Source organism: Macaca thibetana, chromosome 12 (assembly GCF_024542745.1).
Source record: "Macaca thibetana thibetana isolate TM-01 chromosome 12, ASM2454274v1, whole genome shotgun sequence".
Taxonomy (NCBI): domain Eukaryota; kingdom Metazoa; phylum Chordata; class Mammalia; order Primates; family Cercopithecidae; genus Macaca; species Macaca thibetana.
This window is the reverse complement of record NC_065589.1, coordinates 93,602,305-94,142,577: the sequence shown is the minus strand read 5'-3', so window position 1 is coordinate 94,142,577 and position 540,273 is coordinate 93,602,305. Positions and strand designations below refer to the sequence as shown.

General features: G+C 41.2%; 3 protein-coding genes, 1 long non-coding RNA gene and 2 pseudogenes across 6 annotated transcripts; 3 read left to right on the top strand and 3 right to left on the bottom strand.

The window, feature by feature from the left end:
- Positions 1 to 37,123: 37,123 nt before the first annotated feature.
- On the bottom strand, positions 37,124 to 37,286 carry LOC126933320 (uncharacterized; annotated as a pseudogene).
- A 45,016-nt stretch (positions 37,287 to 82,302) lies between these two features.
- On the bottom strand, positions 82,303 to 83,147 carry LOC126932914 (zinc finger HIT domain-containing protein 3-like). Its single transcript, XM_050752212.1, has one exon. It carries the CDS (start codon positions 83,123 to 83,125, stop codon positions 82,658 to 82,660), a length of 468 nt encoding a protein of 155 aa, XP_050608169.1. The 5' UTR covers positions 83,126 to 83,147; the 3' UTR covers positions 82,303 to 82,657.
- Positions 83,148 to 89,800: 6,653 nt separating this feature from the next.
- On the top strand, positions 89,801 to 243,458 carry KIF5C (kinesin family member 5C). Its single transcript, XM_050752192.1, has 26 exons — positions 89,801 to 89,958; positions 136,522 to 136,612; positions 143,570 to 143,643; positions 153,360 to 153,464; positions 157,695 to 157,743; positions 158,019 to 158,074; positions 158,758 to 158,845; positions 163,294 to 163,418; positions 165,913 to 166,017; positions 166,385 to 166,533; positions 178,374 to 178,522; positions 189,985 to 190,160; positions 195,589 to 195,657; positions 198,016 to 198,222; positions 200,346 to 200,492; positions 207,660 to 207,848; positions 211,041 to 211,158; positions 213,880 to 213,956; positions 215,010 to 215,119; positions 217,015 to 217,116; positions 217,314 to 217,374; positions 221,989 to 222,060; positions 224,650 to 224,754; positions 226,801 to 227,017; positions 228,251 to 228,364; positions 239,763 to 243,458. Exons 1-25 carry the CDS (start codon positions 89,833 to 89,835, stop codon positions 228,355 to 228,357), a joined length of 2,874 nt encoding a protein of 957 aa, XP_050608149.1. The 5' UTR covers positions 89,801 to 89,832; the 3' UTR covers positions 228,358 to 228,364; positions 239,763 to 243,458.
- An 11,588-nt stretch (positions 243,459 to 255,046) lies between these two features.
- On the top strand, positions 255,047 to 437,461 carry LYPD6B (LY6/PLAUR domain containing 6B). 3 transcript variants are annotated; one of them, XM_050752209.1, is made up of 7 exons: positions 255,047 to 255,272; positions 350,434 to 350,504; positions 381,779 to 381,850; positions 427,363 to 427,514; positions 430,753 to 430,851; positions 435,069 to 435,199; positions 436,744 to 437,461. In XM_050752209.1, exons 4-7 carry the CDS (start codon positions 427,400 to 427,402, stop codon positions 436,906 to 436,908), a joined length of 510 nt encoding a protein of 169 aa, XP_050608166.1. In that variant the 5' UTR covers positions 255,047 to 255,272; positions 350,434 to 350,504; positions 381,779 to 381,850; positions 427,363 to 427,399; the 3' UTR covers positions 436,909 to 437,461. The 3 variants fall into 3 exon arrangements, with proteins under 3 accessions (XP_050608166.1, XP_050608165.1, XP_050608167.1); XM_050752208.1 differs by lacking the exon at positions 350,434 to 350,504; XM_050752210.1 differs by lacking the exons at positions 350,434 to 350,504; positions 381,779 to 381,850.
- LOC126932915 (thioredoxin-like) lies at positions 284,996 to 285,318 on the bottom strand (annotated as a pseudogene).
- Positions 437,462 to 511,444: 73,983 nt separating the features above from the next.
- On the top strand, positions 511,445 to 527,617 carry LOC126932047 (uncharacterized). Its single transcript, XR_007718096.1, has 3 exons — positions 511,445 to 511,556; positions 512,033 to 512,287; positions 527,268 to 527,617. It is a non-coding gene; the product is annotated as an uncharacterized LOC126932047 (long non-coding RNA).
- Positions 527,618 to 540,273: the final 12,656 nt, after the last annotated feature.

Genomic DNA, 540,273 nt, shown 5'->3' with positions numbered 1-540,273 from the left:
TATTTGCAACTGTGCTAGGTGTTTTATTACTAAGGTTGTTTTAAGGGTGAAGTGGGAGAACAAGGAGGACCAACATTTCAGAAACTTCCCTAGTATATACTGCTGTATTTGAGTATGATGCTACACTTTTCAACAAATTTTGTTGATCAATGATATACTTGTGACAGAAGTGTTTTGTTGTTTCTTAACTGACTTGGCAAACTTCCAAATTTTAAAAGGTAAGGATATCTCAAGGGATTCTGAATATTATATCCTGTAAGATAAGTGATGTTTTTCATTGCTGACAGCAGCATCATAATAGCTAACATCATGGGGCATGTAGTGTTCTCTCTTAATGACTTATTCATTTACTCCTGACAATCCTGTTTAGTAATATTATTTTTGCCATTTTAAAGATCAGGAAGATGAAGTTTAGAGAAGTTAGGTAACTTACTCTATGTCACATAGCTGTTAAGTTACTGAGGAGTTACACTTAGGAGTCCACACTTCTAACCACTGCCTTCTACCTTAAACATGAAAGAAGCCCTCCACAAAGAAGTATTTATTCTATTTCTCAGTCCACTTGTTAGCAGCATCCGTAGTAGTTCAGAATTTCATTTAGAAGACAGCCTCCCAACTATTACACCACAAGACTGAGTGAATTATATCCAACTGTGGCTTCTAGCCATCCCCTGAGGAAACCCAAATATTCTCTTCTGCCTGCTGGACCTAGCCAGTAAGTGCTAAAGCTCTCAACACAAAGCAATGGGAGCAAGCAAGGTCTGGTCCAAGTCTTGGCTGGTTTAGCTCTTTCCAGATCTGTTTCCCCACCTATAAGATAGCAAGTTCTTGAAACTCCATGAAAGAGGCCACACTGAGAAACTTCATGGAAGTGCGCATGTGGCCCCGTGTGTCATTGGTTGCTTATTAAGGAAGCAAATTATATGAGCTCTAATGCTGAGCATACAGTTTACAGCATATATGTATAAAAATATACACATATATACATATATATACACACATACGTGTATATAATATATACACGCTTAAGTTCTGGGATACATACGCAGAACATGCAGGTTTGTTACATAGGTATACAGATGCCGTGGTGGTTTGCTGCACCTATCAACTCGTCATCTACATTAAGTATTTCTCCTAATGCTACCCCTCCCCTGACCCCCCACCCCCCCAACAGGTCCCAGTGGGTGATGTTCCCCTCCCTGTGTCCATGTGTTCTCACTGACCAACTCTCACTTATGAGTGAAAACATGTGGTGGTTGGTTTTCTGTTCCTGTGTTCGTTTCCTGAGAATGATGGTTTCCAGCTTCATCCATGTCCCTGCAAAGACATTAACTCATCCTTTTTTAAGGCTGCATAGTATTCCGTGGTGTATATGCCACATTTTCTTTATCCAGTCTATCATTGATGGGCATTGGGTTCGTTCCAAGTCTTTGCTATTGTGAATAGTGCTGCAGTAAACATATGTGTGCATGTGTCTTTATAGTAGCATGATTTATAATCCTTTGGATATATACCCAGTAATGGGATTGCTGGGTCAAATGGTATTTCTGGTTCTAGATCCTTGAGGAATCGCCACACTGTCTTCCACTGAACTAATTTACACTCCACCTGAACTAATTTACACTCCCACCAACAGTGTAAAAGTGTTCCTATTTCTCCACATCCTCTCCAGCATCTGTTGTTTCTTAACTTTTTAATGATAGCCATTCTAACTGGTGCGAGATGGTATCTCATTGTGATTTTGATTTGCATTTCTCTAATGACTAGTGATGATGAGCTTTTTTTCACGTTTATTGGCCGCATAAATGTCTGTTTTTGAGAGGCGTCAGTTTATATCCTTTGCCCACTTTTTGATGGAGTTGTTTTCTTCTTGTAAATTTGTTTAGGTTCCTTGTAGATTCTGGATATTAGCCCTTTGTCAGATAGATAGATTGCAGAAATTTTCTCTCATTCTGTAGGTTGCCTGTTCACTCTGATGATCATTTCTTTTGCTGTGCAGAAGCTCTTTAGTTTAATTAGATCCCATTTGTCAATTTTGGCTTTTGCCATGGCTTTTGGTGTTTTAGTCATGAAGTCTTTGCCCATGCCTATGTCCTGAAAGGTATTGCCTAGGTTTTCTTCTAGGGTTTTTATGGTTTTAGGTTTCAGTCTTTAATCCACATTGAGTTAATTTTTGTATAAGGTGTAAAGAAGGGGTCCAGTTTCAGTTTTCTGCATATGGCTAGCCAGTTTCCCCAACACCATTTATTAAATAGGGAATCCTTTCCCCATTGCTTGTTTTTCTCAGGTTTGTCAAAGATCAGATGGTTGTAGATGTGTGGTGTTATTTCTGAGGCCTCTGTTCTGTTCTATTGGTTTATATATCTGTTTTGGTACCAGTACCATGCTATTTTGGTTACTGTAGCCTTGTAGTATAGTTTGAAGTCAGGTAACATGATGCCTCCAGCTTTGTTCTTTTTGCTTAGGATTGTCTTGGCTATATGGGCTCTTTTTTGTTCCATATGAAATTCAAAGTAGTTTTTTCTAATTCTGTGAAGAAAGTCAATGGTAGATTGATGGGGATAGCATAGAATCTATAAATTACTTTAGGCAGTATGGCCATTTTTACGATACTGATTCTTCCTATCCATGAGCATGGAATATTTTTCCATTTGTTTATGTCCTGTTTTATTTCCTTGAGCAACACCCCTTCATGCTAAAAACTATCAACAAACTAGATATTGATGGAACCTATCTCAAAATAATAAGAGCTATTTATGACAAACCCACAGCCAATGTCATACTGAATGAGCAAAACCTGGAAGCATTCCCTTTGAAAACCAGCACAAGACGAAGATGCCCTCTCTCACCACTCCTGTTCAACATAGTGTTGGAAGTTCTGGCGAGGGCAATCAGGCAAGAAAAAGAAATAAAGAGTATTCAAATAGGAAAAGAGGAAGTCAAATTGTCTCTGTTTGCAGATGACATGATTGTATGTTTAGAAAACCCCATCGTCTCAGCCCAAAATCTCCTTAAGCTGATAAACAACTTCAGCCAAGTCTCAGGATACAAAATCAATGTGCAAAAATCACAAGCATTCTTATACACCAATAACAGACAAACAGAGAGCCTAATCATGAGTGAACTCCCATTCACAATCGCTACAAAGAGAATAAAATACCTAGGAATCCAACTTACAAGGGATGTGAAGGACCCCTTCAAGGAGAACAACAGAGCTCTTTTTTTAAGTCATTAATATCATCAAGGCTGACTATGAACAATTGTATTGGATCAAATAATGTAGCTGATCTTGTGCAGAACTAACCAACTTTAATATTAGACTACAAGTCTCAAAGAATTGTATTTTTTTTAGCGGGAGGACAGTGGAGAGAACAATTAAGATAGAATGTGGATATTCTATCACAGAAATTTGTTAAGCTGGGTTTTAATCCCTGCTCTGCCATTTAATTGGCTAGTGATTTTCTCGTCTTCCTATCTCTGAGCTTGTATCATGCAATGAATGAATGGAATTGGATAACCTCAAACATCTGTGCCAGATCCAATGCTATAGGAATCTAATCTCCTCACCCTCCACCTCCCTAGGTGGCTATCTTGCTTTCAGAAAAATCTGCTTTTGTCAGTATCCATGGACTTAACAGCACCATTCAAAAGCATCAGTAACAAATCAGACCCTACGCACCCTCCTACTACTCCTTTTCCTCTTCCTGTTGTCCAAAGGGGAAACTGCTGATTTCAAACATAACGGCTTTGTTGCTGTTAGTTACTGAGTGCATTATATCCAATTGTGGTTGAAATTTTAGCATAGGGAAGACAAACACTAAGCCACATATTTCTCTAGAAGTAATTTTAGGCTTGAAGTTTATGTCATATCAAAATTAAAGTGTCCTGTGTGTACTTAAAGATACTGTGTTTTTCACTGGATGCGGTGGCTCACACCTGTAATCCCAGCACTTTGGGAGGCCGAGGCAGGTGGATCATGAGGTCAGGAGATCAAGACCATCCTGGCTAACACGGTGAAGCCCTGTCTCTACTAAATGTACAAAAAACTAGCCAGACGTGGTGGCAGGCACCTGTAGTCCCAGCTACTCGGGAGGCTGAGGCAGGAGAACGGTGTGAACCCAGGAGGGGGAGCTGAGATCACACCACTGCACTCCAGTGCTCCAGCCTGGATGACAGAGCGAGACTCCGTCTCAATAATAATAATAATAATAATAATAATAGTAATAATGTGTTTTTCTCATGAAATCTCCCTTACAGTATTATTGCATATTTGAACAAAACCCTTGTTACACTAGCTGACTCAGTAACATTGCAGAACAAGATGATAACATATTTCTGAACACTGATTCTCCCTCAGTGAACACCTGTTATCCTCAGGAGAGCCTAGGATTCTGCAGTTACTTTTCAGTGCTAAAACAAGAGATCGACTACAGTCACAAAAGGAAAATTATTTCACCTTCAGTATACAAATTTGATTTGGTGAACAGCATATTCGAAAGCAATGACATTTTCCTTTTACCAATGTTGAACATGTTCAACAATTATTGTTTAGAAGAACACGGACATCTATGTTAGTTATCTGCTGAGTAAAAACTATTACAAATTTAAAACAATAGCACATTATTATGTGAGTCTGGAATCTAGCACAAGGCTGAAATCAAAGTGGTGCCAGGGCTAATTCTCATCCCGTGGGCCAAGTAGAGAAGGATCTGCGTCCAAGCTCCTCAGATTGTGACAGAATTCTTTCTCTGTGGCTGTAGAATTCGTAACAATTTGAGGCCAGCAATGGAGAGTTTTCACTGCTTGGAGTCTCTTACTTCAGGGAAGATCTTGGCTCTTGGAAAAGGTTCGCCTGATTAGTTCAGGCCCACGCAATGGGAGCACAGTCTTTGATTAGTTCAGTCAACTTATTAGCGACTTCAATTATATCTGGAAAAGGCTCGTCTGATTAGATCAGGCTCACGAAACACAGTCTTTGATTAGTTCAGTCAATTTATTAGGGACTTCATCTCTGCAAAATCTCTTCACTTTTACCGTATTTTATTGGTTAGAAGCAGGTCACTGGCCTTCCCCACACTCAAGGGGAGGGAATTACACCAAGGGCATAGACACTAAGAGACAGGAATCATAAGGCCACCCAAAGGTGTGTCTGCCACAACAGCTACATGATTGGATTAACCATCCCACCACCACACACTCCAGTCTTCTCCTATCTCAGGACCTGCCTCAATAGATTAACTCATACGTTTATAAAGAAACAATTTAAGGTCCTCTTTAAATTGTTATTTTGTAAATCATAAATGCCACAGTTCTGCATACTGGGCAGGAGGTCGGGTCAAGACCAGAGATAAGACTGGCCTCAGTAACACCAAAGGCTTTGCAGAAACTGGAATGGATGAGATCTGCTAGAAAAGAACAGACTGGGGAAAAGAAAGTGTGATCAGCAGAACCTCAGTATCTATGTGGCCAGGGTGGAGGTGGGAGCAGAGGAAGAGACTGAGTAGCAATGGGGAGGAGGATCTGGTCATCCAGGGCATTCTAATTTCCTTTAGAAGAGCCACACCAAGGTGGAGAACAAGTGGTGGAGGTCAGTGGTTGCTAAGGAAATAGAAGTGATGAGAGTTTAGCAGTGACAAAGTAAAAAGTAAAGTATCGAGGACAGATACTCAGGTTTGAAAGCCTGAGTACAAGTCCTATCTGGTGCTTCTGGCTGTCAGAACCACCTGGGTGAGCTTTTATTTTTTTATTTGATTTGTTCTTTATTGACAACCTCTGAAAGAAATAGGCAAACTTTGAAAAATACCGATGTGTGGATCTCACTCGTCCCAGGCTGAATGAATCAGGATCTTCAAAAGTGAGTCGGGATGCTGCTTTTTTGTGTTTGTTTTAGTTTGTTTGTTTGTGTGGTTGGTTGTTGAGTTTTGGTTCATAAACTTACCAGATGATTGCAGCTGAGGTTGGGAATGACAAATTGTGACTAGACAAGTGACTACACTGTAAACCTCAGATTTTATTTCCTCAACTGTCAAATAAGGGTGATTAAGTTATTTCCCAGTTTCATTCACTCCAAAAAAAAAAAAAAAAAAACAAAGAATGCCTCTCACTGAGCAAGCTCCATGGCCACTAGAAATTGTGCTATGAACAATTCCTGTAACAAATGCTTTCCTTTCCTGCCCTTGTAAGATTTTGAGATCATGTGCTTTAAACAAGTCATTCTAGCTTGGGCAACATGGTATGACCTCGTCTCTACAAAAAAATTTAAAAATTAGACCGGTATGGTGGAGCACACATCAGTTGCCCCAGCTACTTGGGAGGCTGAGGTGGGAGAATTGCCTGAACCTGGAAAGTCAAGGCTGCAGTGAGCTATGATCACGTCACTGTACTCCAGCCTGCATGATGGAGCAAGATCCTGTCTCAAAAATAATCATTCTTTCTTGGCAGTTCATTACAGATTAAAGGTGGAGTTACTTAAATTTTCTATAGCAATTCTTAAATATCTCCCATACTTTCCCATCTGAAGCTATCTAAGTTCCCAAATCACCTCCAGAACATCATGCTCAGAGAATTGTTCCTCTGTGGTGGTCTAATCACTTTTCAAGTGCTCATTCGTTTCCAGTGCTAGAGGTTTCCAGGCTCTCCAGACCATGGTTGTTAGTTACCCTTTCCAATCATATGACTGTAGTATTTGACTGCAGGGGCAAAGTAGCCGTCCTGAAGCTATGTTTGAAGAATTTTGCTTGCCTAACATTTACATGGCATGTTGGAGCTTCTCAGGGGTTTTTCCTAGGACTTCTGTGCCTCTCTGTGCCATCTTTATCCTGGTGACATCAAAGTGTTATCTTTAGCCCAGAATTCTGTTCCGAATTCCATTCTCCTATATCCAATGCTTTGTTGACACCCCCACTTGGAAGTTTCACAGACATATCCAAACTTACCATGTGCAAAATGGAACAGTTTTTTTCCTGCTTTCTCCCTAACCTGTTTCTACCACCTCTTCATCCTACCCCTGCTCGCTCCAGTCCTTCCCATCTCAGGATATGGCACCACCACCCCAACCCAATTACAATCCATCAACACATCTTTTGATATGCACTGCAAAATATATATTGAATCCATCCATTCTTCTCCTTGTTCAGACTACCACCACCTTCTCCAGACCACTGCCCATCTCTTGCACTGCAGCAAGCTCATGACACTTCTCCCTATCTCCATTCTTATCTATTTCTAATCAAGTCACATGGTAGCCAATATGAATCCTCTAACAATCAGAGTTGATCAATTTCCTCCTAAAACCTCTCCCTTCCATTGCTTCCCATTGCACTTAACATCCAAATTCCTAACCTGGCTGTAAGACCTTCCGCGGTCTTGTCCTGCCTTTCCCTCCAAACTCATCCATATTACTTCATCTCACCCACCACACTCGAGTCCCACTGGTGTATCTGATCCTCGACTTTAACAAACTATTTCCTGACTCATTGCCTTTGTATGTGGCCATTACTTTTGCTGAGAACACTTCTCTGTGTCATCTTATCTTTTAGGGCTTAATCCTGTTCAGAGTTGCTCTCCGGTCCTCCTATCTAAAGTTGCTCTCTGGTCATCCTCTGAATGAATGGGACAGTGACTTTCTGTCTTAGCCCCTTACCTGTGGGTGCCATGAAGGAAATCATCGTACTGATATGATTTCTCCGTTTACTTGTCCTTTCATCTGTCTCATGAGCCTCATCATGGCAAGGACATGTTCTTTGTTGTATCTCCTTGCCCTTGACACAGAGTCTAGCACATGGTAGGTGTTCAAGCACTGGTCGAATAAATAAGTGAAGAAATAACAATTAGTGCAGTTAAGCAGAGTCAAGAGATTTCCTTTTTATTTTTTATTCTTTTTGTTGTTATTTTAAACCAAAACATATTGATTGTTAAACGTAGTTTAAATTCTCTTGAACATATTAGCCAAACAGGTTTGAAATCTAAAATAGGTTATGTTTCCAATGCTGACCTCTCCCTTCAGAAGCTGCTTTTCCTGTGAAGCTTCCTTGTGAGGTTGCTGTCATCTTCTGCAGCTTCCATCGCGAGTCTAACAGATGGTTGTGGGTGGAGAGTGGCAGAAAATAGGCTTTGTTTTAAGAGTCCCAAGAGCTATTTTTCTGCTTATATTTATATGGAATTAGCAGTTGTACACAAGTGTAGGAAAATCTGGGAGCAGGTTGGGTAGCCGCTGGTTTTGTCATTGTGTTTGTAAGCTAGAAAAATGTTCTCATTAATGGTTTCTGTGAGATTCATGTCTGGGGCCTGTGGATAACCAGTGTTTCTTTTCCTTCCCAAAGCATTGTCCTTTCAGGGTGTATTTTTGTCAAGGATCAGATTTCAACACACTTAGCAGGAATTTAGGGAATTATCAAAGCTTTCCATTTAACCAATTTTGGAGAGAGGATGCTTGCTCACACCAAAAGCCACATCAGATGTTTGTCAAAAAAACTGCAAACGCTGTGTGTACTCAGCTGTTGATGTTTGACACCAGTTCTCTTCTAGATGTGGCTTGACTTGGGGTTAACTTTTTCATCTGCAAACTCTTCTATCTTGGCTGATTTGAAGGGTGCTCTTTGCTCTTCTTCCCCACCCCCGTCACTGGAGGTGACATTTGTTTCAGTGTTTGTGAATGAGGAACAACCCTTTTCTCAAAGGCTTTTGCCTTTCCCCATTCTCTTGGTGAATAGATTGCACAGCATTTTTATAACTAAAAAACAGCCCTACCCATGATCTAGTCCATCTCTCACCTAGGACCCAGAGAGAGGAAGGAGCTTGTCCAAATCGCAGAGCAAGATGGTGCTGGATCTGGGACTGCTCCTAGAAGGATGCCAGTTCCCATGTGCTTCCCTCCACAAAACCTTCATCCAACAAATGGTCCTTTCAGTGGTTTCAGCTCTTAGTCATGGTTCTCATTTGGAAAGTGTCAGCCATGTTACACACATTTAGATGGCTGATTTTTATACATTGTATAGGTTAGGAACCCTTCTTGAGTACTACATGCCTTGAAATTAGTATTTTAAATGTTAATTTGCATTTAAGGTAGTATTTAAGATAATTACATCTAAGAAGTACATAAAACTACACAATGTTTTAAAAATTGAAAGCCATCTGTTTAGAAATTTTTCATATATTCACTAATTCAGCCTAATTTCTTTGGATTAAAGACACATATTTGCATGTATTTAAATAAGATCTGTCTTTCAAACTAGTAATTTCACTGGAAAATGGTAAATTACTGGAATAGTGAGCTCCTGCTAAAGACCCTCAAGAAATCCATAAAGAAGATTGGATGAAAATCTGGACCAGTTGCCTTCTTTTGTTCATTGTATTTATTCCTTTTTCAGAATAATTTGTTTATCATTTTATTCAGTAACTATTGAGTATCCATTGTGTTGAAGACACCCTTGAGCACTAGCAAGGATGTAGAAATGTAAGAGGCATGGACCCCTGGGGAAAAAATACACAAGTACTCTTGGGGAGGATGGGAACAGAAATCAGCTGACCAAGGTGTGGGTCTCAACTCCTGCTTCTGCCAGGTGTGATGTTTGCATCCTTCTAACGTGGCTCCCAAACTTCAGGCCTTCACACTACTCATCAAATAAAAGCTCAACTCCCCACCTTGGCCGACACCACCCTTCCTGACCTCTTCCCTGCCCACCTCTTAGAACTGACTGATTTCTGCTCCTCCCCTGTGGCCACAGTGGCCTCCTGGTCAATCTGGTACCATCAAGCTTGTTCCTACCACAGACCCTTTGCATGCTGCCCCTCTGTCTGGAATGTTCTTTGTTCACTTCTTCACATGACTGCAGCTCCTTCTTATACAGTTCCCAGCTAAAATGACTCTTTGGGAGGCCTTCCCCAGCCAGTTAAAACTCCCTATCACTTCACCCTGCCTTATCGTCTTCATTGGGTGTGTGAAATGATCTTCTGTATTGGTCCTTTTACTTCCCTGTTGCCTGTTTCTTCTCCCTCTAGACTGCCAGTCTCATTAGAGCTCAGATCTTGCCTGTCTTAGTCCTGGCTCTGTCCTCATCACCTCACGCAGCAGCGTGGCGTGTAGTAGGTGCTCCACAGAGAGTTCCTGGATAAATAAGTGAACGAATGGTGCTAGGCTGAATACATACGGATTTCTTGAGAAGCCAAAAAAAAAAAAAAAAAACAAAACCCAAAACCCAGGCATCTGGGATATACCCTCAGAGATTCTGATTCATTATACAATAAGTCCTAGAAATCTGGTTTTAAATCCCCCTACATGTATTCAGGTTTGGGAACCAATATATTAACACCAAGTGGCCCATCTTCCGTCTCCTAAAGTAGCCCAGTCCTGTTCCGACTGCTTGAGTAAACAGATCATCCTGATGCCGAGCTAAAACCTTCACTGAATTCTCACCATTGATCCAAGCGCTACCCTTTAGTTCCACATGGAATATGTCTTATTAATTCATTCATTCATTTAATAAATAAATATCAATTGAACACCTAGTTCATATACCAGGCAATGTTGTTTAGGCACAAGGATTCAGCAACTAAAACACTGCATTACAGCTGGGGGTGGTGGCTCACGCCTGTAATCCCAGCACTTTGGGAGGTCGAGGTGGGCAGATCGCTTGATGTCAGGAGTTCGAGACTGGCCTGGCCAATGCAGCAAAACCCCATCTCTACTAAAAATACAAAAATTAGCCAGGCATGGTGGCACACACCTGTAATCCCAGCTACACGGGAGGCTGAGGCACAAGAATAGCTTGAACTCAGGAGGCGAAGTTTGCAGTGAGCCGAGATCACGCCACTGCACTCCAGCCTGGGCAACAGAGTGAGACTCTTTTTTTTTTTTTTTTTTTTTCTGAGATGGGGTCTCACTCTGCTGCCCAGGCTGGAGTGCAATGGCACAATCTTGGCTCACTGCAACCTCTGCCTCTCGGTTTCAAGCAATTCTCCCGCCTCAGCCTCCGGAGTAGCTGGGACTACAGGTGCCCGCCACCATGCTCGGCTAATTCTTGTATTTTTAGTAGAGACGGGATTTCACCATGTTGGCCAAGTTGGTCTTGAGCTCCTGACCTAGTGATCCACCTGCCTCGGCCTCCCAAAGTGCTGGGATTACAGGCTTGAGCCACCGCGCCCAGCCAAGACTCTGTCTTTAAAAAACCAAAACAAACCAAACCAAAACCAAACAAACACTGCACTAGGTCTCCCACCACTGTCCCCATTCACCTTTATAGGTATCCATATTTCCATATTTATTAGTTTCTGGTTTGTCCTTCCAGTGGTTCTCAATGCAAATACAACCTAAAAAATGCATACATTACACATATATTCTAATTTTCCTACTTTCTTACACAAAGTGGAGCAATGACATACATTATTTTGTACCTTTTTTCACTTAAAAATATCCTGGAAATCTTCATCAGTGAAATGAGAATTTTTTCATTTTTTAAAAATAGCCTTGTGGAGTTTTATTGTGGGGATATACTATTGATTATTTCCACATTGCTGGACATTTTTGGTGGTTTCCAATACTTTGCGCCTATAAGTAGTGCTATAATGCAGGCGATGGCAAATGTTTGCCATAGCCAGATGATAGTAAATATTTTAGACTTCTTGAGCCAACAGGTACAATTAGGGATATTATGCTGATGCTTATGTAACAAAAAAGAAAAAAAAAATCACCAAATTTTTATTGGTGAAATTCTAAATTTATATATAAATGCTGAGATTTAAATTTAATATATTTGTCATGTGAGAAAATGTTTCTTATTTGGATTTTATCCAACTATTTATTTATGTATTTATTTTTGAGACAGAGTTTCGCTCTTGTTGCCCAAGCTAGAGTGCAATGGCACGATCTCGGCTCACTGCAACCTCTGCCTTCTGGGTTCAAGCAATTCTCCTGCCTCAGCCTCCCAAGTAACTGGGTTACAGGCGTGTGCCACCATGCCCAGCTAATTTTTTGTATGTAAATCCAACCATTTAAAATGTTAATATCATTCTTAGCTTACAGCCTGTATGAAAACAAACTGCAGGCTAGATGTAGCCAGTAGGCCATTGTTTGCCTACGCCAGCTTAATGAAGCAGATATATCTGGGAAACAGATTCCCCAAATGGGATTAATGAGTTAGAGGATAAATGCACTTGCAATTCTGCAAAACAGAATGGAGGTGTATTTGTACACTTCACAAATATTTGAGTAACATTTGAGTGTGCATTCCTGCCCACCCTCCCAACAGAGTGTGGTTTTAAACTTTGGGATTTTTGTCAGTCTGAAAGGTAAAAAATTGTATCAGTGGAGGTTTAATTTCTCTTAAAATGAAAGAGGTTGAGCATCTTTCACATATTTATTGGCCACTTTTATGTTCTTCTATCAATTTTTCTGTTAAATTATCGGTTCTTTTCTTCTCAATTTCTGGAAATGCTCTATAAAATAGAAAAATCAGCACTTTTTCTGGGACAGGGCTTACAAGTATATGTCTTTGGACTTTGCTTATTGAGTTTTTAATCATGCAAATTTTGTTTTTTAAAAATATTTATGTAGTCAAACACATCAAGTTTTCAATGGTTTTGGTTATCGAGTCGTGGTTTAAAGGGCCTTTCCCACTCAAAAATTATAAAGAATTTGCCCCTTGCTATCTTCTAGGGCTTGTATCATTTCACTTTTCTATATTTAAATATCAATCCATTTGCAGTTTATCCTGGCACTGAGTAAAAGGTGTAGATTCAATTTTTTCTTTACCCAAAGTTGTAGCAAACCTTCGTTAATCAGTCCATTTTTTTCTTCATTGACTTGAGATGCTGCCTTTATCATATTTTAAATTCTTTTATATATTTTGGTCTATTTCCAGATTCTTTTCTGTTCCATTGGTATTATCTATTAATGTGCCAATATCACATTGTTTTAATACTTGGGCTTTATAGTGGAGATGGAGATAGTCTTACATCATTGTTACATTATTCTACTGTCTTCCATTTTATTTTTGTCTTTGTTCGGGCTGCTATAACAAACTATCATAGGCTGAGTAGCTTACAGACAACACAAATTTATTTTTCACATGTGTAAAGGCTGGAATTTACTTTTCATAGGTCTAGTGGCTGAAAACTCCAAGAACAAGCTGCCCACAGATATGGTGTCTGGTGAGGACCCACCTCCTAGTTCATAGACAGCCATGTCCTCTCTGTGTCCTCATATGGTGGAAAGGGCCATGAAGTTCCTGGGGGTTTTCTCATCAGGGCACTAATCCCATTCACGAGGGCTCCACCCTCATGACCCAACCATCTCCTAAAGGCCCCCTCACCTCCTAACACCATCACATTGGGGATTAGGTTTCAACATATAGATTTCGAGAGAACACAAACATTCTGTCGATAGCAATGTTTCAATATTAACTTTAGGTCATCTTGTTTAGATCATCCTTCTTTGTCTTGTGTAATGACTTTTGTCTAAATTCTACCCTATGTGATATTAAGGCAGGGTCTCCTCTATGTTTGAATGTTCTTGATATACTTTTATTTTATGGAGGTAACATTAACATCACATAAAATTAACTATTTTAAACTGAACAATACGGTAGTATTTACTATACAATTCACAGGGTTGTGCAACCACCTACTCACTCTAGCTTTAAAACACTTTCAACACCCTAGAAGGAAATACCACAGTTACTCACCATTTTCCTTTCCCATCAGCCCTGGCAACAATCAGTCTAGTTTCTGTCTCTGAGGATTTTCCTATTCTGGACATTTTGTGCACGTGAAATCATATGTGACCTTTCCTGTCTGCCTTCTTTCACTTAGCGTAATGTCTTTAAGGTTTATCCGTGTTGCAGTGTGTCAGTACTTCATTCCTTTCTATGACTGTGTTATTAATGTTACATCGTATGGATATATTACAATTTGTTTATTCATTCATTTGTTGGTGGATGTTTTGGGTTTTTTCTGTCTTTAAACTATTGTGAACAATGCTGCTATGAACATGTTTGGACATATATTTATTTAATGCTTTGGGACATATAATGAGGACTGGAATTTCTAGGTCAATGTTTAACTTTTTGAGGAAGGACCAAACTGTTTAACCACAGTGGCCACATTAGCATTAACCACAGTGGCCAGAGTGTTTGACATTCTGCCATCAATATATTTGAGTTCCGGTTTCTCCACATCCTCATCAATACTTATTTTCCTTTTTAAAAAAATTACAGCCACGTAGTTTGAATTTGCATTTTCCTAATGACTAAAGAAATTCATTATCTTTTAATGTGCCCATTTGGCTGTTTGTCCATCTTCTCTGGAGAAATGTCTATTCAAGTCCTTTGCCCATTTTTCATTTGGGTTCTTAGCCTTTTTATGTTGAAGTTCCTTATATATTCTGGATACTAGATCCTTATAAGGTTTATGATTCGCAAAGATTTTCTCCCATTCTGTAGCTTGCCTTTTCACTTTCCTGATCATGTTTTTTGATGGATAAAAGTTTTTAATTTTGATAAACTTAAATTTAATTTTTTTGCTAATGCTTTTGGTGTCATATCTAAGAATCCATGAGTATTTAATTCTATATTTTTTACAATAGTTTTTGATTTTTTTTTTTTTTTTTTTTTTTTTTTTTTTTTTTTTTTTTGAGACAGAGTTTCACTCTGTTGCCCAGGCTAGAGTGCAGTGGCACGATCTCAGCTCACTGCAACCTCCACCTCCTGGGTTCAAGCTATTCTCCCCCCTCAGACTCCTGAATAGCTGGGATTGTAGGCGCCCACCACCATACCTGACTAATTTTTGTATTTTTTTAGTAGAGATGGGGTTTCACCATGTTGGTCAGGATGGTCTCGAACTCCTGACCTCAGGTTATCTACCCACCTTGGTCTCCCAAAGTGCTGGGATTGCAGGCGTGAGCTACCACACCAGACCAAGAGTTTTATGATTTTTAGCTCTTATACTTAGCTATTCATCCATTTTGAATTCGTTTTTGTGTAAGGTGTGAGTTAGGGGAACAACTCCATTCTTTTGCATGTGCTATCCAATTGTCCCAGTCCTATTTGTTGAAGAGATTATTCTTCCCATTTTGTGTGATCTCAGCATTCTTGTACAAAATCAATTGGCTATAGATGTCGGGGTTTATTTCTGGACTCTGAATTCTATTCTATTGACCTATATGTCTATTCCTATGCCAGTAACACACAGTCTTAATTACCATTGCTTTGTAGTAAGTTTCAAAATTAGGAAGTATGGGTCCTCCAACTTTCATTTTTTTTTCAAGATTGTTTTGGTAATTTGGGGCCTTTACATTTCATATGAATTTGGGATCAGGTTTTCCAAATCTGCAAAAAGGCAAATAGAATTTTGTAAGTGTTGCATTAAAACTGTAGATTTATTTGGGTTGTATTGCAATCTTAGCAATATTAAGTTTTCCAACTCATGAACACAGGTTGTCTTTCCACTGATTTCGGTCTTCTTTAATTTCTTTCAGCAATGTTTTGTAGCTTTCAGTAGACAAGTCTTTTGCTTCTGTGGCTAAATTTATTCATAGGTGTTTATTCTTTTCGATGCTGTTGTAAATGGAATTGTTGTCTTAAAGTTTTTAACTTTGCTGAATTTTTATTCATTAGCTCTAGTAGTTATTTTTGTGGATTCTTTGGGACTTTATAGAGGATTATGTTTATAGAGATAGTTTTACTCTTTCCTTTCCAATTGAGAGAACTTTTCTTTTATTGTCTAATTGCTCTGGCTAGAACTTCCAGTATAATGTTGAATAGCAGTGGTGAAAGCTGGCATTTCATTGCCAATCCCAGGGTTTTGTAACTGATCTTAGGGGGGAAGCTTTCAGTCTTTCACCATTAAGTATGATGTTAGTTGTGAGTTTTTCATAAATGTCCTTATGTTGAGGAAGTCCTTTCTACTCCTCTTTTCTGAGTGCTTTCATCATGAAAGGGTGTTGGATTTTGTCAAATGTGTTTTTAGTGTCAACTGAGATAATCATGTGTGGTTTTTCTTCTGTAGTTCTATTAATGTGGTATATAACATTGATGGATTTTCTTATGTTGGACCATGCTTGCATTCTTGGAATAAATCCACTTGGTCATAGTGTATAATCCTTTTGATGTGCTGATGAACTTAGTTTGCTAGCATTATGTTGATGATTTTTATATTTATATTCATAAGTCTTATGGTATCTTTGTCTACCTTTGGTATCAGGGTAATACCGGCCTCATGGAATGAATTGAGAAGTTTTTTCTTTTCTTCTACTTCTTGAAATATTTTGAGAAAAATTTGTGTTAATTTTTCAAGTGTTTGGTGTAGTCCACAATGATACTATGGGAATACTTATTTTATTTTTATTTTTTATTTTAGTATTATCATTATTTTTTGAGATGGAGTCTCGCTCTGGAGGAGTGCGGTGGTGCTATCTTGGCTCACTGCAGCCTCTGCCTCCTGGGTTCAAGAGATTCTCCTACCTCAGCCTCCTGAGTGGCTGGGACTGCATGTGTGTGCTACCATGCTCAGCTAATTTTCTTGCATTTTTAGTAGAGATGGGGTTTCACTGCATTGGCCAGGTTGGTCTCAAACTCCTGACCTCAAGTGATCCACCCGCCTCAGCCTCCCAAAGTGCTGGGATTACAGGTGTGAGCCACCATGCTCAGCCTATGGTAAGGTTTAAGCCATTATTTCTTCAAATGTTTCTTCTTCTTTTCTTCTTCTCCTTCTCCTTCTTTTCCTTCTTCTTCTTTCTTCCACTTCCATTTCTTCTGCTTCTTCTTCTGCTTCCTCCTCTCCTCTCCTTCTAGAATTCTCATTATGCATATGTTGGTACACTTGATGTCCCACAGTCCCTTAGGCTCTGTATTAGGCTGTTCTTGCATTGCTTTAAAGAAATATCTGAGACTGAGTAATTTACCAAGAAAAAGAAGTTTAATTGGCTCATGGTTTTGCAGGCTGTATAGGAAGCACAGTTCCAGCATCAGCTTCTGGGGAGGCCTGAGGAAGCTTACAATCATGAGGAAAGGCAAAGTGGAAGCAGACACCTCACATGGCGAAAACAGGAGCAAGAGAGAGGGAGGTGTCACATACTTTTAAACACTCAGATCTCATGAGAATTCACTCACTGTCATGAGGACAGCATCAACAGGATGATGCTAAACCATTCATAAGAAATTCACCCACATGATCCAATCACCTCTCACCAGACCCCAACTCCAATGCTTGGGATTATAATTCAATATGAGATTTGGGTAGGGAAAAACATACAAACTATTATCAAGCTCTGTTTATTTTTCTTCATTCTTTTCTCTTTCTGCTCCTTAGACTCAGTTATTTCAATTGATCCATCTTTTGTTTGCTTATTCTTTCTTCTCCTTACTCAGATCTGTTATTAAAGCCCTCTTGTGAGGGGCCAAACAAGGTGGCTCATCCCAGCACTTTGGGTGGCCGAGATGGGCAGATCTCTTGAGGCCAAGAGTTTGAGACCAGCCTAGGCAATATGGCAAAACCCTGTCTCTACAAAAAATTTTTTAAAAATTAGCTTGGCATGGTGGCATGTACCTGTAATCCCAGCTACTTGGGAGGCTGAGGCAGGAGGGTCACCTGAGCCCAGGAGGTGGAGGTTAACAGTGAGCAATGATCATGTCACTGCACTCCAGCCTGGGTGACAGAGACCCTGTCTCAGGAAAAAAAAAAAAAAGCCCTCTAGTGAGTTTTATATTTCAGTTATTGTATTCCCCATCTTCAGAACTTCTATTTGGTTCCTTTTATAATTTCTATCTCTTGATATTCTCTATTTGTTCATACTTTGTTCTAGTTTCCTTTGCTCTTTGTCCATGCTTTTATTTATTTATTTATTTATTTATTTTGAGATACAGTCTCACTCTCTTGCCCAGGCTGAAGTGCAGTGGTGTGATCTTGGTTCACTGCAACCTCAGCCTCCCAGGTTCAAGCAATTCTGCTTCCTCAGCCTCCTAAGTAGTTAGGGCTACAGGTGCACATCATCATGATCATGCCAGGCTAATTTTTGTATTTTTGTAGAGATGTTGGCCAGATTGGTCTCAAACTCCTGACCTCAGACGATCCGACTGCCTTGGCCTCCCAAAGTGCTGGGATTATAGGTGTGAACCACCATGCCCAACCTCCTTTACTTCTTTGAGTATATTTAAGACAATTAATTTAAAGTATTTGTCCAACAAATTCAATATCTATGCTTCTTCAGGGAGAGTTTTTGTTAATTTATTCAATGAATGGGCCATATTTTTTCCCCTTGCATGCTTCATCCTTTTTTGTTAAATTGTATTTTTCCCTGTCTTCAGGGTTTCTTTCTTGCTATAGGTTGTAGCTATTTGTTTATTTAGTAACTTTTCTAAACTATTTTTTATTCTTTGTGATGTCTCTGAAGTTTCTATTTCTTTATCTTGCACTCAGCTAGTGTTTTGAAAGAGATTTCCTCGGTGCCAGGATTCCTCCCACTCTCCACCCACAAATAAAACAAAACAAGGAGAAAGAGAGATAGAGGGGGACAAAAAAGATGAGAAGCAAGAAATTCAACTTTTCCTCATTCTTTGCAGATTGGCTCTGTGTTGGAGCATGTCTTCAAAGTTTGGCCAGGCCATTTACAACTCTACCTTAGCCTTCACTTCCTCCTTGCACTGAGCCTAGAGATCATCTAGAAGTGAAAATGTAGCATCTTCTCAGGTCATATTATATGTCCTGCCCTGGGGATGCATCTGGCCTTCTAAATTCCTAAGTATGTAAGGGCCCTTTTGAGTGCCCCAATTTCCCAAAGAAACTCTCTTCCAGCTTTTTCACTCAGGCTTGTGACACTTCCTCAACCATAACCTTTTGCCCAAAGTGGCTGCAAGTAGTTTGGCTTATAATACTTTTAGAGAATGTCAGCCACTTTTCTGCAATGAGTTGGCTCCAAGTTAGGTAAAACAAAAACAAGTACTGTATGTCAGTCCTTTGGTTAACTCCCAGACCGGTTAGAATAGAAAAACACAAATCTCAGTAGTGCACATCTGTAATCCCAGCACTTTGGGAGGCTGAGACAGATAGATTGCTTGAGCTCAGGAGTTCAAGACCAGCCTGGGCAACATGGTAAAACCCCATCTCTACAAATACAAAAAAAATTAGCCAGACTTGGTAGCACATGCCTCCAGCTACTCAGAAGGCAGAGGTGGGAGGATCTCCTGAGCCTGTGGGGGTCAAGGCTGCAGTAAGCCATGATCAGGCCACTGCACGCCAGCCTGGGTGACAGAGTAAGACCTTGTCTAAAAAAAAAAAGAAAAAGAAAGAAAGAGAAGAAAGAAAAAAATAAAGAAAGAGAGAGAGAAAGAAGGAAAGAAAGGAAAGAAAGAAAGAAAGAAAGAAAGAAAGAAAGAAAGAAAGAAAGAAAGAAAGAAAGAAAGAAAGAAAGAAAGAAAGAAAGAAAGAAAGAAAGAAAGAAAAAAGAGAAAGAAAGAAAGAAGGAAGGAAGGAAGGAAGGAAGGAAGGAAGGAAGGAAGGAAGGAAGGAAGGAAGGAAGGAAAAAAAGAAAAACAAATCTTTACAAATAGGGTTTGCTCTATTCCCTCCAGAATGAAAGACTAGAGTCCCACACTCAGAACATGAACCACCACCTTCAAGACCATTGAGGAGCCCTGGAGGTGGATGGGACAAGAGCAAATAAAAACACCACAAAGCTTTCCTATCATTTCTGGGTAGCTTTTTCTTGATACAGGATATGTTTGTTATTGTAAGCCTTTGGCTTTTCTAGAGTTCTGACAAAGTTGATTCTGAAAGTTTTTGCTTGATTTTTAAATGTTTCTATGGAGGGATGGACCCTTGGAGCTGCCAACTCCTTTTTTTTTTTTTTTTTTTTTTTTTTTTTTTTTTTGACATCCAGCAGAGATACTCTTGCCCATACTTTTGTTTTATTTGTAATCTTTCCAAGTCACGTTGTTTTGGGTGTATCTCTGAATACGGCATAGATGGTGTACTGCTTTTGACAGGTCATTTAAACCCATTTTCATTTTTTGATATGAGAGAGATGTTTTGTCTCAGTCCTTTCATACTATTTTGTTTAACGTTTATATGAGTGTTTACGTGTGTGTATACACATATATGCGTGTGTTTATTTTGCTATGTGGTCTGTTTTCTTTGTTCATTTTTGTTGCTGTTATAGTCATCTTTGTGTTTAGGAAGGTTTGTATTTGCTTTAGTGGTTTCTTTCACATTTCTGTCTATATATAATACACTTACTTTCTCCTTCCTTTGAACAACATTTATTGGTTCCCTACTATGAGTAGCAATTTAATCTTTTGTCTTCTTTGCTCGAGTGCCCCTCTCTTATCATCCAGTTTTAGTCAGTAATAACTTGTTTTCACATTTGTATGCTAAAAATCCTCAAGCTTATATTACTGTAAGTGGCATCTTTTGATTCCTAGCAATTTTACATAAGACTATCACTAAGGTCATTTTACTTCCCATTTTCTCTCCCGTTATTGTTAGTTTTACTATTTCTACGTTGTTAGAATACATAACATTAACGCTTTATTCCTGCCTTTGTTTTAATTACCATAATTTAAATAGTTCTGAATATCTAGTAGATTAAAGATAACATTTTCTAAATAATCTTGCTTATTCTTGAAACTTCTCTTTCCATATACATTTTAGAGGTAATTTCTTAGGTGCTAAGGAAAGCTCTGTAGGCAACTTGTTTGGAATTGTATTAAATCTTGGATAAATTGGATGGGATTTACCCATAAATACCTTTGTATATTTGTTGTTAGTCTTACTGCTAGGCATGGCTTTTGTCGTTATCATAAATTACTTGGAAACTATGGTTTCTTCATGAACATATTGCTTGACTTTTCCATAACATGAACACTTTCCTCCCCTTGCTCCTCTCTGCACTGACTGCCAAGTGGTTGCCTGTCTCCTGTTCCTTCAGTACACCTCAATACAGCCGAAGGGGCACGGACATCATTGTCTCATTACACTGACCATCCAGACAGTCAGTACTGGCCAGAGATCACACTAGCCAATCCCTCATCAGGGCCCAGCTTCTACTTTTCAGTCTATTTTGATTCTTGTGTTTTAATAAGCACCACTGTGGTTTTTTGTTCATTTGTTTGTTTGAGATGGAGTCTCTCACTGTCGCCCAGGCCAGAGGGCAATGGTGCGACCTCAGCTCACTGCAACTTCTGCCTCTGGTTCAAGCAATTCTCCTACCTCAGCCTCCTAAGTAGCTGGGATTACTGGTGCACGCCACCACGCCCTGCTAATTTTTTAATGAGGGGGCTGTTGTTTTAGTCTAGGCAGTAACTGATGGGACCCTGAGCAGGCAGTGGGAGTGGAGAGAGGGTCAAGACACAAGACAATATGAGATAGAGCTTCCAGTATGTGGCAAGTGGCAAAATGTGGGAAGCCCAGAAGAAAGAGGTGCCATAATATTTCTCTTCCTTCAGGCTCCTAGGATAGTGTGCCGTGGACCTCCATGCTCTCAGAGAAAGCATGCCACAAATTTGCAATGAATGCTGCCTCCCTCAATGTCTTGTCTTTTTTGCACCTGTTTTGTGGTGGGCAGGCCTAGGCAAACCTACCCCAAAGTCTGAGGAAGTTGATAGGCTGAAGAAAGAGGCTGGCGAATCCAGTTTTTTAAGAAACATTTAATAGAAGAAACCATAGTTTCCAAGTAATTTACGAACAGAAGCCATGTCAGTGTCTTGGGCAGCAAGAAGACTAGACGGTGGATCCATGCGTTATCTCTCAGACCTAGGGCTTCTATGCCATAGGGGAGGGGTGCTTCAAAAGGGATGTGTAGGATAATTGAAGTACTATGACATCAAGGTTGTTTGACCTAAGGGCAGGATTTACAGTAAGTACCTGCCTTTACCAAAGGAACAATAGATACACTGGAAATCTTACAGGCTTCCTGGAACTGGGGTTAATCAGAATGCAACATGGCAGATTAGCATCCAAGATGGAGCTGCTTTGGCCCCCCAGTACCTCTCCCTCCTCTCCCCAAATTCTGCACCTCCAAGCCTGCCATCCTCCGGGCTCCCTGGCTGTTTGCAGGCCTCTGACAATGAACTCTTGGGCCTGACACACTTTTGATACCCCAGGAATGCTAAGTGAATACATGAGGGACCGCTATTGTATTTGTTATTGTATTTATTTCTAGAGCAGGTCAGGGTGGTAAAATCATCCCAAAACACATTTGGCACCTGTGTGGCTAATAAATCCACACATTATTGCTGAATGCATTAACTCATGGTGGAACAGCCCTCTCTCGCCTCCGAGCCTTTGTGTGGGCAAATCCCTCAACTGGGAACACTGTCCTCTGCCCTCAGCCTCCCCTGGATTGCCAAAATATACATGCATGTTCTTGTATGTAGAGGCCTTCAAGAGGCCTTCTCTGACCTTCAGATGAGGGTACCTTCTCCTTCCCTTTCTCAACACTTATAATATATATATATGATGGAGTTTCATTCTTGTTGCCCAGGCTGGAGTGCAATGGCATGGTCTCAGCTCACTGCAACCTCTGCCTCCTGGGTTCAAGCGATTCTCCTGCCTCAGGCACCCACCACCATGCCCAGCTAATTTTTCTGTGCATATTTTTAGTAGAGATGGGGGTTTTACCATGTTGGCCAGGCTGGTATCAAACTCCTGACCTCAGGTTATCCACCTGCCTCGGTCCCCCGAAGTGCTGGGATTACAGGCGTGAGCCACTGCACCCTGCCTGTACTTTAATTTATTACACAGTGACTTCCTCCTCCTCAAAGCTCCTTGAGGGCAGGGAGGGACCACGAGTGCCTTGGACTCCAGTGTCTGGCACATAGTAGGCCTAAAAGAAAGCCTGTCAGACTGAATGAACTAGATTGCCCCTACTGGTGGGAAGAAGAACATTCTTTCCTTCTTCAAGGTAGTCGCTCTTCTAGGCTACATAGATGGCTGTTGCCCAACTTAAGAGAGCCCCTCCACCAAGGGATCTCACCCCAAGTTCACTACAGGATGTGACCTAGGATTTCAGATCCTGTTTGCACAGAGATCAGTGCTCCCCACACCCATGACTAAAGTATGCAGGTGCAGGTGGCTGCCCACTGCAGCACCCCATCCTCTGGTGCTCTGTGAGGTCACTCTTCCAGCCTTGAGCCCCCACCCCTGCCCTGACCAGCCCCAGGGTTTTCATGAGCGAGCCTGGTGACAGCTTTGTCTCTGTCCTTGGAACGGAGCCTTGGCCCCTTCTGCCCCCATCCCCCAACCCACCAGCACCCCAATTAGCTGAGAAGCTTTCCTGCAGCTGACACAGGGCCAGGGCTCCTGGATCCTGTGCCAAGAAACCTCTTGTACTAATTTATAACCACAGTGCCTCCAAAAGTCTAACCTTGAGGATCTCTGTGAATCACACGCACTTCACAGGACTGGCAGTCACACAAGAACATGCAGGGGAGAGGGCACGAGGCCGCTGGAGAGGCTTGCTCCGGGCCTGCCCCTTGGCCCTCTTTGCTGTTCTTTGTCTCTGCCAGGGAGTAGTCAGTCTGGGGCAGAGTGCGGAGCAGAGGTCTGCAGAGACAGAAATGGGACACATTGCTTCTGGGCTTCATGGCTGTGGCTGGGTTGCAGGAACCGAGGTAGATTTCTCTCTCAAGAAATTGCTTGAGCATGAAGTTTTTGCTTTCAGCCTCATCATCTCCTTCCTACCCCAGAGTCTCCCAGATCCTGATGGGTGGCTGTCAATCCCCAGCAAGAAGGATGTCATCCTCCAACAGGAGGAAGGCATGGACTGTGCTCTGCTTTGTAAGCACACAAATCTCAGAACAGATTTTAAAGAGCTCCTTAATTTTATTTTATTTTATTTTGAGACAGAGTTTTGCTCTTGTTGCCCAGGCTGGAGTGCAATGGTGCGGTCTTGGCTCACCGCAACCTCCGCCTCCCGGGTTCAAGCGATTTTCCTGCCTCAGCCTCCCAAGTGGCTGGGATTACAGGCATGCGCCGCCATGCCTAGATAATTTTGTGTTTTTAGTAGAAAAACACTTTTTTCCATGTTGGTCAGGCTGGTCTCGAACTCCTGATCTCAGGTGATCCACCCGCCTCAGCCTACCAAAGTGCTGGGATTACAGACATGAGCCACTGCGCCCGGCTAGAACTCCTTAATTTTAAAAAGCCACCATTTTACTGTTGTTGTTTTAGGATTTTACTTCCAATCACTATTAAGTATAGGCCAGTACTGTTCAGTGAAAAATAATACAAGCACATACGTCATTTTAGGTTTTCTAGAGGCCACATTTTACAAAGAGACACAGATGAAATTAAATTTAATAGTATATTCAATTTATGCACAATATATTCAAAACATTATAATTTCAACATGTCTTCAATATAAAAATGAGATATTTTAGACTCTTATGAAGCCTATTTAACAGAAGACTGGAATAAAAATGTAAAATTCAGTTCCTCAGTCACACTGGCCCTATTTCAAGCCTCCAAGAGCCCCAGGTAGCACAGGTGTGTACAGATGGTAACAAAGTGGTCAGGTCAATTGAGTAGGCGAGCTTGCAGAATCTTACTTCATTATCCCTGTAGATTAACCATGGCTTTTGTTTTCTGTAGAGAAGCAAAACCCTGGAGGGGGTGCCCCTGCCAGGATTAGCCAATTTCTAGGTACAGTAAACAACTCACGAGGCAGCCTGCCTTTCAAATGCAAACTGAGCAATTCAGAGCCCCAAACCCCAGCCACCTCTGCTATTGGGCTGTCATACTCCCGGTACCAGAGCACTAGGGGCAGCCCCCATGGCTGCGGGGAAATGATTCAGACGAGCCAAGCTTAAGCCCGCCTACCTTGCCTCATCCGCTCATCCCGTGGAAACTGCAGTAAAGACCGTTGTTCTCATTTTCTCCTGGCCCCCTCTGCCTCCTGCCCAGCCTGGGGGTTCCTCCTGTGTCCCCTGGTGCGGTGGGCCATGTCTCCTGCTTCTAGAGAATCTGCGAGTATAATAAACTTCTTCCTTCAGCCGGGTGCAGTGGCTCACGTCTGTAATCCCAGCACTTTGGGAAGCCAAGGCGGGAGGATCACTTGAGCTCAGGAGTTCAAGACCAGCCTGTTGAACCTAGTTTCAAGACGAACCTAGTTTCAACATGGTGAACCCCGTCTCTACTGAAAATACAAAAAAGTTAGCCAGGCGTGGTGGCACAGGCCTGTAGTCCCAGCTACTTGGGGGGCGGAGGTGGGAGGATCACCTGAGCCAGGAAGTTGGAGGTTGCAGTGAGCCGAGATTGTGTCAATGCACTCCAGCCTGGGTGACAAAGTGAGACCCTGTCTCAAAACAAACAACAAACAAAAACAACCAAAACACCTTTCTTCCTTCATAATCAAATCACCTTTGTAAAACTTGTGACAATGAAAGAAATCTGACCGAGAGAAATGATGACAATGAGAAAAATCTGACCCAAATGACTCTATCTTGCTTCTAACCTCACAAGCTAACTGCCTTTCCTCCTGGGTGTAGGCCGGGCTAACTAGGAGAGGAATTTAGTTTATAGTTTAACTCTAAAACAAAGATCATAACTGCCCCTTCCTGAAACTAACCCCCACCTTGCTCAGGGACCAAAATTGCCTGTGTAAAGCTAATAAAAACTTAGCCACAAGGATAGGATGGGGTTTAGTTGTGTGGCCAGAGGTCACAAGATTTGTAACCTCCTCCAAACGCTTCTGTAGAGAACACCACTGTTGTAAAAACTAAAACTGGTGTCTGAGGTACCTTTCAGAACTTGCATTCTGATAGACCAGCTGGCACCACCCGGACCAGTAACCCATACCATGAAACTGGCTTGACTAGTCTTATGACCCCTACCCCGGAATGGACTCAGCACAAGAAGATAGCTTTGACCCCCATGATTTCAACCTCCAACTTGCCAATCAGCATTCCCCATTCCTTGGCCGCCTGCCCACCAAATGATCCCTGAAAAACTCTGGCCTCCAAATTCTTGGGGAGATGGATTTAAGAGCTAACTCTCATTCTTCCACTTGGCTGGCCCTGTGATTATTAAACTCTTTCTTTGCTGCAAAAAACAACAAACAAACACAAAACCCTGCTATTCTCAGTGCATTGGCTTTGGCAATTACAATAAGTCATTTCGGTGTCTGTGTGTCTTACCAGACCCAATCAAAACAAATCCCTTAAAACACCTTGTTCTGGAGCTCATCTTCTCTTTCATCTACTGTCCCCCTCAACCCTGGCATTTGCCTTCATGTCTCTTCTTTGCTCTGAAGATGAAGCTTCTGTTTGTTTAAGCTCCTGCTTCCTGAGCAGGGCTACCATGCACTGTTGTGCAGGTTGTACACAGCAGCCAGTTAGCACTGATTTCCAGACTGATCCTAGGTCCTCCCTGTGGCCATCTCACCTCCCTAACTCTATCCCTCCACGGAACCCTTCCAGACACATTTGCAGACCCCACGCCTCTGAAACAGAAGGGCAGGATCCTACTCAGGCAGCTGCTTTTGTCATTGCACTGGGTGGATCCTCCTTCCACAGGGAAGGCAGAAAGATGTGCTCCTCTACCTCCTCAGCCTCTCTGCCTCTGGTGTTCTCACCTTCACCCCCTCCACCCCCACTACCATCCCCATTTACACTAGGGAGGAAATGACTGCAGAGAGCTTAAAGCAGGGTCCTTCCCTGCCTCCCTCCTGCCTGTAATCCAGCAGGGCTCAAAATTTCCAAGATGATTTCCTAGAGTCCAGACTACATCAATGATTCTCAAACTTTAAATTGAATTAGAATCACCTGGAGGACTTGTTAAAATGCAGATTACTGCCCGGTCCCCCTCCCCCCGCCCCACCAAGTTTCTGACTCAGAAAGGCTGAGACAAGGCCTGAGAATCTGCATTTTTACCACATCCCAGGTGATGCTGTTGGCTCAGAGACCACACTTTGAAAACCACTGCTCTAGATGCAGTGCTTCAGGCCTCAGCTGCTACTTGAGGTGCCCCCGACCCCTGTCTTCATTCCTGAAACAAGCCTCTCTGTTCTGCAAAGCATGGTGCCTGAGCTTTCTGGGGAGAGATTCTGTTCTGAGGTGGATCATTTTGTTCCCCTTCAGCAATTCTTACATGTTGCTCAATGAAAGCTTGTTGGCCAGGAACAAATATCCAATATTGTTCCACATACTCTGGTTTTACAAAATTTTTCATTTTTTTTTAGAGATAGGTTCTCGCTTTGTCGCCCACGCTGGAGCAATGGCACAGTCATAGCTCACTGCAGCTTCCAAATCCTGGGCTCAAACGATCCTCCTGCCTCAACTTCCCAAGTAGCTGAGACTACAGGTGTGTGCCATCTCACCAGGTTGATTTTTTTTTTTTTTTTTTTTTTTTTTTTTGAGACGGAGTCTCGCTCTGCCGCCCAGGCTGGAGTGCAGTGGCCAGATCTCAGCTCACTGCAAGCTCTGCCTCCCGGTTTCACGCCATTCTCCTGCCTCAGCCTCCCGAGTAGCTGGGACTACAGGCGCCCGTCACCGTGCCCGGCTAGTTTTTTGTATTTTTAGTAGAGATGGGGTTTCACCGTGTTAGCCAGGATGGTCTCGATCTCCTGACCTCGTGATCCGCCCGTCTCGGCCTCCCAAAGTGCTGGGATTACAGGCTTGAGCCACCGCGCCCGGCCGTCACCAGGTTGATTTTTAAAAATTCTTTGTAGAGACAGGATCTTGCTTTGTTGACCAGGCTGGTCTTGAGCTACTACTGACTTTGAACATCCTCCTGACTTAGCTTCCCAAAGTGCTGGGATTGTAGGCATGAGCCACCATACCTAGCTGTCTGTGTTGTTTTTCATTTGTTTGTTTTTGAGACAAAGTCTCACTCTTGTCCCCCAGGCTGGAGTGCAATGGCACGATCTTGGCTCACTGCAACCTCTGCCTTCCAGGTTCAAGCAATTCTCCTGCCTCAGCCACCCTAGTAGCTGGGATTACAGGCACCTACCACCACTCCAGGTTAATTTTTGTGGTTTTAGTAGAGACAGGGTTTCACCATGTTGGCCAGGCTGGTCTCGAACACCTGACCTCAGATGATCCACCCTCCTCGGCCTCCCAAAATGCTGGGATTACAGGCATGAGCCACCAAGCCCAGCCACTGTCTGTGGTTTTGACCAAGTGATGAGGGTAATTTTCAAAGACAGAAATACTCATTAAATTCCCCCTACCCTCAACTGAGTGAGACCAGGATTCTGATTCTAGGACAAATTACGATATTTGGGGCTGATTGCTATGAGCTATAAATGTCCCAGGGAGAAAAATCAAGAAGGGTCTTATTTTAGAGAAACCTGTCTCTGCCTGGCTCTCTCTCCTTTCCCTCTTGATAAAGATATTGGCTTTTCAGAGCTCCCAGCTCAGCTTCTGAAAGCCACAGTGGTATGGCTGGAACACTGAAAGGAAAAGCAGGGGCCCCTCCCCCACTTGGTGCCAGGTTTCCTTGGAGAGCGGGGAAGCATCATGAAATGACAGCAAGTTGAAAATTGTCAGTGAGATAGGCTGTTTGCATGCGACATTGAAACCTCTATGCAATCGTCATTTCCGAGTTGTGACTGCCTGTCTGCAAGGACACATTGGATGGTTCCCAGATCACTGCAGCCTCCAAAATTGGACCCGGTTTTATGAGCTGACGTCTGGATATGATGTCTCCTGGGAAAGTGGGGGTGGAGGAGAGAGCAGATTTTAAAGAGCTCCTTAAATTAAAACCCAAAGCATCTCCAGTCTGCACAGTGAGAACTGCGTCAGCCAGGCACGCTTTCTCTTTGCACAGCCTGTAAATGATGCTGAGAGATGGTCTCCGGGACTGCCTGTCATTTAACTCTTTCTGCACTGGGGGACAGGGCAATCTTCTGGAGCCAAACCTGAGCGATGCAGCAGGGAGCTCAGCACATTTTGAATCAGAGTTTCTGATCCCTTAGAATCACTCGATGACCTTTTAATTGTTTATGTATGTATCTATCATCTATCTATCTATTTAATTTATACCCCAATTTTGTGATTCCAATGAGCTTTAAAAAGTTACCCATGTCTGGGCTGCCTCCTCAGACCAATTAAATCGAAATTTCTGAGATTGGAGCCTGGACATTAGTAATTATTACCTTGCCTGCATTTTAGGTAACTCGAATGTGCAGCCATTATTGAACACCATTGCTTAAAGTCTTTCTCTTTCTTACTGGCTGGGTGATATTGGGAGGTTGTTTAGCTTAACTTTCCCTGTTGATTCAATGTGGTGACTGTTATTTGCCTCCCAGAATTGTCGTGAGTAGCAGAGGAGGTCAATAGGTATAAAGAGTTTAGCACAGTAGAGGGCTCACAGTAAGTGCTCAATAAATGGTGTATTCTATTTGAGCTTAGGTTAGCAATTGAGGGAAGACCTGGAGTCTAGAAATATAGTGAAAAATAAAATTGAAAACAAAGTCTAAGGAAATGTAATGGCAAGCTGTAGTTTAGAAGAAAATATTTACAATACATATATATGATTTTAAAAAAACCTGGTACCCAGAATATAGAAAGAATCACTATAAATCAGTGATAAAAGGATAAACAACATAGAATCAAAAGACTTAGACACCTCACAAAAGACGTGAGATTACCCAATTAAGCGCGTGCAAAGATGTTCAACATCACCAGTTGTGAGGGAAATGCAAATTAAAATCACAACGAGAGATCACTCCACACCCATTGTAACAGCTGAAATTCAAAAGACTGACAATATCAAGTATTGGTTACAACAGGAGTGTAATTCAAGTCAGTCATTCCAATGAATGATTGGAATGCTTATTCATCGTGGGTAGAAGCATAAAATGGTACAATCATTTTGTAAATCTGTTCAGTAGCTTCTCATAAAGCATATACAATGTCTTTGAGAAGTTCCTGAAAAATGCGTATTATGAAAAAACTATGCACAGATTTCAAAAAAAAATTTGCCCCCAAATAAACTCATACTAATTTGTTGTAACTTGTCTGAACAGGATCTAGTTTGAGGCATTTAGAAGGATAAGACATCAGTTCAGAAAGAGCCCCTATTAGAGCAACATCAATTCTGTCAAAATTGAAGTAAGAACAAACATCAAATTGATGGTGAGTCTTAGGTGGAAGAATGGCGAAATCATTGATGTTTCATGAAAAATGTATGGGGATAGTATCCTCAAATAAATCAGTTTACAAATATATAACTAAGAAGGGACAAGATGATGTTGAAGATAAAGCCTGGAATAGCAGACCATCTACATCAATCTGTGAGGGAAAAATTCATCTTGTTTGTGCCCTGATTGCAGAGGATTGATGATTATTAGTACAAACAATAGCCAAGACCATTGACATCTCAATTGGCCCAATGTGCACAATTCTGACTGAAATTAAAGTTGAGCAAACTTTCTACTAGATGAATGCCAAAACTGTTGTTCCCAGATCGACTGCAGACAAGAGCAAAGTGTTCAATGGGAATTTAAAACTAGTGGGATCAAGGTCCTGAAGCTTTTTTTTTTTTTTTTTTTTTTTTTTTTTCCAGAGAATTGTAGCGAGAGATGAAATGTGACTCTACCAGTGCAATCCTGAAAACAAAGCACAATCAAAGCAATGGATACTAAGGGTGAAAGTGGTCCAGTCAAAGCAAAAGCAGACAGGTCAAGAGCAAAGGATGTGGCAAGAGTTTTTTGGGCAGCTCAAAGACTTTTCTTGTTGACCTCCTGGAGAGACAAAGAGTGACAATATCTGCTTATTATGATAGTATTGTGAGGAAGTTAGCCACAGCTTTAGAAGAAAAACACCTGGAAAATCTTCACTAGAGAGTCCTTCTCCACTACACCAATGCTCCTCCTCATTCCTCTTACAAAACAAGGGCAATTTTGTGAGAGTTTCAGTGGCCTATCATTAGGCATCCACTTTACAGTCCTGATTTGGTTCTTCTGACTTTTCTTTCCTAATTGAAAAGTCTTTAAAGGGCATCCATTTTTTCCTCAATTAATAATGTCAAAAAGACTGCATTGACATGGTTAAATTCCCAGGACCTTTAGTTCTTTAGGGATGGACTAAATTGCTGGTATCATCACTTACAAAAGTTTCTTGAATTTGATGGAGTTTATGTTGAGAAATAAAGTTTGTTATTTTAATCTTTTGATTACCATTTTTCTGTGGACTTTTTGAAGTCCTTTCGTATTTAAAATATAACTCAATCCCAACCCAAGAAAAATGAAAACATATGTTTCTAAAACAACTTGTACTTGAATGTTTATAGCCGTTTTATTTATTACAGGCAAAAACTGGAAACAACTCAAATGTTTATCAGTTGGTGAAAGAATTAACAACTTGTGGTGTGCTGCTACTCAGCATTAAAAATGAATGAACTACTGATAGAACAACATGAATAAATCTCAAACACATTATGCTATGAAAAAAAGCCAGATACTGAAGAGTTTGTTCTGTATAGTTTTTATTTATGTCACATCCAAAGTGAACAAATCTTATCTATGTGATAGAAACAAATCAATGGTTGTCTGAGGGGATGGGTGGGATTAACCAGAAAGAGGCATATGAAATGTTCCTATGGATTGAGATGTTCTGTTTCTTGTTGTTGGTGATAGATACATGGGTTGTGAATTTGTCAAAATCCATTAGCCTATATGGTTAAACCTGTGCATTTATAAATTATACATCAATAAGAAAGAGTGTTTAGGGAAAATAAATATAATCTCATACCAGAGATTTTCAGTGATTGAGTACAAAGAATGGATATAGGAAGGTACTTGGCTGTCAAGTTCATTGCCAGCTGCTTCTGCCTGAATAATTGGAAGTGTCTGTGCCTGAAAGAAGGCGTGAAGTATATTTATATACTTCATATAAATATAAAATATAATTATATAACTTTATATATAGTGTAATGTTAATCAAGGATGCCCTCCTCAGAGGAGTATGATCTACTTTTTACTCATGTAGTCTTCTTGCCAGGTTAAAAAGCTTTCCATTCTCCAAGATTTGTGCAAATAAAGTCTTTTGACAGTGTAAAACCATTCCATGTGGATTTTCAAATTGTATTTTTATCAGTCTAACCTCAGAACATGACATTGTGTTGTCTTGTCTTAACCTAGACAGTACTAAGGAGCAAACCAAAAGGTTCCAGCTGGCTAAAGACTGGACAATTTGAGCATTGCTAAGGATGATGACTATAGTAGATTGAAGCTGTCAATAATGTTTAAATGCATGAGTGTATAATATTAAAATAGCAAGGACAACAAAAATAATTAAATTAGACCAGGCGCGGTGGCTCACGCCTGTAATCCCAGCACTTTGGGAGGCCGAGGCGGGCAGATCACGAGGTCAGGAGATCGAGACCATCCTGGCTAACATGGTGAAATCCCATCTCTACTAAAAAATACAAAAAATTAGCCGGGTGTGGTGGTGCGCGCCTGTAGTCCCAGCTACTTGGAGGCTGAGGCAGGAGAATGGCGTGAACCCGGGAGGTGGAGCTTGCAGTGAGCCGAGATCGCGCCACTGCACTCCAGCCTGGGGGACAAAGCGAGACTCCGTCTCAAAAAAATAAAATAAAATAAAATAAAATAATAATAATAATTAAATTAGTCACCACTGGAGGATGCTGGGGGAACTAAGCCATTCTTTTGAAAACTGGTGAATAACAGGAAAGAATTAAGTATTTATTCTGTCTTGTCTCTTTTTTTTTTTTTTTTTGAGACAGAGTCACTCTGTCTCCAGGGGCTGGAAGAACAATGATATGATCTTGGCTCACTGCAACCTCCACCTCCCAAGTTCAAGCGATTCTTCTGCCTCAGGCTCCCGAGTAGCTGGGATTACAGGTGCCCACCACTATGCCCCACTAATTTTTTTTTTCTTTTGTATTTTTAGTAGAGATGATTTTTCACCATGTTGGCCAGGCTGGCTTCGAACTCCTGACCTCAGATGATCTACCCACCTCGGGCTCCCAAAGTGCTGGGATTACAGGCATGAGCCACCATGCCTGGCCTAAAACTATTTTCTTTTCTTTTGTTCTCTTTTTTTTTGAAATGGAATTTCGCTCTTGTTGCCCAAGCTGGAGTGCAATGATGCAATCTCGGCTCACTGCAACCTCTGCCTCCTGGGTTCAAGGGATTCTCCTGCCTCAGCCTCCTGAGTATCTGGGATTATAGGCACCCGCCACCATGCCCAGCTAACTTTTGTATTTTTAATGGAGACACGGTTTCACCATGTTGGCCAGGCTGGTCTTGAACGCCTCACCTCAGTTGATCCGCCTGCCTCAGCCTCCCAAAGTGCGGGGATTACAGGCGTGAGCCACTGTGCCAGCACCCCCCCCTTTTTTTTTATCTGAGACGGCGTCTCGCACTGTCACCCAGACTGGAGTGCAGTGGCATGATCTCGGCTCACTGCAACCTCCACCTACCGGGTTCAAGTGATTCTCCCACCTCAGCCTCCACGGTAGCTGGGACTACAAGCACGCACCACCACACCTGGCTAATTTTTGTATTTTTAGTAGATATGAGGTTTCGCCATGTTGGCCAGGCTGGTTTTGAACCCCTGACCTCAGATAGTTGCCCACCTCGGCCTCCCAAAGTGTTAGGATCACAGGCATGAGCCACCGTGCCCGGCCCTGTCTTGTCTTTAACTGTATCACTACTGTAAAACAGTAGAAGATGAGGAGCTTACATTTACTGAAGGATTCCAGCTATTACATGAACAGTGGATTTTGAATATCACAATTTTAGATCTAGGCATTGAGCATGGTAAGCCATTAGTATCACAAAAGGAAAGACAGCCAAACATTATGTGTACCTTGATGGAGGCACATGCTATCATCTGTCAAGTATTCTTGTCAAAAATATCTAGCCTGAATCTGATCAAGCGTATAGATCTAACTACCAATACAGATGACAGAGGCACTTATCAAATGGCACCCATGGGATGCAATCAGCAAAATCTAGGTTTTATAAATATAAGCAAGTATGTGAAGTTTATGATGACTACCCATTAAGCTAAGCTGTGCAAGCTCTAATCTTTAGCATATGGACATCATCTAGTACAATAGGACCATACAATCACTGATCGTACATAGCACATGTAAGTCAAATAATTTCTCATCAACATTCTTTATTTATTTTTTTTATTTTTTGAGATGGAGTTTCACTCTTGTTGCCCAGGCTGGAGTGCAATGGCACAATCTCGGCTCACTGCAACCTCCGCCTCCTGGGTTCAAGCAATTCTCCTGTCTCAGCCTCCCAAGTAGCTGGGATTACAGGCATGTGCAACCACACCCAGCTAGTTTTGTATTTTTAGTAGAGATGGGGTTTCATCATGATGGTCAGGCTGGTCTCGAACTCCTGACCTCAGGTGATCCACCTGCCTTGGCCTCCGAAACTGCTGGGATTACAGGCATGAGCCACCATGCTTGGCCTCTCATCAACGTTCTTACCACCTCCAAATAAATTCCTTGACTACCAAGCTTTGAGAAACCAACAACCCACCTGGGAAGTATCCCCCTCCTCGCTCAGGGCCCGTAAAACTTTGGGGTTTCTAGACTGAAACTATACCTAGTGTCTAGCTCTTACTTCAAGGCTATATTAATGGCACAATGATCGCCAACTTGTTGCCCTTTAATAAGACATCTTGATGGACCAGTGACTATCTGCTTCATGATCACTCACGGAAGTCCTATATAACTATAGAACAAACAATTTGTTTTTTAACAAATGAATTGTAAGAAAAGAAAGACATGACAAGAAATCTATGCTTTAAGAGATGTTAAAGACTTATTAACCAATTGCAATATGTAGACTTTATTTGAATCCCAATTCAAACAAGCTATAGGACAAAAATTATAATAACATGTATGACATAATTGGAATTCTGGGTATTTACTAGTTATTATTAATTGATTCTTAGGTGTGATACTGTATCTATATATGTGAAAGGAGCCCTTATATCTTCTTGAGATAGATATTGAAAGATTTACAGATGAAATGATATGATATCTGGGCTATGCTTCAAAATAGTGTGGGAGGAGCAAGTGGATGGGGATGTAAACTTGCCATGAGTTGAGACATATTCCTCATGTTTAAGCTGGTGAGGAGTACAGAAGGATTGATTATAGTCATTGATCTACTCTTGTCTATATTGGAAGCTTTCATAATTAAAAATTTTTTAAAAAGGAATGGGACTAATTTTAATAACAATATTACCCTGTTGGAGTATAAATGTTATGAATGCTGATTAATTCTCAATATTGATAGAAAAAATGCATCAATATCATTGTCAAAATGTAAAGGTAACATCAAATAAATAAAAATAAAATATATAATTTTCAAATAATTAGGAGAGGAAAAGTTCTAAGATCTTTGAAATTCATTTTAAGGAAGAAGGGAAATACAGAAACAACACGATGGGAAAGTTTTCTTGTGCTTCGTTAATTCCAAGTGATTCCATTTGTGTAAAGGAGACCCTATGTGTTTATAAATGCATAGAAGAAAAAATTAGAAGCTCAGACCCTTAACTCCAAGGAGGTTATTGGGATTTTAGTGGGAATAAAGGCAGACTCTCATCTTATTTTACCTACTTGTATGATGGATAACTTTAGGTGTCAACTTGATTGAATTAAGGAATATCTAGATAGCTGGTAAAGCATGATTTTTGGGTGTGTATGTGACAGTGTTTCCAGAGGAGATTGGTGCATTAGTCTGTGGACTGTATGGGGAAGATCACTTTTAATGTGGGTTGCACAATCCAGTTGACTAGGGTCATGGATACACCAAAAAGTCAAAAGAAAGGCAAATTTACTGTCTTCCTCCTGGAGCTGGGACACCTTCTTCTCTTGGTCTCAGACATCAGAACTCCAGGTACTCCAGCCTTTGGATTGTGGAACTTGAACCAGCAGTCCTCCTCCTTCAGGTCATTAAGCCTTTGGCCTCAGACTAAGAGTTACACCCCCAGCTTCCCCGGTTCTGAGTCCTTTGGACTTGGACTGAGCCATGCTACTGGCATCCCTGGGTTTCCAGCTTGTAGACAGCCTGTTGAAGGATTTCTCAGCCACCATAATCATATAAGCCAATTACCCTAATAAATGCCTCTTCAGCTATGTATGTATGTATTTATCTATCTATTTATCAATTAATCGATCAATTCTCTATTCATCCATCCATCCATTCTATTGTTTCTGTCTCTCTGGAGAACCCTGACTAATACAACATGATATCTCTTAAATTTTTAATATAAAACTTTGAAAACTTTATTAAAATACCACAAAAAGAGATTATAAATTTCAGTCATACATAGGGACTGGTTGACCTTGAATTTCAAACTCAGTTTTCTGGAGTAGAGGCCCATGTACCACTTTTTAGCTCTACTCTGGTGATTCTATGGAAGTAAACCAGCAAGCACACTGGAAGAAATCAAGTCGAGGGGCCACAGAACTTGGCAAGGCTGAGAAGAAGGGTTAGTGGAAATGAGGGAGCAGCAAAAGTGACTGGGTGGCTATTGTGATAGGCAGAGAGAAGAATCCTTTTTTTTTTTAGATAGAGTTTCACTCTTGTTGCCCACGCTGGAGTACAATGGCATAATCTTGGCTCACTGCAACCTCTGCCTCCCAGGTTCAAACGATTCTCCTGCCTCAGCCTCCCAAGTAGCTGAGATTACAGGCGCCTGCCACCATGCTCAGCTAATATTTGTATTTTAGTAGAGACAGGGTTTCACCATGTTGGCCAGGCTGGTCTCGAACTCCTGACCTCAGGTGATCCACCTGCCTTGGCCTCCCAAAGTGCTGGGATTACCAGACGTGAGCCATCACACCTGGCCCAAGATTAACATTTAAGTGGGTACACTGAGTAAAACAGATTGCCCTCCTTAATGTGGATTGGCCTAATCCAATCAGTTAGTGGCCTGAATAGAACAAAAAGACTGACCCTTCTCTTTGTGAGAGGGAATTTTTCCTGTCTTCAGATTCAAACTGAAACATTGGCTCTTCTTGAATTTTGAGCCTTGCTGGCCATCAGCTCTCCTGGTTCTCAGGTCCTTGAACTCAGGCTGGACCTACATCATCAGCCCTTCTGGGTCTCTAGCTTCTTGACTCACCCTGCAGATCTTGGAACTTTCTAGCTTCTACAGTTCTGTGGGCTAATTCTTTTTTTTAATCCTGTGGGGCAGGAGGAAGTTGCACCATTCCTGGAGGTACTGCAATACCAGGTTAATGCATGGAGTGGATGGAACAAGTTCCCATTCTATCTCCCTTCTCCAAAAATTTATTTAATTTATTGTGCTCAAATAGAGGACACACCAGATACTAAACTGATAAGAATAATGATATGGTTTGGCTGTGTCTGCACCCAAATCTCATCTTGAATTGTAGCTTCTATAATTCCCACGTGTTGTGAGAGGGAGCCAGTGGGAGGTAATTGAATCATGGGGGCAGGTCTTTCCCATGTTGTTCTTGTGATAGCGAGTAAGTTTCATGGGATTTTATGGTTTTATAAAGGGGAGTTCCTACACAATCTCGCTTGCCTGCCACCATGTAAAATGTGATTTTTCTCCTCCTTTGCCTTCCACCACGATTGTGAGGCCTCCACAGCCATGTGGAACTGTGAGTCAATTAAACCTCTTTCCTTTATATATTACCCACTCTCAGGTACGTCTTTATTAGCAGCTTGAGAACAGATCAATGCAATAGATTCTACACTTACTCCTAGGCAAAAGGCCAAGAAGTGATGCTAAGACTTTTTAATAAATCACCCCCTACCCTGATTGTGATGGGTTCTATTTTTCTGGAGAACCCTGACTAATACAGATTTTAGTACCAAAGAATGAGATGCTTCTGTAACAAGTACCTAAACATGTGGATTGGCTTTGGAACTGGGTGATGGGTGATGAGCAGAAATTGGAAGAGATTTGAGGTGCCTGCTAGAAAAAGCCTAGATTGCCTTGAAGGAACTATTGGTAGAAATATGAATGTTAATGGTGATTCTAGTGAGTTCTCAGAGGCAAAGAAGGAACACACTATTGGAAACTGGATGAAAGGCCATCTTTGTTATAAAGTGGCAAAAAATCTTAGCTGAATTGTATTGTAGTTTTTGTGGAAGGTACCGCTTATGAGTGACAACACTGAGTATTTAGCTAAGGAGGTTTATAAACAAAGTGTTGAAGGTGCATTCTGGATTCTCCTTATTATTTATAATAACGTATAAGAGGAGAGAAATTAATTAAAGAAATTGTTAAGTAAAAAGCAACTAGAACTTGAAGATTTGGAAAATTCTCAGCCTATCCATATTGCAAAAAAATGAGAAAGCATGTTCCAGAGTGAACACCAAGGGTGTGGCTTGACAATCAGTCCATCAGGAGATTACCCATGGAGTCAATCAGCCATCTCAGCAGAAACCAGGAATAGAGATAGGCATATACAAGAGGAGACACTGCCAGTTTGGACCAAGGAGAAGGGAGATGGGACAAAACAAAGGAAGACTTTCAGACTTCTGGGATTCTACAGTATGGCACAATAGAGCTATTTGTCTTTATCCTTCAAGAAAAGAGCAGAATGACCCTGAAGTTGATTCAGAGATCATCAGGTCTGCCACTCCCACCACAGGCTGAGGAGGCAAGGCTGTTTTCTCCTTGATTTCACAGAGTGGGGCCCCTTCTTGGTTTCTATAGGCCAGGCTGCATGCACCCAGAGCCTCAAGGGCAGGACCTCTATAAAGAGTTGAGGGGGCAACATGGCAGTGATGCTGCTGCCTCAGTGGGTCAGAAAGCAGAGCTTCCAATCAAAGGGATTTATTCTTGAGCTTTATGATCTCGAGGAATTTGACTTGCTAGGCTTTGGATTTCCTTGGGAACCTGTCACTCCTTTCTCCTTCCCATATTCTCCCTTTTGGAAGGGGGTGTCTATTCTGTGCTTGTCCTGCCACTGTATTTTGGAAACACATAACTTGCCTAGTTTCTCAGGTTCGAAACTAGAGAGAAATTTTGCCTCAAGATGGATCATACCTCAAGTCTCACCCATACCTGATTTAGGTAATATTTAGATGAGATATTGGAATTCAGAGCTGCGGCTGGAATGGGTTAAGACTGCTGGGGCTGTTGACATGGGGTGAATGTATTTTGCATGTGAGGAGGACATGGATTGGGGGCTCCAGAGAGTGGATGTTATGGACTGAATTGGGTCTTCCTCAAAGTCCTATGTTGAAGCCCTAATCGCCAATGTGGCTATTTTTGGAGCTAGGACATTTAAGGAGGCAATTAAGGCTAAATGAGGTCATGAACATGGAGCCCTACTCCAATAGGTCTGGTCTCCTTATTGGAAGAAGAGAAGTCAGGGATCTCTCTTTCCTCCATGTGTACACAGATGAAAGGCCACATGAGGACACAGAGAGAAGGTGGCTGACTACAAGACAGGAAGGGCAGGCTCACCAGGAAACGAATTTGCGGGCACCTTGATAATAGACTTCCAGCCTCCAGAACTATGAGAAAATTAATTTCTGTTGTTCAATTCACTCATTCTGTGATATTTTGTTAAAGCAGCCCTAGCTGACTGATACAGTTTTTAAGGTTTTTGTTTTGCTTTCCTTTACATAAAAAGTCTGAGGTCAAAGTCTTTTAATAAGTAATTGAGTTTGGGCCCTCCTGTGTACTTGTTCTGGCATCAAAATTTGGAGTGTTTCTTTTTTTTAGCTTTACTGAGATGTAATAAACAAACAATAAACTATGTAAGTTTAAGGTGTATAATTTGATACATTTTGATATATGTATATACCCATAAAACCATCACTATAGCTTGGCTGACTTAAAAACAAATCAAAGTACAGTACCTGGCCCTTTAAACACACATATGCACGCACACATTCACCTGTAGTGCACACACACTCCAATGCTATATGGCTATACACATAGTAGGAAGGACTAAGCTGGTCAGAATTTACCTTCAGGGAAATAGCACATAGGACACACACTACTCAAAGGTTTGCTAGCTTGTCTATTTTATTATAATAAACTTTTTTTCTTTTTGAGCCTGGGTCTCACTCTGTCACCCATGCTGGAATGCAGTGGTGTGATCTTGGCTCGCTATAACCTCTGCCTCCTGGGCTCAAGTGATCCTCCTGCCTCAGCCTCCCAGGTAGCTGGGACTACAGTCATGCACCACCACACCTGGTTAATTTTTGTATTTTTTTGTAGAGACAGGGTTTCATCATGTTGCCCAGACTGTTCTCAAACTCCTGGCCTCAAGTGATCCGCCTGCCTCGGCCTCCCAAAGTGCTTGGATTATAGGTGTGAGCCAAATAAACTTTTAATTCTATTATAGCTTTAGATTTACAGGAAAGTTGCAAAGATAGGATAGAGAGTTCCTGTTTTCTGTATACACAACACCAAGTTTCCTCTATTGTTAGCATTTTACATTACTTTGGTAGATTCATCATAATTAATGATCCAATACAATACATTATTATTAACTAAGCTCTCATTTAATTCCAGTTTCATTACTTTTAACTTAATGTGCTTTTTCTGTCCCAGGATCCCATTTGGGATACTGCGTAACATTTAGTCATCATGTCTCCTTAGACTCTTCTTGGCTATTGCATTTCCCCGACTTCCCTTCTTTTTCATGACCTTGACATTTTTTAGGAGTATTGACAATGTATTTTCTAAAATGTGCCTCAATTTGGGCTTGTTTATAGTTTGTGCTTCCTTTATGGTTTGACTTGCGTTATGGGTTTTTGAGAGGAAGACTACAGAAGTGAAATGCCATTCTTGACACATTGCATCAAGGTATAAACTATCGACATGACATCACTGATGATGTTAAACTTGATGATCAGAGGTGTTTTATACCACATAAATTACCCAGAATATATTTCCAGAAGAGATTCTTACACATATTTATTAGCAGTATGTAGGGCCTTTTTTTTTTTTTTTTAACAAGACAAAAGTAAATTTAAATATTTCATTAAGTTTGATAGAGGTGCAAACACTCTGTGGCTTCGCAGGGCCTAGTGAAAAGATAGAAGAGCAGCAGCCAACGGCTCAGGCCAGGAGCTCAAACTGACCTGAGCTGTTTCCCGTAAGTGTATGTTTTCTTCCCTGATTAGATCATAAAACCATCCAAGTGGGCATCGTGCCTTTGGATTGGTTTGTCTGCACCTCAGCATTAACCCTAAGCTGCTCAGCATCCTACACACAGTAGGTGGCTGATGTATGCTTGGTAAAAAGCTGAGCAGGTGCTTAACTACTGGTCTGGGATGAGAGAGCCCTGTCTCCCAGCCTGGCTTCCTCCTGGAGACTCCTCTCTGTGCTGTCCAGCACATCTCCACCAGCAGGGACTCTCAGGGGGAGGGTGAGAAAGAACCCACAACAGGATGGAGGTTTTGATTGAGTAATTCAAGGGAGGGTCAAGGATTTGGGACTTTGCTGTGACTTGAATGTTACCAGGAAATGGAGGAATTCTATGATGAGGAATCTTGATAAATCTTATCTATAGAAAGGACAGACTGAAGCGAAGCTAAAGATGTAATTGGTAAAAAAACAGAAGTCACTCATAGCTGAGAGAAAGAGAGGATGTGTGGGTTGCACAGTGATATTGTTTGGGTGTTTGTCCCCTCCAATCTCCAAATCTCATGTTGAAATGTTGGAGGTTGGGCTGGTGGGAGGTGTTTGGGTCACGGGGGTGGATCCCTCATGAATGTCTTGGTGCTGGCCTCCCAATAATGAGTGATTCTCACTCTCAATACATGTGATATCTGGTTGTTTAAAAATGTGTGGCATCTCCTTTTGCTTGCACTCTCCTAGTGATGCACTGGCACCCTCTTCACCTTTTACCATGATTGTAAGCTCCCTGAGGCCCTTGCCAGAAGCAGATGCCAACAGCACACTTCCTGTACAGCCTGTGGAACTGTGAGCCAATATAAAGCCTCTTTTCTTGATAAATTACCCAGTCTCAGGTATTCCTTTATAGCAACGTAAGAACGGCCTAACACACAGTGCCCTTGCTTTTGTCCCACTGTATCACGGCATCAGGTGACCTTGTCTGATGTTGGTGTTCTGTGAGGTCCTTTATGTCCAACAGGAGAACAGTGTGGCCCAGTTGTGTCAGAGGAGCTTCTAACAACCCAGGGGCCAGCTGTGAGCATCAGACCAGTGGATGGGTGCAAGGCTACTTTTGTTTCTTGGTCACTTGGGTACTGATTTTCTTTTCCAAGAGCTTTACATGATTTATCTCCATGAGTTCTTACAACTGCCCTATAACGTAGGCATTTGTCTTAGTGTGGGCTTTCTAGAATGCAGAACCTGAGACAAGGATGTGACTGGAGCTTGTCTATGGGAAAGTGACCCCAGGAAGCAGGAGGGAGGAAGCAGAGAGAGAGGGGAGTCACTCCAGAGATTGCTACGAAGGTTGCTGCTGTAGGCAAGAAACACTGGACTCCTGGGACTCTAAGGAGCACTCAAAGAGCCCACAGAGTCTGTGGCAAAGAAGAACTCACGACTTCATTCACCCATGTCGGGTTGCCCAGGAAACCCCCATGGCCTCTTTTGCTGACAGCTTAGAGACTGGTTCCCATTGTTTTTCACCCCACACACCTGCTGATCACCAGTGGTGTCAAACCACACTGGCTACTTGGCCTTGAGCTAATGGTTTTTATCCCTCTGGACTTTATTTACCTTTCTATTTTAGGCCCCAAATGCCCAGATGTCATAGGCCATGTCTGCATCTGTCGTAAGTGTCACAGGGAAAGAATCTCACTGAATGACCCTGCAACTGAGTCAACTTTCCTGGGTTGGGTCAAAAGATGAGTGGACGGAGATCGACACCAGGAGAGCTATTTTCCATGCCATGGAGCTGACTACGTATCAATTTGTATACTTGGCTGTATCTTGCTATGTTTTTCAAGGTGTGTCTATTTCATTAGCAGTTTAAGGTGAATGACCACATATTTGTTCTTTCCTCTTTATCCCCTACAATATGACTGATAGTGAGACATGGGTACGTGTGGGTGAGGAGAGAGGTGGCAGCCCTCTGTATCATGGTCATTGGCCAATAAGTTGAACAGGGATGGATTACGTCATGTACTGGGCTTGGACTTGGGCAGCTAGCTGATAAGGGGGAAGACTGATGGGCTGAGCAAGGAGGGTTGCCGAAGGAAAGCCCACAAACTTAGAGGAGGATGTGTAAAGCTCTGCAAGTCCAAGGGGCTGAGCTCAGAATCTGAGATCAAGGAGGAGGTAATAGAAAAACATGGAGTGGTCCAGCTGGCAGCTGGACTCAGAATCCAGGAGCACCCCAAAGACAGTCAACCATGAGCAGCATAAAGGAATGGGGGCCTGTGCATCGGCCCAGGGCAGAGGCCCCCTCATTCACACTCCCTTCTTTGCAGAGGTAGGGACAGGCTGTCAGGCATGTGCCTGTAACCAGAAGCAGAATTCTGGGCACATTCTTGACTGTCACAGAGGAGGCAGGGCTGGGCGTGAGGCTCTACAGGCCTTTGATCTTCTTGACTTCTCCATCTCTTGGTCACCTTAGCCTGGCTGTCACTTCACAGAGACCTCACCAGGGTAAAAGTTCGTCTTGGGTAGTTCACTTGCTTGATGGTGAATGGAATTCACAAGAAGGCAGCTGGTAGGGACACGCAGCTGTTAGAAGCAGAATGTAGGGGTCGGGGCATGGAGAGATCTAGATGCTGGTGCCCAGTTGTGCTCCAGAAACCGTTTTTGCTGATCTTCCAAGGCTCAGTTGCCCAATGTCCATTAGAGCTCAGAGCCAAAGAGCCTTGGCAGTTTCAGCAGTAATAATGGTATTGAGGACATGGAGTCAATGCAAGAAAGTAAATTGCTGGCACACTTACTAACATTCCTGTTAAAGAATTTGGAAAATCATGAGAGCTGCTGAAGCAGTTGAACACTTTGTAATAGATTTTAAAGAAAAGAGAATCAGAGATTGAAGGCTTGTGGGGCTGCCCCAGGCAAAAGTGCAGGTTTTGTCTTCAGTTTCGCTCTTCTTGCTGAGGCCCCATTCCTTGTGCAGCTCTCTCCCGTCCACTATCATCAGTGATGTTAGCAAAGGTGGATTGAGCACCTACTGTGTATGAGGCACGCATGCAGGCTGTGAAGATGCAAACAAAGAGGTGAGAACATCCCAGCCTGGGCAGATGGGCGTCACAGGCCAGGTGTCAATATCCCTCTTACAATGGAGCCTGGACTAGGGATGGGTGAGGGACCGGGACACCGAAGCTGTCTCTCTACTATCCTTGTTGTGACAGATGGAACAGTGTTAGTTCTCTAATTTCAGTGCTGCCTTTGATTGACAGCTCCCATCATGTGACTACCTTTTCTGGTCACAGCAGCACATTGGACATGATTCTTTATGATGGTCCAAGATGTTGTTAGGAGCGTTGATTCAGGAACACCGAGCAACTTGCTAGTCCTCTCCAGCCCTCAGTTTCCTTATCTGTGAAATGATGCAGTTGAACTTTTGCGTGGACATTTATCAAAGGCCTTCTAAAAACTAAGTAGAACAGTGCTTTCCATATGCTACTGTGCACATGATCACTGTGCATCCTGTCAAAATGCAGATTCTGGTTCAGTAGGTCTGGGTGGGGCCTGAGAGTCTGCATTTTGAAAAAGTTCCCGGGTGCTGCTGGTGCTGCTGGCCCGTGGATCACACTCTGGGTAGCAAGAAAGAAGATCACATCACATGGTGTAAAGGGAAGATCCAAGATTTTCTGTCACATAGACCTGGTTTTGAAGTCCAGTGCTGCCATTGTGCAGCCTTGGGCAGGTTTCTTAGCTTTTTGGGGCCTCAATTTCCTCATTTGTAAAATGGGGGCAATACGACCCTACTTGCACGGTGAGGATGAGGGATAAATTAGAGAATGCTTATGAAACGGGTTGCATAATGTTCACAAGTAGCAAATACTCAATAATTGACAAACTCTGCCTATTCCTATTTTCCAGAAAGCCCTTGGTGCCTAACCCCCACCACCAACAAAAAAAAGGCCACCTACTTTCTCAGGCCTCTCAGGGGAAAATTGCTGGGGCTGGGTGCATGGGGGGTTGGCATTACATCACTGGGGCTTCTGCAGAGAGGCAGGATCTGCCTGATGCTCCTTTAGATTAGATGTCCCCTTTGCGTCCAGGGTCTACCTTCTCGTGTGTAAAATGAGGCACAGTTGCCATGGTGCTCATTCACTGTCTGTAAACCCTGAACCCTCAGGAGGCCGTCACACACAGGCATGGGGACAGCAACCACTTCTGTGCTCACACTCTGACCACTGCTTTCCAGTGTGATTCCTGAATGTTGCCATTACTTGTCGGTAAGCCTCATGCAGTGATGTTGTGGCTGTGCCTGTGGCTAATTTGTCAATTTGTTTTAAATATATTTGAGCAAGACCAATTTCTTTTCCTTCCTTCCTTCCTTCCTTCCTTCCTTCCTTCCTTCCTTCCTTCCTTCCTTCCTTCCTTCCTTCCTTCCTTCCTTCCTTCCTTTCGACGGAGTTTTGCTCTTGTCGTCCAGGCTGGGGTGCAGTGGTGCAGTCTTGGCTCACTGCAACCTCTGCCTCCTGGGTTCAAGCAATTCTCGTACCTCAGCCTCCCGAGTACCTGGCATTACAGGTGCCTGCCACCATGCCTGGCTAATTTTTGTATTTTTAGTAGAGATGGGGTTTCACCACGTTGGCCAGGCTGGTCTCAAACTCCTGACTTCAGGTGATCCACTCGCCTCATCCTCCCAAAGTGCTGTGATTACAGGCGTGAGCCACTGTGCCTGGCCAGGACCAATTTCTTAATGCTGTCCTACAGAAACAGAGGCAAGTACCTGTGGCCTCTGTTACTCTTGTCTTGTTTATTCTTGGGTACATCTCCCAATTCCCCATAACCTCAAGAGATCCCACTGGTTGATCTCTTTCCTTTGACATTCAGGATTCAAAGACTTCTTATTGGTTTTGCAGTTTCTTGCGAAGTGTTCCTCAAGCACGTTCCTGGCAATGAATTCCTATTTTGTTCCTGCCCCTCAAACCCAAGATACCCGCAGTTCCTGTCGTCTCTACTTTCAAAGTTCAGCAGGCATCTGACAGTGTACTGATGCCTCCCTGAGACCTGATTCTCTGGTGCAGGCACCTGCACTGGTCTCCCTGAGCCTTGCTTTCCTAGGGCTGCCCTAACAGAGCATCACAAACTGGGTGGCTCCAGCAATGTAAATTCACTCTCTACCAGTTTTGGAGTCCAGAAGTCCAAAATCAGGGTGCCAACAGGATCCTGCTGCAGGACAGGATCCTTTCTTGCCTCTTCCAGCTTCAGGCAGCCCCAGGCTTTCCTTGGATTGCAGGAGCGTAACTCCAGCCTCTGCCTCATCTTCATGTGGCCATCTTCCCTCTGTGTCCGTGTCTCTGTGCCTTCACATGACATGCTCCCTGTGTGTCTGTCTGTGTACACATTTCCCTCTGTTTACAAGGACGGTAGTCACATTGAATTAAGGTCCACCCTAATGACCTCATTTTAACTTGATTAAATCTGCAAAGACCCTATTTCTAACTAAGGTCACATCCATAGTTACTGGGAGCTAAGACTTTAGCACGTCTTTACTGGGAGACACAGTTCAACCCATAACACCCTGCTCCCCCACTTCTTAACATCCCCTCCTTTTCCACTCATCTTTCAAAAATCGATACATACTAATTGTTCACATTTATGGGATACATGTGATATTTTGATACATGCAACAATGTGTATTGATCAAATCAGGGTATGAGGATATCCATCATCTCAAACATTTATTATTTCTTTGTGTTGGGAACGTTTCAAATATTCTCTTCTGGCTATTTTTAAAAAGCAATAAATTATTACTAACTATTGTCACTCTACTGTGCTATGGAACACTAGAACTTGTTCCTTCTATCAAAAGGATTTTTTGTCCCATTAACCAACCTTTCTTTGTCCTCCGCATCCAGCTTCCACTCATCTTTTTATAATGCAAATCAGATCATGTCACTCCTTGTTCAAAACCTTCCCATGGCTTCCCATCACATTTCAAATACACTTGACACTCTTACTGCTCCCTTTTACCATGGCCTAAGACCCTCATGGGCGCTCAGGTCCTGCTGACTTCCTCGTCTTTCACTCTCTGCCTGGCTTCCTGTGCTCCACTGGCCTTCTCACTGGTTTTCTTGCTCTTCCTCATGCTCTCAACTCCACTCATTGCTCCAGCAGCCCCTCTGCCTGAGAGGCTCCCCCACACATAGTCACCAGGCTCACATCTTCTTGTTTAAGTCTCAACTCTTACTGTGCCATGCCTTCATAGCAGTCTGCTTCACATGTCCGATCACTAATTTATTTCTTAACCAGCTTCATTTTCTCCCCAGCACTCACCACTGGACCATGCTATATATACAGCCTTGCACATCCATTCATAATCTGCCTTCCCCTACTGAACTAGAAGCTCCATGAGGGCAGTTCTTAAGCACTGCTGTATCTAGGATGTGGATCATGGTAGATGCTCAATCAATATTTGGTGAATGAATTAATAGATTAATGGAGACGCTGCCTCATTTGATGACGTTTCCTGTTTTTCTCACCAGGGCCATCTTTTCCTTTCTTCATAATGGACCCTGCTCTCCTTTCCTAGTACCCTCCCAGTGTTGACAGCCATTTAGTGAATTATTTTAAATACATGGGTGTGTGTGTGTGTGTGTGTGTGTGTGTGTGTGTATGTGTGTGTGTGTGTATGTGTGTGTATGTGTGTGTGTGTGTGTGTGTGTGTGTGTATGTGTGTGTGTGGGTGTGTGTATGTGTGTGTGTGTGTGTGTGTGTGTATGTGTGTGTGTGTGTGTATGTGTGTGTATGTGTATGTGTGTGTGTGTGTGTGTGTGTGTGTGTGTGTATGTGGATACTTAAGAGGCATTTTCTCGTACTTGAAGACTTTATTTTTGAAACAGTCTCTAAGCTACTTGTAGTTAATTGACCTTTAAAATTCTGCAAGAGTTGGATTTCTTGTTCTGCAATCACTATTATTTAGCAGTTCATCTTCTATTACCCTCCCTGGCAAAACCAGCATCTTTTTCCTCATCTTGATTTCCATCCTTATTCGTCTCTCCGGTTCAAGTCTTCAGTCTCTTATAGGGACCATTGCAACAGCCCCCACACCTTCAGATTCTATCCATCCAAGTCATTTTTGAAAAAGCAGCTTTATTGAGTTACTCACATGCCTTACATTTACACTATTTAAAATATATAATTTAGTGGCTTTTAGAATATTCACATTGTACAGCCATTATGACAATCAATTTTAGAATATTTTAATTAACCCCAAAAGAAACCTCATACCTATTAACCTTCCCTCCACAAGTCTCACATTTCCTCACTCCCAGTCCTGGGCAATCAATAGTCTACTTTGTATTTCTCTTTTCTTTTCTTTTCTTTTTCCTTTTCTGTCTTTCCCTTTTTATTCTTTCTCTCTTTCTTTCTCTCCCTTCCTTCCTTCCTTCTCTCTCTCTCCCTTTCCTTCTTTCTTTCCTTCTTTTTCTTTCTTTCTTTCTTTTTCTTTCTCTCTCTTTCTTTTTCCTTCTCTTTCTTTCTTTCTTTCTCTCTCTCTTTCTCTCTTTCTTCCTCTCTTTCTCTCTTTCTTTCTTTCTCTCTCTCTCTCCCTTCCTTCCTCCCTCCCTCTCTTTCTCTCTTTCTTTCTCTTTCTCTCTTTCTTTCTTTCTCTCTCTCCCTTCCTTCCTTTCTCTTTCTCCCTTCCTTCCTTCCTTCCTTCCTTCCTTCCTTCCTTCCTTCCTTCCTTCCTTCCTTCCTTCCTTCCTTCCTTCCTTCCTCTCTTTGTCTCTTTCTCTCTTTCTTTCTTTCTTCTTTCGTCAGTTTTGCTCTTCTTGCCCAGGCTGGAGTGCAACGGCGCAATCTCAGCTCACTGCAACCTCCGCCACCCAGGTTCAAGTGATTCTCCTGCTTCAGTCTCCTGAGTAGCTGGGATTACAGGTACCCACCACCACGCCCAGCTATTATTTGTATTATTAGTAGAGACGGGGTTTCACCATGTTGGCCAGGCTGGTCTTGAACTCCTGACCTCAGGTGATCAACCCGCCCGGGCCTCCCAAAGTGCTGGGATTACAGGTGTGAGCCACCAGACTTGGCCTCTACTTTGCATTTCTATAGATTTGTGTATTCTGCACATTTTCTATATATGAAAGCACACTAGATGTGGTCCTTATGACTGGCTTCTTTTATGTGGCATAATGTTTTCAAGGTTAATCCAAGTGGTAGCATTTAACAGTACTTCTTCTTTTATTGCTGCTAGTATTCCATTGTGTGGCTCTACTGAAGATTTAAGAAAATTTCTTCTTAGGTCACTTTAAGTAGTTTATGTTTTTATAGGTTGCTCATTTCGTATAAATCAGTTGGCTTACAATTGTCTGTAGTATTACCTTATCTTCTTTTTATTTCTGTAAGGTCAGTAGTAACGTCCCTTCTTTCATTTCTGATGTTAGTAATTTTTCTTTCTTTTTTTCCTCGTCAATGTAGTTAAAGGTTGGTCAATTTTGCTTATCTTTTTGAAGAACTAACTTTTGGTTTCATTGATTTTCTCTATTGCTATCCTATTTTCTCATTTATTTCAGCTGTAATCCCTAGGCATTACCATATACATGTTATCAGAATTTACTTGAGTGTTATTCCAACTTAATTCCAGTGAGACGTAGAAATGTTCATTCTAGATAGCTCTATTCCTTCTTCCCTGTTTTAGTGCTATTATTGTTATACATATTATATCTATATATGTTACAAACCCAGCAATACATTGTTAAAACTATTACTTATATAATTTTATGTTAATTAAAAGGGCGGACAAAAGAGAGGGAAAGCAAGCATAGTTTTATAGAGGTCGCTTTATTTACCTTCTTATTTATTATTCCCAGTTCTCTTTGTTCCTATGGGTTTGAGTTATCATCTGGTATAATTTCTTCTCTCTTTTTCTTACTTTAGAGACAGGGTCTTGCACTGTCATTCAGGCTGGAGTACAGTGGTGCTATAACAGCTCAATATAACCTTGAACTTCTCAGCTCAAGTGATCCTCCCACCTCAGCCTTCTGAGCAACTAGAACTACAGGTGTGCGTCATCATGCCTGGCTAATTTTTTAATTTTCTGTAGAGATGGGGTCTCACAGTATGTTGCTCAGGCTGGTCTCCAACTCCTGGCCTCAAGTGGTCATCCCGCCTTGGCCTCTCAAAGCACCAGGATTACAGGCATAATGGTATAATTTCTTACTCCAGTACAACTCTGTTCCCACCCACCTCCTTTGTGTGATTACTGTCATTCCTATATGTTGTAGGTATGATAATACAGTTATATACATATTATCTTATACAATGACTTTTAAAATCAGAGACAAAAGATGCATTTATACTATCTTTTATAATTACATCATTACCTTTACTGCTGCATTTTGCTGTTTCATGTGAATTTAAAATTTCATCTCAGTTCACTTGCTTTCAGCCCTAGGAGCTTCATTTATTTCTTGTAAGGGAGGTCTGCTGGCAATAAAGTCTCTCATTATTTGTTTATTGGGAATTTCTTTATTTCACCTCAATTCTTGAAAGATAGTTTTGCTGATGTAATATTTGTGGCTGGCATTTTTTTCTTTATATTAAATATGTCATTATTTTGCCTTCTAATCTTCATTGCTTCTGCTGAGAAGTGAGATTCTAGTCTTTCTGGGGTTTTCTTGCCTGTGATGAACAGCTTTTCTCTTTATCTTTGACTTTCAGCATTTTTACTATGATGTGTCTGGGTGTGCATCTCTACATTTGTCCTGCTTGAGGTTCATTGAACTTCTTGGATGTGCACGTTGTTTTTCAGCACACTTGGGACGTTATCAACCATTTTTTCTTTAAATACTTTTCCCGCTCCTTTCTCTTTCTTCTCTTCTTCTAGTACCTCCATTACACATATGTTAGTGTACTTACAGATATTCTATATTTCTCTGAGGCCCTGCTTATTTTTCTTTATTGTATCGTCTCTCTGTTCCTTTGATTGTATAATCTCTATCAATATATCATTAAACTTGCCCTTTCTTTCTTCTGGCTAGTTCAAATGCTCTGTTGTGCCCCTCTAACAAACTTTTCATTTTGGTTATTGTACTTTTCAACTCCAGAATTTTCATTTTAAAAATTGGCTGGGCATGGTGGCTCATGCCTGTAATCCCAACACTTTGAGAGGCCAAGGTGGGCAGATAACTTGAGGTCAGGATTTCAAGACCATCCTGCCCTACATGGTGAAACTCTATCTCTACTAAAAATACAAATAAAAGTTAGCTGGCATGGTGGCACATGCCTGTAATCCCAGCTACTCAGGAGGCTGAGGCAGGAGAATCTGAATCACTTGAACCCAGGAGGCAGAAGTTGCAGTGAGCTGAGATTGCACCACTACACTCCAGCCTGGGCGACAGAGCAAGACTCCATCTCAAAATAAATAAATAAAAATAAAAATAATTTCTATCTGTTTATTGATATTATTTATTTGATGAGACATTGTTTTCTATCTTTCTTCTTTAAGCATGGTTTCCTTTAGTTCTTTGAACCATAATGGCTACTTTAAAGTCTTGTTAAATCTGATATCCAGTCTATCTCACAGACAATTTCTTTTGCCTGTTTTTTCCCCCTGTGCATGGATCATACTTTACTGTTTCTTTGCATGTCTCATATTTTTTGGTTGTTATTGAAAAGTAGAATTTCAGGTAATATACTGCAGCAACTCTGGATATTAATTACCCTCTCCCTTCTTCTGAACTTGATTTATTTGTAGTTTGCTTGTTTCATTATTTTGTGACTTGGCTAAACTGTTTTAGTAAAGTCTATTAACCCTGCAGTGTGAAGCCTTTGGCGTTGTTCCTCAGAGGGCATGGCCTCCGGCGTGCACATAGCCAACCTGAAATGAGAGTGGTTTGTTTTTGTTTTTGTTTTTGAGATGGAGTTTCATTCTTGTTGCCCAGGGTGGAGTACAATGGCGCCATTTTGACTCACTGCAACCTCTGCCTCCCGGGTTCAAGAGATTCTTCTGCCTCAGCCTCCCAAATAGCTGGGATTGCAGGCACCCACCACCACATCTGGCTAATTTTTTTGTATTTTTAGTAGAGAAGTATGTACTTTCACCATGTCGGCCAGGCTGATCTCTAACTCCTGACCTCAGGTGATCTGCCTACCTTGGCCTCCCAAAGAGCTGGGATTACAGCGTGAACAACTGTGCCCAGCCGATAGTAGTTTTATCAGGGCTCTGTCTACTGTCTCTTTTCTTGATCTCTCTTTTGAACTGTGTCATTTGGTATTACATCACTCCGTTAGACTCCATTAATTACTGGCTAACTGCTTTATTGTTTTTGCCATAAATTGCTTAACAGTATGACCCAATTGAATTCTGGCAGGATGAGCTTTAATTTTCTTTCAAGTGTATAGTCCTTTTTATATGAGAGCATATGACCAAATTTATAATATAGTCTCTATATTACATTTGCAAAGTCACCTCTTATAGTGACTATTCTCAACACAGAAAATGATTATCTCGTAATTAATCACCCCATCTACTCTACCCCAATTTTTTATTGCGATAAAGTAAACATAACATACAATTTACTATCTTAACCATTGTAAGTGTGCAGTTCAAAGGTGTTAAGTACATTCATATTTTTGTGCAACCATTACTGCCATCCATCTCCAGAGCTCTCTTCATTTTGCAAAGCTGAAACTCTGCCCGCTAAAAATAGCATCTCATTCCTCCTTCTTCCCAGTACCTGGCAACCACGATTCTATTTTCTGTTTTTCTGATTTTGACTACTCTAAGCACCCACTGTAAGTTTCACTTATAGTGGAATCATACAATATTTACCTTTGTGTGAGTGGCTTATTTCACTTAGCATAATGTCTTCAAGGTTCATCCATGTTGTAGCATATGTCAGAATTTCATTCCCTTTTCAGGCTGAATAATATTTCATTATCTGTATATACCACATTTTGCTTCTTTATTAATTTGTTGTTGAACACTCGAATTGCTTTCACATTTTGCTACTGTGAATAATGCTGCTATAAACATGGGTATACCAATTTCTATTTAAGACCCTGATTTCAATTCTTTGGGGTACATACCCAGAAGTGAAATTACTGAATTATATGGCAATTCTATTTTTAATTTTTTGTGAAACTGCCATACTGTTTTCCACAGCAGCTACCTCATTTTACATTCCCACCAGCAATGCACAAAGGTTCCAATTTCTCTACTTCTTTGCCAACACTTGTTATTTTCTTGTTTGTTTGTTTGTTACAGTGACCATCCTAGTGGGTGTGAGGTAGTATATGTTTGTAATTTTGATTGGCATTTCCCTAATGATTAGTGATGTTAAGCATCTTATTGTGTGTGTACTGACCATTTGCATATCTTTTTTTTTTTTGAGACGGAGTCTTGCTCTGTTGCTCAGGCTTGAGTGTAGCGGCGTGATCTCGGCTCACTGCAAGCTCCGCCTCCTGGGTTCACACCATTCTCCTGCCTCAGCCTCCCAAGTAGCTGGGATTACAGGCACCCAACACCATGCCCAGCTAATTTTTTGTATATTTAGTAGAGACGGGGTTTCACTATGTTAGCCAGGATGGTCTCAATCTCCTGACTTTGTGATCCTCCCGCCTCAGCCTCCCAAAGTGCTGAGATTACAGGCGTGAGCCACCGCGCCCAGCATTTGCATATCTTTTTTCAAGAAATGTCTACTCAAGTCCTTTGCCTATTTTGAAATTGGGTTGCTTGCTTTTTTGTCACTGAGTTTTAGGGGTTCTCTAATATATTCAGACACCCTTATCAGATATATAATTTGCACATATTTTCTTTTTAAAATTATTTATTTATTTATTAGTCTATCATTTCAAATTGTATTTTAGATTCACAAGGTATATATGGAGGGATGTGTGTGTGTGTGTGTGTGTGTGTGTGTATTTGTTACACGTGTATATTGCATGATGCTGAGGTTTGGGGTATGAATGATCCTGTCGCCCAGGTGGTGAGCATAGTACCCAGTAGGTAATTTTTCAACCCCTGCTCCCAACCTCTCTCCTCCTCCAGTAGTCCCTAGTGTCTATTGTTCCCATCTTTATGTACATGCGTGCACAATGTTTAGCTCTCACTTATAAGTGAGAACATGCAGTATTTGGTTTCCTGTTCCTGGGTTAATTTGCTTAGGATGATGGCCTCCAGCTGCATCCATGTTGCTGCAAGAGACAGATGCTGTTCTTTTTATGGATGCACAGTGTCCCATGATATGTATGTACTACATTTTCTTTATACAGTCCACCATTGTTAGGCACCTGAGTTGATTCCCTGTCTTTGCTCTTGTGAATAGTGTTGTGATGAACATATGAGTGCATGTATCTCTTTGGTAGAACAATTTGTTTTCCTTTCTGTAATGAGATTGCTGGGTTGAATAGTAGTTCCATTTTAAGTTCTTTGAAGAATCTCCAAACTGCTTTCCACAGTGGCTGAACTAATTTACATTCCCACCAATAGTGTATGAATGTTCCCTTTTCTCCACAACTTTGCCAGCATCCATTATTTTTTGACTTTTTAATGATAGCTATTCTGACTGGTGTGAGATTATAGCTCATTGTGGTTTTAATTTGCATTTCTCTGATGATTAGTGATGTTTAGCAGTTTTGTATACAATTTTGTTGGCCACTTACATATCTTCTTTCGGAAAGTGTCTGCTCGTGTCTTTTGATGGTTTTTTAAATGGGGTTATTTGGTTTTTGTTTGTTGGATTGCTAAGTTCCTTATAGATTCTAGATATTAGACTATTGTCAAATGCATAGTTTACAAATATGGCCTCTCATTTTGTAGGTTTTCTGTTTACTCTTTTGATAGTTTATTTTGCTGTACAGAAGCTTGTTAGTTTAATTGGGTCCCAGTTGTCGATTTTTGTTTTTGTTACAACTGCTTTTGAGGATTTAGCATAAATTCTTTCTCAAGGCCCATGTCCAGAATAGTATTTTCTAGATTTTCTTCTGAGATTTTGGTAGTTTGAGGTCTTACATTTAAGTATTTAATCCATCTTGAGTTAATTTTGGTACATGGTGAAAGGTAGCAGTCCAGTTTCAATCTTCTGCGTATGGCTAGCCAGCTCTCCCACCACCACAGGACGTTCTTTCCCCATTGTTCATTTTTGTCAACTTCGTTGAAAATCAGATGACTGTAGGTGTGTGGCTTTCTTTCTGGGTTAATGTGTCTGTTTTCATACCAGTACCATGCGGTTTTGGTTACTGTAGCCTTAAAGCATAGTTTCAAGCTAGGTAATGTGATGCCTCCAGCTTTGCTCCTTTTGCTTAGGATTGCTTTGCTTATCTGGGCTCTTTTTTGGTTCCACATGAATTTTAGAATTTTCTATTCCTGTGAAAATTGACACTGGTACTTGGATAGGAGTAGCATTGAATCTCTATAGATGTATAGACGTACAGATTTTTGGGGGCAGTAGGGCTTTTTTTTTTTTTTTTTTTTTTGAGACTCTCCTTCTGTCACTCAGGCTGGAGTGCAGTGGCGTGATCTGGGCTCACTGAAACCTCTGCCTCATAGGCCCAATTGATCCTCCCACTTTAGCCTCCTGAGTAGCTAGGACTACAGGCACAAGCCACTGTGCCCGGTTAATTTTTGAATTTTTTGCAGAGAAGAGTTTCGCCATGTTGCCCAGGCTGGTCTCAAACTCCTGGGCTCAGGCAATCCACTCGGCTGAGCCTCCCAGAGTTCTGGGACTACAAGTGTGAGCCATGCACCCAGCCCAGTAGGGCCATTTTAATGATACTGATTCTTCTAATCCATGAGCATGGAATATTTTTCCATTTGTTTGTGTTATCTATGATTTTCTTTTCTTTTCTTTTCTTTTTTAACACAGGGTCTCATTCTGTTGCCCAGGCTGAAGTGCAATGGTGTGATCACAGCTTGCTGCAGCTTTGACTTCCCAAGCTCAGTCACTCCTCCTGCCTCAGCCTCCTGAGTAGCTGGGAACTATAGGCATGTGCCACTATGCCCGGCTAATTTGTTTACAATTTTGTGTAGAGACAAGGTTTCAACATTTGATACCATGTTGCCCAGTGTAGTATCAAACTCCTGGGCTCAAGTCATCTGCCCACCTCAGCCTCCCAAAGTGCTGGGCTATTTATGATTTCTTTCAGCAGTGTTCTGTAGTTCTCCTCGTAGAGATCTTTCACCTCCTTCCTTGGCTCAATGTATTCCTAGGTATTTTTGTGTGTGTGGCTATTGTAAATGGGATTGCATTATTAATTTTGTTCTCAGCTTGAGTGTTATTAGTGTATAGAAATACTACTGATATTTGTACATTGATTTTGTGTCTTGGAATCTTACTAAAGTAGTTTATCAGTTCTAGGAGTCTTTGGTTGGAGTCTAGGGTTTTCTAGGTATAGAGTCACATCAATAAAGAGAGATAAATTGCCTTCTTTTTTTCCTATTCAGATACAGTTTATTTCTTTCTTTTGACTGATTGCTCTGGGTAGGACTTCCAGTACTATGTTGAATTAGAGTGGTGAGAGTGGGCATCCTTGTCTTGTTCCTGTTCTTAAGGGAAAGGCTTCCAGCTTTTGCCCAGTCAGTATGATATTGGCTGAGGGTTTGTCATAGATGGCTCTTATTATTTTGAAGTATATTCCTTCAATGCCTCATTTGTTGAAGGTTTTTTTTTTTTATCATGAAAGGATATTAGATTTTATCAAATGCTTTTTCCATATATATTGAGATGATCGTATAGCTTTTGTTTTTAATTCTGTTTATGCGGTGAATCACATTTATTAATTTGCATATGTTGAACCAACCTTGCATCCAGGTATGAAGCCTAGTTGATCATGGTGAATTAACTTCTTGAGGTGCTTCTGGATTCAATTTCCTAGCATTTTGTGGAGAATATTTGTGTCTATGTTCATCAGAGATCTTGGTCTATAGTTTTCCTTTTTCATTGTTTCTTTGCTAGGTTTTGATATCAGAGTGATGCTGATTTCATAGGATAAGTTAGGAAGGAGTCCCTCCTCCTTTTTTTTTTTTTTTTTTTTGTTTTTTCAGGACAGTTTCAATAGAGTTAGTACCAGTTCTTCTTTGTACATCTGATAGCATTTGGCTGTGAATTTGTCTGGTCCAGGGGTTTTTCTGGTTGGTAGGTTTTTTTTGACTGATTCAATTTAACTTGATATTGGTCTCTTCAGGGTTTCAACTCCCTCCTGATTCAATCTTGGGAGGTTGCATATTTCCAGGAATTCATTCATTTCTTCTAGCTTTCCTAGTTTGTGTACATAGAGGTGTTCATAATAGTCTCTGAGGATCTTTTTTGTATTTCAGTGTGATCTGTTGTAATGTTACTTTTGTCATTTCTGATTGCTGACTTGCAAATATTTCTTCTCATTCTGTGGGTTGCCTTTTTACTCTGTTGATAGTGTTTTTAATATATATATTTTTTAATATTATGTAGTCAACTTTTATGAAGTCTATTTTTTCTTTGGTTGCCTGAGTCTCTGGTGTTATGTCCAGGTAATCATTGCCAAATCCAATGTTGTGAAGCTTTTCTCTTCTGTTTTCTTCTAAGAGATTTTTAGTTTTAGGTCTTACATTTAACTCATAGATCCATTTTGAATTAATTTTTCCATATGGTGTTAGGAAAGGGTCCAACTTCATTCCTTTGCATGTTGATATCCAGTTTTCTCAACTCCATTTGTTGAAAAGACTGTTTTTCCCACATTGGATGGTCTTGGCAGTCTGTTGACAATCATTTGACCATATATATAAGGCTTTATTTCTGGCCTCTCTTTTCTATTCCATTGGTCTACATGTGTCTTTGTGCCAGTACCACACTGTTTTGATTACTGTAGCTTTATGGTAAGTTTTTAAATCAGTAAGTGTAAGTCCTCCAGCATCATTCAAGGCCAGGAGTTCAAGACCAGCCTCATCAACATGGTGAAACTGTCTCTACTGCCGGGCGTGGCGGCTCAAGTCTGTAATCCCAGCACTTCGGGACGCCAAGGCAGGCTGATCACAAGGTCAGGAGATCAAGACCATCCTGGCTAATACGGTGAAACCCTGTCTCTACTAAAAATACAAAAAAAAAAAAAAAAAAATCCAGGAGTGGTTTCAGGCGCCTGTCGTCTCAGCTACTCAGGAGGCTGAGGCAGGATAATGACGTGTACCTGGGAGGCGGAGCTTGCAGTGAGCCCAGATAGCACCACTGCACTCCTGCACTCCAGCCTGGGTGATAGAGCGAGACTCCATCTCAAAAAAAAAAAGAAAAAGAAGAAACTCTGTCTCTACTAAAAATACAAAAATTAGTCAGGCGTGGTGGCTCATGCCTGTAATCCCAGTTACTCCGGAGGCTGAGGCAGGAGAATTGCTTGAACCCGGGAGGTGGAGGTTGCAGTGAGCCAAGGTCGCACCATGGCACTCCAGCCTGGGCAACAGAACAAGACTCCATCTTAAAAAGAAAAAAAAAGAGTTTATTGTTTAATTTCTACAAACTTGTGAATATTTTAGTTTTTATGTTATTGATTTCTGACTTTATCTCATTGTCAGAGAAGATACTTTGTATAATATCTGTCTTCTAAAATGTATTGAGAGTTAATTTGTGGCTTAACATATGGTCTGTCCTGGAAAACGTCCCATGTGCACTTGAGAATAATGTGTATTCTGTTGTTTGGTAGGGTGTTCTGTATATTTCTGTTAGATTTAGTTAGTTTGTTGTGCTGTTCAAATCTTCTATTTTTTACTTACATTCTGTCTGGTTGTTCTATCCATTATTTAGAGTGGGGTATTGAAGTCTCCAACAATTATTGTAGAACTATTTATTTCTCCCTTCAATTCTGTCACTTTTGCTTCATACATTTCGGTGGTCTGCCATTAAGTACATAAATGTTTATAATTGTCATTACTTTTTGCCACATTGAAACTTTTGTTAACATATAATGTCGTCTTTACCTTTTTTGACTTACAGTCTATTTTGTTTGATACTAGTATAGCTACCCCTGCCCTTTCTTGGTTACTATTTTCATGGAATGTCATTCCATTCTTTTTCTTTCAACCTATCTGTGTCTTTAGATCTGAAGTGTGCTTCTTGTAGATGGGATATACTTAGTTGAGTTATGTTTTTTAAATCCATGCTACCAATCCTTGTCTTTTGATTGGAGAGTTTACATTCCATTTGCATTTAAAGAACATAAAAGTATCAGTTAGAAGTACTTTCTGTCATTTTGCTGTTTGTTTTCTATGTGTGTTATAGCTTTTTTTGTCCCTTATTCCCTATATTACTGTCTTGTGTTTAATTGATTTTTTGGTAGTGAAATATTTAAATTCTTATCTTATAGGTGTGTATTCTTTAGCTATTTTCTTTGTGGTTATTATTGGGGATTACACTGAATATCCTAAAGTTATAATACACTATTTTGAATTTATACCAGCTTAACTTCAATAACATACAAAACTCTGCTCCTTTCATAGATCTGTCTCTACCCCTTTCAGTTGTTGATGTCACACATCTTTATATATTGTATGTCCAAAAACATAATAATAGTTTGTAATACATTAGTCTCTTAGATTATGTAGAAAACAAACTGTGGATTTACAAACCAAAGTTACAATAATACTAGCTTTTAGACTAATAATTGTTTCTTTAAGTGCATTAATCCCTAATGTCACCTAGAAAACCAAAAGTGGAGTTACATATCATTGTTAAAATAATACTAATTCCTATAACTGCCAGTATATTTGCCTTTACTGAGATCTTTATTTCTTTACACAGCTTCAAGTCAAGTTACCATCTAGTATTCTTTCATTTCCTTTTTTTTTTTTTTTTTGAGACAGAGTCTTGCTCTGTCGCCCAGACTGGAGTGTAATGGCACATTCTCTGCTCACTGCAACCTCTGCCTCCCGGGTTCAAGCGATTCTTCTGCCTTGGCCTCCTGAGTAGCTGGGATTACAGGTGTGCCCCACCACGCCTGGCTAATTTTTGTATTTTTTAGTAGAGACGGGGTTTCTCCATGTTGGTCATGCTGGTCTTGAACTCCTGATCTCGTGATCTGCCCACCTCGGCCTCCCAAAGTGCTGGGATTACAGGCATGAGCCACTACGCCTGGCCGTATTCTTTCATTTCAACCTGCAGAACTCCTTTTATAATTTTCTTGCAGGGCAGATCTAATTGCAATGAACTCTTTCAGCTTTTGTTTATTGGGAAATGTCTTAATTTTTCCTTCACTTTTGACAGACAGTTTTATCAGATATGGGATTCTTAATTGACAGGTTTCTTTGTATGTATTTTTGTTTTGTTTTGTTTTGTTTTTGTTTTAGCACCTTTAACATATAGGCCCACTTGCCTTCTGTCCTCCAGAGTTTCTGATGAGAAATCTTGCTGCTTTCAAAATTATCTCTTTATCTTGTCTTTCAGCAGCCTGATTATTATGTGCCTCAGTGAGTCTCTTTCAATTTATCCTATTTGGAGTTTGTTAAGCATCTTGGATGTTTATAATCATGTCTTGCATCAAATTTAGAAAGTCATCAGCCATAATTTCTTGAAATAGTCTCTTTGTTCTTTTCTCTCTCTCTTCTTCTTGGATCCACATGATGAATATGCTGGTGAATGAGTACTTGACAGCATCCTACAGGTACCTTAGGCTCTGTTTGCTTTTCTTCAATCTTTTTTCTTTCTGTTCCACAGATTTGATTTTTATTGTTCTATCTCCAAATGCACTGATTCTTTCTTCTGCCTGCTCAATCTGCCTTTGAATTCCTCTAGTGAATTTTTTATTTCAGTTATTGTGCTTTCCAGGTCCAGAATTCCTTTTTGGGTTTTCCATTTCTTTATTGATATTTCAATTTTGTTCATACATTGTTTTCTTGATTTTCTCCATGTCTTCTTTTAGTTCTTTGAGCTAATTGTTTTAAAGTCTTTTTCAAGTAGAACCACCATCAGTTATTTTTTTAGAGACAGTTTCTATCGATTTTTTTTCCTGTGAAAGGGCCATACTTTCCTATGTCTTTGTATACTTTGTAACATTTTTGTTGAAAACTAGACATTTGGATTTTATAATGTGGTGACTCTGGAAATCAGATTCTCCCTTCTCCCCAGGGTTTGCGAGATTTTGGTTTAGTTATTTTATCTTATTTTATTTTATTTATTTTTTTGTTGTAGGCTGTCTTTGTGCCAAAGATCAGCTGAAAATGTCAACATAAGGCCTTCTCAGCTGTTTTCCAAGCCTGTGCTTTCCTCTGGCGTGGTGACTTTCTAATTCTTCTATATGTGTGGTTACTCTGGAATATCTCCAGTCTTCAGTGTCTGACTCTCAAAAGGGGAAGAAGAGAGAAATAAAGTGAGGGAAGCACTGACCCTTTCAATCTGTAAGTCACTTTACCTGGAGGGGGAGGGGCCTGCAATACTGGGGTGGTGCATAAACAGCCACTCCTCCTTTGTCTGCATCTCTGTAATCAAATGCAACAATCAGTGATCAGAGCACAGATCCTGAGAGTTAGAGAACAGTGTCCTTTTGGTCACCTTGGATCCCACTAGCTGTGTGTAAGCTGCTGCAGGAACATGTGCAGGACTCTCTGACATGGGGCTGGGTGTAGTTGATGAGTGGCTGCTAACAGCTACTGTGCTTACAGCTGAAATTGGCCAAAATTCACCATGATTTATGTTCCAAGCCATCGGTCCAGAGTTCCAAAATAGTTACAGCAGACATATTCTGTCAGTGTAATTGTTGTCTAGGTGGGGAGACAGATTTCTGGTGCTTCACAATCAATCATCTTCCCAGATTTCTCCCAGGGCTAGCTTTTGAGGCCAGTTTTGAGGCCAATTTTATCCTGACCCCAAGAGGAGCTTCTTTACCTCTCTCTTCCTAATTTTGTTTAGTGAACTAGCTAATCTATGGTTTTGCTTATTGCTCTTAATTAAAATAAGTTATTGTTATCTAGAGCACTCTTAGGCTTACACTATCCCACACAGTGTTTTAAATAAAGTCAGTTCCTTTGGCCAGACCTTTGAAGTTCTCTTTTTTTTAATGGACTGCCCCTGGGCAGAATCTCTGCACTACTTCTCTAAGCTCTGGATAGCTGGTGTGGTAGCTTCTAGTCTTGGCTTGCCTCTGTCCTACAGGTGAGCAAATGGATGAGGGTGATCTACAGTCTGGTATTCTTGGTTTTCTATGCCTGGCACAGGTCCTCCATCCTATGGATTAAGTCTGGATGGAAGAATAGAAGAGAGCTCATCAGGAATTTAGCTTCTTCAACTTGCAGTTGGAAGGGATGAGAAATGCTGGTGGCCTGCCTTTTCCAGTGAGATACGATAACCGTTGACTGGGCAGTGAGAGAAGAGGGAGCCCTGCCTTCTTGACCACATCTATTTGCAGTGGAGTTCCCATGGAGCTGAAATGGGGTAGAGAGAGGAAGGGCAACAGGAGACAGTCAAGGCTCAAATGCTACAGATTCTTACCATTCTTACTGAGTTTAACACTTTTCTTTCAATAAATATTTCTTTATTTGTTCCATGCCCTTAGGAAAATTTCCAGAGATTTTAAATGGTTGTTTCTTGAAAATAGTTTTCACCGGGCCGGGCGCGGTGGCTCACGCCTGTAATCCCAGCACTTTGGGAGGCCGAGGCGGGAGGATCACAAGGTCAGGAGATCGAGACCACGGTGAAACCCCGTCTCTACTAAAAATACAAAAAATTAGCCGGGCGCGGTTGTGGGCGCCTGTAGTCCCAGGTACTCGGGAGGCTGAGGCAGGAGAATGGCGTGAACCCGGGAGGCGGAGCTTGCAGTGAGCCGAGATCTTGGGGAATGGGTCTGCAGAGCTCTGCATGCTACCAAACTGGAAGTGGCATTTCTGTCCAATCCTCCATTTTATCCTCCACTAATGAGGTGGTTTTCTCTAGGGCATTTGAATTGATATTGTTACTTTGTTTAGAAACTTTCAGAATTCTTGCGCCAGGAACCACTAGTTGAGATTTAATATCCATTTTCCCCTTCCTTCTTAAGCACAGAATCTCAGTGTTATTTGGGACAGCAATGTACCCAGCAAGAAGACTACAGCAGTGAGGTGTGGTTGTGTGAGTGAGTTCTGGCCAATGAGTTGTAAGTGGAAGTGTTGCCTGCATTTTGGAGGGGGCTGCTGAAAGGGAGCTGATTAGGCAGGATTGTGACCCTTTGCCTTTCTTGTTGCCTAGCATGTGGCCTTGAAGGCTGGTGTGCTAGCAGTCATCTCGGACAATGAGGCAACCTTCAAAATGGAGGTTGCTCACTCAGGATGGCAGAGCAAAAATACAGAAAATCTTTTTGCGTTGATTACTAGGTTGTTTAGGGATGCCTGGAGCTGCCGTATCCCATATAAGAACATGCCTGGATCCTGTTCTTATAAACAGTATAAATCCTTGTATGTTGGCCGGGTGTGGTGGCTCATGTCTGTAGTCCCAGCACTTTGAGAGGCCGAGGTGGGCGGATCATGAGGTCAGGAGATCGAGACCATCCTGGCTAACACGGTGAAACCCCATCTCTACTAAAAATACAAAAAATTAGCCAGGCGTGGTGGTGGGTGCCCGTAGTCCCAGCTACTCAGGAGGCTGAGGCAAGAGAATGGCGTGAACCTGGGAAGCAGAGCTTGCAGTAATTCAAGATCATGCCACTGCACTCCAGCCTGGGTGACAGAGCGAGACTCCATCTCAAAAAAAAAAAAAAAATCCTTGCATGTTTAAGCCACTATTTTTTCTCAAATGTCACCTCTCCTATGAAGTAATGCCTTATCCCTTGACGGTTAGAAATGGTTCCTTTGGCTTTTGAATTGTCATAAGTTACCTCTAATTCCCTATGGTACTGCTACATAACATTCTCCCTTGTATTAATGCTATTTGGGTTTATGCTGTTAGGGAACCAGATGGCTAGCCTCATAAAATCTAGTGCAGATCCTCCAAGGCTGGCTCTGGGGGAGGAATCACCGAGTAGGGAGTGCTGGCTGGACCTCAAAGCCCTGACTCCTACTCTCAGTAAATGCTCCTACCACCTACAGGCTGGCCTCAGGCTTTACTTTTGAAGGTTCAGCCCAAGTACCATAACATATAACTCTTTACTTAATTTGACACAACTGAGAACAAGCTAGGAGATTATTGAAAACTCAGGGTATGAGAGGGGGAAATAAAGACAGTAAAATAACACTAGGTAATCGATCTTACTAGTCATCTTTGGCTTGGCGTCCCTGCTGCACCCTTTGCTGCTTCCACATAGCAGATCCCTTCTGTGCCTTGTCTAGATTCAGTGGCAGAACTGTTCAGACGAAGCCACCACACTATCTGAAAGCCTTCGGAATACGAAGATAGTGGGCATCTGCATCTGGCATGCCCAAGCTGAAACCTGGATCCTAATACTTTTGAAAACTTGGTCATTAAGAAGACAAAAACAAGCAAACAACTCCTCTCATCTAAAATCTCCCTTCTAGAGGTAATTTATTTGGTCCTCAGATTCCATTCAGGGGGAAATTTTAGTTATGCAAATGTAAAGCAAAGATCCTCTTCTCAATGAAAGTGTTTCAGACTAGTTCCAAGGAGCTAAACTTTCCTAGAATTTAAGATAGCAATGTTGTCTTTGCAGAATGCTGAGTTGTGTCTTTGTAGACTTTTATTGCTTTTGGCGAAAATACTCTGAACTAAGGAGGGGGTCAGTAGTGATGGAAAAGCTAGCACAGTGCCTGGGCCTTGGGCTTATACAGAACCCCTATGTTAATCAAAGGGATGGAATTAGAAGATAATAGAACTGTTTTTGTGGAAGAATTTGTGATACTCAGGGTTTAAGACAAATTTTTAGGGCAGATGACAGAGAGTTAATAATAGCAATATATAATAATAATAGTATGGTGGTTAATACTGAGTGTCAACTTGATTGAATTGAAGGATGCAAAGTATTGATCCTGGGGTGTCTATGAGGGTGTTGCCAAAGGAGATTAACCTTTGAGTCAGTGGACTAGTAAAGGCAGACCCACCTTAATCTGGGTGTGCACCATCTAATCAGCTGCCAGCGTAGCCAGAATATAAAGCAGACAGAAAAACGTGAAAAGGCCAGACTGGCTTAGCCTCCCAGCCTACTACATCTTTCTCCCATGCTGGATGCTTCCTTCCCTTGAAAGTTGGACTCCAAGTTCTTCAGCTTTGGGACTCAGACCGGCTTCCTTGCTCCTCAGCTTGCAGATGGCCTATTGTGGGACCTTGTGATCATGTGAGTTAATACTACTTAATAAACTCATATCTATCTATCTATCTATCTATCTATCTATCTATCTATCTATCTATTTATCTCTATTAGTTCTGTCCCTCTAGAGAACCCTGACTAATACAAGTAGCAAACACTTCTATAGTTCTTATTCCTTGCCAGGCATACTCTAACACGTTAGGTATATTAGCTCATTAATCCTCATAGTAACTTTGAGGCAGTACAAAGATTATTATCTCTATTTTACAGATGAGCAGAGTGAGGCACAGAGAGCTTAGATAGATTGCCCAAAGTTACTCCACTGTGAAGAAGTGGATCTGGGATTCAAACCCATGCAGCCTAGCTCCAGAGACTGGGCCTTTACTCTTCTGACTGTTCACTTAAGAAAAGTATCCCTTTCTCTCCACCTCTGTGTGAAACCCTGAGTGTCTTAGTTTGTTTTGTTAGCTTCCCGTCATAACAAAATCCATAAACTGGGTGGCTCATAAACAACGGAAATTTATTTCTCACCATCCTAGAGGCCAGAACATCCAAGATCAAGGCACCAGCAGATTTGGTGTCTGGTGAGGCTTGCTTCCTCAAACACAGCGCCTTCTCTCTGTGTTCTCACACGATACAAGGGGCAAACAAGCTCTCTTGTGCTTATTTGATAAGCACACTAATCCCATTCATAAGTACTCCACTTCCATGACCTAATCACCCCCTAAAGGCCCAATCCTAACAGTATCACCTGGGGATTAGGTTTCAAATATGAATTTTAGGGGAATGCAGACATTCACATCATAGCACTGAGGATTGACAGCTCTTGTCAATGGCGTTCCAAACTCCCTTATGAATATTCCTGATGAACAGAAAGGCAGATGGTTTTCATCTATTTATTTTTCATCTGGTCACCTTATTGAAATCTCACATTAATTCTATTTGCCTTTCAGCTAACTCTCTGATTTGGAGTGCTGATGGAGGTAATCGTCTTTCCTGCAATTATGCATAATCTGGCTTCCATTTTTTCTATAGCTGTGCCTCCCATTTCTGTTTGCTACTTTAGCACATCAGCTATAATTTATGGAATAATAAAAATTGAATTGTGCTTTCCAGTGGTTCTCAACAGGATAAATATGACATCAGAGAATATGGGGGCAGAGTAAGCAGTGGAGAAGAAATTACAGTAATTTAGGTGTGATGTCATGATGGCTTAGTCTGGTATGATTGCTCAGGGCATAAAAAGGGGGGATATATGGGAAAGATGCTTTAGATAAAGAAATTACTGGACTTGTGATATGGGTGAGCAGTAAAATAAACACATCTTCCCCAAAACCTACTGCTATACTGATGGTGACAATTTGTAACAGATGTTAGTATCCATTGAAAACATATGACTGGTCATCAACAGGAGGTAAGAGGAAGTAAATGAATCACAAGTCACAGTTTATGAGAGTATTAGCATATATATATATAATCAAATCTCCATGGTGGGTGGGTGTGTGTGTGTGTGTGTGTGTATAAAATAAAATCTCCATGGTTCATTCTTCAATTCTTGAGCTATTCAGTCCTATTCCTCTCTGCCTGCTCCAGACTCAAAATCTTCTCTTTTTTCCTCAAATCCCACTTACGGCCTTTGTGCATTCTCTTACCTGTTCTTCTCCCCGTCTTGGTTTAATGGCCCTAGTTCAGGGAGTCCTAGATTTCTCCAGCTCTTGGACCAGTACCAACGGTGTCTCTTAGAATCCTGCACTCTTCTTTCCAAAGTACTCACCGCAGTTGCGATTTCTGCCATAGGTCCGCTCCTCCAGATGTTTGTGTCGTTGTGTAATGTCTCTTTCCCTCACTGGACCATCAGCTCCAGAAGGGCATAGAGCAAGGCCGTATTAGTTTCTGCCATATCCCTCGTGCCCAGTACAGAGCCTAGCATACAGTATATAATCCATAAATACTTGTTGAATGCACTCATTCAAAAACCTATCTTAAATAATTAGCACTTACATAGTGATTTTCTAGCTTATATACAGTAATATTTTATGTCCGCTGTGCCTCACCTGGCCATGTGCATCAACCGTGTGAAAAGTACAGATATGGGACATCTAGCTGACGTCTTATAGGTGTACGGTATTTTCACCTGTGTCATCTCACTTGGTGCTCACTGAGACCCTTGCAATTTACACCCCAGCAGCACTGAGTTCTGAATATGCCATGCTCTTTACACGTGTGGGTCCTTTTCTCTGCCAAGCATGTCCCACCATTGCGGATGTCATTGTGCCCCACCCAGACGGCCTTTCCCAGCCTGGGCACCTCTCCCTCAGCTTCTGGAAGCATTGGCTATTAACAGCTCCTAGCCACTCCCTTCTCTAGAGAATTGTCCCCCTCCAAAGAGCATAGAATGAAGTATCCCACCTGGGAGGGGGCAGCACATAGTCCATGACTGACTGACACAGGGGTACAGAAAGCTATCACTTGGCCTCAAGGAGGTTGCTATGGTTTGAATGTGTCGCCTCCAAAATTCACGTGTTGAGATTTAATCCCCATCGTGGTAGTATTAAGAGGTGGAGCCTTTGGGACATGATGAAGTAATAAGGGTTGTGCCCTCATAAATGGATTAGTGCCTGTGAAAGAGCTCAAGATTGAAGGGATCACCCTCTCGCACTTCTTCCACATGAGGACACAGCATTCACTCCCCTTTCTTTGCCCTTCCATGCCTTCTGTCATGTTGGGACACAGCAAGAAGGCCCTCACCAGACACAAAACCTGCCAGTGCCTTGATCTTGGACTTCCTAGCCTCCACAACTCTAAGAAATGAATTTCTGTTCCTTATGAATTACCGAGTCTGTGATACTGTGTTTCAGCAGCACAGATGGACTAACACAGAGGGCAGCTTCCTCCTGGGCCTCCTGGAGAGCCCACACCCTCCCTGCCCTCTCCCACACTCCTGCTTCCCTGAGTCTCCAATAGATGTCTCTGAAGGAATCCCCTTCTCAGCCTCTTCTCAGCCTCTGCTGCTAGGGAGCCCAACCTAAGACACATTGCCTTGTCCACCTCATGCACCTCCAGCCTCCCTGTAAAGCTTTCCCTGGAGATGTAAGACTGGCAAGTGCAGACAGCATGGGAAGCACTTGGGGTCAAGTGGGTTCCTGCAGTCTGGCAGGTATGGAGGCAGTGCCACAGAGTGGGCATATATGGAAGCCACTCTGCCAGGGCCCAGAGCTGAGGAAGCCCGCTCGTGGCTTTCCCTGGGACACTCAGGCATACTCTGCCACTCCCTGGTGAGCTGGCTCTCCTGATGCCAATACTCACTCCTTAGCCTTCCTTCCTTCCTTATAATGCCTGGAGAAAAAGTAGGGGGAGCCTTTGGGCTTTGGGTTCAATAGGGGCTTACAACAACAGGGCCTCAGTCTCTCAAGTCCCATTGCCACTGGACCCTTGAAGTTTGGGCTTTTAGAGAGGCCCAGGGAGAAGCTGGAACTTTCTCCCACCTGCCCAAGGCTCACCTCCCTTTCCAGGGTGCTGACAGTAGACATGTATGCCCCCCAACCCAACCACTCCCATGGGGCACCCTGCAAGTTTCCTGCAAGGTTATGGCTTTACCCTGTGACTGCCACAGGTCCACTTCTCCAGATGTACGTAGGAAAGCACAAAATTCATCTCAGAGATGAACACTTATAATTTTTCCCTTCTTTGTTCCTGAACTAGATGGTAAACTCCAGGAAAGCAGGAATCATGTCTTGCTTACCTTAGTAGCTCCCATGGTAGCAAGAATATAATTTATTTCTCTGAATTGGAAGAGTCCTTAGAGAAATGTGGTATAATTTCCTAGGGTAGAATCTTGTGCTCAATCTTATTAAATGAGTGAAGGCACATTTTCTTTTGAATAGGATCTTGCAATAACTTGAGTCAAAGCACATTAAAGTGGCTTTTTAGAGTCAATTTATATTTGTATGTATACTTTAGGGCAGGGAAGCCTATAGGTATCCTCAAATTCTATTAAATGAGAAGACAACTTTGATGCTCTGTCTTCCCACTCCTATTCAATATAGTATTGGAAGCCCTGGCCAGGGCAGTCAGGCAAAAGAAAGAAAGTGCATCCAAATAGGAAGAGAGGAAGGCAAATTATCCCTGTTTGCAGACGACATGATCCTATATATAGAAAACTCCATAGTCTTGGCCCAAAAACTCCTTAAGCTGATAAACAACTTCAGCAAAGTCTCAGAATTAAAAAAAATTGATGCACAAAAATCACTACCATTCCTATACACCAACAATAGTCAAGCCAAAAGCCAAATCAGGAACACAATTCCGTTCATGATTGCCACAAGAAGAATAAAATACTAGGAATACAGCTAATCAAGGAGGTGAAAGATTTCTACAATGAGGACTACAAAACACTGCTCAAAGAAATCAGGATGCAAACAAAAGGAAAAACATTCCATGTTCATGGATAGGAAGAATAAATATTGTTAAAATGTCCATACTGCCCAAGGCAATTTATAGATTTAATGTTATTATTTTTAAAATACCATTGAGATTCCTTACAGAACTAGAAAAAACTATTTAAAAAATTCATATGCAACCAAAAAAGAGCTTAAATAGCCAAGGAAGTCCTAAGCAAAAGAACAAAGCTAAAGATATCATGTTACCTGACTTCAAACTATGCTACAGGGCTACAGTAACTCAAACAGCATGGTACTGGTATGAAAACTGACATATAGACTAATAGAACGGAATAAAGAGCCCAGAACTAAAGCCACACACCTACAACTATCTGATATTCGACAAATCTGACAAAAACAAGCAATGGGGAAGCACTTCCTATTCAATAATTGGAGCTGGGATAGCTGGCTTGCCATATGTGGAAGATTGAAATTGGACCCCTTCCTTACATCATATACAAAAATTAACTCAAGATGGATTAAAGACTTAAATGTGAAAACCAAATATATAAAAACCCTGGAAGACAACCTAGGCAATACCATTCTGGACACAGGAATAGGCAAAGATTTCATAATGAAGACACCAAAAGCAATTGCAACAAAAGCAAAAATTGGGATCTAATATTCTCCAAAATTTTGTCTAAAAATTAGACAAATGGGATTTAATTAAACTAGAGAGCTTCTGCACAGCAAAAGAAACTATCAACAGAGTAGACAGAAAACCTACAGAATGGGAGAAAATTTTTGCAAACTATGCATCTGATAAAGGTCTAATATCCAGCATCTATAGGGAACTTAAACAAATTTACAAGGAAAAAAAAAACTCTATTGAAAAGTGTGCAAAGAACATGAACTGACACTTCTCAAAAGAAGATACCTGTGGCCAATAAGTATATGAAAAAAGCTCAACATCACCAATCATTAGAGAAATGCAAGTCAAGACCATAATGTGATACCATCTCATGCCAGTCAGAATGGCTATTATTAAGTAGTAAAAACAAAAAACAAAAAACAGGTGCTGGCGAGGTTGTGGAGAAAAAAGAAACACTTATACACTGTTGGTGGGAATGTAAATTACTTCAACCATTGTGGAAAACAGTGTGGTGATTCCTCAAAGGCCTAAAAGCAGAAATACCATCTGACACAACAATCCCATTACTGGGTACATACCCAAAGGAATATCAATCATTCTATCATAAAGACACATCCTCACGTATGTTCATCACAGCACTATTCACAATACTAAAGACCTAAGTCAACCTAAATGTTCATCAGTGGTAGACTGAATAGAGACAATGTGGCACATATATACCATAGAATACTATGCAACCATACAGAAGAATGAGATCATGTCCTTTGCAGGAACACGGATGGAGCTGAAGGACATTATCCTTAGCAAAGTTATGCAGGAACAGAAAACCAAACATTGCATGTTCTCACTTATAAATTGGAGCTAAATGATGAGAACACATGAACACATAGAGGGGAATAATACACACTGGGGCATTTCAGAGGGTGGAGAATGGGAGGAAGGAGAGAATCAGGAAAAATAACGTATGGGTACTAGGCTTAACACCTGGGTGATGAAATAATCTGTACAACAAACGCCCATGGCACAAGTTTACTTATGCACCTGCACCCCTGGATTTAAAAGTTAAATTTTAAAGTTTACATGCACCTGTACCCCTGAACTTAAAAGTTAAAAAAAAAAAAAGACATATTTAAAAAAAATCTAGCTGGGCGTGGTAGCTCATGCCTGTAATCCCAGCACTTTGGGAGTCTAAGGTGGGCGGATCACGATGTCAAGAGATTGAGACCATCCTGGCCAACATGGTGAAACCCCATCTCTACTAAAAATACAAAAATTAGCTGGGCGTGGTGGCATGTGCCTGTAATCCCAGCTACTTGGGAGGCTGAGGCAGGAGAATTGTTTGAACCCAGGAGGCAGAGGTTGCAGTGAGCTGAGATCACACCACTGCGCTCCAGCCTGGTAACAGAATGAGACTCAGTCTCAAAAAAAAAAAAAAAAAAAAAAAGAATCTATTACTAAGGCTTGCATGAAATTTTGAGATAGGAAGAGAATAGACTATGAAAAGAGTACTGCAGGCAGAACCAGAACCTCTCACACAACCACCTCCCCACTACCCCTTCCTTTTTCCTTCCTTCCTTCCTTTTTCATTCCTTCCTTCCTTTTTCCTTCCTTCCTTCCTTCCTTCCTTCCTTCCTTACTTCGGTACATAGTTTCATGGATGCCTCCTATAAATGGTGTCCATGAGTCCATACCTGTCTTAGTCTGCTCAAAGTGACATAACAAAATATTTTGGACTGGGTGGCTTAAACCACAGGAAGTTATCTTCTTATAGTTCAGGAGGCTGGAAGTCCAAGGTCAAGGTGCCAGCATGGTTAGTTTCTGGGGAGGGCCCTCTTCCTGGCTTCGAGATGGTGCCAGCTCACTGAGTGCTCAGCCTGACCCATTCCCTTTTAAGAAGAGAGGCAGTAATTAAATTACCAATGAATTAACTGGTATTGAATCACATGGCAGGGAGAGAGAGAGGAAGGTTTCTTCTTATAAAGCCACAGCCCTATTAGATTAGGGCCCTACCCTTAACTCTTTTAACCTCAATTATCTCCCATGGCTTGAAGATTAGGGCTTCAACATATTAATTTTAGAGAGGGAACATAATTTACTCCATAACAACATTCATTGCCCTAAAACTTTGTGCCTTGATTTGGGCAATGTCAGCAAATGCAAAGCAGAGGTGTGAATGGTACATGCACATTTCCACTTGATCTCCTGCACACTTGGGCCTGTTCACTCCTGCACCTCTACCTTGCCATGAGAACACACCTGGGCCAGCCTCATTGAGTGATGTGAGAGACATGTGGAGAAGAGCCAAGACCATCTGAGAACAAGCTGACAGGCCAGCCAATCCCCTAAAATGTGAGTGAGCCCAGCCAAGGTCACCTTAGCCGGGGCTGCTTCAGCAGAACTGCCCAGCTGACCCATGAATTGGTGAGAACAAAAAAATGGTTGTTTCAGGACACTGAATTTTGGAGTGGTTCGTTACACCACAATAGCTAACAAATATCCTTTCTCTGTTCCTTCTTTTTCTTTCTCAAAAAAATTTGTATGTGTATGTGTACCTTTTTCCTACCTTTCTTTTGTTAGAGTTTAAGGATTGAATCATATCTCCAAATTTCCTTTGATTCCTGACCACCTGAACTAGAATGCTACCTTCCATCCTCTCTAGTCTTTCACCTTTCTTTACTTTTCTTCATGACATTTATTGCTGCTTGACATACTATGTCATGTGCTTATTTGTTCATTGTTTACCTCCTCCAGTAGAATGAAAGCCACATGAGGGCTTGGACCATGTCTGTCTTGTCAGTGTTGCATTCCCTGCATCTAGAATGTGTCTGGTACTTAGTAGGCACTTTATAGGTATCTGTGGAATTAATGAGTAAATGAGTGAATACATTTTTGGAAACACTAAAATGATATTTATTTGAGATGTGTTTATATATGCTTGTATATGTAAACTGAGTCCTTATGGCATGGATTAAACAGAGTAAAACAGAACCTAGGATTTAAGTTTTGAGGCTGGTGCTAGCATTTTGCTGAGGTACCCAGATGCATGCCAGTAAAAATGGACAAGGAAACAGCACAAACAGTTGGTTTTCACTAACCAGAATGAAGAGGCTGAATGTTGCCAATCTGTGTATTGTAGGAGTAATAAGTCCTTCAAACAGGGCTGGGGAATTGTTTGCCAAGTGGGTTCAAGCTGTGGCCCTGCCCACAAGTATATGCTTGTATTAGCAGAGTCTGGAAGCTTCACTATTTATGAAAGGATTGGGCTTTTTAAGTATTATTTATACCAATTCATCTCTTTTCTGAGTTAGAGTGTCTTATACAATTAATTCATTGGTAATTCAATTACTCCCTCTCCTCTTAAAAGGGAACGGGTCAGGCTGGGCACAGAGGCTCAAGCCTGTAATCCCAGCACTTTGGGAGGCAGATCACTTGAGGCCAAGAGTTCAAGACCAGCCTGGCCAACATGGTGAAAACCCATCTCTACTAAAGGTACAAAAAATTAGGCTGGGCACAGTGGCTCATGCCTGTAATCCCAGCACTTTGGGACGCTGAGGCGGGTGGATCATCAGATCAGGAGATTGAGACCACGGTGAAACCCTGTCTCTACTAAAAATACAAAAAATTAGCCAGGCATGGTGGCAGGTGCCTGTAGTCCTAGCTGCTTGGGAGGCTGAGGCAGGAGAATGGCGTGAACCCGGGAGGCAGAGCTTTCAGTGAGCCAAAATCCTGCCACTGCACTCCAGCCTGGGTGACAGAGCAAGACTCCATCTCAAAAAAAAAAAAAAGATACAAAAAATTAGCCAGGTGTGGTGGCACATGCCTGTAGTCCCAGCTACCTGGGAGGCTGAGGCAAGACAATGAGCTGTGATTGTGCCACTTCACTCCACCCCGGGCGATGAGACCTTGTCTCAATAAATAAATAAACAAACAAACAAATAAATAAATAAGGGAATGGGTCATTTAAGGAAAACTAAAGTCATGTTCAGAGTTCCAAGCCATCTGCAGTGCAGTGGGGCCAAGTGGTCAGCTGGCTTCCAAAGCAGAGGCTGTTGGTGGCAGGCTGGCCAACGGCCATATTAATGTTCTATGAGATCTGGATGTTACTGGCTGTCAGTAAGTAATTTGTGTGTGTCTTTGGGAGGTAGGGAATTGGCAGGGAGGAATAGAAAGTAGGGGCATTTGGCTCTGGTAGAATTGAATATGAAATGAGTGATATGGAGGACACACAGTATTGAACATTGCTGCATCAGCATCTGTTTCGGGAAGAATTCCACAGGGGAAAGGATGAGGTCTCTTTCATGCCTCCACTAATCCCCAAGTTTCATTCATAGCAACACTGTGGTTGTTTTCCCTTTTCTGGACCTGCCTGCCCACCCTCCCCCAGCCCAATTCATTTGGTTAAAGGAGTACTTACGACAGCCATGATTGCTGGACACAATTTTGCTCTTGGTCAGAGTTCCTTTGTCCAACAGAGGCACCTGACCTGGGCTGAGTCCATCAGAGTCCAGAAGTAAAACTGAAACTGAGAGAGAAAGAGAGAGTTCACATGCTCTCTGATAATTCTCCAAGGGGATAATTGTCAGTCTTTTTTTTTTTTTCCTGAGCTCAGCTGTAGTCCAACCTTATTTCTTCAAGAATTATAATTAAATACTCTCTGTTTTTTGCTTTAGCTAGCCTAAGTATATTTCTGTTGTTTATAACCCAACACACCCAGATTATGCCCCTCCCTTGCTGCCATTCGTGGTATACCAGTTCCATGCCCTGTGGGAGGTGCTGTCTCTGGCTTGAAAGCCAATGGGTCTCAAATGTCAAAGATCAAAGGAGCTCAAAAGGTTGGAGCTATTCACCCAAGTCTCCAATCAGTAAGAAGCTCTACCTGCTTGGCTTTGTTGGACAGTGAGTCAAAGGGGGAGAGTCAGAGATCCCATGGAAAGAGTGATGAGTCTCTACAATTCTGTCCTTGAATTTCCAATCCCATTGGTGCTTAGTAATCTTCATTTACCTGAGTACTCTTCTATGTACAAACTTTTAGTGACTTCCCGCTGCTGGCTGAAGGCCACCCAGACACTGTGACCTGCTGTTTAAGGCTCTCAGTGATTTGGCATGATTTTTCAGTTTTACTCCCCAGATGTCACCACACGACTTTGTACTTCTTTACCTCTGAGAGAACAAGTGCTTGCATACCTTGTCCCTTTGCCATTTTGGGCAAGAAGTCTGTACCTGTATATTTTTCAGGATTTTGATTTATGTTGCCTTCTCAGAAAAATTTTACAAACATACGCCCCTACCATAAGGTAAGAGAAGGCTGCCTTCTTTGTATACTTTAGAACATCAAGCACTATTCTTTGTAATCTTTGCCAATGGACTAGGTATTCCTTTGGTTACTAATGAGGCTGAATAGTTATTCATGTACTTCAGGATAATTCTTTTATGTATTGTGTTTTAATGGTCTTGGCTAGTTTTTCTACAGTGAATTTACAACTGTCATTTTTCTTGTGAGAATTCTTTTTTTTTTTTTTTTTTTTTTTTTTTTTTTTTGAGACAGAGTCTTGCTGTGTTACCAGGCTGGAGTGGAGTGGGGTGATCCCGGCTCACTGCAACCTCCGCCTCCCAGGTTCAAGCGATTCTCCTGCCTCAGCCTCCAGAGTAGCTGGGATTACAGGCATGCGCCACGAAGCCCAGGTAATTTTTGTATTTTTAGTAGAGATGGGGTTTCACCATGTTGGTCAGGATGATCTCGATCTCCTGACTTTGTGATCCACCTGCCTCAGCCTCCCAAAGTGCTGGGATTACAAGCATGAGCCACCGCACCCAGCCGATAATTCTTTGTTAAAGATATCAACTCTTTGTCACACATGTTGCAGAAACCTTCCTTAACTGATTGTCTTATTTTGCTATTGCGTACAGTTTTTGATGTATAGAACTTTATATTTTTAGGAGGTATAATATATTGCTTTTTTACTTTGATGGTTGCTGTCTTGGGTTTTTGCTTAGAATGGCTGTTATTTCTCTTTTAATTTTGCTATAGCTTATCTTCCAGCTAGACTGAGGCTTTTTGAGGGAAGGGTTTATTTTGTTTCCAAAGTTGTATCCCTTGACTCTACTCTCTGTTCTATTTCAGTGTAAGTGATCCAGAAGGAACAACTAATTCACTTATTGGCTGCTGTGGCAGGCAGCTTTTTAAGATGCCCTGGATGATACGTGACTCTTATTGTTCATACCCTTGTGTAACCCTTTCCCTCTGAATGTGTGCTAGACCAGTGACTTGCTTCTAATCAATGGAATATGGCAAAAATGATGGATGAGATTAAGCTATGAAGAACTGTGGTTTCTGTCTTATTCCCTCTTTTTTTTTTTTTTTAACCAGGCAACAAAACCCTGATTAACATTTTGAACAGGTTCAGCTATTACCGAAACTGGTAACTTATAAACTTAAATTGGGGCAAATGGCTTTAGTGCAGACTAGTGCCATCACTGGTCACTACGAATGCAAGACTGAAGAATTAATAGCCACCCCTCAGATGGAGGAAGAGGTGCAGGGCTGACTCTTTCTGAATGTTGTAGTCAGAAAGAGTGCAGCCATCTTCTAGCCGCTTGCCTACAAAGATGAGACTCTGCTGGTCAGTGGGGGATGCCTTCTTTATCCTGGATCTTGGCCTTCACATTTTGGAGGATGTCACTGGGCTCCACCTCCAGGGAGATGGTCTTGCCGGGCAGGGTTTTCAGGAAGATTTGCATTTTGACCTCTTGGAGGATGCGAGGATGCTGCAAATCGCCAATCACATTCAGCCACTGGAATACCTCCAGATGCTCGCTCATCAAGGCCATTTACCACTCTTCCCTCTTTCTTACTTGTTGCTGGTGATGCCTACAGCTGCATGAGGCCCATGTGATGAAGAATGGAGGGCAGCTTCTGGCCAAACCCCAGTGAGGAACTGAATCCTGCCAACAACCACATGAGTGACCTTGGAAGCAGATCCTTCCCCTGCTGAGCCTTGAGATGACAGCAGCCCTGGCGGCATGAGAAAGAACCTGAGCCACAGGACCTAGAAACATGGTGCCCAGATTCCTGACCTGATATGAAATAACAAATGTTGTTTTAAGCTGCAAAGTGTTGGAGTAATTTGTTACATGGCAATATATAACTAATACAAGCATTTAGTTCTTCTAGTCTTTGGGTATTTTTCTTTCACTTCTGTTGAAGAAAAGCCCATTCCATTTACTGCTTTAAAAAGTAAAGGGAAATCTCTATAGGGAACCCCATCAACTTTGGAAGTCTCAAGTGTCTTTATTGAACATATATACAAGGAACTGATTTGCTGAGGATGCGGCTGTGTATTGCCATTGTGGGTAATGGAAAACGTTACTATTCATTCTTCCTTCCCACAACTTCTGAGGAGGATGGAGCTGGTGACTAGAGGATACCCTTTAGTTTTGCTGAGCACAGTGATAGGTTTGGGGCTGCAACCTGGGACAGAGCTGGGATACATGGACTGGCTCTGTCTGCATCTGGGAGGAAGAGTCCAGGGGAAGTCAGGACGTGGGAGAGAAGAGCCACGTGGAATGTCAGGAGAGAAAGGGACTTTCTGTGGCTGCATGATGGGGATGGGACTCTGGAGACTACAGGTGTGCAGTAGAAATCCCTCATCTGTGTTTCTCGGTGCATTTTAGTAAAGTTTACATGACTTCTTAATACATCCCTGCAAGTGCATGTTTAGAAGAGCTACCAATGTTGAATTCTGTATCCAAATGGGGCATGAATGAGTTAGACAGTTTCTGGAAGACAAGGGAATAGCTGACAGGCAGGTCATGCGGGGTCAGCCCTGAGGCAGACAGGGGACTTTGAAGCCCTTTGCCTCCTGTATCTCAGCTCCTCACCGGGTCCAGTGCCTGGTGCCTGCATGCTGCCCTGAGACTGCCAATGCGCATTCACAGGTGCCCTCGCCCTACCACCGGGACACAGAGCTTGGCTCTTCTCCCTCCTTTCGTCTCCCTCCTTAGACTCAATGGTTTGCCATCTTATTTTTCCATAGCCCTGACTTTTTTTCGGTGAGAATTAATACTAAACTGGAGGTTTAATCTAGTAACATGAATCTCAGTCAATGTTTCAGCTCTCCTGGAAGAGAAAGGGCTTTTTCTTTCCGATCAGCTAACGTCATGCTAAAGGGATGTGATAATCTTTACTTCTTCCCCACTGAGGCTCGGTTATCTGGCCGTTTTGAACTGAGGCGACAACTTTTGAGAGACATCCACATTTCCTACTCCATGGCAACAGATTATTTCTGCAAGTTTTAAAGGGATTTTTAAAACATCTTTAAAAATATTTTTTATCTGCTCATTTGATTTTTAATCTTCACTAGGGTCAGATATTTTTTGTACTTATAGGAATGGCACTGGGCCCCGGCAATCAGAAATGATTAGACCCACATGGTAACCTGCAAACCCCAGGGTTTGAGTTAAATGGCTATCCCAGAGGCTGCCGAAGATGGGGAGCTGATGTGAAAATTGAAGCAATTACCCAGATCACTCAGGCAGAAGAATGTCTGAGGCTTTTTTTCCCTTGAACAATCCAGATAATTGCTTCAATTTACACTTCTTACTGGCAGTAGAGACCGGTACAGAGATGGCTCTCCAGGAATGGGCTGAATAGAGGGAAACAGTGCTTGGAAAATGAGTCTGATAACTCAGGGGGAGAAAAGGGTGGGAAAAATTCACATGCTTTGGCCTTGATTTCTACCAGGTTCAAGCAAGTTCAAGACTGTTCATTGTTGCCTGAGTGATCTAGGTAATTCTCTATTTTGTGTTTCATCTTCACAATGAAGCTTTTAGACCTGAGGAAGTGTTACTGGTGGAGACGGCTGAATAAATCATGGCTGGGAACTTCAGGTTTGAGACCCTTACCCTGCGCTGTCTAGTGACTTTCCCAGTTCATTAACCACTCTCGAAGGACCTGCAAATCTTTGCTGCGAGGAGGCCTTGCAGGTCAGGAAGGAGAGGGGGCAGGTAGGTGCCTTCCTTGTAGAGCTTACTACACCTGTTAATTTAACTATGAGCACAAATCAAGGTAGCAAGATGTCATCATTCCCCAAAGCAGATGGTTCATTTACTGAGACCCTCAGGGATTCATTTCTGCAACCGAGAATCCACATTTGTTAAAACAATGGAATGACAAATGAATGTATCGAAGATTTATTGAGTTGCTACTTTCTGCCTGGCATTATGCTAGACCTTGGAATAATCATGTAATTTCATATTAATATAGAATTTTTGTTTTCTTTTCTCATGTTTTCTTAGTGGGGGTAGGGGAATGGTTCTTTTAATCTCGTTACAGCCTCTTCCAGACTTTATTTCCAGTGCATTTTCTCAAATATTTCTCTTTTCATTCTCACTTATCCAGAGTAGATAATATTTTTAGCACCGTTTCAACAGATGGGGTAAAAAAATAAATATTCAGAGAAGTTGAGTACATTTTCCAAAGTCACAACATTTGTTAGCAGCTGACCTGGAATGAAAAATAAAGGATCCTGAACCAAAGGCTCCATCTGCGATGCAACATCATTTCTTTCAGGTTCGTTACTGATTCATTTGTCTTTGCCATTATCATGATTGTGATGGATATGGATTGATCATTCAGAAAGTATTTATCAAGCATGTAAATAAGATATGATACCCACAACATAAAGAAGCAAGACACACACGCGCGCGCACACACACACACACACACACACAGCATGAAGAAGAATACTATGAGGTGAAAAGAACTAGAGAAGAGTATCGGACAATATGAAAGTGATTGCAGGGCAGGCAGACATCAGGTGCTGAGTCAGTGGGACTGACGACTTGAGAAGAAAGAGAGCCCTATGGGCTAGAGCTGTTCAGAAAGGTTCCTTTAAATTCTATTTTTTTTTAAATTGTGGTAAAATACACACAACATAAAATTTACCATTTAACCACCTTAAGGTGCACAATTCAGCGGCATTAAGTACATTCCCAACATGATGCAACCATCACCTCTATCTAGTTCCAGCACGTTCTCATTGCCCCAGATGGAAACCTCTGTAATCGGGAAGATTCTGTAGAAAGTTTGGTAGAATCTTGAGGGATAGTTAAGATTTAGAGAGGCAGACAGGTGAGAGGAAATCCACAGGGCATTTTAGAGTGTGAGTCGATAGCACATGTAGAGTGTCTGGAGCATGCTGAGGACTGCCTGGCTTTGTGGAGGAGAGTGCTGAGCAGGAGAGTTGGGTGACTCCCGTGGACTTTCTCTGTATAACAGCAGGTTTGCCTTTCCCTTTCCCTTTCCATTTCAGGATCACCTTCCTCTAACATGTTCGGGGGAAGAAGCGTTGGTCTCACATCCTCCCAAGGGAAGCCCACCTCTCCTCTGTGGTTGCATTCTAAACCCTTTTTCAGCTTTGTGGTGGGATGGTTACTCTATCTGATCTTATCACTGCTGCATCTCTGGGATTCTGGTCCTCCTGCAAAATGATGCTGCTGTTGCTGCTGGTGCTGCTGCCATGTCCATCTCAGCCAGGAGCTGATGGGGCCGAAGACTGTTTTTGTCTCTGCCTTGGGCTGTAATTTCTTCAAGCACCACTGACAGACAGGGGTGCAGAGACTTCACTGGAGGAAACTTTATCATGGGGGAAAATCCTCAAAACTAGATTCCATTTTTCACCTTTCCCAGAGTCCAAGGGTCCAGGATCATCCACAAGACACAATACTCCTCATCAGTACATTTTCTGGATCTTATTTATGGAACAATAAATGTTGAATTGACAGTGCCATCTAGATCAGTGCTGTTCAATAAAAATATCTCATGAGCTCCATATGTAATTCAAACGTTTCTGGAAGTCAATTTTAAAAAGGAAAAAGAAACACAGGTGATGTTTTATTCGATTATTTAATATATTTTATTCAACCCAGTATATCCAAATCATTTCCATTTCAACATGTAACCAATAAAAATAATTATCAATGAAATATTTTACAGTCATTTTCACACTGTCTTCAAAGTCACTGACAGCCCATTTTGTTATGGACATTAAATTTTTATTAGAAATATTTGATCTGTGTTTAGATTTTATAAAATTTACAATTGAAAATGTGGATTTACCAAGTTTTTCCAAACACACTTAAAAGTTTCTAATAACTGAATTAGGTATCAGCTTCTAAATTTAAATTTTAATTAATTAAATGAAATAAAATGAAAAAATTCAGTTTCTCAGTCATACTCGTCCCATTTCAAGTACTCAGTAGCTATTTGTGGCTAGTAGCTATAGTCTTGGACCATGCAGATCTAGAAAGTCTAAGATCAACAGCACCAACTAATTGCCACAATTATTTGATTTGCTTTGTGTCCAAAGATGATTCCAGGTTAGTCCAATGATAAAAATCCTTCGCTTGACCATCAAGTTTTTTGCATGATTGGATTCCAAATTGCCTTTTGACTGAATTGCTTATTAATTCCACTCTAGTCACTCAGGTTTCCTCACTGTTTTTGGGCACATAAACTTAACCCGATCCCTGCACTGTGACTCTTGCTGTCCTCCACCTTCAAGATTTAAAGAACAGGCAAATTTATTGACTCATGAACAAGAAGCGTAGAGCACAGTGGGCTTTGGTTTTGGTGGATCCCAGTGGCTTGATCATGTCACCAAGGACCCGGGTTTTTTGGCCTCATGGTTTTGTCATATGCATCTTTGGCTTCATCTCTGGTCTAGTTTTCCAAGAAGTCAGAGAATATTTCCAACAGCAATTGGAGCTGGATATTTCCCTCCAGCTGGAGATGGAAAGGCAGAGTAACACAATTTCTTTCCACAAATTTGGCAAACTTTTTCTTTTGTCTCCTTGACATTTATCTTGCTCATCCCTGAAACAATCATTGGGAAAAAGAATAGGGTGGTCACATTTGACTGAGGCTATTCAAGACCCATTCTTGGATGTGGGGACAACTCTCCAAACCACGTTCTTCCTATACAAGAGGAGAAGTGGGGAACTCATCATCTCAATGACCAAAATACCTCTTTTCGGCTTTTTACTTCTTTTTTTTTTATTTAATAAGTTGATTTATTTGATGTAATTTCAAACAATTATGAATAATGCAATGTACAGTAGAATCACATCCTGATTTTATTTAGTAACACTGACCAAGTTTAACTCCATATGAAGTGTAAAGCTTGATATCATTTATGATGTCTATCAACTGTACCAAAAGTAGAACATTTAAAAACAACCATCTGAATGTCAAGTTTTTTCTCCATAAAGGACTTGCCACCTTAAGGGCCCCACGTCTGCCTGAAACATGAGCCACATCAATGCCGGTAAAGGCATGTATAACCTAGTCTGCATCCTGGAAACCTCTTCTGCCTGGGGCCCCCCACACTAGCTGGTCTCCTGGGAGAGGGAGCAGGCAGGTTCTGGGAGTCAAGCACACATTTGAGCAAGCAGCACAATAATCCATCTTAAGAATCCTCATTCTGGGATGGCTCCACAATTCCTAAACAGCAGTCTGCAAACTCCACAAACAAGGGCTCTTGCATGTAGGCTCTCATGAGCTTTGCTTTGTCTTCCCCCTGATCGAGGTTGACCATCAACTGCCTGAGGTGTGGATTGAGCAATAAGCTTCTTAATGTTGCAGATTCCCTTAAATTCTTTAAATTCTGCAAAGAAACTCTGTCTTCTTCCTCATCACTATTGAGAAAATCAGCTATAGAGTCATCATCATCTTTGTTTTCCAAAGGCTTTATGGTTTTGGTAGGAAGAGCTGATCTTATTTTTTTCTCAACAGGACGAGCTTCAGGGTTGCACTGTTCTTTGTGCTTCCGGAAGCAGGCTACAGAGCAGTAGGGCACGCGGCAGGCCGGACAGCGGTATTTGGGCTTCTCCAAGCAGATCACGCAGACGATGGTGCTACATCTCAGTGACGCCATGGTCTTGGGGAAGGAGACTTTTACTTCCTTTTTTATCTTTTTTTTTTACTGTGGTAAAACAGATACAACATAAAATGTACCATTTTAACCATTTTAAAGTGTACGGTTCAGTGGCCTTAACTATGATTACATTGTTACGCAGTTATCACCATCATCTGTCTCTAGAATGTTTTCCATCTTCCTGAACTGAAATTTTATACCCATTAAATAATAACTCCTCATTCCCCCTCCCTGCTGTATCCTGGCAACCAGCATTCTGCTTCCTGTCCCTATGAACTTGACTACTCTAGGTACCTCATATAAGTGGAATCATATAGCATTTGCCCATCTGTGACTGGCTTACTTTCACTTAGCATAATGTCTTCAAGGTTCATCTCTGTTGTAGCATGTTAGAACTTCTTTTTAGGGCTGAATGGTATTCCATTGCATATATACAGCATATTTTGTTTACCTATTCATCAACTGATGGACATTTGGGTTGCTTCCATCTTTTGGCTATTGTGAATACTGCTGCTATGAACACAAGTGTACAGATACCTGTTTGAGTACCTGATTTCAATCTTTTTGGGGGTATTAGAAGTAGAATTGCTGGATCATATGGAAATTCTATTTTAAATTTTTCGAGGAACCACCATAATGTTTTTCATAGGAGTCGTACCATTTTACATTCCATTAACCATGCACAAGAGTTTTGATTTCTTTATGTCTGGGTCAACAGTTCTTTTCTTTTCTTTCTTTCTTTCCTTTTTTTTTTTTTTTTTTGATAGTAGCCATTCTAGTGGGTGTGATGTGGCATCTCATTGTGATTTTGATTTGCATTTTCCTGATGATTAGTGATATTGCATACTTTTTATGGTGATTATTGGCTATTTGTATATCTTTTTTGAAAAAAATGTCTTTTTAAGTCCTTTGCTCATTTTTTATGTTTTAACAGCTAGTAATCAATTTATTAAAATAGTTGACTTAAGCATCTCCAGTGGTGACTTCCACCTCAACTCCTGGTTCAATACTGGTGGAAGTAATCTGCTTAACAATCTCAGAAGGGCTGAGTCAATGAGTTGCTTGTGGATTCTCATCTGGAAATGATCCCATGTCTTAGAACCTTCACCAAAAGGAGTTTTTCTTGTAGCGATTCTCAAAGTCTTAGTAGGCATTTGTACTGGTCCTTTCACTTTGAGATTTTTTTCCTTTGCTCCTCTGATCAAGTCAGCACTCACCTCCTCCAGGATTTTATGCTGCGGCTCATAATTGCCACCTCCGGGTCCCCAGGTGTTTTTCCAGTATCTTTAAAAGCCACGGCTGCTGCTGCTGCGCGGCTTCCTGACCGACTGGTTCCTCGGTGAGAGCAACAGTAGTGAGTCAGGAGCAGGAGCAGGAGCAGGCAGACTACCGCTTGCCACCACCTTTGACCGTGTCTTTCTCAAAGAGCTTTAATTTATTTTTCTTTTCTTTTCTTTTCTTTTCTTTTCTTTTCTTTTCTTTTCTTTTTTCTTTTCTTTTCTTTCTTTCTTTCTTTCTTTCTTTCTTTCTTTCTTTCTTTCTTTCTTTCTTTCTTTCTTTTTCTTTCTCTCTCTCTCTCTCTTTCTCTTTCTCTCTTTCTTCTTTCTTTCCTTCTGACGGAGTCTCCCTCTGTAGCCCAGGCTGGAGTGCAGTGGCACTCACTGTGGATCTCAGTGGATCTCAGCTCACTGCAACCTCCGCCTCCCGGGTTCATGCGATTCTCCTGCCTCAGTCTCCTGAGTAGCTGGATTATAGGCATGTGCCACCACACTCGACTGAAGTATTTTTAGTAAAGATGGCGTTTCACCATGTTGGCCAGGCCGGTCTGGAACTCCTGACCTCAAGTTATCCGCCCACCTTGGCCTCCCAAAATGCTGGGATTACAGGTGTGAGTCACTGCACCTGGCCTAAGAACTCTAATTTTTAAATTGCTTATTTACAAAGCACTGTATGCCTCAGGTCAAATATTTATCAAGCATCTGTAATATGCCAAGAACTATACAGATTTTATTACCTAATTTAAAAAATACATAACTTTAAACTAAGACCCAGAGAGGTAATAGGATCTGTATAAGAATGCTCAAAATAGTGAAAATAGCCCTGTATCTGGAGGTTTAGCTCTGCCACTGTCATGATTTGTAATGTACAACATACCCATGCAAGTCGCTTTAAATTATTTCATAGGTTAAAGGCCTTTTTACCAAAAAAGAAAGAAAAATTTTTAAATCAAGTCCTTACTCATGCCAGGACCTGTGCTAAAGTGTGCGTGTGTATATAACGTTTCTCACTGAAGTCTCCTGAAACCTCTGTAAGATAGGTTCTACAATTATCCCCATTTTACAGATGGAAACATGAATTTAGAAATGTTAGGCCACTAGCTAGAAATAATGCGGCTAGTCAGTGACAGTTATTTGAATAGAATCTGGCATCACAGACTGTACTCTTTTAACTTAAGCACACATACAGAATTTGGATACTTTTGTGTCACAGATAATGTAGGGAATTTCAATATGTAAAACAATTCAATTAGTTCACAATTTTAGTCAATTTGGTACATATCATTCAATGCTTATAAACAGAAAATAATAGGAAAAATCCGTCAACAAACACCTGGGGAGAAAGGGAAAAGGCAACTTCATTTCTCTTTTGATAAGATTCTAAATACCACAAATAGGAGAAAACAGCCAAATCAAAAGTTAGGAAATCCGTAACTTCAACCTTCAAAAAGGGTAAGGTGTGTCTTTAAGAAGCAAAGATTTAGGGAAGTCCCATTTGGGCACCTCTCACCCCGGAAAATGAGACATCTGTTCTCCTTTCTCTTTCTTTTGCCTATTAAACCTCTGCTCCCAAAATGCACCTCCCCCTTCCCCTCCCCCCACCCCAAAAAAGAGGCAAACATTTAAAAGGTTAACAGGAAAAGACTACTTTATCCCATTTAGCTTGAATGCTAAGTAGTAACATTTACTAAGGTCCACAGTTCACTGCTTACTACATAGTTTACTACTTTACTACACAGTAACCCACCCTGGACTGATGGCTTCTTCAGGAATGCTGAGGGAATGTAAAACACAGGAATCCTGATAATCCTGCATTCTTTGAGCATCCATGATAATCAAGCTGATGTTTTTATCCGTCATCATTGTGTATAGTTCCTTTGCTGTGATTGCTCCTTTCTCTTTGGTCTCACATTTTTCATTCTTTTCACCATTGCTCTTTTGGATTTTGTCTTTGGAATCCAATACATTCTCCAAAGAACCTTTAGCCAATGTGCCACCATTCTCTCTTCCTGTTTCCTGGCTTTTCTGTTGTAGACACTGTGCTTCCTCCTGTTTGTCCTTTTCCTCAAGTTTTTTCCAGACTTCAGCTTCTTTATATCTTAGTTTAAGGCTTTCAGAGAGTCTTTCAGCTTCTTCAATGGCTTTTTTGATGTTTGCAGGTCCAAGTATTGAATGGAAGTAATCCTCTTAGTGCTTATTTTCTCTGGTTTAACTTCTGTCTTCTTATTGAGGTCTTTTAGTGAAGAACTGAGATAGAGTTCTTTAGGAACTGAAGCCACAACAGGTATGGTGAATTATCTTTAATTTTCCATGTTCACAATGGATGCTACATTTCCTTAAAAGTAGGTTTTTCTGTGGTGTCGGGCATGCTTCACTAACACCAGCCTTCTTGCCAAAGGCCCATCTCCCAAGAACTCGAGGGAGAATTAGTCTTGGCTACCAGGATGGAATCCAGCCCAGCTCATCATCCTTTGCCCATTTTTAAAATTTTTTTTTGGTTGTGAGTTATAGGTATTCTTTATATATTTTGTATATTAACTCCTTATCAGATGTATTATTCGTAAATATTTTTCCCATTTCATGGGTTGCCTTCTCACTCTGTTGATAGCATCCTTTGATGTGCAAAAGTTTTAATTTTTATGTAGTTAAATTTATCTTTTTTTTTCTTCTGTTAACAACCTTTTTTTTTTTTCCCCTGAGATGGAGACTGACTCTGTCACCCAGGCTGGAGTACAGAGGCACAATCCTGGCTCTCTGCAATCTCTGCCTCCTGGGTTCAAGCGATTCTTCTGCCTCAGTCTCCATATTAGCTGGAATTACAGGCACGTGCCACCATGGCCGGCTAATTTTTGTATTTTGAGTAGAGACCGGGTTTCACCAGGTTGGTCAGGTTGGTCTCAAACTCCTGACCTCAAGTGATCCACCCATCTCAGCCTCCCAAAGTGCCGGGATTAACATGCGTGAGCCACGGCGCCCGGCCTGTTACCTATCTTTTGGTGTCCCTTTTCAATTGTTTCGAATCCTACCTAGCCCATTTCCTATATTAAGCCTTCTCAGACATCACTGAGAACTTCATCCTCTGTACTCCCACTAGTTTCTAAGCTGTCTGAGGGCAATAACTTATTTTGCAACTTCCCTTCAAATGAGAGGCCCTGTGGTATCTCCCTTGAAAAGGATTCACTTAATAAATCTAAATTTACAGAATGACAGCAAATGCCATTTGCTCAGTTAATAGCTGATGGATGAACAGATGAACGAATGAATGATGACTGAACACAGTGACACACAGACATGTCTCTGTCCACTTGACATAATCCTGATCTCCTCAGATAAATCAGTGTATGCAAGGTTCTGGGCATCTTCTGGTGGGCTCAGGGAAACTGAGAATTGGATTGTCCTCTCCAGTATATTATGAAGTTGACTATTTAAGATGAAGGGTCTCTGAGCCACAGCCTGAGAATTACTTAATTTAAAAACAGATGAGAAGGTGGTGCTTTTTAATCTACTTCCACTGCATATGAGGAAAGGAAATAAAACTGGTACTACTTAACAAGGGTTTATAAAAGTTGATTTTAGTAGATCTGTCCTGTCAGCTAGGCAGAGAACACTTGTATTTTCAGGTATTACCCGAATTTAAGCAACAGATGTGTTCCTAAAATTAACGAACTTATTTGTTTTATGATCATTTGTTCAGCACCCAATAACATCTAACTTTCAAGAGCTTATACCATATACATGTCAGGCACCATGCCAGGTGCTTTAAAAGCATCGTTTCTTTTAATTCCCTCAGAAATCACAAGATGATATTATTCCAAGGACAGAGATGAGGAAACTGAGTCTTAAGGAAATTAAATACCTTGCCGTGGGTCATACGTCTAGTAAGTGGCTGAGGTGGGATTCACACTCAGGCATTGCTTCTTCCTAGGGTAGAATCCTTATTCAGTATGCTGCCCACTATGTGCTAGATGCTACAGACACAAAGATATTAAGCAGATATCACCGCACAAGTGCAGTGCTAGAGACAGGCACAAGAGATTAGGGGAACATCAAGGAGGGCCACCAACTCTTTATAGGTGTTTTTTTTTTTTTTTTTTTTTTTTTTTTGAGACGGAGTGTCGCTTTGTTGCCCAGGCTGGAGTGCAGTGGCCGGATCTCGGCTCACTGCAAGCTCCGCCTCCCGGGTTTACGCCATTCTCCTGCCTCAGCCTCCTGCGTAGCTGGGACTACAGGCGCCCACCACCTCGCCCGGCTAGTTTTTTTTTTTTGTATTTTTAGTAGAGACGGGGTTTCACCGTGTTAGCCAGGATGGTCTCGATCTCCTGACCTCGTGATCCGCCCGTCTCGGCCTCCCAAAGTGCTGGGATTACAGGCTTGAGCCACCGCGCCCGGCCTCTTTATAGGTGTTTAGTAAGCTGGGAAAATCTCTCTGCGGAAGGAGGGTTGAACTGGGTCTTAAAGGAAAAGGAAGTCCTGGAAAAATAGAGCGGACACCCAGTTGTTCTGCCAGCCCGGCACCATGTCTGGGAATACCATCCCTCTTCTTTTGGGAAGCTTCCCATCAGGGGATTCCTCCATAATCTTACAAAGTCCCTGATTCTGGTTGATTAGTTTAGCCCTAGACGCCAACCTAAACCAAGGCCAATCAATCCCAAACTCTGAACAAACATCCATCCTTATCTAGTGGTAGAAGTTGAAGAAGTTGAAGAATGAAACCCAGGGGCTACTGGGAGATGTTTCCCAAGTGATTTTCTCTTGGGAGCAGGATGATCCAGACCTAGTTATCTAGAGATTTTAACCGGAAGTATTGGATATGACCGCCATCCTGTTCCTGACTTGGGCAGCCACATCGGACTTGCAGGCTCTTGGAGGTCGCATCCTGTCCTTCCCCCGGCAGGTAGAGTGACTACAAGTCCCGGGATGCACAGCGTTCGGAGTCGGGCGGGGGCCGGGCGGACCTCGACGGTGACGTCACCGTCCCGGGGCGGGCCAGGGGAGGGCGGGGCGGAGGGGCGGGGCGGAGGGGCGGGTCGCAAGGCGGCAGAGAGCGCTGGTGCTGATGCAGGATGGCTGAGCGCGCAGGAGCCCGGGAGGTCTGAGCCCGGCGAGTCTCGCTCCCTGCGCATCGCCTCCTCCGCCCGCCGCGTGGTCGCGGGCAGGTGGGCCGGGGGGCGCTGGGCAGGGGCGGGGCAGGGCCAGGGCAGGCCGGTCTGCAACCGGAGGGGCCGGAGCGGAGAGGCTGCCCACCTTCCCGGGCTCGGAGCGGCCGGGGCTGCCCAGCCGGCCGGGCTCGCGATGACCTGCTGAGAATCATCGTCGGAGGCTGCAGGAGGCGGCCTAGCTGTGGGCGGTGCGGCTCGCGGCCTCCTCCCTCGTCGTTCCCGGCCCCGACCCCCCACCCATCCCCGCGCCCCCTCCCTACCGCCGGCCGAGATGGCGGATCCAGCCGAATGCAGCATCAAAGTGATGTGCCGGTTCCGGCCCCTCAACGAAGCGGAGATCCTCCGCGGAGACAAATTCATCCCCAAATTTAAAGGCGATGAGACCGTGGTGATCGGGGTAAGTGGCTGGGGCGTCTGCCTCCCCTACTGCTCCGCGCCGCAGCTCGGCGCCCCGATGCCCCAGACGCAGTGGAGGTGTTGAGGCCGCCCCCTCGGACATTCCCGCGGGGTTGGCCTCTCGGGTGGACCTGACCAGAGACCCCTCGCCCCCCGCCCTATGGTTCCCTCCCGGGCGGGTGGAGAGGCGGCCGGGGGCGGCTGGCCGGGCGGGGGTGGCGGGGGTGGGGGTGGGGGGCGAGGACGGGCTCGGCGCCGCCATTGTTCGCAGGGTGGGGGCCCGGGTGGGCCCATTGTTCCCCACGCTCGCCTCGCCTCGTGGGTAGTGTGTTCGGGTGACCCTCAGACCGGGTGCCCAGGCCCCCTTTAAAGTGTGAGCTCTGCAACCCGCAAATGCTTCTGGGCATCAATCAATTCGATTTACCAAACGCCTTGCCTCTTCTCACGATCTTAACAAAAAAGAAAGAAAAAAAGGTACAGGAAAATTTCTAGCCGCGTCTCGGAGCTCCCGCGGCAGTGTAGACGCGGCTCCCCGCGGTGTTTCACCTTGCTCTACGCGCGGAAGGCGGAGGGTTGGGGGAGTACTGGTGGCCTCGGTGTCCCCTGGAGGCCTGGTGTGTCTCCCGCTTCCTCTCACCCTTGGCTGCCCTGGAAGGGGAGTCCCGGCTTGATCCCTCCCCTCTGGGCTGACCTCCCTCCCATGTCTGCAGACCCTTTGGATGCGCCTCACTCTAGGTGGAGAGGAGGCTGTGTCCACATCTGTGGGGCGAGGGGGCTCAGAGCTCAGCCAGATAGACCTCTGTGCCAAGAGCAGAAGTTACTTCGTGCGGCTTGGACCTCCCCCCGCCCCCTCGTCTATCTCCCTTCCCCACCTTTTCTCCCCGACCCCCTCCCCCTACTTAGCTCCCTCTCTGGAGCTGGGGCTGCTGGTGGGGGGAGGGAACACCAGTGAATTTTAGTTCTTAAAGGAATCTGTCAGATGAAATAAACCAGCCCGGTCCCCCGCCCGTTCCCCGCCCGCTGTCCGTAGCGTGTGTGGCTGATGGTACCCCCTTTGTATGCGAGCCGCGTGGGGAGGGACCGAGTTAATGGTAGCCTCGCGGTCCCCGCTGACACGTTCCTGGCAGTCTGCTCCAGGCTGCTGATGCAGCCTTCCTGTCCCCAGCATTGATTAAGTGATGTCATCCTGATCACTGAGCATGCTCCGACGAACCCCCTCCTCCCCTTCCCCCAGTGGCTGGTGTATTTAGGTCAAGTGATTGACAGGTGACAATTTACCGAGGGTATTGCAGGAGTCCGCCTGGCCTTTCTCAAACACTTGAGGCCGACGTTTTCCAGCCCGGGCGGTCCCCAGCATCTTTGCCAAGGTTGTCTGCCGCAGTCCCTGCGAAAGGCCCTGGGGACCAGCAGGTGCCAGCTGTACCCGTAAGGCGGGAGCTCTCCACGCTAAAGGAGCCTAGGCAAGGCTCTGGCCTCAGAGCTTTAACCTGTACCTCGCTTTAAAAGGTTGCTCCCGTTAACGACCTCTTCTCCCCTCCCCATTTTCACAGTCATCAGGAAAGTCTGACCTCCAAACGCTGTGGATGGGTGATAATTCTGCGAGCTGACCTATGAGGGCGGGAAAGCGGGGTTTTCTCTCTGTTTAGTATTAAACTTACAGAGAAGATATAAGCTACGATTATTGATGAGGAAGGAAATTCTGCAGTTAATGGCAGATGAGTGTTAGTGACATATACATGGGCAGTACCTGGGGCAGATAGTGACTTATTTGGTTTACAGCTGTCAGTCAGGATCTGCCTACAGCCTGATCTGCTACTTTCTGAGCCAGACTGGTTTAGATAGAGTGGGAGTTACTGGGGACATTTAGTCCCTGCCCCTTGACTTGTAACAATTTTTAAACAAATAATTGTGCAGTACTGGAACATGTTCTGGCGACCCTATTTTTTTCCCAGAGGTTTTGAAGAGCCTGAAGAAGTTTTTCTTTTCCCCTCTTCCCTCCTTCCCCATCCCCTTTCCCCTCTCCCCTCTCCCTTCTCCTCTCTTCCTCTTCTCCCAGAACCAATGAAGTGAAGTAATAAATCGTCTTCCTTGACCTGTATGCAAGGCAGAGATCCTTAATTTTAGAATTATCTTTCTTTAATATTATGATGTTGTTGAGTATATATTTCCTTATCTAAATATACATATATTAGTGGCTAAATAAAACCAAGTCACCATATTAAATAAGAAGCTTAAATGAAAATCGTGGATGTGAATATACACATTGCTTTTCAAGTATAAAGTAATTTTTGCTCATCCTACTATAATCCTTTAATACAACAGTTTTCAGTTTTTCTAAGGTAAACTTTTTATTGAAATGAAGCATTCGTATAGAAAAGTGTTATCATAAGTATACAGCTTGATGACTTTTCATAAAGTAAATGCTCCCTGTAACCACCTCACAGACTAGGAAACAGACATTTCAGGACCTCAGAAATCCCCCTTGTGGCCCTTCCAGTCCCTAACTCCCCCTGCCTCGGGGTAACCACGATTCTGACTTCTGATGCTATTAGTTTTGTTTGTTTCTTTTTAACTGTATATTCTGTAAAACCATAGCGTATGTTCTCTTTTGTGTGTGGTTTCTTGGGATTAAGTGTTATGCTTGTCAAATTCATCCTCATTGTTTTGTAGTATTCCATGATATGAATATTCTATAATTTGTCTGACTGTTGATGGATATTTGGATAGTTTCCAGTTTGGGGCTAATATGGCTAGTGCTGCTATGAACGTTCGTTTACGTATCTTTTGGTGAGTGCATGTACAGAATAGAATACTGCCAGATACTAAAGGGTGTTGGGAGTTGGGTTGGCATGTGCTAGGATCCTTCCCGTTCCTAAGTGATAATGCGGCACTAAAGGAAATGAGGGTTCTGGCAGTCTGTATCATGCCATATACAATGAGTAGAATGGTCCCAAGTCAATTCAATTGGAACCGACTGACATGGCTCAGTTGCAGGTGAAAACTATCTGAGATGTACACAACCTTCCTTAGTTCTAGGGGCACAGGCTGGGGATGACCAAACAAGCCCAGATCATCCAGAAATATGTCACCTTCAAACAGAGACAAGTAAAGAATTAATTTTGGTGGCGTTATCTGTTAGTCCAAATGCAGAATCCTAGAAATTCTTTGTGTTTTTGAAACTGGGGTCACTTTTTCCCTTCAAGTTCTGTTTGTTATGGAGATACATTCCAAGAAAGAGACTTGACAAGTGGAGTTTCTAGATTTCTTTTTTATGAAAATGTCCTGTCTGGGAGAAATGTTCTCCATCACTCCTGCAGTTTTTCAGCTTTGTGCAAAGCTATCTTTCCCTGACTACACCAGCCACAATCTCTCCCCACTTTGAACTCCTATAGCATTTGTTCTGCGTATGATCTCCTAAGTTTTTAGCCTTGGATTATTATTAGCTTTGGTCATATGTCTAATGACATTGTAAGCCATGTTTAGAGACAAGAGCGATGCATGTTTTGCTCCTTTATACTTCCCAAGGCTTTGTCCATAGAAGGCACTTAGTAAATATTTATTGATCTCTTTGTGAATTCTGGAAATCTTTACTTTGGTATATTTAACATAGTTTATAGCGTTTTTATTGGCTGTAGGCTGTGGGGAGTAGTTAAAAAATACTTTTAAAGATAAGTGCTGTTTCTCTGAGTGGGCCTGGTAAGATAGTGTATATAATACTTAAAATGATATAAGAAAATTGGGAAAGAACTGCATTCAGCTTTGGCAAAAATTAGAAGAGTTAGAGATACTGATGGTGAGCTAGAAGTGGAGGGTGGGGGTGGGTAAGTGATTAGAAAAGAGGCTCCCTCCCATAACACATTAATTTTTCAGCAAAAATATTGGATTTACAGCATTTCTCAGAGTACTCCATTAACTGCTAAAAATCCTGGTGAGTCATCCATTACTTTGGGCTCTGCCTATTGGTTTTGAAGCAACTGTATTGATGGAAGCTCTCTGACTTGGTGTGTTCTCAGTAAAGTTCTTTGAAATGGACTTTCACACTTCACTTTCCTCTTACTGGGCTTTTCTCTTGTTTGCAGTCCTGAGAAAGCAGGTATTGTTAAAGATGAGTGCTTCCTCCTGAGGGAACATAAGTTATGGCCTAAGAGCCAGAGCAAAACATCAGCCACAAACCCTGAGCTGGAAAGTGGCCCCAGTCTTCAGAAGCTTAGATTCTTTCTTGGCAGTGGATGGATGGGGAAGAGGCCTGGACGGAGACCAAATCCAAGCCTGAGTTAGGATTTTAGAGATTAAGTGAAGAAATATGGCTACACCTTAAAACTTTTCCTTTTTCCACAGTAATGATCTTCCAAAGCAATAACATTAAAACAATTTTTTTTTTTCAAATTTACACGCAGTAATACCACTTTTTTTTTCTTTGAGACTGAGTCTTGCTCTGTCACCCAGGCTGGAGTGCAGTGGTATGATCCTGGCTCATTGCAACCTCTGCCTCCTGGGTTCAAGCAATTCTCCTGCCTCAGCCTCCCAAGTAGCTGGGACTACAGGCACGTGCCACCACACTCAGCTAATTTTTGTATTTTTAGTAGAGATGGGTTTCACCATGTTGGCCAGGCTGGTCTTGAACTCCTGACTTTGAGTGATCCACCTGCCTCAGCCTCCCAAAGTGCTGGGATTATAGGCATGAGCCACTCCGCCCAGCCAGTAATACCACTTTTTTTGGTGTATACTTCTATGCTTTGGGCAAATACATAGAGATTTGTAACTATCTTGTTTTAATTCGTTTTTTGTTGCTGCTGTAACAAGTTACTATAAACATAAAAGGCTTGAAACAACATGTTTATTTTATGTCACAGTTTTTATAGGTCAGAAATCCAGCAGATGGGCTAGGTGGGCTGATGTTTAGAGTCTTATAAAGCCACAATGAAGATATTAGCAGTGCTATGTTTTTTTCTGGAGGGTCTAGGGAAGGATCCATTTCTTTGCTCACCAGATTGGTGGCAGATTTCAGTTTCCTGTGGTTGTAGGACTGAGGCACCCATCTCCTTGCTAACTGTAGTTGGGGGCTGTTCTCAGCTTCTAGAGGCCACTCTCAGGTCATAGCTACTTGCTCCCCTTCCTCCATCTTCAAAGCCAGCAATGGCGGTTCAAGGTCCTCTCTTTCAGGCATGCATGTCTCTGACTCTTCTTCTTCCTTCCTTGAGCTCCCCACCCCATTATCTGAGATAATCTTCCTCCTTTAAGGTCATCTGATGAGCAACCTTAATTGTATCTGAAATTGCATTTGTAAAGTTCCATTTACCATGTAACACTAATATATTCACAAGTTCCAGGGATTAGGGTATGGATGTCTTTTGGGGCCATTATTCTGCCTACCACACACCACCATTATCAAGATTCAAAACAGTTTTATCACTCCAAAAAATAAATAAAATAAAAGCCCGTATGCTTCTCTTGCAACAACTTATCTGTCTTCCTGTCTGTAATTTTATAGATTTTACAGATTGTATAATTTTACAGATTGTCATAAAATGGAATTATACATTAAGTATCTTTTTCAGTCTTGGTTCTTTCAGTTAAAAATTCTTTGAGATTTATTTATGTATGTGTATCATTAATTCATCTCTTTGTTTGCTTAGTTGTATTCCATAGTTTATTTATCTATTCAGTTGTTGAAGGATATTTGGATTACTTCCAGTTTGGTATGATTATGAATAAAGCTGCTATAAACATTTGCATATAGGTTCTGTGTGAGTATACATTTTTATTTCTCTTGGGTAAATATACAGGAATGGGATTGCTGGGCTGTAAAGTAACCATATGGTTAACTCTATAAGAAACTGCCAAACTGTTTTCTAAAGTGGTTGTACCATTTTGCATTTCCATCTAAAAGCAGTAACATTTTAAACCAAAGTAAGTTGATTTAGTCACTTTGTCTAAGTGCATTCTAATCTAGTGGTGTCAGGATGTATCCGTTCTTCATTCCTCTGTGCCCCAAATTCAGAGATGTTTATATCACCTGAAATGGGTTAGTGGTTTCCTTCACATGTACCCTGTGAAATCATGGACTGAGTGAACATCATAGAGAGCTATAATCTGGCATATGTCACTGAGGCCACTCACTATTCACAGTGGGCACACAGGCAGTGAATGGGGTGGATAGAGGTAGCAGGAAGAGTGAGAGAAAACCAAGTATAGATTCACTAGCTCAAAAAAACTCGTTTTTTAAATTTTTTTTATTCAAGTTGCTTAGCTTTCCTGGGCATGAGTTTTCTTGTATTGAAAGTGCATATAATAATTACTTATCTCATAGGGTCATCTGGACAAAATGAAATGAAGTGCTGAGACAGTGTCTGGCACAGAGGGAATGCTCAATAGGTGCTGATTACCTCCTAGGTCTCCTATTCCCTTGGTGACCTTCCTCATGTCAACTTAGCTTTGCCTCCACAAATTAGTGCCCTCTTCTGGCTATCCCCTGAAAACCCTTCTTGCATTCCCATTTCTTAGGCATTTGTTCACCCCATTCTCCTGGTTGGAATACCCACTGTTTTCATCTTATTTCTGGTATTTCTAACTATCCTCAAAAGCAAAGCTCGTGTTTCCTTTAGCTCTAAACTATGTTAGCTGTTCCTTTGTGATCATGCATAAGATGTTTGTGTGTGTGTGTGCGTGTGTATATCTTCCCACATAGCTTTTTCTTTTTCTTTTTTTTATTTAAAATTTTGTCTCCTTTACTGTAGTTGTGTAGTTGCTTAGTAAATGTATCTTGACTGAAGGTTTTTCCCCCCCTTTCCCTGCCTGAAATCAAGACTCCATAAATGTCAGTTTCTGCATTTCCGTAAATAACTTGCGTATCACTGGAGGCTTCCCTCTGCCCTCACCTGTGCTTGTCTGGCCCCACTCCACTATTAATGATGTTTTCTGTTCTCAGCTCTTCTTCCCATTCACAGTTGGAAACCTCCCCCCACCTTTGATTTCCCTTTAGTCCTTACCTCATGTTTCCCACCTGTGTCCACTTATTTAAAAAAGCAAAAACAAACTGCCTACTCTCTAGTGGTTTCTCTTGAGTTAAAAAAAAATAAGCCCCTTGACAGATCCAGTCCCACCTTACTTTCCCCCAGGTTTTTTTTCATAAAGTTCTAATTTTGTGGCTGAGAAAGCTCTCTGTGTAACCCATTTGCTGCACGTCGACCAAGGTCCTTTTAGTAGGAATTGAGTCATTGAGTTTGAGATTGTTTGTAAATATCATAGAGAACTCGGGAGAAAACTATTTGAGATTCATCATAGTGTCTTCACAGCACCGAACCTGGGGGTAAGTCAGATAGCCAGGATGAACTCTGAGCTCTGAGCTCTGCCGCTTCTTAGCTGTGATAACTTGGGCAAATTCCTAAACCACGCTGCGTTCCAGTTTTCTCACCTGTAGAATAGAGATAACAACACTCTCCACTGTCGTTGTGTGCTGAGCCCAGTGGCTAGTCCATGGCAGGCATCCAGATAAGGCCCAGTAGTGCTTAGTTCTCTGCACTGTTGTCTGGCTGATTAATCTTGGGAAGGTGCAGACCCTTCAGAGGTTTCCCTGTGCCCTCAGGTTGGAAACACCAGATGCTTCAGTAGGGGCATTCCAGGCCCTCCATACTGCAGGCCTGCGTACTCTCTAGCCTTACCCCTCACCCCATATTTTATCTGTGCTTCTGTTCCCCCTCAAGAAGATTAGGCTGCTCAATGCCCATCCCTTTTCCCTCAGCTGCTCACATCAACCCACATGCCTGGGGTAACTATCCTCAAAGCTTACCTGCATGGCCTATGAGCTTTGGAAGGGCATCCATTCGCCTTTAGACTCTCAGCCCACAATACCTCCTCTGACACTTTTTCTAATCAGCCACTCTCTCCCCCTCCTGCCAGCCAGGTGGAAGCAGCCCCTTCCCCGTAAGCATCACTGTACTTTGCCCTTCCCCAGTAGTGCATTTCATTTATTTGTAAATCTGTCCTTTCCTCCAATTAGGCTGAAAACCTTGAGGGCAGGAAATTGTATCCCATTTATTTTCATCTCCAAGGCCTGGAACAGAGTAGTTGCTCAGTATGAGACATCTTTTGAAAAAAATGAAAGGGTGCTGACCCTCCTTGGCTGTCAGAGTTTGGGGTTATTTGCTTGGATTGTCACTTTGACCTGTGTCCAGCTCTGGCAATTTGTCTTTCCTCCTTTAGACATCTTGATGGTTTTGTTATCATTGTCTTAAAATAAATAGCTTCTTTTTGTATATGTGGGGGTCCCAATATGTTGCCTGCTCAGTGAAGACAATTTAGACCATGCAAAAAATCATAAAGAAGGTAAAAGTTACATTTAGGCCAGGCGTGGTGGCTCACGCCTGTAATCCCAGCACTTTGGGAGGCTGAGGCGGGAGGATCACGAGGTCAGGAGATCAAGACCATCCTGGCTAACACGGTGAAACCCTGTCGCTACTAAAAATACAAAAAATTAGCTGGGCGTGGTGGCGGGCACCTGTAGTCCCAGCTACTTGGGAGGCTGAGGCAGGAGAATGGTGTGAACCCGGGAGGTGGAACTTGCAGTGAGCTGAGATCGCACCACTGCACTCCAGCCTGGGCGACAGAGTGAGACTCTGTCTCAAAAAAAAAAAAAAAAAAATTACATTTAATTTTACTAACCAGAAAACACGACAATTAACATTTTATTGTATATTCCAGTTCTTTTCTATTCTTACAACACACTTTGTTTTAAAACAAAGATATTTTATAAAATCTATTTTAAAACTCTGTTTTACTTAATAGTATAGTATATTAAACTAGATGCTGATGTCTGAAGTCTAATGCACTATACTTTTTCAGCATTTTAAAAGTTGCATATAATTTCATTATATGCCTAATCAATACTTTATTTCCTACTGATGGACCTTTGGGTTTTTCTATTTCTTTGTGTTTTTTTTCCTATTATAAACAAAGGCATGATATAAACAGTAGTCCACATACCTCCTTGTGGACTTGCCCAATTATTTTGTTAGAATACATTCCTAGAATTCAGATTACTGGGTAGAAGTATATACAAGATGATTTTAAGACACCCAGCACAGTTTCTGAGAGGGAGCAATTTAGAAATAGCAAATTATCTTCTGTTTTATAGTCTCACTTCTCTGCTAACCCCATGGAACTGCTGCCAGTTTATCTCATAAGGCATCCCTTCATATTCGAGCTAAATTAAGTTCTTACCGAGGGTATGTGCTTTGTCATGCACTGTTAACCCCCAGATCTGGAACATGGCAATGCCTTCAGACTTTTAATGTAAACCATAGGATTTTGTAGGCTGTCTCTTGTCAGTTTCAATATCCTAAAGGATGTTGTTTGTTGGAGGTGATCAAAAGCTAAATCTCTCTCTGGAGGCAGACAGAGACAGAGGTCAAGATTGTAGTCTTAGAGAAAAACAGGATGGATATACCTTTTCTTCTTGGCGCTCACACTGAATGGCCTGTGATATCTTCTGGGCAATGATAAGCTAAGAAAGGAAAACATCCAGCCCCCTTAGAGAAGCCTTAGACAGAATTGCTTTTTCTCTCCCCTCTTGATTCCTAGGTACTCTTTTAGAAAACTTACCATATAAAATTTCAAACATACACCAAAGTAGAAAGAATAACAAAATGTATCAACCAGTTTTAACCATGATCAGCAAATGGCCAATCTTATCTTTTGTATACTCTCCTAACCTTTCTCCCCAACCTCACTAGACTGCTTTAAAGCGAATTCTTAACATCTCATATCTTTTGATCCACAAACTTCAATATGTATCTCTTTATTTTTAACATAACCACAATAACACTATCACATGTAAAATATTAACAGTAATTCCTTACTATCAAATACCCAGGCAGTTCTACTTTTCTTATTGCAGTTGGTTTGTTCAAATCAGAAGGCTAGGTACTGTTGATTTCCAGCGAGAAGAAAGAAATGCTCAAACATGTTGACCTTGAAACAAGAGGAGCTTTTTGCCGTGATAGACTTGTCTAGTGTAGAGTCAGGTGTGGCGATAGAAGCACACACGGGGCCATCAGGGCTAACCAAGATTCCCAGCCTATCCCCCCCTCACAATGGTCATGTCCCAATTTATTTTTATTTTTTTTTTGGAGACGGAGTCTTGCTCTGTCTCCCAGGCTGGACTGCAATGGCACAATCTTGGCTCACTGCAACCTCTGCCTCCCAGGTTCAAGCAATTCTCCTGTCTCAGCCTCCCTAGTAGCTGGGATTACAGGCGCGTGCCATCACGCTTGGCTAATTTTTGGTATTTTAGCAGAGACGGGGTTTCGCCATGTTGCCCGGGCTGGTCTCAAACTCCTGAGCTCAAGCAGTCCACCCGCCTCGGCCTCCCAAAGTGCTAGGATTACAGGAGTAAGCCACCGTGCTCAGCCCGGTCATGTCCCGATTATCCTTTGTAATCCACCAGTGCCAGTGTGTCAGGGTCACCTGGAAAGCTATTTAAAGAGCTTCCCGCTCTGTGGCCTTCTCCCTGCTGCTGCTTCACCTTGTCTTAGCTTGTGTAAGCGTCAGGGAAACAGGGAAATGCGTCTCATTTGTCTTCAGTACCCTCTCTTATTAGATTGCCATCAACTACATTCGGAGCAATCCTCTTAAGTGTGTCTAGGTGTATTGCATATTAGCTTTTCCGCCAGTGCATACCCATCCTTGATGTGAACTGAACGCTGGAAAATACGTCCACAGGGCTGAAGAGAAAGCATATATGTGAGAGCAGAATTCAGCACCACACAGTACTTTAAGGAAAAAGGTTTGTAGTTCTCTTTATGTTTCATATTCCTCTTCTCATTAAAGAAAAACTTTTGAAGGGAGATGGAGTTGGAGGAAAAGTGCACATAAAAAACAAACCCTGGTGATTTATGCTTTTAGCATCTTTGGCTGCAGGGTATGTTCTTAAGAGCTGCAGATCACTAATATTATTTTAGAAGTATTTTATTTGAAGGTGTTGGTTACACAATTCTGTATTGACACATGGCGGGGACTCTTCCTTTGTCAGGCTTACTCTTTTAGTGGTCTCTCCCATTTCCAGGTCTTATTTTGCCTTATGAGGAAAGGCCAAGCAGTCGGCTTCAATTCTCTGAGGAGGTTATATCATAGTTTTTCTCTGAGCGACCTGTCTGGCACCTCACTCCTAAGAGAGTATTGATTTTCACCTGGGAATCTGGGCACATAACAACTGCATCCATATTAGAAACTTTCCATAGTCATGTGGGAAGGGACTTCTGTTCCCCTTTCACAGCCACCTCTTGCCCCATAGACAGGGACAAATGCCAATCTGGTCAGTATCCAGACCTCTCCCAGTTCTGGTTCCTGGTGGGCAGGATCCCGAGTGGGGCTGTCAGTTCCTTCTGGCATCTGCCCTCTGTGACAGGCTGACCACTGTAGGGTCTGGTTTCCTGGGATGGCTGCCAGGGCCGACTTTTCTCTCTCCTCTCTGAATGCTGCTGAGGGGATAAGTTCAGCTGGCTCCACAGATTCAGGCCCAGCTGGGCTGGTCTTAAGGTTTAGAATAGGTTAGGCTGCAGGATGTTGGGTGTGGAAGTAAGGAAATGGGAAGACTCCACATAAGCCTCCTCACCTGGGACTTTGGCCAGGTTCCGTATTGGGATGACAGGTGTGGGTGCCCTACTTAGGTGGTGCTTGGATACCTGGAGTATCACTATTCTTGTGTAGATCAGACTTGCCCACCCAGCAGGGAAGAGGGGGCTCTTAGGGGAGGCTTCTGGCACTGGGTCCCTGGTACTAATGTCATCATGATAGCATCAAATCCTTCTAACTACTAATTGTTTGTTTATATGATATTTGTTGTGAAGTAGACTTTAGAAGGGAAGGAAGTGGTTAGCTCTTCCAGAATAATTAATTACTTCACTAAAAACCACAACCTGCTAATTATCTGCTCAAACAAGTGAGAGAAAAAACACCCAGACTCCTAGGATATATCCTGGAGTAACAGCACTTGCTTGCTCATGTGTTTGTTAAAATTTTCTTAATAAATATGGCTCTTGGTAAAGACTGGCTTGAGGATCTATTTGAAACAATATTTTCTGGTCTAGACAATTATCCAAAAGAGTTTGAAAGGGGGAAATTATACACCTGTTTGATAGCTACTTCCTTAGTAACATTGCACTGTCCAAATGGTAGCTGCACGTGACTACTGGGCACCTGTAATGTAGGTAGTCAAATTGGGATGAGCAGTAGGTATAAAATAGCTGTCAAATTCCAAAGGCTTAGTACACAAAAAGTAAAATATTTTACTAATATTTAAAAATATTAATTACATGTTGAAATGATAATATTTTGGATATGTTAGGTTAAGTAAGTTATTAAAAATGAATTTCACCTCTTTCTTTGTACTTCTTTTAATGAGGCTGCTAGAAAATTTAAAATTACATGTGTGGTTCACATTTGTGGTTGGCATTGTATTTCTCTTGGACAGCACGGCTCTAACATTTAGATGTGACATTCTGATTTTTTTTTTTTTTTTGCCTTTATTTCAGTTTCACGTTGATATATGGAGAGTCTACTGTGTGCTAAGCTCAGTACTAAGCATCATGGATTTACTATGATAAGTAAGACGAGATCCCTGCTATCAATAACCTAAGTCCAGTTGGGGGAAAGCAAATTAAAAAAAATCGCTTGGTATCAGTGCCCAAAGGCAAATGGAAAGAAGACATGGATGGAGCCAGAGAAAGCACATTCGATTCTGTTCAGGGAAACCTCAGGCAGAGGGACAATTTGATTCTTACTTTGAAGCCGGGGTAGGAATCTGCTTAGAAAATGTAATTTTTTTAAAAATTCAACTTCCATTTTCGATGGAGGGGGTACATGTGCAGATTTGTTACTTGGGTATCTTGCACCCAGGCAGGGACCATAGTACCCAGTAGGTAGTTTTTCACCCTACGCCCCCTTCCCGCCCTCCCCGCGCTAGTAGTCCACTTCGGTTACTTTGCACTTCTTTAGCTGCTTTACATGTTTGCATTTTGAATGTTGTTGAGGAAAGATGCGAGAAAGAATGTGTGCTGGAGGCTGGCCCCTCCCCACCCCTATCACTACCCCTTCCCCCGCAGCAAGGGCTGCGACCCCGTGGGTCCCCGCTGAGCACCGTAGCAATTAAGTACGTGCAAGCCGTTTGCGACAGCGGGTTTGAGATGCGTTCGTAGTGGGTGACATTGAGAACTCCCAGAGGCGACACGGGCTCCTGGTCTCTGAGAGGTGGCATGCTGCCTGCCGCCTGGTGCCTGGCTCCCCCGGAAGGGGCCCCCAGTCGCCAGCCCGGGGAAGGCGCTCCAGGCTCGCGGCTCCTCGGGGGTCGCCTCTGCCGGCGCCCTGTTTCCAATTTCCAGGCGAGGAGCGACGCGGTGATGCAAATCTGCCACTTACCTTCTGTCACCATTCTGTCGCTAACGCTAGGAATGATGAAACCTCCTGTTCTGGAAATGCATTTCCCTTTAGCACCAGCGCCTTCTAATGAGGTCCCACCGCCCAGCGGGACAAAAGCGCCCATTAGGGGGCCCTGTGGTGGGAGGCGGCCACTCCGCTTGGCGCTGTGAGGGAAACCAAGGAAACCGCCTTTGTCGCTCACAGGTGCCTCTTTTTGTCCTGGCCTCTGCTTGTAGAAGAGGTCGCCTTGCAGGTGAAGGCCACACAGCTCTTTGGAGAAGGAGTCTGATTCTGTGCTGAAAAATCTCTCTTCCCACCCCCCACTCAGGTCTCTGTTGTCTGGGTTGGCACAGAATTGATTTTTTTCCTCCTTTGTAAACGGCAAAAACGCTATGATGGTAACATGAAAGCAAGCAACAAACGTAGCCCTAATCTCCCCAGCCTACATCTTCCATTTTATTTTTTCTGTCCTCCTTTCTTCTCTTGGTTGGTGCTTAATAATAATAAAAAAGAGTATATCCAACTATTGATACACAGTTCTGCCTTTTTTTCCTTTTTACCTAAATATATTCCATAAACATTTTCCATGTTGTGTAATATCTTCATGTTTCTACTTTTCAGTGATAGCTTAAATGTCCATTGGGCTGATAGATCACAGTTTGCTAAGGCATCTCATTGTTGTTCATTGGGATCTCCACTTTCCCTTACTCTAGGTGATGGGCTAATGAGCATCTGCATGCACAGAGCTGTGTTCTTTTGTTGAATTATTATTTCTGGAGGATAAATTCTCCACAAGCCGATTTCCTGGAACCAATGCTGTGAACATTTTAATTTGATCCTATGAAATATTATCCTATTGCTTTCCATTCAGGGTCTACTAATTCCTACAACCATCAGAAATGTATGAGTGGCCCATCTGGTGGTTAATTCATTTTTGAAATAGAGGAAATGAATCATTTGAAAAGATTTGGAGAGCAATGGTCTGGGATTCATGTATCTTAGACATTTTTTCCCTGTCTTTTCCTCTGATATAAATGAATTGTAAACTAATTGTATAACTATTTAGCAAACTATTTTAACTTGGAATATTGTTGGCAGTCAGCACTCGGGGGCCAGACTGGTGGGAGGGGAGTCTCCTGTGCTATATAGAGGGAAGAAGGACTTGGAGGGGTTGCTGTACCCCACTCCCCAACATCCATCAATTGGCAGAGGAATTGGTTGGAGGTGGTGATTTCCACTTGGGGCTAACTCAGGGCTCTTCTCACATGTTCACAGCTGTAATTATTTCTGCTATTGCACTGGATGAGCTTCAGACCTTTGGTATCCCAATAGCAGCACCCATGGGGATCCGTTTCACTTAGATGATCTGGCACTGTGTTTGACTGCTTCTGGTAGGAATCCATCCTTCTGGGAGGTGTGGTGACACCACTTACAAGGCATTACTTCATGCTTTGATGGTATGGTTATGGATACTCAGGGATTCACATGTCTTTAGTTCTGGAAGAGCTCAGCCACCAGGCACATCATCCTCTGGGCATCACTGGCAAGCCCGGGGCTGGGACAGGAGAACCTGAGTAAGGTAAACAAAAGGAAAAGAAATATAAGGAGGAAATTAGGGTGGAAAAAGAGAGGAAAGGAATGCTGTGGGCCCCCTTTCTGGGTGCGTTTTTTATCTTACTTTAGAAGACATGACATGTTTCCTTTTCTACAAAGTTTATTTTGAGTACAAAATGCTGCTCTTTATTGCATAGGTTTAGTCACTCAAATACAGAGGTCCTTTTTGGTGCCTTAACTATAACATTGAGTACTGTTTACTGAAGAAAGTAATTGGTTTGTGAAAAATTTACCTATACTGCTGTTATACGTATTTATAACCTATAAATAATAACTTTTAAAAATGTTTAAATAGAGACACTTTTTGTATACAACTTAAAGAACACACAAGGCATAAACAGAGAAGGAAAGATGGAATAACAGTTTCTACAGGGGAGAGAAGGTATTCAAGATGATCACTGTTCCAGCCTGGGAAACATAGCAAGACCCTGCCTCTACAGAATATTTTTAAAAATTAGCCAGGTATGGTTGTGCGTACCTGTTGTGCCAGCTACTTGGGAGGCTGAAGCAGGAGGATCACTTGAGCCCAGGAGTTGGAGGCTGCAGTTAGCTATAATTGCACCACTGCACTCCAGCCTGGGCAACAGAGCAAGACCCTGACTCTAAACAAAAAAAAGAGCAATGATCATTGTGTGTGAAAGGACAAGGAAACATGTGAGCCACTTTCGAGAGGCCTGAGTATAGAGGAGACAGTAAGGTGGCTAGAAAGGAGGGGATTGGAGGTGGAGGGGGTTGAAAGAGGGCTAGAGGAATTGAAATTTAATTTAGTTGAGTTGGTATTCCACTGTATCCTATAGCTGGATCAGAAATACTCCTATGAGACATTTCTCCTTAAATGTTGTGTCTTTTGACCTCAAATAACCCTTTTCAGGTTCCCATGAGGACGGATACTGTTGAAGTTTGCATTTCACAGTTTTATGGCTGGTAGCCCAAATGAGTTTCAACTGTTACGTGTTCTTGACTTAGCATCCAAAAGGATAAATATATGAATAGCTTATTTAATTAATTAATAGTTGGAGGACGACATTGTTCTGGCTACAATTTTGCATTGGATTGGACCTGCAGGACAGTTTAAAATAAAATCCATGATACTTAGAATCCTTGTCTTGTTCTTGATCTTAAAACAAGGTTTGCTTTGTGTTTTTAGTAGATATTTATTGTCAAGGTAAGAAAGTACAGTCTATACCTAGCTTGTTTTGTTTTTAATCATAAATGGGTCCTGAAGACCTTGACTGGCTCTTGCTTGGATTCCAGTATTCTTGGAATACAATACCCTGTTTCCTTTCTACTCTTTGGTCTCTTTTGAACACTGTTGCTAAACTCTTCTTTCCGAAGTGCCACTCAGATTATGCCAATTCTCTGCTCAAAAGCATGTAAGGCTTCTCCTTTGCTCACTAAAATAAGTTTGAACTCCCCAACTTGGTTTCTGTGATTCAGCAAACCCCTGCACACTATGTTCCCTTTAGCCTTTTGCCTTGATCACTCTACTTCGCTTCAGGACTCTGCCTTTCTCAAACCTAACTATCCACTGTGTCCTAAACTCAGTCTGCACGTTCACTCGTCCAAGCCTTTGTTGATTAGGTTCCCTCTTCCTGGAGTGCCATTCCCATCTATCTGTGGCTCTAAATTTGTTCTCACCCTAGAAACTCACAGTGAGGTATTTCCATTTCTCTTTAGTCCCTTCCTTCTTGGAATTATCCCACTTGGAGCGTGAGCTCCTCTCAGGTCAGGGTTTGCTTGATTTATTTTCATATTCTCAACACATTCCGAATGGGTACGCATAATACATGATGGAATGAATGAATGGATGAATATTTCTTGTGGCACTTACATTCTCATTTTCATGATTATTTTTAGTCTCATTACCTCCCTACCTCCCATTATTGCTTCCACCTGACGACTAAAGAGGCTGCCTACATATTGCTTTTGTGCAATTCGCTGTATTTGGACCAAACTGCAAATGGAGGCATTTCTTAGGGGAGCGCAGTTCATTTATCTTACCTTCAAGCAACTCACTGTTTAGTAGAGGAGACGGATAGAAGAGCACACACACACCCCCCCCCCCACCACACCCCCCCCCACACACACCCTCCACCACACACACCCCCCACCACACACACACCCTCCACCACACACACCCCCCACCACACACACATACACACACTGGGAATACAGTACCACTGATGAGTGATCGAATCGTACTAAAGGATTATGGAGCATGAAACACCTTTAAGGGTTGGGCAAAGCGGTTTTGCAGTGGTTTCATAGTAGTTTGCAAAGTGGTTTCATTTTCCACAGAATGAAAATAGTTTTGTATTGAATATCCAAACTCCATTATCTTCTATTTAGTTATCCAGTTGGCAGTGCCAAAAGGAAAGAAATTAGAGTGAATCTCTAAGTACAGAAAATGATGGCCTTGAAATGATTTCTCCTTCTACCAAAATGTGGAAGCCACATGTACAAAACACCTTTCTCTTTTTGCAACTTGCTAGTCATAAAATTATTTTAATGTGAACTAAAAGCTGGCATCATAAAGAAAGAAAGGTCCGAGAAATTCTACATTGAGGACATTAATATAAATGGACCACACTTAAAATTCTATTGATAGTCCTCAGCTCTGAAAGGGAAATGTCTGTAATTTACCTAAATTGCCTCGAAATGAAAAGAAATAAGAGACCTTCTTCCTTGGATGTCTGTTTCCTGGTGTTTTCCTTATAACCAGGCTCTAACCAGTGATTGAATTATTATTACAACCCTGTAGCGATTATTTTCATTTCAAAAGAGGGCAGGTTAATTTCAGCCGAAGTTTACATTTCAAATGTTTAGTGCAATATATATATAGGGTGGGAGGGAAGATTAAATGAAGTATAAAAGTAATCACAAGTGTTTAGTAGTTTCTTTTTACTTTTTTTCTTCACTTTTCTTTCATTTTTATTCCAAATATTATATACACATTTTAGGTTGATTTTTTAAAACTTCAGGAAGTTAAGATTTGGAAAGTAGAAATGCTCCTTATCCCATCTCCCCTCCCCAAGAATAAGTATGAACTGATGGGCGTTATATTATTCTAACACCTTACTTTTATAAATTCTATTCTAAAATGCTTAATATATATAAAACAAAAAAATTATGAGATGCTCCAATGAAATTAACACCCATGAGGCCACCTTCCGCTTAACATCACTTTACCAATACGCAATCCTCCCTTTATCTCAGCTGCTAACACCCTCACTCTGAAACAAGCACTCCCTGGAATTTTGCTTTTTTTGAGACGGAGTCTCTGCCCAGGCTAGAGTGCAATGGAGTAATCTCAGCTCACTGCAACCTCCACCTCCCGGGTTCAAGCGATTCTCATGCCTCAGCCTCCCGAATAGCTGGGATTACAGGTGTGTACCACCACGCCCGGCTAATTTTTGTATTTTTAGTAGAAATGGGGTTTCACCATGTTGGCCAGGCTGGTCTCGAACTCCTGACCTCAAGTGATCCGCCTGCCTCAGCCTCCCGAAGTCCTGGGATTACAGGTGTGAGCCACCATGCCCGGCCCTACTTTTATCATTCTTTATGGTTTTATGGCAAACATTTTTTTGGCCCTAGATGATAGATTGCTTACTTTTTTTTGATCTTGAATCTCCAAAACATTTATAAAAATACTGTATATATTTTTCTGTGACTTCCTCTTTTCTCTTAACATTTGCGTTTCAAATGGATGATCACAAAACATAGCCTATGAAACTCTATTCAATATAACTAGCGTATTAGTTTGCTTGAACTGTCAAAACAAAATACTACAGAGTGGCTTAAGCAACAGAAATTCATTTTCTCAAAGTTCCGGAAGTTGAAAGTCCAAGATCGAGGTGCCAAGGTTGGTTTCTGGTGAGGGCTATCTTCCTGGCATGTAGATGGCTACCTTCTCACCATGCATGTCCTCACATGCCTGCTTTTCTGTGCGACACATACACACACACACACACACACACACAGAGATCTGGTGTCTCTTCCTGTTCTTATAAGGACATATGAATCCTATTGAGTCAGAGCCCTTATCACCTCATTTAACCTTAATTACGCCCCCCTACCCTGCCAAGGCCCTATCCCCAAATACAGTCACACTAGGTGTTACGAATTTTGCTAACCTCTAATGTGGGGCTTCAACAGTTAAATTTTGGGGTGGACCCAGTTCTGTCTGAAACGAGTATTATATACTAAAGCCATTATATACTGCAAGGGGGTTGAGAGATGTGAAAACTCATACCCATCCTCTGAAGCCAGGAAACCCATCCTCAGCCCATGAAGGGTTTCCTGGCTTTTTCCAAACAACAAAGTTTAGATTCCCTAGAAGAGCGCTCTCGGCAAGCCGTCCTAGAGAGTGGCTTGTGTGAGCAGTGAACAACACATACCTGAGCTGAGCCTGCAAACAATGGAGTAGAGGGGCCATGTCAGCGGCATGCCAGCTTTTCCCAGGGAGGCATAGACATTATTGGACCTTGAAGCCTGAGTATTGGAAGATACTTAGATATCCAGCTGCTTCTTTCACAATGGGGTGGATGGCTACATAAAAGGAATTCTACAGCAATCAGACCATTTCATGGACTGCCTCCCCTTTGGAGCATCATGATGCTATTGTGTCTCCTGTTTTATTCAGTGAGAAAAGAGAATCCCAGGCAAATGTTTTGGTAAGGGATTGAGAGTGTGCTGGAACAGAGAATAAAAGGGAGGTATTCTCTTAGCATCATTATGCCTTGTTGGAACTGTCTGGGACAAAAGACAATAGAAACCTAAGAAGTTAAAAATTAGCCTTTCAGAACTGAGTTTTTGGTAACTATCATCATGTGAAAGGCAAGCCTATTCTAGAATTCTGTGATGAGAATATTTTTAGTAGAGCTGCAGTTTTCCACTTTTTTCACTATGAGATCATGATTCATTTCTCTTTTCTTTCTTTCTTTCTTTCTCTCTCTCCTTCCTTCCTTCCTTCCTTCCTTCCTTCCTTCCTTCCTTCCTTCCTTCCTTCCTTCCTTCCTTCCTTCCTTCCTTCCTTCCTTCCTTCCCACTCTGTCGCCCAGGCTGGAGTACAATGGTGCGATCTCTGGGCTCACTGCAGCCTCCACTTCCCAGGTTCAGGCAATTCTCCTGCCTCGGCCTCCTGAATAGCTGGGATTACAGGCCCCCACCACTACATCCAGCTACTTTTTGTATCTTTAGTAGAGATGGGATTTCACCATGTTGGCCAGGCTGGTCTCGAACTCCTGACCTCAGGTGATCTGCCCGTCTTGGCCTCCCAAAGTGCTAGGATTACAGGTGTGAGCCACCGCACCCGGCCAAGATCATGATTCATTTTAACAAGAAATGTAAATATATTGCACCTGAGCACACAGACACACATCTGAAATAATAGTTTTATGAAATGACACTGTTAATATATGTGATATTCTCTAATATTTTCTATTCTGCTCTATCTCATTTTATTTTTTAAAATGCTGCTTATGATCTAATAAGTTTAATTCATGAACCAGCACATAGTAGACTAAGGTTTCTTGAACTTTTGGGAGTTATTATAGCTTCCTTTCAAAAACTGAATTTTCCTAGCACATTTAAGAGGCTGAAGGACATCAGAATCTTATTTTTCTGCATTCTCTAGTCCTGCTCAGCTCAGTGCTCCACCTCACAGGTATTGTAAAGGTATGTGATATTTATTAATGCAGCAAATATTTTTGAGTCCCAGCTCTGGTCCAAACACTATGCTAGGCACTAGTGAAATAAATTTTCCAGATCAGTGGCATGTTTGTTAAGTGTGTATAGAATGCATTTAAAAATCATCCTGTGAGTCAGGTGATGTGGCTCACACCTGTAAGTGCTTTGGGAGGCCAAGGCAGGTGGATCACTTGCAGTCAGGAGTTTGAGACCAGCCTGGCCAACATGGTGAAACCCTGTCTCTACTAAAAATACAAAAATTAGCTGGTTGTAGTGGTGTGCACCTGTGGTCCCCATTACTCATGAGGCTGAGGCATAAGAATCACTTGAATGTGGGAGGCGGAGGTTACAGTGAGCTGAGATCATGCCACTGCACTCCAACTTGGGTGACAGAGTGAGACTCAGTCTTAAAAAATAAAAAAATAAAAAAAAACATATATATATATATATAATCCTATGTGCTCCAGGGAGAGGTGGTGCTGGCTAGCAGAGAAAGCTCAGGGTTTGAGTGAGTGGAGAGGAATTGAGCCCTGATTTTCACCCTGTGCCTTCCTCCCATCAAAGACGGGCTCTGAGGCCTTCTGCATGTAGACCACTGTGGGAAGTTCTGTCTCTTTCCTAGCCCTCCTTTCCTGCCAAATGTCCTGTCTAGTCCACGTAGGAATGGAGACCTTCAGGCACCTAGGGAGTGGAGAGTCCTAGATTGAGAAGCTCTCTCCAGTCTGAAAAGGCCAAAGTTGCCAGTTCCCTACAGTAGAATAGGCAGGCTCATGTTGAATGTTACCACCAAACCAGTCATTAAATGTAGAGGCCACAGAGCCCTGAACTGAGTATCTCATGAGACAATTCTCATTTCCTCTGTAGTAGGCAGAATAATGGCCCTGAAAGATTTCCACTTCTTAATCCCAGAACCTGAATATGTTATGTTTCATGACCAGTGGGAATTAAGGTTGCAGATGGAGTTATGGTTGTTAACCATTTGACCTTCAAATAAAGATTGCCCAATGCAATCACAGGGATTCTTAAATGGGGAAGAAGGAAGCAGAAAAGTTGAAACCAAACTGATGGCCTCATGAGACTTGACAGGCCGATGGAGAGGGGTTGTGTAAGGGAATACAGGCGGCCGCTAGAAGCTGGCAAAGGCAGGAAAATGGAATCTCCCCTAGGGCCTCCAGGAAGAAAGCAGCGCTGCAGGCCCCTTGACATCAGCCCAGTGAGACTTGAGTTGGACCTCTGATATCCAGAACTGAAAGATAATAAATTTTTGTTGTCTTAAGCCACTAAATTTCTGTTAATTTTTTATAGCAGCAAAAGGAAACGCCACCCTACTACATAGTATCATTTAATTTTTTTACAAAGCAAACACAAGTTTTTACCAGAAGTGAATATAAGAAAAACAGTAATATTTTGAAGTGTTTATGTTCACATTAATAACCAAACATCTAGTATTCAAAGAAAATTTTATATGAAATGGAGACGTTATGTATACAATCTCTGCTAAAATAAGAATTGTATTAGGTGCTTACTATATAGAATATTAATTAAATAGTATTTTTTTCAGAATTCAGGTTTATTAGCCTATATAGTTCTTTTGCCATAGAACATCTTTTAATCTTTTTTTTTAAGCATCAGTGACAAAGCATATAAAGCCATATCCTACTGTTTCCTTTTAATGTTATTTTTGTTTCAAGACTACTTGCTGCTTTATTGTTAAATACCATTGGCAATGGCAGTTTTTGGATTAACAAAAATGGAACAGGTGAAGTAAAGCAAATTAAAGAGATTTATTTTATTCTCTTAAATGAGAACATCTAGATGTGCTTATGCTTGGCATAAGAAAACAGCTGGGGCCAGGCGTGGTGGCTCATGCCTGTAATCCCAGCACTTTGGGAGGCCGACGACAGTGAATCACCTAAGGTCAGGAGTTCAAGTCCAGCCTGGCCAACATGGTGAAACCCCATCTCTGCTAAAAATACAAAAAATCAGCTGGGTGTGGTGGTGGGCACCTGTAACCCCAGTCTCTTGGGAGGCTGAGGCAGGAGAATCGCTTGAATCCAGAAGGCGGAGGTTGCAGTGAGCCAAGGTCGTGCCACTGAACTTCAGCCCAGGCAACAAGAGTGGAACTCCATCTCAAAAAAACAAAAACAAAAACAAAAAAATCAAAAAAAAATTGGATAATTAATACTCCCCACTTACCAACAGACTCCTTAAAAATGGTTGCAATAGATTTCCTCAGCCAAGTCATGGGTATTTCTTCCTCTGAATTCCATGAAGTTGGGCTTTCCCTTCTCATATTTCTGTGTACGTCTTCTGCGTTCACAGCTGAATGCAGGGTATGCCTGGGCATTAAGGCAGCAGAATGATTTCAGATCTCATGGAAAACAAGTGGGATAACGGCCACTTCATTCTGCCCAACTTTAAGCTCGGCTCGAACCAATGCAGAGACAATTAAGGTTGGTAGCTGCCCCAGAATCGGGCTGCTCGGTCAGCTTTTTGGAACCGTTTTTCTATTCTTCAGGTACCTTGCTTGATTGTTCCTTGGAAAGCTATTCTGCTGATTTTGTGATTTTTTTTTTTTTCCCATTTGCCTTCTATGTGGCTCGATTTTCAGTATTCCCCAAACACTGTGGGGAATACTTTTGCCCGTGCTTTCTGTTTCTCAGACCTTGAAGCAGATGGTTTTCCTGATAATTTATCTCCCCCTTCATCCTTAAACACATATCATTGTGGACTCTCTTTGTCCAGTAACCCACATTGCCTCACCATTTTCTATTTAAAGCTTACAGTCCAGTGATCTAGTCATGTGGGGAATGCCTATCTGTGATGGTTTTATGCTAAGCCCAAGAAAGGCCTCTGATTTGTTTTCAAAACCTTGGAAATCAAGTCTTAAAACGTTCCTCATTTTTTCCTTCCCTGAGCGCAGACAGTCAGCTGACACAGGGGCCTCTCCCTGCCTGCCAACAGAACCCTGGGAATGGCTGTTTCTCATCCCACGCTACCCTCGTTTGCCTCTTTACAATCTTCCTGCCTCCTCTCTGACAGTTACTTTAATTGTAAAATGAAGTTCGCATTTAGTCACTCCCATAGCAACATTGGTCAGAGATTGACACCTTTATTCTCTAATTACAAACTGCCTTTGGGAAAGGGTTTAGCAAATATTTAATCGGTGCTTTGTACTAGGGATGCATTGGGGACAAAGAAATGGAGCTCGGACTTACATACCAGAGGAAGAAAGAGAAAATTTCAGAAGTGATTATGGTTCAGTGTTGGAGGGCAAGTGTAGGGGTGGGGCCACAAGGAGGGTACTTGGTCTAGAAGCGGGCAGGTAGGGTGGGGCAGGGACCTGTGTTGGTGGATTCTCCACAGAGAATAGCTCATGAACATTCATTGCTGCTCTCTAACAGGAACAGATATCTTAATATCATTATAAAATGCAAAAAACCCTAACCCCTACTTTGCATTACAGTGACAGAAATAAAAATGGTAGTTGCTGAGATGGGGTTGACCAGAAAGGAACATGATACAAGTGCCCTATTTAGTCTTAAGTGGTTATTGCGAGGTGTTGCCAGGGCATCTAATTGTCAAAATCATCTAGTGGAATACTTCATATATATACATCATTGTATGTAAATGAAAAATAAAGCAATATGAGAAAGCTTTCCATGTACTGATACATGGAAAAGTCTTCAAGATACATTAAGTGGAAGAAGCAAGGTGGAGGCAGGTATATATAACCTGCCACCTTTTATGGCACAAAGGGGAACAATTAGGGATGTATGGTTGACTGCTTCTGTGTGCACAAAGAAAGAACTCTGGAGAGAGTGGTGAGGCACCAGCCGCAGTGGTGGGGCTGGGAGGTGGTGAGCAGCTGGCAGCTGCAGGAATAGAGGGCAGGGATGTGAGGGAGACGTTTTACTTTTATACCTTATAGCTTTAAAAAATCCTTTATAGTTTTTGGTGTTTGAACTATATGAACATATTTCTCATTCAAGAAAAAGAAAAAAGAAAGCAACATGGAAACCGAACTAAGGAGGTTTTAAATTGAGATATAAGATGCTTTCAATTATTCCTGATGACAGACTATTTATCAATTTAATATTTTTAAGCAACTTCCTCCCATCAGTGCTCTGGGAACCAGCTGAGCAGATGTGGTGCACCCATGTCGGATACTCCAGTGGCAGGCTCCTGTCACTGTCGCACTTGGTCCCTCCATCCCTCCCAGCCTTCCTAGCTCCTTGCTCCTGGAAACCTCCCCCCGTCAATCTCTGACATTTCAGAGGAAGTACTGTTTGTCACCTCTTAAGGAATCTGGAGGATGGCCTATGTGAGATAGGGTGTCAGTTACAGCCTCTTCTTAAAGAGTCGATAGCCCCTGCAGAGGCCAGAACACTGGAACAAATGTAAGGAAGGTATGGTTTTTAAAGCAGATTTTTGACTTGAATTAAACAGGATTGGTTACTTCTTGCCCCTCCCAAGGGTGGACTGTGCATGGAAGAGACCTTTCCACCGGGTTTGCTGCTCTTTCTCGCACTGTGAGTTGGGGTTCTAACAGTCAGGTTTGGTCCACGACAAAACGGAAATCCTTTCTTTCCCCTCATGTTAATGCCTCCTTTCTGTGCAGCGGCTGCGCAACCAGCACCTTTTGTGGTCAAATTAGCCAGCAGAAGTGCCATTCGTATTCCTGGATTCTCTCTTCTGTGGTTCCATTTCTTTGAGTCCTGGGTTCTCCCTGTAAATGGCTCAATAGGGGGAAAGGCAGACAGCTTCTTCGTGCCAGGAACATTTTTTTTTTTTTTTTTTTTGAGATGGTGTGTTGCTCTGTTGCCCAGGCTGGAGTGCAGTGGTGCGATCTTGAGTCATTGCAATCTCTGCCTCCCAGGTTCAAGTGATTCTCCTTTCTCAGCCTCCCAAGTAGCTGGGATTACAGGCACACGCCACCACGCCCAGCTAATTTTTGTATTTTTAGAAGAGATGGGGTTTCACCATGTTGGCCAGGCTGGTCTCAAACTCCTGACCTCAAGTGATCCACCTGCCTCAGCCTTGCAAAGTGCTGGGATTACAGGCATGAGCCACCGCCCTCAGCCCAGGAACATCTGTAATAAGTACTTTACATCTCTGTTGCTTCACATCTCTTCTTTTCGAATGAGGATGCTGCTAGTTTTTCTTATGGGAGTCCAAGGAAAATGAGAATATTTTGTAGTGCTTGTGTATTCCGGCAAAGAGCATTTCACATTGGTTATGTTTTATAGCTTGGACCCTTTAAACCTTTTCCCTGCAACACACACAAGATGTATTATGTATTATATTCCTAGCTGTTTTAAATTCAAATGCCTAATCAAGAGAAGCTAAGTAAAATAATTCTCGGCCCCTGCTGAGTTTTAGTCCTGTGCCTCATTCTCTGCTTGCCTGCTTACTCCTCTAATTCCTAAATTCAACAGTTATGCACAGGCAGTGGCTTCATGGAGCACTGGGTTGAGAGGGATTGTAAGGCTGTACTCGGGCTCTGCAGACAAGTGTGCTGTGGCTGAAGAGTGATGTCTGCTTGGGGTTCAAGAAAGATGGGTAGCCTCGGTCTAGGTATTTGCCAAGGCTGCTTTGATAGTCCTACCCTAGATTTCATTGTATTCCATACACCTAGTGCTGTTTACTAAGTGTATGCTCCATAAATAATTGCTCATGTTGCTTTTAAAAACTTTGTCCTTCTGGAAGCGTGATTATCTGTCCTGTTAAATAAACAGGTCTGTGCACAAGAGCATGGCTACTGGCACTGAAGCTCATTCCAGCAGAATGTAAGTCTCATGCTGCAAGGCACTCCGGTCTGTTTCCCGTGCCCTTCTCCCTCCTTGAAAGAACCTCAGCTAAACGTCTTTGCTTTATAGTTTTAGCTCCATGTGGCAGACGTTGGAGACACCCTTTAACTGCTCCTTAGCAGATGTGAACACACCCTTACTGCTGTTTTTAGTGGCCCTGATGAGAACCTGGAAGTATTTCCAAGGCCCGTCATGCAGATGTGGCTCACTGTCTGAAGCGGTAGTATCTGTGGCTAGATGCAGTGATCGAATGCCACGTGCCCAGGTACTGTTTCAAGTGTTTTACACATATTGCTATTTCGTCCTCACAAAATTTTATGAGAGAGCTACTGCAGTATTATTATCATCCTGACCTGAGCTCAGAGAGGTTAGATAACTTGCCCAAGGTCACATAGCTACTAAATTGTGAAGGCAAGTTTTTAGCTTAGTCGGTCTGAATTTAACCTGTTTAACCAGTGAAGTGCCTTGAGCACTTAACTAGAAGACAGAGCCCTGTATGTTCTGGGGAAGTTATTTTTTTCCCCTGTTTTCCCATCTATAAAATGAAGATTTGGGCAGGATGGTTTAGATTCCTCTGAGCCCTATCTTATTTGATTCTAAGTTACGTATCAAAGGTATGTATCTTTCGGCCACTCTACTGCTCCTGCCATGAAATGTGATGAATAATGTATGTATGTGCTGGAGGCATACAGATCGAAGTGAAGACTTGAACCTTCTTAGCACACACCAGAATTATAGCTTGTCAAGGGCAAGAGATTTATTTTCCCAAACAATTAGAGGACACCAGTAATTATGTTTAATTACATGTTGAATGGTTTTCCTGTTGTGTCAACCCCATTGTCTTAATTGTGCTTAAGAGCAGCAGGCTATTATTTTGAGGTTTGTGAGGTTTAAAATTGCTGTGTGTCTCAGCATTGGGGGAGCAAAAGCATTAAGAGCACAGGCTCTGGAATCAGATGATCTTGCTGCAAATCCTGGATCTGCCACTTACAAGAGATCCTTGGCAAGTTCCTTAACTTCTCTAATGGTTCCTCATACTGGGAATAATAATGGCATCGATCTCACGAGGGTATTGTGAAGATTGAACAGCACATATATGAGGTGCGTGGTGCTGCATTTGGTATGTAAACCTTTCAGATGTTGGCTATCATATTATTTATTATTATAGATTAGGTGTTGATGGTGGGCAGTCTCTGATACGTTCCAGGCTCCAACCCTGATGGATAGAGCCATCTGGGGTAGATCTGGGCTCCGGCTTGGATGGATTGCTGCTGTTTTGTACTACTTTTGACATTTAGGGTGTTTGTTGTCTATCTTGTTTCTAGTTTATGTCTGTAATCTCATTTTCTAAAAGCATGTGGAAAGTAGCTAAGAAATATGGCAACCATTGAAGAAGTTACAATCTTAAGTCCCCTGAAGAGAGTCACAGAGGAAGGAGAACTAACTCTAGTATTTAGTAGGAAAATTATCTGTGTAGTTGATAATTTTAGGCAGTACACAGCAGACATGGCCTTAGATAACATTGAATCAGGTAGTGGAAAGTTATTTTCATTTTATTCCTCTTTCAGCCCTTCTGAATCTATCGAAGAGAAAGCCTCAGTTTAGTGCTAGTGTTTAATCTCTAATACTTTGGAATTTCCTCTTAATTTAAGGAAAGAACAGGTCCTAGTCTTGGAGTCCTTGACACGCAGTGTTTCTAGCTAGAGCTCATTCATACTGCTTTGTTTTCATTGTATCTCTTTTTATTGCCTTCTGTTTATAGCATGTAATACTGATTTTTCACTTGCAATAGTAGTACAAAAGTTTCATTGAAAGTATATTTAAGGAAAAATAAGCTAATTTAAAGAAAAATATTAAATTAAAGGTAGAGTGGATGGTACATGGTTATGACAAAAATTGTGATGATGCCACCCAAATCCCTGAGTTAGGACACATTGGTGTAAGAGGAAAAAAGGACAAAAACTTAATGCTAGGAAAGGCCAATGTTGAAAAAGAAGAGAAATTAAAGAAGTTGGAAGAACACCAAAAAAATGCAGAGTTGGGGGAGAAATCATTGCAGAAGTGGGAGGGGCAGATGCTTGGAGAGGGTGATAAAGGGATGGCAGAGGAGAGGCATTGGTTTGCTGAGGGAACAGCTGTGGGGGCCTTTGCTGCTTCCCATTTAGCAAAAAGACTGGCATGATGAGGAGTGAGAGGAAGGATGCTGGGAGTGTGTGCTACTTATTTCTAAAAAGCTTCATGTGTGGTGATAGCACAGTGAGTTGAGGTAGAAGCAAGGTGGCTGGCAGGTTTTTTGTTTTTAAGGATAGCACACATGTGGTCATGCTTTTAGCTAATGGAGTAAGCATGCGAGAAGGGAAGGATGGAGCCAGGGTCAAGGAGTGGGAGGATGGCATATTAGTCCGTTTTCACACTGCTGAAAAAGACATACCCGAGACTGGGTAATTCATAAAGAAAAAGTGGTTTAATGGACTCACAGTTCCACATGGCTGGGGAGGCCTCACAATCATGGTGGAAGGTGAAAGGCATGTCTTACATGATGGCAGACCAAAAAAGAGAGCTATGCAGGCAAACTCCTCTTTGTAAACCCATCAGATCTCATGAGACTTATTCACTGCCATGAGAACAGCACAGGAAAGACCCACCCCATGATTCAGTTACCTCCCACAGGGTCCCCCCATGACATGTGGGAATTATGGGAGCTACAATTCAAGATGAGGTTTGGGTGGGGCCACAGCCAAACCGTATCGGATGGGTTTACCTAGGAGGGAGGGCAGAGAGAGTGAGACTCCCTTGGGGCCAGAGGGAAAAAGGGGAGGCGGAGGAAAGGGAAGGGAAGCCGCCTCTTCTCTTGCCAGGAAATTCAGCAAGTACATTTTAGCCAATTTGTGATGTCTAAATAATTCAGCAGAAAAAGAGGGTGAAGCACAAGTATGAGTGCCTTGAGGGAACCAGGCTGTGAAAGTGGAGACCAAGGAATCTCAGGAAATACTGACTCATTGATCATAAGGAAGTCCCACGGGAGGGAGATGCCACAGTTGGCATCTAAGTAACTGATGTGCTTTACCGGAGGAAAGGCTTGGAGCTCAGGGCCTGACAGTGCTGGAAAACTGAGAAGGAGGACACAGAGGCTACACCTGTAATCACGGCTAAGGCAGGAGTATTGCTTGAGCCCAGGAGTTTGAGAGCAGCCTGGGCAACATAGTGAGAACCCCATCTCTAAAAATAAAATAAAATAAAAATAATTAAGTCAGGCATGCTGGTGCATGTCTGTAATCCCAGCACTTTGGGAGGCTGAGGTGGGAGGATCGCTTGAGCTCAGGAGCTCGAGACCAGCCTGGGCAACATGGTGAAACCCTGTCTCTACAAAAAATACAAAAATTACCTGGATGTGGTGGTGCATGCCTGTAGTTCCTGCTCCTCAGCAGGGCTGAGGTGGGAGGATTGCTTGAGCCCAGGGGGTTGAGGCTGCAGAGAGCTGACATCACACCACTACACTCCAGCCTGTGCGACAGAGTGAGACCCTACCTCAAAATAAATAAATAAATACATAAATAAATAAAAATTAAAATAATTAGCTGGGTGTGGTGGCATGTGTCTGTAGTCCTAGCTACTCAGGATGCTGAGGTGGAAGGATCACTTGAGTCCAGAAGTTTGAGACTACAGTGAACTGTGATCATTCCACTGCACTCCATCCTGGGCGACAGAGCAAGAATCCTGTCTCTAAAAAAAGAAAAGAAAGAAAAAGAAAAAACTGAAAAGGAAAATGAAGGTGGCAGCTGCTTTTCAGACCTAATCCAAGGGATTGATCCAATGTTACCTGTTTTGGTCCCTCTGCTGCTGTCCTGTGAAGCTTCTTTAATTAAGAAAACACTGTAGAGCGAGCCGTCCCCTAACAGTGGCTGACTGGCCATGTCGGGGGAAGTGAAGTCACCTCCATCTGTGTCAAAAGGACCACCTCCTCGAGGATATGGCCTGTGAAGGACAGCCTGCAGTTGCTTCACCTCTCCATTGTGAAGGACACAGACTCCAGACGCAGTGGCATTAATGCACCCAGGTGTGGATTTATGGCCATGGAAAGGGCCCAGCTCACTGCCTGACCAGCTGCAAGCTTTGCGCATTAACCTAGGAGGCTGAGGTCTCTTCTGATCTAGCTCCCTGTACCCATATGTCCCTTCGGTTTTATTCCTGGGTATATTGGATCATGGAGCATGTGGGAGCAGAGCCATTTGCAACAAATCTAATCTAGGAAGAAAAGGGAAGTCATTTTCAGTGTATGGCTCCAAGCCTAGTGCTTCCTGACCTCAAATCCAGCCTGTGGGCATCAGGGGAAGAGTGGGAAGGAGGAGGTGAGGAGAGAGCATGTCTGAGTAGCTGACGTGGAGTCAGCCTTTGTGGCCAAGGTGGCCCTGAAGGAGGAAGGTGAGGGGCAGGGAGAAGAGAGTACCTACGTGTCCCTGACTCCTGCCTGACTCTGTGGCTCAGGGGCAGTCAAAGTGGTTAGCGACCCGGACATACATCGACTGGGGCTGCCCAGCAGGCCGTCTAGAGTAAAAGCAATTCCCAGTCACTGGGGTCATCTGGAGATCTATGTTAGAGTCTCCAGACTGGGAGTCCCTGCTGTAGTCCTCTGGCTGTTCCTGTCTCAAATCTGTCCAGCCACTCAGTGGCTTTTGCCACTATTTACCTGAAAAATTTTGGCTAGCCTGGATTTTCTTTTATTTCAGCATTGCCCACAAACACTGATGTGGAATTAATCTGGAAAAGGCATCCTACTCTTTACCAGAGTTGAAAGTAGATCTTTTCAGCTCATATGATTACTTTTAGAAGCACTGTCAACATACATTTTCCAAAGAAATGCATCAGAGACAGACTAAGTAGGTGAGTCCTGCCTCCTTCCCAGCAAGATCCCACAGTCTGCACATTCTTTATCTCTGTCTTCATCTGCCAGGCTGAGGGTGAAGGCCTTTTCTTCTATCATCAGGGATGATGGAGAACAGCTGTCTCCATTTATTTAAAAAATATCCCGAATATGCTTTAATTAATCACCCTCAAAGATTCCTCTCCTCCAGACAAAATAAACCCAGGCTCATCCACTCTGTTTGTTATTTCTAACCCTTTGGTCACCTTAAAGGCCCACCCTTACCTTAGTGTAATAGGAGAGGGGTTATGGACATGGGCTCTTGTTCTATCCCACACTTACTGGGTGGCCTTGTGCAAGTCATGTGGCCACTCTAGCCTGTTTCTCCAGTATTACCTATACCACAGGGTTATCTGAGGATTCAGTGAGACAGTTTCTCTAGCATGCTCCCCATTGTACCTGCTTTTAGCAGCCAGTAAATAGTCTCTGTTACTCTCATTCCCCACTTTGTGCTTAGAATCAGTCATAACTGTTTAGTGAGGTACTGATTAGCACTGCTAATATTCTGAATGCTTGCTTAAAATGGAAAAGGTTACTTTGTATGAGACTTTGCATTTTTTAAAGCTGATTCTTTGTTTTTTAATTAGACATCACTTTTACAGAATAAGAAGATGGAATGAATCTGTGATGTTATCTACATGATGAGGCCAGTATGGCACAAAAGCAGTGAAGTCCCTGAAAATACCAGCCAAATTTCACCAGAGCATATATTATAGAGCTTTAAAGTACCTAGAAGAGAAAAACTGCTTCCTTCCCTGTTTCTTTGCCTCCCCTATTAGACCCTGAACCCTTAGTGCTTGGGCACTGTGTCCTTTCCAGTATTGGCTTCCTAGAATCTCACAGATTGCCTGACACAGGAAGCATTAATAATTATATGTTAAATAAATAAAGGTATTTTCATGTAGAGATTTTTTTTTTAAAGTAGGAGAGACTGAAGTCAAAGGGTAGAACTCAGAGTAGTTTTAGGAGTGCGTGTGATCAACTCACGGTCACTCCAGCCGCTGTGAAGTTTGCCCTTGACACAGTGACGTCTCTTTGGATTTCATAGGTGGGGTGCTTGAAGGAGGTTGGGCATTGGAGTGAGGCAGACCTGGGCTTGACTATGGATCTGCCACTTGCCAGTTGAATGACACTGGAGAATTGACATATTCTCCCTGTCATAGGGGTGGAGAATTGGATAGCACCAATTTCATGGGATTTTTGTGGGGATGAAATGTTGACATGAAACACCCTTGAGTTATCTCTCTGCCTTGATTTCTGGATTATTTGGATGGCTCCACACTTAGCATGCTCAAACTTGGCGGTCGAAGGAGGAGAGGCAACCTCTGAAGAGTGTTTTGGGAATAAGAGTGAATGGTCCTTCCTGGTCTGCTCAGCATTGATGTTGGGCTGGCTTCAGTGAGTGATATGTGGCCTGTGACTCAACATGGAGGCCAGTGAATCAGACTCATGGACATTTGCAAGAGCTTATTGTATGGATCTTTGTCATCCACGTTTGTTCCATGGACCCACCTCCCAACTCTACTCCAAACCCACCCTATACTTTCCATCTTCATTGCCCATTCCTTCCAGGCTGTCCTATGCCTTTCTCAACTTCTACAATGGCCTCCTCACTGGTGTTCACATTTGTCCTACTTCAGCGTTGCCTCCCAGGCACCACATCTTCACAGAGCAGCCAAAACAGAAACCAGATCAGGCCATTCCTTTGCTTCAAGGTACGTTACAGATGTATGTGCTATAGGGCTTTGCAGCACTGGGCTCTGCCTGGCTCGTCCCCCATCATCTCATCATACCATTCTGCTCCTTGCTCTCTTCAAATACATCAGCCCACTTTTCAACAGACCATGTGCTTCCCAGCTCAAGGTTTCACGCTTTTGGTCACCTCTGCCTGCAGTGCCCTGCCCCTGCTCTTCCCGCAGCTGGCAAGTCTCCAGGCTTCTGCTCTGAGGTCACATCCTCAGAGCCATCCTCCCTGACCCGCATATCACAACACTCAGAGGAGTCATCTTTGTTTTGATTGGTTGTTTATTGCTTGTCTCTCTCCACTCCCTCAGAATGAAAGCTTCATAAAGACAAGGAACCTTGTGTCTCATCCCTGCTGGGTTCCCAGTGTTTTAGAACAGTACCTGGCACATGGAGGATTCTCAGTCAGTGTCTGTTGAATAAAGCAGTAAGAAGAGAAACCCTAAATCTGTAAAACTGTAAGAAAGATGTTTAGTTGTGTGGGGCAGAGGGCTGATTATGCCAGTGTTCATGAGGATGTGGTAATTAATGCTGAGCAGAGTCTGAAAGAGAGTTCTCAGCACTATGGCTATAAAAAGGAAAATGATGTTTCTCTGCTCACAAGAGATGGGAATCACCTCTGTTGCAGAAATGTTAGATTTTGGTGGGTCTAGGTGAGTTGGATATCTGTGGTCAAGAGTCTTTAATGGTGAGAAATCCTGAGCTCTGAAATCAGACCCTCCTGCCTCTCCTACTTACGGCTATATGACTATTATGTGTTGTCTCTGAACTCTGATTTCTCCATCTGTAAAATGGGTATAATAATGCTAACGTTGGAGCACTGCTGTGGAGATTCACGGTAGTCTGCCTGGCACTTGGACCTGCTCAATAAGTGGCAGCTTTAATTTTGGAGTAAAATTTTTAAAATGCTATTAATTCAAAATGTGACATCAAAAATCCAATTTAATTAAACAGCTATTAATTTAAGCACTTTTAATACTTAGCATAAATGCTGCAGGGAATCCAAAGATGGGTAAGATAGAAAACATGTCCTTAAATAACTAAAAATCTATAAAAGGGTAAGATAAGTCATAATGTTAATAACGTACATGCAATTTGTAATTTGCAATTTGTAAAGTAATTTTATATGCCTTTTATTATTTGTTCTCACAACTGCCATATGAAGCCAATGTAATATGGGCTTTGTGACCCTCTACAAGCCATGGACATCTCTGAACCTGACCTTGTCACTTGCAAAATGAAGAGTGGCAATTACATTAAAGAATAGTTGTCAGCAATCTATGTTATGCCCCAGGTAAAACATAGGGTCTAGCATACGAAAGTCAGTCGAATATATTAGTCCTCTTTCACCCCAGTCTCTAACTCTGGATCCTGCATTCTTTCCATGACATGGTGCTTCCAGAGGAATGGGTAGTGTTTTGACAGATAACACAGTCAAATCATTTAGATGGCATTCCGGTTAGAGGGAATTGTCAGAGCAGTGAAGTCCAGTAGGGAAGGACGTTCCTTTGGGGATTGGTAGGTCCACTGTTGTGGAAGGTGTCTCACTAGGGGGATCATATAGCACAGGGCATCCTAGAAGCTCTTTTAGTTGCCGGGCCAGAGGTAGATGGATTTGGCAAAGGATGTAGAGCACAATGGAGAAAAGAAAGACATGTGGGACACCTAGAAGGCCCTTGCACAAGTCTAGGCAAAAAGTAGTAAGAATAGTTGAGACACAAAGTGAGATAGATCAAAGAAATGAATGACCACTCTGTGGCAACTGACTGGGTGACAGTCGTGAGGGACAACTGTGGGAGAGATGGCTCTGAGCTTTTTATCCTGGATGTTTGGGTCTCAGAGTTCAGGATGGACTTTGTTCATCTTCTGCGTACAGCATGTGGCTAAAACTACAGGAATGTTTGTGCCTTTCCATGCAAGACAGTATGGAAACGGAAGGTGCAAGACAGAAGAGAAGAGGCCCAGCGAGAGATCTGGAGACATTCTTACATTTGGAATTGGCAGGAATGAGAAAAATAAAAATTGGCAATGACAGAGAAAAATAAGGGGTCAAAGAGGAAGGAAGCTGAGCCAGAGCACGCAGCATCCAAGGGGACAGTAGAGCAGAGTGTCCACAAGGCTGGGCTGGTGCACGATTCTACACTTGTGAATGTTGAGGATATTGCAGACTATCAAAGTGTCTTAGAATTGAAGATTAAGAGGCCATGAAGCCGTTTAAGAAGGCAGATGAATGAGAGCAAAAATTAGGTGGCTGGATGTGATGGGAGGGATAAGGAAGTAGAGGCATGAGAAGACCAACCTTCTAAATAGTTTGATAGAGAAAGGGGCTAGAGCTGGGGCAGTAGTTTGAGGGAGGACAAGAGAAAACTGAAGAGAATAAGAAAACATAAGCATGCTTTACGTTAAAAGAAAAGAGCCTGTGAAGCGGGAGATTTTGGGAGGAAACCTTGGATGAATACAGGGCTCCCTTCTTAAGGGAGAGGGTGCCAATAAGTGGCCCTTCAGTACCTGAGCCTGGGTGTATATTAAACAATTATTACCCTAGATTGCTGGGCAAAAGCTGCTTGGGATAGTAGGTTTAAACTTTTATTTGCTGGTCCATCCTAGGCTGGTCGTGAAGGAAATGACATTTGCCTCTGGTGCCATCTCCCTCATCACACTGTTTTTCCCTGCTTGGCTTGGGAAATCCTTCCCTTCCTCCTGCCCCTCCCTCTTTTCTCCCCATCCCCACTTCACTGCTTAGAAATGAACAATTGGTTTATCTTGGTTCTATTAACTAACGAATCTGATAAGCTAATTGCTGCTCCTGGCAGAAGACTAGAGGGCTATTTTTGATAAATTAGCTTTCTGGAATCATAGTCTTCTTTTAAAAGTTATTGAATCCATTACTGGTTCAAATGGTGGAACTTCAAGTCAGGAAGTGGGGCAGGGGGTGGCAGAAGGAAGTATTGGGTGAGTTTGTTCTTCAAATTCCACATGTGTGTGGCCACCTGGCTCTTCCAATACCTAAGCGTTGAAAAATATGGTGTCCCGTCCTCCAACTAAAATTAGAAATCTTTTAAAAGATGCAATGCTTGTGTGTCAACTACACTTAAAACCACTTTTTAAAGATTTTTGGCTTATAAAATTGTAGCTGAATTCAACAACAAAAAATTTTTAAAGAAAAAATTCTATGTGTGTATATATGTTGTAGTCAGGGTCTTGCTTTGTGGCCCAGGCCTTACCGCAGTGGCATGATCATAGCTCACTGAAGCCTCAAATTCTTGGGCTCACATGATCCTCTCACCACAGCCTGCTGACTAGCTGGGACTAACAGGTGTGCACCACTGCAACTGGCTAATTTTAAAAAATGTTTTGTAGAGATGGGGTCTTGCTATGTTGCCTAGGCTGGTCTCAAACTCCTGGCATCAAATGATCTTCCCACTATGGGCTCTCAAAGTGCTGGGATTACAGGTGTGAGCTACTGCACCTGGCCTGTATATATATTTTAGTGCTTCAAGTACTTCATCTGCCAATTGGGCCACCCACCATTGCTACTGTGGGTCAAATGTCCCTTCTCCTGTGTGACTACTGAGATGATGTGCCCTGGGATGCATGAGCCTTGTATAGCCCAAGTTCCAGATGGTCCATTTAGGTGTAGTTGACTATTAAAGACCTATTTGGAGTTTGCATCCAGCAGCTCTCATTTATAGTGCTAGTGCACTATGACTGAATGGGAGTGGCATGTTAAATACCCATTGTGATATAGGCATCCTGAACTTAATGACTACTGCTGGTTTTGGTTAATGTAATTATACTCTTTTGTGGGACATTTTCCTTGTAATTTATGGGAGTTATTTTATCCATAATAGGTAGAAGCAAGCCATTGCACTCTAGGTTATATTGCATCATGTTCGAAACCCAAATGTGTGGAATTCTTAGAAAATCTATAGTTGAGGGAACAGTTACAAGATGCAATATGGTGTTATGGGTAGAAGGCTTGGCTGGGAACCAGAAATTCTGGATCCCAGTCTCAGCTCAAAGTTTTGCCTTCCACATGGCCATGGGAAGTTATTCTCCATTCCCAGAAAGTGAAGTTGATATTCTTGTCTCACCCCCAAAATCATGAGGAACAAATGGAACTGAGGGGCCTTAACTTATTATAAAATAAAATTGCTGCTCAATACATGGGATAATTATAATTATGTAAGCTGTTTCTGAAGAGTGAAAAAAAGTTAACAAATGTTAATTCTATTGGCAGTAAATATTTGCAGTGTTTTTCTGAAGCCTCTGTGTGCAACATACTTAGCCAAGTGAAGGCCTAGGGAAAAGCTTTTGTTTTTGATTTTTTAACTAAAGGGAAGAGAACTTTACATGTGTCACCACATGTTCCCGTGTTGGCAGCGCCATCATGAGACTCAGTGTAACTGGGAGAGGTTTGTCGAGCGGCTGTTTGACCTTGGTTGGTACTGCAGTATGCCAGGAAGCCCCACCAGGGTGGTGTGCCCCAGAGAGAAAGCTCAGTGCTATCGTTGTTATCTTCCATTTGGCACAAGAGATCCTCCATTCTACCTTCTGTGAAATGGCTTTTTCACCTCCCATCCAGTGAAGGTTTTTCTTTTCTTTTTTTTCTTTTCTTTTCAGACTTGACTTGGCAGAAAACTAGATCTGCTGAAATAACCACGGCAGCAATTTCTGCTCCTTCCTCTGAGTGCAGAGAAGACGGAGCTCTCCCCTGTTTACAGCTTACCTTCTCTAATGCTATAGGTCAAGGCGGAAAGCATTCTGATGGGAAAATCACAGCATTCCTTACTGCTCATTACTGTGATAGCTTGTTAGAGCCAGAACTCTTCAATCTTTCACTTTACAGAGAGGAAGAGGCTTAGAAAATATGAGTAAATTGATCAAGATCTCAAAGCAGCTGAGGGGCCAGTTTCTGGACTAGAACCAGTTGCCTGACTTTTCCTCCTACCCCCTGTAGGTAAGGGTACGCAGCACTCAAAGGCAAAAGAGCTTGGGGATGGGAGAGAAAGGAGTTCATTGTATTTTGATCTGAAATGAAAATCACATACACATAAGAATCTTATTTTTGAGGCACAGGTTCCATTATTCTCTGTAACAGAAGTAACACTTCTGTCTTCATTATGCCTGTTAGCCAGGCAATGATTCTGAATTTCTTCATTATCGCTCGGGCAGTTTGCCTTCTCAGAATGTTCTTTTGTAGCTGTCTGTGATCCTGACAGTGCCTGTGTGTCCACACAGTGGGAATTTTGGCAGAAAGGAAAGAATTCTAGCCTGGTTTCCTGCAGGAAGGCTTACAAGATTCATTCTTGTGTGTTGCCTTTGTTCATTCTTAATACGTGAAGTGGTTGGCATTGCCTTGGCAACTCCATTAGAAGCCAGTGGCTGCTTTGTGGACATTTGTTTCATTGCAGATTCTCCTGGGAGCAGCCTTGGCTTTGGCCGGAACTGGCACCAGCTGCTTTCCTTGGGGCATGGAGCCACTGTGGGGAGGGGGAGGGCAATGTCCAGGGGCAGCTCTGGATTAACATTTATACCCCACTGACAGTGTCACCCCCCTGTAGACTGGGCAGGCAGTGGAGTGGTGAGGAGAATGGGGAGCTGGAGTAGAGGCTTCTGCTGGCTGGAGACATCAGCATGGCCTTAGGGTCTCCCTGTGAGGCTGCCATTGCAAATGAGTAGACCCTGGAGAGGGTATAACGGTGATGGGAAAGAGCTGGTGGTCACTGCCAGGTATGGGATGTTTTGCCCCAATGTGCAAAGTGGGGTTTTTCCTGCCTTGGCAATTTGCAGGTCAGCTTCAGATAAATGGGAAGGTAGGTAATGGGGTAAAGAGGTAAAGGAGTGTAGAAAGACAGAGTGACTTCAGGACTGCTAAAATCTTGGTGGAAGTAAGAATGGTGGGAAATAAGTGAAGTTTCTGACACACTGGAGAAATACAGTGTGCATCTCCTGTATTGCACACCATTTGAGGGTGGCACCCTCCTCTAGCATCCCTGGGGCCCATCTGGCAGGTATTAGTCATCATTATGATCAACAGACATCTATTGAGCACCTGCCCTGCACCATTAAGGTGCTCTGCTAGGCCAGGGCCTTCAAGAACCTTTGATGCTTCTAGAATTGTGTCAGTAAGGAACTGATAATTTCCTGGGTGGATGTGGCCCTGTGGGACCATTGCTTGGTAAGTGACCAGCAACCACCCTTTTATGAAGAAAAAGGTGTACCCCCTTTCCAGGATAGTGTACCAAAGCCTCAGCTTGTTGGATTTTAGTAAGGATTTGAATTTCCACTCAATCTGTTGGCTGAGCACCAACCAAATGTGATGGCTTCATATTTGACAGTGACTCCACCAGTCCAGATATCTTAAGACCTACTGAACGAAAAACCCTTTGAGAGCAAAAGGTCTTGAATTTTGCCTTACTTGGGGCTCCCCCAGAAGCAGACCCTGAGGCAAGGATGGAAGTGCAGGTTTCCTTGGGAGATGATCCTAGGAAACACTGTTGAAGAGTGAAGCTAGGCAGGGAAGTGAAGGACCCACATAGAGTGCGCCATCACGTGAGTTCCCACTAGGGGTAACAGGAGCCTCATCCCACTAGGGAAGTCTGCATGCTGGTTTGGAATACATGCCTCAGGGTCACCCCTGCACTACCACCCCTGGGCATGGGAGCTAAAGTATTGACCTCCCCAACTCTTTTTTTTTTTTGTGAGATGGAATCTCGCTCTGTCGCCCAGGCTGGAGTGCAGTGGTGCGATCTCGGCTCACTGCAAGCTCTGCCTCCCGGGTTCACGCCATTCTCCTGCCTCAGCCTCCCGAGTAGCCGGGACTACAGGCGCCCGCCACCACGCCCGGCTAATTTTTTTGTATTTTCAGTAGAGACGTGGTTTCACTGTGTTAGCCAGGATGGTTTTGATCTCCTGACCTCGTGATCCACCCGCCTCGGCCTCCTAAAGTGCTGGGATTACAGGCGTGAGCCACCGTGCTTGGCTAAGCCCCCCAACTCTTAATAGCCGTTGACTAAGAACTGCTGGGGTTGGTACCCACAAGGTCCTTTCGGCCTGTTGAGGGTGACCAAGAGGGCTCCAGCAGCCAGAAAAGCCTTCAGGCAGAGAGATGCAGGAGCTGACCGTGGAAGGTTAGACTAGCCGGTCAGAGAGATGCAGGAACTGACTGAGGGAGGTTAGACTAGCCTACATGGAAGCGGTGGAGATTGAGAGGATAGTCAGGCTCCTCACAGCATCTGCTGCAGGTCTGTCATTGGTATTTTCACAGAAGTTTCCAGAGGCTCCAAAGCTGTAACAGTAAAGCCGGTGAGTGTACAAGCACCTGTACCAGACATGGCTCCTCGCCTTTCGTGAATAGACTTTATGATTGAACATTGAAATTTTGTTTATTTTTAAAGAGTGCAGAGGATGGCCTTGAAACAGGGTAAATTTTGCTGGGGCTCCTGGAAATTAAATGGCCCCTATGCTTTGTGGAGCTGAGCTCAGGAGTCACAGGCCTGGGGGCCTGGAGGGGCCCAAGATGTGATTCCGCACTTAGGTGTTGAGAGGGTAGTAGGATGCCAAGTTCCTGAGCTGGTACATTGTGAATGATCGTCACTTTTTCATTTCACTTCATTTAGGGGATAACTGCTTGATAAGTTTAGTGTAATGCAAATGCCTGATGTAGGTTGGTCACCAACTTTTTTTTTTTTTTTTTTTTAACAGAATGACACCAACCACATCTTGAGCAACAACTCTTTGTTCATTGGACTAATTAATTTTGTATTTGAAAATAATTTAGAATTAATTGGGAGGAGAGCAGGGGAAAAAAAGAACCAGAAATTCAGGCTTATTGTTTCTTTGATGTTTGGAGAGAGCAAGTGATTTTAAAGTAGAACTTCTAGAGCACTGGATAGGGAGGCAGGAGGTCTGGATGCGAGGCACACATCTGCTGCCTACCTGGCTGGCTGCATGCACACCATCTACCCTCTCCTGATCTCACTTTATTTATAAAACATGATGATAGGTTGAAATGACCTGGAAAGACCTTTTGGCTCTGAAAAATTGTAGAATTTTAAAAATAACTTCAACTTTCCATAGCAAGCCTTGCATCTGTCTTTCCCTAGCCTCTGATTGGCCTTCGCCCATTTTTAATTCCTTCTGTTGAAAGGAATGCTTGCCATTGCATGCCCTCTGCTTTTTTTCCCCTACACAATCTTGCCTTCTTCCCAGATCTTCAGTTTTTCTTTCCTCAATGGTTTCATGTCAGCAGTACCTTCATGGTTAACACTTTCCTGACTGCCGTAGGCTGCAGTAGGGATCTCTGTCTTTTGTTATCTCATACTCACTTTGCTTCAGTCTCTTAGCATGTTTTGGATGTCTCCTGCTTTTCTGGCAAATCCGAAGCTTTTTAGGAAAACAATACTCCGTAAAGGAAGAACACTTGAAGTAAGGGCCTGGCAGTTATTTCCCCTAAGTGATAGAGCAGATAATATGGCTTGGCCTTAGTTTTCCAGTTTGTGAAATGGGGATAATAATACCTAGCTCATAGAGTTCTTTTTTTTTTTTTTTTTTTTTTTTTTGAGACAGAATCTCGCTTTGTCCCCCAGGCTGGAGTGCAGTGGCCAGATCTCAGCTCACTGCAGGCTCCGCCTCCCGGGTTTAAGCCATTCTCCTGCCTCAGCCTCCCGAGTAGCTGGGACTACAGGAACCTGCCACCTTGCCCGGCTAGTTTTTTGTATTTTTTTAGTAGAGACGGGGTTTCACCGGCTCATAGAGTTCTTATGAGAATTAAATGGGCTAGAGTATAAAAGGGCGTGGGTCATCGTGGTTGGTGATGGTGTTGGTGACAGTGTTAAGGTGGCAGCACGGGCTGAAAGAACTTGTCATTTCTGTACTTTCAGGAATGAAGTCATATAAGTGCTTGGAACACAGAGTTAATTATTGTTCTCCATAATCAGTTCCTCTTCTGAATACAGTACTCCTCAGCGTCAGGAGGTAATTCCACAGAGTGAGTTTAAATCTCTCTGTGGAAATTTTAGCCTTTGTTTGTTCTTTCTTGATAAAGAGAGAAGAAAAACCATTCAAATCATTGGCAACCCTATGCCACAACTCGTCGTCAGTCTTAGAGCTTGTTATTGGATTACTTCTTAATGATCTCTTCTTGGGGATAATTAATTTCACTTTCCTTAACATCCCTCCTGGTGCCCATCTTCGAAACGTTTATGTGAGTCTTTTGTTTTCTGTTGTCTCCCAGAGTAATATTCCTTCCAGGCTGGGAAATAGTTGTTGGGTAATGGGTCAAATGTATTAATAGGCAGGCCATATGGTTCCCAGACACCTTGCACTCAACAACTTGATAGAGTTCTGGTGGTATGATTTTTTAAAATTTTAACTATAAAAGTATAAGAACCATCTGCTGTTATTTTTTTGTATGTGATCCTGGTAAGTTATTAATTTTAGTTATACTGCACCTATGTAATTAGCACTGTTCCACATGCAGGCTTCAAGGCAAAGCTTGTATACTTTATTTTCAGTAGTAATGTGTGTGGAATGTGTATGTCTCATCCAGATTCCCTTCATAAATTGAAGCAGGTTTCCCTACATGGGGTTAGGACTTGGGATTTATATGGCTTCTGTTTTAGCTGGTAAAATGCTATAATTGTAGTGGTTAATTAGATTGATTGATAATTAGTCACATACTAACTACTATGGAGCAAACTAAATAGGGTAATGTAATAGAGAGTGATGCCTGGGTGGGTATGGGGCTCCTAGGATCATGAAAGCCTTCAGGGAAGGAGAAATTTGAATTGAGTTCTAAAGAGTAGTGATAATGAGACAGGTAAATGAGTATCTGCAGTGGGATAATTATAAGGGAAAGGAAGAGTTAAGAGCAAAGGCTCTGAACTGGGGAATAAGCATCATACAGAGAAAAGTTCATGGGGCCACAATGTAGTGAGACAGAGGATAATGCAGGCAGCTGAGGGCAAAGAGGGTCTACTCTAAGAATAATAGGAGGCTGTGGAAGGAATTAGGCAAGGAATTGGTATCTGATTTACAGTTTTAGGAAGCTCATTTTAGCTGCTAAGTGGAAATTTGATAGTTAGGAGCAAGAATTAAGGAAGGGAGATTAGTCAGGAGGTGATAGCTGTTGTGTAGAAGAGACTGATGGAGAAATGATGGACTAAGTGTCTGTGGTATAGATGGTGAGAAGTGATAGGGTTTGGGATATAGTTTGGGACAGTCATATTGAATGGTTCTTAGTTTTCAGTCTGAATAACTAGGTGATTGGTGTTATAGTTCTCACTCAGATACAGAGGGCTTGATGGCTATTTTTTGGTTGGTTAAGTTTGAGATGGCTCATGGACACCCAAATGGAAGTGTCTAGAGGACATCTGAATCTGGATGTTAGAAGAGAGATGAAGGCTGAAATATTGATTTAAATTACATGAAACTCAAAAGTGTAGACAGAAAGGAGGCAGAGGTCTGGGTCTTGAATACACTACCATTTAGAAGTTTGAAAGAAACCCCAACAAAGGACATTGATGGAGGTAGCCAGAGAGGTTGGAGAGAACCATGTGCTGCATAGACACCTGGAAAGGAATCGTGTCTCCAGAAGGGAGTGACTGGTGACCTCATCATTAGGTTTCAAGTGTTAGTACCCAGAACCCGCATTAAATGTCATTTGAAAAGTGTATTCTGTAGCTGTAAACTCAGTGATGACTAGAGCAAGTTGGGCCCAGTGCATGCCTGGAGAAACCTTTAGCCATGGTAGAATAAAAAATGGACAATCTTACCTCCTTGGGGGCTATGGGGCAAGAGTCTTTGTTCAAGTCTCAATCAGGATTTGTGAGATTTTCATACCATTACTAAAGCAGCAAAGAGTAATTAGTGGTTTTTTAAAATGGCAATTATATAGACAGCTGGTACAGCTATGCCACAAGTCAGTTCTTTGAAAATATTCAATAACTAAATTCTGATCAATATCTTCCAGACTTTAAGGTTGACCTAAAATAAAAACCTATAACTAACCCAGTGCAAGACAGGACACATAAGAATATTTACATTTTTAACTACATAACGTGTTAATCCTGACAAGATAGGTCTCGTAACAAATCACTTTCTAAATTTTATCTTTTCTTAGTATCAATCACAATGACTTGAAGGCAACTTCTGTTTGGTAGTTAACTTTAGGTTATGAAGAATCGCTGTATTATGTTTGTCATTTGATAAATTACATTATTTAAATGAGGAATAGAGATTTCTTGATCTCTACTTCTCTTAAAGTGAAAACATAATGCATTCTAATAAACATTTTAAACAGAAGGGCAAAACTGAAGAGTCCTTTTTTTTTTTCGTACCATGTGCTACAATTTAATAGGTCATTTTGTCTGCTGTATTAAATGTATTTTCTCTAAAACCCAGAGCAGGATCAAGCTGTAAACAAAATGCTTTATTTTGGTGATTCTCATTGTTTGGATAAATAGTGGATTTGCTTTAAATTAAGCAAAGCTACATTTTTATTCCAGAAAGTTCAATTGATAACAAATACCCAGGCAAACTCTGCAAATATTTATTCTTACCTTTTAACTTACTGACATTTAGTAGAATTTTACAAATAGATAAAGCTTAATAATCATGTAGTAAGCTGATAGTTGGCAATACACTATGGTGAGGAATAGTGTATTGGTTATTCAACCAAATCCTTGATTCACTAACTGAAGGAAACTTACTGCAAACAAAACATCAGAAAATGTTCTCTTTCTATAACTTTAGCAGAATGACTCTGGTTCTGCTGCTTTGCATCAAAACAAAATTTTATGTAACTGAAAATTCTCCATTTCTCTAAGACCAAGTGGAAGTAGCTCATTTACCTGGTTGGCGCTATCCAGTTTTCAAAGACTAAAGCTTAAGGGCTAGGAATTTACCTCCAGTACAGCTCTACCCAAGTAATAAATGAGTAGAACATTCAGCCATTCTGACAGCTGTGTACTTACTTTGTGTGAAGGTTATAGGATGTAACAAGCCTTGCTCTTGGATCCCTCATGAGCAATTATCTTTTTGAGGAGTCCTACTGTCCTTGGGTGGTTCCTGGTGTCCAGAGCCACATGTAGGAGGGGCACAGGGGGAGAAAAGGAGGCTCTTGGCTCTCCTCTCTCCTCCCTTCTCATCTTCTGCCCTCCCCTCTGCTATGTGGTGAACATGAAGAGGAAGGGCCTCCTGAGTGAGTCCGGCTGTGGAAGAGGGTGAGCATGGTTGCCCCCTGCCTGGGTGGTGGTGGTAGAGAAGAGGTGCCTTCAGGATGGGTTCTTCTAGGGAAGGGGCTGTGTCTGTCCCACGCACCACTTCCGCAGCACTCAGCACTGTGCCTGGCACCTAAATGCCCAGTAACTCCTTATTGAACATGGAGTGATTAGGCGTCAGGGCTCATATAGTGCACAGTGGAGTTTCTTCTCTTCCCCTCTACTAGTTATTTCCTTGAAACACATACATTTGAGCATCAAACCAAATCCCAAGACCCCACACCTGGGGAAATCTCTTGATTTACTGTACAGAAGGGCCCTCTTTGTCTTGGAAGCCTCAACTCAGTTAAAGCATCACTTATGCATGAGAAAGAAAACACAAGAATTCTTTTGGACACAAAGCAATAGTAGCTTTCTAATAAGAGGAGCTCCTTAAATCTGTTTGTCCCATCTTCCCATTGACTAACATTTAAGCACATCACCTTGGCTAACTGTGCGCTGCATGAACTGGCTCCTGATTTGCTTGCCCTCCAATTCCTTGAACACACCAGGCCCTTTGCTGTCTGCTGGGCTCCTGCCTGGGATGTGCTTCTGCAGTTCTTCAGGAGCCTCCATCTTCCTGATTCTGTGAAGATACACTTAAGTGGTCCTTCTTCACCAGGCTTTCCTTGCCCTCTCTAGCATTCCCTCTGTCCTGCCATTTTAAACCTAGGCATTTTGCATTTTCCTCTGTGTTTGCTTTCTTGCTTATTAGCTATCTGCTCAACTTAATTAAATGATTCACAAGAGCAGGATTGTTTTGTGTGTTTTTTTTTTTTTTTTCAGCGTCTAGCCCAGTGCCAGGCTCTGTGTAAGTGCTCAGTAAATACTTGGTCGAATGAATGAATGAGTCTCAGCCTACCCTTCATTTAAAAAGTGGTTAAATTTAAATTTTTTAAAATCTCAGATTCTCAACATACAGTGCACATACACGCAATGCATGTGTGGTATATGCTATAAAAATTCCCTACTCTTGGTAATGAACTGCCTTAAAGAATAGGGTTGGTGATTTAGTGCCTATGGCCTAGCTACTAATGTCAGCGCTTTTTTATTCCTAAACGTCTAATGTGTTTTTTTCCCACCCTTTTCTTTCCTTTGTCTTTCTTTTTTAGCAAGGGAAGCCATATGTCTTCGACAGAGTGCTACCTCCCAACACAAGCCAAGAGCAGGTTTACAATGCATGTGCGAAGCAAATTGTCAAAGGTAAGTGCTATTTCTTTATTTCCTCCTGGGCCATTCAGAGTAATTGAAAACATTAAGTGATATTTGCAGCCTAGGAATCAATGTGCCTTGACTGTAAGCAGAGGCCTGCTAATTGGAAACACTGAATTCTATAGCCTCGGTTCCAGCCCTGATTTGCTATGATGTCAGGCAAATTATTTAATCTCTCTATTTCCCCTTTTCAAGGACATTTATTTATTTCTTTTGCCACCTTTTCTATTTTGTCACCCAAAAGTTTAAAGGAAGGTAAGCTGTATTCACACTATTTCTGTAACAATTTTAAAACACTGCTGCAGGTATGAAACCTCCTTTTTCCTTTGAAGGAGAAAATATATATTCCTGATGCTTCAGTTGTACATCTTTGGTTGATTTACTCTGTGCATCTGTCTCCCTTTTACTAATGTCTCTCAGCAAGAAGACTTAAATATGGAAAATTTTTGCCATTTAGAAATTTTCTACAGTGTCATAAAATCACATTACCGTGTTGGTTATCGAGCCTGGTCTTGCTATTCAGCATTCCTTAATGATGCTTTCTCCTAACCCATTTTCAACCATCCCACCCAGATCCTGACATTTGTTCCTCCAAACAGGTAGCCTCAAGCCTACATTTACGTCTTAGAGATCAGTCCTTTTCTCTAGGACTGGCATTGGCCCTGGAGGATTCATGTCAAAATAGCAGCAGGGAGATGAAGCAATTTACACATTGCTCTACCTTGTCCTTTCAAATCAGGGGCAGGTTGAAGCTTGCATTGGCAGGCTTGCCATCTGGACAGAGCTGGGGGGCATCTCCTGCTACTTTGCTTTTCATCATCAAATCCTTGCCCTCAAATGTGAATGCTATGGCAATTGTGCTTTCAAATGTCTTGATGCTGCCTCCTTTATAGGCAGCTCTGGATTTAAAAAGCAAGAAGTAAAAACAAAACCAAAATAACCTACCATGTCACTTTGGATCTGCTTGTTTTTAGAAGCTGACTAACCTAAGTATTTGAAATTCATGAAAATCAGCTCTCGGTACATCTGTTCGATTAATTCTGACCCTGGACACCTGTGTGGGAGATGCATGTCAGCATGTAATGTTCCTTGCTGAGGTGGATGGTTATTCACATTCTTGCTGCAGACATCAATTAATTTTGAAGGTCTTCACAGTGAGATTTTTATAGAAACCCAATGAGAAAAAAATATGCTTGAATTTGAGCTCTTTCTGAATTAATAGTATGGACCTATATCGGGTGGTAATTTTCGTCGTCTCTCTACTTTTACTCTTCTGCTTCTCTTTCTATCTAAACATGTTTTCTGTGTTTTCGCAGTATATCTTTCTTGGTTTGCTCCTACTCAGCCCTGCTCCCTATTATTGGACTCATTCATATATTTTTTATTAAAGTAAGATTAATCACATATGTGCCAGAATTTCTTTTTCTCTCCCCCTTCATTACCACAAACAAATAGTATTTACCACATGCTGTGGTAAACATGAGGGCCATTTAAATACATCCTGTCCTCTGTAAGCTGACATAATTAGAAATGGATGCACTCTGTTAAAAAAAAATCCTGTGATTAACAAACTATAGTAATACTCTTTGAGTCCTTATTCACAAAAGAAGTTTGGGCCTCTTTCAATGTTCGGATTTCTCTACAGTATGAAATGTCAGAAATGGGCAGGTCTTGTAAAGATGCGGCCTAACTCTGGATAATTTGAGACCCAGTATATAGTGAGCTATAAAGAAAACCATCTAGTAGAATAAAATCAGGCCCTGACATGATATGACAAAAAGACATTTCTAGGGTATCATAAATATATATGATCATACATACATGCCTTATTCTCCTTTAAAAAGGAATTGATGAAGGTCTGATTGAACTTTCACAAATATCCACTGAGGCTAATGTGAGAAGTGGCCATGTATTTCAGAATCAGTAAGCTAAAACATAGAGATACAAGAAAGAACTCCTTGGAATAGATGACCAGGTACAGCTGAGGTATCTCTTGCCACGAGGAACCCTATTTAAATCAAGATTGGGAGGTAGTGCTGTGGAGCCCTTTTTTTCTAGAGGCCAATAATTAAATCGGATGGCTTCCTTAGGGTACCACAGTCCCCTTGATTCCTGATAATGGGTGGACTGAGGAGCATTCCTTTCAAGTCCATCTAAACTCTTAATGCTTTGGAGCATCTGGGAGGCTCCATTTAACTTGATGGCTTTATTCTCTCTCTGGTTTTTCATTCCCTACCACTTCACTGGGTTAAAAAAATACTTTAAATGTTTGTAGAGCCCTGGCATCTCTCATGCTCCCATCTTTGGTGTTTGTTTTTCAAAATGTTGCTTGAAAAGGCATGTAGAATTCTCCTCCATTTCTTCTCAAAGAGGTTGTAGGTTTGTGACTACCAGCACAGTAAATGGGAAGGCTCCTTTGGACACCTAGGAGTCAAACACCATGGTAACTGGATGCTGTTATCGAAGTACTATAACTATGTCCCAGCCTACAGAAGCCACACCAATTATTTGCCTTCTAAATTAACTAGATACGGATGATCCAGATGCTAGAGAAGGGGATTTCTTGCTTTCCAGTTCTGGTTCCTTTAAAATTCATTCATTCAGTTGTTTCTTTTAATCATTCATTTGTGTAAGTTGTATTTAGTACTCACCACGGGGTAAGCACTGCTGGGACTGGAGTCGCCATGCTATGTAAGACTGTCTGCAAGGAGCTTTGGGTACAGGGAAAGAGACAGATGTGTACATAATCATCACACACATAGGCATTATGTACTTTAGAAAGGGTGTATGCAAAATGCCACGGGAACACAGAATAATGTCACTTGTATTGATTTTGGTCGGGAGAGGGAGTGGAGAATTAAAGAAGGTTTCTCTGAAAGGTTGGGTCCTGAGGACTATAGAATATAGCAGGGTTGTACAAGCAGAGGGGATTGCAAAAGTAAAAGCATAAAGACACAAATTCTGCTTGGGCAACTTGGAGTGGCAGAGGGTGCAGAGCGGCATTATGGGAGATGAGGCTGGGAAAGTTAGGCTGGAGCAATTTGATGGAAATGGATGGACTTTATCCTGCAGACAATGTGGACCCAATGAAGAGTGTTAAACTTAGGATGATATTACCAGATCTGTTTTGTTATTATCTTACATATGACTCTGAAGAAGAAAAAATATTTTTAGCTGTGACTTATCAGGCACTGTCTATATACTTGACATATGTTGTTGCATTTTAAATCAACAACTTTCTGAAGGGAGTTGCATTTTAAATCAACAACTTTCTGAAGGGTGAGCATTATTTTCCTCATTGTACAGAAGAGGAATTTGAGGCTCAGAGAAGTGAAGTAACTTGGCCAGGTTGGTTGGGGGGCCATGGACTGGGACTCAAGCCTGGGCTTGTCGGACTGATTGACTGATGTTCTTCTGCACTCCCCTGCCTCCCTTCCTGGTGAGCACACAGCGAGCATTTGATGACAATTATTTTATGAGCGGTCCCTGTTCTGTCAGGCCATATGGACTATTAACTAAGCATTGCAAAAGACAGGGCTGGGAATGGTGTGGGAGGAGGGTAGAGAAGAGGGGACAGGGATGGTGGCTCCCACACCTTGTGGTGGCCCTGGTGATCTGCCAGTGATGAGGCATGTTTCCATTCTGAAGACGCAGCATGCCCTTGCCTGGGCACAGTGATTAGCCTTTAGTCTGGCCAGCTGGCACGCAGGCTGGCCTTGGGTGGTCAGCAGGACCGCCTCTTCATCCTCTGGTTGTGGCCTGAGTGGTTTGGTGACTGGTGAGGATGGCCTGTCAGCCACTATCACCAGAAACCCTACAGGCCCCCATTTCCCCTGGAGAGTCAGTAGGAAGCCCCATGCCTCCTTAGGACTACTGATGGGTAGATATGATCAAATCCTCCCCCAATTCTAATCTGGAAATGGCATTAACTCTTTTGCTTTAGCAAGACCTGGATTCAGAACTGGGCAAATGGGAGGCAAGGAGCATTTTAAGTATCTACTGCTATCCTTCCTCCCCTGGGAGATGAGAAGGCTCTGGGCACCTGCGGCGGAAGCTCCTTCTGGGGTTCATGCAGCTGCGGGATGGAAGAGTGCTGTGGCCTGAGGTGCGGCGGGCTGTGCTGTACCAGTGGAGGTCACATCACACCAGGCACCAACACAAAGAAACGTTCTGTCTGCGGAGCGTGGCTGAAATGTGGAAACAGTCATTGTTTCTGCAGAGACTCTAAAACAAATGCACTCCGTGGGCCCAGGAGCGGGCAGTGGACGTGATGAAAGTGCCTTTTGTGGGCGCTTCTGTGGGAATCGGGTCGGGGGCGGCGTGGCCCCCGCAGTGCAGAGCGTGTCCTGGCCTTTCCCGCTGCGGCTCCCCCACTGCCTGTGGTCGCGGTGGCCATAGAAACGCGCTGGGCTCCTGCTCCACTTCCCCTCTGTGCCTCCCCTCACCAGCAAATCAAAACACAGACTGAGCAAACAAACAATAAACAGAAAACAAGCCCCGAAAACCTGGAGTTTCGAAGAAAATAGAGAACACCGGCTTCAAAGAGCCTTTTCGTTTAAATTACCTTCTAGTGCAGCGCGGAGCCGATAGAGGGCGACGTCGGCTCCTTTCAACCTTGAGCGCTGGAGCGAGGTTCTGCAGCAGTGAATGAGCTGTAACCTGATTGTAAATACTTTCAGGGCCGAGTGGAGTTTGTTCTAGTGGGGTTTTACGTGTTCTTCTTTTCTTACAAAAAAAGAAGGGGAAAAAAATTGTGCTCGGTGACGAAACGGCAGCAAGAAACAGATTCTCCAAGTACAGTCTCGCAGGCTTCTCAGCTCCTTAATCCAAAACAAGTGAAGCCACAGACGAGCTTCTGTTACAGTGATGGACTCAGGGGCGTGCATGAGACCTGGGAGGCCTCTGGTGTGGCCTAATTCAGGAGGAAGCTGAGCTCTGAGCTGAGTTTCCTTGGTGTGGCGGATTGCTCGGTACCACCTCCCCGGGGCCTCCTGCGTGGGAACATCGGCACTTGCAGGGTGGCCAGCAGAGGTCAGGATGGCTGGACCCCTGGCCCTGGCAACTTCGGTGCTGTTCTAACACCTGGGCCAGTGGGTTCCAGAGTGTTTCACACACAGAGGCTTAAGACAAGGAAAGCCCTTTCAGGGGTGGGTGTGTGTGTGTGTGTGTGTGTGTGTGTGTGTGTGTAGGGGGATGGTTAATTTATAAAAAATGGTAATTTTGAATAAATGGAAACTGTAATATTGTGATGTAGCCAGCATTCCAATAGGCTGGAGTTGTTCGTGTTATGAATATGGCATTTTTAAAGTTTAACCTAAGGGTGGGACCTTGTTCCTTTGGGTCCCTCAAAGCATATCATATTCATGTTGATGTGGAGGTGCTCTGTCTGCTCTGGCCTGAGGAATCTTTTCTTTGAGTAGTTTGGCATTTTTGTGGAAACTGAAGCTTGAACCTCCAAACCTTACACTGACTACTTCAAGTTTTTGCTTCCCACTGTTACCAGGGGAACCATTAGCCGAAGTCTGATACCTGTGAACGTTCTCTGTCTCTCTCTCCCTCCTCTCTCTCTCCGTCCCTCCTCTCCCCCAACCCCCAGTATAGCTTGATACAAACTCTTGAGGGCTACTAGAATTAAAAAAAAAAAAAAAAAAAAAAACCTGACACTTAATTTTCCTGTTCTTAGATTCCTAAAATAAAATATTGCTTTTCGTTCTTATCCCAGTTCACACTTCAACAACCTCAGATCGGTCAAATGTGTATCAAAATTGTTTTTAAAAACATAACAAATCAGAATTATATAAATTCAAAAAAGCAAACCCATCTAAGCAAAATAGAAACAAACCAGGATCATAAAATTCAGAGGACCCCCTCTACCATGCCCCCAAAAGAAAAACTCTATTTATAGAGCCTGAAGTAAGCCTAGCTTGGTTTTTTACATGACCCTGAGTAGGACACCTCGGTGTGGGCCCTTCTCCCTGCCTCTGCACCTTGTGCAAATGAAGACCTCCTCCCCTTATGCTGAATGGAGGATCAAGGATATTAATGATGCATTGTTCCTCTTCCAGTGATATTTGTGAGGATGAAGGAGGAAAGCAGGAGGGAAATGAGTGCTAAATATATTTTAATCACCTCTGCTGCTTTGAAAGAATTCCCACAGATAATCTTCAGCTCTTCAGCAAAAAGCAGCCTCCACCCTCGAGCCTCCCCTTGTCTCTGTGTGATGTGGCACCGACCTGCAGTGTGGAAGGCTTTGCACAGTGCTCTCATTGTGTAATTAAAAGACGTTTCCTGATGCTGATGGGCCTGGGCTGGCTTGTTAGCACTGTCAGTGCAAACACAGAGACATTAAATTTAAGTGAGGGCCCGGCTAGTTTCTGGGTTGATTGGATTGTCACCGTGAGGCTCTGTTTATAGAGTGGGGCCCTTTTCCTCCCCTGCCTCTGGACTCAAGGAGCTCTGGTAGAGCTTTCAGGAGAAACCTCCCCAAGGAGCTAGCCTGGGCCAGCGTTTAAACTGAGGAAAGAAATTCTATTCTTCATCTCACTCCAGAAACTTAGGGCATAAGAATAGTGTTTTCTTTTTCCCCCAACTAATCTCAATAGATCGACTTCTAGAAGACAACTCAAATATCCTTCTACTAAAAAAAAGTTTTGTGCTCGATGTCTCTGTCTTGATTTTGATGTCATTGGGAGAACGTGTGTCTGCCTCCTTCTTCATTAATATATTCTGTGAAGTATGAGTCCGTTTCTTTCTATTTGTAGAACAACAGAGGCCTGCACTTCTGCTCTTATCTCATAATTCTACTTAAAATTCACAAGGAGTTAAAATATATCATTTGTATGAAAAATGAGATGGGCCATTTGGAAAATGTAATTTTAAAATATGCAACCTACACCAGCATATGATCAAAGTAATGAGTTAATTTTAATTTCTTTTTCTTGTTCACAGATGTCCTTGAAGGTTATAACGGGACGATTTTTGCGTATGGGCAGACTTCATCAGGAAAAACCCACACCATGGAGGTAAGATTACAATGTCTAATGTGAATCTCTGAGATGACTGAATGCAACTGACGTTTCCAGCAAAACTTGAGGTGCATGTGGCTTTCTTTACTGGGAAATAGAGACGGTTATGTTTGGCCAATTAATTATGTCTTTGAGAAGTTTTAAAATAGCAGTGAAAAATAAAGTCTCAGGAATTCAGTATTTTTAAAAGGCCTTTATTGATAACTTTGTGATGGTAAGAATACATTCTATTCGGAACCAATCATTGATTAGCTAAGCAGTAGTGTGAACATCATTCTGGACTTCAGCCTCAATCTAACTGGGAAAGCCTATTGGGAAAATCATTTACCTTGATGAAGGCCCCCGGGGAGGTACATCTCTTAGAATAAATGAAAAATCAGAGATTTTAAAAAGTTGGCTTATGAGCCACATTCAGCCCACAGACGTATTTTTGTTTGGCCTGCCCATTATGTATATTTTTTAAATTGTAAGCAATGTTAAAAATTGGATGATTTCACACCATTCAAATTTTCCATCTTAGGTTGAATATTCTGAAGATCTGGCAGCACTGGGTGAATTTCACCATAATATAAAATTCAGGCTTCTCTGTTCACTTCATTGTCCTGTTCACCTTTTTGTTAACATTTCTAGTGCAGGGAATAGCTGCTGTCACCTAGGAGAAGTTTGGTAAAATATCTGTTAGTATTTGTGAAAATGGTGCCTGTGGTCCTGGCCCTGGCCACCCCACGTATATGGGGCGGGACTCTCCATTGTACTCACACCCAGCCCACTTCATGCACACTGGGGTGAAGATGAACTTATATTCGGCATCCTTCCTTATTAACTTACATACCTGCTCCCTGAAGGCACTTCAGGGTATGACCCCAGCTCCATTTGTTGGCTGTGGAACTTTGTGGCTTCAGTTTGTTTTGCAAACAAGGCAGGTCTGCAGGCAAAATTGAACCCCTTTGCCTCCTCTTTTCCTTTTTTTTAAATCACCAAATCCTATAGGGCCTTCAGGGCCTGATAATTCTTCTAAAGGTGAGACCCACCTGACAGGTGAGGAGAGGTGTTAAGCGTGGTTATTATAAGAAACTGCACAGAGGAAGTTTGGGGAATTCAGCAGCAGGGTAAAATGAATCCTTAATCCTTCCAGCTTAGGGTTTTTCATTTACGATGCCCTCCTGGGAATAGCACTGAGACGGCTGCTGCAGAATCGGTTTAGCTTATGAATCATTCCTATTGAAGAGGAGATTTCAAAGGCACGAGGCTAAAATCCTCAGGGCTCTGATGTTCTGCTCATACTGATTTCAAGTGTGGGTACAGTGCCGGGGATCTCATTTCTGTGGTGTTGACTCTCTTTCACCCGTTTTGCTGAAGACAAAGTGGTTCAGAGACTGCACAGATTAAAGGAAGCATGAGGTTTATTTATCACTTCTTTCTGACTAAGCAGGTCTTTCCCTTGACACCTGAGTGGCCTCAGCCTATCTCCTCCTCTCACACTCTACTGCAGAACGTCTTGGAAACGCTGGCCCTGGTATCCCCATGCTCCTGCCCCGACCCCTCGCCTTTCCCTCTCTTACTGGGCCCCCGACTCTTGCCCTTGATGCTATACAAAAGTTACAGTTCTACATTTCCTGGGTCCCACCTAGTCCAGTAGCTGTGGACAAAAACTTCCTCATAGGTCAGATGGCACTTGAAAGAGAGATATGGTGTCTAGTGAGGAATTCAATCAGTCCGGAGGTTTTCGTTTTGTTTTTATATTACCAAACTGTATATAATACCAAACAAAAACAAACAAAAGCAACCCGCGTTATTTAAAATCCCCCCAAATCTCTTGGAATGCTTACAAGAGTGACCTTTTAAGCTTTGGGATTCGAAAATATAAGGTATTTGCTAAATGCCAGAAATTCAAACTGTAAGACATCAAGAGAGAGAATGCTCCCCAGTGTAACATCTTATTTCAGGAGAAGAGATGGATATAGGGTGATGGCAAAGAGCTATGCCCTGCCTTTAAACCTAATATGGGAGGCCAGGCGTGGTAGCTTATGCCTGTAATCCCAGCATGTAGGTCAGGAGTTCGAGACTAGCCTGGCTAACATGGTGAAACCCCATCCCTACTAAAAATACAAAAAAAATTAGTCAGGCGTGGTGGCGCACATTTTGTAGTCCCAGCTACCTGGGAGACTGAGGCAGGAGAATCGTTTAAACTAGGGAGGCAAAGGTTGCAGTGAGCCAAGATTACAGCACTGCACTCCAGCCTGAGTGACAGAGCAAGACTCCGTCTTAAGAAATAAATAGATAAAAATAAATAAATAAAATAAAAATCCAAAAAACAAAAACTCGTATAAGAGATATTTTGCTAAACTAGAGGCTCTCAAGCCGTCCGTGTCTTACAGTGTAAACTCCACAATGCCTGCCCAGCGAGGACTCATGGGGGACCTGAAAGGAACTGGGTTCCGGACAGGTTTCGCCTCTGGTTGCCTAAATTCTGTCACCTCTTCATCTTTGTCAGTTTTAAAAGGTCGATTGTAATGAGTTGCTTTTCTTTATTGTGACTTTTGCAGATCACATACTTGTGCCTACAGTTAGAAATAGTTGATGTAGATGGGAGTTTTTTCCTAGTGCCACCCACCCCCTCACTTAATCGAGTTCTTTCTGTAGGGTAATTATAGATTGGAGCAAAGGTAAGGGATATTTTCAGAGGAAGACAGAGGGAAGGAGGAGCCTCAAGCTGAAGTCATAGATACTGCAGGAGACCAAGAAATCCAGGATCCTGGAATGCGATTAAGTCAAAAAAGCCCTATACAGGGTCTGCATTCTCTGAAAGGAGGATTTTATGTATTCAAATTACACATTGTGATCTTCCAAAGGCTTTCGGAAGGGGATGTTAACTCCCTGAGTGTCCCTGAGTGGACAGAGCAGTCACATGTTAAAGCTGTTTTTCACTTTAATCCCCCTGGTTTTGGTCTGACCTCCAGTGGTGACTCTATTACCTTGTATTGAGGGGAACAAACAGATAAGCCTACATAAAATTGGAAAGATTAGCTTCTCAAGATGGAGCACTTAAGGTAGGTTTTCAGTAAATATATGACTCACTGGATGGTGTTAATGCTAAGCTTGGTGGACACCAACACACAGAAGGTCCTGGGCTTGTGTTGCCTATACCCAGGGTTGGCGCTGGGGAGGACACAGGGGTTTCCAGCTCCAGCTGAGGAAAAGGGGACGGACTGTTCTTTTTGTTCAGTGTGTGATGCTGGGAAGGGCTTCTCTTGGCCCCATGCCCTACTTTGTGATCCTTTTCTGCACACTGATATAGATGGATGGAGATGCTTTGTGTTTTTTCTTTCTGCCCAAAGAGATGCTTGGAGGTCATCTGAATGGTACAGGCTTCCCGGCTGCCCCGCCAAGCCTGCCAAGTGATTTCGAACAAGGCTATCTGAACGCACAGTGCTCATGTACTGACGGGCTGACATCTTAAGTGTTTCAGGAAACTCTTGCCCTGCTTGGGAGGTCAAGGAGGCAACTGGGGTTGGAACAAAGAGAGTCTTGTTCAGTGGCTGGTGGCCTGGGTCCTGTTTCTTCTTTCACATGTGCTCCTAAAAGATCACATTCCATGGGAAAAGTTTGTGGATAAAATTATACAGGATGCAGTTATAAAGATCTTTCTCCTATGTGCTTTCCGGGAGAAACAAGGTGGTGAAGCAGCGGATTTCTTTGCTCCCCAAGTTCATCTTTGATCCTTCAGCTACAATACACTTTCACTGTTCTTTCTCAGTTCCTGTACCTTGTTCTCCCACTCACCTTCTCTGCCCACATCCTCTCTGCCCATTCCTAAACTTACTCATTCTTCAAGATTTGGTGTCCCTCAAGGAAGCCATCCCATATTACCCATTTATTACTGGAAATCTGGGACATTTCTAGTCTCTGAATTTCTATAGCTCTCAGCTGTTTTCCCACTTCTTACTGCCCGAAGCAACTGTGCATTGTGGGTCTGGACTGCACATCTCATCTGCAAGGGTCAGTGTAGAAGCAGTGAAGACCTCTAAGGAGCACCTGTCATACACACATACACAGACACACCACACACCACACACCACATTCCACCCCCCACATATATCATACACACACACAGACATATGCACACCACACACATATATACACAGACATACCATACACCACATACCGTACACCCCCCACATACATTGTACACACACACAGACATACGCACACCACATATATACACAGACACACCATACACCACATACCATACACCCCCACATACATTGTACACACACAGACATACGCACACCACACACATATATACACAGACACACCATACACCACATATCATACATCCCCCACATACACTGTACACACACAGACATATGCACACCACACACATATATACACAGACACACCATACACCACATATCATACATCCCCCACATACATTGTACACACACAGACATATGCACACCACACACATATATACACAGACACACCATACACCACATATCATACATCCCCCACATACATTGTACACACACAGACATATGCACACCACACACATATATACACAGACACACCATACACCACATATCATACATCCCCCACATACATTGTACACACACAGACATACGCACACCACACACATATATACACAGACACACCATACACCACATATCATACATCCCCCACATACATTGTACACACACACAGACATATGCACACCACACACATATATACACAGACACACCATACACCACATATCATACATCCCCCACATACATTGTACACACACAGACATATGCACACCACACACATATATACACAGACACACCATACACCACATATCATACATCCCCCACATACATTGTACACACACAGACATACGCACACCACACACATATATACACAGACACACCATACACCACATATCATACATCCCCCACATACATTGTACACACACAGACATATGCACACCACACACATATATACACAGACACACCATACACCACATATCATACATCCCCCACATACATTGTACACACACAGACATACGCACTCCACACACATATATACACAGACACACCATACACCACATACCATACACCCCCACATACATTGTACACACACACAGACATACGCACACCACATATATACACAGACACACCATACACCACATACCATACACCCCCACATACATTGTACACACACAGACATACGCACACCACACACATATATACACAGACACACCATACACCACATATCATACATCCCCCACATACATTGTACACACACACAGACATACGCACACCACACACATATATACACAGACACACCATACACCACATACCATACACCCCCACATACATTGTACACACACAGACATATGCACACCACACACATATATACACAGACACACCATACACCACATATCATACATCCCCCACATACATTGTACACACACACAGACATACGTACACCACACACATATATACACAGACACACCATACACCACATATCATACATCCCCCACATACATTGTACACACACAGACATACGCACACCACACACATATATACACAGACACACCATACACCACATATCATACATCCCCCACATACATTGTACACACACACAGACATATGCACACCACACACATATATACACAGACACACCATACACACATATCATACATCCCCACATACATTGTACACACACACACGCACACACAGACATATTACACACCACATACCACACCCCACATACATTGTACACATACACAGACATATGCATACCACATACATATACACAGACACATCACACACAGATGCACCACACACCATACCTCCCACATACATCACACACACACACACATACACACACAGACACACCATATACCACATACCCCCCACATACAGGAGACACACACAGACATATGCACACCACACACATATACACAGACACACCACATGCATAATATACACACAGACACACCACACACCATATACCACACTGCTTAAATACATCATACACACAAACATATACACATCACACATATACCTACACAGACACACCACACACCACATACCACACACCCTCCCACATACATCATACACATACAGACATATACATACCACAGACATACCTCACACCACACAAGGCCCTCACATGCATCATAAACACACACAGACATATATATCACACACATACAGACACACCACACAACACATACTGCACATGCCCCCATACATCATACACACGCAGACATATACACGTCACACACTTGCACACACGGACATCACATACCACCCCTCCACATACATCATACATATACACACAGGTATATGCACACCACACACAAACACAGCACACACTACACACTGTATACCACATGTGACCCCTACATACATCATAAACATACAGAGATGTACACCTCACACACCTACATATGGACATGCATATGACACACTATATACCACACCCCCATCATACACACACAGACATACACACATACAGACATACCACATACCCCACACCACACATCGTATAGCATACCCCCCACATACACACACACACAGACACCACATACAGACGCTCCCACATATACATGCACACATACCGACAGACCCCACATATATACACATACAACACACACATATACCCCCATATACACACACACACACACACACACACCGCATACATCATACAGACACAGACACCACATATCACACATATACAATACACACACACCACAGAATGCCACACGCCACAAGCACTCCCACACTCGCCACACTTCCTACATTCACGCTATAGCACATGCCTGCACACATTCCCTACATCCATCTCACACACATATATGCCCCACATCACACATACATGTTAATACTCCACGTACATCACACGCCCCCACACATGCAGACATAACCCTCACACCCTACACATGTATCACACACAGACATACACCACACACACATCACACATCCATATGCTCCCCTAACACGACACACACACACAGACACACACACACACACACAGGCACGCTCCACATGCCCTACATCCTCCCCTGCATACGCACACCTGCAGATTGTTTCGGCAGGCCTAGTTTACTGCACACAAAGCCCTTACCGCTCTTGAGCATCTGAGCTGGATCAAGCAGGCCAGCTGCTAGGCCTGCAGTGGATTTGGGTATGCGTCTGTTCCTGTGGGGATGGGAGGCATTATTATGAGAACACTCACTTTTCTTACATTGATTTTAGGGTGAGGACTTCAGAGAGACACAAAGTAGAGAGTGTCCTAGATTCATCTCTGGTTCTGCCTTGGTTCTTGCCCTGACAAAGGCAAACAAAGGGATGTCAGCACTTGTATAAGCCAGGAATCAATGGGGAGATAAATCCATTGAAAGGGAAAGCATATAGGAAAATAGATGTGAGTCAATTATAAATGATTTTTGGATTATCAGTCGTTCTTCTCTGGCTGTGGGCTACTGAGGAGAAGCTGAAGGATTATCATCAATTATTAAAAAGCTCTGGAGGGCTTGGGTAGGGGAGGTCTTTTGATTGGCTGAGTGGAGTCATGACATTTGACAATACGGAAATGATGTTCTCACCATAGGTATTGTTCCTGCCAGTGATCTCCATGCTTCAGAGCATGTGGGGGCCCATTGTCTAATTTGTTACATGTTTATGATGGAATATACAGTTTAAAAGTTATCAAGATCTGAGATTGTCAGTCTGTCATTTGGCACTGTTTTCTTTCCGAAGATATGTATTAATTGTCAGAGATAGAAATGTGTTTCAGACTCTTCAGGTGAAATAAACTCTAACAACTTGTTCGTGAGAACCTCCTATGAGCTGAGTGATATAATACGAACATTTATTTGAGCCCGTCCCATGTCACTAAGCACTTTATATATCCTATTTAACTTAAATTATACAATAATGCTATGTAATAAATACTAAATTTTGTAAGCAATGGGGAGAAATATACATGCACTGGCCATCCCTATCTTTAGGAAGTATGCAGTCAAACTAAAAAACAATATCAATACATCAAACTATTTAGATTCTTAATAGATAAGGGCATTCCAGAGGAGTACCCATTTTTCCAGATGAGACAGCTTTGCTGGAAGCCAGACTGCCGGATGAGGTGGCTCATGCCTGTAATCCCAGCACTCTGGGAAGCCAAGGTGGGCAGACACTTTGAGCTCAGGAGTTGGACACCAGCCTTGGTAACATGGCAAAACCTTGTCTCTACAAAAAATACAAAAAATTAGCCGGGTGTGGTGGTGCACACCTGTAGTTCCAGCTACTAGGGAAGCTGAGGTTGGAGGATCACTTGAGCCTGAGAAGTGGAGGTTGCAGTCAGCGCTTCAGCCTGGGCAACAGAGTGAGACCTTGTCTAAAGAAAAAAAAAAATCTGGAAAATTCTCTGGGTGTACGGTTGGCACTGATCACTTTAAACCTGCAGACCGTGTGTTTGTTCACTGATGGGTTGTTGAACTCATATGAGAACTTAAATGCTTATTTGATGGTGGGCTTAGGCAAAGGCTCTCTGGAGCTTGTGTGTTGCTTTAAATGCTTCTGGAAGTCTTCATTAGGAGTTGCTGTCAGATCCTATGGCATCTTTTCTAAAATCTTCAGAGGTGGCAAATTCTGGACCTTAGAAGTGGTTTTGGTAATATCCAAATAGCAGGATAATTTACCTGTCCCCATCCCCTTAGGTAAAATGAGTAAAGTAGAAAAGGGGGGAAAGAAGAATATAAGACTATCTTAAACGTGGATTTAGGTGTTAGAAACAGCTAAAACTTATTTAGAACAATTCAGCCTGGGGACTACAGATTTTTTTTTTTTTTTTTTTTTTTTTTTTTTTTTTTTTTTTTTTTTTTTTTTTTTTGAGACGGAGTCTGGCTCTGTCGCCCGGGCTGGAGTGCAGTAGCCGGATCTCAGCTCACTGCAAGCTCCGCCTCCCGGGTTTACGCCATTCTCCTGCCTCAGCCTCCCGAGTAGCTGGGACTACAGGCGCCCGCCGCCTCGCCCTTTTTTTTTGTATTTTTTAGTAGAGACGGGGTTTCACCGTGTTCGCCAGGATGGTCTCGATCTCCTGACCTAGTGATCCGCCCGTCTCGGCCTCCCAAAGTGCTGGGATTACAGGCTTGAGCCACCGCGCCCGGCCAGACTACAGATTTTTAAAAGAAATTGACGAAGTGTATTTTCTTGATTGATCTGTTAAATGATACTGAAAGTGTTGCCAGAATAAGGTTCTTAGAAATTTTGAAAATTTTTGGAAATCAGTTCTAAAGGTTATTTCATTAAAGGACATTACCTTACTTGGACCTGCAGGCTCAAGTCAGTTTGTAAATACTCAAAACCCAAACCCATATATTCTCATTCCTTCTCCTGCTCCCTTTCCCTTCTCCTCCTCACCCCACACTAGCCACATAGACACTGATTTGCTGCCTTGAGTGGCCGCTGGAGGCAATACTGTGGGTCTCAGAATTTAACAGCACAAGTGCTCCCCTGCTGGATAAACAGATGAACACATTGAGTTTTTCCACCAACTTCTGGTCTGTTGGCAAGTCAGGTAGATGCCCAAGGGAGCCGGCAGGCACACGTGGGTGCTTCCTGCTCCACCAGGTTCTGTCTAAGGAACCCAGCAATGGTTCCTCCTCTCTCTCCTGTGTCTCCCAGCACCCTTTAACGGCCTGTGTTTGTATTTTCACCCACTAGGGGAAGCTGCACGACCCCCAGCTCATGGGGATCATCCCACGAATTGCTCATGATATCTTTGACCATATCTACTCCATGGATGAGAACCTGGAATTTCACATAAAGGTATGTATTACTGATTGGTCAAGAGAAGACACTGGGCCCCAGATAACGTTTCTTATCCCTCCTCCTTTCAAATAGATATAAAAGATGATCTTACTAATTTAAATTACATTCTTGTGGTAAGCAGAGCCCTCTTCCTTACTGACCTAGGCTAACAGGTATCTGGAGGGTTTGCTTGAAATATCCAGATAATGAAAGCAAAAGCCTTCTTTAGCAGGAAATCATCTTGATTGTTGCCCGAATTCTACCCTTTATCCTCTGGATCTCCGTGGATATGACTGAAATGTGTTTGTGTGTGGGTTAGGGCAGCATTTCTCAAAGTGTGTTCTGTGGAACACAGTGCCTCGTATTATTAATGGTGGGCTTGCAGGGAAAAGGGCTATAAGGCCAAATGAGCTGGGAAAGTGCTTCCTTGAACAGTGTTAAATTTATCACAAGTTTCAACGTGCTCTGCAAAGGGGACATGTATTAGATTACATTTCCCAGCTTATTTGAATATAGACACATTTCTCCCCCTAAGAGTATCACAGACTTGTGTTTTGAGCAGAGCGTCACAGAGCAGAAGTCTGAGAAATGTTGGGAAGAGGAATTCTCCTCCTTTTTATCTTCCTCTTTGTATTTTGTTTTTGTTTTAAACCAGAACTTGTTATGGACTTCAATTTACATTAAAAGAGAGATTTCTACTCTCTTACTGTAGCTGTTTAATAATAAAATTTGTTATTAGGATGTATTCATTGGAACACCTCTTTTGCAAGTGACTGAAAGGCACTTGTTTAAGCAAATAGAGGATATTGTTATAAGAGACAGAATCTGACAGTAGGCATTTTGTGGAGGATGAAGTGTGGAGGGCAGGAAATCTAAGCCCTGTTTTTCTTTTTTCTTTTTAAACTTTTTAAACAATTGAGATATTGTTCACATAACGCAAAATTCACCCTTTAAAAGTGTATAGATTGATGGTTTTTAATATATTCCCAACAGCGTACAATGATGATCCTTATCTAATTCTTGAGCATGTCATCACCTCCAAAAGAAACCCCAAATCCGTTACAGTCCCTGCTTTTCTGCCCTCTTGCTTGACTTCTTTCTCTTGTTCTGGAGCATCTTCTCTCTTTTTGGTGGGAGAAGGGGTTGGCAACATGGCAGCTGCTGCTCCAGCATTCCCTTATTTCCAACCCCAAATTCCCTTGCGAAGGGACTCATTGGCCCAGCCTACATAGGCTCCCCCCTGCCTGATGAGCTGTGTCCAGGATGCACATGCTGTCTGGGGGCCCCCACTGTGGCTGGGGAGGGTGAAGGGGCAGTTCTAAGAAGACTTGCTGAGCAGATCTGCTAAGAGATTTCCCTTCAGGCTGGGATCTTAGTGCACCAGGCCCATCTGTTCAGAGATGAGGAAATGGAAGTTTAAAGATGCACGGTTAGTTAGGCCGGGCGCGGTGACTCACACCTGTAATCCCAGCACTTTGGGAGGTTGAGGCGAGTGGATCGCCTGAGGTCAGGAGTTTGAGACCAGCCTGGCCAACATGGTGAAACCCTGTCTCAACTAAAAAAAGAAAAAAAAAAATTAGCCAGGCATGGTGGTGTGTGCCTATAATCCCAGCTACTCAGGAGGCTGAGGCACGAGAATCACTTGAACCCAGGAGGCAGAGGTTGCTGTGAGCTGAGATCGCTCCACTGCACTCTAGCTTGGGTGACAGAGAGAGACTCTGTCTGAAAAAAAAAAAAAGACGCGGAGTTAGAAGGCCCAACTTAAACAGCAAGTTATTGATAAAGCTAAGAATTGACCCTAGGTCTGACCTAGGTCTAGGCATATGTGATACCTTTTCAATTGTATGAAACTTCTCCCCTTACTACTATATACCTTTCGTAAATTACATAAAAAGAAGGCAACAACTGTTTGCCCAACTCTAAATTACATCTAGCAAATCACTTTTCCTTAGGAGTCCTTTTGTTGGCTAAAGCCTGCTTCTCCTTCTTGCCAAGATTCTTTATATCTAAGGATACAGAAGCTTGTTGCTTTGATGGGATCAAGATTTAGAAGCTTAGTGCTTCTTTAGGGCTGTTTGCATTTAAATAGCTTAAACTACTGCAGGGTTCTTATGTGATAATCCTGGAATAAGATGTTAAACCAATTACTGCCCTCAAAATAGGGTCTTGTGTTAGAATCTTATTAAGATAAAAACAGCCCTAGCATGAAGTTGGGGGAGGAGAGGAACAACACTCTTAGTCTCTAGGGCTGAATTTTACAGTCCAGATTTCTGTGTAGCATTTGTAGTTATGCTTACTTGTTTTATAAATAATAATTATAAGTGGGCAAATTAGTTGCTGACTACTTCGTATTTTGAACTGAGTAGTGAGAGGCTAAATCAAGAAAAAGAGGACTGATTAAGGCAATATTGAAAATCTGCTCCTTAAAATGAGTCCCACAGACGTTTTAAACTTTATTTCCGAACATGCTATTTCTTAATGCCAAACAATGCCTGTTTATTTTTCTTCCGCCTGGTCTCACAAAATATTTGAAATGACAAAACAACAAAATCGCCACCCTCACACACACACCAAAAGCAGAAATTAATAAAATCAGAATCCTGTTTCTACTTACGTTAAATGTGAATATGATTCTAATTGCCAGACTTGCCAGTATCTAGTTTGTGACTTTTTAAAGACATAATTAATTTTCTCTGTAATCGATGGAAATAAGGCCACATGTTTAAGATCTCAAAAATAATAGACAATGGATTGAAAATCAGACAAATCTGAAATAAATAGAATGCACTGAACTAGAATTGAGTTGGCTGCAGGAAGGGCTGGGTTAGAGATGTGCAGGATTGGAGGCCAAACAGACCCATAAGGATTGGGGGAGTGTGGCAGCATGAGAGATTAGACAAAGCTGTAGATGTGAGTCTTTGAAATGTCACATAGATGTGTCCATGAGAGATGGGCCTCAGACTCACAGGGGAGTCTGACAGGTGTTCAAGCAGGCAGATGTTGCTAGGGATACAGGCAGCCAGGAGAGATGCCCAGCAGCGGATTCCAGGGCTCAAGCTAGGACCCCACATCTCAGAGTAACTGGAATGGTTCCAGTCGGGTGGTTCCAGACCGAGGCACATTAAAAATAATGGATCAGGGCTGAGTCGGAACTGGGAGCAGTGCTGGGTTAGAGTCTCCGCTTCCCCATGACTGGTCCAGAGCTGGGATGTAAGGATGAGGTTTCACCTGAGTAGTCACATCCCAGCTTTACAGCTTTACAACTGTTTTCCTTTCTGCCCATTCCCTTGTTTAGATTTCAAAAGAACTTATGAACATAGGGCAGATAAGTTTATTGGGTAGGCAGAAAGCAAATGTAAACAGAGTACAGAATCCTGGAGGGGGATTTTTGACATCGTAAAGCCCTATGGCTTCATGTGACAGATGGGACAATTGAGGCATAGGGTCTTGGTATGTGTAAATTGAGTCCCTAAGACCTCATATTTAGTTAAAGCAGGTCTCAGACATCAGCCAGCATAAGAATCGCCTGGGGAATTGAGAACCAGATTCCTAGGTCCTGTTCTCTGGGATTTGGATTCAGCAGGACTGCAGTAGTGTTCAGGGTTCTGCAGTTCAAACAGGTTCTTAGGCGATGCTGATGAAGGTGGTGCTGCAGCTGAGCCTTGAGACTAATGGGAAGGCCTCCTTTTCTTCTCACAGTCTAACCACCTTTTTTCAAGTCCCATTTTGTTCAGATCTTTCCTGGATGCACCAGAGCTGGCCACCGTTACCAGCTCTTGCCCAGTTACCTTTCTGAGCTCTTGTAGTTCTAAAAACACTGCCCTTGTCCTCTCCCGGCTTCTTGCATGTGAACATTTGGACTAAGTCCCTGCTCCTTCATGATACTGTCAGTATCATGCAATAAGGTGAGGCCTACTGATTGTTTTCTAAGCTTGCTTCGTGCTTGTCTAACATAAAGTCTAGAGTCCTCCTGTAAGTGTCTAGCACACGATGTTAAGAACACCTGAATGACAACCAAAGGGAGCTGTGATGTGTGGGGATGGAGAATGGTCCACACTTAGGGAAGCGTAGAGCTAGCAGGAAGCAGGGGAATCCCAGTAGAGCTGGCCAGATTCTGAGTCTTCACTTTGAACCCCTCTTCTTACTCTTCTTAGCCATGCATGATAAAAGCTTTCATAAGTACTAATAATGGTATTTTTGAAATACACTGTGGCATGTCTATTCCCAACTCAATTTGTTTTTAACTAGGTTTCCTATTTTGAGATCTACTTGGACAAAATAAGGGACTTACTTGATGGTAAGTAACCTCAGTGCTTGTCCTTTATTTGTTCTGTAACAAAAGTCTGGGGAGGTTGAAATGGTTTATCACACTTCTGCTTAAGGAATTAATGAAAAGTTATAGAGATACTCTGTTGCCCTCAGGGTATATGTTCATTCTCAGCCAAGGCTTAAACTTGCGTATTGCAAAGAGATTAGATTTGCCTGTCCTTTGTAACAAACTTCCATTTTTCCTCCAATATAGTCTTTAACTTTTATTTTCTTCTTTGCATGCTGTCATTCTCACCTCTGTAGTATCCAAGACCAACTTGGCCGTTCATGAAGATAAAAACAGAGTCCCGTATGTAAAGGTATGAGGAAGATTTGATTGGTGATGCCATTAATTTCTCTGCAGTCTCTGTCATAATAATTATTACATAAGATGCACAGAATATTATCTGTAAAGAGCATATAGGCATTTAATCAGGCTCCTTAAATTTAATATTCATCTGGTTTTAAAAGCTGACATTTATTTTCTTCAATTGTATCTTTCCTTTACGACATTATTATTTAATATTATTCACATTTAAAGAGGCTTTGGTATTGAGTGCAATTGTTTTTACTTTGCAGTTGGAAACGCCTATTATGGCATTATCTGTGGAACATCAAAGTATCTATTATTGGCGGTCATCGTGGTAAATAAATAAAGATAGAAGGCAAAGCAAAACTTCATCCATTTCTTCTCTCATTGATTTTCTTCTTTGATTTTCTGTCTTCTTAAAGTGTTGCTGTTGAGTATGAATATGTACTCAGAAACCTAGGAAAACTTGACAATTCTTTTTTTGGTTTACTTCTGTACTTCCTAGGGCTTGCTCAGACTTCTCTTTAATGTAGAATTCAAGCCCTGGGCAAGGAGGAGAAGTTGTTAGATCGATATTTCAGCTTTTCTATTTATCTGCACCTCTAGAAGATAAACAGGAAAATGTTCCAGCCTTTCAAAATATCGTTGCTTTTCAACTCTTTTAATGTTGAACCTGAACTGATTCTCTTCCAGGGGTGCACTGAGCGGTTTGTGTCGAGCCCTGAGGAAGTCATGGATGTAATAGATGAAGGCAAAGCAAACCGACACGTGGCTGTGACAAGTAAGCATGGTGGGGGTGTTTCCTCCCCTGTAGCTTGGGAGACAGATGTCTGCCTACCAACCGAGGGAGGTGGGGAATGAGGCACAAATGAAAGAATGCATGGGAAGATGGTTAGAGAACAGTGCTCGGACACACACGCTAGGGTATGTGTGCTATGAGTGTGTCTAGGCAGTCATGGGAAAGGGTGCCTTCTGCTGTCCACAGGGCTCTGAGGTCTTGGAGATGTTGGGTGAGACTTACTGGACCCTGATAACAGCCTAAGCCTCAACATTAGGAAAAATAAACAACCAGCCAACCAAAGGGAGGGAAAGAGTAAACTCCTCAGTTTGTTTATTTTAATCATGTTATTGTTCAGGTTAAAAAAAAATTCCTGGCCGGGCGCGGTGGCTCAAGCCTGTAATCCCAGCACTTTGGGAGGCCGAGGCGGGTGGATCACGAGGTCAGGAGATCGAGACTATCCTGGCTAACATGGTGAAACCCCGTCTCTACTAAAAATACAAAAAACTAGCCGGGCGTGGTGGCGGGCGCCTGTAGTCTCAGCTACTTGGGAGGCTGAGGCGGGAGAATGACGTAAACCCGGGAGGCGGAGCTTGCCGTGAGCCGAGATCACGCCACTGCACTCCAGCCTGGGAGACACAGCGAGACTCCGTCTCAAAAAAAAAAAAAAATTCCAAACCAACAAATTCTATAATACGTTGCAGTCACACACGTGGAAATAAACCATGTTAGATTTCTGCCCTCTGTAACCAAGAAAAAGAAAGGGAAGAAGGAAGTCAGAAAGCAGAGCCAGGAGCTTTAGGGAAAGCCTTCCGACGTGTTACTAGCAGACACATTCAGATCGGCTCATTGACCCTGCAGTTCCTTCCTCAGTATATTCATTGCGTCTCAGGGAAGCAGTGCAAATGGGATTCGGGCAGCAGAGGGTCCGTGAAAAATGAGAGTTGTCTATGCTATTAAGAGGGATGTGGACAAATGAGAGTGAGTTTACATAAACAGAAGCTGAGAGAACTAAGGGTTTATAGCTTGCGTGAGGGAAAAAATCTAGAGGAGGGTGTGTGGACAATATAATATATCTTACCGTGTTGAAGGTGCTGACACAAAAAAGAGGGTCAGCTTGTTCTGTTCCATCTCAATGCTTAGAATACCCATGATTGTTGGAGCTCTAGGGCGGCAGATTTCGACCCCTATGAGGAGAACTCTCCAACCATTATAGCTGCCCCAAGTGCAGCCTGCTACCTAGTGAGGTAGTGAGTTCACTGTTATGTTGTAAAAGAGATTCAGGCATTGGTTGGCTGACTGGTCTAGACTCTTTAAGTGTCTTCTACCCAAGACTCTCTGATTCTGTGGTCCAGAACTGTAATTCTCAACATTTTCGCTATCTGAGCAATGTATCAGATGATATTCATATATATAGCAACTTTCATAGGTGAGCCTAGACCTGGATACAGTGTTATTCAAACTCCACTTCTTTTTCTCTTGCTTAAAACCCACACACACACATGAAAGAATGTAAGACAGATATTCTTACAGTAGTAGCATCTCTCATTTACGTTATTCACTCTGTTTCTGAAGCTGTTTTTAGTTACAAATTATTTATGGCATATCCGATAATGCATTTTGGTGCCTTGGTTTGGAACTGCTAGTCTAAAAAAAAATTGCTATTATTCTTACCATTCTGGTAAGGTTTTTCTTTTATTATTGCAATAAAATATACTTAACATGAAATTTGCCATCTTAACCATTTTAAAGTATGCATTTATGTGACATTAAGTACCTTCACATTGTGTGCAACGGCACCACCTTCCATCTCTAGAACTTTTTTTATCTTCTCCAACCAAAACTCTGAACCCATTAAACACCAACTCTTTATTCTCCTCTTGCTCAATGTACCTTGTCTCTATGAATTTGACTGCTCTAGGTACCTCATATAAGTGGAATCATAAAGTGTTTGTCCTTCTGTGACTTATTTCACTTAGCATAATGTCTTCAAGTTTCATCCACGCGCTAGCAAGTGTCCTTCCTTTTTAAGGCTGAATAATATTCCATTGTATGTATATACAACAATTAAAAAATTCATTTAACCATTAATGGACACTTGGGTGGCTTCTACATTTTGGCAATTGTGAATAATGCTGTTATGAAGAAAGGTGTGCAAACATCTATTTGAGTCCTTGATTTCAATTCTTTTGAGTATATATGCAGAAGTGGAATTTCTGGATCTTATGGTAATTCTACTTTCAGTTTCTTGAGAAACCGCTACTATTTGCTATTATTACTATTTTCTACAGCAGCTGTACCATTGTCTATTCCTAACAGCAGAACACCAGAGTTTTCATTTCTCTACATCCTTGCCAACTTGTTATTGTTACTATTTTTTATAATAGCCATCTAAATGGTATGAAGTACTGTTTCATTGTGGTTTTGATTTGCATTTCTCTAATGATTAGTGATGTTGAGCATCTTTTCATGTGCTTATAGGCCATTTGTATATCTTCTTTGAGGGATGTCTATTCAAGGTCTGTATTTATTTTTTAATCAGGTTGATTTGTTGTTGTTGACTTGTAGGGAGTTCTGTATGTATTCTGGACATCAATCCCTTATTAGATATATGATTTATAAAATTTTCTTCTATTTCATGGATTGCTTTTTTACACTATTGATAGTGTCTTTTGATAGGTAAAAGTTTTTAATTTTGATGAAGTGTCTATTTTTATTTTGTTGCTTGTTCTTTGGGTGTCATATCCAGGAAATTATTGACAAGTCCAATGTCATGAAGATTTTCTCCTGTGTTTTAGTCTAAGAGTTTTATAGTTTTAGTTTTTATATGTAGGTATTTGATCCTTTTGGAGTAAATTTTTGCATGTGCTCTAAGGTAAGGGCCCAACATTAATATATTTTTTGCATGTAGATATCCAACACTATTTGTTGAAAAGACTGTTCTTTCCACATGAAATGGTCTTGACACTCTTGTTGAAAATCATTTGACCATATATGTGAGGATTTATTTCTGGGCCCTTTATTCTGTTCCATTGATTTATATGTCTGTCTTTATGTCAATACCACACTGTTTTGATTACTGTAACTTTGTGGTAACTTTTATTTTTTATTTTTCCATAGGTTATTGGGGTACAGGTAGTATTTGGTTACATGAGTAAGTTCTTTAGCGCTAATTTGTGAGGTTTTGATGCACCTATCACCTCAGCTGTATGCACTGCACCCTATTTGTTGCCTTTTATCCCTCGCCCTACTCCCACCCTTCCCCTCAAGTCCCCAAAGTCCATTATATTGTTGAAGTGTGAGACCTTCAACTCTGTTCTTATTTTTCAAGATTGTTTAGGCTATTTGGGGTCCCTTGAGATTTCATATGAATTTTAGGATGGATTTTTGTACTTCTGTGAAATATGTCATTGAAATTTTGATAGAGATTGCACTGAATTTGTAGATTGCTTTGGGTTATACTGACAGCTTAATGATATTAAGTCTTCTAATCAATCCATTTATTTGTGTCTTCTTTCATATCTTTCAGTCACATTTTATAGTTTCCAGTGTACAAGTCTTTCTCTTCTCTGGTTAAGTTTATTCCTAAGTAGTTTATTCTTTTTTTTTTTTTGCTATTATAAATAAGGTTGTTTTCTTAATTTTTTGGGTTGTTCATTGTTAGTACATAGAAATGCAACTGATTTTTTTACATGTTGATTGCGTATCCTACAACTTTGCTGAATTAACTGTTAGTTTGGACAGTTTTTTAAAAATGAATCTTTAGAGCTTTTTACATATAATCTGGTAAGATGGTTTTGAGAACTGATTGCTGATGAAGGCTGAATAGGATGGTTGCTGGGGTCTCTGTCTGCTTGGCAGACAAAGACGAGGATTTGCAAGCATTTTCATTTCCAGTACCCCATCCTAATGAAGCATATTTAATTTTTGAAACCTTCTTTGCAGTTAGCATAGGTTATAGAAGTGTATGTCTTAATCCTTCCTTAGGAAAGTCTTAATCCTTCCTTAAGAAAGCTTATGATATTACTGATAAGGCAAGACTTATGCACATGACTAAGATAGACTACATCATGTATTAATGATGTTAAAGTCTGAGGAATTTAAAGTGAGGCAGGGGAGGAAGTAGTGCATTCTTCAAGGGGAAAGTCATGCTATAGTAGGAATTTAGAGGATGGGGCTTCAGGTAGAGCTAGAAAATCTGATATCTTAGACTGTCGACTAAGATTTTTAGATTAATTTCTTTGCTCCTTGAAGACATTTAAAATCTTGTCTTTCTAGAATGAGCATTGTTTTTCAGAAGAAACAGGGGTCTCAGATAATTTTTAAAAGTGGCTGGACTTACTTCAATGAAATGGAGCTACTAGGCATGACTTGTTATGCTTTTTAGATGAGAGGTTTGCTACCTAAACCTACATGTTCTTTGTAGAGCAGTAAACTATTTTCCTTTTCAGACATGAATGAACACAGCTCTAGAAGTCACAGTATCTTCCTGATAAATATTAAACAAGAGAATGTAGAGACTGAAAAAAAACTCAGTGGGAAACTTTATTTGGTTGATTTGGCTGGGAGCGAAAAGGTAATTGGTTCTTTATTTGTATTATCTATAATTTTCCCCTTTTATTTGCTTCAGTGTGCAATGGTATAATTTTTATGCTCTACTATTTTCCTGCTTTAAAGAGCTTTTAAAGGTTCTGAGGCTCTGCCAAGGTGTTATTACATTTAACCCTTTTTCCCTGCTTTCTTTTCTGGTCCTGAGGTCTCTTATTGGTGTCGCAGGCAGGTACTTTGCATGCCAACTCTGATTTATCCCTGATGGGCCCTTATGATGATGTTAGGCAAGAGTTGGTTTGACTTAGCCTGTGGCAGAGGCAGCTGCACACATGTGGGAGGGATATTAACTTCTAAGAAAAGAGTAAATCCCATGTTGTACCTGACTCTAATAGGCCAGGAACGAGCTTTGCCATTGGAATGTGGCAGTCCTGCCTCTGCAGGTTTGTTTTGCTGATAGAAGGTCTGGAACCTAGGGCACTCCCTGCATTCCCTGGTTCTCCCAGCAGTAGGCATGGGCTGACGGTATCCCATGTGGGAGTCCTTGGCTGTCTCATGCAGTGCGGCCTGTAATCAGCCTTAGCTGCAAGCCTTTACTGTTCTCTGGTTTTATCCAGACTCTCTTTTGTTGTCTACATCCTGACCCATGCCCTCCCAGGCCCTGGCTGGGGCTGTACTCCAGAGCAATAGGCTTCCCAGAATCTCCAGTCTCACTTCCATAGCACCAAAGACTTCTGCTGCCAAGCCCTGTCTCGAGGCACTGATCTCCCTTGAGCAACATCACAGAGCAAGGCCACGTGCACAATGCCCTCTGGCCTCCATCATCACTGACATCATGCTGATTGTCCCCATGAAGGCCAGCCTTGAAGCTTGGTCAGTCTCCCTAACTGTATGATTGATCACTACTTATTGCACTACACCACTGAGTTCCCATATGCCAAGTTATGGCGACTTACATCCAAGTAAGTAATGGTTACTTGGATTGTCCTCTAGTATGCATTTGTAAAACCGTGAGCGGAAAGTCATCTGTGTATTTCTAGTTGGGAATCTAAAATTTTACTAGTATGGGCTTGTAACTTTAGTTAAACAGATGTGCAACAGAATGGAAATAATGGAGCATCGTTTTTTATTTAGAGCCTAAATACACCTGAAAACTGCTTAATACTGGCAGACTGGAGTGGAGGCTTGCCTCTGCACAGTGTCAGTGGTTATTGCTAATGATATTTATGAGGTGTTTGAAATCATGTCCTTCACATAGTTTCTTTTGCTCACACACACCTGTTTTCCTTTGCCCTAGATGTGTCCATATGACTGTGTCAGTGTGATCTTGTAGAAGAGAACTCTGGGCTTTAGTTCCCATCTCTCCTGAATGGCGTTCTTCCCTTAGGTTGGCAGTCTGATATTTCTGGGGCTCAGTTTCCTGTCTGTCAAAGGAGGGTGATAGATGATACCTGCCTTGTATATTTCATGGAGTTAAGATGCTCAAATAAGAAAGCATCTTAAAATAACACTGCTTAAAATAACATAGACTGTTACTGTTTGTGACCCGTCAGCTACATGATTTCTCTATGTGTAAGTAGGGGAGCCACACAAACAATTCCAAGGGAGTTGAGAATCTATTCTATTTTTGAAATAAACCTCCCCCTGGACATGAATTCATTTCTGTCATCAGGAGTTTCTCCTTTATATGAGATTGGAATTTGCGTAGTTGAACATTGCTTCCTTGCTTCCTTTCTTGAGAGAGCAGCTGCTGCCCCTGCATCATTTGTCCAGTCAGCAGAGACATGAATCATGTTGAGTTCCCTTTTTTTCTAGCATCTGTAGACTGCCCTCTACCTAGAGCAAATGCTGTCAAGATGAAATTACCAGCAATAACACAGCAAAGGAGAAACTGCGTGGTCCCCCTGGCTGCAGAGGAAAAAAAGACAAATTTACAATGCAATATACATTTGACTTTTCATTTCTCTCCCAAGTTTTTTGCTTTTTGGATATTTTTCATTTTTTCCTTGTTGTGAGAATAAGTAGGGAAGGAACAGAGTCTGGATAACCAACCCTACCACATCTAGTCATCTGCCTGAACTTGGAGCTTGTCACTTACATTTTTCCAATATGCCCATTCATTGTGGCTCAGGACAACATTTTCTCTTCATGCTTCCCTCTGGGCTCCCTTCGGCATGGGGACTGCGGCTCAGTCTCCCAGGGCCCGAGCTACCCATGGTGACAGCACTTCTGGAGCCTGGTTTCCCTGGATGGATGGCCCCTGGGGAAGCATCTGCAGCTCCACCACTTGAGGTATTTCAGCTATTCCACTAAAACCCAATTGAGAGGAAAATGATGGCAGGAGAGACCAAATCCCCAGCCTCATACGCGAAGGATGGTTTTTATCACTGTGGGTCTTCTCTACTTTTATTTTTCCTTGCTTTCCAGGAGGCTGTCCCCCTTTGCCCTTGTGTGAATTTGAAATTTCTACTTTGTGCTTCCGCTGTCCTGTGCTGCTCACTGCTTTCTTTTCTCTCTGGTAGGTCAGCAAAACTGGTGCCGAGGGAGCTGTTCTCGATGAAGCTAAAAATATCAATAAGTCTTTGTCTGCTCTTGGAAATGTGATCTCTGCTTTGGCAGAAGGGACAGTAAGTGATCCTGCCCCCGTCTATTAAATAATATTATGAGAAACCACCTTTTGGGTCCTCGTAGTCCCTTTGCCACACACCAGAGACTGGTTTGTTTTTCCGTTTGGAAAAGGACAGAGGGAATCCTGGCTGTGGATGCCTGCTCCCTGGGAGTTCCCATCTACTGAAAAGTATGAATGATGATGCTAATTTCCTATGACATAGGTCAAAGAATGGGCATTTTAAACTTGGGCAAGATCCAAAGACCCGGCCACAAATTCTTGTTTTACTCGATTTCTAAGCTCAGTGTCTTCATCCCTGACTTGCTTGCCTCTGGTTTTTCTCAGAATGGGCTGTCAAAACCAATACTTATTCTTTTCCTAAATAGAAAACACATGTGCCGTACCGGGACAGCAAGATGACTCGGATTCTTCAGGACTCTTTGGGTGGGAACTGCAGAACCACCATCGTCATTTGCTGTTCTCCTTCTGTCTTCAATGAGGCTGAGACCAAGTCCACACTGATGTTTGGACAGAGGTACGTGTGGTCTCTCAGGACCCATCCTCTGAGCTAGGTCTTGGGTCTTAAGAGTGAGTGGCAAGGCCAGGCGCAATGACTCACGTCTATAATCCCAGCACTTTGGGAGGCCAAGGCTGGTCTCAAACTCCAAGGTCAGCAGTTTGAGACCAGCCTGGCCCACACGGTGAAACCCTGTCTCTACTAAAAATGCAAAAATTAGCTGGGTGTGGTGGCATGTACCTGTAGTCCCAGCTACTCAGGAGGCTGAGTCAGGAGAATTGCTTAAACTCAAGAGGTGGAGGTTGCAGTGAGCCAAGATCATACCACTGCACTCCAGCCTGGGCGACAGAGCAAGACTGTCTCAAAAAAAGAAAAAAATAATAGTGAGTGGCAAGGGGCTATTTTCAGAGAATCATAAAGTAAGGGACAAACAGCCTTTTACTCAATTACATCTAGCAGGTGATACGTAAACTTGAGGCATCACTTATTGAGGCCAAAGCAATAATTATATTTTAAAATAATGGGCAAGAACATGCCAGTCAAAGGTATGGTGTTTAAAACAAAACAAAGCAAAACAGCTAAACTTATTTCAGATGTGAATTGGAAATGCGTTGGGGTGTTACTTTTGTTCTTCATGGCACTGGAGTCTACTTTTTAGGTTCATATTATTTCAAGTTTATAAATCTCAAGATTGATAACTGCCTTTAGCTCTGGTATTTGGGATCCATTGCACAGTTGCTGATAAAACACCCAGAAAATTATGTGAATGCAGAATAGAGGTATAAAAAGCAACGAAGGGGAAGGAATCTTTACCAGCACTGGAGGTAGGAGGTCTGGACTGTATGCTGAGAAGAGACGTAGATGACAGCTTCCTACCTTTAAAAATACCCACATGAGACTTCCTAGATCCCTGGGAGGTGTCCATAGGTGGGCAGCAGGTGTGACTCCATAATCGTAAAGCAAGAGTTACATGTGTGGTTTGGTTCATATCTTCCTTTTTTTCTTGTCACTTTCTTTTTTACCTACCCCCTCCCACTGTCCAAGGCCTGACCTCCTTAAGGCATGTTTCCTCAGTTCCAGTGTTTAGGTTCTATCCTTCAGCCCTCGTGCCTCAGTGTTCATTCCCAGAGTGCTTGGGGTGCTGTGGATCGGGCGATCTGAACATCTTCAGTGCTCAGTGAGCTGAGCTTAGGGCTGAGGTTGGATGTGGATTCTGCTGCCATCGGTTCATTTAATTCTGAACAATCATGTGATCTTTAGACAAGTCACCAGTGCTCTGTGGGCTTTAACTAGCTCATTTGTGAATGGATGCACAGAGCACTTCCCTGCCTCCTCCCTGGGAGTGTGTGTTGTGTGGTTATGCCTAAGGAATAGTTTAAGATGAGAGAAAGGACAGATGGGGGTGGGCATTCTGTCTGGGAAATTGTTATGGCTTGTTTAAACTGCATTAAGCCCCAGTCATTTCCTGAGCCCTCAACAGAACATAGAATTATGCAGCCATGGCACCTGTGGGATGTCTAAATAAATAATAATTATATTGAAATGTTGTAGAGCTAATATATCTTTTATACTGGATTTGGGTCCTTTACTTCCTCCCAAATTGCTTCCTTGATTAGTTAAATGCTTAGGCCAAGGGGGTTGCAGTAGGATAACACCTACGTTCCTCAAGGGTCTCAGAAACCCACAAACCAGCATCTGCTTATGGAAAACAAGATCGCACCCTGCCCAGTGTCTTAAACTTGAGCTTTAACAATTTCCTCTGAAGACATGTTTGAGCAAACCAGCTCTAAATGCATTTATAAAGGAAACATCGCTTCAAAAAAAATCCTTACCAGCAAAGCAAAAATATTCTGGCTCTTTTCAAGCCACAGTCACCGTGGGGCATTGGCTATCTTTGCAAGGCCCAGTCACCTTGGGGCATTGCTGTTATCAGGAGGTATTTGCAGCGTCTACAGGAAGCATTTTGAATATCAGTTAGTGTCTAATATATGTCAGGTGTGTCAAAATTATAGCACTTCTGACAGCAATTATCTCACCTTTGTACAGACTATGAAATCAAGGCTTAGGTGCAAAGCCATTGGATACCATACCTGAGACCACACAGCCAGTAAGTGACTAAACATGTAGGATGTCCTAGGATGCATAGTCTGAGCACAGCCCTTTGGTTCAGTAAGCTCAGTGTTGAAGCTAATTCTGCTGTTGACCCATTCTCTTGTTTACCTCTCCCCTCTAAGCCTCAGTCTTCTCTCTCATAGAGAGAGAGATATAATAATGCCTATTTCAAGAATATTGGGAGGATTATATAGTTGCTTCAGTTTTAACCTAGCACAAGGGCTGGCATGAGTCCAGGTAAAAAAAGTTCATGACCGATGGCCAGCTATCGGTGATTGCAAGTTCTGCTTTTCTTTCGTCTTAAATAATCTCACAGTATTCAGCCTTGAAAAGGTCATAGTAGTAGATGGGACTAGACTGAATGTAATGCACTGTAACGGACAGCACTGTCATAAAAGGGAGAGGATTAAATAAAGTAGAATTAGAATTACATTTTGGGAATGAACAAATAAAAAATACTGCAGATAATTTGGGCTTCCAGGAATTAAAAAGTAATGTAAATTATGTTTTCAAATGAAATAGGTCGGTCTACATTCTTTTATCAGAGTCATCTAGATTCTGCTCTCTGTGACAGCAGGGACTGAGTTTGTCACAGACATTAGTTTCTCATCAACGACTCTGCACAACTAGTTCACAGTAGGTGGTCAATAAATAAATGTTTATCAAATGAATGAACAGATGAATCTAAAGCTTATTGTGTAAGGTTTTCTAAAGCTTATTTGTGTTGGAAAGTTAAGGCAGTTGCTGAACTTTGATGCCATTACATCCAGAAGTTTGGTTGGGTTTGGATCTGGTTTGCTTTCCAATCTATTATTGGAAATGTGTGAGGTTTCGTTCCTTTTCCTTTATCCCCAAGTTAGTTAATGGATTATTTAAGGATGCTGAACTACAGGGCCAATACCTACTGTATTGTTAAATATACTCATTGAACCCAATTATACAGCAGACACAAGACTGAACATCAGATTAGACATGGTATGTGGTAGCTAATGAGATTAAGCACTTTGAACTCAGAAAAGACTGCCGGGCACATCCTAAATTCATTGTAATGAGTGTTCATTATATTCTTACTGCAGAGGTGGGCAAACCTTAGGGCAGCATGAGGTTCCTCAATGATTCCTTTGTGGTTCTTTCAAGGACGTGAAGCGAGTACACGTTTGTTGTTCTGCTTGACTGTACTGATGCTCTGAATAACACAATGTAGTATTTGTTTCGAAGCAGTTAAATCTGCAGATCCCTGAAAGCACTCTACCAAGAGTCCTGCTAGCATTCTTCAGGATTATAGGTTAGATACTGGAATTTAAAGGGAAAAATTTACCATGTCTATTTCTATTTTTTTTTTAAATTATACTTTTAAGTTCTGGGATACATGGGCAGAACGTACAGGTTTGTTACATAGGAATACACGTACCATGGTGGTTTGCTGCACCCATCAACAAGTCACCTACATTAGGTATTTCCCTGAATGCTATCTCTCCCCTAGACCCCCACCCCCCGACAAGCCCCAGTGTTTGATGTTCCCCTCCCTGTGTCCATGTGTTCTCATTGTTCAACTCCGACTTATGAGTGAGAACATGCAGTGTTTGGTTTTCTGTTCCTGTGTTAGTTTGCTGAGAATGATGGTTTCCAGCATTCTGGTTCTTCCGTTCAGTCGGGGTTGTTTCCTTTGGTTTCCTGAATGCCCAGCATCGTGCCATTAAAGAAGTAAGTGCTGTCTCCTGCATTCTCAAAGAGCTTTTAATCTAGTTGAGGATGCAGCACGTGAATTCCCAGGCAGTAGAAAGTCAAAAAGCCAGACTCAAATTAGAGCACTTTTATTGATTTTTTCTTCTGGCTTCCAGAATTCTATTTTGTAGTCTTTAATTACTCTTCTAAACTACTTTTACAGCACTATTTGAAAAAGATATTTATGTTTTAGAAGTGTGAACTCAAATCCCCCGATTGTGTTGGAAGCCAATTTTAATGTACCTTGATTTGGGGTGGTAATGAAGGGAAAGAGGCCCTCTGAGGGGGCAGACCAATGTGGTTAGGAAGACCTGAATCAGCACATCTTTGGCACCAGGATTTTTGATTGATCCAGCATGAATAATTCAAAGGCTTTATTTGTATGTTGAATGTGGAAGGAGAATTGATATCTTAGGGAAAGTAATATTCTTTCTTCTTTTCCTGATGTGCGCTTAAAAAAGTCATGTCATCATTTTAATTGTGTCATCTGCCAGTTTAGTGGTAGCTAGATTAGGCAGAGCCTGAATAGTGTGCATATGAAATGTACGTCACCAGAACATGAGAACATGTTACCTGTGAGAGTAGAACGAGCATTTTGGCCAAGGCAGATACTTGACTACACTTTGACATGAAAGAAAAAAAGGCTTAAATCATTCCTGTTGGGGGAGCTCCTGCTGAAACACCAATAGGGTTAATTTTTGCTCTTGGAGGGAAGAAATACTGTGGGTGACATACATTTAACTAGATGCCCAGTCCTTATCCATGTCATTTCTGAATGTTTCTCAGGTGACTAGAACTTTTTAAAGGCACAAGATTTTAATTTCTCCTTCCCACCCTCCTTCCTTCCCTCACCAGAAGCCGGGAAGGTGCTTTGGAGCAGTGGTCCTTTCAGAAGAAGGCTTGGTGTTATAGATGAGAACTAGGTCTCAGAGTAAATTAGAAGGTTAGTTTTGGATTAGTTTTATGTGTCAACTTGGCTAGGCCGTAGTGCCCAGTTACTTAATCAAATGCAAATCGAGGCATTGCTGTGAAGGTACTTTGTAGGTGTGCTTAGCACTTACAATCAGTTGACTTTAAGCAAAGCAGGTTACCCTCAATAATAAGGGCGAGCATCATCCACTCAGTTGAAGGCCTTAAGAGCTAAAATGCAGGTTTCACGGAGAAGACAAAATTGTGCTTCAAGATGGTAACATTAACTCCAGCCTCAGTTTCCAGCTGTCAGCCTGCCCTATGGCTTTCAAACTTGCCAGCCCCCGCAGTCATGGGAGTCAATTTCTTAAGTAAATAAAAGAGTGAGATATATAATATATATGTATGTATATATAATCAGATCTTATGTATACAATAGGATATATAATATGTTATCTATATTTATGTATCACCTGTCTCTATCTTCTATTGGTTCTGTTTCTCTGGAGAGCTCTGACTGATAGTGAAGAATGCTATACTTTCTATCCTCTCCTGCTTCCACAGTGGGAGAATCTCTGTTTCTCTCTCACACACACCATTCACGGTGCAGAATCACACATGACAGATTTATTCTATGAGCTGAAGGTGTGAGATTGTCTAGAGCTCCTTATTCAAATGCCAGCACTATCCTGAACACCTGGTGAGAGAAAGAGGATGCTGAAACAAAACATATGAAGGTACCAAGAACAAACATCTTTGTGGTTATTCCAGGGAAGCCAAAGTAATTAGAAGAAACGCCAATGGTAGGCACTCCTCATGTCTTTTAGAACTGACTGTGGCCAGGAAATATGAGTATAGGAAACCATTAGGGAAGCAGGTGGGGATGAGACTCATCAGAATGCAGTGGTTCTAGGTCTTTTCCCCATTCAAGGAGGGCTTTGTTCAAGTGCCAACTTATGAGGATGCCTTCAGTGTCATCACGTATGGGTGTTTAACCTCGGTGGTGAAGATGGGTACCATGAGCAGTCTTGGAAGCTGGCCATGTGCTTCTGAACATGTAAACTGCAAATTCAGTGATGGAAAGATTGAGTGGTGCTGGGAAGGAAATAACAGAATGCTCGAGAATGGGGAGGTAGTTTCCTCTTTCCATTCTTTAGTAGAATATATCTAAGAGAATCTTTTCTGACTTAACTGTCTCTGTAGCAGTATCTAGATGGAAGATGTACTGTGGCCACTGCTCTTTGCCTGCTGGGTTTGGTCTGCCTTTTCTAAGGGTGGTTAACATTCGTAAGCTTTGAGGTCTTTAAAAAATTTGGTCCTAATTCCCTCCCTGTGGGGAGAAGAGATTTTATGCCCGGGGCACGCCTAGATCATATATCATTAAAGTGCTTGACTTGCTGAAGCAAGCCAAAACAAGGAAAAGATGTAAAACAGATACCCTGATAATGGCATACTCACAATTTGACTCAGTTTTAAAAGCAGGTCTTGCTGTTAGGGTATAAATTTAGGACTGAATTAAAATTCTTTCCCAGAGTAGCCTTTGGATTCTTTCTCAGAGTAGCCTTTAGGATTTTGCTCAGCGCCTGCTATGGTTGTAACTGGTGGAATAGACATTGGTATCTGTGTACACAGTGGGGGCTCCGATTGAAAACCCTGAGAGTTTTTAGAAATGAAGAACCCACTTTTGTATTTCTTTGTGAATGATCAGGTCACTTTGGATTAATCAAATAGTATCACAGTCAGTTTGACCTTTAAAGAGGATGAGTGAGCAGTCAGTAAGTGGCTAGAATAAGGCTTCTGTGGGTCATTGGCTTGTTTCTCTATATCAAAGAGATAATGTCCCAGAACTATAAGGCTGGTTGGTATCACAATTGCTGTATAGCTTCTGCTAGACAAAAATCACAAAACCTGCCTTAAGAGCACTTCTTAATTTCTGCTGTCTTCTTGATTTTGTGTCTCCCTGTAAGCTCCTACCTGAAATTCTTTTTGAAACAAAGCTGAGCAATAAATGCACACGTGTAGGCCTGTGCTCCAGCTCCGGATCATGTCCACCGGCAGCCTCACGCCCTAGATCCAAACCACAAGACAGCAGAACACTGTGTAACCACATCGATGGCAGTTTCTTTTTCTTTTTTTACCTCTGAAATCAGTTAAAGCTAATTAAGGAAAAACGAATTTTGAATGTCCAAATAGAAAGAAGCTAGTGATCATTAGGCTCCTTCATTCTCTAAATTTGCCAAAGTTAATGGTAAAAAGAAAAAGAAATTGTAGACATTCTATATCCTTTTACTCTTACTCTCTTGAGGGAATGAGGGACTGAGACCCTCTTTATTTCACTTTGCAAGATTGTTTTTGACATCCTAGATAGGAGAATATTTGTTCTATTAAAAAAAAACACACACGCAATAAGCCTCGGGGCACAAAAATTCAGTATCTCTCTTAGTAACTCTAGTTTATTCTGCATCTGGAAATTCTTGTGTCTGACTTGATTTCTTTCTACATCAGTTTATTTTTCTTAACTCAATTTTTATTGAATATAATATAGTAAAATGTATAAACTTAAGTGTATGACTGATTTTTTTTTTACAAATATATATGCACATGTGACCACCACCCAGCATCTTGGAATCCTCTCTCTTGGACCCTCTCAGTCAACACCGAACTCTCAAGGGTAATTGTCACCCTAACTTCCATCAACATAGATTAGTATTGCCTGTCTTCAAACTATATAAAAGTGAAATCATGCAGTACTGTTTTGTATCTGGCTTCTTTCATGCAGCGTTTTATGTGTGAACTTCATCTACATTGTTAGGTGTAGTAGCAGTTTATTTTTCACAGTTATATAGTATTCTGTTGTATTAATATGGCTTATATGTATCCATTCTACTGTTGATGGATATTTGGATTATTTTCATTTTTGGGTGATTATAAATAAAGTTACTATGACATTGGTTGTCATGCCTTTGGGTGAATATATGTCCTCATTTCTGTTAGGTGGGCGCGGGTCATAAGGTGTGAAATATTCTACTTTAGTAGATACTACTAAAGATTTTTCCAGAATGACAGTAATAATTCACAGTCTCTCCAGCAGCAGTTGACTGTTACAGTCATTGCTCATTCTCAGCAACTGTTGGCATTATCGGTTTCAAATTTTTTAGCCATTCTGTTGGGTGTGTTAAGGTATCTCATTGTAGTTTTAATTTAGCCATTATTAGGCTAATAATGTTAAACACCTTTTTAGGAGGTGTTTTATTGGCACTTCTTTTATAAAGTGCCTGTTGCAAGTCTTTGCCCAGTTTTTTCTTATTGATTTAAAAGAGTTATTTTGGGTAAGTCCTTTGTCAGGTACATGTATTTTATATATCTTCTCCCACCTTGTAACTTGCCTTTTAACTCTCTTAATTGTGGCTTCTAATGAAGACAGGTTTTTAATTTTAATGAAGTCACATTTATTTTTTCTTTTATGTTTTATTTAAGAAATCTTTGGCCAGGCACGGTGGCTCATGCCTGCAGTCCCAGTGCTTTGGGAGGCTGAGGCAGGTGGATCACCTGAGGTCAGGAGTTTGGGACCATCCTGGCCAACATGGCAAAACCCCATCACTACTAAAAATACAAAAATTAGCCAGGCATGGTGGCATGCATCTGTAATCCCAGCTACTTTGGAGGCTGAGACAGGAGAATCGCTTGAACCCGGGAGGCAGAGATTGCAGTGAGCCGAGATCGTGCCACTGCACTCCAACCTGGGCAACAGAGTGAGACTCTGTCTCAAAAAATAAATAAATAAATAAATAAATAAATAAATTTTTTAAAAAAACTTTGCCTACACCAAGGTCTTGAAGATACTGTCCTATATTTTCTCTAGAAGCTTTATTGTTTTACTTTTCACATTTATGTCTGGGATCTCTCTGGAACAGAATTTTTTACATGGTATTGGGGGTGGGGGATAAAGTTCCGCTTCCCCTCAGTACCCAGTATTGAAAGGACTGCCCTTTCCACTCTTCTTTATGGGCACTTTTGTCATAAGTCAGATGACTGTCCTCTGAGTGCCTGTTTCTGGACAGTTTATTCTGTTTTTATTCCAATGTTTCTGACAATTTGATCAGTTTTACTTTATAAGAAAGTGTTGGTATTCAGTCCTCTGACTTTGATCTTCAGAACTGACCTTGCTATTCTTGTTTTTGTTTTTCATTTCTATTATAAATTTCAGAGTCAGCTAGCCAATTTGTATAACACATACAGAAGCCCCTTAGGGTTTTCTTGGGGGAAGGTGGGGATTACTTAATTCTCTAGAACAATTTTAGGAGAATTAACATCTTTCTTTCTCAGTGTAAGCTGATTTTTTCATATTCTACCTTTAGTGGATGTAAAAGCCCCGCTTGCCCCATTTGGGCTGAATGAAGTCTCGGGCTCCAGCGTAAGCCACGGATTCCCACTGTTATTTGAGTTCCAAAGGGAAGTTGGGTTGCGCATCTTTTTTTTTTTTTTTTTTTTTTTTTTTTTTTTTTTTTTTTTTTTTGAGACAGAGTCTTGCTCTGTCGCCCAGGCTGGAGTGCAGTGGCCGGATCTCGGCTCACTGCAAGCTCCGCCTCCCGGGTTCACGCCATTCTCCTGCCTCAGCCTCCCGAGTAGCTGGGACTATAGGCGCCCGCCACCTCGCCCGGCTAGTTTTTTTGGTAGTTTTTTAGTAGAGACGGGGTTTCACCGTGTTAGCCAGGATAGTCTCGATCTCCTGAGCTCGTGATCCGCCCGTCTCGGCCTCCCAAAGTGCTGGGATTACAGGCTTGAGCCACCGCGCCCGGCCTGGGTTGCGCATCTTTAGCGACTCCTCTGGATCTTTTCTGTGCCATCTCTGCCCTGCTCTGTGACTTAGGAGGGTGACTGGTTTGGGCTCATGCAATGGGCTCCTTTTCCTCTGGCTTCCAGTTATGTTAAGGCAGGCAATCAGAAGGAGAGAAGAGCGTGAGGTTCAGGTATTTATTTCCTGGCTTCCTCCCTGCCAGATCATTTTGGGTTAGCTGTGTCCCTACCAATGGCTGTTACAATTCATACCTACCAGGCAATCTTTTCCTTCTAGCCTTCTCTCTCTGGCTTCCCTTCAGCTTAAGGGTAGTAATGGCTCCCCCAAACCTAATGTGGGTACCACATTAACCCTCGTTATTTCCCAACACCTTTCCAAACCTTTGTTAAGCACTCTCCAAATCATGCAATTCACGCAGGTCATCTGTTTCCTGCCAGGACCCTGATTACTACAGAAGTGGCGATTTTCTAGGCAATATTAAAAGGTACTTTGAGAATGAGGACCAGTTACACCAATGGTGATAACCTTGCTGAGTCTGCTTACAAAATGTGTCTCTGGCTAAACCTGCCTGAGTACAGCATAGAGGCTTTAGCTTTCTCTTTCTGGTATCGTGTTAAAGTATCAAGGGACTCTTTATGATTTAAAAAGTAAGATTAGTAGCCTTGAAGTGTGCCCTTAAGTGTCCATAAGCATTTTAGCCATGAGTTATTTTTCACTTTTTGCCTTACTAAGTTGATAATAGATGCTTGTGGTGTTTGTGCTTGCGTCTGAGAAATATCCACAGCACTGCCTGAGGATGTCAGTAGGAGAGGTGAGAGTGTCAAACAGGAACAGACTTTATGACTTTAAAGTAATAATAAAATTGCTGCTATTTGAAAAATTAGGCTCGAAGCACTTCTAGGGACCTCAGCCTCAAGCTGCAGTGAACAAGAGAGAGTTATTCTAATTCTTAAATGGAGTCTTACATTGAAGTTGTTGAACTCCTCTTTTGACAGTTGGGTTATTTAGTTGTCTGCTTTAGCAATGAATTTTTGGAATGACATCTGTAGTGCTGGTGAGGACTGCTGAATTTCTTGCACTGAAATAGAAATCAGGATGTCATTTGCTGACAACGGTAATTAACCCGAATCACAAATCAGATTGTGCTGGCAAATATGACGGTGTAATAACTGCTAGAGGTTCAAAATGAAAAAGTCAATAGCAAATAAAACAGGATATCACATAGTTTTTAATGAAGCTTTAGCTTCTTAAAAAGCGAGCCTAAGTGGAGTTCCCTTTTCAATTGGACAAGGCTGCTTAGGTGTTCGTTTCTGTGCATGCCGAGGTGAGTTGTGGCTTTTGTTTTTGGTATCACCTGGTGCAGCTACTGATTTGCTGTCTACAGTAGCCCCTTTGGTTTACTCTCCAGGTAGCATCCCTGTGGCATCACAACCCCCCAGGCCATGTGCCCCAGGAGACCGCATCATCTCCTGTACTAGAAGTGGCAAAATGGTGGCCATTAGGCATGTTTGTTTGTCCCACATATTACTTTTATAAATAGTTTAAAACTGGGAGACACAAATTAAAGAAAAAACAGTTTCTGATTTTTCTTGGAAAATGGGATGATCTGAATACTGTGGGGCCTCCTCACCACATGGTGATGATGGGCTGTGATGGGGGGGTGGGGCGCATGCTCAGCAGGGAGCCATGGTGTCACCTGGCTGCAGGACCCACCTGACCTACGAGGCATGTGTTGATGTGTTAAATACATCAGGGGTGGTTCTGGGTACCACAGGTGAGGAAGAGAAATAATTGATTCTATTATTTCTGTCTGTGTATCATTGGTATAAGAAACTCCAAGCTCCAAGAGGCCAGAGACCTTGTCCATCTGTCTTGGTATACCCCAAATTCATAAATGTTAATTGAACTGAAAAGAACCTCAACTTAGGAAGGTAAATCTGGTGATGGTATTCAGGGGGCTTAAAGGAGGGTACTGAACATTTGAAAAAGATTATAACCATAAGGATGGCTGAGGACACAGACTAAGACAGTAGCAGAGGGAAGAGGGAAAGAGGAAACCCTGAGACAATTCAAATAAACGTTCATTAGATTTAGAGACCGGTAGGATGTGAAGGAGAAAAGGAAAGGATGATCTTGAAGCCTCAAGGGGTAGTGGTGCCATTAGTCCAGTTAGGAGGATGGTTAGTGAAAGCCACAGGATCCTTTCTGCTTCCCTATCTCCAGTCTTTTGACATGAGGAATCTCGGGCTTAATCATACTGATTTAGCTAATGCTGATAATGAGCTGAATTGTCCCCTTATGTTTTTAATCCCAGAGCTAAGACCATCAAGAATACAGTCTCTGTGAACCTAGAACTGACAGCAGAAGAATGGAAGAAGAAATATGAAAAAGAAAAAGAGAAAAACAAGACTTTGAAGAATGTTATCCAGCATCTGGAGATGGAGCTGAACAGGTGGAGGAATGGTAAGGAAAAGTAAAGAGGAAGAGTGAGGCATGAGTGTGTGCTTTTTATTTTTATTTTTTTTTTGAGACGGAGTCTTGCTGTGTCACTCAGGCTGGAGTGCAGTGGTGTGATCTCGGCTCACTGCAACCTCTGCCTCCAGGATTCAAACCATTCTCCTACCTCAGCCTCCCGAGTAGCTGGGATTACAGGCACGCACCACCACACCCGGCTAATTTTTGTAATTTTTTTTTTTTAGTACAGATGAGGTTTTACCATGTTAGTCAGGCTGGTCTTGAACTCCTGACCTCAAGTGATCCACCCACCTCGGCCTCCCAAAGTGCTGGGATTATAGACGTGAGCCAACATGCGTGGCCGAGTATGTGCTTTCTTCTTCTTGTGACTGTTGGCATCCTGGGAGGCACTTGGGAAAGCTGGGACAATGGTACAGCTTGATTCCTCCTGGCAACAACCTGTATGAACAAGCAGAGATTTTCTTAGTCCCTAACACAGGCACCATCCCCATCCCATCACTTGGCTAGCATGCATTGTTAGTGTGGACCAGTGATTATCTGCAAGACTTCCTTAATCTGCTTACAATCTATCCAATATTGTAATAACTTGCTGGTACCCCTATTTGTAGGTTAGAGGAAAGTGCCTGAGACTTCGTGGCTCAGACTGCTTTTGACTTAAATGAAAAATGTCATTCCCTCCTATGTGAGTTTTATCACTGGTTTGGGGTTAAAAGTCTACCTCTGGCAAATACTTGCATTTTTTGACCGAACTCATCTTCATGCCAGAAATATAGGGCTCTTGAAGGAGCCCTGTGCTAAAATGGAGTCTTAAAGGCTTGGTTCGTGACTCGTTTTCCTTCTTCCCCAAAACATTCTCTTTGGTTTGTTCTACGGGGAGAAAATATCTCAGAGAGCTGACATGCAGTGGGTGGGTGGGTTGTGGGTGAGGTGTTAAGAGGGGTTTCCAGATCTAAGTGCAGACAGATTATTTTAGTGATTTTAGCATTGTGACGTAGGTTAGAAGGTAGAAGGCTTTTTAATTTTTTTTTTCTTTTTAACTAAAATAAGGCAGGTTGGTGTGTGTGTAGGGGAATGGCGGATAGTTGGAAGTGGTTCTTCAGGTCCTCTGCTGCTGTACTCAGTACTTTAGGTGCTGCAGCAGTACCTCAGCTTTGGGTAAGTGTAGGAGCCCGGGGGCTGTTGGGCAGGATCTGGAGGTAACACTGACTGTTGGTAACTGCAGCAGATTGTCTTGTGATTACATGTTTGCCACTGCTTTTTGCTAGTAAGGGTGAGGTGTCAATGAGCTATTGTTTAATAGAAAAACAATTACGTGGCAAACGAGAATTCAAGACAGGTTTCAAAAATGACCTAGTAGCCTAAATAACATGATTCTTTTACTTTTGAAAGATTTTCTAGCAGCACACGTGTTTGGAAAGCTGCTAGAATAATTGAATAATTCAGCACCTGAGGCTGGTGGATGATTCCTTGCAATTTGGCAGGAATGGGAGAGTCGGGAGCAGTAGTTGGCAAGGTGGGGAGTAGCCATATGAAGTTTTATTTCGGGAATCCTCCAGGTCAGTTCTCTGTTGGGTGACCAGGACATTTAGTAAAGCCTTTTGGTAAAGGATTGGAGGTGCTGGCTTTAGAAACATTACAGGGTGGACAATGAACCTTTTTTCTCCCACCCTTTTCCATCTCTTGCCGAACTTTAACCTTGAAGTTCTCTATCCCTCATCAAATGCCATCCTCTGGGATCTGCCCACTGCCCTGTTTGCCTGACTCACCGTCATGCCTAGCATCTTTTGGGCACTCAGTCCTGTTTTTGGCCTCTTTACTTAACCGTCAATCTTCAAACACCTTGCAAATCTCCTTAGAAATGTACTGTTTTCTCCCAGCTCTTTGGGAGGCCAAGGCGGGCAGATCAACTAGGTCGGGAGTTTGAGACCAACCTGGCCAACATGGAGAAACCCTGTCTCTACTAAAAAATACAAAATTAGCCAGGCATGGTGGCAGATGCCTGTAATCCCAGCTACTTGGGAGGCTGAGGCAGGAAAATCGCTTGAACCCCAAAGGCGGAGGTTGCAGTGAGCCGAGATCATGCCATTGTACTCCAGCCTGGGCAAAAAGAGCAAAACTCCATCTCAAAAGAAAAAAAAGAAATGTGCTGTTTTTGGTGCCCTCTTGGATGAGATCCTACACGAGCCCTTAAGTTACATAATTTGGGAAAAATAATGTATGATGATATACTCTGGCACAGAGTAGACCTCCAATAAATGTATGTGAAGCAAACATATGCTTAATGCAGGTGCTGGAGATTAAAGGGTGGGCAGTCAGATGTGGTCTCTGCCCTCAGGACGGTCTGAGCTGGGAGGGAGGTAAATGCCAGTCCTCACCAATAAATGTATGATGGTCGTCCATGCTGCATACCAAGAACGGAAAGCACAGGTGTCAAGAGTTATACAACAGGGCGCCCTGACCTTGACTGAGAAGCCAGTGAAGAACGGTTCCTTGAGTATGCAATATGGAGATTAGTATCTGAGAGAAGCAGCAGTTAGCCGGGCAAAATAGGGGACATGAGGTGAGGTGGGGGCTCCGAGAATGGAGGACATAGGCCAGCAGGGAGCAGTGGCCTGAGATGGGCTGGAGGAATAGGCGGAGCTCTCCCGTGTTCAGGATTTTGGTCAAGGGTGTTAAGCTGCAGGTCATACCTTCGAATTTTTTTTTTTTTTTTTTTTTTTTTTTTTTTGAGACGGAGTCTCGCTTTGTCGCCCAGGCTGGAGTACAGTGGCCGGATCTCAGCTCACTGCAAGCTCCGCCTCCCGGGTTTACGCCATTTCTCCTGCCTCAGCCTCCCGAGTAGCTGGGACTACAGGCGCCCACCACCTCGCCCGGCTAGTTTTTTGTATTTTTAGTAGAGACGGGGTTTCACCATATTAGCCAGGATGGCTCGATCTCCTGACCTCGTGATCCGCCCGTCTCGGCCTCCCAAAGTGCTGGGATTACAGGCTTGAGCCAGGCCTACCTTCGAATTTTTGAAGATCCATCGGCTGTATTGGAGAGTGGACTGCAGGTCAGAGAGGAGGGCTGGGAGCTGGGGTGGTCTTCCAGGGATGAGGTGATGGTATTGAAGTGAGAGGGCAGTAGGAAGGGAGAGAAATGGATGAACCTGGGAGGTATTTAGGAGGAGAAATTAGCTGGGTGTGGTGAGGAGTTGGCTATGGGAGAGGGACGTTTCAATAACAGCGGTGAGTTTTCCGGCTTGCCGAGTTGGATGGAGGGTGAGACCATTCCCTAAGACTGGGGATGCTGGAGGAGAACCAGGGGTGAGGGAGGAGCGAGTTTTGGGTTCCCGTGAAACATTCAGGGGAACATTATTCAGATAAGAAGTTAGGTCTGAGGGTCTGGAGCTCAGAGGATCTGCTTGAGTTGGAGTCATCAATCTTTTGGTAGTAATTGAAGGCATAGGTAGGCGTGAGGGCCCTTTGGACTACAGAGAAAGAAGAGAAGACAGAGAGAGTCTGAGAGGCTCCCAACACCCCCATTGCCACGTCACCACTGGTTGTGATGGGAGAAGGGAATTGGAGGGATTCCACAGAGCTCTCCTTTCCTCCCCAGCTAACATTTGTATTTAAAGGTGATTTTTCTGGGGGCAAAATTCTTAAATGTAGAGAACTGACTCTAGTGATGTAAGTTTCAGGCGAGAAGGAGAGTAGTGAGGGGCAGTGAGGAGGTGGGGAGAGGTCCTTTGTCCCATGGAGGGGGCAGATCTACCTCAAAGAGTAACTCTGCAACAGACCAGGCCAGGCTTTTTGTTATGTTCTGAGTCTGGGCATTTAGTCCTCAAGTAGCCAATATGACCATGAATGACAGGCCCAAAAATGTCCCCAAGTGGATCAGTCTCTGGTAAAGCTGCGATCTGAACAGAGTGGGCCTGACTCTAAAGTTCATTCTCTTTCTATTGTCTGCACAGCCTGCTCATCAAGCTGATTTGTGTGCAGGGCCAAGTAGATGGGTGTAATAAATATCATGCCAAAAAAAAAAGGGGGCACTGGAAGCCCTTCCATAGTGTCCCCACATGTCCTAATTCTTCAGAGCAGAAGATAATGAGGGCATGGCTGGTGTGTGTAAACGTGAGAGCTGGGCTTTTGAGATGTGGAGTAAAAAAGCATCAGTGCCCTTCACTAAAACCAGAGCAGCAGGATATTGCCAACTTTCCTTTGAAACTCAACACACACATTGGTTCTAAACTTGTAGGAGGTGGCTACTTAGTTCCCCTCAACATTTCCTGGGTATTGATATTTCCACATTGCGGTCTCAACGAGTTAAAGAGGCCTTGTCAATAGTGTGCACTCTCCCCGGGAGAAAGATTTCTTTCTTTGCATGGTATTTATAATTTAAGACTTTGGCTGCTATACTTCAGCTGCTGGAGAGCAAGGAAGGAGTGTGTGTAGCCGAGTGTGTGTGCATGTGTGTGTGTGTGCATGTGCGTGCGCATGCTTGTGCTTTTTCCTACTTGCTGTTACATAGAATGAAGTAGCAATACAAAGGAGTAGGAAATCAACTACAGATCAGGTGCAGGCAGATAATGGAGATAAGTGAAAATAGATAAGTTTGATGCAGTTGGCAGTGATGGTACTGTGCCACAGGACAGGGCATGCCCTGCCCTAAATCATTCAAAATTGGTGAAATACTACATTGTCTATTACATGCCTAGGGGTTGGTCTCACCCTCCCCCACACCTCCACCTGTACCAATTTTCAACCCTTTGTAGCTCGATGGGTGCTATAGATTGAATGTTCTGTGTCTACCCAAATTCATATGTTGAAATCTTAACCCCTAAGGTGGTGATAGTAGGAGGTGGGGCCTCTAGGAGGTGATAGGGTTCTGAGGATGGACCCTCAATAATGGGATTAGTGTCCTGTGAGTTCTGAGAGAGCTTCCTTCCCTCTGGTCTCCACTATGTAAGACTATAATGAGATGCCATCTGCAAACCCAGAAGAGGGCCCTCACCAGGAGGGCCCAACCATGCTGGCACTCTGATCTTGGACTTCTAGCCTCCAGAACTGTAAGAAATAAATTCTGTATAAGCCACCCAGTCTATGGTACTTTTCTTATAGCAGCTGCAGCTAAGACAGGGGCCACTTCAGAATGTAGGCCGAGCAGTTTTCTCCTCTGGGCACTGTTGAACCTTGATTCTCAGAAGAAGGCCTGTGACTCATATCACATACACTACACTAAGCTTTAATTCCTTTCTGACATTACCATGGAGGCAGGATAACTCCGGGCTTGTGCATGGGGCTAAGGAGAGCCACCCACTGGCCTGGTTCCGTTCCCCAGGGTGCTAGTTAGGATCCTTGGGTTGCAAGCGACAGGAATTGACACTGCCTGGCTAAAGCCAAAAGAGAACGCGTTAGAAGGACACGAATGATTCGCAGACTCCAAAGGATAGCAGAGGCAACAGGCTCCGACAAGTGTAGGCTGGGGCTACTTCAGGGATGCAGGCAGCAGGCAGCAGAGACAGGCAGGTCTCTTAAGTGGCCGCACCTGGAATTAACGCTTTTTCCCTTCTCTATGTGATTATGTTGGAGAAGCAGAGGCCCAGGATAGAAGTGGGAATACTGTGCTTGCTGGTGTGCCTTGGCTGGGGAAGAGCAGGGCACTTTGATCAATTGTCTGATGAAGACTGCACACAGTTGAGGGGGCTAATTCCTTAAAAGGAAGTTGAGCTGCTATTTTGTAAGAATGGGTGTCGAGTGGCTGAAAAGCAACAAATGTTCACTACAATCTACTAGTGACATCTTGTGGGCCGTAATCAATGGCTGGTCTTTCTTCGAATCTGGAGGCTCTGTTGGCTCTTTAGCCTCACAGAGATTCGTTCAGCCTGCTTGCTTAAGGAACAGATAGATGGAGTGGGGCAGTTGCCAGAAAATGGAATTTTTTTTGAAAGCTCTATTGCTTTGTTGCTCATATGTGCGGAAAAGACTCGAACAATCCTATATATGGAGATAGAGTTAGATAGTTGGATTCAGAGTGAATTACAGCTCCAGCTCATGTTAACCTCCTCCCAATCCATCAAGAAAACTCTTGACAGGAGGACGGGGAGGGAGGGGTGAAGGCTGCGTGCACAGCTCCCTGTTGCTGCCAGGTCAGTCTTCACACGTGCTCTCTTCTGATACTTTGAATTTTACACTTGAAAAATAATTTTTTACAGGGATTTAAGTCAGAAAAAGGAGGACCTGAAAATCCAGGTGTCAGGAGAACAGGGAAATGACTGGCAAATTGGTGTATCTGCAGATTCACTTCTCTTGTATAATTGCCTGTAAGATTAAAAAACAGTGGATGTAGATTTACCTTATCTGCTGAAGTCATGTGAAGAAATAATTTCATCACAGACTGAGGAAGTGTGGAAAAATCGGCAGTCTCTAACGCAGATTTGTTCATCCAGCTCAAAACCCGTGAGGCCAGCAGGCATGGTTCAGTAACTAGCTAAATCTGTAGCCTCTAGTCTGATTTGGGGCTTTGTGGAACTTTGGGACCGCCACAATTGGAACACAATTTGCTTTTTTAGCATTAAATTTTCGGAGATGCTGGCCCCCTTCTCAGATCCATGATTATAATGGACTCTCAGAAATTAACATTTCATTGGAAAGATCTAATTTACTAGGCCCTCTGCTTGCTTTTGAGAACACAACCAAACCCTGTAATAGAAATACCTTAGTCTGTCCACTAAGAGAATGTTGTGGCCTGTTCAGGAGGTCATGAATGTAAGGAGGATGCAGAGTCCCAGGTGACCAGTTTATTAGAAAATCGCTCTGGGAGGGATTAGAGGATGTTTTAAGCTGCTTACAGTATTTTTGGGAATGAGGGTGAAAGATGCTATTTGCATGCAAAATAATCTCATCAAGGAATTTTTTTTTTTTTTAACATCACATTTATATAATGACATCTTGTAGCCAGCTGCTCTCACCCATCTGGCAACTTAAAGATTTCCTTTTAGTTTCTTTGATATAGAAATTACCTACCATTAGGTCTGCCACTGGGCCTATTTAATTGGTATTAAAAGAAAGCATCTCGTTTGCCAGATCTGCTGTGGTTTCTGGCGGAAGCTGTGAGTGACCAGCAAATCTGCTCCAGAGTTACTGAGAGAATGCAATTACCTTTCTGTGTTCTCCTGAGGCTTTAGGAACTCAACTTATGAAAAGGATAACTAGCTTGTTGCTATTTCATGTGTGAAATTTTAATGAATTACTGGCAGTCTAATGGTTTTCTTTCTTTTAAAAAAAACCCCAAAAACCTATTTTAGAAATTTTAATAGCCCTAATGAGAATTTTTGATTAGTGTGTCATTCTCATCTGTTGCCGTTGATGGATTTCTGTTTTTTGTAGAGATGTTATTTACGCCCTCTGGGAGTTTTTATTTTATAATTAGAATGCTCTGTAAGCCTTACAGGTATGCTTCAGTGAATGCTCCTATGTAAACACAAATCTTTTTAGTCCTTAAAGGTAATTATATCTGACAATGGTAAATGCCAGGATGCTTATTTAAAGAAGGGGAAGGTTTCCAGTGTGTGTGTGGGGGGAGGCCTTTCAGATGCTTTACAATATTATGAGCTCTTTTCCTATAGACAGCAGGTATAAGCCTCAGGGGCTAAACTAAGAGAAATCTGCTTTTAATGCAAAGAGGGAGACTAAAAATAGATGCTAATCTTCCTTTGGTGGTCTTTTTCTCCTTCTCCCACCATCAGAGTTCAGGGCATTATTTCTCTACAGTCTGTTTGCTGCTGTCTTCCTTGTTCGAATCAGTTATTCCATAATCACCATGTGGGGGCTTCTCCAGGGACTCGGTCCACTGCAGTGCAGGGAATATTCTCCATTAGCGTGGTGAGATTGCCATGGAGACAGATAAGCTAGTGTCAGGTCTTGCCTAGTGTTGGGGATTTACAGTCCCCGGACGTGTTTGTGAGCCGGACGGTGTAGTTACCAGGACGCTTCTGGAAGTCATTTTCTCAGCCCTTTGAAGGGCAGTGGTGTTGGAAAACCGGCTCTTGGTTCCTCTCTGGGCAGGAGATGTGCTGCTTTAGTTACTGCGTGTTGTGGCTTTGTTCTTCTCCGTTGAAATGGCTGCTGTAAAAAATAATCCTGACGGCCTGACCTTTAGAATATAAACTGAAAAGAACTGGTTGTTTAGATGTAGCTTTGTAGGAGACATGTTAATGCTTTGATTGAGAGAATTGTTCAAGAGAAACCACAAAGTCTGCTGTAGGTTTCAAATACTGTTTTAATAATAATAAAAATAAACCTGAAAGGGACTTGCATGGCTATACCATGTTTTATTTTTGGAACTGAGCTCCAGCCACAAAGTTATTGTGAAGATCTCAGAAACACAAATCACAGAATAAGTAAAAATAGTAATTTATGTGCCAAGCCTACAAAGTTGCAAATTTGTCAGGGAGAGGAGGGGATAAGGGATGGACTTGAAACAATATTGCCTTTTGTGCTTTTTACATATGCTATCTTCATTTATCTTTAGAACAACCCTGTGATAAAGGCATTGTTATTTCCTCTCCTTTACAGAAAGTAAACCAAGAGAGGAAGCAGGAGATGGGCTTGTGATTAATGAGACCTGTTTAAAGGTACAATGTGGCTTTAGCGTCCTGCCATAGCACTGGAGATGACGGAGTCTCTTGACTACTTTCACAGTGCCTTGTAGCAGCATTGGCTAGCTTGCTGGATTTCTGCCATCTGGGACAACCCTTCCACTTGGTGATGCTGTAATTCCTTAATGGGAGAAGAGGGCAGCTTTAGGGGAAGTCAGGCCTGTGACTTTGGTTAGAACAGGTCACTTGCTGCTAAGGTTATAGAAGTCTATCCCCAGCCCCTGCCCACTCAGCTGAATCAAAACACACACTGGGCAGCTCCTTAGCTCACCCTAGCCTCATGATACCGTTGCCTCTTTGGCCATTTGAAACCAAAGAACACAGGGAATATGTCTCTTCCAGATGTTTTTGTATCTTACCTCTTTACTTGGAGTGAGTTGGCCTGTGGATAATGTGACCATGTTCTGGTTGGTGTCTGGTCTAGTACAGCTAAGAATTTCATCTTTGTCATGCCTAAGCTGGAAGATTAAATTCATACTGTATTGGATTGCCCTGTTCCCAAATTTTAGAAGCTAGAGCTCAAAAATTAGAGATACTGTCACAATCCAAGAAGAGGAAGGATATTTACCAAAGTGTTAGTGGTGAATTTCTCTGGGGAAGGAACAGAATTAGAAGGGAGGGGTGAAGGAGGACTTTCAAGTTTTAGTTGTATATTCCACATTGCTTGAGTTGTTTATGTTAAGAATGTATCCTGAATTATTTGTGTGGTTAGAATATCTATCTATCTATCTATCTATCTATCTATCTATCTATCTATCTATCTCCGTCTATCTATCTATCTCTATCTAATATGTTTAAGAAAAAAAAAAAAACACGATACTGCTTTTATAGCCCATGGATTTAGCAGACTGTAGAGAATATAGATCCTTTAATTGGATGAAATCCAGTCTGCACACTAAGGTTGTTGATGGATATTTTAAGCCAGGAATTGGAACTGAATGAAATATTGATTTGGTTCAGGTTCAGTTCAAAGGCTACTCTGATATTCTGGTTTTGTTTCAGGTCAATAATTTTAGAAAAAAGGCTTAAGTATAGCACAGTCTTGTTGGAAAAGGAAAAAGGGTTGGCTCAATTTTATATTCAGCAAAGTAATAGTTTATTCTACGTTTTGCTTCAAGTTGCTGCTTCAAATGGAACTGTGATACAAAAGTGAAAACATTGGGTGTTAATTTTACTTGACACGGAGGCCCCATGTCGTATTTTGTGGTTATTCAGTGAGATAATGGAGTCATAAGCAACAGAACTAAACTATGACAGTGTTTTGTTTATATTGAGATAAATGTGTACAGCGTTCAGGTGGGTTCCTTGAAGCATGATATATATTGTTAATGAAGCCACAGATTGAGATCTCAGTTACTCTATTATTTATTTATTTATTTATTTATTTATTTATTTATTTATTTATTTTTTGAGACAAGGTCTCGCTCTAGGTGCCCAGGCTGGAGTGCAATGGCACTATCGCAGCTCACTGCAACCTTCACCTCTCGGGTTCAAGCGATTCTTGTTCCTCAGCCTCCCAAATAGCTAGGATTACAGGTGTGCACCACCACGCCCAGCTAATTTTTGTATTTTTGTACAAATACTGAATTTTCTATTTTTACTAGAGATGGTATTTCGCCATGCTGGCCAGGCTGGTCTTGAATTCTGGCCTCAAGTTTTCTGCCCGTCTTGGCCTGAGCCACTGTGCCCTGCCTTCTGTCATTTATTTTTGAAAAACTCTCTGACTCAACGCAGTTTTCCTGGGGAATTTTTACAAAATGGATTTTGTGGGCTGAGAACTGGGGTGAGGCTTGGAATACTGCAGACACTCTGACTACTGACTGCAGCAAGATGATGGTAAACATTGTGATGGTGTTGATGGTAAACATTGTGATGGAAAAGTATGTTGGGTTTGGTTTTGCTTTCCAGGAAGATATTTGGGAGACTCAGTGGGGCCAGTAGTTTTCTTAGAATCCTTTTTATGCACTTTTTGTCTTTGATGTTCTTGTTGGAGATAGCCACTGGCCAGCTTGTGAGCTGTACCTTTTCCATCAGTTTGATTGTCAAATTTGGCAATTCTTCCTTCGAAGGCCCCAACAAATGCTACTCTGCAGACTGAGAAGTCGTAGGTAGGATCTCTGCAAGATAGTCTAGATTGGCTGCATTTCTTTCCTAAGACTACCTGATATCACAGTAGATTATTCTATTTGAACTTTCCAGCAGAGCCAATTAATTCTGGCTTCTGGAGGAGACAGTGGTATTGAAATGTGAGCTTTTGCAGCGCTAGTCTTGGATCCAGGGCTACCCTGTCTTCTGACCTCAGATTCAGAGATTCTTGAATTCAGAGGATTTGAGCCTTACAGTGTTCTATCGAACAATGCCAGTGTGTTTCTTTACTTGGCTGTTTCCATTAATGAAACAGTGACATAATTAATTCATAATTAGGATGCCTTAGAGGTCTGTTTCCTTTTTAATCAATCACTAGAGAGAATATGACTCTAGTAAAGCCCCAGGATATTCCTCAACTAAAGCAAAATGAATGTAAAGAATTCAGGCATCTCTGCATGTTGGAGTAGCTTGGAACCGGTTTACTTCAGGGATGCATCTTGAGAGGGGAGATTTTACACAGTTCTCTTTTTTCTTAGACTTGTTTTGGCCAATTCACTAAGACCTTTCTTATCAAATAGAAAGAACACAAACTGTAACCACACAACAACCCTTTATTGTGTCCTCTGTGTATTTTTCACCAGGACTGGTTATTTTTAGTACTCTTCCTGGAGGGTTTCATACTCAATTTCTTTAATCCCCAACTCTGCTCGGCTATGTTTTGCAGGAGAAGCTGTGCCTGAGGATGAACAGATCAGTGCCAAGGACCAGAAGAACCTGGAGCCTTGTGATAACACCCCCATCATAGACAATATTGCTCCTGTTGTTGCTGGCATCTCTACAGAGGAGAAAGAGAAGTATGATGAAGAGATCTCCAGTCTCTACAGACAACTGGATGACAAGGTCTGTGGCCAGAGATTTATAGTTCTTACTCTGCTACAAAGATGAAAGAGGGCGGTCCCAGCTCCCCGTGGAGCTGATGTAGGGCTACAGCCCGATCTTTATGTCTGGTTTTCTAATACCTACCCTAGCACTTTAATGGTGCAGACTCAGGGAGCTTGATTCATGTGGATTGGAAATGTTAAAGGGAACTTGACTGAAAGAGCAGTGTGTTGGCCTAGACAGACAGGCAGTTGTTACTTAGAGTCTTGTCTTCTAGAGATTGGACTGGGCTGATTACTGCATGAAAGGCGGGGTGTGTGAGTGTCTGTGATCTTTAAGTCTTCTTTCCTTTCTTCTCTTCACCTCTTGGAAACTCCAGCAGTAGCCTCAGCTAGGGGCAAGGGTGGTGACTCCCAAAATTCAAGTATGTACTTTAATCATATAGCTATAAGGCTCTGGGATGAGAAACAGATAGTAGTGTGGTCTGATGGCTTTACCTAATTGGTGAAGCTCTTTTCACGGGTATATTCTTGAATGAAGTAGTTTGAACATGCTAATTAGGGATGTCCAATTTTATGACAAGCTTTTGGGACTCAAATAGTCATGTAAATGCACAAGTTGGCATAGAGGAAAAGAGGCGTTGGAGAACACTGGGAGAACCAATTAAAGGTTGGGTTAGGAATCCCAGAGGCGTAAGAATTAAATTGATGTTTTATATGAACTTGGCATGTTGCCCTTGGAATATTCTAAATCCTTTCAGTTCACTTCATTTCATCAAGGTTGCTGATATTTTTAGTCTAATTTAATCTTTTCTACTGTGGTTCATCTCAGAGTGCTTAGGGACACCTCTGGCTTGTGTGAAACAGCTTTGTTATGTTAACATTGCCATTAATCTTACAGGCCTCTCTCTTTGGGGTAAAGCTCAGAGTCTGGTATAACCTTTGCAAGCCGAATGTGACTGGTTGCCTTAAGGAAGGTAGTTCTGCTTGTTTATGATTCCAAGAGCTTGCACTATAACCACAGCGTTATTCTGGGGTCATCCTACCCTTCTGAAAACACATTGAATAAAATATTCACACCCATGAGATGGGTTACTTGCCCTTTAGGCTCCAAGCATACCGTTATCTTCCATTTCTGTCTATGTATTTTATGCAAAGCTTCAAACAAAGAGAAAAAATAGATCAATAGTAAGTTAACAGTATATGCAATTTCTTGATTTCTCCAAGGAATTGCTATTGTTTAAACAGTAAAGAACATTAGACCATATGCATTTTTTTTCTCATTTTAGAACCGATGGGCTCATTTTTAGTAATCGCAGAGAATCCTGGGTGAGAGGGTGAGAAGCTGTTTCTGTGCTCAGTTCTCTATGAATAGATGCCTGCATGGCGGAATCGGGATCATTTACCTCGGCAGCACAAGGAACTTTCATTGATCCAAGACAGAGACTTTAGAGTCTCAAATCCAGCATACAAAATGTAGTGATTAGGACAGAGAGATGAAAATGCCATGTCCAAGGCATTCAGTTGGTAGCTGAAGAACTGGCTTGACAGTCTCTGTCTCCTGATGGTCAGCCTAGGCCATTTCGTTATGTCATTTTCCTACAGCATGTGCTTTGAAAATTCTGTAAGACCCACTGTTCGAGGCTAGTATTTGTGGTCCACCGTACAATGATGCTGAGAGATATGGGAGAGGACTGAGCCTAAAAACCTCAGCCTTAGGGGGCACCAGAGCTAATGGTTTGCCCTCAGTGACCCTTCCCATAGACTGCCTGATTATGTCTCACCAGCTGTCATTCTTAGGGGTCCTCCTCTGAAATGTTCTAGGAGGCACTTCCATGTTTCTGTTGACGTAGGTGGTTTGACACTTGAAGAATACATGAGGTGGGATATGGCCCCTTCTTAGTTTACTGAAAGGTAGAACAGGAGGTATTTAGGTCTGGGTGAGGCACTAGCCCAGGGTAGTTATGTGACTTACCCAAGGGTATGTCACACACAGGCAGCAGAGCTAGGATGAGGTTATATAAATCTTCTGACTCCCACCCAGTGCTCTTCCCATTTCACCCTCAGCCCTTTAAATGAGGACCTGGTCCACCTCAGTGAATCTGTTTAGGGTGTGGAGGGAGAAAGACCACACGGTTTCCTCCCAGCTGCCCCTTCTGTCCCTCCGTGCTGCCCCACCAGGGCTCCAAGCACAGGTACTCTCCCGAGGCCATGCTGTGTGATGGGCAAGCATGCGCTGTGGAGTCAGACCTATGACAATGGCACTGAGACCCGGGCAGACTTGTGACGATAATGCTGAGTCCTGGCTGATGCCTGGCCCTGCTGAAGGTGCTTTTCTCATCTGTATCGTGGGACTCATATCTGTTACTTCGAAAGGTTGTGGTGAGGGTTAAAAGTTTCCGGTACATTGCACGTGCCCAGTAAATATTAGTTTCCTTCTTTCTCCTGGGCTGGACTGGGCTCTGCTTACTTCTGTGTGTGGTGTGGAAGGGGTGAGGTGCCAAGGGGGCCACCAGCAGAGACACATTGTGAACAAGTTGGCTCTGGCACTCCCTGTCTCTTAGTCCCTGTCCCTCTACACTACTGCTCTGCTCTTGGAGATCCTGACATGAACCAAGCTTAAACAGAAATGAAAGTTGATTATTTTTATGCAGATTACCATTGCAACAAAAACATCTTCATAATTAAAGGTGACCAGTGACCTGTTGACAACCGGGGTTGACCAGTTTCTCATTTATAAGGGTGTGCATGTTATTTTGTTTTATTTATCATTATTATTATTATTTGAGATGGAGTCTCGCTCTGTTGCCCAGGCTGGAGTCCAGTGGCACGATCTTGGTGCACTGCAACCTCCACCTCCCAGGTTCCAGCGATTCTCCTGCCTCAGCCTCCTGAGTAGCTGGGTCTACAGGCGCACAGCAGCACACCCAGCTAATTTTTGTATTTTTAGTAGAGATGGGGCTTCACCATGTTGGCCAGGGTGGTCTTGATTTCCTGACCTCATGATCCAGCTGCCTTGGCCTCCCAAAGTGCTGGGATTACAGCCCTGAGCCACCATGCCCGGCGCATTATTTTTTAATTTTTGAGATGGGGTCTGTTCTGTTGCACAGGCTAGAGTGCAGTGGTGAAATCACAGCTCACTGCAGCTTCAACTTTCCGGGCTCAAGCCATCCACCTGCCTCAACCTCCTGAGTAGCTGGGACTACAGGCACATACCACCACACTCAGCTAATTTTTTTTTTTTTTTTTTGTATGTTTTGTAGAGACAGGGATTTGCCATGTTGCTCAGGTTGGTCTCGGACTCCTGGGCTCAAGTGATCAAGCTGCCTTGGCCTCCGAAAGTGCTGGGATTATAGGCATGAGCCACTGTACCTGGCCTCATGTTATTTCATGTATAAGAAAATTCAAGTATAAAATACTTTCTGAAAAGTACTTTAAAATCTGTTATCCATGGACTAGATCTTTAGAGCCGGCATCAGAGTGAGCATGCTTATGCATGTTCTAAGAGATGCAGTTGAATGTGTAGATATAAGCACAGCTTATTATTCTGGAAGTTTTGAAAGACTTTAAAAAAAAATCACAGTGGATCTCATTAATTCCTTAGGTAAGTTGCCTTAATAAAGGGTAAATGTAGTTTGGGAAATGTCTGTGATACAAGTGATCCACATCTTCTGTAATATCATCCTTGTTCTTCATCCTTCCCGGGTGGGGCCAGGGGCCCTTGGTTTTTCACTGTACCTTAAAAATCACTGCATCCCAGCTTGTCACCTGTTGGGAGGAAGCCTGCATCTTCAGGCTTTGAAATGAGCACAGTGTAAGGACAGAGTTTACTCCATTTCTCTCCTTTCATGGTTTATATCACTTGTAGTGCTTGTCCATTTGTCCCAGGAGAAGAGATGGTGGCTCTCCAATGGTAAACTCTTTGAATCCTTTATGCTAAGTTGTTTAATATTTAAGTGCTCAGGAACATAAACACAAAATCGGTCCTGGTAACTGACATGCTACATTTATAAAGTAGAAGAGAAAATATATCTACAGAATAGTCTTCTAGTTGTAGAAGTGCCAGTTTTTGGAGGTTTCATTCTGATATAATTTCCCTAACTCACCTGCCAGAAATATGATTCGTGCAGGAAAATAGAACCGTTAAAGAAACATTGGTGTAAAGAGTTCAGTAGAAACAGGATCTCTCTGAGCAGAAAAGTGAAGCCAAATGATATTCTACATAAAGGACAAGGAGATTCAAATCCTTTATGGCTGATTTTAGAATTTTCTTTCTCCATGGAAAGCATTAGTTTGTGACATTAAATTAACATGATTCAAATGTATGCATAGATACCGCCAAACAGGCTGGGGACTATCCCGTGGAACATTGAGGTTCTGTGACCCAGGCCCTTAAGTGTGGGTTGGATTTCATCTGTGGAAAAGGCAAAAGGCACAGTACAGGGTGCGTTTTTTTGGGCTACTGATGAAAACACCTAGGCAGGACCTGGCACGAAGAAGTGCCCAAGGATGCTCAATTGAATCTGACGCTGTCTGTTGTTTAGACCGTCGAAGCCAGGTTGTTATCTTCCCAGGCTGTTTTAAATTTTATTTGAAGTCGTGAAAATAATGCAGCGAAGACTGTGTTTTTTATGTAGTTAGCCGTCATCTGTCTGCTGCTTAGCCTGCACTGGGGGTGGACCGAGTCTAAGGGGAGGTGGGGAGAGGTAGGCAGCAAATACCCTTGCTTTTGTGGCAGCAACACCTAGTGGCAGAAAATGAGAGAGAGAAGAGAGAATTTGCCTTTCCCACTTCAGTGGCAGCCGAGAAAGTAAGCATGAATGCTTCTGCCCCTCAGCTGCTCTGAGGTTTTTTTGTTTTTTGGTTTTTTCGTTTGTTTGTTTGTTTTTAAATTGTTAAGAAAATTAACTTCCAGTCGAGAGGAAGGTCTTCCAGTGTCAAATCTCCAGTTCATGTTTCTCCGGTCTGAGAGGTTTGAAGTGGAAACGTTGGCTCTCCCTACCGATCCGGTGGTAGCACTCCTGCTTACTGATGTGTTTGACAAGACTTGGGACAATAATATATGATAGTGCAGCTAGATAGAAATTCACTCCTTTATTTTTTGAATTAGGAATTTCACTCTTAACATCTTTGAATTAGAAGGGATATCTCTAACGTCCCTTTCAGTTCCCAAACTCTAGATCTCTGATTTCTCAATGAGCAGGAATTGAGTTGAATGTGCAGGATATTACATTTCCAGAATATTCAGCTGTTTCATCTGCTGAGAAAGGTGGGTGAAGAGGTATTTTAAGTGAATGAGATCTCGGAACCTGCCTGCTTTCTGTGCAGCAACGCCACACCATTCCTTCCTTCTTATTAGCAAGCTTATGGTAGTCGCCTGTCATTGGGAGACTGGGATATCAAAAATGACATAACTAACAAAAAAAACCAAACATGATGTTTCGTTTCAGGATGATGAAATTAACCAGCAGAGCCAGCTGGCTGAAAAGCTGAAGCAACAGATGTTGGATCAGGACGAGGTAAAGAATGCAATATATTTTTTTTCCACAAAGTTCTTCTATTACTCTTTGTTGTTGATGTTTATTCAGGAATTTAATTGGCAAAGAAGCTTTTCATAATCACAGAATCATGTGGAAATTTCTTGGTAGATTTCCCTTCACTGCCTCTAACAAGCTGATTATCACTGAATTTAGAAAATACATATCTGACTTTCAAAAACCCCTGATGTTTTGAGATTGAGTAGCCAGTGGCTACACTTCGTCCTGGAAGGGCAGAGACCTTTGGTTGGGTGATCAGGCAAAGATGATCCTTTTTTATTTTTATTTGTTTTGAGACAGGGTCTCTCTGTTGTCCAGGCTGGAATGCAGTGGTGCAATCATGGCTCACTGCAACCTCCAGGGCTCAAGTGATCTTCCCGCGTAAGACTCTCAAGTAGCTAAGACTGCAAGAGTGTGCCACCATACCTAGCTAGTTTTTTAATATTTTAAGACAGAGTTTCTCTGTGTTGCTAAGGGTGATCTTGAACTCCTGGTCTCAAGCATGCCTCCTGCCTTGGCTCCCAAAGCACTGGGATTACAGGTGTGGGCCACCACACCTGGCCTTGGGCAAGGATGATTCTGCCTCCAAATACCCAGCAATACTGTGTCCTGTTGTTTGAGTCCTACTTCAGTTTTGCAATCAGCTGGCTCAGATCTTTGATATACACCATGTTCTCCTGCTGTCCTGTAGGGATACACAAACAAAAACAAAAATAGAAGGTAGAGGAGGGGAAGGCAAAGAGAACGGGGCCCGAGTACTGTGCCAGCGTGTATTTAATACACTAAAAAGGAGGCAAATTGTTTTCAGTCTCTCCCCAAAGGCATTCAGTTCTTCAGTAAGTGTTTTTATTACACTGTGTTTCGCCAAGTATTTTACAAACAAGAACCTAAGCAAAGGATAGCCAGCCAACCTATCAAACATGCACAATTAATAATTCCCTTGCTGAGGACCGTTTAAGTGTTGTTCTCTTTTGTGCTTTAAGCTGCTTTCTGCTTCGTTGCTGAAATGCTATGGATTGAATCCCACTGTGCAATGACAGCAGGTGCCTGGGTTCCTGTCCTCAGTCCCAGGCCTCTGTAGGCATAAAGGACTCTGTAACCATTTCCTTCCTCTTTGTTCCTCTTCATCTCTTTAGGGCAATGATTACCTCCCCTGCCCAAACACTTCCCTTGATAGAGAGACAAGCTACACTTTTATAATCAGGTGAACCATATTTCCTTATTCTCTCTCTCTTAGCTATAGTCGAGGCCTTCCATTTGCTTGAGTTTCCTGCCCTCTACCTCCCATTCTACTCCAGTCTCCCCAACATTGGCACAGCTGCTTGAGATAAACTTTCCTTCTTGTTACTGTTAAAACTCCTTAACATTTTTATTTTTCTATACTATCAAGGCAGTATCTGTTCAATAAAGGAAAACCAATATAGGAACAAAGATAGTGAGAGCATCGGCAAGCCCAGATATTTGCTTTTAACTAATGATAATGTTTGGGGTACATCCTTCTATATCTTCATGATGGTTGTTAAAAAAAGGTGACCGATCACTCTTGTACACTGTTATAGTTGATTGTGAAGTCAACCTGTTTACAATGTGAAATCCTGATAACATGTAAAAACTATGTAAGTGTTATTCGTTGTCATTTCCTTGGAAATGACTCAGATCTTTTGTTTGTTTGTTTATTTATTTATTATTTAGATGAAGTCTCACTCTGTTGCCCAGGCTGGAGTGCAGTGGCATGATCTCGGCTCCCTACAACCTCTGCCTCCCGGGTTCAAGCGATTCTCCTGCCTCAGCCTCCCGAATAGCTGGGATTATAGGTGTGCACTACCATACCCAGCTATTTTTTTTTTGTATTTTTAGTAGAGGTGGGATTTTGCCATGTTGGCCAGGCTGTTCTTGAACTCCTGACCTCAGGTGATCCACCTGCCTTGGCTTCTCAAAGTGCTGAGATTACAGGCATGAGCCACTGCGCCTGGCCCCATCCTTTGCTTAAAATATGGAATAGCTATAAAATGCAGTGATTTTTGATGTGTGATTCATTCTTTGAGTTAAGGGTATACAGCTGTAAACTAACAACAACAACAACAACAAAAACAACATATGAAAAACAACATACAAAACAAAACACATGCGCACAAAGCAGATTTTTGCAATGAGAGCATATCTGCCTTTTTCTTTTATTTTTTTATCGTCTGGACCATACAGTGGGGTTTCCCATCATCCTGAACTTTTCCAACTTGTTTTCTTATATCTGGTTTTTAAATTACTTACTTTTGGATACAGCACAGAACATAAACATTTGAACATTAGATTCACAAGTTCCATGCCATCTCATTTTCCCAGCTTTTAGCTTCCACAAGAAGAGATTATGAGAAGATACAGGAGGAACTGACACGTCTCCAGATTGAAAATGAGGCAGCCAAGGATGAGGTGAAAGAAGTTCTCCAGGCCCTGGAGGAGCTGGCTGTCAATTATGACCAGAAATCACAGGAAGTGGAGGATAAGACCAGGGCCAATGAGCAGCTGACAGATGAGCTGGCCCAGAAAACGGTTGGAGCATTTGTGTCTAGGGGGTGGGACTTCCTTGGCTGCCATTCCTGTACTCATATTGATATTCATTGACAGACATGGTATAAGGAGGCAGTAGCTGAATAGTTATTCAGTGTTAGATGCATTCCCTGAGGTCCCTCCAACAATTGAAATACTTCATGCAAGTGATTTTTGTTCACTCATCCTGGAACTGCACATCATGACTGTTTTATATCCAGAGAGTTGATAACATTAGTGGGGATGCTTTGTGGGAATAGTCACAAGAGTGCAGACTTTGGAGCCAGAAAAATCTTAGTTACAAGTCTGACTTCATAACTCTTAGACCTTAGCTGAGACAGTTAAGCTTCGTGAGTATTCATTCCCTTATCTGTAAAAATGGTGATGATAACATGCTGCTTGCATGGTGTGAGGATTAGTGACAGTCTATGTAAAGCACTTAGTGCACATCTGTGCATATGCTACAGTATCAATACATACATCTCAAAGCATTGCTACTGGCAAGAGTGGGGTCCCGTGGAAGATACGGACTTCACTCTTCTTGCTTATACCCTCCTGAATGAATTCCATTCCCTCCAGTCAGCTTCTTGTCCTGGCTGTTACCTTCAGGAGCCTGGAACTAAGCTGCCCTTGTTTGTTTGTTTGCTGTTCTGTTTTAAGCCAGTGCTTCAGCCTGCACATTCCCTTATTTCCAGATTCTCCAAATGAAAGACGCCGTAGGTTCTGCAGTGAGCTAGCGGTAGCAGGAGCAGTGAGTGTTTGGCATGGCGGGGTGGAATATGTCCTTTTCTACCTGGAAAATGGGTGGTGGAGAAGCTGACTGGCTCTAACCTGCTGTCCTTAGTACCTCTGCCCAGTGGCCTGGTGTCCTGGGCTTGTGCCCAGCCTGCTTTGTGGAAAGCATCCAGTTTAAAAAGAAGTAGCAGATGGCGCAGGAGAATGCTGATCTGCCGACTGTGAGGCTGACAGGAAATGCTCCTCACGGCATACATTCAGCTGCATGGAGGAAGACTTCTCTAGCAGCTTCCCAAGATGGGGACTACTGCCTCTGAGGATTTTAAAAACAAGATGACATAAGCAGTTGGCAATACCAAACAAAATAAAACAAACTCATTCCGAAGTGGCTTAGGAAAGGGGGCGACTTAGATTTCCTCTGCTTAGTGTTTTCTATCGGATTATTTTAATTAGTCCTTCATATTACTTGCTTCTTAAAACAATGAAACATTTTTCATAATACAGTTTTTAATTTGTCATGAAACCAAAGTATTACTAGATTGGTGTAGAAGGCTATTAAAATTATACAGATTGTTTAAAAATGCTGTAGCTGCATATGGGAGAATTTTATAAATAGATAACCGTTTTCCTGATGTTGAATGTTAGTTAAGAATACATACCTTTTGGCAAGATACATGAAGGATGAAAAAGAGAAGAGTTTATTAAAGTTTGACAAGAAAATAGAGCTTCTGCTATATAATGAGAAACCAACTATTTGTTGGTTTTTAATAAGTAATCTATTGTTGGTTTGTAATAAGTAACCTAATTTTGAAAAAAGATGAGTGTTTTTAATTCAGCTTCACTCTGAAAATTTGAAGACTTTTTTTTTTGAAGTTGTTTTCTAAACTTATTAAACTACCTCTTGGCCATCTATTCTAGACCCATCTGTCTTTATCAATTTAGGTGGGAATATGGAGGTGGCCCAGGGAGCAGGTTTGTTTAGGAGTGGAGGTGGGGACCCTTGCAGGTAAGTTTAGACCCTGAAATGAAACAGATAGGACTAACATAGAATATCTGGTAAGTAGGAAGATGCAATTACATGTTATAAACTTAAGGACTTCTTTTTTGGCTTTTACTTATTTTTAATAACTTATTTCCCTGACTTGGAATTGTCATCTGATATGTAGACATATAATGTATCAGGCCATGTGATATAACTTGTTGATAAAGAGTTCATCTTCTTATCCAAGAGTGCAGTGCTATGCGAGAGTTTGCCTTAAAAGAATTCTTAGGTTGAAGTCATGTAAGTCATGTCAAAGAACTCCATTCTACATGATGGTGTTATGTGTAATGTGGAGTGTATGAAATTGATGGGCAACTCTTTGAATCTGTTGTTGAAATTTGTTTTTCAGACTACATTAACAACCACGCAGAGAGAGCTGAGCCAGCTACAAGAGCTTAGCAACCACCAGAAGAAAAGGGCAACTGAGATTCTGAATTTGCTGTTGAAAGATCTGGGGGAGATTGGTGGAATTATTGGCACCAATGATGTGAAAACTGTAAGCCAGCCCTTCTTTTATCTTCTCTACCTGCTCCTATCAAGTTAGCAGGGTCTGTGCTTGACTCTTTTAAGCATTCAATGCTTAGCACTGTGCTTTGCATCTGCCATGTGCTGGTTAATGTTTGAATGAATGAAAAAAGGGCTAATTGAATGACTGAGTGAATTGTTTGTTGGGGTGAGGAGGAGGAGAAAAAAAATGATCTTTCAGGTCTAGGCAATGTCTTCAAATCTTGGTTGGCTTTGTGTAAATTGGTTTATTTCTCAAACTTATTTCCTAATGTTGCAGAAGTTTGGAATTAAATCGCTTAAGCAACAGTTCTATTCTCAGAATTGTGTTTTTCCTTTTCTAAAAGAACCCAGTGGAGTGAAAATTCTCCAACAAGTCGACGTGAAAGTATTAGGATTCTAACAGTGGCTTAAGCAATAAAATCATATTTAATTATTCACAATATGAGAAGTCTAAAATCTTGCTACTCAGGGTGTGATCTTCCTCACCTAGGAGCTTATTGGAACTACAGCCTCTCAGGCCCCACTCAGACCTATTGAATCAAAATCTGCACTTTAACAAGATTCTCCAGGTGATTCTTTATGCTTATTAAAGTTTGAGAACCAAATTTTGGTTTGGTGCCATGGCTCAACGATGTCAAATTCTCAGGCTTTTTCTCTATTTCCTTTCTCCTGTCCTCAGCCTGTTTCCTTTTCATAATCCAGATGATTGTGCCTCATGGTAGCAAAATAGCTGCTGTAGTACCGATCATCACATCCTCACTCAACCACATCCAAGGCTTAATCCAGGAGGGAAATGTATCCCAGAAGTCCCCAGGAGACATATCCTTACACTTCATTGGCCAGAATTGGATCACATGACCACTCCACATTTCTGGGAAAGCAAAGGGGAATAGGATTACTATAATTGGCATAAATCAATCATCCAATCATGATGAATCCCTTGGGGTTGTACACATTGTTGTTCTTGTTTTTTGTTTTTTTTTTTTTTTTTTTTTTTTAAGACAGTGTTTTGCTTTTGTCGCCCAGGCTGGAGTGCAGTGGCACAATCTCAGCTCACTGCAACCTCTGCCTCCTGGGTTCAAGCAATTCTCATGCCTCAGTCTGCTGAGTAGCTGGGATTACAGGCATGTGCCACCAGGCCCTGCTAATTTTTGTATTATTATTATTTTTTTAAGTAGAGGCGGGGTTTCTCCATGTTGGCCAGGCTGGTCTCAAATTCCTGGCCTCAAGTGTTTTGCTCGCCTCTGCCTCCCAAAGTGCTGGGAATACAGGCGTGAGCCACCACATCTGGCCATTGGTGCTGTTGACAGCAAGAAAGTCAGAGATGTGGGGATAATAGGGGTGGTATAAAGCTGTCCAGAAGCTAGGAATAGAAGGAAGAGATAGAATTAAAAATGGTATCAGCCAAGAACAGGTAACAATTTGCTGGAATATAGAAAGGCCAATTGTTGTCATTAACCAAAAAAAAGGATAGAGACATTTTTAAAACAAAACAAAGCTTTATTGAGGCATAATTTACATAAAGCTGCACATATTTAAAGTATGCAGTCTGAGAAATTTTGACATATGTGTACAGTCATGAAACCATCAGCACCATTAAGATAATGAATGTGTCCATCTCTCCCAAAAGTATGTGGGGGAGGTTTCTGGTCTCTCTATTTTGTTTCATGGATCAAATCTTTCTGCCAATACCACAATGTTTTGATCACCATAGCTTTATAATAATATAGCCTGTTATACAAAGGAGTCATTGACGAATATATGTTGATTTTGTTGAGCTGGGGAATGGTATTACATTGCTTACCTTACATGTCACAATTTCCTGAAACCAAATTCTTTGAATTTAGCCATTTTATCTTTAAAAGGCTGAATTCTACATCAGTCTGCTTAGTGGGAACACTCAAGTTGTGAGTTGGGATTGTTAAATACTGGAAAATGCTCCCAAGATCAGGCTTCTTTTGTAGACTATTTCTGGGAAATGTTGAAAGCCCTTTTTGGATGGCGTTAACAAGTCTCAGCTTAGAGTACATGACCTCTCATAAACGTAACCATTCTTTCATGGAACATTCATTGTAACCGATTATTTCATAAATCCTTGTGAATGAATCTAATTCTAGCACAGACTTCTCAGATACTATAGAGTTAATCTTATTAAGCTTCAGTTTGGTGATTTTGTATTTGAAGATTTAATTTTTTGAACCATACATTGGTGTTGAGCAATAAAATTTGATGTGAGGTGATTAAGTGGCCTCAAAATATGAAGGTGGAGTTGATTTATGGGAAGTTGATGCTTGCTGCTGATAACGATAAAGGAAGAAGGTATTTTTATGCTAAGTTCTAAAATAGAGCTGATGAAAATGCTAATGAAATCAGGAGTGTCTGGGTGCTTCAGTATTGAAAAAAGAGTCTTTACTTTTGGGACTCTGAAGTATGATTGAGATTGAGATTATTTTTAAATAATCAATTGCATGTTTTTGAGATTATTTTTGGATTCCAGACATTGGATATCCTAGTTAATTTCATTGATAGCCCTCATTTATATCATTCTTGTTTTTTTCGTATAATTATGAGTTCATCATTAGGGTGATGAGAGCCAATGGAGTAGTATGACTTTGGGTGAGTCACTGTACTTCTTTGGGCTTCATTTTTCTAATTTATAAAATGACAAGATAAGCTCAGACAATATCGAAGATTGTCATCTCAGAAATTACATGACTTCTGCACATTTGTTTTAGATTTATCCTTATAGGTACAGGTACTTTTCTTATTGGTCATAACTGTGAATTGATATGGTAATTCTTTTGATATAGGAGAATGAACAGATCAAGGAAATTTTCTTCAGTGGTTTTGTATTTTTGTTCCTAAAATGCCATTTAATTTTCACAAGGTCCTTCCTGGTAGGACTCTGGGATGGGGGGAAAATGTGGCCCTTGGAGCCTTCCCCAGTCCATAGTTCTAGAATATGACAGCTCTGAACAGCCAGAAAACAGAAAAACCCATATATCCTCAGCTCAATCATGTCTTGAAACATTTCCAGAGTCCAGTCATTTTGTCTCATCAACAAAACAAGATGAGTCCAGCGTATAACAAGATGAGCCCAGTGATAGCTTTATCCGAGTTTATGAGTGAGCCTTCTCTTCCTTTCATGTACTGGTGGCACTGAACTGTCAAGAGAAGTATGATGAGGTCCATACATTTGGAAAGGAGAGCTTTATTTTTCATAAAGGGTTGCAGGCTGCAGGATGACCATTCTTACAGGTTGGGAAGTGTAACCTCTGGCCAGAAAGCCACTTTGAGGGTGGAAAGAATAAGAAAGGGATTTATGTTTTTCACAGGGTGGCCAAATATACTTATTCAACAGATTACAGGAGGAGTTATGAAGATTCATGAAGGAGTGGCATGTGCATGTATAGTAGGAAAACATGTATGCAACATGGGTCCATGTTCACTTTGGTTTAGAGACTTAACATTTAAATGTATTATAATTAGGCCCTATACATCAAAGGGTAAAGCAGAGGACATGAAGGCTCTCTGTGTGCAGCCTTAGTAGCCTGCCCAGAACCAGAACCACTTCGTGGTTGGTGGTCTCTTGTTGGGGAAGGAACACTGGTTGGTGGTTGTGTTGAAATTGCAAAAGAGAAGGGCAGGGGCAGGCCGTGGTTGATATCAGCAGTGAAGCAGTGGAGTGAATATTTCAAAAGGGCTGGCTTCTGTTTAAACCTTGGGGAAGAAGGCCTACTGCCGATTGGCGAGGGAGGGGGTGTGACCAGGCGTTTCCAATTTCACAATCTGTCATGGCCTGGAACTCGGTATTTAACATTCCTCTGGGGTCTCCTTGGCCACGAGGGGGTGTGTTCAGTCATTTGGGGGTTTAGGATTTTATTTTTATTTCTTGGGGCCTACCTTACCTCACTACCTTCAAAGGAATCTAGCCAGAAACTGAATAGAAAGTTGAGGTAGAGTAAATGAACTGAATTGGACTCACTGCCTAATTTTCATTTGGCCCACACTGACTTGTAGGCCTTTAGATGTGAACATGCACCTTACTTACCTTGGGTGTGGTCTAGGAATGGCAGTAGTTCATCATCTTGCACAGCCACTCCATGCTTGAGAGACGGGGTAGGGAGGTGGAGAGGTGGGGGCGACTCCCTGTATAGGCAGGTAGAAGCAGCAGGCCACATCTTCCAAACATTTCATGACGGTGCGGTCTTTTCTCCTGGGTTGGTCATTGATACTGGATCCCATGGTCTAGTATGTACCTCTGGGGCATTATCAGACTCTGGGACAGTTATAAATAACATTTCAGCACAAACTGATTATTTTTTTTTTTTGAAATAACAGTGTCCTAAAATTACTGGAAACCTTTGAACATGAAACCACTAAATATATGAACTCTGTAGTGGTAAGAAACCTCACAGTTAAAAACCATTTGTTAGGGGTATTGTTTTTATCCATCAGACACAAACTCAAAATCTCCTTTTAGATCTCCAAGGACAAGAACTGGCTTCAGAAGTTATAGCTCTGGTTTGGAAGAAGAAATGTCTGGCTCTCATTTTGGAGGAAGCCCATCTTTATACATATCTATATTTTTACTCTTCCTCAATTTACATGGGATCTGGGCATAAAAGACAAAGTGTCCTACTTTAACAGACCTGGAAAAGAAGAGGGATTCATTCTCTTCCCAGGGTGCCAGAGCTGCTGGCTTAGCAGCGTTTTCCTACCAGGAGCTGGTGTAGGCTGTGAATTCCATGTGGAAGAGATGGATTTTACCTTATCTCTCTGCAGAAACTGGACAAGATGTAAGATACACCTGGTCAGGCTCAGAAAGGTGTTTCTCATCCCTCACCTACACTGGACTAAAGACAATGGCAGAACACACTGAACTTGAAGATTGCATGCTTTGGAATAGAAAAGGAATGTACTGAGGAAGGGTGTTGGTAGGCAGATCTTTGGCAGTCGGAAGTAAAATGGGTTTAACAAGGACCTCCATGAAGGTAGAGTCAGAAATAGATACTTGTCAATTTTCTTGCTGTTGACATACATTCTGCAGTATTATTGACACTGGAGTCACTTGACGTGTACTATTGTTGAGTTTTTTTTAAATTTTTAATTTTGATTTCAATAGATTTTTGGAGGACAGGTGGTGTTTGGTTACATGGATAAGTTCTTTAGTGGTGATTTCTGAGATTTTGGTGCACCCATCACGTAAGCAGTGTACACTGTACCCAATATGTACTCTTTTATCCCTCACCCCACTTCCCACCCTTTCCTCCATGTCCCCAAAGTCCGTTGTATCATTCTTATGCCTTTGTGTCCTCATAGCTAGCTTTCACTTATAAGTGAGAATATATGATGTTTGGTTTCCCGCTCTTGAGTTATTAATACTTCATTTAGAATAATGGTCTCCAATTCCACCTAGGTTGCTGCGAATGCCACTATTTCGTTCCTTTTTATGGCTGAGTAGTATTCCATGATTTTATATGTGTATATATATATACACATACACACACACCCCCCCACATTTTCGTTATCTACTCGTTACTGATGGGCATTTGGGCTGGTTCAATATTTTTGAAATTGCGAATTGTGCTGCCATGAACATGCATGTCTTTTTCATATAATGACATCTTTTCCTCTGGGTAGATACCCAGTAGTAGGATTGCTGGATCGAGTGGCAGATCTACTTTTAGTTCTTTAAAGAATCTCCACATTGTTTTCCATAGTGGTTGTACTAGTTTACATTCCCACCAGCAGTGTAAAAGCATTCCCTTTTCATCACATCCATGCCAACATCTATTATTTTTTAATTTTTTTGATTATGGCCAGTCTTGCAGAAACAAGGTGGTTTCACATTGTGGTTTTGATTTGCATTTCACTGATAATTAATGATGTTGAGCCTTTTCCATATGTTTGTTGGCCATTTATATTGTTGTTGAATTCTTATGGTAAGGTTGATGCCAAATTACAGGAACTCAGCAGCGTCTAGTGTACTTCATATTTGCTACCAAATTTCAAGGCTAATGCCTGATTCCATTTTTTTAGCCCTTAAATGTTTATTGAACAGATAGTTATATGATGAGTGAATGACAGCAATAACGACATAAGTGGGCACTCGGGAGTGTACTGTGGAACATCAAAAAACCATGGTTGGAGTCATTGTATTTCAACCAATGGAAGCCTCTGTTTCTGCGCCGGATTCTGGACGAGGTTCTTTGTTTTCTCTTAAGGTGCTAGGCTGCCCTCTGGTGGCTAAACAAAATATGCACACAGTTACTTGTTCATTTGGTCAATTGCTCTTAAAGACCCTGTTTGCATTGAGCCGATGGGTTTCTATCCCAAGTATCTTGCTTCAACTTTTGTTTCCAGTAGAGCTTTGAAACTTAGAAACCAAATATAGATCATGCAGGAATTCTGGCTGTCAGAATCTTCTCTTCTAAGGTGGATTTAGACTGTTGTTCTCAGAGGATCTTAAATAATGAGCTAGATTACTGTCTGCTTGAAAGGAGCAGGTGTGAAAAGGCAAAGGAAAATAGACTAGTAGTAGTAATGAAAAGTTATGCTGAGAAACCTTCATCAAGAAGCCCTTTGGTAATTCATAGTACATTCTTATTCATTCGATTTTCTATTTAATTGAGGACTAAACATGGAAACACCTTTTTATTTCAATCCTTGTTTATAGAAACATATTCAAGGCATTATACTACTTCTCTACCTGAATAAGCACACTATGGAGAACATTAATGAAGTTTTGATTTGAGTTTTTATAGGAATTCAGCATCACCTTTAGGAGCATTAGGTCTTGCTGCTGTTACAGAGATATAAGGTGTAAGACATTGAATGGAATACCTTTTTGAAGTTATCTCCTTTTAAAAATCTTCAGTGTTTCTTCTTATGCTGTCATCTCTCTAAAAATTGATGGTAATGAAAAACCTAATTAATTGAGGATTATATTTAGTAGGGGGTTTCAACTGAAAGTTTGACCTGAGGTTTAGGAGAACGTGGGGTTGAATGTTTAGTACTTTACGCTTGTCCTTTAATTGGGATTCTGAACCAGAAATCCATGGACACCTTGGGGATGTAGGGGCAGGTTTCAGGGGAGTCTGTGAACCTACAGAAATTGTGGGCAACATTTGAGTGTGTCCCCTCCTGTGCTCAGTTGGCAGATGTGAATGGAGTCATTGAGGAGGAGTTTACCATGGCCCGCCTGTACATCAGCAAGATGAAGTCAGAGGTCAAGTCCCTGGTGAACCGCAGCAAACAACTCGAGAGTGCCCAGATGGACTCCAACAGGAAGATGAACGCCAGCGAGCGGGAACTGGCAGCCTGCCAGCTGCTCATCTCCCAGGTGGGCCCTTCCCTTCCCCCTCATTGTCTTGAGATCTGCTGCCTCCATGCCCTTGCTGGTGCTGATGGTGCGCCATAGGCTTAGCTGATGGACTTTGCTTTGTGTAAGCTTGGCCTCCCCAGGCGATGGCAGCCCAGGTCTCTTCTTAGAGCTACATTTTGTTGTGAGAAATACATGAATTCTGATGAGTCGTTTCCCATAGATGGATGGCTAGCTAGCTAATGAATGTAAAAGATTGGGTGGAATCTCTAAAATTCCTATGAGTAAGGCAATATTCCCTCATCTTTTAATCTCTACCATAGGTCCACTTTAATATGGAAAAACAAACTACTACTAGTAGTAGTAGTAGCAAGTGGCATTTTATTGAGCTTTTACTATGTACCATATACCGTGCTAAGTACTTCACATGCATTTTCTCACTTAATCTTAAAAAAATCCTGGTAGGCAGGTTTTATTATTATTCCTCTGTTTCAGACAGGCAGCTGAGATTTAGATTAAATATATGTCCGAACACCTACAGCCAGTGAATGACAGAGCTGGGCTACTCAAAAAAATGTATGTGAACCCAAAGCCCATGTCTTCAGGGGCTGTTCAAGTCCCAGGGCACATTTCACTTGCCTATCGAGTAAGGCTGCTCTTCTTCCTATTGGAGTGGCATTTTCAGTTTAGTAAAGTAGCCTCAGAAAACAGCAACCCAGTTTCTGGGCTACCACTGATATCGGAGCTTGGTATTTGGGTCTGGCGTTTCCAGGAGGGGTCTAATTGTACACTACTTACTGCCTTATGCGAGGCATTAAAATAGGCTGTCATTTGGAGGAAACAGGAAACGGATACCAACATGGATTGGTGTGTCAAATAATACTGAGGCGGACAAAAGCATACTTTGTTCTGGTGTGCTTTTAACCATAATAATGTGTAATCACAGAAACATCTCCAACCTCTCTGTCTAAAATGAATCCACAAGGTTCCATTTTATAACCAACATAATAAGCAGAAATGTATTGAAAAGATTATTCCGCGCTAATGTGTGATAGTAAAATCGATATATTCATACATTGTTGAGAAAAGTATAATTTGGTCAGTCCTTTTGGAAAGCACTGTGGAAATCAGAAACCATAAAAATGTAAGTATAATTTAGTCCAGTAATTTCACTGACAGTATTTTTCATTGTTAATGAAAATGAAAAAAAATTTATTTCATATGGTATTCTCATTTCCTGATTAAAAATATTAAAAGCTTTTATGCAAGGTATTGAAGACAATGTTATTTTGGATTATAATAAAATAAATTGCCCAAATATCCACTGATAGACTAATAAGATAAAGTTACATGGAATAATATTATACAGCTCTTATAAAAAATGTAAAAACCTAGCCATTGGGAAAGTCTAATTATATAAAGTTACGTGAAAATGAAAATGCTGAGTTAGATTTATGTTGTGCTTTGCATTCCTGCAGATAAGACCAGGAATATCAGGGGGAAATAGTCGATACATTGGTTTATGGTTTACACCACTTTTTCTGGATTTGCTTTAGAATTTTATTTTTTATAATTATATAGTTATTATCTATGAAAAGTGAAAATAAAAACGATGTACATAAGGGAACAGTGCACCCCATATGTGATTTCTAGGTCATCTATGATACCAACAGCATGTGCTTTGACCAGCCTGCTTCTAACATTTGGGGGCCAAGGCAAGGGTACTAATAGAGACCCCATGGCCTGCAGCCCACCCTCTTCTCTTTCAGGCTGGACATACCAACTCCATGTCCAAGTCCCTTTTGCACCCGGTGTGAACTGATGGAACTGTTAGATGCCAGCTGCCATTTGTGTAAATGGGTGAGGAAGAGGTAGTGCCAGCCCTGGCCTTCAGACCTGGAGTAGGAAGTTTCTAGGTCCCCAGTACTCTGAGTGTGGTCTAGAGGAGACATAGGTTCAGGTGGACATGCTCCCTTGGCCTGTGAACTCTTTGCTTAGTGGAGTAGGGTGCAGCCAGAGGAGGGCCCAGTGGGGTACTCTGAATCGTCCAGGTCTCAGACTGACACTGACTTTGCTGTATGAGATCAGAGTCAAGAACATTAGGATGTGTTGAGTTTAAAGAGTACCTGTTCTAAAGTTCTCTTTCTACATCAGCAACAAACACAGGTTCCATTAGGTGGTGGTTTGCACTCTGCTACAATTCATACATTGCAAAGATTCGACCATTATTTCCGGAAGTTCAAAAGTAACAGAAACCATGGCTCTTTATTTTCTGATGTGATCTAAGGAACCTGGCAGTCTTTCCAGCTGAAATGCTATCTTCTGTGTTTACGTTCATCCTCGTCACCAAAAACTGTGCTTATAAGATGACTGCTCCAACGGAGTTGTGTTTTCCGGAGAAGTGATTTCATTAGATTAGAGCTCAGTCTCCAGGGTCTCCTGCCTAAAGCTGAGCTCCCTAGATCTGGAGAGGGAAGTGCTCTGTACACATTTTCCATCTGCCTAGAAGTTACCACTGTCCCTGTTCAGCCAACAAGCTCTCATTCATTCATTCATTCATTTCACTAGTATTTATTAAGCACCTACCCTCAGGGAGCTAACAACTAAAAAAGACAAGACAAATGATGTAGACATTAGGTGCTGTAAGAAAGTGTTGGGGCCTGAGTGATAAGGAGCTAGCCAGGGCAGTGTGTGTGTGTGTGTGTGGTGTGTGGTGGGTGGTGATGGTGGGGAGGGAAAGCTTCCGGGGAGAGGAAAATGCAAAGGTCCTGAGATGGGAATTGGTGTGTCTGAAGGACAGAAAAAGGAAAGACCTAATATTTGAATGGTGAAGATGGAATCCAGAGGTGCGTGTTCAATGAATGAGGCCTTCAGCCCCGCACTTTTCCCAGCCTGTTTCTCTCGTGCACGCTTTTCTCTGAGGAGCGAAACCCGCTTGGCCTTCGGCATCTCACGTTAAGTGGATGGTGAGGAGGGGCCTGCCATGAGTGGTGTCTGTGGGGAATGAAGCCAAGAAGCACAGGGAGAAGCAGAGGTCTGTCTTGGTGTGATTCTGAACACCAAGGCAAGGGTGAAATGGGCACCATTTGGTAGTGGCACTCAGAAAAGGGACTCAGGAACCCCTCCTGTCTCTCATTTTCCCACCAGTCAATTCCAGGCCAGCCTGGATGATCACCTGCTAGTCATTCACTCTTCCTTTTTGCTTGTTTAAAGCACGAAGCCAAGATCAAGTCTCTGACAGACTACATGCAGAACATGGAACAGAAGAGGAGGCAGCTAGAAGAGTCCCAGGACTCGCTCAGCGAAGAGCTGGCTAAGCTCCGAGCCCAGGGTAAATATTTGACTAACGCGCAGGTGTCAAACACCTGGCCTAAGGCAGACAGCCTCTGGTTGACTGGAATCATGATGTTTAGTTTTGCTTAGCTGAAGTATTTCTAGGTCTGCTGCAAACAATAGCATAACTGGAAAAAAGGGAGAGATTTCTATTTCTTTTTTTCTTTCTTTCTTTTTTTTTTTTTTTTTTTTGAGACAAGAGTCTCTCTCTGTTGCCCAGGCTGGAGTGCAGTCTGCGATCTCAGCTCACTGCAACCTCCACCTCCCAGGTTCCAGCGATTCTCCTGCCTCAGCCTCCTGAGTAGCTGGGACTACAGGTGTGCATCACCACACCCAGATAATTTTTGTCTTTTTTAGTAGAGATAGGGTTTCACCATATTGGCCAGGCTGGTCTCCAACTCCTGACCTCATGATCCAACTGCCTCAGCCTCCCAAAAATACAGACATGAGCCACCGCGCCCAGCTTAAAAGGAGAGATTTCTAAGAGACCGTTCCCACCCTGAATCTGCTCATCTTCCCATTTCCCCACAGTCCACCCAGTTATCCAAATCAGAATCCCTCACTCCCCACCTCCTGACTCTAGTTGGTCACCAGAGCCTGTTCATTCCACCTGCCAGAGGCCTCTCTGGTTCACTGTCCAGGTTAACTAAGGACTGTGGCTATATCCATCTACCCATGCCCACCCTCAGTCTGCTCTGGGCCAGCCACTGTGTGGCATCCCAAGGGATGATCCTAAAATTCACATTCTCTCTCTGTCCAAACCGACACTTCTAACCCCTCCATGGCATCCCGTTGCTCTTAATATAAAGTTTGAACTGCCGTGGCTTCGCTGGCACCTCCTTGAACAAGCTCTTCCCTTTGCCAGCCAGCCTTGTGATCTCCTGAGCTTAGGGAAGTGCGTCACACATAGGAAGCATTTCATAAATATGAATGAATAGAAGCTGAGATTCAAGAGAAGGGACTAGAAATGCAGAAACTAGAACAGGATTAAGAATGTATGTGCCATGTAATGTGAAACTAGAACATATATATTATGAGTTGCAATGAAAATTGTTACAATTCTTTCAGAAAGCCATTTGAAAATACATACTAATAATTATAACATTTTTCATACCTTTTGATCATCACATCTCAGATATTCATTGCAGAATTTTAGATCAGCAAAAAAGAGGAAGCCATCTAAGTGTCTAATAGCTAACACACTATGGTGTGTTATTTAATAGAACTTTTTTTTTCACATGAAATACGTGAAGGTGTGCTACAATGTTTATGATGCAATGTTAGGTGAAAATCACAATATATCATTGTATCTTTACTATGGTTATAACTATTAAAAATGAATGAATGCGGCTGGGCATGGTGGCTCACGCCTGTAATCCCAGCGCTTTGCAAAGCCGAGGTGGGCAGATCATGAGGTCAGAAGTGGAGACCAGCCTGGCCAACATAGTGAAAACCCGTCTCTACTAAAAATACAAAAATTAGCTGGGCATGGTGGCAGACGCCTGTAATCCCAGCTACTCGGGAGGCTGAGGAAGAAGAATCGCTTGAATCCGGGAGCCGGAGGTTGTAGTGAGCTGAGATCATGCCACTGCACTCCAGCCTGGGTGACAGAACAAGACTCCGTCTAGGGAAAAAAAAAATAAAAAGAATGGATGCTTGCGTTCCTAGGAATTCATATTTAAGATAAAAGTGGTTGTGATAGGGTAGTTGGGATGGTGATGCTGTTATCAATTTTTATATCCTTTATTGTTGTTGTACAGTTTGCTCAGTAAATACATTTTGTGTCAGATGCCAAGGCAGATTTAAAAAGAAAGAACATACCCACTCTCTGCTCTAACCTCGTAACATGTTCTTTGTGTGGTAACACGTGCATGTTAGTAGGTGCACCATCAAAAACTGCACATGGAAAATCATGTTTCTCTCTTACATTCAGTGGTTTCTGCAGTGGGGCCACTGAGTTGAAATAAAATAGAGGCAAGAAAACCTGAAGTGGAACAGACCAGAGAGAAATAATGAATTGAATGTCACTGTCGTAAAGCACTCTGCTCCCTGGCACCCCAGCTCCACAGCTGGGGCTGCCCATTGCACCTGGCATTCAGAGAGCGCCAGCGACCAAGCATATGCTGAGACAGGAGTGCCACACTGCAGCCCTGCCCCAAACGTGGGGCCTTCTGATTTAATCTCCAAAGTGTTATGCTATCTTTCCACTTCCCATGTTCCCATCCTTAGAGTATGTTTTCCTGCCCCAGATTCTTAGAGAATAAACGCCTACACATGGGAGGTAAAGTAGGTCTTCCTGGAACTCCCATCATGGCATGGGTCCACAGGCCACCTAACAGTCACAGAGGGCTTTATCATCTGCAAGGCCCATTTATGCACATGACCTTGTGCTGATCACAGAGACCAGGTGGGAAACAAGCCCTCCCAGGTGTGCGGTGACATAAAGCCAGAGTGCAGTCCTAGGAGGACCGCCCCCCGCAAGCATTGTCCCCTACAGTTGCTGCGCTTCCCTGTGGAAGGAATGCCGCAGGAGGAGGCCGCCTTGGCTTTAGCCAGAAGTCCTTGCCTGTTGCTTTATGCCGTGGTTGTAACTGCTGATATAAGCTGATGTTTCACTCGGTTGCCATTTTTCTTGCTTTTTATTTTTTTTTTTAATTTTTGATTTTGGGTGTGAGTCCCACCGGTTAAATCTTAAATCATCATTTAAAATTCAAAACAGAAAAAATGCACGAAGTCAGCTTCCAGGATAAGGAGAAGGAACATCTGACGCGGTTGCAGGATGCTGAGGAAATGAAGGTGCGTGTGACCGCCCCTTCCATTAAGCCCAGTGTGCATTTGATGCATTTGGATTGGAAATGCTTGTTCTAGGAAAATCTGTCACCTTCAGATCTGTGTATGGCAGGGGAGAGGGGAGAGGAGCTGCTGGGCACTCAGAGTCCATCTCAGAGTGTGGTCTGGCTTAGAAATGAGCAAGTCCCGAAACCCCAAGATGTCTGTAGAGAATGGTTAAGTTGCATTAATACCTTTGTCTTCCCCATTCCTGATGAAGAGGGATAGGGTAGCACCCCCAATCACTGCATGAGCTCTTTTGTCGGAGTTCACTTCTAAGGATTTCTTCCTCCAACCTTTATGAAGAACACACCAAATTTGAGTTTCTATCTCAAACACAGAGATTTTTCTTTTGGTCACATTTTAAAGAGTAAAGGAAAATTGATTGGGGAGTAAGACTTTTAGGTGAATAAAATGAGACAGGAGAAGATGTAGGATTTTGATTAGTTGTAGGCAAACTATGAGCCTCACTGAGTCAAAGTCCACAGTTAAAGTGATGTCCACGGCATGCCCCTACTCCAGCCAGCAGAATAAAATCATGCCTTGTGGGAGTCCCTTTCCTGTCTTCAGAGTGTTTTGGCAGAAAGGTCTCCTTTGGACATCATCATAAATCTGTACAGCGGGCAGGGCAGGGGCTTTTATCTTAGTTTTACAGGTGAGGGAGTGCAGCTCACACAGGTTACAGGTTTGTCTGAGGTTACTTGAATAGGGAGAGGTTGGTGCCCTCTGACTGACCTGGCTGGAGAAGCTCAGGCTGGGCTGTAGAAGGTCAAGGGAACACTTTTAGTTGGTGGACTAATTGGCTCCTAAGGCCCACTTGGTTTTATAACAGATCTTGGGTTTTGTTACCCAATAAAGCAAGGCCGGGTCCTGGGCGCACAAGAGTCAGAAATGCCCCCAGTTTTGGGATCTGACATCTGAGGGACACAGGGGAGGAGGTAGGTCCAGATCCAGGGCTTGTCACAGAGTGGGCTGAGTGCCAACGAGTGGATGACATGTTTCTCTTGGCCTGGGATGCAGAAGGCGCTGGAGCAGCAGATGGAGAGCCACCGGGAAGCTCACCAGAAGCAGCTGTCTAGACTCCGAGATGAAATTGAGGAGAAGCAGAAAATCATTGATGAGATTCGGGAGTGAGTTGGCCCAGGACTCCAGGGGTGTGGGGGTGGTCATGCCTCGGTCCTCTTGGGGAAACCCGGAAGGATGTGGCTCTTAGCCAAGCGCCCTGCTCACCTTGCCCTGTGGGCACTGCCCTGGTGACACAGCAGGCTGGGTGGGCTGCTTCCAAGGTCTGTTCTCCCATCTGGAGCTGAGCCTCCTGGAACCCTGGCGTGGCAGGTGGCAGGCGGGCCCAGCTGCCTTTCCCAGTCCCCGAGGGCCGGGGTCACATAGGTGATTCCGTGGATGGACACATGCCCCAGTAGATGGGGGGAGCATCTGTAATGAAAGCACCAAAGAAAAGAAAAAAAAAAGAAAAAAGAAAAAAAACTTGGTCCTGACTGTACAGTTCTAGTAGGTTAATAAACACTCGAGAGAAGACAGCACCACTGCCTCCCCTTCTCCCCCTACACATACACACTCACTGTGCCACCCAGCCACCTGGTTCCATGTGCTCACTTCTTAGGACCCCACACTGTCATGTGTCTGTACAGGCAGAGGTGCCAGCGACCTGTGGCACTGCCACCAGGATGGCATCATTGCAGTTTCTCTCTGGTGACACCCCCTCATGCTGTGCTCCTGCCTTGTCACAGCCTCTGACATGCCCTCTGCCCCTTCAGAATGATGTTTTCAAATGCTCTGCATAAAAGACTTGGGATTACAAAGAAAACCAATTATATTGAAATGCTGATCTCCCCACCCCCACCCCACCCGGGGTCTACACTGTTCTCTTCCCTCCCACTTTCTGTAGATGAAGAAACAGATTTCTATATGGGAAGCAAGGTGAAATGATTTACTTAAGGTCACATTGCTAAATAGGAATCAGATTGGAGTTAGACTTTAATTCTCCAGACTACTGATCCAAGTCCCTTTTCAATGTGTGTGAGCCGCTTGAAAGGTACATTTGCATTTTAAAAGAGAAGAATGTAACCCAAGCAAAAGTCTAAATGGTGTGACCCAGACTCGGTGCCCAGTCCCTGAAGGAAGGCACTTAGACTCCTCCCTCTTTTTCTCCTCCCGGGCCACCCCCTGCTGTTGCCATGTGCTTTCCCTTTCAGGGATATCTCACGTTTATTATTCTGATTAATCACCCTCACATATTCACCTGGAAAGGAGGGGGAGGTGGGAGGGAAGGAAGGTGAGAAAGAGGGCGGGTTGGTGAGTGAGTTAGGAGGTGGGGAAGCTTCCTCGGTCTGTGCCCTTCAAATGGACTCTGGGCTTTCCTTCTGGTGGTGCATAGCTGTTCCTTTACAGGCGCTTAGGCGTGGCTCTAGGAAAGGTTTTATGAGTCCTAGGCTGATGTAAATGTTGACCAAACACCCTCAACCAGATGGCAAGTTTCTGTTTGCAGCAGAGCCCAGGCTGTCTTTTCTTCATAATTTCTCTCTCCGTGCCCACTCCTTGAGGGCAGAAACTGCCCCGGAATCTGTGAGGCATTTGGACTTGGGAGATGTTTTTAGAACGTCAGACCGAAAGGAGGGAAGGTGGAAATGGCCAAATCAGGTTCCCCGAGGGAGCGCATGCCGTCGGAGGGGCTGAGGAAGCAGAGTTCTTCTTACATGGGCTCTGTGTTTTAAAATATCAGCCCTTCTCCCATCTCATTATTTTTCCCCTGAAGCTCTTGCCCAAGCAAACTATAAATACATCCTCAAAGCCTTATGTTTCATGACTCTTAGATGCACCCCAGAAATTAGTTTTCACTTGGGCAGGGAGGAAGCTGTGAGGTTGTTCTCTGATCCCTCCAAATCCTGCAGAATTACTGCCTTTATTGTACAGAACTAATAGGGTTGGAACAGAACCACGGTTTTAGCCGGATGACTCAGAATTTCAGACTGATGTGGAATATATTGCTTTTTCCTCTCAATTTCAGTTTGAATCAGAAACTGCAACTGGAACAGGAGAAGCTCAGTTCTGATTATAACAAGCTGAAAATAGAGGACCAAGAGAGAGAAATGAAGCTGGAAAAGCTCTTGTGAGTGCACTCTAAATATTTCCCCTATTTTCTCTCATCCCCATGATATTCTGGTTAGATTGGGCTAATTTAAAAACAGACAATGGCTATTTGTGTGCTTGTTGTTGGTTTTGTTTGATTTATCTGTGGATGCAAATAGTATCTGCTGAAATCTCTGAGTCCCCTATGGTGGTCTATGGTTCCTTTTTGTTTTTCAGATTGCTCAACGATAAAAGGGAACAAGCCAGAGAAGACCTCAAAGGGCTGGAGGAGACAGTGGTATGTCAAGATATTTCCCGATTTATGTTCATCTCCAAGACCAGATTTGTTTGTGATTTGTCGGATTGTTTATTTCAAAATTTTATCCATGCACACCTTTCTGTGTAATGTTTTAGATAAGACATTCTACGGAAAAGTAGGATTTGTAGAATTGAGTCCTCAACTCTTCACAGAATCAGTCAACCAATCCACCTATCCTGAGAGCAGTAACCTGGAGCCCCTGAGTGAGGATTAAGCTGAATTGCAACTTAGCAATTTTACAGCCCTGTACTCTGTGACATACTTCCACTCAACATTCAACAGATATTTATTGAGCGTCTCCTAACGGCTGGCATTCTTCAAGGTGCCTGAATATATCCATAAACAACAGAGATAAGATCTCTGTCCTTATGAAGCTTACCTTTAGCTGCGAGAGATGATAAACAGTAAGGAAACAAATCTTGCACTCTATCAGATGGCTATAGAATGTGCAGAGGTTGTTGACTGGGGGAGGCTCCATGAGGAGGTGACCTTTGAGCAGGGACTCGAAGAAGGAGAAGAAGTGAGCCATAGAGATATGTGGGGGAGAGCATTCCTGGCAGAGGCAACAGCTCATGCCAAGGCCCTGAGATAAGCCCAGGACTCTCATGTTGGGGGCCAGCAGGGAGGTTTGTGTAGCTGCAGCTGAGGGAAGGACAGGGATATAAGGTGAGCACAGAGAGGTAAAGGCCACAGTGATGCAGGCCAGGTAAAACTTTGAGACCTGCAGGGCTTTGGGTGGAGGAGTGATGGGCCCAGCTTCCCTTTGGAAGGGCTCGTTATTTGAAACCCTGGTTGGTTTTCTCTGTCCTGTGTCTGGGTTTGTTGGCATCATCTCCTCTGGTCGGCTTCCATTTCAGCTGCTCTGTGGGATAGCTGCCTGGCTACATGCCCCACAGCCTGCGCTTCAAGACAGACCATTCTAACATAGCCTCTCCATTTGGTGAAAACACGTTCAGGCATTTCACATGATTCAACGACAGGGAGAAACTGTTGGTTAGATACAGTCATCCATTTTGGCTCCGTTCATGGGTCATGTGGATCTGTGTGGGACTGATCCATCTCCAAGGACCTGGTGACCCCACATTGGTGGCAACTGTTTGCTTGGGTCTGGCCCCGAGATTGTGCTCTGGCCCCTGGACTTATAGTATTTGTTGCACCTCAAAGCCAGGGAGCGGAAATGAGGGCACCAGCCATTGGAGACGGAAGATGCCTGTGTCCAAAGGGAGCCGGGCATTTGGAGCATGGAGGAGGAGCCTGTGAAGGGGGCTGCTGCTGGGGAACCTGAAACGAAGCCACACAATTGCTTCATCTACATCTGTTTTACCAGAGAAGTGATAATCCTAATTATAGATAATTATAGAAATTCAGAAAAATATTGAACATTAAAATTTCACTGTATTTCTACCAGCCAGAGATCAGTGATATCAATGAAATATTTTGGGATCTTCTCTTCCTTTACACCCGTGAGCTCTCAGGCACTCTCACCTCACTGTCCCTAGCCATCCACGCCCTCTTTCGGTCTCACTGACATCTACAACTCAAGCACACGAGCACATCATCACACACTCACACCGGGGCTCACAAGTCCCTTGCAGTCAGCTGCTCACTGTCATGTTCTCATGCCTCTGCTCAGCCACACTCACTCCTGCATGCTCCTCCATACACAAGTACTTACAACACACACTCTTGTTACACACAGGACATGCGCACTTGCATGCACACACACAGCTTGCATTCTCACTAATGATTGTCCACACTTTCTCATTCGCACATTCACACAATCTCGTGCAGTTGCTCACCCTCACTCCCCTTGCTTGCCTTCACTCACACCCACACCCATGTTCACACTCCCTTGTACACTTTGCACAGATGCTGTCTCAGGACACTCCCCCTCACATGCACGCAGGCGCGTTCACACATGTCACCCTCATGCACTCTTTCAGTCACAACCACCTCCGCTCACACGCACACTCATTTCCATGCTCACGGACTCACATGCTTTCTCCTCTCATACGCTCAGGAGTGTGATATTTAAAGAATGGTTTCATCAGCTCTTTTGCCTTTTTTGAAGTTCGAGTGGTCTTTTGCGTCTTTTGAATGACGTATTTTCCTCACTAGCTCCTCTGTCTCCCTGCTCGTCCTCTCTCCCTCCCACGCTGGGCGCGGTTCCACGCGCTCCCTCCCAGGCTGCTCCCCACTCGCACCCTCGCCCAGCCCGTGCACGCGGACAGACCCACTGGCTTCATGGCACCCACATTCTCTCCCTCACTCTCACTTACCACCCACACGCATCGCATGCACGCTTTTAAAATCCAAGATTGGAGCCCTGCAGTGTATGCCGTTTTAGACTCGGATGTTTTCACTCAGCCTTGGAATTCTCCCTGAGCCGTAAATGTTCTTCAGAAATAGACGCGCTGTCCTTGGCTGACTGTTCTGCCGCTCTCCTCAGCGCAGGGCCTGTTCTGCCTCCTGGAGTGTTTGGGTGGGGTGAGTGGGACATGGAGCCTGCTGACCAGGGGGTGAATGCCCGGGAAGCCCGCTGCAGGGCACAGTGGTGGAAAAGGCCGACTGGCCGTCGGGGCATCCCTGGCCCCGGGCAGCTGACTGGCTGGAACAGGACACTGTCTGGGCTTTGGGGTGGGAGCTCTCCTCTGGGTGCGTTGATGAGACTTATATTCCCTCCTTGCTGGTCCCACCCTTGCTGTCCACTGTGACAGGAAGCTGAGCCTTGAGCTTTGGCCTGGAGGGTAGCAACCTGTGAAGAGGGACATGTGTGGGGAGGTGGAGGGGTGATAATGAACGTGATAGAGGAAGGAACACTGCCACAGGAGGCCGAATGATAGTTGCCTGAGCACAATGTGTGTAAATAAAAGGGACAAGTGATTTTAAATGATTTATACTACCCTTCCCAAACTGTTTATTGTTCAATATCCCTAAAAACAAACAAAAATGAGAGAAAGTTCCCAACCTCAGGAATTTACACCCTAGGAGAATCCTGGCCCTTGGACAAAGCACTGTTCTCATTCCGTCCTCTGTTCCCATTCCCTTTTGGTGTGGTGGTGGTTTTATGAAAAATGTAAACTGTGATTACAGTTCAATCAGTAATGAAACCACTGATGGGAGAGAGAGTGCATGCAGGGTGGGCGCAGGTGTTAAGGAGCAGGGTATCCAGGCTGCGCTCCCTCTGGCAGGGCCTGGGACAATGTGTAACATAGAGAGTACTGCACCCCTGCCCCTGGGCTGAAAGGCGGCACAGCCTCAGACAGGTCCTGTGTGCACATTATTCATAATCACAGATCCATTTGGTTTCCTGCAGAAAGTAATTTACCTCATCTGAGGACATAATTGACTTCAGGTGCTTCTTATTTCAACACAGAATTGGACCCAGTAATAAGACCTTAAATGAACAGAGAACTTTTACTGCAAGAAACTTAGTGTTTGTATAGCTTTATAGTATGTTTTTTTCCTTTTAGATGTGAGCGTGTGTGAGTTGCGTCCCTTGAAATTCTGTGTTAAAGTAGGTCAATTTAGACAAATAAAGTTTGCATGCAGAATTTAGCTCTCTCCTCTTCCTCTATAGGAAAATATTTTACAAGGAACTAATCACATCTCCTATAGTAAACACATGGAGACTTAAACAGACAGACACATTTGATCTTCTGATCTTGTTAACAAAGATCACCAGATCTGGCTCAGGCTCTTGTCTCAGCAATCTAATTCCTCAGGTTTCATTTGTAGAAAGTAATCCAAAATGAAGGGGAAAAATGTCCCCAAGATTACAGTGAAAGTTTTAACAACAACAATAAAAGGAAGCAATACAAGCCTAATGAAGAAATGGCTTTTATGATATGAAATATGCATCAATAAATTCATACTAGTCACGTTTACTGGGCACTGAATATGTACCAGAAAATGTTCTCAGAACATTATAAGGTTCATCTCATTTAATCTTGACAGCAATGATGAGGCAACTACTGTTTTTATTGTCATGTTAGCAATAAGGAAACGGAGGCACAGAAAGGTTAGATAACTTGCCCAGGGCCACCCAGGAGGAAAGTCCACGAAATGCCTCATCCATAAGCTCAGTGATGTAAAGCAAACAAGTGTGTGGACTTGCGCCTGAAGCAGGTGTGGAGACGTGAAAAATGTGAATCAGTTACGGTGAGATATTGTGGCTAACTTTTCATTTAAGCTTGTTGGTATTACATTGTAACATTTCTGTAATAAAAAGAAAAAAGAAAAAAGGAATTCATCCTGATACAACGTAGCCCAGTAGGAATTTTTGTGAGGAAACCTTTTGAATTTTTGTGGGTGAGGAAATGTGTGGTTCCACTGTGAACAGATGAGCAGGCTTTGTTCTAGTTTACAATTTGTGGTTTGGGTTCTCAGGCTCTGCACCTCAAGGTGCTCCAGTAACGACACTAGGTCCAGCAGTGGGCATGGTCAGGGTGGCGGTGTCACAGGGAAGGGGGGCGCACCAGCGGCATCCATGGCTGGCTCAGGAAGTGTCTCGGGGAATGATCTGGTGCCAAATGTGCCATAAATTCAGTGAATTGCTACATTTAAGTGACCTTTAAAAATCTTCTCTTCCAGTCTAGAGAGTTGCAGACACTGCACAACCTTCGGAAACTCTTTGTCCAGGATCTGACCACCCGAGTTAAAAAAGTGAGTTCTCTTTTGTCTGAATGGGACTGAGAAGAAAATCAAAGATGGCAGGGAAGAATCATTTTCAGTTGAAATACCACTTGCTTAAGTCAGAGCTGGTTATGCTTAAAAATTAATTACTTCACACCAGAGAATGTTATTAAAAGAATGTGCTGGAGGCAAAAAATACTTGGTAACATTTTCCCATCTGATTTTTCCTTCTTAGTAAAAGGAAGTCAGAATGCTTTCCCTGGCCTTCATTTCAAATCAACACATATTTTTCTGGCCCCCGCTGTGTGAGGGCGACTGCTCTTGACACAGAAACATTTAGAGTCGTCGCTTCAGAAAGCATTGCCCGGAAGCCTGGAGAGGCTGGACCAAGAGAGCCTCTTATTTGTTTGTTAAGAGGCCATTAGGGGCTAGGTTAGAGTTTATGAAGCACGTCAACATCCAGTATTTATTTGCTTTTCCCAGCAACCATGTAAGTGGTGCTTAGTGTTCCTGTTTTTGAAAATGTGGAGATAGGCTCAGATGTTAAATAACTTACCCATATTGCACTGGTGGGAAGAGCCAGAGATGGGTCTGGAACCCAGGCCTCCGGGGTCTCTGGATCTGAGCTTCTTCTGTCCTCTTGCTACACCAGCAATCTGGAGACACTCTGTAATGGTGACTCACCCAAACAGCTTGCAGAGGTTTAAGGAAGGAGTAAGAGGTGAAGGCAGCAAGAGGGCTACTCTTTCAAAGTGTTTAAAAGTGATGGACGACACAATGGGCCATGTGTAGAGGGATGGTAGGATTGAAGGAAGGTCTGTTTAAGAAAAGTGTGTGCATGTATGTGTGAATGTGTGTGCATATTTGAATGTGTGAATGTGTGTCAGTGTGAAGGAGCCAAGGGAAAGAGGTCAAATGCCTTATAAAGATAGAGTCGGGTCTGAGAGGGAGAGGATTAATAGTGTAGATGGATGTATTAGCTAGTCTTGGTAAGGAGAAGGGACACACATTCCTAAAGGGGAGGAGTGGAGAAGTCAAGTTGGAAGGATCGGCAGGGAAATACATGAGGGTGGAAAGAAGCCACATTTGATGATTTGGGTCTTCTTGGTTTATGTGTAGGCTCAGTCCTTGGTGGGGAAGTAGGGAAAAGAATGGGAAGCCCAAGGAGACTAGACATGGTTCAGGCAGCCGAGGTGGCCGACTATGGAAAAGTAGGATTGCTGAGCAGTGGTGTTGGTGTTGAGTCAGAAGCATGTGGCCCCTGACAGCATGATTTAAGTGAGTTTAGAATCCTGGAAATGAAAATAAAGAAGGCAGAAAATGATGGGCAATTTCAAGGCGTGCATGGCAATGGCTAGGCAATTAGGTAGGTAGTAAGCACGGTCCAAAATACAAATGACCATGGGGGCCTGGACCTGGCAGGAGAGTGAAGCCAGAGCAAAGGTGATGGACAGGGAGACTAGACGGGGAAGGCATCTGGCCAGAGGTTATGACATGGACTGAAAAGGTTCAGTCCGAGGAAGGAGGTGGAAGCCATGACCATACATGGGAGGCTCTGGTCCTAGGGAGGATTAGGAGCTTGAGATCAGACTTCCGGATTTAATGATTAAAAAACTCTCTAGGAAAGCCCTGCTTTTAGACCAGTGGTTTTCTGTGGGTGGTTCTCTGGCCATCAGCCTCAGCATCACCTAGGAAACTGTTTAGATATGCAAATTCTCATACCTGACCCCAGATCCACTGAATCAGAGACTAGGGTTGAAGTGTGGCAATCTAAGTCTCAACAAACCCTCCCCTCGGGAGCCGGGTGCTAAGGCTCAACTTTGGGGAGCTCAGTTTTAGACTGAAGAGCTGCAGGTGTGAGATGCTCATGTAACCATTACCTTTCAGAAAAAGGATGATGATCTCTTCTATAATCAGACTGGGCAAACCTGCTTTTCCACCTTGGAACACCAGGATGTGTTTGCACCTGTACTTTCCAATTTATCTGTGCCACTTGGCTTGCCAGGAGTGCAACGTTTTGCCAATTTCAAGATTTGATAAATTTCAAGAATTTACCCAGCACCCAGATGCTATGATTAATTTGAGCTTGATTCGTTAATGAATTTTATAGATTTGGAAGCTGAAGGGACAAGCAGAGGCCATTAAGACTTCCCAGTGGGACCACAGACATTTGCTTACAAGTTTGGTGACTTGTTATCCCATCATGATGGCTGAAGTCAAATTTAGGTCCTGGGTTTATGTTTTCACAGTTGTTGTTTCTTAACGAATTTTGGAATGCTTTCTTTTGAAAAGAAGTCTCTATTTACTACACGCAAGGGAGACATATATTTTACTGAAGATAAATCATCTGTAACTTTCAAAAGCAGATTTTGAAGTGTTTTGTTTTGTTTTGTTTTGTTTTAGCTCCCTAAAAAATAGCTCCTCCTTAAATCACTTTTCATACTAATAAGGGAAATTAATTGGGGGATTTGTTGAGTCAACTTTTAGAACCTCTCTCTATTTTCACTTTCAGAATACCCTTTGGTGGGAATGGGGATTCTTTTTTTCTATCCACATTATCCTGGGGTGGAGGGTGGGTGGATGACAGCCCGTCCTGCTGACCGCCTGGTGTCAATGCAGAGTGTGGAGTTGGACAGCGATGATGGAGGCGGCAGTGCTGCCCAGAAGCAGAAAATTTCCTTCTTGGAGAATAACCTGGAGCAGCTCACCAAGGTTCACAAGCAGGTAGGAGAGTTCTGCCCACTCTCCTCCCTCCTCTCTCCCGAAAGAAGCCCCACCAGGTTTGGCCATGGTGTGCGGAGAAGGCACTGAGATTGAAGGTAAAAGAACTGTACTCCATCAGAGGACAAGAGGGCTGGAAAGGTCCCTACAAATCCTTTAGTTCTCAGTGACTTCCCATATATATAAAGGACTTTCTTTTCTCAAAGCCAAATATAAAGCATTGGGTTTGAGCTCTCTGGGGTTGGAGAGGGAAGTGTTCAGAGGCCTGTCTTTTCATCCTGCCTCCACCCCTGACTTTGGACACCAACTAGCCTCCGTGTCTCCCATAACACCTCTGAGGTACCTCTGTGGACCTGAAAGCTCCACAGAATGCAAAGTGGACCCCACTGAGCTGGTTCAAGTCCTTTATTTTTACAGATGGGGAAACAGACTGGTGCCTTGCTTCATTGCACCGTGAGAGGACCAGGACTGGAACCAGCACCCTCTCTGCTCAGCTGCCCATTCCTAGCGATCTCAGATGCTCACTCGGGTGCCTGCGATGCGCTGGCATTTGTCTAGAGTGACAGAGAGTGATAACTGTGTCCAAACTCACCAGTGATTTCAGCAGGTCATTTGTCTTGGATACTTTCTTTTTAAATGTTGGTGTGTGCATGGCTGTTTTCCCTCCTTAGGAATTGGGATGTGATGGAAACGTCCCAAGTTTTTGGACCACATGGCCAAGGAGATGTCATTTCTCTTTGACTTGTGAAGACTTTTTCAATATTACTGATGATGGCGTTTTTTCCCCAGAGGGAGGATAATAGATTCTAGAGAGTTGAAGCCACTCAAATTGTCGATGAGAAATACAAAAGCAGGAACTGCCAGGGAGCTTGAAATAGGGCTCTGAGATACATGTTTTACAATTTATTTTTATTTTTATTTATTTATTTTTTGAGCTGGAATCTTGCTCTGTTGCCCAGGCTGGAGTGCAATAGTGCGATCTCTGCTCAGTGCAACCTCTGCCTCCTGGGTTCGAGCGATTCTTCTGCCTCAGTCTCCCGAGTAGCTGGGATTACAGGTGTGCGCCACCACGCCTGGCTAATTTTTTGTATTTTTAGTAGACCCAAGGTTTCACCATGTTAGTCAGGCTGGTCTTGAACCCCTGACCTTGTGATCTACCCATCTCAGCCTCCCAAAGTGCTGGAATTTCAGGCGTGAGCCACTGCACCCAGCTGAGATGCATTATTTTATTCATGGATTGAATGAGCATTTGTTAAAAACGTACTCTCTGCCAGGCACTAGAGCTGGTGCTAGGAGAACAAAGCAGGAGATTCAGCAGTAGCTCACTTTGGTGTAGCACTTTCTGATTTTCAAAACTCCCTCCGTCCACCTGGATCCCCTATTATGTAGTACACTTGTGTTATCGATGAGAAACTTGAGACTTGTGGTGGTCAAATGACTTACGCCAAGTCACATGGCCAGGACATAAAGAGCTGGCCCTTGAACCCACTCCTACCTAGGGCTGGCCTGTTGCTTCTTCAGTCAGCAAAAAGGCGCAGTCTCTTCCTCTTAGCCTCTGGATGTGTTGCAAAGCTGGGTCCAAACCCCATGCCAGTGTAAACAGCGGGTTCTGCATGGAAGGAGGCCCTCTGAGAGCTCAGGAACATGCTTGTTTTTCACTGAGTCCTTTTGAACCGGTTTGAAGTGTCTCAGCTTTCTCATGCTAATTTACTATTCTCATAAAGTGGTTGATTTTCTCACACAATTCCCCTTTCCTCTACACACACCCAAACAAAAGAGGAGGTAAATCTTGCCTCAGATCGAAAGTTTCTTGTGGTGGGAAATAGTTTTTAATTGTATCCCCACCCCACCATTCCTTGCACCCCGTGAATCACGTGTTCACCGGAGTCCACAGTCTGGGTTTTCCTTTCCTTTCTGTGGTTGTGCGGAGTGCGAAGGACGACCTAGCGGGGGTCGCCTGTTCAGCAGCAGGGGCTGCTTCTGGCTGCTCTGGTTTGCACAGTGCAGCCTGCCTGGTAGTAACTCCCCTCCTTTATCCTCCTGCCCCAGCTGGTCCGGGACAACGCAGACCTGCGTTGTGAACTGCCCAAGCTGGAGAAGCGGCTGCGTGCCACGGCGGAGCGCGTCAAGGCGCTGGAGAGCGCGCTGAAGGAGGCCAAGGAGAACGCCATGCGGGACCGCAAGCGCTACCAGCAGGAGGTGGATCGCATCAAGGAGGCCGTGCGGGCCAAGAACATGGCCAGAAGGGCCCATTCAGCCCAGATCGGTACGTGTGTGCACCGTGGCGCCCGGGGTTTGAGAAGCTACTGCGGCCTCCCAGCTAAGATTTGCTAAAAAGGTGAAGACAGCGCCAGCCCACTCTGGAACATCTGAAAGACTGGGATGGAGCCCACAGGCGGCAGCCCTCCCTGCACCCTATGCTCACCCTGGGGGAGTGGGAATGTCAGGCGCCCCCGTTATCCTATTCTGAGATACTCCGGCATCCATCGTGGTCTCAGAACTTCTGAGCTGGGCAGAGAGAAGCCAGCCAAGGCCGTAGGTCCAGGTCTTGGGCTATAAATGGGTACACTCTTAGAAATACTGAAATAGGAGGATATTTCTCTGCAAGGTGTGAAGGGCCCCTGTGTTCTGCACCCGGTGGGACCATGAAGGAGCCCGTATGTAGCCAGAGCCCCAGGGAAAGCCTCCAAGTGCAGGTTTGGAAATACCCCGGGAAGAGCCAGGCTGGCATCCGTGACAGGGTGTGGCTACAGGCTGGCACAGAACCTGGGAAGGTCTGGAGTCTCAGCCCCTTCAAGACCTGTATGGATTTGGGCATTTTGCCCATGTAGGAAATGAGGGTGTAGCCAGAGTCCTAGTTCCCAGGATAGAGCCATAGGGATAAAAACAATTTAGGGATATTCTCTAAACAGCTGCTTCTCCTTTTTTTTTTTTTTTTTTTTTTTTTAAATTGAAACATCTCCAATAACATGTAATTTATTTCCCATCAGATATTGCTGTGTAGATGTATTGTAAACCAGCAGCTTCATGTTTCTAGTTTTAAACCATACCTTAGATTAGTGGTTCATTGCATGTGTAGGATTTCATACCCTTTGAGAATCTATTAAAAGCTATGGACGCTCTCCCCAGAAAACAGCATCACAGGCAGAATTCTGCATCCAATTTCAGGGGCTACACAGATGCCCTTGAAAGTCATGGGGAACCTATGATCCATTTCAGATAAAACTGAAAATCTTTTTTTCTAACTTTTCTTGGCCCAAATTAGAAATGAGCTAATTGATATTTAAGTTCTTTCTGTCCCCTAAATATTTGGATGCCTTGGATTTGCTAACTATACTGATCGTTTTCCCATTTTCAGAGAGATCTGGTGGTTGATAAGAATAGTACTGTTGATAAGAATTGTGACTTTTAGTTGTCACAGGTGACCTGTAGGTATCAGGATTGTTGTTAAGCCTTTTCTAAATGTCTGTTCTCTCTTTTTTCTGTTGGTTGGATACAGCCAAGCCCATCCGCCCCGGACACTACCCGGCCTCATCTCCAACGGCCGTCCATGCCATTCGAGGGGGAGGAGGCAGCTCTTCAAACGCCACTCACTACCAGAAATAAATACAAAGTGAGTCCCATGTCAAGGGTGGTTTCTCTATCTGGAGGCAGAGGGTTCTTGCCTTTCTCAAACCCCTGCCTGGCAGTGGACCTTCAGTAGAGAGGAGTTCGGCTCTATTCCAGCACATGCCCTGGGGGTTCCAGGTAAACAGAGACCCGACCTACCCTCACTCAGTCTAGAGCCCTGGGGTCTTCTAGCTGAGGCTGCCTGAGGCCCCTGGGACCTGGAGCCAGGCCGGGCCTAATCCCCTCCAGGGGTAGGTGTAGTGAGTGATTCAGCTGAGCTTTGTTTTTTTTTTGCCTGTGGGACTCACCTCTGTAGTTGGCATCCCGTAGGGCATTACCTGTTTGTCAACTGCTTTTACCCAGAGCAGACAGAAGTTGGGGGTTGCTTTAAGTCTCAGGAACAGAATGTAAAGAAAGAGCCTGATAATAGAAGTGATGTTTTTATGTTTAGTATCTGAACTCAACAAATGGGGATTTTAAGAAGATACCTAGGTGGGTCCAGGGCGCTTTTTTCTTTGAGATGGTGGTCTGCAAGCTTCTCTGCCCACAACCCACATGCCCAACATTTCTCTCCCAGCAAAAAGAAAAGGAACGAGTGATATACTTTACAGAAGCGAAGAAGCAGAGAGCGAAAACTGTCATCCTGTGTGATGGAAATGGAGAAAAGAGGTTACTAGTTGGGCGGGCAGAAAGACTGCTAGGTGACCAGAAAACTTCATTTAGAAAAACTCTGACTTTGAACATGCAGATGGGAAGAGGTGGCTCTGAACATTGTCCTTGGACTCTAAGCCCTTGCTAGGGTAGCTGGCTCCCAAGGCAGGCAAGCATGTAAGGTGTGAAGCCTGGACCCCTCCTCATCCAGTCCTTTCTGCATCAAGGCAAGAAGGCGAGCAGGAGGGGCTGGAGCCATCACTCAGGGTCCTGTCATGGCCCAGGCTTAGGCTAAAACTTCCAAGGGAAATGCTTTGGTGGCTGTCCCCACACAACTTTCACTTGTGCTGCCGCAGGCAGTGCCAAGGAGCAGGCCAGGGGCTGGTCAGAGTAGTGGGAACAGGAGGGAAGGCGGAGGCAGCCCACGGGTGGGCAGTGTGCCTGCCATCATCTGCCGTCTTCTAGACAGGAAAATGGGAAATGGTCTTGGCAGTGGGCCACCCCATTCCTATCTAATCTCTGCTTCCTATCAGAAATGGAATGAAACTGGAAGTTAGAAAGTTGCTTTTGACTACATGTTGTCAGTATCGAGGCTGATACCTGAAGTGAACTCTGAGATCCAGCTGGGCAGCTTAGAACAGAAAAGCCTGAAGCAGTGGTCCTGGAACTTTGGTGGATGTGAGCATTCTTGAGCACCCAGAGGCCCAGGCTCCTTAGAGGAGGGAGGGCCTGGGTTTTGTTTGTCTTTTTAACCAAGTACTCCAGGTGATTCTGATACTCATCGAAGTTTGAAAACTCTCCATGGTTTATATAGGATGGCAGTTTACTTCTGTCTTATGTAAAGGAATTTGGAAGGTGGTACGTCTGTAAAGAATCTCCACAGTGATAACAGAAATCTAGCCTCTTAACTAGGTTAAGCAAGTGCCTGCCTCCCGAACTCAAGGCCAACTCAAGGTCACCAAATGACTTCAGTTTCAGCCATCATGCCTACATTCCAAGTTTAGCAACCAGAGAGGAAGCAGAGACGAGGCAAAAACAGCCATCCTAAATGAATCTCCTTTAAGTAGCCTTCCTGAAGCCCCATGCAATGCTGATGCCTCCCTTTCCCTGGGCAGCACTGGGCCATGTGGCCACATCTAGCTGGAAAAGGTAGTCTTTTAGCTGGGCACATCACTGCCCCAAAGAAAGGTAATGCTCTTTGAGCAAGGACAGGGAGAGTGGATGTTGGGGTGGGCAGCTGACACACTGTGCCTTATGGACCACCTAATATGCCGCAGCACTGGCCTAGATGCACTACAGGCATCACCTCATTTGATGAAAGCACAGAGACATGTGTATGTGTGTTTCCCAGCAAGACCTTACTAAATATACTGGTCCAGGGATTCTGGGGCCCAGAGATTATGCAGTGGGACAGTCACCTTCTTCATGGGTTCCAACAAAGGTCTGCCAGTCCCATATTTTATGTAGGCTCCAAACAATCAAATGCTGGCCATTCATCACCAGTGTAGCCTCTTCTCATACAGAAGAGTGAAAATCAGTAGGTCTGGGGAGACTTTCAAGACTGTTGGAGTGACAGAACCACCCTCACCCATTATGGCTTTTTTTTTTTTTTTAAATTTTACTTAAGTTCTGGGATACATGTGCTGAATGTCCAGGTTTGTCACATAGGTATACACGTGCCATGATGGTTTGCTGCACCCATCAACCCATCATCATCTTTTTGAGATGGAGTTTTGCTCTTGTCGCCCAGGCTGGAGTGCAATGGCATGATCTCGGCTCATTGCAACTTCTGCCTCCTGGGTTCAAATGCTTCTTCTGCCTTAGCCTCCCGAGTAGCTGGGATTACAGGCATGTGCTACCACGCCCAGCTAGTTTTTGTATTTTTAGTAGAGACAGGGTTTCACCATGTTGGCCAGGCTGGTCTTGAACTCCTGACCTCAAGTGACTCCCCGCACCTCAGCTTCCCAAAGTGCTGGGATTCCAGGCGTGAGCCACTGCACCCAGCTGGCAATTTGTTTCTTTACTCAAAGTTTTAAAAGTGGTTTTGATGGATTTATCTGAATTCAGAGCCTCCTTAACACACCTTCTCCACATAGCTTCTGTAACTAGGTGCTTCTTTCATCAGGTCACAAAATAAACAGGCCCCCTCTTACAGCTCTCAGGATGGCAGTGTAGCTGAGGGGACTGGCATTGGACAAGGGACCTGGGTTCAGGTGTCAGGTCTTCTACTTCCTTCAAGTTACTTAACCTCAGAATCTGTTTCCTCGTCTATGAAATGGGGAAAATCTTTTATTTTGGTCATTGGCATTGACAGAAGGCTTAAATGAGGTCATGCTTCTAAGCACATAACAATTGCTCAATAAAAATGTTAGTTGCTAGTATAGATGAGCACTGCAGAACATCGTAGTTGATACATGTTGGTTTATAGTGTCCTTTAATTCATATAGTTGTTACTAAATGGTTTTTAGTTCCTCTATAGCAGTAAATCCTAGCCACTGGGTAGGGAAGGCTTATTTCTAACTGAGTATCCTAGTTGTTGCTATGAGCTGATATAAGGGCTTTTAAAGATAATATTGGCTGGGCATGGTGGATCATGCCTGTAATCCCAGCACTTTGGGAAGCTGAGGTGGGCAGATCACTTGAGGTCAGGAGTTCAAGACCAGTCTGGCCAACATGGTGAAACCCCTTCCCTACTAAAAATAGAAAAATTAGCTTGGCGTGTACATGCACACCTGTAACCCTAGCTATCTGGGAGATTGAAGTGGAGAATCGCTCGAACCCAGGAGGTGGAGGTTGCAGTGAGCCAAGATCATGCCACTGCACTCCAGCCTAGGTGACAGAGTGAGAGCCTATCTTATTTGTGTGTGTGTGTGTGTGTGTGTGTGTGTGTATATATATAAAATTTACTTATCTACAAGCTATGACTATTTTTAAGAAATGACTGGGCATTTGTCAGTGGAGATTAAAAAGGGGTAGCAATCAACAGATTCAGGAATTGCAAATGAAAAGTAAAGAAATGCTAAATCATTTTTTGAAAAATAATTGGAAATATGGAATTCATTGCTTAGATGAGAGCAAAGCCTTTTTGAGACAGTCTTTCCTGACCTTTGGGATTTTCATTCTGAAGTGTCTCTTCCCTGGGTAGAAATTATCTCAATTGTGTCTTCCCAGCCCTCCTGTGGAGTCAGAGCACATATTCTTACAGCTGGATATCTTTGGAATTTCCTTCTGCTTCATTTCGGGGTTCAAGAATTATAGCCATAATGAGTATTTTGGTTTATCCTCAAGGTTTCAAAGCCAACGAAGATGCCAATGTACAAAAATCAAAAGAACCCAGGATAATGCTGGCTTTGATCTTATCTGGTTCAGATCCACAGGGGGCTGCCACAGGAGGAGATGATCTTTTTCAAACGCTAGAGCTAGCTATGGGGCAGTGGAGTGCAACCATGTGACATCGGGCAGGTTGCTTGATTTCTGTCAGCTTCAGTTTTTCTCACCAGCCAAGGGGGTTCAGGCATCGAGAGCCTAGCTCTGGACTTGGTTTCACAGTGAATGAGACAAGAAGGCTCTCTTCTTGTGCAGTGATACGCTTGTTAGGGGAAGATGGACAGAAAATAAACAAGGTAACTTCAAGTAGTGGTAAGTGCTAGAAGAAAACAGAAACAGGCTAATGGAATAGGAACACTGTTTTAGAAGAGGGGGTGACATTTAAGTTGAGACTGAGTGATGAAAAATGCCAGGCACACAGCAACCTGGGAGAGAGTGGTTTGATGATCACTCAAAGGTAGGAATGAATGAGGGTTATTCGAGGAAGGAGGAACGTTAGCAAGGCTGATAAGGCGGTACAAGGCTGATAAGGTGGTACAAGGCTGATAAGGTGGTAGCTCCTGATCTGGGAGAACCCGTCTTCATTAGAGTGGATGGGGAGGGAGTTGGGCCCAAGTAAATGAAGGTGTTGAGACTGGGGGCAAGTTAGATTGTGACCTAGTGCGAGGGGTCACCAGGGCTGTGGGCATGGGAGCAGTGGGAGCTGGTTCATGATTAGACAGGCCACTCTGGGCTGGACCCTGGAGAAGGGGTAGGAATGGGGCGACAGTAAGCACTGGGGGTTGTCTAGGGGGTACCCTAGGTGGCCATGGGGAGGGGTCTGGTACCAGACCCAGGTGGTGGCAGCAGGGGAGAAGTGGCTCGAGTCAGTGCCTGCTTAGAGCTGATTCAGCTGTCAGGCTTACTGATGAGCGTTGAGAGCAAGAGGACGAGGAAGGAAGGGAATCAAGGTAGTTCCTAGATTTTTGTGGGCCCCAGCAATTAGGAGACATTGGTCCCTTTTTAACCATGCCAGGGGAAATCGGGGGATGAGCAGGTTTTGTGGGAAAGCTTGGTTTCCATCATGTTTCTTATGCGCTGCCTCTCAGACATCCAGCTGAGCCCACTACCCAAGTGGGTGTGTGGAACAGGTGGCTGGATCTGTGGGTCTGGAGCATAGCAGAGAGGCTGGGGCGAGGCCAGGGCTGGAGACTTGTGACCTGTAGATCGTGTTTATGGCCACGGGTCTGAAGGAGGCAACCTAGAGAAAAGGTGGGCCCAGCAGAGAGGAGAGCTGAGGGGTGAGTTAGACCAGGCCCAGGCACTGGCAAATGGGAAGGTCAGAGAAAGGAGGTGGCACCAGCCGAGGGGCCTGAGGAGCATGTGGGGGCACAGAGGTCAAGTGAAGACCTTGACCCTAGAAGGAAGGTGGTCAGCTCCGAGCTTGAGTAAGATGACAACAGAGACTGGGTGGTTGAAGAAGGCCAGATGGCGGTGACCTTAGCATGGACTAGAGAGAGCAGATGAGGAAGGAGAGCCAGCAGCTGAACCCACTTTGGGGGTTTTATTTGAAGGAGATCAGAGAAATGGAGCGACGTGGAGTTAAGGTGGGGCTGTGTTGCTTTTCTGTCATGAGATGGGAGATATTACAGCATAGCTGTGTGCGATGGTGATGGTATAGCCGAGCCGGGCAGAGGAGGAAGCACAGATGCGGGTGGGTGGTAGATGGGGTGCACTGGGAGGCAAGATCCAGCTCACCTTAGTTAGAACTTGTTTTCTCGTGCAGGCAAGAAGCCAGATGATTAGTGAGAAAGAGGGAGGAAGCAGGGTCTCGCTCTTGAGACCAGAGATGGTGTAAAATCGACCTCTCAGGCAGTGCTGAGTCCTTCTTTGCAGCCCCATACTTAATGCAGACACCTGATTAAACGTCTGCCCAGCTCCCTGGTTGTGAGGGCCCTGGAGATCCACTTCCTTTCCAGGCAGTGCTTTGGCAAGCCAGGGGACTTGTTCAAATGTCTCCACCAGATGGCGCCAGTGGGGCATTGCTGAACCCTCAGATGTTTTCTGAAAGACTGAAGGCAGAATGGTGTTTTTTCTTGGTTTTCGTATATTTAGACCATTTTATCTCAAACTTAAGTAGTAAATAGAGTACTTTAAAAGGAATACAATTCTCACAGATCCCCAGAGTTGATTTAAATTATTGTATTATAATACTTAAGTATTTGCATATTGTAAACAAAAACAAATTTGGAAATTAAATTGAAATAAAACCACAAATAAAAAATCCGAACCACAAAACCCACTTCACATAATTTAATGAAAGAAGGGCTTTTTCTGAAAATAAAGAGCTAAGTGCAATGCAACCCCGGAGTGCGTTGCTTCTTGTAGAGTTTGGGATGCCTGTTTTTTGTGTGTCGTGGTGTGTCTCAATTCTTTCACTTCTGTACTCCCAGCACTCTGAGAGGCTGAGGCTGGAGGATGGCTTGAGCTCAGGAGTTTGAGACCAGCCTGGGCAACTTAGCGAGACCTTGTCTCTACTAAAAATAAAAACATTAGCCAGGTGTGGTGGTGCATGCCTGTAGCTCCAGCGATTTGGAAGGCTGAGCTGGGAGGATCATTTCAGCTGGAGAGTTCGAGGCTGCAGTGAGCTGTGATCATGCCACCACACTCTAGCCTGGGTGACAGAGCGAGATCCTGCCTCAAAAAGAATAAACAAATAAAACAAATACCTGAAGATTAGCCTAGTGCCTGGCACTGAATGAGCACTCTGTGGTGCTCATCTGTGTTGTCCTCATCACCTGATCCCGTCTCCTCATGCTACATCCCAAAGAGGCGGGATGCGCTGTCAAGATCCCACACCTACGAGTGGTAGATCCTGGGCTAAGAGCAATGATCTTCCCTGCAACAGTTCTCAAAGTTCTTGGCCTTAGGACCTTTACTCTTCTTAAAAAGGATCAATGGACTGGGTATGTGGCTCATGCCTACAATTCCAGCACTTTGGGAGGCCAAGGCAGGAGGATCACTTGAGGCCAGGAGTTTGAAACCAGCCTTGGTGAGACTCTGTCTCTACAAAAAATAAATAAAATAAAATAAAATAAAATAAAAATTAGCTAGGTATGGTGGCATACGCCTGTAGTCCCAACTGCTTTGGAGGCTGAGGTGGGAGATTGATTGAGCCCAGTAATTTGGGGCTGTGATGAGCCATGTTTGTGCCACTGCACTCCAGTCTGGGTGACAGAATGACAATCTTTCTCAAAAAAAGAACCAACAAAAAAGGATCAATGAATTTATATATATTGATATGTATCATACTGGAAATTAAAGCAAAAAAATTAGAATACTGTCAGATTCATTTAAAAAATAGTAATAAGCCCATACATGTTACCATGGAAATGTGATTTGTAATGAAAATAACTGTTTTCAAAACAAAAAATAGCCCAATGGCATTGTTTTACATTTTGCAAATCTCTTTGACACCTGGCTATCTCATAGATGGCAGCTGGATTCCCCCCAGCTGTTTTTGCATTCTGTCTGTTACAGTGTGCTGTTTTGGTTGAAGTGTATAAAGCGAATCCCCCCTTGTCACACCAGACAAGATTCTTGGCCATTGGACAGCTAAGAAAACTGTGGAATGGGGAAGTTGGGATCATAGTGCCCATATCACAGGCTTGTCTGGGATTGAATGAGAGAATGTGAAAGAAGAGAGAAAAACTTCTTAGGAGAGTACCTGGCAAAAATTAGGCCCCTGTGCATGTTAGCTAATGTTAAAGTGGTCATGGGGACAGACCTGAAAAGGCCAGATGAGGTGGGACTGCAGAGAGAGAGGACAGAAATAACTGTAGGTGGATGCTGCTGAGGCAGAGGACTTTGAAACTAGCATTCTCAACCCAAAAGGAAGGAATTGTGGAGCATCTGGAGGCAAGAATTCCTGATTCCATCTACCGCACAGGAGGCTCCAACACTTCGATACTCCTCAGCTTCATGGTTCTCAGAGTCATAAATTCAGAGCAACTAAAATTATTCCTCCATAGCAGATTGTACCAACGCTCCAATGAGATAAATCCACTTCTATTCAGCAGTGATAAGTAGAGTAAAATTGGTAATTCTTATAATGTGGGGATTGAATTATAAAAAGGCAAAAGAAAAACTAAAATTATGTACTGTTTGGATTAAGCTTAAATCCACTGCAAGCAATTGCAAAAGCCCAAGTTGGGGGTGAAAACAGTCTCTAAATACTTCTTGCAAAACCCTTGTGTAATTAACTTCCTTCATTAGCCTTCCCCACCCCTTCTAAAGAAAGGTGATTTTATTTCCTCCTAAATCTGGTCACACGTTGCCCCTTTGAATTACCATCTCCAGTTTGGCAGAGCGCCAGTTTGGCAGTCCTAGAGCAGGTTGGTTGGTCCAGTCCCCTGCCTCTAAGTGAGTGACTGGCTACTTGGAAGAGAGTCAACAGGACTGGGTTTTAAAGATTCTCCAGATTCCCCAGTCTCTCTGGGATTAGAACAGTCAGAAATGCTGTATCTCATTTACCTTTGAAATTTATATCTATTTTCTCCCATGAATTTATCTAAGGAGATGAAGATCCCGATAGTGGGAAGGATGGATGGGAGCATCCTACTGGAATCCTTGTTTCTTGGGCCTGCTGGAAAGACTTCTCAGCAGACAGGCCTGTAGAGATCCTTAACTGGGGATGAAGAGGAACGCTGCATCCTAGTAAAGAAAGGACCCTTTATTGGCAGAGTTCCTGTGCTTTTCCCTTCAGCAACCTGTCACAATCTCAGTTCTCCTCCCTCACGCTCCTTGAGGTGACTAAACTAAGCAGGTAGGGCCTCCTTTGTGGCCCCGCATTTCTTCCAAACTATCAGCCAAAACCTGCTGAATCTTGCCCAGCGGGGATCGGGGGTTTTGACTGAAGGGCCTTCCAGGGGGAAATCATGTCACTTCATGGTCTGCTGGAGTTACTGAGGCCGCCCCATTGCATTTGTGTCTAGTGCTTGCTGTGTCAACACAGTTTGGCTGCAAACATTGCGTCAGGTCATAATCCCACAATCCAAGGTATGTGCCGGCACCTCCCTGCCTCCAGGCACGCAGGACAGCCATCTCATCCGAGCAAGGGGATCTCATCTGACCAGGGCGATGGTGTGCATGGAGAAACGACCTGGGAGAAAGTGAAATGGCAATTTCAGTGGTGGCATTCAGGCAGCACTCCTATTGGTTTTCAGCTCAAAATGGATTTTAAATAACAACTATGACCGTGCTTTTAGGTTTTTCACTTCTAATACTGACAATAAGCCCAAAATTTCACCAGAAAGGCCATGTTCTTCCCAAAGACATCTTACTCTCTGTGACTTCTAAAAATGACAGGAATATCACCCTCTAGGGTTGTTTAAGCCCTTCTTAGTTTTGTAGCTTTGCCGTTGTGGGAGATTATACCAAATGAGTTCTCTGAATATTTTTTCTTGTCAGTGAAGAGGTGGTTTTGTTTTTGTTTTTGTTTTCATTTTTTTGAGACTGAGTCTCACTCTGTTGCCCAGACTGGAGTGCAGTGGCATGATCTCGGCTCACTGCAACCTCTGCCTCTGAGGTTCAAATGATTCTCCTGCCTCAGCCTCCCAAGTAGCTGGGACTACATGTACATGCCACCATGCCGCACTAATTTTTGTATTTTTAGTAGAGTTGGGGTTTCACCGTGTTGGCTGGGCTGGTTTTGAACTCCTGACTTCAAGTGATCCACGTGCTGTGGCCTCCCAAACCAAAGTGCTGGGATTATAGGCATGAGCCACTGCACTTGACCAAGAGGTGGTATTTTTAAAAAGAATGTGTGTGGTTTTTTTTTTCTACTCAGTTTCTGTTCTGTATTTCGTCTCCCTTTTTCTCGCTTTGCTTTTTTTCTACTTTTATAACCCCTTTCTAGACAGAGAATTTTTCTATTTATATGTAACTTACATCCTGTTGGTTTATACAAAATATGTGAGGTTGTTTACAATATTATAACATATAAATCAGGAGAGTGAAGAAAAAAAAAGAGCATGGTAGCGGGAATCTGAGATATTACCACCGTTGGGTACCAAATGTTGATATAAGCCTTCTAGAGGCAAAACAGAAAGCATGTGTCAGGTTACGGAGGGCTTTTTCTTTCTTTCTTTCTTTCTTTCTTTCTTTCTTTCTTTCTTTCTTTCTTTCTTTCTTTCTTTCTTTCTTTCTTTCTTTTTTTTTTTTTAATCAAAAGAGAATTTGGGCTTTTCTTAGTGGCGGTTGTATTTCCAGTACCAGGTAATTCCATGTTTTTCTCAAGGATAAGGCTCTACCTCCCTCTTTTGTCATCCCTGTCCCCAGCCCCTAGAGTACCATGAGCTCTGCACAAAACCCATAGCAGGGTCTCAGAGCTAGCGCCTCCAGCTGGTGACAGGAAGCAGAGCCTTTCAGTGTCTTCTGAAAGTTGAGCTTACTGGTGTTGGGTACAGGCTGACAGAGGCCACTCAGGCTGGTCTAGACGTTCATCCTGGGATGTGCCCAGCACCAGCCGAACCTCTGGTGGGAAGTGGAATAAAATGGAAGGGGGTGGTCTTTTGGAGAATCTTATTATCCGATGGAGACGAAGCATACCTTTGGGAACTGGGAACCTCTTTCTACAGAGAGCCTGGGTTAGGGCCCTGTTGCACCTGCTTGCTATCCTAAGTGCAGGCAAATGAGAAATGTTTTAATCCCCCCTTAGGAATGAGAAAATACATTATGTTACTTTGAATATCCATAGCCTCAACAGATACTAATTTATGGAAGAGAACGTTGAGACTGTCAGGACTAAATACTTAAAGCAAAATCAGGAAATAGGAGGTTGTGCTGTTCATGTGCTGCTATCCACATGTGTCTTTTGAGCTCTCAAAATGTGGCTAAGTCCAAATTGAGATGGGCTGAAAGTGTAAAATATACACCAGATTGCAAACACTATTGTGTGGAAAAAAAAAAATCTCAGTAGTAATATTGTAATGTAAACGATCTCAATATGTAATACCAATTACATGTTGAAATGATACTATTTTGAATATATTAGGCTATATAAAATATATTACAATTAATCTTACCTATGTCTTTTCACTTTTTAATGTAGCCACTAGAAAATTTAAAATTAAATATGTGGCTTGGCCAGGCACGGTGGCACACCCCTGTAATCCCAGCTACTTGGGAGGCTAAGGCAGAAGAATCACTTGAACCCGAGAGGCAGAGGTTGCAGTGAGCCAATATTGCGCCACCGCACTCCAGCCTGGGTGACAAGAGTGAAACTCCGTCTCACAAACAAACAAACAGAAAATATGTGACTTATGTTATATTTGTATCTGACAGCTCTGGTCTAAACATCTAGAATTAAACAAAACTTTTTTGAGAAGTAAATTTCTACTGTGTTCTCTAATTCCTATGTTTTCTCTTTGGTTCTCTTTCAACAGATATGACTCCACATAGCATGTCAAGGACTACATTAATCACCAATTCCTTTATTTTTTTCCCCCCTACAGTTTCCATTTTTTTTTTATACTTGCTTACTCCAGCCATCTGCAGTATACCAGATTCAGGTCTTTTGAGCTGTGTAGAGTTTCTGTGTGTACAGATGTGTGCTCGGACTTTTCTCTTTTTGAGAAATCTGAAGGAGATGGTTGCAGAAGATCCACTTACTACTCAGAACCATTGCCGCTGACTCGGCCTCCGGGGTGTTGGGTGGTTTCTGGGTGGTTCCTGGAGCCTCCTCTGGGCAGTGCACTGTCCCATCTGTACGCCCTAATGTGCCATTCCCTGGAGGGGAAAAACCAAGTACCGTGGAGGCGGGAGACCATGCTCTGCCTCAACTGTCTGGTTTCCTGTAAAATAAACACATTATTTTATATTTTTAGGGAACAAAAAGTGCTGCTCTAGGGTTCAAAGTTTTCATTCTGAACACTTTTCCGAAACAAATTACCCCGAAGACACATTTTGAATATCCTGGTCACATCTTTGGATCTGTAAAATATACCTTTTAGTAATGGCACCTGTTAAAATGCAAAGCAAATTTCTTTGGGGCAGAAAAACAATCTGACAGTAGCAGTGTAGAAATTGTTCATTCAGATACATCTGTGTCAATGCAAAAAGTCATAAAATTCACCTCCGAGCTGCTTGCTTTTCAACCTGCAGCAACTAGTCTCGGCTGGCCGGTTTGAACGTCATTCTTTCAGAAGTGCTGAAAATGCTGCAAAGTTTTAAGTGGAAATGTGGCTGCCCCTCTCCTCACTTCTTCCTCCCTGATCGTTCTGGAGCTGGCATTGGGAACGGCTGCTTTCTCTAACCATTTTCAGCTTGAGTGGGTATTGCTGAAGAAATCCAGCATCACTCCAGCAGTTGAAAAAGGAAGCCTTGGGGAGAAAGTACTTGACACAATTTTGTTCTTTGTGCTTGTATGTGAATAAGTTGCCATGAATAAGTTATTATTTCAACCCATCATTGCCGACTGTTTATATGAGTTCTTTGGCACCAAATAGGTTTCATCTTCTTAGGCACAATTAGAAAAAATCCATGTAGATGGATATTTTACATCTAGTTATTGCTCTATCCAAATACATGAATCTAAAGCTGAATCAACCCTTGCTTCCAGTTGTACTTATTAAGAAGATCAATTTCCAAGTAGTAAAGTTTTCAGGGAAACTGACAAAGATTCAGTTAAATTGGCCTTGTGTGCTGCTATTTGTTTTGACAAATTTGGGGGTAAGTCAATGACAACCAAACCAATCTCGGTGAAAGCTCCTATCCTATCGTGTTGTGTGCCCAAGATGAGGAGCTGGCACTGTGCCCTGAAGCTTTCACCACTGTAATGAAATATATGCTAGGGGAGATTTCGGGCTTTTCTCATGACTGTGTGAGTCGAAGGTAGTTCAACTGTGTGTGTGTGTGTGTGTGTGTGTGTGTGTGTGTGTGTGTGTGTAGAGTGCTAAGAACTGTGCATTGACATCCAAACATTTCTTGTATAAAATTTCCCGAGCAAAGCAAACCTGCTTTGACTTAATTTATTTGTTAAATGTTGCACTTTGTTTATGTATGTTTTGTTTTTGGGGGGGAATAAAGAGAGGGAGGAGGACAAACTATTGAAGTATTTATTTCGTGAAGATGGCAATTTTGCATTTGTTTAAATTTTTTTCATTCTTTAATTTTGTTATCAGTGCCAGCCCAATATACCTGCTCCATCATTATTTGCAGTCTGATAAAAGGGTCCTTGTGGGGCAGGTTTTGCAAAGTTTATCAGGTAATAACATATGCCACATAACCTTGTTAATATGTTTGCTTCTGATTTGGGCAGCTAAAACATTGGTGTTTGGGATAATTGCCAATTATTAATTGTCATTACCACTACTCTCCATTACTTTTTGTTTGGAAATTGAACAAAGGTCAGTAATGGTGTTTGGCTCTTGTTAATATCCATCATAAAATAGATTGTTTTAGATTCTCTCCAGAGTGATTTTTCCCTGGGTACCCCCTTTCTAGTTCTAAAGAATTGCTTGGCACTTTCATGTTTCAAAGGGAAACATTCACTTGTAGTTCCATTTTGCTTGATCTCTACAAGGGACTGACAACATTTGCTTTACTTTTATTCACAGAGAAAGTTGGCTTTGATGTCTCTTAAAGATAATTCTGCTAGTTGCTGATCAGCCAGTCAGTTCACCTAGCTTCAATCTTTATAGGACTTCTAATCTAATTTTCCTATACTGTGACTAAAAGGAAGGCAAATTATTGGAATGGATTATTCAAATGGATCCTTAAATATTGTTATGTATAGTAAGCCAGTTATTATATCAGGACCATGTTCTCTGTAGGCCACTTTCTAAAAAAGCCACATATGTGCAATTTTCAGGTTTTTAGACTATTGCTCCCTGTACTTTAAGTGTAAAAACCACACTTCTGAACAACTAAGCTCGTGATTATGATTTTGGTTATATGCAGCTTTTGACAAGTGTGTATTGTGTCTTTTTCTCCTCTATGAATAATTTTATATTTCATGCTACTTCTTCAAAGTTTACTCTTTGATGCTCTAAGAGAACAGCCAGATGGTTTATACGAATAATCTTTATCTGCAGGATGGTGGATTGGTAAATTAGGAGAATGTTGTTTGAGATATCAAGATTTATGGTTGGAAACTAAAATACATAATGCCAAATGTGTTTTTGTCAATTACTAGAGAATTCTGTGCAAACATATCATCTCTTCAAATGCTGCACACTTCACTTTTGTTAAACAGCAGGTAGTAGATAGAAAAATAACAGTTTCACATTAAGACTTTTAAAGGAAATAGAACCATGTGATTAAGAAATCAGAATTTATAGATACACTGGGATAAATGAAGAAATAAAAAGGTTTGCCTAGAATGTAGCATCTAGTGACTTTTTTAAAGCCCTAAAGTTTACATAAAGAAGCTCTAGTTCCTATAGAAATAACTGAAAGCAAATAAAAGTTCTTAACAATCCCCTCTTTTGAAGTGCATTTTTTAAAGCAGGGCAGGAGACATTTGGACTCTAGCTATATGACATATTGGGAAAGGCCGAGGGTGGAGGGAAGATTTCACTTCATTGTCTAGTCCAGAATCTTGAGTAAGCTAAAGAAACCATCGTAATCTAAAATTGCTTCATTTAACACTAACAATTTAGACTTTTTAAACCAAGCATTGAATAATGGCTGGATAACTGCCAAAGGAAGCGCCGCTCCATGAAGTCTGCTTACTTATTTAAAAATTGTGTATCAATTTTAAATACTGTTCATTGTGTGCAGATATAAGGGGAATAGGGCATTCTGTAGAATTATCCATGTCTAGTTTGTAAAGTGCGTCCTGTGTACTGCAGATGTGTGTTCTCTGGGCTTTATGTATCTGTACAGTAGCTTTCACATTTAAAAAATTGTGGACAAACTTGTCTGGGGGGTTTGAGGGGAGAATGGTGGTTTATATCAATAATGATGCTGTACTATAGTCCATGTAACAAAAGATCTGGAAGTCACCCTCCTTTGGCCCGCGGAAAATTTTGGTAATCTTCTAGGTTCTAAAATGAAGATGTATGGGTACTCTGGCAGACTGCATGTTGTATAATTTGAAAAATACTAGAAGTGGAAAATAAAATTCAATTAAACTTTGACTGGTCTGTTTCTGCTTATTTGAGTCATCCTGAAGATATGGTCATTGGAGATGTCAGTGCCTGGGTGAGGATAAGCCATTTTCTGGCCTCAAAAGAGTTCACTTCAAGTAAGCAGGTGCCCCAATATGCAGCATAAGCAAAGTCAACCTTGACCATTTTTGCTTTTACTTTGCTTAAATATCCGCTCTAAACTTTTTTTTTTCATTTCAGAACTAAGAAAACTTGATGTTTGTCACTTCAGTTCTGAAAAGATAGCAACTGATGTAAAAAAAAAAAGTCTTACTAGCTTTTTTTTTTTTTTTTTTTTTTTTTTTTTTTGAGACGGAGTCTCGCTCTGTCGCCCAGGCTGGAGTACAGTGGCACGATCTCGGCTCACTGCAAGCTCTGCCTCCCAGGCCCACACCATTCTCCTGCCTCAGCCTCCCGAGTAGCTGGGACCACAGGTGCCCGCCACTGTGCCTGGCTAATTTTTTGTATTTTTAGTAGAGACGGGGTTTCACCGTGTTAACCAGGATGATCTCGATCTCCTGACCTTCTGATCCACCCGCCTCAGCCTCCCAAAGTGCTGGGATTACAGGCGTGAGCCACCGCGCCCGGCCTTACTAGCTTTTTTAAAAGTAGGAATGACTGAAAGCTCAGCAGAGCAGTGTATTCACTGAATATCTGAATCTCTTCTTGCTTGAGAAGGGCATTAATTCTCCACCAAATGAATTGGAGCCCTATTTGCATATGTTGAAAGATTATCAGCATCTTTTGAGGATTTGGGGTGTTTATATTCCTGTTTAACCTACTGATTCTTAGTGTTAATGTACAGGTCTGAGATCTTGTGAGAGGACACTGGAGCATGAATCCTTTGGAGGCTAACCAGTGCCAGGACACAGGATAATTTTTTTTTCTGCTATCATAACAAGGAGACTTCCCTACCTTGGGTCACTAGAATCGTGTGACCATGCATGACATTGTGTATGTAAAGCATCCTCATTCTTGTGCTTGGTTTGATTAACGGTGCATGAGAGCCAGACAGTAAACCTCTTTCCCTTAATTGATTAAAAATGGAAAGGATACATGTCAAGTGAACGTGTAATTAAGGGCACTGCAAATGGTGTGCTTTTATGCTGTCTTGCCCATCTTTTTCGAAATTGTTATTCTCCCAAGAACTCTGAAGAAGTTTCCAGATACCAGATTGTTAAAAGTGACTTATGTAGTAAACTTCAAACGTGGCAGTTGAATATTCAGCTGATGCCTGTGTGTTATAGATGGGAAAGCAGTTCTCTGAAAGAACCAGATTACAAAGCAAATTTCAGTATCAATGGGAAATGACTCCCACAGATCCCAGAACACAGCGGCTCTGCGATGCAATCGGACTGCATTGATACCAGTGTTCTCTTGGTTCCTGCAAGCCTTTCTTGAGGTTTCTTGTTTCACCAAGCTCTGAACTGGCCTCTGGCTTTGCCTCAGAAGCACAGAGCTGGAGTATCTGTGGGAGAAAGTGGAACTGGAGCAATAATCTGCAAAGGCAATTACTGGTGATGTGTGTATTGGCAGGTTTCATTCTAGCATTTGTGACAGGTCGTGTCTTGTTATTTGTCTTGTGTACATAATACACTGAACAGAGGTAGGAGTCACCTCTTGGATGACACATTAGTTGAAAATGTGGGTTTACTTGACAAAAGGCATCCCAAGCCATGGAGTTTTCACTTTCCTTTTGGTGTTTGGTGGTTCTTTGTCCAATTTGCAAAGAAAACACCAATCTCTCTTGTGGTTAGTTGGGTTCAAAATAATGAAAAAAAAAATCCCATAGGTAACCACTGTTGGTGGTCTTTCTGCCTCCAGTACCCTGGATGGCAAAGGCTGGGATTCTCCACCTGCTTTGCTTCAAGAGCAGTTTGTTCTGGACTTCCAGGAGGCCCTCTTTGCCGTCGAGCAACTTTCAAACCTTCACCCTTCCCCATGCCCAGATCGCAAATGATTATCGTACTGTAGCTGTTCAAGATTTACCTACAACAATATTTTATTCCTTCAGAATGTACATGAAATTAAGAGAAATTGACAAACTTGTTCTGGATGAAACGAAACAGCATCAGAATCTCGTAATGCTCAGAAAGCTACAATAAGCAGTCAATTATTTCCAGGGCACTATTCTGGCTGTGTGCCAGATACTGTTTTAAGTGCTTTACAGGTATTAATCCATCTAATCCTCCTAATAACCCCATGAGGAATGCACCATTATCTCTCCTTTACAGGTAAGGAAACAGGCGCAGAGAGGTTAAGTAGCTTGCCCAAAGGTCTCACAGCTGACAACAGGAGGCTCCAGGACTGAAACCCACACAGTCTGGTTCTAAGGTTCATGTTCTCAACAGGTAGTAATACTGCCTCTCTGAATAGTAATTGGGATATACATATATGTATGTGTGTGTGTGCCTCTCTCACTCACTCTGTCTCTATAGTGATAAGCAGCAGCCAACCTCAAAAACCCTTTTGTAAAGAATTTATACAAAGCTTTATGCCTTTGCAACTTTTCTGTTCTCTCCTTTCATTGGAATCTGAGACCTCATTGTTATTTGAATTACTTTAAGTAATCAAATGCATCTAGGAAAGAAACAATAATGCAGGAGGATGCCTCATAGCAAGGGTGCCTGATGACACTGAACTCTACGGGAAGGCTGCATTTCAGGAGTGCCCTTGTCAGAATCTTTGTCATACCTAACATACTTAGAAGAAGTGTAGCCATTACTCTGTCAGTTTTCAAATTGTGTGTCATAAGAATTTAACTTATCATCCATGTGGATTTATTTTTCTTTAAGGTACTAATTCTTTCTGTCTGCATTAAAACATGTATAACCTATATTCTTCTGCTTCTTCAGTAAAAAGCTCTCAGTACTCTCTTGCCCCACCTGAAATGGCTCTCAGGAAAGGGTTGAGGGGCACTGGATGGGTTACCTGTCATTCCCAGGGATGTGTGAGGCCTCAGACGAGGCTGTCCCTTACCTCCCCTCTGGCCCCATCATGATGACTAATAGGATCTCGTTTCAGAGCTCTAGGTTTTAGAAAAAAGAAACATGCCAATCATACCATACATGCATGTGCAAGTGCAACCACAGAAGGCTGAAAACAGTGGGGTTCCCTTACGAGCTCCTCCCTTTACCTGTGCTTCTCTTGTCTGAGGGTATTCTGATGGGCTACTGGGGAGCAAGGCTGGTGGCAGATGTATCTAGGTGACACGATGCTGACTCCGTCAGCCAGCGTCCACCTGGCTGCCTGCCTGCAGACGGCAACCTCCAGCCCAGTGTCCTTGCTGCCCTGCAGCACCTTTCTGGGACCTACATGGAACAGCAAAATACCTCTGGAGTACTGGTTGGCAGGCGGTAGTACTGCTGAGTAACTCCACATGGAAAGAATGATGTATGCAGGAGCTGGATCCGACCCTCAACTTCCCATCCACCAGCTGGGGGGTTGTGGTCAGTGGTTTAACTATGCAGAGTCTCAGTGAGCTCATCTCCATACCTGAATTTAGCTCACGATGCTCCATTCTTCACAGTGCCTTTCGGGGATCAGAGGAGAAACTGTAGGAAGACATTTTACAACAGTGCTACTCAAAATAAGGGATTGTTATTGTCAAAAACTTCCTAGGAGAAAGTATGTTCATCTTGGACCCCAGCTATTGCCTTCTACCTGGCATCACCAATATTTAGAGTAGAAGAGGAGAGAATATGCGGAGACATTGGGAATTGTCTGATTCTACCCAGTGACATCAAATCTCTTTGTAGCTCTCCATGTAGGGTTCTTTCTTTTCCCACGGTCTTGGTCAGCCGGGGCTGCTATAACAAAATGCCATAGACTGGGAGGCGTATAAACAACACACAGCTAGTTTTCACAGTTCTGGAAACTGGAAGTCCAAGTTCAGGGTGCCAGCCAACACAGTCAAGTTCTGGTGAAGACTTCTTCCTGGTTGCAGATTCCTGACTTCTTGCTGTGTCCACACATGGTGGAAGGGAGGAGAAAGTTCTCTGGGGTCCCTTTTATAAGGGCACTGGACTCATTCATGACTAATGACTACTAAACTCACCGTGATGACCTAATCACCCCAAAGGGCTCTACCTGCTAATATTGGATTAGGATTCCAGCATATTAATTTTGGGGAGACACAAACATCCAGTTCATTGTACCCACTTCACCCTCTTTCCTCTTGGGGGAAAACACACTCTTAGGGTATTTCATGAGTAGAGAATATGACCTACCCTCTGAAGTGTGGTGTAGGGAATAGGGTTTCAGGCTAGTTTCCACGCTTTATGCCTTGTGGCTTTTCACACCAGAGGGCTCAGGTAAGTGCCCTTCACTCAATGTCCTGGCGCTGGATCATGAATCAAGTCCATTCAGTTTCCCATACATGGAGGCAGAAGCCCAGTAATCACGGTTAATGCTGAGAGCCAAAATCCTGGCAGAATATTTGTAGGAGCTTAACAAGTTCCCCAAAGGGAGATTAGAGATGCTCAAGGAGTCACTTAGCCAAACCAGCACACAAAAGCACACTCGGCTTCTGCCAGCATCTGGAAACAAGGTGTCTGCTTCCCTTCCATAACCCAGGTATTGGAAAGTTCCTGTCCCAGCACACACAGCAGAGGCAGGAACCCACTGTTCAGTACAAGATGACTGTCCACATGCGAGCCTGCTGCTCCTAAACACCAGATGACTGTGATAAGGGCTTCTGCTTTAAATGCTTTGTCTCCAGACTGTCATAAATCCATGAGAACATCAGAATCCAAAGAGTTGAAGTCACGTGTCCAAGACCATTTTGTTAGTTTTGACTGCAGAGCTCAGGTTCCGTCTCTTACAGTCCTCTGCTTGTCCATCTCAGTGATACGGGTTGGAAGCTGCTATAGAATCCCGCCCCCAATCTTCCCTATGAGTTGTTGTCAACAAATAGTGCTTTCCAAATAGCTTTCCCTTTCCTATATTAAACAAATAAATTGGAAAGTTCTTAAAGAAATAAAGAGTATACCACCAGGACTTTGAAGAGAGGACTGTGAGGGACATTGGGTATCATCTGGTTCCACCCGGTGAGGTCAAATGACTTACCTTGCACCTTGCACACCGTCAGGAGAGAGCCCAAGCCCAGCACACCACCCACCTCCTCACAGGACTCACTCTGCTGGACCAAGCCTGAGCAGGCAAAGACCAAAGCTAGTCACAAGAATGGCACTAGCAATGCACCTTCCTGACTCCATTAGCCGAAGTATTGACATTAGTTGTGTGGAAATGTTTTGCTACAGTCATCTGTTGAGTGAGTACTGTGTGGCAGGAACTTCAGCAGTGTAGACTGGAGTTCCAGTAGTTCCAACCCTTTCTTTATCAACCAAGTGCCTCAAACAAGTTGTCTAACCTCTCTCAGTATCGCGCCCGGCTCACAATGCATTCTGGAATGGCTAGTCCTTCACATGCATTCTGGAATCTCTTCCAAGGAATGAGTGAGGGTGGCACTGTTATTCACCCCAAATACAGATGAAAAAACTGAGGTGTGGAGATGTTAAGTGAGTGGCCCAACATCACAAATCAAGGTAGAGGTGGAGCTGGCTCCAGAGTCCACATTCTTAACCAAGAGGCTGAGCTCTCCTGGGGTCACATGGCTGCTGAGGAGTGCAGAGGGACTGGGTTCACATCCTGCCTCACTTCCTGAGCTGAGTTTACTCCCAAATCTAAGCTGCTTCATATGGAAGCAGCTGAAATCTTCATGTGATGAACTGAAAAAGCCTTTTGTAAAAACGTTAGTGTTCATTCATTATTTCAATAAATATTTGAGCACCTATCTTATACCAAGGATTGTTTTCAGAGCTGGAGAGAGAAGTGAATAAGACAAGATAGAGTCTTCATTTCCTTAGAAGCAAATTATAAACAAACGAACAACACTTTCTAAAATGACTTAGTATATTCAAGTGCTATGAAAAGAATAAACCAGGGTGCTGTGATGGCAAGTAACTCCAGTCTAGTTTTGACTGGGTGGTCAGGGAAGGCCTTAGTGAGTGAGGGAGGCAGCCATGCAGAGACTGGGAGACAGTTGCAAACAGATGAACAGGAGCTGCAAAGTTCCTCAGGAAGGATTGTGCTTGGTGTTTTAGTGGTAATAGAACTCTGGTTTTACACAGATAATGTTCTCCACACTGGCATTTCTTTCCCTCATTTACCTATCAAAAGGACAATGAGGGCTGGGTGCAGTGGCTCACACCTATAATCCCAGCACTTTGGGAGGCCAAGGCGGTAGGATCATGTGAGGTCAGGAGTTCGAGACCAGTCTGGCCAACATGGTGAAACTTCGTCTCTACTGAAAACACACAAAAAAATTAGTTGGGCATGGTGGCACACGCCTGTAATCCCAGCTACTTGGGAGGTTGAGGCAGGAGAATCGCTTGAACCCTGGAGGTGGAGGTTGCAGTGAGCTGAGATCGCACCATAGCATTCCAGCCTGGGCAACAGAGTGAGACTCTTTCTCAAAAAAAAAAAAAAAAAAAAATGAGTATGTTTGTGTTGCCTTCAGAAGTAAGAAGCAAACTGGAATAATCAACTTCTTCTTTCCTGGAAATACAACGCCAAAGGCATTTGCGCATTTTTGTGGCCAGCAATGTTGTGGGCAGACCCATATATTTGTAGCCCACGCTTCAGTGCCTGCTCTGAAACCCAGGTAAAAGAGGACAATTTCATCCTGGCTGATGTGTTTTAACCAGCCAGGCAAATTCACATGGATCCACAGGCCCCGAGAGTGTAAAAAATAATACTGAGGGATACATATGGAGAAGCTGATTTGCTGCCCAACCTCAGGGTCAAGCACAGGTCTGAGCGGGCCACCTGTATCTTCTAGAGTCGTCTTGTCAGCGAAATGGAGCTGCTGCTACCTGCTACCTTGGAAAAGCTGCTTGCTGGCCTCGTACGTGAGAGGTATGCCCAACTCACTTCGGGGAGGTTATTTCAACTTTTTGCTACATCAGGACTCTGCGACTGGTGAACATCAAAAACCCAAAGAAACACACACATCCTTGCCTGCCCTTGGTAAGCCTGGAGAGAATTTCACTGGTCAATAAGAGATGATTCTGAATTTTGTCTGATTATTCTGGAGCTGACATTTTTGGGCGTCATATTTAACATGGTCATTTTTGAAGCATAACTTTGATAACCACTCTTGCCGAGGCAGCTGCCTGCCCTGTTCTTGCTTCAGATTCAGTTCCTGCTGAGATCTGCATGGAAAGAAGTATTTCCCACTATGGGGCTCACACAACTAAATGGCACCACTGAAATCCCCTGTCAAGTCCCCTGGTTGGTGTCTAATTAGTGTGTGGCTTTAGGAAGCGGGACAACACGTTTACATTTTTGCAGGCTATTACCTGAACGTGATCGCTGAATAGCCTCTGCTGTTCAAATAGTAATGCTGCATACAATGAGAAATGTGTGTGTGTGTGTGTGTGTAGGAGGACACACCCCTGCTCACTAGCAGAAGTGACATATCTGCAATCCTGTGTCAAGAGGGGGATCTAGGCTTCCTTAAGATTTAAGCAGTGAACACAGAGGTGGCTGCATTGTTTTGTTTTGTTTTTTTTCTGGGGGGTGGGGGGCAGGAATGGAGTCTTGCTCTGTGGCCCAGGCTGGAGTGCAGTGGTGCGATCTCAACTCACTGCAACGTCTGCCTCCTGGGTTCAAGCGCTTCTCCTGCCTCAGTCTCCTGAGTAGCTGGGATTACAGGCACCTGCCACTATGCCCTGCTAATTTTTGTATTTTTAGTAGAGATGGGGTTTTGCCATGTTGCCCAGGCTGGTCTCAAACCCCTGACCTCAAGTGATCTGCCTGTCTCGGCCTCCCAAAGTGCTGGGGTTACAGGTGTGAGCCACTGTGCCTGGCCGGCCGTACTTCTTCTTGTCCTCCTACGAGAAGCCCGATTTTGTTTTCGGAGTGCTCCTTGTGTGAACTGGGGTTGTGGGAAGGAGTGACATTTCCCCTCCTTTGTTCAGGTGAGGTGAAGACTTGACTCAGAGGTGAGGGAGGCCCTTGACTGACGTGGGGTGGGAACTGTTTCGAGCTGTCCTCATCTCTGGGCCTGCTTCCTGACCTGTGAAATGAGAAGGTTGGGTGGGATCAGTTTCCCAAGCTTGCCAGTAGTGAGTAGCCCCTGGAGCGCTCATTCAAAACCCGCTCTGCTCTCCCAAATGAGAATGTTTAGGAATGAACTCTGTCATGAGCAGACATCCAAGTGATCCTCCCCTTCAAGGATATTTGGAAATGGTGGTCTGAGCAGTCTCTAACAGATCTTCCAACTCCAAAACTCCTGTCTCGGCTATGTCTGGAATGCAGTGACTCCTAACTATTCCTGAGACCCAAATGGCTTTGCAAGTCTAACGACAGCTGTGGATGCTCTGTTTAGTAAAAATGTATACAGACACAGAATATCAAATTCAGTTGCAGGGTCTGTGGCTCTTAATTAAGAATTCCTACTCTAAGGTTAACCCTTGAAAGAGAGTGTAAGCATTCACTTGAGCCAGGCATGAAGCAGCTGCTCACTAAAGGGCAGTTATTATGCTATTTCTGTCTCTCAGCTTTTCTATGAAATTCTAGCATTATTATCTCATTGTATAGATGAGGACACTGAGGCATAGTGAGATTAGCATGCATTGTTAGTTGTGGCTGAATTTAAACTCAGTCTGATTCCAGAGCCAGTGTGAACTTAAAATCTGGGCTACCTGATAAAGTGGTTATCAGTTTTGCCTACTTGAATTCATGGCACTTTCTGCTCCTAATATTTCTGGCCACTTCCCTATACTTCCTTATACTAGTCATAATTAACTGAGCAGCTACTATGTGCCAGGAATGCTACACACATTGTCTCATTGAAAAAAGTCCTCAGAAAACGATATACAGTTTTTTTTTTTTTTTTGAGACGGAATTTCACTGTTGTTGTCCAGGCTGGAGTGCAATGGCACAATCTCGGCTCACTGCAACTTCCGTCTCCTGGGTTCAAGCGATTCTCATGCCTCAGCCTCCCGAGTAGCTGGGATTACAGGTGCCCATCACCATGCCTGGCTAGATATACATTATTAATGTACATGTTGAGTCCTAAGTAAAAACAGGAAAAATTAGGAAGGTAAATGTATCCTAAGACTCAGAAGTTTTTTGGATTGTTGTTTCTTTGGATAATTTATATTTCATTATACTATCAGAGAACTAGAGATAGAGCAGAAACTGAAGATTTTCTAGTTCAAATATCATTCTCCTAGAGACCAGTAGAGAATAGCAATAAATAGTTATTTGCAAGGATTAGTTAATTCATTCTAGAGTCTTACGAAGTCTATCAATGGTTTTGTCCCTATTTCCAGCATTTTAATGTTGATCAGATGTGGGCTGGCTCTCTTTGCACTGCTAGGCAGAGCTACTGTTCACTGAGCAGGTGCTTTGTGCTGGCACTGTGCTCGAGCACTTTACATGGATTATTTCACTTCAGATACCCCTTTTAAGGAAAAAACTTCAAGCAGAGATCTTGTCTGATTTCATGGCTGCACATTTTCCAAGTAGGAGAAATATACAATTGAGGAACACGCCCAACGCTGCTCAGCAAGCCCAGGAGGTGGGGAGGGAGAGATCACGCGCAAGCAAGCACTGGGACAGAACCTGTACCCTCCTGATGATTCTCAGGCCTGTCTGGGTGGCATCACTTGGCAGACTGGCCCAGCCAAGATCACACGCACAGCAGGAGGATCCTCAATCACAGGGGATCACATGCTCTACTGACTGAAACCAACACATAAAAAGGTCTAGGCCCATTTCACGTGAGACCCAGAGGGGCTCCTTTGCTCAGCCCTACCTGCTGGTGCAAGTGGCTGTCCCAAAGCGCAGGCCCCACCACAGCCCCACCCTGGGACACCAGACTCCCTGCCACCATAGAGGGAGTGGCAACAGGTAGGGCACACCTAGGTAGGGCATCCCATATAACCTTTTCTAGGTTGGCCTTGCCCAGTGTGACGTAGCCAGCCAGGCAACACCAGATCTGAAATACCCATCTGTGCAGAACCCACTGAAGGGGTTGGGTGTCTAGACCTTAAGAGTGTTAGGCTTGTTGTCAGTGGAGGGGTGGAGCAGCCTTCTTGGCCCTGACCTCACCTTAATAGAGATCCTCCCATTTTGGCCTCGGAGGTTTAATACATAGTCACAGAAGTGTACTGAAATAGTCATAAGAAGGAATGTTCTCCATATAACTTTAACGTTGTACAGTGCTTTCTGAGTGAAATGAATTTTTTCACGGAATGGATTTTTTTAACGAGTCTTGAAATTAACAAGTGAGTAGCAGCATGATACATTACCTCGTGTGTGTGTGTGTGTGTGTGTGTGTGTGTGTGTGTGAAGGCCATCTGTTAAATGGAACACCTAAAAATACCATTGTTTTTGTTTTTGCAGTTGTCAAGGGCCTCAATAAATGCAAGCTGGCTCAGGTGATGCTTGACCTGAGAGGTCTGGAAAGACAGATTAGAAGTCTCAGCAGAGGATCAAACCCAGACCCCGCTTCTGCAGAAGTTCTGTACCCAGGTTTCCCCACTGCAGGCATAACCAGCAGCCCCTGAAAGGCCCCAGAGCAGCCCACTGTCTTCAGAAATGCAGGCCCAGGATCAGCTCTGCTACCAGCCGTGGGATCTTGAGTCAGTGGCCCATACTTTGAGCTGTGTTTCCACAGTGCAAGCCTGGCTGGAGAGTGTTATTTCAGAGTTCTCCTGTCTGTGGCATCTTCAGAAGTTAAAGATTTGCTTGACCACTATAAGGTGCCCTGGGAGTGTAGACCTCCCACAAGCCAGCTGCCTGGCTGGCAGTGGGTGGGCAGTAAGCAGTAGAGAGAGGACAGGTGGCCTGGAAGCTGACAGCTTGCCTCTGGATTCTCCCTAGTAAACTTGGAATGACGCTGGAGCAGCTCTGGGCCGAGGGGACCAGCCTAAGGCTGGATGCAAAAGACTGGGCGCCACCTAGTCTGCTCATCAGGTATTAAGTGCCCTGAGTTTTCAAAGCTCCGGTAATTCAGTAGTGGACAAGTAAGGTTCCTGCCTCTCCTGGGGCTTCCCGTCCAGGGGTGGGGAGGACGTCACTATATGAAATTATCTTATTTATAGGTTAAGGTCATTATTTAAAGGGGGGACATTAAATAATAATGTCATTATTTAAAGTCCTACCCTGACTTGTTCATGGTTAGGCTTCCTCCAGGATGCCTTACTTGCTGACACCATCACAGAAGCCAAGATTAGGCCTTGCCACTTGAGGGGTGGGCAAGGTGGGGACGGGGTTGGATGGAATGGTCAAAAAAGGTCTTTCAGAGTTTTTCCAATCCTGAACTAACTCACCTGCACCCTTGGCCCAATCATTTTCACTCCCGAGGGTCTGCACTCTTCGTTTCTACATTCTAGGAAGAAAGGGGTTGGACCCTCCCTCTTTAAGCTGGGTGGGGTCCGAATCCCTTGCTTCTTTCACTTCCTGACCGGGGCTGGCTGGGTGGGAACAGGCTCCTCGCCGCCTCCCAAGCGCTGGCGACTACCACACGGCCGCCCGTCCGGGCCTCCCTTCAACCTCGTGGCAGAGCCCTGCGGTTTCCCCGCGGAGCCGGGCCCCAGACTGCTCCCTCGCGGGCGGGGCTCACCTGTCCCGGCCCGGCCCCCTCCGGCGCCCCAGGTGGCTCAGGGCAGGGAGGAGCCGCGCCCCGCCCCGCGCGGCCGCAGCCAACGCCGGCCCCAGGCGGGCTCGCTGGGAGCCGGTACCGGGAGCCGGGCGAGGGCGCCGAGAGGCCCGGCGGGCGCGGGCGGCGAGGTGAGCGGGGCCAGCGCAGCAGGCGGGGGCGGTGGTCGGTTCCGGACAGCTCACCCCGAGCCGGAGCGAGTGCGGGGCCGCGCAACTGCGGCGGGAGATGCGCTGCGCCCCTGCCGGGCGCGCCGGGGCAGCCAGGAGCTCGCGGGGCCGCGGCGCAGTGGCGGCGTCGGGGTCTCGTCGCTGCCTCGGGGCTAGCAGCTGCCAGCATCTGGACGGGGCGGGAGCAGAGGGCCGGGGCAAGGCTGGAGCGGTGTGGGTCTGTAATCGTCCAGAGCCTTGTGGGGCCAGAGACTTCGGCAGAGCCGAGAGGGGAGGAGAGACTGGGGGCCAAACTGCTGGAGAGAGCGCGGAGCTGGGGCTGGGGTTCAAGGCCGATCGTGGGGCCAAGAGCGAGCGAGCGAGCGAGCTCCAGTGTTTTCCTCTGCGCGCTTCACGCGGGGCCAGCGCGGGTGCCGCCGCTTCCCCTGCCCCGGCTCTTTACTTTTGTTGTTGAATAACCAACCTTACACATTGGTTAGTTACTTGGGGCTTCTCAAAAGCTGGGTCTGGAGGCTGCTCTGACTCCAGGGGGCTTGTGTTGTCAGGCTTCAGGTCTGTATGCCCTGCGGCGTTTGCGGGGAGCTGGTGGGTGGAGGGGTACTGTCCACCTCCCAAAGCCTGGGGATCAGGAGTGGGAAAGTGGGAAAAGTCTAGAATGCTATTTAAATTCCAGTAACTAGCTCTATGACCTTGAGCAAGTTACTTAACTGCTCTGAGCCTCAGTTCCCTTAAAGTAAAATAGGTATTATTAATATTATAATCATGACAACAGCCTTAGGTTATATGATGTTCATGGAGTACGTAGCATACTGCTTGATTTTTTCCCTTTGTGTCGATGTGGTGGTGTGTGTGTTGTGGGGTGGGGGCATTCTTTCCTTCCCTGACTTGTTCGTGGTTAGGCTTCCTTCAGGATGCCTTACTTGCTGACACCATCCCAGAGGTCAAGATTAGGGCTGCCAGTGCACAGGCCCTGCAGATGGAGGGGGTGTTGTCAGACTGCCCTCATCATACCCGTCGTATTTGTCAGAATTGTTTTCTTTGGGTTGGGTTTTGGTCACTTGAAAATTGCCTTATTCTATGTAGAAATTGATGGGGTCACATAAATGAAAAGGTCGAGGATTTTAGCTTAAAGCTATAGCTAGTTCCAGAGGCTCATATAAGGTTCCAGGGCTAGTTCTCTCTTGTGTATCTCTTAGCTGTTTTTCTCTCTGTGTTGACTGGTTCTTAGTATGGACTATAAATAGGACTTGCACCTTCAGGCTTATCTGCTCCTTCAGAGAGAGAGAGAGAGACAGAGAGTGAGAGAGAGAATCCCATCTTCTCTATCCATATAGCAGCCTCTCTGTCTCTCTCTCTCTCTGTTTTTTTCTTTTGAGACGGAGTCTCACTTTGTCACCCAGGCTGGAGTGCAGTGGCATGATCTCGGCTCACTGCATGCAACCTCTACCTCCCAGGTCCAAGCGATTATCCTGCCTTAGCCTCCTAAGTAGCTGGAATTATAGGCGTGGGCCACCACGCTGGGCTAATTTTTGTATTTTTAGTAGAGATGGGGTTTCACCGTGTTGGCCAGACTGGTCTCGAACTCCTGACCTCAAGTGATCTGCCCGTGTTGGCCTCCCAGAGTGCTGGGATTACAGGCATGAGCCACTGCACGGCCCCTTATAACAATCTTATTGACATACTGGACCAAAGCAGAGCCAAGCCATCTCAGCAGACAAGGAGAGGTTCCCACAACAGGAATGGGCACATGACCCACTGTGATTGATAGACTGGCCCACCTCAGCTGCAAGGGATGTCGGTAGGGGGCGCAATTCCCAATGAGAAGTCTGACAAAATAGGACATGCTCATTGTACTATCTCTGTCTTTGCTCACCAGCATCTAAAGGTAGTCTGCAGTAGAATGTAGACACCCTGGGGGCCATATTCCGTCAGTCAAGTCTTTATCTAATGCATGGAAGGCATCCTGTGTGTCCCTCCTTTCATTCATTTTTTATTCATTCATTCGACATTTAATAAATGCTCAATATATGCCAGGGCCTCTGCCAAGGGCGAAAATGCGTGCTTTTGAGAAGCTCACAGTCTAGTTGGAAAGACAGGTATGTAGATAACATCGTCGAGGACTCATCTGTCTGGGAACATAGTGAAGACTCCCCAAAGAAACTGTAGCTGAGCTTTGAATTGAAGATGAGAAGGACAGGTCTAGGAGAAAAAGTTGAGAGATTTTCTAGGCCATGTGGTAGGATTCTGGAGGGACACTTTTTGTTGTAACATTATTTAGGTTACTCTACTGTCTTGCTTAGAACATCTGAAGGTAGGTCGTTCAAAGTGGCCACAGCTCTTGGGTGGCTTCTAGAAAATTATCTTGGTTTTCCAGGGTGACTAGAGCTCCATCATGCCTTCACATGACAACATCCAAAGCAGAAACAAGAAGGTCAGGGATTGCTGCTTAGTCTTTCCATAGATAACAAAGAACAAAACTTCCCCAAAGTACCCTGTGTCACTGGCCAAACTGGTCTCATGCTTACCCTGAAACCAGTCATTGGCAAAGGAGAAGAGGGGCCTATGATTGCTTTGCCCAAGCTATTTTCTGGAGCTGTAGGAGGGGCTCACCTACTCTGAGCATCCATGCCCCATGTCTGAACACAATCAGAATTCTGTTAGCAAGGAGGACAGTGAGACTGCCTGTTGGGCTGTTTATGTGGGCAACCAACTGTGTCTCTCAGAGGCGGGGACAGGTGATGCAAGGTCTGGCATAGATGGGTAATCAGAAGTCCAATACCATGGGATACGCCTAGGGTGTGGCTGAGGGGAGGAAAGGAGCTGAGGTTGGAAAAGTAAGTAAAGACAGGACTACCCTGTATTAGATTCTGTGGATGTTACTAAGAAGCATAGTAAATCTTGGTCCTATTCCTCTACGAGCTTACACTTGAAACCTGGAAAAGCTTTTCTGTGTTTTCCATACTCCCAATAGTAATAGCAACAGTGGCTCACTTTATGGTGGTAATTCTCAAGGGGTGGATTGGGGTGGAGGAGTTTCAGAGGAGTTTCAAACTCTTTGTAGTTTGAAAAGCCTCACAGATGATTTTTCTGGGCTACCCACTGCCTACCTTCCCTGGTAACTCCCCATCCCTCTGTTGAGAACACTTACTTGCTCTAAATCATGTCTTTGTTTCAGTGTTGCTGTCTTCAAACTAACAGGCTGGGACTTGGTGAAGATGCAATTACTGGTAGATCCTGGACTAGAAAACAATTCTCCTGATGCTAAGTCCAATGAGTGATAGCTTTGATAGTTGCATTTAGTAGGAAACCAGCCTCTACCATGAACTGCTTTGAAATCATTTATCCTATTTTCATCTGAAACATGAAGTGGGTGCTGCACTTTGTTTCTGTTTTATACGGTAGACATTGGTGGACATTGGTGCTGGACTTTTGGAATTAGATTGGGCAACCAGGGATGCCGCTTTTCATCCTCAATATCTAGTTAGCAAAGAAATTGGCAAAAAGACATGGTCAGTAATCCTGGAAGAAAGCAGAAGTGGAGGGCAGCATATTTTCCTATTTTCAGCAACAATACTGCCATGGGCTGGCCAGGATCACTGGAAGAATGTGAGGGAATGAGGTAGAGAGAAATGCCTTGGGCAGTCATTCATTTCACAAATATTTATTGAGCATCTACTGTGTGCCAGACACTGTTCTAGGTGCTGGGGATTGGCGCTTACAGTCTACTGGAAGGAGACATTTATTTATGTTTTGTCTAATAAGTCAGGCAGTGAGAAGTACTGTAATAAAAAATAAAATAGATCCAGACAAGAGTGCAGTCATTAGAAACAAACTGGATATAGTGCTGGAAATCATGGCTTATTCTCTCTTGTTTCCAGCAGAGCAGTATGGTCTAAGCAGGTAGGGTTTTGGGCAAAAAGGACAGGTGTTCACTTGGAAAAAGAGAGTTACATATTAAATAACTCAATTTTATAGGATTTCTTTCATGCAGAATTTCTTTGGTTGTTTGTTACACCTCACAATGTTCCTAAATATGATTTATAATGACTTTCAAAAACATGGTACCAGGTCATGAGAAATAAATGAAGAAATATGAGCAAAGGGAAAATAAGGGTCATTTCTTTCATCATTATGTTCCAGAATTGTTTAGTTTTGGTAGCAGGGAAAGGAGAAAATATAGTGATTACAAATGTGGTGATTCATGCTAAGGGTTCGTTATTTATTTATTTTTATTATTTATTTATTTATTTATTTATTTTGAGACAGAGTCTCACTCTGTCACCCAGGCTGGAGTGCAGTGGCACGATCTTGGCTCACTGGGAGCTCCACGTCCCGGGTTCACGCCATTCTGCCTCAGCCTCCAAAGTAGGTGGGATTACAGGTGCCCGCCACCACGCCCAGCTAATTTTTTGTATTTTTGGTAGAGACGGGGTTTCACCGTATTAACTAGGATATTCTCGATGTCCTGATCTCATGATCCGCCCGCCTAGGCCTCCTCCAGGGGATTTTGAATTTATCTTCTGAATTCAAAGAAAACTAACTTTTTTTTGGGTCAGTATAAAGTACACCAAAAGTTAACAGATCAAAAATCCAATTCCAAAGTTAAATAATGTGCTACAGATACAAATTGATGAGAGGTTATGTTTGGACCCAGTACTGCCTGGAAAAAACAGAAATGCAAATAAAATTTTAAAGTGTTGAAGTGTTATGTAGAGGTAATTTTAACTACCTGTTTTTATTGAGTTTTCTTGTTGTTCAGTATAATAATCTGGGTATAAGTCTTGTGTCACAAATGTAGTTTGTAGATTACTTCTCCCAACAACTGCCTTGTCATTTTTATTCCCTTAACGGTGTCTTCTGGGTTAATTTTGATAAACCAATTTATCAATTTTTTAATGCATCCAACTTTTGTTGTTGAATTGAGGAATTCTCTGACCAGAAAGTCTTGAACATTTCTATTTTCTTCTAGAAGTTTCATGTTTTATGTTTCAGTTTTATGTTTAACACTTAAGTCTATGATCCATTTTGCTTTAATTTTTGTATAAGGGATAAAGTATGAGTCAAAAGTCTTTTCTTTTTGGTATGTGGAAGTCCAAATGTTCCAGCACCATTTGTTGAAATGACTGTCTTTTCTTCCCTTGAATTGTCTTAGAACTTTTGTCACTAATCAATTAGCTAAAATGTAAGGGTTTTATTACTAGACTCTCAATTCAGTTCCATTGATCTGTGTGCTCACTTCATGCCAACACTATAGTATCTTGATTACTGTGGCTTTAAAATACATTTTGGAAGCACATAATGTAAGCCCTCCAACTTTACTCCTTTCCAAAATTGCTATGACTCTTTTAGTTCTTTTGCCTTTCCATATGAATTCTAGAATTAATTTGTCAATATCTACAAAAAATTCTGGATTTTGAATGGAATTGCATTGAATCGACTGATTAATTTAGGAAGAATTGACATCTTTACATTATTGAGTCCTCTAGTTCATGAGCAGGATATAACCATCCATTTATTTAAGTCTTTGATTTCTTCCATCAGCACTCTGTAGTTTTCAGGATATAGATCTTGCACATATTTTGTTAGATTTATACTTAAGTATCTCATTTTGGGGATTGCTGTTGTTGCTGGTGTATCGAAATACAATTGATTTTTGTATGTTCGTATTGTATTCTGTGGCCTTGCTAAAGTTACTCATCTGTTCTTAGATTCTTTGGAATTTTCTACATAGACAATCGTATTATCTGTGAATAGAGACAGTTTTATTTTTTCCTTTCTAACCTAAATGACTTGTCTTTCTTTCCTCCCTCTCTCCTTCCCTTCCTCCAACTTATTACACTGGCTAAGAATTGCAGTACAATGTTGCATGGCAGTGATAAGAGAGAACATCCTTGCTTTGTTTCTTATGGAGCAGTCAGCAATAAATCTTTCACTGTTAAGTATGATGTTAGTTGAGTTTCTTGTAGATACAATATGATGTTAAGGAATTTCCCTTGTATTCCTAGTTTATTGACAGTGGTTTTTTTTTTTTTTTTTAAATTATACTTTAAGTTCTAGGGTACATGTGCACAACGTGCAGGTTTGTTACATATTTATACATGTGCCATGTTGGTGTGCTGCACCCATTAACTCATCATTTACATTAGGTCTATCTCCTATTGCTATCCCTCCCCCCCTCCCCTAGTGACAGTGTTTTTTTAAATTATGAGTGGATTTTGAATTTTATTGAATTCTTTTTTTACCATCAACTGACAGAATCATATGACTTTTCTTAATATTTAATATGGTGAATTGCACTGATTGATTTTCAAATGTTGAACCAGTCATACATTCTCTGGATAAATTCCACTTGATTGTAATGTATTTTTGGAGGGGATTATGTAGGACTGGTATTATTTATTCCTTCAGTGTTGTGTAGAATTCTCTAGTGAAACCATTTGGTCCTAGAGTTTTCTTTGTTGGAAGGTTTTTAGCACAAATTTAATTTTATAAATAGATATAGGACTATTCAGGTTATCTATTTCTTCTTGATAAGTTTTGTTAGTTTGTATCTTTCAAAGATTCAGTCCACTTCACCTAAGTTGTCAAATTCATTGATATAGAATTTTTTGTGGTGTTCTTTTATTAGCCATTTATGTCTGAATGGTCAGTAATAATACTCCCTCTTTTATTCTAGACATTATTAATTTATGTCTTCAGTCTTTTTCTTGCTCAGTCTGTCTAGAGGCTTATCAATTTTGTTGATCTCTTCAAAGATCCAGATTTTGGTTTAATTTTGTTTATTGTTTTTCTGTTTTCAATTTCATTGATTTCTGCTCTTATTTTATTATTGCTTTCCTTCTCTTTGCTTGGGTTTAATGTACTCTTCTATTTTTTAAGGGATAAGCTTATATTACTGATTTTTGTTTTAATAGAAGTATTTAATGCTATACATTTCCCTCTAATGCTTTAGCTGCATTATACAATTTTGAAATGTATATTTTAATTTTCATTTAGTTTACATATTTTAAACTAAATAAACTAAATAAATGAAATGAAACTAAATAAATAAAATAAATTTTAAACTAATTATTTTAAATAGTTTAACTATTTTAACGTTTCTTTTGAGACTACTTATTGACCCATATGTTATTTTAAAGTATATCATTTAATTTTAAGAGATTTGGGGGTTTTCTAGAAGTTTTTCTGTTAGTTTAAGTCTTTTATTATCCTAGAATATGACTTGCATGATTTCTGTTCTTTTAAATTTGTTCATGTTTGTTTTATGACCCAGAATGTGGTTTATCTTGGTGAGTTTCAATGCACACTTGAAAATATGTGTATTCTGCTATTGATGGGTGGGAAGTTGCAGAAATATCAATTAGGTCAAGTTGCTTGATAGGGTTGTTCAGGTCTTCTGTGTTCTTATTAATTTTCTACTTGTTTTCTCTATAACCAAGATAGGAATGTTAGTGTTTCCAGTTACAATTGTGGATGTTTCTATTTTTCTTTTTAGTCATATCACTTCTTACTTCATGTATTTTGACTCTTTGTTATTAAGTGCATGCACATTCAGGGTTGTGATGTCCTCTTGGAGAACATCTTGATCCCTTTCTTATTATGTAATATCCCACTGTATTTCTGTTAATATTCCTTGTTCTGGAGTCTACTTTGGCTGTTAATAATATAGATACTCCAGCTTTTTTTGATTAATGTTTGCATTGTGTATCTTTTTCTGTTCTTTTACTTTTAACTTATATTTAGGTTATAAAATAACCTGTATACTTAAGGTGGCTTTCTTGTGGCAACATATACTTGAGTCTTACTTTTTCAACTAATCTGACAGTATCTGTCCATTAACTGGTATGTTAGACCATTCACACTTAACTGTGCTATTGATATGGCTTAATTATAATTGACCATCTTGCTAGTTGTTTTCTATTTGTTCTATCTATTCTTTTTTTTCTTGTTTCTTGAGTTTTGTTGTTGTTGTTTTTTGTTTGTTTGTTTGTTTGTTTTGAGACAGGGTCCCACTCTGTCACCCAGGCCAGAGTGCAGTGGCGCAATCTTGGCTTACTGTAGCCTCGACTTCCTGGTCTTGAGCATTTTTTTATATTTTCCTTATCTCCACTATGAACTTCTTATCTATGCCTCTTTAAATTTTTTTAGTGATTGCTCTAGAGTTAATAATATGTATCTTTAATTAATCAGAGTCTACTTTCAAGTAATATTATACTGTTTCATTTGTAGTCTTATAGCAGTATATTCACAGTTCTCTTTTATTTTTTGTGCTATTGTTATTATCATTTTTTATATCAGCTATAAATAAAAGATTTTTTGCTTTAGACCAAGGGTCAACAAACTTTTTCTGTAAAAAAGCCAGAAAGTAAGTATTTTAGGATTTGAGGCCATAGATGGTCTCTGTTGCATAAACTTTTATTCTTAAACAATTCTTTAAAAATATATTTCAAAAAACATTCTTAGCTCATTGGTTATGCTAAAATAGACCAAGGGCTAGGTTTGGCTTGTAGGTTATAGTTTGTTTACTCCTGCTTTAGATATTCAATTATCTTTCATAGCAATTAAAATTAAGAGAAAAAAGAATTTTGATTTTCATTTATATAATTTCCATCATTCATTTCTTTGTGTAGATCCGAGTTTCGGTCTGGCAACATAGTCCTTTTGCCCGGATAACTTAATTTAACATTTATTGTAGTGTCAGTCTCCGGGCAATGAATTCTAAGTTTTTGTTTGTCTTTGATGTTTATTTTTCCTGCATTTTTGGGAGGTATTTCACTGGGTATAAAATTCTGGGTTGACAATTTTTATACTTGATCTTAGCTAAAAGGCTGAGAAGCAATGGTTTGACATTTAAAAAAAAATTTCAGGACTTTAAAAATGTTGCTTCATTCTCTTCTTGTACGCCTCTGACAAGAAGTCTTCTGTAATTCCTATCTTTCTTCCTTTTTATTGATGTTTCATTTTTCTTTTGCTGCTTTTAAGATTTTATTTTCGTCTTTGGTTTTCAGGTCTTTGAATATGATATGCCTAGAAGTGTGTGTGGGTGTGTGTGTGTGTGTGTGTGTGTGTGTACACATGTATGCATGCATGCACACTCTTGATATTTATCATACCTGATGTTCTTGAGCTCCTTGGATCTGTGATTTGGTATCTGTTATTAATTTTGGAAAATTCTCAGCAATTATTTTTTCAAATATTCTGCCTATTTTCTTTCTTTTCTCCTGAAATTTCAGTTACACCTAGGTTTGAATTTATGATACTGTCCCACAGCTCTTGGGCACTCCATTATTTTTTGCTTGTTTTATTCATGTTTTTTTCTCTTTTTATTTTAGTTTGGGTAATTTCTACTGATCTATTTTCAAGTTCAATGATTTTTTTCCTTTGCTGTATCAAGTCCACTGAAGAATGCCTATTGAAAGCATTCTTTATTTGTTACTGTGTTTAGCCTTTCAAATATTCCATTTGATTCTTTCCTGCAGTTTTTCTCTCTGATACGTTTTCCATTTAATCTTTCAGGTTGTCTACCCTTTCCACTAAGGACTTTTATAATTAATTTGTTTATTTAAAATTCTTCGTCTGATAGCTTCAGTATCTAGGTCTGGTTCTATTCATTGCAGTGTCTCTTCACAGTATGATCTTTTCTTGCTTTTCTCATGCCCTATAATTTTTTTTTTGTTGATAACTAGACATCTTATATAGGACATTAGATATGGAGATAGGATTTATGCATGAGAATGGGCATGCCATTCTCTTTTTACTAGGCCTTTAGTGTGAAGATTGATCAATCTAGTCAGAAGATGAACTGGGTTTGAGGGTTCACATTTCTCTGGTTATTCTCAGTGTACCCCCAGACTTCAAATTCCTCTAGTGATACCTTGTGTTTAGGATTGGAGCTGGCTTGCCAAAGGCCTTTGCCATTCCCATTTTTTGGTCTTCCTGTGGTATTGGGCCCCAGAGTGGTCTGTCTCCATGCTCTTTCAGCTCTCTCAGTGGTAGTCCATTGTTATTTGTGACCTGATGCTTGTTAGTCAGTGTCCAGGTACATGCCTCAAGTGCTCATGTCTTGTCTCTTCCTGCAAATGCCTCTCTAGATTTTGGGCTAATTTGTTCTCCTTTGCCTGAGTTTTCTCATGGATTTGAGAAGATTATGATCTTGTGCTTTACCTGGCTTTTTATTTTTTGCAAGCATGGTAATAATGTTCTTTTCAGTTCTCTACATCCTGAACAAAAATCAAAAGCCCTGATTTCATGTTTTCAAACTCTTTCTTTTGGTGATCTTGTAAATACTGGTGTTGTTTCCCTTCCCCTTATGCTTTATCAAATATAATTTACACATTTGGTACATATAAATCAATGGTTGTCCACCCTTACTTGGGAAGCTTGAAAAGGAAACACAAATTTTGGGCCCCAGTGTTTCAATTGATATATGTCAGGATTAGGTATGGATATTATTTATAAGCTCCCCAGGTGAGTCTGATGTTCATCTGCATTGAAAACTCCAGGTCTAAGTATCACTTTCAATCTTGCCTTTCACAGAGGTGCTATTCCAATATAAATGGCCAAATGAAATCTCAGCCTGTATACGTCCACCCTGTAGAATCAGTTCTCTCCTAATTGTGCCTTCAGTGGTACACAGTGCCTGTGATCTAAGCTGATAGTCTCACAGAATGGGGAGAAAACTTAAGAGTTCTCCTCATTTAACTTTCAATGACTCTCTCATCATTGAAATGTACCCGTCTTTAATCTGTTTATGTAACTCACTACCTTGCAAACTGTTTTGAAAGAAATTAGTTTGCATGACTCAGTATATGAGCATGCGTGCATGCATGTGCATACATACACATACATGCTCTCATACACGCGACAAGCACTTTATGAAACAGTAGTTACTCTTACAATAAGTCTTTTACCTCTAAATTGATTACATGATCGCCCATGTGTTGCTTCTTACAGTATGAAAAACGCTTGCTCAGTCCATCTTCCAGTGGACAAGCTTTTGAAGGTTTCAAAACAGGTTCCTTAGTACCTGAGAGTGTTCTTGTGTCTGGTGTAAAGCTGATTTCTCCAGCAGTGTTTCCAGCTTCTTCACTACCCTGGCCAGTTTTACGCACTAGATACTAGAGCCGGTGCTAGGTGACATGCCCAGGATTTCAGAGCTTATGGCTTGTCTGGGGACACATGACATGCAAAGTGAGTGTCAAAAAGTTAGTTATGTTGTGGGTAAGTGCTCTTAGAGGTCACAGATGAAAGAAAGATTAGACATGTGGTCAGGAAAGACTTGACTGGGGCCTTGAAGGTAAGCATCAGATATGTATGGAGTGGAAGGTATTTGGGGATGGGGAAGATTCAGAGGGAGGAAAGAGCTATGTTAGCAGTCTCCCAACACCTTGGCTGTCTCGAGTGACGTGGATTCACAGTAACTAAGAGAAACTATAGGTTAGATACTAAGGGGAAATCTAATTTGAATTGTTTCTATAGCAGAGGATAGACAAAGTCCACAGAAGGTACTAGACTCAACTCCCCACATTCCCCTTGCCCCCCAAATCAGAGTCTTCAGGGGCTGTGACTCTGACAAATGTAGTTTGTGTGTTGCTCTGGATTCTGTTTCTTGTCATGGTGAGGTTCAGCTTGCAAGGGGTCAGTTCAAGGCTGGTAGATTTAAGACCTGCCTTTTTGTGACTTCCATAAAGTTTTGGAGCAATCACCCATAGTTACTGACCTAGTTTTGTCCACCTTCTCTTCTCGGGGGCCCTTAACCAGCTCTATTACTAAGAAATGTAGTTCTCAAAGTATGCTACACCTACTGCTCTTCATGATCCATTTCACCCTGGAGACAGTCTTCTGAGCGTTCTTGCTCATTGTGAAACCTTGTCACCATCAAAATATTGCACAGAAGCCAGATATTACATCATTGGTGTCGTGTTGAAAACATCTCCTGCATTTTGGGACTATTTCACTAGGGTAAAAAACAGAGAATGAAGTACATTACCAAAAACTAGGCACAGTGTGTTTTATTTGTCTTTTAGTAAGGTGTGGGAACCACAGTTTTTAGGCAACTACAGGAAAGTTAGAACAAAGATGAGGGCCACAAGTAACCCCCTGCTGTGCCAGCATCATAGAGGTGGCATTAGTGTTACTGAGAAGTGTGCGTTATACATTTCTCCTAGAATTTGGTGCCGGGATGGTAGTTTGTCTCCTGGGAAGAGCCAGTAGATCAAACAGGGGACGCCTCTGTTTTATATTTCTCTTTTTGTCTTGGCACCCAGGAAGTCCAGAGCTAGTTGTAGTGATAATTCTATTTCAAGTTATAAGTTCAAATATTTCCTGTCTTAATATTATTTCACCTTTTTAAAAACAGTAACTTTTTTCTTATTACAAAGATGATATATATTCATTATAAAAGATGTCTAAAATAACATGTTCCCACCCCATCCAGATATTTTCCTACCACATAGAAATAGTCACTGTTTATATTTTAATCTTAACCATTCTAATTTATTCTAAATGTATATGTATATATGTATACATATACATATAACAAAAATGAAATACCTTTCACATTACAACTCATGTTTAAAACATAACATTTATCAACATTTTCTATGTCATTAAATATCCCTGAACAACCTTTTCTTTTTGAGACGGAGTCTCGCTCTGTTGCTCAGGCTGGAGTGCAGTGGCGTGACCTCTGCTCATTGCAAGCTCCACCTCCTGGGTTCATGCCATTCTCCTGCCTCAGCCTCCCGAGTAGCTGGGACTACAGGCGCCCGCCACCATGCCCGGCTAATTTTTTCTATCTTTTAGTAGAGATGGAATTTCACCGTGTTAGCCAGTGTGGTCTCGATCTCCTGACCTCGTGATCCACCTGCCTCAGCCTCCCAAAGTGCTGGGGTTACAGGCGTAAGCCACTGCGCCCGGCCAACAACATTATTATTATTTTTTTTTTTGAGACGGAGTCTGGCTCTGTCGCCCAGGCTGGAGTGCAGTAGCCGGATCTCAGCTCACTGCAAGCTCCGCCTCCCGGGTTTACGCCATTCTCCTGCCTCAGCCTCCCGAGTAGCTGGGACTACAGGCGCCCGCCACCTCGCCCGGCTAGTTTTTTGTATTTTTAGTAGAGACGGGGTTTCACCGTGTTAGCCAGGATGGTCTCGATCCGCTGACCTCGTGGTTCGCCCGTCTCGGCCTCCCAAAGTGCTGGGATTACAGGCTTGAGCCACCGCGCCCGGCCCAACAACATTATTTTTAATGTATTTTATATTTAATCATGAAAGTATATCTGTTGCTATACTTTCAGCTAGAATTCAGCTTTTTGCTGTTACAAACAGCTGTCATATACATTCTCGTAGCTGAATCTCTGAGCACACCCATGATTATTTTAATAGAACAAGTTTCTAGAAATGACATAATTGAGTAAAGGGCTATATATTATTATTATTATTTATTTTTGAGATGGAGTCTCACTCTGTTGCCCAGGCTGAAGTGCAGTGGTGCAATCTTGGCTCACTACAACCTCCTCCTTCTGGGTTTAAGCAATTCTCCTGCCTCAGCCTCCTGTGTAGCTGGGATTTCAGGCAAGTGCCACCATGCCCTGCTAATTTTTGTATTATTAGTAGAGACAGGGTTTCACCATGTTGGCCAGGCTGGTCTGGAACTTCTGACCTCAAGTAATCTGCCCGCCTAATCCCAGCACTTTGGGCTATATTATTTTTAAGGCTTTGGATATATATTTCCCATGTTGTCCTCCAGAAAGCATGAACTAATTTATTTTATCACCTGGGAGTTTGAGAGTGCCTCTTTTCCTAAGCCTCATACAATACTGGGATTATTATTATTATTTTGAGATGGAGTCTTGCTCTGTCGCCAGGCTGGAGTACAGTGGCGCAATCTCGGCTCACTGCAACCTCAGCCTCCCGGGTTCAAGTGATTCTTCTGCCTCAGCCTCCCGAGTAGCTGGAATTACAGGCACACCTCACCACTCCCAGCTAGTTTTTGTAGAGATAGGGTTTCACTTTTTGGCCAGGATGGTCTCGACCTCCTGACCTCGTGATCTGTCCGCCTCAGCCTCCCAAAGTGCTGGGATTACAGGTGTGAACCATGCGCCCGTCCAGGATCATTATTTTCTAATTCTATGTTAGGAGTCAGGACTTCTGGCTTATGGCCAAATGAGGAGGTCGGCAAGTTCTCTCTCCCAGAAAGCTACTATAAATCCGGACAAAATGAACAGAAGCAGCCATTTTATCACTCTGGTAATCTATCAAAGACGTGCAACAATCTGAGAAGATATTTATTTGTGGAAAATTGCTGAACTTCAAGTAAGGACAGTGGGAGTCTGTGGTCTTGTCTGGGGCTGCTCCCCGTACCCCACCACCCACAGCTCGGTGGGTGCAGAGGTGTTGCCTGGGCAAAGGAGATGATGAACACCAACCCTACTGCTGTCCAGATGGAAGGGACTTGCTCAATTTGCAGCACATCAAGTGGGTGACTATCCTGTGAGTGTTTTTTGAGTCCCCTTCTTCCCTGTTTTAGTTTACCTTGACTCTTTAAGAAAATAAAAGAACAGTGCTATTTTATTCTAAACATTTATGTTTATTAAAGAAAAAGGGGAAAATAAACATAAAGAGAAGAAAATGAAAAGCCCCCATAAGCCCATTTGGTGTTCATTCTTCTCTATTGGCTTGTTTCAGTGGAGGCTTCTGCCATGATGGAAATGCTGTCTGCCACCCAATACGGTAGCCACTGTTCTTGGGTGGTTATTGAGCACTTGACATGTGGAAAGTGCAACTGAGGAGTTGAATTTTTTAATTCTGATGAATTCTAATTAATTTATATTTAAATATTCACACGTGGCTACCAGCTATGGTGTTGGACAGAATAGTTTTATGATTTCTATAATATGGGGGTATGATAGATATCTTTCATTCATACATACATACATATGGAGGTAAGATAAGTACATGTTAAAAACAAACAAAAATAGGATCATACTGCACATTGTGTTTTTATACTCCCTTGTCTTACTAACAGTATATCATAAACATAATTTTAATGGCTGAATTATATTCTGTTGAAAGAATGTACCATAAATAACAAAGTCTTAATTGTACCTTTAGTATATTTCCAGTGTTTTGATACTATAAACAACATTGCAGAGAACGTGTTTATAGCTAAAGTTGTAACATTCCTAATTATTTACGGAGGTTAAATTCTTAAATTTGAACTATTGGGTCAAATATAATCCCATTTTCAAACCTCTCGTCCAAGAAGTTCTATCAGTGAACATTTTCACCAGTAGTATTTGAAAATATCTCACTATTATTATTTAATTGAGATATAATACATATACCATAAAATTTACCTCTTTAAAGTATATGATTCAGTGGTTTCTGATATATTTAAAAAGTTGTGCAACCATCATCACTATCTAATTCCAGGAGGGTTTTATCACTCCAAAAAGAAATCTCATACCCATTAACAATTGCTTCCTGTTCCCACCTCCCTCCATTCCCTGGCGACCATTAACCCACTTTCTGTCTCCGTGGATTTGCCTTTGCCTACTCTGGACATTGCATATAAATAGAATCCTATAATATGTGGTCTCTTGTGTCTGGTTTCTTTCACTTGGCGTATGTTTTTGAGGTTTGAGGTTCATAATGGTTTGAAGGTTATAACATAAGCCAATACTTCATTCCTTTTGATGGCTGAATAATATTCCGTTGTACGAATACACCACATTTTGTTTATCCATTCATCAGTTGATGGACGTTTGGGTTGTTTTCACTTTTGACTATTACAAATAATGCTTCTGCAAACATTCATGTATAAGTGTTTGTGTGGAATGTTTTCAGTTCTCTTGCATATACAATTAGGAGTATAATTGTTGGATCATATGGTAACTCTATGTTTAACCTTTCAGAAGTTGCCAAACTATTTCTAAAGCAGCTGTGCCATTTTACATTCCCACAAGCAATGTGTGAGGGTTCCAATTTTTCCATATTCTTGCTGACGATTTTTTTTTGTCAATCTTTTTGCTGTAGTCATTCTGGTAGGTGTGAAGTAGTATTTCTTTGTGGTTTTAATTTGCATTTTCCTAATAACTAATGAGTTGGGAATTTTTTGATATGCTTACTGGCCATTTGTATATCTTCTTTGGAGAAATATCTGTTTAAATACTTTACCATTTTAAGATTTTTTTTTTATTCTAAAGTTATAATCTTGTTTTTACATATTCTGGATAGTAGACCCCCGTCGGATATAAGATTTGCAAATATTTTATTGCATTCTGTAAGCTGTCTTTTCATTCTCTTAGTAGTATCATTTGAAACATGAAACACGAAAGATTTTAATTTTGACCAGTGCAGTGGCTCACACTTGTAACCTGAACAAGCCAAGGCGGGAGGATCACTTGAGATTAGAAATTCAAGACCAGCCTGGGCAATGCAGCAAGATTCTGTCTCTACAAAAGAGAAAAAATAAAATTAGCTGGGCGTTGTGGCATGCACCTGCAGTTCCAGCTACTCAGGAGGCTGAGGCTGGAGAACCTCTTGAGCCCAGAAGTTTGAGACTGCAGTGAGCCATGATTGCAGCACTGCATTCCAACCTGAGTGACAGAGTGATAACTCTGTTAAAAAAAAAAAAAGTTTTTAGTTTCGATGAAGTCCTATTTATCCATTTCTTTTTCTTTTTTCGCTTGTGCTTTTGTTGTCACATCTAAGAAACCACTGCTTAATCCAGGGTCACGTAGGTTTCTTCTAAGAATTTTATAATTTCAGCTCTTCTATGTAGATATTTGGTCTGTTTTTAGTCAATTCTGTATACAGTGTGAGTTAGGACTCCACATTTATTCTGTGGCATGTGGCTTCCCAGTTGTCCCAGCCCTGTTTGTTGCCAAGAGTGTTCTTTCTGCCATTGAATTGTCTTGGCAACCTTGTCAAAAGTCAACTGACCATAATAAATACATGACTTTATTTCTAGATTCTCAATTCTATTCCATTGATTTGTGCATCTGGCCTTATTGGCAGTACCACAAAATATTGATTATTGTTGCTTTGTGAGAGTTTTGAAATTGAGAAGTGTAAGTGTTCCAACTTTTTTCTTCTTCGCTATTATTTTGGCTATTCTGGGTCCCTTACATTTCCATGGAATAAGCTTGTTAATTTCTACCAAAAAGGCCAGCTGGAATTCTGCTAGAGGTTGCACTGATTTTGTAAATCAATGTGAAGAGTATCGCCATCTTAACAATGTAAGTCTTCCAATCATAAAAACGGGACGCTTTTCCAGTTATTTAGGTCTTCTTTCATTCCTTTCAATGATGTTTTATAATTTTCTATGTAGAAGTTATGCACTTCTCTTGTTAAATTGATTCCTGAGTGCTTTATCTTTTCTGATGCGGGGTAATGACATTGTCAGTTTCATTTTGGGGGTTGTTCATTGGTAGTGCATAGGAATACAGTTAATTCTTGTGTTTCGCTCTTGTATCCTGAAATCACGCTGAACTTGTCGATGAACTCTAACCGTTTGCTGGTGAATGTATTAGGGTTTTCTACATACAAGATCATGTCATCTCTAAATGGAGGTAGTATTACTTCTTTCTTCCAATCTGAATGCCTTTTATTTCTTTTCCTTACTTAATTGCCTTTGCTAGAAAAGACAGCACATAGTGCTGAGAGCAACATCCTTGTCTTGTTCTGTCTGACGTTCCTGATCAGTGAGATGGCCAGTGTGATTTATGCTGTTTTTCTATGATTGCTTTTATACTCTTAAGAATCTGAGTGATAGAGCAGGAGGTACGGGCTGATTTCTCTTAGGGAATATTTCCTTTGTCCTGTGCGTAGGGAGACTTGGTATAACGGCTACTAGAAAAGACGTATTTTAATTGAAGAACATATTCATGTAACATATAGGTGCCAAGGAATTTGACTAACATTATCTAATATGTAAACATTCAATATTTTAAAATAAAATTTAAGTACTAGCTTTCTTTCCTGCCTTTCCACAATTTGGGGTGCCCACTGTATGCTTCAGGTACTGTGCTGGGATCCCAAAGATGAATGAAACACAGGCCATATCCCCAGGGTGCTCACGGAGTGGAGACACACAGGGATTAGGAAGTTACATATTCTGGCAAGTGGTTTCCATTAAAGAGTAACCACTGTCAGAAGGAAACAGGTGATCGGCATGGGCTTCACCATCAGGATTTTGGGATCTCAATGTGCTGTTGGAAGATTCACTTTCTACCTTGTAGAATCAAAGAATTGTAGAACTGGAGCCTTGGAAATCCTTTTTTCCAATGAGTCCACATTTTTCCAAGAGGAGGAACTGCTTACCTTATTTAACAATTCTTGTTCTCTCTCATCAGTAACTCTTATTTCTCTGAAATGTTTTATCTTACACAACGCATGCACATACACGTATGCACACACATACATACATCCTCTGTAGGGAGGCAATCTGTGTACAGCCCACTCCTGGCTCCATTTGTTGTGTCTGGTTTGGGTAATCTAACACTGGCCGCGGGTTCATCTTCAATATGACTCATCTAGGATTCCTGCTTCTTCTCGCCTGCGAAGACTTCTCAGCATTGTCCATAGATGCTTATGACCGGGCACTGACAAGGAGCGGGACGTTATCCGACTCCAAATCTGAGTTACCTATAAAGCTTTGGGGATCCTTCCTGTTCTTATTAGTTGTATGTTCAACTTTCTTTCTCAAGAGTATACCCCATCTATTTTAAATTTGTCAATTCAGAAGATTAACTAGGATGCCTATAAAGTCAAGCCAAGCCTGTGTGCTTACTGCAAAGTCATCTTTCCAGAAAAGAGTGAAAGTAAAGCAATTGCATAGGTCATACCTTAAAATAGTTTACATAGTTTTTTGGTAAGTCAATTCAGACTTGTATGCTGCATGTGTTTTTGTTTTTACTTTTCTATTTAAAAAGAAACTCTCTATTCTAGTTTTATTATATATTATTTATTATTAGGATGAAAATAACATCAGGTTACTTTTTATCATTCTATTGGTAAAATGGAATGCAAACTTTACGGTCTTAGGCTACAAAACAAAATGAATTGTCTCCACAAACCTTTCAAGTTTAATTAACTTTTAAATAAGTACAAAGTTCTAGTCTCCCACCCTGGCCCTGTCCTGCACTTTTTTTTTTATTACAGTGCATTTTTTCTTTTGATTGTATGGGAGGGTGAGATAAGGATGTAAAAATGCTTTCGGGTTCACATTGTTTACTGCATATGATACAGCAGCCAATTCAATCAGAAGGGAAATAGGAAAATAACTACTCTATTTGTGCCTTGTAAGCGGCTTGTAAAGTCCCCTCCAGTTCCTACGATTAAATATTGGCTTCTCTCTTGCAGCTCTCTAAAAGGAAATTAAAAGTGGAGCAAACAGCATTTTAAAACCAAACACAAATACTGTGTAGGGACGAACCCAGCAAATGGAAGAATTACAGCATTGCAGGCAGTCCTTTAATTCAGTGTTGTAAGAAATGCAACAGAAGAGGAAAGGGGTGGAAAGGGGATCCTGAGAAAGTCGCAGGTCATCGCAAGCCTCTGATGATTTGACCATGTCAGGGGTGAGCTGAGGTGGGGATTGGTGGTCATCGCAGGGCTTTCCCTGTGATGTGTGATGAATGCATCCGTAAGATGTATTGTTACTCAGTTACTGTTTTTCATAGCCTAAGCTCTCGAGTGGCCTGGGACTTGCTAATGGGGACCAAGAAAGCGAAAGTATGGAGGTCCATTCCTAGGAAAGGGGTGGCATTCAACATGTAGAAGAAAGGGCATTTGGACTGGCAGCCAGGAGCCTGAGTTCTGTTCTTGGTCCTTTCGCCTTCTGACCATGTGACCTTGGATGAGTCACCTTGGCCCTCTGAACCATAGTTTTCATAGCTGCAAAATGCAGGTTTGGACTAAAGCCATGATTTTCCCACCAAATTCCCAAGCCTCCATCAAGCCATCTCAGAGGTTGTCCCTGCACTAACAACTGGGGTTCCTGGCCCCTGCACCCCAATGGGAACAGTCTCAGTTTCCTCTCCTATATTTATGCTTTTGTAAGCTTTTGTTTGAACAAAGTGTTTTTGAAAACTACTAGGTGCCCTGATCTCAAAGATCTCTTCTGATTCTTATATTCAATTGTCTGTAACTCTGCATTTTGGTCTAAGCTTAATGTAAAAGAGACCAAGAAGCATCCATTATTCTGGGGCTCCCCATCTTTCTCAGGTAACACAAGCAAGGAATGTGTGTTTTCAGCAACAGAAACACTGCTCATTAGTGATTATGAAGCTGTCAGTGGGGACAGGAATTTGTGTTTATAGAGTCTCAGCCTCTGACTCTAGAAACAGTCCATTTCACATTTTATTTTTTATTTTATTTTATTTTATTTTTGAGACGGAGTTTCGCTCTTGTCACGCAGGCTGGACTGCAGTGGTGTCATCTCAGCTCACTATAACCTCTGCCTCCCGGGTTCCAGCGATTCTCCTGCCTCAGCCTCCCTAGTAGCTGGGATTGCAGGCGTCTGCCACCATGCCCAGCTAATTTTTGTATTTTTAGTAGACACGGGGTTTCAGCATGTTGGCCAGGCTGGTCTTGAACTCCTAATATTAGGCGATCCACCCGCCTTGGCCTCCCAAAGTGCTGGGATTATAGGCATGAGCCACAGTGCCCAGCCAGTCCATTTCACTCTTCTTGGATATAGTTCCCTTTTTGCTCCGTGATTGTGATCTGTCTCTTGTAAGACGCCTGGAGATGTGAGATTTTGAGGGCAGCCATGGTCTCCATCTTGGGCCCTGTTCAGCTCTCTGTCGAGGGAGGTCTGAGGGCACAACAGTGATAACCACCTGTCAGCTGCACAGGATTCTGAGGGTTGAGCCTCCCCGTGAGTCACTTGCTCGCTCCTGTTAAATAAGTCTTTTTGACTCCATATCTAGTCCCTACCTATCTGTTCTCTGTCATGGGAATCTTTTCCTTTCACTCCTTAATAATGTGCCTTCCTCTGCCACACACTTTCCTCCATTTCCTTTGGAAGCACGGTACAGGGACTTTTGTGTTGCCAGGAGTGAATGTTTAGGAAGTAGGCCTTCAATTCCTTCTGCGGTTCCAAGCCAATATAGTGCCTTTTGTCACTTGTCCCAAGACACTCTGTTGAACACATCAGCCTGCAAGGAAAGGCTTGGCAGAGGAAACCGTCATGAAAGAAAGATTCCAATTGAAGAATAGATAGCTGAGACCCAGGGGTGTTGAGCAGTTTAATTAACGTTGTTAGAAATGAAGACTTGGTTATTTTAAAATGAAATTTCAAATCTCCTGTCTCCCTATCCATTTCTTCATTACAGCATTGTTCCTTTCACCTGCCTTTTAATATAGCCAGTTTTTACTACGTTCTCACTATGGGAGCGGGCATCCTGCTGACCCCTGGGCTGAAAGATGAACAGATCTTAGGCCATGCTCTCAAGGGGCTTTCATCCTGCTCAGACATGAGCTAAGCAGACAGCCACAGCCTGGAATCCTTAGTGCTCCTTAGAGAAGTTTCTGGAGCCTGGGAGAACACTCAGAATAAAGCAGCCTGTGCACTTGTCTGGGGACAAGAAATGGTTCCTTCAGAAGTTTTCCCTGGGCCTGTGTCCCAGAAGATGACCTAAAGGTGGTCCAGGCAGAAGGAGTGGCTGGTGCAAAGGTTTGAGGAAGTTGGTGGATTTGGTAAACTGTAGGCTCAGCAGGGTCGGAGCAGGCCTTGAGGGAGGGGTAGAGAAGGAGAAGGAGGAGGAGGAGGGGCAGGAGTCTGGACAGGATAATCAGGCACTGAGCTATGCAGGGCCTTGACTACTGTACTAATTACTAGTGCTGGTCAGGTCAAATGTTATCCAGAGGGCATGGGAACCCACAGCAAAGGGTTAGACAAGGTGGGCTCGGCGCTTTGCAAGGCTATTTAGCCCAGAAGTTATGAGCAAGGGCGCTGGGTCCAGGTGACTGGGGTTTGAATCCTGCCTTGACCACTTTCCAATTGTGGGCAAATTACTTAACTCTCTCTGCTGCCATATCTTTAAAATAGGGATAAAAATCCTATCTGTCTTGTAGGGTTGTTGTGAGCAATAACTAAGTAAATTCACTTAAACCTCTCATAACAACAGCACATACAAAAATCTAGTTATCCTTTTTCTGGGAAGGGGGCATATCATATTTTCTATGAGCAGTCTCCTACACTATGTATTAGTTAACTACTGGCATAATAATACCATGTAAAAATACTGTAAAACACAGTGGCTTAAAACAACAATTCTTTATTATTACTCCTGCAATTGTGAGTTTCCTGGGGTTTGGCTGAGACCTGGCTGGGCATACAGTTGGGTCTCATGCCAGGCTGAGGGCAGTGGCATCCTGGGGCAGCTTCCCAAGGCAGTGGTACAGCTGTCAGGGGTAAGAGGAGACTTGCAATCCTCTTAAGGCCTAGGCTTCCACCCAGCAAAGCCCAGGATCAATGGGCAGGACTTTATATTGCTCTCCTATAGTAGGAGGAGCTACAGAGTCACTTGTAAAAGGGTAGGAGCACAGGGAGAAGTGAAGGATCAGGGTCAACAATATGGGGCACAGGCTGCGTTTAATGTCTCCTGATCTGCATCTTTGTAGCTTCCCAGAGGGAACTTCCATGAGGGGCAGTTGACACCCACCTTGAGCATGCTTGACACCCCAAGGGTCTGGTTTCAATTAGTGACCTTCCTACAGTCATTTCGGACTTAACCTTTGGGCCTAGCAAATGTGTTCTTTCTCTTGCTTTCAGAGCCTTTGGGAGAGAAGGGAAAATATGCTGTTGTGGATTTGGATCTAGACTCTGTGGAATGAGATGGGGATGGTGGTATCTCCAGTGATACTTAATGGAAAGCTTAGAGATAAGCAGAGGTGTTTCTGCAGGCATGCTCTGTAGCCTTTCTCAGACTTACCAGTCGGCAGTGCCTTTTTTTTTTTTTTTTTTTTTTTTTTGAGATAGGGTCTTGCTCTGTCACACAGGATGGAGTGCAGGGGAGCCATGATAGCTCCCTGCAGCCTTGACCTCCTGGGCTCCAGCAATCCTTGCAGTGCATTCTTGAACATGTGAATTGCTATGATAAGAGTTAATGTTTAGATTTAGTAATAAAATATGTGTTTGTTTATATGTGTTTTTAGGTGACTCTATCCCAATATAATTGAAGGAGTTGCATTTTTGGTGGACTCCTTGGGGTTCTCTTTCTACTCCCTGGGAGTCCTCTGTGAGGTAAGCCTGACTCTCAAGTTGACATCCTTGGCAAATGCTGGGAGACAGGACAGGGGGAGGTAGCCCGGTTAGTATTTATTGGTGTGTAACTCTACCTCTCAGTGCTCCTGGATTCCCCAGGGCTTGGGAAGATGGGGGCAGAGATGGAAGGAGTCAAATACCATTCTTTTGCTAGCATGTAAAATAATCTCCCTCCTTTTCCCTGGACTCCTTATGCTATGTGACAAGCATATCCATTCTTCCCAGACAGAAAAGAGAGAAGTGGGGACGGACAAGACATTCTTATAGGGTATACTTTTCTATTTTACATTGGAGAATACAAGTACATTATAAAAGTAAGCATCAAATTTCTTGTAATGATAGTTATTTATTAGGTTAAAAAGTTAAACAATATCTGTAAAATTATACCTAATAATTAAGTGCAAGATTAAATTGAGCATGTTTTCAGGGATAGGAAGGAGAAACATCGTAGAATCTTTTGGATAACAAAAAAAGCATTGAAAATCACATGTAAAATATGTAGCAGTGTGATTGGCATCTAGAAGATGCTTAGTAAATTGTAGCATTGATGACGATGGTGACGATGGCAGTGATTTCTCTAGCCCATTTATTGGAGAAAGGGATTAAAAGCAGAGATTACAAAGCTGAGGACTTCATCAACTCTGTTGATCCAGAGGAACCTCTCTCAGACATTCCTTCCCTACATGGAAAAGCAGCAGGAAAATGAACCCAGAAGAGCTTAGGTTATAAAATCAAGCCAAATGTATACCTGAGAAGTGATGATTTTTTTTTTCTTAAAGTAGTTGCTTCTAAAAGGCAAAATTCAAAATAACCACGACAAGAATAGACATGCCGAAATCTTAACGGTGCAATGTTATTTTGTTGAGTAAAAAATAGGGCTAGATAATGACGAATCATAGCTATGCAAATGAAAAGAAAGATCATCATGTCCTGTGCTTCAGGGTGTGAATTGATGGCAAAAATCTGTCTGTATTAGTCAGTAGGGGAGATGAATTCAAATGAAAGCTTTCAGTGATACATGTTCTCTTTTTTTTGGTTAAGTATCATTTGTGGCCGAAGTCCTGAACTAGTTGTCTAATGGCAGATTTTCCTGAGTGTCCCCTGTAAGCAAGGCTCAGTAAAGAAGGAGCTGCAAGTTTCACCAAGTCCCTCCTTCCCTCTCTCCCTCTCTCTCTCTCTTCCTTCCTTCCCTATTTAAGCACAGCCTTTGCATTTCAGGAACTTATATCTTAATGGGAATGGCAAGATGCAGACATTAGAAACCTAACAAGAAGTGCAAATTTATATGGTACATGTCTTGTATGTCAGGTTTCTAATATATCTGGAGGAAAAATCGATAGAATGAAAATGATGGTGCCAAATCTTGACCAAATTAAACAATGAATTTTACTTCTTTACTTTTATTTTTTTCAGGCCAAAAGGTTTTATTTTCAGTTGTTTCAGGGTTAGAATAACATTGCCACCCAAGAAGTAGCTCCTCCCCATAACACTATTGAATTCAAACAGTAGTTGATGACTCAACTACCATATACTTATATACCCTACAATTACATTGTTAAAGTCTTCTGCTGAATAGGAAGGACTGATTTTAATAGGAATTCTTAGCTGACTGATGCTCCACTGAGGTAGAAATGGCTTGATGATGATTTGATTTGTTGATAATGTCTTACTGAGATTTCTTAAAAATCTGCCATGTATATTTGAGTTTTTAGTTTGAGTTGTTTATGTCTTATATTTTAAAAGTGAATTAGGATAATTTGCCAACTACATGTAGCTAAAGTTTTCAAAATAAAGTAGTGAGAAAGGATTATTTAATACAGGGGTTTAACATAATAAAGTATCAATTTAGAACCCACCAAACATGCCATATCCCAGAAATAAACTCCAGAGGGTTGAATATTGCAAATCAAATTATAGAAAAAGTAGCAGAAAACATAATATGTATTAAGTTTGTACAGGAGCGACCATTTCTGGCTTTAAAGTAAAAGAAGCAACTAGCAAGGAAAAAATGAACAAGGTTGAATATTTTAATTTAAAACTTCTATATAAAAGACTGGGACAATTCACAGTAAATTTGTGACACATAAATGATTAACAACATGTTATAACTGGAATATATTGCTAACCCAAATGCAGAAGTAAAGGGCCAGGGCCATAGCAGATAACTCTGGAATTTAATAGCTGCCATTTACTGAATATTTTTCCATGCCCATATAGATTTACAAAATCTGATTATACTGATTGTTTTTTATACAAAATGTTTTGTAACCAGCTTTTCTGATATAGCAGCACAGACTGTGTTATTAACTAGTCTTCTAAAACATAGTTTTAGAAGTACAGTCCTATTTTGCCTAACTATGTTTTCAATGCTGGATGTTAAGGTTATGGAAAACTAACTTAGGGTGACTTTTCCAGTATCTTTTCTACTTATGAAGTCATGATTAGAGTTATGGTTATGGACACCCCCTTGAATGAATCAATGATTTACAAAGAAGCACATTCAATACCGCTTTTATCAACAGTTTTATAGGTGGTATTTGCCACTAAAACCTGTTTTAACAAAAGAGAAAATATCGTTTGAGATCCCACACTTTTGACAACATGTCATCAGTTACCTTTAAAGGCCTGAGTAAAAGAGACATGTTAATTACGATTCCTGTGAGCGTCTTGAGGATAGCAGTGACTCTAGTATTATATTAGGGCACTTTGTCAAGCATGTCTTTCCCTTATCTTGCTTTTATAGCAGAGGAAATAAAGGCACTAGAGACATATCTTTGAGGTCACACAACAAGTTAACAGCGGATAAACATTAGAACCGGCAGCTCCAGAATTCCCACTGTGTGTAATTAGCTCACTGCAGGCAGGAAATGGCAGCACTGGGAATAAATGGCAGATATGGTGTTTGGGGACCTGGAGGCTGGTGGGAATTCTCTGTGCTCATCTGAATGGTTAATTAAGTTAGTTCCTCTCAGGGGCTGTCACTCTCTGGAACGTGGAGGCCTCTCAGCCAGGTACCTTCTTCCTTAGGGTGTAAGGAAACATGATGGTCACCCTCTGGTGCTTTGATGGGCTGGCCTGGTGGAGGAGTTTGAGTGGGGCCTGAGTAATTTATTAGGCACTGCATTGTATTACTGAGGTTTTTTGGAGTTTCTGAGTATGATTTTTGGCATTGGCTCCCAGAGGACTGCGATGTGTCTAAGGAGTGCATAGTTGGGAGTAAAAGGACAGGGACTACCTGGACTGTTTTGAAATTCACCCTCCCTCCCGCTTGGGCAGCTCATGAAGTGTGTCTGCCTTCTTTTGTCTCCTTATGAGTGATAGATACTGAATTCATGGACTACCTCCTATTCTTAGACATCCAACAAAATCATTTTTTGGAAATGATGGAAATAGTAGGAAACAATGTGGTGTTTGAAAACTACTGTCAAAATACTTGCTAAGTGTGTGACGAACTCTAGGGAGGGCAGAGGCAGTCTGCCACGTTGATCCAAAGGCTGGTTCCATCAGATGCTCTAACAAGCTTGTTAGTCCTGGAATCATGATTATCTTAAATTTCATTGACCCCCTAGTAAGGACATGACTAAGCATTTAATCACCAAGGGTTGGTTAGAGAGAAATGAATCTGGGCTCCTGCTTTAGAACCTTGAAAGAAGGTGGAATCTTGAGTTCACTTTCTCTTCTGCCCAATCTAGAATAAGCGTGGCATGCTTCCCGGGAGAGAACCCAAGCTAGACGCCAGTCACTTCCTGCTGCATCAAACCTTGTTACTCAAAGTGAGCCCGGTTGATTGGCAGCATCAGTACTAATTGAGAGCTTGTTAAAATGCAGATTATCAGGTTCTATTACCTGTGAGGGTCTTCTGTGTGTGCGTGTTCCCATACCACTTATTTATTTATGTTTGAGGCAAGGTCTCACTCTGTTGCCCAGGTTGGAGGGCAGTGGCACTATCTCTGCTCACTGCAGTCTCCACCTCCCAGGCTCAAGCAATCCTTTTGCTTCAGCCTCCCAAGTAGCTGGGACTACAGGGGCATGCCACTGTGCCTGACCCCTTTTTTTTTTTTGTATTTTTCATAGAGACTAGTTTTCGCTTTGTTACTCAGGCTGGTTTCTAACTCCCGAGCTCAAGAGATCTGCCCACCTTGGCTTCCCAAAGTGTCTGGATTATGGGCCCTCATACAATTTTATTTACAAAAATAGGCTGTTAGTTCATGGGCTAAATAGTTCACTGGCCCATGGTACAGATGGGGCAGTACCGTTTTTGCCTACCCATTTGTGTCTTGTGTCTAGAGACACTATGTTCTATTAGCCATTATTTGTTTCCTTTTTAAAATAATTTCAACTTTTATTTTAGATTTAGGGGGTATATGTGCAAGTTTGTTACATGGGTATGTTGTATGATGCTGAGGTTTGGGGTACAATCGATCTTGTCACCCAGATAGTGAGGATAGTACCCAATAGTTAGCTTTTCAACCTTTGCCCCCCTTCCTTCCACTCCCCTTTAGTAGTCCCATGTCTATTGTAGCTATCTTTACTTCCATGAGTACCCAATGTTTAGGTCTCACTTCTTTTCTTTTTTTTTTTTTTGAGACGGAGCCTTGCTCTGTCGCCCAGGCTGGAGTGCAGTGGCGCGATCTCGGCTCACTGCAAGCTCCGCCTCCCGGGTTCACGCCATTCTCCTGCCTCAGACTCCCGAGTAGCTGGGACTACAGGCGCCCGCCACCATGCCTGGCTAATTTTTTGTATTTTTAGTAGAGATGGGGTTTCACCGTGTTAGCCAGGATGGTCTCGATCTCCTGGCCTCGTGATCCGCCCACCTCGGCCTCCAAAAGTACTGGGATTACAGGGGTCAGCCACCACGCCCGGCCTAGGTCTGTCTTCTAAGAGCGCATGTGTGGTATTTGGTTTCCTGTTCCATGTTAATTTGCTTAGAACAATGGCTTCTAGCCACATGTATGTTCCTGCAGAGGACATGATTTCCTTATTTTTTATGGCTGCCTACCATTCCTATCACCTGTATTTCAGCACACTCTCCAGGTGGTTCTTATGCCTGCTTCAGTTTCAGAAGCACTGGTACATAATATGTAAATGATTTATCTGGGAAAGGTGGCATGGTCAGTGGTGAATGCTTTTTCCTGATCATATTTTATATGTATACATTATGACCCTTAATAAACATTTTAATCTTTGAATGTTTTAATAATTTAAACATCCTTTAAAAAGTTGTTTTCCATTATAAATTAATACATACCATGAGAGCTTCAGAAAACACAGGAAAGTAAAAAGTAAAAAGGAATTTACCCCTCTAGTATATTTATTGATAAGATTTGAAATATGTATATATATTTCATATCTTTTCTGTATATAATTTTTTAAAACTTCCTCTTTTTTTTTTCCTGATTGTAGACATTATATATTATCCTTGTAGGGCGATAAAGTGGTACTATATAGTCTTTGCTTTTTTCCTTTGGTTTAAGGCAATTCTCTTAGATAATCTTTGTCTTGAAAGAAAAGTTTTTCTCTAATTTTTTTTTAAATTTTATATAATTTAGGAAGATTCCTGGTATAATCATTAATGTCTCAAATAGTTATTTTACAGTCTGAATGGAGAATTTATTATCTTCTTTGTGCAACAGAAAAATGTAATTGACTACTCACTGGTAGCATGTATTCTGTATTATATATGAATCTTCTTTGACCAAAACTTTCTAGAGGGTAGAAAAGCTTTTGCTTTGGAAGAAGGCGTGACCACCCTCCTCTCAAACTGGCCTGATAGGAGGGGAGAAGGAGGGAGTGCTCTCAACAGAAAGTCCTGTTTTTCTAAGGTGAGTGGGGAACATCTCACCACTGTGAGGACGGAGGTTTTTGTTTCTTGGCTTCTTTGCTGAGACTGGAAAAATCTTTGCCCAAATCTCTGCTTTGTTAGGCAGTTTGAGAAGACATCAGCATGTAATTTTTAACCTTTGTAGAATAACTGGCTTCTGTGTTTGAGGCAGGGCGGGGGCAATCTGGCCATGACTTTTCCTGTAGCCCCTTTACCATGCTTTGTTTTAGAACGCATCATTGCCCTCGATAATGCAGAATGTATTATGTTAAGTGAAAAACTTCGTGCATTTCTTATGTCCACGAGTTAGACTCTTTCTCCAAGTCCAGTTGTTCCTAGAGTAATTGATACGGCTTAGCATTGAGAGGAACACAGTTCAGAAACTAAAGTGGCAAACAAGTATTTCTGAATTTTCAAGCTTCGTTTGCATCTTTCAGAGAACATTAGTAACACTTTTTTTTGTTTGTTAATATTTTATTGTCACCCAGATGGCAGTTGGGTATATAGTCTCTATACTTTATACTTTTTGTAAATAAAAAATTACAAATTTTAAATAGCCAATGGTTGGTTATGTTTTCAGAAAACATGATTAGACTAATTCATTAGTGGTGGCTTCAAGATTTTCCTTATTATTATAGCTCCAGAAAATTCACCTACCTTTTCTCCCTTCTTAAAAAGCTAGGTTGGCGTGCATTTGACTTCATACTCTGAAGCAACATCCTGACAGTCACCCACATCTACTTCAAGGAATATCATGTTAGAATACTTTTCAGAGAGGGAATGAAAGAAAGGCTTGATCGTTTTGCAAGGCCCACACCATGTGGCTGAGAAGTCAACTACTCCAGGTTTATCACTTGCAACCTCCAAGGCTTCCTGAAAAGCAAACTTCTGCTTAATTTGCTTCACCATTTTGGCTGCTGGGGTCTTCTAAGAAACATTTCTAAAAGGTATCTCCTCTGTCTCTTGTTCCACACTGTTCCACTTCTTCTTAAAACTCATTTTTACTTCCCTATCCATACCTTTCTGACGTTTCAACTGCTTTCCCCTAGCCCCCACCCCGAAGTTCTTTATTATGTAGACTTTTTTTTTTTCAGTTTTGGTATAACTTCTAACCAAGGAGAGCCAGAAAAGTGACCCAGCCACAGGAATTTGTCCATTTTGTGGGTGGGCTGGTGGGGGTGGCCTCGGGAGAACTTGATGGAGGCAGGATTATGACTGGTCATTAATAATCAAAACTGTTTTTTATATTTTTAGTTTCTCTTATTACACAAAATATCCATGTAGCATAATAGCTAGTTTTTGTTACACAGGGACATGCCTTGTAGTTGTGCTTTTTGCCTTGGCGACATAGACTGTGTATACCTAGGAACAGTGGAATCACTGCAGTGGAATTGTTTATGAATGTTTCGTAATGGAAAACTGTTTATGTGATAAATGAAACTGGGTTGATTACGATTGAATAGAATTGGAAGATAGCAGATCTTAAGGTACCACCCCCAAACCCTGCTGTGTCACAGATTTTGGCTGATAGCATCTTATTTATGTTGAGAAGCTGGTTGGGCAGGAAGGATGTGTGGTCTGGATACTGCATGAGCCAGCTTGGCATTTAAATTTGCCAAATACTTTGAAGCATTGCCACATTAAAAAAAAGTCCCTGTGGTAAATTTCAACATTCCCGTCTCCTATAACTCTGCATGTTATTATTTTTAGCCAGCGTGACATCTTTCCACAGCATCACTGAGTGCCCAGTTGTCCATGGCGCTGAGCAGTGTCCACTACTGTGAGGCCTGGTTGCAGTCCTACAGAGGCTTACACTCAAAGCCATGAACAGTTTTCATTTTTATTAATAGAAGCTCAAGAGTTTTCCCCAGGCAAATATGTTGGCTAGCTGTACAACTTTTTTTTTTTTTTTTTTTTTAAATTGCAAGGGTGGGTGGTGTGTGTGTGTACGTGTGTGTGTGTGTGTGAATCATTTTCTTGAAATACATAAGTTCTTAGAAAAATAATGGCTGGAGAGTTGTGAGTAAATGAAAATTTGGTAAACAGGTGGCTTTTCTGTGATGAATAAAAATGCATATGTTTTGGAAGCAAGGCCCTATAGGGTCTTGTCCCCTGCTTCTCTTGGGGCCTATTCCTTCCATGTCTCCCAGTGAGCACGAGGCTTCACCACACTGGCTTCCTTAATGTTCCCCAACACGCCAGCCGTGCTCTGCCACAGGACCTTAGCATTTCAATTTCCTCCCCCTGCAAGACTCTTCCCCAGTAACCTGCAAGGCTGGCTGTCTCACTTTCTTCGAATAGTGGCTTCTCCCTGAGGATGTTTTTGGCTACCCATCTGCAAGTTTATTCCTTCTGCTGGAGCTTCGGGGTTTCATATTCTGCTTCTTAATTTTTCTTCTCTTTAGCACTTATTAATATCTAGCACACTATAAAATTTTAAGCTCTTTATTTTATTGATCTCCTTCCTCCCTCATATAACCTTCCTAATACTATGGTAATTGTAATTTTTGATGGTATTCCCAGTGCGTGGAAGAGTGCCTGGATCATCACAAGTGCTCAATAAATAATGGCTGAATGGAAGGAGGGAAGGAAGAAAGGTTGTGAATGACTCTTGTTGGCTTCTATTCATCATAACTGACCTTCTCCATAATTAGACAACCCATTGTAAGCTAGCAATCAGCTTCTTAACTGTGTAGAACAGCCTGTGATTTTGAGGTGAATTTTGAGATGTTCCGGCAGGCTTCTTGATTGGTAATCATAGGAAGTAAACTTTCATTAGTATCTGCTGTATGGAGGCATGTTCTGTGAAACCAGTAAACACCTCTCTCTCTACATGATTCTACTATTTCATACATTTCCAAGAAGTCAACAGGTAGTAACAGATGCAGCCTGATTGATTTCTGGGAGGGTAATGACAGAGCATATTTGCCGTGGGATAGGTAAATGGAATCCTTGGCACTGAGATTACATTATCTTTTGTCTACGGATAAAAGGTGTATGACTTACTTATCATTTAATTCCACACCCGGCATTAGCAGGACTGATAGGTGAGGGGCTAGGAAGAGAGGGACTTGTGCGTGGCTCTGTAAATAGCGATAAAGCAGTGGGAATGTAAAACGCAGCTTGGCAGGGTCTGCCTGGGATTTTGCTGAGTCCATAGCAATACTTAATTAACTGTGTAAACATTCTATTCAAGATAAGACTATAACAGTTGCCTCGGGGAAAATTCTTTTAGTCAATATTTGTTTGATCTTTTGTATAGTATTTTGGCTTTGCTGTTCATGCTATAGCAAAGCTCCTGTTATAAATGCCGTTTTCAGGGATTTGCTGTATTTGCATACCAGGTCAGTCCTGGGAGAGGTAAAGGATTGGAATCACTGTTTAAATAGAGGTTCTAAGGGTTTTCAAGCAAATCTTTAAAAGTTGAAATACTTTGTTTCAATCAGTTGTCAAATAATTATTGAAAACCTGGATTAAGTACTCTGGGAAATCTGAAAACATAGGATAAGATCTTTGCCTTCAGTTTGCTTATGCTCTAGCTATAGAAATAAGACTTGAATCAGTAGATATAATAGAAGGTCCATATACTAAATAATAACAATGGCTGTGATTTCCTGGACACTTAACAAGGATTGAGCACCATCCTAGGACTTTTCTAAGCATGAATTAACTCATTTAAGTCCTCCAGTAGCACAAAGAGGTAGACGCTTTTGGTTAGTGTGAAGTTTTGCACAGAATAAACAATGTCATTCGGAGAAAGAGAAGACCAGGGAATCAAAGAGCCACGAAGGAAAACTTCAAGGACAGGGTCTCTCAGTCCAGATGTTAAAGATTGGGAGGCAAATGGCTTTTGCAATGGGAAGAAGAAAAAGGGCAGAATGGCATTGGTTGTTTTGCTGGTAACATTCCTTTTCTCTCTTGAAAGTTGTTTTACCCCCCCTTTTTTTTTGAGCTAGAGTCTTGCTTTGTCACCCAAGCTGGAGTACAGTGGCGCAATCTCATTTCACTACAACCTCTGCCTCCCAGGTTCACATGAGTCTCCTGCCTCAGCCTCCTGAGTAGTTAGGATTACAGGCACACACCACTACACCTGGCTAGTTTTTGTATTTTTGATAGAGACAGAGTTTTGCCATGTTGGCCAGGCTGGTCTTGAACTCCTGATCTCAAGTGATCTGCCCTCCTCAGTCTCCCTATGTTTTACTGTTTCTTGATTTTCAGCACACGTTCCTCTGGTGAAGAGGATAATAAACAAACACATAAGTAAACATACAGGAGGTCAATATAGTAAATGCTATGAAGGATAACACGGGAAAGGGAGAATGCTAGAATGGTGAAGGAAGGGATTTGTTATTTTATTTTATTTTATTTTATTTTATTTTTTTGAGACACAGTTTTACTCTGTTGCCCAGGCTGAAGTGCAGTGGCATGATTTCAGCTCACTGTTGCCTCTGCCTCCCCAGTTTAAACGATTCCTGTGCCTCAGCCTCCCGAGTAGCTGGGATTACAGGTGAGCACCACCATGCCTGGCTAATTTTTGTGTTTTTAGTAGAGATGGGGTTTCACCACGTTGGCCAGGCTGGTCTCAAACTCCTGACCTCAAGTGATCTGCCCACTTCGGCCTCCCAAAGGGCTAGGATTACAGGTTTGAGCCACCGTGCCTGGCCTGGATTTGCAATTTTAAATAGGGTGGTCAGGAAAGCCTGAGACATTTGAGTAAAGATGGAAGGAGGAGAGAGAAAATACTGTAAAGGTACTTATGGGGAGAGCCTTCTAGGCAGAAGGAACAGCAAGTGCAAAGGCCTTGCGATGGGAACTTAACCTCGTTTATTCAAGGAACACCAAGGAGGCCAGAGTGGCTAGAGAATAGTGAGCAGGAAGAATAGTAAGAGGTGATGACTTCATGGGTACTGCATGCCCAGTCACTGCTGGGTTTAATGATGACGATAATGGTGAGGTAGGCGGAGCTGTTGAGAGTTTTTGAGAGAGTGGAATGGCAGGCTAGCAGCTGTCACTGCTTTCTGCAACCCCGTGCAGTTGTAGCTTCCCTTGCTTTTCACTAGCAGGCCCAGCCCAGCATATCTCTTGGTCTCTGAACCATTGTTGATGTGGGCAGAGGCACCCTGACAGCTTCACACCCATTAGCTGGCAGGTAGAAAACCAGCTGAAGCCCTGAGTGAGAGAAGGCATGTGCCCTGAATGACACCCTTGCTTCCACCCTCATGGTGTTTTCTTGATCCGTGTTTCTGAGTTTCTTCTTTGATTTCCTGCTGTTACTGATATGCTGGCTGGGTCCTGGGACCTGCCTTGTTGTTGCCGTCGTCCTGTCCAAGCCCACTGCCATGATGCTGGGAGGCAGTGTTGGTTCCGGGCTGTGTCCTGCAGCTGTTTGGGGCTCTGTGCTGCGCAGAATGTTAGGAAGATCCGCTGTGCTGCTGCAGCCTCCTTTTCTTCCACTCAGTGCTTTTGCTTATCATCCTGCCACTGCTGTGTCTTCTTGGATGACAGACTTGGGGACCCAAGTGGGCACGGGTGCCTGCACTTCTATAAGTACCTGCTGGACTGTCGCCAAAACTCTGCAAGCAGGGTGATGCTCTCAGGTTCCCTCCAGCCTGGGTTTGCCTGTCTCTGATCCTTTCCCTTTAGCCCATGTTGCTGATCCTCTGAGTTACAAGCAGAAGCTAAATGAGAGAGGGAGAGGACAGCAACCTCGGGTGAGGGCGTGGAAACCCAGACCAGGGTGACGGTCGTACGAAAGGAGAAGGAGGGCGGAAGTGATGGGTCTGGGGAAGGAAGCCTCGACAGACCATGCTCCGTTGGCTTATGGAGACTCAATAGAAAATCAGAACCCATACAAGCATCTAAGGATCAGTATTAATCCAGAAGTTTCAAATGCAACGAGTGCTTTCAGAGGATCTTATAGCCAAGACATGACCAAATTACATAAAGAAGGTGTCTGCTGTGGATCCCTGTGAGTGTCCACGTGGGGTGGGTCAATATGGGTTCAGGTCAGAGGCTCAAGTGAATGTTTACTCAAAGGGTTGACCACAGGGCCACTTTTGTGATGGCACATGTGCACACACGCATGCATGCATGGATGTGTACATGTGCACACACACACATGTGCTCTCTCACTTATTCTGTCCTTTTGTTTTTTATTTTAGTTGCAATTATTTCTATATAGATCTAAAACATCAACTTTAATGCCGTTAATAGGAATAATTATATCTCATATAGGCCTGATTCTTCAACCTACAGAGTAGAGGTTGTTCTCTGAGGTTTTCTCCCTGCTTCCAGCAATGTGAAGCTGACTTCTAAGGGCACGCACAGAGGCTTTTGGCAATCAATTGTCAATCAAGGTGTGCTGATGGGCCCTTCCAGCCTCAGAGAAGAGTAACTGGGGTGAAAAAATGTTATTATAATAAAAATATAATATTGCCAGGATCCTAGAAGGTAGCTAAATGAAGGGAGGTTCCCTCTTTGAAGAAAAATGTTAACTAAGTGATCTCTCTGGGCCTACCACTTACTTTCCTGGGAAATTGATTAATTTGAGTTAACATTTATTGAGCTCCCAGAATATCCTATGAAATGCTTTAAAATTTTAAAATACAATTTATTTTCTGAATAGGTAATTTACTCATATTTAACATTTAAAGGCGACAAAAGAATGTACAGTGAGAATCCCCCACCCCATTTTTCCTCCTTTAGGCAGCTAGTTTTTTTCCACAAGGCAACCCATATTAGCAGTATCGTACATATTTTGTTAATATACAATACAGTGTGCTCAATCAGTGTTAATAGTCTTAAAGAAAACAAGGTGCCTTTTCTCTTTTTAAGGACTTCGTATTTCATAAAACACAGTGAGCCAATCAGTCATATAGAAACGTATTTTAGAAACTTTTACTAGGGGGCCGGGCGCAGTGGCTCAAGCCTGTAAAAAGGCCACGGGCGGATCACAGTGAGTCTCTACCAATCCCAGTCATATAAACCCGGGAGGCGGAATGTGAGATTTAGCGAAACTTTTACTATAAATCCAGTGAGTATATAATTCGTAGATGCTCCATAAACTTTATGCTTTTGATTTTTAAATTCAGAAATCTTCCTTCCCCTCTATTTCCCTCCCATTTTATAAATTGTTCTCAAATCTTTGGCACTCGCTGTTGCTTCCTTATGGGGCAGTGCCAGCGCTGATTGGATACGTAGTAAACAAATATTATAGTAATAGAAAAATGTAGACACAGACAATCAGGTGTAGATTGACTGTGTCTATTTAGATGGGTCTATATGTTTATGGCTGTGGTTTTACATTGTTTTACATTGTGTTTTGCAGTGTGTATATTTTATTGAACACGTTTCTGACCAATTTAGACTTAATGTGTATGTTTGCATTAAATCTGTTCATGTGATGAAGTTAAATAGTTCATAGGATACTGAAACAAACAACAACCAACAAATCATGCTTTTAAACTGTTTAAAAGTTGTCAAACTTCTCTTGGAGAAGAAAAAAGAAAACTCATTTATTTTTTGTAAGTGAAGGAATAGAGGGCAGAAGTTAGACGAACCTGTAACTAATGTGCATAGTTTGAATATGACCTGTGTTTGACTACAGGTTTGTGGAAAATCTTAACAAAAAGGAAAGTATAAAGTTGGTCATATGACAATCCTAGTTTTGTTTTTCTGTGGTACATACCCAATAAATACTTCTGATCACTAAATGTCATATATTCTGAAAAGCAGGTAAGATAATATGTAATCCATATAATTGTAAAAACAATGTTAGCAGAGTACTTTTCTGAGTGTGTTCGGCAGTGTTGGTGGATGAGTGAAAACATGCAGAGACCAAAGCAAAGACAGAAAGCCTTAGAAACTATGGCCAGTGCTACAGGGCTGATGAGGCAGGAGGCTGACGGAGTTTAAGGCCAATCTAGGAGAGAAGGAGAGCCCAGAGAAGAATCCAGAGGAGCCGGAGAATGGGTTTTGAATATAGGAAAGTGAAATATCAGGATTTAACGCTGGAGTAACTTACTAGCTACCAGAGTAGCACTAGAGTAACTTACTAGCTTTCCTGCAGCCTGGGGAGGTGAGGGCTTTATTTCCTGGCATGCCTTATATAGCAACCTGGACGGAATAGATTAACTTTGCAAATATGATCCCTTTGTATTTGGAAACCTTATTTTTATACATTTTGATTTTTTTTTCTTAAAGAGAATGCAGCATATAATAAGAAGTGATAACTATAGCTTAAAAAAATTTCCCCAGGACTCAGAGAACAGCTCTTGGAAGTTTTCAGCCTAACTCTAGAAATCTGTTTCCAAGGGAATGGTTGACACACAGAAAAAGATTTGTCATAAAGATGTTCTTTGAAGTGTAATTCATAATAATGAAAAATTGAAAGTGAGTTATTTGTCTAACAAGAAGGGAATGGATAAGGAAATGGTAGTACTATGTCCATTTTACCAGTAAAATAATATTTAGGGTATGTTTTAAGTTAGGTATGAGGCAGAATAAAATTCTATGAAAAAAAGACAAGAAGGGAATGTTAATGGTGGTTGTGTATATGTGATGAAATTTTAAAAAAACTGTTCTGGATCTAATATATGGGCTATAATGTGGATATATTACCTTAAAAGGTAGAGGAAAACAATCATCACTAAAAAAGACCAAGAGTTGAAAGTGGATGGAAAACTTGGTTGCCTTAATTCAGTGGAGGTTGTTATGAATATTTTAAACCTCAGATGTTCTGGCATTTTTGTGAATTCCTTGGCTGTGTAGTGCTGAGGTTAAGATGTGCTGGGGTTGGAGTTGGTTCTGTGAGGAGGAGGAGGAAACTCTTAGTAGGGAGAAGTGGAAACATTCCTAACCCAGTAGGTGCAGGGTTTGTAGCCCCGCAGCCCCACATGCACGCCTGGTATTTGTAATTTGCAGTGATGACAAACTGTGCCTCCGGCCATAGCCGAACTGCTGTCTGTTAGAATGCATGGCCATGGATGACTTGGTGACCAGTGGCCTGTAAAATGCCACAGAATGCCCTGGCAGCTAATTTTTAATTCCCAGGAAGCTGCTTGCAACTTTGCAAAGATAAGGCAAAAGATCAGACTGGGGGCATGCCCAGAGCACAGGCCGCCCCCAGTCATGTCTTTGTAGAAAAGTCTGGAGAGCAGTGAAACTTCCTCGCTTTCCTGCAGCCTGGGAAGGTGAGTGCTTTGTTTTCTGGCATACCTGAAATAACTGCCTGGACATGATTGATTAACTCTGCAAATATGATCCTTTTGTATTTGAAAACCTTATTTTTATACATTTCGATTTTTTTCTTAAAGACAATGTGGCACGTAATAAGAAGTGAGAACTATAACTATAGTTTAATTTCTTTTTGTAATTTCCCCAGGACTCTGCTGGAGCAGGACTTCAAAGTGTTTGTTTTCAGCCTGCTTTTAAAGTGATTTGAAGAGAGTGGCTTTGAAGGTTTCCATCCTTACTTTTTCATGTATAGTATCTTGTTTTTTAAAATTGGTGAGCCGAGCACATCCACATAAATACATACAATTATAATTGCCCCAATTTTAAGCTCACTTGTGCCACAGTGAAAACTCAACACCAATTAGCACAGTGAGCCAGCTCTGATCCTCTGAAGTGCTGGGCATCTTTTTAATGGACAAATTGCAAATTTAATAACATAAAAACTGAAGTTAATCACACTGGCATCTATTCTTCCAATTTGTCATTTGGCTAAAAGTGATCTGATGTCATTCAGAAAGAAAGCAAGTGGGAATGGCCTCAAGTCCTAATGGTGTAGCTTTGGGCTAAAGCTGAGTTGCCTCCTTGAAGCAACTGCTGCTGTTTCCTGGAGGGCAGACTTTGTTAAAGTGTCTGTTTCTGAATTGCTCAGAATCTTAGGATTCACTTGAGGAATGTGACAGTCAGCACTGTTAATTCACCTGCTAGGCTGAGGATGTCAGGTCACAGTGCCACATTGTCAGGGCAGGGGTCACAGTGCCACATTGTCAGGCCAGGAGAGGGTTCCTGAATGACTGAGGGAGTCCCACTGTGGCAGCAGAAGGAACGCCGCCATCACCTTGCACCCCTGCCTCCCTTCAGAAGGCGCCGTGATCTCTGCACGGAGGCCTGAACATTTCCTGCTATAATGGGGTCTTTATTTGTGTTTGCTTTTGCTTCCCTTCCCATTCATAAAATGTTCTGCACCTATAGCATCTGAGTATTTTGGAGAGCATAATGTCTTCCTATAAACCAGTGGCTTAAAACCTGGGGTTGCCAGCCAGGATAATGAGTAGAGTCTCTAAAGTTACCTGGTCCTTTGGGGGTTAATCAGTGACCTTGGTTTTCTCAAGCTATACCTTTGTCTCCTTCCATGGTGGCCACACAACACAAGGGGGAACACTCTTCCCATACAGTGTACCTACGAGGAACTCATTTCAGAGATAGCTATGGAGGTCTGGCCCGTTTTAAAATTTGAAAGTACAAATAGAAATTTCTAAGATTGTCATCACTGAATTTTCGCTTTAATGAGACTGACCTTCTCCCTACTGTGCTAATGAGGCACCTAATTTCTACCTTTAAAGACCAACCTGTATAGCCAGCATGGTGGCTCATGCCTGTAGTCCCAGCAGCTTCAGAAGCTGAGGTGGGAGGATTGCTCGAGCCCTGGAGTTTGAGACCAGCCCGGGTAGCATAGCAAGACCCCCATCTCTAAAATATTTATAAAAATCGGCAAGGCATGGTAGCTTGTGTCTGTCGTCCCAGATACTTGGGAGGCTGAGGCAGAGGATCACTTGAGCCCAGGGGTTTGAGGATGCAGTGAGCTATGATCATGCCACTGCACTCCAGCCTGGGGCAACAGAGTGAGATCCGGCCTTTTTTTTTTTTTTTTTTTTTTTTAAAGACAGACCTGCAAATATTACCATGGTGTGAGTTACCTCTGAAGTCTAGTTTGTGAGCTCAACTCTAAGCTCTGTGAGGGTGGGGCTGGTGTCTGTTTTGTCCTCCAAGGGTCTAATTTCAGTGCTTGGTGCTTGGACTGGTATCCAGCTTATGGCAGGTACTTAGTTAATGTCTCTCAAATGAGAGCATTTCTGTTTCATAAAATGTAACTCTAGCTGTACTGTTCTAGCTAATACTAAATTGAATCCAGATATTACTATGTTTAATGTAATTTGGACTTTTGCCATAGCTGATCCATAATAACCAGAGATCAATTCATAAAACCCTAACATAAAATCTCACATTGATCACTTTTAGAGGTTCCTTTTTATTTTCTGTGGCTGCATTTGAAATGGACACTGTTGTGCAAGGTTTTTGCTGGACTGCTGTTTTTGGAAGACAGTGTAGATTAATTCTGTATTAAAGTTCAGAAGTGATTCCGAACTACCAGCCTCCCTTGAAGTCTCATTACTTATTAAAATGCCATTTCTATTCATATTCTCTTTTTTTTCTTGCCTCATTTTCAGTAACTACATTCTTTTTAGCAGATTCAGGCGTTTGAAGAGTAATTCGTTCTCGCAGTGGGAATTACAAGTCTATGGGGGAAGGTGTGCTGGTGTTGGCTTAGATTTCTAGGGGTAGAAGGCACCTTCCGGGATGTGCTTTAGCCCCCAGAGTTCCCTTTAGACATCAGCATCTTAAACCAACGCACCCAGAAGGGTTAGCAGGCCTCCAGAAAAGGGGAGTGTGTCATTTCTTTCCTGCTCACAACCTTTTGCAACAAAATTTATCTCATTCCTGAATTCTAAACTAGATGGCTTTGTGATCTCAGGCAATCTGCTCTATTTCTCTGCACTTCTTTCCCGATCTCTGAGATAAGGATAGCACTGCTTTGTTTATCAACATCGCCAAAGGGGCTATGTAGGTGTGTTTTTGTTCGAGTTGCCATAACAGTGTAACAAACTGGTGGCTTAAGCAACAGAAATTTATCATCTCGCTGTTCTGGATGCTAGACTGAAATCAAGGTGATGGCAAGGCTGGGCTCCCTTGAAGGCATTAGGGAAAGAACTGTTCCAGGTCTCCCTCTCCTGGCTTCTGATACTTCCTATGCTTGTGGCCGTATAACTTTATAACTTGTGTTCTTCCTGTGTGTGTGTTTGTGTCTGAATTTACCCTTCTATGAGGCCACCAGTCGTGTTGGATCAGTGCCCATCCTACTCCAGTATGACCTCATTTTAACTAATTATGTGTGCAATGGACCTGTTTTGAAATTCTGATGAGGTACTGGGGGTTAGAAGTATAACATGTACATTTGGCGGGTGCAACACAATTCAACCTGTAACAATAGGCAAGAAAGTCAGATAGAATTGGGAGGTCTGATGTAGCTTTCTCTCAAGTTCTCTATTCTTTCTCACTTTTAAGAATCCAGTATATTAGCTGGACATGGTGGCTCATGCCTGTATCCCAGCACTTTGGGAGGCCGAGGTGGGCGGATCACCTGAGGTCAGGAGTTTGAGACCAGCCTGGACAACATGGTGAAACCCCGACTCTACTGAAAATACAAAAATTAGCCGGGTGTGGTGGTGTGCACCTGTAGTACCAGCTACTAGGGAGGCTGAGGTAGGAGAATGGCTTGAACCTGGGAGGCGGAGGTTGCAGTGAGACAAGATCACGCCAGTGCACTCCAGCCTGGGTAACAGAGCATGACTCTATCTCAAAAAAAAAAAAAAAAAAAAAAAAAAAAAAAGAATCCGGTATATTAGGCAATGCCAACTTAGGACACATAGATTTGCTATCTGACCAGGGTCCTGTTTATAAAGAGTAGATGGGAGTTAACTTATATGAAGTCAGTTTAAGTCATGATGTTCTTATGCTAGGACCTTAGTAACCTCTAGGTCCTTTCCTGAATTTAGTTGCTCCTGTGGAAAGGTGACTGGATCTGGGCCTGATGCTGTAAACAGATGCAGACAGGTGGCACTGTCAGAGGACTGCTGGGCCTTGTTTGTTTACTGGCTTCTTGAGATCTCAGATGGAGGACATGATAGAAGATCAAAGGCCTTTGTAATTACTCCCCTAGCAATTGTTGCTAATGCCTGCAGAGTTATTTGTAAGACTGTGGCAGAAGCTGTGTCTAATTTCACTTTACATACAGACTAGATGTTAGCTTCCAATTGCCTTGAGCTCTTCACTTTCTTTAAGTTGATGATTTTAGGTAATGCCACCATTTCTGAGGTTGTTTCAGAAGTAGAAGTCAGAGGTCTCTTGGGGTGGGGACATTAAATTGTTTTCATATTTTGAATTAAACTTTTTATTGACGTATATACATCTGGAAATTTAATCTAGATATTACTGATGTTTAATGTAAAGCTCGTCGGCTGAGCCTTCTTGGGTACAGTCAAAATTCAGGCCTCCTTTACCACCACATTGCCTGTAGGAAACAAGGAACTCAGTGTGTGGAACAGTTTTCTGTGTATAGATAGAGGCATACAGTTTAATGAATTCTCACACAGAACGTACCTGGGTAAGTGGCATCTGGATCAAGAAACAGAACCTGACCAGCAAGCCTCTCTGTCGTGCCCTTCATGATCCCTGCCCCTCCTCACTATTCTGAGGTCTATCAGCATCAAGATTTTTTGCTTGATTTGAATTTTATGTACATATTTTAAAACACATTTAATTTTTGTTAGTTAAAAAATTAAATATCATATAATCCTAGAGTATGTACTTTTTTGTGTCTGACTTCTTTAGCTCAACATTATATGCAGCTTCACCCATGTTGTTGCCTATAGTGAGAGTTCGTTTATTCTAATGGTTGTGTGGTATTCCAGTGAAGACTTCCTGTTTGAGTAATGCAAAATCCTGTCTTCTATGAGGTATTGTGTAGTTAAGTCCTGGAGTCACTTTCCGCATGGTTTTCCACACTTCTTTTTTACACATGTTCATGTTGCTGCTCTCACAGATTCAAATGCCTAACTTCCTCGATGTTTGCAGGTTTCCCCACCCCACTTTATTCTCTCCCCATGGGATATTTGAAGCTTATTTTCTCCCCCTTGATAACTGACTACAGTAACTCTGAGCAGGGAAACATCTGGTTAAGTCTTTTGAACTTTCTGACATTAATGTGAAAAGAGAGATATGAGCACTGGCAAAATGGCCGATTAGGGAGGCCCCGGGAGGAACAGCTGGATGAGGTCATAGATCTTCACCTCTCTTGCTTTCACTGCCATGATAGACAAAACCCACGTCAGGAAGCAAGCTGTGATTTTGACTGTGATATGTTCTTTCTCACGATAAATGATTATAGATGCCTAGACATGCAAGAATTTGAAGGGGGCTTGTATTAATGGTTTTTAGAAGAGAAATAGTGAAGTTCTTCCCACTCCTGGTACCAATTCCCGCTTTTTCTAGCAAAGATGACTTAGCTTTACGAATGTAAATTATATTGCAATTTTTTTTTTTGCCTTTGCTGACAGCGTTTTCCATTCAGTACTTGATAGTATTACTTAATGATACGATGGTAAAGATTAACCCCATCTGGAAATCCATGAATTATAGTAAATGTGAGACACTTAGAATGGTGTCTGGCATGTAATGAGTACTGAAGAGCTGTGGTTGGCACTGTTACTATTTGAAATCATTTGGGGCTCCTCTTGTGGCAGTGGAGGGCCCAGGCTGGGTGGACTTCCATTGTGTGGTGAATAATCACCATGTAGTAAGGCAGCTGGAAAAGCTTGTCAGCGTTACCTGGCTGGGTACAGCCATAATTCAGGACTCCCTTTCTACCCCATTGCCTGTAGGAAATAAGGAACTCAGGGTGTGGAACAGCTTTCTCACTGACTCCCTGGCTGCACCTGGGTGTGCCTCTGGACAGGAAACCTGATACCAGCATGTAGAGCAGATGCTCCTGCTGTCAGATAATGAAGCTAACGCAGAAATCCATGTCTCTGGGCTAAACTCTGGAGAGGTTGAATAAAGTACCCTCGAATGGGAATAAAATGGCACAGGGGGGCGTACCTGCAGAGCAGTTTCTAAAAAAGGAAAGCGCTTCATGCATACCATGCCTGTGTTGCAACAGCATACAGTTAGCATTTTGCTGTGTCTGCTCTTCTGTCTCGCTCTCTCTCTTAAGTTTCAGACATCATAGCATTTCACCCCTAAATACTTGAGATGCATCTCCTGAGAACATTCTCTCTACATTACCATAATGCAATATTGTACCGAAGAACTTAACAATGATTCTGTTTTATTATCTAATAGTATCTAGCACATTTTCAAATTTCCCTGCTTATTTGAAAACATAGCTTTTTTCCAACACGGGGATAAAAATCAAGATGCATGCGTTGTATTTGGTTATTCTTCTTTAAGCAGTAGCAGTCTCTACACCTTCCTTTTTTATTTTTTGAAGAGTCTAGCCTAGCTGTCTTAGAGAATGCCCCATATTATGGGTTTCTTGATGGTTTCTTTACATGTCATTTACTTGTTCCTCTATCCTGTGTATTTCCTGTAAACTGGAAGCTAGGTTTACAGGCATGAGTAGATTCAGGTTAAACATTTTTTGCCAAAGCTACTTCATAGGTGATGCTGTGAACTTCGTATGGCACGATGCCCTGCTGTCTCAATATTACTGATGTTGAGCTGATGACTACTAGATCTTTCCACTGTAAAAATACACTTTAGGCCGGGCACAGTGGCACCTGCCTGTAATCTCAGCTCTTTGGGAGGCCGAGGAGGGCGAACACAAGGTCAGCAGATCAAGACCATCCTGGCTAACACGATGAAACCCTGTATCTACTAAAAAAAAAAAAAAAATTAGCTGGGTGTGGGGGCATACGCCTGTAGTCCCAGCTACTTGGGAGGCTGAGGCAGGAGAATCACTTGAACTGGGAGGCAGAAGTTGCAGTGAGCTGAGATTGCACTGCTGCACTCCAACCTGGTGACAGAGCGAGACTGTGTCTCAAAAAAAAAAAAAAAAAAAAAAAAAAAAAAAACATTTGTAATTGCAATTAGTAATAGTTTGTGGGGTGATATTTTGCAAAGTGCAAATATGCTGTCAACTTTCCAACCCAGTTTTTAAGTTTCCTTTAAGTCAAGTAGCCTGTATTAGCTACTCCACTAGAGTTGCAAAATTAAGATTTTGTAATTCTTTTACTCCTTCTACCTTGAGTTACTGGCATTCCTCTGTAAAGAAGAGTTTTCTTCACTCACCCTTTTTCTGAGTATCATTATGGAGTCATGATTTTTATTTATTTAATATTTATGATCAGTTAGAGGCATTATTATTTTTGACACTCTACTTGTCCTTCAAATTGAGCCCCTGTGACAAATAGTGCCTTATTTTCTGGCACCACCAGATGTCCTGGGCTCATCTTACACGTTTCCATCCCAGATACTCCAAGAATCCCTAGGTATATTTTGTGGAGAATGCATTAAGAATCCCTGGGTATATTTTGTGGAGAATGCATTAAGAATCCCTGGGTATATTTTGTGGAGAATGCATTAAGAATCCCTGGGTATATTTTGTGGAGAATGCATTAAGAAACCCAGATGTGGATGCCAGGTGGGCTTGTTGCTAGCGGAAGTCGGTATAGGTTTGTTCAATGGACAGAGGTAGGAAATAGATTTAAAAAAACATGAGTTCATTCATATTTTAAAATCTAAGATGATACAAGGAATGTTCAGATTAATAAGGACATTCTGTTGACCTGTGGTGTTATGTGAGCTGTTCTGCCTGCATCTTCTCCCCTCTTAGGCGACCTTTCCCATAGACTCCTAGCCTTGTCTGCCTTTGAGTTTCTTCTGTTGATTCGTTTTGTCTCAAAGTTAGTTGTGGAATTCTTGGTTCTCAAAGTCAGCCTAACTGTGATTTAGTGTCAGTGACTGGGAAAGAGTAGCCATAGACAGACATGGATACCAACTCCAGATGAAGTACAGACTAGATCTCAAGGATATGGGAGGCAACAACAGCAAAAACAACTAAAATTGCTTACCAGTTAGTATGTGCCAGCCAGCATCTCACACTCTTTGAGCTGTTTGTGCATTGATCCTCTTGGCCTCTGACACCTCTGTCACAGGTGCTGATGTGTCATAGTCCCCATACTGATGAGAAAGCTGAGCCACCATGAGGTTGTCCATTGCCCAGTTACACATCTCAGACTTGCCAGAACTGGGCTTGCAAACAGGCCATCTGTCTCTGCACTACATGGTCCTAACCCCTACATGTTTGTGCCCCTCAGTATCCCCAGAGAATGTGCCTTTGTGTGGCCTGCTGTTCATCTCTTTATGTGCTAGGTCCATCTGCTACATGTCCTTTTCACCCTGAGTTGGTGGCGAAGCCCTTGCAGTAGGAACCCAAACCCAAAACTCCAAAGAAATGACGGGAAGACTTTGGCCCCCTGCCTCAACTGGAGTGGGAAGGGGTGGCTTAAGAGAATTGTTTATTTTTTTCCAGTTTTGACTTTTCTTTGGGATTTCTTTTGCCTTTGAGGAAGTTGAGTTAGGTAAGTTCTGTTTGCATAAGAGTTGAGTCCTTTAAAGTAGTTTCTTAACTATTGGCAACAAGCTTAAAGACTGGAATGTCCCAGCAATGGGCTGTGGATGTGGAGAGTTAGTTCTCTTTAAGAATCAACATTCTTTGAGCCAGTTATAACATTGTAGAATTTAAGAAAGAATTTGGTGATAAATAAATATTGCTAAAGTGAAGAGGAGACTGAAGAATTCTTCTAGTAACTTGTATGTTAAGATAACTTTTCTTAAGACGTTTTTGTGTGATTTGAAGCATTATCCTTTCTCCAACTTTTCTATCACTGATATGGAAGAAGAATGATCACAGACTAGTGGGAGAGGATGGGAAGGCAGCTCTCTGCTTAGAAGGCTGATCAGTGAGGACTGGGATTACCTGCAAGAGGAAGGTAGGCTATCTATGCCTCAATTACTGCAGGCAACAGAAGAAAGGTCCATTAAAAACAACTCTGTCAAAATCCAGAGCATTGCCAGGTGGAAGGCTCAGCTATTTCAATGCATGGATGCACTTTCGATGAAGTGTTTTGACCAGGATGGAAGATGGCCCATTTTCTTCTTCCAAAATCAAAGGTTTCTAGAATGTACTCCCCTACTGCTATACACATAAACACTTCCCCAATATGCAGTCGTCCCAGTGTAAAACAGCCTACCAGCATTTGTATACATTTCATAATAATAAAATCAAAGGAGGCTACATCTAGAAAATAGAAAGCAGCCATCCATTCTCCCCCTGATCAGAAAGGCAAGGAGAAGAGTGGGCTGGTCTTTGGACTTGTGGATATTGGGTCTGGTTTCATAGCAGCCTTCACCTCCCCAGTCCTCATCTTGCTCTTCCAGACTGAAGAAAGGAGAAGGAGCTGCAGGAAGTGGAACAGCCATGGTCCCATGAGCTTCAAAGTATCACAAAGAGATAATTTTAAATCTGGTGCTACTCTCTCCTTCCTTTTGCTGAGTCTTACTCTGGGGTGTCAACTTTGAGCAAGGCTGGCCTCCCATCAGAGCCAGGACAAAGGGTAAGGGGTCATAGACTGTCCTAGGGAAGGTATTGGATGAACAAAGACAGCTTCCCTTTTTTCTATGGGGAGATGTATTAGTTTGCTAGAGCTGCCATGCCAAATATCACAGACCCAGTACTCGAAACAATAAAAATGTATTTTCTCCCAATTCTGAGGCTGGGAGTCCAAGATTAAGGTGACGGCAGGGTTGGTTTCCTCTGAGGGCTGTGAGAGAAGGATCTCTTCCAGGCCTCTCTCCCAGGCTGGCTGTCTTTTCTCTGTATTTTCACATCAACTTTTCTCTGAAACGATCTGTGTCCAAATTTTCTTTTTGTTAAATAAAGATATCAGCCATATTGCATTAAAGCCTACTCTAATGACTTTGTTTTAATATAATTACTCCTTTAAAGACCGTATCTCCTCTCAATGAAGTAAGATGGTATTTAAAAAAGGACCCTATCTCCAAATGTTATATTCTCATATGTATTCTCAGTTATATATTTTCATATATATATATTCTCAGTTATATTCTGAGGCACTTGGGTATTAGGACTTCAACATGTGAATTTTGCGGGCACACAATCAGCTCGTAACAGGAGCTAAAGAAACATATCCTATTCTTTGTTTCAAATATTAACAATCATGAATATACTTGTAACCTTACACTGTTAAAAGCAAGTTTCCTAAACAGTGCTCTGGTGTGCCACTTTCCCTTCTCCCTTCCCCTGAAAAAAAAGTATCAGAAATAAGAAGAGCAATCATAAAGTTAAGGAGTGATCTACAATAATTGAGTTTAGTGAGAAAAAAATACTTACCTCATGCTCTCCTTTTCTTCTCCATTTTTTTAGATTTTCAGGTATGTAAAGAAAGCAGTCATTAAGTATTCTTTAATAGTTGTAATATGGTTGCGTTTGATGGCTCATGCCTGTAATCCCAGTGCTTTGGGAGGCTGAGTCAGGAGGATTGCTTGAACCCAGAAATTCAAGGCTGCAGTGAACTGTAATTATGTCACTGTACTCTACCGTGGGCAACAGAGTGTGACTGTCTCAAAAAAAAATTATACCTCTCCAACAGGCAGACTGTGTATTTGTTTGGCAAATTCTCCATATATGAGGCACTTTGCCAGAATTTTGCCCACCTACTAACAGGTACTCACAATTACTTGGTGCAGCTAGCAGAATTGGGACCTAGTGCCCAAAGGAAATTCTATAGCCTCTCAGCCTAGCCCACCTGCATCAGAATTACATGCAGTGCTCTAAAACATGTTCATCCCTGGGCCCTTTACTGTGCATCTACTGAATCAGAGCCCATGTAAACAGAGCCCAGGAATTTGCATTTTCAACATGTGCCTCAGGGGATTTTAGGCAAATGGAATTTGAAAATTACTGCTTTATTGGCAGGGTTCATAATTCTGGGCCATCACTAGGGGGTAATGCTCATCTCACATCTCTCTTTGCAGTTAAAGAATTTAGTGCTCTGGTTTCTGGTGCCTTTCAACTCCCATCAACATTCGGCCTCATAAACACAGGATTCATATCTCCTTGCTCCCTCCCCTACAGTAACCTCCTCCTGTTGTCCCTCCCCCACAACTTTATGTCCCCTACTGTCCACCTTTGGAATTGTTATGTTCTCTGTGGGTGTCAAGTATGTCCTAAGCTTCTTCTCTGTGATGGTGAGTGGCTTCTAGAACCTTCTGAGACATCTGGAAAACAGACTAACCTAAAGTCTTTCAGAGGTTTTCTTTGAAATGTTTAGGATTTGGGGATGTTTTCTTAATTGCTTGTGGTCTGTGTTTTCTGTGTAGGCTAGGGTACAACAATCCAGAATATAGTTATGCTGGCAGGGGGAGGAAAATTCAAACAGATACATTCATATCATACATGTTCTTTTGTCCAAGTGTTTTGATTTTCTAGTTTCAAAATTTAGTTATGTGAATGTGTGGTTGTCTTCTTGGTTTGGTTGCTTCTTTCTTCTTTGGACCAAGGATTACATGGAAAGTGCTGTTTTCCAGGAGCAAATCCCAGCCACGCTGTCTTTTCTCCTGCCACTTGCTGATGGTTCCCATTCCACTTTTAACGATGTAGGGACACAATAATTTCTGCGCAGCTCTACCACATGACAATCCTCCTGAAAGTTTATCACAAAGGAATTCTAAGCACGTGCAATAACATTCAATGAAATTTAAGTGCAATAATAAGAGATTTAGTGGTAGGACCATTGTGCAACAACTAAACAAAATGTTGTGGCATTGACAACTTAGGGGATTTTTGCAGTAGTATTTAACTTTGTTAGGGCCAAGAGACACAGGACAAATAGAGTTTGTGAAATTCTCCTGTTAAAGGTTTCATAAAATACACAATTTGAGCCTTTGAGAAGAAAAGGGGAGACAGTACTGAGTGCTGCCTAAAAGCACAGTTTTTGGAATGAAGACTGGACAGAGCTACCACATACTTCCTTTTGAAGAGTTTTCAAAGACTCAGTTTCCTCTTCCTTAAAGTGGTGATAATATTAGTACCCAGTATAATGAGGATGAAAAGATAGAATACATGTAAAGTGTGTAGTATAGTGCCTAGTGTACTATACATGAATTTGTGTGCAAGTTCAGACTTCTGTGATCATTATTTTTCAGTATTGAAAGAGTCATTTGACATGTGGTGGAACATAAAAGAGTCTTTCAAACATGGATGAACATTCCAGGAAATTAGTTCATCTTCTGTTGTGTAGAAATCTATGGTGAGTCAAAGTTGGTGTTGATTAACCTATTTGATTTCACATTGGAAGGGGCCAGTTGGCATGCTGGGCTGAGGATGGGGAGGCTGCCTCTGGATGCAGTGGGAAGTGCTGGGATTAGCTGGGTCTGCAGGTTCTGGAGGGATGATTGGTAACATACATTCCATGCGTTTGCCAGCCCTCTACTCTAACTCATAGCTAAGCTCTTTAATCTAGTAATGTTTTCTTCCATTCCTTTTTATGCTTAATATGGACAAAAGAATCTGTAAAATAATTAAAATACTCAAATCTGATGCTAATATATTTTCAGGGATGATCAACTCATATTCTGTGTATTTATTGCTTGAAAATATTATGCTTCAATGGATATGGTAGAAAATTTAAGGAAAGCATTCATTTTAAATAAATAGAGGAAGTAAATTTCTGACAGCTTCTTTTGTCTATTAACAATTCCTGGTTTTCTGTGTGCTGGTTGGTTTTAATTGTTGCTGTGCAGTCTTGTTCATCCTGTAGCTGTAAGGCTTTTTAAAGCATTTATTTCAAAATATTTTGATGGTTCACTAAAAAAGCATTAACAAAGTAAATTTATTTAAAAAATCAGAATTGCTTAATTGTGCAGAGGCTGGATGGGTGAGTGTTTGGAGCGTTGTTATTGCAGCCAAATGTTTATTTTTCACAGCTGTGGTAGAAATCTTGGCCCTTTGTGCTCAGATCTTACCTCACGTTCTTCCTCTATTAAATGCATCTAAGAGTGTGTAATGGGGATGGAGACAACCTATTCTGGGAACCCAAAATCTATGGCTCTGCCTTGATTTCTGTATTGGAAGGGTCAGTAAATTTTGTAGTTCTCTCTGTGTATCTTTCCATTACTTTAGTGTGGTGAGGATTTTGTGTCATCATAAGATGTTGAATTAATGATAACAGGTGATATCCCTGAAAAAGACTTTGTATTTCAGAAATATGTGAATTCACCTTTTGAAGGGCATAAATCCAGCTTAACCATTAACATAATATAGACTGCATACAATTATATTCCCTTTTTGGCAAATTGACTGATTTTCCAAGAATGGTTCTGACATAATTTTCAACTGAACAGAGGGTCATGGTGATTTACGTGGCAGAATGAAATCAATGTGCACTTAAATAATACAATTGAATCAGCTTTTCTGGATCACTCCGTTCCATTTTAGAATTCTTTTCTTTGGGCTCAAGTGAGAGAGGTCAGAGGTATTCATAGAATGTTAGGAAATGATCTTTATTAATATTGTCAGTACTCTTAGTCCGTTCCTCCAGGATTGTTCATATTAAACCGACTTACCAAAGTTCTGCTTATAAGAATTACATAAATGGAGATATATAATATATTTTAGTTATTTTGAAGGAATGCCACTTTTCTTAAAAATAAATCTCAGACTCTTAGGGATGATAACTCAGGCAGAGGACCCAAAGTTATTGGTTACATTAAGCAAATAGAAGGGTCTTAAATCTTTAAAAACTTGATATAAGAGCAATAAGCATTTGTCGTTATTCATTTAATTATTTAACAGATTTCTATTAAGCGACAGGCATTGATCATTTTGAAATCACAAGGGTGTAAAACCACAGCATTTGGCAATGTTAGTGTGTTAAGCGTAGAAACAGCTACAACAGTGATTCACATGCACACTTTCCCCATGAGTTTTGTGTGGTTACTTTTTTTTTTTTTTTTTGAATTTGTTCTGGTCCACTCAAATTATTCTGAAAACACGTGAGTGCCCTGTGTTAAAAACAGTGGTTGAAGTGTGATTATATACAGACTAAAGTAGGTCTCACTTCTTGATGTCTTATGTCTATTAAGATAGAATGCAGTAGCGTTAGCTTTTGGGGAACTCTTGATTTACACTCAACTTTGCAATAAAATGAAACCTTAACAGATATATTTTCATGTGTATAATTCTGTTTATTCTATTTTGTTGCTGCCTCTGTGAAGTCGGGATTTTGGATCTAAGTAAAGGACCTAAATGAAATGAAGGACCTTACTTTTATCCTTATTTTAATATATATAAATTTATATGTAAAGATTATATAAAAGAATACAAAGGTTATGTATAAAGATTGAAAGAGATTATATATAAAGACTATATAGAATACATATATATTTATATATATAAAGAGTAAAGATCTGGACCATTATTCTAGCCTAGTGAGAGCTTTCAGATCTTGCTCTGGAATACCACATTTATTTCACTCTCTTAGTATCACGTCTTTGGTATTTTTTAATAACCATGCCAACGATGTCCTCATTCATATTTCTGAGTAGGACAAATCCAAGGATAAAGTAATGAACAATACCTCTCACTCCTTCCCTTGGGTTTATATTCATCATGATTGGCATTCTTTTTTTAAAATGTTGGTACAAATCTACACATCTACCTAAGTATACTACAGTCCAGTTTCTGTTCTTCTTGTCCTTAATTTACTTATCCATCATTCCACCCATAAACCAATCAACATTTATTAGATGTCTCCTGTGAATCACATACTGTGCCCCTTTTGGAAATAAAATGTAGAGAAGTTACAGGCCTTAGTAGAAGAGAAAGTGGCATAAAAGGATAATTTTAAAATAATGTGACAAATTTAAGCCAGTTTTGAGGACTACTGCTTTAGAAATAATCAATTGAAGATGGAGGTTTGCTGGCAAGGTGGAGTGTGATTCTATGGAAATCTGGGCTGCTGGTGATAGTTCTTGTAAACAACTGTGTTGTCCAGATTGGGCTGTGGGTGGAAGGGTGTGTGGGGGGTGTGGGAAGGAAGGAGAGGGAGAAAGAGAGAGGGAGAGAGTACAAGCCTAATAGACTGGGAAAAATGTAGCTCTCGGAGGAGTAGAGGTCTTGATGTGTGTCAGGGTAGAGAGTGAGAAAGCTGGAAGGATAGGAAATTGGGATTGGTGGTTGCGATTGTGGTGATGGGGGTGAATTTAAGATATCAAAGGTGATGACAGGGTTTAATGTGTGGATAGGGGAGACGATGGAAGAGCTGGAGGGGAAGTGGAAGTCTCAGCATTGAGGAAGTAGAATAATTGTGATGCAGGGGTGCTGAGTAGGCTCTGTGAATGTCGTGAGAGTTGCCTTAGACTTGGAATGTCATGAAGACCACAGGCCAGGTATCAATGAGTATGTGGAAGTGACTAGGCGATCTTTATAAACCAAGACAGGCATACAATCTGGAAGTAGCCCAGGGAGTAAGATATTCACATCTGAGACAGAGATTGTGAGTTGACTTTCCATATCTGCTCTTCCTTAAAAATATAAACATAATTTTTAGCTGAGCATATGGCCACCCAGAGCAAGACTACATTTCCCAGACCACCTTGTAACTACTGCGGCCATGTGACTAAATTCTGACTAATAGAGAGTATCAGTGCATGTGGCACATGCACCTGAGTATAAGTGGCTGTGGCACATGCACCTGACACAAAGCCTCCTTAAAGAGAGAAAAAAGAAGCCCTTTGTCTTCTTGCTAACTTCAATATGTTTGTGCTGTCTTGTAAAGTGACAGCCTTCTTGTACCATGAGGCAAAAGGCCCTCCTGAGGATGGTGGGCCAGTAAGATAATAGTAACCTGGGTTCTTCCTGAGTCTGTGAAGCCCACCCCAAGGTATTTTTTATTTTTATATGTGAGAGAAATACATTGTCTTATCTTCTAAAGCCATTGCTATCTTGGGGATTCTGTCACTCACAGACAAACTAATCCACATGTCTTGGATTGGGAGGAGGGAATAGTTGGCATCAGCAGGGGAATAGGCAATATCTTCAAGAGGCAGTCAAATTTCAATTTAAGTCAAAAGTTGGAAACAGTATTCTGAGAAGAGCTGTAGATGCTTAAGGACTGTTTGACCTGGAACAAGGCTGTCAGAAGGTACAATGGAAAGGTTTGGAGGGCAGGGAGCAGAGGAAGATGGTTGTCAGGGAGAAAAAGGATGAGGAAGAGAGTTTGGGAATGCATAGGTAGGAATTTACTTTTTTGGCAGAGATCAAAGAAGTGGGGATGTGAGGCATTGGTGGTGGAGGCTGCTTTCCAAGATTCAAGCAGATGTTTGATGTAGTCTGTATCGGTCCAGATGTACATGTGGAGGAAGGGCCTGTTGGTGCTGGAACCAGGGCAGGAATAGGCCCTGGTCTAAAGGGACCTCACAATAAACTGTCAGATGTCCTGCTAGTATTGCCGTTAATAAGACTGGGCACGCTATTCCAAAAGGAAATAAGAGTAGTCTACTGTCCATCATTCTGAGACAATCCATGGTGGTTTCTGATGATCTTTACTTTTCCTCTAAGTGCCCATGGGCCATCTCTTTAAACATCAAATTCAGGAATTTTCCTTTGGATTTGAGATTTTGAGCTGTACCTGTTCACTATCTGGACAGAACTGGGTCTCTTTATTACCTGTTTCTACATGTATGTTCCAGTATCACATTGTCTTCATTACCTGTGATTGTTAACAAACAATTTGTGAATTTCTGTTCCACTTCAAATTTTCTTCTACATTTCTTGCATATATTAAGAATCTGCATTTTATTTTGCTTATTCAGCTCTTGTCTTTGAATAATCTGATTTTTTTTTCCAATTTATGATGGTTACTTTAAATTGTTTTCTCACATTTACATCCAGCTCTTCTACCAGTTTGTTGATGCATTTGCTTCTTCATCTGTAATTCTTAACACTTTGAAACTCCTTTACATCAATTTTGTCTTTATGATTATAATGAAACAAGAGTTTTCTTGACTTTTTCTCCTGGTGTATTCAAATAGAATATGACTTTGATGTTATGGAATGGATAGAAAGTGGTGGAACAAGAAATGGATAAAATAAACATAGTATAATAAATGAGAAGAGTTTCTCCAGCAAATAAGAAAATAATTATCTACTTATTTTTTGGTACTGGTTTAATTATTTTTGATCCCTATGTATGAATGAGTAGACATAATCAATAGTTCATAGAGTAAAACTTTTTTTTCTTTTCTAAATGCTTAAGAAAGGATTCGACTGTCGGCATACAATTTTACTAAATAAATGTGAGTGAATGACATAGGAATGATTGGACTCTGGAAAAAATTTGAAAAATTAAATAAAGCCTTATAACTTGACTTCTGGAATGCCAGGGACATGATATAATCTTGGGGAAAATATTGTGTGCATAAAGATCATAATTAGATTTGCTAAACCAAGTATCTAAAGGATTGCCTGAAAAATCTTCCTGAACCCCAGACTGGTGGAAATGAATAGGTCGTCGGGAGACTGCTGCCCTGTGGTTAACCACTTAGGGATTAGGTTCTGGATGTGGTACCTGTTACAGCAGTAGAATAATTATGCGTTTCCTGTAAGACTGGGATTCTTGAGAGCACTCATTAGCTCTTAGACAGATTCTTCTTTGTGAAGAAGAATAAACAAAAATAGATTTTACTTTTAAAATATTTAAAACTAAATATTTATAGAAAATATGAACATAAGCACCATTAGCATTCTCAAATTTCATTTCTCGTCCTTGTCAATAGATAGATCTGCCTTGTTACTCAAAACCCGTGCCATATTGTGGCTGCTTTGTTTGCTTGGTGTTGCTTTGCCTCTTATCAAAGGAATTTTAAGGAGGATGAGGCATGTATCAAGTAGCAACTCCAACAGTTGCTATCAAAACAATAAGAAATTATTATTATATTGGCCGGGCACGGTGGCTCAAGCCTGTAATCCCAGCACTTTGGGAGGCCGAGACGGGCGGATCACGGGGTCAGGAGATTGAGACCATCCTGGCTAACCCGGTGAAACCCCGTTTCTACTAAAAAATACAAAAAAACTAGCTGGGCAAGGTGGCGGGCGCCTGTAGTCCCAGCTACTCGGGAGGCTGAGGCGGGAGAATGGCGTAAACCGGGGAGGCAGAGCTTGCAGTGAGCCGAGATCCGGCCACTGCACTCCAGTCTGGGCGGCAGAGCGAGACTCCGTCTCAAAAAAAAAAAAAAAAAAGAAAAAAATTATTATTATATCATTATTCTGGCTTATCATGGAATTTTTAATGTTTAAGAATTTTTATTTTACAAGATTATGGCATGGAAACCATAGTTAATATATTAAAAGAAAGGTGGCCGGGAGTGGTGGCTCATGCCTGTAATCCCAGCACTTTGGGAGGCTGAGGCGGGTAGATCACCTGAGGTCAGGAGTTCGTGACCAGCCTGGCCAACATGGTGAAACCTCGTCTCTACTAAAAATATAAAAATTAGCTGGGCATGGTGGCAGGTGCCTATAATCTCAGCTACTCGGGAGGCTGAGGTGAGAGAATCGCTTGAACCCGGGAGGTGGAGATTGCAGTCAGCCGAGATTGTATCATTGAACTCCAGCCTGGGCGACAGAGCAAAACTCCATATCTAACTAAAATAAAATAAAATAAAATAAGATAAGATAAAATAAAATAAAATAGAAGGACTTTTTTGAAAGGGTAGTATGCACTCCATCCATTGTGATACTGTGCTCTCAGATAAATACAGTTGAAGACATTTAATTTTCACAGTGAAAATTAGTAATAGTGTAGCTGTGTATTTCCCCCACATGGGAGTTTGGTTAAGCATAGGAATACTTAGAGATTTGTATGCATTTAGATCAAACAATGAAAATTATTTACTCTTAGCTAATCTAGTTAATTATTGCTTTTTTTTTATGTTTGGTGCTGAAGCTGTTGGATTCCTTGGGGCTGGAGAGAGAGGGAGTGAGAGCAAAACCATGAACTAGGCCATGTGAGAGAGCACAGGATGGAGCAAGAGATCTCAAGTAAGTGAAAGGGAGAGGGTGCAGCCGTGATGCAAGGGGGTGAGAGAGTGAGCCAGGGAGGGTGTTAGAATGAGGGAGAGAGAGAAAGAGGCAGGAGACAGAGAGTGGGAGACAGGAGACAGAGAAAGAGATGGGAGACAGAGATAGGAGACAAGAGAGACAGGAGACAGACGAAGAGACCATAGGCAGACAGACAGATAGGAGACAGAGACACACAGAGGAAGATGCACACACAGACAGAGGGAGGGACAGAGAGAGAAAGAGACACACATAGAGAGGAACAGTGAGAGAGAAAGAGAGACAGGACACACAGACACACACAGAAAGACCCACGTAGAGAGACAGAGGGAAGCACGGCGAGAGACAGAGACACACACAAAGACACACAAAAAGAGTGATGAGAGAGACACAACCAGAAGACAGAGAAGAAGAGAGAATGGCTCACAGGGAGACAAACACAGAAAAAGAGAGACAAAGACGACGAGATACAGAAAGAGACACGGAGAGACTGAGACACAGAGAGAAAAAGAGAGAGAGACACACACGGAAGCAGAGAAGATAGAAAAACAAGCATTAGAACCAGTAGGGAGGGACAGGGAGAGAGAGAGAAATGGGCAGCAGGATGTCAGGTCTGAGGAGGTCATGTGTTCGTGATGGCATGAGGTAACTGAACTCCCTCTTTGTGAGTTATCACGGCACAAATGTAAGTTTGTTGAATGTTAGTTATTGAATGGAAGTAGCAAATTTACACTTGTGGGTTAAATTTCTTTCGTTTCTACTTGGGTCCGAATTGGGTCCTGAGCGACATTAATCATTACTTAATATTAATATGGAAATGAGTTTACTCTGTTGCAAGCCCCAGTTTCAATCAGCAAGTAATTATGAAAATCAGTCTTAAAGATGTTGTGAAAGGGTGTTGCTTTCCAGGCAATAATTAAACCTCTGAATATCCCTGGGTGGTTGATTTTTTTTCTCTTCTTAGTTGTCTTTTTCCTAAACATACTCTCTGCAGGTGGGAAAAGATAGCAAGTTGCTGACTGAGGGATTCATTAGTTGTGGGTAGGTAAAGGTCTCATCAGGAGCAGAAGGGAACAAACAAAATGTTGTAGAGCTCAAGAGGAAGAAAAAGAAAGATCAGCTGCTTTTTCCAGGCCCAAAGCAAATAATTTTTTAAAAGTGTGAATAGAACCTCTAAAACTCCAGTTGTTTTTATAGGAGTATTTTTGAGCCACTTCTCAAAATGTGGAGCTAAATCTCCATTCTCAATGGGAGGCATCCAAACATGCTTGCCAATTTCAGTTTCTGGCCAATAGTAACCAGGTGCTCAAAAATAGCAACACATTATTATTATGCATAAAATGCCCTAGGAGCTGTGCATTGTTAGAGAAGTGAATCCTGAAAGACTTGTGGGCACACTGCTTCCATGGGCACCATGCGCTACTGTCTTCTGCTCCTGCCCTGCGCCACCACCCCCGCAAAGAGAACCTCTCCTACTGGAAGTGCAGGACAAAGCCACTGTGAAAGTCCTTAAAGTATGAGGCCTTCAGGAACAAGATGCAGACAATGGGAATGTTCTTCAACTTTTTATCTGCTTAAATTGCAGTCTTCCCAACAGGATGCTAGGAAGGAATATCCTTTTGTGTACACCATACCTGGAAACACATTGTGGAGGGAAGTAAGGTTGCCAGATAAATGCCAGGACACCCAGTTAAACCCGAATTACAGAACTAATGACTAAAAAGTTATTTGTTGCTTTTCTGAAATTCAGATTTGACTGAGCATCCTGTATTTTTATTTGCTGAACTAGCAACTCAGGGAGAGTTACCTCCGTTGGGGGCTGCTGGGCCCTAGCAGTCTCAGCCGGGTAGGAGTTAAATGTGCCATCCCCAGCCTGTGACACGTTCCTCTGGCCTAGGATCCTTGTACTTTCTTTTGGAAGATAGAGTAGATGTAACTAGGCATAATTGTAAACGAAAGAAAGCAGAGTTTTTGGATTCCATATTATCAGAGATTTATACAAAGTTACAGAGTAGGCAATAAAAAGTCTTAAATACATTCAATTGCTTTACCAGCTTTGGAAAAAGTCAATGGCTGTTGATCCATCAGTTGGAAATATGAATGTGCTTGAATTTAAACATCAACCGATTTTTATGGGGTATTTTTGTCATTCCATCATGTACTCAAATGGTTTTTAATGCATAGACATACAGTGTATTTAGAGAGGAAATAGAAGGTAATATAATAGAAAAATAATCATTGAGTGAAATCTTACACTTTTTTTTATTACTTTGGGCAGTATCTTTTAAAGATCTTGCAAATAAAAATGGTGAATAATTACTTGTTATAACTTTGTCTTTTGTTCACTTTTTGAGGTGGAAAATCCTACGAGATAATAGACCCAGCCCTCATGGGCTCCCTGGATGATTTCAGCACACCTTTTTGAGCAAGCACCTATGTTTATACATTCTGAGTTCAATTTTGAATCCCTAAGACTTAAATTTTCTTAAGTTTCTGTAACTTTTACATTCTTAGACTGAGTTTGATCCATGTTGTTGAAATCTGCTTTCCTCACATGAGTTGTATAGGATATGACCAAGGAGATTTTTAAAAATGGCTTTGGGCCGAGTGTGGTAGCTCACACCTGTAATCCTAGCACTTTGGGAGGCTGAGGAAGGTGGATCACCTTAGGTCAGGAGGTTGAGACCAGCCTGGGCAACATGGTAAAACCCTGTCTCTACTAAAAATACGAAAAAAATTAGCCAGGCGTTGTGGCAGGCGCCTGTAATCCCAGCTACTCTGGAGGCTGAGGCAGGAGAATTGCTTGAACCCAGGAGGTGGAGATTGCAGTGAGCTGAGATTGTGCCATTGAACTCTAGCCTGGGCAACAAGAATGAAACTCTGTCTCAAAAAAAAAAAAAAAAAAAAAAAAAGAAAAGAAAAGAAAGAAAGAAAAAAAATGGCTTTGGTTTCTTGCATTGCTTCTGTAAGTTAAACTTGTCTATTGTATGAGTACCTTGGAACTTTGTTTTGTATATCTACTTATGTATATATACATGTGCTTTTTCTTTTCTTTCTTTCTTTCTTTTCTTTTTTATCATACTGCCTTACAGTGAAAAGTTTAAGACAAATGCGTGATGACGGGACTTTGATGCACTGCCACATCCTACACTTTTGCAAGGCTCCCAAATGCCTTTCCCACATATTGAACTGTCACAGTAATGATCAGTGGCTTAGAATGCTTCCTGAATTCCTGACCAGCTGCCAAAACAATTGCTTAAGTAAATGTTTCCTGATGGCCAATGACCATTAACACCCTCCACGTACAACTGTTGATGAACTGAGCTTTTGAAGGTCTACTGCCCATTCTTAGTGAAATCTGCAAAAAACCAAGCTTTGCTGTTGTGGCCCATTGGACTCGGGAGGATAGGTAAATCCCTTCAGGGAGGGACAGAGGCACTTGTCTTAAATCTGTTTCTTCACAGACCAGAGTAGGTCTCTGAACTGCCAGATAAATGCCAGGTCATCCATTTAAACCGGAATTACAGTAAATAACAACTAAAAAAAATATATGTTGTTTATAATTCAGACTTGACTAAGCATCCTGTATTTTTATTTGCTAAACTAGCAACTCAGAGACAGTCACCCCCATTGGGGACTGCCAGGCCCTTACAATCTCAGCTGGGCAGGAGTTAAATGTGTCATCCCCAGGCTGTGACAAGTTCCTTGCACCTAGGATCCTTGGCCCCCTCATGCTAGGGTCACAGCAGGGCCAGCAGGAGGCAATCCGTGTTCTGAGATCCTCATCCCTGGAACTCAGTGGAATGCTAAGACTGTCAAATACCACATTTTCTGTATAATGAAGTGAGTCCTGATAACCAGGAGGTAGCTAGGTCCGTCTTGGGCCTCCAAGAGTTCTCAAAAACTTTGTCCGTGGCACCAGGGCAATGCATGGTCTAGGGTCAAATGCCTCCTTTTCTAGCGGGCTGATATTCATGAATACAAGTTTTAAACCCAGAGACCTTTAAAATCTTGTTTGTCTCAGAACTGAGAATAGAACTTAGCACTTAAGGTGAGACGACATCAGATTGTCTATGATTCGAGTTAGACCATTCGTAAGCTTGTTGACATAGCAGTGTGATATTTAAAAACTAGGCAGCCAGGGGCTTTGGTTAGGAAGTGTTTTCTGGGGTCACACAGGCCTCACAGAGCTGTTCTGGGCAGCCTGAGGGGTCTCATCATTTCAGTGATGCTGTTCTGAATGAGCAGTTTGGCCTCATCATGTTCAGTTTCGTGTTTTTGTTCTAAAGAGAACATTTATACCAACTTATTTCCTCTTAGGAAAAGATTGATTTTTTTGATGCTGGCCAGGGGCGGCTGGAGAGGGATGGGCTGTGGTAGAGTACATGATGATCTAAACTGGGTCATCCTGTATTTTCAAGTTATCATCAAACATAGCCCCTTGTCTTTTGGTCCCAGGTGTAACCCCAGAATCCTTCTTAACTCAGTGTTCAAAGCAATCAGTCCTCATCACTTGGCATTGGCTCATGAACTGATGCCGGTTTGACACTTTTGGTTTAGACAGATTATTTTTTCTCCTTCCTTCTTTCAAAATTAGTATTCAAAAGCAGCCCCTTTTGGATCTTCTAAAAGCGTAAGTTAGGTTGATGTCCTTTGACTTTGGCAGAAAAAAGCCCGGGCTGGAGGCAGAAGGGGTCGTTTGCCTCTGGGTGTGGGGCAATGTTTTGGTAGGGGTTGGCACAGAGGACCTTTGCTTTTATCCTCTGGATCCCCTTGCCCTGTCACCAGTTGGCATGGGTCCTAAGACTGAGCTAGAGGACCTTTTAGATTTACCTTCAAAGAGGGCTAACCAGTCAATGCTCCTGTACTTGGACAGGGTTAGTTCCTTCTCATCAATCCCTCCAACTCCCACTGTTCTTTATGAACTAAGTCTGTCTTATTTATGTGGACTTGTTAAGTTGGTAGCTTTATGTAAGCTATAGTAAAAGGCTAAACAAATTCACCTTTGAACTTATGTTTTAAAATCCTCTTTTAAAAATTATCATGCAGGCTGAGCTGTGAGTGACCTAGAATTCAAAGTGTAAGAAGCAAAACAAATTTTTAAAAATCTGCTTCCTGTCTGTGTTAATATAACCCAGGCCCTCCTGCCGTCAGCTCTCTGCAGCATTTTAAATTCACCTCTTGTTTCTTGAACCAACCCTTGTCAATGTTCTAATCTTGCAGGTCAGAGCTGTGTCTTCAGACAGTCAGAATGCATTTACTTAAACAATAGACCTTCTTGTTGTCAGTTCTGCTGCTTTCAATAATTTACCTTGACTTGATGTTCACCAGTACGTGCCGTCGGCAAAAGAGGCATACCTCCAAATACAGCTGATTACTCAGCTATTCAATATCAGCAGGACTGAAAGGAACCTAGCCGTCTCCATAAGGGGTGCTTCTCCTCCAGAGCCAGCCTCAAATGTAGCAGGTGACAAGGCAAGCAGGAATGAGCCCAAACCAGGGAACATCTGGAACCCTCAAGGGAACTGCGACTGCTTCCTTTTTTTCCAGTAGAATCCCCTTTTGCATCCCCGTATTGAGCAACTGCACATGCCAAAGGCAGAAAATAGAGCAGAATTGGGGTGCAGTGGGGAGGGACATCACAAGTAGCCCTAAAAAGTCCTAAAAGACACAGAATTATGAATGTATAGTAACTAGTGAAAATGCTGCAGCTTAAGTAATGCTTGGCAAACCCTCATGTATAGTTGTGCCTATTGATCACTGCCCAAGGGCACCCAGCCAGGAGCTGAAGGGGGGCCAAGATCCACCTCATGTGCTGTCTGGCAGAAGGCTATGTTGGCCTGGAGCAAGGGAGACCTTTTCAAATACTGCCACAGGCACCATCCTTTCTCCAAACCTTGAACACAGCAGGGCTCATCTGCCGAGAGTGGGCACTTTTTTCATTTGGACAAAGGTGCCATATGGGTTGGTGGGGCCCTGACACTTACAACCAGGTCCTCAGAGTAGGTCAGACTTTTATGTGAACTCTGAATGCATCTTGGCCTCAAGGCTCAGAAAGACAGGCTCTCAATGAGATCTCAGAGGCAGGAACTCGGATGGCTTGAGATGATTTCAGGTGGTGCCCACTCAACACATGTAACCAATTACTCTCTTTTTAAAACGCTTTCAGTCCCATTCATTAGTTAAGAAGAAAATAAAGTATCCCTTTGTTAAAAAAGGATGTCAGCAAGTGCTAGAGATGCCTTAATTAGACATACCAGCCACAAAGAGAGAGCTGCATGTAGACCCAGAGGCTTCTGGGAAATTCCGTAGGCATTTACTCACAGCGTTAATGTTCATTGTATTTCTTTTTAGAATTACCTCTACCTTTACCAAGGGCTACTGGCTTCCTACTTAAAGAAGTAAAGGCACATTGAAAAAATAAATTAATATATAAAATGAACGAATCACTTTTAAAAAGTAGTTGGTAAACAATAATATGGGCCATCTTCATTGTTTTAATCAAATCCAAGTTACTACTGGCACAGCTGAATTTAGGAAACTGTGAGTTAGTGTAAAGAGACACAGTGAGATGGAACTATTGAGCGTGAGGAAGAGAGGCCTCCACAATAATACGGGTTTCTGACAACTTCTGCTAAGAAGCAAATAAAAGGAAACATTTGCACTGTTGTTGGAGGGATTTGGGGTTCAGATGCACAAGTATGCCCGTGTATCTGTTGTTTGTATACTTGTTCCATAAGCAAAAGCTGAGGAATCAATTTGGAGATTTTGAATTCCCGAGGGTGGGACCAGAAGATGTAGGAGGGAGGGCAGCTATTTGGAAGTCAAGTGATTGGCCCCATATTTTTTCTCCGAGGAAGGGTTGTTTTGTTTTGTTTTGTGTTTTTTTTTTTTTTTTTTTTTTGAGATGGAGTGTCTTTCTGTCACCCAGGCTGGAATGTAGTGGTACGATCTCAGCTCACTGCAACCTCCGCCTCCTGGGTTGAAGCGATTCTCCTGTCTCAGCCTCCCAAGTCACTGGGATTACAGGTGCCCACCACCATACCTGGCTAATTTTTGTATTTTTTTGTAGAGATGGGGTTTTGCCATGTTGGCTAGGCTGGTCTCGAACTCCTGACCTCAAATTATCCACCTGCCTTGACCTCCAAAACCCACCGTGCCCAGCCAAGGAAGAAATTTCCAGAAAGGGAACACATCTGTTAATTAATATTTGACTCAGGGTCCTTTTATATGTCCCTCTGTGTCCGTGTCCTTCACCGTCTCTCAGTCTTTCCACACATGAATGTACTCTAGGTACACATACACCACCCAGTCCACCTGTGGTTCAGATCTGCTGTCTCCCTTGAACTGTTTCCTGCAGAAGTCATGCTGTATCGTGACAGGCATGACAAAGGGAACTCAAGGCATTGTTTTCGGTCCTCTTTAGATGAAATAACACATTCAGCAGTTGGCACAAACATGGTGGAGATGAGTACAGTGAAAGCATTGCATGGTATCTAGTGGCAACGTTAACGTATGTTTACATAAAGAAGTGTCCTCTGATATAATCTCAGAAAACTGCTGCCACAGGCTTTTGAAACAATTAGTTTAGACGATTTCACAGAGCATTAAGCTTAACAATGTCAGTCTGTTCCTAAATGCTGTTCAAGAAAATTTTTGCAATGAGGCCAAAATTTAGGTTGGCAAAGGGCACCCTCAAGTAGGCAATCTCATCTTATTATTTATAAACAGCTTTTTTGAGATACAATTGACCTACAATACACTGCACATATTTAAAGTGTACAGTTTGCTAAGTTTGGACATATGTAGTATAGATCTGTGAAATTATCACCTCAATCAAGATAATGAACATATTCATCACCCCCAAATGTTTTCTTGTGCCCTTTGGAAATCTCTACCTCCCACCCATCCCTGCCTGCCCAGGCAGGAAAGTACTTTCTGCCAGTATAATTTGCATTTTGTCTGGCTTCTTTCACTCAGCATCATTTTTGTGAGATTCATACACGTTGTGCATATCTTTTTTTTTTTTTTTTGAGATGGAATCTTGCTCTGTTGGCCAGGCTGGAGTGCAGTGGCATGATCTTGGATCACCGCAACCTCTGGCTCCCGGGTTCAAGCGATTCTCCTGCCTCAGCCTCCCAAGTAGCTGGTATTACAGCACACGCTGCCACACTTGGCTAATTTTTTTTATATTTTTGGTAGAGATGGGGTTTCACCATGTTGGCCAGGCTGGTCTCAAATTCCTGACCTCAAGTGATCTGCCCGCTTCGGCCTCCCAAAGTGCTGGGATTACAGGCGTGACCCACTGCGCCCAGCCATGCATATCATTATTTTTACTGCTGAATAACAGTCCATTGTATCGTTATGCCACAATCTGTTTATCTTTTTGCCTGTTGATGTACATTTGGGTTGGCTTTAGCTTTGGGCTATTACAAAAAAAGCTAGTAGAACATTTGTGTACAGATCTTTGTACAGATATATATTTTCTTTTCTGTTGGGTAAACAGCTAGGATTGCAATGGCTGGAACGTTTGTTAGTTGTGTAGACAGTGTTTTTCAAAGACTGATACCATTTTATGTTCCCACAAGCAATGTATGAGAGTTCTTGTTCCTCTGTATCCTCACCAACACCCAGTATGTTAGCTATTTTATCTTCTGGGTTTAAGAGATAAAATGGCTAACATACTGTGTGTTGGTGAGGATGCATCTCCCAAGTGAGTAATGATGTCAAACATTCTTTATGTGCTATTTACAATTTATATACCATTTTCTTTGGTGAGGTGTCTGCCCATTTAAAAATTTGGGTTGTTTTCTCATTATTTGTTTTGAGCATTTTTATGTATTCTGTATGTAAATCCTCTATCAAATATATACTTTGCAAATCTTTTATTATAATCTTTGGCTTGTCTTTTTATTCTCTTAACAATGTCTATCAAAGAACTGAAGAATTAAATATTGATGAAATTTAATTTATCAAAATTTTTACTGGATCTTGCTTTTAGTGTTATATGTAAGAAATCTTTGCCTAACCCAAAGTCATAAAGATTTTCTCCTATATTTTCTTCCATAAGTTTTATAATTTCAGGTTTTACTTTTGGGTCTATGATCCATTTTGAGTTATTGAGTTATTGTTTTTCTTAATTTAAATTTTAATTAAGAAGTTTTAAAATTTATAATTGACACGTGCATATTTATGGGGTACGATGTGATGTTTCAGTGTGTGTATATATAGTGTAAAGATCAAATTGGGATAATTATCATATCCATAACTTTAAACAATTATCATTGCTTTGAATGGTTCAACTTTTTGTGAATATACATCCAATTGCTCCAGCACCATTGCTGAAAAGTCTATCCTTTTCTCCATTGAATGGCCATTGCACATTAGTCAAGAGTCAGTCATTCATATATTTGTTAATGTATGTCTATTTCTTGACCCTATTCTGTTCCATGGATCAATGTACCTCCCTTGTCTTGATTACTGTAGCTATGTGCTAAGTCTTGAAATCAAGTAGTTGATTTGGCTATTCTGGGTCCTTTTGCATTTTGATATGGATTTTGGAATAAGAATCAGCCTGTTGCTTTCTACAAAAAAAAGCTCACTGGGATTTTAATTGTAGGGTGTATATAATGATTAAGGGAGGATTGCAATTTTAATACAATAATATGTGTCTTCCAATCCATGAACAATGCAGTAACTCAGTATTTATTTAAGTTTTCTTTATGCATTTCAGCAATGTTATGTAGTGAATGATTCTTTCAGATTATTGTCAGATTTACCCCTCAGTGTTTCTATTTTTGGTGGTATTTATAAATAATAATGGCTTAAAAAAATTTTAATTCCTGATTGTTGCTGGTATGTAGAAATACAATTGATTTTTGTGTATTTATCTTACTGTATCCTACAGACTTACTAAAGTCATTTAGTAGTACTAGTAGCTTTTTTGATGCTTCCATCAGATTTTCTACATAGATTATCATGGCATGCTCCAATAAAGATAGTTTTACTACTGTCTGGATGCCTTTTGTTTCTTTGTCTTGACTTATTGCTGGCTAGATTCTCCTGTCCTCCTGTGCAATACTGAATGGAGTGGTGAGAGCAGACATCCTTGTTTCTCCTCATAAGGGAAAGCATTCAATCTTTCACTATTAAATAATATATTAATTGTAGGTTTTTCATAGATACTCTACTCTATCAGGTCCAAAAATCCCATTCTATTTGTAGTTTGCTGAGAGTTTTTATTGGGAATGGATGTTGAACTTTGCCAAATTATTTTTCTGTGTCTCTTGAGATAATCATATGGTTTTTCTTTTTAAGTTTGTTAATATGGTAAATTGCATCAACTCTTCTTTTCATGAATTTTAAACCAACCTTGCATTCCTGCAGTAAAACCTATGTGTTCATGATATATTATTTTATGTATTGTTAGATTCAATTTGCAAAAATTTTGTTTTGAATTTTTGCATCTATATTCATGAGGAATATTGGTTTGCAATTTTCTTTTATTATAATGTATTTTTCTGCTTTTGTATTAGAGTAGTGCTGATTTCATGGAATAAGTTGGAGAGTATTTCTCCATTTTAATTTTCTGGAAGTTTGTATATAGTTGATATTATTTCTTCGTTACATTTGGTAGAATTCGCCAGTGAAGACATCTTGGTCTGTTGTTTTCTTCATGGGAAGATTTTTAACTACAAATACAATTGCTCTGATAGATATAGGGCTATTCAAAGGTTGCCAGTTTTTCTTGAGTGAGCTTTGGTAGATTGTATCTTTTAAGTATTTTTATATTTAATCTATGTTTTTGAAATTATTGATATAAAGTTGTTTATAATATTCCCTTACTACGTTTCTAATATCTGTAGAATATGTTGTGTTGTCAACTCTTTCCTTCTTCCTTTTCGATACTGATAATTTGTGTTTTTTTCCTTATTTTCCTAATCAATCTGTATAGAAAGTTATGAAATGATTGATCTCAAAGAACCATCTTTTGGTTTTGTTTATTTTCTCTATTGTTTTTCTGCTTTCTATTTTATTTATTTCTGCTTTGTCCTTTTTAATTTCATTTCTTCTGCTTATTTTGGGAGCTAATTCCTCCCTTCTTTTTTTTACTTTCTTAAAGCAGAAGCTGAGGTAATTGATTTGAGAACTGTTTTTTCAGTATCAATGCAGCAGTCCCCACTTATCTGCAGGGGATATGTTCCAAGGCCCCCAGTGGATTCTTGAAACCATGGATAGTGCGGAATCCTATATACACTATTTTTTTATTATACATACACACCTATGATAAAGTTTAAGTTATAATTAGGCACAATAAGAGATTAACAATAATAGATTATTATTAATAGAGATAAACTAATAATAGAACAATTATAACAATATACTATAATAAAAGTTATGTAAACGTGGTCTTTCTTTCTTAAAGTATCTTATTGTGCTGTACTAACCCTTTTCCTTCTTGTGATGATGTGAGGTGATAAAATGCCTATATGGTGAGATATCATAGTAATCAATCTGATAACTGAGAAGGGTACTAAGTGACTAATGGACAGGTAGTGTACACAGTGTGGATATGTGGGACAAAGGGATGTTTTACCTCCCTGGTGGGATGAAGCTGGACCGTGTGATATTTCATCACTCTACTCAGAACAGCATGCCATTTAAAACTTATGAATTGTTTATTCCTGGAATTTTTCATTTAATATTTTTAGATCACAGTTGACCATGAGTAACTGAAACTGCAGAAAGTGAACCTGAGGATAAGGGGGGACTACTGCATAGATATTTAGTACTATAAAATTCTTCCTAAGTGCTTTAGGAAGATACTTTAGCAATATCCCACAAACTCTGATATGACATGTTTTGATTTTTATTTAATTCAGAACAATTTTAAATTTTATTTTAAACTTCCTCTTTGATGCCTGGTTTATGTAGATGTGTTGCTTCATTTCTAAATATCTGGGGGTTTTCTAACTATCTTTCTGTAACTGATTTCTAGTTTAACTCTATTATATTCAAAGAACATATTTGCATATTTGCTATGACTTGAATGTTTTAAATCTATTTAGACCTGTGTTTTGGCAGAGAATATATTCCATCTTGGTAATTATCCACTTATGTGTAAAAAGAATGTGTATCCTGCTTTGGAAGGGTGGAGGGATCTATAACTGCCAGTTAAATCAAGTTAGTTGATAGTATATCCTTACTTCTTGTTTTTCTACTTGTTCTATCAATTATTGAAAGAGGGGTATTTAAATTTCCAATATAATGGTAGATTTATTTCCATCCCCTTTGTTATTGTTTGGCTGTGTCCCCACCCACATCTCATCTTGAATTCCCATGTGTTGTGAGAGGGACCCTGTGGGAGGTAATTGAATCATGGGGGCAAGTCTTTCCTGTGCTGTTCTCGTGATAGTAAGTCTCACGAGATCTGATGGTTTTATAAAGAAGAGTTCCCCTGCACAACCTCTGTCTCTTTGCCTGCTGCCATCCATGTAAGACGTGACTTGTACCTTCTTGCCTTCCACCATCTTTGTAAGGCTTCCCCAGCCATGTGGAACTGTAAGTCCATAAACCTCTTTCTTTTGTACATTGTCCAGTCTCAGATGTGTCTTTATTAGCAGCATGAAAATGGACAAATACACCCTTGCGGTTCAATGAGTTTTTGTTTCACACATTTTGAAGCTCTGTTTTTAGGTTCATAAAGTTTAGGATTGTTATATCCTCTTTATCTTTATGAAATGGCTATTTTCATCCCTGAAAACCTTTGTTGCCCTCAAATATATACTGCCTAATGTTCATGTTGTCACTCCAGTTTGTTTGTTGACTCGTGACAGAATTGTGAATCTTTTACCATCATTCTATTTTTAACCCTTTTATGTTTACATTTAAAGTATGTTTCCTATAAGCAGCATATAATTGAATCTTTCCTTTTTATTTAGCTGACAACTTTTGACTTTCAGTGGGGGTGTTAGAACACATATTGAATGTTATTTTTGATGTGTTTAAGTTTTTCATCTTGCTATTTATTTTATAATCACCCCTTTTGTTCTTTGTTCCCCTTCCCTTATTTTTCTGGCTTCTTTTGGATTGAGTTTTTAAAGAAAATTCAATTTTAGCTTGTTTATTGGCTGATTAGTTATGCCTGTTTGTTTTATTTTGATGGTTGCTTTAGAGTTTATAGCATACATCTTTAACTTACATTGTTTACCTTAAAGTGATATTATTTCCCTTCACTTAGAGTATGAATTCCTTCTCCCTGCCCCTAGCCTTTATACCATTTTTTGTTATCATATATTTTACTTATACATATGTAAGGGTCCCCACAATACATTATTATTTTTGTTTAAACAGTCAGATATTTGTTAAAAAAAGAGTTAAATAATAAGAAAACATATTATGTATTTATCTATGCAGTTACAATTTCTGGTACTTTTCATTCCTTTATGTAGATTCATCTTTCCACCTGGTGTCAGTTTATTTTAAATTGAAACTTCCTTTGATAGTTCTTGTAGTGCAGATCTTAAAGCTTTTGTATGTCTGAAAGTCTATTTCACTTCGGTTTTTGAAATACATGTTAGGTTGATAGTTTTTCTTTTTTCTTTCAGCACTTTAAAGATATTGTTCCGCCATCTTCTTGCTTACATTGTTTCTGATAAGAAGTTTGTTTCCTCCTGATCTTTGTTCCTCTGTGCATAATTTGCCCTTTTTCTCTGGCTACTTTTTAATTCTTTTTTTAATCACTGGCTTTGATTAGTTTTATTATTGTGTGCCTTGCTGTAGTTTTATTTATGTTTCTTGTGCACAAGGTTTTTACTGTCTCAAATCTGTAAGTTTATAATATTCATCAAATTGGAAACATTTTAACCTATGTATCTTCAAATATTTTTTCTGTTCCCCATTCTCAGTTCTTAAGGTAATTCCAATTACATGTAGTATTTTAGGCTGCTTAAAGTTGTCCTTCAGTTCCCTTTATTTATTATTTATTATTATTATTTTTTGAGATGGAGTCTAGCTTTGTCACCTGGACTATAGTGCAGTGGCATGATCTCGGCTTACTGCAACCTCCGCCTCCCAGGTTCAAGCGATTCTTCTGCCTCAGCCTCCCGAGTAGCTGAGATTACAGGTGCATGCCACCATGCCCAGCTAATTTTTGTATTTTTAGTAGAAATGGGGTCTCACCATATTGGTCAGGCTGGTCTCGAACTCTTGACCTCAAGTTATCCACCCATCTCGGCCTCCCAAAGTGCTGGGATTACAGGCATGAGCTACTGCACCCAGCCATGTTCTCTTCTTTTAAAAAGAGTCTTTTCCTTCTCTGTTTTATTTTGGATAGTTTCTATTGCTATGTTGACAAGTCACCTCATCTTTTGTTCTGCAGTATCTAATTAGCCATTAATCCCATCCAATGTATTTTTTCTCTTAGACATTGCAGGGTTTTTTAATTTGCAAATGTTTGATTTGGGGCTGTACATTTATATATATATATATTTCTACTTTTCAAAATATATGGAGTACAGTTATAATAGTTTCAGTGCCTTTGTCTGATAATTCTAACATCTGCGTCTGTTCTGGGTGGTTTTGATTCATTTTCTCTTTTCATTTTGGTTGTATTTTTCTGCTTGTTATCATGCCTACTAATTTTTGCGTGGATGCCAGATATTGTGGATTTTACTTTGTTGGGTGCTGGATGTTTTTGCATTCCTGTAAATATTCTTGAACCTTGTTTTAGGATGCAGTTAAATTTCTTGGAAATTTTGACATTCTTTTAATGTTTGCTAGGCAGGACTGTAGCAGCATTTAGTCTAGGGCTAAGTACTCCCCAATATTGAGGGAAGTCCCTTCTGAGTACTGTATTATAAGACCTATGAGTTATGAGGTTTTTCAGTCTGACTACTGAATATGGCAACCTTATGTGTTATGTAATTCCATTTTAATGTAAAAATATACATAGATTAGAGATATGTTTCTCTCATTTATTCAATGGCTGTTTTTTGAATACGGACAATGTAAGGGATATCAAATATAGAATAGCAATAAAACAAAATCTTTCCTCTCAAAGAGTTTATATTCTATGTCTGGAAACAGACAATAGTTCTATGTCAGGTAGTAATATGTACTTTGAAGAAAAATAAGGCAGAGTAAAAAGAGAGAACAATGGGGAGTGGAATAGGATACAGATATGTGTCTGGGAAGAACTCTCGAAAAGGCGATATTCAAGCAGAGACTAGAATAAAGTGAAGTAGCGTGGCTGGTAGCTATCTGGCAGAAGGACATTACAGGTAAATGGAATACGAAGTGCTGAGGTAGAATAGTAGGAGGAGAGCATGGTCTTAGCATTCTTGAGGATGGACAAGGAAGCTAGTGTGTTGAGGTGTAGTGAGAAAGTAAGGGAGAGAATAGTAGGAGGTGAGGTCAGAGGGACCCCTAGGAGGATGGGGGATCATGTAAGGCTTTGCTGAAGGTGATTTTATTAAAAGCAGGACAGAAACCATTTAGTGGTTTTGAGAAAGGTAATGGCATGGCCTGACTTACCTTTTTAAAGGGTACCTTTGTTGCTTTGTGGAGAATTGACTGTAGGTAAAGGGTAGAGCAGGGAGACCAGGTTGGAAGTTATTATAATCTTCCAGGCCAAAGGAGTTGGGAGTGGTGAAAGTGATGAGAAATCAGTCTGATTTGGGATATATTTAGAAGTTAGAGCTAGGAGGATTTGCTGATGAATTTGATGGTGGGATGAGGGTTGGGAGAGAGAGCTTAAGAGTGATTTCAAGGTTTTATTATTGTTGTGTGTCTCTTCATCTGACATTTACTGGGATGGAAAAGATTGGGAGTGGAGAATTAGAAGTTCAGTTTTGACATGGTGAGTTTGAGATTTTCTATAAAGTGTTAAGGAGGCAGTTGGATACACACCTCTGAAGTTCAGGGGAAAAGTCTGGCCTAGAGATGTAAATTTGAGTGTCATCAGCATATAGAAGGCATTTAAAGGTTAGGTCTGGATGAGACCACATAGAAAGTAAGTATGGATAGAGAATGATAGATGACTCAAGATTGGGGTTGTCCAACATTTAAAGGTCAGGAAGATGAGGAAGAGCCTTTAAAGGAAACCAAGAAGAAATGGCCAAACAGGCACGATGAGATCCAAGACAGTGATATCCTAGGATAGCCAAGAGAAGAAAGTGTTTCAAGAAAGAGGGTGTGATATACTATGTCAGTTGCAAGATCTTAGAACTAACTTTGGGATTTGACAGTATGGAAGACATTGAGACCTTGACAAGGGCAGTCTGGTTGAAGTGGTAAGAATGAAAGTCTGATTAGAGTGGATTCAAGAGAGAATGGAGGAGAGGAAATGGCAACAGAGAGCATAGGCAACTGTTGAAGTTGTGTTGTAAAGGGAAACACAGAAATGGGTTGTAAGGAGATGGATGTCTGACTGATTTAGGTGTCTTAGAAGAGATATGAAAAGAAGTTCCCTGTAGTTACCTCTGAAAGACAGATTGAGTGGACCTTGGTATGGAGAGGATAGAGGAAAACTGTACTTTGCCCTTTATAACTTTATGTGCTATTTGATTTTTTTCCCCAATCAAGTTGCAGTGCTCTTGTTCAGATGCAATCCTCACAAGGTTTAATATGTGAAAATACATATAAAGATAGAGTGTGGTATACATAGTATGTTTAGGTTAAACAAACAAAAAGCTATGCCGAGAAAAGACAGGAAGAAATGCATAAAGCCTTAAAAATAATATTATATGGTAGAAATAGAATGAGTTTTGGAATCTGGAAATACTTGGGACTAAAATCTGGCTCCCATACACATCCCTTAATGTCTCTCATCCTTGGTTTCCTTTTTTGTAATATGTATATAAAAATACTACCATCATTAATGGTTAGTATGAAGCCTAAATGGAGTGACTTAAATGTTAAGTGCCTGAAAATTAGTAGGTTCTTGGGCCATTATATTATTCCTCGAAACTTTTTGTTCCTTTTAAAAGGGACAGAAGTACTCATATGTTACTAGTGTAATTAATTATTGAAAACAAACTGGAACAACTGTTGCCGAAATGTTAGCAGTGTTTGGTTCTAGGTGATGGGAATATAACTGATGATTATTTTCCATTCAGTATAGTTTCTGTGTTTGTAGAATCAATAAGCCAAAATAAACAAAGAGTTCTTTTAAATAGAAACACCCGGTGATATGTATTTTTTCTTCCCAGTTTACTGACTTGTTAAACAGGAGAAGAAAGCAGATAGAAGGTATAGTAGGAGAGGAATGAAAGTTTACATGGTACCTACCATCGGAAAAATCAGGTGGAGAAAATGGAATGCATCAGAAAAGTAAATTAATGAAAATGTGTTTTTATTTATAGATATCCTTCAAGGTTTCTTCTGCATAGACCTTTAGATTTGTAAGGAGGTTGGCTTGTAAAGACAGTCTTAGTTTTTCTATTGCCTTTGTGTCATTATTTACAGAGTTCTCTTTCACTTTCAGAGGGGTCCTAGTTTGGATGTTGAAGTATGTGATCCCCCTACTTTAAAGGATGTGGATCCCTTGAAAGTTTTCAAAGGACCCAATAATGCTCTTGGATGATTTTGCTCAAAGATTTGTGTATTACAGTGCGGAGAAGGATGGAAGGCCAATGAGATTGAAAGGATATCAAGGTCAACTTTTAGGTGTAAAATTCTTAGATGAAGTCAAGAAAGATAAATAGCATTTGAGATGTGAAGAGACTCTACTGCAAAGTTTTCTGTCCTGGCTAAGGGGGCAGTATAAGGTTGAGTTTTTCATATACACCAGGGGGAACAATATTAAGTGAAATACATCGCAATCTGTAAGGCGCTATTCAAATGTAAAGTGCTTTCATGTGTATATGCAGTTCCATTTGAGTCTCACTATAGTCTCTAGTGGGTTTAAAAAAAATAGATATGGAAATTGCTAGTAATTGATTGATCTGGGAATAAAACTCAAGATTTCATGCTGTTTTAATTGGAACACTCATCTGGCACCTTCTCCACACTCTCTGGGTAGGGCTTTTTCTGACTACCACAAAAACTGAGTTCAGTTGGCTTCCTGGAGTGAGCTGCATGGTTACTTTTCAGGAGATGAAATTATCTTCACTACATAAAGTGCCTTTGCTATGTAAGGTATTGACAAGATGGTGTAGAGTTTTGGACTGAAAACACTTGTCCATTTCTAAGATGGAATATTAGGTGGTTGACAATTGTTAGATTTGGGTATGTGCCATTTATCTTGACATTGGACATTCCATTCCTTCCTCTTTCCCTCTGAAAGCTCAGTAAAGCAAAGGGAAGGGAATCTGTGGACAAAACTTCAAGGGCTTGACCTGATACTTGTTGAGGCTCTTGTTTGGTACTTTACTCACATACCAGCCTCTAGATTAAGGATTCATGTATGGAATTTAAGGATTGAAAAAAAAATAAGAGTTTATAACTAATCACTCTTTCAACTCTTTCTGAGTACACAACCTTTGGAGAAAAGTCTTATAATTATAAGTAATGCTTTTATCTCAATGCCAAGTGATATTTCATTTTGATCTAGGAATCCAGGATATACATTGCTTTTGGAAAAGTGTTAGCATTTTGTGCTGCTGAATTAAATCACTCATGATAAAGGAAATCCCCAGTGCAGTTCTTCCCTGCTGTCCTAAAACCATATCAAGACCCCACATATCTGAGAAAAGGAAATTGTACCTTAAGGCTTAACACAGAGGTCAGGAAGACTGGTTTCCATTAGAGCTGGGCTGTCAGAAGCCTCCAAATTAAAACCGTTGGGAAGTTGAAATTTAAAGTTCAGTGTTAACGTGAAGGGGGTTCACATACTACTGTTCTAAGGGCTAATCTTTAGTGATAGATGCAGAGACAGGAGATTCAAGTGTTCTTAGGGAAACCAAAGTGTTCTTCCGTCCTAAGCGTTTTGGCTTTCATTTTCATGTCAGTCAGTCAATGCCAAGACTATGTTTGAAAGGACTAATTCTAGCTATTTCAAAGGGTCTTCTTTTGTCTAATGTTCTTAGAGAATCATGTAGTATTCTATTCTGTGATATATTTTAGATAAACCATGATGACTACAGATATCAGTGATCCTAATTTTTCCCCTAGTTAATGTCAACATGGACTTGTGGGGGAAAAAAAAAAGCTCATAAAGCTGGAAGGCAATCCTCACTATAGTGATTTAAATAATAATAATTATTATTATTTTGAGGTGAAGTCTTGCTCTGTTGCTCAGGCTGGAGTGCAGTGGCATAGTCTCTGCTCACTGCAGCCTCTGCCTCCAGGTTCAATGGATTCCCCTGCCTTAGCCTCCCAAGCATCTGGGATTACAGGCATTCGCCACGACACTCAGCTAATTTTTGTATTTTTAGTAGAGATGGGGTTTCACCATGTTGGCCAGGCTGGTCTTGAGCTCCTGACCTCAAGTGATCCTCTCGCCTTGACCTCCCAAAGTGCTGGGATTACAGATGTGAGCCACCATGCCCAGCCTACAGTGATTTAAATTAAATATTACCACTAATTAGATAAGTTGTTTAAATTTTTTATGCTTCAATGTCCACATCTGTAAATGGAAATTCTAAGCAGCTTTCTATCTACCTTATTGGGATGTTTTCATGGTCAAATGAATGATTAGATGTCAGATCCTTTGAAAAACTAGAATCCTGATTATAGTAGACATTTAGAATGCTCACCCACGTCTAGTTTATCTTCATGGGAAGATTCCTCTTCCCGACTCCCCTTGCAATTGAATAGGTCTTATGATTCTTGCTGGCCATTGAGTTGTGCTTGAACATGAGCCACTTTTGAGCAGATCACTTAATTGCTTATGTGAGACCTGTTAGGACTCTCTTCCTCTGCTGTGGTGATTATGGAATGTTTAGAGTTGGGAATGTTTCACAGTTTAGATCTATCTGGAAGCTAAGGCAACACATAGAAGATGTTTATCCAGGAGAGGTGACTAGACCCATCGTAGACTTTGAGGAAGCAAGAAAGAAACCAGTGTATCAGCCTCCTCTTATCTGTGGTTTCACTTTCTGAGGTTTCAATTACCTATGGTCAGCCTCAGTCTGAAAATATTAAATGGAAAATTCCAGAAATAAACAATTTATAAAATTTAAATTGTAGGCAGTTCTGAATAGTGTGACACAACCTCTCACGGTCACGAGTCATTTCTTTGTCCAGCGTACGCATGCTTTGTATGCGACCTGCCGTAGGCATCTTGGTTGTCAGATCTACTGAGACCGTATTGCAGTGCTTGTGTTCAAGTTAATAGTAGCCTAACATTACATCACAAAGCCTATGTCATTTACCTCATTCCATCTCATCGTGTAGGCATTTTGTCATCTCACATCATCACAAGAAGGTTGAGTATAGTACAATAAGATATTTTGAGAGAGAGAGAGACTATATTCACATAACTTTTATTACAGTATATTGTTATACTTGTTATATTTAATTATTGTTTTACATATTTTATTGTGCCTAATTTCTAAATTAAACTTTATCATAGTTATGTATATGTAGGAAAAAACATAGTATATGTAGGGTTTGGTACTATCCGCAGTTCCAGGCATCCAGTGGGGGTCTTGGAATGTCTCTGACAAAAATAGAGGAGAACTACTGTACTGTGTCAGATCACTGAGATTGAGGGGTTGTTTGTTATGGCAGCAGAACCTAGCCTAACCATACTGTTGTAGGTATAAATAATTCTTAAAATTGTTAATTGTAATTATTAGTGAGATATTTCCTAACCCTCTGCTAATATTTACTACTAATTTGCTGTTGTGCCATTTTCTGACACGTAGTAGATTTGAATCTGACCACTTTGACTCTTTTCTCATGCCCCACACCCAAGAATCTGGAAGTCATGTCCTGGAAGTGACCTGAAGGAACGAACAGTATTAGCAGTCATAACATATTGGCAGTTACAACATAAAAGGATGGAAGCTAAATTCAAGAAGTACTGTGCCTGACATGTAATGGGCACTCAGCAAACATTTATTGACAATAGGAAGAGAAATTGGATGATATGTGGCTATTACCAGTGATTTCATGTGGCAAAATCTAGTAAATGTTTAGTTCTCATCTTCCTTGACCTTGTAAACAGGGTTTGGAGCTTTTCATCACTCTCTCTTTCTCAAAACTCTTTGATCCTTGGCTTCTTGGACATCAGAAGCTTCTAGTTGCCCCCCATCCTGGTAGCCGCTGCTTGGTCTCCTTTGCAGAATCCCCCTCTTCCTAATATCTAAATACTCTAGTGCCCTAGAGCTCAGTCTTTGGGTCCCTTCTTCTTTACTTGAATCTCTCAGTTATATCTGCTGTTTTACTATTGAGTGATTTCCTTTTATTGATTTATACATTCTCTTTTATATGGAGAGTAGTAACCCTCAGTCTATCCTACATTGCTGATGATGTTCCTCATTTGTTATTAGATTTTTACTTTATAGTTTTTAATATACTACGTATTTACTATATTTATAGTTTTTCATAGACAATGTACATTTTTATATAATCATATGCCATTTATCTTTTTTTATTATACTTTAAGTTCTAGGGTATATGTGCACAATGTGCAGGCTTGTTACATATGTATACATGTGCCATGTTGGTGTGCTGCACCCATTAACTCATCATTTACATTAGGTATATCTCCTAATGCTATCCCTCCCCCCTCCCCCAACCCCACGACAGGCCCCAGTGTGTGATGTTCCTCGCCTTGTGTCCAAGTGTTCTCATTGTTCAATTCCCACCTATGAGTGAGAGCATGCAGTGTTTGGTTTTTTGTCCTTGCAATAGTTTGCTGAGAATGATGGTTTCCAGCTTCATCCATGTCCCTACAAAGGACATAAACTCATCCTTTTCTATGGCTGCATAGTATTCAGTGGTGTATATGCGCCACATTTTCTTAATCCAGTCTATCATTGATGAACATTTGGGTTGGTTCCAAGTCTTTGTTATTGTGAATAGTGCCGCAATAAATGTACGTGTGTCTTAATAGCAGAATGATTTATAATCCTTTGGGTATATAGCCAGTAATGGGATGGCTGGGTCAAATGGTATTTCTAGTTCTAGATCCTGGAGGAATTGCCACACTGTCTTCCACAATGGTTGAACTAGTTTACAGTCCCACCAACAGTGTAAAAGTGTTCCTATTTCTCCACATCCTCTCCAGCAGCTGTTGTTTCCTGACTTTTTAATGATTGCCATTCTAACTGGTATGAGATGGTATCTCATTGTGGTTTTGATTTGCATTTCTCTGATGGCCAGTGAATGATGAACATTTTTTCGTGTGCCTGTTGGCTGCATAAATGTCTTCTTTTAAGAAGTGTCTGTTCATATCCTTTGCTCACTTTTTGATGGGGTTGTTTTTTTCTTGTAAATTTGTGTTCTTTGTAGATTCTGGATATTAGCCCTTTGTCAGATGAGTAGCTTGCAGAAATTTTCTCCCATTCTGTAGGCTGCCTGTTCACTCTGATGGTAGTTTCTTTTGCTGTGCAGAAGCTCTTTAGTTTAATTAGATCCTGTTTGTCAATTTTGGCTTTTGTTGCCATTGCTTTTGGTGTTTTAGACATGAAATCCTTGCCCATGCCTATGTCCTGAACGGTATTGCCTAGGTTTTCTTCTAGGGCTTTTATGGCTTTAGGTCTAACATTTAAGTCTCTAATCCATCTTGAATTAATTTTTGTGTAAGGTGTAAGGAAGGGATCCAGTTTCAGCTTTCTGCATATGGCTAGCCAGTTTTCCCAGCACTATTTATTAAATAGGGAATCCTTTCCCCATTTCTTGTTTTTGTCAGGTTTGTCAAAGATCAGATGGTTGTAGATGTGTGGTATTATTTCTGAGGGCTCTGTTCTGTTCCATTGGTCTATATCCCTGTTTTTGTAGCAGTACCATGCTGTTTTGGTTACTATAGCCTTGTAGTATAGTTTGAAGTCAGGTAGCTTGATGCCTCCAGCTTTGTTCTTTTGGCTTAGGATTGTCTTGGCAATGTGGGCTCTTTTTTGGTTCCATATGAACTTTAAAGTAGTTTTTTCCAATTCTGTGAAGAAAAGTCATTGGTAGCTTGATGGGGATGGCATTGAATCTATAAATTACCTGGGCAGTATGGCCATTTTCATGATATCGATTCTTCCTATCCATGAGCATGGAATGTTCTTCCATTTGTTTGTGTCCTCTTTTATTTCATTGAGCAGTGGTTTGTAGTTCTCCTTGAAGAGGTCCTTCACATCCGTTGTAAGTTGGATTCCTTGGTATTTTATTCTCTTTGAAGCAATTGTGAATGGGAGTTCTCTCATGATTTGGCTCTCTGTTTGTCTGTTATTGGTGTATAAGAATACTTTTGATTTTTGCACATTGATTTTGTATCCTGAGACTTTGCTGAAGTTGCTTATCAGCTTAAGGAGATTTTCGGCTGAGACGATGGGGTTTTCTAAATATACAATCATATCATCTGCAAACAGGGACAATTTGACTTTCTCTTTTCCTAATTGAATACCTTTTATTTCTTTCTCCTGCCTGATTGTCCTGGCCAGAACTTCCAACACTATGTTGAATAGGAGTGGTGAGAGAGGGCATCCCTGTCTTGTGCCAGTTTTCAAAGGGAATGCTTTCAGTTTTTGCCCATTCAGTATGATATTGGCTGTGGGTTTGGCATAAATAGCTCTTATTATTTTGAGATACGTCCCATGAATACCGAATTTATTGAGAGTTTTTAGCATGAAGGGCTGTTAAATTTTGTCAAAGGCCTTCTCTGCATCTATTGAGATAATCATGTGGTTTTTGTCTTTGGTTCTGTTTATGTGATGGATTATGTTTGTTGATTTGCGTATATTGAACCAGCCTTGCATCCCAGGGATGAAGCCCACTTTATCATGGTGGATAAGCTTTTTGATGTGCTGCTGGATTCGATTTGCCAGCATGTTATTGAGAATTTTTGCATCGATGTTCATTGATGATATTGGGCTAAAATTCTGTTTTTTTTTTTTTTGTTGTGTCTCTGCCAGGCTTTGGTATCAGGATGATGCTGGCCTTTTAAAATGAGTTAGGGAGGATTCCCTCTTCTTCTATTGATTGGAATAGTTTCAGAAGGAATGGTACCAGCTCCTCTTTGTACCTCTGGTAGAATTCGGCTGTGAATCCATCTGGTCCTGGACTTTTTTTGGTTGGTAGGCTATTACTCTTTTTTTTTTTTCTTTTTTTGAGACTTTTTGAGTCTCCCTCTGTTGCCCAGGCAAGAGTGAAGTGGTTCGATCTTGGCTCACTGAAATCTCTGCCTCCTGAGTTCAAGCAATTCTCGTGCCTCAGCCTCCTGAGTAGGTGGGGCTACAGGCAAACACCACCATGCCTGGCTAATTTTTATATTTTTAGTAGAGGTGGGGTTCCGCTATGTTGGCCAGGCTGTTCTCAAACTCTGGATCTCAAGTGATCATCCCGCCTCAGCCTCCCTAAGTGCTGGGATTACAGGTGTGATTTACTGTGCCTGACCTCATTCCTTTTTTTTTTTTTTTTTAAGGCTTTTCGAATTAGTGTGGCACTTTGGGGATTTGTCAGTATGTGAAGTGGCTATGCTTAATATATGTGCATGTATGTTAAAGCCACTTTCCTTTGTATAGCAGGACTTTGTTGCTTATCTGTCATTTTTGTCCATGCTCTTTGGGTTATGTAGCTACATGGTGAAGGGTCAAGTTGTTCCAATTTAGTCTTGCCAAATTATCCTCGTTATTATAATAATCATCTATTATTATGTAACAAAGTACTCCAAAATTTACTGTTTTAAAGCACCAATAATCATTTATTATCTTTCATGGTTTCTGTGAATTCAGGAATTCCGAAGTGGCTTGGCTGGGCAGTTCTGGGTTAGGGTCTCTCACCAGGTTGTAGTCACATCTAGGCTAGGGCTGCAGTCATCTGAAGGCCGGAGGATATATTTCTAAGCTGGCAGTTGGTGTTAGCGAATTGGTCCTTCTCCATGTGGATCTCTTTACAGAGCTGTTTGAGTATCCTCATGATGTGGTGCTTGGCTTTCCCCAGAGCAAGTAATCCAAGAGACCAAGGCAGAAACTCCAGTGTCTTTTATGACAGCCTCAAAGTTCCACATCTTCATTTCCACCTAATTCTATTGGCTGCATAAGAGACTAGCCAGTCTTCAGTGTGTGTGCTGGGGCTGGGGCTGCTACATAGCTGTGACTACCAGCGGGTGCAGTCTCTGGGGACCACTACCAAGGCTGGGTACCACAGTAACCAGAGAGCACTTTTTATTTGAGAAGTTTTCTTGGGTTTGATATGTACTTTTAAACTGAGAATACGGGAATGCCAACCAATAAATACTGGATTTATACAAAGCACAGTTAACTTTACATTCTGTTAAGCAGAAAGAAAATGGATGAGTTTTTGCAGACTGTTTGCTTGAGTAAGGCCCTCAGGGCAGAGGACACCTGAGATTGCCCTGATGCAGTTCCTTCTGGTACACTTTTTGGTACTAATATTAATATTTCTTGATTTTCCACATCCTCCATCTGTCTCTGAATCCAAATATTTTGAAGAAAACAAATAAGAGGGAGGCAAGAGGCCGGGCGTGGTGGCTCACGCCTGTAATTCCAGCACTTTGGGAGGCCGAGACGGGCAGATCACAAGGTCAGGAGATCAAGACCATCCTGGCTAACACGGTGAAACCCTGTCTCTACTAAAAAATACAAAAATCTAGCCGGGTGAGGTGGCGGGCACCTGTAGTCCCAGCTACTCGGGAGGCTGAGGCAGGAGAATGGCGTGAACCCGGGAGGCGGAGCTTGCAGTGAGCTGAGATCCAGCCACTGCACTCCAGCCTGGGTGACAGAGCAAGACTCCGTCTCAAAAAAAAAAAAAAAGGAGGCAAGAAAATGTTTAAGACAGAGTAGAAATAGCTGCTAATAACAGCAATAACTACTCTATTTCTTGAGTTCTTGCTATGTGCCAGATATGTCTCAGACCTTTTGCGTGATATCTTATTTAGCTCTTCCACTGACCCCATTTTAACTATGACAAAACTGATGCTCAGAGTGATTTATTCAAGGTCATGTAGTGAATGATTGGGCTGAGATTTGAACCCAGGTCTGTCTGTTTCTAAAGGCTGTGGTTAATCTACTGCCTCTCACTGTATTCCATTGTTATAAACACACAAACACAATGTTTGGGCGTCAGAAAGTTGAAAAGCGGTAGAGTTGTGTATTATCTGGAAGGATCTGTCAAAGGTAAAAAATGCAGGAAACTGTAATCCCAGATACAAAAATACTCTGAAACTGAAAAGTGCTTTATAAATGTAAGGTGGCAGTGTTATTAATATTATTCAGCTCAGAGAAGTAAGAAAATGAATCATGTATAATTCCTCTATTTGTTTTCATTCAGATTATCGCAGAACACCTGCCCATTAATCTTGACCCTGTAAAACAATAACTGCCTATCCAAGTAACACATTGGAGTTAATGTGTAATTAAAGAAAATTATTATCACTTGGCTATGAAATGGGAATAGCAATATTTCAAGTTAATATGTATTTTAGACCAATAAATGTTTTAGTTTAAAAAAACTCTGCTAAAATGTACAATTTAGGAAGATATCAAACCATCAGTTTAAAGCATAAGAAGCTTTATGTCTGTAAAACTATTTTGTTGTAATGTCAATATGATATCATATTTGTCTTCCACACGAAGACATTGTCTTTCTGACAACCACTGTTTAAGAAAATAGGCCTTGGGAATGGGGAAAGTACATTTCTCTTGGATTTTCCTGTCTTTTGACATGTACCTTGGTGGCGTGAACACATTAACGATGAACTCAGTTGACGGTCTTGAGGGTGAGGGATGATATGTAGCCTTCATTACATTGCCTTGGCGCTGGGCCCGTAGGCACCAGCAGCAAGAGCTTTGATTTCATTTTAAAGGAGTTAGAAGAATGTGAAGAAGGTCATGGCCATCAATGTGTTATCACTCTGCTAGATAGGATCTCTTTAAGGAGGAGTGTGAAACATATTTTAAAAGCTCCAATGAAGGCCCCCAAATGGCGATGTTCATCGTACCACTTCCTAATGAAAGTGTGCAATCTCTGAAACAGAGCTCACAAGCACTGCACAACAACAAATTGTCTAAGGAAATGCTTTCATTTTAAATTTTCCCAGCTAGAGCCAGCATATATAGACAGTAGTTACAGTGGGGCATATGGATGAAAGCAAGAAAAATATCTTGCAGTCCAGTTAGCTTTATTAAATGCACATTATTGTGAGTGGGTCAGTAGTCATCCTACTGCAGAGAAAAGGAATGGAGACTGAAGTTAAATGTTCTGCTTAAGGCTGCTTATTGATTGGAAGGCAGGGTATATAGTCTTGGGGAGCCCTGAGCTCCCAGAATGCACCTCTGCTGTCACAAGCTATAGCCATGAGGTCTCTGAATATCATGTCCTTTGTTTTATTTCTTTTGTTTCATTTTTAAGGATATTTTAGAAAAGAAATGTATATTACTTAAAATTTTGAGTTCTCCAAATAGGATTTAGTTTTGTGAAATGTCATCTAACTTTTAGGGACATGCATATATATTTTTACATAAATAAAATTCTGATGCATGTCCAAATATCTGTCCTACTCATCATTGTTAGTATAGACATTTTTTGCTACTATGCTACAAAGCCTTTTTTTTTTTTTTTTTTGAGACTGGGTCTTGCTCTGTCACACAAGCTGAAGTGGGTGGTGATGTGATCTCGGCTCCTTGCAACCTCTACCTCCTGAGATCAGGTGCTCCTCCTGCCTCAGCTTCTCAAGTAACTGGGACTACGGGTGTGTGCCACCATACCCGGCTAATTTTTGTATTTTTAGTAGAGTCAGGGTTTCACCATGTTAGCCAGGCTGGTCTCAAACACCTAACCTCAAGTGATCCACCTGCTTCAGCTTCCCAAAGTGCTGCAATTACAGGTATGAGCCACCCGCCCATCAAAGTCTTAATAATATTTCAAGATGGCATCATAGTCCATTAAGTTGATATGTCATAATTCCCATCCTGTTGGACATATAGTTTGTTTCTAAAATTTTCTCTGCTGTAGATGATATGATACTAGTTTTCTTCATGAAGATAGCTTTTTTATTTCCTAAGGTATTGTTTTCTGAAGCTAAATTTTTTCAAGAGTGGATTTAGAGGGTCCAAGTTCACTTTTGTTGTTTATGCAATTATCTTCATGGGTTTGCTTCCCTGAGAGATGGTGAGTGCTTTTTCTACTTTTTTATGTGGTTAATTTTCAAAATTCTAATCTGGATTCAGGAGTTCACATAGTGCTGATTTGACTGACCAAATCTGATGACTGTAGCAGTCCCAGCAGAACACAGAATTCGCCCCATTGGTTCAAATGAAGAGGACGTCCTGAAGGGCTCTACTCACAGAAGTGTGTGCAGGGTTAAAGAGCAAACAAGGGACTCCAACAGCGGAAAGTCACGTCCAGCTCTGGGCTGAAGGGATGAGAGAGGGGTATAGTGTTTCCTGAGGGCTCGTGGCCAGCCCTGGGCTGAAGGGGTGGTGGAAGGAAGTAATGTTGTATGAGCACTTAGAGCTGCAGCCATGGAGAAGTAGGACCTGCTGGCCCCGGGGCTGTAGGAGGACAGAGCTTTCACCAGAGATGCTGCAGTGAAGCACCTGAGCAGTGGGAGAGAATTTGAGGCCAACCTCCCATTCCTCTCTCCCTCCAGTCTCATGCTAGTGCCTCCCACTGGCAGGACCCAACCAAAAGTCACCTGGCACGGGACCCTGGGTGGTGCTGCCTTCAGGAGTCACCCTCCTGGAACACAGAACAGGGCCAGTAATGGATTCAGTGCTGGTGGAGGTGAAGGGGCAAATGGAAAAACCCCCAACGAGAAAGAAACAGACCAAAACAAACTATCACCATAATTGTGGAGGTTTGTTTCAGTAGCAGCACTGGGGACCCATGCTTGGAATCTCAAGCATGGTTTGTGTTTCACACCCCTCTGGACTGCGAGCTTCCAGAAAGGCCTTAAATAGTGCATCCATTTTACCATGAAAACTGTGTCACAGTGGGAGAGCTGGGGGCTCCCGAAAGAGCACTCAGCACCGCCAAGTTTGTGTCACAAGTCTGTGGACGCTGTGCTCGCTCTGTGGCCATGTTTCTAGTCATCTCGTGTTAGCTCTGGTTTTATTCTTTATAATAGCTGTCTCAGTTCTGCTCCAGCTCCTAACTCAGTGCCTCCAGGTTTTGATGGAAACATGTTTCTCATTTCTTTTTTTCTTTTTTGAAAAATTATTTTTTTTCTTTTTCTTTTTTTTTTTTTTGAGACGGAGTCTCGCTCTGTCGCCCAGGCTGGAGTGCAGTGGCCGGATCTCAGCTCACTGCAAGCTCCGCCTCCCGGGTTCACGCCATTCTCCTGCCTCAGCCTCCCGAGTAGCTGGGACTACAGGCGCCCGCCACCTCGCCCGGCTAGTTTTTTGTATTTTTTAATAGAGACGGGGTTTCACCGTGTTAGCCAGGATGGTCTCGATCTTCTGACCTCGTGATCCGCGCGTCTCGGCCTCCCGAAGTGCTGGGATTACAGGCTTGAGCCACCGCGCCCGGCCTTTTTTTAATACTTTAAGTTCTAGGGTACATGTGAACAACGTGCAGGTTTGTTATATATATATATATATACATGTGCCATGTTGGTGTGCTGCGCCCATTAACTCGTCATTTACATTAGGTCTATCTCCTAATGCTATCCCTCCCCCCACCAACCCTCCCACAGGCCCTGGTGTGTGATGTTCCCCACCCTGTGTCCAAGTGTTCTCATTGTTCAACTCCCACCTATGAGTGAGAGCACGTTTCTCATTTCAGTACATACTCAAGGCAGCTTGTCTGTGTAACCACATCGCCAGACAGCATTCCACAGGGCAGTTTCTCACTTTGGGGGCTGAGGGCCTCTGAACATTTATGGACTTCGGGGATTTGTGAGTCCTCTATACACATTTTCACATGTTGCTTTTATTTGGATGGCAACAAGAATTTAAGATAGGCATTTTCTGGATCATTTGGATGACTACCTTATAACTGAGTACTGTGACATGGTTTCAGTGCCTGCACCTATGTTAGGTTTGTGTTCAAATTAGTGTCAAGCAGGACCACTTTCAATGTGGAGTGTTCTTAAGAAAAAATCATGGTACATTTAATTTGATCCCAAAGCACTGTTTACATTCAGAGAGCAAATGCCCATACAGCAGGCTGATGAAGAAAGGTTTCACAGTAGTTCCAGAAGGGAAGGTGGCAGGAGAATTCAGTCATCACATGGAACAGGAAGTAAATGCTTGCTGAGCTCCGGAGAATCTGTGCCACAGTGATCAGTACCGTACAGCTCCTCATTTGGGCAGCAGTGTGGTTTCAGCAGAACATCATCCAGCATGTTAAATTAATGCTTTTAACTTGAATGCTATTGGCTTTATGGTTTGGGTTGTCTTTATTTATGCATGTTCTGTGGTGTGGGTAGATGAAGGGTAGTATGTCTAAGGATTTTGGACCTGAGTTTATGTTGGTTGTTTTCTAAGTAACACCCTAATAATGATAATTAGAGTTAACATTATGAGACTTCAAGAGAAGATCTTTAAAAAAAGATATGTACATGACTAAAGGTGGACAATTACTGTGTGGAGGAAAGGGCATTAAACTGGTAATCTTGGCCTTTATGTCCTCCTCGTGAGAAAAGGGAAGAAAAGAGAAGGGAGGGAGGAAGAAAAGAACTATTTAAAAATGCTGTACACACCTGTAATCCCAGCACTTTGGGAGGCTGAGGCAGGCAGATCACAAGGTCAAGAGATCGAGAACATCCTGGCCAACATGGTGAAACCCTATCTCTACTAAAAATACAGAAATTAACTGGGCGTGGTGGCACGCACTCCCAGCTACTCATTCTGGAGGCTGAGGCAGGAGAATTGCTTGAACCCAGGAGGCAGAGGTTGCAGTGAGCTGAGATTGCGCCACTGCACTCCAGCCTGGCCGACAGAGACAGACCTCGTCTCTAAATAAATAAATAAATAAATAAATAATAAATGCTGTAAAAAACCACAATTCTTCACCCCAAGAATTCATGAAGTTTTGGATGATTTAGTAGCACATATTTAGGAAATGTAATACTCACCTGATGTTATCCAAGAAGGCACCACGGGCTCCTTTGCTGTATGCTTTTCTAGTTAAGGACCCACTCCTATGGAATCCAAGGGCCATTCTTCCTGTTTTTACCATAACCAAACAGCATACTGAACTCTCATAAATATTTACTCACTAATTTTTCTGAAGTACTAATTCCCTTTGTTGAAAATATTAAAGAATGTCTTGTCCTTTTAATTCCTCACTGCACTAACCCCTCCAAGAATATGGCTTATGAATACAACACTTCTTGGAGGATGCCAATATATAGTCCTTTTGGGGGCTGAGACCAGCTACCTTGTAATTATCAATGACAGTTTTTCCGCTGGGCAGAGAACATTGTCTCCGCTTTGCGTATAGCAGATAATTGTTATCAATGCTCAGGGCAATTATGTGCATGTGGGAAACCCAGGTAATGGTGTGTTTGGTGGTAAGTGCATGGTCTGTTTTTTGGCAGGGGTTCTGAAACCCATGATGTTAAGTGGGCATCACACGATACCATGAACAAGTGTGCATGTTGGAGTAGCTCAGCATTCTTAACTAGGGTTGTCCTTAGCAACCCACAAGCATAGCATCACTTCTAACAGTTCTGAAGTTGTATTAGCCAGGCTACTATTAGCTGTTATTGCCACTGTTCACTAATTCCTCTAATGGAGTTCATCAGAAATAGAGCCCCATGAAAATATTAGATAGTTCATAAATAATTTGGAAGTGGCACTTAAATGTGTTACACATTTTCTCCCCAGCCAACTGACCTTTCTACTTGCTTGCTTTAGGATTACATAAAAAGGAGCCTGAATTCCACAAGTTAGGGTTCCAATTGCAGTGTTGCTCTTCCCCAACTCTTTTCCCACCTCCTGCTCCCTGTACCAGCCCCACTGTCCAACTTGTCAGGGAATGTGATGAAGAAATGGCCATAAGAAGCTTCTGTAGGTCATTTTCCTAGAGCCCAACCTTTAGGTAGACCCAGGCTCAGCAACCAGGTGACAAAGAAGCCTTTGAAGGATGGTCTTTCTGTGATTTATTATTTTCTAAGAAGAAAGTTCATGTAGGTCGATGTGGTCAGACTGTGTCTAGCAGAAAAATTCCAGGAGGAAATTGGGTTCTCCCAGTGAAACAGAAACTTTCCGTGTTGCCTCATTTCCGCCATCCTAATCCTCTGGATTGGTAAAACCCAGGAACTCAAACACATCTTACCTCCCAGTCAGTGCTGTAACTTCACAAATCACTAATCACCAAGCCTGTTTGCCAAAGTCAAACAACACCTAGCCCGGACAAAGCCCTTCACAAACAAAGCCACACCTGCCCTGCAAGTTAGGATAAGTAGATTACTCTCTAGACACAGCTGAAAGTTTAAGCTGCCAAAACACTCTTTCCTCCTCCTGGAGGATTTTCTTTGCTCTAAGCCCCTCTTCCACCCAGGGAAGCCACCCTGCCTCCAGGGCCCATGGGATTCCTCTGGAGAGTTTAATTCTGTCTGGAAACCAGTCAACCTCTTCCCCATCACAAGTGTGGAGGGCAGGCTTGGCTGGGATGGATTAGGTTAGGAGGGAAAGTGGTGAGGAAGTCCTGGCTGGAGGTCTTGGCAGATTAGGGCTGTGATACCACTTTCTCCCACTGTGAATAAAGTTGCTATCCTAACCCCATTTCCAAACAACTCAGACATCTTAGAGTACTTTAACTCCAATCACTCTCTCTTGAATTATATGCTATTGTTGTCCGATATTTTAGTTCTGACTTCTTTTACCACCACAGTATAGATATCTTTTGTTTTACAGAGACAGTTTAAAAATACTCATTTAAAATTACCTACCTATATACCAACTTTTCTGCTCCTTGACATTCCTTATCTCCTCCTTGCTAAAGTAAGGTCTTTAGAAATTCTCGTGAAGTTTTGTTGATAGTAAACTGTCTCTGTTTTTGTTTATCAGAAAATATATTTCTCATTCTTAAAAAATTTATTCATTGGGTGTTCTAGTTAAGACTTATTTTCTCCTACCACTTTGAAGATAACTACTGTCAGTTTATAGGTAAATAAGTACAACTGACCCTTGAACTTGAGAAGAGATGCTTAAACTCTTCATAATTAAACAAATGCAAGTGAAAATGAAAAGAAGATAACTACTATCTTCTGACTTCAGTTGTGGCTGTTGAGAAATTAACTGTCAGTCTAATTGCTGACCTCTTTCTGGCTGCCTTCATAATATTGTGGTTGCTTTTGGTATTCTGTAGTATCATTTCAATGTCTCTAGATGTGGAATATAGCTGACTCTTGGACAATGGTGGGGTTAGGGGTGCTGACCCCTCTGCATGGTTGAAAATCCATGTATAATTTCTGACTCCCCTAAAACTTAACTGCTTAATAGCTTACTGTTGGTCAGAAGCCTTACCAATAAAATAAACAATCAATCCATACTTATTTTGTATATGTATTATATGTTGTATTCTTACAATAAAGTAAGCCAGAGAAAAGAAAAAACTTACAAAAATCATAAGGAAGAAAAAATATATTTACCATTGATTAAGTGAAATATACAGATAAAGGTCCTCATCCTTATCTTTACATTGAATCAGCTGAGGAGGAGAAGAAAGAGGAGGGGTCAGTCTTACATCTCAAGGGTGACAGAGGCAGAAGAAAATCCACGTATAAGTGCATCCACGCAGTTCAAACCTGTGTCGTTCAAGGGTCAACTGTACTTTTGATTTCTTCTGCTTGGGATATAGTGTGTTTCTGCATCCTTGGATTGGTGTCTTTCACCAGTTCTAGAAAAACCCTGGCCATTGTGTCACAAAATTGCCTCTCCTCCATTCTCTATTCTCTCCTTCTAGGATGTCCATTAGGCTTGTGTTCAACCTTCTTCTTCTGTGCTTCATGCCTCTTAATAGCCTTTTAATAATTCCCATCTCTTTATCTTTCTCTCTGTACTGCATTCTGGTTATTTTTTTTCACAAGCCTTGTCAGGTCAGTAATTCTCTATTCAGCTATATAAATCTGTGGTTTAGTCCATCCATTGAGTTTTCAGTTTTAATGATTTTATACTGTTGTTGTTTTGTAATTCTCTTTGGCTAGTTTGCAGATCTTTCTGGTTATTTTCTTAAAGTCTCTTTTTGTTTGTTCATTTTGATATTTCATATTTTATTACATGAAATATTTTTTATATAGTAATATTATTTGTCTGAGAATACTAGTTATTTGGTAGTTGAGGGTGTAATTCTGTTGTTTATCATTTATGCGAACTCTCATTTTCATTGTTTTGTTTTCTTGTGTTTTGAGAAATTATTTGTGAGCTTATATTTGGTAAAATTTAGTAATATTGAGGGCTCGAACTGAGAACTTTCCTCCAGAGAAGATTTAAATTTCTTGTGTCCTGGAACTTGGGATCAGGACTGATCTGGGACTGCGTTCATAACCTTTAAGGATCTTGACTTATTGCCCAAGTCTCAGGTTCAGCTGCCCCACCATGCGAGGGTCCCATTGCTCAGTCTCTGGTTCCAGAGGTCTTAGCAGCACCTGCTCCCAGGGCAACCCTGACTTGGTGTATGCTTGCCACTTACTATTTTGATTTTATATTTCCTTCCTTTCCTCCCGTCTTCCTTGTATGTATGTATGTATGTATGTATGTATGTATGTATGTATATATCTATGTACTTTCTTGGGACATTGTCTTTAATTTTTTGCTGGTCATAAATGTATTATAAGATTGTTATAATTACCCAGGATCCCATTATATTGTATCAGGAAGACCTTGCAGAATATGTGCTAGAAGCAGAAAAATGGATCTCTTATAGAATACCCCCAGTTCCTTGTCTCCTTTCAGTTACAGCTAACTTGGGCCTAAGTGTCAAATGAGACCTGGAAGTACTCTACTCTTGGTTTGTGGGGTACAATGGTGCCCTAATACCCAGCACCATTTCACATTCTACCTAATGATCTTCTTTGTTGGACTGATCACCTTGAGGTCATTGGCCAGAGGTATGTCTTCAAAATATAGTACTGCATAGGTAAATGATGATTTTTTTTAAAAAAGAAACAAATTGGGCCCCATATTTGGGTATTCAACTCCTTTACAAGATATGTTTTCAGCTAACATATATTACTTACATGATTTCTTAAAAGGAAAAATATAACCTATTGCTTCTAAAATCTTTTTGTTTTTTTTCTTCTTGGATATGATGTTGCCATCATTTGCTTCTTGAAAATCAAGCTTGAGTTTAATATTTCCTTTTGTACCTAGTCATATCTATCATGTAATAAACTTTACTGGAATTGAATTGCATTTTCTAGATGGTTTGACAGAGACCTGGATATGGCATTTAGGGATGTTCCATCAAATAGCATTTTAAATCTCCTGACAGGCCAGTCTTTAATTAGTAGAGCAGATTATTTGGTTCAAATTATAGATCCAAATCATGGGCTTTAGGGATACTTTATGAAAACTGCTTCCTTGCCCCAGTTCTAATCATTGGCACTGCATCTTTTCCACATTATTGTTGAGCAGTTACTGTAATTAGATGAGAGAGTCTCACAGGATGGAAGGTGGAGATAGAACTGGGTTTTATTTGGTGTTAATCAAGGCAGTCTTTATAGTGTTTTTGTCTCACCTGGATAGAGACTATTGAAAGAAATGTGTAAGGCATTAAGCATTTCGCAATGAATAGTGGTAACAGGTCCTTTGAATGTGAACGTTTCCTAAATTTTATCTCTCAAAAAATAAACTTAACAAAACAAGTCAAAATTTCTTAGGGAAATTACAGAGCTTTTGTATCAACAAAATAGCAACAGGATGCGTTGTAGAAGGTTATGTATCTGTTCATTGCTCAGGTGCATAAGAAATACCAGTAAAGAACATATCACCTGCTTTTTCTTTGCTTTTGAGAGACTGCTCTATTTTTTATCTTGCCTAGTGTTCCGATCCCCTTGGTTGTAACCATAAGAATATCTGATGAGAATTATGTAGGCCATCTGCTCTAACTTCACAAATGAGAGAAAAGGAGACTTTGTCTGGGGAACCTCATCTCTTTTCTGATGAAAAATGATGAGTAATCCATGGTTGCTTGAAATGTAATGCTGAGTGGGTGAATAGCAAAGGGCATGTGAGATTTGGGGGGTCGATTGCATGCTTTTTAAAACTCAGCATATACGGCACATCCTTTAAACATAAAAAGGTCCTCTGCTGGTTGTCTGCCAGGGATATGCAAGGTAAGAATGACCAAAATCCATATGTTTAGGACAGTTCTTGAAAAAGTCATCTCCGAGATGCTAATAAGAAAGCAAATAAATGTAAGAGCTCTAGCGGGTAAAGTTGCTTAGGGTATAAATGATTTCAACAAGCTTGGGAATGTACAAAATATAGGAAGCAGGATGTTTCTTGAGAGTGTGGCACAAAACACTTTGGACAAGTGCCAGGCCTGGCTACCCTCTGCATATGTGTCCCAACCCATACTTCTTTAGGGAACCCCTCCTCAAACTCTCTATCTGAAAAATCTCATCTTTGGGACGGATGCAGTGAACTCCTTCCTGCTGAAGTATAAGTGACTAATAAGCTTTGTGGGTTTCCTCCTCCTGGTTTATAGCTGGAGATAATCTTTAAGTCAATGGGATGCAGCCTCAGTTGTGTAATAACCAAGGGTATCTCCTTGGAGGAAGTGGTGAGGAGTTCTAAGTGCTGTTTAGAGTTATAATGCTTTTCCTGTGGTGTATGCAGCATCCCCAGCTGCTGGTGCTATGATGAGGTAGGTGAGACTTATGGTGGACTTTATGCAGACTTCTTGATGGGGCTTTGTAGGCAGAGGAGAGAGCCTGTATAACTCATCTTTGTATTGTTCATTTCTAATTCAATGCCTGGTGCAAGATAGAAACTCTGTAAGTATTGGCTGTTGCATGGAGGTCAGCCTGGGACCTTCCTTCCCAGACACAGGGCCGTGGTGTCTGGGAAGGAAGAAAGAGGAGGTATTCACACAGGTGCCTGGACTTCTGCTTCCTCTTCATCCCAGGTCCTCAACTTTGGTCCAGGAGCCTGGGTACTGCAGGCTTTGTGCTCCAATTAAGTGGGTACACCCCCCTCTTTCCTCTAGGCCCCTGAGAGGCCAACTGGACCACAACTCCAAATGGCAGCTTTTCTCCCTCCAACTCTTAAGTCTGATTTTCCGAGCCTTGGATTGGTCAGGACACAGAGGGAAGATTTGTTCCCCCGTGAGGCTGTTGCTGAGGACAGTTTGTGCCAATCACCTGATGTGTCCCCCAGCCTTTGCTCTCAAAATGGCAAATTTCCAGATGTATGACATTTTTATTATTCTAGGGGAAAAAATTCTTTAAATGCCTTTTGAAGGGGAGGAGAAGAGAAGTCACTAGTTTAATTTGGACAGAGTGGTTTGGCTTGGGTCCTATAGCCATATCATAATGAGTCTTTATTTAGGCACACATCCATGGAGTAATTAATCCGGGAGGGGCAGAAGCTGGTTATTTATCTTAGGTACCTGACAAGTTCTGTTTTATACCTGGTGGTAAAGTTGAAGACGCATGTTCAAAACCAAAAGCTTCTGCATATTACAGAGGGTATCAGGCCTTGTCCCACTAACTTACAACAGAGCTAGATTAAGTGATTTTCTGTGACTGGGGAAAGGAGTATTGACTGCATTCCCCTTCCTAATTCCTGCAGACACTAAAAATGTGTATCCACTCCATCTGTGTCCTGCCAAATATTTCTACCCAAGGACAAGAGGACAGTGTACAAAATCTGGGTCTTTCTTGTACCTGGTTTGTGGTTAGGAAAGGTTATTGAGCCTCAGGACCTCTTTACAATGTGTCCCCAGCCTAAAACCCCCTACTTACTTAAAATCCCTTTATCCCAAATGTCTACAATATCAGTCATAATGATACCTTTTCACGTTCATTTGTTTAGATATGCCACACTTCTGCCTGCTGTTGGCAACCCTCCTGGACTAGGCTGCTCTTGTTAATCACATGGATGTTGTGAGTATTATGTTCACAAGTGGATGTAGAGAAGATACTTCTATTTAACTATAAATCCTCACCACATGACCTACTCATGCTTAGCAAAAATATATTAAACATTTGTGATCTGGAGTTTCATTAATCTCAGGGATTACACTGCTTGTTCATTGGTTAAATAATGTGGTTTCAGTATCTTCCCCTAATCATATTGACTTTTTATGAAAGAACTTTTGACACAAAGCTGTGTCTCAGAATGTTTTGACGTAAAGGTAGCTGCTGATCTTAATTTGCGATTGTGGATTCATTTCATCTTGTATGCTTTTATGTTATAGGTTTCTTAATGTTGCCAACATGAAAGTGCTTCAGATGGCTTTGAGTCCTAATCTTGTGGTTCTGTTCACTGAAGATAAGCTGCAATTTTTTGATTATTTTATTTTCCTATGGATCGCCAATAGGTCTAAATAACCTCCTTAGTTGTACTGGCAGGACTGAGTGAAAAGACAAAGGATAAGAAAGAGGGAAGGAAAGAAAGGAAAGGAAGAGAGAAAGAATGAGCAAATATGAGAAAAAAAAAGAAGAGGGAACGAGGAAAGAGAGAATTGTCTTGGGAAGGTGATATAGGCCACTAATTACTTTAGAGCTGCAAGCCTTCTGCACAATAATTTATTTGTAAGCCCAGAGTTAGAAAGGGCCCATCTTCAGAATCCCAAAAGAAATATATATGTGGGCCTGTATGGTTGGTCAGCACCACTTCTCTCCTCCCTAAGTTTAATGATCAAAGAATGGGAAAGTTGTCAGATCCCTTCCTGGATCTTAAGTCAGTCTCTTGTGTGACTGACTTGAAGAGTCACAATGAAAATCTCCTAACATAAAGCGAAGGACATCTGACCAGCAAAGTCTTTGGGAGCTAAAACAGAATGAGAGGCTAGAAAGAATTGATGATGAAAATACTTCTTTCAAAGAGAGAAACATCTCAGAAAAATCCACAGAACCACAGAATCTTAGACAGCACTCTCAGGTGATCATTTTAGTCTTGTCATTTGTGCTTTATTTATGGAGAAACTGAGACCGGGAGAGGGGAAGAGACATGCCAAAGTTAACCCAGTATGGAGCTGAGCAAAGCCATGCATCCTGGGTCCTTTTTTATACTGTCATACTCCCTTTTTTAAAAGAAACAATCATAGGCAAGTCAGGGCTGGTTGCATAGAATTAAATGAAATAGGGCAGACAGAATTTATTTCACTGCATGCTTAAAGAAGAGCCGTGCCTAGAAAGAAGTTTATTTTTTTGAGGTTTTGAAAATGTAAATTTTCCAGGGCCATGCCAGATTGCCTGTGTGCAGCAAACAGAAGCAGCATTCTAGATGGAACCCAGGGAGCCTGGGACAGATTTACAAAGGGTTCATGTGGAAATGGGCTCACCTTTCACGTACCATGATTTGGTTTCGGTTTGGGCTAAAGGAAAGGGACATAGAAAGGCACATAGGTTACTGACAAGTGGAACATGATTGCTTAGGTCCTTTCTCCAGGGAAGGGGTTAGATGCAGCTCGATTTCTCAATCCCTGGCAACTCTAGTGGGTGTGGGGCCAAAGCCCCACATTCTGGCTCCCTCTCCTTTTCCGCAGATGGAAGTGAAATGAACTCATTGGCAGCTACACACCGAGAAGGAGAAAGGCTTTGAAGCCTTTTTAGAGCTACTTAGCAAGGAGTCTTACCGCTGAAGACTGGGGACAACCTATTTCCATTTTACAGATGTGCAGTTTGTTAACTGTGCTTGGCCCTGCCCCATTAAATTAGCCTTCCACTCTTGGTAGCTTGTTGAATGAATTGCTAGGGCTCTGCTTCATTGCTGCTTGGCAGGCAGTTTAGTAGAACACTTTGGTAGCAAGCACCAACACGGAATACTGAGACTTAGAATGTCTCAAAGTCTTGTCCAAAGCCTTCAGCTTCTGGGAACTGATGCTATTATTTATTTACTTATTTTAAAAATTTTTTCTATGGTGCATTTCATGGTAGCAACAGACCAAGAACAATTATGGATCAGGAACTGTAGTGCTTATTTAATTATATTTCAGAGTTTTGTTTTTACTAGGTTCTAGATCTCCAGTGAATTATGTGGCCCACAGCCTCTCATTTCTGTGTACCTCTGGGTTGCTTCCTCTTTAGCCAGACTTAAGATTTAAAGGGCCCACAGACTCATATTCAGGAAATTGAATGTCTTTGGCTAGCGCGATTCTAAACTGCAAAGTAATCTTGGGAAACTGGGGCTCTGTGGTCGGTTTAATGAGGTACTAAGACCCAGGAAAGGTACTAAGGCTCTGTGGTCAGTTTAATGAGGTACCAAGATCCAGGAAAGGTACTAAGACCCAGTGGTTATCAATAAAACACTATATTCATTAGTATAGTTTCATTGATAATTAGTGGGTCTTAGTACCTTTCCTTCCTCCCTGTCCTTTGACTTCAGGTGCTGGAAAGGGTGTAGGGTAGCCAGCGTAAATCTGCTTCACTTCAAGATCATAACTAGGCATTGCTATTGATTTCTCCTCCCTTTGGGAATATCTTAGAGAATAGTTTTGGGAACCAGGCAGAGTTGGGCATCTTTCAAGAGTATCAGAACCACTAAGTCAAAATACATTCACATGTCAGTCTGTAAAGTATAATCCTAGATGTATTACTGCAAGATTAGCAGAACTTCTTGGGGCACTTGCTTCAATTGGCTTTGACTTTTTGTAGAGTCCTTTCCTTTGCTAGAATCAGGGAGAAGAGAAGGTTAGAGAATGTTCTTTCTACCTTCATTCAGTGTGCTTCGGTGTCAGTACGGAGATGCACAGAGAGAATGTGTGTGAGCTAAAAGAGTGAAATAAAGAAAATCCATGTAGCAAATATGTATTGAATGCCTACTTGGTGCTAGATGCTGTAGATACAGTAGTGAACAAACCATGGTTCCTGTTCTCTGGGGATATGTTATATTGAGGGGAGAGGAAAGACCAGCAAGCAATATGTTTCTAGTGGTGGCAAATGCTCTGCAAAAGCAAATAAATGAAGGAAGGAAGGGAAGGAAGAAGGAAGGAAGAGTAAGCAAAGCAAGCCAGCAGGGAAGGGGGCTGGGGAATGCTTTAGGTATTATTTTATGAAGTGTGGTTCCGAGAAGGGAACATTGAGCAGAGACCTGAAGAAAGGAGAGAGAGAGAGCCCTGTGTGCTTGAGCTGGAGAAGGATCGGGCAGAAGGCTTAATGGGATGGAGTCAGCTTCTCCCTGCGCTCTTCTCTGCAGTCACATCTTACTACCTTGGCTGCTTCTGATTTACAAGTTGGCTATTCTCATTTTAACCGTAGTTTTATGAGGTGGCTGCTATTAAATGAGAATTATGCCTAGATGGTACTTTATTAAGGCAGTTGTTGTTGTTGTTAAGCACCAAATTCATTATATTTCAATTACATGGAATTCTTATTCTTTAGAAAGCCACAAAAAAGACTCTAGCCTACTAAACTCTTTATCGCTTCTAAGGTATCTGTACGCCTGGAAAACTATTCCTTGGGGGATGGGAATGCTTACATAAATGTAGGGTTGTTTTACTGCCCCTGCAATTCAGATCACTAGAGAATATTTATCTGAAATAAAAGTAGGTTTGCTTAGGATAGATTTGAATCAATGATATAACTTGAAGCTATGCCAACAACCCCATTCTCTCACAGTATATGATGTGGCAGAGGGAAAAGTTGGTATAAGAGGAGGCAGTGGAATGCAAGAGCTTTGCATTAGCCAAATTTGGAAGCAAGCCAAGATCCGTCCTGAGACCACGTAGTCAATCTGGGTTGTCAATCACTCTCTACCAGCCCAGGGCTACTTGATCAAGATCTTTGGAATTGGTGTGCTGGAATAAAGAGTAGCGAGGCATGCAAGGTTAAGAACATACTGTATTCATAAAATAATATTTAAAAACCAAAGTTATTTTAGAATCATGGGAAATATTTACAGGAACCATCTTTGAAGATTACTTGTAGTGCCGGGTGTAGTGGCTTATGCCTGGAATCCCAGCACTTTGGGAGGCTGAGGCAGGTGGATCACTTGAAGTCAGGAGTTCAAGACCAGCCTGGCCAACATGGTGAAACCCCGTCTCTACTAAAAATACAAAAATTAGTCGGGTGTGGTGATGCACGCCTGTAATCCTAGCTACTTGGGAGGCTGAGGCAGGAGAATCACTTGAACCTGGGAGACGAAGGTTGCAGTGAACCAAGATTGCGCCACTGCTCTCCAGCCTGGGTGACAGAGCAAGACTCTGTCTCAAACAAACAAAAAAAAAAGATTACTTTTGGTTGTGTCTGATTTTCCCAGGGTCCCTTTGTAATGTCAATTGTCAACTATTTTTTTTGTTAGTTTTGAGAATTCCTTTAGGTTAAAAGGCTATTGTTTAATGAGCTTTGTGTGCATATTTAAATATGTGTATGTATGAATAAAGAAATGGGTATTTTTGGCTGGGCACAGTAACTCATGCTTGTAATCCCAGCACTTTGGAAGGCCAAGGTGGGTGGATCACCTGAGGTCAGGAGTTCAAGACCAGCCTGGCCAACATGGTGAAACCCCATCTCTACTAAAAATACAAAAATTAGCTGGGGGTGGTGGCAGGTGCCTGTAATCCCAGCTACTCAGGAGGCTGAGACAGGAGAATCGCTTGAACCCAGGAGGTGGAGGCAGCTGTGACCCAAGATCGTGCCACTGCACTCCAGCCTGGATAACAAAGTGAGACCCTGTCTCAAAAAACAAAAGTGCCGTTTTTTTCCAAACTATTTCTAGAAGCTTAAAACATTTTTAAAGAAAGAATTAAGAAACCTCATAAATCAAATGAGAGATAATTTACTAAGAACCAGAGCTGATATCTTATGTTACATTAAGGGGATATTTTCCTTGATTCTCCCTGCCATCCCTCCCCACCCCAGGCTGGGAGTCGTACCCTTTCTTTGTGTTCCCAGAGTATCCCATGAATGTCTAATCATAGTCATCGCTACCTGCTAATTCATATCTTTCCATGGCTTTCTGGCGGGCTGACACTGTGTCCTTGAGCTTAAAATTACCAGCAGTTTGCATGGTGGCTGACATGTAATAGGGGCTCCGTGTATGTTTATTGACTACGTAGAAGAATGAATGAGTTATTAAGATTTATATCTTATTCAGAACATTCTGGCAACCAAAGCAAAAAGAAAAATATATTAGTTTCACAGTTTCATATGCATATAAGTCTAAACAGAGCATTACTTCGGAAGTTGCATTTTTCTCCCCTTGGTGCCAAGTGCCTGAAAGTATTTATCTGATGAAACAGTGAGTTTCATAGGAAACATTATTTTCAATATTTCATAAGCTACCAGTGCCCTGGACTAAATGAAAGAATTACCGTGGCTTTTGGTAGAACCTGACAGCCAGAGGCCAACTCTAGCATCCAGAGATTCCGAGTCTTCATTAGCTTCTTAGCAGATTTACTGGTACAACGTCTCACTCGCGGATGGCAGTGGGTCACGAGCCATCTTATTGTATGCCACTGGATTTTATTTTCATGATTGCGAGTATCTAATAGATATTCTGCTGAAAGATTTTTCTGTGCTGAAGCATTAAGTGGAGTGTATGAATTAAGGAAAAACATCCAATAGAAAACAAATTGTGAGGGTGCTGCCGTCAGTTTAGAAGGGTATGGTTCCTCCAAATTCCGCAGAGGCGTTTGTCCTTGTTGATTTATAAGCTTTGTGAGAAAATAATTATTTTGTGAAAAAAATGTGAATACTGGTGGAAGTAAGCTAATGAATATTGGCCTAGTTAAAAAATGTTTTTAGGCAGCTTATTCTGTGAAGAGGGAACAGTGCTAAGGAGTACAAAGATGTGGTTGCTGAAGGAAAGAAGATTGATTGATTTTTGCTGTGTATATATGGGCCAAGATAGAGAAAGAGGACAGAGAGGAAAATTAAAAATCCTTTGATCCAGCAACAATAATTCTTCATTTAAATGTTTTGGATGGATGCATTTCCTTTTAAGTTGGATAATAACTTAGTAAAGAAAGGCAGTGAGAAGTTGTGTTCTGAATGCCAAGGCAGTCTAAGGAGAGAATGAAGGCAGCAGACATTTATTGAGCATCTGCTGTTTTCTAGGCATTGTGTAAAGGATTTTCGGTATTTTTTTTTTCTTTGAACTCTTATAGTAATCCTGTGAGTCAAGGAGGGGGAACTGGATGAGTGAGGTTAATTAAATTGTTAAGATCATGCAGTTAGTGTATATATCAAAGCCATGAGTGGATCCATTTAAGTGTGTTCCAAAGCTCAGGCTGCTATTATTTTATTTTTAAGATACTCCAGTGGTTTCCCATTTGCAAGTAAGGGACCCACAGGGGCTTCAGAGAGATTGCAGAGGGTTCATTTAAGGGCACATCTGGCTTATCTATGTTTAAGAAAATATGTATCTCTGAAATATATGTATGTCTCTATTTCAAAAACATGTAGGCATTTCAAAATTTACCAATTAAAATTTTATTCAAAAACTTTTGTCTGGAATATGAATTCAACAAGAGCAGAGATTTTTGTATATTTTATGTGATATAACTCGTGCTTAGAGCCACGCTCAGCATAACATATGCTCAATAAATATTTGTGCATACAAGAGTGAAACAATCATTATAGTTCTTTAAATATGCCAGGGCTTATTTAATCAAATTTTCGTTAGTAGACATTTAGATTGTTTTCATTTTTTCTTTCATAAACAACACATCTGTACTATAAATAAATCCCTATACATATATCTTTGTAACTTACAAAGAAATAGTCTATTATTTCATTATAATAGATTACTGGAAGTAAACTTGCTGGGTCAAAGGAATACATATTTTAAATTTTAATACAATCTTTCGGGGGCAATTTGGTATGATGTACCAATGCCATTACCTCTAATGCCATGTAAAATTATCTGTTTTCATGTCAACCCGGCTGACATTAGGAGTTAATCTTTTCACTCTTTATAAAGTATCATTAAATTCCAAAATTCAGAAGGCTAATTGCTTCCTCCAAGTTTCTATTTATCCTGCTTAGAAGATAGAATAATGTCCTGTGGCTTCTTTCCTGCTGAGTTGAAAGAGTTTGTGTGATGACATTATTCATTGAAATTACTTTTTTAAAAAACACAAATTATGTTCTCTTTTCTACTCTCTGAACTCCTGTTTGAATATATGGATTCAGACTCTTGTCATTGATAAATATGAACCTAGGGAGGGAAAGGAAGTCTAGAATTAGTTGCACATTATTAGTAGGTAGAATCTGACCACTTGATGAGAAACAATTTATGTATTGCTGAACAGTACTCCATGTGATTTCTTATTCCAGGCCCAACAGTTTGAATGAGTGTGACTCCATAGTATGTTCATGTTGGCTATTAAAGATGTAGAGAAGAAGCTACTGACTTTTATTTTTGCCACATAAGCAGGTGCAGATGTGGATGGGAAAATCCATGTGTGACCAACAGATCTTTCCATTAGCAAATAAAGAATAAGAGCACTGACCTTTTGCATGGGTTTTCAGCAGAGGAGATTTTCTTTTTTTAAGTAGACACAGAGTCTTGCTCTGTCACCCAGGCTGGAGGGTAGTGGTATGATTATAGCTCACTGTATCATTGAACTCCTGGGCTCAAGCCATCCTGTCACCTCAGGCTCCCAAGTGGCTAAGACTACAGGTATGTGTACCACACTCAGCTCATTTTCAATTTTTTTGTGGAGACGGAGCCTTGCTATATTACCTAGGCTAGTGTTGAACTCCTGAACTCCTGGCCTCAAGCAATCCTCCTATCTTGGCCTCCCGAATTGCTGGTATTACGCAGGTGTGAGCCACTGCACATGACCATCAGCAGAGGACTTTAAGAACTCACAGAAGCGTGTGTTCAACATTCTCCAAAACAATTTTGGCAGTGTTATATTTTCTAAAGTAATGTTCTCTTCTGTCTTATGCACATGAAAACTACGTGAACTGGTATATTCCTCTTGCTGTTTACTAGGAAGTTCAGAACCAAATGTAAATCTTAATAACTCATTAATTCATTTATTCAATAAGGATACATGGAAACGCTATGACATGTAGCACCGTGAAGTGCTGGCAGTCCTGAACTCAAGGCCACAGTGTCAGCCTTCCAGCAAGGTAGTTCAAGTTCCAGCTCGGGAAGGAATGGTTTATTGCCTCCTGGAGCCCCTATGCTTTGGATGCTTGCCCTGGAAGGGGACAGCATAGCTTTTCCCATGAAACATAACCCGTTCTCCACTAAGCTTATTAGCACTAGAAAGGGGGCAGCTCATTTTCCTCTTAGGTGTAGTCAAAGGCTACTGTTGTCCAAGGGTGAAGGGCCCTTGGTGGCTTGATTAGCACACAGCCTGGCCTGTGCCCATTTTCAGATGGAGACCATCAGATAGAATCTGCCGCTTCATTAGGTTGACACTCTTCCTGCCCCCTCTTGTAATAATGTCACCAGAGCACTTAATAATTTTAGGTAAATGCTGTAAGCATACACTTCAGAGGCAACCCAGGGTTGGCGGTGACAGATGCTGGCAAGGCAAATCTTTTCTCATTCCCTGCACTGTTTAAAATATAACAAGCAAAGAGGTATCATAATGGGGGAAGTTTAAGTATTACAGGAGCAGAACTTATAGCAACGTAACTACTTTTAAAAAAATCTCTTATTCAAATTTGCAGTGTTTCAAGATCAAGGGGGCCATGAAATAAATCAGATTTTTATTACAGACTTAAAGAAGATAACTTGTTTATCTTAGAGAAGAGAAGGCAGAGAGAGGCCCTGAAGTATTTGAAGATAGGTTATATGGATCATAGTTGTGAGCTCCTCTCCATTTCCCATGAAAATTGGAGACATACAAGTCTTACATTGGTTCAAGAAGAAATTAGGTTAGACTATAAGAAGAACTTCCTAGAGACTGGAAAAGCCCGTGGGTAGGAAGAATAGAAGACTCACCTCTTTTTAAAATTTCTTGCTTCCTTCTTTTTTCATTGTTGCATGGGGGTGAATTTTATTTATTTATTTTTTTCTTTGCTGGAACTGAATTCCAGAAGTAGTTTATTGGCCTGACACCAGGCTGTGTATAAATTCACAAATGTATTCACAAATGTATATAACCTGCTTCCAGAGGACCTTGTGCATGTGGGAGGGATTGGAAAGATTTGTTCTCTATTTCCTGGGTGACAGGCTGTGGTGGGAAAAGGCTGGGGACCCTGAGTGTTTGGCCTGTAGCCTACACCTACCACCATCTTTTCTCAGTCAGTGCTGGTGACGCCAAGGCAATGAGCGAGCTTGTGGCTCAGTGCTTTGCATGATGTGGGGCTCCCTTAAAGAACCAAAGTGTGGGGAGTTCTTTCAGGGCAGGGCTGCTGGGAAGTGGCAGGGCGAGAAGGCTTCCTTCTGTCCCAGTGATTCCCTCACATAGGTTAGCGCTAAGTGAGGTCCAGAGAAGGTAAATGGGAGAAGTCTCATAGAGAGTTGAACTTGTAGGAATCGGGGGTGTCTGTTCAGGGCATGGCAGCTGAATCCTTGATCCTTGGGGAGTTAGCTAGATCTGACTCACATCTGCTGGACCATGATAGCCAATGTCCCTCTCACACTCTTAGATTCAAATAATTTCTTTAAACTCATCCTTGCATTTAGAATACCAGTACTTTTGTAGCATTGTTGTTGTATTCCCCACACTGGCTGAAAGAAGGTTTTTTCTTTCACTTTTATGATTGGGTGACCAAGGAAATAAATGCCTAGTGAATTTCCACAAAATCCAGCATCATGGAGTAAATTCTTTCTCTCCATCCTTGAATTTTCTTTCTCCAGAGAAAACTTTTTTCCATTTGTCCTGTCTTTGATCGTTAGTTAGGCATAAAAGGAGAGAGGAAGCTGTAGTTTGCAAAAATAAACAAACACTTTAGAAGGAGTTTGGCCAAAACATAAAACAATGTTTAGATTTCCCATCTGCAAATTTTATGATAGAGGCACATATTTATTTGGTGCCTACTGTGTGCTATAGGTACTGACAGATAACAGTAAAAAAGTCCCTGTCCTCATGGAGCTTACCTTCTAATGTGAGAGGCCAACAAAAATCATCAGGTAGTGCTAAGTGATGAAAAAAGCACTAAAACCAGGTAAAGAAATAGAGATCGACAGGGTAGAATTTTTTTTAGATAAACTGGTCAGGGCAGGCTTTTGTGACTAAGTGACATTTGGGCAGAGAGCTGAGTGAATCCAGGGAGTAAGCCATGTGACTGTCTGGGGCAGAGCATTCCAGAAAATAGGAACGATGCATGCAAAGGTCCTGAGGCAGGGCCACAATTGTACTTGGTGCATCCACATGGAGTACAGCTGGGAGAGAAATCAGGGAGGTAGCCAGCGTTCATCACATTGCTTTGCTAGGAAAGTCTTCCATTTGTCTGCACTGTTCTTGCCCTGCAGTTTTTACTGAGTACGTTTGCATGTACCAATCAGGTAATGACCTCCTTGAAAGCCTTGTTGAACGTGTTTGCTGGTTTCATTGCAAAGACAAGTTAGCCCTGACAGTTCATCAATAAGCGAATTTAAAAGGACTGTGCAAAGGAATTTGGAATATCTGCAATTAGTTTATTAGGCTTATCACCAAAGACTTCATTTTATTTAGATGTTTCATTTTAAATGAATAAATAAAATGACTAGAGACTTCTGCCTATTTATTATTTAAATAGTAATTCATAAACATGGTAAAAATGCAAATACTACAAAAAGGTATTTAGTGAAAGTAGGTCTATCCTGTCTCCCTGTACTTCTTTTCAGAAGCACCTAATGTTAGCAGGTTCTTGGTTATGTTCTTAGAATGTAAATACTCCTCTCCTTATAAATACTAAGATTGTGACTATATATGTTGCTTTGCACCTTGCAGGTCTTGGAGCTCTTCCAATTAGTGAGCATGGAGCTGCCTAATTCTTATTAATATTTAACTATAAGAGAAAACTGCAATTTGGTCATTCCCACTTTGATAGCCATTAAGGCTTTTGTATCTTTTGTTATAACAATCAATATTGTGATGACAATCCTCATACATTTGTTAAGTGTATCTATAAGAAAAATTCCTGGAAATGGATTGGAAGCAAAGGGGGAAATGTATATTTTAAATTTTGATAGATACTGCCAAATACTGTCCATATACACTCTGCCATGGCGAAGCATCCCATTTTCTCCTATCCTTGCCAACACAGGGTGTTACTGTTCTTTTGTATTTGCAATATAATTGAAAAATCCAATTTCATTTTAGTTTAATTCGCATTTCTGTCAAAGTTAAGTTGAATTCAGCGATAAAAAATATTGTATTTTGGTCAAGGAGTGTTGTCTGTAGTAACCCTGATTCTTTGAAATTTATTGGGACTTCTTGAAAACCTAGTACATGGTTCATTTTATGAATACTCCATGTACTTAAAAAAAGAGAAAAGAACGTGAATTCTGTTCATAGGGAGTAAAATTTTAAGCATATTTTTAGATTCATCTTGCTGGTCATGTTCACATCATCTGTAGCCCTACTGACTTTCCACTGTGGGATTTTCCATTTCTCCTCAGAGTTGTCAGTTTTTCCTCTAAATTTTTGTAGGCTGTGTTGTTTAGGGACATCTACTTGGTGCATTGTCACTATGAATTGTTGCCTTTTGCCTCTGATATCATATTACCATCTCAGCCTTTTTTTTTTTTTTTTAATAGTTGTTTGGTGTGTCTTTTCATCTTCTGTATTTTTTATATATTTTCTATCATTTTGTTCTGTTATTCTGGAAATGTCACTAGGAATTACATAGCAATGAATCAGATTTGTAAAGCCATTCAACATTTTGCATTCCAAGTGAATGTAATGTGTCCATAGTTTCTGAATTACTGATACATTGAATTTATTTCTGCCATATTATTTTGTATTTGTTATATGAAATCTTTCTTACTTTTTTTCCTTTTACTATTAAAAAAATTCCAACCTTCTGTTGGATTATGAAGTTTTATCTTATTCTTCTTTTACCCCCCATACCTAATTGGAAGCTGTATTAATTTTAATTTCCTAGGTCAGCTGTAACAAAGTAATACAATCTGGATGGTTCAGAACAACAGAAATTTATTGTCTCATAGTCCTGGATGTTAGAAGTCTGAAATCAAGGTGTCAGCAAGGCCATGCTTCCTTTAAGATCTATAGAGAAATCTTTCTTCTCCTCTTTCCAGCTTCTGGTGGCTTGCTGGCTTTGGTGCTCCCTGGTTTGCAGCTGCGTAACTCCAGTCTTGTCTGCACAGTGAGTTGGTAGCTGCTGGAGAGACGATAGTAGTAATTTAGAACTCTCATACCTGTACTGTTACAATCGTTAACTGATAACATCGAGACTTAGTATGCTATCACTTACCTTATGGATTCCTGTATAAGAAACCCTGCTGTGTATTAAAAACTTCTGCTCAGCTTTTTAAAAATGCTGGTGTTCTGGCTAACTTCACTTAAGACGAGTTAAATTGGAATCTTGTTTGGCGTGGCTCTGGGCATTGGCGTTTATTGAAAGTTCCCCAGGTGATTTCATCACGCAGCCAGGGTGCAGACCCAGGCCACGGAGACAATCTGGACAAATGTGTATTGAGTGCCAGCCGGGTGCAGTCAGCACTGCACCGGGCTTGGGAGGTGCCCCTGAGGAAGACCCATGGGGCAGCTGCCTTGCTTTTTTCCAGGAATGGGGTCATGTAGCATTTACTGAGGATCTTACACCAGCACCAGGGGCTCAGTGAATATTTGTTCATTGGTTGATTGAATCGCAGATCACTGATAAGGGGTCTGGGATACGAGTGAAAGAAGTTTTGAATGAGAAGGGAATTGGGGAGTGCCAGCCAAATATTAAAGTAGGGGAACAGGACAGGAGATACTGCATCCTTAAAATACAAACCTTGCTTTTGCCACTTTCTTTTGTGTGTGTTGTGTATAATGCTTATCAACCTCTCCCCCCATAGACAACTTTTTCTTATTTCCTGTCTTTTTTAAAATAAATGTTTTAATTTTAGAGATAGGGTCTCACTATTTTGCCCAGGCTGGCCTTGAACTCCTGGTCTCAAGTGATCCTCCCTTCTTAGCCCCCCGAGCAGCTGGGACTACAAGGGCATGCCACTACACCTGGTTTCCTGACCTCTTGAAATAAATATTTTTTTAAACCTACTTTTTCCTTCTTCATCTGATTACAAGCTACATATCTTAATTGTATTTTTTAGGGAATACCCTTAGTTTTAGAAATTAATAAACTTTTTACTTTAGAATAGTTATAGATGTGTGGAGAAGTTGAAAAGATAGTACGAAGACTTCACATATACCCCACACTCAGTTTCTGCTATTATTCACATCTTACATCAGTATGGTACATTTTTCACAATTAATGAGACAATAATGATATGTTATTATTAGTTAACGTCCATATTTATTCAGATTTCCTTAGATCTTTTCCTTTTGTCCATTATTTCCCCCATGATCCCATCTATGATATTACATGTATGGACTACACTTTTAAAAAGATGCATAAATCCACTTGTTTCCCAGGAAAGTTTAATTGGTAGTTTCTATTTGTACAAGATGAGACCATTAGCACACTCGAATTCCCCTTTGTTTTTCCATCTCAGCTTCTTGGCTCATTGTATGTAAATTTTAGTTCCAACTTTAAGACAATGAGTTTATGATCTGGGCAGGGACCTTTGATGAGAAATGGTGGTTCTTCTTGGTCTTCCTATGCTGAGGATGTGAGAGAAAACTACAGATCTACATCATGTTTTGACTATACCATTTAAAAAGTTTAGAAATTTGTGTTCTAAAATTGTAACATGTGATGCAAAACAACAACAACAACAACAAATCGTCACACCTCCGTCACCCTAAAACAATGACAAGGGAAATTAACTATGGGTGACAATAACTTGTCTTATCAATCTCAGCAGATCTCTCCTTCCAATTGTCTCCTCTGAGGAGCATAAAGACAGAATCACCACGAGATGCAGTAAATAACTCCCACAGAGTTTAATTGTTTTTAAATTGCAATTATAACTAATTAAATGCTAAGATGTGAACAGCTGCACAAGAATATTTAACAGATTTCTTGGCATCATCCCCACTTCGAATATTACTTTTAAAAGGCTAGCTATGGAAATAAGTAGTGAGTGGTTATTTTATGCTTTTCACATCAGAAACTGAAAAAACAACCTGAAAATTGGCAAAGAAAGGATTCTCTGGTTTTTTGTTAAGCCTCTCAAGTCAGTGGACAGCCACAGCACTCCACATAATTGGGTAAGTGTGGTCAGCAGGTCCTGAGAGATGAGATGAGATCAGTTCAAACTGCATGATAAGGGAGGTCTTTGTGGCGGATTCTTTCATCTAACATACATATATTAACCTTCGACTCTGTACTCATCACTATGTTAGAACTGGGGCCCCAGGGCAAAATAAATGATGACTTCTGCCTCAGAGGAGTTTGTAGTATGATGGGGGTGATGGACTGGTTCATCAGTGGCTTCAGCTTAATGCAGAGGATGGCAAACTATGACCTGAAGCCAGCCTCCTGCCAGTTTCTGTATGGCATACAAGCTCAGAATGACTTTTATGAAGAAGAAAGAAAACAAGAATGGGGGTGAGGTCTTTGGACACTGTCTTTTTTGACATTTCTGTCCAAAGTGGAACCTCTATCTGGCCCTTTAGATGAAAGACTAGGTTTTCTTTGTTTTGTTTTGTTTTTTCGTTTTTGTTTTTGTGTGTGTGTGTTTTTTGGTTTTTGGTTTTTGTTTGTTTGTTTGTTTTTTTGAGACAGAGCCTCCCCCGTCACCCAGGCTGGAGTGCAGTGGCGTGATCTTGGCTCACTGCGCTTTCCACCTCCTGCCTTAGGCTCCCAAGTAGCTGGGATTACAGGCACCCACCACCACACCTGGCTATTTTTTTTAATTTTTAGTAGAGACAAGGTTTCACCATGTTGGCCCCACTGGTTTTGAACTCCTGGGCTCCTGCCTTAGCCTCTCAAGTAGCTGGGATTCTCCTGCCTCAGCCTCCCAAGTAGCTGGGATTACAGGCACCTACCACCACACCTGGCTAATTTTTGTATTTTTAGTAGAGATGAGATTTCACCATGTTGGCCACATTGGTTTTGAACCCCTGGGCTCAAGTGATCCACCTGCCTTGGCTTCCCAAAGTGCTGGGATTACAAGCGTGAGCACGGTGCCCGGCCAAGACTAGTAGTATTTTATAAGTAAGAATTACAGCATACTCATGAGGCTAGGACAGCAAAACCTTTCTGTGGAAATTAGAGAAGTCACCCCCAGAAGAGGAGATACTATAGGAACAAACATTTAATGGCTTTTCCACTTGACATGCCTTCAAATACACAAACTTTCACATCTTCCACCCCTGATTTGTATTGAATTTGTTCTTTCCGCTGTTCCCTATGAAACCTGGTGTCAACTGCTCTACCTGTCACTGCCCATTGATTGTGTTTCCTAATACGAAATCTACGAATGGGGCTTCAGAGGTCCTGAGAACCCCCTGAACTGACAGTGAACAGATGCATATGTGCATTTTTTCTGGGAAGAGGGGTTCATAGCCTCCGTCAGATTCTTTAAGCGGTCCATCATTTGAAAATGTTGAGAAACACAGTTTTAAATTAGACTTCTCAGAATTAAAATCAGTGCTACTGATGGTGGGTTCTGACTAGAGCAGATTCAAGCAGAGCCATTATGAGTTTCCTTCTGTTAGTCCAGGCCAAGTTTCCAATAGTCTCATCCTTTCACAGGATATTTAGAGAGAAGCCCTTCTCAAACTACTGGATTGTGTGCTTGGACGATAAATGCAGTTGTGCTCTTGAGGGGACCTGGGGTATCACAGGATATCTGCCTGGATGCTCAAGAGAGCAGAGTCTGAGAAAAAGATTAAGATGCTAACAATTTATTCGGAAGACACAGCCCAGCGGCGAGAGTGAGGGAAAAGAGAAGTGAGACAGGGGAAGATACAGTGAACGCACTGGGATACTTTATTGTGCTGACTGATGCCTTCCGGCAAGCCTGAAGAATCACATCTGTCTCTTCTGCAACTAATGCAGGAGGATCACAAGGAGGGGCCACATGTTGAAACAGCCCATAGAAGAGAGAAAGAGGGGTGGGTGTATCTGCCAGCCTCCTTCTCTTCTCCCTTTTAACATCAGCAAAATTTTGTCCCATGAGCCGCTAATGCTACTTCACTTGAAGTTGGCATCCTCCACCCCTCAGAGACTTCTCAGGAAGCTCCGTGGTGTGGCATTCTGGTCAATGCAAAACAGAGTGGTGACCCAGTGAAAGTGAAGGTGCCAATCAAAAGAAAGAGAAATAAAGGCAATGCTTTAAGGAATCCAGGAAGGTGCACAAGGTTTGTTCCTCATAGTAGGGGAGGCAGACCTCTGAAGAAAGCAGGTGACAGTTGGGGGAAAGGAACTTCTGGGCAGAGGAAACATATGGCCAGAGGTGAAAACTGGAGAGGATAAGGTATGCAAACTAGGGCAGGGAAGAAGACAGTTCTGCTGAGACGGCGTATTCATGCCTCCATCTGCATGTCCATCTGATATTCATTAAACCTCTTCTGTACCAATGATGATATGAGTGAACAAAAACAGACATGGTCCTATCCTCGCAAAGCTTAATATCCAGTGCAAGGGACAGATATTAATCATGTCATTATACAAGCACATGCAAAATTGCAATGATGTGGCATGCTCATGGGAGAATGAGGAATGGACTGTGCTGTGAGCCTTTATTAGGTGGAGCTAATCTTGGTGAGAGAGGCCAGGTTCTCCAGGCTGAGTGGTGCATACACTGAGATAGAAAGGAAGACTAAGAGTTAAGAGCAAGTGAAAGGGAGGAAGGGGCACCGTAGGGGAGGGGCGGGATGCTGTCTCCAGAGGCTCTGCAGAAGGATGGAGCGTGGCGAATATGAACCTCAGAAAGAAGGCCGTGTGGATGAGGGAGAATGGCAGTGGCAAGATGGGAGGTAGGCAGCAGGGCCGGGCCACACCAGGCTGTGTGAAAGGAGTTTGCATTTGTCTGAGGAGCAGTGGGAGCCTTTGGAGGCATTTTTGTAGATAAGTATTATAATCAGGTTAGGGGTCATTTGGAAGGCCCAGTGAAGAGAACCCCTAGATCTTAAAGACCCTCTCAGTTTAGACAGTCTTGGCTGAATTATGGCTGTTAGAGACCACTCCCCAGAGACTCCAAATATTAACAACCCCAAGGATGTGTGAAGGAAAAGCAACTCCAGGAAAATTCCGATAATAACAAACAATAGGAATTGGAGACTTTAGGGCTGGTAGCTGTGGAATTAGAATACCCTTGTGCTTACCTGCTGGAACATATTTCAAACACTGTAGAATCTTCTATAAATTATTTTTATTTTTTATTTCTTCACAACACTGTCAGGTAGGGCATAAGAAACTCGAGGTGCACACATGGAAAGTTCTAGAATTGTATCACAAATACGGGCACCCTCCTGAGGCCTCATCCCTCCAGTAGGATTGCTGGGGATGGTCAGATGAAGGGCTTCTCCCACACGGTCTGAGACTCCAGGGCAGAGAAGCAGAACCCCGGCTTCTCAGCGGTTCCCGGAGCGTTGACTCAGATTCTCTTTGAGCCTTGCTTTGCCCAAGGCCCTGATGCCTACTCTGCTTCCAGGAGGTTTGGGGGTTGATATGTGACCCCAAACTCTACATGTTCAAAAGAAAACAAAAACAAAACAAAAAATGAAGCAGAAACCCCATAGTGAAGCAATTTGAGGAGGAAGAGCTATTATCAATCCAACTACTAAGTTACCTTAATTTGTGATAAACAGGGTAACCCAAGTCATTCATTAATCCAGGGGAGGGTATCGCTGAAGAACAGGTTTTTCTGCCTCTTGAAAAGCTTTGAGAGGAATTTAAATGAATTCTCATCTGATAGGAATTTATGTATTGTGACTACCTCCAGTCAGATCATACTGTGTGATGCTTTGTTTGAGGGTTTGCTTGTTTGTGTGTGTGTGTGTTTTGTTTTGTTTTGTTTTTTTTGGAGACAGGGTCTCTCTCTGTCACCCAGGCTAGAGTGCAATGGCACAGTCTCAGTTCACTGCAGCCTCCACCTTCCAGGTTCAAGTGATTCTCCCCCTGCAGCCTCCAGAGTAGCTGGGATTACAGACGAGCGCCACCACGCCCGGCTAATTTTTGTATTTTTAGTACAGACAGGGTTTCACCATATTGGCCAGGCTGGTCTCAAACTCCTAACCACAGGTGATCCACTCATCTTGGCCTCCCAAAGTGCTGGGTTTACAGGCATGAGCCACCGTGCCCAGCCTTGTGTGATGCTTTGATGTGACTACAAGAAGCTTCAAGATTGAGTAGGGCAGGTTTGGCTGATTGGCTGATTGCAAATTTATGTACATGGGCCTGTGTGTGTGTGTGTGTGTGTGTGTGTGTGTGTGTGTGTGTGTGTGTGTATAGTCAGAAATGATGGTAGTCATGTGTTCTGAGCTATGGGTAGTTTCCATTCTTCTTCTGTTTTCAGGATATTCAAGATGGCTAATGGAGCAAATCTCTCTTGACCCATTTGCCTGTCAGTTCAGTACACAATCAGGCAAAGGAAATATCTCTCTGCAATATCCCAGTGCCTTCCGTTCTCTGGAATGCCCTGCATTTTCCTTTCTGAATTGAGCAGCTGCATGTGAAAATTGATTTAACATGTCAAATCTTGGATATTTCTTCTAAAAGCTTTTAGGTGAACCCTTGCTTAGTAATTCTAAACTGTGTTACATCTTTCCAGGGGAAAGAAATGCAGGACTTCACAGTTGGATTTGGACAAATTGGAGGCTTTTAGGAAAGAGTCATAAAAGTGATTAAGGGCTGGAGGGAGTGACTGAAAAGAGATTAAAGGAGTGAAATTCGGATCTTTGCCAAACTACAGATGTGGGGCGAGCAGAGGGCAAAACACTTAGAAGATGATAAAATGTTGGGGAAGGAAGAGGGGCTATTTCAAGGCTCTTAATCTCTTTTTGGGTCATGGACCTTTTGCAAATTCATTGTAGCTCTGAACCATCTCCTTAGAGGGATGTCCAGGCTTATATATTTTTGGCCTGTCTCTTTTCTCACTCTAGTTCCAGACATGTGGTGTTATCATGTAAAGCAGAAATGGCCAGCCCTTTTGTTATTTCAATAGAGGTTAGAAATACAGACTTTAGTGTGAATGTTTCCATTTAAAAAACTGTGTTAGCCAAACTAAACACCTCTCTGGGCCATTGTACCCTCTAGATTGCCAGTTTGCCTCCTCTTGTTTAGAGCAGCGCTGAGGAAGCCTGGATGCAATGGCTCACAGGTGTGACAAGAGCCCTTGGCTGACCTGAAAAGAGTAGGATTATGGGACAGTGGATGAACATGTGTTTTACAGACTTCTACAACCTGCAGTCTTATTGAGCAAACAGTAGTTGCAACACCAAATCAAATATGTAATTGGAAATGATGCTAAGTGCTGTGAAGAGGTGGTGAGTGCTGTATATGAGGGAGAGTACCCGGGGAACTAACGAAAGCAGAAGAGGGCGTGGAAAGACCTTTAAGAAAGCAGCTAAACTCAAACCTGAAGGATACATTGACAAGGGGTGGGGGGAGGAGGAACATTCCAGGCATTTGGAGTTACACAAGAATGATCAGAGGTCTATGAGGTTGATGAAAAAGTAATTGCAGTTTTCACCATTAAAAGTAATGGCAAAATTGCAATTACTTTTGCACCAGCCTAATAGAAGGAACTTGAATTATGTGTCTTCACATGTTATTTTCTTCATTTATAGGTAAAAAAACAAAGCCCAACCAAGAAACTAAGCTCTCTAGAAAGATTTCCAAGAGTTAATTTTGTGTGTGATTTTTATATTCTATTTTTCTTTCATTCATAGTTTATTGAGCATAAATTAGTCTCCTCCTGTACTCAAATCCTACACACACACACACACACACACACACACACACACACACACCCCTATGTCCTGTCTGCATAGTAATTGCTGGCCCTATTAATCTTAGTTGATTTTTTAAACATTCAACTTACAGTTTTAAAATAACTACTGAATGCAAATTCCTGTAGAAGGTACAAAGGAAGTACCTGCCTTTGAGGAATTCATATTCCAAGCAGCCAGGGAAGACTTCTGCACAAGGAACAAGAATGTATCACATGCACCATAATGTGGGTTCCTTGATTAAATTCTTTTCTCACCCTCCATAACCCCCTGATTCATTCCCTATGTATAACCAACCTCCCCTACTTCTAATTGTAGAAGAACATCTTCAACTTTCCTTCATATCGTCTACCCTCAGAAAGTATCCATGAATCAATCCTTCCCCTTTATCTCCATACAACCTCTAAAGGGCATATAATGGAAGCCTTGTGATCCACATCCTTTAGTCCTGCTCTGTAGAGACCACCTTCCTTTATTGTTGTAGCTGTTTCTTTTGGTATTGACCTCTGCATTTCTAAATAACATGCATATACCACTCTTCCTTGTCTTATCAGTTTTGGATGTTATCTATGACCTTTTGTTTTATCAAAAGTCTCTAGTTAAATTAGTGGTAACAATTGACATTATAATTCTGCAATTTGTCACTGCTTACCCAACATGTACTGTGATCACCTACTCCCTTTCTTGTATATCTTCTCACTTTACCTAGAATATTATTGACTGAGTATATGTAAACATCATTGCTACAAGCAGCTTGGAGCCCTGAGTCCTCTTGCGTTAATGTGGATGGGTTGCTCTGTATGGTTGGTGTGGAGCTGTTGTATTGCTATTTCCCTTTGTGGTGGTTCTTTGTTACAATATTCTTGTTTTCTGAATCCATCATCCTCTTTATTTGCTTACTCTTTTGTTTTGCTGGTGCACACCCCCTGATTTCTTCCTAGGCATCTTTTAATAGGAGGTCAAATTCTTGACCCTTTGCATATCTAAAAGTATCTTTAATTCTGTATCAGAAAAATTATCTCTCAAGTTTAAGGGCTGAACAAAGAGTGAAATAGTTTGTTGTTTGTTAGTTTGTTTTAAGATTTTGTAGTTACTTTCCATGCTTTTCTATATATGTGGCTATGGAAAAGTCTGATGTCATTTTGGTTTGTGATCATTTATTTGTAATTTTTTCCCCTTCTCCAGAAACTTTTAAGATTTTCTCTGGTTCTGAAATTTCACAATAATGTACATGTATTTTTTTCATTCATTTTGCTGGGCCTTCTCTGAGCCCTTTCAAACTGGAGACTCATGTATTTTAGTAGTAGAAAATTAAAAAAATATATTTATTTGATTATTTCTTAGCTTACATTTCTCTTCCCTTTGGTTGTTTCTAGAACTCGTTTGGCTCGTGTACTGATCTTCTGTGCCTTTATCATTTCCCTTCACAAATGTTTCTACTTTCTGAAAGATTTCTTTGACATCATCTTTAACCCTTCTACTGATTTTTTAAAAATTTCTAACTTCTTTTTTCTTCTAAGAGTCCTACCCTATTTTCATTATTCCTTTTACAAAGAAATATTGGATGTATAAAACAATAACCAGATGACATTTTTATCTTTTGAGAAAAAAATACATAGTTTTCATATGCCTTATTGTCTCTGAGGTCCATGTATTATTTGTTATTTTTGGACCCACTTTTTCATGTGGGAGGTTTGCCTCCAATGTCTGGTGATCCTGGGCTGTCTTTAAGCTGAAAGTTCAGTATGAGTAGGTGGGGCTCTCCTGTAGGCGCTGTATGGTAGGTATGTATGGTGTCCTCTGGGACCCTGTAGTTTCTCCAGAGAAGAATTATCCAGTCTCCTGGAGGAGAGAGGCCAGGTGGGAAGGAGGACACAGGGAGAAGGCTTGTGTTTCTGCAGCTGTATAGGTGCGGGGTGCTTCAGTGTTCAGACTGTGGCTGAATCTCCCAGTTCTCCGTGCCATACTTTATCCACTGCTTCATTTTGCCTGATGCTTTCAAGTCCAGAGAACACTCTAGTTAAATTTTTCCAAAGGAGGAAGCTCTAATCTTCTATAGGATCAGTGCCGTGCCATATAGGGCTCAGGAGATGCTCTGGAGGTCTAAGTTGTTCTGTCTACTTTTTAAAAATCACCTTGTTTTCAACCTAAGATTCACCCCTGCCTTCTTGCCAATGGATGTCCTTAGGTGCCAAACTCCTCAGGGATTCTATAGAACAAGTTAGCTTGGTTCTTGGTGTCTTGTTGGAGAATGGAGAAGTGTTGTATTGTTATTTGTACTTTTCTGTATGTATTAAGCAATTTGGAAACTCTCCAGGTGATTCTGATGCACATCCCAGCTTGGTTTCTGCGATGCTGTGTAAATGGTCATCTGAAAATGCAGATGTGGCTACATCACACCTCTGCTCCAAAGCCTTCCGTGGCTCCTGTCTCCTGCAGACTCAATTTCAAATTCCTTATTGTGGTATTACAGATGCTGGCCTCACTTTCTGGCCTTGCCTTCCACTACTCACCATTCTGTGCTTTTTGCAGATGCTTTTGGTTCTGTATTTAACTCTTTTCCCTCACTCTCTGACATTTGCTCACCAATATATTGTTTCTCCTTCAAGATCTATTTTAAGTTCTACCTCCTTCATAAAACTCCTTTCTTTTGAAAAGCTTTCTTTTTTGTGCTCCCTACATAATTTCATTTATATTTCTTTTATGATACTTAGAATATTATGGTATAGGTCATTGTTACTCACTTTTATGCTTATCGCATTGTCCCCGGTCCCCAAATGCAAGCTCCTTAAAGGCAGGGGCTGTATTATTCACCTGTTCTATATATCTTTTATTGATCAAATATTTATGAGTGCATGTCATATGCAAGGCCCTGTGCTAGATCATGGGGTATGCATGTAACTAAAGCAGAGTTCTGTTACCCGGGGTCCTGGTTACCCCAGAAAGGGGCTCTTGCCTGTTCATTTTCATGAAGCCAACACACAAAACCAAAAGTGAGTGTCAGGCACCACAGGCTTTGGTCAATGGCTATGGAATTGGACAAGTGGGAGTGTAGCTCACAAATCAACTTCTGGGTTCCTACGAACTGGAAGTTACGGATATGGGGCATCCTTAATGAAGGGGCTGGGCATTAAGAACAGTGGGAGGCATATTCATGCTTTTTCTTCGAAAGGGATAAAGATTTTCTAGGAATCAAAGAGTTTCCTTTATTTTGTCCTTTTTTCGTCTCATCCAGTCATTGTCATTGTGATTGTCAACCGTCTTAGCACTAGTGGGAGTGTCATTCAGTATGGAAATTGAATTATAATGAAGCTAGAGGTTCTTCAGAGGTTGAGTAAGCTGCCTAAGAAGGAACTTCTGACCCCAGACATCCTGTTCCTAAAAATAAGCAGGGTTAAAGCTCAGTAGGCATTTAGCTATGTTGCATAAACACTGGGCAACAAAAGTGGGGTAGGGGTCCAGCTAAGTCACCTAGGCATTGCAGTGGGTAACAGTTCCATCTATATTCTGCCATGAGGCTTATGGCAAGTGCTCTAAGGAAGCGCTAAGTCCCCTAATGGAGCAGTAAATACCCTAAGGGAGGAGAAAACGAGAATCCCTCGTCTGTCAAGCATGCTGTTAAATTTTAAAAGGAGGAATCCAGTGTGGTTGGTAAAAGCTGAACAGGGTCTTTTAGATGAGTTGTTTTGAGCTGGGCTTTTCTGTGTAAGATACTAACAAGGAACACGGGTTGAGATAGGGGCTTCTTCAATTAATGAATAAATCCCAGGCAGAGTCCTCCAAGATTGGAGGCTCTATTTAAGGACAGTCAGTCATCTGTTTTGACCAGGGCTTGGACCAAATGGAGGACAGCGGTGGAAAATACGCTTGTGAGAGGGGTTTGGGACCCATTCTAGTGGGCCTGGGTGCTTGGTTATAAATAGATTGGGTTTTATTTGGTTCAATGCCACTGAAAGCTTTTGGACAGTGTCATGGGATGGTCAGTAGTATGTGGTATGATCAGTAAAGGAAACTGGGAGAATAGTTAAGAAGAAGTCTTAGCGGGATGCGATGGCTCATGTCTGTAATCCCAGCACTTTGGGAGGCCGAGGAAGGCAGATCATGAGGTCAGGAGATCGAGACCATCCTGGCCAACATGGTGAAACACCGTCTCTACTAAAATACAAAAAAGTTAGCCAGGTGTGATGGTGCGTTCATGTAGTCCCAGCTACTTGGGAGGCTGAGGCAGGGGAACTGCTTGAACCTGGGAGGCAGAGATTGCAGTGAGCCGAGATTGTGCCACTGCACTCCAGCCTGGCGACAGAGCGAGATTCTGTGACAAAAAGAAAAAAAAAAAAAAGTCTTGACCTGGTCTAAGACAGGTGATCCCAGCTGGGGCCAGGGTGATTGTGATGGCAGGCATGGAAAAGAGAGGACAGGCATGATCACTTTTGCAGGGCACAGCTGATTCAGTTGTCCTTCATTACTGTGGATTATGGAATTTATTGGCATTGGGGAGCAACAAGGTGAGAGCCCTTGAAGATGACTCAAGAATTCAGCCTGGCTCCTGACTAGGAGGATGATGATTCTAATAATATGAAGAGAATGGGGAAGAAGATGGAGTTTTGTGGTAAAGATGATGTCTTCTTGTTTTGAATATTATAATGGATTTGTATCTCCTCTCCCCGTGCCTCCCCCCTCCCCCGGCAAAAAAAAAAAAAAAAAAAAAATCCAAGTCCCAACCTCTGGTGTGTTTGCAGATGTGATTAAGAATCTCAGGATGAGCTCATCCTGGATTGAGTATGGACCCTAGGTCCAATGACTGGTGTCCTTTTAAGAGAAATGAGGGGACACACAGACCCAAGGGGAAGGGCATGTGAAGAAAAGGCAGAGATTGGAGTTATGTAGCCAAAGCATGGCAACAATTGTTAGAACTACCAGAAACTAGGAGGAGAGAGGCCTGGAACACATCTTCCTCCGAGCCTCCAGAATGAACCAACCCTGCTAGCACCTTTGACTATGGCCTTCTGGCCCTTCAGAAATGTAAGAATCGATTTCTGTTGTTTTAAGCCACCTTTTTTTTTTTTTTTTTTTGTAATTTGTTATAGCAGACCTAGGAAACTAATTCAGATTATGTTCAGATTTAAACATCGAGCACAAGAATTTACCAACCAACTCCATCCTGAACTTTGTTATTTTATGTGATCCACTGAAAAGATAGATATTCATTGAGAAGATCCTGTTGCTGATGTTAGCAACATTTGGTGATGTGGATGGGGTGGGGTGGGGAGAGTGGCGGAGTGATGTTATTAAAAAATGAGGCAGGTACAGTAGATTTCCTTCCCTACAGGAAAAACTATTTCAAAAGCAAGAAGCAATCAGTAATAGAGCATTTATTGAGTTTCTATTTTGTGTCCAATGCTATATGCTAGGTACTGAAAGAGATACAAGATAATACGATTCCATATGGATTTCCCAAATACTCACAATCCAACAATTGAAACAAAATCATTTAGCAAAGCTAATACATAACCAATTGGTAAGGGAAGTAAGGAATATTGAACTGCATATGGAAGCTTTGTTTCTTTTTTATTAATTGGATACTTGATTTTTAAAAAAATCTACCATCGAGTTTGAGATTCTATTACAAAGTCACTCAGTGTCAAGGGTATGTTTCCTGATCCCTTAAAGTAAAATTACCTCTTGGTTTGAGGCGTGATGCATGCTGAATTACCACAAGAGCCCTGGAACTTGCAGGCTGAGAAATCATCCTTTTGCTTCTCACTTCCTTACTAGGAAAATGCTCTGCAGCCTGCAGAATCAGCAGCCGGCAGAAGCACAATCACCCTCTGGTCATGGGAACTGAATGCATTCATGGACTGTCTTATCTAAATGGTTTGACAAGTTCTCTATTCACCTGGCTAATTGCATCAGGCCCTCTCCTTTTCCTTCCACTGCTGCAACTTGGCAGGTGCAAGTGTCAGTATTGCCCTGCGGCTGCAATGTGCCCTGGATGAGAACTCCCAGCCCATCACTGCAGCCTGGAGAGATCCAAGGGCCTTGTTTGCTGCCCCAGGGAGTGCTGGAGGGCATTACTTCTAATACCAAAGGAAATTTTGTATTCATTTGTGGATACTTCTGGGTAAAACTGCGCTCAGCTTGTTTTGGCTTTGTCCAGAGGCTGGGGAGCAAGACCAGGGAGTGTAATGGATCTAGGACATGAGGACAGGTTAAGTGGTCCCTCATTCTACCACTGTCACTTGTGACTTGCCTCCCAGCAGTCCATTTTATTTTATTCCCCCTCTGAATACACTGCAATCTCCTTTGAGCCATAGGATTGGGAGTCGGACCTAATGCCCACCTATGCTATAGGTCAAACATTGTCTGTGGAGGCTGTAGAAATTAACTATGGTGTTCATGGCTCCTAGCACTGACAAAGGACATCAATCACTTCTCCTGTGTGAACTCTTCCAGTGAAGGAAAAAGTGATTACTTATGAATCAAGCCTTGAGGCAACTGGGAGTCTTTTTGTTGCTGATAATGTCTTACTCTGGACTTGCTTCTGTAATGTGCAAGGATTTTTGCCCCTACTCTTCCTTTTCTTTTCAGAAAGAGAGGAAACTATGATTGGTTAAGGCATCTGAGCCAGCCCTGGGTGTCAAGGTAAGAGAAGTGAGGATACGATTTTTGAAAACAGCATCCCAAAGATACTGTTTTGCAGTGGAACCTCTAGTCAGCCCAGAGCATTTGAGAAGGGTGTGGAACGGTCCCATGCTATGGAGATCAGAGGGCACGGGGAAGGCAGTGGTCTCCTGTTTCAGAGTCAGGATCTTCACGATGTTTATGAGGTGTTCCTGTCTGTCACTTTCTTTGGATTTAGAGATTACCCTGCTTGGGGATAAGGGAATGAATGACAGTGAGGTCCTTGAGTAGGACACAGAGTGTCCCTGTGACCTTTCCAGACTTTTCCCTGGGAATCCTGGCAATCGGAGGGGAGAGAGAAAGGAAGGTGTATTAGCTCAGGCTTCCACAACAAAGCACCACAGATGATGTGGCTTAGATAAGAGAAATTTATTTTCTCATACTTCTGGAAGCTGAAAGTTCAAAATCAAGGTGTCAGGTCAGCACGGTTGGGTCTTTCTGAGGCCTGTCTCCATAGCCTGTGGCTGGTCTTATCCCTGTGTCTTCATATTTTCTTCCATCAGTATGTCTGTGTCCCTATTTCTATTGGACACCTATTGGATTAGATTAGCGCCCACCCATATGACCTCATTTTAAATTAATTACCTCTTAAAACTCTCCAAATACAGTCACATTCTGAGGTATTGGGGATTAGGACCTCAACATATTAATCTGGTGTGGTAAGGTCGGGGTACGTAATTCAGCCCACAACAGAAGGGAATTGTCATTCTACAAGTTCAAGTTCAATTTCATAACTGATAAACGTTGATTGCCTTATTGGGGTTCTTACCTTTGATAATTGGATTCAGGCCAATGGGACTTTTTTGGGAAGAGTAGGGGTGTGGTTGTACATCAAAAAGGCCTGAATTAACTTAATTACACTTGGAGGGTAGGAATGGTATTCACAGTTAAAAGTTTAGCGCTCAAATTGTGCGTCTCGTCTATCCAGAATACATATTACTGATGTCCTGAGATGGGGTAAGTAATTACTTGGGACAGAGAGCTGAGTGCCTTTTTCATTCGGGGGCTCCTGGTTAGGCTAACTTGAGATCCTTTGTGTTAGCATCCTAGTTTCAGCCTGTTGGGGTCCAGCTTCTGCAGCCTGTGGGAATGTCTCCTGTTTTAGAGGCAAAGGACTGCTTGCTTATATACTAAAAAGAACAATCTTAACAGTATTTATTTTGTCTTTTAAAAAAAAAAAAACAAAAAAACAAAAAAACAAAAAACCTGTTGCTCTAGAAGTCAGTCTTTAAAAACACACAGGAGGAATTCCAGACTTAATTCTCTATAATTTTCTGTGACAGCTTTTGTTGTTTAAATGGCATGTTCCCAACTACCTGAACACAAAAGTAGTGAATGAACTTCAACTCAGCCAAGTGCTAACAATCTGGGATGACAGCAGATCCTCCCAGCTGAGAAGTTTATGCTGAACAAAGTGGCCTGAATCCTTTATGGCTATTGATTTTGCTTGCAATTCCCTTGCCAGTGTGCAAAAATGGTTGTTTTTTGTCGAATTCCTCTGGACATCTTTTGATGACTCACACTGTGCCAGTTTTGTGAACTCAGGTGTGCATTGACATGCCTGCTTCATGCCATCTGCTCTTCTATACACGTTGAAAGTGAAGACCAGCAGTAGAGCCTCTCTTCTTTTCTTTCAACTATTAGATTCTCTTGCTGAGAGCTGTGTTCTTCTGAGGACCCATGTTTGCACATAGAAGGCTGGTTACCTTATTTATATACCCTAGAAGTGAAAAACTTTTGGATGATATTTTACCTGCAGGGATAGAAACCAATGCTTCAGGTTACTGCAGTATCTGACTTCTTGACATCAGCTTTTTGACAGAAGCTCATTAACACTGGGTAGGGGGTCAGAAATGACACATTCTAAGCTTTAGGCACATGGTATGAAGAGTTAGGCATAGCAGGGGGTATTGTAGTTTCGCTTCAGCTTTAAATATGAAGAACATGAATTAAGATTGGGGTGGGGAGATTTACCAAACCCTTAGGGAAGAAAAACTATTTAACAGACTTTTGTTTTCTTGCTGCTACTACTGATTCTGAAACTAGGATTTGTATGATTAACTGGTTTCTTGTGGAGTAGCTCTTCTACCTCTTATATGCAGTTCTTAAGAATATAGTTGATATTTTAAAAAGGCTTTTCATATTGTAAGTACTCTATAGTTACTTGGTGAATTAACTATATAAAAATTGATTCCAGGGTAAACAAAATGTGGTATATACTTACAATGGAATATTATTCAGCCCTGAAAAGGAATGATATTCTGATACATACTACCAGATGGATGAAAGTTGAAAACAATGTGTTAAGTAAAATAAGCCAGACACAAGAAAGGACAAATATTATGTGATTCCATTTATATGATGTACCTAAAATAGACAAACTAGAAGAGACAGAAGGTAGAATAGAGGTCACCAGGGGCTGGGGGTAGAGGAAATGGGGAATTAGTGTTTAATGGGTACAAAGTTTCTGTTTGAGATGATGAAAAAGTTATAGGAATGGATAATGGTGATGGTTATACAACATTGTGAATGTACTGAATGCCACTGAATTAGACACTTTAAAAATGGCTGAAATGATAAACTTTTTATTATGCTTGTTTTACCATAATAAAAAGTTTTAAAACATTGATTCCAATGTAGAAAGCGTATTTCAGACTTTGCATTCCTTAGACATATATTACTTGAGCTTAAAAACCTGCCCGAGGGCAGTTTTTCTATGGATTTGCCACTAATCAGCAATAGAGAAAACTTCTACTTCAGGCTGTTGCCAGGACTGGAGTCTCAGACAGTTATAGACCAATCCCTACCCAACTTTTTATTGGAAGAAATAATAACATTTATGGGAAATATCTCAAAGGATATGGAGTTCATTAGTATTTTCAGAAATTCTAACTTTTATCCCTGGATCAAGCCAGATAATCAGATTTTTATGTGTTTTTTTTCCTTGCCAGATCACTTTAGTGAGTTGTACTTTGGTGTCATATTTCATGTTGTGGGATGCAGTAAGAAGACATTATAGGAGACCCCCTAATGTGTATACTTAGAGACATTGTTAATTAATTACTCTCCTCTTCCTCCCCAAATGTGGATGATAAAGGATCCTTTAATAATTTGCCTGAGGTAGGGACATCTTGGAAGACGTTTCTCAATGACACGAAGCTAACACTCTTGAGGAGTATGTGTATGGTATTTTGCATTTTGTTCAATGTGACCATAGTGTGTCTATTTTCTTCTTTGCTTTGGCTACTAGCATGCTCAGAGCCTAATTTATGAACCACATCTAGTAATAATTTAGCACCTTACAACATACATTTCTGTGGACTTTTTCTCGTGTTCTTATAGCCTCTTTTTATGTTGTCTTCTCTACATAGTATATATGTTTTGCAAATGAACTCATTCTTTTTTGAAATTAGATGGCATACTAGCACTAATTAGGGTTCTTCAGAGAACCCTGACCAAGAGAGGGTGTGTGTGCGTGTGTGTGTAGAAAGAGAGAGAGTAGGGACAAGGGGATTTATTTTAAGGAATTTTCTCATACAATTCTGGGGCTTGGCAAGTCTGAGATTCATACGGCAGGCTACCAGGTTGGAGATCCAAGGAAGAGTTACTATTGCAATCTTGAGTCCAAAGAGAGGCTGGAGGCAAAATTTCTTCTTGGGGGTCCTCAGTCTTTTGAAGCCTCAACTGATCAAGTGAGGCCCACTCACATTATGAAAGATAATCTGCTTTATTCAAGATCTACCGACCGATTTAAATGCTAATCACATCTAAAAAATACCTTCTTGGCAGCATGGACTGATGTCTGACCAAACAGAGGGGCACCATAGCCTTGCCAAGTTGATGCATAAAATTAACTATCACAGTAGCCAGGTGTGGTGGTACATGCCTGAAGTCCCAACTACTCAAGAGGCTAAGGTGGGAGGATCGCTTGAGCCCAGGAATTTGAGGCTATGGTGAGCTGTGATCATACCATTGTATTCTAGCCTGGGCCAGAGTGAGATCCCATCTCTTACAAAAAAAAGGTATAAATATATAATAGAAAAAATTGGGCATAAGTTTTGTCTTTTATATTTGCTCATTTGAATGCATGTATGGAAACATTCCAGTTCCCTCCCACCTCCTCATCTGGGTTCAAGACTCATGTTGTCATTATTTCATCAGCTGGTAGGACTGTCTTCCAAACCAGGTTAAATGGCACAGAGTCTTCATTGTGGATATGTTTAATGTGTGAATGCTACAGCCTGCCAAATACCCTGATATATGCCGGTGTTATAGAGAGTTCTGCCAGCTCTTTGGTAAACAGCCATTTTTGTGGAGGGACGTGATGAGGTGTATGATTTCACCAATTATTACCATTCTTAATTAGATGGGGCCCAGGTGTGTGTTAATAAAACACTAGCTCACACTCTCTGTAATGTTAACGGCCTTACCTTGACTTGATTCCAGGGATTTCATGCATTTGATATTGTTCAATTGACTGTATTGCTGTTCTATTCTGAAACGTCTCCAAACATTCAGAAACCTGCCTTTTGTTAGAAAACATTCCAGTTGTTCAAGAACGTTACTCATCGTCAGCAGTGGCTCTTACCTTATCTTTTTTATCTCTGGTAGGCTGATTACTGTGAGTGCAAACCTTTTCACTGTTCCAGAGAGGAGCCTGACAACCACGTTCTCTTTCTTAAGGTAAGAATGGCAGCTGTTACAGCAGCCCTCGGCTTTTCATTTGGGAGCTCTGGTTAGGTTGTTGGGAATGGACTCCTGAAAGTCCTGGGATCGTGTCTTTTCCCCATCTCCTCGGCAGTTCGCCCGGTTTCCCATCCTAAGCCCTCACTGCTCACGGTGATCCTGCGGTTTGGAAGCCTGGCTTGAGCTTAAGTTACAATTCTGGTGAACCAAAAAGGGGAGTCCCCTTGCTCAGCGAATGGTTAGTAGATCAAAGACTTCTCTGCTTACCACAGAAGCTAATTTGGTCAATTGAAAGAGAACTTCCTCAGAGTAGTCTTCTCAGTGGTGGATAGGGGGTGTGTCGGGGATGTGGAGCAGTGTTCAAAAGTGTCTGCATTAAATGAAATGCATTGCTAAATACACTTAGAACACATGTGCACTAATTATTGAGCATTTGTAGTTATAGGACCTTTACATGTTAAGCCTTAGAAAATATTTACTGATCTAAAACAGGACAAGAGTGTTACCCCAACAAAGAAGAGAGACAGGATAGATGGACGTGGGCACATTGAAAGTTATGTGTTTAATTGATGATTGCTTTTTACTTGATGCATTTTGCCTTTTGGTTTTAGATGTGGTGCTTATTGCACAGGCTGACCAGGTTAGTGTGTCAGGCCTGACTCCATTGTTTTAGGTGAAGACATCAAATCAGAGGTCTGGTTTTTCTGAGGGCAGGTGGCAAATGCCAAGGAATGCCTGTGTGAGGCTTCGGGGACTGGGCCTGGTTGTCTCAGTGGTCTTCTTGGCTATCAAGACTATCAACTACAAACCAAGAGGCCTTCTGCCTGTCAGACAGGCCTCCCACTTTGCATCTGATGGCTGGAAGAGAAGAAGGAAACATGCAAAGGAAATCATTTAAGATTATGTGCTGATCTGGCCAGGGCCATGTTTATGTTCCTGTTTCTTGCCTAAAGAGCAGATTGAATTGTTAGCCCCCGTGTTTGTTAATTATAATTATATGTTTCAAGTACAAAGCAGCATTCTGTAAAATATCTACTAAGATGCCTTTCTAAATGGATAACATTTTGTGACGCTAATAAGGTCCAAGGCAACAAGCAGGAATTTGTATATTATCATCACTCTTTTCCCCAGGGCATATTGGGTGGTATGTGAGCTGTAACTTCCACTTGAGAATCTGCTAGTAAGAAACCCAAAGGACATGAAGATCAGAGGAATGACGGTCTAGTCATAAGACATATGGGAACATTGGGTCGTTTTCCAAAGCAAGGAAACGTAATTCATTGTTAGTTACAGTGTTAAACAGTGTCAGGATCATCATCATCATCATCACCACTGTGGTGATAAGATGTAACTCTATTATTAACCATCTCTATCACCACCATCACTACAGGTAACATTTATTCATTCTTACTGTCTACCAGGCAACACCCTAAGCATTTTGTACTCATTCGGTCACTCAATCTGCACAGCATTCCTGTAAGGAAGGGTCTATTAATATCCACCTTTTACAGTTGATGAAACTGAGGCTTACCTAAGAGATTAGTAAGTTGCCCAAAGTTAGACAATCAACCCAAAAAGTGGCAGAACTGGGATGTAACCAATTAAACAGCACCGAATGGGGCCGACCAACACGGAGTATTTACGACTGAGCTTTACTCAATGTCCACACTCGCCCCTGGTCACATTCCCTTTTGCCCCAACCACCACCTACTATTGACACTCTAGCTATCTCTTCTGCATGAAGGTAGCCAACAAATTCAAGAGCATTTTAGTAGTTCAAGATCGTTAAAGCATATTTGGCCCATGGAGAACAGCAGAAAGAATTAAGAGTAAAAATCACTCAATTTTAAAAGGTGCCACTTGTAGTCATGAACACTTTAGTGCATTTTGCTGTTGTTTTCCCCTTTGTATTGACTTTCTTCACATAGTCTCTATGTACTTAAGTTTTGAACTTTAAATGTAACACAAGTCGTTTCTTGTGCTTTTGCCTATTTTAATGGCTGCTGAGTACTCTATTAAATGTGTGTGGTTAGAGAGCCTTAAGTCTACACCACAAGAAGTTATATCCTTGACTTGCTCCTACATGATAAGTGTGGAGCTTCTGCTCACCATATATGATAGCTAATTTCTGTTTTCTGGGCAACTGGGTTGGAATTGTGGGGTGCCTGTATCCCCTCACATTGTAAATACCTTGCATCTTGAGAGGGGTCTCTGTGGGGTGGGGCAGGAGTCCTGCTTGCTTGGAGCCCAGATTCAGCTCCGCGCCAAAGCTAGCTGCAAGTTCTTGGGTAAGTTACTTTATTTTATGGCATCTTCATCTGTGAACGTCTCATCAGCTCTGTGATTCCACACAGTCAGGAGTTTTCTGAACTCTCTTGATTCATAACCTGAGTAGTTTCAATAGATGCAGCAATTTTGGTTGGGCTGAGTGGAGTTACTCTGAGATGTTAAGCAGGGAATTTTGTTTTTTTCTTTTTTTTTTTTTTTTTTTTTTTTTTTTGAGACGGAGTCTCACTCTGTCGCCCGGGCTGGAGTACAGTGGCCGGATCTCAGCTCACTGCAAGCTCCGCCTCCCGGGTTTACGTCATTCTCCTGCCTCAGCCTCCCGAGTAGCTGGGACTACAGGCGCCCGCCACCTCGCCCGGCTAGTTTTTTGTATTTTTTTAGTAGAGACGGGGTTTCACTGTGTTAGCCAGGATGGTCTCGATCTCCTGGCCTCGTGATCCGCCCGTCTCGGCCTCCCAAAGTGCTGGGATTACAGGCTTGAGCCACCGCGCCCGGCCAATTCTTACCATTCTCACTTCTGCACCCTCAACAAACTTTTTCCTCCGTGCTGACATACCCACAAAATAGCACAAGGTAAGAAATCAACAAACAGATGAATAAACAAGTAATGCACAGACAAAGGCCACCGGGCTTGTGTAAGAACCTTTAGCACCATGGCTGTCCAGCTTATCAAATAATTGAGTAAGATTGTTTTCATTTCAATGTGGTAGCTTTGTTTATAACAAATGGAGACTTAAGCTTCCAAAGCCTCTCATCACATATTTCAGAGTAATTTCCCTATAAACTTGGGTGTCAGTTCTTCCCTCATGTTACAGGAGAGGGAACATTGATTTATGGAACTTGCTGTTTTTACCCCTGTGCCCTGGAGTGAAGTAACCTTTTGCTTAGGTCACAGTAAAATCAAAGCTTAGAATGTAATCATTCTCTTGTGTTGGGAAGGGAAGACTTTCACTCTAACCTGTGGGGTCGACAACTGGGTCTATGAAATAAACTGACAACAGGCAGATTACCAGGAGAAAAGGTGTGCAAATTTATTATATGCATGAGTGCATCATAGGAAAAAAAAAAAGTCAATATCCAAAGATACAGTCAGATTTAGGAGCTCATATATTCTCTTTGCAGGAGAGAGGGGAGGAGGGACATAGGCAACTAAGGGAAGAGTAAATGATTTTTTGGGAAGATGAATGGGCCCTCAGAAGAATAGATGGGAGATACGGTAGTTTGTGACAGAGTTTGTCTGGGTGGGTTGTGTGTTCTAGTCTCCTGACCCGTGATAAGAGTTAATCTCCCCTGGTTGATGAAACTTCTGTAGAGGGAATTGATGATAACCTAGTTTCTTTTAGAGTGTCTGTCTGTCTTTAGGCAGATAAGGGGAGCTCAGAGAAAGCCTCTCTCTGCATTTGCTGTTTTTCGAATGCCTTCAGCTCAAAATAATCATACTAATACAGCCTGTTTTGGAGTGGCATATCCTGAAGTCCTTCACTTGCTTTGACCAGCAGAATAAAATGAAGGCATTCAGGGCTTCCTGCATTCTTGGAGCCACATATCTGGACCATGGAAATGACACAATTGGTTCTGACTGGCTCCCCTGATTCTCCCTTAGTGATGCTGACCTTGAATTTTCTGACTCATGCCATGAAGGTATCTACTCACACTGTTGTGCGATATCCAAGACCCAGGAATAACACTGCTTCTAAGGAAGCCAAATTCAGGCATTTCTGGCTTTGTATTCTATTGCAGACTAAAAGGAACAAACAAAATCCTGTATTCCCACGATATCCCTCTACAAGGATCTAACTTGGCACCCTACCTTGGTGCTGAAAGCTTGCCTCCATCTTCCCAAATTTGATCGCTAATTGGTCTTCGCTTTTTCCAAGTGAATGTGCTGCCTCACTGGCCCTAGGTCAGTGAGATAAGAGCTTGGAAGCACCATGTGATGGTTGGTAAACCTGCTGGCAAATAACCAAGTGGCCTGGTTTTATGTGTGTGTGTTTGAAATGCTATTGATAATAAAGCCTTATTTGTATCAGTGAGGGCTCTGCATCAGTTATTTATTGCATAACAAACCACCTCAAACATAGTGGCTTAAAACAACAACTGTTTAATTTGCTCATGATTCTGTGGGTCAGCAATTTGGGCACTTTTACTAACATTTCCATTTGGGCTCAGCTGGGTGGTTCTTCTGTTAGTTTCACCTGGGGTCACTCATACCCCTGCGCTCAGCTGGTACCTGGGAGCTAGGTGATCTAGGGGATCTCAGTTGGGATGACTCATTTCTGCCCATTGTCTCCCCCCCCAATAGACTAGCTCAGCCTCCTTCACATGACAGACTTTCTGGCAAGAGGACAAGAGCAAAAACTGTAAGTTAAACTCAGAAATTACATAGCCTCTCTTCTGCCACATTCTGTTGGTCAAAGAAAGCTACAGGGCCAGCCCAGATTCAAGGGGAGGGAATTGGAAATAGACTCCACCTCTAACTTGGAGTAGCTGCAAAGAATTCATGGCCATTTTAAATTTATTGCAGGCTCTTAACTTTGTTATAAAAGCAATCTGAAATTACTTTATTTTAAAATTATTTTATTTTGTCTTTTAAAAATCCTGGAATAGGGATGGTCTTGTCAGCCCATCTGAGAGAAGTCTGGAAAGTGGAGGTCTTCAGTAATGTACCTAAGAATATAATAAAGTTAATAACAACACAAGCAGGCACTAATATTGTTTTTACTATATACCCAGCACTATTTGAAGTCCTTTACATATCATAACTCATTTGGTCATTACAAAATCTTATGAATAGGTATGATTTTTATCCCTAACTTATAGGTGAGGAAACTGAGGCACAGAGACGTTAAGTGACTTCCCTCAAAGTCATACAGCTAAGTGATAGACCTGGGATTCCACCCCAGGAGGTCAGGCTTCAGAGTCTGCATGTTAACCTAATGCTTCTTGAGTTAATGGAAATTACATCTTCCTGACTCTTAGCAGAGTTCTCTCTTGGACTGTGTGGTTTTTCTAGAGACAGGGGGATTGGCTATTTAGAGATGGTTGCTAGGCCTTTCTGGGTACACCCAAGTGACCAAAAATGGTTATGTCACATTATAGGAGACCCTAATTAGATGTAATAAAGACACTCATTATCCCATGGAACACAGAGTAATTCTCCTGAGCCCAACGGTATTTCCTGGGGATGGGGTGGGGGTAGAGGGTTCTTATTCTTCTCTTTGGTTGACAGGCATTTGAAGAATGAGGATATTTAATAACGTCCTCTATAACCTTTCCGATAGCCTCTTATTTTTTGGCTTCAAGTAATCCGAAAGACTTAGCCCCAAAGAAAAGAATGTTGTGTTTATTTAGCTTTTTGTTTAAGGACTATCCCAAGGAAAGGGTGGGTTAATAGCCTTTTTAATCTACAGTTTGTTGAACTAAATTCAGTCCAGTGTCCAGGTAGAACAGGTGGTTTATCTAAGAAAAATGAAATTTTGCCGACAGTTTTGAGGTCATCCTTGCAGCCATGAATAAAGTGGCTCATAGTACCAATATGAGTTACAATGAGAAGTTACTTAACCTCTCTGTGCCTCAGTTTTCTCATCTATAAATTAGGGACCCTTTCTGTTTGAGGGGCATAGAACACATTTAGGAGCCAGAACTAGACTTGCGTCTCCAGGATGGCCATATCTCACTCTCCATTTAGCTCTGGAGTGAGAGACAGACTGCCAATCTAAGACTTAAGGGAAGTCACTCTGGCTGTCTTATCTCCCTTAAATCCCATCCTTGTCTCTTGACTCTACAACTGGCCTCCTTCTGACACCCTCGTCGTCTTATGTGGGCTCAGGTTGGCATCAATGTCTGTTCCATTGCTACCAAGAGTGTTTGCTACAACTTTGCACTCGGGAGGACTTGCATGTTCACCCTAATGTGAACTCCAGCTAGAATCTGACGGGGAAAATGGGCAATCTGGACATGCATGGCCCCACCAGAGAGGAGAGATCACAGATTGGGGACTAGGGAGACCCAGGCTGCAGACTGCCCCGCCCCTCCCATCATCGCTCACCTTCCTACACTGAAAACTCCTCAGAAGGACAGCTTTCTTGCTTGTCGACCACGACATCCTAGGGATATTTTCCCCATACCACTGGAAACTCTGTTACCTTCAAAATCTTTTCCTTCAACTAATCTTGAAGAGTTTACAATCCTCTCCTGCATCAAGTAATTTTTTTTTTCTCTTGTGGATGCTCACTTTCCTCTTTTCTTATTCAAACCAGCTGGGACAGTTTATCCCCTAGCATAGAAATGAAAACCTGACAGGCAGGTCTCTGCAGTAGAGATTGGGATGCTTCTCTCTCCAAACAGTGTTTTACTGTTGGCTGTTGCAGCTGAATAGCTCAGCCTGCCATTATGACAGAATGACCCAGAACAGACCACAGGCAGGAAGCGTCTTTTGTTTCAGAGGGCTTTGGAGCTGTTTTTACCCTGCCATAAACTTAATTGCTTTCTGTGATGTATCTGGCAAACCTACCAGTGTCCTTTTTGCTGCCTCCTGCTTGGTCAATCAGGACTACCAAAGCCTGCAGCTTTGCTTTTTAGGAGGTTTGGTTGATTAACATGAGTTGGCCTTTGGCTTTTGCTAACATTGCCTATTTTGGGGCACTAGTGGTGCCCAGGAGAAGGATGTGAGTGTGGTATGTGTGTGGTGAGGTATAGATGAGAGACAGCTGTGTCTTCTGGGACAGTAGGGGAGCAGGCATGATTTAGTGGGCTCAGAAAATTCTGGTTTACCACAGGGTCCTCACGTGCATGAGTAAGTCATCGTGCTTCCTGAAAGGGAGGTTTTATTCACCTTGTCCCCATAGAGGATGTTTCAGATGTGGCAATTCCTTTAAATCACTGCAATTCTGACTCACCCTAGGATTTCTGGGTTTAATTGCTCCCCTTTCTTGTTGGTTTTATGACCAGTGTTGCAGGAAAGACAATACTTGAAACTCTGTGGGAGCCCCTTCTTTTGATTTTTTTCTTTGCAGTGATGATGATTGCTTAACAATAATAAACATAGAAAGAGGGGTTTTTTATGTTTGTTTTTTGTTTTTTTAACAAAGAACTTTGGGCCAGGTGTGGTGGGTCATGCCTGTAATCTTTGGAAGGCCTAGGCAGGTGGGTCACTTGAGGTCAGGAGTTCAAGACCAGCGTGGCAAACATGGCGAAACCCCATCTCTACAAAAAATACAAAAATTAGCCAGGTGCAGGGGCATTTGCCTGTAGTCTCAGCTACTCAGGAGGCTAAGGCAGGAGAGTCGCTTGAACCAGGGAGGCGGAGTTTGCAGTGAGCCAAGAGATTGCACCACTGCACTGTAGCCTGGACAACAGAGTGAGACTCTGTCTCAAAAAAAAAAAAAAAAAAAAAAAAAAAGAACCTTGCTCTAGACTGGTTCTTGGTGATGAAGACAAGCTGGGAATGGTGCTTTGAATGGCTAAAGGCATATTTACACATTTGCACATGCACCCGTCAGATTCCAGTCCACAGTAGCAGCCACTTTAGCAATGTTCTCATAATCCTCAGTGGCACCTTCTTTAAAGCTTGTTATCAATAATCCAACCAAAGCATTGCATTCAAAATTTAACCTTAAGCTGCCCTTGAAATTTTATCCTCAGGAAGTCTTTCTAGAATGGAGATGAAAACCTCTTCTGTGTCTCAACGTGGCAAGCCCATGCATGATTTGCCTGTTCTCACCATAGTCATTTCCATATTTAAACTGTGAATATTGAGTTCTGTCTGCTATCAGCTGTGTCTCTCCATGCCTGTTCTCTGAATGTAGGTCCTTGCTAGAATAAAAAGAGTAAAGGTTGTTACTCCCGGATGGCAGATCTGTGTAATCGCCAGATAGACGACGAATGAATGTGTTTGGACAGTAATGTAACCTGCAGCACACACTCTGATCATAGGGGCCTAACTTCTCTTTTGCATTAAGCCTCAGGTATGCTTTGATCAAGCGTGTGGTCAAGTCTTTTTAGGTTTACTTTGGGGCCTTAGCAGGGTACCCAAACAGATTGTTGCCAAAATCACACATGGTATGAGCCTATTTAGGTATTATCTAACAAAACTCTCATGGGCAACAATTATGTAGGCAGTTACTTGTCATCTATTAAATCAGTGTATTTTCTATAGGTTTTTAAATAGTGCTTCATTTGTAATTAAACTGTATTTTAACATATCCCCTCAAAAAAGGTAAATTAGAGTAATGCAGTATGGAAATGGTAAGGAGATTCAGATTAATTAGGAAATGATTAATTCAGATTAATTAGGAAATACCCTAATTCATTCATGGACCTGCTCTTGGAGGTCTAGGTGAGAGACCCAGCTGTCTCTCACCTGTCCATCTTCAACACACATATCACACTCATGTCCTTCTCCTGGGCACCACTGATTCCCCAAAACAGGCAATGTTAGCAAAAACCAAAAGCAAACTCATGTTAATTAACCAAACCTACTAAAAAGCAAAGCTGGCAGGCATTGGTAGTCCTGATTGACCAAACAGGAGGAAGTGGTACTCTGGAAGTCTGATTGGAGCATGACCTTGAAGGGGATAAGGTTCTCAATTGTCAAGTCTTTAAACTGGACTGCCATTTTAGAGGCTTTTACTGTTCCTTGTCAACGTGTGTGTTTGGCTTGTTTCAAAAAGACATTGCATTAGTTGTATACAAGGGATTCCTAAAATAACCAAGGGAGTGACCTAAGAAAGACAACCAGCTAGTGTTCCCATAGGATTTCTCTCCTGAAACTAAAGTTACACATCTCTTCTCTTCCATTTTTCACCTATCTTCAGTCGATCCCTGTTATCACCAGAGGACAAATGGATAGTTCTGGGGATTGTTTTCCTTGAGCTGTGAGCTGAAATGCAGACTTTAAATACAGGGTTTTAAGATGTTAGGGAGGAAAGCGACATTGATTTATTTGTTCTGTTTCCTGCCAGCCTGAGAAACCTGTCCCGTCAGGTAATGAACAACTGTTCTTATCCTAACTAGCAACTTCAAGAGAATGATTACTCATCCCATCATTACCACTCCCCTTGAGTCATCCAGGCTGGTGCATTTTGGTTTCCACTGAATAAAAATCTCCAGGCAATGGGAGTCTAGGGCCATGGTTTCTATTTAGTAATGTGAATTATATAAATGTGCCTTGGACATGGAAGCTGTGGCTCCTTCTAGAAAGATATTTCATAGGCCCAGGTCTTCAGCCATGTCTCTATTTGAGAAATTGTATTGGTCAGTATTGCCAAAAGTGGACATCTTAATGGTCAGTACAGAGTGATTATATGAGTGACCAGATGATACAGCTAGTCTGGTTGGTCACAAGGGCAAAGATACAGCTATGAAAATGGATAGCTATTTGCCTGTACCTCTTGCTTGTAATTTCATAGTCATGTTGCATGTTAGCCACTCAGTATTCATGGGGGATTTTAGTAAACCTTTTTTCAGGCCTTGTTCTGTGACAGTGCTGAGAGGGCATTCACACTTGACATGTGCCATCATAGATGAGGAGTATTGAAAGGCAGCTGGAGTCATTTCCATTTTACAAATACCATCTGTCTTCTATCATGTCACTGTTCTCCGTGCTATTCTTAGGCCCTGTTGTGCCTGATTTGGGAGACAAATGTGAGACTGCATTGTCCTGGATTGAATTTGGATGTATGGGTAGTTATAGAAATCATATTGATAGCCATGTGTGTTCAGTTCATTTCAAGGTTCAGTTTATTTCAAAAATCTTAATATTTATATTTATTACAGATCTAGAGACACATAGCTTTGTGTAGGGGCTGTATTTTGAAACATCATGGTTTATGGGAGAACCTGGCATGTAGAAAATCAAAAGAAAATACTCAAGGCAGAATGCTGAATGTAAGTTTGTGGGTTAATAGAAAATCCTACCTTTTTTCTACAAATTCTCAACTAATCCTTCCTAGGTTTAAATAAAACCAACAGTCACTGTTATAAGAGCTATCCTATCACCTTTCTCTGTCTTCAGGCACTTGAAATACATCATTAAACAACATCAGAATTAATCCAAGGCCCTTTAGACTTTAGACAGAACTCCTTGGGGCAGGAGCCTTGTCTTCTTCATCTTGAATCCTGAGAACTAAGAAAAATAAATGTTTTATAAGCAGGCATATATGAAATAATTAGTGGCTGTGAAAATGAAACAAATGGTGATCCTGAAGCCCTGGCAGTTTGCCAGCATGTCCTGTTGGATCAGTGTGAGATAGGACCTGGTTGCAGGTGGGAGCCGCCACTCTGGTGCTCTCGGATAAGGCCTGAATGGAAAGGCAATAATGTGTGCCCAGGAGCGGATTGACTTTACCATTGCCTGTGATTCCTGTGTTGAAATAGGAAGGCTCAGCCCAGGCAAATGCTAAGGAAACAACACCAAGTCTTTTATTACTCTCCACAACATTTATAACCAAGTCCTATTCCATGCTCTTGTCCTTGAGGCATTCTGACAGTCATTTTAATGATTTATTTTCTTTTTCATAATCAAAAAACAAATACAATATTTTATTACCTTTTGGGTAAACTTGATGTCTTTCTCCTCATTTCATCACTTTCTGGGTCTACAAAATTCCCCTTCCCTTTCAGTTTTTATAACTCAAGGATAGGAATTCTGTTTTTCTCATTCCTTATGTGAGAGCTTTTTTTTGAAGTCTGATTTTTTTTTTTTTTGATCCCATATCCCCAGCCTATTTTCTTGTTGTTACTTTATATCTGTGAGTGGGATGGGTGGAGAGGAAAGGAGTATATGGAAAAGAGGACTCAAGAAATGCCACGTGTTTACAATAACATATGGATGGCAGGGAAAGGGTTTGAATAAAAAAAATATTTTTTCAATGCTCTTCTCCATTATTTAAAGATGTAAGAACATTGGCACTATGCTGCTGAAGATGTGTTGGTTTACTGAAATTTGCTCTGTGGTTTCTTTCCCAGGATCTACAATAAAAACTGGTGATCTATGTGAGAGCCCAAGGCATTGTGATTCCCCTTCATCCTGAATTGCATGTCTTCAATTCAAGCACCCTGCTTTATGGCTCCCAGGCCCCTGGTTTCTACCCTCTGCCCTTTTGGCTCATTTCCTCCTCAATTTCCATATGCTTCTGTATTAGTTTGTTCTCATGCTGCTAACAACGATATACTGAGACTGGGTAATTTACGAATGAAAGAGGTTTAATTGACTTATAGTTCAGCATGGCTGGGGAGGCCTCAAGAAACTTACAATCATGGCAGAAGGGGAAGCAAACATGTCCTTCTTCACATGGCGGCAGGAAGGAGAAGAATGAGCAAAAGAGGGAGAAGCCCCTTATAAAATTACTAGACCTTGTGAGAATTCATTCAGTATCACAAGAATAGCAGCATGGGGATAGCCACCCCAATGATTCAATTACCTTCTACTGGGTCTCTCCCATGTCATGTGAGGATTATGGAAACTACAATTCAAGATGAGATTTGGGTGGGGACACAGCCAAACCATATCACCCTCCTTCCATTAAGGTATCAGCAGCAGGATCTCCTTCTTCAGACCAGTCTTCATGGGCTTCAAAACCTACCCGACCACATGCGTGGATTTGTAAGGGCAAAGCTCTTCTTGGAGAGGTGATTTCAGGTCAGAGTTGATACAGCATGTGATTATGCCTTGTTCAGTGGTCCAACCAGGACATCTGTTCTGTGAACCTCCTAATCAGAACTGGATGTAATATTCCAATGGTGATCACACTCATGAAGGTCTGGGGTACCTAGATAGCTAGTAAAACATTATTTCTGGGTGTGTCTGTGTGTCTAGAAGAGATGAGCTAAACTTTAATTGGTAGATGGCCCTCCTCTATGTAGGTGAGTACTGTCCAATCCATTAAGGGCCTGAACAGAACAAAAAGGCAGAGGAGGATTGAATTAGCTCTCTCTGCCTGACTGCTTGAGCTGAGACATGGATCTTCTGCCTTCAGTGCTCCTGGTTCTCAGGCCTTCAGACTCTGACTGGAATCAACACCATTAGATCCCAGCTCTCCCGGCTCCAAACTATACCACCAGCTTTCCTGAGTTTCCAGCTTGCAGATGGGGCTTTTTAGCCTTTCTAATATCATGAACCAGTATCTTTTAATTTATATATATATATATATATATATTCTATGGGTTGAATTTCTCTGGAAAACCCTGACTAATACAATTGTGAAGAAGAATTTTGTTTGATTCAGGATGAGGTTCCATTGTGCATTAGTTTCTTTAAGCAGCAGTACTATTACTGTGTTTTGTTTTGTTTTTTAAAAAAGACATGGTGTTTATAATTACTTATAATTCATATAGACGAATTGCTAACTAGCGAGGTCTTGGTTACTCTTTGCCTGTGCTGTTGATTATTTGAACCTAAGTTTATCTTTAACATCTTGTTGATTTCAGCTTGATGCTTTAGTCTGTCAGGCCTTTTTTTTTTTTTTTTTTTTTTTTTTTTTTTGCGTCTTGATTCTGCTATGAAACATAGTAGCTGCTATTCCTGGCTTTGTGCCATCAGTAAGTTTGATAAAATGTCTTATCTTTATTCAAGTAATTGATAAAAATGTTAACTATAATAAATGACAGAGTTCCACAGGATACTATTAATACATTAGGGTTGAGACTCATCTATTAAAAAAAATTATTTGGCAGCTCATAATTTGCTATCATTTCCCTAAGGATAGAATATTCTATTTATTGCTTTGCCAAAATCTAGGTTGTGTATGGAATTCTCCTGATGTGATATCTTGTAACCGTGTCCAAAAGAAGGGAGATTTATTCGGCTTGACTTTACATTATGATACACATCCTGGACCTAACTAATCACTTCCTTTTTTTTCTGTTTGCTTATAAACCAGCTACTTATCTGCACATTAATCTGCACCTTTATTTATTGATTCAGAGATTTGTTTATTTGTGAATGTTCAGTGTCATGTCTAGTACTCAATTTACAAGACATGGTTCCTGCTTTCAAAAACCTTATAGGCTCATTCGGTGAAGAATGTCGATGGTAGTTTAATGGGAATAGTATTGAATCTATAAATTGCTTTGGGCAGTATAGCCATTTTCATGATATTGATGCCTCCTATCCATGACCATGGAACGTTTTTCCATTTGTTTGTGTCATCTCTGATTTCTTTGAGCAGTGGTTTATAGCTCTCCTTGAAGAGGTCCTTCACTTCCATTATTAGCTGTATTCCTAGATATTTTATTCTTGTTGTAGCAATTGTGAACGGGAGTTCATTCATGATTTGTCTCTCAGCTTGGTGTAAGGGAATACTTGTAATTTGCACATTGATTTTGCATCCTGAGAATTTGCTGAAGTTGCTTATCAGCTTAAGAAGCTTTTGGGCTGAGACAATGTTTTCTAGAAAAAACATGGTGTCATCTGCCAACAAAGATAGTTTGACATCCTCCCTTCCTATTTGAATATGCTTTATTTCTTTCTCTTGCCTGATTGCCCTGGCCAGAATTTCCAATACTATGTTAAATAGGAGTGGTGAGAGAGGGCATCCTTGTCTTGTGCTAGTTTTCAAGGAGAATGCTTCCAGCTTTTGCCCATTCAGTATGATATTGGCTGTGGGTTTGTCATGTACAGCTCTTATTATTTTGAGGTATGGTCCTTTAATACCTAGTTTATTGAGAGTTTTTAACATGAAGGATGTTGAATTTTATCAAAGGCCTTTTCTGTATCTATTGAGATAACCATGTGGTTTTTGTCTTTAGTTCTGTTTATGTGATGAATCGCATTAATTGATTTGTGTATATTGAACCAACCTTGCATCCTAGGGATGAAGCCTATTAGTTCGTGGTGGATTAGCTTTTTGATGTGCTGCTGGATTCCTGTCGGAGGTTGGGGGGTGGGAGGAGGGAGAGAATCAGGAAGAATGTGGATACTGGGCTTAATACCTGTATGAATGGATGATCTGTGCTGCAGACTGCCATGGCACACGTTTACCTGTGTAACAAACCTGCACATGCTGCACATGTGCCCCTGAACCTAGAATAAGAGTTGGAAATAAAAATATAAAGTTTATAGTCTAGCAAAGGGAAGAGATAAATAATTATAATACTCTGTGCATAATCTCTTTCGTCTCTCTCTCTTTCTCTGTGTGTGTGTGTGTGTGTGTAGTCAGGTGTCACTTAATGACAAGAATATGTTCTGAGAAATGCATCATTAAGGAATTTTGTCATTGTACAAACATCATAGAGTGCACTTACACAAACCTAGATGGTATAGCCTACTATACTCTCATGCTATATGGTATAGCCTATTCCTCCTAGGCTACAATTCTATACAGCATGTTACTATACTGAGTACTGCAGAGAGTTGTAACACAATGGGAAGTATTTGGGCATCCAATATATCTAAACATAGAAGAAGTACAATAAAAATACTGTATGAAAGATAAAAAGTGGTACACCTGTATAGGGCATTTACCATGAATAGAACTTGCAGGACTGGAAGTTGCTCTGGGCGGGTGAGTGAGTGAGTGGTGAGTTAAATGTGAAGGCCTGGGACATTATTGTAGACTTTAAAAACACTATACTTAGTGTTTTTATACTTTACAGTGGCTACACTAAATTTATTAAAAATATGTTTTAATAACTAATTTTAGTTTACTGTAATTCTTTATAAACCAAAACATTTTTAATTTTTTGACTGTTAAGTAATAACATTTAGCTTAAAACACATTTTGCAGATATACAAAAATATTTGTTCTTTATATCCTTATTCTATCAGTCTTTTTTCTTTTTTCAAATTTTTAATTTTTTTTTTTTTTTTTTTACTTTTTAAACTTTTGTCATAAAAACTAAGACACAAACACACACATTAGCCTGGGCCTACACAGGGTCAGGATCATCAATATCACTGTCTTCCACCAGCACATCTTGTCCCACTGGAAGATCTTCAGGGGCAATAGCATGCATGGAGCTGACATCTCCTATGATAACAATGCTTTCTTCTGGAATACCTCCTGAAGACCTGCCTGAGGCTGTTCACAGTTAACTTTTTAAAACAAATAAATAAAAGTATACTCTAAGATAATAATAAAATATAGTAAATACATAAGCCAGTAACATAATCGTTTATTATCAGGTATTACGTACTGTACATAATTGTCTGTGCTATAGCTTTAGACAGCAAGCAGCACAGTAAGGTTGTTTACACCAGCATCACCACAAACATGTTAGTAATGCGCTGTGCTATGATGTTATGACTATGAAGTCAATAAGGGATGTAAGTTTTTCAGCTCCATTATCATCTTGTAGGACCACTGTTGTATACGCTGTTCATCCTTGACTAAACCATCATTATGCAGCATGTGACTGTATGTGCATGTATGCACACACGTATGTGTTTGTGTTACTTGTATAATAAATATGGAGTTTTATAAACATAAGAGAATAAATCATACCTAGTAAATATATGTCCAAGAGAGCAGACAACCACCTGGTGAGCTCAGGACAAGGGAAGTAAAATTTGAGCTGGGCCTTACAGAGTAAGGAGTCAATCATTAGTGCGGCAGGGTATTGAAACAAGGGAATAAAACCTCCATTGATGAGCTCTCTGGAGCTGGACTCCAAATGCCTGCAAAGACCCCTCTGCCTGCCCCCCGACGTCCTAACCCCTGACCTGTGGCTTGTACTTAGTCATGTTATCTACTGACTTTCTTGCCCTTTCCTCAACCATTTGATTCACAGACTTCCAAACCATGTCTGATGTTTTTCTTTGGTGGGGCATTCGGGCTAAACAGGGGACTACAGGCAGTTGATAAGACCTGCCTGAGGGCCACCTACATGCTAGCATGGCAGCCACCCCAAAGACTACAGAAGGCAGTGGATTTGATTCTAAAAGACGTCCCATGCAGCCATATAGTATGCATACCTGACAAACTTTAAAATTAGAGTAGCACCTGTGCTTTAAACCAGTAATAACTTTGCCAAAAAGTGCCTCTCCCCATACACACACCATCCCCATGTACCTGGTCATCTAAACATCCTCACTTTGAAATGTCTTACCTGCTTTCATCCTCAGTTGAATTGTTTATGAAGATTTGAAGTGGATCAATTCAGCTGTGTTTGCATTCTGTAGGGCATGAAAAAATGGTATTTCAGTTATTATTGTTGTGAACTGAGGAACCGAATGCACAGTCTGGGTTTTTAGATTGCAGGTGGAATTGGCAGCATCTGTGGTTAGAGAAATGGCCCCCAAGCACGTGAACTGGGTAAATTTGATTAGCGTTGCATGGAGAGAGTCAGCCTGGAACACCCCAATGCCATTCTTCTTCAAATGCATGTCCAGCTACTCATTTGGTGGGGAAATGCTTTTATTTTTCCATTGTTGGATCTCTGTTCCCATCAAATATGTAGCCATGTGGCTAAGGTGGTAACTCACAAAGCTGGCTGGGATTATGTTTTTAGTATCTTGGCAGTAAAGAGAGATGTTTATTTGGTTACCTTAGCTCTGCTCCCATTTGGCTATTTCCTCCTGTCTCTTATTCCCCTTCACCTTGTTACTTTGGCAGCCAGTAGCATTGCTTTTTGTAAAGAAAATAGATGCAAATTACCAGGGGCAATGAAACAACTCATACATTGATTTTTGGCTTAGAGGCCCGACATTTTGGGAGTCAACAGCAGGATGCTTTGCTGTGGGATCTGCAAGGGATTGGAGTAGATGGCTAATGCTCTGTGAGCAAATCTCATGCCTGCCGGTGCTTCATTATCCATTCTCTGCAATGAGCAGCTTTAGCAGGCGATGTGCAGAGCCTGTTTATAGGACTGATGGTGGTTCACAAAATCTGCTGCCCAAACAACAAGAAAGCTCAAACTGCATCTTCTCCTTACACAACCTGGCACTATATCCCTTCTGCAAGAGTTTTTTTGTTTTTGTTTTTGTTTTTGTTTTTGTTTTGTTTTGTTTGTACTATTGAAAGTGAGTAGAACTGGAAGTAAGGTAATGTTTGTTGAGCACTTATTATATGCTAGGCATTGTAAAACATACTTTGTACTTATTAATTTAATTTTCACTGTATTTTTTCACTGCATTTTTTATAATTTACTCTGTACTATATCCCTAACATGTAAGTATTACTCTCCTGATTTATAGATGAGAAAATTGAGACTCCAAGAAGTATTTGTTTTTTTCAGGTTAAACAGTGCCTAATAGTTCTTAAGTTGAGGATCTGAGAAAAATATCCTTGAATCCAATTAAATCTAAAATACACTAAGTCTTAAGAAGAACTCGTGTTCCATTAGGGGCCAGAGGTTTAAATGCTCAGGCTGAGAGGTAATTAGGCTTCCAGCACAATCTTTCCATGTGGATTCAGCATATAGACAGTGTCCATTGTTCTTTCCTCTATCGCCATCCCATAATGTCAGTGTTTTCATATTTAGTTTTCATCTTTTAGAAATCTATTTTAAAATATTATAAAGACAACATCTTGTCCACCACTATGATCTAGAGGTCAGTGCAAAATTAACTAAAAGTCAGTTTCCTATCACTACTTCCCCTACCCCTGTGAGACTAAACAGTGCTACCTGAACGGTCTGTCCTTTTGGCTGACAACAAACAACGAAGTGACTGACGCCATGCAGTGTGTAGTCCCTGTTCACAGAGCAGAGCCTGTCAAAGTCAAGGGACTCTGCGTCTCCATCAACTTCAGACACTGGCAGCTAACTCACCTTGCTTTTGAAATTTTGTTTTCCGTTAAACTTGAGAAATGCCTTTAATGCTTTCTTCCTGATACTAATACATTGTAGACATGATCTTCTAGGCCTGACGGCTGTTTTATGAGCTCTTGGAAACCTGTCAGTGGTATATATTCTTCTCTTTCTCAACAGATGATGCATCCCTGTACTTACTCTAGCCAGTGGGTCTTGTCAATAAATCTGTCAAAGGCCAGGCTAGTCTGCACAAACGTGCTCTCCACCTTCCCCGATGGAATGAGAGGCGGCCCTTTAAAGCTTGGTGGAATGGAGATTGCTTTTAAAATCGAACTCAGGAATAAAAGTATATATCCGTTTTCATTTCTGTCTACTACCATGGTCATGAGATTTCTTATTTTTCCTTCATTAGTCAATTTGTAGATTCCCAAGTTTGGGAGTGGGCAAAGAAAGTCGCAGTGGTACACACTGACTTCAGAATCACCAGCTAGCTGCAGGCAGGAGATGAGTGCATGCCGGCTGGCTGGCCCACTGCCACCTCCCACCGTGATGCTGGTCCTTCAGGAAGAACCCAAAGGGAGGCTTGTGTATTGCGTTATCAGGCTGGGGACCTGAGAGCCTCAATTTCTCCTGACATAATGATGGGTCTTCAACATGAATTAGAAAGCTCTGCAGTTATGCAGATGATTTTCAGAGACAGCACACGCACTGTTTTAACCCTCAAACCAAGTCTGCTCATCTCAATAACTCTTAGCAGCTAGCTGGCAGTGCCGATAATGATGATAAAATCTGTAGCTTTTATGTTGGTGAATTACTCATGATGTATAGAGAGCTGTGTGACTTATTTTCAGGAGATTTTATATTCCTAACAGGGGTGATTAAAGAGACAGACTCTATTGCTCAGATCAGCATATGTGCCACAAACGTGTTTTCCACCCAGATTTCTAACTGGGATATTTCTGTTAGCAGTGTTGGTGAGTGCCTGAAAGGTCATTTTGATTTATTATTTTTTAAACCAGGCATTCAGAATATTCAGAAGTTAATCAGTTCATAGAGATGTACTAATTCATAATATGCAGTCTCTTGCCACTAATGTCACTGCCAGCAAAGTCAGTCCCCTCAGCATCCTCCATCCTGAAAGGGTGACATGCCGCCCTGCCAGCAGAAAGCTCACCTGGCACTGTTGGTCTGTGTATCATCTACATTCTCCCCAGTTTTTCTAAATTAATAGGAAGCCTAGTTGGTTTAGGAATTCTTTTAGTTAGATTAGATAATTCACAAAACCGGTAGGAAATCATTCAACCTAAGTTAAAACCAAAACAACCATATCTTCAGGAGACATTTTCTACAAAATTCTGTCATTTTTGTTTCTTTATTTTTCCTGACAATAAGAAAAGGAAAGGAAATATCGGAAACGGAAAGTCTGTCCCTTTGTAACTGGAGAGAAACTGGGTTTGGGTTTGCCTAACTTTTCTCCCCGAAGATTTAATCAGTATTTGCTGTCAAAGAAGAGAAATGCTGTAGCGTCTGCGAAGACACTTTGTCTGTCTCGATAAACATAGTTAAGGTGACGGTAGGCCTTATGGGAAGAGGTGTGGGGAATACTTTTTTAGGATTTGAATACAAAAAGACAGATTTACTAGAGGCTCTGCTGGGTTTTTTTTTCTCCCTAAACTTCCTGATTCAGCGGGCAGTGCAGGAGCTGGTACAATGTTACATGCTGTTACACGAGTGAAACCAGCCAGATTTAATGATTCCCTGCTTCTGGGTCATAATTCTTTGGTAACTGCGAGAATTCCAAACTTGCAGCTCTTCTTTATCTTCCCCAGGGCACGACAGCCCTTTTCTTAAGGTGGTTTTTGTTGGTGGTGGTGGAGGTAGATTTTTACTTTGTTTTGGCCTTAGTCTTAGCCCCTCCAAAGGAGACTAAAGTGAGGAAGAAAAGAAATTATCAAGTGTTGAACTATGAATGAGTCAGAGGAAGTGTTAACTAGACCCTCTTTGCTGTTGGAAGCATCCTAAGCTTAATTTGTGGGCAGGAGGCTCAGCCCTGAGACAGGCTCCCGGTCTCACTTCTCGCGATCTGAGGCCCAGCCTGGCTGCTGGTGGCCGGGAGCTGCATCCTGATCCTCCATCCTGGCTGTGTGTGCTGTCCTGGTTAGGACATCTGGGAACCGGCTCTGCCACAGGCACAAAAAGGGCCTGGAACGAATCCTGACCCTGGGGCTTCAAAGTACACGAAATGATTTTTGTTCTTTTAGTCCTCAGTTGCCCAATTTGACGTACTTTAAAAAGGCCTCTCAGTGGGCCTCACCTGCTCTGTGACCTGAGACCAGGCCCTGCACTTCACTGGTCCTGCTTCCCACTCTGTCTGTGGGTGGGGATGGACTAGATTGTTCGCTTTTCAGATGTGTTAAGCTATGGAAGCCTTTACCCAAATAAAATTTTGTGAAAGATCCTAAAAGAAGCAATTTTATAAAATCAAATATATTCTCATTTAAAGGGGGTGAGGGACCGAGAGTACCTACCCCCCACCCCTCTCGAATCCCCTTCATCCGTTGGAACTCCAGCAGGGCTGTAAGGCCCCCATCCATTCCAGCCTAATAACAGACTGGCTGAGTTCAGGAAGTCACATTAAACGGAGGCCTGAAAATGCAGGTAATTTTACCTTTGTTAATCCTGAATCCTGGAGACAGTGTATCTTGCAGGTTTTAAGGGAACCAACCTAAAATGGCTTAATCCATGTTAAGTTTGTAAACACCAATCATCTCCTGTCCCTTGTAGCCAGAGTCATTCAGCTTTGATGTTGTTCAGTGACATGAAATGACAAAGGCATCTGTGATGAATTCTGCCAGGCATACCCACCTTGATATCTCAGAACTACATCAGGCCCCCAGCCACTTCCTGCTGGATTCCAGAAACCCAGACTCTTTGCCTCCCACCTGCCATCCCTTGAACCCGTCTAGCACAGGAACACCGTATCAACTTCCTTAAACTTTGCATTGATCCTGGCAGTCTCCTTTGCAAAAAAGTCTCATTGCTTGAAAGACTCAAACTCAACTCCTGCCTTTCTGAATCCTCCATGGATAATTCCATTTTCCTATCACAGCCTGTTTTCCTTCTAATACACTTCCTTCTAATACATATCCATTTCACGAAATCATTCTTCTAGTCTCTGCCTCTAAACCTGTGGTCATGCTCTTTGCCCCTCTCACTATTTGCCTTTCCCCATGAAAAATCTTACGTCCTATTTTTCATTCAACAATATCCTTTTCAGTTCACCCTTCAAGTTCTTCTTTCTTCTCCCTCCCACGGCAAGGAAAAGGCAGCGTGATGTGGCAGCAAGATTAGGGAACCAGAAGAGAGCACCATGGCTGCCGTCTGGAATTCTGCCGTGTATCTGCAGGTGCTATTGCCTAAGCCCCTTGACCTCTTTGGTTATAGTTTCCTCATCTGTAAGTGGGGTTAATAATATAACATCTGCCTCACCTACCTTACCACGTGGTTATAAGAGTCAAAGAGGTATTGTATGTGAATGCATTTCATCTAATTTAAGCACTTTATATTTTATAATTTTTGTTCTTTAATAGTAAGGTATTTATGAGGTATAATCATAATCATTTTCTGTACCCTATAGCACTCATTTTAATTCTTTATTATACGCTGCCCTGTGCTTACTCCAGTTATTTAATGCATCATCAGTTTTTTGGGTCGAAGAGTTTTCATATGGTTTAAAACTCCGGGGCTCTCACAGCGTCAACCACACAATACATACTTCATATGGATCTGTTTAATAGAACTTTGATTTCTGATATCCTCCAACACCTACTATTTTTGGTGTGCTGGCAGTAGCAGCCATTTAATCATCAGAGAAATACTTGAAGTTTTGGCAGTCCTCCCACAGCAAGATTGAAATTCTAAGGATTTAAAACAGACATGGAACACCTTAAGAAGGAGCAGTAAATAAGTTGCTTGGGTGAGATACTCTCTTGAAAATTAACTCAAGTAGAACTCAGTCCTAGCACTGGTTAGAATGAGTCCAGCTATCCGTCCCTTGAGTCAGCATTGCCTCTCTAAAGCTCTGTGGATGCTCACAACCAACAAGGAGAAAGTCCCCTTCAGTAGGAAAGCATCTCAGACTGTCAGGATATGCTGTTATTTACTGAAGGGGCTGCTGCTTCAGAAATAGCCAAATTGCCCTTCGATAGGGTCAAGGGATTATATATTTTAACAGCCCACATTACTTTGCATTCAACTTTTTCCTAGTCAAATGCTTTCCATGAGAAAAGATTCCTGCATTAAGTTATGTCCATTATAAAAGTGAATGCTCTTAGTGCTTCAGTAAGTGGATGGCAAATACTTCTTCATGTAAGTGGAAATTATTTCATTTTGGATCACAGAGAAATATACCATTTCTTTTAGATAACTAGAATACCTTTAGGAAAATAAGGTGAACCTGTTGTGATAAATTCTTATCAGAGAAGCAGGCATTCTGGGTACCACTTAAGACACTGAAGATTTAATTTGCAAAGGGTAAGTTGGTGATCAGTAAAATTTAATTTTTTTCCCTTTTAAGCTTGATGTATCTACTGTACCTTATGCTTCTGGAAGAAGTAAACTTTGCTGGAAGGGTGAAATTTCTGAACCAGAAATGGAGATAGAAGAGCTATGGAGTTTGCTGGAAATCCTCTAAGTAGGAAATTGCCCAATTCCTAGTTTAGGGTGTGTAGGCTGAGCCTCAGCAAGATACCTGGTCATACTGCAAACCTAAGCACTTGTCTGTACCCATCCATTTATTCTGATGACATCTGCAGAAAATCCCAAACAGTGTGCTTGCTTTCTTTTTTGTTTTTTTTAAGAAAAGAATTTTTTTTTTCCTGAGCCATTTGTTCTACTTGGCCAATCTATAATGTGTGTAGATTTGTTTTCTGCAGATGTGCTTATTTCTGGGAACATCTCTGCATGGTTTCAGCATAAATAATATGCTTCCCTACCTACTATAAGTTACAGAAATTGCTGGCATTTTAGAAAAATTCATGTTGTAGAGTTAGTAATGCTCCATAACTCGTTGTCCCTATAGCAACTGCCACATGTTTGCAGTTTGTACATGGACTGCCTTCATCACTACTTCAAATCACTTTAGGACATGGGCCATGCCTTACTTAAATTTTTATTTCTAGTTCCTCATATAGCACACAGTAAGTGCTCGAGAATGTTTATTCAGTGAATAAAAGAGGAAAATACATATACATATATGTGTATGTATACGTATACATATACATGTATGTGTATGTATACGTATACATATACATGTATGTGTATGTATACGTATACATATACATGTATGTGTATGTATACGTATACATATACATGTATGTGTATGTATACGTATACATATACATGTATGTGTATGTATACGTATACATATACATGTATATGCCTGTATTTTCAGTTTTAAAAGTTTATTTGGCCAGGCGCAGTGGCTCACGCCTGTAATCCCAGCACTTTGGGAGGCCGAGGCAGGCAGATCACCTGAGGTTGGGAGTTTGAGACCAGCCTGACTGACATGGAGAAACGCCATCTCTACTAAAAATACAAAATTACCTGGGCATGTTGGCTCATGCCTGTGATCCCAGCTTCTTGGGAGGCCTAGGCAGGAGAATCGCTTGAACCCAAGAGGCGGAGGTTACAGTGAGCCAAGATCGCGCCATTGCACTCCAGCCTGGGCAACAAGAGTGAAACTGTCTCAAAAAAAAAAGAAAAAAGTTGATTTTTGATTTGATTAATGCTTTCTCCACTGAGAGAAACTCCAAAGGTAAATTTGGATTGATGATGCCAAAACATGGCTTTTCTAATCCAGTGTGCAACATAATTATCTACATGGAAGGAAGCCAACAACATGGGATACATTCATCAATGTGTGGCCATGGAACAGCTGTGAACTTTGCCAAGTTTTCTTACATCTGTCCTTCTGCAGGGCCCAGGGAACTCAGCCTCATAAAGAAACTCATGAAACATCTCTCAGTTTTCTCTCATGAGCTACCATTGCCAAAATGTGTAGAAAGTTAAGTAGAAGTATAAGAAGGGATAGCAATTATTTTGATATACCACCACCTAGTAGACCTCATTAAGGTATTATATTCCTGAAGTTCTAGAATTTTCCTTGAAGAATTTTATAACCAAATAAAGCTTGTTAGAATGTTGATTGTAGCTTGGCTGTTGTTTTCCTGATGGAAGCTTGTGATTTGATACCAGCTTGGTACTTCTCTTCTGCACTCCAGCCTCTATCTCTTTCTTTTTCTTTCTCATACAGACTTGCCACCTCTGACTGTTTTGAGTTAATGATGAGAAACCAGATATGCATTGCTGTCAGGTGTGTATGGAGTGGTGGCCACATGGCTTAGAACACTCCTAAGTCTCTGTCTTCTCATTTAAATGTAGTATGTGTTCTCATTTAAATGTAGTATGCGATAGGCATGTTCCCCGTACAAGCATTTTTTTCTTATTAAATCCTTTTTCCCATAAAGTGCCTCTTGAAAGAAAATATGACTTCGCTTTCTCTTCTTTGTTCATTCCAAGATGTTCAGCAAACATTTGGGTCTCTGCTCCATGTCAGGCTCATTTCTAGGGATGAAAGATTACTCCTGCCATCAGGGAGCTCGAATATGGTAAGAAAGGGAGACCGGCATCTCCTCCTATACACATATTCTTCTTCCTGAAGAATCTGGCACCATGCCCAACTGTTGCATGGGCTTCTGGGGCACTCAGGGATTAAAGGCAAGATTTTTTTCCAGTGGACCAATTAAAGAAATTGAAGAATAATGAGGGTCTGAAGCCCAAAACTAGAACAATCTCACATTAAGCTGGTGAAATAGCAGCAGTGATTGCCATCTGCTGACACACCACCCACCAGTAGAAGCAAGAGTTCTAGGCCAGTCAGGCCTCCTGTGAGCTGGGAACCTATCCCTGATTAGAGTAATTAGAGCGACTCCCTGAGCTCGCTTATAATTTGCTTAATCACACTCATTTCACTGAACTATGGTTTTGGCATAGGTGGTTTTAGTGGGGAAAAATACAAGGTTTGGAGAAAAAGGAAAGAAAGCTATTAGGGAGAAGGAATTCCAATTGATTCTCCTCCCTAGTCAGTTTGGGGCTGGCAGAAAAGGAGGCAAATGACATCAGTGACAACATGTAAGTAGAAGGAGGCTGATTTGGAAAATACTGGCCTACGTGTATTTATTGCATCTGGTTTTATTGCCTTCACAGAGATTGCGTTTTCTGCAAATGGAAGGTTTATGGAAAGGTTTAAGCAAGTCAATCGATGCCATTTTTCCAACAGCATGTGCTCATGTTGTGTCTCTGCATCACATTTTGGTACTTCTCACAATATTTCAAATTTCCTCATTATTATTATACCTGTTATGGTGATCTGCGATTAGCGATCTTTGATGTTACTGTTGTAATTGTTTGGGGGCACCATGAAGTATACCCATCTAAGATGGTGAACTTGATCCATCAATGCTGTGGATGTTCTGACCGTACCAGTGATTGTTCATTCCCTCATCTCTCTTCCCCTCCTTGGGCTTCGCTGTTCCTTGAGACATACAATATTGAAATTAGTTCAGTTAATAACCCTATGGCCTCTAAGTGTTCAAGTGAAAAGAAGAGTCACATACCTCTCACTTTAAATCGGAAGCTAATGATTAGTCTTACCTAGGAAGGCATGTCAAAAGCTGAGACAGGCTGAAAGCTTGGCCTCTTGTGCCAAACAGCCAAATTGAGAATACAAGGGAGAAGTTCTTGAAGGAAATTAAAAGTGCTACTCCAGTGAACTCATGAATGATAAGAAAACAAAACAGCTTTATTGCTAATACAGAAAAAGTGTGAGTGGTCTGGATAGAAGACCAAACTAACCACAGCGTTCCCTTAAACCAAAGCCTAATCCAGAGCAAGGCCCTAGCTCTCTTCAATTCTGTGAAGGCTGAGAGAGGTGAGGAAGCTGCAGAAGACTTTGAAGCTAGCAGAAGTGGGCTCATGAGGATGAAGGAAAGAAGCCATGTCCATAACATAAAAGTGCAAGGTGAAGCAGGAAGTGCTGATGGACAAGCTGCAGCAAGTGATGCAGAAGATCTAGCTAAGATCATTGACGAAGGTAGCTACACTAAACAACAGTTGTTTGTTTGTTTCTTTAGAAAAAAGTCTCACTCTGTCACTTAGGCTGGAGTGCAGTGGTGTGATCATGGCTCACAGCAGCCTCAACTTTCTGGATTCAAGTGAGCCTCTTGCCTTGGCCTCCTGAGTAGCTAGGATTTAGAATATTTCAGAAACTTAGTTGGTAAAACAGCGGCAGGTTTGAGAGGATTGGCTCCAATTTTGAAAAATGTTCTGCGGGTAAAATACTGTTAACCAGTATCACATGCCACAGAGAAATCTTTGATGCTGGGAAGACTCAATTGATGTAGCAAACTTTATTGTTGACTTAAGAAATTTCCACAGCCACCCCAGCCTTTAGCAACCACCACCCTGATGAGTCAGCAGCCATCCACATTGAGGCAGGACCCTCCACCAGCAAAAAGATCATGACTTGCTGAAGGCTCAGATGATTGGTAGCATTTTAAAGTATTTTAAAATTAAGGTAGGTACAACTTAATAGACTCTAGTATGATGTAAACGTCTGCACCAGGAAACTAAAACATTTGTGTGACTTGCTGTATTGCAGTACTCTGGAATCAAACCCACAATATCTCTGAGGTATGCCTGTAGGTCCTTTGAGTCTTGTTTTTCGAGAATTACTGAGCTCACGAAAGGAAGCAGCTGGTAATTTCCGGAAACATGTTTGTATAAGCCCAGAATTTGAATAATGCACTAAATGAAGTATATTGCATGTATTTAAATATTTATGCCCAAATGGCTATCATTTCTTAGCCTGCTCTGTCATGGTCTCATGACGTGATACAATTGTTATAAGATTATAATTTTCTAGATGTGAAAGGCATTGTACAGAAGAAGAGGAGAATCACAGTAAACCAAACAAAGGAAATGCAGAAGACACATTTTCAGCAGAATATTGCAAAGTCAGATTCCCTGAGAGCAGGAACTCAGGCAACGTCAATGAACAAAATGACGCCTGACACATCGTGGGTGCCCCGTAAATATTGGTTGAGTAACTGAATAAACGTATTTAGTTACTTAAAGCAGGCTTGTCCAGTCTTTTGGATTCTGTGGGCCACATTGGAAGAAGAGCTATCTTGGGCCACACATAAAATACACTAACACTAACGATAGCTGATAAACTGCAAAAAAAATTGCAAAAGAAAATCTCAAAATGTTTTAAGAAAGTTTACAAATTTGTGTTTGGCCACATTCAAAGCCGTCCTGGGCTACATGCAACCTGTGGGCCATGGGTTGGACAAGCTTGCCTTAGAGGGTATAAATTGGATTATTTTATGAAATTAATTAAAATGTGGCTTTTTGGTGAGGAAAGTGTAAGGAAAGAAAGAAATGGGTGAAGATTTTGAATGTGGCAAAGTATATTTTTCAAACTTTTAGCTGGGAAAACATTAGTTATTCTTCTCATTTCCCATCAGGGACACAGTTTGGTTCCATTTTCTTCCCTATGATTCAATGACTGGGAGAGCATTTTTGTAAAATTGTCTTTTCTTGGGTACAGCATTCCTAGTTTCTTTTGCTCACCTGTTTGGATGTTGTGAAGAGACAGTATAGGAGAGAGACAAGTGCACATTTAAACTACTGATTATAAACATTATTTTCTCTCATTTACTTCTAGATCATGAATTTAATATCCCCCCTGTGATGCAAAGTAGAGACTCAGCAGTGTCAGATTCTGGAGGCAAATTGGAGGCCTTGTTTTTTCACTTATAGATAGGCCCTACCTTGGATCTCTTCTAAACTCTCTTGTCAAGCCATGGGCTGGTTGGTTCTGACTTTATCTGAATGTGATGTCTTCCTCTGCTCCCATGTTCTAAGCCCTTGCACCGAGGGTGGGAAAAAGGATTGACATTCTTCACCTAACCCCAGCCCAGAGTCATTACTCAGACAAGATGTGATGAATAAATATTGCCTTTGGAGGAAGACATACAAATTTGCCAAAGAAAGGAATGCAGTTCTGGGACCTCCTAGCTACAGTGTTACGTAAATCATTCAACACCCAGTAAAGTTGAGGTTGTGAAAGTCAATCATTTTCCATTTGTATTATGGCTAATTAGTCTAAGGAAAATGGTGACAGAGGACATATTCCTAACATCTCAGGAGGTCACCTGGCTCCAGAGAGGTAGTTTTAAACATACTTACCTCTAAGATGTCTCATGTGGGTAGCTAGTATTTATGGAGTTCTTTCTCTCTTCCTGCCGTTAGTCTAAGTGCCTTGAGACAAATTAACTCACTTACTTGAGGTCATTGTTTTCTATTATTCTGTCATTTTTGCAATGAGGAAACTGAGGCACTGGGAGATTCAGTAACTTGCCCAATGTTATACTCTAACTTTTAAGACTGATTCTACCTGTAAGGAAACTGAAATGCTGAGAAATAGCCCAGGTGTGGCAAAATATTTAGCTTTTTCACTAAGCTAAATAACAGGAATTTCCCCCTTCATATATATGTACAAGAAACTATTGCTTCCTTTCCTATTGGAGTGGATGGTAGCCCCTCTTCCTATGTAGACTTCATACCAGGGGCTAAAGAGTGAGAATTCTCAGGCCTCCTTCTCTTGCCTACTCAGCAGCCTGAAATCTGGGGTCCCAGAACCTCAAATGTAGTCGTGGGAGATGAAGCTATTTTTAATATTTCACAAAGCATAAAATAAATTGTCTATTCAAGGGCAATAAAACAATATGAGCTAATGAGTGTATAAAAACAATTTTTTGATTTGTCCAACATTATATATATCTCATGTATATATGTATACATCATGTTAAATAGTAATTATCTCATGTGGATCACTTTTTATGGCAATTATGTGCTTTTAATCTTAAAAATGGATAATGAATTATCTTCTACGTAGAGTTTAGATAAATCCTTCTAAACATGGAATCTGAAGTTAGGCATAGGGGCAAGATAGAAATAGATCTGGGGGACAGAAAAGTTGATGCCTGTTGGTCTATAGAGTAAGGGAGAAGTGCTGCTAATAGCCAGCACATCACAACACTGTATACATACATGGAAATAAACCTATTGGGGAAGCAAGGCAATGCTTCCTGGCTGTTGATCTTCCTTACCTTCATTCTTAATTGGCTTTTATTTCAGACAACTGTGAATGTGTTCTTACCAGGATCTCAGGGGACATTATCAGTGCAATTTGCAAAATGTAATTAGGATGGTGAATTGTCAGGTACCCCTACACCCACCTCCAAATGATGCATTTCAAAGCCAAACAAAAATGCTATTTTGTACCATCTGCTGTTTGAATTTTCCAAGTCATTGGTCCATTAGAAAGAACTATTGAGCTTTAACCATAAACTATGGAGCCAATTGAATTGTTTTGTTTTAATTTAATTTTTGAATAAGTCATGCATTCACATGGATTATAAATCAAAACAATGAAATGAGTTATACTCTGAGAAGTCCTTTTCTCACTTCTGTTCCCTTGTACTATATTTGTTTTATCCCTGTCTCTCCACCTGTAGGCCATCACTTTTATTAGTTTCCTAAGTATTCTTACGAGTATATTTATCCATATATGAGTAAACACATATAGTGTTTTTCATACTATTCCCTCTCTAACACAATAGGTAACATATGAAGTAACATTGATAACACAATAGGTAATGTATGTGTGTGTGTCTGTGTGTGTGTGCACATATCTGTATTCCTTTTAATGGACACTTGGGTTGTTTTCAGACATTTACTATTACACACAGTGCTACAATGATATGATGCCAATACATTGTTGTACATGTATGCAAGTCTACCTGTAGAATAAAACTAGAGTAGGATTTTTGGGGTAAAGGGTAATTACATCTGAAATTTCAATAATGTTGCCAAATTGCTCCACAGGGTTTGTATTCCCCCAAGCAATATATTAAAATATGATTTCCCATGGTCTTCTCAAAAGGAGAGTGTTAAGCAAACATGTTCATCTATCAGCTTGGCCAAAATCTAGAAGTTATAAAGTATAATTTTAATTTTCATTTCTCCTATTCAAAAAGATGCTCAACTGTTCTCATGATGTTTAAGGGCCATTTGATGGATTTTTCTATGAAATGTGTATTAATTTTCTTTGCCAATTTTTCTATTGGATTTCTGATAATTTTCTTATAATTTCTAGTAGCTATTTCCATACTAGTGAGATTATCTATTATTTTAAATATGATCGGAGTTGAAAATATTTTCTCCAAGTTGTTATTTGTTTCTAAATTTGCTTATGATTTTTTTGTTATACATACAGAAGTTGTCTAATATAGTTGAATTTATCAAACTTTAATTTTATACTTTCTGTGTTTTGAATCATAGTTAGAAGGACCTTTCCCCACTCCAAGGAAGTCACTTATATTTTCTTCTGGCACTAAAAAGAACACATTTTATCATGAACAATTTTAAACATACACAAATAGAGAAAATAGTATCATAGACCCCAGCTATCCATCATTCAGCCTCAATAATTAGGAATATTTTGCCAATCTTATTTTGTCTATTTTCTCACCTATTTTGAGAATGTTTAGAGCAAACTCCAGATATATTATTTTCTTCATAACTGCATCTATATATGTAATAACATGTAAGGATGGACTTTTTAGAATATACCCTCTAAACCGTTAAGATAACAATTCCTTAAAAACTTAATTAAATAATGTAAAATGACTTAATAAAATTATTCTGTGTTCAAATATTCTTTTTGGAAATGTTTATGGCTTTGTTTTTGTGTGTACAGTATGAGGTATGTATCCAACCTTATTTTTTTCCTGGTCACTCAGTTGTCCCAACTCAACTTCTTTAAGTGTATATCCCTACTTTACTAGTTTATGTTTGTGACACAACAAATTCTTATATGTATTTGAGTCTATGTCTGGACCTTCTATTCTGTTTCATTTGTCTGTCTGATCATATGCTAGTCCTGTCTATACTGTTTTAATTATTGGCACATTATAGAGTTTCACTATTAGGACTAGTTATTCTCCAAACGAAATAGTAAATTACCTACTCCAACTCATACTATATAAAAATTGAAGAAAATTATAATTTACAATGCAGCCTTTTCAGGTCAGGGAGAGGCCTGGTGATTTAGAAACCGGCAGTAGAGAAATGGGAGTCAAATGTATGACAGTGAATGTGGTCCCTAATGAAAGTACTAGTAATAGCATCCTCCTATTATATAGTTATATATTAGTTATATCCCAATATACCATGAGAAAGTAAATAGTAATAACATAAAAGCCTGAAGCTTGGGGCAGGCGGGAGGAAGAAGAGGAGCCAGCAAAGGAAAAAGGATACGGTTTTGGTGGTTGAATTGGAAATCACCAATCCTGGTTCTTCTTCATCAAAGTGAGAAAGGTCTAGGATAGAGATGGCTGAAATATTTGCTTTATGCCATTCTCTGGGGAGCTGCTGAGAGACACGCTGCAGAGAAGCAAGGCCTGGGTAAAGTGTGTTAAGGAGGGCTGTGCTATCATCCTGCTCCGGGCAGATCACAGGTCTGGACAGGCAGCAACCCTGAACCTCAAGGCTGCCAGTGGGCTGGCTTGTGCCTCTGAAGACGTTAGAGTGAACCTCACTGTGTGCTTCCCAGGAAGACAGATGAAGATGTGTTTTTCTCAACCTTCTTTCTGGGAGACAGTATTAAATTTACCTAACGACATATTTTTATTGAGAATAAGCTAGGAGAAGTGGCTTTTTTTTTTTTTCTTAGATACCTTCTTTGATATTAGCAAAGAAGTGACTTCTAATACCAACTTATTGTAGGAAAGACATCTCAAGTGTTTAGCAGGGGCAAGTCTTTTTTTTTTTCTCCAAAATGCTCATGTCTCCTGGACTCTGTCTATGTCTTCACCAAAACCCAGAGAATGTTCAGTCGGTCAAAGCATGGTGAAAGGTGGAAGAATGGCCTGGGATTGGTATATCATGACTTAATTCCCCTGCAGACACCCTTAATTACCCTTGGCACAGCTTGTAACCTCCTCATCCCCAATTTCCTTATACCCTGGAGATGATCACACCACTCTTACCTCACAGGGATGTGGAGAGGATTAATTAGTTTCGGATGGGAAAGTTCTTTAAAGATGAATCATGTGGTATAGGGAATGTGTTCATTTGAGGCCTCTCAGCCCTCAATTAGGAATAACTGCCCACTGTCCAAACACAGACACTAAAGGGTAAATGGAAATTGATCTGCCTTAGAGCCAGGGGAGTGGGGTTTGCAAACTGAAGAGAATGGTGAAGTCAACCTCAATCAAGCATTTATTCAATGATTATGTTCCAAGTGTCTATCCTGTACAAATTGTAATGGGCAATCTTTGGGGGACTTTGGGGGAGTGTTAAGTGGGGGAGTGATGAGCTGTGCTCACTGCTGGAGTGATTATTACCTACAGCAGAAGACAGTTGCCAGACTTGTGAGTCTGTGGACTAGAAGTCGTCTTTGCCGTCAGTGGATGTGAGCTGGGCATTGGGTACAGTGGGTTCCACATCCCATACACTGTGAACAATTAGGGTCATCGGTGCTTCCCCGGTCCTCTCACCTTCCAGATGGCTGCCTCACCAAGTACTTTGGCCAGTCTCTCTTAGGCACTTTTAGTGAGAAGAATCTCTGCATTAATAAAAAAAGGAATAAAAACGAGATGAATCCTTTTTCTTGGCCTCTTTCAGTTCTGTTGTTATATGCAACTCCTTTTAAAGGTACATCCAAGGTGTGCTTTTTTCAAAACACAAGCTAAAAGGGGCTATTTTAGGCATTATCAAAGAACACTTTCTCTAGGAGTTTTATGGTCTGGAAATCAGTGCAGAATACGAATGAGATCTCAGTGTGCGTTTCCAGCCTAACTTCTTTTTTAAACGTTTTTTTCTCTTTGAGGTGACCTTGAGTGAGGGTAGCAGGGCGAAGAAGAGGGTGAAGAGGAAATAAAATTGATTAAGAAAGGGGGTACGAGTAAATTTGGAAGGTGCAGGAAAGGGCTTTCCTGGACACGTGAGGCTCCTGAGAACATTATCGCAGCGAAAAGGTCTGGGACTATGGAAGATGAGAGGCTGCCAGAATAATAAGCAGACAGCAGTTCAAGAGTAGTTTCTTAATTTAAGTGAGAAGCCTTTTGTCAAGTAGGAATCTAGTGTTATTTCTTGAAATACTCGATCTTAGAAAGGAAACTATAGGGCCAAGCATCATCACACAAATAGAGGATTCCAGTTTTCAGTGAATTTATTATATTCAAATAAACTTACATCTCTGTAGATATTGATAGGTATAATAATGCAGTAAAAGGGTACAGCCCAGAATATAGTATAGCCTCAGTGGGCTTCAACGCTATGTCCATACCAACATGTGCCCATCTGTCTGAGCCCTTTTATTAAAGTTTGAGAATCTTGCCCATCTCTCTCTGCTTATTTAACGATGTGCTTTAGTGATGGTAGAAGCAGAAAAAGCTAAATTTTTGAGAGGGTGGTGATATTTGGATGAAATTATAAAATATTCTTCAGCTAGATTTATCTTCTGGTATACTGCTCATTAATATTCTCGTTTTCTTACTAATGTCTTCCTTCTTACCCTGATTGGTTTGTAGCATAAATCTAGTTGTTGGTTTCCTACAACTTAATAGATCATAACAATTGCCCTTACACTTCATAGTAAAGAGGCTACCCTTTATTCATTGCAACATTGCCTGTAATACCTCTGCTAAAACAAGTCGTAATGCTTTGGTCCAGAGTGGCTCTTTTCCTGGTGTTTCTAGCCAAGATTCAAGGCTCAGTCAGGGTCATGGCAGAAACCACCTGGTATAAACAACCTGGCGTTATTTAAGAGAGTTAATAGAGGGACTGTTTACAATGATGTGGGCCAGATTTAGGGGTAGTAACAGATTCCAGAGTTAGCAACAGAGAAAATCATTTCCACTGTATTGTTTTATAGGCCTAGAAGACAGGAGAAAACAGTTGCCAGAATCCAGGAGATGGGAGCTGCAGAGTTGGCCCCCTGCTAGGATCTGTGGGACATGATGATAACCTGATGGGGAGGGAGTCAGGGGAATAAATGCCCAATCTCACTGTCTTTCCATCTTCCAATCTACCAGCACCTGCTATTGGCAAAACCAAACCAGCAGCCAGTGGAAGGGGAACCGTGTGAGCGTTCTTTAGCTCAGCTTCCCAGAGCACAGTGTAGGGTGGAGAGGGATAGAGGGTGTTTCTGGAGAAGCAAAGAGAGAAGCCAAGCAGAGTTCATTTCCCTTTCACCGACTGGGATAGCTTGGGAAGGTGGTGTGGTTGTAGTGTATTTCAGGCCCCACACAGTGTGTGTTGAATCACAGGCGAATGTACTAGACCATTGTTGAACAGACCTTCAGTTGCTGAAAATGGAGTTCTCATAATCTCCACGTGGGTAACTGAAAAGAGTGTTGTTAAAAGAGTGTCACAAAACTTAAAAGATTATTCACTTAAATAAACAATCAAAATAGAAATGGCAATTATGATGGTAAAAACGTGAAAAGTCATTTTTTAAAAATTCGCAATATTTGCAAGTGTATGAGGTCTGTGTTCACTTAGAGACCTTCAGCCCGTCTCCAAACATGGACTGGGCCTTCTCTGCCCAACCCATTGCTAAGCAAGGAAGGACAGTCTGTGTCCACAAGCAAACTCCAAGCTTTCTTCAGGCTAGAGAGTACCTCATGGGCTGGAGTCGGCATGGAAAGATTTGGTGAATGAAAAGTATTTGAACTGGACCTTCAAAGCAGGGTGGGGAGTGTGACACACACTTGAGGCAATAAAACAATGATACGAGTGAAAGCACAGAGCCTGTTGCTTTTTAAAACAAATGCTATTACAACTACTGCATGTTATTTATGAGTATAGGCAAATCATATAGATTTACTAGAAGGCTGATAAATGGAAACACTCCAGTGAGGCCTAAATATTGCTCTCACATGTATGCTAGAGTAGTTTTCTTAAAATTGGTCTTCAGAGGAATTTTACATTCTGCTGTCATATGTGCTCAGATAATCATAGAATTTGAGAGCTGAAAATATGTATATTGAATTTCAGTCTTAAATCTTGTCCGCTATCGTATGGCCTTAATAATATTGGCCTGTAATAGGAACACTTTTACACTGTTGATGGGATTGTAAACTAGTTCAACCATTATGGAAAACAGTATGGCGATTTCTCAAGGATCTAGAACTAGATGTACCATATGACCCAGCCATCCCATTACTGGGTATATACCCAAAGGATTATAAATCATGCTGCTATAAAGACACATGCACACGTATGTTTACTGCGGCACTATTCACAATAGCAAAGACTTGGAATCAACCCAAATGTCCATCAGTGACAGACTGGATTAAGAAAATGTGGCACATATACACCATGGAATACTATGCAGCCATAAAAAAGGATGAGTTTGTGTCCTTTGTAGGGACATGGATGCAGCTGGAAACCATCATTCTTAGCAAACTATCACAAGAACAGAAAACCAAACACCACATGTTCTCACTCATAGGTGGGAACTGAACAATGAGATCACTTGGACTCGGGAAGGGGAACATCACACACTGGGGCCTATCATGGGGAGGGGGGAGGGGGGAGGGATTGCATTGGGAGTTATACCTGATGTAAATGACGAGTTGATGGGTGCTGACGAGTTGATGGCTGCAGCACACCAACATGGCACAAGTATACATATGTAACAAACCTGCACATTATGCACATGTACCCTAGAACTCAAAGTATAATAATAAAAAAAAAGAAAAAAAATACAATTAAAAATAATAATAATAATAATAATATTTGCCTGTATGATCATCCATAGAGGAACAATAAATCTCTGCATTAAGCTTTCTAATTGATTTAATAATTTGACAAAAATGGAAATAGGTAGGGGCTTATTTTTTATTCTCCTTTAATTTCCACAAAACTCTCTGTAATATAGTTATGTGATATCTCCATTTTACTGATAGGGAAACAGACTCAGCGCAATCCAGTGATCACCTAGAGGCAGTAGATCCTAGACAGAGCTAGAATTTGCCCCCAGGCCTGAGCGCCTCCAAAGGCCGGTTTCTCCCCATTATACTAGTCAGCATTTACACTTGACTTTACCCTTGTGGGACCATGAACCATATCATGAATCATTTAATGTAGTTTTTCATGTTGCAATTAAAACACCATTTAATGTACATAATTTTTCAGTTTCCTCTGGGAATATGAAATTATGCACATATATATCTTTATCTATGTACAGTTCCTTCTGCTCCAAGTGGTAATAGTGGCAATTTATGGAGCAAGTGACACGCTGTAAACTTTGTTATATATGCAGAATGCAGAAATTTTTTATTAGGATTGCTTTTATAAGCTTGTCAGCTTCCAGAGAGTTCTTTGAATAATCTGTTCTGGATTTTGTGACTATGCAAAAGTCAGCATGATATTCTTTTGCCGTAGCATGCAGTTTATTGTTCATTTTTAAATGCCCTCCTGTTTCAAAATGATAGATATCAAAAAACATGTTCTTTACTTGGTTAATATATTTCTAGATGTAGATTCAAGAATGAAGTTGAGTGAGTGGGGGCTTTATAAACAATGGTCAGTGACATAAAACCCTGGGACGGAAGTAAAAAGATGGGACAGATGCCTAGTAACAATTCTGCATTGTGCAGCTCTCCCATTTAACCATGTGGGTGCTGAAGGCAGCTGAGATGATAGGGAATACTGTCCCTTAAACAGAGTTCTAGGGACAATTTTGCAATCTGGCACATAGTTCGTGCTTAAGCAATGAATACATTCAATAAAATATATGTATGTATGTATGTGTGTATGCACATATACACCTATCCAAACACACATATACAGAGAAATTTCTCAAGTGAGAAACACATCTGTATGAAAACTTTATTTTTACAATCATTTTTCTATGTCAGCTGAGGCTAAATGAAGTAAAAAAGCACTAGCCGTCACCTTACACACTGAGTGACGATGAATGCTAAATTTCCTCAACTGAGTGTCACGTATTAGACTGCATTTGTGGCATGATACACTCCTCTACTCAACCAGTGTCAAGTAATGGTCCTTTAGCCAGCTGCTGGACATTTCAGCCTCGATTTCTCTTAGGAGAGCTTTGATTGGTTATTAAAAGAAATGAATTTAGTAAAGAGAGCAGCTCTCCTGCAGAACTTCTGTCCAGCTATATCTTTCTCTCAAGTATAAAGACACTCCTCTTCCATAGAAAAGAAAAACAAATCTTTCATTTGTATACCTGATAGCAGAAGTAACTGTATAGAATTACCTTTCAATGTTATGTCCTTGGCTTTTTCAAAGAAATGGCCAGGCTGGGCACGGTGGCTCACACCTGTAATCCCAGCACTCTGGGAGGCCGAGGCAGGCAGATCACAAGGTCAAGAGATCGAGAACATCCTGGCCAACATGGTGAAACCCCTTCTTTACTAAAAATACAAAAATTAGCTGAGCATGGTGGCGTACACCTGTAGACCCAGCTACTCAGGAGGCTGAGGCAGGAGAATCGCTTGAACCCGGGAGGTGGAGGTTGCAGTGAGCCGAGATCGCACCACTACACTCAAGCCTGACGACAGAGTGAGACTCCGTCTCAAGAAAAATAAATAAATAACTAAATAGCCAAATGACGAAGGCATCTGGAGGTCCTCAAAACAAATTTCAGACATTATTCATATGTTGTTTGGTGCCCCCTATATTGTAATGGTATGACTCATTAATTAGAGAATTAAGTATCAGGAAGAATTATCTTTTCTCAAATAATGAGAATCAGTGTGTCCCATGTCTCCCCTGGCTTCTAGGAAGTGCAGAGGAAAGGGAAACCCACAGCTGAGTGCTTTGTTCCTAGAAGGGATTAGGATCTTTACTATCCTCTCATCCAATATGGCTTTTATTCAGTATTGTAAGAGCTTTAATGCATACATGACTGGGCATAAGCCTTCCAAAAATCATTTATGGAAGCAAACAGGGTAAAAATTATTCCACCCGTGTGAAGGAGACTCTCAAATTTCATCAACGCATTCTTACTAGGTTCCTACCATTTGTCCAAATAGTTGCATAAAATATGACAAGCCAGTCTTGACTCTTTTTAAGGGAGTTTCTAATTCCTAAACATCTAAGTTTTTGTTTGTTTGTTTGTTTGTTTATTTATTTATTTTTTTCTTGAGACAGAGTCTCACTCTGTCACCCAGCCTAGAGTGCAGTGGCATGACCTCGGCTCACTGCAACCTCCACTTCCCAGGTTCAAGTGATTCTCCTGTCTCAGCCTGCTGAGTAGCTGGGATTATAGGCACGTGCCACCACGCCAAGCTAATTTTTGTATTTTTTTAGTAAAGACGGGGTTTCACCATATTGGTCAGGCTGGTTTTGAACTCTTGACCTTGTGATTTGCCCACCTCGGCCTCCCAAAGTGCTGGGATTACAGGCATGAGCCACCATGCCTGGCTGCTCTTAAATTTTATCTATGTGGACCTCTTACCATGTTGCCTTTCTAATGTCATGAAAGGCTTCTCCAAAAAGGTATAAAATCCTGTCTGTGACGGAAATGTAGCTGAAGAGCTGTTACCTTAGAAGAGTCTTTTAGCTTTTTCTTAAAATTTGAATCACATTTAAAAAGATGTCTTTAAAATTGATTAGACTGTTTCTCCACCCAAATTATACACTTATGGGCCATGGATTAATTCATGATTAGATTTAAAATTGATTTGCATAATGAAATTATTTTAACATCGGTGCTGCTTTAGACATTCTCTTTGATCAGGTTGCATGTAGTAGAAAAAGCTCTGTTTTTGGCATTGCAAAATGTACACCTTTAAACTTAAAAAATGAGTTACTTGTTTCTCTGAGTTTATGATCCTGTGCTTGATGAGATTTTTTGTAAGTTTAGATTATTTAAAGCAGTACAGCAGGAATCTGAAATGTGATGGGACTGCTATATTACATTTATGACTGTATGGAATAACTAGAATTCTTCGTTAATCTCTTTCCATAAAAAGTATAGAATATTAGAAGTGGAAGGGACCTTGGCAGTCATTCATTCCAACTTTCCCTTGGTTGCAATAGAGAGAATTTCTAAATCTTCTTAAGAAATCAGTGCACAGAACTCAATCCTATTGACCAGGTTTACTCCAGCCAGTATGCAATGAAGCTGAACATTTATGCCACTTGATCTGATTTCTATTATGCTGCTAATAATGTCTAAAGCAAGGGTGAAGGAGGGAGAAATGGGGGAAGCAAGCACCTAAGATTTCTTGAACCGCACCTAAGTGAAATGTATTTTACTTATGTAATTGTGCTCAATCCACACCACAACTTAGAAGTTTCCTGCATGACTCTAAGACTCACTTTTCTTACTGGCAAATGGGCACAATATTTCTTAACTCTTTGGTCATCTGGTTGGTAAATGTAGAACCAGAATTTTCTTCTAGGTATTTCTGAACCTAAAGCTCATTGTTATTCCTCCTCTCAAAGATGATTGTATTAATTCTCGTCAGTCACATCTTACCAGTGGCTCATATTGACTTTGGTCCCAATAATTTTTGAGTACACAGGGACAGTGTGCTCAGTACAGTACCTGGTACAAATGCATGACTTTTAATTGCACTACTTTCAAGATCCAGACAAGCTATAATGATGGCTAAGCCTGAATCATGATTTTATTTTTCCCTATTGAATGTTGTTATCCAAGAGTAAAGTCTTGTGCTCGATAGAGAGCTAATATCGTCAGATTGAGATGATGGGGTTGATTGTAAGCTCAACTTCTCTCTCCTGTTCTGCTTCAGGCACATAGAATGCTAGATTAAATATATTAAAATTAAAATAATTCATATTTAAACTTGTGGGGGAAAACAACCCTCCATGTACCAGAAATAGAGAACGTATTGGCAAAGAGAAATTGAAGCTGTAGGAACTAGGTTCCCAATGCCCAGGGAAGGTTAGGAACTGAAGCCTCAGTTCCCCTGCAAGGAAGGGAGTGAGCACCTGGTCTTGACTAAGCCCCACCAGTGTTCTTCCTAAATTTAATGGAAAACAGCATGTCTCCAGTTGCCAACCTGGCCTAACAGCCAGAGGCAAGTAGCACAACCCTTGTTGTAAATGGTAAACTTTTCTGGCTAATTTCCCTTTGAAAGAAGAGTCTTTTTGTCTATTCCACTCTTTCTGAGTAAAATTTCAGCTTTCAGTTTGAATTTCCACTTTGCCTTCTATTCTTTTTACAAGGGAAGCCAGGCCTGTTAAAGATTGTCATTAAAGTGTCTTACTGTGAGATAAGTGGTGCTTGCAGGGAAGGTGTGAATGTGAGTGTTGATAGGCATGTTGGACTTAGTAGAGCTGTTCCCCTTACATTATCTATTTCATTTATTTTATTGGCAGCTGAAGTTGGCCTTGTGCTTGCTGACTCATTTTTAGCAATTGTGCAAGAAATGCCAGCATTTGCCACCTTTGTTTAGTCTCTTCTTTTTCAAATCACCTTTCATCATTTCTTTATCATCTTTGGACACCCTGCCAATTCTAAACAGCCCACCACTTTTGTCTAGCTTAGTAACTAAGGCAGTCTTTATAGGTCATAGCTAATGAGGTTGGCTCTATTCCATAAAGTATTTGCTGAGTATCTAGCATGCACTGAGCATGGCCTGGGGAATATAACAAAAAAATGTGGGTCATTTTCCTACCTCAAAAGAGTTTATGATGTCAAAGATGTGCTGCTTCCTGAAGACCCGATCAACTTTCTGTCTTTTCCCTGGAAGTGTAAAATGCCACGTGTTGGATGAGATGATTATCCAGGCTCAAACTTGGGAAATAGTCATGCTTCTGGACCAAGTGCCAGGTAAGTCCTTGATTCTGGTCAGTAATAGGCCAAAGTCTCAGGTGGGGCTTCCTAAATTTACAAGTCTGGCTACCTGCAATTCTCTGGAAGCCTGAGAGTCACCCATCCCTGCTGTATCCCTGTATATATGCCTTGCAGAAATCCCTTCCTTCTGGCAAGGAAGCACTCTGCATTCCGGAGCAAGTATTAATGTATCTTTCAAAGGGAGGACTCATAAAGCACAGGAAAGATCAGTACCATCGGTGAGGGATTTCTGACCAGGCCTACTATGTGGGAAAGATGGATGAAGGTAATAAGCTCTGTGTTGGGAAAAATGTTTTGAGCTACCCTTGAGTTCACGAAGTGGACCAGATACCTAATATATATGTGGAACTTTCTCTCTCAGTGTCAAAATATGAAAATGTCTAAGTCACAGGAAGCCAAATTATTATAGCCATATTCTGAAACAGCAAGAAGTTGCTCTTAACCATTATGTGGGTCTCTACAATCAGTTATGTGGATTCCTTTGAGATACTCCACCCAGAGGGAAAACATGTCTAGACACATAGTTTTGCAAATAACCTGAAGACGCTCATAGGCCACCTCTCTTCGCGTATGAAGAAGTAACACTGCTCTATGTGATGGCTTTGGAGAAAATAACCTGAATGACTTAATCTAATCCATATGAAAGATTTCTCCGCCTCTGGAGCAAAATATAAGCTCTCTTGTGACCTTGTTCTGCCACAAAGGCTGCAATGAAAGCCTACTCAGCAAAGTCTCAGCAGATAATTTTTAGTTCAGAGTCTCTGTGAAATGATTCTAAATGTAAAACAACTGTCAGCTACTAGAGTTAGTCATTTACTTTTTCATTATCCTAATGTGTTTGAGTTGTGAAAAATAAAACAGTCATGTTAACACAAACCTACACACTGAAGAATAGATAGAGATAGATATAAGTCCTCAGGAAGAAGCAGTAGATGGTAAGAGATTAGAAAACATGCTCTGGAAATAGAAGACATTTTTATTTAGTACTTTCCTCACTTGACAGGCAAAACTTTGGCAGTTTTGCAGAATTTTGATAGAATAAGTCTATGCTGTTTTAGTTAAAAATGGAAATGAAAATACATTTTGTCTATATGGAAGCAATTTTTTTTGGTATACTTCTCATTAGCTTTCAAGTTTAGCAGGCTAGGCTGTGCTATGTGGAAGTGTTTTGAGAGGATACTATGTTCTGAGAAGTGTGTTGGGATCATTACATATGTTGCCGCCAAACCACAGTTTCCTCACTTGTACAATGATAATGAAGCTAGGGTTCCTACGGTGCTATTTCGAAGGATAGAAAAACCAGAAAGAAGCCTAATCCTTGTGTTTGTTTTCAATCAGTTGTTTTTAAGTTGTCTGTCATTTATTCTTAGAGAGACTTTTGCAGTGTATCTGAATTCCATATTCCTCTATGTTCACTATCGTTTGTATCGCTTTGTTTCAGGAACTAGAGATAAGGCTAGGAATCTGGGACTAATTACTTGATAGAGAAAAAGCATTGTTGGCATTGTTCACGATTAGATGGTCTAAATTAAACAACTTCTTGATTTTGCTGGACTCAAAATTCTTGCCGTGGCAAGTAAGCATCTGTGTGATCTGGCCCTGCCGACTCCCTGACTGTCCAGTCCCCTACTTCTTCATGTTCCAGCCACACTGGCTGCTTTTTTTGAGTTCCCCCCATGAGGCAAGCTTCCTCCCATCTTAGGACCTTCGTTACTTTTCCCTTGATTCTTTACTTGGCTGATTCTTTCCCATCATTTAATTTACCTGTTCGAATGTCACCTACTCAGAGAGACACACTGGGTCCATTGTCTGTGTAAAGTAGCACCTTCTCTTCACTATCGTCTCGCCTTATTGTGTTTCTTTCATGAAACTTATGACTATCTGAAATTATGTTTTGCCCACATGTATTGCCTGTCTTCTCCCTCTAAAATGCAATTTGCATTAGAGTCAAGACCTTGTTGGGGAGTCAGTGATAACAATAACTTGTTATTTATTAGGTATCAATAACAACATGTTGAATGAATGAGTGGGCTTTTGTCTCACACTGAGATTACATGAGGAAAACCAAACTTTTTACTTGTGATACCAAACTGGGGATTTGTTCATAATAGTAAGTGCTTACTTAGTAAAAATTAGTAAAATTCCACGCATGTAACTAAGTACTTTACAGGCATTAATTTAATTCCCACAACCCTATGAAGTGGGTATTATTACTCCCATTTTATAGATGCAAAATTTTTGGTACAGGGAAGTTAAGGAGCTTGCACCAAATAGCAGTTTTGATTGCAGGTATTCGAGCCAATGCTCTTTACTGTTGAGTAGAAAGTGCTCAATAAATAGAGCTTTAACCATGCACTCAGCACATGTGCTCAGCTCAATGACTCAGTGCATGCGAACTATGTGCTTCGCTTCCTATGCACTGGGTCGTTCAGTCCTCGGTTCAAAACTATGAGGTAAGTACTATCCTATGCTTGTTCTAGAGATGAGGAAGCCAAGTCTTGGAAATTCAGCAACTTGTCCAAGGTCCCATAGTTGCTTAGTGGTGAAAAAGAGATTTGAATATAGACAACACGACACTGAAACCTATATCTTAGGCCTTCTCTCCATATTATAAGAACACTTGAGGATTGCTACTGGAACAGTCATTCTGAGACTGTGAAAAAGGGATTAATTAGTTTCCCCCACTCAAAGGGTCTCCACTGGTATAAAGAAGGGTACAATAATGACTATGGAATAGACCAATTCAGAGAAATAAATAGGAGAATCAGAATCTGTATCGGTACAACCACTTGACTGTAAGGGATAATATTTTTTGCTAACTGTCCATTTCTTCAGAAAGAGCATAAGAATAGAATTTAGAAATCCAATAACTGAAAGGCCAATCTTGGTTTCTAAAATGAACCAGGAAAGATTTATATATATTTTTATATATCACTAGGTATGATTATGTACATGAGCTAAAATGCAGGTAGAAAGTCTCGCTATTGTTTTTTGAAACATACTCACACAAGTTGTTGTTGTTGTTGTTTTATAACTCTGAGTACTTTCTTAGCAACTCAGTTCTATTAGTGGCAAACGCCATCAATAGGGATGATAGGATGTTATGGCTACATATTGTCTAATAACTTAGTTCCATCCCCATAGGCAGGCCTTATTAGCGACACATGCAAAATCAGTATACCCACAATAAGAGAAGAAAATTCCTAGAATCTGTGCATTATTGCTCTGGCTTCAAACAAAATGTGCATGTGAAGGATTATGCTTGTATATGCAGAGATCGAACTTTTTCCTTTGAAAAATTCCCTAAACCCATTGAAACTGGTTGATTCAGCAAGAAGGAGTTCAGCCAATATTATTGAACTCTAGTATTCCAGTATTTTCACAGAACTTTTATGATGAGTTCTTTTATGTACACAATCCTATGTGATCCCTTCTGAACCTACATTTGATGCTCACATTTACCTACATATGTGGGCAGTGTAGGTATTATTAAGCCACTTCACAGATGAGGAAATTAAGGTTAATAGAGTTTAAAGAGCTTGCCCAAGGTCAGGCAGCTAATAAATAGCAGAGCCAGCACCTGAACCAAAGTCTTTGTGTTCCCAGTTAACATACTTTTTCTGCTGCCCACAGCTCCCCCTTGTCAAAGGAAACCTGTCAGTGGTGACATTATAAATATTCTTGCTACCAGGTCTGCCTCTAGGGGAGCAGAGCCAGGGGGCTTAAGATGTCATAGCTTTTACTCAGTGCTATGTACACGTCTGTCATTTTGTTGGGATTTTCCCCTGCCTACTTAAAGTCTATAAACACGGTGAGTAGTATTTGTGGACCAGGACTAACATTATATGGTTGTCAGTTTTTCAGACAACTTTTATTCTGTTTCCTCTAGAACCTCCTGGCAGCTTCTTGTGCCCAGGGTGACAGAAACAGGAGGGGCTGGCAGTTCACAGCGACTCTTGTCTCTCTTCTTACTATCAGTGTGCTCTGAGATCTAGCAGAGATTTTATTTCTCAGACTCCTTGTCCTTTCCCCTGCCGTCCTTCTCACTGCTCCCACTTTTATTGTTTCTTCCAGGTTTTGAAAGACTTGCAAAATTTATCAAATGTAAATGTTGACTCAAGGAATAGAACTGACAGATAGGTGGTCCAGTGACTTTGGCTCAACATGCCTCAGAACCACGGTTGATTTAAGAAATCCGGTGATTCAGCACAGAGGAAACCAGCTAGCCGCAGGCACTGATGGAATGGGGTGCAGCCAGGCCAGCTCTGCCTGCTTGTCCTTTCTGAACTCAAAAGGCCATCGTGTGTGCTGCTAAAGCCTACCTGGCTAGTGCAGTGGCCTGACCAGTAGAAGGAGGTCATTACTCACCTTTCATCTGATCAAAAACAATGCAATTTACTCACAGGTCCTGGCCCTACAGAACAGGTTAGATGGTTGGATATATTTGAATAATGGAGCTTTCCAAACAGAAGCAAAACAAACACCCACTGATGTGTAAAATATAAAGAAACTGAACCAGTGTGTCTTTTCACCGTAGATAGAAGAGTTTGGACCGCCCAGCACACAAGGTCAGCATGCTGCTCCTCTGTCACGCTCTCGCTATAGCTGTTGTCCAGATCGTTATCTTCTCAGAAAGCTGGGCATTTGCCAAGAACATCAACTTCTATAATGTGAGGCCTCCTCTCGACCGTAAGTAGTGGTGGTTGCCATCCTAGTTCGTGGCTGTGGGGTCAGAGTGTTCATATGAAGCCCTCTTTTCCATTTATTGTAACTTCGTCTTTCCCAGAACATTTGGTTTATCCCTAGAATAAAACAGAAAGTCTCCATTACTTCTATGGGTAAGCGTATGGTAAGTGAAAGTTTCTCCATTTCTTAAAATGGTCTGGCTTCCTGCTGAGGTTTTAATAGCATTCTTGTTTTAAAAAACACTTTTGGGGCCAGGCGCAGTGGCTGACGCCTGTAATCCCAGCACTTTGGGAGGCCAAGGCAGGCGGGTCACGAGGTCAGGAGATCAAAACCATCCTGGCTAACACGGTGAAACCCCGTCTCTACTGAAAAATACAAAAAATTAGCCGGGCATGGTGGCGGGCGCCTGTAGTCCCAGCTACTCGGGAGGCTGAGGCAGGAGAATGGCGTGAACCCCGGAGGCGGAGCTTGCAGTGAGCCGAGATCCGGCCACTGCACTCCAGCCTGGGTGACAGAGCGAGACTGCGTCTCAAAAAAAAAAAAAAAAGAACTCGCACACACTTCTGAAACACCATTCCTAATCATGGCCTAGTAGAGGAAATTCATTGTTCTTTGTGTCTTCCCTGGAGAAGGAAATTGGCTGTTGAATGTTTCTGCATAAATGATCTATTAATCTTTTCAAATGGCCATTAAGGATTTTGAAAACAGATTTATTTGTTTGAAATTTGGAAGAAAATATCACCTGGATTTTCATTACTACCACGCATAATCACCATTAGCAAAGGTTACATAAGACTCAACTTTCCCACTAATAGTTTAAAAATAGGCAAATATTAGTGTATATCATCTACAGGACATATATGTTAATACATTTTACATACATATGTATAGATACGTGTTTGTATACATATGTCATTAACCCTCCTTTCTTTTTAGACAAGTAAAACTTCTTTGATGTACTTTATTAAAGAGTGATTCTTATAAATAAAAAATTATTTGGTATACATGTGAGTGCCTGTAGTTCCCATGCCTGGAAGAGTATCAGAATCATTATGAAAGGATTTTGAACTGCATATCCCTAATCACTTCTCCAGAGATTTAATAGTCAAGAGGGTGAGATGCAGAATATATTTATTTCTTTTTTTCCCTGCTTTTCTTTTTTAAGAAGCTCTCCTGATACTGTTGATACATGGTCAGGTGTGAGAACCCCCTCTTCTTATACTACTCCTAAATGAGATCTATATCATTACTGTTCTTTACTTTGTGTTTTATTATTTGGGATGGTTATCTCTGTGTGTGTGCATATATACACATGTATACTATACATGTACATATACATACATATACTACACATATACACCTTGAACTACCGTTATACATTCCTAAATTGGTAATAATTATATACTGATAACTGAAAGACATGGCACAGACATCATTTTCATAGACCCTAACTTCTCTACAAAGTTTGAAATTTTTAAGCTTAGTACAATTTTATGATGAGAAAAAAAATAATTTTAAAAAAGAAAAAAAGTAATACATGTTCATTATAGAAAATTGCAGAGACAGAAAACATATAGAAGAAAATAAAATTTATTCATGACCTCAAGATTCAAAGGAGTTTCTCTTTTGGAATATTTTCCTTCCAGTGCTTTTTCTATGTATGTGTATTTACATATGTGATATACTGAGATGGTACAAATTTAGTTTTACACAGTTTTTCCTCTCTTTATACATATTTTGAATATTTTCCAATGTCTTTGAAGATAGTTTAATGTCTTCTACATTAAAAAAAAATCATAAGGCTGGTCTGTAGCTTATTTCACTATTCCCCCACACTTTATATCAGAAAGAAAAATAAATCACAAGCAACCTAAATGTTAAATAATTCTTCACTGATTATCTTTTTAAATGCACTTTCTCTTCAGTTGGCTAATGACCTTAGAATAGATTTCCTGGAATTGGAATTACTAAATCAAAAAGGTTGTGCCAATTTATACTTTAACCATTTAGCTACCAGCATTGAATATTAGTATTTTTTAACTGTACTGATTTAATTGGTGAAAATGGATGTCATTATTTATTTATTTACCTAATACACTTTCAAACGTAGGCAAAACCAAAATATATCCTCAGTATTTAACTTCTTGTCCTCCAAACTTTAGCTTTTGATATTTTGTTCTTGTTTTATGCTACCATACATATCCTCCCCTTTATCTGAAATTCCCACTGCTTTCTGATTTTCACCCCAACTTCTAGTTATATTACTAGGATGGTTACCGTCTTACTAATAGAACGAAGAGGATGAAACGGTGTCTTTGTCTTACAAAAATGGGAGAATTGAAAGTTGTACACAGGGTCCTATACCTTGTCTATACAGAAATGTCAAATTATTTTAGTTTTTTCTTCTTGTTCACTAAAGTTTCAAGATACAAGAAGGCAAAAAAAAAAAAAAAAAAAAAAAAAAAAGGTGTAAAGACAAGTTGCTCTCAGTCCAGACTGCCAGCAACTCAGAAATCCTTCTTTCCATAACAAACTAGTCTAATGATAAGGGCTTAAGAATTACTATCATCCTCATATTAAATGTTATATTCCTGGCCAAGGTCTAATGTTGTGATAATTGGCATATTGTCAGATGAGATTACTTGTTTGAGGTTAAATGTAGCTGTATTGGAAGTGCATATGGACAGAAACCAGCATGATCTGATGTGCTAGAGACTACAAGGTATTTGCTTGCAACCCCCCATTTAATCATTATACTTCTGCAAGTCATGAGCATCTTCATTATTAATATAAATATTATTATAGCTTAGAATTTTAAAAATCACACAACTAATCCGTGGGAAGAACAGAATTCAAACTCAGGTTAATCTGACTCCAGTTCTTTTCAGGGATGACACATGTGTTCCAATACCTCTCCCACCCTCATTCACCCCCTCAGCCCCTACTTATTCCCAAATTATAAATGATAATAGAACAATACTATGCATCTTTCAAAGTAGCTGTGGGACCACTTTCATTACTCTATAGTGGCAATTCTTAGAAGACATTTAAACAAAAGGGAATAAAGAAAAGTCCCCAAAAGCCTGATGGGTAAATCTAGCTCTCTAGAAACAGAAATTTTAAGGATGAAAGCTTGTAAGTTTTGTTTCATCTGTTAAAGTTGCTAATTTTGTGCCATATTTGATGTTTGAAATTTTTGTCTTCTGTAACTTACTGTTTCACTTTGCTTTTTTCTTTAAAGCTACACCATTTCCAAATAGCTTCAAGTGCTTTACTTGTGAAAATGCAGGGGATAATTATAACTGCAATAGATGGGCAGAAGACAAATGGTGTCCACAAAGTAAGTGTACTGAGTTTGGAAGACTTCTGTGATCTCATTTCTTTTGAATCTCTCCCGATTTGATGATGTTCTTTAGGAATCAGATGTATTTTTTTCTGAGACTATCCGAACATCAGACTATATTGAGAGTTCTTGGAAACCGGTGTCAAAGCCTCAAATTGAAGTTGAGTACCTTAAGAAAGAATTTCTTAAATGTTATTTACCAGGGAGAACACATAGACCACAATATTGATTAAGTCATTCTCAGAATTTCAGAAATACCTGATTATACGTCTAGAAAAGTCATACTTACCATCTCAAAACAAAGGATGATTTCTGTACTCTTTAGATACATTGATATTTGGGAAACTCATTCATTCATTTAACAAACTTTCAAGTATCTTTTTAGTTTGTTTAGTTTACTGATATATCCCAGTGCCTAATCCAGTGCCTGGCCCATGTTTTCTCAGTAAATATTTGCTGACAGAATGAATGAAAGTCTCTGAATAGATAGTCAGGGAAATCTTCTCTGAGAACTGTACCTTAGAACTAAGACCTGAGTGACCACAGCAAGCTGCCATGTGGAGATCTGTAGGAAGAACATACCGGGAAGAGGGAATCGCAAATGCAGAGTTTTCAAGGTTGATAGTTGGCCTCTTCAATGAACAGGAAGGAGACTGGCTGCAGAGGCTTAGTGGGAGATGGAGGAAGGATCTGAGAGGGAAGCAAGGGCCAGGACATGCAAGAGCTTCTTTTTTCTGATAGTTTGGATTTTATTGTAAAGGTGATGAGAAGGCGGTAGGGAGTTTTAAGCTAGGGAGTACACAGCAGTTGTGTTCCAAAATATTGCTCTGGCTGCTGTGTGGAGAATGGAGGGTTGGGGACAAGAGTAGAAGGGACCACCAAATGACGACTCTTGTCTTCAGACAGAAGATGAGAATTTGGACTAGGTTGGTAGGAGCAGAGGAGGTGGGGAGGTGAATGATTGAATGCATATGAACTTGGAAGTAAAGCAGGCAGAATGTGCTGATGGATGAATTGAAATGCTAAAACCCTACTTATGAGGAGATTGGGTTGTTCAGATTTTAGAATGTACTGTGTTTTAGGTTTTTCAGATATAAAAAGCCAAGAAAAACAAACTCCTATGGAATTGGAGATAACTAGTTTTGGTCTCCTGTTACCAGGAATCTTTTGGAAATTCCAATAACACATTATAGCAGTGGCATAGCCTTATCTCTTCCAGTTAAAACCAATGTGTGGAGTCAATAAATACTACACACTGGAGACCTCTACTATGCCTGAGAATCTTATGCCATAAATTAGCACAAATGGCTGTGACATCCATATGGACAGTGTTTTTTGTTATTTATTTTCAAGAATAATTAATTACCAAAATATGTTTTTCTTGGGGTTCTTTTACATTTCTGTCAAGGGACCGTCCTTAAGTTGTGTGTGTGCTTATGAGTGTATGTGCATGCGTGATTATATATATTTGGGGATTTATTTCTACATTTTCAACAGAAATTTATCTTTATTTCAAAGTTTTCAAGGTTTGTTGATGCTTCTCTTTACTACTTTGTTTCAGAGAGTATCATCCTTTAACAATTTGCTTTAAGTTGCCTTGAAAACTGCGCAGCAAGGGTTAGAACAGTAGTAAACTGCGGCACTGATGACCAGCCTATTAGGCCTTATCTTCATAGATCATGCTATTGTTTTGAATTGTACCAAAACACTGTTCCTACTAAGTCTGTGCATAATGCTCCAATTTGTCATTAGTTAACCAAAGCCATTTTAGCATGCAGGCAAAGATTGTGTGGCTGTTTCTGGGTTTTAGGATTTCTTCTCTGTTGAAACATGGCTGAACCAAAGGAGAAGCTGCAGCTTTCCATCACCAAGAAAACATCAGAGATGGGAAGGGTGGAAGAGAGTCAGCTCTGCTGCATCCACCTGAGAGGCTGACTCTTAATGGGCTCAATACGGAATGGCCCTGCATTCCAGCATGGCACGACAGGACCATTCTTGACTATAGGCCAGGCAGGTCCCAAAGACACTAACCACCTGGAATTCTAATTGAGGGTGTAACTTCTTACTTTTCACTCTGTCATTTCAGGGAGTGATAGTCAACCATTTCTGGGGGCAAATAGGCCTACAGCTATTGTTCTTTGTCATCTCAGGTTTCCTTTTCACTTTACAGTTTCATTTCTGTGGTCTGTCGGGGTTGTTAAAAGAAGTTCTCTGTGTAACAGGCTATGACAAGAATGACATTTCTTGTTTTATTTACCCTGGCTTTTATGCTGACTTTTTAGGGCTGCCTTAGCATATGTGCCATTCTGTATGAACACATGCAGCTACCAGTTTTCGATTCTTCTTTGTTTGGAATAGAAATTGAAATGTCTTCTCCAGAACTTTTAGCGGCTCCCTTTCCTTTTGAATCTGGAAGTCAGCTACTGTTGTAGGGCACTCTACATTATATCACTGTATTAGTCTGTTCTTGCATTGCTATAAAGAAACACCTGAGACTGGGTCATTTATAAAGAAAAGAGCTTTAATTGGCTTACGGTTCCATAGGCTGTATAGGAAGCCTGATGCTGGCATCTTCTTGGCTTCTGGGGAGGGCTCAGGAAACTTACAATCATGGCAAGAAAGCAAAGGGGGAATGAGGCATCTCACATGGTGGTTGTAGCAGCAAGAAAGAGAGCGGGGAGCTGCTACACAGTTTTAGACAAGCAGATCTCATGAGAACTCACTATCACAAGAACAGCACTAAGGGGATGGCACTAAAACATTCATGAAGGATCCGCCCCCATGATTTAATCACCTCCCTTCTCCAACACTGGGGCTCACAGTTTGATATGAAGTTTGGATGGGGACACAGATTCAAACCATATCAATTGCCACGTGGTTTAATATTAAGTATACTGAGGAGTAGAATAATGTTCTGGTTAAGAGTGCAAGCCCTAGAAAACCTCCTGGGTTAGAATCCTACTCTTCACCATTTTCTTTCTATGTGACCATAAGCAAGAAATTGTCCTCAATTTACTGTAAAATGAGGCTGTTAATGTGACTTACCTTAAGGCTTATGGTAAGGATTGAATGCTTGAACACAAGTTAGAGGAGTACCTGGCTGATGGTGCACACTCAATACGGGCTTGCTACTGTTCGTATTATGTAAAGCTTACCACCACTCTATCAAAGCACCAAGACACTTATTATCTATCATCATTTTCCTAAAACCAAAAAAAAAAAAAATGAGCTCAGAAGATCTAACATGACTTGCTCACCTATGACAGAGGCAGTTCCATAAGCCCAATCTTCTCAACTTTAGTCCAATTTTTTCCCATTCTATGGCATTGCTGTTGTAGTCTCTGATCAATAAACTAAGAAGCATTTCATTGGCCTCCGGTATAAAAGAGACACAGAACCAAAGAATAATGTCCTAGGATATTGAATGAAACTTCTCGAAAGAACCCTAAGTAATAAAATGTGAGTGGCATAAAACCTTAAGGATAATTCTGGGTAGAAATGAGGTACTGTAGCTATACTAAGCAGGAGGTGGTGAGTGGGAAACAGGGAAAGTAAGAGTTAATTAAAGAGGAGGAGAGAAATGGAAATACATTGATGAGAAAAGTCTAACATATTGGTAGGATTAAAACCAGAATAGAAATTATTAGGTTGGTACAAAATTAATTGCAGTGTTTGCAATTAACAGATGAGTGAAAAAGGTGATCGTGATGTGTAATTCAAAGCACCTGCTTTTCACCCCAGCTCACCACATGGCCTATTAATATATAAGAGAAAAATGATGAATAATGAAACAAGTGTTCTGCCCCATTGCATTTTACCTTCACAATTTTCATTTTATTTTAGATTTCGAGAACGTGCTTCAGAGGGAGAGAAAAAGAAAGGGCCAGAGACATAAATATTTTCATATCAAATGAGCAGACCCATGGTTTGATAAAATAAATGCTTTCAGTTTTTCCTCAGCTCTAACCGAAACCACAGGATGAGTGCCCGTTTACATTCATTTTCAAAACACGCACATGCTTCAGAAGCTGGTGTCTTGAAAAATATCTCCTAGAAACTTCAGAGTTCACTGCTATGAAATATCTTGCCTAGAAACCCCAGGACTGGCCTGAATTTGAGTCCTTTCTGCATTAATTGTTGAGCGATCTCTTTTGTAATGTGGATAATGAAATTACCTTGTTTCTCGGTTTTGTTTTTTGTTTCCTCTTCCCTAGACACACAGTACTGTTTGACAGTTCATCACTTTACCAGCCATGGAAGAAGCACATCCATCACTAAAAAGTGCGCCTCCAGAAGTGAATGTCATTTTGTCGGTTGCCACCACAGCCGAGATTCTGAACATACGGTAAGGATTGTGTGTGTGTGTTATTGTCTAAACTTTCATGCTAGTAACGTAAGTCGTAGATCAAAGGAGAGGCAGGAAGGATAGTAAAATGTTGACCATGTTTGCATTTTGAGGAAAGACTCCATACAAAGATAAAATACAGACCAAAGAACAGTTGGACTTTCTGTCCTTCAAAAAGAAATAATGTTACTATAAACAAGCGGCATTCCCCAGACTCCAGAGCTAGACCCTAGACCTCAGACTGTGGGTGAATGATGTAAGGCCAACTCTGGTGACCTGAGAGCAAACTATCCACAAGAAAATGGCAACGCCTGCTCTGCTCTATTGATGGCCAGGAGTCCCCAAGAACACTGCAAAGGGACACTGGAAGGTGACAAGAGGACTATGGTGACAGTTTTTATGAAGGAAACCTTGTCTTATCCGCTGCTTCTGCTTAGATGAGGAAGGGAGTCTGAAGGATTAGCCTCAGTTTAATATGATGAACTGTAGGTACCTTTTAGATCAATTGATCACTGTAACGTTCTCATTCTATCATTCTAAATGAGCATTTCACTCCTTTATATGCCTGGAATTCTGAAATGCTTAAGAAAGAATTACTTGAAAGTATGTTCATTTCATGAGGTTTTAGAATTTGATTTACCCTGTAAGTACAGAAAATGATTCTTAAATCAGTGGCTTTTAGCTCTAGCTACACAAGAATCACCTGGGTAGCTTTTACACGCTCTGCTTGTTGTTGAGGGATGTGGGCCGGCAGGCTTTCCACACCAGTTGAAATGGAACCTCAGAGTAGGGTCCTGGGTGTCAGGATCTTTTTAAAAAGTTCCCCAAGGTGATTCTGATGTGCAGCCAGGGTTGAGAACGACTGATATGGATGCCTAAAATTGATGCCTTTATCATACCTAGTCATCCTGGAAGCCTCTATGAATGGCTGGGTTTATCAGGTTGAGGCATTGTACCTGGCAAGGTTTGGTATTACCTGAAAACATCCCCTGAAAACACCTGTTAGGGACAAGCCTTTTTTTTTTTTTTTTTTCTTACACCACTCAGCAACCATAATTAGCAAACCATTGTTGCTGTAATGATAAGAATCAGGTGTTAGCATAGACAATACAGAGTCATTATTATCCCCTAACAAGTAGCACTAGGAAAGAAAATCAATGACTAATCTCAAAGGTTCCTAGCTTTCATTTTTGTCTGAGTGTTTTCCCTTACAAACCTTTAGAAGATTTGTGGATTCAATCAAGCACTCTTATTCAGTTTCTCTTCCTCTTTGCCTTGCTAACGCTTGGGTTGGGTTTGATGCAGATAAATCACAGTTAGGATAAAAGACTTTCAGCATGGTTTTTCCCTTCCATTCCATTGGCATTCGTGGGGGAAGGGTACCCAAGAGCCTAGATGATACAAAATTGGATAACCAACTCCAGTTGTCTGTCTTCAGCTAGAGCTGAAGAAGCCTTTCTTTTATCTTTCTTTCTTTTTCTTTCTTTTGCCTCTTCCCTCTTCTTCCTATTATTCACTGTCCTTTCCTCTCCTTTTTGTAACAGGAGTGTAGGTCTTGCTGTGAAGGAATGATCTGCAATGTAGAATTACCCACCAATCACAGTAATGCAGTGTTTGCCATAATGCACGCTCAGAGAACATCTGGCAGCAGTGCCCCCACACCCTACCTACCAGTGCTCGCCTGGGTCTTTGTGCTTCCATTACTGTGATGCCACCATTCCTAGGAGAGGCAGAGACCAGCCTCTAAAGCACAAGCCAAAAACTGTGTGAACAGCGAACTTTGGAGTGAAGATCAATCTTGCACTTGGTGAAGAGTGCACATTGGACCCCAAGGCGAAAGCCAGTGGTTTGCTTTGATAAAATGTTCCCACATGAGGCCACAGGACTGAGAATGGGAATTTGGCAGGGCCTGAGAAGATGGTCTGACTTCCAGGCTTCCTGGTCAAAGAGAGCTACGTTTGGTCAGTTCTGCAGAGTGGATCCTGGCAACTAGTCCCACCTGATTAGGCCTTTAGCTGAAAGAATTTCTTGACCTCCTCGACTGCCTCAGAGGCTGCCAGGTCAAACCCTCTTGTTTATATGATTAGCTCAGAGCGTCTCTATGAAATCTAGCCCTTCCCCTCACGAGAAAGCAGTTTTCCCCACCAACAGACTAGTGCATGAGAAAGGCAACTGCCACGAAGAAAACTTCCAGTTGAAGTAACATGAAATCTATTTGCTAATTGTGGGGGGAAATAAAGCTTTTAAATTATACAATGTAAATGCATGCTTGTGTGTTTCTTGACTGATGTGGAGACCTCTGGTGAAACAGTTACCAGGACCATAAAATAGGTCACTGACATTTGTGTCCATGCACCGTTGGTGATATGTGTTAAACTATAAAATTCTATGCTAAAGCTACTTAGCTTTTATCTTTTGGGGGAGAGATGCATTTTAGGATGCTAATACAAACTCAGTGACCTGAGAATATCTGGGAAACCTCCCTGATAAAGGAAGATGACACCTTGTCATATGATGCACCCTCAGCAGTAGTAGCTTCAAAAGTTCTAGTCAGAGAAAATGGCAAGGAGGGTCCCTTTTCCTCCTTCAGTCATATTCTTTATGCATGCCATGTCTACCAAGAGAACTTCTGTAAATACATGCTAAAATATTTGGTCCCATTCTCTTCTCTTTCCACTTATAATGCAATCTCTGAATTTCAAATGAGCATCTTCTTCCTGTTTCTAGAATTCTGATTTCCTGCCTTCAGTCACACTTTGGGATGACCTTTAAACACTCTGTCCTCGTATTTCTAGTGATGAGTTAATGGAATGGGTTTTTTCCCCTAATTAAATATCCATCATTAGAATGCTGGGTGCCCTGTAGACTCTATTAATGATGCTATCCTTGCCGCATGGGCTCACCTATGACACGAGTTGGCAAATTATGGCCCACAGGCCAAATACATTCCACCATCCATTTTTGTGGATAAGTCTTTATTGAAACACAGCCATGGCCACTTGTTTATGTATTGTGTGTGTCTCCTGTTGTGCTATAATGGCAGGGTTGCCGAGATGCAGCAGAGACTGTATAGTCTGCAAAGGCTAAAAGCTTTACTATCTTGCCCTTTTCAGGAAAAATTTGCTGACCCCTAATCTATGGGATGTCAAGACTGCTTAAGGAGAAAGAAGCTTTCTTTGCAGGGACCATGGTGCTAATGGTGGTTACTCAGCCTGAGCAATGGTTGGCCAAATCACTTCCCTTGTTTTCTCTGTCTTCTGAGTCAGTGAATTTGTCTTCTGTTTTGATTGTTTCATGTATTTGATTCCGTTATGTACTAATGTCAGGGGCTGAGCTGTATTTATGTTTCTTCTCATCGTTGATGCACCGGGAGCATTTCGTCTTAAGGCTCCTTAGCGTCCTATCAAACAGGGAGGGAGCAGACATCATTATCTCCCTGTCTGTGGCCCAAACTTAGACTCACCTGGTAGCATCAGTTTTGAAGCCTAATGTAGATTTATCCCATCTTTCACTCAGCACCTTGAAGTATTTGGGTTTTCATAGCTTATACTTGTTTGAAATTAATTATGTGGGGCTTCGCTTGGAAATTTTAATAGCATCTTTGGCATCTTTTTCTTCCCCAGGGTTTCTTTAGACTGTGTAATTGACAAATTGTCTGGTTAAAAAAAAAAAAAAAACCATTAGCAGACAGCACTTTTTTTTTTTCCTGATTTTGTTTCTGCTGTATAGATTAATGAAGTTTCTTTTGTGTGTGTTTTTTTCTTTCCTGAGGAAATATCTTAATTTCTCTTCTTTACCCTGAACATCAAGTTCGTATGGATTTCACGTCTCACCTCCATTCCCTTAAGCATTTAAAATCAGGGTATGTTGAGCAAAGGAAGGAGTGCAGAGGAAACAAGCTTCTGGTAAAGGCAGCTGAGTGAACAGGGAATTACAAATAAAAATATGGGATGCCGCATCAAATTTGAATTTCAGATAAAAAAATAATTTTTTGTGTAAGTTATTCATGAACTCACAAGACTGGCTCATCTAAGGAAATGGTTTCGAATCCTTGTAATAAAATCTTCTGAGTAACTTCAAAACAAAACAAGTCCCCAGGGCATTCTGGAGCTGTTGATTCAGTAGCTCTGGGATGAAGCTGAAGCCCACCCCCAATAGCTGAAAGTTAAATTTAAACAAACGGAAAAAAGCGCTCAGGTGATTATAATGCTCATCCAGGTGTTACCTCTGATGTAAGAGGATCATTCCTTTTTCTGAAGCCTGGTCCTTGGGCACATAATAGGTATGCTGATGAGTAATAAACACAGACACAAGCAACCTCGGTTACAGGCATGGCTCTAAAAGTGTGGCCCAACAGCATCACCTGGAAACTTGTTAGAAATGCAAATCTCAGACTCCATCTCAGACCTATTAAATCAGAAACTCTGCGGGTTCAACCTGTGATTTAACAAGGCCTCCAGGTGCTTCTGATGCATGTGCAAGTTTAAGAACCCCTGTACCAGATAGAAGTGCTCCCTAAAAGTCTTCAGTAAATGTGTCCCTGGTATCTGCCTGATTGCTTGGGGGATATTGTAAAAAAACAAATCTGGGCCTCAGCTTCACAAAGTCAGATTCGCTGTGTTGAGTCAAAAAATGTGTAGTTAAAAAAAATTCCTCAAATGATTCTGAAACACAGCCACTTTGGGAGCCACCAAAGGAAAGAATAAAAGATGGAAGTCATGTTGGTGATCAGAAGGCCCAGACTCCAACACCTGACCTTTGAGTTCTAATCTGAAAGCCCTATGTACTTTAAGTTGACTCTGTGGTATCTTCAATGTAATTTAAAAACTAGAATGCAAAAAATAAATTCAATCATTAGAGTTCACTGCATAGATATTTAAAGTCCATTGCATAGGGACCTGGAATGGACAAGCATCCCAGGCCTCAGATTAATTTAATTTGCCCCTTGTGGGTAAGAAAATGAGAAATACTTTAGTGTCAAAATGTCCAATGAGAATCCTAGTAGTGGAGTGAGGAAAGATGGGGAACATGTAGATTTGTTAGTATAAAAGAGACAAGGGGATTAGCTATGAATATGAGGAAGATCTGAGGGAATGGCCTGTCAAAGGTCCACTTTCAATAGATCTACATTCTAGAATAAACTTTGAATTCCATCCGTCAATCATTCCTTGAAAAAAAAAGTCACCTAACACCTTTTCCCCACCCATGTGTAAATGCTGTCCCTAAATTCAATTCTGAGTAAAAGCAGTCAGAAATTATCGGCATTACTTTCTATACAATCTGCATTCTGTCATGTCAATCACTGGGTAAAATATATTTCATAAGAGAAAGGAAGAAGGCGAAGGTGGGTTGGTTTCTCTTTCTCACTGGAAAGGAACTTATGAAGCCACGCAAAGCATGAAATGAACAATGAGGACACGCATGGACATGGGAGGTGAGGTGTGGCATGAAATTGGGAAACTATGTTTTACATTCGTGAAATGATCCTTAGGCAAAACTTTCGTGACATGTAGCTCACCAGTTACAAAGTTTGCTATGACCTTTGGATCCTCGACATTTTATTTTATTTTATTTTTGCCTCATTATGTGTTGTCAACTATAGGATTTGTGGAGGGTGACATGGTGATGCTGGTTGTGTCTGGGTGCAAATCATGCCAGAAGACAAAGGCTAACAAATGCACAAAGGTGAAAGTCCCAGAAACTGAAAAACAGTTGTGATTTGAGTCTGCCTTTAGGCACAGTTCCTCTCCTGTGTATCTGAAACAGTGCAGCATCTTTCTATGACTCTTCCCACTCCCCTTTCATCTTCACAATTCTGTCTCCTGCCCAGCCCCCCTCACTCCTTGCCTTGGCTTCTCTTTCATCAGATGCTGAGACTAGAAGCTGAACTGTCTTTAGGGTGACCCAGAGTTGAGATCATTCTGGTTGGGGCTGTGAAAAATAGGGCTTCTGCAGCTCAGTGCCAGAAATGCTATTTAGCAGGTCTGAGAATCTTCATTTTTAACAAGCATCGGATTCTGATATTGGTGATTCTCACCCTGGGAGTCTTAGGGCATCATTTTTTAGAAAAAAAATAACCCAGGCCCTCAACATAAGGCTGTAGAGCTCTGTGTTGAGAGCTCACAGTCTCCTAAGCCACTACACAAGGAATTTTTTAGTTCATGAAAAGTGGTTCCAGCTAAGGGTCTGGAAGCACGTGGAGGACATTGTGGATTGGCAGAGCTGACACATTGAGAATGGCCCTGAGTTGCCTAGGACAAGTGGGAGCTCCAGGAATGGATTCTGGGGCCCCTTCCAGGCAAGCAGGATGTCAAGGGTTCTGAGCACTGACTTGCATCCCTGGGCATCATAGCTGAGTGCGGCAGTAAGAAGCCATGGAAAGCAATGCGCAAGGTGAGCCCATCCACAGGACCTAAGCACAGACTCAAAATCAGTTCCAATGCAAATATTTTCCAAATATTTGGAGGACAGGCAACATGGGGCAAGCGGGTCTTGAAGATAAACTCTGATTCAATTTTTGAGTATCCTCAGTCAGGGAAGGCATCTTTTATAGAATGCTGTAGCCATCAGATAGCTTCAGCTGCAAATAACAGAGAGTCCCAAATTGGCATACATGAATTTCTTGGCTTACATTACTGGAGGTTCAGAGAGAGAGAGAGGGGGCTTCAAAGTGGACTTAGTCCAGTGGTTCCAGCCCCATTCTGTGCTGTTCTTTTGATTCTCCCTTCCCTCATATCCTTTGGTAACTAGATGGCTATAGCTGTGGCATACTGCCTACCCAGTGTCCAGGGAAACAGGCAGGGGGATGCCTCTGGAAGCTCTCCAAGCAAAGGCCTTTGCCCAGCTTTCCAGCAAATCACAAGCCAGAAAGCTGTGGTCACCCTTGGCTTACTTCAGCTAAAGGAAGCTCAGTGTCCCCGAGGCATGTGTGGTGCACGAGGCAAGTGTGGTACACGGTGGAGGCTAGATATGTGAACAAAGCAGGAATGAGAAAGGAGGCAGGAAAACATGCATCTAGATAAGCAACCAGAACTGTCTGCTACAGATTCCCACAATGTGAGGCTGTGTGGTGAGGCCATTGTTAAGGTGGCTGAGGCAATGCTATCATGTCCGAGATAAGAGAGGGAGCCTTTGTCTTTAAGAGCTGCATGGACTTGCCCGAAGCACACAGCTAGCGAGAAGCAGACACAGATAAAGAAGCTCCCATGCCTACTGTAATTCCCATTGTGCTCCATTGTGATTAATGTACATTGTAAATCTGCAAGGGCGGGGAAAGAGCACGCAGTGCTTCCCAAACTATTCCATGAGAGAAACATTGTTTCACCGAGCATCTGGTTTCCACAGAATACACTTTTGTGTACACAACCTTACAAATGTAGACAGGTATGAGGGGAAACCTGCAAAACCTGGGGGTGGGTAAGACATTGACTCCTAAAACACATGGTATATCCTAGGTACTTAATAAATGCATGCTGAATGAATAAACCTTAAACATTCAGAAACACTCACTTCTCCAAGATCATAGGCTCCTACCTGTACAGACCTGTTGCCATCATCCTCAGGTGAGCGGAAGCAGAAAATGTAAAAACTGCCTTAAAAAGGGGAAGCTTCAAATACTTTTTCTTTGGTTTTGTCCTTATGTTTGTTCACTGTTCAGTGTCTAGAATGGATATTAATCCCACTCATGCCCACCACTCCTTAGGGCTCAACTGTAAATCAATCAAAAAGTCAATGGTTCCTGAAGATTGTATGTTCTTGTTTCCTCTCTTTGCATATGTCTTCTGAAGAATTCTCTGAAGTTGTCAGTCATTTGTTATGTCTGTATATTACTAGATTTACTATGAAATCAATCTTGAGTCAGAGATGAGTCCTGAATATTAAGATTTATCCTCATTTTAACTAATAAATTTAAACCAAAATTCATTCATGGACTGAGAGAATGCCTCCCTTCTGGACAGATCTTCAAGGAAAGTCCTTTTATATCTTATCCGACAAAGGAAATGAATACATAATTAAGTGGAAATGTAAAATAAGGATTAATGCAGTATTTTAACTAACATAGGTAAACCCACTGATATGATTTGGTTTGGCTCTGTGTCCCCACCCAAATCTCATCTCGAATTGTAATCCCCACTTGTGGCGGGAGGGACCTGTAATTCCCAGGTGTCGAGGGAGGGAGGTGACTGGATTGTGAGGGTGGTTTCCCCCATGCTGTTCTCATGATAGCAAGTGAGTTCTCACGAGATCTGATGGCTTTAAAAGCGGCAGTTTCCCCTGCTCTTTGCTCTCTTGCTGCCTTGAGAAGAAGGTGCCTGCTTTCCCTTCTGCCATGATTGTAAGTTTTCTGAGGCCTCCCCAGCCATGCCGAACTGTGAGCCAACTAAACCTCTTTCCTTTATGAATTACTCAGTCTCGGATATTTCTTTGTAGTAGTGTGAAAACGGACGAATATGCCCACATTTGTTTTGGTGGTATTTTTTCTTATAATTAATCCTAAATTGAATGTCCAACATTGATTTTGGAGGATGTTTTTTTCAGCAGTATTTAGGATCTGAGCATTTTTCTACTCACCTGGCCTTAAGAATTCAGGAATTGAAGAAAGACAAGAGAAAGATTTTGATTATAATTGTAACAATGTCTCGTTTTTAACTATGTAAGGATAGGGAATTATTATTTGACTGATAGAATAGTGGAATAATTCTACAAGACTTCTGTATTTTTCTTTTTAATGTAAAGTTTCAAAATGAAAAGTGAGTTTAATTAAGTGGAAAGATAATCCATGATTAAATAAGATAATAAAGCAGATATTGCAAACAAATGAACATGGTTAAAAACTTAGAGCTCATGATTAGAGAGAAAACAGTCAAATAGTTTAAGGCAAAACTTTGACGGATTATTGAAGGGAAAAAAAGCAAAAATGCTCGATTTTTATCTACTTTTTGAGTGAGGCAAGGGATAAGGCTAAATCTTCCCTGTTTCATTATCAGCTGCTCTGGAAATGCAATTACCTGAAGTGGTTTGATGTCCCTTGTCAGACGTGGGTAAGTGTTTGTGCTAACGATGCAAGGACAGCACCGTGGTATGTGGGATGCAGTTCCCAGGGTGCACGTGCAGAATCCTAATAAGCATTTAATTCTTTTACTGAGAGAAGCCCGCAGTGCCTTGAGGCAAAGTGTAATCGGAGATTTGCACAGATGAGAAAGAAAACCACACAGACGGAGGGGCTTGGCCATGCTTGCTCTCTTGAGATCTCTGCTAGTGTTCAGCAGTGCCTTAAATCTAGGGGCAAGCCTGGCCCAATAGTTTACCCTTAGGGAGCGAGCTTTGGCTCTTGCAGCTCTGTTCTGAGAGTTTGTAAGTAGCTAGAGTTTAAATGACTTATGCCCTAACGTACTAGATGCTTGGATCAGAGTAGGTGTTCGGGATCAAGTAGTTGAATGAGAATAGCTTACTGCTTGTGGTTTTCTTGAATGGAGGAAGGGTGGATGGTGTTGTGTAGGTCAATAGGTGTGAAGGTGAGTAATTTATAAGATGTGACTAGGAAATGGTTTTGCAATCTCATATATTATCCCATTTGAGAGGCAGGTTCTTCCCGCTCCCAGTTTTGCCCCATGTAACTTAAGTTCTGCCTTTTTATGATACATTTCTAAGACTCTGTAATTTTAGCCAACTTTTGATATATTCATCCTTTGTAGTTAGCAGTTAGAAACCAAACTCTGTGGAATCCTTAATAAAGATGAACAGGCAGACGAACAGGAAGAACAGAGAAAGAAGCCCAGAGTCTAACAGTCATGAAATCCTGTAACTCAGTCCTGGAAGAAGTGAACATGGCTTGGGCATGTGATGAGATATGATTATAAACAAAACACTGGGCACAGAGGGTCTTCAACTCCCTGTTCCTACCACCTCCCACCATGCCCAGCACTGATTCCTGTACTAAGCCAACAGGTAAACCATGGCTTTGCCCAACAATAAATATCTGTTTGAATTGAATCCATTAAATATTTTTCACAAGGTACTTAACTCATCAGCATTTGGTTTCCCAATTGTACTTATTATTTATTCTCCATCTCCCTCCTAGGCATTGCAGGAGGATCCAGTAATGACTATTTGAAGTATTTGGTAGTCGGCAAGTGCTGCAAAACAACTACAGACTTAAATTATTTCCATTTCATTTTAGATCGGTTATATTTTATTCACTACCTTTTATATTTTCTGTGGTTTTGATGTCACTAAGATGCCCCTTCCACACTCCATTAAATTGACTTCATTTTCTTGACAATGAGATTTCCATTTAGTTTTCATCAACTGCTTAGATTTCCTCATCTTCAAATGCCTCATTTTCAAAAACAATAGGAAGTCTGTATGCTTCATACTATATAATGTGCAAGGCTTCCATTTAATGCATTGTTTGGCTAATTTTTTTAGGCAAATAAGCACATTAATTTGTACAAGCTATTAATACCAATTATTAATGCTTTTCATTTTGTTGGTTTCAGCAATCTCTGCATGACACATAGTGCAACAAAATGGAAATTGATTTCACCAAGTTTGGCAACTCTGCAGTGTTTTGTAACCTTTGCAATGCTGCTTATTTGAAAGGCTGGGTTTAATTATCCTTCTTTTGCCTGCTTCTCAAGATGTTGATGGGTAACAGTTCTATTGCACTTGACAGTTAAAAGTAAATTCATCTGGAGTGTTCCTATGCTGTCCTTGATGCTTGTTACATAAGGAGACTTTAATATGCCCACCAGAAAAGCATTAGCCCAGCTTATCTGAGGCTTAGTTTTTCTATGTGGGGAAAAAAGAAAGCGAGTCTCTCAGCTACAAGGCAATGTAGAAACCAGGACTCCTGGGCAGAACAGAATGTGGTTCAGACAGTTCTCTCTGAGACTGGAACTAAAGGCCCACTGGGAATCAAGACCCTTATAAAGCAGAAAAGCTTGGATCTTCTCTCTACTGCAATACCTTTAATGTGACTTTCCAATTATACTTCCTTTTGGTGTCTTCTCATTTTAGCCCTCCTCCCAGGAACTGGCTCCCTGACCCTCTCTCTACGATGTAGCTTCTGCTTATTCAGATGTTCAAATCCCTCATAACTCTGGCTCTTTTGGCCTTTGTCACTTTTTTACCTTACACCCTTTCTGCATTTGCTCCTACTGCATAATTTGAATTGCTCAGCGCTTTCTTGTTTTGGAAGTCATTTCCACTCTAGGCTCCCACAGAGGACCCTGTCCAGCCTAGAAGCTGGCTGCCTCTGCTCCAGGAAACTGTGGTCCAATAGTGGGGATAATAGCATGGCTTACAGACAAGGGGGTATGGGTGCCTGGTGTTGCCCATAGCAGCTAGGTGGGCAATTTCCTTTAAAAGTGGATGTGGGTGGGTTAGGTACTGTGATTGGCCAGCACCCCAAATAATATGTGGGGACACACCTTTGAGGTACTTTTTAAAGCTAAATGTGGCAATGTGGGGATACTTTTCTCTCTTGGTCTCTCTTCTCACTTCCATACTCAAACCTTTCCTATCTTTAAATTTATTCTATCTGCATTTGAATTTCAAGTAATAAGACCATGACTTGCTAGCTATCAGATTTTCACTGACTTGAAACTTTGAAGATAAGTACTGGTGGGGAATGCTCTTTGTTCCACTGTTTTGGCCTGTGGGGGTTATGTTTATACAAGGGTGAAATCCAGAGACACAAAGAAGGAGGTCAGAGAGGTAACAGCCCAGAATGCTTGCTTTTCCATGGGACCGACCCCTTTTATTAGTTGCTCTTAGTTTTCACATCAACACCTAGTCATGAAATGGAGCAAGAGGCTGCAATCCAGGGGTACCCTGCCTGGGATAGAGATTTAGAATATGTGAGATTAGTTATATGTACAGTGACTAATTAACTCTTAAGGAAGTACAGTCCGTCTTGGATGCATTCAAGTTGTAACTCACTGCATATTTGCTGGTGTTTCTGTTATGCTGATGTAATATTCATCGGTCTTTCCAAGCCTTCATTGAACCAGCAGACAGATGTGGTTCCAGTTTTGGAGACTTATGATCTAAATATCTTAATGCAGCATTTCCAATTTCCTGCTGATCTTGCTGGAAGATCTAATGAAAAACTGACTAGATTGCTTAAATTTGCTTTAAGAAAGAATATGAAAGTAAGGAATAAACAAGATAGCTTTTATGTGGTCAATATTCAATTAGATCTTTTGGTCTTTATCCTGAATTTTTGGATGGTAAGGTTGTATTTCTTTAATATTCAGGTAGAATTTTTGTATCCTAGGGGCAAATTTCTGAGAAATGTTTGAGACTGCAAGATAACCACATTTTTTAAAACCTCAAGCCACAGGGGTAAAGGTATTTAGTAAAATGATAGAAATAATAAAAGCCAAAACCTGATTTAAAATGCAAGTATGCTTTAGTGGAGCTTCGGGACAAGGTCCCGAGGAACAGCCTGGATTCTCACAGCCAAGTTTGCACTGGAAACGTCAGCATTTCTCATTTCTGAGGGCACGTTCTCTTTCTGCCCCCTACCATGATATTACAAGGTCTCCATGTCGTTAAACACTGGGCATGCCTGGCTGGGTTCCCTCATTCTCCCTGGCCCTGCTCTCCATTGTAATAGATGAGGGTCCTCCCTGCCCTTTGAATTTGCCAATGGGTATGGGGGAGCTGGCAGTTCAAGTGGAGGTCTCACATAATCCTGGTTTTCTGGATCATTTGATTTATTTAAGTACCTATGATGCCAAGGTCCCTGGGCATTCTTCCAACCAACCGCTTATGTTGCCATAAATAATGTCAGCTCTGGGACTCAACTGAATTAGGCCAAGGGCTGGCTACAGGGTTGTCTCTCATGTTTCTTGAAGGTCAAGATATTTGGACTATCGGTGTATAAGAGCTTCTTCGGAAATGTGCCCTAATATAAAAATTTCAGAAACATAGTCTTATTCAATATTCAATTTTTAATGCATTTCAATATTCTACATGTAGGTTTTGTTTTGGTTGGTGTAGAGAAAGGGACCCTAGAAATCGATGTGGAGGAGAACTAGAATTTAACACCCATGGATTAACCCTAATGGATTTACATTAAAAGGCAAAGTCCAACAGGCTGATGTCCAAGTGGCAGAAAAGAATTCAGAGACTGATGAATTACATTTTGAAATGCCACGATCAAGGAGAAAATTCAAATTCCATTAAATTTGCTCCTGGACCCTAATGATTAATGTAAACACACCAGTCTAGTTAAAATGAACAAATCATTAACCTTGGTCATTGCAATAAATAGCACTGTAATCAATAAGTGATATTTATTCTTTCCTGCCAAATAGTTGGGAGATGAAAAATGTCTGGGCAATATTTGCAATGGACTCTCAAGAGAAGGAGAGGTCACTTCTGGCTAGCCTGCTACCACGGGAGTCTCTCGAGGAATCTGGTGTCATCATCATCACACAGAACAGATTCCCGCTGCACATAACTGAAGTTAAAAGGGCCTGGGGGCTAACAATCAAAAAGTGATTCTTGTCATTTGTAAAAGCTGTCCTGAGTGCTGTTTTCTGTAGAAACTGGTTCCCTGGGTCTTTTTGCTCTGTTTTCTCCATTATTTAAACACACTGTTCTGTTCTCCTGCTGTTTGCTCCTGTTAACACCACTCAGGACTTAGAGAGCAGGGCATGGCCTCCCCTACATTAATCCTCTCTCTTAACCTCTGCTAGCTAAGACTGCACTGCAAGGTTTGAACACAACTTTACTGAAGGTTAGGTCATCTTGAAGAAGTAGAGCACAAAATAACTGACCACTGATTCATAAAGTGGTTGCACAGGGTCACTCTACAAAGCCCTGACACCCCCGGCCTGCCTCCCTGTGCCAGCAGCCAGCGAACAATTCCTCCCCATTTGCCACTACTCCTCCCTTTAGGCTAGATTAACTTTAGCCTAAAACTGCCTCTTTACCTATTGTAAAGGTTTCTTCATATGTAGTGAATATAACCTAACTGGATATGTAAACAGACTATACTCTGGTGCCAATCACTGAGTTTCGGCCAATCACAAGTGGCCGAAATCATGTTCAAGTAAGGCAAAGGCTGATTAGGCTAATCTGGCTGTTTCTGTACTTCACTTCCATTTTCTGAATATTGCTTTCCTTTTCCTATGCATACATCTTCTTCGACCACGCAGCGGGGCTGATCTCTCTGAACTTGGTTTGGGAGTTCAACTCACAAATTGTTCTTACTCAGTTAGACTCTGTTAAATTTAATTTGTCTAATTTTTTTTTTCACCCCTAACCACCAGGAATTTATTGAATATTTTAATGCTTTATTTGAAGTCCCATCTGTATCTGACACAGAAAATAAAAGGAGTTTCTTCCCCTTTGGGTTCCTAGCCTGTCTCCCAGCCCTCTGTTCCTACTCTAGAAGCTGCCTCATCTCAGTATGACTGCACTGGAATATCTACTTCATCCAAGAAACCCATAACGTACCATCCCACCCCGATGGTACGTTATGGCTTCTTTACCTCAAAAATGATTAAACAAAAAATAAGACTGAAAAACATACTAATGTCAGACCATACTTTGTCCTATTAGAGATGTAGTTAATTTGGGGTAGTGGTAGAAAAAGATACAAAAGTTAGCAGAAGAAGTAAGGGACAGAAATACATTTGGAGTTACTGTCTTTCAATACGGGGTCTCAGATATTTTTCCATTCTGACAGCAGCTAGTTGGTTCTCTAAGTTTGTTTCACCAGTCTGGATGGACTCTGTCAAATGTTTGTGTGTGGAATGAAAAGGCATTTTGCCTGAGCTGTGTTGTTTCCCTCCCTGACATGCATAGTATTGGTGTTGCCTTGCTGGGAGAAGTCGTGTGTGTGTGTGTGTGTGTATGGGTATGCAAGCGTGGTTGCATGTATGTGCATGTGTGTGAGTGTGTATGTGTCCTTGTGTGTGTGGTGGATAATTCTTCAGTGAATTCTTGGTAGGCCTAGCAAAAGATGCCCATTTTGCACTTAGCATAGTGGGTTCATCTTTGCTTCTCACTATGCTAAAAGCAAAAATGGACATTTTTTTTTAGAAGTAGCTATAATAGTTGTCACCAATTTGCTTTTACCCAATAAACTGAACACATTACTTATAGGATAGAAAATGCGGTAGCTTACATGGACTTTTTCAGGTATCTCATTCATTTGCTTGATAAATATTTAAAGACCTAATAAAGTCTTTTTAATTTTAAAATATCAGGATGTGATAGATGCAAAGAATACTGAGTCCTTTTCTCCAAAGAGTTGAGTCTAGTAGGAAGCCAGATGTGCAAATAGATTAAACAGAAGTGTCCCTCTTCATAGTGTAGGCTTGTTTCAGTTTTGTTTCCCCCAAAGCAAACCCTGAGGCAAGCATTTGGGTACAAGTTAGTTTTTTTTCCCCATCTCTGTCTCTCTTTGTTTGAGGGGAAAAAAGTTGTAGGCAGTACCGTGAGAGAGTGAAGAAGCAAGATAGGGTAGGGAAGGAAGGAGATGGCAAATGAGTAGGTTACTGCCATGGGCACCTGAGGCTCAATCTTCCTGGGGCCTTTTGAGATACTGTGGACCACAACTACGAACTGTCTCCTTGAAAAGCAAGAAAGTTGAGACATTTATCCATGAATTCCCAAAGGGCTGAGGGTTGCTTCTGGGTTGTTAACTCCCAGTTTTTCTGGGCTGCTGTTCACTGGCTGAACGTGCTCCTATGGCTCCTTCTAGAGAAAGAGAGAGAGAAAGAAAGAGAGAGAGATAAAGGGGATTGGGGGGAGAGACAGGAAGAGCTGCAGGCACTTTGGTGTGTGCTGGAATTGTCTGCATGTGACCTCTGGGTTGGCTAGGGGCAAAAATTGCTTCAGCTCAGGGCATAGAACAGCAGCTCGTTACTTTTAATATTCACATTAAATGTCATGGAGTCCCATTCTGTCTATCACACATAATATCATTCTTCCCTCCTTGATATTCTCCTTCTTGGAATTTTTCTAAGAACTCCAGCAGTGTCCACACCATCTTAGGATCTAGGCATAATTTGATACCATCTTTTACTGACAGAAATCCAGGAAACCTTCTCAGTCAGCTAATAGTCCTCTTATTTTTTGGTAGTTGCTGCCTTTATGCTGCTGAAACATTGATTTTAGGTAATCAGGTGCCATGCCAGCCTGTGGCTAGAAGCCCTGCAGTGATTTGACTCTGAAATACAGTAGCCTGGCAGCTTGGGGTGACATATACTCACTAAAGAAGAAAATGTGGGTGATCTAGAATCACTGACCGTATCAGTGGTCCTGGGTTTAAGGTGAAAGTCTTTATCTTCAATTATTTTGCTCATTTAAACTCATTTCAAGCTTTCCCAGAACTGGACTTCCAAAGTTACTAACTACTTTAGGTCTTAAATACAAACATTTCTCCAGGCATTTCTATGCTGTGATAGCAGATAGATGAGTCTGAGGGGTTTCTAATCTTGGCTACAAACTACATCTGGAAAGAGCCCTTCTTCTACCTCTTTGTCTAAGCTCTTGAGGTCAAATTTGCTCCCTGGCTCTCCAGTCTCAACACCTGACATTGTTTTCTTGCCCCAGGTAAATGGCACAACTTTCAAGGTAAACCATAATCTTCTCACAACTTTCTGTGTCTCACAGAGATGCACCAAAAAAGAAGTACAATGAAGTTAACTACATACCCTCCAAGACCAATTCTTACTATTCCTTCTGCATGGAAGGTTTTTCCCTTTACCCAAGAAAGTTCCAAGACTATGAGAGAGCCTGGAAGTTAAGAGTGAGGGTGGGAATGGGGGAGTAAATGAGGAGACATATAAAGAGACATATAAATTAATATAACTCCTTCAGAGACTAAATAAAGAGAAAGTTAAAAAGAGCTGGAGAGAGAGAGGCAGAAAGAAAGGCAGAGACACAGAATAAAAGGAAAGAAGTAAAGAGCATATTCTTTTGTAAATCTTTACTGTAATGACAAAAACAGAACTCAGATGTGAAAAATCTTAATGTTCACAAAGGAAATACATAAACCAGTGCAAAGTACTATGGCTGCACAGGGCCATGCAGGGAATAGTTCAGGGATCACAGGTATGTGGTAGGGCATAAGAAGTGTATTTCCATTGCTACTATTTGGGCAGATTAATTATATCATTTTTGGAGACAAAGTCTGGGTGTTTTCCTTTAAGAGGGCATGTGTAGGGGAACTTCCCTTTGTAAAACCATCAGATCTCCTGAAATGTATTCACTGTCATGAGGCCAACACAGGAAAAACCTGCCCCCATGATTCAGTTGCCTCCCACCAGATCCTTCCCACAACAAGTGGGGATGATGGGAGTTACAATTCAAGATGAGATTTGGGTGGGGACACAGTCAAACCATATCAGTGTATGAGATTATTATCTTATTGTGTTACCTTTGTGAATGAAGGGATTTTTCTTTAAAAATGATTCCACAGTTTGCTTGTTTAGCTTACAAGCATGAAGGAGGCTGGGATAATTTCCTAAGGAGCTGTGCTGGACATGTTGAGTTCAAGTTCTAACATCCATGTTCCTCTTCAGTACTACTTCATTTGATCCAAAATCTGGAGAGTGTTGAAATTTCTCCAGACTACATTTGTAAACCACACCTGAGTGTAATAATCCCATTGTAAAAAGTACATGTTTCTACTTTGTTCATGATCAAACTCAGATGCATGTTGATTGATAAAAAGAGTTCTAACATTAATTTCTTCTGTAAATTGAAAAATAATCTCCGTCTATACATTTATACAAGTTATTATGTTGAGTTGATTTAGGTATAGTTGGTGAATACCAAAGCTAGATAGAAATATGACATGAATTTTGCAAAAAATATTTGGGCAGAGGAGCAAGAGTAGATATTGCTATTGAGGTAGAGTTTATCATCAGCCTATCCACGCCTGTGTCAGAGACTTTTGGGAGAATTGCATATGGTTGGTGCAAATCATTTTACTGCCAGAATGCTTTGAGCTGAAAGAAGTTAAATATGCAATCCATTATTCTAGAACTATATTCTTACTCTCCAAGGAAGCTTCAAAATTTCTACATGTTTCATTCATGTTTATTTCTGTTCTTCTAATAGTCCCACTCTTTATTCCAGGTAGCCATCATCACCTGGACTATTTTCTGCATTGATTGGTACATCTCCTATTCTCTCTCCCTGCTCCAAAGTTCTTCCTTTGGTATAAACCAAAGGAAGTTTATCTTTAGATTCATAGACTTTCTCACCTTTCTGAACTCTATTGATGCCCTAACATCTCAGTTCCTTGACTGTCTCAGCCACAAACTTCTCCCACAGTTCTAGCCAAAAGGAAAAACTGCCAAATTAAAACTCTCAGTTTTTAACATCATACCCTTTGATAACTCTCAACTCTATAGAAAGCTCATTGGAACTAAAGGGTACAATAACTGACATTAAAAATTCACTAGGTGGACTAAACAGCAGATTGGAGATAGCAGGATAGTCAGTGAAATTGAAGACAGATTAATAAAAAGTATTCAATCTACAGAAAAGAGAGAAAAAAGATTGAAGAAAAATGTATAGATCCTTGGGTGCCTATAGAAAATATAAAATGATCTAATATATGTATAATTGGTGTCTAAGGAGAAGACAATATATGACAGAAAAAAATTTGAAAAAGTAAATTGTCTAAATTTCTCAAATTTGATTAAAAACCTCAAATTAGACGTTAAAGAAACTCAGTGATCCCCCAAGTAAAAAACAAAAACAAACAAAAAAAAAAACAAAGAAAATCACACCCAGGCGTATGTGGTGAAACTGCTAAAATTCAAAGATAAGAGATAATTTTGAAAGCAAACAGAGAAAAATGTCACATTATGTAGAGAATGAAGATATGAATTATGGCTGGACACTCCATCAAAAACAATGGAGACCAAAAGACAATGTAATAATATTTCAAAAATGCTGAGACAGACCGTCTGAAGGAAGAGGACTGACACCCCAAATACTGTGAGTACCCAGCTATGGAAGAGGGAAAGGGAGACCCTCCTCTCCCGAACACACATCCCCACGGAAAATCTGAAGGTCTGTTTGTGGGAGAAGTTTCTGACTTTACCTGGAGCTGAGTCAATTTAGAAAGCCTAGTGGAATACATGGGTAGAAAAAGCAGCAGAAAGGCACTGGGAGCTCGCTGTATCCCCTAGCAGACCATTCCTGCCTTGCACCACAGGGATCCATCAGGAGGGTGACCAGAGGAGCAGGGGGTAAAACTCCACAGGGAGAAGGAAATCTCTAGCTGAATTTTGTGACAATTTGAACAAGGCGAGAAGGCTCCTGGCCAGAACTCAGCAGAAGGTGCAAATCAGGTATGCAGACTCTGCAGGTAGGGGAAGAACCAAGCCCTTTTCTTTTGCAGCTCAAAGGTGTGTAGCCCAGGGCAAGTTTTCAAGCCTTCACCTGGAAACAGACCTCAGGGATGTTGTGGTGGGGGGGCGCAGTGACTCTCTATCCTGCTGTGTCCAATCTGCTGGCCCTTCAGTTTGCATGGGAGCTGGGTGAGGCCTGTGACTGCTGGCTTTCCCTACTTCCCTGACAACCTAAACGACTCAGCAAAAGCAGCCATAATCCTCCTAGGTACAAAACTCCAGTAACCTGGGAATCTCACCCCCATTCCCCACAGCAGCCACAGCAAGACCCACCCAAGGAGAGTCTGAGCTCAGACACACCTAGCCCCACCCCCACCTGATGGTCCTTCCCTATGGGCCCTGGTAGCAGAAGACAAAAAGCATATAATCTCGGGAGTTCTAGGGTCCCACTCCCCACCAGTCCCTCTTCATACTACTAAAGCTAATGCTTTCTGGAAAGTGCCACCTCCAGGCAGGAGGCCAACCAGCACAAAAATAGAGCATTAAGCCACCAAAGCTAAGGACCCTCATGGAGTCCATTGTACCCTCCGCCACCTCCAATGGAACAGGAGCAGGTATTCATGGCTGAGAGACCCATAGATGATTCATATCACAGAACTCTGTGCAGACAGCCCCCAGTACCAGCCTGGAGCTGGACAGACTTGCTGGGTAGCTAGACTCAGAAGAGAGACAATAATCACTGCAGTTCAGCTCACAGGAAACCACATTCATAGGAAAAAAAGGAGGGTACTACATCAAGGGAACACCCCATGGGACAAATGAAATTGAACAACAGCCTTCAACCCTAGACCTTCCCTGTGATAGAACCTACCCAAATGAGAAGAAAGCAGACAACCAACCTGGTAATATAAAAAAAACAAAGCTCTTCAACACCCCCAAGAAATCATACTAGTTCACCAGCAATGGATCCAAACCAAGAGGAAATCCCTGATTTACGTGAAAAAGAATTCAGGAGGTTAGTTATTAAGCTGATTAGGGAGGGGCCAGAGAAAGATGAAGCCCAATTAAAGGAAATCCAAAAAATAATACAAGAAGTGAAGGGAGGAATATTCAAGGAAATAAATAGCTTAAAGAAAACAATACAAAATTCTGGAAACTTTGGACACACTTTTAGAAATGTGAAATGTTCTGGAAAGTCTCAGCAATAGAATTGAACAAGTAGATAAAAGAAATTCTGAGCTCAAAGACAAGGTCTTTGAATTAACCCAATCCAAAAAGACAAAGAAAAAAGAATAAGAAAATATGAACAAGCCTCCAAGAAGTCTGGGATTATGTTAAATGACCAAACCTAAGAAAAATTGATGTTCCTGAGGAAGAAGAGAATTCTAAAAGCTTGGAAAACATATTTGGGGGAATAATTGAGGAAAACTTCCCAGTCTTTCTAGAGACCTAGACATCCAAATACAGGAAGCACAAAGAACACCTGGAAAATTCATCACAAAAAAGGTCTTCACCTAGGCACATTGTCATCAGGCTATCCAAAGTTAAGACGAAGGAAAGAATCTTGAGAGCTGTGAGACAAAAACACTAGGTGAACTATAAAGGAAAACCTATCAGATTAACAGCAGATTTCTCAGCAGAAAACCCTACAATCTAGAAGGGATTGGGGCCCTATCTTCAGTCTCCTCAAACAAAACAATTATCAGCCAAGAATTTTGTATTGAGCAAAACTAAGCATCATATATGAAGGAAAGATACAGTTGTTTACAGACAAATTAATGCTGAGGGAATTTGCCATTACCAAGCTACCACTACAAGAACTGGTAAAAGGAGCTCTAAATCTTGAAATAAATCCTAGAAACACATCAAAACAGAACCTCTTTAAAGCACAAATCACACAGGACCTATAAAACAAAAATACATGTTAAAAAGCAAAAATGAAAAACAAAAAAAACAAAGTTCACAGGCAACAAAGAGCACAATGAATGCAATGGCACCTAACATTTCAATACTAACATTGAATGTAAATGGCCTAAATGCTCCACTTAAAAAGAGATAGTACTACAAAATGGATAAGAACTCACCAAACAACTATCTGCTGCCCTCAGGAGACTCACCTAACATATAAGGACCCATATAAAATTAACATAAAGGGGTGGAAAAAGGTATTTCATGCAAATGGACACCAAAAGTGAGCAGAGGTAGCTATTCTTATATCAGACCAAACAAGTTTTAAAGCAACAGCAGTTAAAAGAGACAAAGAGGGACATTATATAATGGTAAAAGGCCTTGTCCAACAGGAAAATATCACATTTCTAAATAGATACGCACCTAACACTACAGCTCCCAAATGTATAAATTAATTACTAATAGACCTAAGAAACGACATAGACAGCAGCACAATTAGAGTGGGGGACTGCAGTACTCCACTGACACCACTAGACAGGTCATCAAGACAGAAAGTCAACAAAGAAACAATGGATTTAAACTATACCTTGGAACAAATGGATTTAACAGATATATACAAAACATTTCATCCAACAAACACAAAATACATATTTTATTCAACAGCACATGGAACTTTCTCCAAGATAGATGATATGATAGGCCATAAAAGGAGCCTCAATAAATTTAAGAAAATTGAAATTATATCAAGCCCTGTTTCAGACCACAGTAGAATAAAACTGGAAATCAACTGCAAAAGGAATCTTCAGAAGAATGCAAATACATGGAAATTAAATAACCTACTCCTGAATGAGCATTGGGTAAAAAACAAAATCAAGATGAAAATTTAAAAAAGATTCGAACTGAATGACAATAATGACACAACCTGTCAAAACCTCTGGGATACAGCAAAGGCAGTGCTAAGAGGGAAGTTCATAAACACCTACATCAAAAAGACTAAAAGTGCACAAACTGACATTCTAAGGTCACACCTCAAGGAACTAGAGAAACAAGAACAAAACCAAACTCAAACCCAGCAGAAGAAAGGAAATTACCAAGATCAGAGCAGAACTAAATGAAATTGAAACAAAAAAATACAAAAGATAAATGAAACAAAAAGTTGTTTCTTTGAAAAGACAAATAAAATTGACAGTTCATTAGCAAGATTAACCGAGACAAAAATCCAAATAACAACTGATACCACTGAAATACAAAAGATCATTCAAAGCTACTATGAATACCTTTATGCACGTAAACAAGAAAACCTAGAAGAGATGGATAAATTCCTGAAAAATACAACCCTCTAGCTTAATTCAGGAAGAATTAGATACCCTGAACAGACCAATAATAAGTAGTTAGATTGAAATAGTAATTTAAAAATTACAAACAAAAAAAATGTCCAGGACCAGGTGGATTCACAGCAGAATTCTAGTAGACATTCAAAGTAGAATTGGTAGCAATCCTTTTGACACTATTCCACAAGACAGGGAAAGAAGGAACCCTCCCTAATTCATTTTATGAAACCAGCATCACCCTAATACCAAAACCAGGAGAGGACATAACCAAAAAAGAAAACTACAGACATATCTTTGATGAACATAATGCTAAAATCCTTAACAAAACACTAGCCAACTGAATCCAACAACATATCAAAAAGATAATCCACCATGATCAAGTGGGTTTCATACCAGGGAGGCAGAGATGGTTTAACATATGCAAGTCAATAAGTGTGATACTCTGAATAAACAGAATTTTAAAAAATCGCATGATCATCTCAATAGATGAAGAAAAAGCATTTGACAAAATCCAGCATCAGTTTTTGATTAAAACTCTCAGCAAAATCAGCATACAAGAGACATACCTCAATGTAATAAAAGCCATCTGTGATAAAACCACAGCCAACATAATACTGAATGGGGAAAAGTTAAACACATTCCCTCTGAGAACTGAAACAAGACAAGGGTGCCCACTCTCACCACTCCTCTTCAACATAGTACTGGAACTCCTAGCCAGAGGAATCAGACAAGAGAAAGAAATAAAGGGCACCCAAATCAGTAAAGAGGAAGTCAAACTGTCACTGCTGACGGTCTGATCATTTACCTTGAAAACCCTAAGAACTCCTCCAGAAAGCTCCTAGAACTGATCGAAGAATTCAGCAAAGTTTCCAGATACAAGATTAATGTACACAAAGCAGTAGCTCTTTTATACACTAACAGCAACCAAGTGGAGAATCAAATCAAGAACTTAACCCTTTTATAATAGCTGCAAAAAATAATAATAATACTTAGAAATGCACCTAACCAAGGAGTGGAAAGACCTCTACAAGGAAAACTACAAAACACTGCTGAAAGAAATCATAGATGACATAAACAAATGGAAACACAGCCCGTTCTCAGGGATGGGTAGAATCAATATTGTGAAAATGACCATACTGCCCAAAGCAATCTACAAATTCAATGCAATCCCCATCAAAATACCACCATCATTCTTCACAGAATTAGAAAAAATGCTTCTAAAATTCATATGGAACTAAAAAAGAGCCCGCATAGCCAAAGCAAGACTAAGTGAAAAGAACAAATCTGGAGGCATCACATTACCTGATTTCAAACTATACATAAGTCCATAGTCACCAAAACAGCATGGTACTGGTTAAAAATAGGCACATAGACCAATGGGACAGAATAGAGAACCCAGAAATAAACCCAAATACTTACAGCCAACTGATCTTTGACAAAGCAAACAAAAACATGAAGTGTGGAAAGGATACCCTTTTCAACAAATGGTGCTGGGATAATTGGCTAGCCACATGTAGGAGAATGAAACTGGATCCTCATCTCTCACCCTATACAAAAAATCAACTCAAGATGGATTGAAGACTTAAATCTAAGACCTGAAACTATAAAATTTCTAAAAGTTAACGTTGGAAAAACCCTTCTAGACATTGGCTTAGGCAAGGATTTCATGACCAAGATCCCAAAAGCAAATGCAATAAAAACAAAGATAAATAGCTGGGACCTAATAAAAGTAAAGAGCTTCTGCATGGCAAAAGGAACAGTCAGCAAAGTAAACAGACAACCCACAGAGAGGGAGAAAATCTTCACAATCTGTACATCTGATGAAGAACTAATATCCAGAATCTACAACAAACTTAAATTAGTAAGAAAAAAGCAATCTTATCAAAAAGTGGGCTAAGGACATGAATAGACAATTCTCAAAAGAAGATACACAAATGGCCAACAAACATGAAAAAAATGCTCCACATCACTAGGGATCGGGGAAATCAAATCAAAACCACAATGTGATACCACCTTATTCCTGCAAGAATGGCCATAATAAAGAAAATGTGGTATATACACACCATGGAATGCTACTTAGTCACAAAAATGAATGAAATGTCTTTTGCAGCAACTTGGATGGAGCTAGAAGCCATTATTCTAAGTGAAGTAACTCACACATGGAAAACAAAAAATCATATGTTCTCACTTATAAGTGGGAGCTAAGCTATGAGGACACAAGGGCATAGGAATGATACACTGGACTTGGGGGCCTTGACAGGGAAGGTTGGGAGTTAAGGGATAAAATACTACATATTGGGTACAGTGTACACTGACTCGGTGACAGGTGCATCAAAATCTCTGAAATCACCACTAAAGAACTTTTCCATGTAACCAAGAACCACCTGTTTCCCCAAAAATGATTGAAATTAAAAAACTAAAAAAAAAAAAAAAAAAAAAAAAAAAAAAATCTTGCTGAGATTTTGATAGAAATTACAATAAATCTGAATATCAAACTGGAGGGAAAAACAAAAAAATTAAACATTCTAGTGTTTCTGGATCAAAAACAAGTAATGTTGAGGTTTTGAAGAATATGTTTCCTATACAATTTTCTAAATATATGTGGATTCTGTTGTAACTGAGATAATATTATAGATTTTATTCTGTAACCTTTTCTCAATTACTATAATAGGAAAGGATTATATTCAATATCACTGACTTTACTTACACAATGAGTTTAGTTGCTGTATAGTATTTTGTTCTATGGTTATTGAAAAATGTACATAATCTATCACCTAAACAAAAGAATATGGTTTTCCCTTCTAATTTTCTTAAAAGACATCTGACTATTTAAAAGCAAAAACAGGCTGGGTACAAAGGCTCACACCTGTGATCCCAGAACTTTGAGAGGCTGAGATGGGTGGATCACTTGAGGTCAGGAGTTCGAGACCAGTCTGGCCAACATGGTGAAACCCTGTTTCTACTAAAAATACAAAAATAAATTAGCTGAGTGTGGTGGTGAGCACCTGTAATCCCAGCTACTCTGGAGACTGAGGCAGGAGAATCACTTGAACCCGGGAGGTGGAGGTTGCAGTGAGCCGAGATCACACCACTGCACTCCAGCAAGACTCTGTCTCAAAAGTAAATAAATAAATTAACTAAAAGCAAAAAAGTAACATTTTAAGGTGGAGTTTATAATGAATATAGAAGGAAAAGAGATGACAACAATGGCACATAGGATGAACGGGAAGGCCAATAGAATTACACTGTGGTAAACTTTTCCATTTGTGAATGGGAAACAGGAAGCGTGAAGTGAGGAGTGTGAGGAAGGAAATACCACGTAAGGAGTGTGAAGTGTCGGAGGTGAAGTGTAAAGGGATACAATATAAACTCTAATGAGCAGCCAGTGTTGAAAACCTGCTCTCTCCTAGGTAGTTGGATCTACTTCCAAGGCTTTACAAGTTATCTCTATGTTGCTATGCTTTTAAATACATCATTTTAAAAGCAAATGCACACTTTTAAAGCAAATTAATGATTAGGCTGAGCTCACACGGAATAATGTCATATCCTTCTCTTCCTTGGCACAGCATTTTCCCTCTATTACAATCTCCTCCTCTAGCCTCTGAGACCATGAGAACATCCTAAAACAAATACCCTTGAAGTTTTCCCTAAAAACAAAACAAAAGAAGGTGACATGGAAACCAAACCCAAATACAGTAGTGGAGAAAGGTAGATGATGATTCTCTTAGGAATGCCTCTCAGATTTTTATTTCTTTGGGATTTATGAATTTGTAATTATTTCCATGATTGCACAAAGGCTTATAGTTACAACCATTGAATCCAATTAACAGTTGAGACTATTTAGAATATCAGATATATATTTTTAAGTTTAACCATAAGAAACTCTTACTAAAATTTCACTATGTAGAACCCGGCTTCTAGGTTTTCCCTTTATGCTTCCAAGATAATAAATGTGGTAATGGTTTATTCATTCAATAAATATTTATTGAATGCTTACTATATTCCAGGCAGTGCTCTCAGGTGCTGAGCTTACAGAGATGAACAAGTCAAAGTCCTTGCTTTATGGAATTTATCTTCTAGTTCAGGGAGACAGTAAGCAAGCAGACAATTCAGGAAGAAATATTGCCAGAAAGAAAAAGCAATATGAGGGGAATGAAGAGGAGGGAAGTGTGTGTGAGTGATCATGGGGACCTGTTTTAGAGAGGGGTTCAGCAAAGGCCTCTTTGAGGATGTGATGTTCGATCAGAGGCCATTAAGGTATTTTGCCTTGAAGTCTACTTTGTCTTATATTTTATTTCCCAGCAGTCATAGATTGGATTTTCTGGAAGCAGAAGCTGAAACAGACTTTGAGGTGCACAGTGTTAACTAAGGATCAATTCCTGTGAGAGGAAGGGCAGGGGGAGCAGGATTGGGTAGAGGGAGATGTTGAAGTGTCATGCCTTGGCTAATCTGTGTCGGTCACACAGGTCTGATTTAAAAAACATTTTCCTGGTAATAGCCTTGTTCATCTAAAAGTTCAAATAATCAATTATACTGTTAAGTAAGTTTGAATAAATACTTGATAAGTGTTAACTATATACTAAGCACTCTGATAAGAACTGGGCAGGAAGGAGAAGGAGAAATTCTGTCCTCATGGAGCCCTCATGTCCAGAGTGATAAGGTGTATGTGAATAATTTCAATTCAATGTGGAAACTGTATTTAAAAGGGCTTGCTGTGCATGCTTAAATGATTTACCTGGAAGTACATTTGTAGCTAACTGACCTGGCAGGCTCATTGGTATGCAGTCTTCCTCAAAAATCAAGTATTCCACTGGCACAATCTTAAGGTTATATTTGGAAGCAGCAGAAGGTTGATAGACCTTACTCTCGGAATAGCCCAGATCGAGGACATCTCTTCCACACTTTATCAGTCAGGACTCTGGGACTTCAGCTGATGGGTTTTGGGAACATTTGAACAGATAATGGATAAATAAAACTTTCTTTCAAGTAAGAGAATAGGCCCGTATTACTTTTCCACTTAAGGCCTCATAGTTACAGCTGTACACAATGCATAGAAAAATAATTTCCCTACCTTCAAGAGATTTTTCTGTAAAGGAGCAATACATAGATACTTGGAAGATATTTATATGTTACAACACAGTATATATAACTTATTTGTATTCAACTAATGTCTAAACGTTCTGTTAAAGAGGATCAAAGAGAGAACCCTTTCCAAGGTAAGATAAAAGAAAACTGGAAATTCTAATGAAATGAAAAAAAGTAAAGACAAAAGTTGAATAGGAAATAAACCTCCTGAAGAGAACTGCATAAAATTTTCATTTAGAAAAATACAGATACTTTACTTCAGAATGAGAATATATCAACAATTATTGTGACTATTAGTTTTTATGCATTTATTTTTCTTTATGCAAATAACATACTTGTTGAAGAACCCTAGGAATAGTTGAAAAGGAGAAAGAAATAGTACTACCCACAGTACTAATATTCACACCTCAAGAATAACTATTTTTACTATATTTCTGTGTATCGTATTTTTTTCATTTAACTTTTATAACTTAACTTATTTTCATATCACTACATAATATTGGGTGAAAGGGGATCTCAAGTTCTAGGACAGAAGAATCACATAGAAGCAGAGAAGCTTTATTTCAATAGCTTTGAGTGTGAAGGATGACTTTGCTATGAAATTCTTAAATGTTAGTGTTGCTAGCTCAGAGCACCCCAATCTATAGGAGAGACTTATTTTATATACAAAAGAGGATAGAGTGAACTTGTATACTGAGAACAAGTTTACTTATTTAGGGAATTATTTCTTGTTATTGGAGTTATTTTACTTTCCAATCCTTTTCCCTCGAATGCTGACTTAGGTGTGCCTTTCCTGAGAATCACCATTGAGGCCTGGGAAGCATGGGCCAAATCATCCATTGTCTGATGGAGTTTGTCCTCTGACTAAAATTATCTGCCCATTTGCTAAGTAATGTACAATTTTAGGCTGCATAAATGAGGCATGTTAAAAGCAAAGAAGCAAAACATGTCCCTGTGGCTTTTTGAGGCCATCTCTGAATAAGAAAATTTTTACCTGCATCTGTTTGACTGTTTGTCAACCCTCTAATACACTTGGACAGGCTCCTGACTGCATTTCACTTTGGTGCTCTTCCTGGGATGATATGTTTGACGTGTGATCTCTGCATGAGGAACTGCAAAGCAAAGAAATCAGCTAAGCCTTCCAAGGTAGAAGGTGGACTTTGTGATGCTCGTAGGGTTCAAACTGAGATCTTAGTAGGAGACTGTACAAATTCACTTTGCAATGTACTGAAGGAAAATTCTTTTGTCTGACAGGTACAAAACAGCCCCTTTCCTTTCCCCTCCAATCACTGGCAATAATTTAAATTCAGAAAGCTGCTATTCCTGAAAACACTTCTTTATTTAACATCTTCTTCATTACATCATTTCTTGTTGTTGCATGAAAAAAAAAAAGAGCCATGAAGGAGACCACTACTAAGGTAGCATTGCTCTTTTGTTTAATTCATGAGAAATATAATGTTTTTCTTTTTTGTTTTTAACTAATTCAACATGGCTGAAAATAATAGTGAAATACTAGTGATCATGTAAAAAAAATGAACTAGACTGATTAGGAGAGAATATACACAACCATTGGGAAGCATGTTAATGAGAATACCAATTTTCCTTGGTAAATGCCCACAGAAGCCAAAGTAGAGTTGGGGCTCTCTCTTTTCTTGGGCACATTATACATTTATGGAAAGAGAGATGCTGACCAGGTGCAGCGGCTCCTTCTGGTAATCCCAGCACATTGGAGGCTGAGGCAGGAGGATCACATGGGTCAGAAGTTTAAGACCAGCCTGGGCAACATAATGAGATCCCATCTCTACAAAAAATACAAAAATTAGCTGGGTATGGTAGCACATGCCTGTAGTCCCAGCTACTTGGGAGACTGAGGCAGGAGGATCCCTTTAGCCCAGGAGTTCGAGTTTGCAGTGAGTCATGATCGTGCCACTGCACTCCAGTCTGGGTGACAGAGCGAGACCCAATCTATCTCAAAAAAATAAAAATGAATAAGAAAGAATGGTGCCTCTTTACCACACACTAAAAACTAAGTAGAAGTTATCAGTTTAGAATGATGGGGTTATAATTATTTTAAAAATGGAGAATCTTACCTGGTTTCTATTGCCTTCCACTTAATTAGAAGTTTTCTGTATTTCACAAGCTGAGAGGATCAGTAGTCGACATATAGGTTAACTTCCTGTTTTCAGGGATCTTGGAACTGATGCTCTTAGAGGTGTGGCGATTAAGTCAGAGTTCTTCCTGAGTGACCAGCATCATCCTGGAACATGTACACATGCAGGCACATGCATCCTACAGCATTCTCTTCATGACCATTTGCTCTAGCCAATGGTCTTCATAATCTCAACTTGCCTTCTTATGTCAGGTGTCAGAGTTAAGCAAATGTAAAAATGTTTCTCTTCATTTCTACTTTTCATTGCCAATTATTCCAGACAGAAATGAAGATTGAATAATAGAAATCTAAGGGTTAATAGTATTATTTTCATCCTGAATATAAAAGCCTTGGCTTTTGGAGCTTAACCATCATACTTTATAAATGTGAAGGGAAGTCAAGATCTGACAGCAAGTATTTCCCCTTTGGTTGTGAACATATTGAACTTGAATTGGTTCAGTGCTCTCAGCATTTAGTTTTTAAGGCATGTTATATACGTGTTCACACCATAAGAAACAAAGTCTTAGAACAGAATGTTGATTTTGTGTTTTCGGATGGTTCAGATGCCATCAGAAAAGGACAACAAAGATGTTAATTGCACATCTGTTTGACTGCTTCCAACCTTTTCAATAACCTTTCAGGACTTCGATGCTTTTTGGTTTAAAGTTGCATCAAATGATTTTTTTTTAAATAGGATGGTTAGAGGTTATGTAAGAGGCAATATTTTATTATTATGACTTGGAGAATGACACTAGAATAAAATCTTAAAATATTTATTCTGTAATTCTCAACTTTGAGAATATAAATGCCATTCAACCTGACAGTGAGAGTGAAATGTGTCTCTGCTTGCCTGCATGTGCATTCATGTGCTTTGGGCTAGGGAATGAATGTCCACTTGGAACAGGAATTAAAAGAAATTAAAGAATGTGTAAGCAAAAACTCAGTTGTATGTAAGAAAACCCAATTCCCCCTGAAGAAGAGAAAGAGCTGGAGTCCTTTAAAATTAACTGCCTGTGTTTCTGTGGCTAGTGAGCCTTATCTCTCCCTTTCCCAGGCATTGTGAAGACTCTGTTTCTCTGGCTGTGCAGCTGCAAGGTCACTAGACAGATAATCTCAAGTCATAAAACATGTTCCTTAAAAAGTAAGAAATAACGCAACGCATGTCTTAATTGAATAACTGTCTTTGTTTCTCGTTTCTGTAATATGCTCCCCCCTGCACAAATCTCCCCCCACTCCACAAAATGCTTAAAAGGTAGCCTGAGTCTTTGTTCGGGGCTCAGTCCTTTGGATGTTAATCCAACTGGGTCAGTGCACCTAAATAATTAAATAATTCCTCCTCAACCCCTCGGTCTCTCTGATTCCATAATTATCCCACTGCACACTCACTGAAAAGCCAAGTGCAGGCATTGCCAAGGATAGGGTACTGCTCTTCACACCACGAGAATACTAACTCAAATAGGACAGTGGAGGGTTTTGTGTCTAATAATGGGATTTGTGAGGATTTAAGCCAGGAGGAAGAATGGTTACCACCATTAAATATCTATCTCTTCCTCCTACAACTTTGTTCTCAGAAAAGCAGGCAACCTTTTTTATTTCTAGGACTTGAAGAGCAAATTCAGTTTATTATCATAGACCTGGACTGAGGGCTGGGATTATGGTGTATACAGTTTGTTGCCTACTCAACAGCAACTCCATCTTCTTCCTTGCTAACAGAAGCGTATATAGGTGACAAAGTGCTCAGAGAAGGAGAGCCCCCTTCAAACTCCCAGGGATTCTGGGAAATGCTTTTGTCTCTAATAAGTAGGGTGAGCATATATCCCAATTTTCCTGAGATGGCACTGGTTTATGCGTATTGTTCTTGTATAATTATGAGTAGTGCTTCATTCACTTTTAAATATATTCTAGTTTGTGTTGGTGTGGATGTGATGAAAAGGGAACACTTTTACACTGCTGTTAGAAATGTAAACAACCACTATGAAAAACAGTAGGGAGATTCCTTAAAGAACTGAAAGTAGAACTACCATTCGATCCAGCAATCCCACTACTGGGTATCTACCCTAAGGAAAAGAAGTCATTATGTGAAAAAGACACATGCAAATGCATATTTATAGCAGTAAAATTCATAATTGCAAAGATATGAAACCAATGTAGGTGTCCATCAACCAATGAGTGGATAAAGAAAATGTGGTGTATACACACCATGGAATGCTACTTAGCCACAAAAAGGAATGAAATAATGTGTTTTGCAGCAACTTGGATGGAGCTGGAGTCCATTATTCTAAGTGAAGTAAATCAGGAATGGAAAACCAAACATGGTGTGTTCTCACTTATAAGTGGAAGCTAAGCTATGAGGATATAAGAATGCATAAGAATGATATAATGGACTTTGTGGACTCAGGGGGGAAGGTTGGGAGTAAGGGATAAAAGACTACATATTGGGTACGATGTACACTGCCTGGGTGAGGAGTGCACTAAAATCTCAGAAATCACCACTAAAGAATTTATCCAAGTAACCAAAACCCACCCGTACCCCAAAAACTATTGAAATGAAAAATCAAAGAGATAAAATAAAAGTAGTCTAGTTTGAATGATAAATCATATGATTTTCTCTGCCTCCAGTAATGTAAAGTGATTGTATGATGATTGGAGCTCAATCGTTGAACTATTTTATGACTATGAAGGTGAGTGCCAATAAAGAATCAGATCTAGAGCCAACTGATTCTGGAAGTTCAGTGGCTCTGGATTTGATGGTGAAAGTGAAGGCTTGTTTTTCTCATTTACTTTCAGAAAAACATTCTGTTACTTGTAGGAAGGGTAGGAAGGAAAGGAGGAACAGGCATATGGCCTTTCCATGAACTTTCCATGAACTTCCATGAACTTGTCTACTACTCAGCAGTAGACAAACCATGGTTCTTCTATTTTTTACCATTCCCATTCAACCAAATGTAATTTGGAGAAAAATAATAAAAAATATAACTCAGAAATCTTACCCAAAGTGATTCAAAATCTGCCATTACTCCTGCAGAGTGATGAGTCAGTATCATCCTCCCCGCCCCCGTTGTCATCAGATGGGTCTGGGCACTCAATAATTTGACTTTTACATCACTGAAGTGGCTAGGTTCAAAATTGACATTTTCTTTATAGATATGACATTCCTGGTGTACTATTTTAGTGGTGGATATTTTATTTAAAAACTCTGAAAATTATTCTTGATTCTCTTTAAATTATATTGAAAAGAGAATACATTTCCATTTACTGACTTGCAATCACTTTAGAAAAAAGATGAGTGAAACAGAAAATTTCCAGATGGTTTTTATTGAAAAAATGACTTGTTATCTAACTAATCTATGTTCAGCCAAAGCAAATGAAAATCCATTTAAGATTGTTTTAGTATTGATACCAAACACCAAATTGTTCATATCTCTTTCGTATATATATAGATAAAAATCGATTATAACTTATGAAACATACCTACTGTCTTTCAAGAGAGAAACATACACAGGGAGAGGATCACACATAATTCCTAGCACATTATTCAGTGAGGCACTTTCTTTTGACTTTCTTCATTGCACTGTTATTAGATAATGACGTAGTTCTATGGGGTTTTGGTTTGATAGGAACTGGACACTTACAGGGTAGTTTTATTTCCATTGCCTTAGATAGTGCATCTTTTCTGGCTTTGTCTCTTTAAAAAAAAATGTTATTTTTCTTGCTCCTTCTCCAAAAGTCCATATGTACTTATGGCCAATTGAAGAGTGGTAGATCAGTCCTTGGGTCATTGATTTGTCTGAATTAGTTCAATGCCCTTATATATCTGTAGTAATCTGCATCAGGGAAAGAATTAGTCTTCCAAGCACAACTTCTTCTCTTCCTTCTGTTGGATCCTATGACCATCTTGGGTTTGCCTCTGTGGCAGAAGCATGGATATTGTAGTTGACAGCTCTACGAAGACTACGTGGTGTGAAGAGAAAACTTAACACCTGACACTCCTACTAGCATCATATAAAAGTGCTCATCTCCCTGTACACTTGTGAAAGTGATTATTGCTTTTTTGCATCCCAATGGCAAAGATTTTAAAAAATTGGTATCTCATTTCTGTTTTAATTTTTTTTCTTCAATGCAGAGGGTGTATTTTTTTGTTATTTCTCTTCTTTTTAAAAAATGGTCCATTCCTATCTTTTCCCTTTCCACCAGAGTGTATTTTTTTTAGCTTGAATTTCTTGCAACAAAAACGTGTGTCTGTGTGTGTATGTGCATAAGACAGTGGTCCTAAATTGGGCTTGGGGTTGAGGAAGTAATGTCAGAATCATCTTACCTCCATGTAAATATGGCTGGATGAGGAAAAGGAAGCCGGATATTAATATTTCGACAAAACAAGATATTCTGGTACCCTAGCTAATTAGTTAACTCATCAATTCACTCATTTGTGCAGTCATTTCACAAATATTTATTGAGTGCCTACTGTTTTAGGCACTGTTCTAGGACCTGGAGCCACAGCTGCAGTGAGACAACACCCCTGCCTGCATGGAGCTTGCATTGCAGTGGAGAAAATGTATGACAACCAGCACATGACAATGAGCACTGTGAAAAGAATAAAACAGAGTAAAAGAATAAAATGTGATAGCGGTGGGAAATTTAAATACCACAGTCTTAGCCTCACCGTAAATGTTAGATAGCCTTTTGGACAAAGAAGGAAGAGTTATCCTTTGGCAACCTTTCCCTCCCTCCCTTCTTCTTTTCCTCCCTCCCTTCTGCTTTTCCCTCCTTCCCTCTTTCTTCCTTTTGCAACTGCAGTTAGGACAAGTAAGGCAGATGCAGTGAAAAGATCTAAGGTTTTTTTTTTTTTTTTCTTTTTCTTTTTCTTCATGGAAAAGCCTATTCCTGGTGAATATTTTATCATCCCCTCCAAGGAGACAATTCAACCTTGGTGAAATTGGCTTGTACTTGAGATGAATAGATGTCTTTTAGGTCCCATCAGCTGTCTTTCTTCATTGCCCAATTCCCAAAGGTGACTGAGGTATGCACAGAGTATTCCATGACCTCAGAACTTTCGCATTAACACGCTTGGCTAACGAGCTTTTTCTTGGCCTGTATGTGTTGGCTTATCTCCATTTTTGAATAGAGGAGTAATTAATTTTCAAGCGTTCTTCTTGATTCAGTCAGAGAGCTAATGATGTTGAGCATAAAAATACTTCTTCTAAAATGAAATTTATGCCAGTTCACTTCTGTCCAGCAGTTCTTCACTCTCAAGCTTCTTTTTTCAGCTTGTTTCAAATTAAGCCTTTTAAAATCTCCTTGTCCTCATTTGAGCCTGTTTTAGAGGAGCAGTCTTAGAGGAACATTGTCACAGTGACCCTCACTTATTTTACCAATTCAGTTCACAGCTTCTAATTTAGTGGACTCTGTTTATGAGTATTTGTATACATTAGCATAATGTTCTCAGTGACTCCTTGGCCTTTAACTTTTCCTCTGAAAATTTAAGTACCTCTTTCTTGAGATTTCTGTAGACCAGTATCTGGGCATTTGTAATGGTCCTTTAAAATTAAAGTACAATTCATATATTAACATTAAATAAGTGGCTGGCACACTAATCCCATTGTCTTCTTACTGGAGAAGAGAGAACAATAGTGAAACAATAAAGTAGCAAATATAAAGACATCGAATATGCCTGCCTACATATTTGCTTGCTAGCAATATCTCCAGTGCAATGGAATCACATTCGCATGCAGCAGGGAAGTGGGACAAAAGGAGAGATTCCTTCTGTTCCTTTCTTTGTACCAAAACTTTAGGTCAAATGTTTTTTCCAATTACTCTTTTAATTGTTACTATTTACATTCAGATGTGGATTACCAATGCTAAGAGTGGCAGATTATTTAGGAGTGTTCCTAATCCAAAATTGACTTCAATTTAGCTTTGAAATGCACTTTGGTGCTTTAATTTTAAGATGGGATCATGAAGATTCATAATATTTCACACAACGTGTGATATCTAGTTCAATTATTTAAGGAAGTAAGTAAGCTGAAAAGGGGGTAGTAATGTGTTCAGAGTGTGGACAGCATCAGACATGCCAGAATTCTCATCAAGACTATGCTGTTGGAGAAAAAGGTGACCTCAGAAATGGTGACAGTACTTATCTCATCAGATATTTGAAAGGATTAAAAGAGAGAAACGCACGTAATCACTTAGCGGGGGGCTTAGTACGCGATGAGCTTCCAATGTGAATTATTATTATTGTCACTATTTGAATGCGTCAACTACTGGATGTATGTATTGGATTTTGAAATGTCAGACAAGGTTTCATGTGAAAATCTTTTAAAAATGTATTATCATAGGCTTTGGAAAATATGTTATCAAGGATAAGAAACCAGACGAATGCCAGCAAATGTAAACTAAGAACTACATAAGTACTTCTCTGGATCAGCAAGGCCAAATGTGAGGTCGTGTAGGAGCTGGTGCTGGGCCTATACATTTTTATGTCTTTTATAATTGTTTTGAAGGCAGGAGAACAGAAGTTGCCAACTTTGCAAAATTACTCAAACTCTAGGAATGTCTAGTAGCTATTTTTTTTTTAGAAAGCTAACAGAAGGATCTGTTCTGGAGTGTTTCAAAATGAGGCAGATGAGCTTCAATGTGGCAAATATACAAATAATGCATTTTTTTATAACACGTATGAAAGGCGAGCTAACAGCTTTGGTCCCGGCCAACCAGACCAGTTGCTGTCTTCCTTAAAGCTGCCACGAAGGCCCAGGACAGGCTGGGCAAGAGATGGAGGGAGGCTCCTCACTGCAGAGCTTCCCCACCTCCTATGTAATCACTGCACATTGTGAACTTAGGAAAAACATAATGAATGTGGACCCAGTCCAAAGAAGGCAACAAAAATGATCAGGAAGCCAGAAGGACATGTATAAAAAGAAACTCAACACTGGCGTTTCATCAGCAGCTTCTGAAACCTTAGAAATGTTGAAGCTGGGAATATTCAGAGAGAATATACCAAACACGTTAACACAATTATGAAAAAGGAAAATGAATTTGTTGATTAAATTTTGGCCTATTAAGATAGGTGGGATACTCCTCAAGGTTTAAAAGAGACTGTTAGTACATATGAAAAAATAGTTTCAGAGCAATAATGAATATCTGAAACTTATCAGATCAAATAAAAATAATGAAACTTAAAGATGGTAATAATGAATTATTAGATTAGAGCTTCAGATCAGGTTATTTGGACAAAAGAAGGAAGTTTAACTTAATGATGATGCCCCGGTTGGCAACTTCAACACATGGTTTCATTTTCTTGGTTTCATTATAAGAAAATTAGATTGAATTGTTCATCAGTCCTATACAGTAAGGCAATATCTCCTTTTTTTAAGGTGTTAGTCAATTTCATAAATGTGTTGTATTCTTTTATGAGATGGTCAGTTGGGTGTGGCCATAAGAAGAGATATAGGAGAGGTTCAGGAAAACAAAGTCTGTTATGCTTACAGATCCTAAAGACAAGAGGAAGTCATGCCACACCTCACAGGGCCACATGAGAAAGACACCAGGTGGTCAGAAGGAAGAAGAGTTTAGGTCACTGACTTTATTGTGGTTCCCCAGAAAAAGGCAGGGCAGGGCCAGGTAAATAGTTTTGGACTGGTTAGCTTGAATAATTTCCACAGGCTTTGGACTTAGGTGTGGTGCCTAGTTATCTGGCACCTGGCCTGGGGAGGATTAAACAAAAAAATATTACCCCCTGGGGTGTATGGCCAGATAGAGGAGGTGTGGCTCTGGATTGGTTAGTTCACATATAGGTGTGACCCAGGCTGGGCCCTTTGCTACCTGTAAGAATTGACCAGCCCCAAGAAGGGCAGCTTCTCCCTAGTCAGAAAGATTTTTTAAGACACCAAATATAAAATACAGAAAATTTTAAAAATTACAATAAAGTAAAAATCTATTTTGGTAAGAATTTTAATTGAAATATAATATGCATATAGAGAAATGCACAAATCAAAGTGTTTGATGAATTAGCACAAAGTTAACACACTCATTTATTACCATCTAGATCAGGAAATTGAACCTTCCCAGCATCCCAAAACCTCACTGACACTTTCCCAATCCCTATGCCCTTCTTCCCCCTGCCCTTTCCCCAGCCAAAGGGGACCACTGTCATAACCTCCAATACCATAGATTAAGCTGCCCTATTTTTGAGCTTTTTACAAAAGCAATTATATGGTATATATTCTTTATTTGTCTGACTTCTTTATTCAAAATTATGTTTAGGAGATTCATTTATATTGTGTACTGTGGTAGTTTATTCATTTTTGTTGCTGGTTATTATTCCTTCATATGAATACACCATAATTTATTTATCCATTCCAATTGTGGACGTTTGGGTTGTTTCCACCTTGGGGCCATTAGGAACGAAGCTACCATTGGTCTCTTGTACATGTGTTTTGGTGCACATTTAAAGCCTGTCTGTTGAGTATATACCTATGAGTTGGATTCTGAGACAGGGTATGCCTGTAATGAACAAATTTTGGAAAAAAGAGAAAAATTCCACAACTTCCCTTCTCTACATCAACTCCTCAATGTTTTCTGCATGTTGGAAACTATCTTTTCTGCCACATGAAGCAAGGAGATGACCTTTACTTCTGGGTCAATACTAAAAGGAGAAACATGCATTCTGAAGCTGCTGGGTGTCATGGCTTATTGGGCAGTTTCAGACCCTTAGAATTTAGTAACTCTGTGAGTCTCCATGAAAGGTGCTGCTTTCATGGCACCTGCCTTCCTCAGGCCACAGAATTCGCTTTCACATGTGGATAAAGCTTCTTCGCATTAACAACTCTGTAACATCTGGAAGTGGACTTTGATATTTTCCTTTGGTAATAGATACTGCTATCTAATGAAGGGTGAATTGCAACCTGACGTTTTCTGAGACTTCAAGTAGGGCTGCCTGGTACATTGCTTTATTAATGTTAGATAATTGGAATTTTTGGATCTGCACCTAGGGGACAGTCAAGGCTTTAGAGTAGAAGGTATGGGTGCTATCCTTTCACTGACTGTTTGAATGCAAACGAAGTGCTGCTTTTGTAAAATATTTAATATCCCTAAGAAAGGATTCAGTCAGCACCCCTTCGGTGAGTATGTCGATTCCCACAAGATTGATACAACTTGCATATTCTGCAGAGACCTCATTTAGCCTTTACGTTGTATTTGGTTATGTATAGAAACATAGTGCCAAACTTAATTTCATATCTGCAGTTTTTGAGCACTTGCTGAGTGTTTTATGTGTATGACCTCATTTGTTTTCCAAACAACCCTATGAGTAAGATGCTACTATTATCTCTTCTTATAAATGGAACAATGAAGACTTATAAAAGTGAAGTACCAATGGTAAGTAAGTGGCCCTCACTGGAGGCAGATTCAGAACTCAAACTCAAGTTTTCATGAATTCCACTACTGAAATTGTGGGCCACTTTGTACACAGTCTCCTTGCTCCCTACCAGACTCTTTTGGTCTTTGACTTGTGATCAATCTAGTCTTGTTTCTTGGTTAGTAAGTTGGCAGGCTTCAGGTCTCTGTCCTGTAGGAGTATTTTCATCATTACTGTCTTCCTTCAGTTATTGCCTCAGAATTCTTTCAGCCAAGGAGGTAGGTACTGCCTCTGCTCCCAACCCCATCAGATTATATTCTGGCACTTTTGTACAAGGCTATATCCAGCACATAGATTTTCCTCTAAAGCTTTCTGTTTATTGGTTGATATTTGAATACTAATGCTCATTCAGGAACCGTGCTGCAAACTATGGCATGTTGATGGTTTGCAATGCCATAGTTATTCGACATGGCATGTTAATACCTGAGAATGGTGTATAATGTTAAATGGAAAAGACAGAATATAAAGTGGCATGCAACAGCTAATTATAATTAGAGATTTGTGCCTGTACATTAATAAAGTTTGGAAGATAGTTTTCATAAGGCTGGTATTAATCACTTATTATAGTCTTCATTGTGTGCTAAGTTGCTTAAAAGAACTAATAAATAATAGATTGATTTGGAAAAGTGATGTAAAAATAATTGAAAGAGAACATAAACCAAGGATCGCAAGTGGAAATTATACTAATACCTTCTTTGAAATTACATTTACAGTTTATAAAGTATATGCACATATATTTTCTTATTGGAGGCTCCTAACAGTGAAATAAGGGAACAGGTATTATCTGCCTTATTTTATAGAAGAAGGATTTGAGACTTAGAGAAGCTCTTTGATTTGCCCTGGGTCACAAGGGGTAGGACAAGGATTTAGCCCAGATTTTTTTGTGTGTTTTTGAGATGAAGTCTCACTCTGTCACCCAGGCTGGAGTGCAATGGTGCGATCTCGGCTCACCACAACCTCTGCCTCCCAGGTTCAAGCGATTCTCCTGCCTCTGCCTCCCAAGTAGCTGGGATTACAGGCATGTGCCACCAAGCCTGGAAAATTTTTGTATTTTTAGTAGAGACGGAGTTTCACCATGTGGCCAGGCTGGTTTTGAACCCGTGACCTCAGGTAATCCTCCCACCTCTGCCTCCCAAAGTGCTGGGATTATAGGCATGAGCCACCGCACCCAGGCTGGCCCAGATTTGACTCTAGGTTTAATGTTCCTTTTATCATGTCATGTTTTATCATATCATGTTGCTTTCTTTTTTACCAGAGGACAGAGCTACTAGCATTGGCTGCATAGCAGTAAACTTATATGCTATATGATATCCATTAAAATTTAAAACCAAATCAGCATTTGCAAACTACATCTTCAAAGCCATCTTCATCGAGAAACTCTGGCCAGTTACACACCTCTAACCAAACCTCAATCCAATAAATTACTTAAGCTGTGAAGAAGAAAAAATATAATGTGACCTAAATCCAATCTTCCTTAATCCATTCTTTTGGGCTATAAAATAAATTCTCAAGTATATGGTAGGTTTTATTTTCTCCCTTTTAAAAACTTAAAAAAAATTTTTTAAATTGTGGTAAAATCCAAGTAACTAAAAATTTTCCTTCTTACCAATTTTTAAGTGTATGATCTAATGATACATTAAGTGCATTCACATTGTTGTGTGACCAATGGCTAGAACTCTCTTCATCTTGTGAAATAGGAAGTTGGTACCCATTAAATCACTACTGCCCATTTGTTTTCCCTTCCCTGCAGGTCCTTGCAACCACCATTCTTTCTGTCTCTATGACTTTGACTACCCTAGGTGCCTCATATAAGTGAAATCATATGCTATTTGTCTTTTGTGACTAGCTTGTTTCATTTGGCATAATGTCCTCATGTTTCATCCATTGTATCATGTATCAGGATTGCCTTCCTTTTTAAGGCTACACAATATTCCATTATATGCATATACCATATTTTGTTTATTCATTCATCTGTTGATGGACATTTGCGTTGTTTCCACCGTTTGGGCATTGTGACTAATGCTGCTATGAACATGAATATACAAAGATCGTTTGAGACCCTGCTTTCAACTCTTTTGGATGTATATGCAGAAGTGCAATTGCCGGATCATGTGGTCATTCTATTTTCAGTTTTTGGAGGAACTGCTATATATACGGTTTTTCATAGTGCCTGCACCATTTCCACCAACAGGAAATGAGGCTTCCAATTTTTTCTTATCCTTGCCAACATTTGTTATTTTGTATATTTTTGTAGCGAACATCCTATGGCTACAAGGTGACATTTCATTTGGTTTTGATTTGCATTTTTGTAATGATTAGTTATATTTTTTTGCAAGTGGTAAAACTATTTGAAATCTTTTTCTTTTTCTTTTTTATCATACTTTAAGTTCTGGGATACGTGTGAAGAATGTGCAGGTTTGTTCCGTAGGTATACATGTGCCGTGGTGGTGTGCTGCACCCATCAACCCATCATCTACATTAGGTATTTCTCCTAATGCCATCGCTCCCCTTGCCTCCCACCCCCTGACAGGCCCCAGTGTGTGATGTTCCCCTCCCTGTGCCCATATGTTCTCATTGTTCAACTCCCACTTATGAGTGAGAACATGCAGTGTTTGGTTTTCTGTTCTTGTGGTAGTTTGCTGAGAATGATGGTTTCCAGCTTCATCCATGTCCTTGCAAAGGACATGAACCCATTGTTTTTTATGGCTGCATAATATTCCATGGTGGATATGTGCCACATTTTCTTTATCCAGTCTAACATTGATGGGCATTTGGATTGGTTCCAAGTCTTTGCTATTGTGAACAGTGCTGCAATAAACATACTTGTGCATGTGTTTTTGTAGTAGAATGATTTTTATAATCCTTTGGTTATATACCCAGTAATGGGATTACTGGGTCAAATGTTTTTTCTAGTTCTAGATCCTTGAGGAATCGCCACACTGTCTTCCATAAGGGTTGAAATAATTTACACTCCCACCAACATTGTAAAAGTGTTCCTGTTTCTCCACTTTCTCTCTAGCATCTGTTGTTTCCTGACTTTTTAATGATGGCCAGTCAAACTAGTGTGAGATGGTATCTCAATGTGGTTTGATTTGCATTTCTCTAATGACCAGTGATGATGAGCTTTTTGCCATATGTTTGTTGGCCACATAAATGTCTTCTTTTGAGACGTGTCTGTTCATATCCTTTGCCCACTTTTTGATAAGGTTGTTTGTTTTTTCTTGCAAATTTGTTTAAGTTCTTTGTAGATTCTGGATATTAACCCTTTGTCAGATGGATAGATTGCAAAATTTTTCTCCCTTTCTGGAGGTTGCCTGTTCACTCTGATGATAGTTTCTTTTCCTGTGCAGAAGTTCTTTAGTTTAATTAGATCCCATTTGTCAATTTTGGCTTTTGTTGCCATTGCTTTTGGTGTTTCAGTCATGAAGTCTTTGCCTGTGCCTATGTCCTGAGTAGTATTGCCTAGGTTTTCTTCTAGGGCTTTTATGGTTTTAGGTCTTACCGTTAAATCTTTAATCCATGTTGGGTTAAATTTTGTATAAGGTTTAAGGAAGGGGTCCAGTTTCAGTTTTCTGCATATGGCTAGCCAGTTTTCCCAATACCATTTATTAAATAGGGAGTACTTTCCCCGTTGCTTGTTTTCATCAGGTTTGTCAAAGATCAAGTGGTTGTAGATGTGTGGTGTTATTTCTGAGGGTTCTGTTCTGTTCCATTGATCTATATACTTGTTTTGGTATCAGTACCATTCTGTTTTGGTTATTGTAGCCTGGTAGTGTAGTTTGAAGTCAGGTAGCATGATGCCTCCAGCTTTGTTCTTTTTGCTTAGGATTGTCTTGGCTATATGGGCTCTTTTTTGGTTATATATGAAATTTAAAGTAGTTTTTATCTAATTTTGTGAAGAAGGTCAATGGTGGCTTGATGGGAATAGCATTGAATCTATAAATTACTTTGGGCAGTATGGCCATTTTCATGGTATTGATTCTTTCTATCCATGGCATGGAATGTTTTTCCATTTGTTTGCATCCCCTTATTTCCTTGAGCAGTGGTTTGTAGTTCTCCTTGAAGAGGTCCTTCACATCCCTTGTAAGTTGTATTCCTAGGTATTTTATTCTCTTTGTAGCAATTGTGAATGGGAGTTTGCTCATGATTTGGCTCTCTGTCTATTATTGGAGTATGCAAACACTTGTGATTTTTGAACATTGATTTTGTATCCTGAGACTTTGCTCAAGTTGCTTATCAGCTTAAGGAGTTTTTGGGCTAAGACGATGGGGTTTTCTAAATATACAGTCATGTTATCTGCAAACACAGATCATTTGACTTCTTCTCTTCCTATGTGAATATGCTTTATTTCCTTCTCTTGCCTGATTGCCCTGGCCAGAACTTCCACTACTATGTTGAATAGGAGTGGTGAGAGAGGGCATACTTGTCTTGTGCCGGTTTTCAAAGGGAATGCTTCCAGGTTTTGCCCATTCAGTGTGACATTGGTTATGGGTTTGTCATAAATAGTTCTTGTTATTTTGAGATATGTTCCATCAATGTCTAGTTTATTGAGTGTTTTTAGCATGAAGGGGTGTTGAATTTTATGAAAGGCCTTTTCTGTGTCTATTGAGATAATCATGTGGTTTTTGTCATTGGTTCTGTTTATGTGATGGATTATGTTTATTGATTTGCATATGTTGAACCAGCCTTGCATCCCAGAGATGAAGCCGACTTGATGGTGGTGGATAAGCTTTTGAATGTGCTGCTAGATTTGGTTTGCCAGACTTTTATTGAGGATTTTTGCATCGATGTCCATCAGGGATATTGGCCTGAAATTTTCTCTTTTTTTTGCTGTGTCTTTGCCAGGCTTTGGTATCAGGATGATGCTGGCCTCATAAAATGAGTTAGGGAGGAGTCCCTCTTTTTCTTTTGTTTGGAATAGTTTCAGAAGGAATGGTACCAGCTCCTGTTTGTACCTCTGGTAGAAGTCGGCTGTGAATTTGTCTGGTCCTGGGCTTTTTTTGGTTGGTAGGCTATTAATTACTGCCTCGATTTCAGAACTTGTTATTGGTCTATTCAGGGGTTCGACTTCTTCCTGGTTTAGTCTTGGGAGGGTGTATGTGTCCAGGAATTTGTCCATTTCTTCTAGATTTTCTAGTTTATTTGCATAGAGGTGTTTATAGTATTCTCTGATGGTAGTTTGTATTTCTGTGGGATCAGTTGTGATATCCACTTTATCATTTTTTATTGTGCTATTTGATTCATCTCTCTTTTCTTCTTTATTAGTCTGGTTAGCAGTCCATCTATTTTGTTAATCTTTAAAAAAAACAGCTCCTGGATTCATTGATTTTGTGAAGGGTTTTTCATGTCTTTATCTCCTTCAGTTCTGCTCTGATCTTACTTATTTCTTGTCTTCTGCTAGCTGTTGAATTTGTTTGCTCTTGCTTCTCTGGTTCTTTTAATTGTGATGTTAGGGTGTCAATTTTAGATCTTTCCCACTTTCTGATGTGGGTATTTAGTGCTATAAATTTCCCTCTACACACTGCTTTAGCTGTGTCCCAGAGATTCTGGTATGTTGCATCTTTGTTCTTATTGGTTTCAAAGAACTTATTTATTTCTGTCTTAATTTCGTTATTTACCCCAGTAGTCATGTAGAAGCAGGTTACTCAGTTTCCATGTAGTTATGTGGTTTTGAGTGATTTTCTTAATCCTGAGTTCTAATTTTATTGCACTGTGGTTTGGGAGATTGTTTCTTATGATTTCCTTTTTTTTTTTTTTTCCCCCCTTTTTTTGCCTTGCTGAGGAGTGTTTAACTTCCAACAGTATGGTTGATTTTAGAATAAGTGCTATGTCATGCTGAGAACAACGTGTATTCTGTTGATTTGGGGTGGAGAGTTCTGTAGATGTCTATTAAGTCCACTTGGTCCACAGCTGAGTTCACGTCCTGGATATCCTTGTGAATTTTCTGTCTTGTTGATCTGTCTAATATTGACAGTGGGGTGTTAAAGTCTCCCACTATTATTGTGTGGAAATATAAGTCTCTTTGTAGGTCTCTAAGAACTTGCTTTATGAATCTGGATGTTCCTGTATTGGGTATATATATTTAGGATAGTTAGCTCTTCTTGTTGCAATAATCCCTTTACCATTATGTAATGCCCTTCTTTGTCTGTTTTGATCTTTGTTGGTTTTAAGTCTGTTTTATCAGAGACTAGGATTGCAACCCAGTTTTTTGTTTTGTTGTTGTTGTTTTATATTTGCTTTCCATTTGCTTGGTAAATCTTCCTCCATCCCTTCATTTTGAGTCTATGTGTGTCTTTGCACCTGAGATAGGTCTCCTGAACACAGCACACTGATGGGTCTTGACTCTTTATCCAATTTGCTGGTATTTGCCTTTTAATTGGGGCATTTAGCCCATTTACATTTAAGGTTAATATTGTTATATGTGAATTTGATCCTGTCATTATGATGCTAGTTGGTTATTTTGCCCATTAGTTGTTGCAGTTTCTTCATCATGTTGAAGGTCTTTACATTTTGATTTGTTTTTGCAGTGGCTGGTACCAGTTTTTCCCTTCCATATTTAGTGCTTCCTTCAGGAATTTTTGTAAGGCAGGCCTGATGGTCACAAAATCCTTCAGCATTTGCTTTTCTGGAAAGGATTTTATTTCTCCTTCACTTATGAAGCTTAGTTTGGCTGGATATGAAATTCCAGATTGAAAATTCTTTTCTTTAAGAATGTTGAATATTGGCCCCCACTCTCTTCTTGTTTGTAGGGTTTCTGCAGAGAGGTCCACTGTTGGTCTGATGGGCTTCCCTTTGTGGGTAAACTGACCTTTCTATCTGGTTGCCCTTAACATTTTTTCCTTCATTTCAACCTTGGTGAATCTGACGATTATGTGTCTTGGGGTTGCTCTTCTTGAGGAGTATCTTTGTGGTGTTCTGTGTAGTTGTGAATTTGAATGTTGGCCTGTCTTTCTAGGTTGGAGAAATTCTCCTGGATAATATCCTGAAGTGTGTTTTCCAACTTGCTTCCATACTCCCTGTCATTTTCAGCTACATCAATCAAACGTAAGTTTGGTCTTTTCACATAGTCACGTATTTCTTGGAGGCTTTGTTTGTTTCTTTTCATTCTTTTTTCTCTAATTTTGTATTCATGCTTTATTTCATTAATTTAATCTTCAATTTCTGATATCCTTTCTTCTGCTTGATCGATTTGGCTACTGATACTTGTGTATACTCCACGAGGTTCTCGTGCTGTGTTTCTCAGCTCCATCAGGTCACGTATGTTCTTCTCCAAACTGGTTATTCAAATTAGCAATTCCTCTAACCTTTTATCAAGGTTCTTAGCTTCCTTGCATTGGGTTAGAACATGCTCCTTTAGCTCAGAGGAGTTTGTTATTACCCACCTTCTGAAGCCTACTTCTGTCAATTCATCAAACTCATTCTCTGTCCAGTTTTGTTCCCTTGCTGGCGAGGAGTTGTGATCCTTTGGAGGAGAAGAGGCATTCTGGTTTTTGGAATTTTCAGCCTTTTTGTGCCTTTTTTTTTTTTTTCCACCTTCGTGGATTTATCTACCTTTGATCTTTGCTGTTGGTGACCTTTGCGTTGAGTTTTTGTGTGGACATCCTTTTTGCTAATGTTGATGCTATTGCTTTCTGTTTGTTTGTTTTTCTTCTAACTGTTAGGCTCATCTTTTGCAGATCTGTTGAAGTTTTCTGGAGATCCACTCCAGACTCTATTTGCCTGGGTATCACCAGCGGGGGCTGCAGAACAACAAAGATTGCTGCCTGCTCCTTCCTCTGGAAGATTCGTACCAGAGGGGCACTGACCAGATGCCAGTCAGAGCTCTCCTGTATGAGGTGTCTGTTGACCTCTGCTGGGAGGTGTCTCCCAGTCAGGAGGCATGGGGGTCAGGGACCCACTTGAGGAGGCAGTCTGTCCCTTAGCAGAGCTTGAGTGCTGTGCTGGGCGATCTACTGCTCTCTTCAGAGCTGGGAGGCAGGAATATTTAAGTCTGCTGATGCTGTGCCCACAGCCACCCCTTCCCCCAACTGCTCTGTCTCAGGGAGATGGGAGTTTTATCTATTAGCCCCTGACTTCTGCTTTTCTTTCAGAGATGCCTTGCCCAGAGAGAAGGAATCTAGAGAAGTAGTCTGGTTACAGGGGCTTTAAGGGGCTGCGGTGGACTCCGCGTAGTCTGAATTTCCAGGAGGCTTTTGTTTGCACTGTGAGGGGAAAACCACGTACTCAAGTCTCAGTAATGGTGGACGCCCCTCCCACCACAAAGCTCGAGAGTCCCAGGTCGACTTCAGACTCCTGTGCTGGCAGCGAAAATTTCAAGCCAGTGGATCTTAGCTTGCTAGGCTCTGTGGGGGTGGGATCTGCTGAGCAAGACCACTTGGCTCCCTGACTTCAGCCCCCTTTCCAGGGAAGTGAACGGTTCTGTTTCACTGGCATTCCAGGCACCACTGGTGCACACACACACACAAAAAGCACCACTGGTGCACACACACACACAAAAAAAACCCTGCAGCTAGGTTGGTGTCTGCCTGAACAGCCACCTCATTTGGTGCTTGAAACCCAGGAACCTGGTGGTGTAGGCACCTGATGGAATCTCCTGGTCTGTGGGTTGCGAAGACCATGGGAAAAGTGTAGTATCTGGGCAAGACAGCACTGTCCCTATGGCACAGTCCTTCATGGCTTCCCTTGGCTAGGGGAGGGACTTCCTCAACTTCTTGTGCTTCCTGGGTGAGGTGATGCCCCACCCTGCTTCTGCTCACTCTCCATGGGCTGTACTCAGTGTCTAACCAGTCCCAATGAGATGAACTGGGTACCTAAGTTGGAAATGCAGAAATCACCTGCCTTCTTCATTGCTCTTGCTAGGAGCTGCAGACCAGAGCTGTTCCTATTTGGCCATCTTGCCCAGGAATGGTTAGTGATGTTAAGCATCTTTTCATGTGCTTGTTGGTCATTTGTATATGTTTTTGGAAAAACATCTATTCATGTTCTTTGCTCATTTTTTAGTCTAGTTGGGTTTTTTGTTACTGAGTTATAGGAGTTCTTTATGTATTCTGGGTGTGAATCCCTTATCAGAACACACAATTTGCAAGTATTTTCTCCCATTTCATAAGTTGCCTTTTCACTTTGTTAATTGTGTCCTTTGATGCTCTGAAGTTTTAAGTTTTGATGTGGTTACATTTTTCTTCACTAGTTTTTGGCTTACGTTCCCTTTGAGAAATCAATAAAATAAATAGACCATCTCCCAATAAAAATAAAAGATACATTTGAATGAAATCTCACATGCTAGCTCATGAGGTTTTCTGATTCCCTGGCATCTATCCAGGGGGCTCTAGGGAAGTTTTTGTCATTTGTCTGCTGAGTTTACAATGACTTGGCTGGGGTTAGGCACAGATGCTGGGTGCTGGAGAGACAGCACCTATTCTTCTGTGTTCTGAATCCAGACCTGCTTGATTCCAGACCCTGGCCTTGTATTTCCTCTAGTGGAGAAAAGGTAGGTCTGCAGTTCTTGTAATGACAGGAATTGAACTAGAATGACAAAAAGGAAGGTGTGGATTTGTGTAGGTGGTGGCTGAGTATGTGTGTGGGTGTGGAGTGGGAGTGTTAGAGGAGTGGAGGTAGGCAAGAATGGTGTTGCCTGTTAGGAAAGTGGCTGTTCTTAAGGAGTAGTATTAAGGTCAAGGTCCAACTAGAATAATGGAAACCACTGTGAGCACTTAAAACAGAGGGAATTTGATTCAGGGGATTGATTTCACAAAAGATGGAAGAGGCTAAAAAATCAACCAGGGAGTGGATTGCCAAGCCAGAGTTCTGTATAAAGCAGAAGAGTAGCGGGGAAAGAGTCCAAAGCAGATAGGAAATGGGAGAAACGTACTGGCATCTCCTTCCTCCAGACAGTGTCTTCTATTGGCCAACCCAGCCAGAAACCAACTGACCTGAGAACCAGGGAAACAGAACAGAGTGGGGAAAGGGCAAGGAATCAATCTAAGGCAAACAGAACCAGGATGGCAAAGTGTACTCAGTACCACTGTGCTATGGGATACCAACAATCCTCTCCTGCTTTATTTGGAAGATCCTACCTGTTTTTATGCATGCCATCTGCTGGCCTTGGCAGTAGCTCTTGAAATCTGCTGACTAAGCTTTATGGCTTAGGCTGGTATCAGTTGGAAGGGATATGACTGTCCTCCTTAGGTTCCACCAAGGCTGTGAAAATTTGGAGGATAGATAGTGCAGCTGGAAGATAAAGGAGGGGTAAGCAGCCCAATGGCCAAACTCATGACGTTGGCTGAACAATGCAATTAAATTATTTATGGGAATAAGTCTGGCCAGTTGGTTTGGGAAGGTTAAGAACAGGGTGACTTTCGTAATGCACCCAAGGAAGCCAAGGTGGGGAATCTTCAAACTAGTAATTTTGAAATTATGCCTTCCTCTTTTGCACACAATGAAAACAAAGGCTTATTTTTCACTTTGCTTTCTTTTGTGTATATCTTTTTACATATAGCCCTTAAGTGGAGTGAGCCACAATGACTTACAAAAAACACTTAAAAAATAAATGCACTTTAGTACATTTTAGAGAATGGAGAGAAGTGATAAGATGGGAAATGGAAGAGAAAGGGAAAACAGCCAAGAAAAGGAGCAAAGAGAGAAATGTAAAAGTATATTTTTTTTAAAGGAAAAAGGTAATGGGAGAGTCAAGGTATTAAATGGAAGATAAATAATGGAGAAAAATGAGAGACAATTGAGAGAAAGGTGGAGATGGGTTATAGAGAAGCAGAGGCGTTTTGAAGGAATTTTTAGTTGTGGTTCACTATCAGGTACATTAAATAAGGCATTTAAAGTTTTGATTCTATGGATATTCAAATTTCACAAGTCTAGTTCTCTTCTGTCATCTGTGAGCCACTTGCTTCTTAGATTCAGCCAGGATGAAGTGGTATAGTTGTAGCAGCTGTTGTAATATTGAGTTTGCAGATGGTCTCAGCCCAGAGGTACACCTGCCCACCCAGCCCTTTTTGCTCCTGATGTCTCAGCCCCTTCTCAGGAACCAAACTCCTCACTGGCAATGACCAAAGGGTTAAACTCTGGACCAGCAGAGAGTCTTCAGATCCCTGCTTCAGAGATCCATGATGATTGGTTGGCAAACACTTTGAATGTCACCCCTGTGTTAATGGGGTTGTTACTACACCCAGCACTGAAGGGTTATTCTCTGGGTTTCAGCTGTACTGATAAAAATTTTGTCATCCGGTAGGCTGGAAGAAATGAGGACAAGGATTAGATGTGGTTTGAAGGCCAGCCTTCCTGACTCTAGCTTAAATGAAAGAGAAAAATTGAGTCAATGATATAGATATTTCACAGATATCAGCATAACTGTAGGATTAGATTGCTATGCTTAACTGGGGCACCCTGCCTAGTAAGGAGCTAAGGTGAAGAATAATACTTCAGCTGAGCATAGAACTTTGGCAGTGTTGTATCTAAACAACACCTTGACCCCATGTTATGTGATGATTTGATCTCTTTAAAAGATTCAAGCTATTGATCAAACCTCTTTTTTTTTTTTTTTTTTTTTTTCTGAGATGGAGTCTCACTCTGTCACCCAGGCTGGAGTGCAGTGGCACGATCTCGGCTCACTGCAAACTACGCCTCCCGGGTTCAAGCCATTCCTCCTGCCTCAGCCTCCCAAGTAGCTGGGACTATAGGTGCCCACCACCACGCCCGGCTAATTTTTTTGTATTTTAGTAGGGACAGGGTTTCACCGTGTTAGCCAGGATGGTCTTGATCTCCTGACCTCATGATCTGCCCACCTTGGCCTCCCAAAGAGCTGGGATTACAGGCGTGAGCCACCACACCCGGCCTGATCAAACCTCTTAAACAGAAACTTGCTCAACAGAGTTCCAAATCTGGGATAAGCATACATTAAGAGTTACATTACAGGTTGGCCGTATGCTTCGAAAACCCCATACCAAATTCAGGTATCACTTAGTGTGTAGGGGGCGGGCAGGGGGTGAGGGGATGCTTGGCCACCAGTTATCTTTTATCTCTGCTTCTAGCTGTGTATTATGAGTAAAAACTTACAGTTATTAGTATTTCAGTAGTCTCAAACCCCAGCACTTTCATATAGTCACACCTCCCTAGTACTAGGATGTTTGAGATCTTAAATTTACACTCTTAGTTTTTTGTTTATGTATTTTTTTCCCCAGAAGTTATCACTCTTTTTACTTGCTGTCCCAAAGTTACTTTAAGTATAATAATTTAATTTCTACTTTTGCTAAGATATTTTCTCCTTTCTCTGAGAAGTGCCTGGGGTTATTTATTTCCTTACTGCTTTCTTTTTCTTCAATGAAATCTTTTTTCTCTAGTCAAGTAGTTCTGTTTCCTGTCCATGCTGTGATCATGGGAGAGAAACCTTGCACTATGTTCTCTTAAACAGAAGTGACTTTCTTCTGGGATGTGAGCTGAAGTTGGCCTTTTCCCCGCAGCATTGGAGCACAAGCCTTAGGACAGCTTTCTCTGGGTGTTCAATATCCTTTCTAGGCAATCCTGGCAGCAGCAGCAACAGCTGTAATTTGGGGATATTTCCCAACCACTACTGAGTAGCTTATATTAGCACCAATCAAAAGGAAATTCCAAGAGCACAACCGGATCACATTACACCATTTCTTTGTTATTTACTTGACGGCCTTCTCTCTCAATTCTATTGGCCAATCTTCATGAATATTTGCCCAGCCTTCCCTTAGAGAATGAGCTGACCGAAAAGTCACCTTGTTCTATTCTCCTGGAAGGGGATTTTTGGGAAGATAAAAATGAGGGACACTAAACTTCAAACTTAGCCTCTTTACAACCTGAGCCGGACACCTGCCTCGTGCACTGTTCTTTCTGGCAGGAAATTGGGAAGGCTGTGGTAGCCTGAAAATGACGAGACACTGAGAGACACTGGGAGATCTCACTGTGGAAATGGCTCTGACTGTGTGTTTAGCTGTGCAGGTCACAGATTACCAGGTTGCAGTCGTTTCTAGGAGGCCTGGGCTTTCTGCAGAGGAGGCCCTGCTGAGAGAACAGCTGAAGTTTGCCCCCAAGATCAGAGAGCAAACTTGTTTAGGTTAAGGCTTCAAAGTACCAGCTTTTATTACATTTTAATGATCACAGTCATATTTTATTCATAGGGCTCAAGCTGAGCACCCTGGAGTTAGTAAAGCACAAGGTTTCTATTTCACACTCAGGCCAGTCTACGAAAAAGTTTGAAATAGAAGGAAGCTTGGGGATTGGGCCTCATTATTAAATAATGAACATAAAGGATTTGCTGAACACTGACAATAAAATATCTAGGATAACAGACTTATTATTTAGCTTTCCATGGTTTATGTTGAAAATGTAAATAAGTCACATCTCGTTTGGTAGAGAACTAACCTCTCGTTAATTTGTATTTCCACACCTTCACAATACACCTCTAGCAGAAATGCAACTCTCCCTCGAATTCCTCTCCAACTATGAAAATGTGAGAACATTCTCTGTGTTTTACCTTTTGCTTTCTGAAAAAGAAAAAGAAAAGAAAAGAGAGAAGAATTGGGTTGTGCTCCATTTCTACATATAATGTGGAGAAGATTGAGTGAGGTTCTAATTCATTTTGTAGGAGAGAATGAAGAAGAATTTAATTTCCTTTTTACCCTGCTGCTAGATGCGAGTAATGATAGACGGTGATCAACTTTTATGTTGCTGGAGCATTTTCACATGAAAGTCATTTTCAAAGAAACAGCAAGTAAGCCTAGTAATTGAGAGAGAGTTTAAGGCACTTTCAAAGTGACCTCTGTATTTTGGGGGATATTAGGACGACACCAATGGTGTGTGAGACTCAGCGGTATAATTGGAATCAGTTGTGAAAGATTTATCTGTAAATCCGCCTTCAACCTTCTGACCAAAAGATAAAGCCCTAATTGTGGCCACTGTTGACTTTTCTCTTTCTTTTTCACTTTTTGCAGCTGTATTTGCAGATCAAAGGATACTTCTAGAAGAAACTTCAGGTTAATCATGATAACAGTTGTTCAACATCAATTCAGCATCGTCAGTTTTCCGTGATCTGCCTTAATTCAGGGTCATATTCCTGCATATTTGGCAGGTTCCCTATAATTATGAAATGAATATGTAAATGCGTAAAGAGAAGGCAACATGAGCAAAATAATTCCTAATAGCAGATAATCCAAAAGCCATTTTTCTTGGGCACTGCAAAACATTATACGGTTTTCTTTTTTTCTGGTGTAGATTTACTTCCTTAATTACATTTTGTTTGGGTTAATACTAAAGTTCATGTTTTTATTTTTGCACTTTCACACTAATTACGTAAATTTACAAATGTCGAGGGTGCTGAATAGCAAGAAGACATCAAGAGTAGAGTAAAACTGTCCCAGTAAGAATTCTTAAGGGGGTAATCCAGTTAATTTTTCTAAGTGACAACTATGTTATTTACATATTTTACCAACCCCTGGTTCCCCGAAAAATTGGGGCTTCAACTGTAAGAGCTATTTCATATGCATATTATCAATACTTTGCCTGAAAAAAAGGTACATTTAGTTTCAATGCTTTCAAGCTGTTTTTTTGTAGACTTCTTGATTCTTGAAACACTGCAGTGTTGGAGATTCTTCTATTTAGATGACAATAGATCCCATTCTTAAGTTTGAGGTTTCTTAAAAATTATTTTTATGGGTACATAGTAGGTCTATATATATTTTGGGAGTAGGTGAGATATTTTGATACAGGCATACGATGTGCAGTAATCACATCAGGGTAAATGAGGTATTCATCACGAATCATTCATCATTTCTTTGTGTTATGGACATTCCAGCTGTATTTCAAGTTTCAGTTTTCTTATTTGTGAAATGGAAATACTAAAGAGGTTGTTATGAGGATTAAAGGAGGTAATCTACACAAGATATTGAGACAGTTGTGGCCTCACTATAAATGGTCAACACTATTGGGTATTTTCATTATTACTATTGCTATATGCTCTGCATTGCAAATTAGCATCAACTTCTGCTTTCTTATAAAACCGTTAGTGGCTGGGATATCTTCATCAATGCTAAGCACACAGGCTAATGGTTCACAAACATGTTACCACTAAAGAGCTTTCCATATCTCATAGCACAATAAATGAGCTCCTTTTATTAATTTTGAAACATTAATCAAAGATGTTTAACTGCTAATTGGAGCTTCTGATTGATGTGACGTAGTCAGTATTATAACAGATTGATGTAATTCCTGCTGTTTGGCAAACTAATAAATATTTTCTTTTAGGCTTTAAACACTTCGACTTATAGCTCGAAGACCTAATTATTACCTACTGTAGATATAACCATATTTAAAGACCCTGATTTATCTGTTCTTTTGCATTTCTCCAGGGCATAACATTGGACCGAAAAGCGTATATAGCAATAAATAGTTCAACAACTTTAACAGATGGGGACGCTGAGGCCCAAAATGGTTATGTGGTTAGGCAGAGTTGAGACTAGGATGAGATCTCCTGATCCCAAGTACTACACTTTTCCCAAGATGCCATGTAAATGTCCACATAAAGACAACCTAAATCATCCTGTGATATCTTAGCATGTTTTTTATTCAGAAGGTAGAGAATTAAGGTTCTTTGCCCATAACAAGGATAATAGCCAATAGTTGAGCAGTTCCTATGTTATCAGTCAATTGTGCTAAGGGCTTTATAAACATGATCTCATTAAATATTCATAGGAAATTTAGAAGGTAGTTAATAATATTATCCCTATATTACAGTTGGGAAGGTAAGGCTCAGAGCTCAGATTGTGAGATTAAGAGCTCAGATTGCAAATTGTGAGCCAGGATTCAAAACGAGGTAACCATGACTCTAGAATAGTGTAGGCCCTGTAGTTTAACCACTCCACTGAACTGCCTCCACACCCTTGTCTCTGCACCAGTGACATGGAAGACAACGTTTGGTGTCTGTCTATGGCTGTTTGTCTTAGTGAGTTTGGGCTGCTATAACAAATTATCACAGACTGGGTGACTTAAACTGCAGACATTTATTTCTCATCATTCTGGAGGCTGGACGTCTGAGACCAGGGTGCCAGCATGGCCAGGTTCTAGTGAGGGCTTGCTTCTTGGATTGCAAATTGCCATCTTCTTGTGTCCTTACAGAGTGGAAAGAAGACCAGACAGAGCTCTGACATCCCTTTTAAAAGGATGCACATTCCATCATGAAGGCTCCATCCTCATAACTTAATTACCTCCCAAGAGCCCTTACTCCTAGTACCATAACATTGGGGGTTATGATTTCAACATAAAAATTGTATGTAAACACATTCAGTCCATAGCACTGTTTATTTTAAGGAACGTAGGCCAGTTACATAAATGAGGACAAAGCCATAGATTCTAGGCTGTAAACACAAAGGAACTTTTATCTACTCCATGTTCATGATCTGCATTCTTAGCCTAAGCTACTTGTCTTATAAGTGTAGTCTTGGATTAATGGAAACCCAGTGAAAATGCTGCTTCATCAATAAAAATCCTTCTCTACTTCTATACTTTTAACTGGCAAATTTAACCATTCAGGGACCAAGAAGGGGGCTAGGAAGACCAAAACATTACCCAGATAGTAGTCATAAATCCCGGGTCCACATGCCTCTTTATTTAGGAGAGTCTCTCTAATACTTACTCTTGGCAGACATATTTCCTTCATGCATTGCCTTTGCCTGTTCTTTCTCTATTTTTCATTTGGGTGATTTTTATATTGAATTTTTGAACATACTAAACTCATTAATCCTTAGGCTGCCATAAATGTATAGCTATTTTTCTATCCGTTTATTGCCTTATAATTGTATTCATTCTACACAGATAAAATTGTTACAGTTTTATGTTGTAAATCAATTATCTTTTTCTTTATTTCCGCCTTGAGTATGATAGAAAGTACACCTTCATCCCAAGAATATCTTAATAGTCACCTATATTGTTCTATTATTTTTATGGTGTCTTTTTTGTACATTTAAAACTTTAATCAACTTGGAATTCATTTTGAAATAAATAGGGAGACATCTTTATTTTTCCTAAATTATTAGTCTTTTAACCCTACCTATGTAATAAATAATCCACCCCCTTTTCATTTATTTAAAATATTTAAAATTCTTATATATGCATTTTCTTCTTCAATTTCTATGCTGTATTAATGAATACATTTCTGCATCAATATTATACTAGTTTCAATTATTGTTGAATATGCACTTAATTTACACAATGCTTGACTGGGTTTCTAGTTTCCTGGCCTTTAGCAAATTATAGGAAGTAACCCCAAGGGTCTTGGAAGCATGAATATATCAAGAAATGATTTTGTGGAATATTATTCAGCCTTAGAATAAAACAAGGAAATCCTGCCATTTGTGGCAACATAGATGTACATGGAAGACGTTATGCCAAGTGAAATAAGCTTGACACAGAAAGACAAATATCTGAAGATCTCAATTACGTGTGGAATTTAAAAATGTCAAACTTGTAGAATCAAGAGAGTAAGAGGAGGGTTACCAGGTTCTGGGGGTGAAAGGAACAGGGAGATATTGGTCAAGGGGGACAAAATTTCAGTTATGCAAGATAATTAAGTTGTAGAGATCCAATGTACGGAATGGTAATTATAGTTAACAACACTGTACTACATGTTTGAAATTTGCTAAGAGGGTAGATCTTAAATGTTCTCTATAAACATACAAAAGGTAAGTATGTGAGGTGATGAAATGTTAATTAATGAGGTAATCATGTCAAAATGTATACACCTACTAAAACATCATGTACATTCTAAATATATACAATTTTTATTTACCAATTATATCTTGATAAAGCTGGAAAAATAGAAATAATTGTGATTAGCTTGACTACAAGGTGAGAGACAGAAACACTACAAAGTAGTACTGGAAATTCAATAAAAATTATTTGGGATTACTAAATAAAAGTCAAACTTCTTTAAAGATCTCCAAAACCTCTGAGACTTTCACTAAATGATTGATATTCATAAAGAATTCAGTCTATAAAAAATAAGCATTCACATATTCTTAGAATCAGAGCCTGTCTCTCAGACTGAACTGGGTTATTGTGAAGAATGGAGAATACCCAGACCCTGTTCTACCAGCTGGATGTTATGTAGTAAATTTCAGCCCTTATTTGTGATCTGTTCAAAATATAGAAGAACTAAAAAGGAATACAAATTTAAATCAGCTCACAAAATAACTGAGCCAATTACTTAGCAAGTGTGCGTTCTTCTCTTTGGAAAATTGCTTGTGGAACATGCAAATTTTGTAATATTGTTCTGCAACATGCATAACTACCTAAATCAGGTTATTTTTAACCTTCGGTACAACTGAGAAAGGTAAAATGTTGGAAGAAATAGCTCTGACATATCTATAAACACAAATTCTGCCTTTTCTATAAATTCTTCCCTCTCACCCCCAACATCTCAAGATCTAAGAAGAAGTAACAGTACCTAAGAGGGCTTAGGAGGCTCACACTCTGCTTGTGGGTTCCCTTGATTTCTTTGAGGAGAATCTTGTGATAACATGGGAGAACAGGGAGGAAAACTGCTTATGTGGAAGACAGGGAGGATGACTTTGACCAGCTGTACAGAGCAAATTTATTTTAAAATCAAGATTACTTTTTATTCAATAAGACATAACAGAAGTCAAACAGCTTGATGAGTTGTAATAAGTGAGTATACCCATATAACTAACACCCAAACCAAGAGAGAGAACGTTTCTGTAACCTCAAAAAATTCTCTCATGTTATTTCTGGTCAACCCTATCTAATTAAAGAGGTAATAATCACTGTTCTGGTTTTCTAACATTATAGGTTAGATTTCTCTGTCTTTATAATTCATACGAATGGAATATTATTATAGTATGTACTTTTTTTGGCCTGACTTCTTTCAGTCAGCAAAATGATTTTGATATGCATCCATATTGTTATGAGTCAATAATTGTTTCCTTTTTATTGGTGAATATAATTTCATTGTATGAATATTTCACACTTGTTTTATCCATGCACGTGTTCATGCACATTTGGGTTATTTCTAGAGTTTGGCATCTTTCCTAAAATTTGGTATTAACAGCCAACATTTAATTTTAGCTATACTATGAAGGACACAAACCATATGTTTATTTCAATTGATGCTGAAAAAGCATTTGATAAAATTCAACATCCTTTCACGATAAAATCCCTTAACAAACTGGGTATAAAAGGAACATACCTCAACACAATAAAAGCCATATACAACTGACCCACAGCTAGTATCATACTGAATGGGGAAAAACTGAAAGCCTTTTATCTAAGATCTGGAAAAAAGACAAGGATGCCCACATTTACCACTATTATTCAACATAGTACTAGAATTCCTAGCTAGAGCAATCAGACAAGAGAAAGATATAAAGGGCATCCCAATTAGAAAGGAAGAAGTCAAATAATTTTTGTTTGCAGGTGATATAATCTTATATTTGGAAAAAACTCAATACTTCACTGAAAAACTATTACAACAGATAAACAAATTCAGTGAAGTTGCAGGTATAAAATCAACATACAAAAATCAGTAGCATTTCTATCTGCAAGAAGTGAACAATCTGAAAAAGGAACAAGATGGCCAGGTGCAATGGCTTATGCCTATAATCCCAGCATTTTGGGAGGCCGAGGTGGGCAGATCACTTGAGGTCAAGAGTTCAAGACCAGCCTGACCAACATGGTGAAACCCCATCTCTACTAAAAATACAAAAATTAGCTGGATGTGATGGCATGTGCCTGTGGTCTCAGCTACTCAGGAGGCTGAGGCAAGAGAATCACCTGAACCTGGGAGGCAGAGGCTGCAGTGAGCCAAGATTGTGCCACTGCACTTCAGCCTGGGCAACAGAATGAGACTCCATCTCAGAAAGAAAGAGAAAGAAAGAAAAAAAGAAAGAAAGAAAGAAAGAAAGAAAGAGAGAGAGAGAGAGAGAGAGAGAGAGAGAGAGAGAAAGAAAGAAAGAAAGAAAGGAAGAAAGAAAGAAAGAAAGAAAGAAAGAAAGAAAGAAAGAAAGAAAGAAAGAGGGAGGGAGGGAGGGAGGGAGGGAGGGAGGGAGGGAAGGAAGGAAGGAAGGAAGGAAGGAAGGAAGGAAGGAAGGAAGGAAGGAAGGAAAGAAAGAAAGGGGAAGGGAAGGGAAGGGAAGGGAAGGAAGGAAAGGGAAGGAAAGGAAAAAGAAAGAAAGAAATTCCACTTACAATAGCTACAAATAAAATAAAATACCTAGGAATAAATGTAACCAAATAAGTGAAAGATTTCTACAATGAAAACTGTAAAACATTAATACAATAAATTGAGGATGACAGAAAAATGGAAAGATATCCCATGTTCATGGATTGGAAGAATCAATATTGTTAAAATGTCCATACTACTAAAAGCAGTCTACAGATTCAATGCAATCTCTATCAAAATACCAATGATATTCTTAATAAAAATAGAAAAAATAATCTTGAAATTTATATGGAATTACAAAAGACCCAAAATAGCCGAAGCCATCCCAAGCAAAAATAACAAAATTGGAGGAACTACATTATCTGACCTCAAATTATATTACAGAGCTACAGTAACCAAAACAGCATGGTAATGGCATAAAAGTAGACACGTACACCAATGGAAAAGAAACAGGAACCCAGAAATAAATCCATATACCTACAGTAAACTAATTTTCAACAAAGTTGCCAAGAATATACATTGGAGAAAGGACAATCTCTTCAATAAATAGTGCTGAGAAAACTGGATATCCATATGCAGAAAAATAAAGCTAGATCTCTATCATATATAAAATTAAATCAAAATGGGTTAAAGACTTTAATCTAAGAGCTGAAACTATGAAACTACTAAAAGAAAACATCAGGGAAGCTATCCAAGATATTGGTTTTAGCAAACATTTTAGAGTAATACCCCAAAAGCACAGGCAACCAATGCAAAAATGAACAGATAGGATTACAGGTTAACAAGTTTCTGCACAGCAAAGGAAGCAATCATCAAAGTGAAGAGACAACTCACAGAATGGGAGAAAATATTTGCTAACTATCCATCTGACAATGAATTAATAACCAGAACATATAAGGACCTCAAACAACTCAATAGGAAAAAATCTAAAAATCCAATTAAAAAATAGGCAAAAGATCTGAATAGATATTTCTCAAAAGAAGACACGCAAATGTTGAAAAGCTATATGAAAAGATGCTGAACATTATTGCCCATCAGAGAAATGTAAATCAAAACTACAATGAGTATCATCTCACCCCAGTAAAAATGTCTTTTATCCAAAAAATAGGCAATAACAAATACTGGCAAGGATGTGGAGAAAATAGAACCCTCATACATTGTTGGTGGGAATGACAATTAGTACAACTACTATGGAGAACAGAATGGAGGTTCTTCAAAACACTAAAAATTGAACTACCATATGATCCAGCAACCCCACTGGATATATCCAAAACAAAATAAATCAGTGTATCAAAGTGATATCTGCACTCACTCCCACATTTATTATTTATTCCCACTGGATATACCCAAAAGAAACAAAATGAGTATATTGAAGTGATATCTGCACTCCCACATTTATTGCAGCACGATTAGGAATAGCCAAGATTTGAAATCAACCTAAGCATCCATCAACAGACAAATGGATAAAGAAAATGTGGTACATATACACAATTGAGTATTACTCAGCCATAAAAAAGAATCAGACCTTGTCATTTCCAACAACATAAGTGGAACTGGAGGAGATTATGTTAAGTGAGATAAGCCAGGCACAGGAAGACAAACTTGGCATGTTCTAACTCATGGAAGCTCAAACTTAAAACAATTGAACTCATGGAGAAAGAGAGTAAAATGATGGTTACCAGAGTCTAGGAAGAGTAGTTGGGAGTGGGAGATGGGGATGTCTAATGGGCACAAAAATATAGTCAGATACAGTAAACAAGATCTAGTATTTGATAGCACAACAGTGTGACTACAGTCAGCAAAAATTTGTTGTACATTTTAGAATAACTGGGAGTACAATTGGAATGTTTGTAACACAAAGAAATGATGAATGCTTGAGGTGATGGATGCCCCATTTACCTTGATGTGATTATTTACACATTGTATGCCTATATCAAGATATCTTATATACACTATGTACTCATAAATGTTAAAAATTATTTTTTTAAAAAAAGTTTGATTATAGCTAATCTAATAGGTTTGAAGTAGTAACTCTTGGGTGTTATAATTACACTTTCTTGATGACTAATGATGCTGAGCATGCTTATTGATTATTTTTGTATGTTTTTAAATGAAGTGACTATTCAAGAGTTCTGTATAAAAATGTGGTTGTTATTTTATTATTGATTTCTAAGAGATCTCTGTATATTTTGGAGGCATGCTATTTATCAGATATATTGAAAATATTTTGTCATTCTGAGACTTAATTTTTAGAAGAAGATTAAAATTCTGATGAAGTTTGAGTTATGAATTTTCCACATTACACTTGGTGTTTCTTTTGGTGTCCGGTCTAATAAATCTACCTACTTCAGGGTGGTGCAGATATTCTCCCATGTTTCTTCTAAAAGTTTTTAGTCTTTTACAATTAGATGTATAATCCATTTCAGATTAATGTATAGGTATGGTGTTAGGTAGGAACCCAAGTTTACTTTTTTCTATGTAAATACCTACTTCCTGCAGAAAGTATTGAAAATATCATTTCCCTATTTAATTATTTTAATGATTTGTTATTGGTTATTAACGTGAGGGGTTGTTTCTGGATTTTTCTGCAAAATTCCAGACTCATATTCAAATGCCCTACTTGACATTGTCTATTGTGTCTAATAGACATCTCAAGTTAAACATATTCCTGGACTGTGCTCCTTCCTCCCCTTCAAATTTCTTCTACATGTAGTCTTCTCCATCTCAATTTATCATATTTCCATTCCTCCAATCATTCAGGCTAAAAATCTTGGCATTATTGTGGATACTCTTTCTTGCATCCTACACCAATTCCATCAGCAATTTTACTTTCAAAATACATCGAGAATGTAATCACTTCCCTGGCCACACCATCTCCCACCCAAATGACTATACTGATCTCTGTCCCCACCCTTTTCCCCAGAGTCTATTTTCAGCAGCTGGAGTTTCAAGACCTTTTGAAAACTTAAGTCAAATTATTTATCTGCTCAAAACACTGGAGGGACTTTCCCTTGGTTTGGAGAAAAGGCCAAGGTCCTGAAAATAACCTTCATATCCTGCAAACCTTTTCTGACCTCATTTCCTACCACTCCCTTCTGTCTTATTCATCACAATCCCCTTCCCTGCTGCTGTTCCTTGATGGCAGGTGCAGGTGAGGTTCTACCTACCTCAGGGCCTTTATGGCACTGTTTCCTCTGCTGGAATGCACTTTCTCCATTATTCTATATTCCTCCTCCTGCATTTCCTTCATGTCTTTGATTGCTGTGATCTTTTCTAATTGGGTCTTGAGATCTCTCTCTTGAGAGTAGCCATAAGCCCAGATAGTCACTCTCCAGGAGAGACTGTTGGGGTAGGGACTAGGTTCCCGTGTGTGTGTGTGTGTGTGTGTGTGTGTGTGTGTGTGTGTGTGTGAGGTGAAATGCAATGAGGTGATGAAACCAAAAGACTTTCATGAAACAGAATAAATTTATTATGCATATGACCCAGAGAGGTTAGGGGTGCTGATGTGAGGAATCCAGTGGTGGCAGGGAGTGCAACGGGTGTGAAAGAGAGAGAGAACCTGTGGAACTATGCCTTTCTTAATGTCCATGGTATTATCCCCTAGGCTTTCCTTCACATGTTGTGGATTGGTTAGTTTAAGGAAAACATGCACAAGGCGGGAACTTATTGACATGACTCTAGCATTGGCCATTAGGTTTTTATCACGATCAGCAGCTGTGGGGAGTGTTGAGTTTGGGGTCAGTGAGATGAGGAATAAGCGGGCTATCCAAAAACAACCACACAGGGAGGGGACATTTTAACCAGGGCAAAGGTGACAGGGTACACCTGGATTTCAACAATTTATATCAGGCCTAAAATTGGATACCCAGGCAACAACTATATTAAACAAATGTATGACATTAATCAAACATCACTTTACCAGCGAGGGTTTTCCTGACTGCTTACTGAAAATTATACCCCCTACCAACCTACCCAGTACTTATTACCTTTTAATATCTTACATAAAGCATTTTGTTTGTTTATCTGAATAAACAGGGATGTTTTTCCTGTTTTACGTCCTGCTATTTACTCCGCATCTAGAACAATTCCTGGCACAAAGTAGGCACCCAATAGATATTTGTTAAATAAACAAGCTAATTCCTTCCCTTCAGGGCTTGAGAGGTGTTTGGGGAGGATGAAAATAAAGACTAAGATTGAAACAAATTTGTTATTAGTCTTGAAATTCTTAGTCCTTGTCAGCATCATCTTGGGGTCTAATTTTTTTAAAACATACAACAACTGAAAATCCAGGAGGTACCATATCCTTCCACAAAGCCCCCTCTGCCCTTTTCCTAGAATGAACCTTACTTATGTTATGTAATTAAGAAGAATACAAATGTATGAAACACATTTTAGAAATACTTTCAGCTAAAAAAAAATGGACATCTTAAAGTTTTAATACAGAATTAGGCTTGAGTCACTTATAAAATACATTGTATTTCCAAACAATGAGCAAAAAAGGGGCTATTGTATGCACTATCAATAAAGTTAGGTAACTTCTCATAATAAAACACTTACCATGTCCCAGAGGATGTGCTCAGGTTTTTGCATGTATGATGTCATTTAATTCCCACAACAATATTATTAGACCATAGTACTATAATTATACATATTTTATTGTTGAGGAATCTGGGACTTAAAGAGTTTAAGTAATTTGACAGAGCTCACCAGCTATGCCTATACATTTCCTCAAGAGCATCACACTAGAAAATAAACCTTTTGCTGAATTCCCAATGTTGACTGCAAAATTAAGAGGCTCTTTAAAACTCCTGTCCCAAGTTAGAATACAGCCAGTCCTAGACTGGTTAAGGCTATTGTTAGAGATTTAGTATTTGTGGACAAACTTCTGGACCCCACTTTCCCTTACCAGAGAAGATGTTGGGTAATAATACAAATAGCAAATTTAGGATTATTTTGTTGCCATCCAACTACTCCAAAATGAAATCCCCCTTGGCACTTTGAAGCTCTAGGAAGATTAATTTCTACCCACAGATCTCCAGATTCATATATAGTTGAATAAAAAGATTCATGAGTTTCAAGAGGGAAAAAAAATTCAAAGACCTGGTTTTGGCCTAGCTCTGCCAGCTTTAGGATTTGTATTAAAGACCATTCCCCTGCAATCACACACTTACATAAGCGAAAACGTAAGTTTCACGTAAGCTTAGAAACAGTTCTGGTGTTACAGGGAAGATGCTGAGCATTGTAAGACTGAGGAAACGTGCCCTCTGTGAAAGGGGGAATTAGTCTCATATCATGGTCTTCTTTAAAGCTGCTGAATCGCCCTTGGGAATTTCAATGCTGTAATGCTCTACTTGGTACCCTGATATGATCATTTTCTGATCTTTGAAGCCTTGAGTCACCTTGCCCACAGGTATGGGTAAGTCTGTCTTGAGAATCTAAACTCTCTGCTTCTACACAAGGAGAATAGAAACTTTTCCAGTTAGTTCATTGACATCTGGTGATCTCCCATTAGTTCCTAAAGTCCAGAAATGACTCATGCTTTATTTCTTCAAGACCCTTGTTCCAGTAAGGGTAACACTGGTTTAACCCCTTTTCCATAAGTTTCCTCCCTTCTTTCCACTTCTTTCTACTCCTCATCCCTCTCAGGTCCATTACTGGTGCTCAGTTTCCCTGGCAGGACAGCTCCCTTTACCTTCTCCAGGCTACCTGGTGTCTTTGATCTTCAGGCTCTGGCTGTCTACCAGCAGTTCATTCCATCATATGCACATCCAGTTATATAACAGGAGTAGGATGTGGAGAAGGCTTTAAATCAAGGCAGCCACATGACATTGGCTCAGATCTGGGACTTAGGCTATATAGCAGACTCATATGGAAACCAAAGAAAGAACTAGCCTAATCAGAGTGAAGGTTTTGTGCTGAGGAACAGTGAGAAAGGAGTGTGATGGGAGCAGGGCATGATTTCTGAGAGCTCAGCAGTTAGAGGAATTTCATATTTGATGAAACAGGTAGAAATTGGAAATGCTTGTTCAAGGGGGTAAAAGCAAAGCTTTAAGAAGATTACAATGGTTATTATGGTATGTCGGATGAATTAGAGGCAGAGAGAGGAAGGTTTTACAGCAATAAAAGAACAAAAATCCATGGACCAAGTTTATGGGAATGGACTGAAGGAGGCAAAACCAAAAAAAAAGAGAAAATTCTATAAAGGAAGAACAAATAAGAGATAATGACAGGCAGAATTTATATGCTTAACAGCTGGGAGAAAATGAAGACATGTAGTCGAAAATCCAGATGCTTTCAAATACATATTCAATTATTTAATGTTAGATGAATCATAGAGATAAATTTTAAAAGTTTTTTTAAATTTTCTAATGGTCAATGCTTATTTTTTAGACACAAATATGCTATATATACTCAGAATCAACAATGTTTAAGAACAAGCTAATAATTTTTGGCTTAGTTCAAGGAACTAGGTGTTGGTGATACTAAATTATAAGAATAGTATGAATAGAGATCTAAATAAACTTTAGGAATTAAAGGTAACAAATGATTTTATAAGACGTTTTTCTAGCATGAACACTTATGGAATGACTTGCTTGCCCCAGCTCGCCTGGGAATAATATATGGTGAACCATTACAAAAAATGTGAATTGTATTTATTTATTATTCTGACTTGGGGAGAAGGTTGGTTGGTAGGTCTTGTTCTTCTGTTTCTTGAAAGGTAGAATTGGTTTAGAGACAGAATGATATATTGTAGACAAAGCAGCTATTCTGAAGTCAGGCTAGCGTGGGCACTAATTCCATCTGCTATTTAGCAGGTATGTAATTTGTGCAAAGTCGCTTCACCTGTGAGGTGGTCGATTTCCTATTTGCAAAATAGGAATAATAGTACATAATTCATGAGTCTGTTTGCAATAATTAAACGAGTTAATGTGGTATAATGACAGATGCAGGGAAGGCACACAGTAAATGCTAGTTTCCTTCACTGGAAAACATCAAGAAAGGTTCATTTGCTCAGCCAAGAACTAGAAAGGTTATCTTGATTAAACCTTAGGGAACTAGTGTAGAATGTATTGGGTGAGAGAAAAATGTGTGTGTAACCAGTGCTACCTGACTTTTGTCAAATTACTGTAAGGTGTTGACTCTAGTAGACAAGCAAGGACAAAGAGATGATGTGAAATATCCACTACTCTTAAAGAAAAGTAAGAAACTAATCAAGGAAGTCAACTGAAAGAATAAATTATAATTCCATCCCAAGTTTGGGCAGATTTATTTCCATTTTTGAAGAAAAGTAATTGTATCAGTGAATAGATGGAAGGGTCAACAATACAAAGATGAAGAAGGGACCAAATCATAGTAATGGGGCAATAAATCCAGAGTGTCTGAGAAAGCCAGAAACAAAACTATAAAAATCAACAAAAGTCGTACGTCTGACTTTGTTTTTGGAAGCAGATGTTATTGTGGATAGATGGCAAATCATCAGCACAATGTGAATAGTTGTGTCTTTTGCTGCATAGGAAATGCTGATTTAGTATTTGGGAGGTTTTTATTAAGAAATTTAATCTAAGTTTGGTGGAAAACAAGGACAAGTGATTAATAATCAAACTGAAGGATGAAAAAAGGGACAAAGCAAGTTTAAATAAAGGAAGAAAAATGAAGCAGAAACTTATTTAAGGAATCCAGGCTAAATTATGACCTTCAAGCTTGCATAAATAGCTCTAAACAAGAATAGCAATTAGTGAGGTAATGGCCTAGTATTTAGAAAACCAATAACTTTTCTTCTGTGTGTATTCTGGGGGTATACATACCAGCACAATGATATAAAATAATTAGTTGTTAAAACTGAATGAGTTTTACCTTAAAGCGAGGACAAAAATAAGCCAAACAGCTCATGCATGTATGTATAGTTTGTGTCATTTAATTTGTACATGAATTCAGCTTAGAAAAGAAAAAGGAACAATACTAAATGACTAGAGGAAGTTTGTAGGAAATTAGAGAAGCAGAACATAATAGAAATGGTGAAGACAGTAAAGAAATTTAAGAAGGAACAATTCCTGGAAGACATTTTAAGTCTGAGATGAGATCCCTGATGTTGTATACATTAAGGGAGGAAGTCAATGTTACCCCTTGAGAAAGGCAGATGAGGGCCAAGAAACAGAAGATAATGATTTGTGAAGATTTTATGGAAAATAGTACAATTGAATGTTCTTTGAGAGCAGAGATCATGAACAGTATGTGGTTGGTGTCTCGTTTGGTGTTTTTTAAGTAATCCTAATCCTAGGAATTAAAACTGAAAGGAGATGGTACAGAGTAGGAAAAAAACTGTAGTTCTCTATTATTTAAATAATTTTTTTTATGATACCACCTATATGTTTAAACCAAGTCTTGGGAACTCAACTGTCTGATATTTCCAGATCCTTGCTTTATGCTATTGGTATGTTTCTTTTTCTACTTTTTGTCCACATGAGACTGAAAAATTGATTAAGAGAATCACTGTTTAGACAAATACTTGTGGAGTTGTGCACAAATGTGGTGCCACGACTGTGACAAGGTTTTGTTTTTTTTTTTTTTTTTTAAAAAGAATTTAAGCATGCAATTAGTCAGGGAAGAATATGGAAGGTGCTGAGGAGTTAATAATAAATGGGCTTAGTGAACACCAAATGAGTGGCTGTCAATATCTGCCTTCGTCATGCCATGTGAAGGACATTGAGCTACAGGCACTTACACCAATCTCTGGTACCTTGACATTCTCCTCCCCCCACCATCTAGTCTTTTAACGTTTCATGCACTGACCCACAGGCAGGGTAGGAAGTCATGGGGAGCCACAGGTAAACCCCTCTCAGGTAACAGAATATTGACTTTAGCAATCAGAGTCAACTATTAGCTCACAAAGTTGATGGATATTAACCTAGTTCAAGACCAAAGCCTCAAAAGAACTTAGTTGAAACCACCTCATACAACTTTTAAGAGAAGCTGGGAAAAGCCAGGTCTGAAGAGCTTTCATGATGGATGATAAAACAGTGCCTTGCATGGCCCTAAGGAAAACAAGTGAAAGATCTGGCATGAGAACCATCACTGTGTGCACTTAAAAGGGAGCAATGAAAATCACCCCACAAACTTCAGGAGACGTGGTTGTGGTTTAATGGCTTGTTTATGATGTTACACGGTCAGTCACGTTGACTCTGCCCACAGTTATCGTCATTATACAGAGAAACTCAGCAAATGAATTCTTCCCAGTGGAGAAACAAACTCTTTTGCCAAGTGGGGTAGTAGTTTATCTGTCATCGAGTTGCTGAAACCAATCATTATTTTTAGGACTGCTGAAATTATTTAGGAATTCCTTGTTCCTGGGTAGACAGACCTGAAGCTTTCAGCTGACCTTCACCACTTCTACCATTAGGACCATAAATCTCCCCCGAAGGCAGACAGCACTTGGGTAATTTCAGAGAGGGCAAAGGAACAGAATTATAGGTTGTCTGGGAAGGGTTGAAAGATTAGACCTCTGGAGAAAAAAATAAAATGAATCATGTTGAAGAGTAACTATTTCTTAGGGTCAAAGTTTAAATGTCTGTAATCAGTGTTTTAGTTTGACTTGCTGCTAAGATAACTAATGCTCTCAGGTCTTGGATTAATTGAAAATAAAGCATTACGTTCAGAACAGATGATATTTATTTCAAAAAAAGAGAACACTCATTAAAAAAAAATAAAAAAACCCTGCCTATGAGTCATTAAAAACATGAAGACAAAAATGACCTAACTTTACTTTTCTGAAATGAGTAATTTTCCTTTTCTTTAATTAATTATAAAAGCACACAATAGATTTCTTTAAAACAAGAATGATAGATTAATATTAGGGTGGCTCCTCAACTTCTTTTTTTTAAATGCCTCTTTCTGCATGTAGCTTAATTTGTATTCTGTCTAAAGCTTTCATTTAAAGAGCCATAGAAGATTTTGGAAGAAATTATAGGCTTCTGATCCTACTGTCTAGGGAGGTAGTTGTAGGCCCTGTGCTTAAGGCAACTTTGAAGGAATGTATGTCATGTGTGATCTTGTATACACATGACTTAATCAACTGAGTGGCATGTTAAAATTGCTTTTGTACTCAGCAGCAAGTACGCCAGCATTGCATGTTTAACAATTCACTTAAATATTAAATATTTATGATTTTTAAAAAAATTAACACAATGTGCAATAATTGGAGAGAAAGCATGTGGAATATTTTGTTATATCAGAAATTCTTGTTATATACAGATGTTTCTGTAGTCTGCCTACAATATGAGTATTTGAATCCTAGTTTTCTCTATTCATCTGATTCAGTTATACTGGGAAGAAGATAGCATGAACATTAGTGCTTGGGAATGGGAAACTTTAAAAATTCAAATCTTCCAGATATCACATCTAGAATTCTGTAAGGACTTGTAAGCAATTTGATATTGCATATAAAAAAAAGCATAAGATGGAAATGTAGTAGAAATCCATGACAAAGGAAGATACTGGTGAATCAGAGAGAGACACAAAAACATGACTATTTTCAGGTGCTTGCTGAGAGTCAGTTTCACTGAAGAACAGCGGGCGTCTTTGTGGCCGGCTCATCCCACTTATACTGACAAGCAGGCTCTACTGCACCTGGGCGAGGTGGCTCTGTTTCTCTGATAGAGAAACAGTTCTTCAACTGGCAAGCAATTCTTCAACTTTGACTCAGTTTCCTCATTATTCAACTTCTCAGAGCAATTGTGCCTTTCAAATGTCATGTGGGAAAGTGCAGTGTAAATAAAATCTCTCGTTCTTACTGTTGGTCTCTAAAGTGCTGTTATCACTCCTTCTAAGCCAGGAAAGCTTAGGGAATGGTGGCCTTGATCTGAATCAAGTTAGCTGCTCCTGTAACAACCCTGGTTTTGTTTTTTTTTCTTTTTTTGTTGTTGTTGTTGTTTGTTCGTTTGTTTTTGAGATGGAATCTCGCTCTATCATCCAGGCAGGAATGCAGTGGCATGATCTTGGCTTACTGCAACCTTTGCCTCCCAGGTTCAAGAGATTCTCCTGCTTTAGCCTCAAGAGTAGTTGGGATTATAGGCACGTGCCACCATGCCTGGCTAATTTTTGGTATTTTTAGTAGAGACGGGGTTTCACCATGTTGGCCAGGCTGGTCTTGAACTCCTGACTTCAGGTAATCAGCCCGCCTCAGCCTCCCAAAAGTGCTGGGATTACAGGCATGAGCCACCGCGCGCAGCCCAACCTTGGGTTCTAACGAGATCTTTCAGGACCCTAAGAAGGGCCCCGACGTCTAGTGTATCACCACCAAGGCCAGGCAGATCAGAAGCAATTATGTGGATAAAGCTAAAACACAACCCAAAACAGCAAACCAAAACAAAAACACACTACATTCCAAACAAAAAACAAAAACAAAAACCTTAATTTCTGCTCATTTTATCAGCTATCTTGAAAGAAACAATCTTTTTTCCATTATTGTTATATTACTTGGGTTCTTTGCCTTGCTTATGTTTACGTTTTTCTCAAAAATGAGCCCTCTGACATCTTCATTTTAAGGAGTAGTGGCCAAAGTAGAAGTTTTGGGAGGCCCCAGAGCAGAGCTATTTCCTTGTGTGAAGACACACCTCTAGGGAAAGACTGCTCACAGAGTGACCCAAACCCAGCCATAATGAATAGCCAGATGACTGCAATGATCTCAGCCTATCCACAGGTTTAAATTGTTGCTTGAATGTGTTCACGTGGCAGAACTGGTAGTAGGGTTTGGTTGGCTGGGCTCGTCATGTGTTTCTTGTTCTATTCTAACTCTTACTTCATCGTGTTATTATAATAATCTTCCAAATAGTATTGTACTTCCAAGAATCTAGGTTAGATCTCTGGCTCTGAGTGACTCGATCAACATGCAAGTTCTGTTTGTTTGAAAATTGCAGAGTTAAGCTCTCTATGCTTGTTAGAGCCAATTGTACATGCATACCTTTTTTTTTTTTTTTTTTTTTTTTTTTTTTTTTTTGAGACAGAGTCTCACTCTGTCACCCAGGCTGGAGTGCAGTGGCACAATCTCAGCTCACTGCAACCTCTGCCTCCTGGGTTCAAGCTCCTGCCTCAGCCTCCCGATAGCTGGGACTACAGGTGTCGCACCACCGCGCCCAGCTAATTTTTGTATTTTTTAGTAGAGACAGGGTTTCACCACGTTGGCCAGACTGGTCGCAAACTCCTGACCTCAGGTGATCCGCCCACCTTGGCCTCCCAAAGTGCTAGGATTACAGGCATGAGCCACTGTGCCTGGCCTATGGATACTTTTTGTGTGTGGTGCCTGAAGCGGGGGATGATATTTAAATCCTTTGGTAGCATGATTACTGAAGATCTAAAAGTAATGAAAAAGACTGCCCATGACTATCAGTTCATCGACAACACTGAAGGAAGCTTGCTTTCTTAAAGGCATAGAACCATATGGCAAGAACTCACAACTACTGATGTTTAGAGATCTGCTGGAATGGGTAAACTGTCTCCCCTCCCAGAGCAGCGGATAATGTCATTTGTCTGCCTGCAGGTCTTTAATTATGGTGAGGCTTCTCAGTGCACCCCAATGACCTTACTGCCTGCTCTTTCCCATTAATTTTGAAGTTGTAACCCAAGTCAAGGGATGTTTCAGTGTGACCCTGAGGTTACTTTAGTTTCCCATTTGTGTTTAAGTAAATAACTGTGATCAGTAATTTCCCTCTGGAACTGTAAGAGTATGGCAATTACATGAAATTTGCTTGGCTGTTTTCATGCATGCCTAGAGTTAGAAGTAAGTGCATAAGGCACTTGGAATGATAATTTTTAAGATACGCATGAGACCCTCAATAGTTCTGTGTTCTCTCTCTGGCTCATCAACAGTCCCATTGTCACTTTTAACTGCACAGACTCAAGAAGATACTGTACATGGAGGGTATATTCTTTTAACCCACAGAGAAGAAATGGTTTCTATTTTCTCCTACCAAGTTGAAACCATATATTTTCTCTGTATATAAAGGCTAACACTTGGGCAATATTTTCTTACTTGAATTTTTTTTTCTGAAACAATATTTTGATATTTCTAAACTAAACTATGTTGTAGTTGGCTAGGAGACTGGCTGAATTTTGGAAATGAATTAAATAAAGTGTTATGTCTGTGTAGCCATTTAGAAAAGTATTCACATTCTCAACAGCTCTTAAGAAGGCAATACATAATCAATAATGATGTACTGTTTGGTTCTTCTGAAAACCAAACCCTCTGTGTAGGGAATGCACTGTTTTCTAAGAAATCAATGGACATTAATTTTATAGACCCACAAGTCAAATTTATAACAAGTGGAGAGAAATAAAAATTTGACACATCAACTTCCTAGAAATAGGATAAATGTTTAATTATGCAGTCTGTTTTGTTATGCCATAGAAATTCTAGAAGGTCCTGTGTTCTAGAATACAAATAGTACTACAGAGTTTTATGATGACTAAATGATACACTGATGTTGTAAGGTCTAATAATTTAAGAAATGATAAAATATGACAAAGTAGATAAAATAGGCAATAAAGTAGAAAGCCTCAAAATTTGCTAATAAAAAACCTGTCAAATTTTCACTATGCAACTTAATCACTATTAGACATTGACCAAGTCCCTTAATATTCCTGAACTTCAGTTTCTTCATTTATAAATAGAGATTCCAATACTTTACTCCAGGAACACGGTTACTGGGAGGATGAATAAAATATTTATGATAGTGTATTATAAATCATAATATGCAATGCAAATGCTTATATATGCTAACAATATTTAATATGTGGCAAAGATTCTTTAAAGATTGTAACCTTTGCTATCACTTTAAAGAGTTTGCTGGTCTTGGAAGCTCACATTTTAAATTTTCTTCATAGATATTTATGTCTATAATTTGCATCAATGGTCAACAGAAGAATCATGACAAATGATCTAAACAGCTTAGCTTCTCATAAATGTGGATAATAGCTTCTCATAGGTGTGGAGAACAGCTAGTTCAATAAGCTTTTCTGCACATATATTCTTTTTGAAGATAAATCAAAATGGAAAACTATTAAATGAGCAAATGTGTTAGATCTCCATGGGGCAAATGGAAAGACCAGTGAGCACAGTATAAAGAGGCTGATGGTGTCTTTCATGTCCTGGCATTACCTTGCTGGGTGACTTTTTCCAAATCTCTTCTGATTCCAGTTTCCTGTGGAGCCTGATGAAAACAGGGGACCACAACTATGGAAAGGCTATTTGGGAAGAATTTATGAGGGAAGGAGTGAAGGGGAAAGAGTCAGCAAGGATGTGGCCCAGGAAAAGTGGTGGCTTGGCCTGATTCACTGGCACCTCTGGCATAAAACACTCAAGAGCACTTGCCCCTTAGAAGAGGGGAAGGCAGAGGAGGCTGGAGAAGAGGCAGCTGTGAACTCTTAGGAGGCAATAGCAAGCAATACTCACAGCTGGGGTGGCATGCACAGGCCCAGTAAAGAGAATGGAGGTGGGGCACCAAATCACATCTATGACAAACAAGCCATACATTTTCCTGTGAAGACCTTTCTAACGAAAAGTCATGTACATGTGTGTTATGAACAAATGACCCCAGACAGTTGCTTTCTCCATCTTTGTTGAACCCCTGCGGACTTTACTTTAAAACCTGGAAGTAGGTTTACCTTCTTCATGCACATCCACCCTAATGCTAACTTTAGTAACAATATCACCTTGCTTTATAGGATGGACTCCAAGGAAAAGTCTACATTGCAAGAAAAATGCTAAGTTGATTTAAATGGCTTTGACAACTAAGATTCTTCTTTTTTGTGTTCTCCTTTTTTTGCCTCTCCTTTTTTGTGTTATCTTCCCATTCCCCATTTTCTGTAAATATCAGATTTGCTCTTTGATTGACTGTGTAGGGCCAGCAGGGTGAAAAGCTGTTATCAAAAACTAGATATCCAGCATTTAATCATGTAAATTTCAGACCAAAATATATAACCAATAGTTGATAAAAACTTAGAGTGGTCTTTCTCAAAGAGGGTCTTTCACCTTCCAAAAGATTTCCAGAAGCAAAGATTTATGAAGCTAAATAATGTATGAGATATGCTGCACATTTCATTCCCATTGGGAGCTTCATCAGACACTTTGTAATTAATTAGTTTTTGGTTTACTGCTTATTGTCTGTGCTCCACTTGTTAGTGAGTCCTGCAAGTGTGGGTATCTGTCCTATTCATTGTATCACGAGCCAGGCCCAGAACCTGGCTCATCATAACTCTCAATAATTATTGTTAAAAAATTATGTACATAGTAGAGCTTTGAAAAGTCCTTGAGTAAAGATTTCTGTTTAGTGTGAGTTTAATGTGTTAATCCAGTGTTTCCCAAATGAATGTATGCACAAGAAATTCTCCTCTCCCCAAATCCCCCCAACACAGAGCGCCCATCTGGAATATATTTGGGGAAATACTATCTTAGAGCAAGAAAAGACACTTCAATAGAGGGTGGCATTTTGTGTTAGTCTAGATGGTGATTGTGTTGGTCATTCACCTTTTGCCCTTCCTCAGATCCATTCTCTACCTCCTCTATCCTGACCTCCACAGGCTCCATCATCTGGGTTCCATTGCCCTCTGGTTTCCGGTTGGACTTGGCCAGTGGGAAGCAATGCAAGAGATGGAAGAGCAGGAAGAGAGAGGTCAGAGTATATCTTCCCCACTCCCTTTGCTTGGAACTGCAGCCGTAGGGGTAGATGCATCCCTCCCTGATGATCTTGCCTCCCCAGCAAACCCCCTTACTCTCTTTCAGCTCTCCCAGGATCCAATGACATGTATCTTCCCTCACTCTGTCAGGGCTCAGGTCTCAGGGTGGTACTGACTTGCCCTGGTACTATCCTTGGAATCCTCAGCTTTGCCTATAGATTTCCTTGATCACACCCAAACCTCTGCAAAAAAGTCTTTCATTACAATCTCTTCAGAAACCCCATCAGAGCATGCCTTCTATTTTCTGTGGGTCCCAACGAATACAGGGATAGCTTCCTCAGTCTGAAATGAAATACCAAGAGGAAACTGAACAACTTCCTGGCAGAGACAGAGCTTCACATAGTGGTTTTGTTATTTTGATTAAAGTTTTATGAATTCTCAAAATCTATCCACACCTCTACAAGTTAGTAAAGAAATAAACTCCAGAATCAGATATAGTACTCTTATGAGTTATCCATCTTATTAGTTCACAATTGGGAGGTAAACTATGTATGAGATAGTTTTAATCTATTCCTCACACAGATTTTGAGCTTCAAAGAAAATAGGAACTTACTCCACAGAGCCATCAATCATCATTTTTAATATAGTTCAGGACACTGTGGGCACTCATTCCATGTTAATTCAATTCTTATATTCATTTAGATGATGGTCACAGCTGCTGAGAGTAGACCAAGTAGAGGCACATCCATTAGCATCAGACGAAAGTATAACATTTGGCAGCACTGTGACCAAAGGCAAAAAGGGACACATTTGTGAAAAGAAGTGACCAGTTCACAGGTGTAATGTTTAGCATTTTTTAATGTGATATGAAGCCTGAACTAATGTACTTACTTTTTATTATTACAAACTTGGCAATAATTAAGATCTATCCAGTGGTGGTAGAATAATACCTAATATTACCTAATAATACCTAAGAGCATAGTCCCTATAGATAGGGGTGGTTTTGTAACTGCATGAAGTGTTGGTTTTCTAATGAGCTTTAGTAGGTTTATTTGCCTTGGAAATCAATGGAGATGGGACACTGAAAATCAAATGATGTCATAAAACAAAATTCCTTAAGAGGCATGGAGAGAAAATTCTACATTCTGATGACGGGGTTGTAGAAATCCAATGCCTTGCACAGGCCCCTGATGGATCCCATGAGCAGTAGGAGGGGGTTATTACTAGAGAAGATGCAGACAAAGGCCTGTCCCTGCAAGTTAGTTCCCTGAGCTGGTCAGTAATAACCTACTATAACCTCAAAGAGCCTCCAGCAGCATCACTATAAATACTTGACTGTCCATGAAGAGTTGGTCTTTTCCATCAAAGATTTTGAGAGGAGTAAAGTCAGTGTAACTACTGCCTTTTTTTTTCTGAGCTCTTTTGCTCATTCCTCTATCCTTGACCTTAGTCCATTTCTTCTTGGCATAGTTTCTATCATCTTGGAAATTATTTTGTAGGATGAAACAGTTGCTTTTTAGTTGTGTGGGTCTTTGATAAGGGTTGTGTGTTTCCGTTCTGTGGAACTGGTTCATAGGATTGCAGGCTAAACCTGCTTGGGCAGCTAAACTTGTGATGAAAATAATGATAACTCAGTTCTGGTTTTTTTTTTCTTATAATTATTTATTTTAATAATCACTGCTCATATGCTTATCTTCTTCTCAAAGTATTATGTCCTTGGAAACCTGTCTATAATCTCTATCTTGTCCTAGGAGCTGACTCTTCCCAGGATGACTGAGAGTGGAAACAACCAGTCCCTCAGGGAAGGCCCAACCCTGACTTTTTATCTCCACCGAGAAATGATATCAGAATACGCAAGTGTGGCCAGGTGCTCATGTCTGTAATCCCAGCACTTTGGGAGGCTGAGGCGGGTGGATTGCTTTGAGCCAAGACAACATGCCGAAACCCCATCTCTCCAAACAATACAAAACTTAGCTGGGCCTGGTGGCCTGCACCTGTAGTCCCAGGTACTAGGGGGGTGGGGGGTTGCTCAGGCAGCGGGAGAATCACCTGAGCTCGGGGAAGTTAAGGCTGCAGTGAGCCCTGATCTCATCACGACACTGCACTCCAGCCTGGGCGACAAAGCGAGACCCTGTCTAAAAACAAAACAAAACAAAACAAAACAAAAAACACAAGTGTATTTCCCTATGTCTGACTTATTCAGTCTAAATACCATGTGTAGGATATACAGTCAAGGTTAAGCTTTATCCAGCCTGGTCCAGAAGTGACCACAGCTACTTCTCATGAATAAGTTTAGGACCTAGGCTTACACCACCATTCTTGCTTCCTACTTTGAGGTCCCAGCCCCTTACCTTGCCAGTTTTTGCTGCTTCTCACATAGGTAACTTTTCAACCATTTGACAATGTATAGCCAGAGCATTTCACAACCCTTATATTTCTAGTAATGGTATCTATCATTTACGTAAATCAATGGTTGATTCTTGTAGTTTTCTCAGATCAAACCATCTAAGTGGATCCAAGGCTCCAACTCTTCCCTGTTGAAAGCAGCTGTGTTTTTCATTCCTAGTATCTCCATTAAGATGTCAAAGATTGGCCGGGCGCGGTGGCTCAAGCCTGTAATCCCAGCACTTTGGGAGGCCGAGACGGGCGGATCACGAGGTCAGGAGATCGAGACCATCCTGGCGAACACCGTGAAACCCCGTCTCTACTAAAAAATACAAAAAACTAGCCGGGCGAGGTGGCGGGCGCCTGTAGTCCCAGCTACTCGGGAGGCTGAGGCAGGAGAATGGCGTAAACCTGGGAGGCGGAGCTTGCAGTGAGCTGAGATCCGGCCACTGCACTCCAGCCCGGGCTACAGAGCGAGACTCCGTCTCAAAAAAAAAAAAAAAAAAAAAAAAAAAAAGATGTCAAAGATTCTGTAGACAAGCTTCAGAGTATAAGCCCAAGGTACTGCATTTAATATGCCAACCTAGCCCTTGAAAAAAATCCAGGTAGATCATGGCAAATTATGGTTGACCACTGTAAGCTTAATCAAATAGTAGCCTCAATCACAGCAGCTATGCTGGATGCAGTGTCGTATCAGTGTTGACATGTTCTAGAACATATCTACATAGCGTCTCACACTTGGGCACTTGGTATGTGGACTATTTATTTGGCATATATACCCTTCAGGTTGCATCAGGAATTAGGATCAAAAGCAGCTTCCAGTCACCTGGGATGAACAGCTGTACTCAATCACAGCCTTACCCCAGGGTGGTGGTTGCTGCTTTTTGACAGAATATAATCCAAAGGATCTTGGTTATCTTGACATTCCACAGAACATCATACGAATCCACTGCTGCCTAGGCATTTTGGTGCCTCCTGCCAGTGGTCTAGCAGGCAGAGAAAGGGGTTCTTAAAGTCACTTGCTGACACTGACATTTTGAGGGGTTAGGGTGACTGCTACAGCATGGGAGCTGGAAAGAGGCCATCTGACATATAAGAGGCTCCCTGGGGAAACTTTTAGTACTTCCCTACAATAAGACACCATGGAAGGATGCCCCTCCCATGCTCCTAGGACCTCAATATGTCCTTACATTTCCACAGCTTTCTATTGCAAGACCTGCAAGACTTTCTTCTGGCTGAATGTTTTTTTTTTTTTTTTTTCTTGCAGTGGGTTGGGGGGGGGGGGCGCCAGTTGATGGGGGACTGAAATCATTCTTGGTCAATTCATGGGACAGGCCAACATGCCAGGGAGCCAATGCTCCCAGAAGCAGCTCTCAACCTGTGCTACATGGGAGTTAGTGGGCAAATACCCCAACTTCTTCTCCCTTGGACTGGAACCAAATGGTGCCATGGAGAAGCAACTGCTACAGAAGGTTAGAGAGGGAATAATCACAATGGCTGAATAGGAAAGGCTTCACAGAAGAGGTGAAACTTTATCTTTTTTTAAAAAGACCATATTTTGACAGGCAGCTAAGAGAATGGAGTACATTACATAAAAGGGAAGATACAGGCAAAGGTCTAGGAGTATAATAGCTTTATTTTATCCCAAGCAGAATAAACTAATATTTCTTATTCTCCCCTCTATGTACCAAGCACTGTCTAGGTCATTTACCTACTTTTTTAGGGGGAAAGAAGATCAATTCAACTGAGGCAGAGGCATTTGAGTAGAGGAGCATTCAAAATGTATTAGAAATGTGGCCTGCAAGAGTTTGAAAGAATATTGGTGGGATTTGAGTAGTGGAAGTGAAATATACAACTCTTAGAGGTTAATTCGACAGCATGAGTAGCAAAGACTGGAGTAAAAAGATATTGGGGGCTGGGAAACTAATTGGGAGACCTTTGCAATAAACCAGATAAGGTATAACATGATGAGGGGCTCACTAGGACAAAGGCCATGTGGGATGGATAAGAGACTGTCAAAATATGTGAAGGGAAGAGGGAGAAATTAAGGATGTCCTGCTTGATGGTGGAGGGTGGGTGGAGGGAGAGACATTAAATGAAAGAGAAAGAATCAGTAGTCTGGAAGGTGGAAGAAATTATTAACTCACTTCACCACACCTCTCTTCCTTTTGCTGTAAACCCTTGCAGCTAGGAGCTTGTGAAACCTAATGCCAAAATCAGTGTTTGTGTACTGGATTCACCAGGGGAGAAAATGTTGAACCAGATTCTCAACCTGTCTGAGCCTCCTGCCTTTTGTATGCTTTATGTATTGTAATATTTAATAAAAGGGAAACTGTACTCTTTAATTCTCATTCCAATTTGCTCTTCTTGTGGAGAATCTTATTTTCACAACACTAGGGATTGTAGACATCCTAAATTTGGAATTTCCCAACTCTCTTCAGGATAAGTCACATCTTTAGTGGTTCTTAAGTGCAGTGTTTGGGAATTTAATTATATTATGCAAAATTAGTAAACAGCTATTTCAAGACAGGGCTGATTAAAATGAATCTGCAAGGTATGGTATTTATTAGTATATTTTCAAAACTAAGCGATATAATGTCTTAGCTCTTGAAGTTGAAAGATGAGTGGCGCCTACAAAACGATATAACAGGGATGATGGCTGGTGTTTAAGTTTCAATGGAACAGTTGTTTTGACAATTTCATATGGAACCGATTAGCCCCCTTGAGGGGCTGGCTGAGATAGCTGCACTCTACCTTTCCCCTGCATCACTTACATAGCCCTCTGCATTTTTCTCACCTATTCTGTACTTTTTGTTCCTTTTCACATTGTTAGATGTCTTGTCCACTGAAAGAGATTCCCAGCACTATGAGGATGGCTATGGGCAAAGGACTGGGGCACTGTGAAGGAAAGATGATAACCAGAAATGCTAAAAATCAGAGGCATCTTTCTGCTGGTCCTTTGGCTAAAGCCATGGGGATCATCCCTCTGTGATGAGGTCACTATGTGCTAAAGGAGGCCCTTGGCTACTGTGTGCCTTATGGAGTTCCATACATTCCTCTTTTAAGTTTCTTTGTTTGTGAAAGTAAGGTGCTAGGTGCAATATATTCCCCAATCCTTTTCTCATTCTCCCTCTGTTTGTATGTTGTCCCTATCTATATGCCCTTTCCTATTTTTAAGGAATTCTGAAGTGAAGTCACTTATATACTTAATACCAGATCATGTATAGCCTATGAAATCTGCCTTGCTCTCTGAGATTGATTTTTAACAGGATTCCACAGTCAGGCTGCTGTTCCAGAGACTGACTGGCTGAGATATCAGTTGGGCCTGATCACAAACTTTTGGAGTCAGATGGCATCTCAAGATCATCATCAACACGCAGTTTCTTTCTCTCTGTCTTTGGCCACCCTGAATATTACACGCAAACACTCATGTCACTTTGATCATATGTAGATCCCCTGGTATTCTGCTTTAGGGAAAGTAGTTGCTGTCAGCTCAGAACTCGTTCAAATATTTAAAAATACGGATCCTCTGCCTAGAAATTTAATTTAGAAGAAATAATAGAGGACAAACCTAACATCTGTGATTGTTTTTTATGGACACCTTTTCCCCCTTGCATCTTAAATTCCAATCTGTGACCAGTCTTTGTTTCTCCCTTGGTACTGAAGGGAATGACATCGTCTCAGGTTGTATCTCTCTGGGCTTCAGCTCTAGGAATCATTTCTGTATCTTCCAGAAACCATGGACACTCCTATTATTTGTGGTATATTTTCAATTGTGTGCCAGCTCCTCGGTTATTTTGGAATCAACACATTTTAACCTTTTTTCTGCTTCTTGTCATCCCTTTTTTTCTTTTAATAAGGGACATATGCTTCTTTTTTGTCAGTTCAACATGATTTTCTTTCAGGACCTACCTGCCTGGAGGGGCTGTCTAATTGCATTATCTCCCCTCCTCTGGTACCCAGCTCAGGTTGGCCCCATCCTGTTAGCCTGAACACTGATTGGTTCAGGTGGGGATATGTGACCTAAACCAAGTCACTCCTAAAGCCTCTCTGGGATTTTTGTGGGAGCTTTTAGGAAAGTGACCCTTTCTTATACTTCATCTGGAATTGCTATCTGTAAAGAGAGTAAAACTTAGGATTTGCAAGGACCATTTTTGCCACAACATGGGAGAATCTGCCTAAGAAAGAAGCTAGCACAAAGAATAGCAAAGCCAGGAGAGAGGGGTGGGGGAGCTTCATGGAGTGCTTGAGACATTTGAGCCCCAGGCTTCTAGCCTTTCTAGGCCATTGGGTCAAAAAATTCCCATTCCTGCGTAAGCTAGTTAAGTTGGATTTCTGCCGCAGCATCTTAAGGGTTTTTGACAAAAAATACAAACACAAAATGCCAGTTATAGTAAAAAATGTCACCTTAAACAAGAAAAGTTCTCACTAGCCTGTAACCAGAAATATAATTCCACAGATATTAAGTAATGAATGAATGAGAGAGGCTAGATTCTTGTTATATCCAGAAGTTGGGGGTCAAGAAACCAAAGTATCTCCAATTTCTGGTTTCTCCAGTCTAAGGCCCACCTCCCCAAACATTACTTCCTTTTCTAGAAGCAACCTATTTCCAAGACAGTGAACAGTGGAAATGGCTTCTCCTGTGGAGGAAGCCCACCCCATCCACAAGAACAAGGTGTTGCTCACCGGTCCCAGCAGGCTGATGGCTCAGCACATACTGGTTAATAATGCATTCAGCCTTTAACAACATCTTGTGTAGGACAGTGCCCCACCAGTCCAGTCCAGTTGAGTTGTTTTTGTTAGTGTCTCTCTTCCAGCACATGGTGAAGGTCACTCCTTAACCTATGACATTCCTTAACTTATGGCACTTAATGCTGCCTAGTTAACATACCCCTTAACAGTGCCCAGAATTCAGCTGAATGTCTGGCTCTGCTGCTAAGCAGCTATTTGATTGCTGCAAAAGTAGCTATTGGGTGGGTGCCATTACTTTTAATTTCAAAAACTGCAGTTACTTTTGTACCAACCTAATAAATCACAGTTTAGGAGTAACTCAGCCACAAGAGCGAGACTCCATCTGAAAAAAAAAAAAAAAAAAAGAGTAGCTTGGCCACTCTGAGTCTTGTTTTATTCAAATATAAAATGGGGCAAAGAGACTACTTACCTCAAAGACATGTCAAAAAATAAACTGAGACAATATCTACCAGGTTCTTAGCCTAGTGCCTGACTTGTAGTAAGTTCTCTATATAATAGAACTAGATAATAGCCTCGCTATTGACTTTCTACAGTCCTCATTGCCTCAGTGAGCTTCTGTTTACAAAAGAATGTACCCAGGCCTTTTGAAGAACAAGAGATAATTGCAGGCAAAGTGCAATATACCACCAACCTGATAAAACACTTGTGCCCTAACCCATAAAAAGGGGTGAGGAATATTTTTTGCAAAGACATCCCTCAGCTTTAATTATTCTTAATGGTTCAGATTGCCTGGAGCACTTAGCATCCAGACTAAAGTATGTATGGTTTAGCTCAATGAGGACTTCAAAGTTTTCCCAAACAAAATTTGGTAAGAACCTGATTTACTTATGTGAAAGCAGAGGTCCTCTTCTAATAGTTCTCCCAAATTAAGAAAACTGCCTTCCCCAAGATTAAAACAACCTACTACCCCTTGAGAAACAGAGCACTTTTTGCAATCGTTAAGACATTTTCTTTAACTTCTATCCATCCCAGTTTCAAAAGCCTTTGCTAGGGCACTCTGTCCCATGATATTTAAATCATTATCAGTGTAAAAACACAAAGATAAGCAATATGTTGTTGTTATTTTTGTTGTTGTAAGGATGGAGATAGTTGGATGGGTGAGCTTGTTTATTATTCATTGGCTCAGCAGGAGGTACCAGATTTACATTTTATTTGGGAATAAAGAAGGTACCATCTCTGTACTCATGAAGCTTACGGTCTAGTGGGTGGGTAAGTAAGCAAATATGTACATATGAAGTGCTGGGAAGTAAACAGGGTACAGTGATAGAGAGTAAAGGGAATGGGGGACAGTATTGAAATATGGTGGTCAAGACAGGGTTCCCTAAGGAGGAGACATTTAAGTTGGTCCCTGAAGGATTAGAAGGAGTGGGGAAGAGAAAACAGCATGTTTCTGGACATAGAAAAGACTCAGCATTTTCAAGGAAGTGAAGGAAAGCAAGGTATAGAGGGAGAAGAGGAGAGTAGCAAGAGGCAAGAGTCAAATATACATACACTTGCAGATGCTTGAATTTTATTCTAAATACAATTAGAAGACATTGGAGTCTTCTTTTACACAGCCATTTACACAGTTCAGGTACTTTTAATCAGAGTTATGATTTTAAAAGACTACTTAGGATTTCATATGAGAGTAGATTGGAGGACGCAAAATTGTAAAGAAGGGAGAACAGAGGAGAGGCTTTTGTAGTGTTTCAAGTGAAAGGTGGTGGTGACTTGGTCGGGTGGTAAAATGTAGAGCCCAAGAGATGTAGACTATTTGAGACGTGTCTTGAAGGTAAAATAGTTCTTAGTGGTTGATACGTTGTAGGGTGTGAGGGAGAGAGGGATGAAGAATAACTCCTAAGTCTCTGCCTTATGCCACTGGCGGGCCAGTGTGCCCTCTATTGAGATAGAGAAGACTGGGGGAGGAAAAGGTTTTGAGAGACGGGAGTGGGAAATAAAGTGAGTTCAGTTTTAAACATGACAACTTTGAGATGTTAACAAGATATTCATATAGAACTTGTCACATAGCAGGTGAATATTCCAGTAAGGAATTCAGGGCTTAGAGATAGACATTTGAGAAACATAAGCAGATTGGTATTTAAAGGCCTGTAGCTGGATGAGATCACCTGGGGACAAGGTAGAGAAGGATCAAGGATCAAGCCTTGTGAACCCTCATAATTAATGGAGAGGTAAAGGAAGAGAAGTTGGCAAAAGAGACTGCAGAGGAGCCACCAACGAGGAAGGAAGAAAACCTGGAAAATGCAGGCTCATAAAGGGCAAGGAAAGAATATATACAGAAGAAGAAGTACTCAGCTGTGAGAGATCTGGAAGAAAAAGCTCAAAGAAGGGAGGGTTTTGCTATGTAGGGGAGAATAAGTAATATATTTTCTCCACCCATCACTAGGTTCGTGGCTAAGACCCCTATAATAAAAGACAGATTAATAAGAGGAAAGCATACACATTTATTTAAGATAAGTTTTACACAACATGGGATCCTTCAGAAATGAAGACTCAAAGAAACAGGGAAATTGTGTATTTTTAATGCTTCAGTTTGATGAAGAGTGCACAGTCAAGTAGATGAATGATTGGACCAAAGGGGTATGATCTAATGGTACTAAACTGGAAGAACCTGGCAAGGCCTGTTTCCTCAGATTCTTCTGTGTTCCCATGTCTTCCTTCATGAATAAAAATGTTAATAAAAGGTCTTAAGACCTACTTTGTGGGAGAAGGGAGAGAGAAGGTCAGAGAGTGACCTTCCTGCTCTGTGATTTTCTCAGTGTCCTTCAGCTTCAAATATTCAGTATACCCAGGCACCACAATTTGGGGTAGCGTGTTCTGAGCCCTGTTAACTATATGAAGATGAGAAATGACCTGGACAAGGTTGTTTTTGTAGAGTAGAGGGGACAGATAGCAGGTTGAGTTATGAGTGAGTGGGAAATGAGAAAGTAGAAACAGAACACTCAGAAAATATCTCAGGGACCTGGTAAAGGGAATTAGGGAGACAGAGTAGTCATTGGAAAGGAGTGTTTGGTTTTCTTAGATATAAAAATTCAGACACTATTAGTTTACTGATAGGAATCAACTATTGTATTACTAGGGGAAAAGCAAATGATGACTTAGAAGAATGAGGATTATCAAAGGCATGAAGTTCTTAAGAGAAGGAATAAAGTCAAGAGTAGTGCTCTCAAGTGTTTGTGTACATAAACACAGAAAACCCCTGGAGAGGTTGTTAAATGGCAGACTGTGAGGCTGTAGGTGTATGATGGGGCCTGAGAGTCTGCATTTCTTACATTTACCCAGGTGATGGTGATGCTGGTGCTGCCGGTCCACAGACCACTTTGAGTAGCAAGGGTAGTACATAAAGGGTTATGCCTTTAATTGAAGAAATGACATTTCTTCAGTTGCAAGAGGAGGGAAGCCAGAGAAGATGGGTAGCTGCGGAGGTGGCAGGGACGGGGGCAGTTACCTGATAGTTTCTAGTTGCTAAGTAAACTCTGAGAGTGAGGGAGGGGGAAGTTGAATAAGACATTTGAGAAGATAAAGGCATAAAAACTATCTTGGAGAGTAGAAATGTAAGCCCTAAAGAAACATAACTAGGTTTGGGGGCAGAGTTGTGGACCCATCTGAGGTTTTCAACTATGACTTGACATGAAACCAATCTACAGTATTTAGCAGCTTGGGTGCCTACAAGAAGAGGATGGTTGGATCTCACTATTATTGAGATTTTGCCAATTGATTGTGAAAGAGGGAGTGAGGGGTTAAAGAGGGGAAGGTCTTTTCAAAAATTATTATAACAATGACCATGGAATCTAAACTTAACTAGAATGGAAGTGCGCTTATTGTTCTTGCCAAATGCGTGTCAGTTGAGATAGGAACGTTAATTTCTGTGTAGAGATATGTCAAGGTATTCTGGAAAAAAATACTGGCTCATTATACAAGACATGCTATTATCTTAAAAACAAAAGCACTAATTCTAATTGAGAAATGAGAGGTATCAAATATCTTTGGTTTTTCTGTTATTCCTGTGTATTTGTTAAGAATATATTTAGGTATAAGAGCAGATTGCTCAACAAATATTAGCCTCAAAGAATCTAACATAACAAAAAATCTGGAAACATTGCTGTTGTTCTTTTAAATGTTTAGTAATGCCATGCTGGATCCAATCTCTTTGTGTACTTTTCGTCCTCCTAGTCATTACCTCCTGCTTACAAGATGGCTGCTGCTGCTCCACACAGCCCTCCCATGCTCAAGTCAAAATGAAAGGAGGAGAAGATAATGCTAACTATGACTGTCTCTTTTTATCAGAGCTATAAAAGTTTTTCCAGAAATCCCTAGCAGATTTCCACTGACATTTCATTGGCTGGTCATCATTATGCAAGGGAGGTGTGTAAAATGAATATTTAACTTTTCTACTCTCTATGATAGAGGCTGACAGGGGAAAAATGTTGTGAATGGGTGTGAATCAGCCCATCTACAATATCTGTTTCATTCAGGGCTGGCCGGAGAGTTTAAGTATCTCTGTTTTAGAGCAATCACTCCACAAATACTATCCTATTATATTAACTATACTGTGCTTAATAATAAGTAAAGAACTGCCTTCTCCTCCACTTGGCTCTTCTGCTCTCAGCTAGCAAGAAGGTCTGTATTTGAGAAGGAATATGGAATATACTGAGAACTTTTGTTCTCTGGGCTTGCAATGACTCTCTCATCTGACTCACCTTTCCTAGATAATTCCGTGCTGGTTTAGGAGAAAAATAAAAAGTGAAGAACAACGATGTTGAATTCTAGGGAAACACTCAATTCTGGATCATCTACCAGAACATGATTTGTTTAAGGATTATACATATTGGAAGGGGAAAGCTACTACCTTCAACCAAATCCTGTGTTCTCATTCCTAAGAGTAATTCACAGGGGTTCTTGGCAGAAAATAGAGGAGTTCTATTACGTCTCAACCAGGTTATTTGAAAGCTGTGTTCTATAATTCACAGGCAGAGAAATGCCTTTAATCCAATGCCATGATAATATAAGATTTTAAGGAATTTTGAGGATTTGTGAGGAAATCACCAGAAAAGTCAAATACATGAACACCAGTTGTATTAGCAGAGTCTCTGGGACAAAGCCTCTCACACATAGCACACCAGGCTCCATGCGACCTGGCCCCTGGCATCCTCTTCAGCTACATCTCTTGCTTCTGCTTCTTGAGCTCTGCCTACAGCCAGTGAACTAATACTAGCTCCCTAACTGAGCAGTGTCATTTCATATCTCCTTTACATACACTATTATACTCAGAGTGCTATATCATGCAGGGTCCCAACAGGGAACAGGTGATGCATCCAGAAAGGTAATGGAAGGTAGTAAAGTAGAGGGATTCTCTGTAGAGATGTGGGCAGGATTAGTGAAGCCAGTAAGGGAAGGTGCCTACCCTGGGGCCAGCAACAGCAGGCAGCTGCCAACCTTGGTCCCTTCTAGTAACTGTTTCCTTCTCTTGCTAGAACTTGGGAGGGAGTCCTTGTCAGATGGAAGAACAAAGCTACTATCAAACTGGATGGAGAGGGAGGTGGAGGAATAAATATCTCTCTTTCCTCTTGCTGGCACCTCCCCTCAGAAATGCAAACCTGAAAGGCAGGGAACAAGAGGGAACGCAGTCCATAGAAGTCAAACTCGCAGCATACTAAGAAGGGAGAAGCCTGGAGATTATGCTGGGCATTCTCCATTTACCCTTACAGATCCAAATGCCCTGCCTCCCATCTGTTGTCCTAGCAAATTCATTGTCACCTATTATGCCCTGTGTAGCTCACCCACTATGCCACGTTCTGCAACTTCTCACCAGCCCCTTCTTTGCTTCTCCCTACACATGGCCGTACCTCTCTGTGACACTGACCACTTCACATCCCATCATTGCTTAATAGATTAGTGCCCTGCTAACCTGTAAGATTGTTGAGATCAGAGACTACAACATCTTTATTTTGATGTATGTATTTTTATATTCTCAACCCCTGGCCTACTGTCAGACATATAATAGATGTTCAATAAATGTTTGATAAATTAAGAAACATGGAAGCATATGAACTAAAGAGGCCCCCAAAGACATATCTACTGAAACATAACTCTGTCAGCACTCCTTTACAAATAACGAAGACTGCATTTATTGGGACTAAGATTGAAGTGTTACATATGGGCCAGGCAAGGTGGTTCATGCCTGTGATCCCAGCACACTGGGAGGCTGAGGCGGAGGTCAGGAGTTCGAGACTAGGCTGGCCAACACGGAAAAACCCCGTCTCTACTAAAAGTACAAAAATTAGTCGGGCATGGTGGCAGGCGCCTGTAATCTCAGCTACTCAGGAGACTGAGGCAGGAGAATTGCTTGAAGCCGGGAGGCGGAGGTTGCAGTGAGCCAAGATCACGCCACTGCACTCCAGCCTGGGTGACAGAGCAAGACTCTGTCTCAAAAACAAAACAAACAAACAAAAAACCCCAAATGTTATATATGTAGCTTGTTAAGTCCCGGACTTCATACAGTGAGAGTGTCACATTTATAGTAATAGCTGGAATCTCAATGCTTCAAAGCCCCTGTCTGCCTAATTGATAATAAGTCATCTCCTCTCCCCAAAGACAGTGGAGAGTCCCCAAGTGTGCCTACAGGTGTATTCTGAATGATTCTAGCTTTCTCCTTACTCTTCCTCTAGGATTTAGGGTTTCGGCATGGAGTTAGTCCCCCTCCAGGAGCCCCAGGTTAGGGTATCATCTCCCAGTGGATCCAGTTTTGCAGAACTTTCACCTTTCTGCTGCCACTTAGCCGCCCACTGGACACTGCCCTTGCTGCTACCCATATTACCGTCAGTTTTCCTCTAGACTAGTGTCTGCACCACCACAGGAAACTGATCAAGCTTGAGCCTGCTGACTATACCGCTGATCATACCTGGCCTGCCCTAGAAACCACTGGTCTCCACGCTGCCAACAGGTTCCTGTTGCACAGCTCCCAACTTCCTCTAATTCACCAATTGCCAATGCTGCTCTTCCCCATAATTTACTAGGGAAGTACTTTCTCGTTGACTGACCAGATTTTTCAGAAGGGCCTCCTATAGCAGAACTGTAGGGCCTCTAAAGACAAAGTTCTCTATTCCTCATTCCTCTCTTTTGCAGAGCCCCCAGGCATTCTGGGGTTGGGGTTATATCTGGGTGGGTACGTGAGGGCCTTAATCCCCACTCAGAACTAAAGTGTTAGCCCTTCTTGCTTAGTTAGCCTCCCTGACAGGTTTCCTTTCAAGATGATTTTTCTCCAGGGGTCCAGGTTCCATTTCTTATAGCTTGCTTCTCTTTGAAAATACTTAGTTCATCCAATGGGTCTGTAATGTCTGAAGCCGCATTATACAGAGGATGCAAGTTATTTGACATAGGTCTCCAAGTTTCCATAAAATTCAAGTAAAATTAGTGGGGATCTGTTTTAAATATCTTCAGGTACTCTGAGTTAATTTAAAAATTCAGTAAATATCTACAACAGGGGGCTTTCTGCTTAGAAAACCAAAGAGACTTTTAGGAAGTTGTATTGTTTAACCTCACACTCTACACAGACAGTCTCACACCCAGCCCAGACAAGATACCCAACGGTATCTGGCAGGGACAGCACTTTTTTATTCGACACATAAAACATTAGTGATTTTATTTGTCCGTAGGCCACGGCCAGGCCTGCTACAAACCCAGTGATGCAGCAAGTGATAGAACTTAGAAGCGGAGTGGTGCTGCAAGAAATTCCTAATCATTTTTTTAAAAAATTAACTGATCATGATGGCATACGCTAGTAGCTATACTCCTATACACGGGATAGCTGTATACTCCTATACACGGGATAGCTGTATACTCCTATACACGGGATAGCTGTATACTCCTATACACGGGATAGCTGTATACTCCTATACACGGGATAGCTGTATACTCCTATACACGGGATAGCTGTATACTCCTATACACGGGATAGCTGTATACTCCTATACACGGGATAGCTGTATACTCCTATACACGGGATAGCTGTATACTCCTATACACGGGATAGCTGTATACTCCTATACACGGGATAGCTGTATACTCCTATACACGGGATAGCTGTATACTCCTATACACGGGATAGCTGTATACTCCTATACACGGGATAGCTGTATACTCCTATACACGGGATAGCTGTATACTCCTATACAGCTATACACAGGAAGCTGATGCAGGAGGATTGCTTAAGCCCAGGAGTTTGAGGCTGCAGTGAGATATGACTGTGCCATAATAGATGGCACTTGTATGGGTATTTGACCCAGTCCAGGGCACTCCTGAATAGTAAATCTATAAACCCATGGGTCTATGTCTTCCAACACAGCAGAATCCTCACTCCAGTGGAACACTGAATTTTACAGAAGGAACTGGAGAATGACAGCTATTTGCTTTCCTCTTTAATCTTGTTTTTTTTTCTTTTTTAAATTTTTGTATCAGAAACAGGGTCTTGCTCTGTCATCCAAGCTGGAGTGCAGTGAGCTATGATTATGTCACTTGAACTCTAGGGCTCAAGTGATCCTTCTGCCTCAGCGTCCCAAGTAGTTGTGCCTGTGGCACATGCCATCATGGTGGCTAATTTTTAGAAATATTTGCAGAGATGGGGTCTTGCTATGCTGTCCAGGCTGATTTCCAACTCCTGGCCTCAAGCAATCCTCCCACATTGGCCCCTTTAAACACTAGGATTACAGGCATGAGCCACCACACCCGGCTAATCTTATATATGTTATGCTCCAACTCCTGGCCTCAAGCGATCCTCCCACATTGGCCCCTCTAAACACTAGGATTACAGGCATGAGCCACCACACCCGGCTAATCTTATATATGTTATGTGCACTGCTTATTTGCTGGTTTGGTAGGCAAGAGAAATGAAAATCAACTTAAACTGAGGCAGATTCATCATTCTTGCCTTGATTTATTCATCTATAAACTGGAAATGATAATCATGTCTTTCCTAGAGTGTCATTTACATGATTGAGTGATTTAACATATATAAGTAGCTTAGAACAGTGTTTGGAAGTTAATACTATCTACATATTTGCTATTATTTTTACCATTATTACTGTTACTGCTACTACTATTATACTTATTTGTAACTTTCAACAACAAGATAGTGCCTTAGACCTAAAAGAGGGATTCAATAAACATCTGTTGAAATGTTTTATGAAGGAAGGAAGATGAGGGCAGTTAGCTGGTAGGTGATAAGACTTGTGATCTCTATTTAAAAATGATGCTAATTTTTAGCCCAATAAACCAGAGTCAATGAGTAAACTGTATGTCAATACATTAGAGAGAAACAGAGACTATCTTCTTGTTCCCTAATTTAGATGGTAGTCATTTGTATTCAGATAAATTAAGTCCTGGTGCTGTCACTTGATGGATCACCCAAAATCCTCTAGAGTGGTGACTTTTGCGCCTCCAATCCTGCAATTACTTGAAGACTCATATGGGCTACTCCTGTGGGGAGGGGAAGTACAACTAGTGAGACCCCTGACTCAGCCACTGTCACTTTACTTTCAGCTGCTTTATATATAGTGGTTTCACTGCTTTAAAAATGTTCTCCATAATCACTGTACTAGATGAATCAAGAAAAGAAAGCATGCACCCACCTTTAAGGATTTCTAGTTCAGCCAACCCAGACCTGTCACATCATGCTGTTTTCCGGTAGGTCTGAGTGGAGTGATGTGTGAATTGTCCCCCGAGTTAAAAGCCAAGAAAACAACATGCTTTTCTAAAGACCTTTCTTTCTGCCTTCTCCCCACTTTTTATTTCTTGCCATCTTTTTGTGCACCAGTTATGCTATATATTTTCTTTTTATGCTTTTATGGCTGCTAGGGTTACTTTTGGAGGGATACCATAAGACAGCGAAGAAATTAATGCATCAGGGGACTTCAAGCAGAAAAATCCATCTGACCTGGTGACAGTTGGTAAGCATTAGAGAAAATCTCATTTACTTGAGAACCATAACTTTGGCAATTTCATTTCGGCTTACTTCACTGCCCTTCCCAAAGCTCTGGTACAATCAAAGAGGAGGAAAAAGCAACTTTGCTGAACTTGGTCACAGAGAGAACTTTGAAGCCCACTGCAAGACTGTCCAGGAGAAAGGAACTGTAAGAAAAATATCTCATGGTTGTTGGTCTAAATCTGACTTCCTGATGCTCTGTTCCATTTTAATGAAAATTTTAAGCCGTGTCCCAGATTTTCCTTTTTAGCTGATGGATGGGGAGTATTGCTCCATAAGAAGGCACACATTCTTTCTGCCTTTTTCTGCTTTCAGTTGCTTTATTGGGTGCTTTATCTCAACCACTTACAATTGTTTTATGATGAAGGCTATCTTCCAGTTCATCTTGAAATGGAATGTGCTATTATAATGGGTTGGGCCGAGGAAGAATGTCTTTCTCAAGAGAGGAAAAGTGGAATTTGTCAGTGATGCAAACCAGACAGGGAAGGAAGGAAGGAAACTCCAGTTATTCACAAAAGGGTACCAGGATGATGAAAAGTGAGCCCGACAGATTCCATCTGTGAGTGGGGTCATCAGCCCACAATTTAGTGATCTTGTCAACTAATCACAGGGCAGATACATCTTGGGCTGTGTACTGTTCTGTGCTTTGAAGATAGTGACAGGCAGTAAGGGTTTCATCAGGCAGAGTCATGAAGCCTTTCTCTGGGGAAGACCTTTGACCTGGCTCCTGTTTTTGTATCCTTAGTTTTCCGCCTACTCCAAATTTGACTCTTCCGAACATGCCTGAGGAATGGTTCCATCCTTCTTAATCTAATTAGTTCAATCAAAGGTGCAAATTGGAAACTAAAATAATTCCCTAAGAGAAAGTTCATTTTATCCTCACTCTCCTATGATGTCCCTATGTCTCTGGGGTGTTGCATTTTTCTGACTAGCTTACTAAGAGTGACTTTAAAAAAAAATGGATTTTATAACCAAAAAGTCTAATATTTTGTAGTGCCTCTGAGGGAACATCTAATTCAGAAGGAAAGAAACTAAGAAATAATCCAATTTTGTTTTATTTTTGATGTGTGATTTAAACCTGAGAGTCAACCAATTATTGATCATTTAATTAGGTATTTATGCCTATGTTAGTCATTATAGCATGCCAAAGAGTTTCAATACTCTTTGTTCACAAGAAGTTTAAAATTTAGTTGGGGAAACAAAATAATCTCAAATAGCAATTAGTGAGAAGACAATGTGATAATTAACTATATTTTATATTGACAAAACAAAGTGCTAAAGAATCAAGTCCAGAGAACAAAGTGGGGTAGAATGAGGTGTTAATTGCATAGTATAGATTAGAAATGAAGAAGCAGTTGCAGAGAGATGATTAGGGCACAGCTTTGTTAGGTAACTATGGAGGAGGCAGCTCTTAGGCAGCATTTTAAAAATCTTGTTCTTGGTTGTATTGCATTGTTCTGGGACCACTTCATGATTGTTGATATCAGATCCTATTAGTTACTCTAGTGTCAGGGAAGAAAAAGAATATACCAATACAGCTATGATGTGTTAGGCTGAATTTGAGGGCGATGGGGAAGGGTTACCATGGGGAAAGGGGTGCTAATTTAAGCTTTTACCTGGTAGCTTTTATCCCACTGACTAAACTCATTCTTCTCTCCAAAAAATGTTTTCTAACTTTTCCTAAAATGTCTAACAATGTTCATGGAGACTAATGACGGAGCTTTTAAAGACAGTAGATTCCATTACATGATTTCATTTACCATCAATCCTGTTACTATTTTATGTGGCATAGTGGTGGGGTCTTCACGTCACGCACTCTAAACCCTGAGGTGTGTTAGCATTTTCTTGCAATGAAGATCCTGCTTCAGCTGCGTTGCATTCTTTTTATTGGGGAAGCTGAAGGAGATGACAAGATGAGTGATACTGTGTGAGGAGACCTCTTGTGCTCTTCTGCAGAGGTCACATTGGTTAATGCCTAACGCTACCTACAAAACACCAAGGGCTTATCTCCTATACTAGTCCTTTCTTACACTATCTCATCTTATTCCTGTGGGCATCTATTCCAGCAGAGCCTTCCTGGTAAGCTTGGGTTTATTACAAAGGATCCAATGGGTTTTCTGTAAAAGTCATAATTAATCCTACATTTCCAATTTGTGAACTGGTTGGAAACAAAGTCGCTTACTTGCTTTTATTTATCTGAAACTGTTGAAACACATGCAGCTGATTTGATGAGCTGCCAGGGACCACCAGTGTTCTTTGGACCACACTATAAAAAACACTGCTTTAGGACCATTGAGAGAATGGGCTGCATTGTCTGAAAAGAGAACAAGATGGGGACTTGGTGCTGTTTAGGTGGAAGAGGAAAGGGGCCTAAATAGGAAAAACAAACTGTTTTTATCTACTTTCACAACACTTCTGATACCAAATGTGGGGACAGGGCATTCCCACACCAACCAGTACTCCAACTCTCCAGGCACCAATTGTGCCCTACAATTTAATTATGACACTAAACTACCTGGAGTTAGTGCAGACCCCACAGGTTAAGTGGTCACTTTCACAAGACTGTCCCCCAGCTTGGATGCGAATTACAAGTAGTGAGTCCCAGGTTACCCACACTTCTGTCCAACTTGGCTACAAACTGAGGGTTTTCATGACTGCCTCCTCAGGTTTGATCATTTGCTATAATGGCTTGAATTCAGGGAAACATTTACTTGCATTTACTGATTTATTATAAAGAATATAACCAAGGATACAAGTGAACAGCCAGATGAAGAGATACAGAGAGTGAGATCTGGAAGGGTCCCAAGCCCGGGAGCTTCTGTCCTGTGAAATTGGGATGCATCACCCTTCCTGCACATGGACACGTTCATCAACCTGGAAGCTCTCTGAATGCCACACTTTATGGAATTTTAGAGAGGCATAACTGACCATTACTTCAATCTCTAGCCCCTTTTCCCTTCCTGAAGAATGGGGAGTAGGACTGAAAGTTCCAAGCTCTAACCATGGCTATGGGGGGTACCAGTTCCCATCCTGAAGCTAGCCAGAAGCCTATCCAAAGTTGCCTCATTAGAACACAAGATACTTTTATCCTCCCCAGGAAATTCTAAGGGATTTAGGCCACTCTGTGTCAGGAACCAGGATCAAAGACCACATTATACAAAAGATGTTTCTAAAACTTCTAGCACTTAGGAAATTACAAGGGTTTTAGGAGCTCTATGGCAGGAACCAGGGGCAGAGACCAAATATATTAGATTTTATTATGTTACAGGGTCTGACCCTAGACTATGGTAGTTTTCTTGCAACTGGGCAAAGCGATGAGGTCACTGCATTACAATATTCTAGAGATGGTAGAATCTCAGATAGAAATGACTCTGTGAAACTGGCAGCCAAGCAGCATAGACTTGGAGGTCCCAGCAAAGATTTCCTTAGCTGAGCTTAGTGGGAGTGTGGAAGAGTGTTGGAGGGACTGTATGCAATGCTAGTTGTTGTTATACCCTTAAAGGCCTGAGAAATAAGAGAAAATAGCTCCACCTCAACTCGGTTATCTTCCATTTTTCATGGCAATGTAAGATTGAGGTTCTTGTCAGATTAAGAGTGTCAACTACGCCCTGATAGTCAATCTTGCCATCAACCTTGGTAAAGGGGTGTAGGAAGCAGATTTCTTTTATTTACAAAAATTAAGACATGCAAATGTCATTGCATTCCAGAAGCTATGGGGCAATTCAGATCTGTTAAGTCTTCGGGGTTCCCGGAGGCTGTGGCGGCAGTGCAGGCCCAGAGCTAGGGAGGGACAGGCCCTGTGGAGGCCCCTTGGCCGTTAGTCCACCTCAGGCCCATTGGCTGCCCCTCCCCTCCCTGCTCCCAGTCCCCAGCCGTGGCAGCCCACTGGGAGTCCTGCTAAGAGAAGCTGAGAAAGGGGGTCCTGGGGAAGCATTCCCGGTGCTCCTGAGGAAAGCCGTGACAAGATGGCGGCTCCCAGTGGGAAATGGAGGCCGCGTCTCTCTGCTCTCAGGAGGCCAGGCCACTGTTTTTCTAATCCAATCATCTGGCTCTCAGCCCTCACCATCATGGCCACTGTCACCAGGCCTGCTGCCCACACAGACTGTGGTGTTCCAGGGAGCTGGATCCTGGCAGTCCCAGTGGCCTGTCTTTTTGGAAAGAGCAGGGCGGAGGGCGGGAGTGCTTTCTTAGTGCATCTGTAAGGGATTCCGCAGCAGGTGCTCATCCCAGCAGCTTCAGGCTTTCGGTTGTTGTTTTTACATCTGTGACAAATGACATGGCCAGACACAGGGTAATGTCTGAAGAAACCTCTGTGGAAGAGCAGGATGCATGGGGCATGCTGCAGCTCACACAGCAGCTGCCAAGCACATGGGAGCCTGCACCCACCCAATTTGGCCAAAGAAGCCCCCATACTCTCCGTGAAAAAGATTTCCAGAAGCTGTTGTGTCAAAGTATCGAAATACACAAACTCACAGAAAAAACAAACAAACAAAAAACACCAACACTAAAGGTCATTCTTGAGTCTGATTTGAAAACTAGGGTCAAATTCTGCAGAAACATACACTTGGCAAGCAAACCTCGTAATAGCCACATCTGTAGGTCCTATCCATCATGCCAGGGAAAATGCCCCATTCACAAGTCCTCAGCTTCTGCTTCTAATTTCAGGGTTTGCTCTATAGTTAAAGGTAGAAGGTATGTTACCCACTTATTCTTATTCACAGATCTGAATATAGAGGTCAAGAGGGAAAGTGACATGTCATACGTCAGAGTAGAGTCAACAAGAAAATAAGACAAAAATAACTGAGCCCCTAGTGTATACTGGGCATTGGTGAGCTGCTGGAGAAAACATAGTTCCTTCTTCAAGGAGCTCCATCCCCTTTGCAGGCAGGACCAGGCTTCCCTGCAGCAGAAGGAAGCTTGAAATTAGGGTAATGAGGTTGAGCAGGGAGGGGCCACCATACTGCCCTGAGAGGATCTTGTATGGACACAGAGCTGTGGCATGGCCCCGCTTTGACTCTCTAGCTGTGTTGTGGGGCCAGGTAGGGGCTGGAGTGGCCTCCTGCTTAAGATGAAATAACAAGGAGCAGATTTACCCTCCCACCTGAAACAACTAAAATTTTGAACAAAATATGTGAAGCAAACATGTTCAGGACATTGGACATCAGGCAATGAAGACCAGTGATATCTGAGAGACAGGAAACAAATGAGGTGAGCCCTATAAGTGCCCCCAACTTATTGCCTAGAAACAGTTTCCAAGGGTGGTCCAGGGAGGGTAATTTCCAAGTATTTGAAAAATAAGTGACACACCTATACATTATCTATGGATCAAAACAGAATTTGAAATGGGAATTAAAAAGTATTTTGAAGTGAAAGAAAATGAAAATATAAGGTATCAGTATTTGTGGGATTCCATTAAAGCAGTGCATAGGAGGAAGGTTACAGCACTAATCCCCTATATTAGAAAAAGGTCTCAAATCAATTACTTGTTTCCACCCAAGAAACTAGACAAACAGGAGAGAATTAAACCCAAAATGAGCATTAAAAAAAGGGTTGGGCTTTATTATAACAACAACTAACGGTGTGACCTGGGCAAGTATTGTTCTCTCTGGTTCTGCCTGATTTCATCACTTGAAAAATGAGGATTATAAACAGTATTAGTGTTTTCCAAGTTATGGGCCTGCTGCACAAGAATCATAAGGGAATTTGTCAGAAATGCTAATTTCTAAGCCCTGCCCCAGATCTGGGGAATCAAAATTTCTGAGTAGGGCCTGAGAACCTTTCTCTCTCCCCTTCACACACACACACACACACACACACACACACACACACACACACACACACACACACACACACTATATATGTTATATATATGGATATATATCTGATATATATAAAATATATATTGGAGACAGGGTCTCACTCTGAGGCCCAGGCTGGAGTGCAGTGGCAAAAACATGGCTCACCACAGCCTCAACCTCCTGGGCTTAAACAATCCTCCTGCCTTGGTCACCCCACGTAGCTGGGACCACAGGTACTGGGTACTGGCAACCTCCCTTGGTTAATTTTTTTTTTTTTTGGTTAGAGATGGGATCTCTCCATGTTACCCAAGCTAGTCTCAAATATCTGGGCTCAAGTAATCTTCCCACCTTGGCCTCACAAAGTGCTGAATTTACAGGCATTAAGCCACCAAGCCCAGCCTGAGAAGCTATATATTTAAATACAGTAGTAATGGAATATTCTAAGAGAGAAAGTGTCCTCCTTCTTGGTGGCTTTCTGTTCAGAGACATGACTTCTGAGGAGATGCAAGGTAGGAAGTCTCAGCTCTGAACAGGAGGGGTCTCAGCTTCAGTATAACCTCTGCCCACCTGTAACTCAAGCAGCTCAGTCATCATGGAAGACCGTAAGAGCCTAGACATGAGGATTGTAACAGTGACCAGGACGGACTAACCATAGGGATCATTCACTCATCTTATAATGTTAGGTAAGCCTCATAGATTTATCGTTCCTTCCGAGGTAGGGGAAGGAGTCTGATTATTACATAGGCTGGTTGCCAGCTCTTCCAACAATGTAGGAACTGATGATGTGATTTAATATTTCATTTCTGCCTATTTATGTTCCATAATTTATTTCTTTAATGTAAAAATACCTTTATTATGTCTTTGAACCACCTCAACAAATTTATTCTGGCCTATTTTCAGGCTATTCTCTAAAATAAATTTTATCTGGGTGAATTACTCTTTCTGAATTATACCACCAAGTCTTGTTCCTTGGCTGTCCTTTGAGAAATTAGACTTCTTCATGTGTTTTGGAACTTTGGTTTGCAGGCTTATTTTGAGCATCCCTTTCAAACTTTTCCCTCCCTAAGAATTTGGTGGTTTTCTTTACCTAGGCCAGCCCTTTTACTCCTAAACCAGAATCAGGTTTACAATCCAGCTTGGGATGTACTGCCCCTAGGGGACATTGTGGAGTATAGCAGATCCATTACCGAGTCTGCCTGGTGCTGGCTCAGTTCCTGGGAGTCACACTTGGTCTTCGCCCTTTGTCTCTTCAGGCTTGCAGCTTCATCTGAAGCCATAGTCATAATAGAGCAGCGAGCCTTGTTCGCCTCTGGCATCACATAGGAAGCCTGGCTCTGCTCCAGGTCTCACTCACATTTAAAACTCCTTTTCCCGTAGGGACCAAACTCTCAGTCACCAGTGTCTACTTCCAGAGCCCAGACAACCCACGATTTATGGGATTTTTTTTTGTTTCTGGTCCACAGAGATGTTTATCTTTTTTTTTTTTTTTTTTTTTTTTTGAGACGGAGTCTCGCTGTTCGCCCAGGCTGGAGTGCAGGATCTCAGCTCACTGCAAGCTCTGCCTCCCGGGTTTTTACGCCATTCTCCTTTCCCGAGTAGCTGGGACTACAGGCGGACCTCGCCGGCTAGTTTTTTTTATTTTTTTCTAGAGACCACCGTGTTAGAGATGTCTTACCTCGTTCTCGGAACTTGAGCCACCGCGCCCCTAGTTAGATTTTCCTGCTTTTTAAAAATATTTCATCTGTCATTGCTATGTGTTCACAGAAGAAAGGTGAATTCACTGGCTTTTGATCATTATAAAAATCTGAGTTAATTCATTTGAAAATGGTAAATAAATGACATTTCTTTCAAGCACAAGTCTCTGGAGTGAGATCCACATCCTCTACAATAACATGAGAAATCCTTGTGGAAGACACCTCTGATTAACTCCTATTTATTCCTCCACTTGACAGAGCCTGAGCATTGATATCTTCTATTAATACTGCGGTATGTTGTACAAGTTGGTACTTGTTGATTTGCTAGAAATGTTATGTGTGTGCATGCACCATTTCCAAATAATCTGCCAACTGCTTAAAAGCAGGGACCATGACTTGTCATTAAAGTATTCCCTAAATGACATATTTTCTGGTAGCCACACACGGTAAGCTTCAATATAAATATCAATTATCCAATTGATTTACTCCAGGTATCCCAAATTTTCTTAATTACTTAATCAAGTGTACCATAATGATTAAAAAAATATATCCAAAGGTAATGTTGAAATAAAAAAATGGACAACTATATACAACATACAAATGTGTACACATATTTGACACTTTCATGGGGGGATTTCCTTGCTACGTGCTTTGAGAGTTAGTGCCTATTGACCTTCAACTTGGAAAACATAATACAGTTCTCTACAATCCATTTTGCATTTATATGGAGAGAGAAAATTTCCCCATGAAAGGGGCCTCCAGCCTTGCCTATCAGGAAGTCAGCTACCTGTGACCAGATAGCCTGAGTACATTTTTTCTGGGAGCAGGTGTTAACCCACCCCCACGAGTTAAGAGCCTGCAGGGCCCCTACCTTTGGGAGATAAAGAGGCAGTCTGTGTGGGGTCCCTTCTCCTCCACAGAGCCATTTGTTCTTGGGGTTACACCCCCTGCAGGAATCTTTCAATGCTCTTTAAATCGTGGGCATGCACAATGCACCTGACCTTGTTCAAAGACAGGGGCTGCACTGCCCCAGGCAAACACTGAAGAAATCCAACAAAATACATCTTACCCGGCTTTCTCTACTCTGTTGCATGGAAAGGCTCCTGTTTCTGCTGACCAAAATACTTACTAGTTTTCCCTTTTTTCTTTTCACTCCAATAACTTAATTAATGCACACCATCAGTTGTTCATAATTCAGCAATAAGAATCTTTCCTTTGATAAGATGCAGCCAGTGGGAAAAACACAAAACTTTGTATCCTCTGTATTTTAGATCATTTATTTACTTCTAAAAAGAGTGTTTTTTTGGCGTGTGTGCCCATCATGGAATCAGGAATGGACTTTGCGCAAAGCATGTTTTATCCTGTAGAAAGAATAAAACACTTTGGAGGGTGGCATTTACTCAAAGGGAACAGATGCCTGCAGGGTGTTCTCACAGTGGGGGTGGCTGGTGACAAGGTGTGACATCTGCAGAAGAAATACAGGCAAGCACTTTAGCCCCCAAGTACTTCCCAGCAGAGAGTGGGCTTACTCACAACACAATAGTCGAAATCTGGCTCATGCTTGATAAGCAATTCACTCAGAACTTTACCCACCCAATGGTACCTGCATTTTAACTATAGGAAAAAGGACTTGAAATCTGTGGGAGGTTACCACTTCCACCACATACTCATGCACATACGTGCAGTTCCTTGCTGAGAGTAGCAAAGACGATACAGGAATTCACTGTAAGAGGTGTGTCCATGTATCTGTATGAGATTATGAGGGATACTTAACAAAAATGGAATTTGTGACCAGATGTGGTGGCTCATGCCTGTAATCCCAGCACTTTGGGAGGCCAAGGCGGAGGGATCACGAGGTCAGGCAATCGAGACCATCCTGGCTAACATGGTGAAACCCCATCTCTACTAAAAATACAAACAAATTAGCTGGGTATGGTGGCAGGCGCCTGTAGTCCCAGCTACTCAGGAGGCTGAGGCAGGAGAATGGTGTGAACCCAGGAGGCGCAGCTTGCAGTGACCTGAGATGGCGCCACTGTACTCCAGCCTGGGTGACAGAGCAAGACTCCATCTCAAAAAACAAACAAACAAACAAAAACAAAAACAAAAAAACTGGAATTTGCTAAGTGATTGAAAGGTTATCCTTATACTCCAGGTTTCTTTTCAAGTTTCAGCTTAGGCTTACAAAGACAAACTAGATAGTTCCTGAATTCCTAAAACCCTGTGAAATGGACTGGTTGGAATGGGCAGTTTATAACATGATACTTTTAGATTGGAAGGCCCAGTAAGGTGAGGATGTTGAAGTACTCACACCATGAGAAGCTGTTATTCTCAAAATGAAAACAGTTTAAATAGGTGCACAGGAGCAGGTATTTATGGAGCAAAGAGGTAGGCTAATTTTTGCTTGTTCTCAATCATATTTAACATAGGGAGAGAAAAGTATGCCTGATCCCAGAAATGGCTAGCACAATACAGGGGAATTCTATTGGTTTCAATTCTTGGGATTGGGAGGGACCTCAGGAAGATGGCATAATAGCATTCTCCAGGTCCATCTCCCTGCAGAAACATCAATTTGAACAAGTATCTATGCATGAAAATACCCTCACAAGAGCTAAGGAAACCAGGCGAGAAAATACAGTACCTGGGCATAGTGATTACTGGGACTCATGAGGAAAAAATCATTTTAAAGTTTATTCCTGATTTTTTCTTTCTTTGTCCAACTTAGATAACATGGTCAGTCACTTGAATAATGATCTTACTATCATAAACACTTCCTTAACTACTGTCCTGTTGTACTAGCCCCCAGAGTGCTAAACATGCAGTAATTCTAAACCACAGTTACTTTTGCACCAACCTAATACAACTTGTAATGAAGATTGTTTTTCATATCTGATTCCAACTATCTGTTGGTGGTGGCTTTGATCACCAGTGTACAGAGAAACAAGCTGGACTCAGAAGAAACAAGTGCATGAGTGGCTCACCCTGTCTATTATGGATAGAAGTGGAGAGTAGTGAGAGGTTCAACTTTATACTTAAGTCTCAAATGTCTATCTCTGTTGTCACTATTGAACTTTGGACCTGCATATTCAACTGCCCACTGGGTAATCTTATCTGGATACCCCAACTACCTCAATCTGCACATGCCTAAAATTAAAATAAAAGTGGGTTAACTGATCCATCAAATTGGCCTCATGATCCCTATGAGCACTGTGTCCTAGGCAGCCATTACGACATTTCAGATTAGTACTCAATTCAGAATAAACCCTCTTTGCCATCTGACTAAGGAAATTTGCTCTGATGGCAGAATTATAGGCATCCGCAATGGGGGAAAAGGAAAAAGTTGATGGGATGGTGGAAACACAGTGTCTTAAAATCTTACCCATTTCACGTTTCCTGGCTCTGAGTACAGAAATAAGATCACAGGGAAAAATTCAAACTATACTCGATCTCAAGTGCAATGATAGAAACTGGAAAAAATAAAGGTAATAAAACTTTTAGACTTTCTTTACAATATCCTATTTAGCTTATATATATCTGCCCATCTCCCTTAACTTCCTCACCTTAACCCCCAATATTTTTATTATCAGATGGTCATTAGGACAAAAGCTTATTTAGCTGAAGAATTACAGTGTCAATCCCATGTAGGATGGTCTATGTGTTTACGCAAAAGTGCTCTGTGACAGAAACAAGGTATAAAACTGATTGATGTCTTAAAGCAACTAAGGGGTCTCTACTGGTAGCCAGGATTACTATTTCCTAGTATAAAAACTGGTAGAGAAAATTGAGTTCTTATAATAAATTCCATAACAGCAGCTTAGCTGTAAATGATTTTTTAAAAGTCACTTGACTGTGCAAACTGGTTAGAGCGGAAATATTGTAATGATATTTCAAGAGCTTAATGTCAACCATCAGTGTCCAATAAATGAAAATTACTTTTAGTGATACATCTGGAAATATGATGGTTTTTTGAGCCAAAGTCTCTCAAGCTTTGCATAGAATCTGAATTTTTATTTTTACTCTGTGCCTGTTATATAAACTTCTTATATTTGTTAGAGAAAAAAGAAGATAAATTAGACACTACTTGGGATATTGAAAAATGAATAAAATGTTAAGACATGTTAAATTTATTGTTGGCTCATTGAGAGAAAGAACAAAAGTCAATAATTTATTTAAGAAAAACAATTTTACTTAAATAAAGGGCAATATTTTAATAAGCAGAAATAGGAGAGGGAATATATTTTCAAATGAAAGCAGCATCACTGGAATGAAAAATGTAATGTGCCAAAGTCACTACTTTGAAGGGGAACATGCTCATCTGAATGTAAAATTTTGTTATATTCCTATAAAAGCCTAACTTTATTTTCATTGTTATCTGTTTAATCATTTAACTAATATTTATCGAATACCCACTCTGTGTAATGGTGTTGTGGGAGGAAATTGTGATATTTGTGAATAAGATAGTCACAGTTTCTCTTTTCACAAAGCCTACATTTAGTGGAATTTTCATTAATGGACTACTTCACACACTCATTATATTAGGTAAGATAAGGTATAGCTGTGTGTGGCATGAAATCTGAAATGACAATAATTTAAACAATTGCCTAATGCAAATATAGATCTTTAGAACTCAAAGAGTGGCTCCATCATTATGAAAAACCTTGAGTCCTTTTATCTTGCTGCTCTGCCATTCTTAATCAGTGTATGTATTTAGTCTTTGAAGTCTATTTCCTTTCACCTAGCGTAATGCATCTGAGATATGTAATGTTATTTATATCAATAGTCCATTCTTTTTATGATTGGGTAGTATTTCATTCTATGCATGTACTGCAGTTTGCTGATGTATTCTCCAGCTAAGAGAATTTTGGTTTCAAAATTTTGGTGATAAAATTGCTATAAGTATTTGTTTACAGTTTTTTTTGTGTGTGAACATAGGCCTTTTATTCCACTTGGGTAAATACATATATACCTTGGAGATATTGTGGGTTTGGTTCTAGACCACCTCAATAAATCAAATATCACAATAAAGCAAGTCACACAAATTTTTTGGTTTCCCAGTACATATAAAAGTTATGTTTACACTATATGGTAGTTTATTAAGTGTGCAATAGCATTATGTCTAAAAAAGGACATACTTTAATTTAAAAATACTTTATTGCTAAAAATTGCTAACAATCATCTGAGCCTTCAGCAAGATGTAATCTTTTTGCTGGTGGAGGGTCTTGTGTCAATGTTGATGGCTACTGACTGATCAGGGTGGTTGTTGCTGAAGGTTGGGGTGGCTGTGGCAATTTCTTAAGACAACAATGAAGTTTGTCAAATGGATTGAGTCTTCCCTTCACAAAAGATTTCTTGGTAGCACATGATGATATTTGATAGCATTTTACTCACAG

Coding starts and splice junctions, on each gene's coding strand:
- LOC126932914 (XM_050752212.1), bottom strand. CDS start 83,125: ATGGCGTCACTGAGATGTAGCACCATCGTCTGCGTGATCTGCTTGGAG.
- KIF5C (XM_050752192.1), top strand. CDS start 89,833: ATGGCGGATCCAGCCGAATGCAGCATCAAAGTGATGTGCCGGTTCCGG. Junction 157,744..158,018: donor AATAAGGGACTTACTTGATG/GTAAGTAACCTC, acceptor TCACCTCTGTAG/TATCCAAGACCAACTTGGCC. Junction 217,117..217,313: donor ATGAAGCTGGAAAAGCTCTT/GTGAGTGCACTC, acceptor TTTGTTTTTCAG/ATTGCTCAACGATAAAAGGG.
- LYPD6B (XM_050752210.1), top strand. CDS start 427,400: ATGCTGCTCCTCTGTCACGCTCTCGCTATAGCTGTTGTCCAGATCGTT. Junction 427,515..430,752: donor TGTGAGGCCTCCTCTCGACC/GTAAGTAGTGGT, acceptor TTTTCTTTAAAG/CTACACCATTTCCAAATAGC. Junction 430,852..435,068: donor AGACAAATGGTGTCCACAAA/GTAAGTGTACTG, acceptor CCTCTTCCCTAG/ACACACAGTACTGTTTGACA.